Consider the following 576,716-nt stretch of genomic DNA (forward strand, 5'->3'; position numbering starts at 1 on the left):
ATTCTGGCAAGCATTACTTTCTCAGCTGTCATGGATTTTTTTTTTTTTTTACACCAAACAACTTGGCACAGTGGGTATATTTTTGTTAAAAGCACAATTAATTCATGTGATCAGACCAATAGGTTTTTCCCCCAATGAATTTAGTGCTACTGATAGCCATAGAGGCTGAAATCCTTTCCTTAGGCCCAGAATGGCAAGAATACCAGAAGTGCAAGTTTTTTCATCTTGCCCCCTCAGATACACCTTAGCCTTCAGTTGGAGGAACCATATCAAAGGGAGAAAGGTATTTCAGTCTCTGTGTCCCCATGGGCCCTGTTAACCCTCATTCAGTGACCTCAGTGGGACTACTTGCATAAGTAAAAGTTTTCAGGACCAGGCTTTAATTCTTGACCTCTTTGCTTGATCATTTCTGACACGGCAGCTGATTAAATACAATTGGTGGGTGTTCTGAGGTTGACACCTGTCCATTAGATATTGGTCTGAAATTGAAATTACTTCACTCAAGTCATCAAACAGTTGTCAGATGCTGATGACTGTTGGTCATTTGAAGCCATAACTTAGACGTGAATGGTTCCTTTACTAGAGCTGTACAGAATTCACTGGCTTTTCATTCACAAGCATTTGTGCAAAACCTTTCTTTGATTTTGATATGTGTGAGTGAGGTTTGGTTTGTTTGAATTTAGAGTTAAAACAAACCTAGCATCTCAATGTATAGCTTAGTAGTAGCTTCAGATGCAGTTTCGCCTGGTTTAGTGACTCTGAATTAATTTGACTTTCTGACAGAACCTGAAACAAGGCAAGTTTTTCATGTAGTTTGGGGTTCAGTGATGAAAACTGTGCAAACCTATGTTCCTCCTCACCCCAGTACTCATGTAGTTGTGTGCTCCAATTAGTGCAACCTCCAATGGCCCATTTTCTAGGCGAGGCAAAGCAACAGCAGCACATCACACTGGGACTCTCTGTTCCATACTGGATGCCTATCTACTTCTAGATTCCAGGTCCGTGACAGATGAGGACCCAGCTGTCCCAGACAGGGCCGGCTCCAGGCACCAGCCGACCAAGCATGTGCTTGGGGCGGCACCTTGTAAGGGGCGGCCAATCTTGGTTCGGCGGGGCGGCGCTCGGGGGGGGGGGGGGTTGTGGTTTTTTTTGGTTCGGCGGGGCAGCACTCGGGTTTTTTTTGTTGTTGTTGTTGGTTTTGGTTTGGCGGGGTGGCGCTCCGGAGGGGGGCGGGCGTGTTTTTGGTTCGGCGGGGCTGCACTGGGTTTTTTTGTTGTTGTTGTTTTTGGTTCAGTGCGGCCGCGCCGGGGGGGGGGGGGGGTTGTTTTTGGTTCGGCGGGGCGGCACTTTTTTTTTTTTTTTTTTTGCTTGGGGCGGCAAAAAAGTTAGAGCCGGCCCTTGTCCCAGAGCCCATGTCTCTCTGCAGCCCATTGTAGTGATCAACCAGAGCTGAAGATTAAAGCAATTCCAAGTCATGGTTGAGTTTTCTAGGAGCTGGGCCAGAGCATTCTTAGTGTACCCTTGGCAGTGGAATTTGCTGCCACTATAGTTCAGAACGAGCCCAAATCTAAACACCTCAAAACTATGATGAAACCCATACTGGTACATAAGCTTGATTACTGGGGAAAGACCTGAGAGCAGTCCAGCATTGATCCTTACAAAGTCACAAAGATTGATCTAATTTGGGTGTAAATCAACAGAAAGAAGTAGAGTTTGAGCCTTTTATGACAGAAATGAAGTTTCCTAATATATTTGTAGAATGCCTGTAGGGATATAAAAGAAGGTACTAACAGTGATTCCCCCAAGTGACAGTGACCCCCTCATAATTTGTCCCCCACACTTTAAAATCCAACAGTTTCACCAAGTACAAAAATCTCTTGGGTCTTCTGTTAAAACTTGTAAGCTACTGTCTGTAGAAACCATTGATTATATCTATCCTGTGAAAGATACTTTACTACTATGTAAAACTTACAAACAAGTTAATTAACTTTGTTCTTGAAGTAATTGATACAATGTAAACAAACACTATAAGCCGTTAAGTGATTTTCACTTCATTCAAGGGCTCCTAGGACAGACCCCCACCCTCTGTGATTAAAGGGCCGGGAGTCTACAGTAAATTAAAATATGGTTAAGATATGGAATGTATGCTGATGAATGCTTGATATACATGGATGGTTAGGGAGGTGCCAGCCTAGAAAGAAAGTATCCATCGGCCGAAGAATGTGTCAAGTGGATGACCAGACAACCCCCTGAGGATAAACTGGGATCCACCCCATCACCTGGAAGGATGAGGAAACACAAACTTTGGACAGTGTGGAGCCACCAGGAATGTGCCACTTTGGACAGGAATGTGCCATCTGCTGATTGAGTCAGCAACAGCAGGATGAAACAGCTCCCATAGACTAACATAGGAATTAATTCCTATAAGAATGGACTCTAAAGACTGAGGATTTTAAGTCTCTGGTTCTGCTGCCAACCTCCAGGAGCATCAGGTGCACCTGACACAGACTCGGCTCCATCCTCATGACCAAGCTACCTGGCCAGTAACTTGGCATGAGCAACTTCTAGGCTGGTAACTATAACACCTATACAGAACTTGAATGAATGATTGTGTGAATGAACCTCTCTCTCTCTATATATATATATATGTGTGTGTGTGTGTATAAGAAATAAGTAGTCAAACAACGTTGTTTACTTTTATCTTTTGCTTTATCAGTATATTTACAATAAATGTGGCATCTTTGCCTTATCCCTCTTAATAAGATCCTGCTGGTTTTTATTCTATTGGTATAACATGCCTACATATTACAACAATATGTGCACTAGAAATGAGTATGGTAGGTTAGATAAATAAACAGAGGCACAAAGACAAGAATTTGGACTTGGAAGAGAATGTTTTTCCATTTCTATCAGTTACATTTGGATAGCAGGGACTATGTCATATCTATCTGTAAAGCACCATGCACATTTATAGTAATGTATAAATAATAGTTTTAAGAAATAACCAACAGGAAACCAAAAGTTATGTAAGAATCATTTGGCTGGGGGGGGGGGTTCATGCGGGGGTGGGGGTGGGGGTGGGAATGAAAAATTGCCTGGGAAATAGGCCATGCTCTATAATTGTGGAAATGATGCCTTTATATACATTTTTCCTGTTGTAAATGATTCTGTTGTAGTGTGCAGATTAAAATCCTGAATAATAAATGGATTCAGTCTGATCACATTCACTTGAAAGGTTCCTGTAAAAACTTGCCTCCATGTGAAATGGAAAGCTATGCTATTAATAATTAAAATACCATCTACTAATACTGCAGTATCCCAGTGAATAATTCAAAAGTATATTAACCTGATGTTATGAGATTTCCAAACTAATATTTGCATTTTGCATCCACTCTTTCTAATCAAGTTTCTATAAACATCTTGATGAAAGTAAATTAATTACTAATTTGATGTTTTCCGGTTATAAATTAGCAAGATTAGTTCTCACACGTAAGCACAAATTGAATTTAACATAAGTAAGTATTGCTGAAAGTAACAGCTGAATGGTCTCTTGAATCAAGGGTTCAATATAGATATGTGTCAGACTGCTAATAGAAAACAATTGACTTCAAGGACTAGATTCTTGTCCCATCAAGCAGTGCTAAGCAGCAAGAAAACTGTCCTAAGCAGGAAGCTAGGGATTTCCCTTGTGTAGGAGAATCCCCAGGTGACGCAAAGCTGGCATAGCCAGCTATCTGTGGCCAGCACCTGGCTCCCCACTCCCAACAAAAGGGGGTCTGCTAGGGGAGGAGGAAGCCAGGAGAAAGGGGGAAATGACTAAAGAGTACTATGATCCTGTGACAGCAGAGTGGCCACTAGGGAGCCATTACTGCCAGCATAATTTAGAACTGCGTGCCAGGGACCAAACCCCAGCTAGGGTGACCAGATGTCGCGATTTTATAGGGACAGTCCCGATATTTTAGGCTTTTTCTTAAATAGAAGCCTATTACCCACACACACACACACCCCCGTCCCAATTTTTCACACTTGCTGTCTGGTCACCCTACCCCCAGCTGATCCCGATATTAAAGGAGAAGTGGTAGCTCAGCCACCTCCTTTCCCCGGGGCCTGTGCTGAGTGCAGCTGAGCCAGGATTCTGGCCCACATGGTACTGATTCTTGCCACCTGTAGCAGAACTCTGTGGCTGAATGGTCACACAAAGGGTAAGCACTGACCAGAACCACCCTTAAAGGGGAGCAGAGCATTTTGGGATCAGAGTGGCCATCACAGCCTTACATCATTGAGGACATCACCACTTTTTAGCACTTGCTGCACTTCTCTGCTTATGTCTGTTGCATCTGCCAATTGATGGCCAGATTTGAGAATGAACTTAATCAACTGTCAGTCCCTCCCCACCCACCCCCACCCCCCGGAAGACTGGTCTCTGTAAACATGCATCCTGCAGGTGAACTTGAACCAGAACTCTCAGCCCCTGTCACAGTGTCTCAAGTTGGGCACACACCATAACTGAGGCATCCAAAATTATCAATGACTTTTGAAAATTTGTCTTTGATGATCAAAAGGTGGAAGCCTCTCTCTCTCGTTTAGCCAGCAAGAGCTTTGCTGAGGTCCCCCTGACTGGAATATGCTTTTTGCATATCTCACCAGGCCCTGAGAAGAGGGAGAAAACAAATGGAGAAAGCTAAAACGTAAGAGCATTCCTGATTAAACCAACCACAGGTGACCTGTACAAAATTTATTTTCTTTCATACCACAAGGTGTAAACTAATCTACTTAGAAAAAAATCTCTTTGTTGTTTTCTGAATAAATTTCCCTTGGGGATGGGGGTAAGCAATGTATTTGAAAAAAATGCTCCAAACTGTTTAAGAAAACTAGAACTTTTCGTTGAGGAAAATAACCTAAATCTTGACTTTGAAGAAATCTCACACCTACTACTGGACTACAATGAACAGCACCCCAACAACACTGACCTCAGCCCGATTCACAATTCTTGCCATATAATTAGACTAGAGTATGAGATGATGCAGTATGGAGTGTACTTTGTGCTCTTGTGTGGTGCTGAACATAGTAAATCTACTGCTCTGTGTGAGATACCTTCATTTGGGAATAACCGTACAGCTAGAATGAATCCTGTCCTGTGGTGTTCAGATGCATGAGGCTAGATATGGAGACTGAGCAGAGGATGCAGGAAGCAAAGCAAGGCCTCTCCATAGCACTTAGTGCAAAGAAGTGTACCAGGCCAGCATTCCACTCCCTGTACGATAACCCCAAGCTGCTGTGGACCAATGGCTAGAGGGCAAGGTTAGTACATCTGCCAGCTAGTATATATGCTATCTTGAGCAACAAGTTGCACCTGAGGATGCATGCTGTTCCATTGTAAAGCAGCAACAAAGTGTGCCTAATAGTGCACTCCTCAGCCAACTTTGAGAACTCCTGCTCTGATCAACAGGATTCCTGGAACTGTGTGTGCATTTGTCAGCATCCACGCGCCCCTTCACAGCACCAAGGTGTGTCCCATGTACACCTAGCCAGTGGAGTGATTATTACTTAGGTGATACACTCAACCTCAGAGAAAAGGCACTTTCAAAAAGTGTCATAAGTATCTTTGTGGCAGTAGCCACATCCTAGACCAGGGGTAGGCAACATATAGCACGCATGCCAAAGGCAGCACACAAGCTGATTTTCAGTGGCACTCACACACCCGGGTCCTGGTCACCGGTCCGGGGGACTCTGCATTTTAATTTAATTTTAAATGAAGCTTCTTAAACATTTTAAAAACCTTATTTACTTTACATACAATAGTTTAGTTATATATTATAGACTTATAGAAAGAGATCTTCTTAAAACGTTAAAATGTATTACTAGCACGCAAAACCTTAAATCAGAGTGAATAAATGAAGACTCAGTACACCACTTCTGAAAGGTTGCCGACCCCTGTTCTAGAGTATTCTAATTGAGCTTCTGTTCAGACACCCTGCAGATCATTGCACCCGCTGAAGTTTTGTGCCTGGGGAAAGGCAGAGGTAGGCATTGATTATGTTTTTGCTTCTGGACCTCTGAAGCAGTAGATTGCCCTGCAGCCCTAGCGAAGGAGGATCATAGACATAGCCTTTTCAAAAGGGCTATATATTTTTTATTTCATAAAGAATATGGTGTAACACAATGCTGTCATTGAATATTTTTCTCAGATTTTAATTGCTCTTTTAGTTTGTGTTTTATGTATGTTGCCCTGTACACCACATGGTGAAGAGAATTAATATATATTAGCAGTGAAGGAAAAAACTGATTTACTGAAACACTGTGCAGCTAAATAGGTGGTCAGGTGTCAGGGATAGGTAGGCATTTCACCTCTGCTGGCAGATGGAAGCAGGTAACATTACAGAAAGAGCAGGGCAGAATGTCTAACATGACCTCGTGTAAAGCTACATTATCTGGCTGTTTATAAACATAGGAGGGCATAATCCTTTCATTGCCTGTTGTTGAGACGTCTGTCTGATCAGGAGACGAAAAGGCTGCCCACACTAAATAAAGTCGTACATAAGGCAATGCAGCCATAGGTAAATGTGAATTCATGTTTCACATTTAAATTACAATTATCCCAGCAATATTAGAGGGAAAACACATGAAGTTAAAAAAAAAACCCTGTCTTCTGAAGGCAAGAATGTGTTGCTAATATAGCTTGCATTCTGAGTCCGCTTCAACGTGTGGCATACAGCCAAGGTGAAGAGAATCCTGCCTGAGCTCATTGTCCTGGGGGAAAGGGAGTGGGTTTGAGGAAGCAAGCCATACTGAACATTAAGTTCTGATCAAGTGAGTGCTCTTTTTATTAGATTAAAGTAACATAACTTCCAGGGGTTTATGCCCTGCTTCTGCCTCCAGTGATTTCTACACACAAACAGTCATGACATTGCTCACAACTACAATCAATTTCTGCCATTTATTTTTTCAAGCTGAGCTTAGGTCTGTAGGTGTTAGGGCATTGGGATCATCTTGCACAAGGAGCGCCCTTCATCCTGGGCACCTGTGTTGAGTCTGAACTTTTGATGAGTTTAAACTTAACCCAGACTTGATGTCTCTGTCTGAAAGTTTTAATCAAAGCTCTGATCTGCTAACTACTCATGACACCCCCCCTCCCCTTAAGTAGCCATCTCCCCTTTTGTCTTTTTAAGTTTACATTTTAACCTGTTTTATCCTGTAGAATCTTGATTGATTATGCATGACCATTATGATCTGTTAATCACTTTGTTTACTTCTGTGTATAAATATTGATGCTCACCCCTAATAAACTCGCCACACTTACTCCGAAGCCTTTTAAGCTAAGGATAGTGTGAGCTCGTTGATCAACGAATTGGTGTCTGGTCTCTGACAGATTGTGAGCCCCATACCAACTCCGCATGAACTCGGGTGCTGGAGAGGTGAGTAAGGACTTGCTTTTTACCTAACAATTTGGGGGCTCGTCCGGGATTTCCTTCTGGTGCGGTGCCTCTGTCCAGTGGTCGGACCACTCATATATGAATTGGCAGGCGCCACGGGAGATTTCTCCCAGCCAATTCAATATTGAGCGGTCGTGTACTGGACAGCAGGATAAACGCCAGTTGGAGGGCTCCTGTCAGACACCATGGGCCAAGGGACTAGCGTGCCTCTTGAGAGTCCGCTGGGGATTGTAAATAAGTTATGGAACGAAGGGAAACTCCCAGTACAGACAGGAATGTCTAGGAGGAAGTTGTACACACTGTGTGTAAGGAATTGGACTGGGTATACCGCGGTATTGGCCGACCCGGAGATGAGGTGGCCTTCGTATGGCTCTTTCGAACAGGCTGCCTTAAGAGGAGTAAGGAGCCAGATCGAAAAAGACCATCCAGGACAGTTATGTTACTGGTTTTGTTGGGACACAGCAGCAGAGCTGTGGAAATCTTTAAAAATTATGGCAGTCAGGTATTCTCCCGAGAGTGAATCCCCTCCATGTTATTTCGATGAAGGGTGTAAACCACGGCGTGTTTTGACTCGTCAGTTGGTCCCCACTGCACCTGCCCCTATTCCTCCGCAGGGGGACTCTCTCCAGAGCGCAGAGGGGAATCTGCAGGACTCCAGATCGGAATCTCTGCAGAGGGATAAGGGGGAAATGGAAGGGCACACCTCGGGAGGAGTAATTACTAGGCAAAAGATCAAGCAAATGCAGCAGGATGCATATCCCTCCCCTGGGGACGCCCAGAGGGTCCGGTCGCATCCGCAGATACTTACACCAGGGACGAATACGCCCCTGCACCACCAGCCCAGCCCGTTCCTCAGGCCTGGATCAACTACGGGCAACAGCAGCAGCTGCAGCAAACTCAGCCTCCTCAATGACGGTACCCCGGGGGCGAAGGCAAACAATGTGATGGTCTTATTTCCTTAATGTCTTTAGCCGGCTCCTTCCTCACTTTCTCCCCTCCCAGCAAAGAGCCTCGTCTAACCCTTTCAGTCCAAGGACTGCCTGTCTCTTTCCTCATTGATACTGGAGCTACTTTCTCTCTTTTAAATCATGCCCCCTCTCCCTGGCTATCCTCTGAGGTTAAAACTGCAACTGGGGTGGAGGGCAACCCACAGTCTCTGGGACTCACTTTGCCTCTAAATGTTATTTATGCTGATAAATGTTTTTCTCACCGTTTTCTTTTTTCCCCAGCTTGTCCGATCCCTTTGATGGGCCGGGATTTACTCTGTAAGCTTGAGGCTACTTTAACCTGCACTCCTGAAGGGGTAGGATTATTGATGACAGTGTTAGGAGATTCGGCCCCAACTCAGGGTAATTGGGAACCCCCCCCCCTCTCTCTCTCCTGACCTCACTGACTTGCCTTTAACCCTCTGGGGAATTTCTGACACTGATGTTGGCCTGCTCCTTTCGGCAGAGCCAGTAAGGATTCAAGTGAAGCCCTCCTTAACCCCCCCCCCCGTCAGTCCCTCAATACCCCCTGTCGCTGGAAGCCCGGGAGGGCATCCGCCCCATTATCGAGGGATTCATTGCACAAAAGCTAGTCCGCCCTCAGCGCACTCCCTGTAACACCCCTATACTGCCTGTCAAAAAGCCTCCTAAAAAGGACGGAGACCCTATTCGTTGGCGCTTTGTACAGGATCTACGGGTTGTTAATCAGTATGTGGTCCCTCTTCATGCAGTAGTTCCTGATCCAGCTACTATCATCAGCCAAATCCCCTGGGATGCTGAGTGGTTCACTGTTATTGACTTAAAATCAGCCTTTTTCAGCATTCCTGTGCACCCAGACTCTCAGTATCTCTTTGGTTTCACCTGGGAGGGACAAAGTTATGTCTGGCAACGACTTCCTCAAGGATACAGAGACAGCCCCACGATTTTCAGCCAATGCCTCCGCCACGACTTGGAAGGCTTCACCAGTCCGCAGGGATCCACGTTAGTCCTATACGTAGATGACATCCTATTAGGTAACCGCGAAGAAGCTGCCCTCCGCATCGATGGTAAGGCACTTTTATTATACCTACACACCAGAGGCCACAAGGTAGACCCTAACAAGATTCAGTGGGTCTCACAGAAGGTCTGATATCTGGGCTTCCTGTTAACCCCAGAGGGGAGACAAATGGACCCAGTCCGCATAAAGACTATCCAAAACTGCCCTCTGCCAAACACCAAGAAACAACTTCGAGGTTTCTTAGGATTAATTGGCTTCTGTCGCCCCTGGTTGCCGTCCTGCGGGGAGTTAAGCAAACCGCTCCACCGACTCACTGCTAACCTTGCTCCTGACCCTCTGCAGTGGTCCCCAGACACGATCCAAGCCTTTCAGTTACTCAAGGACAGTGTGGCCTCCTCCATGTCTCTCCGCCCCCCCCTCCCCCCAATTACAGCAAACCCTTTCACCTTTTTGTCCACGAGAGGGGCGGAATTGCTAGTGGCGTCCTTACCCAGCTGAGCGGGCCCCACCATTTCCCGCTTGCTTTTTACTCTCAGCAGATCGAACCTGTTGCTCAGGGAACCCCATCCTGCACCCGGACTCTGGCAGCAGCTGCCCTGCTGGTCACAAAGGCAAAGAGCCTGACCCTGGGTCATTTTACCACGGTTTGGACCTCTCATGCCTTGTCAGCCCTTCTGTGTAGGGGCACAACCCAAGTCTTTTCGGCACATCGTCAGCAACAGCTAGAGGCCGAACTCTTAGAAGACACTAACCTAATTTTTGAAAGGTGTGGGCCCCTTAATCCAGCTACCTTGCTTCCTGACCTGCCAGTCCTCCAGGATCAGCACGACTGTGTGGAAGTAGTTCATAGCATCTTACAGATAAGGAACAACCTGTTTGACGTGCCACTGGACAATCCTGATTGCATCCTCTTCTCGGACGGAAGCTCCTTCTATGTTGATGGCAAGCGTTTCACCGGTTATGCAGTCACCTCTGAATGGGACATTCAAGAGGCCGCCTCACTGCCAGGCAACTGGGGAGCCCAAGCCGCCGAACTCTATGCCCTGGCCCGAGCTTGCCAGTTGGCCGCTGGTAAGACCGTTACCATTTTTACTGATAGCAAGTATGCTTTTGGAGTTGTGCATTGTCACATCCACCTCTGGAAGTTTCGAGGTTTCCAGACAGCTGCCGGTAAACCCATTCAGCACCTCCCCCTCATCCACAAGCTTTTGGACGCCCTCCAAGAACCCTCGGTCCTGGCTGTAGTTCACTGCCGGGCCCATACTAAAGATGATAGCCCCGTCACCCGTGGGAATGCCCTGGCTGACGCCTCCGCCAAGACGGCTGCCGTCTTACCCTTAGCCATGCCCACGTTGGCTATTGTAACCTCCTCCTTTACTCCACCGCACCCCGTACCAGTACCCGCTACTGAACTACAGTCGTGGGAGAGCCTCGGAGCCACTCTGGTTAAAGGGACCTGGCTTATGCCGGATGGCCGAGCCTGCCTCCCTCACTCCACATACCCCGTGGCAGTTCGCTGGCACCATGATAAGGGGGGTCACTACGGCACACACGCCCTTGTGGACACCATCGCTCGCTTTTGGTATGCTCCAGGCATTCAACCCTATTGCCTGTCAATAGTGAAAGCATGCAGCACATGTCAGCGTAATGGACCTGCTCCGCCTCTTAACAAAATTAAGGGTGGAAGACCTCCGCCTGCTGCTCCATTTCAACATCTTCAAATTGACTTTGCAGATATGCCTAAGGCTTTTGGGAAAAAGCACCTCCTTGTTTTGGTTTGCCCTCTGACTTCATGGGTCGAAGCTTTTCCTACTGCTAATTGTACTGCTGCCACAGTGGCGAAGATTCTCCTTAGAGACATTGTACCCCGTTTTGGCATCCCTCTCGTGCTTGACTCAGATCGCGGACCACACTTTACTGGTCATGTCCTTGGCCGTTTAGAACAAGGACTGGGCATTTCACACTCCTTTCATACACCCTACCACCCCCAGTCTAGCGGGAAAGTTGAGCGTATGAATAGGGAGCTTAAGCTTACATTGGCTAAATACTGTCAGGAAACAGGGTTAAAGTGGCCTCAGGTACTTCCCTTGGTCCTGTTTCACCTTCGTACTCGCCCAACCCGTGTATTGGGATTATCCCCCTTTGAACTGCTCTATGGACACCCCCCTTTTCAAAGGCGGGGCGCTACCACGTGCTGATGTTTCACTATTGGGAGGGGATCATATGACCGCGTGCCAGTTTCTCTCCCTACAGGCTCGCCTCCGTACCCTTTGGAAAGCCTCGCAGTTTTCCCAGACCGTGCCGCTGGAAGAACAGATCCACCCTATCCAACCAGGGGACTTCGTCTGGGCCAAAAAGTTCGTTCGTGGTGACACCCTCCAGCCGAGGTTTACTGGACCCCACCAGGTTCTTTTAACAACCCAGACTGCAGTGTTCCTGGAAGGACGCAAATCCTGGATCCACCACTCCCACGTCAAGCCAGCCGTAGTGGACCACAGTGACGGACCAGCAGCTCTTGCCACCACTGAGGACACTGCCTCTGACCAGTGGACCAGCTTACCTCTTTCAGACATCAGACTTAAATTGACTCGGAAAAAATGAGAGGACCTTTTATTCTGACAACTGTATGTTTTTTATTATGCCTTTTTAGTTTATTTTCTGCTTATGAAGATAATGCTTTTATTAAATATTCCCACGAGGTTAAAACTCGTATTTTAGGAAATAGAAGTAATTGCTGGGTATGTACTCAATTTCCAGTAAATGCAGAACAGGGACTCCCCTTCACACCCATTCCTCTGACCACTGCTAATATGACTTGGATGCCACCGGCTAGAGTAAAAGATCCAGTCCAACACAATCTTACATGGGACAAAACAGGAGTGCCAATTAACAGATATCTCAGGGTAACCAATCAGACAGGATCACTGTGTTTTGTTAAAGAAAAGGGGTCAACTTTTGTGGGAACAAGTAAATGCAACATGTATTTTAATGGCACCGCCTTTAGTAAAAATCTTGGCTTCAAGCCTTGCGCATCCCACTTATCCCATATGTGGATCCCTCACCCCGATCCAACTTTTTCATGGGTGGGCAAGCCTTCAGAGTCAGCTTTTAAGAAGCCCTGCTCAGATCACGAGGGTGTCCAACTAATTGTTAAGGGATATACGATTGCCTTCTACAACTGCTCAAGCAGTACTACACTGCACTTTGAAAACACCACTACCAAATTGTGCCTCTGCAGTTCGCACAACGACCCCTCTGCGTTACCAGGGGAACAGTGGTCCAACGGGTGATGGGTTACCTCCTACTTTGAGAAATGGAATACCCGAAACGCACTGTATGGAACATACTGGGTGTGCGGGCCCAAAGATTATTACTTTCTCTCCCCTGATTGGGCAGGGTCATGTTATTTAGCGTGGCTAACACTGCCTTCTCGCATCTCCCTCACTCCCCCTCATTTTCCCCACGTTCGTAACATCCGTGAAACCTTCAGAGATATTAATATCCGTTATGGTTTGTCGTGGCAGCGGTGGGCTGGTCTCATTAGCTTGAGGGGTGGTGTCATCTGTCTACAGTGACTACTAGAATCTTTAACCAATGAAACTGCGACCCTATTTGAGAATCAGGCCGGGGAAATGTCCCAGCTGCGCCAGTTAGCTTTGCAAAACCGAATGGCTTTAGACATAATGTTAGCAGCCCAGGGAGGAACTTGCGCCCTCATAAATGAAGAATGTTGTGTTTTTGTAAATGACACCTACCCTGACACTTTTCAACGTACCAAACATCTAAGGGAAATGGCTAAGAACTACTCCTCTGGCCAGCCACCTTATGATTGGTGGGGAGCCTTATGGAATTGGCTGCCTGGATTTGGGTGGGTTAAAAAACTCTTGGTGGGTATTGTTGGGGCCATAGTAATCCTTATAATACTGTGTTGCTGTATTCAGTGTGTCCCCTCCCTCATAGACTCATGTGGGTCAGTTTATTCTTTTCCTACTTCAGCCAAAGGCCTTACTCTCTTCGAGTTGGCCCAGGCTGAAATTGCCAAGCGGCCCTTGGCTCCTTAAAATGAGGTGTAGCTTTTGGTAAATAGTTATCCTTTTAAGCTAAGGATAGTGTGAGCCCGTTGATCAACGAATTGGTGTCTGGTCTCTGACAGATTGTGAGCCCCATACCAACTCCGCATGAACTCGGGTGCTGGAGAGGTGAGTAAGGACTTGCTTTTTACCTAACAATTTGGGGGCTCATCCGGGATTTCCTTCTGGTGCGGTGCCTCTGTCCAGTGGTCGGACCACTCATATATGAATTGGCAGGCGCCACGGGAGATTGTGAGCCCCATACCAACTCCGCACGAACTCGGGTGCTGGAGAGGTGAGTAAGGACTTGCTTTTTACCTAACACCTGCATTGCCTGAGATCTTAGACTCCTTGTTAAAATATTTTAGTAAAGGTATTTCTGTGATAACGCCCCCCCTCCCCAATTTATTAGTTGTAGTCCCAAAAGTTTTTTGTTTGCCAGCCATCTCAGTGCCATTCTGTACTGTCCACAAACAGCATTTCAAGTGTGGGGTACTTAATTATGAGAAATTAGAGAGATTCATTTATCTAGATATGTTAACATGCAAATGAATCTTTGTATGGCTTCTTTTGGAGGGGGTGAGGAGAGAAGTCTTCCCGTTTGTACATTTGGCTCCACTTTTCTTGCATCCATTCCAACTCATTTGTCACAAAATGTGTCCTACACAACTACTCTCATTCAGCTTGATGTGACATTTTGTTCCTATTCACTGTAAAGTTATTTTCTTTCACTTGCTGCAGAATATTAGGCAGTTTCTCATTTTTGCCCCTAATCAGAACATCCTGAAAGGTCTGGCACATGATCTTTTGGTGCACCTCATATGCTGAGGTAATTGTGAAAAGAAGTTGCTTAAGCATATATCAAAAGGGAGAGTTGAAGGTGTATTAAGTTGCACCTAGTGTATTAAGTTGGATGAAGCTTGTACCCAAAGCTGAAAACACTTTCGCATTTTGAAGTCTAGACATAACCTCTTCCACTGTTCCCATATGGTAGTATTTGATAGCTCCAAAAGATTTAATGAAGGCTATACAAATCCTTAATTTGTTATGCTTTATTACAGTGATTATAGTGTTGGTTGGTGCCTGAATTCACTCAATATCCAATTTTACTATCTGGTATAGTTTGATCCCTCAATGCTAATGGGACGGTATGTGGTGAGTGTCTTTTGTCATCCCATTTCCCCACACCACTTCCCAAAGGTGAGACAGACAGGAGCATCGGTAAGAGAGAGCTCTTAATTTCCTGGCCCCACTCACACTACATGGGTCAGGGTGACAAAAGTTTCTACTTATTGTCATATGCAACGGCCCAGTATCCACTGTCTCAAGTGGCTACTATTCTATGTAGATCCTCAGGCCTGGCCAAGTTGTGCTATTCATAGGACTTGGAAGGAGGACAAAGGTGACTCCCTGACCCTGGGGCCAGTTCAGTCCTCACACAAGTTAGAGCAATATCAGAGTTGCCTTTAACTGGTGCCTAGTTGCAGTGGACTCTAAGGGGGCTGTACTGGCAACTGGAAATTGCTGGAGTGCAGCAGTACTCCAGCCACAGCCCTTCCCCAGCATACCCTCATTGCTGAGGAGTAAGGAGTCGGGAGTCCAGGGGGAAATCTCATATCACCAGCTAGACTGACACAAAGCAGCCATGGGGGCCATAAGGGTGTGCAGCGAATCGGGATTTAGCCTGTAGAAGATAAACCTACAAAGATTCTAGTTACCCATGTTTGTTAATCCATGACTTTCCCTATGCTTAACAAACTGTATAGTGGTTTGTTGTTTTTCAACTAGATTGACATGCGCAAAATCTAGCTCTGACAAAAATGCAGCAGAGCAAAGTCCAATGTTCTAGAGACAGATGCTGGCTGAACAGGAGTTTTCATGGTGTGATGCTCAGTGATCCCTCAGGGCCAGATTCTCAAAGGTATTTAGGCACCCAACATCTTCCAAAAGAGAAAACATAATTCACCACTGTTCATGCTTCAGCCCAATCTGTCCTGAGGGCCCCCCCCCTTTTTTTTTTTTTTTGCAGAGATTTCTTCTAGAGATTTAGTCTAGAAAATTACCTGGACAGGCTATTCTGTATTTCATGGAGGATGAGGACAGAACACGGGAGAGTGCTGGGCTGGTTGTTACAGATTACACTACACTGTACAGTCACTTGGGTTTTCTTGGTTCTGTTTCACTAACGCCAGTGTGGTTCACTCTTTTGCATTTACATCCTATACTGTATGCCCTTTGTCCATGCTAGCTCCTCAGGGAATCAGACATCCAAGAGTTCCAAATAGTCTGTGGCCAGTGTCCCATCCCCTTACCACACACACACACTTGTGCCTGGCCCTGCGTAAACACTGCAGTCAAGACATACTCTTGGTGTTAGCATTTCAAAAGTAAACAGAGCTCATTCTGTTTAGGTTGCCATCCCTCTGAATAGCAACCATACAGACAGTTAGCACTCCAAGCAGTAGGCAGATAATCAAATATAACCAAGCAGCTATTTACATCATAGTTTATTACAGAGTAGGTACTTTACTGCAGCACTTTGACAGTGGAATCATTAGTGAGGCACATGGACTTCACTAACTATTGTGGATCCTGGTGATCACCCTTTTAATTGTGTCTGTAATGGTCAGTTCAGTGTACTGCTTCTCTCTCCCAGCCCTGAAACAATTTGGAGCTTTTAGTACCTGAACCAAGCACATTGAGCTTGATTTTCTGATGTGCTGGGCTCACAATCAGTGCACCTGAGGTGGGGGAAAAGCAAAGGTGGCTCCAAACAAAACTTCTGCCTTCCCCAAAGCCTGGTCTGGCCAGGGGCTGAACCAACCCATAGTGCAAGTTAAAGCAGTAACAAGGTCGCTCTGACTCAAACCAGCTGGAACAGCTTGGAATCCACCACCCAAAACTGTCAGAGTGCCATGCACTCTAGCCTTGCCTCAGAACCCCTCCTACACTAGCTAGGGGGCTTTATGTCACCAGACAATTCATTTACATCAGAGGAATCCCCAGCTCCCCCTTCAAGGACCGTTTTAAGTCCCCCTTGCTCCACTGAAGTGCAAATGAGCCTAATCTTGTGCAAAAATCTTGCCCTAAGTCTGTTTCTCTCTATATGTCTACTCTGCAGTCAATGGGTGGGACTGCAGCTTGAGCCAACATACTCGAGCTAGCATATCTCTAGCTCAGGTACCAGAGCAGTAAAGCACAACAATGCGAATTTCAGCACAGGCTGAACAAGTCTACCTGGAAACCCGGGTAATGGCCCATGGGGGTAGCCTGCACTGAAGCGCACGCTGCCACCGGTTCACTGTTCCAGGAACTGAGCTAGCAAGATTAAAGCTAGCTCAGGGATGTCCACTTGAACTGAAGTTACCCCCAATGACTGCAGTCTAAATGTACCCTTAGGCTTAGTCAAGTTGGCAGCGAGGAGATCTAGTAAAGAAATCCCATCCTTGATATGGTTTATCGAGGAGGAAAGGAGATTCCAAGGGGAAATCAGGACACCTGAGTATGTCTAAGTGCTGCTAAGCACTTTGATTACAGTTCAAGTAATGCTTGGCAGCAGCAAAAGTCCTGTGGTAGCACTGTGACAATCTTTCTCACTGTTGATAGATGCTGCTGTGGGCTCTGGTGCAAGGAGAGGGAGGCTTGAAATATCTGAAAGAAGAAAAAAAGAAAGTGAGTATGAATAATTCAATTCTCTTCCACCTTATGCCATTCTAGCAATTATTTTCCAATAGCCACATTCTCATGTGAGAGTCATTAAATTCAACAACCTTTGTCTCCTTTTTAACGTGTTACACTTTGGCAGCTAATAGCAGCTCACTTGGCAGGCCTGAGAACCAAATGTTCATTTCAGTCTTGCAACAGATGGAATACATTACACACAGAATTATAGGCACTAGGTACAGTATCTAGCAGTTGAACTATGGAAGACATCCAGCAAAGCCAACTGACCACAATTGTTTCTTATAAAGGGAGGAGAAGTCTGTGAACTAATTAGATAGAAACTTCTTGGGTAATTAGTGCCTCTCTCTTGAAAAAAAAAAATTGCTTGTAGCCTACTTTAGCACAGACTTTTTATTTTCAGGTAGGCAATTTCTTCTGAAGCATGCATTCATATTTTGCATTGCAGTTGCCCCTGAGGACTCCCTCAATCTACATAGGTTTGTGGTATAATTCTTGTGGTATTATTTTGCTATGTATGATTTTTATTCCTTTATTGTTGTAAAGCCCAAGATAAAATACCACACTGCAAAAATGTTAGGCACTACAGACTTTTAAGCTATAGATTAAAAAAAATCAATTCATAGCTTAAATCAAAAGTTATTGGCAGTGGTAATCTGCTTGTCCAGTTTCAAGTAATGAGACCATCTACTGAAGATTTTTATAAATTTGCCCAGTATAGGTATTCTGAATACCTGTGACAGGTTACTCAGGGGCTCCTCTCAAAACATGGTGATTGTCAGCCAGGAAAGGATGGTGATAGAAAAAAAATTAAACTAACTGTTTAATTAAACTAACTGGCAAGGAAGTCTGCTGTAGCCTGTGGGCTGCAGCCCTCAGTATTGTTGAGCCTGGCTTGTGGGATGAGAAGAGGGGATTCATTCTCCCTTCCCCCGCAATGCTGCATGGGCTGGGAATGGAGAGGATCATCAGTTATTTCGATTTACTCACTGTGTATTTGTAACAAACATCCTTTAATTTGTATCAAAATTGAGTCATTTTTAAACACTACTGCTCCTTGCCCACAACTGTCAGATACAAATTATCTAGTTGGCAACTGGATACAAAATCATCCAATAATACATATGTGGCCAGGTCTGAAAAATTAAACCCATAAAGTAGTGAAAAGTTTAATTTTGTAGTTGACTAAATTCATTTTCTTGTTGTTGAATATTAGACCTGGCATAGATCCTCTAAATCTAGACAATCATATTCAAGAAATAAATTTCCTACTGCTATAGAAATGTTAAACTGAGCCAATCGGAGGTAGAAAATGGATATTCACTGTATTGTTATAGTCCAACAAATTATACAGGCTGTAGAGACAAGGTAGCAGATACAGCAAATAGCAACTCACAGTTCCTGGAAAGAGGAAGAATCTACAGAGAGGAATGCTTCTACTTTCATCTAAGGCCTTGGCTACACTTGCAGATGTACAGCGCTGTGAGTTAAACCTGACTTCGTGCAGCTGAGTAGGGAAAGCGCTGCAGTCTGTCCACACTGACAGCTGCCCAGCGCACTGTCGTGGCCACATTTGCGGCAATTGCAGCGCTATTGGGAGCGGTGCATTATGGGCAGCTATCCCACAGAGCACCTTTTCCCATTCTGGCGCCGTGGGAAGGGGGCGTGGGTGCGGGGGATTCTGGGTCCTGTCCCAATGCCCCGTGATGCATCGCTTCGCATCCCAGAAATCCCTTTGTTTCCGTCCACCTTTGGCGCCATCTTTCAACGGTTTCTGTGCAGCGCGATCTGTCTGCGGGAAATGGAGTCCGAACTGCTGAGGCGTATGCTGACGAGTCTCGCCAGCATGTCACGTTTGGCTGTCGAACTATTCCTTAAGATCCAAAGTGACAGTGAGAGTGAGGGTGAGGAGTCCGACGATGCTATCGAGCCGCGTAACGCGTACAACACGAAATTCCTTGTGGCATTCACGGACATGCTCAGCACCGTGGAACACTGCTTTTGGGCTCGGGAAACAAGCACCGAGTGGTGGGATCACATCGTCATGGAAGTCTGGGATGACGAGCAGTGGCTGCAGAACTTTCTGATGAGAAAAGCCACTTTCATGGGACTGTGTGAGGAGCTCGCCCCCACCCTGCGGCGCAAGGACACGAGATTGAGAGCTGCCCTGCCAGTGGAGAAGCGGGTGGCTATTGCGATCTGGAAGCTGGCCACTCCAGACAGCTACCGGTCGGTCGCAAACCAGTTTGGAGTGGGAAAGTCGACCGTTGGAATTGTGTTGATGCAAGTTTGCAAGGCCATTAATCGCATCCTACTCAGAAGAACCGTGACTCTGGGTAACGTGCAGGAAATAGTGGATGGCTTTGCACAAATGGGGTTCCCTAACTGTGGAGGGGCGATAGATGGGACGCACATTCCTATTCTGGCACTACCCCACCTAGGATCCGAGTACATTAATCTATGGTTCTCCAGGCGCTTGTGGATCACCGTGGGCGTTCCATTGACATTAACACAGGCTGGCCCGGAAAGGTGCATGATGCACGCATCTTTCGGAACACTTGGCTGTTCAGGAAGATGCAGGCCGGGACTTTTTCCCCAGAGCGGAAGATCACGGTAGGGGAAGTTGAAATGCCCATTGTGATCCTTGGAGATCCCGCTTACCCGTTAATGCCGTGGCTCATGAAACCCTACCCAGGGAACCTTGACAGCAGCAAGGAACGGTTCAACTACAGGCTGAGCCGGTGCCGAATGACTGGAGTGTGCCTTTGGCCGTTTAAAGGGCCGCTGGCGATCTCTGTATGGGAAGCTGGACTTGGCCGAAAACAGCATCCCCGCAGTTATATCCGCGTGCTGTGCCCTCCATAATATTTGTGAAGGGAAGGGTGAAAGCTTCACTCAGGCATGGACCTCCGAGGTTCAACACCTGGAGGCTGAATTTGCACAGCCAGAGAGCAGGGCTATTACAGGGGCCCAGTGCGGGGCTGCAAGGATTAGGGATGCCTTGAGGGAGCAATTTGAGGCTGAAAACCAGCAGTGATATCTGGTGCCCTGCACGGGAGTGAAGTGCAGTAGTTCCAATCTTTAGGAATCAGTGTCTGCTTAGCAGAAAAGCAGACTTGCAGTGCCTGTTTATTTCCTGGGCTAAGGAGTCTTTTACTTTATGCAATGATAAAGAATGTTTTCAAAGCCAAAGAATCCATTTATTGAAAAGAAACAAGGGGGTGGAGTGGGGAACGGTACAATCACAGATTCGCGTATGTCCTGTCTGGTGTGCTGTGCAGTAAGTGCTGCACTTCAGGACAGCTATACTGCATGGTGATGGGGGTTGAGTGCAGAGGGTAAGGGTCGTGGTTTTCAGGGCTGGGTGGTGAAGATAGTGGTGTTGGAGGCAGCGGGTGGCGTGAAGAACACGGAAGTTGGGGAAAGTGGGTTGGAGGTGACAGTGGGGCACAATGGAAAGAGTTTTGTGACAAGGGCTGTGGGGGGGTGGCGGCGTTTGCGGTACTGCTCCTCTTTCTGCATAGCTACCAGCTCGTGGATAGCGTCTGCTTGGCCTCCGGGATGCTTATGAGCCTATCAGTGCTTTGCTGCCAGTGCACGGTGCTTTGCCGCCGGTGCGCTGCGTTTTCCTGGCGGATCCTGCTTTCTCTCTCCCTCCAGTCCTGTGCTTTCTCATTCTCTTTAATAGATTGCCGCATCACTTCTTGCAGCATGTCTTCTTTGCTTTTTCGCGGTCTCTTCCTGAGTCTTTGCAGTCTTTGAGCAGGCGATAAGAGGGACGGCTGAGGTCTCAAGGTTGATGCAGCTGTATAGGCAAAATGCAACATTTAACAGAGGCAGCATTGTTTATACCAGACAGAGTAATGATTCCCCCCGCAGTTAAGGAGTAGAACACACACAAGGTCTACACAATAGCATAATTTCCCCGTCCGAAACAGAGCAAACATATCCCACGGGAGCCTCAAAATGGTGAGTAAGGGGGACTGATTGTTTCAGGGCTGCACTGTCCTCTGGGTTTCTGTGCCTTGGGGAGAGCCAACAGCTTCAGGGGGCACCTACACTGAACACTGTTCCAACATTTTCCACAGGAGTTCGTTCTAGATGATATCTCGCTGCTGAGGGTGACCTGGGAAGCAAGGGAGGGTCTTCTACTGCAATGTGGCTTCCGCCCTGGCCCATATGCAACTTGCCTGTGTGCAGCAATGGTCCCCTCGCCCCTCACGGCACAGTGGCGCGGACACATTAGCCTGGCTGGGACAAGGACCACAGTGGCTCTCCCGATAAACCTGCGCAAGCACATTGCACACGTTCTGGATGAGATATTCGAGGAGATTACCGAGGCCGATTACCGCGATGTGATAAACCACATCAATGCACTATTCCGCACCTAGGCATGCATGCCTAACCCTCCTCTCCCAAAGAGCCCGCACCGAAAAAATTCCTTCCCGAAAAAAAAAAAACGCTTACCGGGAACCTGCTCTTCTGTTTGTCCTCCACCAAGTACCGGCCGCTGCGACTGACAGTACTTCCTCCTGGCTCGAGAAGAGCTCCTGGCTGCATGGCTCCAGGGATTCCGGGGTGTCTCCATCTGGCCCACCACTATCACTCCCGTTTTCTTCCTCCTCCCCGCCGCACACCAGCTCTGAAGTGTCCATGGTGGTGCTCGGAGTGGAGGTGGGGTTAACCCCAAGTATCGCATCCAGGTCTTCATAGAATCGGCAGGTCGCGGGGGGAGCACCCGAGCGGCTGTTTGCGTCGCAGGCTTTGCAGTAGGCACTCCGCAGCTCCTTCACTTTAATCCTGCACTGCAGGGCGTCCCGGTCATGGTCCCTTTCCATCATGTCCTTTGATACCTTCCCGAAGGTATCGTAATTCCTACGGCTGGAGCGCAGCTGGGACTGTACAGCTTCCTCCCCCCAAACACTGATGAGGTCCAGCAACTCGCCATTGCTCCATGCTGGGGCTCGCTTGGCGCGTGGAGGCATGGTCACCTGGAAAGATTCGCTGATAGCACTCCACACCACGCCGGGCTGAGCAAACAGGAAGGGGATTTTTAAAATTCCCGGGGAATGTAAAGGGTCGGTCACATGGTTGGTTACCTGAGGCCAGGGCAGTAGAGTTTGAACTGATGACCAGAGTGGCTAGAACAGGCATTGTGGGATACTGCCGAATACTTCTGGAGGCCAGTCACAGTGCATTGGGCGGCCACACTGGTGCCACAGCGCTGCAGCGGCAGCGCACTACTCGCTATTCCTCTCGGAGAGGTGGAGTACATGCAGCGCTGCAACCACAGAGATACAGCGCTGAAAATGCCTTGCCAGTGTGGACGGGGAGTGAGTTACAGTGCAGGGGGAGACTTTACAGCGCTGTAACTCGCAAGTGTAGCCAAGGCCTAAGCCAGTGGTTCCCAAACTTGTTCCGCCGCTTGTGCAGGGAAAGCCCCTGTTGGACCAGGCCGGTTTGTTTACCTGCTGCGTCCGCAGGTTTGGCTGATCGCGGCTCCCAGTGGCCGCGGTTCATTGCTCCAGGCCAATGGGAGCTGCTGGAAATGGCGCGGGCCGAGGGACGTACTGGCCACCGCTTCTAGCAGCTCCCATTGGCCTGGAACAGCAAACCTCGGCACAAGCGGCAGAACAAGTTTGGGAACCACTGATCTAAGCCCTACCTCATTCCATTAGTTAGATTTTCCTGAGTGAAAAACAAGTAAATTGAATTGTTTCACTTGATTTGGTAGGATACCTAAAATTATATTGCGATGCTGTATGGAATCTGGGGAACACTTGAGGATATTATGAATATCAATATTGTAAAATTGTAATGAGTTATGCCAGATATGCCATGTAAGGTATCTGCAAAAATGTTAAAGTTTGCCAGACAATCTCCTGTGTGTTTGAATCATCTTTGTATTATGAGTTATAGATATGTATGTCTATTTCAAACTTGTGCTATGCTTCTGGGTGAAACCCCCAGACAGTTTGGCATCAGCACTGACTAGCCTGCTTGATGGCCCATTAAGGACCATCAGCTATACAATTGACCCATTGAGAGAAGGCAGATACACCTTATGACTCAGCAAGGCATGCAGGGGCATGTCTCCGGACAGAACTCTAAGGCTTCCAGGCCATGTGCTAGGCAGTTTGTGTTTGGAACAAAAGGAAGCACAGGCCCCATGGCAAAAGACTATAAAAGGAGGAACTTTGCTACAAACTGAAGCTCTGAATGACCCATCCAAGCTGTGGATGTATTCCAGAGGGACTTTCAAGCCAGCAAACTCACCAATACTAGGTGAGTATCACTCACTCAACTGCTAGGAACCGGATATGGACTTTGAAGTCTCTGTATGTATGTGACTGTTTTACCATTTAACATCAGTCTTCTTGTTCTTTTTTCTTTATAATAAACCTTTAGTTTGACACACTAAAGGATTGGCTGGCAGTGTGGTATTTTGGGTAAGATCCAAACCTATACTGACCTGGTAATGTGGCTGACCCTTTGGGGTCAGAAGAACATTGTGTATAGTGAGCAGAGTATTTTAAATAACTTCTCACTGTACTGGACCTACATGTTGGCTGGGAGCCAGAGGACTGGAATGCAATAAAGAGGGCGGTGTGATTGCTTTTTGCTTGTTGATAACCAGTGTGAGGAATCAGAAGCACAGTTTGTGACTGGTTGAGGAGATTAACTTCAATGTTACTCAATGTAGACTGGTAGGTATCTTCTCTCCCTTTTGCAGCCTGCCCTGACCTTGGCATTTCCATTAAGAGCTGCCCCGGGCACCGCGGGTCACATATATATACACAATGGTAGTTTCAGACATGAAACTGCAATCCAACAAGTTAATTATGGTACAGTTACAAAACAAGTAAAGATGGAGAAGCTTTTTGAGGGCAAAAAGCACATCAAATTGGCTTTGATCAGAATGGTGCTTCTGATAAAGTTTATTTATTCTGCTGTACTCTGAGGGTTTCTTCTCTTTCATCTGGAACTAGTAGGTGGTGCTAGATATTAAGCAATCATGGGCAAGCTATTATTCACAGTGAACACTAAACTCTTCGGGGTAGGAACTCTTATTGTGTGTATATACAGTACCTTGCACAATAGTGCCCTAATCATATCTGGAGCCTCTAAGTACTGCCACAATATTAATATCATGCGTCTCAGACAGACACACACCCACACACCTGCATGTGATGAACAACAGTGCTGCATCTTCAAGGCACGCAATGAACCTGAAATGAAAATCAAGCTATTTTCCTGTGGAAATTTGTGCTCACTGATGGATTATCAAGCTGATATTGCCTGGATGATTAGTTTTATTGAAATATTCACATAGCTTTCATTTTCCCACCCTTCTTATTAACTGTTTATATGGAAGTTATTTAGCAAGTCTAAGAGAGACCTTGCTATTGTATTTTAATGTGTGATTTATTTAGGTAAGGGAAACAACTCCAGATATGGAAGAATAAATGTACATTCAGTATGTATGGTAAATTTAGAGTGAGCTGTAGAAGAAACAAACGTGTAACCACATGCTTTCAACATGGCCGCCATCAAATACTCCATATTTAGTAAATTGAGCAAAATACCTACAATGGTATTTTGTTTTGGATGATTGACAATGGGTTTGTTACTGCTCAAACACCCAAAGCATGAACTTTGAAATCATTAAGATTCATGTTTTTAAAATGGTGCTTTTGCCCTATTTACACCCAGTTAGCACATTTGAACACACATGTTAATTACACACACACACACACTTTTGCACATGCATGCTAAGGATCTGGACCATAACTGTATTCTTAAGATGATAAATCCAATGTCAGATCCTGACATGTACCAATATTACAGCTGGAAATCTTTGCTAAAACAAAGCAGCAGCAAGTTTGAACTGGATAACATCTTATGCCAACCACCTTCTTCCTTGGCTGCATTTAGTTAATTTTCCTTTCTCTTCCATTTAATCTAGGCCACAACAGTGCAGCAGTTTCAAAGAACACTCCTCATGATATAGAAGGTTTCCATACGAGTGAGGGTAATGAGAAAGAAAGATCTCTCTAGCTTTGGGGCAATGTGCAGAAACCTACCTAATGAGTCAACAGGTTTTAAAAACAAATAATTCTGGGTTCTCAAGCTTGTAGGCTTCTCTGCAGGTTTTGTCTTGGCAGGCACCTAGTTTGGCTTTCCAGATAAATATCTGATAGAACTAAACTAGTATGGTTTTCTCACATCTCAGTCCACAACACTTCTGGGCCACCTGCATCTACCAACATTCCATCTGGGATGGGTAAGAATTTGAAGCATAAGCTCACCTGCCTCAGCTGAAACTCAGTGTTGGGGCTAAAAGCTGGGAACAGTCTTTTTGATGTGGTCCAGGGAGATAAATTGCTTTGGAGTTCTAAGTAGCTCCTCAAGGGATATTTTTGCAGATGTGAGCATATGACATGATCAAGTTTTCCGATTCAGTCTCTCCTGCTATTTAATAATGGTAACTAAATTATAATATGTCCAATCAAGGATTTTAAGGTGCATTCACCTACCTGTGAGGTAGGTCAGTATTAGTTAGTAAGGAGGCAAGAGTTATGGTATTTTCAGTACGTGAGTGGTGCCCTGCTCTGTACCTCTGTCTCCTCAAATTCAGCCTAGGAGGTCAAGAGCTTTCGCCAATGTGGGGAGGTGATGAGAACAATCTGTTTGAAGTTCAGCCCAGACAAGAGTGAGGTGATGATGTGGGAAGCAACCAAAGGAGATGGCAAAAATTGTTCCCTTTGACTTAGGGTGTTCATTTGCCATTGGTCTCCTGAGTTCACAGCTTTGGCCAGATTCAGCAAGGCACTGAAGCACATGCCTAACATTAAGCATATGACTAGTCTAATTGACTTCAGAGGGACTAGTCACATACTTAAAATTAGGCATGTGCTTCAGTGTCTTGCTCCATAGAGATCTTAGGACTTTGCCAGATTCCCAGCTGGTTTTAGATGATCCTATTACATCAGTGACTAGAAATGCTTTTTTCTATCTGTGCCTGCCTTGGAGCCTTAGACCTCTTCTTTTTGGTGCAGACCCCACAACTGTTATCTATGCTTTTGTCACCTCAAGATTAGAATACTGCAATGTGCTCTTCACGGTGCTACCTCTTCCAAGCTGGTGAAGAATGGCAGTAGTTTGTTAAGCAGTGTATCTTGCCAGGAACCCATGACACCAGTGCTCTATATTTTTTTATTATCCTGCTGGATTCTAAACCATTTATGACCGGATACAAGCCTAAGTGGAATAAGACCTACTGTAACAGGGTGACGACTCACCACCACAGCGCCTACTGCTGGCTCGTCCAGGGAATTGCTCGCCAGCCTCCAGAACACTCTCTGCAGGCCAGTGTCTCGCCTTGCTGCTGGCCCCGGTGTCCCTCCCAGGCCCCTGTGCCCTTTCTCTCAGGGTTATGCCCCCTGCAGTACCCCACAGTCTCACTGGATCTCCCCTCCCCAGGGAACCCCCAACCCACCTATCCCCACCTTGCCTCAGTCTTTGGCAACTGCCAGTCAACATCTAGCCCCCGCTCACTGGGGCAGACTGCAGTATAATTGCCACTCATCATCGACAGGGAGGGTTTGGACCTGCTGCCTTTACCTACCCTTGGGCTGCCCCCTGCACCGTCTCGGCCTTTAGCAAGGCCTGTAGTCTGGGGGTTTTCCAGGCCAGAGCTCCCCAGCTCCTCTAGCCTTTCCCCAGCCCTGCTCCAGTCTAGGTACCCTGCCCAGCTCCCAGCAGCCAGGCCCATCCCTCTCAACAGCTAGAGAGAGACTGTCTCTTGGCTTCTGGCCCCAGCCCTCTTATAAGGGCCAGCTGGGCCCTCATTAAGCCAGCCACAGCTGTGGTCAGCTACCCACTCAGCTTCCCCAGCTGTTCTTAATCTCTCTTACCCTTCTGCAGCCCTCTCCAGGGCTGCTTTCACCCTTCCAGGGCCGAGCGGGGTGATCACCCCGCTACACCTACCTATTTAAAATACTGTGTACTCTCATGAAATACTGCCACAGCTGCTGTCAGAGGCAGTGCTCATTTTGGAGCCCCTTATATAAAAGAGAGGGAGCTGATAACAGGGTGTCTTCTTTGAGGATCTCAGCTTTAGAACTTCTTCCCTCCTTGGACCAAACTAGTCTGAATCTGTTAACCTTTTGAGTTTGCTGGAAAGAGTATCTATGTGCTAGGGCTTTGGGGTAGTGGGGTGTGGCGAGTGAAGGGTTTATGTGGGATGGTATATTCTTTGTTGTTTACGTTACTGGTTCAATTTGATTTACTGGTTCAATTTGGTTACTTCCATTTAATTTTTTGTGAAGAAACTGTTACATTTCTGGGTGACTATTCTTTGCATGGATTGTTTCTTTAGCTAATTGGTAGAGTGCCTGGATCTTGAAATAAGTGTCCTTTTTTGTATTTAAACTGAAATAAATACATAACATTGGTGGTAGATCTTCATGTGAGGCAACTTCCATGGAGAATTCTTTCCTTCTTCACTCATCACCAACCACTTGCCAGTGAATTTTATGTCTCCGTGTACGCTTTGGAGCTGAAACTCCATTACTTCAACAGTATCATTACTCCAGTTATCTGCCTTTTTCTTCCCTCTACCTACAACTTCATACATCACTAACATCAAGTAATTTCTTGAGGAAAGCTGGAAACTTTCCCTAAAAGAAAGAGAGGGGAAAAAATCCCCCATCTTTTATAGCCCACCTAGGAGAGCCAATACAATCAAAGGAGCTTTTTAGAAACAGTAGAAATATTTAGTTCCCTTAATTAATCTAAAATTTTCATTGCTATATATCTAATTTATAGAAGAGCTATAGCAAATAAATGACCTTCTTTAAAAATAATTATATTCCTCTATATCAGAAAAGTCCTTGGCTCCCCAATCTGTCATGCCTTTCTCCTCCCACAACTGATTAACTATGTTTAGAGCTCATTTTAATGTCTCCCCATCTCCACAGAAGAGAAACAGCATTTCTGTAAAATAAGTGCAGTTAAAGCCACATATTAAACAACCATCAAAAAGGCAAGTGTTATAGATACAGCTTCAAACTGAGTAACTATTGTGCATGGCACATACAGTATAGCAGTCTTATACCTTCCCCTTTAAAATCCATTGTATAATTCATGATAGGCTGTTTGGTATTTTATTCTTCCAGGTTATTTTACCATTTGCCCATTCCAAAGGAGAAGCATAGTAGAAAAATAGAATTGGGATTCATTTTACTGTTTTTGTGAACAACAATAAGGACATAAGGAAGTTCTATTTTTAGAGCTAGCTAGCTAATAAAGAAGCTTAATTGTTTATAGCTAATGTTCCAAGATTCAAACGTTACGGTAATTGCAGTACATGGTCTGAAGTGCAAGAGACAGATGCTCTAAACAGGACAAGAAATATTACTGGCTAGATTTATGCCAGTGTATTTTACGCTTTACTTTAAAATCTCCTGTTTATAAAAAAATATATATATATTTGAAGCATGCAAATTATGCACATTATTGAGCTCTGTAACTTTGCATCCCCATTGCAATTACCAGTCTCTCCTCTGTACCCTATGACTTTCTACACCAACCTGTTGGGTCTTGTTCTAATCGAACTTGAGATATGGACTGTTTCTTATTATACACTGTTTGTAAAGAGCCTAGCCCAATGGGTTCCCAATTCTAATTGGGTCTCCTGGGTGCTGTCACAATGCAAATATTACACCTATTACAGAAGGAAGAGGACTTCAGACCTTTGAAAGAACCATTCACACAATTTTCATTCTTGCAATTGATGAGGAAGGAGATTTTTCCAAAGCACCTAAGTGAGGTTAGGAGCACAAGTCCCATTGAAAATCAATTGAACCTTTACCAATGGGACCTGTGCTCCTAACTCACTTAGGTGGTTTAGAAAATCCCACCTGCAAATTATAAAACTTGTCATGTCTCCTCATCTTGTTCACATTTCTTTAGGCACATAAGGCTCAATCCTGCAATAGTTGTTCATGAATAGTCCTTACTCTTGTAAATAACCATGTTGAAATCAAACCATGCAGGATTACTTACAAGGGTAAGTTTTTCAAGAGCAGATCTATTACAATGTAGCACAGTGACTCTGCATGGGCAGGAATGTGGAGTGAATCTGGAACCTCTGGATCTAAAACCATGAACCTCTATTGTCTGAGCTGAAAGAGCCAGGGCTACTAGCTCAATGTCTGTTTCAGACTCAAGTCAACCTTCTTTGTAATCCAGCCAGGAGAGGGGAACAGAGTCACACTATGTAAGCATAGGTAACACTTACCTAATAGTGTATGACTAGCAATCAGGACCGGCTCCAGGCACCAGCTGAGCAAGCTGGTGCTTGGGGCGGCAGATTGTTCGAGGCGGCATTCTGCCCAATCCTAGGGCGGCACGCCCCCCCCCCCCCCCCCGCTCCGGCTGCCCTGTAGGGGGCGGCGCGGAGAACCAGAGCGCCCTGCAGGGCAGTCCTCTTCCTTCCCTCCCCGCTGACCGGAGCGGAACCCTCGCGGCAGGAGGTGGCGCAGCGGGAGGGGCTGCGTGGCAGCGCCCTGCTGTAGCCCTGGCCGCCCCCTTCTCTCTCTCTCCCGCCTGCTTCCTCCCCCCTCCCCCTCCCAAGCTGCGCCGCAGGTTTTTTTTTTTTTTTTTTTTTTGCTTGGGACGGCCAAAAAGCTAGAGCCAGCCCTGCTAGCAATAAGCCAAGCCAAGCCACAGGCTCTTCATGTTTGAAACGCTTTGATGACAACACTATGATCACTAACCTGTACCATTTAAAAACTTTTACTTTTCAAAGTAGCTTCTACAAGATGAAGACTTGTGTAGGGGGGTGTTTTTGGTTGTTTGTTTTGTTTTGTTTTTCTAATTTCTAAATTAGCTTGCTTACAAAAGAAAAGTTAGATGCTGGGAAGCAGTTTGCAAAGTGACAAGCATCAAGCAAATGGTTTCTTTAGTACTGTTCAGATTATTGCACATTTTAGAGTGAGGGTTAATTTTCCTTCATCAAAATGAGTGGACTATCAGTCCTCTGAATGAATTAGAAATTACAACCTTGAATAATATAATTTCTTTAACTTATTTTAAAGAAATATCTTCCTAGGTTTAATATACTTTTCTATTAAGCAAGAGAGTATTTTTGTCAGAAATAAGAAAAGAGGAATACGATTTGCTTACTTTGCTAAGACACATACTTATTTATGAATAATCTAAAATGTTATCAGGCATCAGGATGAGATTGTTTTCATGCAATGGTTTTTCAAAGTCTACCTAGGCATAAGCTGTGTTTTTAAAAAGTGTACCGTAATGTGAGGCCTTAACTAATAATCTGCCAAGCCATGCATCTCAAGGGATTAGTGAGAATCAATAAGTAATTACCTATATACTTCAGAACCCAACTCCAAAAAGAGATGAGGAGGGTTCTTAGAGATGCATGCAGGGATGAGAAAGGAACAACCATAAGATGGAGGACAGTGGGGCATTTTGCCTGGCCCCAGGCACATTTGCCTTATCACCCATTTAGCATCTTCATCTACAAATAACTTCAAAACCCTGTATGGCTAGGTCTACTAGAAACTTTCTGTTTCTAGGTCTACTAGAATCTCAGTTGGGAATATGATTTTCATATCGTCTTTAAACCATCAAAATGCCCTAGTATAGACACAATTGTACTGGCTAATGTAGTGCCCATCTTTAAAAAAGGGAAGGAGGAGGATCCAGGGAACTACAGGCCAGTCAGCCTCACCTCAGTCCCTGGAAAAATCATGGAACAGGTCCTCAAGGAATCAATTATGAAACACTTAGAGGAGAGGAAAGTGATCAGGAACAGTCAGCATGGATTCACCAAGGGCAAGTCATGCCTGACTAACCTAATTGCCTTCTACGATGAGATAACTGGCTCTGTGGATGAGGGGAAAGCAGTGGATGTGTTATTCCTTGACTTTAGCAAAGCTTTTGATACGGTCTCCCACAGTATTCTTGCCGCCAAGTTAAAGAAGTATGGGCTGGATGAATGGACTGTAAGGTGGATAGAAAGCTGGCTAGATCGTCGGGCTCAACGGGTAGTGATCAATGGCTCCATGTCTAGTTGGCAGCCGGTTTCAAGCGGAGTGCCCCAAGGGTCGGTCCTGGGGTCAGTTTTGTGTAATATCTTTATTAATGATCTGGAGGATGGTGTGGACTGCACTCTCAGCAAGTTTGCAGATGACACTAAACTGGGAGGCGTGGTAGATACACTAGAGGGTAGGGATCGGATACAGAGGGACCTAGACAAATTAGAGGATTGGGCCAAAAAAACCTGATGAGGTTCAACAAGGACAAGTGCAGAGTCCTGCACTTAGGACGGAAGAATCCCATGCACTGCTACAGACTAGGGACCGAATGGCTGGGTAGCAGTTCTGCAGAAAAGGACCTAGGGGTCACAGTGGACGAGAAGCTGGATATGAGTCAACGGTGTGCTCTTGTTGCCAAGAAGGCTAACGGCATTTTGGGCTGTATAAGTAGGGGCATTGCCAGCAGATCGAGGAACGTGATCATTCCCCTTTATTCGACATTAGTGAGGCCTCATCTGGAATACTGTGTCCAGTTTTGGGCCCCACACTACAAGAAGGATGTGGAAAAATTGGAAAGAGTACAGCAGAGGGCAACAAAAATGATTAGGGGTCTGGAGCACATGACTTATGAGGAGAGGCTGAGGGAACTGGGATTGTTTAGTCTCCAGAAGAGAAGAATGAGGAGGGATTTGATAGCTGCTTTCAACTAACCTGAGTGGGGGTTCCAAAGAGGATGGAGCTCGGCTGTTCTCAGTGGTGGCAGATGACAGAACAAGGAGCAATGGTCTCAAGTTGCAGTGGGGGAGGTTTAGATTGGATATTAGGAAAAACTTTTTCACTAGGAGGGTGGTGAAGCACTGGAATGCATTACCTAGGGAGGTGGTGGAGTTTTTTTTCTTTGGAGGTTTTTAAGGCCTGGCTTGACAAAGCCCTGGCTGGGATGATTTAGTTGGTAATTGGTCCTGCTTTGAGCAGGGGGTTGGACTAGATGACCTCCTGAGGTCCCTTCCAACCCTGATATTCTATGATTCTAATGCTTCCACAGTTGCTAATACCTAGGGAGCAACACAGGTGGGAAATGGAGGCATAGCTCAGTGGTTTGAGCATTTGCCTGCTAAACCCAGGGTTGTGAGTTCAATCCTTCAGGGGGCCATTTTGGGATTGAGTTGGGGATTGGCCCTGCTTTGAGCAGCGGGTTGGACTAGGACTTGATCTCCTGAGGTCCCTTCCAACCCTGATATTCTATGATTTGTGTAAAAGTCAAGTGTAGACACTGCCTAGGTATGACACACCCAGAGCAGCAGATCTGAAAAAAAAGAGGCAGCAGAACTGGGGGGTGGGGGGACACCACAAGACCATATAAAAAAATGGAACATGGGGAACTAATCTATTGCACAGCTCCAGGAATGGACAAGCATTTCCCTCCAAAAAATCAAAACACACAAAAGAATTCTCTGGTTACAAATAATCCAAACCTTAGAAGCATTCATGCAGCCTAGGTTAGAAGTGTAAACACATGGGAAAGTTCCATTTCTAGAGTTGGCAATCCAATACATTTAATGATCACTAACAATTACCCAACAATAATAATAATAATAATAATAAGCAAGAGGCTAAGGATAGCATGTAGAGGGAGAAAATCTCACTTAAGGGAAAATATTACAGTACAAAACCAAGCTGACTGAATTTTCCACCATTTGATTAATCTTCTAAAAACATCTGGGTGTACTTCAGAGCTGCAGCTTTTATAAAAATAAACCCTTAGAACAACTTTCTGCAACCCACCCTTGACAACTGACCAACAAAAAAAATCTACTTGCTTAGTACTTAGAGTTGCTTGTACATCCTAAATAAGCAATTTAAAAAATTAAGTTTATCATTTATTAGAACAGTTCTCACTAATCCACCCTTGACAGAAGTTTACTTCACTAAGTACAGTTCTTATTTTTCAATATGAATTCTTTACTAACCAACAGCACTGGATAAATATCTAAAAAAAATTAGTTAAGATTTGCTCAAATAAATTGAATTCACTTTGGCTGTGTTCATGTTTCTTTTGTATTTGCATTGCATAAACATTTCAGCAGTTGAGTTTATTGGCAGGAATGCTTGCAGAAACAGCACATTTTAAATAAATATAGGGACTATTTCTGGAAAGTGAATTTTGAACCCCAATTCAAATATTCCCCACAAAAAACTAATTCTGAGAGAGAGAGAGAGAGAGAGAGAGAGAGAGAGAGAGAGAGAGAGAGAGAGAGAGAGACTCATCCAACTGGGGACCAGACATATATCACGTAACCTCTGTGTCCAATCAGAACTAAGCAACATTTCAAATACTGAATACTTGCAAAGAAGTACTCACAAACATGCTACAGACCACGACATAGTCATAGACATTATTTGGTAATGTGTTTCAAATAACCAATACATGTGAGAAAATCATACAATATTCACAATTAATTAATAGAAAGTGGCTATATACATCAAATAAACTATTTGAGACAAATCCACTCAGCTCCACTAATGAGTTTGTTTCCATGACAACCTTCTTTGCTCATAGACACGAGGTAGTGCTATTGTACCAAGAAATCAAAGATTCAAAATATATTCTAAATTGTATCTGAATTTATAAAGTGGAACACCCAGTAAAGGAATATAAAAGGCATAATAAAGTGCAAGCCTTGCATATAATCAATTGCACACTAAAGAAGACAATGCAACCATCATGACAATTTTTCCCTGTAAATTTTTACTCCAAGCTTTGCTGCCAGATTTTTAAAGGGTAACATTGTTAGGTCAGTGTAGGACCATCATTTCTAATCAGTCTTATATTTACAAAATCTAAAATCATAAGAAATGTTCCTAATTTTTTTAAATTCCAATTTAAACAGGTTTTAGTTTGGATTTAAATATTCCTACAGTATCTAGTGAGTCCAATCCTGAGAGGCGCAAAGCTCCCAAAACTCCCATCTGCTTTGATGGCTTAGTGTTTGCAATCAACAAGAACCAGAGAGCAGGGGCGGCTCTAGGCACCAGCTAAACAAGCTGGTGCCTAGGGCGGCAAAATGCTGGGGCCTCACCTCAAGCAGCGTCCTGGGCTGGATCCTGTTCTGGATCTCTGCTTGTTCGCGCCGCTCTCCTGCGGGCAGCGGCCACCCCCACCCTCAGGCAGGAGCCGGTAGCGCGGCCCTGCCCCGGCTGCAGAGGACGGACAGCTCCTCCTCGGCTTGTCCCCACCGCTGCAAGCGGAGGAGCTACCGGCTCCCGCCTGGGGGGGGAAGTGGCCGCTGCCCGCAGAAGAGCGGCGCGAACAAGCCGAGTAGCGGCCCGTTCTCTGAAGCCGGGGCAGGGCCGCGCTACCGGCACCTGCCTGGGGGGGGGTGGCCGCTGCCCGCGGGAGAGCGGCGCGAACAAGCCGAGGAGCGTCCCGTCCTCTGCAGCCAGGGCAGGGCCGCGCTACCAGCTCCACCTGGGGGGTGGGCGCTGACAGCGGGAGAGCGGCGGGAGCCAGTAGCGCGGCCCTGCCCTGGCTTCAGAGGACGGGTCACTCCTCGGCTTGTTAGCGCCGCTCTCCCGCGGGCAGTGGCCTCCCCCCTCAGGCGGGAGCCGGTAGCGCGGCCCTGCTCCGGCTGCAGAGGACGGGGGAACATGGCGCCCGGCGGTACGCTCCTCCTCGGCTTGTCCCCACCTCTGCCTCCTCCTCCTCCTCTCTGCGCCGCCTCCTGCCAGGGGAGGGGGGAGGGGAGAGGGGAGCGGAGCGGCAGCGCGGGCTGAGCCCAGCTTGTGCCAGGGCCAAGGCGAAGCCCAAGGATGAGCAGGGCTGGGATCCAGCAGCAGCCCCAAACCCTGGCCCTGGGAGCTGCGGTGACCAGAGATGACTCTGCCTCAGGCCAGATCCGCAGCAAGATAAGAGTCAGGCCAGGCGGGAGGGTCCCCAGGACCCCTGGGGAGCTTCTGCCTGCTGGAGCCCCAGAGGCTGCTGCCTCCCTCCCCAGCCCCTCACAGCACTCCAGTGCCTGGAGTCTCCTTCTGCCTCCCCTCCTGCAGGGGGCGAGCACCTCTTCCTTGGTTCCTCCAGCCCCAGAGCTCTCTCCATTGCATGCCCCTCGGGCTCCCAGCTGGGCGGCCTCAGTGCTGGGAAAATGCCAGCAGGGCTGGGTCCAGTGTGTATCCAAGCTCGTGGGGAGCTCTCTCGCCCCAATGACTAGCGCCTTACCTACGGCAAGTACAGTAGTGCAATAGGAGTGTGACGTGAAAAATGACCATGTCATGTTGTGACATGGTCACTTAAATCATGATTACGTGTGTGTACTGTGCTGCCCTATCGGCGCCATTCGCGCTAATTTCCGTTTCGCGTCGGTGCCAGTGGTTATAGGTCTAAAATGCCGGGACAAAAACGAAAATGACTTTCTGGTGCTGCTTACCGGCAACAAAGAGAGAAACGGCAAAAAGAATTAGAAAAAAACTCTCTCGTACTTCAAAAAAGTATTTTTAAAAAGTCGACAATCAAGGAGAAAGCTCTAAGCAATGCATTGAAGGTGATTATTCATCAACTAATGAAGACCGATCGAACCAAAGATTACCTTTATCAACTGATAAAGATGAACAACAATCTGACCAAAGATTATCTTCACTAACTGATAAAGACGAACAATCACAATCCATCCAAAGATTTACTACTTCAGCTGAAGAGTCCAGAAATGAAGAACTGTTATCCAAATCTAAAACTGAAGGACAATTATTGCAAGGTGGAGACTGACATAGGATCGGATCCAAGTACATGGCCGACAATAATTACTGATACAATGCGAATTATTATTGTGAAAAAAGGTCCTTCAAAACTAGATCCTACATTTGAATATCCATTTAATGAGTCGAATCGTCAATTTATGCCATCCAGTATGAAGAAAAAAAATGAAAAATGGGGAACAAATTAATAGATCGTGGTTAGTGTATTCACAGACCAAAGATGTAGTTTTTTGTTTTTGCTGCAAACTGTTCTGTAACTCGGACATTTTTCTGGCAACTGCAGGTTTTAATGACTGGCGAAATTTGCATCAGCATTTGAAAGAACATGAAACATCAAAAAATCATTTATGCTCATTGACAAATTGGATTGAGCTGTCAAACAGATTACGTATCGGTACAACAATCGATGCGGTACAGCAATGTCAACTAAATTCAGAAATTCTACATTGGCAAGCAGTGTTGGAATGTTTACTGGCAATCATTAATTTCCTAGCCGAACAGTGCCTCGCATTCCGTGGATCCTCGGATATTTTATATGAAAATAACAATGGAAATTTCTTAAAATTGGTTGAGTTATTGGCAAAATTTGATAATATTATGGCTGAGCATGTACGAAGAGTGAAAGATGGAGAGATTCACACCCATTATTTGGGTAAAAATACACAAAATGAGAATAGAATTAATTTCTAATGGAGTGCGTAATGAAATTTTATCGAATTTGAAACATGCCAAATATTACTCAATTATAGTTGATTGTACTCAAGATCTGAGCAAAACCGAGCAAATGTCAATAGTTTTACGATTTCTGAAAATTGAGGAAAATGCAGAAGTGAAAATTTGTGAACACTTTCTAGAATTTACACCAGTGAATGAAACTACTGGGAAAGCCCTCACAGATGTAATTCTACAGAGATTGGAACACTATGGAATACCTTTAGAAAATATGCGCGGCCAAGGGTACGATAACGGCTCAAACATGCGAGGACGACATGCAGGTGTACAGCAAAGAATATTGAATTTAAACAATCGAGCTTTTTTCATTCCTTGCCATGCACATTCGCTCAATCTGGTTGTCAGTGATGCCACCAAATCATCTAAAGATGCCGTTTCATATTTTACCACAGTGCAAGCAATTTACAACTTTTTTAGTGCTTCCACACACCGTTGGGCAGTCTTGAAGAAGCATCCTCAACAAAAACTCACACTTAAACCTCTGAGTCAAACTAGATGGGAAAGCAGGATAGAAGCTATTAGACCATTCCGATATTCATCAGGAGAGATTTACGATGCACTATTCGAAATAAGACAGGACTTGTCGTATGATCCTTCATTTCGACATGAAGCTGAAACATTGGCTCAGAAAATGATGCAGTTTCAATTTTCATGTTGCACGGTTATTTGGCACAATATTCTAAATCAAATTAATTTGACCAGCAAAGTTATGCAGAACATAACCATAGACATATCCAAGGCAAAGATGATTTTGAATAAAACGCTGGAATATTTAAAAAAATACCGTTCAGATGAAGGATTTGAAGAAACTGTCAAAGAAGCAACAACAATAGCAGAGGATCTTGATTTTGAACCAACGTTTACACCTCAAAAATTCATTCGTCCTCGGAAAAAAACAAGACAGTTTTGTTATGAGGCTCATGATGATCCTATTCTCGATCGAAACGAAAGGTTTAAAGTTGAATGTTTCTATTGTATTTTGGATGTAGCTATAACTTCCACTGAAGAAAGATTTTGTCAGTTGCATGGTCATTGTGAAACTTTCGAATTTTTATACGATATTGAAAATATTAAAAAATCAGTTTTCCAAAGAAGACCTCATGAAGCAGTGCCAAGACCTACATTTAGCGCTCAGTACTGATAACGCTGCTGACACTGATGCAGTAGAATTGTATGATGAATTAATAGCTTTATCTGAGCTAATAAGTCCTAAAACTTCTCCTCTAAAAGTATTAGAATTTATAGCAAGAAATGATTTTTTCACTCCAAACACTGCTATAGCATTACGCATTCTTTTAACATTACCAGTATCAGTGGCTTCTGGTGAGCGCAGTTTCTCAAAACTGAAATTACTAAAAAATTATTTGAGGTCCACCATGTCTCAAAAACGTATGTCAGGCCTGGCATTAATTTCAATTGAAAGTACTATTGCAAAAAAAATTAGATTTCACTGACTTATTAAAAGACTTCGCAAGTATAAAAACCAGAAAAATTCAGTTCATATAAATTTTTAATTTATGAGAAACTGGAAGACACTAACGTTTTTCATTACAGTGTATAGTTGAACTCAAATTGTTTGTAATTGTGTTTTTGTTAAAATTAAATGTTAAAATTACACTAGTAGGAAATTGTTTTATTTCACTAACTACAAATTCTCTGTTTTCATTTTTTTTTTTAATTTTAAACAGTCAAAACAAAACTGCAAAGTGCAAACATGTGTAAAAGCCAAAAAAAAGCACGGGGGGGGCAGCCAAAAATTTTTTTTTGCTTGGGGCAGCAAAAAACCTAGAGCCGACCCTGCCAGAGAGTACAACTGAATCGTCTATTCCCATTGTCTGAGCTGAATGAAAGGTGAAAAGCAAACAACATTAATGGAGAAAAGTACATTAGACTCTTTAAATTTCAGCAATGTCATTAATTTAAAATACAGGCAAGGAAGACTGTTCTAATCATATTAGTTTTATATCCTTAATGCTAGTAAGCATATATACATAAACAAAATATAGAGCTTTGACAATGAAAGAATTAAAAAGAGGGATGAAGTAAGCTCAGCACAAGTCAAAGTATGAGCATTCTAGCGGGTGTATAATAGATTCTACAGGTGCAGGTAAACGGATTGGGTTTCTTCTGAGGATCAATCTTTATCCTCTAGCTCAGGGGTTTTCAACCTTTTTTGCATTTGTGGACTCCTAAAAAAACTCAAATGGAGGTACGGATCCCTTTGGAAATCTTAAACATAGTCTGTGGACCTCCAGGGGTCCGTGGACCATAGGTTGAAAACAACTGTTCTATGGTAACGACAACAGTGGGATTTCTCATTCTGTTGAGATGCCACCAACACATTACATTAAAAAACATTTGTTCCACTTTTATTTGTAAGTAATATTGGTCTTCCTAACTAAAAGCCAGTGTGTAGAGTGCTGCCTAGGTCCTCCCTGTGAGCAGTGCATCTGTTCCCTGTCTCCCAATGCTAATCAATGTTTAGGGCAGGTCTACACTACCCACCTGAATCGGCGGGTAGAAATCGATCTCTCGGGGATCGAATTATCGCGTCTCGTCGGGACGCGACAATCGATCCCCGAATCGACGCTTCTACTCCACCAGCGGAGGTAGGAGTAAGCGCCGTCGACGGGGGAGCCGCGGAGGTCGATTTGCCGCCGTCCTCACAGCAGGGTAAGTCGGCTCCAATACGTCGAATTCAGCTACACTATTCGCGTAGCTGAATTTGCGTATCTTAAATCGACCCCCCCCCCCGTAGTGAGGACGTAGCATTACTCACAGAAGATTATCACCAACCGCCACCTCAGTGTGTTCCATAGAAACGCTCTTTTTAAGTGGCTCAGAGGGTTTAGCTGGAGCATTGGTTTTGATCAAGGCCATTTCATTTACTAGCCAAGGACACACACTTAGCAGCACTTTCAACCAGTCTGATTTTTTTTTCTTCTTTCTAGATGAGTGTAATGTTAAGGCAATAGAATGAAACACAATAAAGAAAAAAGAGTTTTATATTTATATCACACCACACTACTGTGCATTCCCCCTCTCATCAGATAGATCTGAAATACATGAGGATGTCATATGGTATGAAAGTTTTCTTGGGATGCATTTTAGATTACTGATTTACTCAAAAGTGTAAAAGCCACGAGAGAGGTGCAGGACATCACAATTAAATACTGATACAACCTTTATAATAATTGTTGTGTCTATTGATCTTTACACAGCAAAACAAATAAAGCAGCCACAGGAATATACTAAATATACACAAACATGCAAAGCCGCAAATATATCTATACTACTACCATACTGCTGCACTGACTGGTTTCTGGTGGCTTCTAAAACATAGAACAGTGAGCACTGCTAGAAGGCTAAAAACTATTTAGGAGGATATAACTAATTCCTATACACTGTCATGATGGATATGTCTCAAATGTTATATAAAAGCTATTTTATTAATGTTTAGAGCTTTTAAACATTTTATTGAGACTATGCTTTTCCCCCCTCTGTTCATATCATGTGCCTTAAATACCATGAGTCAAAATGGGTTATGAGGAAGCAATAAAAACATCTATGTGACCTAAATTAGCTTTTCAAGACAAAGATTTAGTTTTAAAATCGGTTTTCTCAGGCCCTTCCAAGACTGGAAGCAAGTGCTGGATTGAATCTAAATGTTGGGGAGAAACTCCCACATTTGGAAATGGATGGAGGAAATATTTGGCATGTGTATTTTATTTTATTTTTAAACATTGGCTGTTTGAAGTGGCTTGAAGGTTTGGAATGTTAGAATAAATTCAAGGAGTGATAAATTACTGGGCAATGGGCAGGTGACACCATCCAAGTTGCAAGAACAATAGCAGGACCATATAGCTGTGGTGTACTGAAAATTATTGCAATTGTAGGCTGTCACTTTAAAATCCCAGGGGTTTTCCTGGTCCTGCTTGCAGGCTAGAGGGCTCTGTAGGAAAGCTCACAATCTGGGTCTAGCAGCAGTCTGCAGCAAGCCAGACTAGAACAAGTTGGAGTGAGTTGTCTCTGTTTTAGGAAGCAGCCTGCTTTGTGTTTCTCTGTTTTGCAGTTCTTGTGTGTTTATCATTCTGAATTCTAAGAAATAAAGTAGTGTTACACTGCAACCTTCCACCAAGAACATTTTGTGTTTGTATCTAACTTCTCTGTGTGCGTGCTGTGAACATAAATGTATTTATGAATGTTCTCACACAAATATCCCCTGCACATACGCTTATGCTAAGTCTATACTGCACACCTCTTGTGACGGCACATAGGGTATGTATAGGTACATGCTTCAATGAAAAGCAGGCTGTGTCCTCTCTGCAGCATGTAGCTACTCATGTCATGAAAGGCTCTGGCAGCAGGGAAAGACTTGGCAATAGAGAGCTTTCGGAGCCTTTCCCCGCTGAAGGGAAAGGCTCCGGCAGCAGGGAAGCAGTGGGACCCTACACTGCTAAAAGTAACAGTGTATATGGGGTGGGCACTGTTTGGGCAAACAGAGAGCCATGCAAGGTACATATCCACAGCGTTCATGCATGTCTTTAGTTGCCAAAGCAGCACCTCCCTGTCTACGCTGCTATTTATAACCATGCTGGGGGCATGTACTGTATGTTCCTTACATGCCACCAAAAGGAGTGTGCAGCATAGATGTACCTATGTACTTATAGGCACATGCAGACACACAGCCTGGGTAAGTCCACCTATTGAGGTTTTATGTGGAATGTAGTTACTATTGCAGCACCATGCAAAACATGCAAGGCCCTACACAAATAATGGCTATCACAATGTGTTTAGTTATTTCTCAGCCCACTGGCTGATTTGAAAAAAAAATACAAGTAAATATTCAGAATCAAGATCCAAGTGGGTCATATTTTGGATCTAAACTCTTATCATTGACTTTTTAATCAAATATTTGAAATAAGCTTATGGTAATTTTTTTCAAATGAAGGCCATATTTTGGTTTATTAGGTTATCTGCATAACAAAGCACACAAATGATCAGTCTGCAGGAGAATGTTGTAAATGATCAGTCAGCTCCATTTACTGATAATAGTTTGACGTCTCAGACCATAGCAATGAATCAGTGAATATCATTATCAACCCAACACATAATAAATGCCTTGATTATACAATCAGTCCAGAGAATATTTGCATCAACAAATTGTACCTGTTTTCTTCCTACTTTGTGTGTGTGTGAATGCATGGTTGGTATTAATTAAACTCTACGTGGAAGTAAATGTTTGCATTTATAACAAGGCTGCAACATAAAGTACAACTCTGATTAATGAATTAAGGGCCTGGTGTAATCTTATTGCCTTTTAATGTTGTGTATAAAATCTATACAAATTACCAAGCAGAAAGATTTACTTTAGAAAACATCCCATGGGGCAAATCCTGCTCCCTCTTAGATGGGCCAGCAAAGTCTATAAGAACAACAATGCTACTATGTTTCACTGTGCAGGCCACCAACAGGTTGTGTAGGGAACCTCTGCATCCCCTACTTACAGGAGAGTGGGGCTCCACAGCTCTTGTATCTACAGCAGCTCTTGGACAGTACAGAAAGAGGGGACATAACTATATGGATTCCTCTGAGGTAATTTTGCTGGTTCTCTACAGCCTGGGGAGATAAAGACGATTCTGCTCTCTGTAAAGATCTGTGCAAAGCCTTAGGTGCTATGCCCCTACAGCTTACAGTAAAAATGTGAGTTGCTGGTGTTCTGCACTTCTCAGGCCCTAACTGAGGGGGGGGGAAATAGGTGCTTGAGTCTGCAGGACTGAAGTCAATGAGAGCTTTATCAGACTTCAGTGAGCACAAAATTCAGGCCCTAAGCGGAGAGAACTCCACTGATGGGAGATTGAGGTTAGACATTAGGAAAAACTTTATAATTATGAGGATAGTTAAGCTCTGGTATAGGCTTCCAAGGGAGGTTGTAGCATCCCCATCATTTGCGGGGAGGGGGGGGGTTAAGAATGGGTTAGACAAACACCTGTCAGGGATGGTCTAGCCTCAGCACAGAGGGCTGGGCTAAATGACCTCTCGAGGTCCCTTCCAGCCCTACATGTCTATGATTCTGTGATGTCCTGTTTGAATCTGCTAGAAAAACAGAACTGCCTGAGTAAAGCTGCGAATTATGGCCAACAAGCCTTGGCATCCTGATTGCTTGGAATTCTGCTAGATTTATCAAAATGATGTTATCTTCAAATGGCAGAATGACAAAAGAATAATAATCTGAATCCAGACAGACTTTATTTTATTTTATTTTGCTAAGGTCTAGACAAAAAGAGTCTTACTTTTAAAAGTGACCTGTTTCACTGTTTATTTTTAAAATATATTCAAGCCCTTTTGACATTTTGAGCAGAAGCAAATAAACAAAAATTGCGTGAAACTGCAGGGATTCCTCAATAGTTTTTGGAGCTTTATGGATAAATATAGTTTACACGATTAACTGCATTTCCAAAGCGATATCCTGTGATTCCCCATGCTTAGAATTGACTCTCTTTGGAGCCCCATATGTTGCACACCCAGAGTGGAAGTTGTTGAGCAACATGAGAGTCTCTAGTGCTTCCTAGAGAGTTGTCACCTTTTTCAGTTTGCTTCTCAGGACGAGCTTGCTTTTGTAAAGCTGTGTCATAATTTAGGCCTTGGCTACACTTGCAGATGTACAGCGCTGTGAGTTAAACCTCACTTCGTGCAGCTGAGTAGGGAAAGCGCTGCAGTCTGTCCACACTGACAGCTGCCCAGCGCACTGTCGTGGCCACATTTGCGGCAATTGAAGCGCTATTGGGAGCGGTGCATTATGGGCAGCTATCCCACAGAGCACCTTTTCCCATTCTGGTGCCGTGGGTTGTGGGAAGGAGGCGTGGGTGCAGGGGATTCTGGGTCCTGTCCCAATGCCCCGTGATGCATCGCTTCGCATCCCAGAAATCCCTTTGTTTCCGTCCACCTTTGGCGCCATCTTTCAACGGTTTCTGTGCAGCGCGATCTGTCTGCGGGAAATGGAGTCCGAACTGCTGAGGCGTATGCTGACGAGTCTCGCCAGCACGTCACGTTTGGCTGTCGAACTATTCCTTAAGATAGAAAGTGACAGTGAGAGCGAGGGTGAGGAGTCCGATGATCCTATCGAGCCACGTAACGCGTACGACACGAAATTGCTTGTGGCACTCACGGACATGCTCAGCACTGTGGAACGCTGCTTTTGGGCTCGGGAAACAAGCACCGAGTGGTGGGATCACATAGTCATGGAAGTCTGGGATGACGAGCAGTGGCTGCAGAACTTTCTGATGAGAAAAGCCACTTTCATGGGACTGTGTGAGGAGCTCGCCCCCACCCTGTGGCGCAAGGACACGAGATTGAGAGCTGCCCTGCCAGTGGAGAAGCGGGTGGCTATTGCAATCTGGAAGCTGGCAACTCCAGACAGCTTCCGGTCGGTCGCAAACCAGTTTGGAGTGGGAAAGTCGACCGTTGGAATTGTGTTGATGCAAGTTTGCAAGGCCATTAATCGCATCCTACTCAGAAGAACCGTGACTCTGGGTAACGTGCAGGAAATAGTGGATGGCTTTGCACAAATGGGTTCCCTAACTGTGGAGGGGCGATAGATGGGACGCACATTCCTATTCTGGCACCACCCCACCTAGGATCAGAGTACGTTAATCGGAAGGGGTATTTCTCTATGATTCTCCAGGCGCTTGTGGATCACTGTAGGTGCTTCATTGACATTAACACAGGCTGGCCCGGAAAAGTGCATGACGCACGCATCTTTCGGAACACTTGGCTGTTCAGGAAGATGCAGGCCGGGACTTTTCCACAAAGCGGAAGATCATGGTAGGGGAAGTTTAAATGCCCATTGTGATCCTTGGAGATCCTGCTTACCCGTTAATGCCGTGGCTCATGAAACCCTACACAGGGAGCCTTGACAGCAGCAGCTACAGGCTAAGCTGGTGCCGAATGACTGTGGAGTGTGCCTTTGGCTGTTTAAACAGCCGCTGGCGATCTCTGTATGGGAAGCTGGACTTGGCCGAAAACAGCATCCCCGCGGTTATATCCGCGTGCTGTGACCTCCATAATATTTGTGAAGGGAAGGGTGAAAGCTTCACTCAGGCATGGACCTCCGAGGTTCAACACCTGGAGGCTGAATTTGCACAGCCAGAGAGCAGGGCTATTACAGGGGCCCAGTGCGGGGCTGCAAGGATTAGGGATGCCTTGAGGGAGCAATTTGAGGCTGAAAACCAGCAGTGATATCTGGTGCCCTGCACGGGAGTGAAGTGCAGTAGTTCCAATCTTTAGGAATCAGTGTCTGCTTAGCAGACAAGCAGACTTGCAGTGCCTGTTTATGTCCTGGGCTAAGGAGTCTTTTACTTTATGCAATAATAAAGAATGTTTTCAAAGCCAAAGAATCCATTTATTGAAAAGAAACAAGGGGGTGGAGTGGGGAACAGTACAATCACAGATTCGCGTATGTCCTGTCTGGTGTGCTGTGCAGTGAGTGCTGCACTTCAGGACAGCTATACTGCATGGTGATGGGGGTTGAGTGCAGAGGGTAAGGGTCGTGGTTTTCAGGGCTGGGTGGTGAAGATAGTGGTGTTGGAGGCAGCGGGTGGCGTGAAGAACACGGAAGTTGGGGAAAGTGGGTTGGAGGTGACAGTGGGGCACAACGGAAAGAGTTTTGGGACAAGGGCTGTGGGGGGGGTGGCGGCGTTTGCAGTACTGCTCCTCTTTCTGCATGGCTACCAGCTCCTGGCGTCTGCTTGGCCTCCAGGATGCTTATGAGCCTATCAGTGCTTTGCCACTGGTGCGCTGCGTTTTCCTGGCGGATCCTGCTTTCTCTCTCCCTCCAGTCCTGTGCTCTCATTCTCTTTAATAGATTGCTGCATCACTTCTTGTAGCATGTCTTTGCTTTTTCGCGGTCTCTTCCTGAGTCTTTGCAGTCTCTGAGCAGGCGATAAGAGGGACGGCTGAGGTCTCAAGGTTGATGCAACTGTATAGGCAAAATGCAACATTTAACAGAGGCAGCATTGTTTATACCAGACAGAGTAATGATTCCCCCCGCAGTTGAGTAGAAAACACACAAGGTCTACACAATAGCATAATTTTCCCGTCCGAAACAAAGCACACATCCCACGGGAGCCTCAAAATGGTGAGTAAGGGGGACTGATTGTTTCAGGGCTGCACTGTCCTCTGGGTTTCTGTGCCTTGGGGAGAGCCAACAGCTTCAGGGGGAACCTACACTGAACACTGTTCCAACATTTTCCACAGGAGTTCGTCCTGGACGATATCTCGCTGCTGAGGGTGACCTGGGAAGCAAGGGAGGGTCTTCTACTGCAATGCGGCTTCCGCCCTGGCCCATATGCAGCAATGGTTCCCCCGCCCCTCACGGCACAGTGGCGTGGACACATTAGCCTGGCTGGGACAAGGACCACGGTGGCTCTCCCGATAAACCTGCGCAAGCGCATTGCACATGTTCTGGATGAGACATTTGAGGAGATTACCGAGGCCGATTACCGCGATGTGATAAACCACATCAATGCACTATTCCGCATCTAGGCATGCATGCCTAACCCTCCTCTCCCAAAGAGCCCGCACCGAAAAAATTCCTTCCCGAAAAAAAAAACCCCGCTTACCGGGAACCTGCTCTTCTGTTTGTCCTCCACCAAGTACCGGCCGCTGCGACTGGCTACCTTCCTCCTGGCTCGAGAAGAGCTCCTGGCTGCATGGCTCCAGGGATTCCGGGGTATCTCCATCTGGCCCACCACCATCACTCCCGTTTTCTTCCTCCTCCCTGCTGCACACCGGCTCTGAAGTGTCCATGGTGGTGCTCAGAGTGGAGGTGGGGTTAACCCCAAGTATCGCATCCAGCTCTTTGTAGAGTTGGCAGGTCGCAGGGGGAGCACCCGAGCGGCCGTTTGCGTCGCGGGCTTTGCGGTAGGCACTCTGCAGCTCCTTCACTTTAATCCTGCACTGCAGGGCGTCCCGGTCATGGTCCCTTTCCATCATGTCCTTTGATACCTTCCCGAAGGTATCGTAATTCCTACGGCTGGAGCGCAGCTGGGACTGTACAGCTTCCTCCCCCCAAACACTGATGAGGTCCAGCAACTCGCCATTGCTCCATGCTGGGGCTCGCTTGGCGCGTGGAGGCATGGTCACCTGGAAAGATTCGCTGATAGCACTCCACACCACGCCGGGCTGAGCAAACAGGAAGGGGATTTTTAAAATTCCCGGGGAATGTAAAGGGTCGGTCACATGGTTGGTTACCTGAGGCCAGGGCAGTAGAGTTTGAACTGATGACCAGAGTGGCTAGAACAGGCATTGTGGGATACTGCCGAATACTTCTGGAGGCCAGTCACAGCGCATTGGGCGGCCACACTGGCGCCGCAGCGCTGCAGCAGCAGCGCTATACTCGCTATTCCTCTTGGAGAGGTGGAGTACATGCAGCGCTGCAACCACGGAGATACAGCACTGCAAATGCCTTGCCAGTGTGGACGGGGAGTGAGTTACAGCGCTGGGGGAGCCTTTACAGCGCTGTAACTTGCAAGTGTAGCCAAGGCCTCAGTGACATTGCATAAAAATGCCACGCAAAGACAGTGTGGTTGTCATGAAAAAACACCACCATATCATGATGTAACACCAAACATTTTCTGAGATGATCTTGCAAAATTAGAAGCAAGTAGCAATCCAGCTGCCGTCTCACTGTTACTTTGTCATTTGTTGGCTTCATTTCCTAGTTCATTTTAAGGGGAGGCTAAAAATGTGGCCAATTTCTCATTTTATCTGACCCTCCTTCCACATCCCTAATCTCCTCTCCCTTTGCTAATCTCACAGCACTGGAGTTAATCTGACCTTCATTACTAATATATTAGTCCTTGGCACAACAGGATGCATGTGAGTCATCAAAGCTTTTATAAATGTAACTGGCCAGTCATCTGCTCTTTGAGTTGAATGAATCCAGCCTTCTACTATACCATACCACAGTGCTCGGAGAACACTTTGAATTTCTCTCCTTTTAAACAAAAAAGTGTTGATCTTTTTATTGTCCAGGTTAGCAGTACTGACACACACTGTTATGAGCTTATCTCAATTGAATTCAGTGGAATTATTTCAGATTTACAGCAGTGTAGTTGAGATCTGAACATGGTCCCGTAACTTGAAATATAATACTTTCTCCAACATAACACTCTGACAGAGGACAGAATTACAGCTTTTTCATTAAATTCCTCTAAATTATAACTCCCAGCCATGCCCTTAATATAACAGTATCTTTCCATAAGGTGTACAGATACTAATGGGTTCTCAAGAGGAAAAAACAATTACGAAATTGGTCATGTTTCAGCCCAATCTGATGAATTCCTATTTGCTTTTGCAGTGATTTTGTCACTATGTAATCTAGAAAGTAGCATGGATAAGTTTATATTTCCATCGTGGAGGATGAGGGTATAACAGGGGGAAAGGCTGGTCTGGCTTTTACAGATTGCACTGCACACCTCACTCAGTTCTTCTTGTTTCTGTTTCATCAACACTAATGTGGTTCATATTTTGAATTTACATCCAGCACCATATGTGCTTTGTCTGCACTCACTCCTCATGAAATCAAACACCCAGGAGTTCCAAATAAGCCAGTGTGATGGAATGGGACTGAGGTTCTCAACCTTTCCAGACTACTGTATCCGTTTCACGAGTCTGATTTGGCTTGCTTACCCCAAGTTTCACCTCACTTAACTACTTGGTTACAAAATCAGTAGTGCCCTACCAAATTCAAGGTCCATTTTAGTCAATGTCATGGTCATAGGAGTTTAAAAATTGTAAATTTCATGATTTCAGCTATTTAAATCTGAAATTTCATGGTGTTGTAACTGTAGGGTTCCTGACCCAAAAAGGAGGGGTGTGTGGGGGGTGTTGCAAGGTTATTGTAGGGGAGTTGCAGTACTGCTACCCTTATTTCTGCGCTGCTGCTGGCAGTGGCACTGCCTTCAGAGCTGGGCAGCTAGAGAGTGGTGGTTGCTGGCCAGGAGCCCAGCTCTGAAGGCAAAGCCGCTGCCAGCAGAAGTAAGGGTGGCATGGTATGGTATTGCTACACTAACTTCTGCACTGCTGCCTGCAGAGCTGGGCCCTTGGTCAGCAGCCGCCACTCTCGGGCCACCCAGCTCTGAAGGCAGCAGAGCAGAAGTAAGGGTGGCATGGTATGGTATTGCCAACCTTCTGTGCTGCTGCTGGCGGGGTGCTGCCTTCAGAGCTGAGTACCCAGCCAACAGCCACTGCTATCCGGCTGCCCAGCTCTAAAGACAGCGCAGAAGTAAGGATGGCAATACCACGACCCCCCCTAAAATAACCTTGTGACTTCCCTGCAACTCCCTTTTGGTCAGGACCCCCAATTTGAGAAACACTGGTCTCCCCCATGAAATCTGAATAGTATAGGGTAAAAGTACACAAAAGACCAGATTTCACAGTCCGTGATGTGTTTTTCATGGCCATGAATTTGGTAGGGCCCTAAAAATCAGACATAAAAACACAAAGTGTCACAGCACACTATTACTGAAACACTACTTACTTTCTCATTTTTACCATATAATTATAAAATCGATTGGACTATAAATATTGTACTTACATTTCAGTGTATAGTATATAAAGTAGTATAAACAAGTCATTGTCTGTATGAAATTTTAGTGTGTACCGACTTCGCTGGTGCTTTTTACGTAGCCTGGTGTAAAACTAGGCAAATATCTAGATGAGTTGATGTATCCCCTGGAAGACCTCTGTGTACCCCCAGGGGTACATGTACCCCTGGTTGAGAACCACTGGATTAGTTTTGTATCTGTGTTGAAATATTATCCCTGATGTGCTAGTTTGGGCTTGCCTAGGGGCAGCCTCATGCTGCATTCCAGATCCTGCCCAGGAAAGGCATCTGACACTTGTTAAGAGACCCCATTGACCGCTACCAAGGCTGAAACCTGGGGGTGTTGACTTTGACTCTCAATTACCCATGTATCTTATTTCATTGTAATTTTTTAAAAGCTATGCATCTTTATATAACTTTAAAACTCAGCATCAGTGAGGTGTTCTTACTTTTCCACAAAAACAACAAGGAGTCCGGTGACACCTTATAGACTAACAGATTTATTTGGGCATAAGCTTTCGTGGGTAAAAAAAAAAAACGACTTCTTTGCATCTGAACTCCTTGTTGTTTTTGTGGGGACAGACTAACATGGCTATCCCCTGATACTTTACTTTTCCAGCAATAGAAGATCTCTTCTGCCTAAAGGACTTCAATTTTGTTTTTTTGAACAGTACACATAATGAAAAGTTTAAATGGGCATGTGTTTGAGTGTACTTTTTAATATACATATTTGATTGTATTGCTAGTCATTTACCTTCGATATGCCACTCAGGTCCCTGTTCTGCTAATGCTCTTGCAAAGCTGTACATGTTTAAATTTAATCATGTAGTTAGATCCATTGAAGTCAGTTACTTCAATAGGGCTCCACGAGGGTGGAGAGGTCCACTGATACAGAGCCTGTTGCAGGATCAGCCCTCTAGACTGTAAATTCTTTGGGCCAGGGACTCTTTCTAAAAATGTGTTCAACATCTGGCACAACAGGGTCCCATTCCTAATTGGGGACTCTAGTCATTACTGAAAAAAAAAATCAATATTAAATCAGCAACAATGCTTTGAAACTGGCTATGCTATTTCACACTGTTATACTTTAAAAACAAACAATCATATTTAATAGATGCTTTAGTTTTGACGATCTGGGGTGTTTCTTGGCTTGCATCCTGCAACAAATGATTAAAAAAGGAGAGATGGTACCTCCAAAGCATTTATTCAGGAGTAACTTAGAAAGACTTTGGGAAATGTCCAGAATGCAGAGTGCCAGAGGAAATATTTGGGTGTTCTCCAACACAAGTGCTGGAGAACACAACACAAGTGTATAATAGCTATATTTCCTGCATATACGCTCACTTTCACATTCCCCTCAAACAAATAAGCTTAATTTACACAATTATTTAAATGGTCCTAAATAAAGATTTAAAAAAAGTTTTATCTTGAGGTAATTTCTCTTTTGAAAATATTTATTTTCTTTTTGTCTAAGTTTGAGCATAAAAATAAATAAAATCACCATTTACAATATGACCCTACTGTTTTGCTTGAAAACCATTCCTGCATCTAATGTCCCTATGAAACTTTTTGGGGAGGTGGAGGGAGATGAATGGTTCAACTTGAGCAAAGTGTGCTATAGTTTCCTTTCACAGTGCTCCTAATTGGTGAAACTGCTGTGTGTGGCCTAAAGCATTTCTGGTAAAGAGAGAAATCCAACAAAAAGTCTGAAATTTCAAACGTCTAATATTCACTATGTTTAAGGAAAACACAGTGTTAGAAACAAAACTCACTGAAATTAGAGCTCTCTACCCAGCTATATCTTCATCAGGTTTTTAATCTTTGCAAACAATGTAGAAAACACCTCATAATTCATCAGTACAGAAAACTGCCATCTACTAATGGGTAGGTAGGTGGCAAGTTGTAATCGCTCCTCCTCGCTGGCTAAAAATTAGGCCTATGCTACGATTGTTATTATCCCATCTCCCCCACCATGGTCTGCTTGTTTGTCTCATTCATCTGTTGTATCTTGTGTTCTCTTAGACTGTTAAGCTCTTTGGGCAGGGACTATCATTTACTATATATTTGTACAGTGCCTAGCACAACAGGTCCTTGACTTGGTAGTGCTTTTATGCACTATCAACTATAAATGGTAAATAATAAAAAGGAAACAATGAATGTTGAATTAATGGGTTCTTCATCCTTTCCACCTATTCAGTTGAAATTCAGTCATTATGCACTATTTCCTTTTATATATATTTTCCCCCACATCAGGGCCTTTCCTTGGACACCAACGTGGAGATTTTATGCACTTACTTCCCCTCCTCTGTGAAGAGCCAATTGTGATTCCTCAGACCCCCAAAATCGCACACTTTACATTTAGTTCAGAAACATTTTGGTGGCTTGTATTTTTAAGGTAATCCAAACTCAAGGAATGATGACATACTGCATCCCTCATAACCATATGCCAAGGAAGCTCCAGATGGACAGCTATTGTGAGAGTGCTTCCTGGGAATTAGATCCTCAGCACGTTTGATGCCTGTGTTGAGTTATTCTCTTGGCTACTTACATTCCTGCCTATCTGCTGCAGTGGCAAAGTGCCTACTTGTGAGTTGACATGTCAGTTTCAATAAAGCATAGATACCACTGGAAAAAATCTCAAGCTTACATAACACTTCAAGTACTCTTTTCTGGAAGGAATCCCTCAACTCTCATAGCAATGTCATATAGCTCTTTTGCACATAACATCAAGTCACACTTGTGCCAGACTTCTGGAGTACAGGAAAAGAAGGCAGTGGGTTAATGGCTGCCAAGATGACAGATTGCATAGCGGTGGGAAACTGGAAGTACATTATAATATGTTTGGATGCCCCATGTTGTTGTATTAAAGGAGTACAACTGACATGCACAGTGCATAAAGGTAGTGAGGTATTGATCTCAGGCCCCGCCTCAGTGCAGTGCATTAAGGGAAAGTTGCAATGTAAAGTAGGATTTTCCAGTCACAACCACCACAAAGAAAAATATCACCAAAAGTACTTCAAAGTGTTGTGTGGTTCTTTGTTTTCCTGTCACAGCTATTTTCATATAAATAAATTCAGATTACAATACTGTATATTTTTTCTCTAAATGGCAGCCCCAAAACCTCAAACTGGGATTTGAAAGTCAAGCTGAGTTCTTTCCTGCTTGCACATGGTCACCAGTAATAAAGGTTCTGCAAACCAGATTCTGCCTTAATGACATCTGTGCAACCCACTGTTGCCAGTGGACTTGCAGTGGTGTAAATGATTGAAAATTAGTGAGCAATTTGGCTGACATACAAGAAGAGAGAGTTCAAATTACTCCTTGTAGATCAGTTGGCTCGAGAGCTAACTGGAGAAAAAAAAAAAGTAGTAAAAAACTGATTTTTCACCCACAAGTAAGTAGTTAGGATTATAAATACACACCTGGAGCAGATCTGTTGAGTAGAAGTACCATTATTACATAGTAACTTCAGAGAGCCACCGGCTTTCCCCTCAGTCACCTCCACCCAACAGTCACTAGGTCTGCTGGTGATTCACCTTTTCTTGTGACTCTGTCCTCTGGCTGGATCACATATAGTCCCACCTCTTCCAGAGTAAACCAGACAGCCAACAAACAGTAATCCACTGACCTCACGTTGGGGCTTCAGCCTGACTGCGCCTTACCAGTCCTTACCCCTTGTGTCAGAGGGATTTCTGCACCATCTTCCTCAGTGGGCCAGTAAGGGAACCCAGCCGCTCCCTCCCCTCTAGGTGTCAGTCCAGGGGCCCTTCATTAAGTAGCCATGGCTTGCCTATGCAGACCTCTTGCTGGTTCCCTGAACCATTTCCTGGGGACCTCCCCTCTCTGGGGACTTCCCCCCAGCCTCTTCCAGGGCTCACAGTGTATCAGCATCTCTTGCTAGGCCTCTTCCACAGGCTCACTGCAGAGCTTCTTAGCACTGTCTGCCATGCAGCTGGAGAACCCGGGACCATCTCCCTTCCCCAGCTTTCCTTCACAACCTCATTGGCCTGGCCTACCTTGCTTCCTGAAGGAAGGAAGGTGCTGTGTACCAGCCATCCCACCCAGCTCCCTGGATCCAGCCAGCCTTCTCTCCCTGACTGAGAGCAAGAGATCTACTCTCCTGCCCCATCACCAGGGCCGGTGCTACCATTAAGGCAAACTAGGTGGTTGCCTAGGGCGCCAAGATTTGGGGGCACCAAAAAGCGGTGCCCCCAATTTTTTTTTACAGCGTTCCTGGGCTGGGCTGCCAGCGGTGCGCTGACATGTGCGGCTTAGACTCCCTCTCCCAGTGCAGTGGCCGCTCCACTTCTCCCGCCTCCCAGGCTTGCAGCACCAACCAGCTGTTTGGTGCCGCAAGCCTGGGAGGGGAGGAGAATTAGAGCAGGGGCGGCGTGCTCAGGGAGGAGGCGGAGCAGAGGTGAGCTGGGGTGGGGAGCTGCCACATGGCTCCCGGGGGGGGAGGGGAGAGCGCTGCCACGGCGGGGCCTCAGGGTGGGGGGGGAGGGCAGGAGCTGCCGCGGGGCGGGGTGCAAGGTGGAAGTTTTGCCTAGGGCACGAAACTTCCTTGCACTGGCCCTGCCCATCACTCCCCAACTGAGATGGGTTCAGCCCTTTTAGTGCCTCCCTCCAGGCTTGACAGCTACTGCAGTCATAGTGGGGCAGGGCTGATCGTGCCTACTGGGTCTCATTAATCCCCTCTTGCCCTATGTGGGGTTTGTACACCCCATTGCAGAGTAGAACCACATTTTAAAGTTTGATTTAAATTTAAGTAAGAGGAAAATGGCATCTTGACATACCAGTCATGTCTGGTGACTATCCAAAGGCACAGACTTTCAAAGTTACTGCAAGATATAGTCTAGTTTATAATGGTTTTAAAAATTGTTAGAATGTCTACCTACTACTAAATTAGCACAAGTTTGAAAGACTGTCTACCTCATACATTCAAATGATGAATTTGAGTCTTAACATATCACAGACTGGACCCTTTGCTGGGAAGTATTAGTGAAGTGGCAGACCCTGATAGTGAACGCCTTACGGGCATAGTAAAATAGTGATGTCCATGTTTGGAAACTGTTTTGAAAATTCATATAAGGAGGCTCTGGTCCTGCTAGTGCAGACTTGTGTCCACTTAGAGTCCTGTGGAAGTCAGTGGGATTGTGCAAGGATCTGTGATAGTGGGTCCCACTGCAGAATCAGGGCCCTAGTATGCATGTTCCTAGTGATCTCCCATGGATTTGATACCCTGGATGATTAGGACTAATTGAAACACTCACTGTTTCATAGTTACCTGCTATATTGGTATTGACAGAATCCAGTAATTTTTCCAGTACCTGTGAATTTCCCTCCTCCCCATCCTCTTTTCTTGGGGGGAAGATTTGTAGTTTGCATGTATATGGATCAAGAATAGTGTGTATATTTATATTGGAATACAAAAATGAATTCAGTAGTGTATAATTATCATTCATAATTCATAACTGCTCTCGGTGAATGGGACAAAGATAAATACAGACGTTTCTTATTATTGCAGGCTGGAAGGAACTTCTCGTCTATAATTTCTTAATTAAGCTGGATGTGCAATCAGAGTGAAAGAGAAACTCTGATTATCTCAGACTAAGACAGGGCAAGGCATTTTCCAGTGGCAATATAATGGTGGTGCTTAATGAGCAGACTTACTATGAAATAATTCAATATTGCATTTTACCACAGCTTCATATCATGATTTTGGCTCTTGCAAGATGCCATGATGGATATTTACTTATCTGAACCATCCACCTTTATTGTTTCAAAATTCTCAAGGGGGGGGTCTTACGTATGGTGCAGTACACCCTGCTTTAGAGCAGTGTTGTACAATGATCCATGGCATCTAAACACCCAAAAAATCAATGATCAAAAAAGATCATGGAGGGGAGGTGGATGAGGAAAAACAGTTGCGATAAGACAAAAATAGACAAGTCAAACTTTACTGAACTGCAAATAAAGTTAACCTTTTCCTTATTTGTCCATCTTCACTTCCCTTAACAATGCCTGGTCCTCCCTACTGGAACTTGAACTGGAAATGTCAAAACACCATGGAAAAGGAAAGCTGCAAGACTTCCAGCCCAATTTTGCCAATTTAGGAGACAGACATTATTGAGTTCTTCTCCATATACAAGCTTTAAATGTCTGCCCATCACTAGTTATTTTGTAAACAGTTAACTAATGCCATATTCCCCCCTCCCTTTCCCTCACCACCCACAGATAATATTATATTGTAATTTGATTTATTTAGATGTAATACAGTAGCTTTCATAATTGTAACCCTTCTGCCAGGTGCAGCCAGCAGCAACAAGGGCCGGGTTCAGTATCTAGAGGTTCCTTCTCAACAATACAACACAAAACCGGCTCGAGCCCCCACCCAGTGACCTGGGACAATTACACACCACCCTCTGGGTGCCTCTAAGACGCAATACTTCCCCTCTCACAAGCAGGGTCTGAGTGCAGCAAAAACTTAATAAAAGGAGGGAATTAACTCAGCATTAATTTGGGAAAACACCGCAGCTAGCGCTCATAAACACAAACCATGAGCAAAAGACCCACCCCACAAGTAAGTTGGGCAGTGTCCTTTCACCCTCATGGTCTTAAGTCCAGCAACCCAAAAATCCCTTTAATGTGCCCCTCCCTTCTCTGTACCCCACTCACAGTTGCTGCCCTTGGCCTGTGCAGCCCCAGAGTTCAGAGGTTCATCTGCAGAGTTCACCTCCCACCCTGGCTAGGGGGGAGGGGTAAGGAGGCACCTTACACGCTGCACTGCTCCGGCACTCACTCATCACCCCAACGGCCGATTGCCACGCCTCTGAGGGGCTCTGCTGTGGTCCTCTCTGCCAGCTGCCCTGCTAGCCACTTGCCACACCTCTCTGCCAGCTGCCCATTCACCAATATGTCTTCAGTCCCCCTTCCCCCCCATACACATACTTAACACAGCTCTCAGTGATCTCAGGTGTTAGTGGGTGAGCCTCACTGCTGGTGCACACTGAGCAGTCTCTTGCAATAGAGACACTGTCTCAAAGTAGATTTAATACTTCAACCCAGTTATCAGTGATTTCAGCTCTTCATCTTATAACAAGACTCTCAATTGAGTCTAAATTAGCTCTTTTATTATACTATGAAGAGAGGAAGAGTCAAAGGGTGTCTACAACCCTTAAACATAACACCCCCATACCTCTCCCTACCCTCTCTCAACTCCTTGGACTTTGCAACCCATGTCCCCTGCCTAGCGAGTGCTGTTCAGTTGAGGGTGAATACCTACATCAGGGTATGCCAGGTACAGTTCTGCTGCCCTCAGTTCACACAACAAGGACAGCAACCCTTTATTACTCTGCCCCAATAACAAGGAGACTAGGGATCCAACACCAGCCACAAGTGATCATTTGGGCAAGCAGTCCCATCATGCTGAGCACCTAGGCAGGGTGGGTGTGTCCATGCAAACGAGATCAGCTTCTGAAGTCTTTTTTCACAGCTCACCACTAGATGTCAGGGGAGAGCTCATCCAGACTCTGCTTACATAATTATAATAGCCCAAACACACTTTACAAGAAGTTGTAAAATCCTGATAGTACAGTGAATACATAGGAAAATAGGACCACCTTTCAAAGCTGTACTAAACCAACAGATGGAATGCTGATGAGTGCATAAATTGCTCTTCAAGTGGAGTAGGGTCTACTTTTTGACCAAAGAAAGCTAAAAGCAATAATTACTGAACATATTGCAACTGTCTCCAAGACCTAGTGCAATCTGAGCATCCAGATGCCCTTTCCTGATTACATAGGCAAGAAGAAAACTGCTAAACCCCTTCCCTCTGTGGGCCAAAGGGAAGAACCCCCCCGGACTCTGTTCCCCCCCCTCTTCTGGCTTTCATTTGAAAGGGGAAGAACATTAGTGTCAGCTTCCAGCCTTTCCAGGGGACTAAGAGAACAGAACCTCTCCCTGAAGAAAAGTGAAGAACTGTTGACCACCTTCCTTTAATCCTCCCAACTACCACAAGGCAGGAGGGAGAGCAATTCCTAGTCCAAGTGAAGAAAAAAGAACTCAGTAGGAATCAAGTTAGGACTGATAACCAAACTCCAAATCTGCACAGGTGCCAGATTAGAGTTATCACACGTCCAGGTTTTACCAGAGAAAGCCTCTTTTTTGAGGGTCTGTCTGGGGGTGATTTTAAAAACAACAGGAAATGTCCTAGGTTTTTGCAGAGCAGACAAGCTGCAGCTCAGAAAGAGCCGTCCCCTGATTGGTCCACTTCTTGGTTGGTCCCTCCCCTGCATCTACAGTTGATTGGTCCATTCCCCTGCAAGCCACAGCTGCTAGACCGCACCCACCCAGGCACTGGGTTCTCAGCCCTGGGGACAGGGTCCCGCAGGGAGGTGCTGACTGATGTCTGTAGCCATGTCCTGGGCTTGTGCCAGCCACTGTGACAGGGAGCGACACTGCCCCTCACCTCCAGTGAGTATCCCCACTGCAGGTACCCCTGCCCGCACCCCCAACTGTACCCCCCTCCATCTCTCCCCAGGTTCCCTGTCCCCTCCGGCAGTGTCCTCTTTCTGGGAACCTGAAACATGGTAACCCTATGATGGACCAAATACCATTTGTAACTGGTAGGGATTGAAAGTAGTTGCCATCTCTTGGTATGTAAAATGAGTTTGGACTTTGATTAATCAGTTTTTAATGGCCCAGTATCCATTTTGAAAAGCCATTACAACAATTGGCATCCTTAACTGGCAATTGTAGCAGAGAGCCCAAGCAGGAGATGTGAAATATTGTCATCTCTAGAAGAAGTCTCTATAACAGGGCAAGGCACATTGACAGACTGGAGTTGGGAAACCTGTATTCTTTCTCCCTCTCTGCACTACCCACTCTACAGGCAAAAAAGATTATTTCAGTCTTAGGGGTCTCTAGTCAGACACTACTTATAAGATTTGCTAAAAATCAACTAGTAATGTTCATCATATACTGTACCAGATCAAGACTGAGCAGATCGAGACTGAGAAAGCAAACCAGTAGCAGAGCAAGGCAGAGCTGGGTGGGCCACGAGACATTTTGTTTACATTGACCGTCTGCAGGCATGCCCCCCGCAGCTCCCAGTGGCTGCGGTTCGCCATTTTCGGCCAATGGGAGCTGCAGGAAGCGGCGACCAGCACAGCCCTGTGGTCTGCTGCAGCTCCCTTTGGCCGGGAACAGCGGGCCGTGGCCACTGGGAGCTGCGGGGGGCCATGCCTGTGGATGGTCAACGTAAACAAGATGTCTCATGACCTGCTAGTGGATTACGCTGATGGGCCACGTGCTGAAGGTTGCTGACCCCTGGCCTACAAGCTAGCCAGAATAAGCTGACCTATGACCTGGCTAGACCAGTCAGGAATAAGTCTCATTTTCATGAACATTAGAACTCAGTATCTCAAACCATTTCAAGATACAAAAAAGTATTGGTTTCATCCGTGTCAGCCTTTGTCTGAGTTTGTGTGTAACAACAACAAAATGCTTAGTGTGTGTGTAAACTGGTGTTATAAAAATGGCACTTCTGCTGTACTTATGTTAATGTAGATGGGCGCTAGAGCAACATTTTCCAGACAGAAATATTATATTTGTCATGGTATGGCTCTTTATTACATATATATATTACATATATGTGTAATAAAGAGCCATACCATGGACAAAAGTATTGCTCTTGCATAAACCAGCACCTACCTACCACCTACCTCCCCCCCCTCTCCCTCTCCAATTAGCCACATTCTAGTTAACAAAAGCTGGGGCAACTTCAGCTGGTTTCCCCCACAGAGCAGTTGAACATCAGGAATTCAATCTTAAGCAGAATTGCAGACATTCCAAGCCAGTGACTAACATGCTGTTCATATGCACCAACTTCAATTTTCTAGATACTTGAGAGCAGCAGGAGATATATGTTAATAGGGAGATTTGTGCACCGAGTAATTCCCACATTGATTTTCTACTGTAATTCTTTTCAATATGCTATACAGTGTTACTCAGTATGTTATTTATATTAATAAATACAAGTCTGCCAGGGCCAAAGTATTCAAACATGGGTTCCTGAAGTTTGTCACTGAAAGCCACTGTCCTACACCAGAATAAATGTGATCTGAGTGTTGCTCATACTCTCTCAAAATCTGGCCACATTTATTAGCATTACTAACAATAGATTCAGTTGCCAAACTTCAGGCACTCATTCTGGCCAACGTGCTTTATTGACAAGACAACAAAGTCCCTGCCCCAAAGATATTACAAATGAAAGAGCAAATTAGTGGCTCCAAATCTGCAGGAGAAAAGAAGACTGTTGTTCACAATTCTTTTCTTTGCAAGCTCAACCAGTGACAGAGTCAGTGCAACCAGTGCACAAGTCCACTACCTTGTCTGCAATGAGAGAAAAGGTGGAAGAGTGATAAAGCAGGGGGGGGGGAATCTTAAACCTGAGTAAACAGGCTGAAAATACAGTCTACCAGTTGGAGGCTTGAGCTATGAAGTAGCTGAGGAAAAATCTGAAAGGAGAATCATAGTGCACTGACAGCAGGCAAGCTCTTGACATCAAACACTGACACATTTAACAGTATTGCTCCATGTACAATTCCACTGCTAATTTGCTCTTATAACACGAAGTTATTTAGGTTAGTCAGGAACAGAGAGGACTGTGAGAAACTCAAAGAAACCTAAACAAGACAGGTGAATGTGCAATGAAATTCAATATCAATGCAAAGTAATACACATTAGAGGGAAACATTTAAATTATTCATATACCTTACAGGGTTCTTAATTAACTGTATCACTTCTGAAAAGGGACCTAGGCATCACCTAGACAGCTCAAAGAAGAGCTCTTCCCAATGTACAGTTGTGGTCAAAAAAGCAAATGTGTTAAGATGCATAATAAATGGGATGATAATACAGAGAATGTTAGAATGCCTTTATATGAATCAATGGGGCAGCCACTTCTGGAATATTGTGTGCAGTACTGGGTACCGCATCTCAAAAAGGATATTTCAGAACTAAAAGGGGTTCAGACAAGGGCAATGAGAATGATCTAGGACATGGGAAAATTCACATGTAAGAGAAAGATTGAAAAGATTGGGATAGTTCACCTTAGAAAGGAGAGGGGACATAATAAAAGTGTATACAATAATGAATCGTCTAGACTAGAAGCTAGATCAGGATCGTCTGTTCTCCCTGTCTCATAACACAAGAGCAAGGGACCTCCACTTAAATTAAAAGTTGGGAAATTCAAAACCCATAAAAGGCAATACTTGTTCATACAACATGTGATTAAGCTGTGGAACACAGTAAGTTGTTGAGGCCAAGAACTTACCAATATTCAAAAAAGGGGTTTAACATTTATAAGGATAGCAACACTATTTAGATTTATTATAGCTGATGCTAATTAATATTCCTGCCAAAACTTAACTTCATACTTCAGGGTTTAAGTCAACCTCTATCTATTAGAGACCAGGATGAAAGCTAATGGGTGTGTGTGTGGTGGGGGGGGGGGGGGGGAGATTATACCAATTTTGCCTACTGTTGGTTTTGTACATCTCCCTCTGAAGCACCTGGTGTTGTCCACTGTTAGAAACAGGATTCTGGACTAGATGGATGTGGGTCTGATCTAGTACTGTATGGTGATTCCTATCCTATGTTCCTAAGAACCAATAATAATTTGGCAGTGTGGACCTTTCCCTATTCCTTGGAATTGGTGGCCTTATACTGACATCTGGTGGGGTTTTAACAAAAATTGAAACAAACTTTGAAATATAGTTGACTAGCAATAACCACCCATTCATTTGGTGCCTGATCTCTTTTCAGAGAAGTCACTACAGGAAGTCTTCACCTTGAAAGAGTTCCAAACCACTCAAGACAGCAAAGCTAACAGCAATACTGCACCAATGACTTGTTAAGCTTCATTTTCAAAGCAAGTTAAACATTTCTGTTACTATTCACATTACTCCTGTGAGATATTATCTATCAGTCTGTGTTAAAGTTTCCTACACCACCATCACCATAATACCTAAGCACATATGCCCATTTTGCACAAGGAAATGAAAGCAAAGAAGTTACATGGCTGATCCTGCAAGCTGTATGTGCAAGGAACACCCAGGAGCTGACACAAAGGACCTTGCCTAAAGAAAGAATCTGCGCCAAAATCTGGATTAGCACTTTAGCATTCCTGGCTCCCTATTATTACCATTATGCCTCTCTCTTTTTTTGCTTTAATACATATTCTGGTGCTCAGTGTTACCTGCGGTAGTTAAATTGGCTTGCGATTTATGTCAGTGTTAGAATTCATGGATCCCGCAACTCAGAAGTAGTAAGAAAAAACACCCATAAGTAATGGAACAAAACAGGACATTTATTATAAATTAGAAGAGTTTTAACTGATTATAGTTTTACAAAACAATGATTGGAGGGCTTGCTCTTCCTCCTAAATCAGCACTGAGGGGAGTGAAGAATATAATCTGCTTTTACAGCATTGATAGTCAAGAGGAAGGGTAAAGGCAGAGATGAGGCCACATCATTTCCCTTGGCCACTTGGGTAAATCTATGAGAAAGTAATACAATTTGAAACTATTTTATCTCTCTGGAGAGAACAAACCTGCTGGCTGGGAGATTCATATACTTTAATATAAGTAAAGTAAGAGGGGAAGGGAGCACCATGGACCACTAGGCAGTTCTTTCTAGAACTGACATCTGCATCTGTGGATTCTATAAAGGCTTAAATAGGATTAAGTAGTGTGAAAGGTTCGTTGTGTGTTAGCTAGTAAGAAACTCTCTAGAGATTATCAGAGAGACTTCACTACTAGAGAAAGGACTTTTCCAATGTGCCTGTAAAGATTCCAATAATTACAAAAATAAAAACAAGCAGCAGGGGAGAAAAATACTAACAGGGAGGAAAAAAGCCAAATTGATCCTCTTCCTCTATTAAGAAACTTTCCCAACTCTCAAGAGAACCTAGATAGCTCTGTTCAAAAATCCTGTCTCTCCTGAATCCTCCCCAGTTGAGAACTAACATTAAAAGCAAACAGCAGCTCAGAAGAACACTTTTTATACACCAAAGGTATAGTTATACTATCACTAGACCTTAAAGGTACAAAGAAGTCCTTTTTAATTAAACAAAACTTTTCTACCCCCATCAGAGGCGTTAGTCTAATTAAAAAGAACCATTTCCCCCTTAAGCAATGGGCACTTTATCGAAAGGCAAAAGATAGAACATATATTTCCTCCACTCAGCTGAATATATGATCTTATTTCAGAAGGTGCTGTGCACAAGCATCCACTGTGTGGTCATGTGTATTATTCATAGATTCTAGGACTGGAAGGGACCTCGAGAGGTCATTGAGTCCAGTCCCCTGCCCGCATGGCAGGACCAAATACTGTCTAGACCATCCCTGATGGACATTTATCTAACCTACTCTTAAATATCTCCAGAGATGGGGATTCCACAACCTCCCTAGGCAATTTATTCCAGTGTTTAACCACCCTGACAGTTAGGAACTTTTTCCTAATGTCCAACCTAGACCTCCCTTGCTGCAGTTTAAGCCCATTGCTTCTTGTTCTATCCTTAGAGGCTAAGGTGAACAAGTTTTCTCCCTCCTCCTTATGACACCCTTTTAGATACCTGAAAACTGCTATCATGTCCCCTCTCAGTCTTTTCTTTTCCAAACTAAACAAACCCAATTCTTTCAGCCTTCCTTCATAGGTCATGTTCTCAAGACCTTTAATCATTCTTGTTGCTCTTCTCTGGACCCTTTCCAATTTCTCCACATCTTTCTTGAAATGCGGTGCCCAGAACTGGACACAATACTCCAGCTGAGGCCTAACCAGAGCAGAGCAGAGCGGAAGAATGACTTCTCGTATTATCTTCTTTTCCCCGAGGGGCTCAGATTTTCAAAGAGTTCAGGGCCATATTGTCAAGTGTTCAGCTACCACATCTGAAGTCAGATTTTCAAAACAGCTCAACTCCTGTGTAGGTATATAAATAAGGGCCAAATTTTCAAAAGTGCTCAGTACCTCTCAACTCCCAGTGTGATGCTTACGGACAGATTTTGAAGAGAACTCAGCAGTGAATGTGGTGAAGTCTTAAGGAAATCTAGCCACTTATTTTGGTGCCTAACTAGAAGCTGACCTCTTTAGAAAAATCTGAAAATTCTCTATCTTACCTCTTGTTCTGCCAAGTCATAACATTATTTACTCATGCTTTATTAGTGAAAAGAAGCAATGTCATTACTCAAGTTGTGCGTGTGTTTGTGAGACCCTCCTTCCCTCTCCCCTGAGCTTATGTGTTCCTCTGTCATATCAGATCTAACCTAGGCCTCAAACCTGCAAAATGTTCTGCATTGGCTGACCCAATGCCCACATGGCACCCCATTGACTTCAATCAGGTCCATAGAGTGCCATAGATCCTTGGTACAGGGACCATGTTGTCACTCTCTCTGCACAGCACCATGCATACAAATGATGCTATACAGAAATGTTGAACAACAACAATAATTGGATACTCTGGGTTTCTATGCAATGGGTCATTGCTTGGACTGGGCATCTGCAAAGCTCCACAGAAGAGAGACTTCAGAGTAGATTAATTCTGCTGCAGAAAGTCATTCTACAACTAAAGTGATTATACATCCTGGTTTAACTGGGACAGTCCTGGTTTTTCATATGCTGTCCTGTTGTCCCAGTAATGTGTAGGTTTTTTATTTAACCAGTCAAAATGTTGGGTTTTTTTTTTTAAAAAACTAAAAAAATGTATGCTCAAAATGTATTGCTATCCTGAGTGGAAGTTGTTCAGTGTTTACCAACAACTAATAGTCCAGTGCAGTAGACAAAGTATTAAGAGTGCAGCTTCACTGCAAGGTTAGCTTGAATTAGCTACACTAAGGCCCCATCTACACTGGCAAGTTTCTGTGCAATAAAGCAGCTTTCTGCGCTGTAACTCCCGAGGTGTACACACTGCCAAGCCACTTATTGCACAGAAACTGCACAGTTGTAGTGCTGTAAAAACACCACCCCAATGAGAGGCTGTAACAAGGTTGGGACTCACCACCACGGCGCCTCCTACTGGTTACTCTGGGAAGTAGCTCAGTCCAGTGGAGCGTCCCCTCTCGGTGGTATCCCGCCCGTTGTCTTGCCCTCGGTTGACTTCTGAGCCCACGTCGCTCACCAACTCGCAGCGTCCTCTTCAGGACCACTGCCCTCCGGCAGAGCCCCTTAGTCCTTCCACACCCCCTTCCAGGGGGGGGGTTGGTGGTCAATCAGCAGTCTCTATGTCCAGCCACCATGGTCAACCACACACCCTAAAGTCTAATCCCTCCTGTCAGGGATCTGGCGTGGTCTATAATGGCCGCTCCCTACAGCCAATGGCTGGGTGTACTGCAAGGGGGGGAAGGAGGGGACCCAGGCCCGCCCTCTACTCTGGGTCCCAACCCAGGGACCCTCTGGCAGCAGCCTCGCTGTCCTCCTTCTCTCCCCTCCATCTGCCTACTTCCCTGGGCCACTTCCCCTTCGGCCCCTTGCACCGGCTAGGCCCTTCCCCTCAGAGCCTGCAGCCTGGCAGACACCAGGCTAGAGTTACCTTCTGCTCCCCTGGGCCTGCCCAACACTGCACTGTCCCAGGTACTAGTCTCCCACCCTAGTGATAGACCTTCTCCTGTCAAAGGCCTGGGACAGACTGACTCTCTGCTCCCTGTGCAGCCTTTTTATAGGGCTGAGCCTGGCCCTGATTGGCTGCCTCCAATCTGGGCCCTGATTGGCTCCCAATAAGCCCTTCTCCCATTGGCTGTGCGTCTGCACAGGCCCACTCACCTGCCGCAGCCCATACTCTCAGGGAGTGGGGCAGCCGCCCCACTACAGAGGTGTGCAGCTTTCTGTGCCGGGACCACAGCATTGCAGTGTCAGTGTAGACACCATGGTCAATTACAGCGCTGCGATTGGCCTCCGGGAGGTGTCCCACAATACTTGTTCTCGCCTCTCTGGTCATTGGTTTGAACTCTTCTGCCCTACCCTCAAGTGACCAACTGTCATCCCCACCCCGTAAATTCCTTGGGAATTTGGAAAGTCCCCTTCCTGTTTGCTTAGTGACGTGTGCAGTGGTCTCAGCACATCTTTCCAGGTGGCCATGCCTGCTTCACACACCAGGCGATCCCCCGCTTGGAGCAATGCTGAGCTGCTGGACCTCATCAGCATTTGGGGAGAGGAGGCTGTGCAGTCCCAGCTGTGCTCCAGCTGTCAGAATTATACCACCTATGGACAGATTTCACAATGCATGACAGAAAGGGGCCATGACCGGGACACATTGCAGTGCAGGATCAAAGTGAAAGAGCTGTGGAACGCCTACCACAAGGCGCTGGAGGCAAACCGCCGCTCCCGTGCTACGCCCCACAAGCTGCTGGTTCTACAAAGAGCTGGATGCGATACTCGGCAGCAACCTCACCTCCACTGCGAAGACCACTGTGGATACTTCGGTGGCTTGTGTGCCAGTCGAGAGTGGACTGAGCCAGGAGTGGACGAGGATGTGGAGGGAGAGGGGGACCCAGAGGCAGAGGATGACTCGGAGGTCAAAGATGCATGCAGCTGGGAGCTCTTTTCTACCCCGGAGGAGGCTACCCAGTCACAGCTGTTGGATGTTGGCGAAGCGCAAACAGGAGAGGAGGCCTTGGGTAAGTGGATTTGATTTTGGGAATCACTGAAGCGAGTTGTTGGGGGAAGGAGGGTTGCAGAAAGCAGGCTTGTCTCCCACCGCACGCCTAGTCTGAGCAGTGGAACAGGCTGTTATTTGACTCCCTCACTTCACGGGAATCTCCCTCAGAGATCTCCAGGAAACTCTCATGGAAATACTGGGCAATCCGTTGCCGCAGGTTCCTCGGCAGAGCTGCTTTGTTTCTTGCCCCCTTAACGGTTACTTTCCTGCACCACTGTGCCTCATGGGGAGTTGGGGAGGGACCATTGCTGCACCAGGCGAGCCACACAGGGGTCAGGGCGGAAGCCACAGTCTTGGAGAAGACCCTCCCTTGATTCCCTGCTCACCCTCAGCAGCGAGATATCTTCCATAATGATCACAGCCTGTGGAAAGTGTGGGGACAGGAATGATTATCAGGCCCCCCCTGCAGTGCTGGCTCTCCCCAAGAGCCACGTGCCCAGTGTACAGCAGTGTCCGGGAAGAGTGATTTATCCTGCTCCTGCAGCTACTCACCATTTTGGGGGGTCTTGTGGCTCATGTGTGCTTGCCTGGGGTCAGCCAGTTAGTGACAAGTCTTAGCGGCAGAAGAGAAAGAGGTGCTCTGTGGGATAGCTGCCCAGAGTGCAACGCTCCGAATACTGTTGCAAGGGTGAACATGCTATTGCGCGGGCAGCTGACAGTGTGAACACACAACAGCGGTTTCCCTTCAGCGCTCTCTGTGCGGTGCTTTAACTCCCTGCGCTGTAACTCTGCGAGTGTAGACATGCCCTAAGGCAGCGCTTTACTGTGGCTATGTAGTCGTGGCCCCAGCACTGGAGAGAGCTCTCCCAGCGCTGTAAAAAACCCACCCCCATGAGGGATGCAGCTCCCAGCACTGGTGCACTGTCTACACTGCCACTTTACAGCGCTGAAACTTGCAGCGCTCAGGGGGGTGTTTTTTCACACCCCTGAGGGAGAAAGTTGCAGCGCTGTAAAATGGCAGTGTAGATAACGCCTAAGATTAACTCCTCTCAAGTTAGTCTAGCTTGAGTGGGAGCCCTCACACTGCAAAACAACACCTGAGCTTTACAGTGTGCTTGGTTTAATAGCACTGATTGAGCATTTGTATTAGCAGCACATTGGTCTATACCTAAAACGTAGGTCCACCTAGCTACATTGCTCAGGCTGTGACAAATGTCCTGCCTGTAAGACATAGTTAGGTGGCCCTAACCAAACCCCCACTGTAGATCCAGCAGGCGGTCAAGGGAAGAATTCTTTCTTCGACCTGTCTCCTGCCCAGCCTTTGCAGGGGGTGGAGTAATGGATTTACAAACCAGCCCCCTCCTTCCCGGTGGAGTTGGTACACTCTCCTCCCCCTCCTCCCCTGTCTGTGTGAGGCGCTGGTACAGTCGGCCCCCTCTCCGGCGTTGGTACACGCCGCTCCTCCCTGCAGAGTGGTTTGTCCGGCTTGGGGCATGCTGGGAGTGGGGGGTGGAGTCTCTCTCTCTCTCAGGCGGGAAGGGAGCGGACATGGGGAGGTTGCTGCTCGGCCACTGGGCCGGTCTGTTTGGGAGCCTCGTGGTGAGCCGGCCCAGCCAGAGCCGCTGGGCAGGGGCGCGTGGTTCGAGAGCACAGGCGGGTTAGCCGGCTCCGTAGTGGGGGGCGGGGCGAGGAGGTGGTTCACTCTCCAGTGCTGCGGGTTGGGGGCGGCTGGGCCTGGCGGCGCCTAGCTCCGTGCACGAGCCCCCGCGCTCTGTGCGTCCAGCGCGCGCCCGCCCGCCCGCATGCCGAGACTTCGCGTCCCGTGGCAGTGGCCGGCCTGGCGCGAGGCCGGCGGGGTCGGCCCATGAGGAAAAGGGAGCGGCCCGGGGGCTCGCGCCTCTCGCAGCCCGGCCGCGCTGTGACCGCTCGGCCCGTCAGGCGGCCGCCCCCTTCCCCCCGCAGGCCCAAGCGTGTCCGGGGCCGAACCCCCTGTTGGGTGGAAGCGGCGTGACTGGCGGGCTGGTGCCGCTGACCCTGCCTCGGGCGGGCGGGGGGAGCCGCTGCCGTTCGTGTGACTCGGGCGCGGGTCCCAGCGGCAATCCTCGGGCGCGTCCGCGTGGAGTTGCCACGAGCGAGTGAGGATTTTGGTACGTGCTGTCGGCCCAATGGCTGCTCAGCTCCGCGTGCTTTCCCGGGTTTCGGAGTGGTACACGTGCATGTTTGTAACTAACGCAGGCGATGCCAAGAAAGCCCCAAACCAAAAGGTGTTTGGGCTGTGCGTGCTCGTGGTGCATGGGGAACAGCGCCGAGTAGACTGATAAATCACACGTGCTCGACCCAGGGTTTGGGTACTTCTTAAAAATGGGACTGACTGGCCATAGCATGGTGATGCTTGGGGCAACATTTCACACACCCCACTTCTGTGAAAGCCCTGAAAGCTATTGGGCATGTTTTTTGAGTGAGGGAACAATGATACTGCTGCTCATCTTCATCTATTCCTTGGTGTCCTGGGAGATCTGTCAAATTTTGTAGAAGACTGGGTTTTCTGCATGCATAACTCACATTCTCTAATGTGCTCAGGTTTTGGGCTGGGTTTTTTACTGCACAATGCACCCTTAAAATCAGCATGGCCAGCCATAGGCAGATCACACAATTTGGAGGAGGGAGGAATCCTTCCGTTTTGTAGAGCAGTCTCCATAAAGCTAGCATGAAATGTGGCTGGGTCTTCTACATAATCACTGGCTGCCAGAAGAGCCCTATGAAGCCAGTGGCATTGAGGACAAAATTTACTTGTATGCAAAATTAGTTTGACTTTAAATTGATCTGTTTAGACATTCGTTATATTTTATCTTTTTTCCTCCTGTTTTTCAGATGTAGGCAGACAATGCCCATTGATGCGCTTTGCCAAGTTGACAAATACCACTTTACAAGAAGTTGGTATGACAGTTCCTGAATGGTATGATTATTTTTAATGGAATACCTGACATTTGTATATAATTCAAAAATTTACTTATAAATAGAAAGCAACAGAGGGTCCTGTGGCACCTTTAAGACTAACAGAAGTATTGGGAGCATAAGCTTTCATAGGTAAGAACCTCACTTCTTCAGATGCAAGGCATCTCTTGCATCTGAAGAAGTGAGGTTCTTACCCACGAAAGCTTATGCTCCCAATACTTCTGTTAGTCTTAAAGGTGCCACAGGACCCTCTGTTGCTTTTTACAGATTCAGACTAACACGGCTACTCCTCTGATACTTATAAATAGGTCTCTTTTGGAGGTGACCATTTGTTTATATGCTGTTAAGCTAGGTTTTGCACTGAGAAATGAAATGATCACTTTACAAATATAAATATTTGCCTTTGTGTTACCCATTCACTATCTCCCACAGTGAACGTGGTGTCAAAAAAGGCATACAAGAACTCTTGCTGAAACGGTTTTGGGAGATGGTTATGTACTTTTCCCCTCCACAATTCTGCAAGGACAGAATCTCTGTAGAAAAGTTGATGTTTGGGTGGTATGTATGAGCAGTCTTTAAGGTCAGAAGAGACTGTTATGATCATTTAGTAGTATGACCTCCTGCACATTGTAGGCCACACAACCTCACCCATCCCCACTATATCTTGCCTTCAGCGTTGTTTTTCTTGACCATTATAATAGACATTGAATTAATCTCTTGGAGCTAGCCAGAATTTTGATATATTTTGGTGAAATTTAGTTTGCTAATTGCTACTTACTAGTACCTTCAAGGGAGGTTCCTTCCTGTCCAAATATAATTATAGAGCCACAAAATTGATTTTAATTGCTAGACACTTGCTGGCTTGATTTGGTGCTGTACCTAGAAGTGTTTCAGCAGTGTGCAGGGTTGCTCTTAAAACAAAAAATTCTAAGAAAATGGTGATGGGTGGGGTTGGAGCAATACATGTTCATTGTACTAACTTGTATTTGTTTCTGTTCAGTGGAGAAAATTAGTCTGAATGAATAGAAGACTACAGTTTCTGTACATATGGCTTTGTATACTATGGTAAGATAGAAATGTGTTTTTTTTTCTTTTGAATTCAGAGTCTACATTGGTTAAAGTGAAAGGTTCCATTTGTATATGGGCAGAACCTTTAGGTCTTATTCCATAAATGTTGATTATTTACTTGCAGTTTGTCATGTCTATTTAGTTTGGTGAGAGCTCTTACTCTACAAAACTCTAAATCTGTGGTATTTCTTTTGTAACGCTTAATTGGCTACTTTGCTTGTAAGGTCATGCAGAATGCTCCAGTGTCCAAGGTGGGCAAGGATGATCTAACTAATTTTTACTGATTAAATGTTCATAAGTATCTTCCAAAACTAAAATTAGTTGCAGAATATTGGTGCAAAACATCATAAGCTAATCAAACCTCAGGCAGTTGTCTCGCCTAGTGCCCCAAAGCTAAATTGCAGCAGTCAGAAGTGAATCATAATCGCTTTTTCTAGTTTCCACTGGAAGTGAAATCTTTAGTTCTCTTGTTCTTACTTAATGTTTACAAGCATGATAATCTTACATTAAACCATTTAAATAACACTACAAATAACACGCACACATTTTTTTAAAAAGTACTTTTCTTCCTATAACTTGCAGTATAACATTTTGATATTTCTTGGCTAAGACTGCAGTTTAACTGGCAAACTTTACAACTAAGCATTTTTTAAGAATATGTAGCATTCTTGCCTTTGTGTTGCCCATTCATTTTTGTTATTAATGTTTGTGGTGTCAAGAAAGGCATAAAAAAAAAAAGTCCTTCCGCAGCATTATTTGATGTTGGCAATTAATCTCTCCCATGATTCTGCTGTATACGGGACAGTTTTGTGACTCAGCTTCTATCGTAACTAAATTTAGAATAGTGCTTGTAGTTAAAATAGGATCTGAAGTCCTGCATAATGGAGCAAGGAACTTGATTTAGGAATTAACCTCTGAAGATGTTCCTATACATGTAGATACTTAAAAAAAATAGCTTCACAAAGTCAGGTTTTGTTTCATCTTTGAAACAGTTAAGTCTCTGCAAAGGCATTTTCAACCACCCTAGAGGATCTTGCAGATTGCTAAAGAATAATTCATAAACATATCTCATCTGATACTCAGTATTTTTTTTCAGTAAAGATTTCTACAGAATTTCTACAGCTCAAGTTCGGCAGCATTTCTTCCACCAGAAGAATGTTCTGGAAGAAATATACAGGAAGATGAGTTTTTAAAAGATGGAATTTGGAAATCTGTAAATCATGGTAACATATTACTAGTATGTTCACAAGAAGACTCAAATAGCTTTTAACTATATGCGGCAGTGGTGGGGGAATGGTCTTGGGTACTAAAAAATAAAGACTATATATTTATTTTTAATTGCTGCATTTGTTGAATTTTTTTAAGTACCAGCTTCTCAGTTAACTAAAATCAGTTGTTATACTGTGGTAATAAAATATTGATCCTGATTTACCAGTACATCTGTATTTGTTTGGGGTGAATGTTAGTCCATTAATATTGAACCAGAATAACTAACAAATGGTGATCGTTATTGCCAAGAGTATATGGGAAACTTTAACACTTGAAGTGACTGGAAGTACCTTGGTTTTGATAGTGTGAGGAAATATAAATTGTTTACTCAGCTGTTCCTTTTGAAAATCTTCACTTTCCAAGTTGCATTGCCTATAAAGCTTAATTGCTTTATTTCAATGTAAAGATCAGTGTGTCTTTCAGCATCAGTCATAGGCTGTAAACTATACCTTCATCTATAAAAAGTAGAATCAAATACACAAGGCAGAAGTTAGTGTAGAAATTATATCCAAATATGTCATTTCCTTAACTTTGATCAACAAGGGAACTCTGCACAGAGGCTTAGGCCTTGTCTATGCTACACAGTTTTGTCAACAGAACAGTGAAGGTGTACACACTGAAATGCTCCTCCTGCTGATATAACTCCCCTGTTATGCCAACATAATAAAACTACCTTGATGAGCATCATAGAGCTTTTTGCAATGTAGTTAGAACAACTCAGCCTCAGTGGAGATGCCCTAATTGGCCTCCAGCAGGTGTCCCACAATGCCCATGACTGCTCTGGTCAGCAGTTTGAACTCTGCAGTCCTGAAGGTACACAGGTATGTACCCTCCCCAAACTCCCCATCTGCGTTCCTCATGTGTTCCTGGTCCCTCTCAGTACTCCGTGTGCTCCACACCTAGGGACTGGCTTCTCAACGAAAGCTGGATTTACACCCAGCTGTGAGAGCTCTAACCGTGAGACTGACCAAAAGTTTGAGTTTTATCTGGTTATTAAACTCCAGTCTATTTGTGACATACATCCTCAGTGCTAACATTGAAACACAGTGGCTATAAGTAGGATTTGCTTAGTACAGTTAATGCTCAGGAAGCAAGCACTACAGCAGTAATTCAAGCTGGCACGCAAACATTGCCTGGCTGACTGCATCATATAAACACACATTACTGGGACTCTGTCAAAATGCTCCTTCAAAGCCTCCTTGACTCAAATAGCCTCCCACTGTGCCTCTCTAGTTGCCCTTCTATCTGGCTGCTCAAACTCAGCTGATTAGCCTCAGCGGTCCACCCCAGGGAAACTTTTTTCCCCTTTGATTTGCAAATATTATGCAGAGTACAGCAGGCCTCGATGACCATTGGAGTATTTTCCTCATTTAGGTCTAACCTAACAGGATAGCGCCATTGTTCTTTTAATCGTCCGAAGGCACATTCAGTGGTCATTTGGCACCTGTTGAAACACTTCTTGCTGCAAGGCTTCATGAGCCATGGGAGCAAGGGGTAGGCAGGGTCTCTAAGGATTACTTTGGGCATTTCTGCATCCCCCATTGGAATCTTCAGGTTTGGAAAGAAAGTCCCAGCATGCAGCTTTCTATACAGTCCAGTGTGTTCCTAAAGATGTGTGCATCATGCACCTTTCCTGACCACCCTGCCTTTATGTCACTGAAACAGCCCCCATAATCCACTAGCACCTGCAAGACCATGGAGAAGGAGCCCTTTCGGTTGATGTACTCTGCCTCCATGAGGAGTGAGCCAGCTTTCATGAGGGACAGGCACCACATCGCAGCCCAGCTCTCCGTCACCAAGGAGAGAGACACATTTTCACATCTCCATACTCCTGGGCAACAGACAGTTCTGGTTTGTGGTGGGGCAGGTACACTATCAGTTCGCAGTATTGCTTTTTGGCCTGTCAGCAGCCCCCTTGAGAAAACGAAGAGTACTAGTGTATCCCTGCCTCAACAACTGGCTGGTCAGAGGTCGGTCCAGTGCTCAGGTGGAAGAGCATATTCAATTAATAGTCAACCTTTTTGATGCTAGGCCTGTTGAACACACAAGTTGAACTTTGCCCCCATTCAAAGAATAGGAGTTCACAGGTGCAGTCCTCTACTCAGTCCAGGCCAAAGCCTTCTTACCAGAAGCCAGATTCTAGACACTCTGCTCAATCATAGCCTCAGAAAACATCCCACCACCACTGCGAGGACCTGCCTGAAGCTCCTGGGGCATGTGGCATTGTGTACATGTGAGGCTGCGACTCAGACCGCTTCAGGCCTGGCTTGTGACAGTGTACCAACCAGGCTGGGACTGCTTGGACAGAGTGGTCACACTTCTCCCTTCAGTGATCGACTCTCTTATGGTGGTTGGACCCAGGCGTGGTAAGTGCGGGCGTTCCATTCAGGAGACCACAGCCATCAATGTCTCTAGTCACTGATGCTTCCACACTGGGATAGGGAGCTCACCTGGGGACCCTCAAGGCCCCTGGTTCCAGGAGGAGCTCTTGCTACATATCAATGTGAGAGAACTCAGAGCGGTGCGCCTTGCTTGGCAAATGTTCCAGCCCCACCTCTAAGACAAGTGTGTGTCGATGCTTACAGACAACACGACTGATATTCTATATCAGTGGTTCTCAAAATGTGGGTCATGACCCCATTTTAATGGGGTCACCAGGGCCAGCATTAGACTAGCTGGAACCCATGCCTGAAGCTGAAGCCTAAGCTCCACCCCTGCCTGGGGCAATGGAGCTGTGGCTGCTGTCCCCCCTCCCTGCAGCTGGGGTGGCAGGGCTTGGCCTGCTGCCCCCTTACCCTTCACCCTGGGTATCTCCTGTCCCCCTCCCAGGGTGATGTAGTAACTTTGTCAGAAGAGGGGTCGTGCTGCAATGAAGTTTGAGAACCCCTGTTCTATAGCAAGAGACGGTGGAGCATGCTCCTTTCATCTATGCCAGGAAGCCTGTGGGAGTTCTGCATAACCTACTCAATCCACCTCAAGGCTTCCTACTTTCCAGGGGCCCAGAATGGGTTAGCGCCTTATCTCAGCAGGTCCTTCGCCAAACATGAATGGTCCATTCACCCGGATGTTGTGAGGGACATTTTGCAGAGGTGGGGAACTCCCCAGATAGACTTGTTTGCAACAAAACACAACAGGAAGTGTCTACAGTTCTGCTCCTTTCAGAATCCCAGTCTGAGCTTGCTCGCAGATGCGTTCCTTCTGCCCTAGAAGGACCATCTTTTCTATGCATTCCCACCCATTCTGCTCATACACAAGGTCCTGCTGAAGGTCAAGGGGGGTAGGGAGTGAGCATGATCCTGATAGCACCAGCCTGGCTGTACCAACATTGGTCCACCACCCTCCTGGAGCTCTCAGTTGGAAAACCAATCACCCTACCACTGCTTCCAGACTAGATCTCCCAGGAACACGGCTGTCTCCTTCATCCGAACCTTGAGTCCTTCCATCTGATGGCCTAGAAGCTGCATGGCTGAACCCTTCGGAATTAGTGTGCTCAAGCCCGGTTCAGGAGGTTCTGTTTGAGAGCAGAAAGCCATCCACCAGGGTGACATACCTGGTAAAATGGAATAGGTTTTCAATCTGGGTAGGGCAGAAGGGGATCTTACCCACTCGAACATCCATACCGTGTATTCTGGACTATTTGTTACATCTAAAAGAGCAAGGGCTGTGGGTGTCTTGGATTAGGGTGCACCTGGCAGCTAGTTCCGCATTCCATCCGGGCATGAGCAGTAAGTCCTTCTTTGCTAACGCGCATTGTAGCCGTTTTCTGAAAGGACTGGACAGGCTCTACCTGCAGGTGAGACAGTCGATCTCGCCTTGGGACCTTAACTTGGTTTTCTCAAGACTCACAGGGATACCGTTTGAACCCTTGATGACATGCTCTTTGCTTTGCTTGTCGTGGAAAGTGGCCTTCCTTGTAGCCATTACCTCAACCAGGAGGGTCTCAGAAATCAGGGCCCTTACTTCAGAATCACCCTACACGGTATTCTTCAAGGACAAGGAGCAGCTGCGCCCCCACCCAGCTTTCCTCCCAAAGGTGGTGTCGGAGTTCCACAACCATCTATGACATTTTTCTTCCCATCTTGTTCCCAAAGCCACATGCCAATAGCCAGGAGCAGAGGCTCCACTCATTAGATGTCAGGCAGGTGCTGGCCTTCTACATAGATGGGACCAGATCGTTTAGGAAGATTTCTCAGCTCTTCGTGGCAGACAGGATAAAGGGCCTCCCAGTCTTGGCCCAAAGAATTTCTTCATGGATTACTTGTATTCACACGTGCTATGACCTGGCAAGTCCCTGCTCTGGCACTGATGGCACATTTCACGAGGGCCTTCTGCGGCATTCGTGGCAAAGGTTTCCGTCAAGGATATCTGTAGAGCAGTGACATGGTCTTTAGTCCACCCCTTCACACCCCACTACGCCATCACACAGCAGGCTAGAGATGATGCTGGTTTTGGCAGAGCAGTGCTACACTCCATTTGTCATTGAACTCTGAACCCACCTCCTACATCTGCTTGAGAGTCACCTACACAGGAATGGAAATCAGCAAGCACTCAAAGAAGAAAAAAACGCTAGTAACCTTTCTGTAACTGTTGTTCTTTGAGATGTGTTGCTCATGTCCATTCCAAAACCTGCCTTCCTACCCCTTTGTCGAAGTTACCGGCGAGAAGGAACTGAGGGGGTGGTGGGTCGGTGGGCTCCTATATAAAGCGCCATGAGGGCGTGACTCCAGGGGGCGCCGGAGACAACCCGATGGATACCACTGAGGGGAAAACTTTCTGGCGACGGTGCACGCGGCGCACATACACCTACCTAGGAATGGACATGAGCAACATATCTCGAAGAACAATTACGGAAAGGTTAGTAACCATTTTTTCTGGTGTCCTTGCGCCGCAGTGCTGACATGAGCTCTTCACACAGTTCCAGGAAGGTGGATTTGCACATCCAAAAGTTCTGCAGCCACTGCTAGTCATCCCATACATGCATCACGATGTGATCCCACCACTCAGTGCTCGTTTCCCGAGCCCAGGACCGATGGTCCACCATGGCTTTTTCGAATAGGGGCCGCTAACAGAGTTTTGAGAGGGAGTTCTCCAGGTGAAGGTGGAGCAAATGGGGTAAGTGGCTGTCTGTAGTGTGCGTTTGTGTTTGGGGGTTACGTGCTGTGTGCTGAGCTTGTGTTTGTCTGTGTGTTTGTTTGTACGGACCGTGTGCTCTGGCCAGTAGTTGGAAGCTGTGAGCTTGTAAACAAGGTTTGAAATCTAGAAGCCTCTGTTCATTAGCTGAGCCTTAGTCAGGGGGTGGGGCTATCAGGAAGGCCATGGCTTTATAAAGCAGTGAGCAAGCAACCAGGGAGCTTTGCGAACGGGCCGCTAAGAGGGAGTTTCGAGAGGGAGTTTGGAAGGGGGGTGGGAAGGGGATGAAATACACTTGCCATTCTTTAAAACCTTTAAACTAAACTATAATCAAAACTTCTTGATTTCAACAAAAAACATCTCATTAACGTAGGTAGCTGTGGGAGAGAATGCAGGCAGAAGCCCAGCAGCAGAGTGGGGGCTATCCTGTTTACTGTGCTCAGTGTAGCATGTATGATTGCCTGCCCTGTGGGCGGGTGGCATATGTGTGCATTCGATGCAAGGAGCATACAGGCTTTGGAGGCCAGGCTGGTGGAACTGGAGGAGCTAAGGGAGGCAGAGAGGTATGTTGATGAGGCTATCCAGGACACTGTAGATTTGTACCACCCCTGCGCTGTTAAGGAGGATGAAAGGCTCAGGGAAGGAGATCAGCCAACGGGAGCAGAGGGAAACCATCCCATAGTTGGGACCCTCCTTCCAGATGATGTTGGGGTATCCTCTCATACTGAGGTTACCTCTCCGGGGGAGGGAACTCCAGTCATTAGGAAAAGGCAGGTGTTAGTAATGGGAGATTCGATCATTAGAAACATAGATAGCTGGGCTTGTGATGACTGGGAGAACCATATGGTGACTTGCCTGCCTAGTGTGAAGGTTGCGGATCTCTCGAGGCATCTACATAGACTTATGTGTAGTGCTGTGGAGGAGCCGGTGGTCGTGGTACATGTAGGTACTAATGACATAGGGAAGGGTAGGAGAGATGTCCTGGAGGCCAAATTTAGGCTGCTAGGAAAGAGACCGAAATCCAGGACCTCTATGGTGGCATTCTCAGAAATGCTTCCAGTTCCACGCGCAAGGCCAGGTAGGCAGGCAGAGCTTCAGAGTTTCAATGCATGGATGAAACGATGGTGTAGAGAGGAGGGGTTTAGATTTATTAGGAACTGGGGAAACTTTTGGGATGGGGGGAGCCTATACAGGAGAAATGGGCTCCACCTAAACCAAAGTGTATCCAGACTGTTGGCACTTAACATTAAAAAGGTTGCAGAGCAGTTTTTAAACTAAGAATTAGGGGAAAGCTGCTGCAGAGGAGCACGTGGATCGGACAGAGACTTCTCTTAGAGGAGAGTCTATTTTCAAGGTTCTAGTCAGGAGCAGAGGATGGATGAGGATAAAGTATGGGCCAGATCAGATGAGAAACATTCACATAAAAAAGAATCTGACACATCAGAATAGGGCAGACAAATAAACAGTGACAAGTTTTTAAAGTGCTTGTACACAAATGCTAGAAGTCTAAATAATAAGATGGGTGAACTAGAGTGCCTCGTGTTAAAGGAGGATATTGATATAATAGGCATCACAGAAACCTGGTGGAGTGAGGACAATCAATGGGACACGATCATTCTGGTGTACAAAATATATCAGGAGGACAGAACAGGTCATGCGGGGGGTAGGGAGGGAGTGGCACTATATGTGAAAGAAAATGTAGAATCAAATGAAGTAATCTTAAATGAATCCACATGTTCCATAGAATCTCTATGGATAGTAATTCCATGCTCTAATAAGAATATAACAGTAGGGATCTATTATCGACCACCTGGCCAAGACAGTGATAGTGATGATGAAATGCTAAGGGAGATTAGAGAGGCTATCAAAATAAAGAACTCAATAATAGTGGCGGATTTCAATTATCCCCATATTGAGTGGGTACATGTCACCTCAGGACGAAATGCAGAGACAAAATTTCTCGATACTTTAAATGACTGCTTTTTGGAGCAGCTGGTACAGGAACCCACAAGGGGAGATGCAATTCTCGATTTAGTCCTGAGTGGAGCGCAGGATCTGGTCCAAGAGGTAACCGCTCGGAAATAGTGACCGTAATAATATACATTTAACATTCCTGTGGTGGGAAGAACACCTCAACAGCCCAACGCTGTGGCATTTAATTTCAGAAAGGGAAACTATGCAAAAATGAGGAGGTTAGTTAAACAGAAATTAAAAGGTACAGTGATTAGAGTGAAATCCCTGCAAGCTGCATGGACACTTTTCAAAGACACCATAATAGAGGCCCAACTTAAATGTATAACCCAAATTAAAAAACAGTAAAAGAACTAAAAAAGAGCCACTGTGGCTTAACAACCATGTAAAAGAAGCAGTGAGAGATAAAAAGTCACTGTTATAAGGGAAATAAAAAAATATTTTTTGTATTTAGCTATACTTAAAATCATCATTCAGATTGTTACATTGTGAGGACTCAGGTATAAAACCCATTTAGCAAAGTCACTAATTGCTTGTAATGGTGATAATTTCCCTAGTGCCTCTTCACTGTTCTTCAAATTGTGGAAAATCTCTTCCTTTCAATTCTCTAGGGGAAGGCAATTGCCTAATCTGTTCTAAGTGGGTACTTATACGTCCCCACAATAGTGGGTAGGGTTACTACGCAAGAAATAAGGGAGGAAAAAGGAGAACATGACTGTTGTTTTCAATTACAGCTGGGCTTACGGGGCATCAGTTTTGTGGTCTGCCTTATCGGGAGTTGTTTGAAGTTATTTTACACTGGTTTAATTTTCTGATCCTGCCCCATGATGTCCCAAACTCTTGTGTGATTCTCTAGTGATGACTCGAGCTTCTCTGATAATCCTGAACGTTTAAGCATAGAGAGGAAAGCCTGTGTTTTTCATTAAGGTCAAGCACACAATGAACAGGCAAGTAATTTACATTGAGCAGAATACAGATTGAATTTCTGAAATAGCTTGACTACCAGTCCTGACCAGCCCAAGCATTCTTAGCATAGCTATTGAGTGGATTATAGTATTGTTTGGCAGGTTATGTATATGTAGAGTTGAAAAGTGTCACTATTGTACATTAATCAGAGGAGAAGGATACCATACAGTAATCTATCAGATTGCATTATATTTCTTCATATTCTCACAAGAACTGAAGCACATGGAAATGTTTGTGTGGAAGGGAGGTGATTTCCTTTCACTGTATGAGCTATTCAGGAAACAGATGTAGGAAGGAATTAGGGGCCAGAGACTTAAGGAGATGTGTGTCCTTGATTTACAAAAGAAAGCCAGGCAGCTTGATTTATGAAAAATCACATATATTTTAGACCATTCTTTTTGCACTGGGAAGATAGTTTGATGCTTGTCAGTGTTTAAGCAATGGAAACTTCATTCTAAGAGTGTAAGAACACTTACTGGCACCACTTTCAGCTACCGTGGAATACATTTTCTCTGGTGAAGTTATATCCCCAAGTTGATTTTTAGTTGGCATTACACAGATGTTACCATCAGATTAGTCATTGATTTTCTTCTCATGTCGTGCAAATAATATACGCAACGTGCAAACACAAAATTTACACTAAAATTTAACAGTTTTACTTGATTTTAAATAACCTGGACATAAGTTTTGACACTGCCACCTTATCAACTCAATTTAAAATAAAGCACACGCTGTTTCATGGATAATTTTTAACTTTGTGTACATACAGTATATACTTCACAGTCAGATCTGAGATCTTGCATGTATTTTAAAACAGCCATCTTTATAATTAGCTTTATAGTAAAAGTTATCCTGAAATCATGAGGGAGTTAAAATTCACTCCATCTTGATTTGCATCTGAGTTCAACTGTACAGAGATGGTTGGCTTGTTTGGACATTGAACAGAAAAAATGATGTAATGTTTTTTGGGGCCAAGAGCCCAACAATACAAAGAGATTAGCCTAAATAAGAGTTTCAGATTAAGAATCTGAATAAGAGCTACATGGATATACAGAGGGGCACACTAACAGTAGTTCTCAGTGACAACACTAGCTACTGAGTTAGATCAACATAGGAAATGCAGCAGAAGTCTACTTAGGGTGAAGAGCACTATTTAGTGGTCAGTGTCACGTGGCATACTCTGAAGAAGCAAGGTCAGTGTTAAAGTGATGGATGAACATGAGCAATAGATGGTGTATAGGTGGTACAATACCTAGCGCTTTTCATCTGTAGATCTCAAAGCACTTTACGTGGGAGGAACATTGTCCCCATCTTACAGATGGGGAAATTGAGGCACAGAGTTGAAGTGATTTGCCCAAGGTCACCCAGTAGGCCAGTGGCTGAGCCGGGAGTAGAACCCAGGTCTTGAGTCCCATCCAAGTACTCCATTAACTAGGCCTACATATAGTATACATAGGCTTGGAAAGATTAGATTTTTTATAGGGAAATGTCAGTAAATGTCAATTTCACTACACACATATACACACACACACAAAAAATATTTCCATCAATAATAATCAAAATGTACAGCTAGGCAAAGCAAGAAAAATGCTTCTGAGAACTTACTAGAGTTTGATTTTAGGGTATTTACTTTGTATATTTTGACATGTGAAACTGACAGTTTGTTTTAATGGTTTATAAAATAGCTTTAACTTTTTGAATCTCAATGTCTGCTATCATTAAATATCCTCACCATCCCCATAATTTTCCATAACTGTGAAAATTTAAAATACAAATAGGGAAAATGCATAAAATAATCAATATTATCTGTTAAAGTTATAAAAAAATCAAATCAAATTCTGCCAAGCTTAAATATACAGCAGCAACACAGTAAGTGGTTCTGGTGATTAGCACCTTTGAAAGGTCCTGTTTGTTAAAGGATGTTATTTAACTAAATGGGCATTTTCTTCAAATGATCTGATGTAAAGCAACTTAAATCCAAGTGACCATAGTTACTCATTAGTATGGAGAATTTTTACCTTGTGTTATATAATAAGAGGATACAGTGCTACTACTATGGTCTCTGCTTGCTTCTGGCAGTCAGAACAAGTGTTTGATTTTTCAGTTTATATGTTTGAATAAATGAATTATTTTCAGTTTAACCATTATTTGTATATAATTCTTATTCTTTTTTCCCCAATATGTAGACAAAATTGCACTGTGTCTAATCATGCTAACTCTAGGAAAAAGTAGTATTTGTCATTAAGAACTGAACCTTCTAATTGGAAATAAGATCAGTAGTTTAAATCCAGGACCTCTACCTTAGCTTTCTCTCTTATTCTATTCACTAAGCTGTTTCAGTGTGGAATTAGTTTTTCAATGTGTGAATGAGAAAAGAGGTTTGAGAATAGGAGGTTAAGTATATTAGTCCTCGAGGAATGGATGGTTTCCTCTTTATCCAAAGGGGAAAAGACTGCCAGCACATAAAGTTAGCTAGGTTTTAAAGGATTATTTAAAATAAGCTATGACTAAGATGGCAGCTAATGAGAAGTAAACAAGGTACACATTAAAACCTGCTAGGTACATTAGAAGTACAGTTGAAACAATCTTCAGTCAAAGATGAGGTACATAATAAAATGCACACCTTATAAATGAGAATACAGCTACCAAGAAGCATAAATGAAAAAATGGTGAAGCCAGAAAGCCTAGCATTTCTGACACATCGTGGAATAAATGAAATACCACAATTTCTTGCTGTGAGTACTTAGAAACTATACAAAACCCATAAACTACACTAGAAACTACACAGGAAAGAGAGCTTAGGTCAAATGTGTGGGAATAGCTTTGTACATACAGAATGCCATAGACTGTGAAGAGTGCCAGGATGTGAAATCTGTGCAGATACAAAATTCAGGTCATAAAAGTACAAGTACTGTATAGTAATAGGGATGTTTTACCAGATTATATCTCAGTAAAGAAGTCAGAATGTTGAGAAACGTCAGGGAAGTAACAAAATACCAGTAATAATGGGCAATGAATAAACATCACTGCAAACACATTGTGGAGAATTGCTCCTCGGAACAGCTTATGCTTGAACAAACAAGAGGCGGGGTGTATCTTGATTTACAGTACATTCCTGAATCAATTCCTGTGTGTTACTCAGGATTAAGTATGGTTAGTCATAACATAATTTTGATATCCTTGGGAGCATTCCAAGAGGTGGTACTATGACACAAAACTTCAGTAAGGGGGACTTTTTTGTAATGTAGTTCTTTAGATTCATCAGAAAAGTAGTATGCTGACAGTGGTATTGGATCCTGTAGGCCATCAGAGTGTAAAAGAGAACAATGATTGTCTCCATCTGTATTGTCAAAGAAGCAGATTGCAACAGTGAGAGATCTTGTTAAACAGCCCTTAAAAACAGTTTGACCAAATAAAAACAGTTTGACCAAACACCGTAAACAAAGCTGAGCCACGTTTAAAAATGTTTTAGCCCAATTCTGTGTGAGTGCCAGTCTAAATGAGGTTCAAAGAGCATAAAGAAACTGCAGGGAAACTAAATAGTGCTTTTATATTAGTCTTCACCACAAAGGAAGAGAGAATATTTAGAGCCCTGGGAAATTATTATTTTTATAACTTTGCAGGGTTTTGGGGGAATTTCATTTTACTGTGGGAGGCCTGGAAAGGGGGGGGGGGGAGATTGCAGAGAGAGCCTGCCCTGCATGCAGCTGGTGGCTCCTTTCCTGCTGGGGTGGGCCCAACTCTCTGCTCTGGGCATTGTGCCCTGGCCACCTAGGGTCACATCACCACTTAGGTTTGGCCTGGCTGCCCCTCTGATGGTGCGGAGGAGAGGGCAGCCACTGAGCCAAATGGCAGTGAGTCAAACCGCAGGTCACAACGCCCGGAGTGGGAGGGCTGGGTCCAGTCCCACAGGACAGTTACCACCGCTGCAGGATTTTCCATTTTTATTTTACAGGCTGTTTTTTGTTTTATTTTTTTGTTATTTCGCACTTGCAAAAAAATACTGGACACTGGTAATATTTATCCCAGGATAACTGTACATGAGTAGTAAAGGTGAAGCAATGTCAAAAATAGAAATACTGGGGAAAAAATTAGTAGCAGATTTGACTGAAATTCTATGGAGGTAGGGATTTAGTACCTACCACAGAGTGAGTCTGATTCTCATTAGGATTGGCACAATACAAACAATACTGTACTAGATGGCATTCATCATTCTAAAGGAACTAAGAATGAAGAATCTACAAATATTAAATCTGGTCAGAAAAGAGAATCTTCTCCTCCCTTCCCCCCCGGCCCCTGAAAGTTTCCACTTTGGGCCAAAATATTTTGCTGAAAGATAACATTTCTAATTCAAACTGATGCCACAATGCATTGCACCAGGAATTGTAGTTTAGGTGCCTTGTACTCCCATTGTCCTCTGGGGCAGGCTTTCTGGCTGGATTATATTTCCCATGATGCACCACTCACTCTCCTCTTGGTGAATGGAGAGGACATACTATGGGAGTCTGTGTACCTCGAAAGCTTGTCTCTTTCACCCACAGAAGTTAGTCCAGTAAAAGATATTACCTCATCCACCTTGTCTCTTGACAAATTAGTCTTTCCCAAGCCTTCTGATGAAGTCCCTCTCAAGAGGTGCTCGAGGAAACTTGGTAAGTGCAGAATAAGAGGTAAATGCCTGTTATAGATTAAAAACTGATTTAAACAATAGCATAGAAAAGTAGGGCTAAAATAGTCATTTATCAGTATGGGAGAGTAGACTCTGAGCAAACAGTAGTAGAACAAGTAGTGTACAATGTGGTTAGTCAACTTCTGCCAGACTGTTGTTAGTGGGGTGGCAAATATATACTCAGTACAAAATTACTTACAGGCCTGGGAAGGATTTTGCTTGACTCCATACCAGCCTAGCTGACACAGGGAACTGGTTAGCACAATAGTAGATGAAATTCAATGTTGACAAGTGCAAGGTAAAGCACATTCAAAGAAGCAATGATGGGTTCTAAATTAGACGTAACCTCTCAGCAGAAGATCCAGGCATCAGTGCGAACAGCTCATTGAAGATAATATGCTTAACATGTAACAGCAGTCAAAAAAGCAAGTAAGATGTTACACTGTTTTACAAAGTAAATATAGAGTAAAAGATGCCACTAGATAATTCAATGATATTGTCTTCACTTTGCATATTGCATTCAGTTTTGGTCATCTTATCTCAGAAATGAGTGAGCAGAAGAAACAGTCCAGAGAAGGACACTACAAATGATTAGAATTATTGGGGGATTTCATATGAGAAGAGCTTAAAAAGACTAGATCAATGAAGCCTGCACCAAAGAACCAACTGTTAGCCAACCCATCTTAGGTAGCCACTTTGAAGTGTTTCCAAGGTTTATAGTACAATTTTGTCCAGCCAGCATTTATAGTCTGTGTGTACTAGGCAGTCTTATTACACTGGCCCTGGGCCATTCAAGACATTTTTCACTGTAGTTTTCAATGGACAAAATTAAGAGATGTGGTAGGGGTATATAAAATAATCAGTAGTACAGAGAAGGCTAATCAAGTACTGTCACATTAAAAGGCAACACATTTAAAATTGGTGAAAGGAAATCCATTTTTACATGACACTCAATGCCACAAGATACGATTGTGGCAATTATCTAAACATGGATTCAACATTTGTATGAACAAGAACAGTGTCTGCAGTTGCATTAGGCTAAAATAAACATAAGAACTATTATGCTTCAGCGTATAAGCTGATCATCATATGGAGTCAGGAAGACATTTCCTCACTATTATATAGTATTGCACAATTGGCCAAGTGTATTATGAGGGTTTTACCGCTTCCTCTGAAGCATCCGGTCTTGGCCTCTTGGAAACAGCCAACTGAATGAATTAGACCAAGGTCTGATCTGTCATGACAATTCCTCTGTTCCTCTTTTGAAAATACAGTATCTGGCAATTGTTGAATTGTAGTAACACTTTCCCTTCCAACTGTCTAACCAGTCAACTTCTTTGCAATCACGTAAGCAACTGTATCCAGTGATGAAAACAGTGATTGCCCTTCAGAGCAAGCAGGTTGGAGTTTTAAATTTAAGAAAATTACCACCACTCCAGTTTACATTTTTCTTCTTTTCTTATGCCAAAGAAACATTTTCCAGCTAAAGAGTATCTGAACCGTTGTGTAATTCCCAATTTCAAAGGAACAGAATCCATACACCATCCTCAGTTATGGCAATCAAGTCTCTATCTTGAGGCGTGATGCATGTACAGTTTTTATTGTCTTTGCACTGTGTTTTCCATCCAGGCTGTTAGTGGATATCTGAGATTTTTCTTCTATCAGGCTATCTTTGGACCCATTTCGCCTCTGAAGAGAACAAAGACAAATTAAAAATACACTGTTGAAAATATAATGAAAAATTAATATATTACTTCCTTCATCTCTTCCTTTGCTACAGGCTTAGCCTCAATCCTGCACTGGGATCTGCTACTCTAGAGCCCCTCAGAGTCCTGTTGGAGTCAATGGAACTCCTTAAGAGCACAGGGACCAAGCGCTGGATCCTTATGCAGGACTGGGGCTTAAATATTAAAAATAGAACTGGTTGAATTATTTATAGTGTCCCTTTCAAAAATGCTATGATGTTTCTTTATACAGTGATTCCAGGAAAACAGAGCGAACTGTTACAATAGTGGCAATAATCAGATATAAATGATCCATCAACATTTAGCAGAATGGGATTGGTATTTGCTTACTTCGCAGGTGAAATGTAGGCTAAGGATGTGACAACTCTGATTCACTTACCTATACCAACATTGTGGGAGAATATTTGCATTTGATCACATACCAAAACTACTTTTCTTTTCTCTCCATTGGCCCAGGCCAGGATACTTCTACAACCCCTCCCTGTTACAGACACCCATTACATGCTTGTTCCTGCTAGCCTGACCTCTTCCCTTGCCCCTATCTGTTGTTCCTTGCCATTGTTTGGATTCATATTCTATAGTCAGCAAATACCAAGACTAAATTATTTGGTATTTGGCCAATTATTAAAAACATGCATTCGTTGGGCATTAATGACCTGACAGTGCTTGTTTAGCTGATGTGGGATACCCCAATGCTGCTAACTCCTTCCAGGACAACAGATTCAAACCAACCAGAGTGTAAACAAGACAACATAGTGAATTCCTGAGTATGGAAAAAATAAATCTGTGCAATTCTCATTATTCCTTAAGGACTCAATCATGCAAGGTTAATATTTACCCTGTGAAGAATTCATACTTATTGTTGAACTGTTCTTAATTCTTATTAAGAAAAAAATCAATCTTTTAAACATTGTTTAGCCAGACTGAGATGTAAAAAAAAACAAAAAAACCCACAAACCCCACTGTGATGCTAGCAGGCCAGGTGCCAGCTCATGCCAAGGTCCCCATGTCTCAACTGAACAGACACATAGCTGGAATCTGTTTGGCAGTTAGTGTTTGGATCTGTGAATGCTTGTAAATTGCTGCATGCATTAATCTCACTTGTACTATCTGTATTCCATATTATAATATTGGAGTGGATGTAGTGTGAGCCTCTGTGATCGTATGAATTGCCATACAGGAGAGAGACATTAATTAGTGTGAAGAGCTGCTCTTCTCATTTAGCATGACTTTCAGAATCTTGGGGAAAGTCTGAGTATTGCATTTCAACGTGCTCTGACATAGCTTCCTAATAATTTCATTTCCATAACTGACTCCATCCATTTGATGGTGAAGATAGACATTTTTAGCAAGAAAAATAAATTAAGTTCTAAAAAGTGAAAAGTCAAAAACACTGTTACTGTTCACTGAACATGCTGGGCCAGAGATGCCTTCCTCACCTCTAGCAACAGCAACAAAAGCACCATAAGACACACAAAACTGAAACAAAGTCCAGTAAGAAATGATTTGCCAGGGAAGCAAAAGGCTTAGTAATCCACTAAATAATCAAGCCGACTACACCTGCATGAGTGCACCCCATTTTCCAATATATGCTATCAGAGTAGCAGAGCTTTCCCTTGATTCCTAGAAATCCTGTAGCATTGCTGAAAAAAACTCCCAACAAACTGACGTTGGTACAGACAGTGACTGTTAGTGGCAATCACAGAGGAAGTGGCTCCTACTTTTCTAAGGACTTGTATGTAGGTAGAAACCCACCTAATATTTTTCCCTTGTCCACATTAATTAATTATGTACTTTAGTATCCTTTAACATTAGATTTTCATAAATAAAAATCTAGATGCTTTTTTGGACATCAGCTGCCACTTCTGAAAGGGAACACTGGGATAACATGACACATAAAAGAACCTTCCACTTCTTCAGCAAGATCTCAGATCTCAGAATGCTTTACAAAAAAAATCATGAAATAAACCTGAACACATCCAGTAAAGAAGGTAATTAGCCCCATTTTAGATGGGGAAACTGAGGCTGAAAGTCATGCTCCAGGTCACATAACAAGCCTTTGGCAGAGAAAAGAAACCACAACTGGTTTTACTCTGGCATTTTAACCATTAGGCCACACTTCCTCTCATAGTGATCACACTGTTCAGAGTAACACTGATACAACCAACACCATCAAAGCAAACTGTACTTTGCAGTGAGATACTTAGTGAAATGACTTTTAGAAGTACCAGCATTTTGAAATTGAAATCAAGAAGAAAAACAACTCTGATCTGGTAGGATAGACTGTGCCTCAGTGTCATCTTTGGGGTCCTGAGGGTGCCCTCATCACAGAACTGGGTTGGGGCACATTGGCAGGGAAGCTTTAGTACTTTTGCATGCAGCTTGGGAGAGGACCACAATCATCACTGCCCCCAAGTCTGCCAATTCACTTTCACATGAGGGAAAACAGAAAGAAAGAAAAACCCACAAGTTCTTCCTGTGGTAAGAGTTTGTTCTGGACATTCAGGAAGTTAAAATAATTTTAACCTTTTAGAGTGTATTTAAGATGTTTACATCACATATAGACCTTCCTCTGAAAGCAACTACTGTCTCCATATAGAGAGTTTTGGCTCACATGAAGAGCTGACTGGCTAATAAAAGGTGCTGCAATTCCTGGGAAGAGGGCAACTAGTGAGGTGAGGATGCGCCACCTTCTCAGGTATAATACAGAGGGAAAACAATAGGAACTAAAAATACTTACTGGCTAGAGGGAGAGAGGTGTAGCAGAGTCAAAATGGCCACTTTAGGACTGCACTTGTTAATCTCTGCCAGATTTAAAGGGCTAGCTATCAGAAGAGCATGCTGGGAAAGGTTCCTTCAGAGCTATGATATCCATGTAAAATCCTAGTGGAGAGAAGGCACTGTAGTTTTTACCTCGTTGTAGCTTAGGTAGTCAAAGTAAACTTCAGATGGAATATAAGGTTGATCTTGACTAGCTACAGAGAGGTAAAAACTACAGTGCCTTCTCTCCATGAGGATTTTACATTGAGTTACCTACCTCAATGTAAGAAACACATCTTTTTTGTAGCCTACAAAGGTGAACCCATACTAGTGAGTTCAGTGGAAATCCCAGGGGAAGAAGTTCCAACTTTCTAAGGACTAGGAATCTAGATAGAATCCTGTGTGATATTTTCCCTTGTGTGCTTGAATTAAATATGACCTTTGGTTTTCTTTTAACATTATGTTTTTATAATAAAATTCTAGATTTTTTTGGGGCTATCACCTGCTTCTTGTGCCTAAAGTTTACTGCCACTGTATCACAGCTGATATATGTGCAGTCTCATTTTATGACAACCTGTCTTTATAACTACCACCACCTAGGTTTTTCCCTTCTGAGTCCACCAGACCTCTCAAATGCCTATCCGCTGAAAGAGGATAGCTCTCCTCTCAGCAGTTAGAAAATAAGAGTTACAAACCTGGGACAGCAGCAAGGCACTGTGGAGTGGAGAGAAAATGTTAGTTCAAAAGTTGATTATCTCAGTGGATGCCTGGGTACATTTGCTTATCTATAGGAATTGCCCTAGTTGATCTACCTTGTATTGAGGGAGGAACAGGCTCCAAAAAGAGGAAATGTCTTCCAAATAACAGAAAGCAGGTAACTGCAGTATGGTACATTATGAAATTCAATGTATCTACATTATAAAAATGAAGTTTATCTTTAAGCAGTTACTTCTACATAATGTAAAGCTTCCTGCCAAGTCTGTTTGCTCTACTACAATTGGAAAGCAAAAGATCAAATGTTAGATGTATTTTCCCAATTAAATATTACTCAGATAATTCCACCAGGAGAACACTCTAAGCTCATAGACTTTAAGGTCAGAAGGGACCATCATGATCATCTAGTCTGACCTCCTACATATTGCAGGTCACAGAACCTCACCCACCCACTCCTGTAATAGACCCATAACCTCTGGCTGAGTTACTGAAGTCCTCAAATCATGGTTTAAAGACTTCAATTTACAGAGAATTCACCATTTACACTAGTTTAAACCTGCAAGTGATCTATGCCCTGTGCTGCAGAGGAAGGCAAAAAACAAACAAACCCCAGGGTCTCTGCCAATCTGCCCTGGGGGAAAATTCCTTCCCAACCCCAAATATGGCAATTGGTTAGACCCTGAGCATGCGAGCAAGACCCACCAGCCAGACATTTGGTAAAGAAGCTGCACAATTACCAACCTGTTGTGAAGCTGGAATGCTGGGACCCTGAGCATCTGAGGAACGAGTCACAGGCAATGGAGGCACAAGGTCTGTTTTTGCACTGGGAAAAAAAAAATTGAGATTATACTAGTTTGATGACTGTTGTGAAAGAAAAAAGAATGCACTGAACAAGCTTGCAGTTTTAAAATCCACTTGCACTTCCCCCCATAGGGTAATAACAAAGCTGGTCCTTATGATAACACTTTCATTTTAAGACAATAAACAATTACAGATCCAAAGGAGAAAACATGTTGCTTTTTCTCCTGTATTTTTTAAACATTAAGGGCAAATTCTGTGGTCTGCTAAAGGGCCATAGAAAGTCTCATTAACAGGGGAACTGGCATGGTGCTGCACTACATGCAGGTCCTCACCAGAGAAAGGCCACACAAGCAGACTCCCTTTGCGCACTTCTGGGCTGCGCTCTGTAGTGGCTCTCTGCATGACTGGGAGGTGTGGGGAGGTATACAGCTAGTAGATCTGTGGCTACACAGATGTGCTTTCTGAGACCCCTGATGAAGCAGGAGCATTACTGAGGCCTTGCACAGGGGATAGGATTTGGCTCACAGTGCTTTGTCTTTTTGGTGATAGCTACCCATATTAGTGCAGAATGTCACAGGAACACCAGATCTGCCAGCACCAAAAGGGTAAATATATTTTCCCATGATTTTTTTCTGACTTGAGAAATGAACACATTTTTTCTGTGCGGGCCTATTCATTTACAGTGACATAAAGATAGAAACAAAGTCCATTTAGGTGACCACAAAACTTCAGCCTGGGATTGGAGTGTGATGGAGTTTAGTTAATAAAGTCTCCACTACTATAAAATAGGTAAGAAATCTGTCTACTGAAGTAACACAAAGGAACAAGTATAACAAACCAAACTGTTGTTTGTGGTGTTGTTGATCCCAGGATATGAGAGAGACCAGGTGGGTGAGGTAATATCTTTATTGGACCAACTCCTGCTGGTGGAAAAAACAAGCTTTTGAGCCTCATAGAGCTGACCTGAAGAAGAGCTCTGTGTATCTCAAAATCTTGTCTCTTCCACCAACAGTTGGTCCAATAAAAGGTATTACCTCACCCAGCTTGTCTAACTAGATTGCATTCCCTTGAAATGCAATTGGGAAAATCTTGCTTTTTAAGTCTCCAAGTGTATCTTGAAAATGTTTTGGGGAGGCGGGGGGCAGGAGAAGAAGAGGGAGGGAATTGCAGAACAGTCCTCTTACAGGCAGAATCGCTCCCAGCAGATGTGGGTGTGGGTGGTCAGGGAAGCTCTGCACATCTTCTAGTATTGGCATGTGCCTATAAGGCATAATTGAGCTGCAAACTAGGAAACGGCCCTTAACACAGACCAGGTGGTCATCCTAAATTATTAACCTTTCTGCTCCAAGTGCTGAGGCATTTCTGCATGCCCACCCCCTGTCTTTTATTTAATTTCTAGGTGACATGTAAAGCACAGTCTATTCCAGTAACCTAGCACTGAAATATGATATAGGAGCCCTTTATAGGTGATGTTTACCAGTTTCAGACAATGCTATTTTATTTCCCTGAATCTTCCTGTTCTTAAGATCCTAGCCACAGCGTAAGGGGGCCCTCTGGAGTGTCCTGAGGAAGACGCTCCCAAGCTGCTTGCTGCCATGCAGTAGTGCTGGGTGTCTGACAGTTAATTTCCAGCCAGAAGCATGTGGTTTAGAAATGCAGATGAACTACAGGTGAGAAAGTCCAAAAATGTCCCCATGTACACTCACTAGGTGTCCCTCTGTTCAAAGGACAGCTGTGATTTAAGCCTGTTGTCCCCTGCCATCAAGAATGACAAAATCCTTTAAAAAATCCTTTATATCACGCACATCTTTGAGCGTCCAATCCAGTAAAATTAGCCTCTAAAACTGCTGGCCCATGGAATCTCTTCTCCCATAGAGACTGTTCCCCATTCAGGAAGGGAAGGGTCCCCATTCTAATGCACACAGAATGTCTAATTAGTTCTCAATGGTGGTCTCCCTCACAGGGGAGGAGTCTGCTCCTCTGCCCAGCCCAGTCAGCAATTAGCCCCTTGAGAATGACACTGGGCACCAAACATGAATGTGGGCTCTTTTCTAGACATCTAGACAGGAGTTTGTGGGGTAGTATTAGTACCGAGTGGAGGCCCAAATTACTGGCTTCTTCTGGCTATTAGCTCTACTGAGGTCCATCAAGTCAAATATGCATTCCTCTCAAATGATAATCAGAGGCGGGAGTCGTCCCATCCCCCCCAACGGTTAGAGGGTAGGAGACAGCTGCTCTTCTTTGCTCACTTCTAGATACTTTGGGCTGGGAGCACGGCTGGCGTAGAGCCCTTGCACCAGCTATACACTGTGCATGGGACATTCTCATGGAGCTGTTTCTGCGCCTTTAAGGCCTTAATGCATCAAGCCTTTTATTTTTTTTTCTCACTTCATAAGTGGTCTCTAGTCAATCTTTGTCAGTCTCTTTCTAGCCACCCACAGATGAGTAGGTGTCTACTGGAACTCTCAAGATCTGCACTGCAGCAAATGGAGAAACTGACTCTATTAAGGGTGTACGTCATTGGAAGCTAATTCACATAAACTCTCCTCTTCTCCCTCACGCATCTTCACAACCACTGCTGAGGAGCTGAACAGGTCACCATCAAGCAAAGCAAGCATCCAAGGTCAAGAGGCTATAAAAGTTTTGTGCTTCACTGAACTCCTTAGCTCTTACAGGATTGCCTGAGCACTATGTCAACACAACAGTCACATATATGCGACTACTAATTTATCTGTGAGCTCAGGGGAGCATCTGCGTCATAGTAAAACCATCACATTCCACATACTTCACTTCAGACAGAACAGATCTCTCGCCATCAGAACACTGGGACCGCCGGTACTGCCGGTAGCTTCGGGGGGAATGTGAATGTCTAATGCGGATTGGATCACCTTGAGTCCTAAATGAGAAACAAAATTCATAGTAGCACATTAATACATCTGAGACTTTGCACCGGAAAAGGAAATTTAATTTTGAATTGTAAAATCCTCCCTTTTCCTATTAAGGATAACATATGGCTTCCTGTGCTTACTGAATTCAAAGGACTGGCCCTTTCGTTATGTGTTTGTACTTCAAACTTTACATTTAAAGTTGCACAGTTCATTCTAAATGATACTGTCATGTGTGTATGTTGGAGAATGAAATTGTTGAATAAAAAAATGGAAACAAAAAAAAAAATCCATTCTGTGGAATTTTACCATCACTGTGTTTTTTGCTCAAGGGTGAAGCAGAAGCACATTGTAAAGCAAACTGGGATTTCACTCCTGTCAGAAGCAGTTGTCCACACCACTATACAGCCTCCCAGATGGCCAGTTGTCAGAGTGAAATGGAGGTCTGCTCTGAAGGGACCTCGGATGCATTGGCAGCTGCCCGTGATAAGCAGGGGAAGAGGGGTCACATAGGTCAAGCAGCGACTTTAAAGAATCAGAATAGAAAGGTAAATTTTTAAAAAATGGAAAAGTTTCGAAAATAAATTGCGAGTGTAATGTGAAGAACAAATGCTGACAGATGGCAGAGTAGGAGAGGATGTTGATTTTGTTAGCATTTAGGTAAAGGGAAAGTACCTGGTTTAAAAATGATTCAAGTGTCTCTACCCTCCCTATTTGTCCTACTCCATTCTGGATCAACATTTTCTAAGGAGTTCAAAAGATCAGAGATTATCGGGAGGCCATTCTAGTCTCAGACAAGCTATTCCACAGTGAGAGCCTCTGATGAAAGGGATATTAGGCTACTAAGCATACATACAGAAAAAAATCCATATTTCATAATGAATAAACTCACTCTATTTTGGTGTACGGAATCTCTTTCAGCTGCTCCTCAGACAGCCCAGATGGATCCACAAGTTCCTTCCTGGAAAGGATTATACAAGGAAGATGAAATTCCAGAAGCTACCAAATCCATAACAAACAATTTATTCCTTCATTTTATTAGACCACAAAGATTTTCTGGAACCAGCTGTGTTCAGCATTAAAGCTTTCTAGATATCAACATAGGAAACCTATTTAGAAGTGTGCCTAAAATCTTGATCACTTCCCCTGTGTGTTGTACCCTATTTCCCCATCTGTTCTAGTCTTTTCAGACTCTATGATCTGTGGCGCAGGCACCATATCTTCATACATGCCCACAACTAGTAGAAGAGGGGCCCTGATCCTAACTGGTACTGTACTGAAAAATAAATAATAAAAATAAGAACATTTTGGAGTCTAGATAAGAACACACCTTAAATGTACTAGACAATAGATAGACATCATAGATGGACAGAAAGGAAAAAAATATAAAGTTTTCTAAAAGGCAGTGGGCTTGATTCTTCTCTGCCCTGAGCAGAGTGGATATAGCACATTACCAAATCAGAATGGTAGTGTTTTACATCCACACTGCATGACATAACTGACTAAACAAGGTGCAGAGCAGTAGTGCATCTGGCCCAATGGCTGTCCTTCCTAAATAGAGGCACCCTATACTGTACCTCCAAGTGTCACTAGTTCCAGCCGTGTCCTGTATTACTACTGTGTATTACATCCAAATGCTGAACATTCCTAAAGGCTAATTTCATTCTAGCAAAATGTTTTACCCACATGTTGGTTTTATAATTTATATAAAGGAACTAAAAGTTTCAAAGTAACAATACTTACTGAATATGTTTCCATAACTCTTCCTTTGCTTGTACATCTGGGCTTCTCCTATAAACACCAACACACACACAAAAGAGAGTCAGATCTATGAAAATGTCATATTACCTGATGTGTTGCAGCACAGAGATGACCTTTAATGGCATAAATCAAGGACAGAAATCATGCCAAGTGTAATCTTAATATGGAGATATACCTATCTCATAGAACTGGAAGGGACCTTGAAAGGTCATCAAGTCCAGTCCCCTGCCTTCACTAGCAGGACCAAGTACTGATTTTTGCCCCAGATCCCTAAATGGCCCCCTCAAGTATTGAACTCACAACCCTTGGTTTAGTAGGCCAATGCTCAAACCACTGAGCTATCCTTCCCCCTAACACTGACTTGAATGTTAAAGTTTGTTATCTGCGGGAAAAAATTAAAATTCACTGAAACTGAAAAGTCATTTCTTGAATGAAAGGCTCTGAGTTGAATCACAATTTCTTTTCCTCTTGCCTTCAGCAAAAGTATGTCTAAAACATTCCAAGCAAAAGAGTTCTTCATTACAAGCTGAAGCAAGCTAGAGTCACCTCTGCCTCACCCTATCCCACATGAACTTGGCCCAGCTTAGGACTGTGGCCTCTCAGGGTGTCTACACTGCAGCTGGGAACAAGCCTCCCAGTCTTAGTAGTCAGACTAGTGCGAGTGCGGCTCACACTAGTGCTCTATGCTGTAAAGGGCTGTCCATAAATTACACAATGCATTAGGTGGTGGGTGGGTTCTAAATTGTGCATGTTTGATTCTGTGTAACAGAGTATTACAAGGGAGTAGGTGGGTCTTGAAAAGCACCAAATAATGCGTTACAGGACAGCCCACATGGATGTTACGCCACCGTTGACAGCGACTCAGGCTAGCCACTTGAACTTGGACTGAAGGGGCAGGGCTGGGCTGGAGCTTGAGTGGCTAGCCTGACCCTCCACCAGTGCCACAATGTCCACATAGTTATGTTTAGACTGTCAGCATGAGCCCCACTAGCATGAGTCTGTTTACATGGGCTGGAAGGCCTGCTGCCAGATGCAGTGTAGACACATTTTGGAGTTAAATTCACCCACTTACAGAGAGTCTACACAAACCCTCTTGCCACTTAAGGACAGTGTAGAGGCAGGAAGGAGAAGATAGCGTGATCATGCAGGGGGATATGACATATCCAGTCCTAGTAGTTTATGTGGATCCAATGATGAGACCCCCTGTGCAGTTTTGGTCACTATATCATCCTATAAACTGGAACAAACAGCCAGGGAGGAGATGCACTTTCATTAGAGGAAAAAAGAACAATGAGGATAAAAGTGGATCCCACTTTTGGGTGATGTTTAATTAGGAAGGAAGAGCCAGCATTAACTCCAGTTGTGCTTTATTTATCTTGACCATTTAACCATGCCTTTTCTAATGTTTATAATAGTAAATAAATAAGTAATAACTATTACTGTAGTTGAACCACAAGTTATAGGCTGGATGCTGGAATTACTGAGTGAATTGATATGGCCTGCACTATGCAGGGGGTCCCTTTTGGCCTGAAATCTCTCTGAATAATAGTAAGAATAATTATGTTACATTTACATAGTGCTTTCCTTTCCCAAAGGTCCCATTTTTATACAACTAACCTGTTTTCTCACATTTCTAGACATTAACGGTTCAATTTTTAAAAGCACTCAGCCCTGGCCTAACTCTGCTCCCTCTGAAATCATTGGGTTTCATTGACTTCAACAGGAGCACAATTAGGCTTTTTTGAAACTCTCTCACTGTGTACTAGCGGATGGCCAGAAATGTTCTGAAAAGAAAGGATCCAGAGATCTGAAAGAAGAGTGGGGAGAGGTGGGTATGGCAGAGTTTTGCATTTGTGTTAAATGTAAAGAAGCCTCTGCTGAATTGGTATTAAACGCCTTAGTGGCAGAGCCTAATCAAGATAGTTTAAAGCTCCCCTGCACGGCAGATTGCCTTTTCTTTCATGGAAAAATTAAAGATGTTTTTGTTTCACCTTTCACATCTTTGACTTATTTGTAGGTCTCAGCCTCGGGGAATAACATTTAGTAACATTTGTTTTGACTTAATATTAAATGTTTTATAGATGATCTAGAAATAAGAACTGTTAACTTTTGAGATTTTACAGGTGTTCAGGTGTTGAAAGATACTATAGTGACTGGCACGACATAAATACCTGAGAGATCAGAGAGGTGGAAATTACCTTTTGCATTTATGGTTCTCTAATGGCATTCAAAGTAAATCTTTTTACAATATTTTTAGGTTTTGTCATGAAATCTGATGGTGGGGTTTTTTGTGTATGTCAATCTATTTCTTCTTCTCTACCCTCCCACTTCTCCTCCTCTCTCTCTTCTGCCTTCACCTCTTTTTCCTCCTCTTCCTCCTTTCATGCCACGGTGCTTTCATCTCCCTGAGGTAGCAGCTAGGTATAGGAGTGGGGATTTGAATGTCATATTTCACCCCTTAATTCTGAACTGATTTTCTCCTTTCATTCAATCCCAGACTCACAAAGCAGCAGCTGTGAACTCTGCACTCACCCTGGGGCTCTTCTGAGTCTGAATAATCAGCCACTAGGGATTGTGAAAGCCAATGCAAGATGCACCCCAGCTCCTCAAGGGAGGCTAGTACATTGCTTTTATAATGCTCATAAGTCCTAGCTAGCCTGAGGTAGGAGAGCACCCAGATCCCTCCTGAACCCAGTGCTCCCACAAGGCAATGTTCTGTGCAATCCACCAAACCACTGACCTAGACCACATTTTTATTTTTTTATGCAAATAAAACTATTCACTGCTTGGCCCTCAGGGCCGGCTCCAGGCACCAGCTTGTCAAGCAGGTGCTTGGGGCAGCCGCTCCGGAGAGGGGCGGCACGTCCAGGTATTCGGCGGCAATTCGGCGGACGGTCCCTCACTCCGCCTGGGAGCGAAGGACCTCCCGCCGAATTGCCGCTGCAGATCGCGATCGCAGCTTCTTTTTGTTTGTTTGTTTGTTTTGTTTTGGCTGCTTGGGGTGGCCAAAACCCTGGAGCCGGCCCTGGATGTCCTACTATCACCTATCATTGCCAGCAACCTGTTTTGCATTGAGAAATCCTGACTTCTGGTGTAAAATCTTAAGACCAGGCAAGATAAGAAGCTACTTTGACTTCATCATTCTCTAAAAGCCACATATCCTGAATCTGTAAACAATCCACTGCATATTTCTGAGCTTTCATCCTTAATGCGTATCATCACTCAACATCAAGGGACAAGGGGCTTTCCCATTAAATCAAAGGCATCCTTGATCATTAATACCAAACAACAGTATCTCTCTCCCCCCACCCCGCGCCCCTCATTTTATAATCCACAGTTCAGAGAAGAGTTCAGCTACTGTGTTATGCATAATGTATATTCAGACTGTCCTGTTATAAATCTGAACTGAGTTCTGAACAGACAGTACCTTCTGGACCGTTCCTAAGCTAATCAGATTCTCTAATGCTCAAGGAATCTAATGGGAATTTCCATTAAATGCTGTCTCCAAGGTTTTTTTAAATTTTATTTAAATTTTATTTTTTGTTTGTTTTTTACAAGCTCAAACAGCCCTAGATGCTAATAAGGTCTACATTAATTTTATGCCCGCATCTGTACTCTTATTAACAATTCATTTTGAATTCATGATTTGCAAATAGGCAGCATTTAGTGGATTTAAATAGCCATGGAATTTAAATGGCCATTCTTCTCAATTAAAAAATCCCCTTTGGCTACACAGATGTTTCACTTGAACTCTTGAAAATAAGCCTGGCAGAACTAGAATTTGGAGCTTTTTACATTTGCTGTTACCATAAAAAGAAACAAGGGTCAAATACTTGTCAAATATTTTTCCAAGAAAAAAATGTAGCAAAAAAACTAACACTGAATGTTATTCTTTATCAAAGAAATTAAGGGCGATGAGTCCACATTAAACCAGACACAATTAAAGCTGATTTGTTCCTCTACCTCAAACTACTAAAGTGAACCAAATTTGTAGTTAAATTCAATGCAGTGCAGATAGTAATTAACACAAAGTCCATGTCTATACTATTAAAATGACAGAGTTCAAAGCATTGTTAAATGTGTGAACTGGAATGAATCGTGTTATGACTAGACTAAAACAAACAAACAAACAAACAACCCCATACATTGCACTAGGGACCTGATTTTTCTCTGTTTTACATAGGTCAAGCCATGTTATCACACAGCTGAGCCACAACCAAGTTTAATAAATGCTGTTACACCCTACCGTAGCTTGAGTCTATCTGTCTTGTTTAATTTTGTATGTAGCATAGATACACGTTCCAGGATATTAAAGAGATAAGGTGGGTGAGGTTGGTAATATCTTTTACTGAACCAACTTCTGTTGGTGAGAGAGACAAGCTGTGTCTCTCACCAACAGAAGCTGGTCCAGTAAAAGGTATTATCTCAACTACCTTGTCTCTTGTGTTCAATTTTGCCATTTAAATGGTTAAAAAGCTTTAATTTGATCATTTTTGTAAGAAACATCTTTAAAGAGCCAATGTTTTCTTTTTCTAGACTATTTTTGTCCATGTCAAATGTTTTTATTGTCAATTTGTTTTGTTCTATTTTGCTTAGAAAAAGATAAACAGATGATGCAAATATATTCATCCCTATCACAATGAAGAGAAAAAAACCACATAATACCCTAAGATTTGTCTCCTCACCATCTAGGATCTTGTCTTGTTCTGTAAAGCACTGTGTACATTTATATTGCTATATCAATAATATTTAATGAAAATATAACCTATCAAAGCCTTTTACATCACTGATCTAATTCAGTGTTTCATCATTGCATGAGTTAAACTAGCCACGAGAGGGAGCCTCTGGTATCTCATTAATGTAATAGAAACTTATCTGGCAAAGAAAAAGTTAGTTACAAATTTTATAAAAGGGCTAGAAATTTAGAGTGCACTTCCTGGTTTAAAACATGCTCTCTATATAGGAGGTAACAAAAAGTAATGGAAATCACACTTAATTTATGTTTTATAGCTTCAACACAAATGAAATAATTATATTGACACTTTTTAGCTATGTATTTTCCTATAATAAGTCTACCTATTAACATTTGATTTTTAAGTGATGGTGAAAGAAAACAGATCTGTACAAAGCCTGTAAAACTCTTAACATTTGGAATTTTAATGGCACTACCCATTTCTCATAAAGGAAGAAAAACGGTGACATATGGAGTTAGAGATAAAAATGAGTTCGGATGATATTGGTAACCATGAGAACTGAACTCAGGTGGCTTGTAATATCAGAACTGTGAAATGTCAACACAGATATACAGCTTTATATCGTAGTTTGGTTTTGTTCTTTATATTCAATAGATAAGAGTAAAATAGTTGCACATTTGTATGTTGTATGTATTCATCAAATTTCAATTTATTTCCTCTGCACCCCTGATGAATAAATCCTTCCAGTCACAAGTTATTAAAGTAATTTTGCACATTTAAAAAAAATCTTTTAAAGTGTGGTACAACCCTCTTAAAAGAAAGTCTTTTTTTCTCCACAGAGCTTCACTTTAAGGGGAAGCTCTCTAGAATTAGAACTGCAATCTACACAAGGCGATGCATTGAAACAATTCAGGACCTACCCTCAACTTACCTATAAGCAAAGTTTCATTATATCTTTTCACTGGGGGTCAAGATCACCCCTCCTTACACAAAGCATGAGTAATACTCTTTGTGTGGGGAGCTAAACAAAGACAAGAAGCAGCTGTTCCATTCTGCGGGCAAAGTAGATGTTACTGCCCCTTTGCAGTCCATGCCCAGGGGTCTGGTACCACTGGATGTGGCTAAGTATTATTTCTTGGTCCTGCTGTACCAGCATATTTTAAACCAACCTAAAACCCCACTGGTATACAAGAATGCAGAGACCCCCAACATAACCCCACTACCAGGCGTAAGCATGTAGAGAATCCTCTACATCTGGATTTGTTGCATGCTATATGTGGGTTCAGCTGTATTCCCCCCACCCAACCAAGTTTTTAAAGTATTGGAGCTCTTGGTAGAAAAGTCTGACTCCACCATTTTTATTAGTTTACATTTTGAAATCAATAGTTAATTTTGTGTTAACTTAGTAAACACATTGTGTTTACTATTTCCCAGCCTCTTGGGTGCCAGAGCTTGGGCTGCGTCTACTGGTGACATGGAGATGCAATGTCCCAGCGAAGGCCTGGATCTGTATTAGAAACATTTTGTTATTTTTATGGCATAAATCTATAAATCGTTATGAGGGGAAATAAATTCAGCAATTTGATGTTTCACACAGTTCCAATAGTTCTGGCTTAACACGGAAGGTAACTAAAACTTATATTATGAGACTGTAGCTGTGTAAGTGTTACAGCGCATGACCTTGCTCCCATGTTAAGCCACAGGCATCCTGGGATGGACAATTCATCCATTTTAGCCAGGCAACTAGGCTATGGTAGTAGTCACGCTACTCTCTTGAGTACTGTCCCGGGCCTCCCAGCTGGTCTCCTGGCACTCTTCAACATGCTTTCCAACCCTTCTGCTCTGCCATGGATCCTCTGGCACTTTCCTTTAGATACCTGGGAGCCCCACCCTGCCTTTGACTTTCTCTAGTCACAAGTTATGCTGGACATTAATGCTACCAAGAATAATATTCCTGGAATCTCTCTAAACCCTGACTATGCACAGAGTAAAAAATAATCAATACAATGTTTTCATTAGTTCACAAGAAAATTAATTTTAGGAACTCGCAACTTCACTGTTCAGTGGATGGCTGAAGATATGCACGGCATTGCCTAGCAACACCACTGTATCACGGAAATCTTGACAGCAGGTTATAATAAATCCCTGACTGCTGCTTACAAATGGTAATTTGAAGTGAAGCTGTTAGTGGCTGGTCTAATCTGGAACAGTATTTCATAGATTTTTTTTCTGGCTAAATTAAATTGTGTGGGAATTTCACAAAGAGCAACCCTCACATACTATAGTAAAATAAAATGTCACTTGTAGATCTTCACTTGCTGTACAAAGGTGGGGAACGTTATTATGCCCATTATAGAATTAGGGCCACAAAAAGGTCTAGTGACTTGCTCAAGCTCACATATTGAGTCAGTGGCAGAGTTTCTAATAGAACTCACATCTTCTTACTTCCAGCCTCATGCTCAAACCACTACACCAATGGAGGGGGACTACAAAGTGGACTATTCCTAGAAGTCATGCTAATGCGAGATTAAACCAAGTAAACTTCAATAAAGTTACAGAGAGTCCTGTGGCACCTTTACGACTAACAGATGTATTGGAGCATAAGCTTTCGTGGGTGAATACCCACTTCGTCAGACGAAGTGGGTATTCACCCACGAAGGCTTATGCTCCAATACATCTGTTAGTCGTAAAGGTGCCACAGGACTCTCTGTTGCTTTTTACAGATCCAGACTAACGCGGCTACCCCTCTGATACTTCATTAAAGTTGCCATTCCTGAACAGCTTACAAAGAAGTAATAATAATTAGGTCAGAATTATTTTTCCTGGTGCAAAATACATTACAGTGGTCTTTGATTTCATGTCAAAGTGTGGAAATGCTCACGTACGATCGAGATCTGTGCCTGGATCGCCTGTAGTTGGGATCAGCCTGGTTTTTCTCTTTTTGTTGCCTCAGTACTGCTTCCCACTGAGGAGCTGAATCCACCATGTCATTCTCCTGCCGTAACCTGCATAAAGAGCAACACACCTAGAGTAAACATCTGGAGGATCAATGCTTTGGCATTGGGTGTGTTTTGCAGTATTTTTTGAGGGAATTCTGGTGTTATTCAAACTGCTATCTGGGTGGGGCAAGCCAGGGCACAGATCACCCCAATAATCAGCAGGGGCACTGAACTCCTTTGGCTCTGGGGCTGCGGTGGGGAGACCGAGGTTCTCTGGCCCCTGGGGCTGTGGTGGGGGCACAAAATGTGCTCCTCCAAAAGCCGACAAATTTTTATTCCTGCGCACACCCCAACTGCTATCTTAAAAAGAGCTGATCAGCAAGCTTGGTTACAACCACATTTACATAAGATTTATAACTTTCCTTTTACTTTACTTATTTCCTAAAACCATTACAAAAACAAGAGCTTGTATCAAAGAAAACAAAATTTATTTAGAAATTAAAAAAAAAATTCAGTTTGTACAAGAGGAAAATCAATCCAAACCAGTAAAACATGGCCTCCAACTTGAATTAGACCATCTTCCTAACCTAAGCCGAAAGCACTCCCTAGAGCTGTATGCTGATTTTATTTTGCTTTTCAAATCCACAGACTTTTAGTATAAGTCTGGTATTGCAGTTCACGTTTCTGCAATTGTTTCTAAATACTCGGGGCCAGCTTGCTCCCTTCTGTGGCAAAACCACTAACAGGGGCCTAAGGAGTAGGAAGAGTCCACATGGATCTCCTTGCAGAGTACCTGCTCAAAAACAGTCTGCAGGATCAAACCGTAAAGCCTGAAACTCCCTCAGGATCTGGGTAGATTCCAGGGAAGAGGAGGAGTCCAGGACTATTTTCACCAGCTCCATGAAGCTCATTACAGCTATGGCTGCAGACCTGGCAGTACGGCTCTAATGAAGCCAGGCGACCAGGGCCTCCCTTGCCCACAGCTGTGTTGAGACCTCTCCAACCTACCCATTTCACCCCAAACCTGCCAAGTCCCTGCTGCATCCCCCCTGCAAGGCACTTGGATTCACATGGGACACATTATATGGGATCCAGAAGTGTGAGGGACACTGCCATGGATGCTGCTCAGTCTCCCTTGCATGCAGGAGGCAGATCTATGCACAGAGGGTTACCTACATGTATGAATCCAAGGGACAAAAATGAAAAGAGGAGTCTAGTAAATGTCCTGAGGGTTTCCCTAGAGAATGACACTGTGAAGTCAAGTGCCTGTTGTTTGTAAGAACAATGCGTAAGAGGTTCAGAGTGCCTAGTTACTACAGCAACTGATGCTTTAGAGATAGATGGGATGGATTGCTGTAAGTGAGGAGGTAAAAAATAGTCTAGGTACTCGGAAGTATCCAATCTAGAACACGTTCTGAGAAGAGATTCTATTTGGAAATTTAAATATCTGTTGTTTAAAATGAACAGTAATAATTCTTTCAAATTGATTTCACTGATCTCTAATGTCTAACCCTTATTCTAATAATGCCCAAAACAGATCAGTGTAAAATGAGATATAATCTAATGTAATAAATGAGAAATGTACCAATGGGAATGTGCTTAAAGGCAGAAACCCATATACAGTGCACTAGCATAGCTAGTGTTTATCCTTTTTGATAGGGTTTAAAAGCAAATCCCCTGTATCCTTCTATATCCCTAAAAATGTCCAAATTCTCTATGAAGAGGTTCCAGTGCCAATTCAACGCACTTATTTTCAAATGCGATATGTTTTTAAAAAAATGACAGATCCGTTAATCAGTCCATGATTCACAGCTAGTGCAGATTGGAATGAATGTCAGCAATGAATTATACGCTCTGCATCTCTAATAACAAACTGATCTTATTTCAGGGTGATCATAGAATCATAGAATATCAGGGTTGGAAGGGACCTCAGGAAGTCATCTAGTTCAACCCCCTGCTCAAAGCAGGACCAATTCCCAACTAAATCATCCCAGCCAGGGCTTTGTCAAGCCTGACCTTAAAAACCTCTAAGGAAGGAGATTCCACCACTTCCCTAGGTAACCCATTCCAGTGCTTCACCACCCTCCTAGTGAAAAAGTTTTTCCTAATATCCAACCTAAACCTCCCCCACTGCAACTTGAGACCATTACTCCTTGTTCTGTCATCAGGTACCACTGAGAACAGTATAGATCCATCCTCTCTGGAACCCCCTTTCAGGTAGTTGAAAGCAGCTATCAAATCCCCCCTCATTCTTCTCTTCTGCAGACTAAACCATCCCAGTTCCCTCAGCCTCTCCTCATAAGTCATGTGCTCCAGCCCCCTAATCATTTTTGTTGCCCTCCGCTGGACTCTTTCCAATTTTTCCACATCCTTCTTGTAGTGTGGGGCCTAAAACTGGACACAGTACTCCAGATGAGGCCTCACCAATGTCCCAATAGAGGGACGTCCCTCGATCTGCTGGCAATGCCCCTACTTATACAGCCCAAAATGCCGTTAGCCTTCTTGGCAACAAGGGAACACTGTTGACTCATATCCAGCTTCTTGTCCACTGTAACCCCTAGGTCCTTTTCTGCAGAACTGCTTCCTAGCCATTCGGTCCCTAGTCTGTAACAGTGCATGGGATTCTTCCATCCTAAGTGCAGGACTCTGCACTTGTCCTTGTTGAACCTCATCAGGTTTCTTTTGGCTCAATCCTCTAATTTGTCTAGGTCCCTCTGTATCCTATTCCTACCCTCCAGCGTATCTGCCACTCCTCCCAATTTAGTGTCATCTGCAAACTTGCTGAGAGTGCAGTCCACGCCATCCTCCAGATCATTAATGAAGATATTGAACAAAACCGGCCCCAGGACGGACCCTTGGGGCACTCCGCTTGAAACCGGCTGCCAACTAGACATGGAGCCGTTGATCACTACCCGTTGAGCCCGACGATCTAGCCAGCTTTCTATCCACCTTATAGTCCAGGGGTAGGCAACCTATGGCACGCGTGCCGAAGGCAGCACGCAAGCTGATTTTCAGTGGCACTCACACTGCCCGGGTCCTGGCCACCAGTTCAGGGGGCTCTGCATTTTAATTTAATTTTAAATGAAGCTTCTTAAACATTTTAAAAACTTTATTTACTTTCCATACAACAATAGTTTAGTTATATATTACAGGCTTATAGAAAGAGACCTTCTAAAAATGCTAAAATGTATTACTGGCATGGGAAACCTTAACTTAGAGTGAATAAATGAAGACTCGGCACACCACTTCGGAAAGGTTGCCGACCCCTGTTATAGTCCATTCATCCAGCCCATACTTCTTTAACTTGGTGGCAAGAATACTGTGGGAGACCGTATCAAAAGCTTTGCTAAAGTCAAGGAATAACACATCCACTGCTTTCCCCTCATCCACAGAGTCAGTTATCTCCTCATAGAAGACAATTAGGTTAGTCAGGCATGACTTGCCCTTGGTGAATCCATGCTGACTGTTCCTGATCACATTCCTCTCCTCTAAGTGCTTCAGAATTGATTGCTTGAGGACCTGCTCCATGATTTTTCCAGGGACTGAGGTGAGGCTGACTGGCCTGTAGTTCCCCGGATCCTCCTCCTTCCCTTTTTTAAAGATGGGCACTACATTAGCCTTTTTCCAGTCATCCGGGACCTCCCCCGATCGCCATGAGTTTTCTCCAGCCAAGACAATCAACATGTTAAGGCAAGGTCATTCAGGCCTAGCCAAAAGTTAGCCAGTCTTGGAGGTGGATATGTTTATTGGGGGTGATCAGATGCAAAGATAGAAAGGCAAATAGGATATAAAACTGTTTAGTGACAGCACTGAATATAATCCTGCAGGAATTAAGAGACAGACCATGTGAAATACCACTCGGAGGGTGTCTGATATGACTACAAACCAGGCATATTAAAGAAACCTGAAAATAGGACTGGGAAGGAAAACTCGAGAAAAAAGATGCCAGAAAGATATTTCTCTGACAGGCTGGCTGATCAAGAGGGTCAGAAAGGAGATATCACTCCCTTGGAAATATAAGGTATTTTATTCTTATTGTTGTTGCCAGTAACAAGCTTTATCTAGATGAATTTTTAATTATATCAGGTTAGCGATGTTATGTAAACTGTTTTTGTTTCTTTCATCTGATTTTTTCTATATATGTTTAATGACTCTTGGGCTGGATCCTCAGCTAGTGCAAATCAGCAAAGCTCTGTTGCATGGCACAAAGCAGCCAGAACACACGGGCGCATCAAGTCTTCATCTCTAAATAAGTCACTTTAAACCTGTAATCTGCAGTAGCAAGAATTAACATAAATTTATGTATAGAAATGTAATATAGGAACTCACATATCAACAGGTAATTCATTGTGATTTTCATCCAAAAATCAGTCAGTTTGTGGAAAGGGCAGCCATCATACATGGTGTAAATAGTGTCATATGCTTTGATATAGTACAGTCGTTTAAACCTGTGCAAAATGCTAGCAAATCAGAATGGCAGTATTTGACACCAATTTTGCTCATTTGTGACTACAAATGTGCCAGGCAATGGAGAACCAGGCTCAGTATCTATTAATAGATGGCATCCAGACTGTTGAGGAGGCATGTGACCTCTGCTGGAGGTAGGATTTCATAAATATTTAGTTGTCTGGCATAAAAAATTAAAAACCAGCTGCAATACACTACAGATTACAGCAGAGCATGATGTATGCACCCACTGGCTACAATGTGAGTGAGACTGTACACCTTGGTGATAAGTGTTTAAAATTACACTCCTGCACTGACCATCCACTTTGTCAATAGGCTTCTGATTAATGATCTTTCATAAAATAAACAAGTCCTTTCTTCTGCAGCCAACTCTACTACTGGAAATCCTTGGGGCTAATAGGGAATGAAATTACAACTACAGCAGGAAAGTGCCTTTCTACAGCTGAAAGTCTGACAGTGCTAAAGATAAAGAATGACAAAATAAAAAAGAGAAAAGATCTCGCAGACTGGGTATAGGTTGAAACCATCGTTGGTTTCTGAGCTAGCAAAGATTCAAACAACACAGTTCTGCTTTTGCTTAAACAAATACAATGTGATGAACAAGAATAGTTTTCAAAGCTGTTTTCAGCGCTGGTATGACAGTGGTGTGATACAACCATTGTTCTAAGTGTTGTCCATGCCAGGATCAGAACTGTGCAAGTAAACATGTCCATAGCTAGAATATTTCTGATTGTAGCATCCTGAAACAACTTCAATAATTATGAAAAATTCCCAGGGAATCTTCATCCAGTGATTTCCAAGATTTAAATCCAGAATACACGTATAAAATTTGATCACCTTTGGACATTCCCTCCAGCTATGGAAGAAAGTACTTCTCCCCTTGCTCTCTCCCCAGCATGCACTGGTTTCACACTTTTAATTCTTCTTGATTTGAAAGTGGATGAGGTACTATAGAATAGCGCCTCACAGTGAGGTGCTGCTCTTTGGCTGAAATACAGAGAAAGAGATAGTAATTCTTTTCCAAATTTGGGACCACTGCTAAAATGAGATATTGCCTTGAAGCTTTCCCCCTTTTTGTCATATAGCAACATTTATCTTCCACATCAGTTTTTGTGAGCTCTGTGTAAAAATTGGAAATTAAATCTGAGCCTGAGAATCCAGATATTTCACTTTCTACTCCTTGTAAAAAAATCTCTGGAAACTCTTTTAGGGTTACCATATGTCCGGATTTTCCCGGACATGTCCGGCTTTTTGGTCGTCAAATCCCCGTCCGGGGGGAAATTCCAAAAAGCCGGACATGTCAGGGAAAATAGGGAGGGGTCGTGGGGCTTGGATCCGCGCTGGGGCCGGTGCCGCTGGGGCCCGATCCGAGCTGGAGTCGCCGGGGCCGAAGCCGCTCGGCCGGTGCGCCGGGGCCGGAGCCGCTCGGCTAGGGCCGGTGCCCGTGCCCCGGGGCCCGAGCCGAGCTGGAGCCGCCGGGGCTGGGGCGGGCCGGAGCCGCTCGGCCGGGGCCAGCGTGCTCAGCCGGAACCAGGGCCGGTGCCCCGGGGCCTGAGCCAAGCCGGGCCGGAGCCACCGGGGCCGGAGCCGGTGCCCGTGTCCCGGTGCCAGTGCCCGTGTCAAGCTGGAGCCGCCACGGCCGGGGCGGGCCGGGGCCGGTGCGCTCCGCCAGAACCGGGGCTGGCGCCCCCGGGGCCCGAGCCAGGCCGGAGCCGCCGGGGCCGGAGCCGCTCGGCCGGGGCCGGTGCCCCGGGGCCCCAGCTGAGCTGGAACCGCCGGGGCCGGGGCGGGCCGGGGCTGGCGCGCTCGGCTGGAACTGGGGCTGGCGCCCCAGGGCCCGAGCCGAGCTGGGCCCGAGCCGCTCGGCCAGGGGGCCGGACTGGGCTGCGCCTCCTCGCGCGCCCCCGCCCCAGCTTACCTGCTGCCTGCCTCCCTGTTTCAGGCTTCCCGCGAACATTTGATTCGCGGGAAGCAGGGGAGGGGGAGGAGCAGGGGGCGGAGCATTCAGGGGAGGGGGAGGGGACTTTGGGAAAGGGGTGGAGTTGGGGTGGGGCCGGGGCGGGGGCGGGGCCCCTTGGAGTGTCCTCTTTTTGTTATTTTAAAAAATGGTAACCCTACTCTTCATATATTAGATATTAAAAGCATTATGACATAAATGTTAGATACAGGAAAGGAAAGACTTGGACTAGAATTTCTAACAACTTCCTGCTATTGAAATCAAACTTGCAGCTTCCCATCTGGCTCTGTATTTGTCAGTCTTCAGATGCTCTAATTTTTTTATCACATCTCCTCCCCCTGAAAATATATGTCTGTTTTGGGCATTGGTTTGAGAACACACATGCAAAAAACTCACTTACTTTTTCAGCACCTCTCCATTTTTTTCAGCTTTCTCTGTCCATAAATTACCCTTACGAGCTCTTAGAGGTGGCATTGTCTCCAACAATGATTTCTTGCTTCACATGTACTTGAAAGATGTCTTATTACTCTTCACCTCTTCTGCAATTTCTTCATTCTCCATCTTTGCTTTTTATAATTTTTACATGTTCTTGCCCTCAGTTGGCATTCTGCCAGCCTTCCTCTACTCTGGAGGCTTTCTTCCTTCTATGCTTCTTTGTTAACCTTTAATATTTTTTGCATGTCCTACTTAATATATATTGGCCGTCTAAAAATTCTAATATATGTATTTCTGGATGGTAAGAAAATCCTTGGGCATGCATTAATTTATCTCTGAATACTTTATATTTCTTCTGTCTCCTTTCCTACTATTGCTCTAACACAATTTCACCCAACAATAACCATCATGTTTACTTATCTGTTTAATTTGCAGCAAATATAGTATTGAAAAATCTCAATATACAAAGTACCAAAGCAGCTAACAAAACAAGCAATATCAGCAAACTAAAAACACCAGTCTCTGCAGGATTCGGATTAGATGTGGTTATGAAGCTGTGACAATCTGGGGACTGTGTCTATGTAAAGTTTATGAATTCTGAATTCTGGTTGATACTGGAGATTCTCTGTGTATCTGTATCAGACTGTCAGCTCCATTTTGAATGTGGAGCTTGTTTGCCTTCTCTGCTGTCTTTTGCCTCGATATTGAGCTAAAACCCACAGGAGAAATTCTTCCACCTGGCACAGGGCTAGCAATGGTCATTAAACTGTAATGATCATCCATTCAAATGGAGCACTCTTGGACAAAGAGATAGCTACTGCCCAGGGTAAACCAGTTTTTCAAGTCTGAACTCCAGGGCGGAAGTAACTAGGCAACGGATCACCTGGTGAGAAATCTCTGATGAGGCCAAACGGGGAGTCACCTGACAAAAGGGGCTGGAGGTTAGAAAACATTGGCCATTTCATAGAAAGAGAATGGAAGGGCACTGACTGCATGGGTCAGAGAGAGACAGACAGACAGAATCCAGGATTAGGAAAGGAAGCAATGTGCAGGAAGGGGATCCCAGATACCCCAGAGGACTCTGACCAAGGCCCAAAGAATGCTCCAGAGTAGTGAGGAAACTGAAGCAGGGAAATGCATACAGCTATTTTTATTTTTTTGTCTAAATCTTTTTGTATATTTCTCGTGCTAGCTAAAATAAAGAGTGACTGGTTTGGGGAAAACCTTACGACGTCTGTGTACTTCACTATCACATGTACCTGAAGAGGAGAACTCTAAACCCAGAGCACCCACGAGACTGGAGCTCCGAGATAACATGTGCTCAAGCTATCAGGGGGGTAAACACTGGTCCTGGGGACCTAAGGCAGCTGGGTCAGCAGCTGTGAAGCAGTAACAGAAAGTCTGTGCCTAGGAAACGTGCCAGAGACACCAAGGAAAAAGCCAGTGCTGCAGCCTACCCAGACTAAGGGTAGCTTAAGAGCACAGGTCCCACTGTGGTGGGACACAAACACAGCAGCGGGGTGAGTGTTCAGCCAGGGAAGCTCTACCAGGTTGTATGTGACAGGCTGTGGCTCACTTTAACTATGTGGAGGATCACCACGGTAACACCGTATGTTGAGAAAATACACAAAAAAGGCACAAGGAACAAATTCCAACTCCCATGAGACACAACTCCCATTTTTGGCTAAAATCTTTTGGTTTTCAGAGAAAATATTTTGACAAAAAATGGAAATTTCCACCAAAAGCAGACACTTTTAATGAAACAATTAAGTAAGCCCCAAGCCCAATTTTCCGTCAAAAAACAGGGCTGATGGAAAATTTTTGACCAGTCTACCATTTACTTAGTTCCATTACAGCTTCACTCACTCTTCACTCCTTTCGCTTTTTTTCCCTTGTGGAAGGAATTGATCTGGCCCCCTATCATTAATACTGTACCAAAAAAAATTTTTTTTTAAATCCACTTGAAGTAAATAGCTTCCAGACAGAAAAATTGGGCATTATCTATAAAGAAACTGCACATGGTGATGAAATGGAAAACAGCAGGACTGCATTAATTCACATGTTGGCTTTCAAATTTTTTTCCATGACAAGTGACTAGAGGTGATATGACAGCAAGCTATATTTATGCAGATGATATATGCTCTTAGGTGAACACCTTAAGAATATGAAGGCTCATCTGACTGCTGAAGTTCCATTTCAAACATATTTGAGAATGTATCTGCTTAACACTTTTTGTGCTATTCTCTAGAGATGTGATCAGATTTCTATGAATATAACCAACTAGAAGGCAATGGTACTATACATAATACCTCATAACTTAAATAAATTTTCTTTTGACCTCAGCATGAAAATACAGGGAATGCATCTTTTATTATTTAAATATATTCAGAACAGTTTTTGCTGTAATTTACTTACGTAATTTTGCCTCAGAATAAAATATACACAGGCTGTATTGAAATCTAATGTGTTTATTAAGAATGCTTAAATATTTGCTGTTCTCTTAATCCTAACCTTCACCATTTTCACTGTATTTACAATGCCTCACATTTACTCTTGATTTTTCTTTGCCTACCAATGCTAGATTTGCTTTCACCTGATACTAGTGAATATTCTGTTCATTTGTCAAGACCAAAAAGAGTACAATTTAGTGCTCATTTCTGCAATGTGCCTGATCCACAGCACTGGAAAATGAACTCATATTTATCAACAAAACAGATACAGCCTGGGCAGTGGCAGCACAAATTTCCCCATGTCATCCTGCTGCTTTAACACTGATCAGGCTGGATTACCTCTGCTAGTAAGAAGATACAGTAAAAAGATTCAGTGTCCATGTCCATTCCATAGTTTTGAATACCTGCTGAAACAGCTTACAAAAGGTGGCAATTGACTGAGGCCAGTGTTTTCCCTCTACCTGGCCACAGGGAACAAAACTAAGACCAACAGCACATTTCATATATGTTACCAAGTAGCTCTCAGACTGGTAATGACTTTTGATCTGGGCTGGAATTAAATTGGTGACCTAGAGGTAAAAGACTCTATATCATTAACATTCCTATATGCCATCCAGTCCTGAAATCATAAAATATTACAAAAATACATGTGAGCTATGAAATATTTAGCTCTTTAATCTGAACAGAAGAAGAGCTAGATGAAAGAGCAGATTCTTTTTATTCTTAAGAAAATCATAAACAATAAACAACATCCACACTTTCTTGCAGTTTATTCCTTATATTGCAAGAGTCTCTTACTACATGAACTCTAACTTTAAAGATGGTCTAAGAATTTCCCAGCACAGACAAAAGTCACATCACCATAAGCTGAAGTTGGTTTACAACCCTTCTGCATACACATAAGCAGATAGTAAATTCATGGGCTGAAAATGCTGCCAAGACCATCCCACAAAGGTGTTGAGCCAATCAAAAGGTGACAGCAGCTATTTGGATGCAGTGAAGCTCCTCACCTTCTGTGAGACTATGGAAAGAGAAGAGTATAAATCTGTCTGAACTTAGATACCAGCTCAGCACACTCATCTCTGCCTAGTCAACCCCTCTGGTCCAAGCAAACAAAGAGCTGCAAGACGACAAAGAACAAAGAAGCCACAACACAACATCCAAAAGAAGTAATCTTCCAGCCCAGCACTCCTTCTGCAAGATGATGACATCACCAATACTTCAGCATCATTGGTGAGACAATCTTTGCAAAATCATTGCCAAGGCCAAAGGACTAGATATAAACTGTTCTTAGAATAACAGTAATGGGATACTGAAATGCTACGGTAATTTAAGGCATTAACATCTTCTCCATTAAACACTGGATCATTCATACTGTGTACTCCTAGAGAGAAGACATAAGCTAACCAAACAAAGAGAACCAGTGGGTTTTACTCTGAATTAAAGGTTCTTAATATTCATGAATATGCTTTTCAAGAACATTTCTGCAAATGAATCAGTGAGTTTATAAGAAATATAGTTATTTCAACTGAATAACTCTTGAATGACTTCTTAAGAATCTGAGTTAAATATTTTCTTCATTTTCATAGGTCTTAGTTAATAATACTAACAATCTAGCCCTTACACAGCACTTTTCAATAGTAGATCTCAAAGCACTTTACAAAGCAGGTCAGTATCATTAGCCCTATTGTACAGATGAGGAAACTGAGGGGGGACAAAGAGGGGAAGTGACTTGACCAAAGTCACCCAGCAGGCTCGTGGTAGAGCTGGGAACAGAAACCAGGTCTCCTGAGTCTATAGCTAGTGCTCTATCCACTAGACTACACTTCCCCTAGTTAAGCTCACTTACCTCTGCCCATTTATAAACTGTTTATGTTATCCATGATAAACCAAACCAGATTCACCAAGCCTTAAACAAAATTCCTTTGTTCATGTATAAACTGTGTTAGTTATCTATGGTACACTAAAACAGGACTCACTACTGATTTGGGGAATAATATACTTTGGTCTTATCTTACCTAGAGAAGAGTGTCCCCAGCAGGGTGGACCCACTCTCCAATGTATAATATCTCTGTTAAGAGCTCTCCACAGAGCCATACAGAAGAGATTGTGTCTGAAGTAACCATTGTTTACTGCTTGTTTGTGTTCTGGTTTATTTTGTCTTTCTTTTCCTTTCTTTAATAATAAAAGAGTCATAGTTAATAACAGTGATTATTTTGCTTGTCTTCAATCATGGTATCCCCTCAGATATGGCAAGCAACCCATGTAATTAAAATAGTGGAGGTTACATCCTTGAAATGGCATTAAGAGAAGCAGATATTAAAATTCAGCCTACCATCTTAAAACATCCCTTTCTACTCCAGACACACCAGCCACAACCAAGTAATCAGCGTACAGTAAGTAAGGAATTTGATTTGACTGGAGCCAACAAATATTCGGGTTCAAGATAGTGATGGGAAAGTTGAACTAAGTTTTCTTTTAGAAGAGATTGCAGTAAGAAGAAATGGAAATGGGGTCATTCAGATCTAAGAACATGATTCCATTCCCTTCCGCAGAGACACTGCTGACAATGTGCTGGAGTAATGACATCCTCTTGACACACTCTTTTCTTTTACAAATAGACTTTGTACTTTGAATGGTAGAGTGGGTTGTTTCCCTTCAATTTTAGTCACATTTTGAGATGCTGACAATTCACAAGTATATGTGAATGTCATATACTGCACTGCCAGACATTACAGGCATCAATAGTCATTAGAACAGTTCATTTTTTGATCACATGATACATTAAAAATTCAAATCTGTGTAAACTTCTTCATGTAATTGATTGTATGGTGCATTAATAATGAATTCTTCCAAATGACCAGTATGGGGACTAGAATTGATTGCATAAACATATGTATATGTGCTTTTCTAATTAAATTACTGGTACTTGTATGCAAATTTGAGCTTTAAGTTGCCACATTGTGTCTCAGTGAGATTGTATAAAACTAGAGCAAGTTAATATAGTCTATAGAAAGATCAGCAGAGAAGCAGAACTGTTACAGAAATATTAACAATCTATTTGTGTTTTGCACTGCAGTAATTAAAGTTTACCTGTTTCTCTTCTTCCGATGCTCCCGGTTAGAATTTTCTGACTCACTACCACTGCTGGTATTACAACGAGATCGTGACCTGGGGAATGGAACAGTAAATCAGGAGCTAAGAACAAGAATTATCAATATTAACAAGTTCACTCTCAATATTAACTATGCAACATTTTGCAATTAATACTTTATAAAATAAAGAGCTGTGTTCATTTGTTTCCTATTATTAGAATGTCCATAATACTGTAAAGTTCTGTACAAGTCTATGAACAATATCCAGCAAGAAGGAAGTAGGAAATAGCAGAGATGCAGAGAGAATGTAAAACTTTGTCTACACTTGAAAGTGATTTCAGAGTATGTTTTTGTGTGTTAATGATCAGAAACAACTGTTTTGAAAGCAGATGTCCACATTGCTGTGGTTTCTGGACTTTAGCTACTTCCCTTTTGGACCACTGACTCCACACAGTACTGCATTTCTTCAAATTAAGTGCACAGCCTTCAGGATGGGCATCCCACTGTGTAGTCACAGAATCATAGAAATGTAGGGCTGGAGGGGACCTCAAGAGATCATCTAGTCCAGCCTCCTGTGCTGAGGCAGGACCAAGTAAACCTAAACCATCCCTAATAGGTGTGTGTCTAACCTGATGGGGATTCCACAACCTCCCTTGGTAACCAATTCCAGCACTTAATTACCTTTACAGTTAGGAGGATATCTATCCTACATTTCCCTTACTGCAGATTAAGCTTATTTACTTCTTGTCCTACAATCAGTAGACATGGAAAATTGATCACTTCACTCTTTATAGCAGCCCTTAACATATTTGAAGAGTGTTGTCAGGCCCCCTCCCACCACCCATCTTCTTTTCTCAAGACTAAACATGCCCAGTTTTTTAAATCTTTCCTCATAGGTCAGGTTTTCTAAACATTCTATCATTTTTCTTGCTCTCCCATGGACTCTCTCCAATTTGTCCTCATCTCTCCTAAAGTGTGGTGCCCAGAACTGGACACACTACTCCAGCCGAGGCCTCACCACTGATAAGTAGAGTGGGACAATTACCTCCCATATCTTACATACAACACTCCTTTTAATACATCCCAGAATGATATTAGCCTTTTTTCACAACTGCATTACATTTTTGATTCATATTGAATTTATGATCTGCTATAATTTTCAGCAGTGCTATCACCTAGCCAGTTATTCCCAATATTGTAGCTGTGCATTTCATTTTTCCTCCCTAAGACTCCCTACTTTGCACTAGTCTTTATTGAATTTCATATTGTTGATTTCAGACAAATTCTCTGATTTGTCAAGATCCTTTTGAATTCTAATCCTGTCCTCCGAAGTGCTTGAAACCCCTCCCAGTTTGGTGTCATCAGCAAATTTTATAAGCATATTCTCTACTCCATTACCCAAATCACTAATGAAACTATTGAATGTTCTCCTGCTAGGCTCTAGGCATTCTGAGCTTCTTCTCGCTGCACGTTGTGGGACACCTACCAGAACCCACTACAATTCTGGGACTTGGGGTCAAACCAAAGATTTCCAATGACTCCTCTCCTTTCAGCCCATCATTCCCCTGGCTTTTTGAGAGTTGCACGATTTTCAAACTGATATGAAGCAGCATGGAGGAAACACTGCTGAGTGCTGTGATTTTGACAGTCAGTATATGAACAGGCTGATGCACATGTATTGGCAGTTTGGCAGCAAGATAGTTTTGCTTGAGACAGACAGGTGTCACGATGATGCAGGCAATATGAGTACATGAGAAGGAAACTGAGCAGTCACTTTTGCATGAACTTTTCTTGGAGCAGCTTCCTTCTCTCTGTGAGCCACTGCTTCTGGACTCTGCCAATTAGCACCTTCCTCGCTTATCAAGCCTTTCACTGGCCACTTGGATAGGAGAAAGGAGCTGTTTAACTATACCCTGAGCTTGCTGCATTTTGTACAACCTCTGAGACAGCAAGCAAGAGAGCCCTCACCAAAGGGTGGGAAGAAGAGGTGGAGAGATTTTCTGGATGTTATGAACAGCCAGAGAAATGACCTTTATTGAATGATGCAACTGGTCAAGGACACAGGGTCAATGATGTGTTGTGCTCCTATTTTGAGGCTAGGCTGTTATACCTTTGTGTAAGGATTTCATGCTGCTTTGAAAATTTTCAACCAATTTCATGACATTTTTAAGAATAAAAGTATGGCCAGACTGAGTCAGACCAATGGTCCATCTAGCCCAGTATCCTGTCTTTCAACAGTGGCCAGTGCTAGATGCTTCAGAAGGAATGAACAGAATGGCAATTATCGAGTGATCCCTCTCATCCAGTCCCAGCATCTGGCAGTCAGAAGTTTAGGGACACTCTGAGCATGGGGTTGCGTCCCTGACCATTTTGGCTAATAGCCATTGGTGTGTGAATTTACCATGAGCTGGATCGCACAGGGGTGCATCTGGCTCGCATCAGCATTTAAACAGTGAAGTGACAGCCATTCTAGATGACCCCAGAACAGTAGAGGGCACACAGGTAAATAGACAGGCTGACCCAGGTGTGCAGCAAAGTAATGTGGGACTGCAGAGGGAGGTGAAACAGTTGAATTGAAATGGGGATGTGTTCACACCTAACTTCTTGTGAGAAAACTCATCCTGAATGTTGGTAAACTCGTTTCCAGCGTGAGTTAATTACAGTAGGTTGAGGCACCAGATAATTCTAAACAAAAACGTGTGTGTGGAGGCAATGCAATTTATCTTGAAACCCTCAAGTTGATCCACAATAACTTTCAAGTGTAGACAAGCCCTTAGTAAACTTTAGCCAGGAGGTATAGTACGGTAGGGTAACTTCCAGCGAGTTTTGCCGTGATGAGTCTACAAGCAGTAACTGAGGTTGTATTATGAAGCTTTTCAGCAGACAAAGGATACTTATACAATTTTACATGGGTAGGATTCAACACATTTTTAAATGATCCAGTGAAAAAAACTAATACAAAGCTCTAAATGTAGCAATTTAGACAGATGGATAAGTAAAGAATAGACAATTTTGTGCTATTGTAGGTTATTAAAGTATTGTAATTAAAGAACATTGTGTATGCTACCATTTTGTAGTTTGTATTAGAATGTAAATCATCCCTACTGAGACATAAATACAAAAGTCTCCAATATTCTCTTTCCAACCTCTCCTTGTCAAATAATATTTACCTTCTCCTTTGCTTCAGATCTGAATCTTCACCACTGTTCTGGGCTTTCCTATGACATAAAGATAATTAAGGAAGCTTTGAATGAAATATCTATAGGCCACTTGAAGTCTAATATTAATAGGCACTCACCTTCTACAACAATGCCTTCAGATAGAAAATAGTTGATGCTTGTAAAGCGCTTGAAGGATCAAAGTATTCTTATACCATTTTAAAAACTACCATATGCACATGGAACACTGTCAGTTATTTGTGAGATCTGAAATTCATTTTCTAAAGAGTACTGAAGGACTTTAAAAAACTTAGAATGAATTAAGTGGAGTTTGCAAATAAACAGAAGGAAAAAACAGTCTGATCAGGTTGTGATTCTACTGAGTTTAACACTGTTCTTTAAAAGTGGCCCGAAAAAGATTTTTCATTGATCTTGTGCCCACTTTTGCTTCTGTATGATGTATAAAGAAGGGATTAAGGGCTGATTTTTTTTCTCTCTTTGTTTTTTACATTAGAAATATGAGGAATGTCAAGTTTGGTTCTTCCTGGTTTATTTGGAGGACCTCCTAGGGGAACCAGGAATGTATATTCTGAGTTCTCGCACCTTAACTAATGAGGAGATATGGTGTTCAATCTTCAGCAAGGAGGTTTCTTTTCCAAAAGTCACTGAAGTTAACCAGGACAATTGGGGCCAGATCCTCATGTGAATTAGTGAAGTTGATGGAGCTAAGCTGATCTACATCTGCTGAGGATCTAGTCTGAAGGTTATAAGCAACTGATAAAAGATCCTTTCCCCTCCCAATTATTCTGATGTCCATTTTACTAGTTCTCCAGTCTTCAGAGACTCTTTCAAAGCAGACAAGTCCTGAATTTTTAAGTATTTAGACAATAACAAAAACTTTTAGGTCTTCTTTACACATTAGTATAAAGCAAAATATTGACACACTTTTTCTTTTTTTCCCCTTGAACTTTGCAGGTCATCTTTAACTATGCACAGATGGATTGCTACAGTTCCCTCTAAAGTCAATGACAAAGCTCTCGCATTGACTTCAGTGGGAGCAGGGTAGAGCTCTGCAAGTTAGCCAGTAGAGTGCATTCAGTGTAGTAAAGTCTGACTTTTTTCTACTAAGGCTAGTAAACAGCACACAAACACCACAATTATTCTGTTATAAGGCAGATGAAAAAACAAAGAGCACTAATGAAATTCAAGACTCAGCAGGATATAATTGGGTTAGCACCTGTCAGTGTTCACAAGCTCATGTATGAGATAAGACTTTGAAAAATATTTCTATAATGCTGTAGCCCAAGAGAAAATGTGTTATTGGCATGACCACCTATCACTGTAGATACCTGTCCCAGGTATACATGCTACACATCTCGAAAAGATCTCTTATTGCATGGCACACAAGTGTTCTACTTTTCATGACATACGGTGTTATACATTGCACATCTAAATTTCCTTTTTTTAACTGACCCCAGTGAGCATTCTGATGGCTAAAATTGAACTGAATCAGAATAATGGTCTCAGGAAAATAAAATACATTCTAAGTAAGACTTTCAAGCGCCAGATACCCAGCAGGTGGAAATCAACATAATTCAGTGATTTCAATAGAGCTATGCTAGTTTATACCAGCTGAGGATCTAGCCCACAGGGTCTAGTATGAGGCTATCAGGCAGATTTAATGGGTGAGATCCTCACCACTGCTCACCCATTCATGCAGAATAAAAGGGCTGCAGCAGCATAAATGGCCCTAAAAACCCCATAATCCAGCTGGGAGAGGATTCCCTCACCTGCAGGGCTGGTCTCCAAGGACTCCCTTGCAAGCCCTGATGTCAGAGGCATGCTGAGGACAGTGCTCCGGGTGTCCGGGGCAGGACTGCAGCACACAGCACTCTGGAGATTCCAGGAAGTGCTGTGGCTGACATAACTAAGATGACCCTGAGACCTATCGAAAGTATTCCGGGGATCTCCCCAGCACTCGGCACAGCCCAGGATTGCACCTGCAAAGGGAGGTTGAATTACATTAGCCCCAGTTCTTCCTGGATTGCAAGTTCGGGGCCTTGTCTGTAACTGGCGCAGCACAGAATCTCACCCCATATCGTTTTATTGTATTTGTCTAAGCTACTCAAATGTCTGCATAATTAAAGGAACATACCAAATAGTTCACAGCTCTGTTTTTGCAGACATACTGTCCAGTGTTCTGAGAGTCACCAAAGGCCATATTGAGGAGCGTTTCCTTAATGGCTTCACCAGTTTAGCCTTTTTGTTGAAAACAATAGTGCAATACTGATATTCTTTATAAAATCACATTGTCAAACAAGCGGCCTCCCCTCTCTGCTCCACATAGCGGGCAGCAGCAACTGGGACGAGCACATAGGGGCAGATCATTCAAATGCCCAACCAGCTGGCACCAGCAACCACAGCAGGCAAAGGGGCTCCCACCTCTCCCATTGGACTCAGAAGGATTTGCCTGGGTCTCAGGGGCCACACTTTCCTCCTTCCACATAGGGAGCAGTAATTCTGGAATTTTTGTTCACTCATTGATTATTGGTGCAACTTCTCTTCTCTGACACAGCTCTGGATTAAGGAGCCTTTATTGAGCCCAAAGCAAGGAGAATCACAAAAAAAGACTTCTGTTGTAAGCAGAAGCTAATATAACTCTCCACATTCTTACCTTCTTCTAACTTGTTGCCCAGATTCATTTTCACTGCCACCTGATGGGTTCCGTCGTCGAGAGTAAGGAAACTTTGGTGATTTATTGCGGTCACTGGGAGAATTATACAGTCCACTAGAGTTAAACAGCAAGAGTAAACAACTGAGCTCAAAAATATCAGAAGATTTAGATACCCCAGCCTCATTGTACAGAAATACTGCGCAGGCACATACTTAGATTTTTAAAAACAGCTGTAATGGCCATGTTAAGAAGGAGTACATTTCTCTATACTGAATGTAGTGTAGATAACAAGATTTGGTCAAGCTGAGGTTCAGGATGTTACTGTTTTTCAGAAATAAATATATTACACTGAATCTTGAAAACAAGGGACAATTACACAGAACCCTTCGGAGAGTGATAATGGGACATTACAGAGCACTGCCACTGATTCAGTAGTTCTGAGCAGCCACAAAGAAGAACAGACCCATCCATTATTTCTGGCATAGGAAGATTTTTGTAATAAAGAACTGTTGTAGCTGAGAGCTAAACTTTCAAATACACATTTTATTTATAATGCTAGTGAAAACAGGAGACTAATCCATACTATAATTTACATACATAGGGACCTTAGCCCCCTCTCCCAATGTCCACATAACTTAAATTAACATAAAACATCCAATTAATGCAAATGGGAGTTACAAGCCATAGATGCTCTAAAGAATAGCCCTTGTTTTGAAACTAAAAAGGGTTCCAAAGACTTTGTGCACTGAAATAAAAATGTCAGCAATCGCATCTATAAATATTAAAAACAAATATTCTATGGAACCAAACAACATGAATGTCACAAGATATTTTCTTCATTGCAGTTAACCAAAGCTCTCACTCAGATTTTAGCTCTCCACACTACCATCCACACAGAAAAACCTTTTATCTGAGTCTAGAGCTGCTTTGGACACAGCTTGCTTTGAACACAGAGGTATAGGTCAGAGCTCAGCTCTACTTCAACTTGGGCTGGAACATGCTTACTTTGCAGTGTGGCTGCAGACCGTACCCAGGTTACAGAACTCAAGTGCTGAGAGTCCTCCAATGCCTTTCCACAGTTCCTCCAGGGTTGTATTTTCCTGTCCTTCTACCTACTCCCTTACTCTACGCCCGCCAGAAGTCACCGCACAGTTTATATACACCAGACTGGTATTTATGCCCCACATTCCATGAGACCTGCTCCATTTCTGCACAGCACTCAGACAGCACTAGAACAGAGAGGCCATCCAGGAAATCCTCAACCCAGTGTGTTGCTGGCTGGTCAGAGGCTCACACTAAAGGTCTGTTGGACCTCTGGTGTGTGGTCAGTAAGGTCCACAGTTTGTCCCCAAAATCAACATATCTGTGAGAACATCTCCAAGAGACCGGCAGAGGTGGGGATTCATCAAATGGGAATACAGCGAGGAAAAGTATCAAAAACTTGAAGAGTGCACACTGCAAGGCAAGAGACTCCAACAGCAAGTCTGGCATCTCACCAACAACCCACCTCAACAACGAGGAATACCATCAACTTGCTTCTGGACTGATATAGCCTCTTCATCTGCGTGTCCTGGCACTGAAGGGTCAGCACAAGTGCCTCACACAGCTCCACACAGATAGCATTCCTCATATGTAGGGAAGACCCAATGCTGGTCATCCCAGGTCTGCATGATGATGTAGTCCCACAATTTAGTGCTTGTGGTCTTGCTCCAGAACCATCAGTCATGATAGGGGGATTCACAGCAACTAAATCCTGAATCAGCTGTGCCTACTGCATCATATCTGCATGCAGCCTGCCTGATCTCAGCAAGACACACTTTGCCTTCTCAGGGTGACAAGCCACTGCCAAAATGCTCTCCACCACATTTCATGCCCTGCACTGGCCAGCTGTTCCCGAAATAAGAGTTGCATTAATGCCAACAGCTGGAACAGGCACATACTTGTGGGTCCTGAGCTGGACTCATGCCTTGCTACTTGTTGGAATGGAGGCCATGGACAGCAATGTGATGCATACCAAGATGGAAGTGCTTCAGTTTATTGACTTGGTGGGCTAAGACTACTTTCGCAGAGGGGCCTAGGAAGGACAGACAAGTTCTCCCACAATATACTGCAAAATGATTCATATAGCTGCACAGCACTAAGAACCATGGAATATGCCCCCAGAAATCCTAGTGCCTAACCTGGGTTAGTGCAGCACCAATGTGGACACAGCTACACATGGGTACGACTTGAGCTTGGCTTTGCAGCATGGATGCTCACACTTGGGCTTGGCTAACTCGGGTTCCCAGACCAGGTAAACTGCACTGAAGATGTACCCACAGAGACCACTTCCCCTATCACTGAAATGCAGCTATTTCTGGGATGAAGTACAATAATGCTTCAACTGTGCACAATAACTTTACACAACGTTTTAGTGCTGGAAGTAAAAAAGAATCCAATACCCACCTGATAATGCAGGGGAAACGTAGAATTAATTACCCACATTGGGAATTTGATCAGTGACAGTTAAAGTTCCCACGCTTGTGAAAAGTGCCAAGTGATATTTAATGAAAACATATGCTCAACTCTTCAGTTTAACACCTAGGCTGAAAGGCTGCACCCCGGCAGCCTAGTGCTCATAACCCTATGATGGCGCACACCAATTCAGTTCTAATTCGGGGTGAACAACATCTGAACTGTTGAATTATCAAAACCACTTTGCAGGCCCCCTGAGTTTTCCTTGGAGGTCTCCCATCCAAGCAATGACCCAGTCTGATGTTCTGACTGGGTCACAGCACAGCTTAATTAATTTACAATATGGTAATTCCCCACAAATACTCTTTGTATGAAAATATTTAAGGAAAAGGTCATGTATATGACAGCATATGTATACTCTGGCCACAATGTCAGGTAGAAGGCAAAACAAGTGCTTCCAAAACCCCAGTGAGTGTATATTTCATTATGACAGAGTGGTTTATTGCTCTTACAGTAAGTAGCTCCACAATCTTTTTGGATGAGATATGTTAAACTAAGGTCCTAACTTGGTCCATTGAAGATCACTTGGTATTTTTCACAAGAAAAATGATGGTAATACCATGTATTCTGCCCAAAATCCAGTTTGGGTGTTACATTCTGCCTTCCTAAATGCCCTCTGGGGTTTCAGTTATATTCTTCTTCTTCACTCCCTGCCATAAATGGTTGTTCTAGAGCATTACTCTGCTCAGTTAAAGAGTTGTACTTCATCCCAGAGATGACTGCATTTCAATGGTGGAAATTCTTTACTAAAGACCATGAAAACCAGCATATGCAGCCAAGTGCTTTGGGATAGAAGGAGCTATGTAATTTCAAGATCATCATTTGGCTGCTAAAATATCAAACTTGCATCTTCCCAAAGGGATCATTTTAACACGAAAGCAGCAACATCGCAGTTGGCTAACATTTCCTCTCTCAAAGGTCACAAAATCATTTTTAATGTCAATTTACCATGAATGTAATAATATACTAAATGTTTCAGCTGGATTAAGCATAATGCTTATTTCTTCTGCAAAAGTGTAATTTGCTACCAGGATATTACTTTTGTACTCTGATTTACCTTACTCAAAAATAAATACATGCACTTTGCACTTCTAGCAACAGAATACTTATCAATTGTTTCGTTCTTTCCCTGAAAGGGCACTGATCAGAACAAGCCATGATGGCATCCAGAATATACAAATGGAACCCAGGAACTTATGCAGAAATGCCAGGTAACATGCTACACATACAGGACTGGCTCCTGGAATACATGATATATGTTCACTCTGACCTTGCTACTCATCAATGTATTACATCAACCACTCTTGCACCATCAACCAAGCAAAATCTTTGCCATTGCATGATGTTTACCTTACCTCTGGGGGCCATTTTCCTCCCATGGTGCACTTATTTTACTTCTTTGGGTTTCTGGACTATTTTCACTTTTTGCCTTTTTAAAGCTAAGGAAAAATACATATAAAAATAAAAACCATGACAATGATAATTTAAAAACACTTTTTTTTGCCCATGACCTCATTAATGCTCATTCTAGGGACATGCAGGTCTGAGGGCTTGTCTACACTTACCGGGGGATGGATGCACGACGATTGATGCATCGGCGGCCGATTTAGCAGGTCTAGTGAAGACCCGCTAAATCGACCGCAGATCACTCTCCCATCAACTCCTGTACTCCACCTGAACGAGAAGCGCAAGGGGAGTCGATGGGAGAATGTCTCCCGTTGACATAGCATAGTGAAGACCCCACGGTAAGTAGATCTAAAGTATATCGACTTCAGCTACGTTATTCACGTAGCTGAAGTTGCGTAACTTAGATCGATCTCCCCCCATAGTGTAGACAAAACCTGACAAAACCCACTTCTCAGGCATAAAGCCGTTTGCCCTCCATCCTAAAGAATTCCTCACAGAAACATCAGCTATGGAAGTTGGAAAGAGCACCAGCGAATTAGCTCTCCAATATCATTTCTGACTAACTCTGGAAAAAAATGTTCCAAGGCAGCCAGGGATAGGACAGTGGACTCACAAGTAGTTAGTACTGAGCATGTGACTGAACTCCTACACTACATGGAGGAGAAGCCATCAGTATGTTCTAAAACAGTGGCTCTCAAACTTTCCAGACTACTGTACCCCTTTCAGAAGTCTAATTTGTCTTGCTTACCCCAAGTTTCACCTCAGTTAAAAACTACTTGCTTACAAAATCAGATATAAAAATACAAAAGTGTCACAGCACATTACTGAAAAATTGCTTATTTTCTCATTTTTACTATATAATTATAAAATAAATCAATTGGAATATAAATATTGTACTTATATTTCAGTATATAATATATAGAACAGTATAAACAAGTCATTGTCTGTATGAAATTGCAGTTTGTACTGACTTTGCTAGTGCATTTTATGTAGCCTGTTGTAAAACTAGGCAAATATCTAGATGAGTTGATGTACCCTGTGGAAGACCTCTGTGTACCCCAGGGGTACGTGTCCTCCTGGTTGAGAACCACTGTTCTAAAACATCTGTAATATCTCTTCTTTCTTTCAGTTTCTTCTTTTTCCATTGCTGGTTTGTACATCTCTTACTCCAGCCAAGGAAAAATGGCCCAAGGCTCCCTGGACAGGATTATGAATGTCACTCCAAGAACTGGTTTCTGGTTGGAGAATGCTCTCTCTCTCTCTCCCTACATTGGCTGATCATGCCTTCCCCACAGCGTACCACTGGATAATCACGCTAGCTGTCACTAAGCTCCTCATAACTGGCACAGCATCATATTGCAAATATAAATGCTACAGACACTTCCAAAGTACAAACCATCAACAGAGACTTCTAGAGAGGTTTAGAGGGACACAAGCCAGCATTCTTCACTGTAAGGGTAAAGTTTGTCACCTCCCTGACAGACTCAGCTTTATTAAGAAAACTTGGATACTTAATTTGTTAATCTACTTTTAACCTCAGCCTTCTGTTACTCCAGGTCGTTGAGTTAATCATTTAATTCTCATATAGTGTAAAAATTGCAAAGCTACCAGCAAGGCAGCAAAAAAAGACAGAAATTAAATGAGGTCACTTCAGAAGGTGAATCGTATTTTTCTTAATATTGCACCCATTTGGCTGTCAATTCAGATGTATGCAGAGAATCTATTCCCAACCCCAACTCACTTCAGTTGGTACAAATGAACCTCATAAATAGGCTCTGTCCTGTATTGGGGGAACCTCCCCCGGCCTTTTTTTGCATATTATTACAATTACACAATGAGGTGATAATTAGAATGATGACACAATTTTAAATGCATGTCCAACACAGCTTTAAAAAAAAAGAAAGAGGAATAATCCTGGGTGCTGAATTAGCAGTATTAGAATTCTAAGCCATTTCTCATTCAGAGCAGACATACATTTTACAGCTAGAGTGCTAGAGCATGGCAGCTCTTCAGATACTGGCATTATCTTCAGGAATGCAGTTGCAAAAGGGATTGAGCTCATTCAGTACCTTTGAAAATGTTAGCATTGGAATTTCATGAGAGATTACTGTTTTTTTCCTGGTTTATCTTGAATTTATATCATTTATGCACAGGTGACCAGCTATCTATTTCAGCAGTGAGTGAGATGCTAAGCTATGAAGACTCAGCTCAGAGGAGTTGATAAAAGATGCCTTGTAAGCATTCTTAGGGTGTACTACTAGAATGAAGTGGGATGGAGTACCAAACTGTAAATGCCTCACAGAGGAAGTATGCTGTCTGGTCCCCATGTTTGGTAGAGGTGGAAAATATTTCTCAAATGCTGATACAGATACAAAGAAAAATCAATTTTGTTATTTAACTCTCATGCTAGAGAAACTTCTCTCTTAATATCTTCTCTAAAAGTGGAACAAGTCTCTATACAGACAAGTGCCTACAATACACAAGATATGCAGTCTGCAAGGAATAGCAGATATACTCTGAAGTTGTTTTAACCAGTTCTTTTAATTTAAAATGATTAACACTGTTTAAAAACATACATATTTCAATTTTGTCATGTTCAGGTGTTCAGGTTCAGGTTTTCTTTCCCATCTGTTAACTGGAGAAGTATATTTCAGTTTTGAAAATGAAAGAGAATGGACCATTATATTCAATGGAGTGTTGCTGATTTACACCAGCTCATGATCTGGCCCAAAAGATTCTTAAACTTTGGTCAATATTATGCCTGACCTTACCAGTGTCTGCAGCACAGTAGAGTGGGTGGTGGTTGCAAGGACTGACAGCAGTGCCAGATTTCCCAAAGTGGGCAGCTTGAGTGGGATGGGGCCATGCCCGCCTTTTCCCTGCCTCACACCGGAAAGAAGAATTGCCCTGAACAGAGGTGGACAGTAGGAACACATGCTGCGCCCTTTCAAAGGATTTCTCAGACTCCATTCTTCCTCTGAATTCTTGGATGCATTGATCCTGCCAGGCAGTGTCCTTCATGCCATAATATGGTGGGGGTTTTGTTTAAATCAAGACTGGATGTCTTTCTAAACAATACACTCTAGTGCAGCCAGAAGATAAGGCATTGATACAAGAATTACTGGGTGAAATTCTATGGCATGTGTTAGGCAGAAGGTCCTTCTTGGCCTTAAAAATGTACTAATATTTAATATACTTCTTTTTCTATCTGACATTTTATGGGAGCTCTTCATCAGTAAGCGAAGATTAAACCTTTTTTGGTCTCACTACACTTACCTTTTTACTGGGGAAGGTGCAATAATTTTAGTGGTTCCTTCTTTTTCCCCATTTTCCATATTTGATGTAACCTGATTTATGCTTTTGGATCCTGGGGAAAAAAACAAAACCCCAAACCAATTTTTAGTGGCTCTCCTACATATTTTGGCTACTTTGCAGAACTTTACACAATTCTATTGAATGTACTGCAGTATTGTGAAATACAAAAACATACAATTGCTATCTTATTGGTTCCCAGACTGTGGTCCATGAAGCATGTGCTAGCAGTCCCAGGGGAGAAACTGGTCAAAAGATACTAGCTCCTTTATCTTGTTTCCAGCTGCACTGCATTAAAAGAAGGCTAAAAATATATTAAATACTTTCTTAATATTACCTTTCCACATAAGCAATTGCTGCAGTTCCCATAGGGATATTGTGCAGCTGCAAACAGGAGATGGTTTGCCCAACTATGAATAGGAGGGGAGGTGTCTGGGAGACCATATCTTTATTAAGATGTAGTCCATACTACAAAAGAAATGGTAATCCATGATGTAATAACTGTGTGAAAAAAAGCCACTGAAATAATAATACAGCACAATGGATGGATCTTTTTAAAGGAAAATCTCTCAAATTGATAACTTAACATTGTTTGATGCTTGGATAATTTACCTGGATCACATTCATTATTTCTATAGAACTTTGCTAATTTACACTTCTGACCGGAGAACAGCTATAAATTAATGAACTTGTGAATTGACAAGTAAATGGACAAACACAATAAACAATCAAAATAATGCTCATGAAACTTTGTCTTTTGTTCATTTATTTTGTCCGTTGTAGTTTAGTTTTAGTGGAGTGTGGATTAGCTAGATTTTTACCGTATCAGTTATTTATTGGTGCTGACAATGCACTCAACATGTAAACTGACACAATCCCCGCCCCCAGGAATTTAGGGCCCAATGTTGATCTGTGGGAGAGTAAGCCATTTAGGGGACTGGGCACTCTGAGTTGCACTCACAGAGTTTGTTTGCTATTTTTCTGTTTGAGGAAGCACAGGCTGTTGGTCCCAAACCCTCCCCCCCCAATCTTGTGGATCACAGGCAGGGGCAGCTCCAGGCACCAGCGCAGCAAGCGCATGCCTGGGGCGGGAAGCCACGGGGGGTGGCCTGCTGGTCGCTGTGAGGGCAGCAGGCAGGCAGCTTTCGGCGGCATGCCTGCGGGAGGTCCACCGGTCCCGTGGCTTCGGCGGCAATTCGGCAGTGGGGACGCCGATGGCGCGGTACCGGCGGAACTCCCACAGGCATGCTGCCGAATCTGCATGACTGCCGTGCTTGGGGTGGCAAAAAACATAGAGACGCCCCTGATCACAGAGACATGGGGATCAGCCAGAGACGTGGGGCATATGTATAGAGGACACGTGGCAACAGTTTATTCCCAATAATCTTCCAGGTGCCCTCCCTATTTTGGTTCCATCCACCCCAAATCTGTAGGGTTGGAATCTTCTGTGGAATCTATGTAGAAGCTTTCACAGAAGGGGAGGAAAATGCAGCACTCCCTCCTTCCATGCCCCCGCTTCCAGGATCCAAGGAAATAGGTTCATGCATTTATGCTTTGAGAAGCACAGAGACCTTAAACTCAGATTTATTCGCACATAACACACTAGGCAAAGACAGTTAAGCTCAAAGTAGTATAAAAATGTTACACTGTATATAAATTTCCACATTTCAAAATCATTAAAGGAAAAACTATTTAACCTAGTACATCCCACAGGTTTGTTACCACCATCAAGATTTGTTTGTTTTGGTCACACTGCCTTTTTGGCTTCCACACTGTGCAATATATATTCACGGTTCTGATGCCTTGTTTCTTCTGTGGAACTACCAAGGAAAAAATTATTTTGAATATTGAGTAAATATCTAACAGAGTGAAGTATACGGGTGCCAGTAAAATTATTCCATGACTTTTTAAAAAATGGATAGCATTTAGATATTGTAATATTACAATGCAAGATATTTGCAACTAGTTAAGAAATTCCTGGACCTCTGGTACACCCTGTAAGATTCATCTTTTTTACCTGAGCCATGGTATTAGCATTGTACTAAAAATAATCTGGGTGAGACTTCTGTCTCTGTCCTCTGTACACAGGCTTTATAAAATAACATTCCCTTCAACTCACACTCTCTCTTTCCATCTCAATGACAGTTTTAGTCACCTCCTACAAAGCTTATCTTCAAAACTGTTCTCAACTCCTGAGACAGAGTATCCAAACCACTTTGTAAATCAGTTCCGGGTAGGGCTCTTGTATTGTACATCGAAGATAATGCAAGATTTCAATTTAAAATTCTTCACACTGCTATAGATTGATTGACATCTATAAAACTACTCATAAGGAAACACTAGGTTTTGTGTTTGGAAGGAACAGCTTTTATAATGTCATGGTATGAAATAATAGCTTTTTTCGGGGTTATAATAACTAGAAGTAATGTTTAAAATTTAGTGAGAGCTCATTTGTGCCTTGTAAGCACACCCCACATTAAGGGTCAATGTAGAGAAAAGCCACCACAGAGGTAGCAGTGAAAGGAATTCTGCCTCCCAGAGCTCCTGGATGTGGAAAGGCTAAGCATCCAACCCTTTCTGGGCTGCAGTTTACTATTTTCCATGTGACTTTGCTGCCTGGTGAATACGGGAGATGGAGCCAAGGCCCTTTCTCCTCCCCCGGTCCTCTGTCTCCCCCAGGGAAGTAAGGAGAGAGCAGTCCTTGCATTTCTCTGAGGGCAAAGACTGTGATTCTGCCTGCCCTTTACTCTGGTCACACAAGCATAAGGATTAGGCAGACTCATGCCCTAAATAGTGAAATATGGAACAGGTACAATTTACGTTTGAAGCCATTTGTAAACACAAAATTTAAGACAGTATTTAGGGATTTTAAGTATGCTCCATTTTATAATCAATTAAAGAGAGAACCGAGACTATAATCTACCTGAAGCAGTGCACATTCATCCATACAGCTGAGTTTCTATTTTCTAGTACAGGTTAATAGCTATGATGCTACAACACCACTTGGATTGTGAAAGAATGGGGGAAGAGAATGGGAGAATAAAGGAGTTAGAAAAACCAAAGACTCTTCCTGACTGAGTCTGAATACGAAAACCACAGAAAAAAAACAAACCCAACCTTATTAAAAGAATAAAGAATACTGCAAACATTCCCTCTTTGGAAGGTGCAGCAAGAGATCAAAATGTTTAAGGTCAAAATAAAAAAGGTGACACATAATAAGAATGGTGAAAGGCAATTTCCCCTCTTTTTGTCAGCATATGAGGAGGGAGCAGGTTGAGGCAGTAAGTTATAGGGAGTTAGTGGTATTTGGCTTGATTAGTTTTGTGGGTAGATGTTATTAGCCTGCCAATGCCACTAGAAGTATGTGAGATAAAAAGGTCACCATTCAAAGCTAGCACACTGTAGTTAATGCTTTTTCTGAGTCCAGGGAAATAACTGCAGTAGCTCAGATACTACTGTGTGGTAAATAGAGATTATTTACCTGTAACTGGAAGTTCTTCAAGATGTGTGGTCCCTATCAATATTCCATGTGTGGGCATGCATGTGTACCATGCACCTGAGACCGTAAAATCTTTCAAGTAGTGTCTGTGTTAGTCTAGGCCTCCATCCTGGATCTCCTTGTGCTTAGCACCTAGGGTGAAGGGGAGGGGAGGAACGACTACCTCTCCAATTCTTTTTCTACCATTAATCAGTCATGACTTGAAACAGAGGGGAAGGAGGAAGGGTAGTGGAAAACAGATAGGGACAGAACTTCCAGTTAAAGGAAAGTAACCTCCATTTCTTCTTCGAGTGCTGGTCCTTATGTGTATTTCACACCTGAGTGTCTGGCAAGCAGTACTCATATAGGAGGGGGGTGTGAGGATGCAGGTTGTATAGATGTCTGTAAAACTGCAATTCCAAAGGCTGCATCAGCAGAAGGGGCTTGGACCAAAGCATAATGCATCTTAAAAGCGTGCATGGAACTCCAGGTTGCCCCCTTACATATGTCCAACGTAGGCATGTCTCGAAGAAATGCTACTCAGGTTGCCTGTGCTCTAGTGAAATGGACCCTCGTCCTGTCCAGGGGAGTGAAATGCGTCAACTGATAGTAAAGGAGGCTACAACCAGAAATCCACTTATAGAGTCTCTGAGCAGATATTGTTGGTCTCCGTGCTCACTCCACTATAGCAACAAATAGTCTAGGTGATTTTGTAAATGGTTTCGTTCTTTGCAGGTAGAATGCCAATGCTCGTCTGACATTGGGAGAGTGAAGTCTCCTCTTCTTCCTGGAGGTATGAGGTTTTGGGAAGAATACCATTAAGTGAATCAATTGGTTTATGTGGGAATTTGCAAATTATCTTTGGGATGAATTTCAGGTGGAGACAAAGGATACGTTCTCTTTATGAAATGTAGCCTATAGAGTTTAGCCATGACGGCCTCCTGCTCACCCACCCTCCTGACCAACCTACTGTCAACTAGGAAGGTGACCTTCATAGACAGGTGGGACATAAAGCACATGGCCAACGGTTCAAAAGGTGGCCCAGTAAGTGTTGAAAGTAGGAGATTGAGGTCCCACTGTGGTGCTGGCTTCACTACTTCCTAGTCAGACCCTTCAGAAATCTAGTTGTTACTGAGTGAGTAAAAATAAAATAGTCACCTACTGGAGGATGGAATGGACTGATTGCACTAGATGAACCCGCAATAAGCTAATAGACAGACCCAATGTCTTGAGAGTGAGGAGATAGTCTAAAACAGGAATACCTGCAACCCCTGATGATAACTGGTCCTGGTGCACCCAAGTAGAGAAATGGCTCCACCTGGCTAGATAACATTTTCTGGTAGAATCTTTCCTGCTGTAATTAAAAATAGATTGAACAGCCTCCAAACAGGAATGCTCTAGGTCTGATGCCCATCCAAATACCAAGCCGTGAGGTGAAGAGAGTCTGGGCTGGGATGTCTAATCCTGCCATTCTCCTGAGTTAGCAGGTCTGGGAAGGACTGAATGCTGATGGGTTGACAGATTGACATTTGTAGGAGGACTGCAAATTTGAACTGTCTGGGCCAAAAGGGTGAGATGAGAATGACTTGTGCTTTGTTGTGACAAATCTTCCATAGATCCTGGGGTATTAGTGGGATGGGAAGGCATACCTGAAATGGCCTGTCCAGGACAGTGGGACGGCATTGCCCCTTGAGTCCTGACCTTGTGCTTCTCTGGAACAATATGTTGAACTTCTTGTTCATAGAATCATAGAAAGGTACGGCTGGATAGGACCTCTAGAGGTCAGCTAATCCAGCCCCCTGCACTGAGGCAGGACCAAGTACACCTGAGAACTGATTGTCTAACCAGTTCTTAAAAACCTCCAATGATGAGAATTCCACACTCTCCCTTGGTAACCGATGCCAGTGCTACTAAACTATCCTTATCCTTAGAACGTTTTTCCTAATAACTAACCTAAATCTCCCTTGCTGCATATTAAGCCCAGTACTACTTGTCCTACCTTCAGTGGACGTGGAGAACAATTGATCACCATCCTCTTTGTAACAGACCTTAACGTATTTGAAGACTATTATCAGGTAGCCCCCAGTCTTCTTTCCTCAAGACTAAACACGCTCAGATTTTTTTAACCTTTCCTCATAGGTCAGGTTTTCTAAACCTTTTATCATTTTTGTTGCTCTCTTGTGGACTCTCTCCAGTTTATTCACATCTGTGAGTGAGCCAGACTTGTTGAATATGGAGATACAGCCTGGTGAACAACATTGTCAGGGCCAGGCCTTGGACAGCCTGTGTGCATCGGTCAGTTACCAAGCCATGGTCAGGAGACGAATAGTTGGGTCAGGGTCAGGCACCAAGTTGCAGGTGGGAGGCAAGTCGCAGAGTTGGGGTTGAGCTGGGAATTCAGGGTCAGGAACCAGGGGACTGACTGCAGGCAAGTAACAGAGTTGGGAATGAACCAGGGTCAGAAGCTGGAGTCAAGGATTCACAGTGAGGCAAGTTCAGGAGCAGAAGCAAGTAGTTGGTCTGCATCATTGTTGAGACAGCTCCCCATGATGTCTTCCTGGTAGCTATACCAACTTGAGGCAATCAGTGGGCTACAGGGGACTGCCACTCAGGCCCCAGTGGGCAGTACTTCCTGAGGTGTCTAGCTTCACAGGGTCCTCCAGCAGAAATATAGGCTGAGCTTCCGATCGCAATGTGGAAGTGTTCATGGCCCAGAACCCCCATGGTCCCAGATTCTAGTCCTGCAGGTTCTTACAGGCATTACCTAAATACAGGAGGCCATGTGGCCTAGCAAAGAAAGACAGACACAGACTGTCATTCAGGGTTTGAGTGTGACTCGGTTTATCAGACTGCTCCTGGTATGGAATTTGTCTACAGGGAGGTAGGCCCTTGCTGAGATCAAGTCCAGGTTTGCCCTATAAAGTCTATGAGATGCATGGGAGTCAGAGTAGACTTTTCCATGTTTATGCAGATTCCCAAGCATGCCATAAAGGACAAGGTTGCTGACTGAACTTCCAGATAGGATCTGCCTGTTAGAAGCCAGGTGTCCACATACAGGAAGATGGTGTAGCTGTTTCATCTCATCTAATCTGTGTTGCCTCCACTGAGAAGGCCTTGGCGAAGATCCTTGATACTGTTGCCAGACTGAACAGGAGCACCCTGAACTAGTAGTGTTCCTGTCCTATCAGAAACCTTCTGTGGGATGGGTGAAAGTCCACATGAAAATAAGCATCTTTCATGACAAGAGCTACAAACCACATGTCTTTTTCCAAGGAGGGAATTACTGATGCCAATGTAACTATGCAGAATTTTAATTTGTGAATGAAATATTCAGCTGAGATAGGTCAAGAATGGGCTTCCATCCACCCTTTTTCTTAGGTACTATCAACAGCTGGAGTAGAACCTGTTTCCTTGATGCTGAGGTGGCACTTGTTCTATAGCGCCTCGCTCGAGGAGTGTCCAGCTCCTATTGGAGAAGCTCCTCATGAGTGTGGTGCTAACAAGGGGCCAGGAAGGAGGTTTTGGAGGAGCTGGAGAAAAAATCTTGATGGTGTAACCAAAATGGATGATACCCATTTGTCTGTTGTTATAGTCCTCCAGTTGCAGGCAAAGTATGCTAGGCACCACCTAGAAATGGGTGGGGATGGTATTATTGTTACGTCACAACCCTCGAGTGTCCTGTCAAAAGTAACCATTGACTGGTGGATGAAGTCGGGTGGCTGCTGTTGAGGTGGATGGGGCTGCATACTTTGCCCTTTGCACCCTTTGATGCTTCTGTGACAGTTCATATGATCACAGGTGGTAGAAATTGTGATGTGGTTCTGGATACAGAATGGACTCTTGAAAAATTGTTCTAACACTAATCCTACTGCTATGATTTATCTGCCATTATTGGTGCTTAGATACTAAGGTAACAGGTATCTTGGAAACACCTTAGAGATATAGAATCCTTTCATATCTGAATAGCTGCAGTTTTTCCTCACCTTTTGTCCAGTAAAATCTGAACTTTTTTTTTGCATTATCTGAACTTTCTGACAGGGTTGGTGTACGTGGTTTGATTTGCTTTTACAATAATTCTTATTATGTCAACCGCTATGGAATATAAATAGATTATTCAATTTTAAGAACCCTAAATTTAAATAACGAGGAGTCTTGCAGAATTGTTAACTCATGTCTGTTTTTTTATTAAACTCAGTCCCTTGACATTATCTGAATATAGTGTTTGTATTTAAACCCACTAATGAGGAGAGAGCATAGTGATAGCAAAAGGAAAAAACCACTTTCTTGAAAGTTCATGCACTGTGCTGTATGTTATTAACCAGAAATATTGAAACTTGATGGATTTTTATATGTGTATGTTTTAGAAATACCCAAGGTAATTAGAACATAGTCTAGACAACTGGTTGACAAGTTTAATTTTTAAATTGGAACTACCTGTTAAATAAAAACATTAAATATTGTCCTAAACCAGTAGTCTCCTGAGTTTACTTTTTCTCTCAACCACATATATATAATGTAAAAATAGCCAAATCAACATTTTATCAAAATTTGTAATAAAACAAAAAAGCGAAGTTAGGATAGAATTTCACATCTTTTTGAATGTCATTTTACAAAAGGTAAAAATGTTACAGTTTATAGAAGTGTCAATTATAAAATGACCACATTTTCAAAATCAAGAACTAGGACCTTTCTGTGGCAACATTTTTTAGGTTTACAAACTAATCATACAAAACACTTTTTAATGACTTCTGGTACTGCTACTTACTCAACAATAGGATATTCCAGTAGCTAACTTTTCTAAATGCAACGCTGAGTAAATTTTGTTAACATTCACTTTGAGCAAAAGAACAGCTTTAATAGTTTTCATCCTCATTAAACTTTTCTCTTTATTCCAACGTTGTTCATCACACTGAACACTCAGTCTTGAACAAACATTTTGTAGTTATTAAAAAAACATTTTGACTGATTAAATGAAAAAAACACTTCAGTCATCACAAAAGAAGTTTCCAGGAAACTGGGACATCATATCAAAAAGAGGACTGTCCCAATTTTACCAGGACTGCAACTATAATCAGAGAATTTCCATGGCACAAAATAAGAGTCTGGTAAAACTAGTTCTGCCATTGCAAGATGGAGATATTCTGAATGATTCTGAGTCCCATATCGGTATTACACCAGCATAACTCCACTGGAGTTTCTCTTCATTTTCACAGGGGTAGGTGAAAAGATAATGAGGCCTTTTCTGCTAAGCACTTATCTGAATTGGGGAAGTGTCTGAAATATGGATCTGGATACAGTGACTACTCAGAGATCATGATGAAAATGTGATTTCCTAAATCACCTATCATCTCAGAATCTCACTCTACATACTACTGAGTACATCCTATGGTAAGAGAACTCAAGTGAAACAAAGTGGCTCCGTCATCTATACCCACTGTTGTCAAATCTCATGATTTCATCATGAGTGTCATGTTATTTGGTATTTTTCTTAAACCCCCAGCTTCTGGAGACATGTTCTTCCATGAGAATCTCAGTATTCCTTAAAAAAAAAAAAAAATTAGTTCTCCCCATACCTGCAGAGAAAAGCTTGAAAATCTGACCTGAGTGTATCCTACAGGCTCAAAAATCAGAAGGCTAATATAAAAAACTCAACACCTATTATATATGTAAAAATTCCTTATTTTTAAGACAATGTCATGATTTGTTGGAGCCTGACTAATGATTTTGAATGTTTGGGGTTGACAATACTGCATACAAGAAATGAGATGTGCCCTGCAGTATCCCATGATAATATATAGTCTTCTCAGGTGAGGGACTTTGCCTGCATATGTGTTTGCACAGCGCCCTGATCCTGACAAGACAAGGTATGGTACAGCAACATAAATATTAATGGCCTGATCTTCCAGACCGCACCTAACCTAGGCTGCTCCTAAATCAGAATGGTAGCATTTTACACCCACTACTTTGCACAGGTGTAAACATCTGTGCAAGGCACTAGTGAATCAGGTCCTAAAGCAATAATAATAATAATAATTTACTGTAAACTATGCATTTTCATTATTGAGTAAACCAGAATCTTTGGGTAGCAGTAGATGGGGTCATATAAACATTGTCCCAGGAAGAATACCCCTAAGGAACTCTTATAATGGAACACTTAACAAAAAGGATAAATAACCTTTTCATCAGACAAATGCATCTAGTCTCCAGCATTTTGAACGCTGCACAAAATGCCATTCTGATCACAATAGAATGCTACAGAACAATGAGGGATCCTGAACACTGCTCCACTGGTGGCGTTTATGATTTATAACCAGAGCAAATTTTAACTGTAACCCTTTCCCAACTAAATTAAACCAGAAAGTGAATAAGAGCACAGCACAATCAGCTATTCATACCGCAGACTTCAGCCTATGAAAGAAACTCTCCAAACCTAACACCAAATTAGAAAATTAACCTTGCCTGTTTGGTGCTAACAGCCTGGAGTGCCAATTAAGTTTGTATGAGTGTTTAGCGAGGAGAAAACCAGATTTGTAGATTCTAAGGATAAAGAAAAAAAATGTGTTTTTTCTCTCTTTTTTAAATTAAAGTACAGTGATTAATGTTTATGTTACACTCTTTGGAATTTTACTGCAGTGTTATGGCTCCAAATTCCAAAGTAGAAAAAAATCTAATAGACAATCTATGTAGTAAATGAACAAACACTGGTTAGTGGTAAACATTAACTACTGTGGTCAAACATGGCCCATTTATTTCTCTAAAAACCCATGACTTAAAATTTTATAGAAAAAAATATTATAAAGAAAATCAACACAAGGGCTTGATTCTGACCTCATTTATACTGGTGAAAATCACAGTAACTCCAGTGGAGACAATGAAGATACACTGGTTTCATCGCAGTGTAATGGGAGATCTAAATAAGGTTTTATCCTTAGCTCATCGTTCATAGATTACAAGTATCTAGCATATGTTTAGAGCACCCAAATCTCCTAATGTGTCTTAGCTACTAGCTTTTTCTGTGTTGCAGTAAAACAGATAATGAAAAAGCCTCCTGTTATTCACTTTAATGGAACAGATACACATCAAATACATAGAGATTAAAGCTTCCTTGTCTGATTTTTCTCTAATACCTGAATGGCTGACATATGTAACATTTTAAGTAAGGGATAATAAGAGGGATGCTTTTGTACAACTTTAATCTTGTTCCTGGGAAGATAATCTGCCAGGCCAAAATCAAACTGTCTATCCCATCAAGAGAACCAGATCATTTCTAATGAATATTTTTAGGAATAAACCTAAAGTTCCCCTCTCTTCACTATGTACACCCCCTCCCCCAGATCTCCATTTTAAGCCCCAAATATATTTAACAAGCACACACAAAAATTAAATGTTTCCATCATTATCCTCTCAGCATCTGCTCCCACTCTTATACGGGGTTCAGTCACTGGCTGCCATACTGATGAGTTTAGGCCAATGTGATAATGGGCCAATGCAACAAGGAAGTACTATGAGCTACTCAGTGTTACATGGGATAGCTAACCCTATCATTACAGTGGTGAGAACAATGGGCGATGGACAATATGTGATAATAATAATAATAATAATAATTAATGGAGATATCCCATCTCCTAGAACTGGAAGGGACCTTGAAAGGTCATCGAGTCCAGCCCCCTGCCTTCACTAGCAGGACCATTCAATGTTTTTATATAATCAGCCATGACAATCAGCACAGGGCCACTAAAGGAACTGGGGGTGGCTGGTGGCAGAAAACATTATTTTTATGAGCTAAGGGAGGGAGTAGGGATTTTAAGGGCTACATTGTGTGATGTACACACAGTCCCAATTTGGAGGGAATGTGGAGCAGACCCCTCCCAAGGGGAACTCCAGGATAGATTGTGGCTCAGGAAACACAGTCCCATCCAGAACTCCCAGGTGTATGGGGGAGTATGCATAGTGCACCATCCCTAGGCCTGGCTCTCCATCCTCACTCCCCTTAATACTCCCCCAGCACAGGAGCTCTGACTGTGCCTATCCCTTGTACAGGGGGACACAAGCACCAGGCAAAAATCTAGCCCTAAATTCAGCTCATTGAGCTGGCTGCAGAAAGGAAAGGGTTTTTTTTTTAAATTAATTTAAATAGATTTTTGTAGTGTTAAAAAGCAGGTGAACTATTGAGCCAGGAGGGAGAAAGGGGGAAATTACAGGAGGTATCTTCTTGAACTGAGTAAGAACTATGTGCAAGAAATGACTTGGAGATCTTTTTGGTAAATATCATTCTGTTTTCTTTTATTAAAAAAAATAAAGCAAAAGTTAAACCATCCCCAGCAGGCTGCTAACATAAATGGTGCTTGGCACAAAACGCTTTAAGGAATGTATAATTCATACGAGGAGACAGGCAAAATCAAGTAAAATAAATCAGTGTAAAATGCTGAGCAATGCATGTTTAATTCTATTACGCCACACCAGAAAATATAATACTATGAATGGTTAGTTATCGTGACAACAACTGGTACAATTCTAACTATCCTAAAAAATTGTATTTATTTTAATAAGCTATGTCATATTACTCTCCCAGATACTTTAAGCATGGGAAGCTTTAAATAACTCATAACACTACTTCATCCTACCAAGCTCATCTCCTAAATCAGAATTATTCTGTAGGATTTAAAGTCTGCTAGGAGCTCATATTTTTATCAAATGATGCATAATATGAATCAAGTGAGGCAGAATTGATTTACTGGGTTAATTGGACTCAACACGATTACATTCAAGAAAGAGTCTATGTGAAAAGTGTAGGTTTTATACCAATGAGATGTAGCAGAGCCTGTCATACTCCAGCATGAAGAGAGAAACATTAACCAGCCCTCAACCTCTGAAAATCTTTTTAAACAGGCTAACCTTGTTTATCAATGTATATGCCCATATGCAAAATGAAAAATGAGGTTTCAAACAGATGCTCATTTATATGCAAGGATGTTACAAGTGTCAGGACAGCCTGTCAGAGGAACATGCATGTCTTTCTTTTGTAATGCTTCTTGCTCTCCATGGAGAACATTCTGGCTCTCTCCCCTTTCCCAAGAGGTTAAGTGACATATGCAACACTTGTTTTTGTGGATAGTCATTTAGAAGAAAGGCACACCCATCAACAGAAAGTGGCTGCACTTCTGGGACTCATTTGGTGATAAATGGTTTACTGAGTACACAAGTTAAATTAAAAATAAAATAATCTACACATCGGTGCATGGGAAAGAGGCTATAGCCATATGCATGTATAAGTGGACATGGGAAAAAGCTTTTTTTATTTAGATTTGTGAGCTACAAAATTTTGTAAGTCAGCAAAACAACACAGATATGCACTGCTTCTGGAATTTTGCACATCACTACAGGCAAACAAAAACATAGAATAGGTTTCAGTTTCCTCACAACCATAGAAAAATGACAGCAACTATCAATGAGCACCGAAATCTGCCATTGAAACAATAAAGAGTAGTAAAGAATACAAGACACTCAAGTGCTCATACTGAACAGATACTGGAGATTTATGTTACAGCTGACAGGATCACTCACTGAGTAGCCATGCACTTTTCTGCAAAATTAGAGGAGAGAGATGAGGCAGGAAATGAAATCCATTTCAGACTATCAACAGAAATACTGAATAGTGCAGCTGAATGGATGTCTATGCCAAATGTTGTATGCAGTGTTATGTAGCCATGTTGGTCCCAGAATATGAGAGAGACAAGATAGATGAGGTAATATATTTTACTGGACAAGGTGGGTTAGGTAATATTTTTTATTGGTCCACCTTGCCTTTCAAAGTTCATCAGAGTCCTACTGCCATTTTCAAAAAGCAAAAATCAGGCTATGTCTATACCATGAGCTATAGATGCGATTGTCCTGCTCGTGTACACATACTCACGCTAGCTCTCATCAAGCTAGCATGAGTATAAATAGCCATGTACCCACGGTAGCACTCAGAACGGTAAAGTAGTTCCACCCCTTCCTGAGGGCTGCAACTAACAGGCACAGAGGGGGAAGTACTAACTTTTGCTTAAACATCAAACAGGTGAGACCTGTAACCAGCACAGAACATTCCTGGATCCAGGTAACTGCCTTTTGCATTCCATTCCAGGAGGCTGTAAGCTCCTTCATTAGAAGGAAATGATATTGAGAAAAGCCTATGAAGAAAATCTTTTCAGGGTTTCCAATGCAGTTTTCCCCTCTAACTCTTGTTTAATACAGGAGGGGAACATCTGTCCCATGATATGAATAGCTATATAAACAGATTAGATAAATAAATACATAACAATAATGATTATCATTTATATGGCACTATATTGGTAGGATTTTCAAAAGCTCTCCATGTTGGCCTGATTCTGTTCCCAAATCTACCACAGACTTCAATGGGAGCAAAGTAAAACCAATGCTGAGTGCTTTTAAAAATCCCACTCTATATATTTTAAGCATTTAGACATGAACTAATTAATACTCACAACCCCCCCATGCGAGGCAGTTGAGGCAGAGAGATTGATTGATTGATTTGCCCAAGACCACAGAGCCTGGTGGCAGAGCTAGAAATTGACCCCAGTTTCCTAGCTCCCAATCCATGCTCTAACCACTAGATAACTATTTAGGTAGTTAGTAAGATGGAATAGATGATAAAAAAGTATTCTCATAAAACATTACATTCTATAAATGCAAACAATACAGGAATAAATTAAGATAATGACTCACTGGCATTTATTCCACGATCAAACTATTGGATTTCAGAGTTGTTGGGATTCTGGATTTTTGTTTGTTTTGGGGTTTGAGTTTTTTGTTCTCTTCAATATTTTTTTCTGATAAAGTTCTTATTTTAGTGTTTCCTATTTTTTCTATAAAAATCTTGTCAAATGTGAATGTACAAATATCAGAAAATGTAATGGAGAAAGGATGAAAATATTAAAGACAACATTAAGATTAAAAAGTAAAAAAATCTAAAATTTTACAACATTAGTATCAGTATAGGCTAGGTTTAAAAAACTGGGGCTCTTGAATGCCTCTAATATTTCAATTACCTTGTGATGAGAGGAAAACTTGGCTAAATTTTCAAGTATTATGGACTAAATCCTCAATCCTGCAAACACTTGTGCACATGTTTAATTTTATGCACATGGGTAATCCTATTTAAATCAATGGAACTACTCATGCATGGAAAGTTAAGTACATGCATAAGTACTCGTATGGATTGAGGCCTAAAATCTTAAAACCTATTGTTTCTATTACTAAAATTCAGGAACTATTTATTATGTTGGGGCCCATTCCTGCAGTCACCACTTAGTCCTAAATGTCCCCACCTAGCTGCCAGATCTTCCAGCACCCCCCTGACATTTTGATAATGCAGTTATGAGTTTTCAACACACATAGCTAAAGCACACTGAAAATCCAAAGGAGGGTGGAAACTTAAATTCAATCTAACATCAAAATAAACGCCACAAGTTATGCTGGACTGGTTGGACTGTACTGGAGAGAAACAGTGAAGGGAAGAATCCTTGGGTGAAGCAGTGATGCATAATTCTGGGATCCCAGAGGCATTATGTAGGTCTAATGTTCTGCTTAGGACACAAGACTTTGTTCACGGAGTCTTTGGGCTTATCTACTTGGCCCCACATTTCGGACTACGGGGATATGAACTGCAGCGTACACTAGCATGCTGCACTGTAACTCCCCCATGTGGACACTACAAGCACGAACTAAAAGTTTGGGCTAATAAAGTCCTCTTTAAACAGGACTTAAGTTAATGAGAACTAGGTACCTTTTCGTTTGCACCTGCAACATCCACACAGGGGAGTTACAGTACAGCATGCTAGGGTGAGCTGCAATTCATGCCCACATAGTCCGAACTGCAGAGTGCTATAAACATCGCAAAGAAAAGAAATTCCTTTTGATTGCATGTTTTCAGGCTACTCTACTGTACTGGTTATTTGAGTCTACAAAAACATACTTCTATCACTAATCCACACTCCTTTATCACTTTTATTCATAACGTTGGAATTCTTAGCTCCAGTTAACGTGAGTATGTTTATGTCAGTCTAAAACAAAAATAGAAAACACATTTTAAAGAGAAACTTCAGGATAATGCAGTAATTTCAGCTTGACTTCCTGAAAACAGAGTGACTCATCTTTGGCCAAAGAAAAGGCTTCTCCTTAGACAAAATAAACAGAAGTGTTCAAATAGGGCTTACCAGTCTGTTGTGTTTGTGCCATTCTTTTTGGATAAGTCTTACTACGACTTCTTTCAACATTTTGGTCAGGCCGAGGAAGCTGGACAGAAAGTTCTCTGCTCATCTGCAAAGCTGTCCTGCCACTTGAAAATGCAACAAAATCAATATGATGGATAAATGGAAAATTGAGAAGTGAACTTTAAAGCAATTTAACATTTTTATTTAGAGAAATTATGCTGGGTTGGGACAGCACAGTGAATTAGTTATCAACCTGTTACCCATGGAACCTTGATTCAAGTTCTAATATTCCTGCTCACACAGCAGGTTGTGAGGTATTAACTACAATGCTATTCATTGTGATTTTGTTTCAAATCAAATCTTGGCACAACTGCCAACAGATCATGCCAATCTCTTCTGCTTTTGGTATTTTTCCAACTGAGTGTAAGGAAACAGTTCCAGAATCCACACAAAATGCTACTTTATTGAAAATTAAGACAGTAGCCAACACAGCTTGGCCTTTTTTGTGGCCTCACGATAACCTTTGAGCATGCAATTTTCTTAAGTAATTTGATTGCTGTAATTTTATTTCCTGAATTAATTTTTACAGTCATTTGTCTTACTAAAATATACCTTTAGCATTGCTCTGTTTGAGGCAACAAATGGCTGCCCTAATATTTCACATAATCAGAATGGGAATGATAAAGCGACACCAAACTTGGTGCAGTGCCAGCCTGCAACAAGCCATTAACACAAAAAAATGATAGGACCTGATTTTCATTTATGCTAAGGCCCCTTTTCATTGCAAAAGGGACTTAACGGTGTGAGAAATTATATTTACACCCATTTTAAAGCTCTGTCACCCATGACTACACAGTGTAAAGCTGCCTTAGCGTAAATGTGAATTAGGCCATAGGTTGTAAATATATGCACTTGTTCCTGAAAAGCATATTGTGTTGCGTACCCAGTGCAGCTCTCAATTTTTCTTTTAGACATTAGGGAAAAAACAAAAATAATTAATTACAACCTAAGCATTCCTGTGTTTACAATAATTGAGAAAGATATTAAACATTTTCAGATTTAAACTGACAAAAAAATTAAAATCTATAGTAGAGACAAGATTCATAACACACAAATAAGGTAAATCTCCGTATCACAAAAAAACGTGGCTCCAATGTGGACCTATGTTACTGAACTGTTTTCAATAACATTAAGTTACGCTTCCCCTTTCCCTGTAAAAAACCAAAACAAAACAAAAGCAGACGATAAGACTAAAAATTTATTCTATAATTTCTGGATTTAACCTTAAAGTGATATTAACCATAAATGACAAATGCAGGTTTAAACAAAACATCTGTGAATGAACAAATAAGATATATTAATCAGATAGCACTATGAATTTTATTTATTTTCTGCTGTCATACAATAAGATCAATTAAATACTAACATTATTTTACTAATAACACTAATACTATCTAACGGTATTTCAGTTTCAACAAAAATAAAATGCAGAGACTTTTAATTTTTTTTTATAGATCTCTCTTACATTTATTTTAAATTAAGGTTTTTGGAAAGATCATTTCTAGCAGTAATTCCCAGTTGCCACATCTGCAGTGCAATGCTTTAAAAACACTCAGGCGCATTTCTAATGAGTGAAGAGCAATTATACTGTGTGTTAAACATTGTAATTAGTATTTGAGTTATGTGAACATCCATTTGGATGAACACTTTTTTTTTTATTTCTTTAAACATCAGAAAATATATTTAAGGGGAAAAAACCATCAGAGTGGATCAAAGTATTACTGGTTTTAAGTTTCAAATTATTTTATTCTGCAGGCTAGCCAAAAAACATTAACAAATGTTATAGCTCTGCAACCATGTTAACCTTTGTAACCCTCCAACAGGAGCCTTCATTAATCCCCTTTGGGCAGCACCTAATCTAAACAACTAATCTGATAATGGGGAGTTGCTTACAAACTATCAGACTCCAAACAAACAAATATCCCAGAGGCTAGCAAGAAAAGGTTATGACCCCTTCTCCTCAGGCATGGAATTATAGCTTCTGTCTTGAGCTTATATTATATATGCAGACGTGCAGTTTTATTGTTGCCCCTCAATGATACAACCCACCCCCCCAAAAAATCAAATAATAAAAAAGGTGGGGTAGTGGGAATCAGATCTACAGTGTAAGCAAACAGCTGATGCTTTAAGCACATGAAGATGCTGTTAATTACAGTTACCAATATGCATTTAATGAAGCAACATTACTTAATCTCAAATACCAACCAATTAAATAATGTTCACTATCATACTGGTAATCAAAATGCTTCAAATGCTCAGTAGCTGAACTTTAATGGGATAGTCACAATCTTTTTTTAAATTCCAAATTATTAAAACACTAACCCACATCTGGGGAAAACCCTTGTAAATCAACACAGCACAAGTAAGGATTCCTTTTTCCCTTCTGGTGATAAGAGAAGATTTTATCTGGAATGTTTAAAAAACATTTTTGCAGTCGACGACGACCCATTCCAAGAGGTGAATACATTATCATCACCAGGCACCTTGGTGCTGTATACAGACAGCCCGTGACAAATGAAGAGGGAAGGTAGGAGACTAGAGCACCAGGGGCAGAGATACTTAAGTGTGGCCAACTGCAACAAAAAAATGTTAAATCTCACGCCATGGGTGTGATGGAGGCAAAGTTTCTTCTCCTACAGCAAAGCATCTGTCACATCACAATCAGCAGAACTGTTCCAGGTGGTGGACAGCCTGGGTCCTCTCTACTCCGGCACAGAATCAAGTATTTCTCATTGTGAGGAGCTTTCACTCCAAATTCATACATAAGATCACTCCAATAAAGAGTAGACTGGAAGCCCCTGTGGAGCCAGATCCTTCTCTACTAAGATTTTGGCCCTCATTTGTTAACTGAGGTTCTGGAGGTGCTTAAGACTTGAGGTTATAGGACTTATGATTTTAGGTTTGTGTTCCTGGGAGGCAGTGATAAGGAGACTGTACCCCATATTGTGACATTCAAACTTAGCCTTGGTTTTTCATGAGTATGGTATAGTATAGTACTTAAGATTTGTATTGCACTTTCTGTTCAAATGTTTCTAAGCACCTTACAAAGATGAAAAAGTGTTTTTATCTCCCTTTGACAAATGAGGAAACTGACACTGAGGGTATGGCTACACTATAGGGACTATACTGGCATAGCTCCTTCGCCATAGCTATGCTGGCAAAACCCCACACAGCATAGGTACAATCTACATTGATAGAAGGGGTTTTTACGCCAGTGTAGGAACAATAGCTCCCCAAACAATGGTAGGTAGGCTGACGGAAGCATTCTTCCATTGACCTCACTGCATCTACACCGGGGGTTTGGTCAGCATAGCTACTTTGGTCAGTGGTGTGGATTTTTCACACTCTTGACTGATGTCACCAGGCCTGAGAAAAGTAAGTGGCCTGATTTCCAGAGGTGGTGAATACCTGCAGCTCACACAGAAGTTAATTGGAGCTGCAAGTGTTTGGCACTTCTGAAAATCCCACCATAGCTGACTTACTGAAGGTCACACAGCATATGTGGCAAAGTTGGGTCTAAAGCACAGGTCCTCTGGCTCCAAATCTTGTGCCCCAACCATTAGACAAGGAAACCTTAAATTCACCAGATGGGTTTGATCTATCCCTAGTTTAACCAAAAAGCACCAGATCCTTAGCCCCACTGCTCTGGCACCACTAGGGGCTGTAAAGCTAGTTTAACTGGCCTCCTGAGGAATGTCCATAGTTGGTGGATTTCCCTATTGCTCTGTGCCATCCCTACTGCTAGATCTCTGCATAAGGATCGTGGCCAGGGTCCTTCTGTGCTCTAGTGGTCCACACTTGTTAAAACAGCCCCTTCAGGCCATGGGCTGGGTGTAATTTAGAACATTCCTGAGGCTCCTCTATGTTGTGCTATGGGCTGTACTGGCCCCCATCTAACCCCAGGGATCAGGGAGCCACAAAGGCAACCTTGGCCCCTGCCTTATTGCCTCCTTCCCAGTTCCTGCTTTGAGCACAGCTAAGTCAGACCAGAAAATCTGGCCCTACATCTCACATTGTTTAATCTGTGAAACGGAATGTTATTAACAGTTTTTCTAAGGGGAAATGATCTGAATGTAAAGATTTTAAGGTGAAATAGATTTACCTGTGCCGATGTTTATAGCCTACGGATCCAAACTTGCTGAATTTTCTTGACAGAGAGTTTGACTCATTTTCTGGCATTCTACATTATTTTAAGAATAAAATGACACAGTAAAATTACATACACTCAAATATATAGTAAATAAACTACCGTAATTAATGTACATGTAGAATGGTTTTAGGATGATGCAATGCTATTATAAGACAAAGTAATCTCCTCCACTTGTAACAGAAGTTGTGGGCACAAATTTGCAGGTCCAAAAAGGGGAAGCATGGCTCTTCTATAAGCTCCTCCTTATCCCCATGTCATGGCAGGCTCTCCATGGGGCTCAGAGTTCCATGAATCCATGCAGGTAAGGCTAGATCTAGATGGACGGGTTCTTTCTGTGCCATCTCACCCTTACCCAAACCCCACAGATCATCCCTGTGCAGAATCCTGGGAACCAACAGCTGAGCCAGCACTCTGGTCATTTAAATACCAATTAATTCCCCCCAGGATGAACCTAATTAATGGATTTGAACGGGCTGGGGGAGGACTAACAAGCAAATTGGTCCATTAACACAGACTGTATAAGAACGCACAGGAGAGGGAGGCAGGCTAGCAGAGCCTGGAAAGGTCTCTGGGTAGCGAGATCTCTTCCCTCTCCTTGGCAAAGAACTGAGGAGAAACTGACACTATAAATAATTATTGTGTATGGATCAATAAGGTGGTGGGAAGAGCTAATGTAACTAAACTGCGCTTGGGTGTTTAACAACTGAAAGTCTCAGAGTCTGTGTAGACAGAACAGAAGACAGGAACAGGATGTTGCCCTGTCACAATCCCCATAAAAGTTAATGCTGACTGAGGGCTTATCTACACTACACCAATGGGGAGCAGGGAGCCGATAGCCCAGGGGGTGTAGCCGGGCTCCCAGCAGGGAGATCTATGCCCAGAGTCCAGTTGGCTGCTGTGCTCCTGCCGGGGAATGGGGAGCCAAGAGCTTGGGAGGGGGGCAGCTGGGTTCCCGACGGGGAGATCCGCACACAGAGTCCAGTCAGCTGCCATGCTTCTGGTGGGGAGCCAAGAGTTCGGGGGAAGCCAGGCTCCCAGCAAGGAGATCTGCACATTGTGTCCAGTCAGCTGCCCTATTCCCAGCGGGGAGCCGAGAAGCCGGTGTGGCTGCCCCGTTCCTGGCGGAGAGCCCAGGCAGCAGCCCAGATAGGAGCAGGGAGCTGGGAGCCTGGGCAGCAGCCTGGCTGGGAGCGGGGAGCTGGAACCCCAGGGGGCAGCAGGGCTCCCTGTGAGGAGTGGGGAGCCCAGGCGGCAGCCTGAGCGGGAACCTGGGTGGCAGCCTGGCTTACAGCAGAGACCGGGCAGCAGCCTGGCTGGGGAGCTGGCTTTCTTGTCAATTTCATGGCTCCAGCAGAGCCCCCTCGAACATTCCTCCGCACCCCCCTAGGGTCCCGCCCCACAGTTTGGGGAACACAGGTCTACAGACAGGAACGCTGTGTTGCCCTAACTACACTGATATAAGCCCTATGCCTCCCGTGGAGATGAAGTTATGATGTCAGTGTAGGATGGCACTTATATTGGTGGGAGCAAGGCTGTAGGGTATACACTGACATAGTTAGGTTTACGTGAGCTGCCTTAGGTCGATCTAATGCTGCAATGCTGCAAGGCCTGAGGCACTGTTAACTTGTGCAAGTTCCTCCTTTGTAACATGGATTACCCTTGAGTCATGCACTGGGATCAGCAGCTGATGGAGGAAGAGGGCCGGCAGCACAGCTCCCGTATTAGCTGAGGAACAGGAGGCAGTACAAAGCTACAGGGTCTTGAATAGCCTTTGCCTCCTGTTAATCCCCCAAGTGCCACAGTTTTGGAGGTCCAAAGACCTTGCCACTTCTTTGGTGGTGGGAAAAACCCTGCAAACTTCTATCACATGAAAGAATGGTGAATACATTCTGAGAGTGTGAAGTCATGGAGCTTCCTCATCTTTACATTGGGAGAACACATCTAAGTGAGCATTGTGCCCATTGTTGAGGGCATGTCAGTGTTGCAATATTATGAGGGCAGGACTTTTACAGGGGTTTGTAACACAACTGAACAAATTTGCTTCCAACTGAAACTTGCTTTGCACAGGGACATGCCCATATAATTTAAAGATGCATACATACATCTCAGGATTTGCTGTACGCTGTCATGCGGTACAACAGTGCAGCTTGTCCCTTTGAGGGCCCGGACACCTGGGGCCAACCTGCTCTATTCAATTTATCAGATGCAAATGGGGAAGGGGCCAGGGAGCAGGGGTTCAGGTGTGCCTTATAGAGGGGCTGAGAGAGGTCAGTTGAGTGGGAACTACAGGAGGGAGGTGGGCTTCTGCAGTAGGCCCCAAAGCAGGGGGATTGAAAGGAAGGGGGTTTCCCCTTTCCAGCACTGTGAGAGTCAAAGGGAAAAGCCTCTGGGAGCTACAGCCCAAGGTGAGCAGAGGAAATGCTTTTTGTGTTTGATGTTTTTGCCTACATTCTATAGTAGAAGAATAAAACTATGCCTAGAAAGAGACTTGGGCAGGGCATGTCTCACAGAGGAGCCCAGAATCAGGAGGGCACAAGAGTGGCTTAAGGCCACCCTAACCCCTCACCCCCTGTGCTGTGAGTCTGTGCTATGCTTCTAAGAGGTGCAGCAAGAATCTCAGCCAGCACGTTTATCTTCTGTTGTCATAACATAGTAAAACCTTAATACCTTTATCTCCACTCACCTGAAGAACGTATGGTGCTCTACACAGCATTTCCAAAGATGTTTGCATGTGGTTTTGTTACGTGCTTCAAAAAAGAAGGATGTTTCATTGCACTGAAATAAAAAGAGACAACATTACTATGAAAGATTCTTCCTATGGAGTGGATTTTCACTTGCCGAACTACTCGTGTGGGGCCTGATTCTCCTCTCCCTTGTGCCAGTATAAATCAGGAGAAACTTCACTGAGGTCAACAATGACATACTGGTGTATGTGAGAGGAGAAGCAGGTCCTAGAAATGTATAAAACTGTTTAATTTAAAATAGAATCACAGAAACTACTTTGTTTGTCACTTCTGGTTTGATGTATTATATTACTGACACGTATTTTACTAGCAAAAACCCATATTTTTTCATATATTCTATTAGTGATGTTTTCTCAAACCACACCTTAAAAGGCCAATCAAAAGCACACATTTCCCCCAAAAATAATTTTTCATTTTATAACATTAAAGTTTGTGTGACATTACAACACTCAATTTATCTGAAACTTCAGACAGTAAAAGTAAGTAACATTTATAACTTAACACTTATAAACAACCAGGTCCTGGGCAAATGACATTAGTAAAACTATGTGCAAGTCAGTGACTAGGATCTTGTAAAGGCTTTATTTACTAATGCACAGAGGAAAGGACAACAGGGAGCAGAGAAAAAACATAAATGAAGGTAAGAATAAGGCAGGTGGGGCAGACTAAATCAAAGCAAAAGGACACAAAAAAGGGGCAAAATTAAACCTGGAAATCAAGAAGACAATTGGAAGAAGTGACACAAAGAAAGAGAGAACAGGAAGAAAATTAACTAATTATAGAATGCAATATTTTCAAATATGTGGGAAAGGGAGCAGAAGACAGAAAATCTTGGAAGATAGCAACTGTTGGGAAGGCTTCTACAGGCAGAAAGATGAAAAATGAATGCTCAAAACTTAAAAACTAGCTAGAGACAGATGGAAATCAGTCAGATGGGAGATTGCTATCAGCTTCTACTATCACTGCCATACATGGTATAAAGAAGACTGGTGATGATGATGTAGGAGAAGGAGAAGAAGAGAAATTTACAAATCATAAAATACCTCAAATGAAGTGGTGTCAACAGGAAAAGGATGTTCAGGTCTGTATTTTTTTATTTTCTTTGCTTACTGAAACATCATTCCTGCGATATATGTTACAATAGGTGGAAGTGTGACCATGCACCTAGTATATATTTTTTAATATTTTGTTTTACAGGAAATCACAAATCTGTGCAGTCTGTGCAGACCCTGGCTTGTGTGTGTTACTGCTAATACCAACCTTCACTACGCATACAATGGAAACTCCATTGTCTAATAAAGTGATTCTAAACTGAGCTATAAATTTCCTTTCTGATAGATTGCATTCAAAACCCAGCCTATGAAATAAATTGGTATTTACAGTAGTATGTTCAGCAAATGAATCAACTGTGCATATCTGGCACAAAAGGAATTTCAACATTAAGTGGCTAGCTAGCTAGAAGATAGGATTTGGGAAGAAAGGATTCCCCTTTTTTGTAATGCCATCTACCTAGGTCAAGATTTTCAAAATATGCACACCTAAAGCCAAGATCCTAAGCAGCGCTCTATTTGTGCCAGGGCTTGCACGGGCCAAACCCTGGCACCACTAGGCTTGGCAGTTCATCACCCCAGCACCTCTGGGCTTGCTGCCTGAGTTATGAAAGTAAAAGAATTGCTTGAGCCCCGGAACCTAATTGCTTGAGCCCCAGCACTTCTTTCATTACAAATTAAACACTGGTTTCAGAGTAGCACTGATTAATTAAGTATCAGGGGGTAGCCGTGTTAGTCTGTATCTACAAAAACAACAAGGAGTCGGGTGGCACCTTAAAGACTAACAGATTTATTTGGGCATAAGCTTAATTAAGCACTGATCCTAAGAACTAAGTCTATATTTAGGCATCTTTGTAAATCAGTCCAAAGTGCCTAAACTCAATTGTTGTATGCAGTGTTGTTACAGCTGTGTTGGTCCCAGGATATTAGAGAGACAAGGCAGGTGATGTAATCTCTTTTATTGGACCAACTTCTGTTGGTGAGACAAGCTTTCACACTTACACAGAGCTCTTCTTCAGGTCCTGAAGAAGATCCTTAAGAAGAGCTCTATGTAAGCTCAAAAGCTTGTCTCACCAACACACAAGCTGGTCCAATAAAAGATATTACCTCACCCGCCTTGTCTCTCTAAACTCAGAATTAGAAACCTACCTTTAGACACTCATGTTTGAAGATTTTATCTATTGACATTAAAATAAATCTTCCAGGATTATACTAATCTTTTTCAACAAATTATAAAATTCAAGACTCAACATGAATAACCTTAAACTTTATCTGTCATCCAGTTAACTTATTAAGGGCCTCGTTCTGTCACTGTTACACTGAGTATATAGTACCTTACTACTTGAGTAGTCCCACTGATTTCTGTGGGATTATTCATGTAGTAAATTATCGCTCAGTATGAGTGACAGACTCAGGTCCTAAAAGAGTTTCCTCAATAATCTGATAACATATAACAAGTGTTTATAAATGGAATGTTACCATTTTTAGTAGCTGGTTTTATAAAATGGATGCCTGCACATACAGCATGATGTGTGGGCATGCATGTAGAGTCCATTCAGGTTTCTCACATTTTTCATTTAAACCGCAGCTATGATTTGCAAACAAACCTGCAAATCATGAACTAATCTAGTGCATTCCCCAGAATCCAAAAATCTCACTCCTAACAAATAAATAGATTACATCCCTTATTAAAGGCTGTCGGGCAGTTCATGAAAGTTACAAATTACTTGCTTGAAAGCCTTTCTTCAAACATGAAACAAGCAATAAACAATAATAATAATGGGGGGGTTGCACCGACGATTGGAATAAATAACTAATGTTTCATTCTCTGACAATGACAAAAACATAAGGGATATACCTGAGCCACTTCATTCTTTTAGAGATTTAATGTATATTTTTCCACTGCAGAAGATTACACTGATGGCTGGGATATTTAGGTGAAGTTACCAAGGACTGAATATGCCCCCAGATAAGCTGCAGCCTTCACCCAGAGGGACCTTTTTTCCTAAAGACATTACAGCAAAAAGAGGGGCCTGCAATAGGAATCATCACCATTGCAAGTACTGGAAACTGGGAGATGAAACTCTTTCATCTAAAGAGACTGATGTTCTGCAGAGTATAGATGATGCTTATATTTGCTTTGCAACAATATATTCCTGCAATTAATAAAAAACATGATCTCAGATATTACTGGGGTCTGGGGGGTATTGAATTCCAAATCTGCCATGCTGGACATACAACAGGAGAATCATACAACATGTGAATCTCTGGCAATCAGGAGCAAAATTCCAGCTACTGAAAAATCCAATTCACTCTTATTGTGTGTGACAAATCCAGAGCTAGGATTTTTAATGAAGTGTCAAGTTTTTTTTAAAAAGTGAAACAAGAGAAGCAGATTTTAGGATGTTATGACTGTGTCTACATTAAAATTTATAGACCAGAGTCTCAGCTGGTGTAAACTGATAGACTGGTCAGACCCTATGGGACTGCGGCAGTCAACATAACATACAGTAACCCTTAGGCTACACTAATTTATGACAGGGACTATTTTGGCCCCCAGCCAGACCAGGTTCATAGAAGCAGAAAAGTGATTTACAGTAACTTCTCCTTCTCCCCACTCTTGTCAGATTAATCGAGTGTAAACCCAGTGCAGCTGAAGATCTGGCCACATACACATTGCCACTCTGCTTCAGTAAATGAACGATAGCAGAATATACATATTTGGAAGCAGTTGCTTAGAGCGAAACATTATTCTTTGCCAAGTTAGACACATACCTGGAGATTATCATTTGTTTCCTCCAACAGAAAATGTTCTTAAGGGTTTTTTTTTAAATGTATTTACCTAATGCATACCAATCCTAGCTTATGCAATTAAGACTGTATTACGGGTTACACAAGGTCACCTCAACTCTACAGTCAAGAAGATAATTATCTTAAAGTACATCATACAACTCAAGTATCAAAATAATAATAAACCTGTGCTATTACTGCATAACCACTTCAAGATTTAAAGTACCTTAGCCTCATAAAGTAACAATACAAAAACTTTACTAAACAATAACTCACAAAAGGCTAAAAAATAAACCTGAAAATTAAGCGACCACTTCAGGTTTGCCAAGGAATTTTATTCACTGCACTTTAAACAGAAAGCTGTTTAGTGGTGATTCACCTATTAACCACTACACAACTCTTACTGCTACAAGTAGCAGATGGTTGAGTGGGTAAGCGGGGGGGGGGGGGGGGGGGGAAGACAAGTACAAAACTCTCTATTTAGTGGATCAAATTCTCTGCACTTGCTTACACTCATACCACCCCATTGATTTCAATTTGTGTAAACTGACCCACTGTTTGTAATTTTTAAGTAACATGAACAAATTGCTCTATTTTTCTGGATGGGATTTTAAGTTAAATTTGCAGCTAGCGTGAGAGGGCCAGATCTTCTGCCCTGGCTCTGTCTCTTTTATGCCACAGATGAGGCAGAAAGGAGATGAAGAGCTGCACAACCAGCTCCATGACTCTCCCTCGTGCACCCCTCCCCACCCCAGCACACACAGTGTGGCAGGGCAGGAAGGGGTATGGCTGAACCAGCTTATTAATATATTGATTTAGATTTCTAACAGTAATGAAAAAGGCCTCTATCCAGAGCTGTAGGCATTCCTGACAAAAGTCACACAAATAAAAATAAAACCTTGCACTCAGGACAACCTGGCCAAAGGAATGGCCCCTAGGGTGCCCTTAGAGCTGCTGTAGTTTGGACTTGTCCTGATACTGTTCTAACTTCCACAATTGACTAGTTTTGTCCCTGAAGTCCTTGGATTCAGTACTGAGCATAGCCTAGCTGGACTTGTGTATCCAGCCCAGAGAGACTTCTTGAAAGGCCCAGTCTGGCATGTGTGAGCCAAACACTAGTCAAAATGTCCCTTCCCAACTCATTCCTGAGTTTTTCCACTGATCACAACTTATTACAGGCATTTGAACTATGAGTTCTTCAAACACATCTGGCAAATCAGAGCTTAATCCCTCAAGCAAACAACCTTTAATTCAATTCAGGATCTACAGGAGGTTACTTCCAGGTACAGAAGGTATAGATTTCAAGAAAAGCTGGTCAGAAAACTTTGATAGGGCTATTTTCCTTTGGAAAATGCAACTCCATCAAAATCTCGACACTTCACAAAATTATGCTGATTTTGCCAAAATTTCATATCGGAGAAAACTGAAAAAACCCTAGTTTCTGACAATGTCAAAACATCCTGTTTTAACATTGTCAGTATGAAACATTTTGATTTTTCATTTTGAAATGACTTTGTTTTGTTTGTTTTAAATTTTGGGTTACATTATAATGCAACAAAAAATTAAAATCAAAACAAATGTTTCAATTTTCTCAAAACAAAACATTTTGATCGATCTGAAGCAATGTTTGTTTGTTTTTTCAGAATTTTCCTTTGTGGAGAATTTAGATATTTTCAGGTTTCGTTCTGATTAAAAACTAATCAAAATGTAAAAATCCCTTGCAAAATGGAATTTCCATCCTCTGCACAGCTCTAGTTTCAAGAAGGGAAATAGTGAAAGAAGTATAGTAAGATATTCTGCATGTATAAATACTTTTCATGTGCACTATTCATAGAACCTGTCAAAGACCTGATACAGTCAAGATTTAAGGGTACCTTCTCCTGTAAGTGGGTTTAATTCACTCTCACATACACAAGCCACTCCCACATACAATGCCCAAATAAAAGGGCTTGGAAGAGAGAACAATGCTGGGGTATGTGTGTACAGAATAAACATCCCAACCTGTGACCAGAGCAGATACATACCCTCTTTGCAGTTGCTATACCAGAGCCTGTGATTCCTGCACATTGGTCTAAAAACATTCCTTGCCACGCCCACTGGATACATGTAACCACAGTCTTTTTCCATTCCTTTGCCCATTCCTTCAGCCCCTTTCTGTAGTGGCCTATGCATCGCTAGTGTGGAACCCAGTTCTGTCACATTCAGGAGGTGCAGTGTCCTCTGTGCACCCACTGAAGTGTTACCCATTCACATGTAGTGTAATCACAATGATTCTGCTGCATTGGGGGACTTTCTGTGGTCACCTATGTTCCTGGGTGAATTTCAACAAAAATGTGCACAGCTGACGTTCACCCTAGTGAAGATTGCACACAGCAACAATCAGACCCCATAGTTTTCCCAAGGGGAGCTCAACCAAAATATACTTGTTTATCATGAGAATTTGTCTTAACTTTATTTGTCTTACTGAGAGACTGTTTCTTTGCAATCTATAAATGGGAAAGGTTCACTCCTTCAGGCTGCTATTTAAAGCTTTCATGGAATGCTTAACACATGCTCTTACTTCTGAATTCAGAGCACCGTTCAAGTTGAGGGACAAAGTTATATTGATCCAGTGACTAACGTCAATGCAAGAAAATTTCTGCCAGCTGATCCAAATAATTGGTCTCTTATACAATGTCAAGTATCAGAAGGGTAGCCACAGGACTCTTTGTTGCCTCTTATACAATGGTAAGCCAGGGACAGCAAAATACTATTTTTGCCATTTTTAAAAAGCATGAGAAAAAATAATGTAGATAGTGTAATGGAGAAAAAAATTAAATGATACAGGATATAAATTAGGTGTACATTAAATCCAATTACCTTATAGTAATATTAGTATACAGCAGAAATGGGTTTACAGAAATAGAGTAAACAAGTCATAATTATACAAGTGGTTTTCAGGGAAGAGAACTGCTGAAGCACTACAGATCTCAGTACAAGAAACAGAGAAGGTGAAGCTCTTAATTTCATTATAAATGCAGCAACAGTAAATATTTTGTGCTTGTTGAATCACTGAGTTTATGAAAAGCCAAATGATGTAAACAACAGGCTCACTAGCATCAATGATAAATAATTTTCCCTGACACAAAAACTCCATATTGTAATCTTTAACCAGCCTGAGGACAGTGCTCTGTATATTTGGGCTGAAATGCGTAAATCCATCTAGGGATTTGGATGTCCATTTCCATTAATGTTAATGGGAATTGGGCATCCAAATCCTTTAGACAGCTCTGAAAATCTGAACCTTAATTTTCATTTGCCTTAAGGGGAAACTGAAAACAAGCAAGGCTTTCCATTAAGTAACTGTTAAGGTGCAGCACCACTGCACAAACACAAAGTACTAAAAGTAACTAAGAGACTATTCTCCCTACATTGGTATATCTGTGAGAAGTGGGTTTGATTGCTTTTAATTCACATCTGCCAATAGTTGAAAATATAAATTAAAGCCTAAAATTATAACAATGTTTACAGACTTTCCACTGTGATATTAAAACTATGTTCTACATAAAGCATTTAATATATTCTAGTACAGTTTGTTGTTATTAATTATTATTATTATTATTATAGGGCATTAATTCATTTACTTCATTATGGACCATATCATCAAACAGTAATTGGGACAAAACAGAACATGGTTTTACAAAAGGTAGATTGTGCCAGACCAACCTGATCATCTTTTTGAGAAGATAACTGATTTTTTAGACAAAGGAAATGCAGTAGCTCTAATCTACCTGGATTTCAGTAGGGTATTTGATACAATTTAACATAGGAAATTATTAGTTAAATTGGAGAAGATGGGGATTAATATGAGAATTGAAAAGTGAATAAGGAACTGGTTAAAGGGAGACTACAAGGAATCATACTGAAAGGTGAACTGTCAGGCTGGAGGGAGGTTACTGGAGGAGTTCCTCAGGGATCAGTCTTAGGATCAATCTTATTTAACATTTTCATTCATGACCTTGGCACAAGAAGTGGGAACATGCTAATAAAATTTGCAGATGACATAAAGTTGGGAGTTATTGCCAATACAGAGGAGAACAGGAATATCATACAAGAAGATCTGGAGGACTTTGAAAACTGGAGGAATAGAAATGGGATGAAATTTAATAGTGCAAAGTGCAAGGTCATGCACTTAGCAGACTAACAACAAGAATTTTTGCTATGAGCTGAGGACGTATCAGTTGGAAGCAAAAGAGGAGGAGAAAGACCTGGGTGTATTGGTTGATCACAGGATGACTATGAGATGCCAAAATGATTTGGCCATGAAAAAGGCTAAAGCAATCCTAGGATCCATCAGGCAAGGTATTTCCAGTAGAGATAAGGAAGTATTATTGCACTCATACAAGGCACAAAATCTAGAGACAAAGCATCAACACCAATTACTTTTAACTCTGTATTTATTTAAAAATTCTGGCTACAATTTACATTTTTTATTTATTTTTAATAACAAGATTAACATAGTGTTTGTGAAAGGTGCAAAACTGGTGGCCCCAAGACTGAACTTCTCTGTTCACAAAATAGATAGAGTACAACAGCTTTAAAAAAAAAATCCAAGGCAGCCATTCAGCAAGCAAGGTATTTAAGCCCATGCCCAATTAAGCATGTGAGAAGCCCCATGAGGTATGCATTCATGATTACAAGTGCTGATAATCACACTGTTGGGCCTCAATGTATCATCTGAGAAGTAAACAGACAAAATACTGAACCTAAATAAGTCAGGAATATTGTCTATGGTCATTTAGATGTTTAAAGTTAGGCATGTGTTTGTTGTTGAATTGGGGTCTCGGTTCACTATGGGCCTGATCCAAAGCCCTTGAAGTCAATGGAGGTCTTTCCATTGCTCAGGTCCTACAATGCACCATTTGTGATGGTGTTTGTACTATCAACATTCTCAGCCCATTCGTTCACTTCAGCAATAATTCATGACTGATAAATTAGAGCCTTATCCTGCAAATCCTTATTAATGTGATGAACCCTCATTTATGTAAGTAGCCACAATGAACTGAACTGATACTCAAGTGAGTAAGAACTACTTGTATGAGTAAGGGGTTTCAGGATTCGACGCTAATGTAGAACTCACCATTATTTCACACACTTCAGCATTTGGCTGTAAAATTTCATCATTTCTTAGACTGAATAAGAGCGTAATAATAGCCAATTATCACCATTCCTTGTTCGCATTTGTGTTTTAGGCACATCACTTCAATTTGTGTTTCAAGGATCCAGTATGAACATCTGCAGACACCACCATGCACACACCCACACATTCTCTAGTCCAAAAAGGAAAAGCAGCTGTCAAGAGAGTACTAACCCAGAGTTCATATGGTCTGTTTGCTTGAACGTTTTAGAAAGGCGGATTGAAATTACTGTATCTATAATGCTAATGCTAATTGTTAATATCTTTCTGGTAATTGAGGTGCCTGGAAATGAATGCAATATTCCAGGTTTGGTCACACTATATCTGTAAGGAGAAGGACTAGTCCCTTCCTCCTCCAGGGTAGGATGTCTCCCAGAATGTAGCACAATGCAGAAATGGCATTTTTTGCACCCATATCATATTGCAAATTCTTGTCTCAGTTTCCCTGTGAAATGACACGGTGCTGGCATTTATTCCAGGATATAAAGGGAATAAAATAAATTTGGGAATATCCTATAGCATCATGATGTTGGAATTTAGGAGCAGGCAAGCCACACTGGCCACCTATGCTTATCTGTGTGTGTAGCTGCATAAATCAGCATTATGATGAAATAGAATCAGAAAGATAAGACAACTGACACAATTATTTATTTCATCAACAATCTCCTTTGTAGTAACAAAAAACATATGTATCAAAAACAGGAAGGTGGATATGTTTGGACATTCTGGCATCTCCCTATACTGTCAGAATACAGAGTATTGCAATAGCACTTCAAAGAAGCATTAGTTGCAGTGCAGATTTTAATGATCTTTCACACCCTTGTTCTTGCTGTTCTCTTAAACCGTTTTCTAAAAATACCTGTCAGGGCTTGAAACTGCCGAATACCATCAGGGAGATGGCCTATTATGAGCACAATATAAAACTTTCAACAAGTTTATGAGTCAACCACACCGTAAACCTATGTCTCCTTTCTCAAGCTTCCAGATTTCTCATTCAGTTTGTTAAACATCTGAAGTAATTCCTGGCATTTCACACAAATACTTACTACGTACATGTGCCATCAGACAGTAACTACAGCATTACCTATATGTAATTTACTTTAAAGTAGAACTCAGACTTGTTTGTACATGAATAGACATTCTGCAATATTCTAAAACATGGGCCTTACTGATGGCATAGAAGAACAAATCTTGATAATATACTATAAAGTCCCATTCTGCTCTGCTTCAGTAGGGCTTTCCTGCCTTCCCTACAAAGTGAAGAATAGGCAGGGGGGAAAGAGAGAAAACTTAACCCTACCTACAATACCCATCAAGAAAGATTACATTTGGGAATAAATTTAAATATAAGAGGAGTTTTTTGTGGTGGTGGTTAAAAGCAAAACTGGCAATAATAGTTTCATTTCACTGAACACACCAAACTGTTAACTTGATTAGTTTCACTATTTCTTCTTTCAGACTTGAAATAAAAACTTACATCTTTTCCCAGCACTCTAAGTTCAAACTGCATTTCCTTGAAGTGAACCTTTGTAATTCTAGGCCTAAATGTTGAAAAAAAGATAAAGAGACATGTTATGGTATTTAAATCCAACACATCAGAAAGACACAAAGAAGAAACAAAAAAATTGAAAGGAGAGTTTCAGTAAGCCATTCATATATGATCATTTTTACCAGTGCTCCACATATATTACTCACAAGAAAAAAAGTTTCAGAGTGGTAGCTGTGTTAGTTTGTATCAGCAAAAACAATGAGGAGTCCTTGTGGCACCTTAGAGATTAACAAATTTACTTAAACACTTTAATGGGAACAGGGAAAGCTAAACCCATCTCTTGCAATATTAGAAATAGAACACAGACAATGTAATCTAGACAGAAAGATCAGTGATTCCAACAAGTACATCAGTTTAGCTCTTATCAAACTAACCAGTCATATCATACGTATATTCAGTATTTTTTATTTTTCCTTATAGCCACATTATTTTAATACAGTCTGCAATATTATGTTGTACATACCAGAAATACTTCCCTACTTGTTTTTTATTCTTGTAAACAACAACTCCTACAGGTGTTAATCCTAAAAAATATTCAGACTTGTTTTCACCCTGGAAAACAGAACATATGTCATTTTATTACTTACAACCACAATTTTATTTTTATAGATATCATCTAAGAAGCAGTGTGGCCTGGTGAATAGAGCACTGGCATGGGACTCAGGAGAAATGGGTTCTATTACTGGTTCTGCTGCTAGGTAACTTTGGGCAAGTCACTTTAACCTCTCTGTGCCTCAGTTTCCTCATCTGTAAAATGGGGACAATGATACTGTGACCTCCTTTGTAAAGCTCTTTGAAATCTGCTGATGACAACCTCTGTATAAGTGGATATTGTGATCATCATCATCTTAGTAAGCTAGCCACCCAATCCTACAAAATTCTTTCTTCCTTGAGTAACTTTACTCATGGGAGTAATCCTATAACCTTCAGTGGGATTGCTCTCATAAGTAAGGACTTCTTACATGAATCAGGTAAGAGTGAGAAACAATTCATCAACTAAAATGCCATATTTCTCTTCTTTAAAAATCTAAAGAAAGTAATTACAGTCAAAACTTCACACTGCATAAGATACAGTATTTACTCATAAAGTAAATATACTTCTGAATGCTAGAATAGGTTCATTCTACCATACCAACCAAGACACATGAACCATCAGTCTGCTCAACTAACTTCTGGTCCCTGCAGAACTGAAAAATGTAATGATCATATTGGGAAATTATGGAGGGGTCAAAAACTGTAATCAAAAGGAGACGCAGAAAATGACACAACCAGTCATCTCCCTGATCTAACCAGCATCCAAGTACCACATTAAATAACAGCCATTTTTAAATACTACTAGTTAACCCCACCACGTGTAAGGAGGTAGGAGCTACCAATGTGGCAAAGCACAAAGAAGGGACTTCCAGCAGAAGAGAGGTCTCTTGAGATATTCTACAGGCTGTTCTTCTGAAACCTCACTTTCTTGGTACTTTCCTTCAGACAAATGTCCAACTAATTTTTGAACAAGCACCATGCCAACCCACCCCTAAAAAATTATTTCCTACCTTAAAATTGTATTTCTGCAAGAGGCTCCACCAATCTGAAATTAAATTGCTGCTCCTTCGTCTCCCAAAAACTGATCTGCTGACTTAGATTTCTGCCATCTGACGTACCCCTGTGCACAGCCCAGCCACAAAGGCCAAAGTTTTTCACAAATGAACATGAACTTCCCACCATGTCATGGACAAATGAACACGCACTTTCAGGAAGTTCTGGGCCATGAGGGTCTCCATTTTTCCATTGGAAAAGAAAGGATTTCATGAGGGCAGATGAGAGGCACAAAACCCAGAGAATAAATCCCCTATCAAGACATGACACCCAACAAATGCCGTAACTCTTGAATTAAGGTGTATAATGCTAGTCTGACCTGCTTCCCTGTAACATGATTGAAGAAACCTTCTCCTTATTGAAACACTGTTGCTGGAGAGGGTTCCTAAATAAACCAACTGCAATGAGGGATTCAGAGCACTTTTCTCACAATGGATAACAAAGCCAATGATAAGGAGGGACCCAGTTCCTTCCCCATATGAAATACTTCTTGAGTTGTTGGGGTCTATATAGCCAATCAACTTGGTACAGGATAACATGAAAATTCTGATGGCAAATTGCAGCTGCCTCAACAATTCATGGTAAATATTCAGAATCACACAGGATGAAATCCTGAAGGGAAGAGATGAGAACTGACAAGGAATAGTCTGTAAGCCAAGCCAAGGTATTTGTGGTGAGACTCTGTGACTGGAATAAGGAGGAAAGCATCCTTTATTAACACTATATAGCCTCCTGGCTCTGCCAGGGCTGTTAGTTAGTATTTCAGTTTCAAAGCATTTGTAGGCCACGAAGAATTTGAGTCTTTTGAGGTTTAAAACCCCTTGATATTTTGGGCAGGGCACCAAAGAGAAAGAAAACTCTTTGAAACCTTTTTACATTGGGTTTACATTGAGTCACTACTTAGAATCTCATAAACAATGAATTTTCATCATAATTTTCTTGGATCCATCAGTATTGGGCAAGAGTTAAAATGACTGCTGGGAGTGACTCAGTAAAGTTCTATGTGGCATTCAGCTGTGCTCATGGATAGAAGCCAGTTGTATGTTCTCTCAGTTTTCAACAACACACTAACCTGTGTTCCCTGTGAGTTACAGGGCTCACCTACGTTTCTAGCATCAGAAAGATTCCTTTGTTTCTTCAGGGAATTCCTTTATGTTGCGCTCTGCTTTTGGGAGCATTTGCTAAGGAAAACGTGGTGGAATTTTTAACTGAATCCAAATTTTGCTGCAGAATGATCAAAACTTACTCAATCCCTAGTGACTCCTGCCCCATCCCCAGTTAGCAGTGACTGCAGGTAGTTGTCCTCTTTCCTTCTCACTACCAATGAAATGTCTTTGAAGCTACTGAGCTTGAGGAACAGGGATGGAAACAGGCCTGATGGACTGTTCTGGATGACGTGGATTAACTAGAATTGCTCCCCTTTCCCTCCCTTGTCCACCAGCAGCAGAGAATTCAGCCAGGACCCACTAGTGGCTCCAATGTTGGCTACTTGTTCCCTTATAGGAGAATATCATGGCAGGTCTCCACTCCCACAATGTGAAGGGGACTGGCAACAGGAGAGTAAGAACAGCCTGCCTCAGTCTGAGAAAGCCCTGTCTCACTATCCAGGCACTTTTGCCCTAACGTTTTGTCTTTATAAATGGTCACTATTGTCTTGGTATATCCTACTATACTAAAGGTACTATAAAGACTGGAGATCTTAGAGCATAAGGCTGCTCACAGGGACAGGAAATGCACCAAAAATCCAAGAGAGAAGATTAGTCTATTTACCTGTTTGGGAGAATATGGTGCAGCCCCATTAGTCCAGACCAGCAAAGCCTGGACCATAAAGATGTCAGTCACAAGATCAAATGACTGTAGAAAGTGCGTTTAATTAAGTAAAAATTCTTAATTGAGAACATCCAAATGAATGACCTCCCTCAATTTCTGTATCTACGGTTAACGTATGTGCCATTCTCAGTGCTCTTCAGTGAGTTGACTAACTTCCAAAACTATTCATAGAGAGCTTACTTAGAGTGTAGGTGCCTTGGGGAAGGAACCATGTCACTGTACCGGTCTGAATAGTACTTAGTACAATGGAGTTTTGATCCTGAATGAGGGCTTTTGCACTACTGTAATATGGATATTAAATAATAGTAATAATCAATGGCTAGATGAAGAAGGAGCACTGAACAGATTGCAGAGATACATTACAATGCATTCTCCCTGCCCCGTTATGGATCTCTGTGTACAGCCCAAACAAGACTGGGTCAAAACAATTTTTCCAGGCTAGACAAATTTTATATGACTAACTTGGCAGTGGTTAAAAACCTGTTCCATGAAGTCTCCCAGCTGCCTATAAGAGAAGGGGAACATGATACTGCATATGCATGAAGTCCAAAAATAGTAGCACAATCCATGATTTAGTAACAGAGAAATACTTCATCCAGTGGGCTATGCAATTTTCAGCAAATTACATAATTAATCTTTATGGGCTTTCTTTGATTTTTCTTTTAACAACTTTTCAAAGTACTGACATTTAAATTAGCTAAATTTAAATTAGCAAAATGTTTCCATTAAAGCTCACAATTCAACTTATTTTTGTAGTTTGAGATATTCTTTTGTTTAAAAAAATGCCATACACACAATTATTGAAACAAAATAATTTTTAATTGCTAGGTTGACTGAGCACTGTAGTCTTCAAGAAAAAGCTTGAATACTGTTTTGTAATACAAATTGAGGAATCTTCAATCTGGCATAAAAAAATGTGAAATGCTGCATGATATTGCAGTGAGATTTTTTTAAACATGCCCTGACTCTTTAGTAACCTTCACAATGAATATTAAAACAAACCTCTGAAGTCCCATGTACTCTTGCCCCAAATCAGCTATTTGTTACCTATTATTTGCAATGACTTTGAAGCCCTTTCAGCACTCACTCGTTTATTGTATTATTTTCATATTTCCTGTTCTGAACATGGCGATTATAACCCTCTTTTATCTTGTTCTGACACTTATATTAAAGCTCTTACATTTGTTATCCATATTGTTTGTTCAGCACAGTTAATTGTCTTTCAGAGGGAAACAGAATCACTTTCTTTCATCCAAAACCCATTAGGCTTCCTTAGGTATAAACGGAGTTGATCCATGTTCCTCAAAAGTACTTTTTCCTTTGGATTTCTTAAACTCAGTTTTTAAAAGAAGATACCACTTGGTTATTAAGTATTATAATTACAGCTTTCTATTTAAGTTTAAAAGACTTTTTGTAATGCCATCAAATTTAAAATATTTTGCTTCAATTAAAACAGTACTTACATAGACAGGATGGAGATCTACTCCATACATTTCCAGTGATTTGGCCACTCCTAAGTAATTCAGCTCTGCCTCAGCAGGAACCTGACCCCTGTAAACAGTATAATGAATAAGAACGCTGCCTCTCAATTCAATGCTACAACAGTTGTTAAAATAAATCATATTAACAAAGCTTGTTGAATAGGTGTGCAATGCTTCCTTGGTATTTACTCAGACCTTCATTCGCTGCATGGCACTGTGCTCCTACTTGCTCCAGATAAAATGGGTTCCAGCGTTCACTGTGTCTGCTACATGCTGTTACCTTATATATTAAATATTAAATTGATGTTAACTACAGTGGCAAAACCTTTCCTTGTCTACCTGCTGCTAACTCCCAAAAATACTCCTGCTGCTGTCCCCAAAATACTTCACAGCATTCATCTTCAGGCCTAAAAGGCAAAAAGGTCTTATTTTAAATAACTGCATCATTACTATAAATCAGCAAGAGAAAGAGAGACCATTTAGGGGATGATTTCCCCATAGCAGTGCTAAAGTTGGCAGATATCATGAGGAAGGCATCAAGAATGTCATGAGTTCAGATAAGATATTCCCTTCTCAATAAAGATTTGCCTAAAGAAAGGCAAGCCCTCTGGAAATCTTTACCTTCTACTACAAAATCTCAGTTTGAAGTCTGCTGCAGAATAGTATCACAAATCATCTGTAGCAAACCAACTCTCCTTCTCCATGCAGGTATCATTGCAACAACCAGCAACTTTCACTAGTTATATACCGTAGAGAAATAATGGAGAAAAACAGAATCCTAGGTATGTATTTGACACCAGTGAGGAGGGATTTATTACTTTGCATAAAAATTTTAGTAAATCTAAAGCCTTTAACAATGTACACACAACCTCAGAGTTTAATTTTACTCTTCCCTTAATAACTGCCACAGATGCAACATACTCAATAAGGCTCTCCATTGTAAGGCTGAAATAATACTTCTGCAATCTCATTCCCAACTGGGATTTACAATACTTTTGTTAATTCCTCAGTAGCATTGATAGAATCATAGAATATCAGGGTTGGAAGGGACCTCAGGAGGTCATCTAGTCCAACCCCCTGCTCAAAGCAGGACCAATTCCCAACTAAATCATCCCAGCCAGGGCTTTGTCAAGCCTGACCTTAAAAACTCTAAGGAAGGAGATTCCACCACCTCCCTAGGTAACCCATTCCAGTGCTTCACCACCCTCCTAGTGAAAAAGTTTTCCCTAATATCCAACCTAAACCTCCCCCACTGCAACTTGAGACCATTACTCCTTGTTCTGTCATCTGGTACCACTGAGAACAGTCTAGATCCATCCTCTTTGGAACCCCCTTTCAGGTAGTTGAAAGCAGCTATCAAATCCCCCCTCATTCTTCTCTTCTGCAGACTAAACAATCCCAGTTCCCTCAGCCTCTCCTCATAAGTCATGTGCTCCAGCCCCCTAATCATTTTTGTTGCCCTCCGCTGGACTCTTTCCAATTTTTCCACATCCTTCTTGTAGTGTGGGGCCCAAAACTGGACACAGTACTCCAGATGAGGCCTCACCAATGTCGAATAGAGAGGAATGATCACATCCCTCGATCTGCTGGCAATGCCCCTACTTATACAGCCCAAAATGCCGTTAGCCTTCATGGCAACAAGGGCACACTGTTGACTCATATCCAGCTTCTCGTCCACTGTAACCCCTAGGTCCTTTTCTGCAGAACTGCTGCCTAGCCATTCGGTCCTTAGTCTGTAGCAGTGCATGGGATTCTTCCATCCTAAGTGCAGGACTCTGCACTTGTCCTTGTTGAACCTCATTAGGTTTCTTTTGGCCCAATCCTCTAATTTGTCTAGGTCCCTCTGTATCCTATCTCTACCCTCCAGTATATCTACCACTCCTCCCAGTTTAGTGTCATCTGCAAACTTGCTGAGAGTGCAGTCCACGCCATCCTCCAGATCATTAATGAAGATATTGAACAAAACCGGCCCCAGGACCGGCCCTTGGGGCACTCCGCTTGATACCGGCTGCCAACTAGACATGGAGCCATATAAACGTTATTGAGACTGTAACTTATGAATATACCAGCATCAGTTCAAAAGGATTCATCAATGTGTATTCCAAAGACACTTCACATCTTATGCTTTAGCCTGCAGATGTTGCCTTGGTGAAATGTTTCACTACTGTGTTTAATATCATCCATATCCAAGATGTGATATGGGTCCCAGGATCTTGTCATAAGATTTCAAAAATCCTGTAATACATGCCGTCTCTCTTTTTCTTATCTCCCCATTCCTTTCTTTTGACTAAGAGTGGAGATCTAATTAGCTGGTGTCTTCCCAGGCTGGCACTCCCTGTGTTTGCTTTATGTGTGACAAGAAAGAGATGCGTGCAATGTAGAGGCAAAAATAGTAGTGAAATGCCAGCCTCCAGCATGAATACAGAAACCTCCTATGGATATATAAATGACTCCATCTGTACTGTGGATAGAGGTTGCTCCTCTCTGTGGATGGAGCAGTAGAGATGATGATTGTAGACTTCTACCTCCTTATCAAAACGTAGGAGTTGAAGCAAGCTGAGGTTGAGCTTAGCCCTCATTTCCAAGAGTTCATGAGTAAGAAGAGGATCCAAAGCCCACTACAGAGAAACCTCGCAAGGACAAGATTTCTTTCTTGGTGGATTTTTGGTTCACTTCTGTATTTACTAATATGCAACAGGGTCATATGTATTTCCCAATTCTGTGGAACCACCTCTTATACATCCCATACTGCAAAATTTTGCTCCAGAATTTGATTTTTCATTTAAAAAAATTATGTTTCTAGCCCTCATAATTTTGAAACGAAATGTTCACTGAAGCACTGTTTTCTTCAGAGTCTGCAGACAATCTGAAACAACAGCACTAAAAGGCGCAAATTGCGCCACTCATCTCAATGAGTTAACTCTCAAATCTATCAATGACAATTTAAATGTCAACACTGCTAACTATTTCATTTCTGATTTTGTTTGCAGAAACATCATGCTAAATAACATGCTTCTACCACAATTCCAAACTGCCTCTCAACCTGCCAAATGCCCCAACTGTCCATTCAGTAACCATATATTTGGAAAAATCTCTAAAGAGGAAAGGCACTGCTCTGTGAAGATGTAAGCTGTGGCTAGTTAAGAACATGAACAGAGTCTTTCCCAGCATACTCTGAGGATATAGGAAACAGGGTGAGGGGAGAGCTAGCTGTAGAAACTCTTCACTGAAAACATTCTCAGACATTCAATATTTCATCATATCTTCCAAGTTAGAAAAAATGAAGGGATCCAGGTACCAAGAAGTAGCTCCATAATTCAACTCAGAGTTTTAAACTTTCTCTCAGTATACACCATTTTTCAAACTTCACAATGTTACTTAGAATCACAGAAATGTAGGGCTGGAAGGGATCTTGAGAAGCCATCAAGTCCAGCTCCCTGAACTGAGGTAGGGTCAAGTAAATCTAAGCCATCCCTGATACGTTTTTTGTATGACTTGTTCTTAAGAACTTCCAATGATGGGGATTCCACAGCCTCCCTTGGAAACCTGTTCCAGAGCTTAACTGCCTCTATAGTTAGAAAGCTTTTTTCCTAATATTTAACTTAAATCTCTCTTGCTGCAGATTAAGCCCATTACTACTTGTCTTACCTCCAGTGGACATGGAGAACAATTGATCACAGTCCACTTTATAACAGCCCTTAACATATTTGAAGACTGTTACCAGGTCCCCACTCAGTCTTCTTTTCTCCAGACTAAACATGCCCAGTTTTTAAAATCTTTCCTCATAGGTCAGGTTCTCTAAATCTTTTATCATTTTTCTTGCTCTACTCTGGACTTTCTCCAGTTTGTCCACATCTTTCTTAAAGTGTGGCACCCAGAATTGGAAACAATACTCCAGATGATTGGAACAATTACCTCCCATGTCTTACATACAAAACTCCTGTTAATACACCCCACAATGATATAAGACTCATATTCAAGTAGTGATCCACTATAAGCCTAGATCCTTTTTCAGCTGTAGAGCCTATCACTTAGCAAGTTATTCCCCATTTTGTAATTATGCATTTAGTTTTTCCTTCTCACATGAATACTTTGCACTTACCTTTATTGAATTCCATCTTTTTGAATTCAAACCAGTTCTCAAATTTGTCAAAATCATTTTGAATGTTAATCCTGTCCTCCAAAGTGTTTGCAACCCCTCCCAGCACGGTGTCATCCAGAAGTTTTATAAGCATGCTTTCCACTCTATTGTACAAGTCATTAATGAAAATATTAAACAGTCCCTGAGCCAGGACTGACCCCTGTGGGACCCCGTTAACATGCCTTCCCAGTTTGACAGTGAACCCATTTTGACAGTGATAACTACTCATTGAGTACAGTCTTTCAACCAGTTATAGTAATCACCTTATAGTAATTTCATCTAGACCACTAGTCTAGGCTAGTTTGCTTATGAGAATGCCACGTGGGACTGTGTCAAAAGCCTTACTAAAATCAAGATATATAACTACCCTAACCACTAGGCCAGGAACCCGGACAAAAAAGGAAATTTGACAGTGACCAGGACCTGGTGCCCCCTTGCTAGTTTATGTATGCCACTGCAGTGGTATTGTCAGAGAGGAACTGAATGTGTTGGGCTTAGATGAGGGGCAGGAATGCACAGCAAGCTAAGCGGACTGCTCGAAGCTCCAGGATGTTGATGCGCTGCGTCCATGTCCTTTGCGCGGCGTGTCCGTCGAGGTGGGCACTCCAACCGGCTAGAGAGGTATCCGTGGTGATGGTGGCTGTGGGGGCAGAAGTGGTGAAGGGAGTGCCTAGCAACACCTTGGCAGGGTTGGTCCACCACAGTAGGGAGGTCCAGACCAGATGTGGGACAATCAGGATGACATCCAGGTGGGTCTGCAGACTTAGAGGATCCACAGTTGTAGACAGCGCATGTGTAGGCAGGCAGGGGGCATCACACGGATACAGGCCACCATGTGACCAAGGAGGCAGAGACAGTGATGCACTATGCGGAGTGGATTGCAGCGTAGGGCTACCATGGGAGCCGTCAGGGTGGCAAAATGGTTCACCGGGAGGAAGGCCCAAGCTGTCAGGGAATCCAGGTGTATCCTAATTAAATGGATTGTCTGCGTTGGAACAAGCACGGATTTCTCCTAGTTGATACAGATGCCGAGAGTGGCATGGAGCAAGTGGAGAGCGCAGATGGTCATCGTCGTTTTGGTGAGGGTTGGCACCACTAGTAGCCAGTTGTCTAAGTAAGGGAACACAGAGTACCCCTGTTGTCACAGTTGGGTTGCAATGACCGCAAAGACCCTTGCGGCCATCAAGAAGCTAAAAGGAAGAACTCTGAAATGGTAGTGGTTGTCACCCACGCAGAAAGGAAGAAACTTGCAATGGGCCAGATGGATGTCAATGTGGAAATATACATCTTTCATGTCGAGGGGTGTGAACCACACCCCCAGGGGAAAGGAAGGGATGTTTGATGGAAACATCATCATATGGAACTTGGTCTTCCTGATTAAGGTGTTGAGTAGTCAGAGATCGAGTACAGGGCAGAGACCTCCCTTTTTTGAGATGAAAAAGTACAGGGAGTAGAAGCACTTGCCAACGAAGAGGTCAGGCACTAGTTAGATCACACCCTTCCTCAGGAGGTTGTCTGCCTCATGTAGGAGGCTGGGATGAGAGAGACTCCCAGGAGGTGCTGGGGGCGGCGGTGGGAGGGGAAGGTAAGAAACTTGATAGAGTAACCATGTTGTACAATCTCTAGTACCCAACGGTCCATGGTGATCTCAACCCAGTTGTGGGCAAATAGGGCAAGATGACCCCAAAGGTGGTGCTGGGGGGCCGGAGGTAGCAATGTGGGGAGCTCGTAGCTCTCGATATGCATGTCAAAACTGAGCCTTTGTTTGATGCTGTAGTACAGCTGAGGAGGTGGCAGTAGCTGATGGTCACAAATGCTGTGATCTTGGGAGGCCGTCATGCAGGCTCCTGATACTGGCCATAAGCGGGCTGGTAGGGTGCAAGTAGCATGGTCAGAAAGATGGCTTCTGTTGCTTTCAACAGACCACTGGGGTGTAAATCCCGAGAGACTGGAATGTCACTCTTAAGTCTTTCAGGGAGTGGAGGGACTCATCCGTCTTCACCAAGAACAACTTGTCCTCATTGAAGGAGAGGTCCTCGATCGTGGTCTGGACCTCCCTGGGGAAGCTGTAGGATTGTAGCCAGGAGTCTCATCGTACGACGATGCCCGGGGCAAGAGAGCGGGAGGATGTAGCTGCTGCATGCACCACAGCTTGGAGGCTAACCTTGACTGTCAGGCGGCCTTCCTCCACTAGAATCTGGAATGGCTGTTGCTTGTCCTGTGGCAAATCCTCCAGGAACTCTGCCAGCTTGGCATAGTTACTAAAGTCATATTTGGCAAGCAGATCTTTGATATGCAGAACTGCAGGGCCACAGAGGAGTAAACCTTGTGGCCCAAGAGGTCAAGGCACTTTGCTGACCTATCCGGGGGGGAGGGGAGAGGGAGGTATGGGAGTGCTGCCTCGCCCATTCAGTCGCCGCGTGTACCACCAGCAAAGCGGGGTGGGAAAAAAGAAAGTCATCCCCCTTGGATAGGATAAAATAGCTGCGTTCCACCCTCTTAGGCGTGGGGGCACAGGAAGCTGGTATGTGCCAGACTGCTCGTGCAGGTTTATGGGCAGTGCAATATGAGATGGTCCCCTGGTCTGGAGGATGTCCACCAGCTGGTAGTGTTGCTCCAGAACTTCCTCCAAAGGTATGCCCAAGCCCAGGGCTACCCTCTGCAGCAGCTCCTGGTATTGCCCATGATCATCAGGAGGCAAAAGGACTGGGGGAATCAATGCATCAGTGGGAGAGGAGGCGGCAGCTGGCAGTCCTGGTGGAACCAGTGGGATCGGCTCCCATTCCATGTCTGCCTCTGGGTCCAAGCTGAATGGTTCCAGCACAGGCACTCGGATGGAAGAATCTGAGGCCTGTGATGACAGGTACAGAGGGTGGTATGGGTCCCAGGGCGGCCAGTGTGCCCAAGGTGTTGGGTCCTGGGGTACTACGGACCCTAAAGATATGTGTATCAAGGTGGCAGTGCCAAAGCGCACCCTGCCTGGTGCAGTGATCATGCCCGGGAGTCTGAGCTGCGCCTGGACACTGGGGAGAATGCGGTTCCTCTGCTATCTGTCGCAGTCTGAAGAGATCTCAGGTAGAGGGGAGCCATCGGTGTGAGCGGTCCTGCAATCTCCAGGTGTGGATTCTAGCCCAGGATGACTGGTGCATCCATCGGGGGACTATAGTGCCGAGAGCAGCGGCAAGAGTGGATATGGCAGGTCTAAGTGCACCACTGGGAGCAGTTGTTCGACAGGGGGCATGTGCAGTTAGGAGCGTGGGGACTCCGGTCACACCGGGGGTGCATGCTGCGGAGGGCTGTCCCTTGGTACAGCCGGTACAGTGGCTAGTGATGCCAATACTTCTTTCTTCCTTTTGGCTTTTACTCTCTGCTTGGGTAAGCTTAGGAGGTGGCATGATCGGATCTGCACATGACTTCTTGTGCAATCTGGCACAGCTCGGGGAGGAAATGCTGTGCTTCGCTGCAGTCCATGACAGGGACTTGCTGTGAGGGCCATGCGAGCACTTATGACCCTCTCGCTTGGCATTGTCCTGTGCCGGTGGTGCTGTTGGATCAGGGCGGGAGTGGTTGGTGTGGCACTCATCACTGGTGAAGGGTGAGGCACCATCGGTTCCGCCAGTCCCAGATTGGACTCCACATATGGCCAGAGAGCCTCCTGCTTGAGGAACTTCTGGAGTCGCAGGAGATGAGCCTCACAGGTCTGTAGACAGATTTCACAGCCCGCAATGAGATGCACCTTCTCAAGCAGTCCAAGCAGTGGAAGTACTCGTTGCTCACTGAGACTGAGTGAGGGCATGACACTCAGTCCTTGAACCCAGGGATGCAGGGCATAGTTCCCCGACAAGTGCCCTTGTAGGTGAACTACGAGTGCGGAGAGAGGATTCTGACCCTGACCATGCGGCAATAAGAGGAAACGGAAGGAGCGTCGCCCTCCATGACCTCTTATAACCTAGGCTGGACCACAAGGCAATGTGTGACGTACATGCAGGTCATTGGACACTTGTACTGAAAATGTCTGGCTCCAGCGCATGGCACGCATGGGTACCCGCATTTGGAATACACATAGGGACCATCACTCAATGAAGAACTTGTTTTTACTAAGCACTGTTCTCTCCATGATCACTTTCATTCCCTCTCTGATAACCACCTTCTTGTCTTTAGCACTGTCAACCTGCCCCCGGCCTCATCCCCCTGCTTCCTAATCTTTCCATGATTTCCAATACATCTATATCTATGACTTCTTTTCCACCCTTAAGCCCCCCCTTATCTCTCCTCCACTGATTCCTTCCATTCCACTCTCTCCTCCAATCTTGACTCCTTTGCCCTTCTCTCCCATCCGAAGGTCTAACCTTTCCCACTCTTACCTATGGCTTACATCCAACATCTGTTTCCTCTGCTCTTGTTCCTGTGCTGCTGAATGTCTTTAATGGAAGTCCCACAGCAACCATACTGATTGTGTTAATTGCAAATTCCCTCTTTTTCTTTTTTTCTACCACTTTCTTAACCAAACAGCTCTATTTCTCCCTCACTGAATTCCACATCCACAAAAACAGCCAACATTTTGCCACCTTTGATTCCCTCCTTAGACCTGCCTCTCCATCTCCACACAAAAGCTTGTAATTTCTTTTTAAAAAAATCTATATGATCGAGCATGATCTCTCCTCTAATCCACCTTCAGATCCCTCCTTTAGTCTCACCCTTTGCCTTGATGCTACAAGCCCATGCAAGCTAATATTGGCTAGGCAAGTGCAAGCTAATACTACAACTACGGATTGGCTTATTAAACCTACACATTGTGCAAAATATATGTAAAAACATTCTCTTATTAACATCACTGTCCTCCATCACCACTCATTTACCCCCATTTGTTTCACACACCCCTGTGTGTTTTGCCTTTAGAACTAAGTTATCTAAAGGCAAGGGTTGTCTTTTACTTTGCACACAGCCTAGCACAATGGGTCTAGCACGATGACTGGGAATTCTAGGCACTACTGCAATACAAACAGGGAGGAAATAATGTCCTCAGTTAAGCACTGACCAGGGACTCAGAAGACTTGGAATCAATTCCTGGTTCCGACACAGATTTCCTGTGTGACACTGGGCAAGTCACTTTCTCTGTGCCTTGGTTTCCCATCTTTAAAATGGGAATAATGGTACTTCTCTGCTGCACTGAGAAGTTATAAGAAGACTATACTAGTGATATATTAGTGATTATGAGACACTCAGACAATAAGGTCATGAGGGCTACATACATAGATAGAAATAAATAATAATAGATACCTTCCCCTAAAAGGGGAAGGTTCAAGTCAAGGTGCTGACTGGCAAGCACCCCAATGTCAAGGGATGAATGTTCAGGGAGGGGCATGCCTCTATATATTTGAGGGAAGTTAACATCTCCTCTCATTAAGCAAGACATTGATAATGCCAATCTGCAGAAACTACTAGCTGCAAGGCCCTACCTGGCATTTATCAAAACATGTATTTTTAAGGTAGCAAAAGCATCAGGGTATCTACACCTACATACAAGAATGTTAGTCTTTTCATATAACCCTTTAATACCTCAAACAAAATTAAGAAGAAGGGGATATAGTGCAACAGTCATAAAAGCAACTTGCTGATCAGTTCTTACTGGGGAAATAAGCGTTGTTTCATGTTCTGTGTATTAGGTAACATAAAATAACATATATTTTATAAATATAAAAGAGAACTCTTTATTAAGAGAACTATTTAGCATTCAACTCTTGTGTACACAGACTAACTTCCTGTGCCTTCTCCAAACTCTTCCCTACTGCAAACCTTCCTTTATGTTCCATGAAGATTGCTATATGCGAGGCTCCATTACAGCAGCTAACAATTTAGCAAGGAAAAGGAGGCCCACAGTATTAAGTGCTGTATGTACACATATCGAGAGAAGATGGGGAACTGAGGCACAGAGAGATTAAGTGACTAGCCCAAAATTACACAAGAAGTCTATGGTAAAGCTGAGAACTAAATCCAAATTTCTTGGATCCCAGTCCAGTGCCTTAACCATAAGATACTACTTTCATTCCCCTCCACTGCAAAATTCAGAGTGGATAATCTGGACATTTATATGTATTTTTAGAAATGTTTTAACTAAAGGCACCTAAAGTACCATATCTATTCTAGTTATATTTCTAAACAGTTCTTAATATAGCCACTCCCCCTGTATTATCTCTATTTTAGATTTCTGATGAGCATAAAAGGATGTTTCATGTCACTAGCAGATTCTGCAGACCTTCATTCTGGCATAATAAAGGTATGTGACAATATATCAGTTCCTTCTTTCTTTCTACTTAGCACCAGTAGCACATGATTTCCCAGGCATAGTAACAAAACTTATTTCTTACATCAGAGTTTTGTGTATCCGTTCTATTGCATCTTCCAGTTCTTCCTTCTGGTCTGGAACAAATCGGTATTCTGACACATAACCTGCAGTGTGCTTATATGGGTCATAGTCTCCCAGCTCAGCTATGGTGCACAAGAAAAAAAATTGTCACAACTTTCAAACATTTTCCCATTACCCAAAAGATGTATTGTCTAACCAATCTGCATGTGCCACTGCACCTCTTCCCAAGTAACTCTATGAGCTCATCACTCAATAGGTAAAAGAAAACTATGGTTTTTTACTGGAGAGGAAAAATGCATGGCAATGTTTTGCCTTAATATCAGTTTATTAACAAAGCAGGGTAGACCAATTCATGCAAGACTGGAGGAGCAATTTCATTAGTAACATGATTTTTAGAGAAATGGAAGGTTCAAGGGCTAGGAAATATGGTATGAAGTTTGTCACCTCTGCAGAACTGGAGTTAATTTAGTTTAGGTCAGAAATAATTGCTACAATATGCTACTTTGTGGCGCATGTGAAATGAATTGATGTGCTGAGTCCAGTTCTTAGAAGATTTGTGCCCATATAATAAAAACAAACATTCAAATGGGCATTGACTGGTATCCTGGTTGGGAGTCCTAGCAGAGAAGTCAAGGACTGAATTAGAATGGAGATGTAACTATCCTGTCAAGCTTAGAGGTAGTCCTTTGAGAAGAAAGCTGAAGTACCTATAGGTAAACGAAAGACTTCAGTCTCCAGTTAATTTCAGTACATTTCTTGAACACTAAATTCACTTTAAAAATCAAAATAATGTATTTAAAAGAAATATGGGGACTTTGTTTTAAAATTTAATCCATGATTATGCATTTTAAAATAATTGTTTTGGGAGTGCCCTGGAATTTGCATATACAAGCAAAAGTGACAAACTATTTGTCTAATGAGCCACAATCATATTTTATATCCTTGCAAACAGCTGTATATTAAATGTATATCTTAATCAGGGCTCAATTCTACAATTCTAATTTACATTGGGTAACATTTATCTGAGTAACCCCACAGAAGTTAATGGGATAATTTGTGTAAGTGCTACTTAACATGAGTAAAGGCAGTACCAAACTTTGGGCTTCATTGTGCACTTTAATAGTGCACAATAGAGTAGGTGTATCTCCGTGTGCTGTAAGGCTTGCCGAATGTATAGTGCATACTGCACTCTATGTTGTTGCCAAGCCTATGGATGGGATTCCTGTGCTAGAGCTTCTGTCTTATAAATTCAATGTTTCACACAAACATATGCATTATGTGAGGGTCTCTATTTGCATATTTTTTGTCAAATTCAGCCCTGATGTAAGAGGGCATAACTTCTTATGAAGTCAATGGAAGATATGCCTATTTCTGCCAGGGCTGAATTTAGCCCTTCGTAACTATTGTGTACCTGTTCTAGCTCTCCTATCCAAAATGAACTTTTCTAGCTATTTCCTTGTCGCATTTAAAAGAAAGAAATATTGGTCACTGAGATTAATATCCTATAAACAATCTTTGACTAGAGCTGCAGATTCCCACAGTTTAGCCACTATGCCTATGACCGGGAAATAGAGTATATACTTGTTCCTATTTCTCATAATCTGTTTGAAGCTGATGCAGCCACTGCAAAACAATATACCTGACCAATATATATTGCAATATTTCACAGTCAAGGCACAACTGTCATTGAAGTGAAAGGCCTATCACAAACAGCCTTCTGGGTTGGGTCATATCTCCTTCCATAGTTGGGGAAATGTCAGTGAAAAAAAACCTCAGAATGTGACATGCTTTAACTTTCCTGAGAGTCATGTCATATGCCATGAAAGTCTCTAATCTCCTTTTACATTCAATAAGTTATTTCATTCTGTTGTGATCTCTCAAACATGTTGTTCTAAAACTGAAATTAAAGAAAGAATATTTTCGGCTTGTATTAGGTAGCTGCTACTGAATCATATTTGGATTAATGATAAACTGGATAATCTTCACTTAGTACCTGCCACAGATGAAAACTGTAAATTATGAGTTTTCTATGCATAGTTCCCAAGAAAATATCATAAATCCACGATATCCCTGACTGCCAAATTTTGCATTTGGATATCTGATTTTAGCCCAAAGATGTGCAAAATCTTACTTCTTACTAACTTTCCATTAATGTGAAGTAGTTCATGTTTGCTCTATCAAATCCATGGGATATACTAGCACTCATGAAATCTGCTTCTCAAGTGCATGCCAATAAGTGAACTGTAGAATTAAAACTCCATGCTTCAAGTCAAAACACATCCCTCCCCTTCATTATCTTCAAGTGTTAGAATTGACATAATGTGGGTTTTGCAGGACTGCATCATTTTGGATGATCAACAGATTTGTCTGGAGGCTGCTGCCGGCCCTTCAGATCTACACATTGTTTGATGAAATAGAAAATATGATATAAATAATATTGGGCTATAGACATACCCTGACTTGTAATGTTATCAAGCACTGATAAAAAGTTCTCTCTGTGGACAGTCTCAGTAACTCAACCATCAGTAACTGTCAGATATTTCAGAAAAGAGTCCATAATATCTTCATTTAAAATTCATGTAACTGGTTCTATAGAATCTGTACTGAAATGTCACCTATTTATAATTCTCCTGTTAGTCTCTGTAATTTAATTTCTTTTAAACTAACATATAAAGACTTAGGCCTGGTCTACACTAGGAGCTTATATCGAATTTAGCGCCGTTACATCGAATTAACCCTGCACCCGTCCACACCAGGAAGCTACTTAGTTCGAAATAGAGCTCTTTTAAATTCGACTTCTGTAATCCTCGAAAACGAGAGGAGTAGCGCTAAATTCGAAATGGCAATATCGAATTAGGCTAGGTGTGGATGGAAATCGACGGTAATAGCTCCGGGAGCTATCCCACAGTGCACCACTCTGTTGACGCTCTGGACAGCAGTCTGAGCTCGGATGCTCTGACCAGCCACACAGGAAAAGCCCCGGGAAAATTTGAATTCCTTTTCCTGTCTGGCCACTTTGAATCTCATTTTCTGTTTGGACAGCGTGGAGAGCTCAGCAGCACTAGCAACGATGCAGAGCTCTCCAGCAGAGTTGGCCGTGCAATCTAATAGAAAGAGGGCCCCAGCATGGACTGATCGGGAGGTCTTGGATCTCATCGCTGTGTGGGGCGATGAGTCCGTGCTTTCAGAGCTGCGCTCCAAAAGAAGGAATGCAAAGATCTATGAGAAGATCTCTAAAGCCATGGCAGAGAGAGGATACAGCCGGGATGCAACGCAGTGCCGCGTGAAAATCAAGGAGCTGAGACAAGGCTACCAAAAAACCAAAGAGGCAAACCGACGCTCCGGATCCCAGCCCCACACATCACGTTTCTACGAGGCACTGCATTCCATCCTAGGTGCGGCCGCCACCACTACCCCACCAGTGACCATGGACTCCGAGGATGGGATATTGTCAACGGCCGGTTCCTCCTCGGAAATGTTAGGTGACGGGGAAGATGAGGAAGGAGATGAGGAGGACGAGGCAGTCGACAGCGCTTGCACCGCTGATTTCAACGACAGCCAGGAGCTCTTCATCACCCTTACCGAGATCCCCTACCAACCGTCCACAGCCCTTACCCCGGACACCGAATCAGGGGAAGGATCAAGCAGTGAGTGCTGTAAACATCTAAACATTTCATTTTAACATAAGTGGAATATTTATATTGTTAAGAATGGGCTTTTCAGTCACTCAGTTAAACATAGAAACTTTTATTTATAACAAAACAGGAATAATAACTATATCAGTAATTTGTTGTTCATGATTTAGTTGGCTTAGTAAACTTTTTTCTACTAACTATGTATAGAAAATCAAGTACTGTCCGGATATTCATGATTAGTCCACAACACGGCCCCTCCACTCTGTAGTCCGTTATGCTCAACTTAAAGGAAAAGGCGGTCAATGTGCCCGGGAATGGACAGACAGTCCTCCTGGGATAGCTCCGCATAGCTCTCCTGGAGGTACCGCTCCAGCATGCGCACGAGGTTCAACGGCAGGGCAATCTTGTTTGGTCCCCCGTGGTAGCACACGTTCCCACGCCATGAGTCCATGAGGTAGTCGGGGATCAGTGCGCGGCACAGCATGGCGGCATATGGCCCAGGCCTCTGCATGCATTCACGCAGCATCCTTCCCCTCTCGGTCTCCGAGATCCTCATGAGGGTTATGTCACACATGACGCCCTGCTTTAAATTAGGGAGGGGAATGTTAGTATTTGGACTGCTTTACAGCCACGCGGTGGAGGCGGCAGAGGGGCAGCATACAGGGATCTTTCCCGGGGACAGCCGCGAGGTGGTGGGACAGGGGCAGAGCTCATGCTTCCCTGATTGCTGCCAGCAGAGAGTGGCCTTGCATTCAGTGCGAAAGGAGCCCAGTGCTACTATTACATGTTTAAGCTGCCACAAGTCTACGGCTTACCATGTTTTCCCGCAGCAGAAGTAGAGGTGTCCTGCAACGCTTCTCTGATCGCAACTGCAGGACCCCAGACACATAAGGCGAGGGCCGAAAATTCGACCTTGTCCTGAGTGCGCATGTGAAAGGTGCAGTGCATGGTGTTGTTCACAGAGAAAGACTATGCTCTTTGTTAGCAACTTCATTTATCTGTCTCAGGAATTTACTCCCTTTTTCCCATTCCAACAGACACATCTGCGACTGTCTCCCAACCCAGCCTGGCATCACACTCCCAGAGGCTAGCGCAGATTAGAAGAAGGAAGAGAAAAACTCGTGAAGACATGTTTTATGAACTTATGGAGTGCTCACGAGAGCAGGCAGCCCAGACGACACAGTGGAGGGAGAACTTGTCACAAATGCACAGAGCAGTCATGGAACGGGAGGAGAGGTGGCGCCAGGAGGACCAGCAGGCTACTCAAACCCTGCTTGGACTAATGAGGGAGCAAACGGAGACGCTCCGGCGCCTAGTGGATGTTCTGCAAGACCGGAGGCAGGAGGACAGAGCACTGCTGCTGTCTATCTCTAACCGCCCTCCCCCGCCACCAAGTCCCACACCCCCCTCACCAAAAGTACAAAGAAGGAGGGGCGGCAAGGGCCGTTAAAACTGTCAGTCGGCCACTGCACACTGCTGCAGCAATGGAAGGCTCTCGTTCCAAAGTTTGAAAAGTCCTTTCCTACCCATCTCACACTAGCCCATGTCCAAGTTTCCTTCCCCCCCCCCCCTTTTCATGTGCGGTTCGTAATAAAACATCGGTTTCTGTTAAGTACTGTTTCCGAGAGTGTCTTTTGGAGGGGATTCTGTCTGAAGGGGGGGAAGGGGTTTGTTACTTGGACAGGACAGTCACCTGTAGCAGGCTACAGAGGCGGGGGCAGGTCCAGCATCAGGACACATACACAGCACAGTCACCAGTTACCCTGGTCAGTCTGGGAGGCGGTTTTCTTGTTCTGGGGTGCGAGGGGGTTGATCTGTGACTTTGTGTCGGGGGAGGGCAGTTAGAGATCCTATGCCGCGGTCCTTATCCTGGATCACAGAGCCACGCAGCAGGGGATCTGTTACCCTCCGCCCCCTGCCAGAAAGTCACTTGGCCGACACATACATCCAGTCCCGCCCAGGACTGCTGGCAGGCTGCGTTGAAACAACCAATGCAGCACTGCGGAGCCTGTCATTCCCGGACTTTAGAAGCATCATTTGCATCAAAACAGTAAGCCCGCCCCCCGCCACAGTCTGCGTCCCCGGTTTAAAACATTCCCGCGAAAACAGTAAAAAAGAGAACCTTGTTCATTAACAGAACAGAACAGATTTTATTTGTTGGGAAGGTGGGGAAGGGGGTATGTAACTTGGAAGGATAGTCAACAGTAACTGGGTAAAGAAACGGGGGCAGGTTCAGCATCTGTGTCCACAAAGTAAAAAGTCACTGGAGACCCTGTTCAGTCAGGAACCTGGCTTTCAAAGCCTCCCTGATGCACAGTGCGTCCCGCTGTGATCTTCTAATCGCCCTGCTGTCTGGCTGGACGTAATCAGAAGCCAGGCTATTTGCCTCAACCTCCCACCCCGACATATAGGTCTCCCCCTTGCTCTCACACAAATTGTGGAGCACACAGCAAGCAGCTATCACAATGGGGATATTGGTCTCGCTGAGATCACAGCGAGTGAGTAGGCTTCTCCATCTGCCCTTGAGACGGCCAAAAGCACACTCCACCACCATTCTGCACTTGCTGAGCCGGTAGTTGAATAGTTCTTTCCCTGAGTCCAGTGCGCCAGTGTAGGGCTTCATGAGCCAGGGCATTAGCGGGTATGCAGGGTCCCCGAGGATGACTGTAGGCATCTCCACATCCCCAACAGTTACTTTGTGGTCCGGGAAGTAAATACCTTCCTGCAGCCGTCTACACAGACCAGAGTTCCTGAACACCCTAGCGTCATGAACCTTGCCAGGCCATCCAACGTAGATATTGGTAAAACGTCCCCGATGGTCCACCAGTGCTTGCAGCACCATGGAAAAGTATCCCTTTCTGTTTATGTACTGGCTGGCCTGGTGGTCCGGTCCCAGGATAGGGATGTGAGTCCCATCTATAGCCCCACCGCAGTTTGGGAATCCCATCTCGGCAAAGCCATCTCTGATGAGCTCAACGTTTCCCAGGGTCACTACCTTAGATAGCAGTAGCTTGACGATTGCCCTGGCTACTTGCATAACAGCAACCCCCACGGTAGACTTGCCCACGCCAAACTGGTTAGCGACGGACCGGTAGCTGTCTGGCGTTGCGAGCTTCCAGAGGGCTATGGCCACTCGCTTCTGGACAGTCAGGGCTGCCCGCATCCGGGTGTCCTTTCGCTTCAGGGCAGGGGACAGCAACTCACACAGTTCGAGGAAAGTCCCCTTCCGCATGCGAAAGTTGCGCAGCCACTGGGATTCATCCCAGACCTGCAGCACTATGCGGTCCCACCATTCCGTGCTGGTTTCACGGGCCCAGAATCGCCGTTCAACAGTATCAACAAGACCCAGTGACAGCGAGATGTCCTGGGCGCTGGGTCTCATGTTCTCAGAGAGGTCGGAGCTAGTGTCCGACTTCATGCCGTCACGGTAGTGCCGTAGCCTCCTCTCATGATTGATCTGCAGCTGCCTCTGGTACAGGTGGAGGAGAAGCTGCGAGGCGTTGAGAACTGCCACAACTGCAGCGATGGTCGCAGCGGGATCCATGCTCGCACTGCTGTGGCGTCCGCGCTGTCAGTAATCAGAAAAGCGCGCGAAATTATTTCCCGCCGGCGCTTTCAGGGAGGGAGGGCTTGAGTGACGGACGGATGACGACAGGCGCCCAAAAGCACCCTCGACACATTTTTTTACCCAGAAGGCATTTGGGGCTCGACCCAGAATTCCAAAGGGCAGGGGGGACTGCGGGAACTGTGGGATAGCTGCCCACAGTGCACCGCTTCCAATGTCGACGCTTGCCCCGTTAGTGTGGACTCACAAAGTCTCACAAAGTCGAATTACTGTCCTTAGTGTGGACACACACGTTCGACTTAGTAATATCGATTCCACATAGTCGAATTAACTAAAATCGAAGTACTCTCGTAGTGTAGACAAGGCCTTAGATTAAAGTCTCCATTTGGTGGCAATATTTGGAATAAATCATAACATTAACAAAACAAAAGTGATCAGTTGGTCAGAAGAACTCACACTGAATTGCATATGCTCCCAGCTGAGCTGCAATGTTGATGGGACAGGGCATGCGACCTTGCAAAACATCTTGCTTCACCTGCAAAAAAAATTGATACCTAAAACAAAGAGAGAAAATGAAGTTGTTAGTTCAATATTAAGGATTCTGGTGTACTCAGTAACATTTTACTGCCTTCAGGTTTAGGGGGGGGGGAGGGTCTGTAGCTCAGCTTAAAGTGGCATGGTCAACTCAAAAATCACGTTTGCATCTTCTACAACAATTTTTTTACTATTAATGTTCAAGTAACATCACGATTATCATCACTGAAAGACTGGAGGAGGACAAAGTTCTCTAGTTTTCCAATTTGTTTCCTTTGTGCATTTGACAGCACATTGTGATAGTCAATTTCCCTAGAAAGAGACGGTTCCCCTAGTTTGTGTGGGATTTTCAGACAGCAGCAGGAAAGAGAAAACGTTTTTTAAAATCAAACAGGAAAATATGATTGTAAACCCACACAGGGACAAATTTTGCCCTGGCTAGTGGAGCAGAACAAGGGAGACACAGGACATAAGGCACTTGCTTACTCGCTTGTGTGGGCTTGTAACAGGGTCTCCAAACCCCATACTGAACACAGACAGAGGCGGGAGGAAAGTCTCTCCCATTTACAAGCAAGCAGCTTGATCACAACCCCAGGCAGTTGCCAGTCATGGAGGCAGGCATCCACAGCTGCAACCAATAACGGAAACAGAGCCTGCTGTAAAGGAAGGACTGTAGAGAAGGAAAGGGAGGCACTAAGGCCTTGGATAGCAAGGTGGTGACAGCTTTGCACTAGGCTGCCTCCAAGAAAACAGCCAGGAGACTGAAAGAGATGGCAAGCCCAAAAAGTGAAGGTCTGACAGGCTTAATTGAAGGTGACGATTGAAGAATTTACCTGACTGAGAGCAAACATAGGAGGATCAGTCAGGAGAAGCTGAGGCCCCTCAAGAGACCACCCCAAAAGGCATTGATGTACCACAGCCAGCAAGTGTGGGAGGAAAAATAGACACCACAGGGCCACTATATTCCATTCCTCCACTTGCAGGTGGGCAGGAAGAGGTGGGGCCATGGCTCTGCCTCCCAATGCACCAGCCAGTTGGGCTACGTAACTTTGTTAGTGCAGAGTACTTTCCCCTCAGAGCTGGAGGAAACCAGGAGGGTAGATTGTGACTCTCAATCTGCTTCCAAATCTGCCCCAGGGGCAGCACAATGCACTTCCCCTTACCCAGGGCTCATGGTAAAACCACAACTGAGCCCAAACTTAGCAAGAGGAGTCAGGGGCAAGGGTAGTAACTGAAGTGACTTCTAAGAATATTTTTTAACTGACAACATTTTAAGCTGACTGTGTCCCTTTAAGCTCTGATATTGCCCCATATTCACAAAATGTATTGCATACAACTTCCTTAATCACAACTGCACACATCAAAAACATGTATGGTAAACAGCTCACACAGGCTGGTATAAATTAAATGAGAGTATTTGATACCCCCTCTTTAGCACATGAACACTGAATTCCTGATAAAACAATATGAACAAAAGAGAGGATCAGAGTAATAGTAGGTAAGAAAACAAGTTATCTAGTTCAGTTTTTCAGATACTCTAGTACATTTAAAGGAAATATTTTTAAATGCTGTTTATACCAAATGGATATATGTCATACCGTATCACATCATACTGAAAGAATATCAGTGATTTCTTACAAAAACAGTTTTTAAAAGATCTTTTTGTTATACAGGCACAAATTGGTCATACTTACATACTGAACTTCCCTTATTCAGGAACTTATTTATTTTACAGAGCCAAATAACTGCATTATACATTATTATTATTAAGTTTATTTTGTATTTATTATTGCATTATCATTATTACTCTTGTAAATACTTGGTACTTTCTATGTGTTCATAGTAAATTATTGAAATATTTTTGTCTTTTGGCAATCCAGACTGCAAATTACGTGGCAAATAACTTTTGCATTACTTTGTCAAGCTCAAATAAAAATTGTCAGTGTTCAAGGACCTTTCACTGCTATTTAATCTGGGATCCTTCCAGCCCAAATGAGCTTCTTTTGCTGATGGTCCCCACAGACATCATGGGCATTCCAGGATATACAGCTGTGCCATTTGCACCCTATTTCTTATTGGAGAGGAAAAATGCACAGTTATCTAAGCCTCTCTTCTTCCCAGGGCCAAATGCCTTATATAGTGAGAAGGATTCACGACAATGGTATCAGGAAACACAGGGTGCACGCTCGTTATTACTCCTTAGAATTCTAACTCGCAGGCAGACTCTTCTTTGAATGAATTATGGTGACAGAGAAGAAATTTAGGGGTGTTGTGGAACTCACAACATCTCTCTTGGCTGACAGATTAGAAATGAAGTTCACTTCCAATATATATCTCCTCCCCTCAGCATTTCCATCAGTTGTACAAGACTGAGTGTGGCCTTACTATGTGTAGCCTGCTGCACAGCCATTGTCTACAGCTCGCCTGGATATGGATATTTTCCACCAGTTCTTTGGGATTTCCCTAGTAATTACAGAAGTGCAGGGATGCACGGTTTCCCTTGAGTTCTGAAAAGTGTCATTTTAACCACCTCACATTTTATTCATACATATCTATCCTCACAGTTAGCATAATCTAAAGTACGACAAAAACAACTTAACCTGCTTTTAAAAAAATTTTAATTACCCCCCATTTTTAGGTACATGTTGGCTCCATTGATTTGCCTCCATCCTTCACTGTAAAATGTTAACTACTTGGCTCTATATACAGTACAAAATACATACAATTTAACACTGCACGTTATTGCCAGAAGCATATGACACCATTTAATGCCGGGACAGTATTTACAAAGGTGATAGACTGTGGGAATAGATCTGACAATATATGGGACAAATCATCAGAGAAAAGTTATTTAAAACTAGAAATCATATTCTGCATGAAAGGGAACTTAGAACTAAATATTCTAAAATAGGTGGGCAATAAATATCAATTCTTTTGCTAAGATGTAAAGCTAATGTGGATGGGAAAATAATACATTCTGAATAATTATTTAGATAATAAACTAATACAAAATGGGCATAAACATTCAAATCAAAGGCTGTCAAATCAGTGTATATACATCTAAACCACCATTTCAGGCACAAAAATGCTGATTTGAGCACAAAATGCAAAACTGGAGGCCTTATCTTAAGTGTCCTTATGTGTGTATTTTCACTGTGGATTTGAGGAAGAAATAGCTTTTAAAAAAACAAAACAAAACCCCCACAATTTGCAGTCAGAAGCATCAGTTCTGCCTCCTGTGAGGTGATGATGCTCCTAACTCCTATTGAAGTCAGTGAACGATGGCGATACTTAGCTTCTTTTAGGATCAGGCCTCTAGTCCAAACTTGTACCTCGAGTGCTCACCATATGCTCTGCCAAATTACATAGATAATGGTGTCTAAACATTGCTTGGGCAAACACACCCAGGAGATATTGATAACCAGTCAGCATTTATTTTTGCCTACAGAACACATCAATTTCTGGTGTAAAGAGATAGATTTTTACTATTCAAAAATAGAAATCACATAATGTGACAGAAGTATTAACATCAGATACAGTAGGCTCCATACAACTTTACATAAAAAAAGAAAAGTCAGTGACCCATATTCCACAAATAAACATAGATAACAGTGGCAAAACACTGGAATCACATAGCTAAGTTTGAAAATTATCACAATAAAGAAAAGAAAATTGCTTTAATCCATTCTATGTAGAAGGCGGTGATTCTAGCATAAGTATTCTTTCTGAAAATGTGTCTATTTCCTACAGGGTCTATGGTAAGAGCCCAAAGAGATAAAGGCTCAAATAGTTTGATGGCATTTGATCATGCAGATTCTTAGATATGTATTATTGAAGATTGCAATTATAAGCTTAGTACTTTCCTATGCCCCCTCCCCACCTACTTTTAAAAAGCCCAAATTTGCTTTTGCACACACAAACGCAGACTCACTAAAAATGCACCGTGCATGCCAAAATGCTTTTGGCATAGATTTATGCACCTAATAAGCAGTGCAAATCATTAACTGACCTTGTTATAAGCAAAATTAATGCATTTTTTTTAAATTTAGCTCTTAACTGCCATTTCACAGATATGAATCCAACCTGCCTCCAGAGTAGTAATCACAGCAGGTTCTGTTGCCGGAGTTCTCTTCCCAGGGCCATCTTTTTTCCCCTGTGAGCAGGGTTGAAAGTGGTTCTGGAAAAGTACAGGAAAACTATATCAAACTTTCGGGGCAGATGGGGCATTACACTGCAACTAATGCGTGCTTTTTCACTGTACAGAGTCATAGTAGTATTAGTTTTTCCTAGTTCAATATAAATCTTGTCAAACTGGGAGGTTTTGTCACTATGAGGAAAAACTAATGCCAATATGGTAAAAAACGTTCTTATCATAGTAGTACAGGAAAAATATTTTTGCTTATTTTTCACCATTAACCACCTTGGGTTAGGAAATGAAAATTTGTGTGTGTATTGTAATAAAGTTTGGCTTGTCATGTTTCACTTGAGCATAAATGTGGACAGCAAGAGAGGAACATTTCCACGTATTTATTACTGCCAGTCAGCACGCTACATCAATATGTCACTTGAATATAAAATTTCTTTGTGAATCTGAAATGAACTGCCAGATATCTTTTATACATAAAACACAATAGATAAGTTTGTGTGTGTGTGTGTTTATGCAAGTGTACTTCTATATTGTTAGGGGGCGAACTGTTATTTAAATGAATCATAAATGTTATTTTGCTTTTCCACATCTTTTGCACATTTTTCAAGAGACCAAGAGAAACACTTCTTTAAAAATAGTTCTGGAATTTAAACCATGGCCAATTAAAAGGAAAGCAGGTATTCCCTACAGCCGTATTTGGATACACAAACTGGGAGGAGGTAATCTAAAACCTCTCTCTAGAAGCATATCCATCACAGGACATGTATAAATCCAAATGTGACAATACATGCTTAAAAAAGAAAAATTCCCAACAATCCATACAAAACCCTGACACCTGCCCATGTATCATATAGCACAGGTTCAATCTGATCTTCCAAACAGGTTTTTACTGAACAATGCAAGCTTCGTCTCAGTTTTCTTACAGACACAGGTGTGTAAGCAAAAACAAACAAAAAAGACAGCAGCAGTGTGCACCTGCATATATGTGATTACAATCTTAATTTTATTAATTATGATTTCAGATCAGCACATCATATGCATATCACCAATATTGAAACTATATGCAATACTATACCTGGTTATTTCTTCCTTAAGTTTGCATGGATCTTCTGCATAGAATTTAACACCAAAATATAGAGTATATGGTGGCCCAGCTACGGGAAAGAGAGAACAATTAACTTTTGTAGTGCATATTTATAAAATAAAATCTTTCATTATAGAAGAGCTACTAAGCTGCCTATCTATCCAAGGGGTTTACACAGCCCGCCGCCGCTCCCTTCCCCCCCATCACCACAGAGTGAAGTTCCTAATGGACTCCTCATGGAGTCTCTTTTCCCTTTACAGAGTATAAAAACTTTGTTGGAACAGGATGTTTTTGGTTTTTTTGGTTATTGTTTCTTATATTTATTTGTGAGTACAACACTGTGTCCAATGTGAAACATTCCCCATGATACTAACTGAAAGTATAATTATGCGTTATTTACCTAGTAGAATATTTTGAATTTTGTAATTTACTTTTTTAAAAGTTTTAGCTCTCCAATAAAATCCAGTAACTCAATCCTACAATTCCGGTTATGATCATATTTATTCCCATGCATACTTCCACCAACTTCAGCCAATGTGCCGTTGATCCAAGTGACTGCAGTAGGACTATGTGTGATATTAAAGATACACATGGTAGTAACAACCTGCAGAGTCGTGCTTAATCCTGCAAATACCTGCCACCAGGAATTGAATTTACTACCATGTATATAGTCCCACTGACCTCACAGGGCCCATGAAATATAAGTGTATTTACATTTTTGTACAAAACAAATTGAAAAGCAGCTTCTCCTGCCAAGCCCAGAGTTCAGATGTCTGTTGTATTTTCCCTGCAGCAGCTACAAGACTTTCCTGTCTCGCAGATGACAATTTAAAACTCTGCAGGGAATTCTGTGCTAGGTAGTTATGATGGTATTATCTGTTGCAAGCAAATCCTGAATGCAGACCGTGGTAGATAAACAAAATTGCTGCTCCAATATTTTGTTTTAAAATATGCATGTAATTGTAATTTGAAATCCTGCACATACAATGCCAGATTTCCAAAAGTAGCCAGCATCCATAACTCAGTGGGAGATGCTTGGTGCCAAGCACTTTTAAAAATCTGGCTGTATTATTTGGGATTTTACTATATTAATTATTAATATTTTTACAAAATGTTTCCAATTTTCTATTAAAGTAATAATATTAACCTTATTAAATAATATTTTAAATTATGGGATATTTGTCTTTGATATCTAAAGAGTGACACCAATACATAATTCATAAAAAAAACTGGGCAAATTTTTTAATGTGGACCTAAGAGGCAATATTTTTTCCACTTGTAGAAGGAAAAAAAGTCATTCACGTTACTTAGCAAGGCAGAGAAATCAAAGGCAGTACAATTCTAAATTATACAAGTAAGAATTATACCATATACCAGTGCTTCTATTATTCTAACCAAAGGTTAATCACAGAAACATCCTTAAGTAAGAGAAAGGAATTATACTCAATCAATGTATGTAATTTTGATATGGCTATTAACTGCAAAATTGATACAGCTCAGGAAACTATGAAACTGTGATGCCTCAAAAATCAAGGCCCACTACTCTGCACATATGGTGTCCTCTGTCTCTTCATCTTCAAGTAACTGTTTATGAGGTTCAAGTGAAATACATACTGTTTATCAATTCCTTATGTTCTGCAAGGGTCTTTGCAGGATCCAGCCAGTACTGTGAGAATAGATATGGAAATTAGTCATTTACCATAGCAAGCTATTAAAGATTAACTTCAAATTATACATTTATATATTACTATTTTCCCCCAAATTCAGTACGAGCGAATTACAAACAATTATGTTAACTATTAGGCACAATGAATTTAGGGCCTAATCCAAAGGAAATTGACTTTTTCTTCTATATTGGTAAAACACAGAAGCCCGAGTAATTTGTTGGTGGTGGTTATATGTATTACTATAAAAATCTGAAGTATTGCAGTCTGCAATCTGTAAATGAAAAACTATAACCCAAAGTAGAGAAAAACATTGTCTTGACAAGTGAGTTCCTACACATCTTCCGCGAGGAAGGAGTCATAGTAGAGGAATGACACGGTCACTTTCACATTCAGCAATAGCTGTTGAATACTGCCTTACACTCAGATTTACAAGAGCCACTATGTCCGTTCAATCAGCTGTACTTTATTACAGATGCTAACTAGGAATCTCAGCTAAAGCTGGCAGTCCTGAGCTTGACTCCTAGAGCCCACAGGGCTTGACTACCCGGTGCTTTAGTCCACACCAGCTGGGATGGAAACTCTAATGAACACCAGCGTGTCGCACTTACTGGCCATGTGCATGTTCATGTAGTACTGTTTGAAATAGGATTACAGTAACAAACACTAGGGAACTTTTAGTGCATGCCAGCAGCGTCCACGTGGGCCAGTTATTGCACAAAACACTGGTGTGCATTCAAATTTACACCCCAGCTGGTGCAGACTACAGAACCAAGCCCATATCAACCCTATTCAATTAAAACTGATAGCTTCAGGAGAATACGGATAACACATCTGACACTATGACAAAACTTCCGAAACAAAATAAGAAATCTTGCAGTGGCTATTCCTCAATAACCCTCCAAAAATAGAAACCTTCTTAAGTTTACAGTGAGAGGGAAGAAAAACAAACAAATCACTTGATAAATTTGTTCAAACATACTATTGGAGCTCTTGTCAACTTGCATTATAAAGAAACACCAATCCCAGTTAGCAGGACCACTTATAAAATAACAAATAGACTGCAAGTCAATCAGACACAAAAACTAAGCAATAAAGACTGTACAAAATGGAATACAATCCACATTCTGACTTCAGAACTCTTCTCCTACTGAGATTAGTACTCTGCACCATAACACAAAACACATATTGCCCAACTGGTTTGTTCATCATGGATAGCTCTATGCTACGCTGCAAGAGACAATTGAAACTACAGTTTCAGTAGAATTCAAAATCCAGTCACAGAACAACTATATGACTTCTCTCATTTCAGCAAGCCCTATATTCCTCTATAATCTGAGTCTGGTTTCCAGATTAGATAGGGGCATAGGACTAGAAATGACTTCCTGGGCCATTGTGTCCAGTCCCCTGCTATCACAGGCAATCCCATCATATAATCCCATTGACAAATTTATCAAACTCCATCTGAAAACTAGTTAGGTTGTTTGCTCCCACTACTTTTCCTGGAACTTTGTTCCAGAACCTCATTGCTCTGATGATTAGAAACCTTCTTCTAATTTCCAGCCTACATTTATTCAAGGCCACTTTATCCCCATTTGTTCTTATGCTAACATTGTTCTTTATCTTAAATAGCTCTACCTTTCTGATGTGTTTATTGAGAACTAGCATATCCCTGCTCTATATTTGATTATTTAAGGTTTTACAGTCCACACTACTTTTTAGCTTTATAAGCATATAGGTACTAATTGTATACAAAGAGATACATAAAAAGAATATCATTTAGATTGCAAAGTCAAGCGTAAGGAAATGCCAGATTTATAGTTGCCTTTGCAATCTTAATTCTGCCCCTTTGGGCATCCATCCTGTGAATTGAATGAGGCAGGGGACCTGTGGAAAAAAACAGTATGTGAACTTGTAATTATCTTGTATCATAATGTATATGCACAAGGGGGTTGAATTAAGGTTGCTAGGCAACCACAAATCGAGCATTTTCTAACTTTTGATTGCTTGACTTTGCAATTTAAATTATGTTCTTTTAATGTAGGGAGGTTTATATATCATTTCCTAGATGGTGTGGCGTTGGTTTTTGTTTGTTTTGTTTTTAAGGAAAAGGGCATAAACAAATTTGGTTACATTTGGTATAACAACTCCCCAGTTATGGGCCAACAACAGGAACCTTCAACATTGCAGAATAGATTGCTATCACTTGTGCTATAAAACCATATTCATTAGTAGCATGCAAAGGCTGTTATCCTCGAGGGCGTGATGGGATGCTGGGTCCTTGTGATGGGTCAAGAGAGGCGCAAGAGCCTAGCCCAGGCCTGGCTCATTTGCTCTATTCTACCACCCCAAGAGTTGGAGGAGATCCTGCACCAGGTAGTGATCCCAGAGGGGAATGGGTCACTGGCAGTGCTGGAATTACAGAGATGCTTCGGGGGATGGGGCCCCTTAATACTTTTATGGCTACCTCACTTCCATCTTATTCAAAGGCACTGAGCGGAGAAACATGTTTTGGCCCTTTACTTCTCACCAACAATTTCTGGAAACCGCGTACACATGCGGCCTTGCAGCAATCTTCCATATACCGTGCATATCACCAACCGTGCCAGTCACAACTTCCTCTACCTCTGGGGCAGGTGCTGTGATGGCCATACTGGTGATTCGGGCTCCGCAGCTTCTGGGGGTAGAGGTGAGAGCAGGACCTGGAGAGGCTGGAACAGCCACCATGGCACCTGAGATCAGGCTGGGAGCAGATAGGAAGCAGGGTGATCAAGCCAGAGCCAGGAGCAGCTACCCCTGGCAAGAGAGACACGAACTGCTCGGACCTCCCTTCCCAGCCTGGAGCCAACTGCCCTTCTCCCAGTAGCTCCCCTCACTCCCCATGCAGAGCATCCACCCTGACTCCCCTTCCTATTCCTGATACCCTGACCTCACCCTGCTCCCCAGGCAGAGAATCCACCGCCACATCCCCCATCTGCCCTCTCCCCAGGCAGAGCGCCCACCCCGACACCCCTTTCCCATCCCAGACATCCAAACTGCCCCTCTCTGCCCCACTGTCCCTGACTCTCCCTTGGGTGCAGGTTCAGCACCGGCAGCATGGTGGCTGTGTCACACAGTGGCTCCCTGTGGTGGAAGAGTTTGGCTCTACCTTCCTGTGGTAGCCCCACCCCTGTCTGTGCCCTCCCTCTTTCTGGACTTGGCCTGGCCAGGCTCAATCTGGGTCTGTTGGGAGCAGGGCAGCCAGTGACCCAAACCCAATGACCCCCCCCAGTCTCCATCTCACAGACATCCACAACAACTCTACATCCTGCGAAATGTTTTGCTTTCATGGAGTTAGGGCGTCAATGTAAGGATCTGAGAGTAGGGTCAGAGTTAAATCAGAGGCATAGAGAGGGCCTGATCCTGACCTAAGTACGGTTACTCATCCAAGTCTCCTCACTGACACCAGTGGGAATACTATGATGAGTAAGAATTTTCAGGATTGGACTCAGGAACAGTAAAATTTAAAAAAATATATGCAGGAGTCACTTTGGTGTAAATGCTGGAGGAATTTGCACCACAATGGGCCAGATTTTCAAAAAAGATAAAGCAACTAAATAAAATGGACAGACTCCCACTGAATGCTGCTGGGTATTGGGTACAGAGATAATTACCATAAAATTTAAATTCTGATCTGGGCTTTCAATTATGAACAGGGATAGGGGGGAGGGATAGCTCAGTGGTTTGAGCATCGGCCTGCACAAACCCAGGGTTGTGAGTTCAATCCTTGAGGGGGCCACTTAGGGATCTGGGCAAAATCAGTCCTGCTAGTGAAGGCAAGGGGCTGGACTCGATGACCTTTCGGGGTCCCTTCCAGTTCTATGAGATAGGTATATCTCCATATATTTAAACACTTAAAGGAGGAGCCATAATGTCTGGGTGTATTCAGATCCAGATTTCATCTGAATCCATATGTAGTTATAAACAATATGTCAAATCATTTAGGCTTCAGTCACCAAACACCAAAACCCATTCATAGTTGGTTACAAAGGTCCTACTGGCCATCAAGTCTAAGGCTATTCTACACAACAGGAACTATACTGGCATAGCTATTGTGCTGTAGCTATGCTGGCAAAGACCTGTGGAAACACCACCTCCCCACAGGTAGGTCGACGGAAGCATTCGTCCTTTGACATAGCTGCGTCACTCAGCGGTGTGGATTTTTCACAGGGGCCCACGTAGCTATGTCAACCTAACTTTTAAGTGCAGATCAAGCCTAAATACAGGACTGCTAATATTCTCAGTTTAAAAAAAACAAACCCCGACACCTTCTTTTGAACCACTGGAGGGTTGGCGCATATGCTACTGATTCTTAACTTGGATTTTAAAATGTGGCTCCATTATGTATATTTAAAGCTATTCCAGGTTAAACACATGCAAAGCAACATGGGGAGTGTGCAGTAAATTCCATCTGTGCAATGCATATTATTTCCTAACTACCTTTCTTTAAATGAATGTAAAAAGTATTTTTTTAAAGCTTCATGCCAGGTTTCTGTGTAGGGTCAAACCTTGGTCAAAAGCTCAGAACCTGTTTGAAACAAAACATTAACTAGGTTGAAATTTTTTCATTTGCTGCAGTGTCAATCAATGAAGTGACTGGAATCGGTAGACTTGTCCCCTGCCAGTCCACAAAGCATCTGGTGCTCTAGTCGTGAAGCTCAGATTACTATGAAATTGTAATCTTTGTCTCACATGGGGTCACTGCAATGCTATAGCACACAAATTTTTGTTCTAATTCAGAGATTCAGAGCTTTTAAAGCCAGAAGGGACCATTCCGATCATCTCGTCTAACTTGCTGAATAACACAAGCCCCAGGTTTTCCTGAATTAAATCCTGCTTCATGTCCCATAGCTGTGATTGAACTAGAGCATATCTTTTAGAAACATAATCCAATCTTATTTTAAAATGTCCAGTGATGGAGACTCCAGCACAATCCTTCGTAAATTGTTCCAATGGTTAATTACACTCATTGATAAAAACTGCACTTTACTTCCAGTATAAATTTGTCTAGCTTCAACTTTCAGCAATTGGCTCAAGTTATACCTTAGTTTGCTGGATTGAAGAGCCCTTTATTATTGAATTTCTGTTCCCCATGTAGTTATTTATAGACTGTGATCAAATCGTTTTTTAACTTTCTCTTTGATAAACTACATAGATTGAGCTCTCGGAGTTTCACACTTGAAGTGTGGACACCAGAACTCGCTACAGCGTTCCAGGAGCAGTGGCACCAGTGCCAAATACAGAGGTAGTAAAACCTCCCTCCTCTTACTCAATATTCCCCTGTATAAACATTCAAGGATTGCTTTAGCCCTTCTGGCCACAGTGTGACTCCAGGAACTCATGTTCATCAGATTATCCACCATGATACACCCCTCAAAAATACTTTTCAGAGTCACTGCTTCCCAGGATAAGAGTTCCCCATCCAGTAAATACGCCTACATTCTTTGTTCCTAAATGTATGATTTTATATTTGGCTGTATGCAATTCACATTGTTAGCTTGCACCCAGTTTATCAAGCATTCCCAGATCATTCTAATGAAGAGAATGCTTCTCTAATACATTTAACCATTCTCCTAATTTTTGTGTCATCTGCAAACTTTATCAGTAATGATTTTATATCATCTTCCATGTCCTTGAAAAAAATATTAAATGGCATAGGGCCAAGAGACAATTCCTGCAGGGCGACACTAGAAACACATCTGCTTGCTGAGGAGTCTCCATTTACAAATACATTTTGAGACCTATCAGTTAGCCAATTTTTAAACCGTTTAATATGTGCCCTTCTGATCGTGTATCATTTTAGTTTCTTAATCAAAATGTCATGTGGTACCATGTTAAATGTCTTACAGAAGTCTATTAGACACTATTCCTTCTATCAATCCAACAGGATATTAAGTAGTTTGACAAGATCTATTATCCATATACCCGTGTTGATTGGCACTAATTATATTACTCTCCTTTAATATTTTTATTAATCAAAACCCATATCAGCCTTACTTTGCCCAGAATTGATGTCAGGCTAACAGGCCTATAATTACCTGGATCATCCAGTTTACCCTTATTATGTATTGGCAAACATTAGCAACTTCTAGCCCTCTGGAACTTCTAGGGTTGCCAATTTTGGTTGGACGTATTCCTGAAGGTTTCATCACATGACATAATCTTTAATTAAAGATTAATGTTTAATTCCTGGAGACTCCTGGACAATCCTGGAGGGTTGACAATCCTAGGAACTTCCCCAGTGTTACAAGACTTATTAAACATTAACATTAATGGTCCAGAAAGATCCTTGCTCTTTTAAAGCTCCTGAATGCAAGTTATCTGGACCTGCTGATTTTAAAATGTCTAACTTTGGCAGCTACTGTTTAACATCTTCCTTAGTTATTGTTGCAATGGAGAGCATTTCATCATCAACATATGATATAAATAAAACATCTGCCTTTTTCCCAAGTACAAAACAGCAATATTTACTGAGCAATTCTGCTTTTCCTGCATTATTATTGACGCTTCTACCATTTCCACTTGGCAATGGACCAATACCACTGCCAGTATTCCTTTTGTTCCTGGTAGATTTAAAAAACCATATTATCTGTAACTCTGCTGGACATAGATTTCACCTAGTGTCCTTTTGCTTCCCTTATCAATGTTCTACAATTCCTAGCTTCTATTTTATATTCATTGCTATCAACTTCCCTTTTCTCCATTTGTGTTATATTGAGTTGTTATTTTTTAAAGCTGCTTTCACTTCCCTTCTAAGCCAGGCTAGTTCTTTAACCAGCACAGCCTTCTTTTTCAAGGCTGGTCTACACTACTGCTTAAGTTGATATAACTTATGTCACTCAGCGGTGTGAAAAATACACCCCCTAGAGCAATGCAAGTTATATCGATTTAAGCGCTGTCCACACCAACGCTATGTTGGTGGGAGACGCTCTGTTGCCAACATAGTTTCCGCCTCTCATGGAGGTGGAGTAATTATGCTGACAGAAGAGCGCTCTCCCATCTGCATAGTGCGTCTTCACCAGACGTGGTGCAGCTGCGCCGATGTAGCACTGTAGTGTAGACTTTCCCTCAGTTATGGTTAATTCAGTATACCATGACTTATCGGGCTTGAGCTGCTAGCCCCTAAAGCTTCTAAAACCTGGTGGATTCCCATAAATGCTCCAAGAATGGCTTTCGCCATCATGCTGCTCCAGTGGTCCCCTCCTGATGACCTATGACCCTTCATTGCAGGAAAGAATCAAGCACTCGAAATTTAGGGAATGCCAGATTTACAGTTGTCTGCGCATCCTTAGTTCAACTCTCTTGTGTGTTTGCATTATGATACAGTCTTCAGTTACATGACAGCATGCTACTTTTTCCACTGGATGTCTGTCTTACTCAGTTCATAGGATGGATACACAAGGTGACAGTTTAAAGGTTGCATGGGTAACCATAAAGGTGGCATTTCCTAATTTTCAAGTGCTTGACTTTGCAAATTAAATAATATTATTTTAACAGAGTTGGTGATGGTGTGGTGTTTTTGTTTGTTTGTTTATTTTTATATATGTAAAAATAAAAAATAATGGGAGGAAATAGTTAAACATACCTTTTCAAACCTCAGTAAAAAGGTATGTTTCAAGTTTTAAGAAAAAGTTATTTTGTTGCGTGTTTTAAAGTGTGTGTGTGGAGGATCTTATTTCATCTGAACTGTTTTGTTCATTAAACTGTTAATTAGAGAATACTCTAAAATTCCATCAGATCAGAAGTTAGAATATTCCTTTCCGATAGTAATATGTTAACATGAGGCACACATTTTTCTATCAGATATTTATTTTGGAGTCTTTCCATCCCATTAAGTAGAGTTTTCAAATAAATTAGCAAATAGATCTATTTGACATCTGGGGCTCTAAAAATGAGACACTAGAAGACTCAAATCTAGGTCTCTTGCATGACAATCACCCCCACCACTCGCATGCCAGTCCCTAGTGTTATACCTTTAACAGGTCTGTGAAAAATTATAATTTTTTCATTTACTGTTTTATGCAAGGTCTCATTTACTTCATGGAGTTTTTCCTTTATATTGGCCATTCACTGAACAGCATTTCACTATGAATCACAAACTAGCAAAGACATGAGAGCCTGATTTTCCTTCTCACCTACACAGGTTTTATACAGGTGTAACCGTAATGAGCTCACTGAAGTTACTCCTCATTTACACTAGTGTGAGAGAGAAAAATCTGCCCTGATTGTTCTGAGGAGAGCTGATGGGGTTCTGCAATTGTTCATTTAACAGAGATTTCCCCTGTCCCTGAAACAGTTGAGGTTACCTGCATTTTTAAAATTCTAAATTAACTAGATAGTCATTAACTAGAGAGAAAGGCTGGTCTTGTTATTAAGGCGCTCGACTAGGACTCATGACACTTGGGTTCAATTCCTGGCCCTGTTACAGACTTTCTCTGTCATTTAGGACAAGCCACTTATGCCTCATCTACACTAGAACAACTCCCTTCTACCAGCAATGCTGCTCAGCAAAAATTTACTATTGCTGGTATAATTTATACCAGTTCCCTAAACGAAATAAGCTATACTGTCAAAATGATTTTTTTTTTGCCAGTATAACTGCATCTACACCAGGGCTTTGGCTGGCATGACTATGTCATTTAGGGGTATGATTTTTTCACACTCCTCATCAATGCAGTTATTCTGGCAAAACTTTTAAATGTAGACCAGGCCTTAATCTCTTTGTAAAATGAAGATAATACAAAGCCTTTCTCTTGACTGATCTATTCAGATTGTAAGCTCTTTGGGGGAAGGGCTGTCTCTACTGTGTGTATGTAGAACACCTATCAAAAAGACCACCCCCCATCCACCTCAAAACAGAGCCAGTTCATGTGGAGTCCAAAAGTCATTATCACACACCTTTCTTCTCAGGATATAACCAGCTACAATTCAATATATCCTGGCAGCCAAAAGCCTCCTCCAAATAAGTAACATCACTCTAAAACAGTGATCCAGGAAGTGGCCCTGAATTAGACAATTTGTGCCATGCCTGCAAATGCTGCTTCTATTGCTCCCCCCCCCCCCCAACATTCCCCCCAACTCTAGCCAGTCCAGGAATTAGTCGCAACAGGTTCACTTCCAAACAGAATTCCTATTCAGGGAAATATCATGGACTAAGCACTTGTTTGTTTAGTTTAACAGGAAGAATTCAAATAGTACTTTTTATATACAGCATTTTACTACTGGTCATTTGCAACACCTTTTTTAATTTTATTTTCTGTTGTCACATTTCTGCTCCCATTTAAGTCAATAGCTAAAATTCCGCTAACTTCAGTGAGAATAAAAAAAGGCCCTTTCTACAGAAACACAAAAATAGATCCTCTCAGTAGGCAAATTAAAGAAACTGCTACTGGAAATCGTATTCTTTCATGAGATATTGAAGGTATGACAGCCAAGCGCACCACTGAGAAAGGTCACCAACAGGGTAAAATTTACAACTGGGAAATCCAATCTGTTGTGTCTTTTACTCACTGTCTGATGACTTCTGTCACAGTAACGCAGTCCAAAGTAATCTATCTCCACGAGGTTTAAGTGACGGAATACGTAGCCCAGGACAACCGACCCTTTAGTTGATTTCTGTGGGAAAGAATTTACAGAGTCTTTTCACAAAAGTGTTCCGTCTTTGTCAGCTATGCACAGTGGTATTCATGCATTCAGTTAGCCTTGTCTAAAAGAAGTGGCAGTTTTATTGATTAGAAACAATTCAAGTTGCCTTCAACCAAAGCCTCAGTTACAACTAGAAAAAAATTCAATTTCTTCTTACATACATTTAATCAATTATTTTGTAAACAATATTGAACATTTGGTAATTGTTATAAACATGCTTCCTAAACTATGTTTATGTATGTTAATAAACCTATGAGTTTTCTTAGACATCTGTATTCATGGCAAAAATCTGTTCTCTGATCCACATGACAGATTTCAGTTCTAAGATCTTGTGCTCCCTTCAAGCGTGGATCTCTCAGTCAAGCTCTGCCACTGCATATCTGAAGAAAATTTTGCCCTTAATGTGTAAATTATGAACCATAAGGTGCTCCATTATTCTCTGTGAAGAAGGCTGCTTTTTATTCCTTTTATTTAAAAATGTTTTTAAAAGTAGAGATGGACCCAATCTAACGTTCTGAATCCAAATAACCCCATTGTGTTCTGGAGTGTTGTTGCATCATTTAAGGTCTACACTAATACTTAAACACAATATTAGGGAGGTGGCTTAAATTGCTGCTTCACTGTTGTGGTGTTGGCATGGTAGATGCTCATTGCTATTTAAAGGCCTTTTATTTGCACGCTGTCTCATACCTAGTGCGGAAGATCTGAATTACTGATTGGTCAGACGTGCAACATCAGCAGAAATCTGTCCAGAAAGACTGGGGCTAGCTAAATGAGATTCTCTCTCTTTTGAAATATGGTGGGTTTTGGTTTTGATTTAGGAAATTTGGATCTGGGAGACAGGAGGGGACATTTCTGGGATAAGGTGAGACGATGCTAAAACTATTAAAAGAACTGACTGTATATATTTATTATTTCTACATTACCAGGTTTAATATTGTAATAAATTAGGGCTGCCAACCAATTAAAAAAATTAATCGCAATTAATCGCATTGTTAAACAATAATTTAATACCATTTATTTAAATATTTTTTGATGTTTTCTACATTTTCAAATATATTGATTTCAATTACAACACAGAATACAAAGTGTACAGTGTTTACTTTATATTTATTTTTTATTACAAATATTTGTGCTGTAAAAAACAAAAGAAATAGTATTTTTCAATTCACTTCATACAAGTACTGTAATGCAATCTCTTTATCATGAAAGTTGAACTTACAAATGTAATATTATGTACAAAAAAACCCTACATTCAAAAATAAAACAATGTCAAATTTTAGAGCCTACAAGTCCACTCAGTCCTACTTCTTGTTCAGCCAGGCACTCAGACAAACAAGTTTGTTTACATTTGCAGGAGATAATGCTGTCTGCTTCTTGTTTACAATGTCACCTGAAAGTGAGAACAGGTGTTTGCATGGCACTGTTGTAGTTAATTACAAGATAATTACATGCCAGATGTGCTAAAGATTCATATGTCCCTTCATTTTCAACCACCATTCCAAAGGACATGCGTCCATGCTGATGACAGGTTTTGCTCGATAACGATCCAAAGCAGTGCAGACGGACGCATGTTCACTTTCATCACCTGAGTCAGATGCCACCAGTAGAAGGTTGATTTTCTTTTTTGGTGGCTTGGGTTCTGTAGTTTCTACAGAACAGGGGGGAGGGATAGCTCAGTTGTTTGAGCATTGGCCTGCTAAACCCAGGGTTATGAGCTCAATCCTTGAGGGGGCCATTTAGGGATCTGGGGCAAAAATCTGTCTGGGGATTGGTCCTGCTTTGAGCAGGGGGATGGACTAGATAATCTCCTGAGGTCCCTTCCAACCCTGATATTCTATGATAAGACTTCTGAAAGCACCTCATCCCTCTCAGATTTTGGAAGGCACTTCAGATTCTTAAACCTTGGGTTGAGTGCTGTAGCTATCTTTAGAAATCTTATATTGGTACCTTCTTTGCGTTTTGCCAAATCTGCGTGCAAGTGTTCTTAAAACGAACATGTGCTGGGTCATCGTCCAAGACTGCTATAATACGAAATATATGGCAGAATGTGGGTAAAACAGAGTAGGAGACATACAATCCTCTCCCAAGGAGTTCACTCAAAATGTAATTAACGCTTTTTTTTTTTTTAACAAGTGTCATTAGCACGGAAGCATGTCCTCTGTAATGGTGGCCAAAGCATGAAGGGGCATATGAATGTTTAGCATATCTGGCACATAAATACCTTGCAATACCGGCTACAAAAGTGCCATAAAAATGCCTGTTCTCACTTTCAGGTGACATTGTAAATAAGAAGTGGTCAGCATTATCTCTTCTAAATGTAAACAAACTTGTTTGTCTTAGTGATTGGCTGAATAAGAAGTAGGATTGAGTGGACTTGTAGGCTCTAAAGTTTTACATTGTTTTGTTTTTGAGTGCAGCTATGTAAAAAAAATCTACATTTGTAAGTTGCACTTTCACGATAAAGAGATTGCATTACAGTACTTGTATGAGATGAATATACTATTTCTTTTGTTTATCATTTTTACAGTGCAAATATTTGGAATATAAACAATAATATAAAGCACTGTGCACTTTGTATTCTGTATTGTAATTTAAATCAATATATTTGAAAATCTAGAAAAGCTTCCAAAAATATTTAATAAATTTCAATCGGTATTCTATTATTTAACAGTGCAATCAAAACTACGATTAATCACAATTAATTTTTTGTAATCGCGATTAATTTTTTTGAGTTAATGGCGTGAGTTAACTGCGATTAATTGACAGCCCTAAATAAAATACATCCAGGAAAATATGACAAATTAGTGAAAACAGGGTTTTAGTCACCTGTTCTATCTAAACATTTTCCCTAAATGATACTTATCCATGGCAAGTGCACCATTCTTCTCCTACTTGTGCACAGAAAGCAGTTACTTGCACAACTATTTAAAACGCAAACACTAAACACCACACACAATCACGCCTTCAGGTCTGAAATCTTTGAAGCCAATGACCAAGTTATAACTGGACCTCAGGAACTGGCCCTGTCTGCTTTCATCCCAAATATTTCATTATAATGAAAAGTGTGAGAGACATAAAGGAACAACTAAAAAACAAAATCAGTTTAAAAAAAAAAAAACACCCAATTTCATCCTTACTTGAAATTGCAGATTACTTTGATAATAGCCTGCCTTTTATCAGCTTTGCTTCTGAGTACAGCTGGTAGAATATTGAAGAAACAGTGTTCATAAACATACATTCATTCATTTTCAAGATGGCTTTTCAGTTTGACCATGTTTTGTTCAGTATTCATACTATACTATACATTCAGACTATACATTTAGTCATCCAATCAGGGACTAGGGACAATACAGTGTGACTTGGGTGACTAATCACACACTAGAACTAAAGAATACCAATTAGTAAAAGCAAACATTTCACTAATGACTCATAGGCTTGATTTTTTTTCCAGACTATTTAGCAAATACAAATATAAACTGATTTTGATTTATGAATGAATGAATGAATGAAGATAGATAGATAGATAGATTTGCCTAAACCAAGATCAGCTCTGAAAAATGCACAGTAGGAAAAGGGCAAAATTTATTGGATAATACATTCACAAGGAATAATTATAACCGCTCAATTAACTAGACACATGCAGTGTTGTTGTAGCTGTGTCAGAGCCAGGATATCAGAGAGGCAAGGTGGGGGAGGTAATATCTTTGATTGGACGAACTTTTGTTGGTGAAAGGGACAAACTCAAGCTCTGTGTAAGCTTGAAACTTTGTCTCTCACACCAACAGAAGTTGGCCCAACCAAAGACATTACCTCATCCACCTTATCTATCAACTTACTAGAGGCAGGTAAGTAGAATCATATTCTCTCTCAGGATGTACAGTAAAATTCAGTGACTGGCCATTCTGGACAGCTTATTAAAAACTGGCCTATCAATATAACAATTTGTACAGAAAATCATAAAGTATAAAGAATGTTTAAAGGACAAATTATTTAATTAAATTGAAATACATTAAATCCTATTGCCCTTGTCTTGGATAAAGTGCATAAATATAGTTATCCTGATGTCACATTCAGCAGTGTAAAATAGGAGTAACTCCACTATGTAAGTGGAGGAGTTGACAGCTGTAAAACTGATGTGAATTAAGAATCAGACTCAGTGGCTATACTCCTATTGAAATATGGAATGAAGTTCAAGAAGGATTGCAGACAGAAAAACGTAAAAAATAGATTAAATTGTAGGCAGCGAGGAAACAAATTGAAGAAGCAATTATTCTACCTCCTTTTCTTTCTGATATTGTCAGTTCTTATTCAAAGTAGTGGTACAGATGTCAACTAGAAGAGGTAGATGCTATCTCATTATCTGGCTTTCATACCAGACAAAATTATCTTGATAGTTGAAAGTTTGATGGTGATGATGATGATTTATTTATACTGTGGTACTGCTTAGGGACCCCAGCAGTAGACTAGAACCCAATTGTGCTAGGCACTGTACAAACATAAGAAAAAGACAGACCTGTTCTGATGATCTTACAACTGATTCAATTTGGAACTGAACCATTGCAAAGTTCAAACTCGGTACTGAAGTTATAAAGGGTACAGAGCTTCTGTAAAGGAGGAAATCCATACAGGCACAATCCCTACAGGCACAGTTTGTTGAGCTGGTAAACCAGCTTTTGACTAAAACAGCTTCTTCAACAAGCATGTAGAGAATAGTTCCTTCGTGGTCTCTTGGGAGAAACTGGGGGTCCTTGAAAGATGAGCTTAGAGACTGTCACAGTGCAGCTGGTTCTTTTGAGCCTTATAGATTTATTTCAGTGTTTGCAGGATTTTGACAACTGTTTTGTTTGGCCTGTAGTTTGACACATACAGCAAGTGGTATCAATGACACCAAAAGAATAAGCCATTGGCAAAGATACAGTTGCCATTTTAGATTCATAACATCGCCTGAAAAAAAGATATGGTCAATCTATGGAGCCTGGTCCACACTGGAAGATATTAGTGATTCTGGACTAACTGAGATATGAGTCTACATAGGTCCTGAGAGAGTCTAACATGGTGTAACTTATACCTTCTCCTGCCCTCTTACACCAGTTTGGAGTCCCTGCCTATGATCTCTATTGGAGCTGAGCTGAGTTCAGCACAGGAATGTGGACGGGGCGGCCAAAGGCAGCTTTACACTACCTTTCACCTCCTAGATTCAAGGGCCAATGCAGTCCCAGGGGTATGTTTAAATGTTCCACACCTGACTTGGCTGAAATGGCAGTCTCCAATACTTTCCATTTTACAGATGAACAGTAACGATATGTAATAATCTATCCACTATATTTGACTTATAATGCTAAGCTGAGGGAGGACATAAATAGCCACTAATTTATACTATCATTACATGGTTCAGTTAACATTCCTCCCCATCACAGTATTTATGTTGACAGGTGGCATGTCATGGCATAACACTGCATAAAGCTGCCCTAGCTGCACTGATTGAGAGTTCTCCTCCCCTATCCACTAGGTGGAGACGGGGAATCATTCCCCAGGATCTGCAGGACAGGGTCTGCATGAAGGCTGCTCAGTGTACACATTTTCTTCTTCCAAGATAAGGTGGGGCAGCAGCTTTAGTAGCACTGTCCTGCTGCACCACTTTGGATCCTGCAGCAAACCCTTCATGTTTTCAAGGATGAGCATATAGGGAGTAGTCAGCAGGGGGACTGGGGCTGAACCAGGGAATGTACAGCAACCCATCATCCTGTGCTTGGAGCATCAAGCTAGCTTTTCTCAGTCCCACACATCCTCAACAGCAATAAAGGTTCTGTAGGCCAAATCAGACCTTCAGTGGCACCTGCACAACACGATTTTCTATAAACTATGCCCTCAGTGTAACCTGTCTTCAGTGAGTTGCACAAGTATAAGTGACTGGCTCTGTAGTTGGAATTTAGCAAAGCAATTCTGCTGATGATGCACTTGGACGAAGAGAGACCAGCTACAGTGATCTCTCAGCTGTGCCAGCACTGCAGAGCTAACAAATGTAAAAACGAGCACAAACACATTTTTGTCATTAGTCGGCAGGTATGGCCCACAATACACCCAGTACCAGCTCTGTTGTGAAAGAAGATGCCACTTTTACATAAACACTTTTCAGAACAAAATCATATTTTAAGTGCACTCTCTTAATTGCAACAAAAATTCAGAGTGAATGAGCTTTTCAAACCTTTGTCTGTCAATCCTCAAAAAGAATAGCACTGAAGACATCTTAGTGAAATCACGAAGGCAAAGTCAGGAAGCATATGTAGATTTGTGATTCAGGAGTTGCATATGAATTGTATTACTAGAAGTTAGCATTACCCACTCTTGTTATTTTATCATGAGTCTCACAATATATTGTGTTTTTCTTAAAACGCCAATTCCTGGTGTCAAGTGATTATGTGAGAATCTCAGTTTTCATTCAAACAAAGTAAGTTTCTAGCCCCCAGTGTTTAAGAGGAAATCTTAAAAATATGAAGTGCTAAAGCCTTAGCAACCAGACGATAATAAAAAGAATCCAAAATGTTTTTTTTAATTGCATGATATTTTAAGTCAATCGCATGATATTTTGAGGCCAGACTTGTGTTTTTTTAATGCCTGAAGTTGGCAATATACAGAGTAGCTGAGAGAGGCACATGGCCCTGTGACCTAAGCCGAGCAGCCTCTGTAGCAGTATAGCACCTCATGCAAAACTTAGTTTGTAGGGAATGCTACCATGCATGTAGCCCACTTTACAAAATGTGAGGCAATAGCTGTCGCTGATAAAATTGTCAGTGCAACAGTTCTGGAGCACAAAACTCTATCAGAGAGTGCCAGAAGGATTACACCCATGGTACGAAACTGCAAAAATTATACAATCTACCTACCATTATGTCATAAAAATTTCTGTCCGTTCCAGCTGAGGAATAAGGAGAGACGGACACAGCTAGCCAAGCACGGAGCCCCGGGAGGGGCGATCCGTTTATTTCAATTGCAATTGGGTTCGAGCTCATAAATCAGCAAGAACAAAGAAAACACTTACACCAAAGCATTATATGCAGTTGCTTATGATAATCTATCACTCTATGATTGGCCAAAATTTGCCATCATTACCATACATAATTAGCAAGCTACATGTATCTGCCCCTCTTATGACCCCTTATTGTTCATCTATTTGCCCCCTCCTCCTTGCTTATTTTGCAACCCAAGCAGTTAGCTATCTACAGGACGCAGGCACAGAAAGGTCCATTGTCTCCAGGTTTGGAGTTTGGCTACATTTCCTCTAGAAGGAACTTCCTGACTACCTATAGCTGACCCTGCATTTTGTCCTTCTTCTTTCTCCCATGTGTACGTAACAAATTTGCCCCCTGGCAGTTAAGTAGAATAATTTTATATCAATTACAATCAGACTTGCTAGAGGCCTGCATTCTTAGAGGGAAACTCACAGTAGCACAAGTTTATTTGAAAATACCATCAGCAATGTTTTCAAGATAGAACAAAGAATTGTTCAAATGAGTCATAACACCTTGCTTTATATTTTAGCAAAATGACTTTATAAACCAGAAAGGCAGGTTTCTACTGGCTAAACAAAATGACAAGTGGAACATTCAGAAAAGACCTGATTTTATTTTTTAACGAAAAGGAAATTGCTCCTTTAAAAATACAATAAAATATTATATTTTAATATGTTCACATTCCTGCACTTTTGGGAATTCACTACATTTTCACATCGGACATTGTTTATTGGCTCTAGAGAGGTTGTTGTTGCTGGGGTTTTTTGTTTTGTTTTTATTTACTCAGTGGCACTAGCAAAGTCAGACCAAGCATCCAAATCAGCAAAACAAGGGACTTATACTGTGTCTGCCTGTGCAGTGGATTAGGTATCTCTGGGGGACAAAGCAGGGAAGAGCAGGGAACAGAAAATAATCTTTTCTCCCAGGCCATGCAATAATACAGAGTCTCTCTACAGAAGCTACTTCAGCCCAGTGGCCGCCCCTCTCACTCCATATACAGTATCGCTAACCCCAAGCACTGAAAAATAATAAGTCAGACCCCAAAAGCTCATAATGCGGTTTTACAAATTATGAGAGTTAAAATAAATTTAAAAACTTCAATCACTTCTTTTTTGATCAGCCGTCTGATTTTTTCATTGTTGAGCCTGTCAAAAATTCACACCTCCGACTTAGTTAACCCTCTCATAGAACTCTGTTCACACACTGCTGCACAACAATAGGAAGAAATACAGAGTCACTTTTTTCTGACATTGAACAAGGAACTTTATTAGAATAACAGAAACAGTTTCTCAAAAGCTCTCCCTCTCCGTCCCCCTCTCCCCACTGTGGAGCTTCTGTGTAGAATGTTTCCCTCTTCCCAACCTTAGAAACAATACACATATCCTCACATGAACTCCCTCTACCTGTGCAAAAGTGAGCTAAAGTAGCATAGAATCAAGGCTCTTGATGGTCTTTACCTTTATAGGCAGAGACGCTTTTCCCAGAGGCGGATAACCAGCCAAGTCTCAATTTGCACAGTGCATGTTCAAGCAGAGAAGATCTTTAAATTAACACTGTTTAATATTTACAAATATTCACCTAAACAAATAAGTAGGCCTTAATTTGCAGGGTACATGTTCAAAGAGAGAAGAAGAACTTTAATAATGTTTAATATTTACAGACATTCCCCAAAACAATCAAATAGCACAAATAAATACTTATAGAAACTGTGACCGATTTTTGTTACCAATTTTCCTGAGGCGTCAGGTGATCAGGCTGAGGCCACAGGACTGTTGGGGAGGAGATGATGAAACACACCAAGTGTCTAAGTTTTAAAGCTTTATTAATAAAATAATAAAATAACAGCGGCGAGTGTTGGGAACGCTCCCACGTCACTCAAAGGAAGCAAGAAAGCGTTAGTACCCCACCCCTAACCCACTTTCATACTCACACACGCTTTACCCAAGGCTGGCCAAGCCTGGGTGTAACATAAGAAGAAGAGCGGGAAGGGTGGACGGGAGTTCTGTCCTGGGCCCAGGTTGTCCGAGGTCCGCTGTTGATCTCCGAATTGCTCCAGCTTTTAGGAGGGTTTTTAAGTCCAGGGTTTCTTTGGGTGTGTTTTGTTCCGCGTGCTCTTTGTACCGGTCCAAACCGGCTTTCTGTGGTCTCCTTAACTTTTTCAAAACACATCGGCTCCAAACACACCGGCAAAACTTTGTTTTCCCCCATGTTGGCCTTCGCTGTCTTGTTTATTTTAAGCTGCCTCCGCAGGTCTATTCAGCTAAATCCTTCTTTTTTACAACTAATCAAAAAAAAAAAAAAATCCAAGCCCCCCTCTTTCTTAACAAACAACCAAAAATTAAATATATGCTATGGCCTTAAACTGGCTAAAGTTAGCATCTTATTATTAAACTAAGCTAGCTAGCTACAATGTTAAATTAACCCGTTCTCTGCTCTCTTCCTTCTTCCCCCTCTGGCCTCTCGCAACCTGCAAAAAAATCTTCCATTCCACACTCACTCACACCTTTAACCCTTCCCAAAATGCCCTGCAATGCTTGCAACAACATTAGCAATATACAAAAAAACCTTCCCCAAAAAAAACCTTTAAAAAAAGAGCCATTAAGGTGTAACAAAACTAGAGAGTTTAACATAAGTGAACATAGCATTAGAATCTCCCAAATCCATTCCTCTTTCACTCTTAGTTCCCTGACAACCAACATGTCAACCTGCTTTCAATTTCTCTGTCACTAAGGCCTCTTCAGGAAGAAGTGAGGGTGCATACACCTCTCCATCTCAAACAATTTTTTTCCAAGGGAGAACTTCATGCTCACGTGGCTCTTGCCTTATCCACTGGAGTTTTATCCAGGTTCAGGCACTGATTTTAAAAATAAATTTGTAATGGTTTCTGCAATTGCAAGTTAAAACACATTCTGCCTGGTCATGGTGGATTTGGCAAAATGATTTTAAAAGAGTGTTGGAAAAGGTTACTAAACTGAACTATTTTTGAATAGTTTTGACTGTTTCCCATTTATTTGTATTAGCAAAAAATATTTTAAAAGCAATTTCTTAATATAAATAAAACTCTAATAGCAGGGAGGCCTCTGTGATGTTAGAAGCTGTTCATTAGCCACCCCTTTCATACCTATTGTCTAGAGATGCTCTTTGAAGCTTGTTCACAGGTAGATGTGAATTGACCTCTCTCTACTCTGAGCATCTCTTGTGATAAGATAAATATTTGACTCTCGCTAACGAAACTGCTTTCACGAGGCAATGGGTGTCTTTCCTGGACAGTGATGAGCTTGCTGCAGATAAAAATACGAATAATGTGCAAACTCCCTTTAGTATTTTCACATATGAACTATAAAATCTGCCTCTGATCTGAATGTTCAGAAATCCTATGATTCTGGTTCATCTTATTTTGAATAGTCTTGCACAAGCTTTATAAAGCATAAAGCTAAATGGTTATAGAAGCCAACAGTTTCCTACCTGCATATCTCCCCAGTATTTTTCCCAAATTTGTGACCCAGATGTTCTACCAACTCCTTTTTAGACTTCATAGTTACCATAATCTGGTTCAAATCATTCTTCAGAACAGTGTTCCTTTTGTAATTCAGGTTAGTAACATGAGATACATAAACTGAACAGAACACCATTGAATCAGAGTCTCCTATGAATATGTGCAACTAATGATGTGTGTGTTTCTTTAGTAAATCAGGAGGTTAACACACTTGCATGCATACACACTTGTGTGAGACACCCCCTCCCCCCCAAAAAAGAGGAGTGAAAGGCCAGTGATGAGAAAACATGCGAATTATATTGTGTGTAAATAATTAAATTAATAGAGTGGAGAAACAACTGGGCTTCAGAAATGTAATTTTTTTTTAAATGCTTTGAAATTGATCTCTAAAAGAGAAACAAACAACATTTTGTAAATTAGATAATATAGTAGAAATTAATTTTATGGACAGGATTTCATGTAATCTGAATTTAATTCAAGAATTTTTTTACTAGGATATTAACTAATACTAACGTTATGCAGCTTGTGAGCTTCAGAGCCAACCAAGGTCTACATCTGTGTGTATGACGGACCAATTAAATTGTCTTATAATGCTATTTGCCTTGATACAAATAACAGCTGCTGTGTATAGTGGGAAAATGCCAGCTATCAATCATGGGGGCATTTGTTACATATTTTGGAGGTTACCTTACTGCATGCTGAAATATATTACAGGAAGTTACAGAGGTACAGGATAGAACATGACAGCCTCCCAGTCTGAGAGATAACGGTGGTGTCCATTATTAATTATTCTATTCCTGATAAAGTATCAGCTTTAAAAAAAATAAGCAAAAAATTATGTTGCCATGTACAGCAAAGAGTTTGGGCTTTAGAATTATTTTTTTTGGTGAGAGTTTTAAAAGAAAACTCTGTAGGCTAAGTAATGTTGTTTGTGCTAAGGCAGAAATGAAGATATTGGCACATTTTACTTTGACAGCAGAATCGTCTGTATTTACTATATTAAGTATCAGCGTATTAGAGATAAATAAGAAGCTTTTGAGAAAGACAAGCAGTGCTCGAGTTTGAAGGAACTGATGTTTGCTGATTTTCCACAGAGGTATTGGAAATGATTCCACACACTTTTAGTAAAACTATAAAAACTGGATATTCTACGGCAGCAAGAGGCAAAGAGCAGCACTACAGTACACAATAGGGTACAGTAACTCCTTGCTTAATGTTGTAGTTATGTTCCTGAAAAATGGGACTTTAAATGAAACGATGTTAAGCGAATCCAATTTCCCCATAAGAATTAATGTAAATAGGGGGAGTTAGGTTCCAGGGAAATGTTATATATTATAAACGAGACTCTCTCTCTCTCTCTCTCTCTCTCTCTCTATATATACACACACACACACACACACACACACACACACACAGAGTATAAGTTTTAAACAAACAATTTAATACTATACACAGCGATGATGATTGTGAAGCTTGGTTGAGGTGGTGAAGTCAGAGGGTGGAAGAGGGTGGGATATTTCCCGGGGAATGCCTTACTGCTAACTGATGAACTAGCACTCGGCTGAGCCCTCAAGGGTTAACACATTGTTATTAATGTAGCCTCACACTCTACAAGGCAGCACATATGGAGGGGGGGGAAGACAGCATGGTAGACAGAGACAGGGACACACACCCTGTGTGTGTGAGAGAGAGAGATGCGCATTGTCCCTTTAAGAACACTGACCCCCCTCTAAGTACATTGTCTTTTTAAGTAGGCCAGGAAGTTGACACAGCAGCTGCTGCCAGCACACTCCCTCCGTCCTGAGCCCTGTCCTGTCTCCCCACCCCCCATGGAAATGGGGTAAGCAGGGGGCAGGGGCAGGGACACTTGATATTAGTCCCCCTCTTCCCCCCCACACACAGCAAGCAGGAGGCTCCCGGGAGCAGCTCCAAGGCAGAGGGCAGGAGCAGCACACGGCAGTGAGGGGAGGGACAGCTGAACTGCCGGCAATTGATAGCCTGCTGGGCGGCTACCGCACAGGGAACTTAGGGGAGCAGGGAGCTGATGGGGGGCTGCCAGTCCACCCTGGTTCCAAGCCCCCACCAGCTAGCTCCAACGGGCTGCTCTTCCTGCAAGCCGTGGACAAAGCAGGCGGCTGCCAAACGACGTTATAAGGAGCATTGCACAACTTTAAACAAGCATGTTCCCTAATTGATCAGCAACATACAACGTTAACCGGGATGACTTTAAGTGAGGAGTTACTGTACATATGTATATGAAAGAATCTGACCTAATTTAATCCCTAACACCCTAGAGCACACAAGAGCTGAAGATGCTATGATATACAGATATACCACAAGTATATTGTAAGGCACAAGGCCAGATGCATGTGAATTTACAAATCATACATTTTAATGTATTTTTAAACATTTCATTAGAGCTGGAGAAGGGGTGGGGCGTCAGCAGGGCTATGACTTGCGACTCGGAGATGTCACCATTGTGAGTTCTGCAGGCGGAGGTGGCTGGGCCGCCCGCAGCGGGGGATGTCTGGGACGGGACTAGAGGAGATGCGACGCAGGCTCGGGTGAGTAGGGGACAGGAGTGGCTCGGGGTGTGGTGTTCCCCCTGCCTGGCCGCGGGGCGGGGGGACATTGACGGAGGTTGAGGCCCGCAATATCCATCTTGTCTCTGGGCTGTGGCAGCAGCAGCCTCCCCCCAATCCAGCCTCCCTGCCGCCGCCACAGCCTAAGGAGCAGGCCCGGCTGAGCCGGGCCGCAGAGCAGCCAGGTCTCTACCTGGCCCGAAGAGACTCAGCCTCTTCGTCCCCCGCTGTCCCGCCCACCTTGCAAGGCTTGGGATGCAGCAAGAACAACCAGCCCCCGCTGCCACCTGCTGTGACTCTTCAACACCCTCTGTCCCCAGCTCACCAGGTATGGATCAGCCCTGCCCATGCCACCCTCCAAACCGCTTCATCCTTAGGGCCAGCCTCAGCCTGTGCCCCCAACACCAGCCCAGCCCCTGGTTGGGCCTGCTGAGCAGCGCAGACTCCCTCCCTGCTCCCGGCAGGACCCCTCCCCTTTCCCTCCACTGGGCTGAGGGAGTTGCCCTGTTCCCTCTCCTGACAGGGCTGAGGGAGTAGCCTCACCTTCCTGAGTGAGTCTGGGGAGGAAACTTGACCCCAATGGCCTGAGTAGTCTGGGAGGGCTCAGAGTTAATCAATCGTATATCTATGCAGACGTCCCAATTATCCCTTCTCCTACCCATTACCACCACTGAGACAGAAGACTTGGGGAGGTGGGAATGGCTATTGAAGGGGAATTGATCATTGCCTTGTTGTGGGTCCCACCATGCCAGAACTAGTCACTGGAGGTAACTTTAGGAAGGGTCATGTGGGGGGAGTGATAGCTCAGTGGTTTGAGCATTGGCCTGCTAAACCCAGGGTTGTGAGTTCAATCCTTGAGGGGGGCTATTTAGGGATCTGGGGCAAAAATCTGTCTGGGGATTGGTCCTACTTTGAGCAGGGGGTTGGACTAGATGACCTCCTGAGGTCCCTTCCAATCCTGATATTCTATTAACTTAATTTATTCAAAATGAATATGAAAAACAGATCTCTTACCATCTTGACAATACTAAATCCCACTGAAATACAGGCTCTTACTCTCACAGAATTTCAGAAATTTTAAATACTGTTTGTATTCAGGATTTTTAGGGGTGCTCTGTACAGTCATGTACAGAAAACATCGTTCATTCTCCAATCCTGGTCTCTTCATAGTTCACTGGAGCCTGCCTCTGCAAACTTTCCTCCCTCTTCCCCAATGTAGACTCTCCATTAAATTACCACCCTGGCCCAAGACTCAGGCCAGGCAAGATTCAGTCCAGCACCAGCAACAGAGATTCTATACCTAAAATGCTATACATTTGAAGTTTGTAATGTCAGAAACAGGAGCTATAGACTATTGGGAAGAGGAGATTCCCAGATGGCCAGAAAAATGACATTTTGATGAAAAACAGAAACATTTTCAATTTCAGTCTTCATTGATATAATGCCTCTCATCAAGGAACCAAGCTAATAGCTTCAGAAAACTGAATTAGTTGAAGGATCTGAGCAGTTTTGTTGAATAATCATGGCAAAACTCAATGAAGTAATGATAAATAAACAGAACTCTTGTGTCTTAATTTAAAAGTTCAAAAGTGGGCTAAGACCAAAACATTATGAGAATGTGCGGGTGAAATCTGGAGTTTGTAGAGACTGTTATTCTCTAGGTAGCGCAACCCATAACAATATGAGGAAAATAGAGCTTCATTTTAAAAAGGGAGCATTACAGTATATTTAGGCCTGGTCTACACTACGTGTCTAGGTCGACTTTAGCAGCGTTAATTCGAATTAAGCCTGGACACGTTCACACGACGAAGCCCTTTCTTTCGACTTAAAGGGCCCTTTAAACCGGTTTCTTTACTCCACCTCCGACGAGGGGATTAGCGATAAAATCGGCCTTAGGGGGTCGGAATTGGGGTAGTGTGGACGGAATTCGACGTTATTGGCCTCCGGGAGCTATCCCACAGTGCTTCATTGTGACCGCTCTGGACAGCACTCTCAACTCAGATGCACTGGCCAGGTAGACAGGAAAAGCCCCGCGAACGTTTGAATTTCATTTCCTGTTTGCTCAGCGTGGAGCGCACAGGTGACCACGCAGAGCTCATCAGCACAGGTAACCGTGATGGAGTCCCAGGATCGCAAAAGAGCTCCATCATGGACAGAACGGGAGGTACAGGATCTGCTCGCCATATGGGGAGATGAATCAGTGCTAGCTGAACTCCGAAGCAGTAAACGAAATGGCAAAATATTAGAAAAGGTCTCCAAGGCCATGAAGGACAGAGGCCATAACAGGGACGCACAGCAGTGCCGCGTGAAAATTAAGGAGCTACGGCAAGCCTACCACAAAGCCAGAGAAGCAAACGGAAGGTCCGGGGCAGAGCCGCAAACATGCCGCTTCTACGCGGAGCTGCATGCCATTCTAGGGGGTGCAGCCACCACTACCCCAACCGTGTGCTATGACTCCCTCACTGGAGAAACACACAGGGAAGCGGGTTCGGGGTACGAGGAAGATGAGGATGGAGATAATGTAGATAGCTCACAGCAGCAAGGAAGCGGAGAAACCGGTTTCCCCAACAGCCAGGATATGTTTATCACCCTGGACCCAGTAACCCCCGAACTCACCCAAGGCGTGCTCCCATCCCCTGAGGGCACACAGGGGACCTCTGGTGAGTGTACCTTTGTAAATATTACACATGGTTTAAAAGCAAGCGTGTTTAATGATTAATGATTAATTTCCCCTGGCAATCGCGGCCAGTACAGCTACTGGAAAAGTCTGTTAATGTGTATGGGGATGGAGCGGAAATCCTCCAGGGACAGCTCCAGAAAACTCTCCTGGATGTACTCCCAAAGCCTTTGCAAAAGGTTTCTGGGGAGGGCTGCCTTATCCCATCCGCCATGGTAGGACACTTTACCACGCCAGGCCAGTAGCACGTAGTCTGGAATCATTGCATAACAAAGCATGGCAGCGTATGGTCCCGGTGTTTGCTGGCATGCAGACAACATCCATTCCTTATCGCTCTTTGTTATCCTCAGGAGAGTGATATCATTCATGGTCACCTGGTTGAAATGGGGCGATTTTATTAAGGGGATATTCAGAGGTGCCCGTTCCTGCTCTGCTGAACAGAAATATTCCCCGCTGTTAGCCACGTGGTGGGGGGGAGGGGTGAAGTGATCATCCCAGAGAATTGGGTGTGGGGGGGAGGGGAGTTAGTTGGGTTTGTGCTGCATGTTAACCCTGAAACCGCAGCCCCTCCTTTTACATTGCAAACCCATTTCAAATGGCCAACCCAACGGGTGCTTGGTATGGGAAATGAGAGCGCTACTGTTTGAAACCATTCCCACATGTTAAGAAGGTTAAAAAAGCCAAAAGACTGTGTCTTACCATGGCTGCCTGCAAGCCGAAATCTGTGGCCTGGCACTGCGTGAGTGATCTCTCACACCAAACCGGCAGGCCCTCAATATAAGAGGAAAAATGCGACCTTGTAACGAAAGCACATGTGCTGTGTAATGTGAACAGCAAAATTTAACGTGAAAGAGTGTACCCATTGTTCTCTAAAATGTGTCTTTTTTAACCACCTCTCCCTTCTCCTCCACCAGCTGCAAATGTTTCTCCTTCACAGAGGCTAGTGAAGATTAGAAATAGAAAAAGGAGGACGCGGGATGACATGTTCACAGAGCTCCAGATGTGCTCCCACGCTGACAGAGCACAGCAGAATGTGTGGAGGCAGTCAATGACTGATTACAGAAAAGCACAATATGAACGAGAGGAGAGGTGGCGTGCTGAATCGCGGGATGAACAGAGCAAGTTGCGGGCTGAAGATGATAGGTGGCGTCAGCTTGCAGACAGAAGGCAAGAGTCGATGCTCCGGCTGCTGGAGCATCAAACTGATATGCTCCAGCTTATGGTTGAGCTGCAGGAAAGGCAGCAGGAGCAGAGACCGCCGCTACAGCCCCTGTGTAACCAACAGCCCTCCTCCCCAAGTTCCATAGCCTCCTCACCCAGACGCCCAAGAACACGGTGGGGGGGCCTCCGGCCACCCAGTCACTCCACCCCAGATGATTGCCCTAGCATCAGAAGGCTGGCCTTCAATAAGAGTTAAAGTTTTAAACTGCAGTGTGTCCTTTTCCTTCCCTCCTCCCCCACCCATCCCGGGCTACCTTGGCAATTATCCCCCTAGTTGTGTGATGAATTAATAAAGAATGCATGAATGTGAAGTAACAATGACTTTATTGCCTCTGCAAGCGGTGCTCGAAGGGGGGAGGGGAGGGTGGGGTGGTTGGCTTACAGGGAAGTAGAGTGAACCGGGTGGGGGGGGGCGGAGGGTTCATCAAGGAGAAACAAACAGAAGTTTCACACCGTAGCCTAGCCAGTCACAAAACTCGTTTTCAAAGCTTCTCTGATGCGCACCGCGCCCTGCTGTGCTCCTCTAACCGCCCTGGTGTCTGGCTGCGCGTAATCAGCGGCCAGGCGATTTGCCTCAACCTCCCACCCCGCCATAAATGTCTTCCCCTTACTCTCACAGATATTGTGGAGCGCACAGCAAGCAGCAATAACAATGGGGATATTCTTTTCGCTAAGGTCTGAGCGAGTCAGTAAGCTGCGCCAGCGCGCTTTTAAACGTCCAAATGCACATTTCACCACCATTCGGCACTTGCTCAGCCTGTAGTTGAACAGGTCCTGACTCCTGTCCAGGCTGCCTGTGTACGGCTTCATGAGCCATGGCATTAAGGGGTAGGCTGGGTCCCCAAGGATCACGATAGGCATTTCAACATCCCCAACGGTTATTTTCTGGTCCAGGAAGAAAGTCCCTTCCTCCAGCTTTCAAAACAGAGCAGAGTGCCTGAAGACGCGAGCATCATGTACCTTTCCCGGCCATCCCACATTGATGTTGGTGAAACGTCCCTTGTGATCCACCAGGGCTTGCAGCAGCATTGAAAAGTACCCCTTGCGGTTTATGTACTCGGTGGCTTGGTGCTCCGGTGCCAAGATAGGGATATGGGTTCCGTCTATCGCCCCACCACAGTTTGGGAATCCCATTGCAGCAAAGCCATCCACTATGGCCTGCACGTTTCCCAGAGTCACTACCCTTGATATCACCAGGTCTTTCATTGCCCTGGCAACTTGGATCATAGCAGCCCCCACAGTAGATTTGCCCACTCCAAATTGATTCCCAACTGACCGGTAGCTGTCTGGCGTTGCAAGCTTCCACGGGGCTATCGCCACTCGCTTCTCAACTGTGAGGGCTGCTCTCATCCTGGTATTCTGGCGCTTCAGGGCAGGGGAAAGCAAGTCACAAAGTTCCATGAAAGTGCCCTTACGCATGCGAAAGTTTCGCAGCCACTGGGAATCGTCCCACACCTGCAGCACGATGCGGTCCCACCAGTCTGTGCTTGTTTCCCGGGCCCAGAATCGGCGTTCCACGGCATGAACCTGCCCCAGGAACACCATGATTTCCACATTGCTGGGGCCTGTGCCTTGTGAGAGGTCTATGTCCATGTCAATTTCCTCATCACTCTCGTCGCCGCGCTGCAATCGCCTCCTCGGCTGGTCCTGGTTTTGCTTTGGCATGTCCTGGCTCTGCATATACTCCAGGACAATGTGTGTGGTGTTCATAGTGCTCATAATTGCCGCGGTGATCCGAGTGGGCTCCATGATCCCAGTGCTAGCTATGGCGCCTGGTCTGAAAAAAGGCGCGAAACTAGTATCTGACGGACCAGGGGAAGGAGGGAGGGAGGGAGGGGTGAGTGACGACATGGCGTACAGGGAATTAAAATCAACAAAGGTGGCTGTGCATCAGGGAGAAACACAAACAACTGTCACATAGAATGGCCCCCCCCCAAAGATTGAACTCAAAACCCTGGGTTTAGCAGGCCGTTGATTTCACGGCGGGAGGGGGAAGCTAATGAATACAGAACAAATCTATTTTTTACATCTTAAGACGACGGTGCAGCATGACTGATAGCCCTCGGCATCTTCTGGGTGCTTGGCAGAAAATACTGGGCGCTTGGCAGAAAATAGCATACTACGACTGATAGCCATCATTGTCAAGACAGTTCGATAGGACTGAGCATGTCTGCCCAGGTGCCCATGATTGACAGCCACTGCAGTATGATGACGACGGTTACCAGTCGTAATAAACCATCTACTGCCAAAAGGCAAAAGGCAAGGAATGGTGCAATGCAGCCCTACGGCTGCCAGCCCCACGGCTGCCAGCACCCAGATCGTCGATGAAGGCTACCAGTCATGCTGCACCGTCTACCGCCAAAAGGCAGTTAGCTGCTGCTGCTGTGTAGCAATGCAGTCCCACGTCTGCCGGCACCCAGATGACATATGGTGACGGTGAGCTGAGCTGAGCGGGCTCCATGCTTGCCGTGGTATGTTGTCTGCACAGGTAACCCAGGTAAAAAGGCGCGAATCTATTGTCTGCCGTTGCTCTGACGGAGGGGGAGGGGCCTGACGACATGTACCCAGAACCCCCCGCGACACTGTTTTGCATCATTCGGGCATTGGGATCTCAACCCAGAATTCCAATGGGCGGCGGAGACTGCGGGAACTGTGGGATAGCTACCCATAGTGCAATGCTCCGGAAGTCGACGCTAGCCTCGGTACTGTGGACGCGGTCCGCCGACTAGAGCACTTAGAGCATTTTATGTGGGGACACACACAATCGGCTGTATACAACCGATTTCTATAAAACCGGCTTCTATAAATTCGACCTAATTTCGTAGTGTAGACATACCCTAAGTCTGCAAAGGTTAGTACATATTTTTCCACAACATTATGTGGAAAATTCATTTGTCTTCCAAAAAATTATTGTGCCAAATTTGGAGAATAAATTAAATCATTAAACTTTGAAGCAGAGGGATTTTAGACCTGCCACAAGTGCAAAACAGCGCAGCCTTAACAATAGAGTTGCTACCAACACCTCCACGATTCAAATCTATATCTACTAAAGCACAGTTCAAGTCAACCCCAAATCACCTGCTTTCATTTCAGTTAGTATCTGCAGAGTCTATGCCTCTAAAAGGATACATTTTACATTATTACAGTACAGGACTTGTAATTCTATGGGATACAGAAGAGCTTCAGGATGTTTGTGGTTTGAAAGGCTTGTTTCATTGACAGAATTCCCCTTTTCTTGCCTGCATCGCCAGTTTCACAGAAAGAAAAGGGACCCTTTGTCTCTCAGACAAAATGAACTCTATCTTTGTCATAATCATCTACTCCACAGGAAGGGTTCCACTGTACCACTGTTCTTCTAATTACTTTTCCTTAAGGAATTCCTGTAACATCTCTTGATGTTTAAGGGAATCTTGAATCTTCTTTTAATATCCTTCTCAAACAAATTTGTGATTGTCTTTACTGAAGATCCCAGATTGTTTCTTGTGTGGGAGGACTCCCCAGAAGTCTTGTACTTTTCTCTTATATTTGCACAGATCTGGTTTTGAAGCTTTTCAATTTGCTATTCTAACACCATTTTTTTTCCCGACTGTGGTCCCAAAACCGTTTTGCCAGATGTTACTATTACGCCAGTATAAATCCAAAGCAACTCGACTGATGTCAACAAAATTACTCCAGATTTATTGTCCCTTTATATAATTTAATAGTTATTTTGTAACAATTTATCTTCTCCTGCAGTTTCTCAAGTTGAGCGAAGTCTAAACTTTTAGATTTGTTCACTTGGGCTATGTTCCTAATTTTGTCTTTATCAAAGTATGTGCAGGTTACACACCCTCATATTTATCTCATAACTTGTCCATTAAACTTTTGTTTCTATTCCTGGTTTCCTATGTGGAAAATGCACATTGGGCATATGCACAAGGGAGCTGAACTAACTTTCCTAACTTTCATATGCTTGATTTATCAGCCTGAACATTCTTTTAACATAGCTTTCAGGATGTAACTTATGGAGCACTCTAAGTGTACTGCACATTGTGAACTTAAAACACATGTTAAAGACAAGATCCCTGCCTTCAGGAGCTTGCAATCTAAACATATCATACTTTGGCTAACTAATTTTAAATGCCAGACTGTGAAAGGAGAATGTCAGTAAGGAGATCAACATTGAAAGGCTTTGAGAAAGAAAAGGGTCCTAAGGAAAAAATTGAAAAAGGCGAGAGAAGAAATTGCACTTTGATGAACAAGAAGCAGGGGCGGCTCCAGGCACCAGCGCACCAAGCGTGTACCGGGGGCGGTCTGCCGGTCGCTGTGGGGGCGGCAGTCAGGGAGCCTTCAGCGGCATGCCCGCGGGAAGTCCTCCAGTCCCGTGGATTCGGCGGCGGGGACGCCGAAGGCACAGCACCAGCAGACCTCCTGCAGGCATGCCGCCGAATCTGCATTACCAGTGGACTGCCCGCAGGCACGCCGCCGAAAGCCGCCTGACTGCCGTGCTTGGGGCGGCAAAATACATAAAGCCGCCCCTGACAAGAAGTGGAAGACTTTCCACACATAAGGGTACCTGATGAAAGAATAAAGGTGCAATTCCAAGCATGAAAGAAGGCATGAAGCCATGAATGAGAGAAGGCAACAAAGGGAGCAATTAGGAGAGAGGATGGATGGGGTAAGCATGGGAGGAAGTGCAAGTAGCAATATAAGCAGGAAAAGAGTTGTGTAATCTTGAAGGATAAGATGTGGAGCTTGAATTGGGCAGGAAGACAGCATGAAATCAAGGAGTGGTGTGATGCATTTGGAACAGTGACAGAGTAAGATGACTTCATTCATCGTCAGTGTTTTGGATGTACTGGGGGCATGGAGAAGAGGTGAGATATGGGGAAGACTACAGAGGAGTAGAAATGTAGGATTACCAAGGTATGGGTAAGGATTTAGCAGAAAGGATTGATTTAAACAATGGAAAAAAGTAATAAAGCTTAGAGCCTGAACATATGGGTGGGAGAGGGGGGGAAAAGAGCAAGAAGTTGACAATGACATCCAGGTTGAGAGGTTAGGTGACAAGGAGAGTACAATGAAACTGAAAACAGTTAGGACCAGGGAGAGTGAGGAGGTTTGTTTTTTGTTCTTGGAGTCTTACTCTTCCATGCAAGCAAGTTTCTGCTTGTATCTTCAGCTGTGACATTACAGCCAATCATCCTAGTACAGAACTATGAAAATGGAGCGTTAGCAAGGTCCAAACAGAGCTAGTGCTCGTTTATTGCTCCCCTTTTCTTCTCCCCTCGCACCCCAGCCAAACAACAACTCTTTTCTAATCAATAATTGTAGCCAACTTCTGCCTACCTAGAACAGGAAGACATTAAAATTGTTGATACTACGCTAGGGAGATGAGGTATTACTAAAACACCAACCTACACTGATAAAAAGAGTCAACCCTCTACCACTTTATATTATTACACACACAAAAATATATTAAAATAACATTATTAAGTTTCAGCGTCAAGCACTCAAGAAAGGCCCAAATTCAGCTTGCTTGTGCATGTGTGATCATGTAATTGAACACTTTTTTCTACAAGATCCTTGCCATATTCAGAGCACAGAATGGATGAACAGTGTTCACTTAATGAGCAGCTATGCAATATTTTGTTTTCTCCTTGTTGTTCAATATGTGGCCTCATGCCACATTAAGTGTACACTTTCCAATTTCTGCACCAAATAAAAGAGGGGACCTACACTACACAACCCCAATTCTTCTAGGGTTGCCAGGCATCCGGTTTTTGACCGGAATGCCCACTCAAAAAGGGACCCTGGCGACTCCAGTCAGCACCACTGACTGGGCCGCTAAAAGTCTGACTGGCGGCACAGCGGGGCTAAGGCAGGCTCCCTGCCTGCCCTGGCTCCGCGCGGCTCCTGGAAGCAGCAGCCATGTCTGCCTCCTAGGCGCAGGGGCAGCCAGGGAGGCTCCACGCGCTGCCCCCGCCCCAAGCACCGGCTCTGTAGCTCCCATTAACCAGAAACCAGGGCCAATGAGAACTGCGGGGGCGGCACTTGCGAGCGCGGGCAGTGCGGAGAGCCCCCTGGCCCCTCCACCTAGGAGCCGGACGTGCCAGCCGCTTCTGGGAGCCACCTCAGGTAAGCGTTGCCTGGCTGGAGCCTGCACCCCACACCTCCTCCCGCACCCCAACCCCCTGCCCCAAGCCCCCTCCTGCACCCAAACTCCCTCCTAGAACCTGCACCCCCTCCCGCACTCCAACCTCCTGCCCCTGCCCTGAGCCCCATCCTTCACCCGAAACCCCCATCCCTGCCCCCATCCCCAGTGAGAGCCCGCACCCCCTCCCCCACTGCTCCAGCTCTGAGCCTCCTCCTGCACTCGAACCCCTCATCCCTGGCCCCACCCCAGAGCCCTCACCCGCTCCCACCCCAAACCCCTGCCCAGTGAAAGTGGGTGGGGGAGAGCGAGCAATGGGGGGGTAAGAGGGAGAGGGAGCGGGGCAGGGATGGGGCCTCATGGAAGGGGTGGGGCGGGGCAAGAGTGTTCAGTTTTGTGCGATTAGAAAGTTGCCAACCCTAAATTCTTCCCCAGAGCAGCTCCATGTTGTGCACTGAATGAGGCAGGGGTTCTGTGGAATTTAAGACTTTCATAATACATACATACATACAAACAAACAAGAGGGACAAATTAGTGTTGCACAGGCAACCTTCAATCTGGCATTTCCTAACTTTTGACTGGTAGACTTTGCAATCTTAATATATTTTAATGTAATTTTTGTGTATGTGATTTTCTAGTTTTTTAAAAAGCAAACTGAGAAAACAAATTCCATCATGTTGCATCATGGTGACACCATCAGCAGGGTCAGAACCTTTAGATCCATTATATATAGCTCTGCCACTTGAGCTAATGGAGTCATTGATAGTAGTAGTAGGTTGTCATCTTCTATGTTGACCTGGGGGATAGCGACACTTTACCAGTGAGTTTCACAGATATTTGCTTACAGAAGAACAATGGAGAAACTCAGGCATCTTGAATTCCATTTCAGACTCTGAAGGATACCGTGCTCTATTGGGCACAGACTCTTCTGCCCATTCCCCCCAAGTTTGACCTCTTCTGCCCAGTCCATTTCAACTTGTTCCCGTCATGTCTCTTCCTTATCCCTCCCTCCCTCCCCATTCTGTCCCATGCTCCTCGCCTATCCAGTCCCAGTCCCCACTTCCTTGCCCAGCAAGTCCTACTCTCACCCCTCTGAATTCACTGTCCCAGTCTCCCCTCCCGTCCCATTCTCCTTGCCCAGCCAGTCCCAGTTCCCTGATCCTTATTCTGTCTCCCTCCATGCCCCTGGGTTCCAGTTCCCCTCTTTCCTATCCAAGTTTCCCACTGGTTCCCAATCCCAGTCTCCCTCTCCGGACTCCTTGTCCTATCTCAGTGTCCTCTCTGACCCCCAGTTTCTTGTCCCAGGCCCTTTGCTAATCTCTCTCTCAACCCTGGCACAGCCTGAAGCAGTGCAGAACTGCAGTTGTAGAGAAAGTCCTGCTCAGCCCCTAGCTAGAGCTAGTCCAGTGCAGGCAGAATCTCCAGGGAATTTAGCTGCCAAACTCCAGCAAGTCTCCACTAAGCATGTGAGAACTGTAAGAATGAAAACTCATAATTAGGGCTACAATTATGTCACGGAGGTCGTGGAGGCCACCAGCAGCTCCTAGCCCCTGGGCAGCAGGGGAACCCTGGAAACCCCTGAGGGTCCCCCAGTGCTCCCACTCGCCATGGGTGGCAGGAGCCCCTCCCCGCCCCACAGCTGCCCAGCCACAGTGGGCGGCAGGGGGAGGGCAGAGGGACCTGCAGCAGTCCAGCCGCTGTGGGTGGTGGCCCTCCTCCATCCCCATTTTGTCAGGGATATTTTTAGTAAAAATCAGGGACAGGTCACAGGCTTCCATGAATTTTTGTTTATTGCCTGTGACCTGTCCGTGATCTTTACCAAAAATATCCATGACAAAATCAGCCTTACTCATAATATTGCCAAATCTGGGCAGATTTTCATGGGGATGAAAAAGGCACATCCCTAACATAAAAACTATCCTCCTGATAAATTTCAGGTCCCTGATCCAAAGCATGAGGGTGTTTGAGCTTCTCAAAGAAAAGGACACCAGAATTTTTTTTAAATGGCAAAACAATGTATTTTTCCCTATCCTCGTTCTCAAATAACTAAATCATTTTGGTTGAAACTTTCCAAAAATATCAGCCTGCGGTAGACGCCTAGCATGGAAAATTACAGCCTAAACATTTAATGTGTGGCAAAGTTATAAGCAATGAAAACCGAAGATAGTGCATATGGAACTCATCAAGTTTCCTACCATGGCAGTGAAATCTTATCCATGTCTCACAACCCTATAGAAGCACTGTAAGCACAATGGCCCAATAAATGGGCCGATTTATTCTGATGCCCCTATTGTTCCATAGGCAGTGTGACAGCCTTCCAAATGCAGAGCTGTCTTGGCTGTGGGATGGGTAATATCAATTGTGGCACTCTGTGACAATATACTCCCTAGGTAGCAAAATTTCTCCACAGACTTGAGAAGAGTGTTGTTGATCTTGATAATCTGGCAGACGCGCAACCCCTTACACAGGTTGGTATAGTACTTCTATTTTCTCTAGGCTGATTGTGAAACCAAAATTATTGACTACATGAGTGAAGGGATCAGTTATAAACTGAATGTCATCAATGGAGTGAGCAACCAGTGCACAGTCCTCAGCGAATAAAAGTTCCTTAATGAGTAATTAATGCAGTAATCCCTGTACTGCAGGAAATTATTGTTCCCCCGTGCATAAGTGAAAACTATTGAACCTAACAACTTGTGGTGGAGGAGATTGTTTAAAAATACATCCAATCTCAATTTAAAGGCCCCAAGTGATGATGAGTTTACCACAACCCTACGTAAACTGCTCCAAAGGTTAATTGCCCACATTGTTAAAAAGTCATGTCTTATTTCCAGTCTGAATTTTTCTAATTTATGACTTGATGTATCTTGTAAAGAACAATTATTATTCATGCACATAAATTGATTAAATTTATTTAGGAGTCAAAAATTATATATGCAATGCCACATGGGACACAACAACTTGTCCTAAAGATTCTGTGACACATCCTCACTTTGGCAGTCATCTTTTAGCATTTTTCTTATCAAATCTAATCCGAATCTAAAGAAAATTCCAATTCTCTTTAAAAATTTTCATATGATTTGTCTAGGAGTTTGTTTAAAAATGAAAAATAGATAATACCAAGAGATTTTTTTTTTTATTTACAATGACCTTTTCTTATAGGAGTGCTACAAGGATATGAAAAGTCTACAACGTTGGGAGTATTTTTTTCCAAAATAAAATTTGTTGCTACGCTCACATCTGTTCAAGTCACACATATTACACATAAAAAAACTATATTAAAAGAACTTTGAGATTGCAAAGTGAAGGAAGTTAGGAAATATCAGAATCAGTTGGCAAGAGCAAACTGGACAAATGCACAGTTTTGCCAAAAAAGTGGGGTGCAACCCCTAGTAGGGAGCAGAGGAAAGTGCAGGGGAATAGGGAAGGGTGAGTGGCAACACCAGCCCTGCCCAGGAGGGCTCAGGAGAGTGGCTGGGGCCGGGCCAGCCTCATTCAGTGACCTGTTTTCCCTTTGGGAAAATAGTCACCCTAACTCCACCCACTCCCCACCTCCTGTCCCAGTATCACCAGGCTCCTTGTCCCAATCTACTCCCTTCCTTCCCTACACCCAATGCAGCTCTTGTCCCGTCTGCAATCAAATAAGGTGATTACCTCCGCCAAGCTGCCTGGCCACCAGCTGGAAGGGCCATTAAGAGCACAGGAGAGAGACACTCTGCTCTCGGTTCCGGGGCCTGACCCAATGAAGCAATTAATGAGCAATCTAGTCACACATAGGGACTGTGAGCAGTTGCTCTCTAGGAATGGCACATACACACTGTGGTCAGCACTAGCAGCTGTGAGAGGCTCGAGAATGCTTAGTGAAGGTGGAATCTTCAAAGATTTTATCTGTGAAACTCTAAGAAGCGTCTACTGACCATGTGTGAACTGAGTTTTTTCAAAGGTTTATAACTTGGCCAAATTTGGGCAGATTTTCAAGAGAGCAGCAAAAGGTACATCTCTGATGCAAAGACCATCCCCAGCCAAATCTCAAATCCCTACTTCAATGCACTACACCTTCTCAAAGGAAAGGTCACCAGAATTCTTTTAAATGGCAAAATAATGTATTTTTCTCTAGCCTTTTTCTCTGAAACAGCTGAACCAATTTGGCTAAAGCATTCCAAAAAATATTCAGCCTGAAGCAGAACACCCAGCACAAAAAATTTCAGCCCACAGAGTCAGTGTTTGGTAAAGCTATAAGCAACTGTAAATAGGGACTTAAAAGAAATAGTGAGCAACCTTAACAAGCGGTTCTGCCAGCCATGCTTACAATACCTTTCGCATTCAGAGAATCCCCAAAGTGCTTTGCAAACTGAATTTATAACTGTGAACTCAGATTTTATAAAATGAGCAGGTTAGACTGAATTAGTACTTGGGTGGGAACCGCCAATGATGACTCGGCTTTCACAGAAAATGGTGCTGGCGATTCAATAGGTACCACCCTTCTCTCTGAATCAGTATGGAGCTATATACCCTTCCTGGTATTAAGGAACACTGTGGTGTATTTCAACCGATACTTAAAACCAAGGTCTTGTCCACTTCCAGTAATTAAATCTCCCAGGGCACTTAAGTTAACTTGATGTTAACCCCAGTGTCCTGGATTAACACAAATTTGGTTGAATAAACTACATTCTCTCTACCTAAAATTCCCCCTCTATTTTCAGATGACAGTCTTCATTTCCTGTCCAAAGTTATTGTTGTAGCCTGATTTAGGGTGTACTGATAATATTAATTTGGATAATATGGGAATTTAATTTATTATGTAATTTAATAATAATCATTAATATTAATTAGTATGGGATTTCGGCTTGCCAATCTGTTTGATCAGAAGATAAAAGTTCTTGTCCCGAATCAGGCTCCACAGAATTTACGAAGGACCCTCGGGGGTATGACAGGAAGCTCACACTGAGACAGATATAGCCTTAAAGACCTTTTATTAAAATCAGTAATAGTAAGTAAATGGTAAAATAATCAGAGTTACAAAGTTACAATTGCATTACTACTATTCAAAAGATACATATGGTAATATAGTATTATATGCTACAAAGCTTTGGTTAATATACTCACACCCTTCCTTGATAACCAGGTGGTAAGAGACACAGGAACAGCTTTGTGGTTCAGGTTTCTCAATTCTTGAATGAGGGATGCAGTGCTTAGAAGAAACTAATGCTACGAGCTATTAAAGTGAACTTCGTATTTACTTGACTAACTTAAACTTAAAATCAAAACCTAATAAAGAATAAAACTTAAGGAAACCAAGCTTAGCCTAGTTCCTTTGAACCGTAAAGTTTAAGAACAAATATAGCCTACTAATAGTAGCAGTCATCGTAGACAGCTAGAGAGAGTGGAGGAAATAAGTGAGAATAAGTAAGAAATAGAGTAAAGTGAGAATGGAGTAAACTGAGAAATGGAGATGGAGCAAAGTGAGAAATGGAGTAAGTGAGAATGGAGAGTGCTCTATTGAGGTGGGTCACTTCTTTTATAGGGCAAATGCCGGAAATCCTTCCTCTTATGCCCAAATTTCATTCCTCACCCACAGAAATGTTAGGGTACACTTACCCCATAGGCTAATATGTATGTGCGTATTGATGACAGGTATACGCACATCAGTTTCTTGTGGTGTACTTGTTAAGTCTGTGGGTACAACATTGAAATACCCCTATGCCATTCTCCATTGTCTATTGGTCTAGGTAAAGGGTTTAGACCTAGGTGTAGGCACTTTATTTGGGTATAAGAAAAACAAGATAAAAGGTCAACTTTGCTTTTCTGGGTAAAAGGGCACAGGCTACAGATATATGCTAACTTTGCTTTAGCTCAACATGCAGGATATGGCCTGTCGGTCTCTTGCATTGCAGCCAAACTTACTTTAATATAAATCTATAAACCTATTACAATAAACCAAATGCTTAAACTATAAGAAAAGAGATATATATGTAAGCAAGCAGGTTAGTCCTATAGGCTACATTGTGTAGTTTTTCTACATGCTATTGAAGAGCTATTATGCTTCACTTTGCAACTGCAGCCACACACGTTAATAGCAGGTACAGCAATTTCTCTATATATTCCAAAATGCTTTGAGAGTCTTCTGCTACACAAATATAAGGTAACTTTGATAGTCCTATATATAGAGAATTTTAGGTTGTTACTCAACTCCCTGGTCAATGTTCAGTAGCAATCTGACCACTGTGTATTACAAAAAAGAAATAGGAAAACTTATACTAGATAAGTGTATTATAGGTTGTCTTCTGAAAATCCTGATATTGAATTAAATAAGCCTCAGATATGCAAATAATTTTAACTTATAAAGTGGAGAGAGAGGTGTATAAATATCTTACAAAATGCATATCTTACAATATTATCTTCTATAATGATTACTCTGGGATTTTAGGTGTGATCTCTTATAAATTAATGGCAAACAACCACCCTGACAAAGGTAATAAAACTGTCAATGATCTTTTCTTTAAGTTAGATCTTGATATATTAGAAAAATGTATCAAAAACTATACCTAAGTAGTTCTACACCTTATTCTGAAATCTTCTTCTAAAAACTCTTATCTTTTTGGGCTCAAACCTGCAAGGTGCTGAGCATCTCATCCTTCACTGGGAGATGTAGGTGCTCAGTACATCATAGGATAGAACCCTTCTTTTTAAAACTGCAGAATTAAGTCTATTCCTCAGCAAGGGTCTCTGTTCACACAGGCTGTTGAATGGTTAACTCTTCAGTGCCCACAATCTATTTTTTTTTTATTCCCAGTACTAATGAAAAATGCATTACCCCCCAGACCCAAGGGATTAATTAATAAAAGGCTCCAGGCACACTACCCTCTGCTAAAGCAGCTCAGTGTGTGTTTTATTACATAAATCTGTTTATTTATATTACATTTCCCATCCAACAGCTTTAGTGGAAAAACAGTTTTAAGAATTTTTAAAAAATGAACATAATACTCAAATCATAATATTTTGCATTAGAAATAAAGGCTAATTAATACCAAAGGGCAAAAACACCTGTTTATATAATTAGAAAAAACTGAGATCCATACAAATCACACAAAGAGATTTTAATAGAATGAATTGAACAAATATTTCCAGTAAATTCTGTCTAATTTTAAACACTTCAAGGGAAATCTTGACTCCATTAAAGGCATTAACCTCAACTTCAATAGGACCAGGATTTCACTCAAACTGGAAATTTAAGATTTCAATGTTATTTTTTTTTAAAGTAACTAGTTTCTTGTAATTGCAGTCTCCATCATGAGATATATTGTCCTTGATATAGTTGTGAGCCCAAAGTCTTTTGCTTGAGACAGAACTCTAACTCACAACTTGCTTCATGCACAAAGCCTACCATTTTACAATAATTTCATATATAGTAATAGAAATAGTACTGCTGAAAACAGGGAGGTTATAGTGGAAAAAGAACAAATTATAAACCCAATACATAATACAAACTTGTTCATCACATTCACATTTTCATTTTTTGAGGCTTCTATCTCAAGCTATTACACTATTGATATAGGGAATATCATAGAATCATATGGCTTTTGTTCTCAAACCCAACAAACGGCCTGCAACAAAGTACTAGAAAAGACTCCATTAAATGTGCTTGAAAGTGAGTCATTACCAACTAACTGACAGTGCCCAATACAAATATGTTACACTAGGTAAATCACAATAGGTATTGTTAACAAGGCTGTTAAGTTTCAAATAGGAAAATCACAGGTTTTTTGTTTTTATTCCACTTGAAGCGTATTTGGCTGTAATACAGCTAAATATGGTATTGGCGGTACTATCTTTATTTACATTAAATACAGTATACTGTGCAATTAGGGCTTGATCCTGTTCACACTGAAGTCAATAACAAAACTCCTTATGGCTTAAACAGTGAAAGATCGAATCCTTAGACTTTAATCAGATTGGCTGATAATAATATACATGTGGTCTTCTAGCAGTTTGTAGGGACCGGATAAAGTGGCAGCCCTAATCTTTTTTTCTCTGCATTTTAATTAATAAATAGCACTATTGTGAGCCTGAAAATATCAGTTCTATTTTATTCTATATTGGTTTTTATACCACGCTCATCACTGTACCATCTGAATGACTTCCAGTAGTGCATTAAGCAACGTGACTATACATCTGTCACCTGTTTGATCTCTCCTCCTCTCCCTGGTGGGAGAAACGCATGCACCAGAGTGTCTTGTTTTGGTAGTGTACGTCTTTTATTTATTTATATTATATTATACACATACACATACACACACACACTCACTCACCTGTTGCCATCTGTTTATGTTAAAGAAGGCAACGTCAAAGAAATGTGCCTTGCTCTTGGAGTGGAAAATGGTGAGGTTTGTGATGGATCTTAGCTCCTGGGGGAGTTCATTCCACAATTTCCAACCCCCTCAAAAAAGTTTGACTCCCACACAGATGATGTTTACCCTTATTGTTGAAAGACCCATTGTGCCAGAGGAGCGTAGCTGTCATCATTCCAGAGCTTTAGACAGTCTTTTAGATACTCTGGGCCTACCTCTGAAGATAAGGACCAAGATCTTGAACTAAATTTCATGGGGGAGACCAATGTTTCTCAAATTGTGGGTCCTGACCCAAAAGGGAGTTGCAGGGGGGTCACAAGGTTATTTTAAGGGGTCGTGGTATTGCCACCCTTACTTCTGCGCTGCCTTCAGAGCTGGGCAGCTGCAGAGAGGCAGCTGCTGGCCAGGCGCCCAGCTCTGAAGGCAGCACCCTGCCAGCAGCAGCACAGAAGTAAGCGTGGCAATACCATACCGGGCCATCCTTACTTCTGCACTGCTGCTGGCAGCGGCTTTGCTTTCAGAGCTGGGCGCCTGGCCAGCAGCCACCGCTTTCCAGCTGCCCAGCTCTGAAGGCAGCACCACCAGCAGCAGCACAGAAGTAAGGATAGCAGTACTGCAACACTCCCTACAATAACCTTGTGAACCCCCCACAACTCCTTTTTGGGTCAGGACCCCTACAATTACAACACATTTAAATCTGAAATTTCATGATCTGAAATAATGAAATTTACTATTTTTAAAATCCTATGTCTGTGAAATTGACCAAAATGAACCCTGAATTTGGAAGGGCCCTAAGCATGAATAACTGAGGCCAGATCATCCTCTGTCAGAATGGGACAGAGTTTCCTAGCCAACCGGAGACAGTAGAAAGCATTACTCATGGATGCTGCTATGTGAGAGCTCATCGTAAGCAAGAAATCCAATACTCCTCCTACAATACAGACAGAATTGACCAATTATGGGTGGTGTGTATCTTTAACCAATGGAGACTGCACGTGGTTGTAAATTCTTCCAAGTACTTTCCTCTGCCCACCAGCATCATCTCTGTTTGAACTTCAACCAGCTGCTCTTCATCCAAGCACTGCGCCATCTTGGTGGTAATGGTGTGGCCATGTGCACTGAAGGATAGGTAGAGGTGTTTGTCATCTGCATATAGCTGGCACTTGAGTCCATGTTGTCTGACCAGTTCACCAAGTGGTTGCATGTAGATATTCAAAAATACCAGAAAGAGAAATGATCCTGGTGGAACTCCACAAGCAGGGGGTCAAGAGGTGGAAGTGCAGTTTCCCATCACCACTCATTAGGTGCATCCTTCCATGAAGGACTCAAACCATTTTAGCACCTTACCCTGGACCTCTGCTACCTCTCTCAGGTGAGACAACAGAATCTCATGATCAACTTTGTTAAATACAGTTCTTGTTGACATGCCCTATATTTCTAGAGCAAAACCTTATAGACAGCATTCCTATAAAGGGATGCCTCCAGACAGTCCCTTATGTCTGAATGAATTGCCTGGAAGTTTTTTTTATTACAAACTTAACGGCACTCCACACAAGTGCAAGGATGGAGCCTGCTGAAGGATCTGAGCCTTTATTTGTAAAAGAGCCAGTCTTAATTTAAAATGTTTACATCATTTTGGATCTGATGCTGCAAACCCTTATTCATGAAACTTCCCATTGACATTAACTGCATAAGGACCATCACAGGTGAGTATCACGCCTTTAAACATATTTTAATAGTTCCCTTAAAATGCTAACTTCCATCTCTAATATTTAAAAAAAACCCTCTAAAAATATCTGAGCATTCCAGCAGATTTCAAGCATGGCTTAGAGAGCAGAAACATATTCTGTTTTAGCTGCTGTAATTTAAGATAACTGGCATTATTTATATATATTAAAATAGAGTTATGTTTAAATCAGAATTTTCTGAGGCAAGAGAGATTTCAGTTTCCATTTGGGAAAATTTAAGCCAAATATCTTGTTTAAGACCAGGTCAGAATTAAACTGTGTCCAACCAAGCCACAATGGTGCCTCGTGAGATATGTAGTTCCAGGTCCCTCATTCCCCTTCTCTTTCCTATAGGCCCTGCTTTCTGGCTATACTACGTCTCTTATGAGGCAACCTGGAGTTCAGCCACAGGAAGGGACTGCAGCTCCTAATGGGAGATGTAGTCCAGGCAGGAGCAGAGCCTATATGATGAGTGAATGAAGGCAAGAGGGACCCAAAGAAAAACAGTGGCTCAGATGGACAAAAATATTTCAGGGTGACAAAGCAAGACAAAATGTTTTGCTTCAGGATCATCTGAACACTTAATTTTTCTCAACACCAGAAATAAGTTTAGTGCCATTTGTTCAGGAGAAAGAATTGAAGAATTTAGGGGTGTCACACCTGATACTGGGTTTGTACATAAACAGAACCAACATATGAAGTGCCAATGCTAGGAGACCGAGGAGTAAGGGGGAATACCACCTCTACCCTGCCCATTTTAGATTAATGTGAATCCCCACGAGAATAGGGATGGCACAATCCCTACATTTCAGAGCACAAATGGGCTGCAATTCTCCTGGGCTCTTATGTGGGCTGTGCATGCATAAAGTGGATGTTCTTATGCCCCTACTCCACTGCACGCCCAAGTAAGGGCCAAGAAGAATATGGCCCACGCTAAGTAGTCCCATCAGAAGCTAGCCCATAGTAGGGAGCAAAAAGTGAGCATGGCCACCAGTGTGTGGGTTAAGGGCAAAGAAAAGGTTTTAATTCTGAAACAGTGCCAGAGGACCCCTTGGAATCTTCCTGAGAACAAGTGGTCCCAACAACCTACGGTTACACGGCATTGGAGTGTAAAGAACTATCTGCAAGGCTGCACCAACCACTAGCCATCAGGTTCAATGATCCAGAGCATTTTAATCAATAATAAAGAAGTGCTTTGTTTTGTTTTTTAACGATCAGTTCAGCCTCACTGGGTTTTTTTGCTTACTCCTGCTCCTTGTTGCAAGCGCAATGTACCACCCCTACTTTACTGTACTGCTGCACTGAATGAAATTAATTGTTCTATTGTTTTCTTCAGTGTGGCATTAAATCAAAGCAGTAGTGGTGTTTTCAACTTATGCAGGAGGCAATCATCCCTCGGGGGCAAACATTTTCAATCAAGACAGTTTTGTGGGTGAAAAGGGGGGAATTTCTCATTTTAAATGAATATCTCCTCTAATATGAGCCCTTATATATAGCCTCGTGGTTTAGGTTTCCATTATTACTTTAAAACCTACATTAGGAAAATGGCTACAGCTTTAGGTGGAGAGTTTAGCGTTTTACAATAAAACATCTATGAAGCATAAAAATTCCATCATGGTTCCTACAGCACTCTACTGTGCACCTAACCACACAGGTGAGAAGCAAGTAGTATGCTAATATTCAAAGAGATCTGAGCTGCCTCTGCACTTGTACTGCTTTCCTTTTGATCTTGTGCAGCTTTAGCAAAAAAAGTAGTAGTAGTCACCATATTCTTCATTGTCTGACAAAAAAGCCTTATCTGGATTTTGCCCCTTGATACTTTAACAAAAATCAAAAGGTTTTCCATTCTTCATCTAAGGATTTACAAGCAAGATCACTAGTCTTCGGTCTAGTGAGAATATGCAACAATCAATACAGCAAAACACTACACACAAAATGTTTATTAGCATATTCGCTGGCATTATAATTTTAGCTACAGTGGCTGGGCTAAATTATTTTTTGGTGTAACTCCAGTGAAGTCAATAGAATTATGCCAGGGGAGAATTTGGCCTATTGTTCCTAAACAGAATTTCATCACATTTTATCAAAATGTGAGCAGTTTGGTTAATTAAACTTACTTCACTAGAAGGGTTCATATTTTTTAATCTAAACCCATCCCCTTTAGATTTCATCATGCAACTGCTCACATCAACTACAATTTTATCTTCTTACCACGAAACATAATGTCAGCTTCTTGTTCTCCCCTCCTGGTTGTGAGTGTAATATCTATACTACAGAAATAGGTCGACACATGTCAACCTAACCATGTAAGTATCTACACTAAAATTTCGCTCCCACCGACGTAACTGTTCTGGTACTCTGACTTAACTCCACCTCCATGAGAGGCACAGAGTCAATGTCAACGTAGTTAGGTCAACCCAAGTTCAGTGAAGACGCTGCGTTGCTTACATCAACTGTTACTGGCTTTCAGAAGCCATCCCACAATGCCCCACACTGACAGTACAATCAATACAAGCGCTCCTGGTGAGGATGCGCACTGCCAACACAAGGAGCAAAGCATAGACATGCACAAGCAATGTAATTATTGTGATGGCTGTATGGCAACATAAGTTAAGTTGACTTAATTTTGTAGTATAGATATGCCCTTAGATTGGAAAGTCTAGGATTTCTGTTTCAGCCTAACAGGAAAAGGCAGCTTTGCTCCCCAACTCCAAAAGCCGTTCAATTTTGAAAAGGATCTACCAGGAAAGTAGTGAGTAGGGTAGATTTCCATTTACAAGTACTTGGAGGGAAAGTTCTCTTCTTCCTGCCTAAGCACCACTCCATAAACACATGCTCTGAAACTGTTCTATGGAAATGTAGAAAATTATCATTTTGAGTCCTGGTGGGTTTCCGGTTTTCTATAAAATGGGGCAATTGCCCATCTTACAGGGGTAATATGAGGCTTAATTAATTAATATTTATTCAGCATCTTAAGATCTTCATTTACAAAGTAGTATAGAACTGCAAATTATTAATGATTATTAACGGCTCTACTTATTGTCACACGACCATAATTATTGCCATGGTATTTCATGTTCAGTTTTAAGTCTCTAAGGCACAAATCCACAAAGGGACTTAGGTGCCTAAATCCCAGGTCTCGGTGCTACCATGATCCACAAAACTCTTGTTCTGCTTCCACCTAACTCTGTAGGTGCCTAAACTCACATGGTGCCTAAATTTCCACTGTAAAAAGTTCCCTAGAAGCCTATTTCATGCCTAAGTCCTAGTGCAATACTCAAACTGGACAGAGAGAGGCATTCCCCATCTACCTTGTCTGCGGCACCCAATCCAGTAGGCATGCTCAAAGCCCACCTAACTCCACACAAAACAGCCGGGGGAGGAGGTGGTGGCGGCCTCCCTTATAACATTTAGCCCAGTGGTTAGGGTACTCATCTGAGATAGGGGAGACCCCAGTTCAATTCCTCCCTGTACTTAGGGAGAAGGGATTTGAACAGGTGTCTCCCATCTCTCAGGTGAGTGACCTAACCACTGAACTATGGAATATTCTCATCTGGGTCTCTCTCTCGTTGAAGCCATTCCACTTTGTGTTGGTAGTCCATTGTTGACGATGATGATGATATTGTCGCAGTTCAATGGTTATGCATATGACTCCGAAGTCCGAACCCTGATGCACAGAGTTAGCTGCACAAAGGGCATGGGAAGTCTGTATTTATGATGTTTGATGATACAGCTTTGTGGCGCCTTTCACATGCAGCCTGGAGATGAATTTGTTGATCCTGCTCAAACCTGTTACATGCTGATCTTGTCAGAGACCAACAGTGAGTCCTGTTCTGAGTCATTTGCTCAAGTTCTTTGGGATTGATGCCAGCCCACTGGAGACTGCTCTTCAGATTATCTTTAAAGTGCTTATATGGACAATCCTTTTTTTGCCCTGACTCAGCTCCCCATACAAGATCTGTTTTGGGAGACGGTGGTCTTCCATTCTGATGACATGTCCGGTCCACTTAAGTTGTGCTCTCAGTAACATTTCCTCAATACTGGTTGTGTTTGCTCTTCCAACGACCTTAATATTGGTCACATTGTCCTGCCAGTGAATGCTCATTATTGAGCGGAGGGAGCACATGTGAAATTGCTCAAGCTGTTTAATGTGACATCTATAAAGAGTCCACATCTCAGAGCCATACAGGAGAGATGTTAAAACCACTGCACTATAGCTCTTCAATTTGGTGGAGAGATGAATGTTGTGTTGGTTAAGGACTTTTGTTCGGAGTCGCCCAAGGCCTTGGCTGGCTTTACTAATTGTGGAGGAAATTTCCTTATCAAGGGAACAGTCATTTGAGATGCTGCTGCCCAAATACTTGAACTGATCCACATTTTTGAATTGTGTGCCTTGGATGAAGAGGGCTGGCACTGGGGCATTGGAATGAGGTGCTGGTTGGAACAAGACCTCTGTCTTCCCGAGACTGATGGTGAGGCCAAAGAGTTGGGATGCTTCCGAAAAATCTATCTACGATGACCTGAAGGTCATGATGTCTATGGCCATCAAGGCACAGTCATCTGCAAAAAGTGCCTTGATGAGACGCCTCTCCAGCATCTTGGTCTGAGCATTGAATCTTCGAAGATCAAAGAGAGAGATCGAGTCAGTAGTGGATGTATATCCCCTGATCCAAATCCCTTGTGGCATGGCTGAGGACACAGACAAAGAACAAGTTGAACAGCACTGGAGCAAGTACGCAGCCTGGCTTCACTCCATTCGAGATTTCGAACGCATCAGAAAAGCACGTGGTGAGCACTTGCACTATCATATAGTCATGGAACAGAAGGATGATTTGTATCCACCTCCTGGGGCAGCCCAGTTTATGCAGAACAGACCATCGACCCTCTCTGTTGACCGTATCAAAAGTCAAATCAATGAAAACTGCATACAGGTCCATGTTCTGCTCTAAACATTTTTCCTAGACCTGCCTTACGACAAAGATTATGTCCATAGTACTATGACCCCGTCTGAAACCACACTGTGCTTCTGGCAGATTCTCCTCAGATATAGTTGCGATGAGTCTGTTCAATAGAATGCGAGCTAGTATTTTCCCTGCTGTACAGAGGAGACCAATGCCTCTGTAGTTTCTGCAGTCAGCTTTGCTGCCTTTATTTTTGAACAGTGATACAATAATAGCATCTTTGAAGGCTTGGGGCATTTCTTCTTCCTCCCAAATGCTATGCAAGATGTCATGAAACACCTCAATGGCCTTGGCTGCTTTATACAATTCTACTGGAATACCATCCTTTCCGGAGGCTTTGCCAGAGTTCAGTTTTTGATGGCTTTCATAACTTCCTCAACTGATGGAGGGAGGTCGAGATCCTCTTTGATGGGTTTCTCGGGTTGATGATCAAGGACACACTGATCGATGTGGGCGGTGTATTGAGTAGACTATTTAAGTGTTCAGCCCAACTCTATATAATTCCATTGTCTTTGTTGAGGGTTGTGCCATCTGCTGACTTCAAGGGGGCTGTGCCAGATTTAGATGGTCTGTAGACTGCTTTGAGAAAATCAAAGAACATCTTTGCATTGTTTGTATCTGCATAATGCTGAAGTTCTGCAGCTTTCTTCTCCCACCACTCATCCTGCATTCTCCTCAGTTCAGACTGGGCCTTGCTCTGTAGGTACTTAAACCTATCTTTCTTTGAGATGGAACTGAGTTCATTCTATCATTCAACAAATGCTTTCTGCTTGTCACTTAGGAGTTTGGAAATGTCCTCATTGTTCTCATCGAACCAATCCTGGTGTACCCTTTTCTTTGGCCCTATCACTGATTTAGCTGTGTCAATAATCACAAGTTTGAACTGGTTCCATTTTTCTGTTGGGTTGCCAGTGATTGGGGAGCATGAAAAAAGCTTGTCATCAAGTGACTGCTGAAACTGCACTTGATAGTTGATGTGCTTGAGCTTTACGATGTTGAAGGCTGTTCTATTATGTTTGGGGCGCTTGCGCTGTGAAGGGACTGTATGCAGGTTAAGCACTGCTCTTACCAATCTGTGGTCTGTCCAGCATTCTGCACCACGCATGGCTCTGGTAATTCTGACATCGAAGATGTCTCGTTGGAGGATGACAACAGACAATCAGGTGCCATTGATTGGCCCGTGGGTGCATACATGTCATTTTATATTTATCATTTTGTCTAAAGATGGAGTTAGTAATGTGTTCTGCACATTTACCCAAGAGGAGGAGTTCATTGCTGTTCATCTTTCCCACTCCATGTCATCCTATCACACCTCTCCAGTCACTGCTGTCTCTACCAATTCTAGCATTAAAGCCTTCCAGCAGGATGAGCTTGTCATACGCAGGGGTTGATTTGATGATGGAGTCCAGGTCAGAGCAGAACTGCTCCTTGCTTTCCTCAGTGCTGGTCAGTGTAGGTGCATAGGCACTGATGATAGTGACATGCCGTAAAGAATTCAGGGGAAATCGAAGTTTCATGAGCCGTTCATTCATGCCAACAGGGAGGTCAGGGAGTTGTTTCAGGAGAGGCGTTCTTATTGCAAATCCAACTCCATGGATTCTGTCTTCATCCTCTGCTTTTCCTTTCCAAAAGAGTGTAATCACCTCCTAGCTCACTGATGGAACCATCTCTGGCCAGTCTAATCTCACTCAGTGCTGCAATATCAATATTGTAGTAAGCAAGTTCTCTGGAAACAAGAGCTGTTCTTCTCACAGGCCTTTGGTACATCACCTCCCTCCATAAGGGTGCAGACATTCCATGCTCGTAGAATGAGTCTTTTCTTCTTTATTGTTTTTTTGACTGCTGTAGGATGATCTGCCATCCACGGTAGTCTGTCCAGATGTTATGGGACAGGCAATGTATAGGGCACCTTTTCTAGCTCCTTCCCTTAAAAGGGGTGAGCAGTGCTATCCTAAAAAGGGATGCTCAATCACCTCGGATGCTGCCGAACTTCTCTGCTGCCCGGGGCGTGGAGCTGAACAGCCACTAGTCCCAGGTCACCTACATGCATGATTGTGGCTACGACTGCCACTGGTCATCTCCACCTGTCATTTTGCCATGCCCCCATCGCCGCAGGCCTTGGATTAATGATATAATGTTAATGATTATGAGATTTGATAAAATGATGTTAATGGGATGAGAGTTGTGAGAAAACCTATGCAGGAAATTTTTAAGTGAGAAAGCCGTTGCACAGGGACAGTCCCACTCCCTCAGCCACGGAAGCCAGATTCCAGTGGCATGAAGAATAGTTACGGCTGGGGACTTCCTTAGCTGCAGTGGGTGACCAAGCCATCTTCAGTGCCTTGTCATGCTCTCCGGGCCCCACAACGCGCTGCTGAACCACCTTCATGGCTGTTGAATCACAAATTGATTTCCTCTGCCCAGTCCGCCAGAACAGTCTTTGCATGCTAGAGAAAGACAGTTTCCCTATCTCTCCGAGGGTAAAAGACCCATTGGCTACCTCCACTTTCTTTAAATATTAATTTGGTCAGAGAAAGAGTGAGAAGACTCTATAGTCCTGTGAGTAGAGCACCCATCTGAGAGATGGAAGATTGTATAGGGAGCCAAGGTGCCTAACTCAGACTTTATGGATTTCAGTGATTTTCAAGGCACCTAAAAGTTAGGTGTTGTGACACTAAGCTACTCAACGCTTAAGTCTCTTTATGGATCCAAGCCTAATATATCTGTAATAATCAGAGATTATAAGATCTGGTACGTCATACTTATGAGTGTTATGATGTAAACTATATAATCATAGGGTAAAATTTTCAAAAGCACTGAAATGATTAAGGCAACAAAGCGACTTAGGTACTTTTACCAATAATGTGAAATGTACACTTACAGTGTAAGTCATACTTACAAACACTATCTACTGAAACAATTAGGAGTCCGGTGGCAGGTTAAAGACTAACAGATTTATTTGGGCATAAGCTTACGTGGGTAAAAAACCCACTTCAGATGCATGGAGTGAAAATTACAGATGCAGGCATAAATATACTGACACATGTAGAGAAGGGAGTTACCTTACAAGTGGACAACCAGTGTTGACAGGGAAAATTCAATCAGAGTGGATGTGGTCCACTCCCAATAATTGATGAGGAGGTGTCAATACCAAGAGAGGGAAAATTGCTTTTGTAGCGAGCCAGCCACTCCCAGTCCCTATTCAAGCCCAAATTAATGGTGTTAAATTTGCAAATGAATTGTAGCTTTGCAGTTTGTCTTTGAAGTCTGTTTTTGAAGTTTTTTTGTTGAAGTATGGTTACTTTTAAATCTGTTATAGAATGTCCAGGGAGATTGAAGTGTTCTACTAGCTTTTGTATGTTACCATTCCTGATGTCTGATTTGTGTCCATTTATTCTTTTACATAGAGACTGTCCGGTTTGGCCGATGTACATGGCAGAGGGGCATTGCTGGCACTTGATGGCATATATCACATTAGTAGATGTGCAGGTGAATGAGCTCCTGATGGTGTATCTCATGTGGTTAGGTCCTCTGATGGTGTCACTAGAGTAGATATGGGGACAGAGTAGGCAACGGGGTTTGTTACAGGGATTGGTTCCTGGGTTAGTGTTTCTGTGGTGTGGTGTGTAGTTGCTGGTGAGTATTTGCTTCAGGTTGGGGGGCTGCCTGTAAGCAAGGCAATTGGCCTGCCTCCCAAGGTCTGTGAGAGAGAGGTATCCTTTTCCAGGATAGGTTGTAGATCGTTGATGATGTGCTAGAGAGGTTTTAACTGGGGGGCTGTACATGATGGCCAGTGGTGTTCTGTTATTTTCCTTGTTGGGCCTGTCCTGTAGTAGGTGACTTCTGGATACCCTTCACGCTCTGTCAATCTGTTTCCTCACTCCCCCAAGTTGGTACTATCTACTGAAAAAGTTACATTTTGAGAGAATACATATCCAGGAAAAAAGTATTTTTATGTGAATAGGATAAATTTAGAGTGCACATTATTGAAAATACTATGCTAAAAATACATTACCAAAGCGTGAGTCCAGAAAATTATTTGAAGCTTTTCAATCAATAATACTTAACCATAGCGAGATATTCTAGTATTAACCAGCAAGCCTGTTTAACCTTACAAAGCAAATACACAATGTTAGATAGTGTTTAAAGTCAATCATAGGTAGCACTGACTTCTGTTTACCTTTAGCAAGGTTTCCACAAATGTTAACATCAAGGATTTTTTTAAAGGGAACGTTTAGAAAGGTATAGGCCAACAACACTCATCTAAAATTCCTTTCACTAATTATTAACAGAAGTGTCTCAACTCAAACTCCCTACCATTCAATAAATTACTCAGCTGTTAACAACTCCATTTTGAAACAATAATGCAGACAGTGCAATGATTCATACATCAAAGCCATTCTTTTAAAAAGCAATGTGATCTGATACCTTGGCATTATGTACAATATACACAATTGATTTTGCAATGCTCACATTTATTTTTGTATTTCATGTTTTTCACTTTAATAATTTATCTGTAGGTGCTACTATGGATTATTATTGTTAAGAAGAGAACTGAACAGACTAAGGGTATGTCTACACTACCGCGGTAGTTCGACGGCTGGCAATCGAAGTTCCGGGTTCGATTTATCGCGTCTGGTGTGGACGCGATAAATCGAACCAGGAAGCGCTCGCCATCGACTGCGGTACTCCAGCTAGACGAGAGGAGTACCGCGGAGTCGACAGGGGAGCCTGCCTGCCGCGTGTGGACCGCGTCTGAACCGCGGTAAGTTCGAAGTAAGGTATGTCGAATTCAGCTACGTTATTCACGTAGCTGAATTTGCGTACCTTACTTCGACTTGGGGGGTAAGTGTAGACCAAGCCTAAGTTTCTCTGGCTAGAGACACCTCTTTGTATCATAGTGATACTGCAGATTTTCTGTCAAAAACAAGCCAAAAATTAATTTGTTTACACTTACTGTATGTGTCTGAAGAATAAAAGCAGTCCAACAGAAACTGCATTCAGTCCCTCATTTTTCAGTAAGCATTAATCATAAAACTTGCAAAGATAGATAAAAGGATTGTTCTATTAAAGTTCTTAGCATAAACACGGTACCAAGGCCAGAGTTTAGCATCAACCGCCAATGTGCTACAGATGTAGGCTACAGCCATCTGTTTTTACCAAACACTGTATTGTGCAATGAAAAAACGATTTCTTAAATACATTACTTCTGTTTACAAGTAAAAATAGATTTCACATATAGATTCTGTGGCTTGAATGTATTGTTGCCAAATGTTCCAACAGGTCAGTATCCTGCCTCATTCATCATTCATATATGGCAATGAAATTTACAGTATCTCAAAAGAGCATAGGCAGAAGGACTGGAAATGTCCGTCTGCAAACTCAGGTAGACATTATTGTATCAGATTATATCACTTCACATTTTGAACGCTGTCTGCAGAACCAGAAGGACTAGTCACAAAATTGCTTTTTTTTAAATCTTTTAAATTTTCAAGGCCTGGCTAGGTGAATTATGTACTATACAGATTCCCCACTTTATGTATATAGCTTAATACATGAAAAGAGGATTTCTTTTGCCCCAGTTTTTGCCCCTAGAACATTACACACACACACATCTGCTGCAGGAAATGTTGGTAATTTTTTTTATCAAATGTTTTATATAGACAAAAATGACAAACTACTTGTTTCAGGAGTTTATAACAATGAAGTCTTCCTGTTTTAATAGTTCATCCAGTAATTAAGGAAACAGCCCTGCCTATGAACAATCAAAGCTTACATTATATTTTTACATGCTTAATCATCATGTTCCTCCCCAGCTGGCCAAAAAGAAACACTTATTTATCATTTCCAGCTAGAGAAAGAAGTTACTAGATAGCACAGAATGGAAGACCAAAAAAAAAAAAAAAAGTTAGAAAAGTAAAGCATGGTTTTATGGAAATCTCAATTTCACATACAACATAAACTGAATTTTGCATTAAAGATCAAGTTATAAACAAACTTTTTCAATGTTTATCAGCACGAGTTGATATTTTCCTTTTCAAAATGGTGCTTTAAAATGTGAACATGATGATATAATGTAAATTCAAATGTATAAAAATGGTGGTTCTACTCTGAAAAGTGAATCTGTACAAAGGGTCTCATAGGATTGGTTCCATGGTTATGATGTCTGAATAATTTCCATAACAAAATGCATCAATTTTTTTTCCTTTACCGCCAGCCCTGCAAATTCAAACTGACCTCTGAGGGTATGTCTACGCTGCAGTTAGACACCCGGGGCTGGCCCATACCAGCTGACCCAGGCTCGTGGGGCTCAGGCTAAGCGGGTGTTTAGTTGCAATGTAGACTTCTGGGTTTGTGCTGGAACCTGGGCTCTAGGACCCTGTGAGGTGGGAAGGTCCCAGAGCTTGGGCTGCTGCCTGAGCCTGCAAGTGTACACTGCAGTGAAACAGCCCCACAGCTCGAGCCCCAGGATCCCGAAGCAGCTGGCACCAGCCAGCCACAGGTTTTTATTTGCAGCATAGACATACCCTGAGAGTGAAGCTGGGTTCTTTCCATAACTCTTCATCACCAGTAATATAGGACTTTGTAGGCCAAATGGTGTCTTGTTACACCTGGGTAGTCCCACTGCAGTCACTGGTATACATAGGTATAATTGACTGGAATTTAGGAAACATCTGGTGATGATGCACAAGAAGGAATTGAGTCCAGCTCCCTCATGTCTCCAAGACCAGTAAAAAGAAAAAGTAAAGTCAAAATTTCAGGCCTTGATCCTGCAACAGGATGCACTAGCACAGATCCCTGCATCCATACAGAGGACCACAGATTTAACTGGAACTCCACACAGATGCAGGAAGCCATGTGAGCAGATCTTAATGTAAAATCATGTAATGGGCTTGATGCAGCTCCCATTAAAAACAATGGGAGTTGGCACATTTAACTGGAGGAGCAAATCTGTTGGATAATATCATTCCAAGTTTACATAGACATTTTCCACACTAGAATCACAATTTAAACACAAGCACAAAGTTTTAAATATTTCAATGACCAAATTAAAAATGCAAAAACAGGAGTAGCCTGGATTGTCAGCATAACTGCACCACTTATTTGTATGCTATTAGACTTGCAATTATTCTACTGCTAAGCCAGTGTTTGAATTAACTTTTCAATAAAGTTGGAAATTAGAATCTGAGTCAGATCTTCATCTAGTGTAAATGAGCAGCTGAGAATCTGTCTTCCGGTACAGTATTTAGAATTTCATGGTTTTTAAACTTTAGAAACTGATTTGAACTCTGATGATTGTGTAACATTTAGTGGTTTCGCAAATTCTAACCTGCTGTTCTTTAATCATTACACTATTATTTTTACAGAAACAGGATCTTATTTTTAGATTGTATTTACCATTTTCTATGAGCGCCTGCCGCAGTGCAGGACTCACCCCTGTGGCGCCCCCTATTGGTCATTAGCGTTTCCAGCCTCCAGAGCGCCCTCTTCAGGCTGCCGTTGGCTCCCGTGTCCCTCCCAGGACCCGGAGCCCCTTATCTTTGGGGTGCTGCCCCCTCGCAATACCCCCCCAGTCTCAAGGTCTCCCCACCCAGGGTAACCCCCAACCCTCTATCCCCACCTTGCCTCAGTCGTGGGCTACTGCCAGTCACCATCTAGCCCCCACTCACTGGGGCAGACTGCAGTGTAAAAGCCACTCATCATAGGCAAGGGAGGGTTGGACCTGCTACCTCTGCCTACCTGTGGGCTGCCCCCTACAACCCCAGTACCTAATTGGCCTTCCACTAGGCCACAGCCTGGGGGGTTTCCAGGCTGGAGCTCCCCAGCTCCTTTGGCCTTCCCCCAGCCCTGCTCCACTCCAGGTACCTTCTCTCAGCTCCCTGCAGCCAGGTCCCTCCCTCTCAAAGCTTGAGAGCATCTGTCTCTGGCTTCTGGCTCCAGCCCTCTTATAAGGGCCAGCTGGGCCCTCATTAAGCCAGCCTCGGCTCAACTGGGGCATGGCCCCCAGCTAAGGCTGCTCTCCCCAATCAGCCCCGCTTTTCCTTCCCTGCCACAGCCCTCTCCCCGGGCCATTCCAAGCCCTTCAAGGCAGGAGTGGGTGACCACCCCACTACAGCGCCCAAAAGCCACAAACAGGATCAGGCCCCCATTCTGCTAGATACTGTACAAGTACATAACCTAATCCCTGGTCTGAAAAGTTTACGTTATAATTTCAGACAAGATACAATTTTCTTTTAAAGGGGAATGAACCCCAGGAGGAGGAAAGGTTAAAGAGGAAGGGGTGAAATAAGAGAATCCTAAGAGTGACTCACAATAGACGCTTTGGTGTTTTACACACTGGACTGAAACTTGGAAGGCTGGATTCTGTTCCTGGCTGTACTACAGAATTCCTGTGTGAACTTGAGCAAGTCTATATGCCTGCTATTCCCCATCTGTAAAATGAGGATACAATGAATGTTCAAGGTTGAATTCCAACAGCCTGAATCTCACTTAAACTAGGGCACCGTGACACTGCTTTGGGAGTGTAAAAGGAACCTTAACATGGGCAAAAATTACAGTCACACCCATTTTAAGGTCCCTTTACATTGCCAGAAGGCCATAATGTAAACGAGAATCAGGCCCCTAACTTTAGGGTTACCCCGCCCCTTTCCCACCCCGCCCCTTCCCCGCCCTACCCCCGCCCCTTCCCTGCCCTAACTCCGCCCATTCCCCAACGTCCCCGCCCTAACTCCCCCTCCTCCCTCCCAGCCATGCAAAAAGGGCTGCCGGAGCGCTACCGGCTTCACGGTTTGCCGGGCAGCCCCCAGACCCTGCGCCCCCGGCCGGCGCTTCCCGGCGCAGCTGGAGCCTGGGAGGGGAAGCGCCCAGCCGGGGGCTCAGGGTCTGGAGGCTGCCCGGCAAACCGTGAAGCCGGTAGCGCTTGGGCTTCGGGCAGCCCCCATGTCTCCGGACCCTGCGCCCCTGGCCAGGCACTTCCCCTCCCAGGCTCCGGCGGTTGTGCTCCTCCCCTGACTCTTCGGCTCTGTTTAAGTGCCCGGCCGGCGGTATTTTTCCCGGACATGTTCAGCTTTTTGGCAATTCCCCCCGGACGGGGGTTTGATTACCAAAAAGCTGGACATGTCCGGGAAAAAACGGACGTATGGTAACCCTACCTAACTTTCATAACTCCCAAAATGGCTAACTCTGGCCTTCCCCCAAAATCATTTCAAGAAATGTAGTGAAAACATGTTCTGATTTTTATTTTATTCATAATTATTTTATGTTATTAGGAGCCAATGCTGTGAGTTGCTCAGTGACACCTGCAAGGTACTGAGCATTTTCAACTTCAAAACATGCATTATCTCACCAGATCCATCTCTTCACTGCCTCAAGACATTTCACATTATCATATTTCAAAATCAATCAAATAATTTATTGTCATAAGTTAACAATTACTTTACAAGTGTGAGAAGTCTATTAAGACAAGTCCCATATTCAGTTCCAAAATGCACTGGCTATGAGATAGCAATGAGAAACAATTACAGAAATCAAATAAGCACACTAGCTCTTGTTTCTACTTCTCTGTAATTTTGTAAAATGTGTGTTAATTCAGGAATTATATTCAATCATCTGTACAGACATAGGACATAAAAGATTTTACCCCAAATATGTAGTTCTACATATGAATATAAAGAACTCAGATGGCCAGAAAATGTCTCAGATCTTTAACACTGTATACAAATAAGAGATTTTCATTAGAAACTGTATTGAAACCAACACACAAAAGACAGCAACAGAAGAAAAAGGGACAAATGACTGAAATACTGACTTTCAGCAGCTTTTATAGTTACCTAGTTTGTATTTAAAAGATGTTCAAAATATTTTAAAACTACACAGAATGAAAGAATAAAACAAAAACTTGTTGTTGTGACTTCTCTATGGTACTGTGATAACTGTATGTGCCAGCATGATTTTTGTAATGCATTTCTTGAATTTTTATAAAATATTTTAATTTGATTTTTATCATATACTCACTAATGTTACACTTCTGAATCTGAAAAGTACTGTACAACTGAATAATGACATTTTTATTCAAGACAATAAAATGCATCTAACATTTTTTTCCTCAAAAGTAATTATTATGTAAGTACATATTGAGTTCAACGTACAGGATTCCTTTTTTTTTTTTTTTTTTTTTTTAAATAACGGAGTGAGTTGGTGGGAAGGGCTTGGAGGGGTGCTTCATTACGATTCAGCCCAGTGCACCAGACATTTATCTCTCTCCCTCTCTGATTTATCGGAGGTGGTAGGTATCAATAACTTGCCTTCCCCAGGCTAAAGGATAGCCTGAGAGGGTCTCTAATTCCTCCCTTGCTTCCCCAAATTGGGAACCTGATTCAATTGAAATGCAGTACACTTGAGAGTTCTTGCCATGAGAAAGAGAGGCTGCTCCTAGTCAAGATTAAAAATTAGCACTATATAAAATCAATGTAGCCCATATTAAATGGATTAAAAATTGGTTAACTGATAGATCACAAAAATTAATAATAAGAAGAAGAAGAAGAAGTGGGGAATTGTCATCCAAAGGGGGTATTTCTAGAGGGATACTGCAGGAATCTGTTCTTGGCCTGATGGTATTCAGTATCTTGAGCAATGATCTGGAAAAAGATATAAAACCACTGCTGGAAAAATTTGCAGATGACACAAAAATTGGTGGAGTGGTAAATAATGATGGGCACAGGTCAATTATACAGTTTGGTAAGGTGGGCTCATTTGAACAATGTATGTTTTAACCCCGGCCAAATGCAAGGTCATACAACTAGGAACAAAGAATGCAGATTATACTTAACAAGATAGGGGTTTGTATCCTTGAAAGCAATGGCACTGAAAAGGGCTTAGAGATCATGGTAGATAACCATTGAATATGAGCTCCCAGCATGATACTGTAGCGAAGAGAGTGAACATAATGGAGATAGAAGCAGGAGACTATCAAGTAGAAGAAGGGATATGTATATGACATCAGTTAGCCCACTGCTGAAATAATGTGTCCAGTTCTAGTGTCCATACTTCAAAAAGATGTTGAAAAATTGGAAAAAGTTCAGAAGAGGGCTACAAGAATGATTAGGAGTTTGAAAAACATGCCTTTTAGGGAGAGAGTAAAGAAGCTCAATTTATTTAGTTTATCAAAGAAATGGTTAAGAAGTGACTTGATCACGGTCTACAAGTATCTACATGGAGAATAGATTTCTGACAGTAGACAGCTGCTTAATCCATCTTTAAAAAAGCATATTAGTGGAAGATGAAGCAAGACAAATTCAGACTAGAAATAAAGTATGCATTTTTAATAGTGAGGGTAACTAACCATTGGAACAATTTACCAACGGATGTGATAGATTCTCCATCACTTGCAATCTTAAAATCAAGACTTGGTATCTTTCTGTTTATATATTCACAAATCCCAGCCAGCTCCCCCCCTTGATTCTGGAGGAAGATGGCAGCCAAGGCCGCCAGCTGTGCCTTCCTTCAGCCTCTCAGCTTCCCCCCTTCCAGGGCTTCCTTCCTCTCCCCATTTATCTGCTCCCAGCTGCTGAGTTTGCTTCCCCCCTCTTGTTAGTCCTTCAGCTGTAGCTCCACTTGTTAATTGATCCTCTAATTAGGTCCCAACTAACCTATATTGGTAGGGATTTGAGTGACAAGGTACTGAGACAGCTCCACTCCTGAAGCAGAACATTTAGTTCACTTACAGTTAAATGCCAGTCCCTTCAACATTATCTGTAAAAATCTAGGAAATCACCAGTTATGTTCCTCCTCCTCACCAGGTACAATAATGATAATAAATGTGAGCTCTTCTTGTTCTATTCACTGACATCATCTATACTCAGCTGCAAAGGTTTTTAGTTTGGGGGGAATTTATCAGAGTATTCTTTAAGTAGTACATAGTCAAAGTTGACAGTTATTGAAATGGATGGCTTTCAATATTATGTATTGCCCTCTCTCTCTGAGTCCTGACTGCCCCCATCCCCACACACAGAGTCCCACTCCCTCAGTGACTTTCACATACCTGCACTCCCCCTCACCACCACGTTCCCACTCTTGCTCCAGAACCCCACCATCTTGGCCCTCGGTACAAGGCCTAGATTGACCCCATGTTCCTAAGCCCCCCACCTTGCATGGCTGTGCTCCACACCATGCCCACAACTCCCCTACCACATTCAGCTTTCAAATGCTTACATGTACCACAACTTATTTACAGTCTGGGGAAGGGATGAGGAAAAATATGTGGAGGGGCAGAACTGTGGAGGAGGGTATGGGGAGCGAGTGGGGTTGTGCGGGTGATGGGATATGGGAAAAACAGAATTGAATTGGTAGTAGTCTGGGGAGCAAGGGGAAGAAAAAGATGGAGAGTCACTGTGTCCTGACAATCAAAAGATGGCTTGCCAGAGTAGACCTTCCTGTGCTGCAACTTGGGAATCACTCCCAGGTCAAGACCAACTTTTCCCATATATTCCCCTCCCAGAACTATGCACTGTTCACTCCCAACCTCCCCTCTCCATGGGAGGCTCCTCTTCACCCTTAGCTCCCCATAGTTCCATTGCATGGTGTGCCAGGGAAGCCAATGTGGTGGTATTGCAGAAATGAGTGGGAAAGGAGGGAAGAAAGTTGTGTGCAAAGGGATGAGACTCTAGAGTTTGGGACACTGGAAGTGATTGGGGGAGGGAAGAGAGATCCCAGTGCCTCTGCACCAAGGCATCAGCTTGAAGGGATGCCTCAATACTACTGATTCAATTCCCAGGGCCGGCTCTGGCTTTTTTGCCGCCCCAAGCAAAAAAAAAAAAATCGGGGCAGCCAGAATGGCAAAGCAGGAAAAAACCAAAACAAACAAACAAACAAACAAAAAACACACCTGCGGGGCGGCCGGAGTCAGGGTGCAGGGGGACTCCCTGCGCTGCAGACGTGCCCCGGCTAGTGGGGGGAGAGAGAGAAGGGGGGCGGCCAGGGCTTCAGCGGAGTGTTTACCACGTGGCCCCGACCGCCGCGCTGCCTGCTGGGAGGGCTCCGGGCCGCTACGGTCGGTGGGGAGGGAAGGACGCGGGCTGCCCTGCCGGGCTTGCTACAGACCTGGCACCGGCTGGGGCAGACGGAGCGCACAGGGCGCTCCCCTCCTCCGCACCGCCACCCCCTACAGGGCGGCCAGATCGGCGAACAAAACAAAACAAACCCTAGGATTGGGCGGAATGCCGCCCCGTAGAATCTGCTGCCCCAAACACGAGCTTGCTCGGCTGGTGCCTGGAGCCAGCCCTGTCAATTCCCTCCGAACACCAGGGAGTAGCACCAAATGAAGCTTTTGTGGGTCTTTTCCTGAAAAATGCTTGCTTAATTTTATTTGAAAATATACTAGGCTTGAAAATAATGTAAGATCTTGAATACTTAGTTCATAGGGGTTTATAACATGGCCATGTGACATAATTTAGTGCAGTAAATACACTTGATTACTAAATAAGTAGAGCAAGTCATATCTGTTTTTCCTTAGAAATGCAAAGTGAGATATATAATGTAATACAGTAGTTCTCACCCTGAGGCCTGCAGACCCTTACGGGTCTGCCAGTATAATCAGAGGGGCCAGCAAACATGCCAGCAACTAAATAATAATAATGATACGCCATGTTCTGATACTTTCAGTTCGCACATTCCAAATCAATAGTGACTTGGCACTGTCCATATATCACCTAGCAACGCTGTAATTTATCATTTAAAAACACCTTCAATTTGTGAAAATAATTTGTTTGAGAATGATGCACAGGAATACAAGTTTGATGTGTTTAAATTACTGAAGTAAAAGCTGAGGTTCCACTTTTTTATTTATCACGTACCAATCACCCGTTATGCCAGTTGTGTTAGATGCGTCGGTTCGACATGGACCTTGTAATTTAGTGTGGGAAGAAAAACTCTAGTGATCATTTCAGCTGCTATTGTGAAATATAACTATTTCATTTAATTTCTACAGTGGATAAGTTTGTTATTCGTAAAATGACTCAGTCTACTTCAGCAGTTCATGAAGCAGAAAACCTCTCAAATAAGACAGAAAAGAAAAAGTAGCAAAACTGAACCCCCTTCAAAACAACAACTGAAGAAATATGATGACAACTACATTAGACTTGGTTTTATGTGTGTGTGTGTCAGTGGAGAATCAAGACCCCAGTGTGTAATTTGTGGAGAAGTACTTTCTAATGAAGCACTTAAGCGGGCAAAACTTACAAGACATCTGAGGTCTATGCATGCAGAAAGTATTGACAAGACAGTGGAGTATTTTGAAAGGAAGCAGAATCGCTTACTAAAACAAAAAAAGACTATGCAAACTGTTCAACTGTACAAGAGAAGGCTCTCAAAACATCCTACAAAGGTTGCAATTAGAATCGATAAAAACAGAAAGCCAGATACAATTGCTGAAACTTTACTGATGCCAGCTGCAATTCATATGCTGTGAAAAGTTAGGGGGCGAAGCTGCTAATAAATTGAAGAATGTGCCAGTATCAAACGACACCATTAAAAGGTGAATTACAGATGTTGCAGCTGATGTGAAAGAACAGTTGTTACGCAGGAATCAAGCAAGTGGGAAATACAGCTTACAACTGGATAACTCTTTGGATGTGTCAGGTGAGGTTCAATTGTTAGTTTATGTGCAATACATCTGTGATGGAGAAATAGAAATACTCTTTTGCAGATCACTACCGACAAAAACAACCAGTGATGAGATTTTTACGTATCTGGATAATGTCATGACAAGCAACAACTTAGACCATGGGCAGTGTTAAGGTGTGTTCACGGACAGTGCTGCTTCAATGACGAGGAGGCATAATGGAGTTGCAAAAAAAATTATAGATGTTGCACCGTTCACAAAAGTAACGCATTGTGTGCTTCACAGAGAGACCCTAGTCATGAGAAAGTTTCCAGATGACCTGAAAGATATACTTGACAGGACAATAAAACTTGTTAACTTTATCAAAGCACACCCATTGTGTGCACATCTTTTTCGGCAATGTGTGCAGAAATGGGTGGACTGCATCACAACCTTCTCCTGCAAACTGAGGTCAGATGGCTTTCCACAGGAAAGGTTTTGAATCAAATTTTTGAGCTTTGTGAGTCTCTGAAGATATTTTTGGAAGAGAAAATGCACAAATCAGCAGGTAGATTCTCAGAGGAGCACTGGCTTGCTTATCTTACTGATATGTTTGATCACCTGAATCAACTTAATATTAGCATACCAGGGCGCCAGTCAACTCTTGTCACGCTGTCAAACAAAATGACTGCGTTTGTTGAAAAACTGGATCTACGGCAGAAATGAGTGCACAAAGGGAACGTGAGCATGTTTCCGCTCCATCAGGAATTTTTGAATTTTGACGAAGTCTAGGTGGACCGCCTGACTTTATGTGCTATTATGACAGAACACCTGGATTCCCTTCTTTACAAATTCAGACCGTACTTCAGCGGCATGGTGAACAATATTGAAATGATGTGGATCACAAATCCCTTTTTATCTACTGATGTGGAATTGCTTGAGATGATTCCTAAAGAGGAGGATGAGTGTATTGAGCTGAGAAACAATGCTGATATGAAGTGTGCCCATGAAACCATGCCTGTTGCTGAATTCTGGTTGCACGTGTCCTGGTGAATTTCCCGAAATGGCTAACTGCGCTCTGCAAGTCCTCCTTCCATTTGCTACCACTTACCTTTGTGAAAATGGATTCTCAGCCTCACCAGCATTAAAAACAAACACCTTTCAAGAATGAATACTGAGGATGACCTTCGCACTTGCCTAACTGAAATTACTTCTCAACTGGACAAGCTGCGTGCTGCCAAACAAGCACAAGGATTGCATTAGTTTCAGGTAAGCTGTCAATATTTTAATTTGCTGTGTTTTTTTGTTGATCTGTTCAAATAATAATTTCTCTACAGTAATATTTGTGATGAAGCAACATGAAAGGAACAAAATAATGAGCAGAGACTTGGGGGTCCACAGGTCTATTTAAGTTTAGGAGTTCCTGGTTAAAAAAAGATTGAGAACCATTGATAATGTACCTCATTCCACAGTTATTTATAAAAAACAGTTCTGTTTGTAGCAAGAAAGCAATGCTGCATTCAAATGGTGATAGATAAAAAGCTTTCCCTGCTTTCTAATGAGCAAGAAAAAACTTTACGGGGCTGGGGAAGTGACTTTTATATTCAGTTGCAACTGTGATGCAAGTAGATATCTGGAGGCCCTTGGCTTCATTATATAAAAAGAAATAAAGAAAGATAAAATAACCAAACCAGTGTGACAGCAGCAGCAGAAAACAGTAATTTCTAATGAATGAAAAGAGTATTCTAATGTAGTTCCCTCTGAAAGTGGATGACTGACAGTTCTTAAGTACTTAGCTTTCCAAAGGTCCTTTTAATAGGCCAGCTGTTCTGTCAAATTTCCCTCTCTAGGTTTATAGAAATGGAATAAGCTAGCAAAAGTCAGCCAGGAGTTGGGCAGATTTATATAATGTAAACAGTGGCAGTGACTCCAGCTGGCAGTTTAAGGTTGTGTTGAAATTAGCACTCAAAGCAGGAGTAAAACCCTTCACACTTAATGGAACAATTTAATTTTCCTTTCCCCTCCCCCAGAAAAATACTAACTTTTGCAGATGAAAAATGGTCCCATTTTGAAATTTTAACCTCTTTGACTCATGTTTCTTTGGCTCCATCTAGCTGAAGAACCACAGACCTCACAAACTACACATACACAAACTACACACAGACACTCTTATACCAGGTCAGACGTGGGGTACTTCTGAACTTTTAAAACAGAGTATGAAGAGTTATTCTTGTTTTTTGTCATAAATGATTTGATCTATCCCAAGAGTAGATGATGGATGCTGCAAATCAATCTGTCGGTTCACCAGCTTCCCTCTTCACAAAAACAAGAGTGATCCAGGCTGAGCAGCAAGGAATATGAGGGGTGAATATTAGGGGAGAAACTGAGTTTTGGTAGATTATGGGTAACTAAGGAACTGGGAGTGGCAAAGAGAGGTAGGGGGGCTGAGGAGCGCTTTGGAAGACGTGAGGGGTTGATTGGAGAGGTGCAACGGGGCCTTAGAGCAAAAGAGGTGTGTGAGGATTCTTACATGAGGGGAGTAGAGTTGAGCTGGGATCCTGGAGTAGTGGGGAGCCTAGTGTCTTTGTTCTGAAGCACTGTATCTTGAAGGAATCCCTTGGTGATACTGCCGTAGCTCCCACATGTGCCACTGGTGGCAGCTGCACTGCAAGGACCAGAGTATCTCTGTGTTGAGCATCAATGCATCAAGAGTTTATTAACATTTTAAAAAATGTAAATATGACAAATATCTTTAAGGTGAGTGTGATGGGGTGTACAAACCGCACACTGGGCCTGAAGAGGTTAATGGACAATACTGGGCCCAGTAGCCAGCTGCTGCAGGAGGGGCAAAAGCTTCATCCCCATTTCACTCTCCCTCTGGAAAGAAGAGGGCAAGGACATTGGAAACCTGAGGTAAAGCTAAGCAAAAAAAAACAGGTGAAAGGCCTTACCACTGGGAGGCGAGGCTGGAATCTGGGTGCACTACCCACTAGACAATCTGGCCCTCCAAGGACTCTATCACTGAGGGTTTTTTTTTTTTCAATCTAAATAAATAAATAAATAAATAAATAAATAAATAAATAATGGAGATCGATTTTACAGTTGCACAACTCCAAATGGATTTATAAAACGTTTTTAAAAGAAAGTTGGCATCAGTTCTGAATTACTTTCAAACAATTCCAATTCCTAATACAGCAAATTAAATCACCTCTTTTTTACACAGCAAAAATAGATGCAGAGGGTGAGAAGCAGCAGTTCAGACACACATTCATTTGTTAGTTCTGCCACAGCTGAACACTGTGGAGTGCAAGTCTGGGATGCAAAACATTTTTGCTGTTTTCAACCAATTATTTTATACCAGTAATTCTTGTTCTAAATAAACTGGTATTGAGAGTGTTGTGAATAACCTAAAATTCAGATTGTCGATAGGGTGCACACAAGAAGCTAAGCCCCACCTCTACCAGTACAGGTGCTAGGACTTATTTCTGCGATGCCAGCTGCTAAAAGGGGAGGGGAAAATAGGCTACAAATGCCTCGTCTAGTCCCCCTGTCAGACAGCAAAGACCAAGATGTTCCAAAACATCAGTTCCCCGGTCTGCACAAGGCCCCAAGCAATTGCTTGAACTTACAGCCAGCCCTCCAGTGGCTCTCAGTAGCTGATAAATTACATAATAAACGCATAACTACTGCTGCTTATTTACAGTGTTACTGAGCCAGCGACAGAAAGGGATTTCTTGTTTATTGCTGCCTCAGACCAGAATGGAATAACACAGTGCTTCAAAACTTGAGGATGAATCTTCCTGAAGGAGCACAAGCTAGGCCAGGCAGGGAGAACGGCAGAGGAGAGGAATAGCAGAGGTGGAGAAAACAGTAGGACATTGGATTCACTCTGATTCCCCACAGCAAGTAGTGTGAGTAGCTTCTTGGAACCTATTGTCTCTTACTACAGTACCTAACAGAGCTGGATATAGGGGAAGCTCAGCCTCATGCATACAGATTCAGGAAGCAGCTCACCAGCCCAACCTTTGTGTCTGCCCTTACAGCATTAATTTCAGCTGTGAAATCATAGATCTCCATTCCTACAGAACCACAAATGGATGACTCTGACCTTGAGCAACGTGTACCCTTCCGGTGAGTGAGGTTATGGAGAGAGAGCTGTGACAGATTCGGTCACGGAGACCCCCTTGGGACTGTCACCTGATGTGCTGAGACTACCTCTGAGCCTGTTTTCTCTGCCAGTTTGGGCCTTCAGAACCCTGCCTTGTTGAGCTAGATACACTAATCTGCTGCAACACAGACCCAGGGTCTGACCCATGCCCCCAAACCTGCAGACTTAACTGAAAACAGCTTAGCAAGTGCTCCTGTCTCTAGCACCCAGACACGCAGCTCCCAATAGGATCCAAACCCCAAATGAATCTATTTTACTCTGTATAAAGCTTATACAGGGTAAATTCATAAATTGTCCGCCCTCTAACACTGATAGAGAGATATGCACTGCTGTTTGCTCCCCCAGGTATGAATTACTTACTCTGGGTTAATTAATAAGCAAAAAGCGATTTTATTAATTATAAAAAGTAGGATTTAAGTGGTTCCAAGTAATAACAGACAGAACAAAGTAAAATAAAAGCAAAACAAAACAAAACACGCAAAACTAAGCTTAATACATTAAGAAACGGATTACAGATGAAATCTCACCCCCAGAGATGTTCCAATAAGCTTCTTTCACAGACTAGACTCCTTCCTAGTCTGGGTCCAGCAATCACTCACACCCCCATAGTTACTGTCCTTTGTTCCAGTTTCTTTCAGGCATCTCTTTGGGGTGGAGAGGCCATCTCTTGAGCCAGCTGAAGACAAAATGGAGAGCCTTTTATATTCTCTCTCTTGTGGACGGAAACCCCTTTGTTCTTCTGTGCAAAGTCACAGCAACAAGATGGAGTTTGTAGCCACCTGGCCAAGTCACATGTCCATGAATGATTCAGCTTTTTGCAGGCCAACGCCATTGTTTACATGTTAGTTTGAACGTTCCCAGGAAAGCTCACGTGGACTGGCATCTCCCAAAGTCCATTGTCAGTTAAGTGTTTCTTGATTGGGCACTTACTGAGACTAGTCCTTTCTCAAGAAGCTGACCAAATGGTTCACTGAGGCTACTTAGAATCAAACACATTGAGATACAAGTACATAGCCAATATTCATAACTTCAAATACAAAAATGATACACACATACAGACAGCATAATCATAACCAGCAAACTACAACCTTTCCATAGACGCCCCACTTGACCTCCTCTGTACAACACCTGGTGCAACCATAGGACCCTGGTTGCAACAATGATCTATACAGTCACAGTTCATGTCAATAACGTCACAAGAGCAACCAGGGAGTGGGGCAAAATCACACAAAAAAAGAGAAAAGATAAGACAAGACAAGACGGGAGGTAGGGGGGAAAGAATGAGATGGGGGGAGGGGGGGGGAAGAGCTAGGCAACTGTACCAGGGCATGATACTAGTAGAAATGGGGAAGAATTTGCCCAGGCACCAATTTACAACACAGGGAGCTCCAACAACAAAAGGTCGACAAGCACTGGAGTAATGGATTAAACATTGTGGATATATTTTCCTCTCGGTATGCACCTAACTCTGATTAAGAATATATTTCCATTAATATTAAATCCAAGTAATGCATACTGGCTTGGCTTTATATCCCCATCATATTCACTCAAATTTCCTGTACCAGGCAACATTCACCTCAAATCCTATCTTCCTACATACAAGTAGCAAACAGGGAAATGAGAGGATGAACTGAATTGGGATTTTACATCCAGTGGATGAGGCAAAGCAATTTGTAAGAACTGATCTAGGAATGAAGGTTTCTTGGCAGTTCATGTTACCAAATAAGGGGAGGAAGAAAGAATTTAAACTATTTTACTAGAGAGTTACTGGCATGTCAGTAACTGGAAGCACAGCCTACAGAAACAAGGAACACTTTGAAACTGAGCTCTAGACATGCTGTTGAGTTTTACTTAAAAATTAGTTTTTGCACTATGGTCTTTTTCACTTTTAAAACTGACAAAACACTTTATTCATTTGTGGCTTCACCAGCAAACTACCTAATTCTACTGAGCCAAGACCAGGCACCCTGCAGTCATATCAGGACAGATTATTTCCACGATGATGCTCAACCAAATCTGTCAAGAAGTAGCGGCTATGACAGATTTCATTTTGCTACTTTCTTCACACACCCTTATTATTCTCATAAAACCTGAATACCAGATCTAACACCCACCGCCATCCCCAAGTCCCCTAAACTTTCAGAAAGTTCAGATCTGTATCCAAACTTTGCAGCTCAGGATCTTTCTAGTCAAAATATGTGTGTGCGTATGAATGAACACAATGAAACGCAACCTGGTTCCCCTATTCCCTCATGCCATGATTAGGTGGAAACTCTGATCATGAAACCAATGGCAGCAGAATAGGGCTCTCTGTGAGGAGTTTTCAGCCCCCACTCCAGGTCCTTTGTGTAAGTTTATCTGTGGCAGGAAGCAAACCTGGTCCAGTGTCTGAGCTGCCAGAACTCCCGCCTTAGGCCCAGATTTTTAAAGATATGTAGGTGTTGTGGTGCTTAGCATTGTAACAGCTAACTAAATAAGGCATTACAAAACTGAGAGCAACAGTGCCTAAATACCTTTAAAAATCTGGGCTTTATTCCTTTTCATAAAAAGTGGGAATATATGGAATATGTGTTAGTTACTAATACACACTAGGATAACCAGTTCTGTCCCTATGGTAATGTCCAGTATAAAACAAAGACATAAAATACCATTTTTATACCAAAAATCACTAAACAGGAAAATGAAATGTTTAACAAAGACGAAGTATTACTAACGAAAATAAACTTATAAAACAAACCTTATGAAGACTACTAATTCTGGGCCACTTAAAATCTCCCTGGTTTAAGTTACAAGTTTCAGTACAAAAATAGAAAATATGCCATTACAAAAACAGAACATACACTGCCTGGAAAACCTTTATTTATGTTGTCTGATAAAGATGCTAAAATATGTATTTTTTCTTCTCTCAAAACCCAATTCTATTTTTTAGGATTTAAACAGCTAACAATGGAACTTTTCTTGACTTAAATACATTCTGAAGTATAATAATCTAACATAGTATTAAATTTTGCTTTTTCCTATAAAATGCAATCTATTACATCGTAATTAGCCTTTTGTCCACGATGATTAACATACAGAACAATTTTGGTTTTAGTATATAATCTCCTTTTAATGCACATGCATTATTCCCCTTAAAATTAAAGGGATACTGACAATTTGAAAATTTGGAAACTGACTAATTTTTTTAAAGTTCCAATTTCTGGTAGAGCAACTTTTCCACAGTACAGCCTGAGATTTTTAAATTTCTTTTAAGAATTTGCAACAAAAAGGTTTTTCTCCTCTCTTGTTGGTGCTTTTAAGCATGTTTTGAAAAGGAAGTAATTGACATTGGGCCTGATCCAAAACCTACTGAAGTCAAGGGAAAGTTTTCCATTGACTTTGATAGGTTTTGGATCAGGCCCTACCTGATTTGTATATAGGAAAAACAGTAAAGCTGGCTGTACATAAAAATGCTGTCATGCACAAAGTAAAGAAACAGGTAAGAAACAATTTTTTTTTTTGGCTAATTCTTTCAGTTATTAAAATCTTAGGCCTGGTCTACACTAGGAGTTTATGTCGAATTTAGCACCATTACATCGAATTAACTCTGCACCCGTCCACACAACGAAGCTATTTAGTTCGACATAGAGGTCTCTTAAATTCGACTTCATGGCCATGTCGAATTAGGCTAGGTGTGGATGGAAATCGACGGTAATAGCTCCGGGAGCTATCCCACAGTGCACCACTCTGTTGACGCTCTGGACAGCAATCCGAGCTCGGATGCTCTGACCAGCCACACAGGAAAAGCCCCGGGAAAATTTGAATTCCTTTTCCTGTCTGGGCAGTTGGAATCTCATTTCCTGTTTGGACATCGTGGCGAGCTCAGCAGCACTGGCAACGATGCAGAGCTCTCCAGCAGAGATGGCCATGCAATCTCAGAATAGAAAGAGGGCCCCAGCATGGACTGATCGGGAAGTCTTGGATCTGATCGCTGTGTGGGGCGATGAGTCCGTGCTTTCCGAGCTGCGATCAAAAAGACAGAATGCAAAGATCTACGAGAAGATCTCAAAAGCATGGCAGAGAGAGGATACAGCCAGGATGCAACGCAGTGCCGCGTGAAAATCAAGGAGCTGAGACAAGGCTACCAGAAGACCAAAGAGGCAAACGGACACTCCGGATCCCAGCCCCAGACATCCCGTTTCTACGAGGCACTGCATTCCATCCTAGGTGCGGCCGCCACCACTACCCCACCACTGACCGTGGACTCTGAGGATGGGATATTGTCGACGGCCGGTTCCTCGGAGATGTTAGCGGACGGGGAAGATGAGGAAGGAGATGAGGAGGACGAGGCAGTTGACAGCGCTTCCAACGCTGATTTCCCCGACAGCCAGGATCTCTTCATCACCCTTACAGAGATCCCCTACCAACCGTCCCCAGGCGTTAACCCGGACACAGAATCAGGGGAAGGATCAGTCAGTAAGTGTTTTAAACATGTAAACATTTATTTTTAACAGAACGGGAATATTAACAATATTAACAATGGGTTTTTCATGATTACTTTGCCCTAGGTGCTTAACGTTTCAGTCCTTGGCAGTGCAACTACTGAAAAAAAATCTAACAATGTCCGGTTTAGCATGATTGGTTTGCCCTAGGCGCTCTACTGTTTAGTCCCTGCCAGTGCAGCTACAGTAAAATCCGGTCTATATGTCCGGGGATAGAGCAGAAATCCTCCTGGGACATCTCCACGAAGCTCTCCTGGAGGTAATTGGAAAGCCTTCGCATCAGGTTCCTGGGGAGAGCAGCCTTATTGGGTCCTCCGTGGTAGGAAACATTTCCGCACCAGGAGACAATCAAGTACTCGGGGATCATAGCCTTGCAGAGCATGGTGGCATACGGCCCTGGTCTTTGCAGGCTTTCCCGAAGCATCCTTTCTTTCTCGGTCTCTGAAATCCTCATCAGAGTGATGTCGCTCATGGTGACCTGCTTTGAATTAGGTAGGGGAATGTTAGTATTGGGACTGCTTGCCTGTTCCTTTACAGAACTGTAACCGGCAGTTTACAGCCACGCGGTGGAGGCGGGAGAGGAGCAACATACAGGGATCTTTCCCTGGGACAGCCGCGAGGGGGTGGGACGGGGCAGAGTTCATGCTTGCCGGATTGCTGGCAGCAGGGACTGGCATTGCTTTGAACGTGAAAGGAGGCCAGTGCTATTATTAAAGTTTTAAGCAGCCACAAGTCTACGGCTTACCATGTCAGCCTGTTACCCAAATTCCGCTGTCCTGCCCCGCTTGTCTGATCTGCACTGCAAGACCCCAGGCACTGAATGCGAAGGCCGAAAATTCAACCTTGTCCTGAGTGCGCATGTGATAGGTGCTGTGCATGGTCTTGTTCACAGAGAAAGACTATGTTCTTTGTTCACAAAAAAAATTTATCTTTCTGAGGAATTCACTCCCTTTTTCCCATCCCACAGCTGTGACTGTCTCCCGACCTACCCTGGCATCACACTCCCAGAGGCTAGCGCAGATTAGGCGTAGGAAGAAGAGGACACGGGAGGACATGTTCTTGGAACTTATGGGCTGCTCCCGAGCCCAGGCAGCCCAGCAGACCCAGTGGAGGGAGAACTTGTCCCAAATCCACCGATCACACATGGAACGGGAGGAGAGGTGGCGGCAGGAAGACCAGCAGGCGACTCAAACGCTGCTTGGACTAATGAGGGAGCAAACGGACACGCTCCGGCGCCTTGTGGATGTTCTGCAGGACCGGAGGCAGGAGGACAGAGCCCCGCTGCAGTCTATTTCTAACCGCCCTCCCCCCCCAAAAAGTCCCATACCCCCCTCACCCAAAGTCCCAAGAAGGAGGGGCGGCAGAGTCCGTGAAAACTCTCACTCCACCCCTGCAGACTGCTCAAGTACCAGAAGGCTCTCATTCCCCAAAATTTGATAAGTCCTTTCCTTCGCGCCTCACCCAAGCCCCCGTCCCAGTTTCATCCCCCAGTTTCATGTGTAGTTGCTAATAAAAAATACGTTTCTGTTAATTACTGTTTCCATCATGTTCTTTTAGAGGAGAGTCTGTTTGAAGGGGGGGAAGGGGGTTGGTAATTGGACAGGACAGTCACCTTTACCAGGGTACAGACGCGGGGGCAGGTTCAGCAGCAGGGCACACATACATTGCAGTCACTAGTTACCCTGGTCAGTCTGGGAGGTGGTTTTCATGTTCTGTGTGTGTGTGTGGGGGGGGGGGGGGGGGGGGGCTATGTGACTTTGTGGCGGGGGAGGGAGGTTAGAGATCTTATGCAGCGGTCCTTATCCTGGATCACAGAGCCACGCAGCATGGGATCTGTAACCGTCCTCCCCCTGCCATAAAGTCACATAGCCCCCACACACAGAGTCCCGAACAGGAGGGGTGGCAGGCTCCGTTGAAACAACCAGTCCACCAGTGTGTAGCCTGTCATTCCTCGAGTTTAGAAGCGTCCTTTGCATCACTACACTACACCCGCTCCCCACCACAGTCTGTGTCCCAGGTTCAACACTTTACCGCGAAAACAGTAATAAAGAAAACGGTGTTCATTAACAAATTTCAAGTGATTTTATTTTTAAAACGTGTGTTGGAAGGGGGTGAACGGGGTATGTAACTGGAGAGGATAGTGAACATTCACTGGGTAAAGAAACGGGGGCAGGTTCAGCTTCTCTGTAAACAAACTTAATAGTCACAGGTTACCCTGCTCACTCAGGAACCTAGCTTTCAAAGCCTCCCGGATGCACAGCGCGTCCCGCTGGGCTCTTCTAATCGCACGGCTGGCTGGCTGGGCGTAATCAGCAGCCAGGCTATTTGCCTCAACCTCCCACCCCGCCATAAAGGTCTCCCCCTTGCTCTCACACAGATTGTGGAGCACACAGCAAGCTGCTATAACAATGGGGATATTGGTTTCGCTGAGATCAGAGCGAGTCAGTAAGCTTCTCCATCTCCCCTTGAGACGTCCAAAAGCACACTCCACCACCATTCTGCACTTGCTCAGCCGGTAGTTGAAGAGTTCTTTTTCACTGTCCAGGGCGCCTGTATAGGGCTTCATGAGCCAGGGCATTAGCGGGTAGGCTGGGTCCCCGAGGATCACTATAGGCATCTCCACATCCCCAAGAGTTATTTTGTGGTCCGGGAAGTAAATACCTTCCTGCAGCCGTCTAAACAGACCAGAGTTCCTGAAAACACGAGCGTCATGAACCTTGCCCGGCCATCCGACGTTGATGTTTGTAAAACATCCCCTATGGTCCACCAGTGCTTGCAGCACCATTGAAAAGTAGCCCTTTCGGTTAATGTACTGGCTGGCCTGGTGGTCCGGTCCCAGGATAGGGATGTGAGTTCCATCTATAGCCCCACCGCAGTTTGGGAATCCCATCGCGGCGAAGCCATCTATGATGACCTCCACGTTTCCCAGGGTCACTACCTTTGACAGCAGTAGCTCAACGATTGCGTTGGCTACTTGCATCACAGCAACCCCCACGGTAGATTTGCCCACGCCAAAGTGGTTCGCGACTGACCGGTAGCTGTCTGGCATTGCAAGCTTCCAGAGGGCTATGGCCACTTGCTTCTGGACAGTCATGGCTGCTCGCATCCGGGTGTCCTTGCGCTTCAGGGCAGGTGACAGCAACTCACAAAGTTCCAGGAAAGTCCCCTTCCGCATGCGAAAGTTTCGCAGCCACTGGGATTCATCCCAGACCTGCAGCACTATGCGGTCCCACCAGTCCGTGCTTGTTTCCCGGGCCCAGAATCGCCGTTCCACAACATCAACATGACCCATTGCCACCATGATGTCCTCGGCGCGGGGTCCCGTGCTTTGTGACAGGTCTGTGCCACTCTCAGACTTCAGGTCCTCACCGCGCTGCCGTAGCCTCCTCGCCCAATTTCTCAGCATCTGCCTCTGGGAAAGGTGGATGATAAGGTGCGAGGTGTTGACAACGGCCATAACTGCAGCGATGGTCGCAGCAGGCTCCATGCTCGCAGTGCTGTGGCGTCCGCGCTGTCACTGACCAGAAAAGTGCGCGAACTGATTTCCCGCCTGCGCTTTCAGGGAGGGAGGGCGGGAGTGACGGTTGGATGACGACAGTTACCCAAAACCACCCTCAACACATTTTTTTCCCCAGAAGGCATTGGGGGCTCGACCCAGAATTCCAATGGGCAGCGGGGACTGCGGGAACTGTGGGATAGCTGCCCACAGTGCACCGCTTCCAATGTCGACGCTTGCCCCGTTAGTGTGGACTCACAAAGTCGAATTACTGTCCTTAGTGTGGATACACACGTTCGACTTTGTAATATCGATTCCACATATTCGATTTAAGTAAAATCAAACTGCTCTCGTAGTGTAGACATACCCTTAGGTGCTATGTGTAACTATAGCAGTCATACGTTTTCAGACCTAAATGCAATTTTTCCAACTTACCCTGTCCCTGTAAATGAAGTCTCTCATGTTAATCTAGAGGCAACAACAACCCTTTACAGGTACAAAAGATAAAACATGCATTTAACTGTTATCCAGTCTCCAGCTAATTTATATTAAAATATAAGGAGCATCAAGTTTGTTTACTTTAATTCAAATACCCTTTTCAAACTATTCACTCAAGCATATAAGAAACAGCATTGGTCCAGCAGTTTTTCTTCAAACTGCATTCCTTTGAATCACTGTTCTATTGGAAGAAAGTTCAGACCCTCTAATTACCCACAAAAATTAAATAGTGATCCATTTGTTTGTCTGTGAGGAGCTGCTGTTTCTAAGATGTCTGATTTGTAGCAGTCTTATTAATGACAAGTGTCTGTCTCACAAGCATGATAATTCCTTAGAATATAAAATGAAAAATAAATGAGTCCATTAAATTTAAGATTAATCACAGATTGCCAAAATACAATTAGTTAGTGTAACTCCACTGTACATTGCAAGATAAACAATTTTTCAGCTGCCCACCACTGAACTTGTCAGATCAAAGAAACAACATTAAAGAAAGTCAGAGAGACACAATTTATGCATGACTGTAAAATGCTCACGCCTGTTTTGTATGCGCTGAATCCTTGTCTAAATTGAGAAAATGTATACTCTAGACATAATTCCAAGAACACAACAGAATCAGGTACACAGCTTCAAAATTAACACTAAAAATGATTTGTACTTTTACTTTACCAAAAACACATCAGCATAATTACTCCATTTTTACTGTATACCATTTACCCACAGTAAATTTACTCAGCAAAAAAAGTGATTTTTACTGTGCATGTTTATAATTAACAGATTTATGAATGTTTCCACATTTTCACTGCATCTCCCATCACAGGGAAGAGAGGAAAAGGTTATGAAAGGTATAGTTACAGTAGGTCATTTCTGTTCAGTTTCAGGGCAGTGTTTCCAATGAGTAGTCAGTAATGTCAAACCAATTACAAACCTGTGCAGGCAACTTGCAAAGATTATATTCTATGCTCAAAAATTCAGAAAATTCATTCTGATAGGCTATGTTTAAACAGAGTTCTACATCTGCAATTATATTGTTTAAAACACCAAACCTCCTAAAATTGGTTGGGAGATTATATAGGTGGTGTCAGTACAATTTTAAACCAGCTCAGTTTCTGGCAACACTTTTTGAGAACCATTTGGATGAAGACTACATAATCCACAAATTAACTAATATGATTAACTGGATTATAAAATATCTTCTTGCTGACAACAGACTTCTGTTGTATGAGGCAAGATGAAAAGGACAGATTCAGATGAGGAAAGACCGGGAACCACACCTTCTTCTGTGTGCGAACTTAACCTAAGGCAATATGAAATTACTCAATATTTTCAAGGGGAAATCTTCTAGCATGAAGAACAAATTCAGAAGGCAAAGAGAAAGCTTTTCTTACTGCATACAAACCAACTATTTTAGACCTAAGACAATGGTGCAAACTCCCTCTGAAATTCCATGCAACAATCTGTATCAGAAACTATGAAATTGCATTCATGTTAGGAAGATACTTCGTTCCCATTGACCTCTGCAGCAATATCGTCATAGCACCTTAAGGCTGTGTCTACTCAGGATTTTTCAGAACATAATTCCCAAAGGGTGCAGCTCCACCAGTGGTATACTGGTAGAGTCTGAAGTACATACAGGGCTCAGGCATTTTATCAACAGGATTAGAGGACAGAGTGCTAAAAACACCTGAGACTGCCTGAGCCTCGTCTCCAATACAGCTTCCACAGGTGCTACCACCAATTGAGCTACATGTGTTAGGAATTACTGCTCTGGAAAAGCATAGACCAGGCTTCAGTTCCTAAACCTTCCACACAAGTATTTGATCTAAGCCTCCAAAAATCAGTGGGTCTGGGTGGACACTTTATGGAATTTCATGGAAGCTATTTTGAGAAGAACGAAGGAATGAAATAATTAGCTCTGTTAGTAGACAACAAGCTTCACTGTGACCTGCTCTAACAGAAACAAAGGAAGAATTTAGAACACAACGCATAAAGTTATATGAATTTAAATCTACTGCTAATATTGGTCCAGTTAAAAGAAAACTAGTGTAATAGAAAAGTTGCCTTAATCACTACATCTTATTAAAGAAAAGTAAATCACACAATAATAGTTTTTAAAAATACAAGATAGAACAAAGAGCTGCCATCCTGGCAATTTGATGACAGAAAGTACCAAAAGACTAAAATAATCCACTTTCCCACTAGACAGAATTGGAATACTGCTACCTTTGTTGTCTGCTATGCCTTGCATTTGATTCTCCGCCATGCTATTCAGCGCAGAGATCAGCGAGTATAAAGCAATAGTATATCTCTTACTCATGAAACAGGGCACTCTGTCAGATTTATCCCTGGTGTAACTCTGTTGAGTTAGTGGAGTTACACACTAGGAATGAATCTGTCCTTTACAGTGTGGGCACTACAGTAGTGCACTCATGATTAGTGCATAAAAGAAAATGGAGGTTGGATAGTCTTCAACAGTGGTATCCATGCTGAAAAGGTTGAGAACTTAACATATTATTTCAAGAAGATCAAGGGGCTACAATCAATATTTTGGGAGCAAATGATCTTTCCTGTTCTGCTCCCTTTGCACTGCTCAAACTGTGTAAAGAGAGTGGAAACCATCCACAAGTCCCCTGCTGGTGATTCCCCCACCCCAGAGAAAACCCCTGTAGGCACAGAGCCAGCATAGCTTGCTCTCATGTCTCTCTCCCATCAGGGGTTTTCTAGGGGTGGGGAAAGGGAGTGGCAGGAATGCTGAGTTCTGGCTAAAGCCACATGGCATAATGGTTCCTTGGGGATCATAGCAACTAAAGCAAATTAGAGCAGTCCGCTGGCTGCTCTAACCTAGGCTGGGGCCAAATGAGCAAAGCCATAACAAGTTATTGTTTCTCAGCTCCTTTTTAACTCCCCTGAGCTGCCCTAGGTAGCTGTGTAGGGGAACAGAGCCAACATTTGCTGGCACTCCCCTAGGCTCAGGCAGAGCCAGGCGAACTACTATTCTGCTCCCTCTGGGAATCCCACAGCCTGGCAAGGAAGCAGGCACTGGAACAGCCATAGCTATTCTCCTCCCTCACTTGCAATGAAGTACACAGCTTTCAAAGGGGTTGCTGAGCAGCTATATTAGGGAAAAGAACAGCAACTTCCTGTGTTGCCAACTCACATGATTGTATTGTGAGTCTCACAATAACTGGTGGGGGGGTTTAAAAGCTTGTGGAGTCATCTGATTATGTAAGACACTCAGTTTTCTGTTAAATTAATAAAAAAAGTTTCCAGGACTCATATTTGCAGATGAAAGCTTGAAACATGAACACTGAAAGGTTCAAAAACCAGAAGGCAAATTTAAAAGAAAAAAAAACACCCCTAATTTTTTTTTTTTAAATCTAATGAATTTTTGGTGCCTGACATTTTATTTGTATAATTATTGGGAATGGCTATATTGAGCTTTGCAGGACCACTCTGGGGCTGTCTCTGCATGGAAGCAACTGGGGAGTCAGTGACCTTTGTCTCCTTCCAACAGCGAGGGTCTGATTCAAACACTTCAGTTTCAAATCCTAGGATGCAGCTCAGGGAACACATTTTCTATTCTTAATCAAATACAAATTTCCTTCTTAATGCAGTTGCCACTGAAGGGCAATATTTAGAACTCTGTGATACCTTCCTCTGAAACATCTGATGCAGGCCACTGTCAGATAGGATCCTGGACCAAATGGACCCTAGTCTGTTCCAGTCTGGAAATTCCTATGACTTTATAAACTTGTCCACACTATAAAAATTATCTATTGCTCACAAACAGGACATATGCTCTCCTAATCCCAGTGAGTGGGGGAGGGGAGCCTGCACATCTTTCAGGATTAGATGCAGAGGGTGAGACTGGAAGGCCATTGCTTACCACTTGCACTCTCAGCTTTTCCTGGTGCGGACTTCTTTCGAAAAGTAACCTCAAGAGCCTGGGGATTTCCACAGTTCCCCTGGGGAGCTCTTCCCAGCTGCTGCTACTGTTCCCGATGCAGAAGAAGGAGGGGAAGCCACTGGGCCCAGTGCCCAAAGTGGTTCCTTCTAGAGGAGGGGTTAGAATAACCTGACTTGCCCCCATCACCTTTGGCTGTAACTGGTGTTCACTGCTTTGGGGATTTAATTTAAAAATTATTATTAATAAATAATAATATTTCCAAAAGAGGATAAAGCCCAAAAAGTTCAGAAGGTTCAGTATTCTGCCTGTTTTGAAGTGGTGTCAAACTTAAGACATTATCTATTCCTTCTTTCACTCCAAAGGTCCAGCAGCAGACTGAATGTTGCAAAATATGTAAATTTTCTTCTCATGTATAACCTTTTGCTTGGCTGAATACAGAACACTTGCTTCAATTTTCTTTTCAACAAAAGCCTTCTTCATAAGGAGCACAGCATGTCTTTTCATCTGTGTCTGAAGGCACAGGTTTGGAAACAAAAGCAGTCAGCCTTTCTTAAAGTTATCACCCTTATTCTGGATCACTGAGTACTCTTTCCTTCTCTTACATAAAAGACCTCAGAGATTATACTGTTTTTAACATCATCTTTATTGACTGGCTTCGAACAGCAGTGCCCATAAGATCTCTCAAATGGAGAGGAGGGTGTGATATATTACAATACTGTTAAGAAAATATTAACCTGCTCCTGCCCTGTCTGTCTATTCCCTTCAGTTGTTAATCTCTCTCAAACTCATAATCTGAGCTTCATCTCTCCTTGCTATCAGCTGAAAAGGAAACAAGGGTTCAAGAATCCACTCTCCTCTCATTTAGGGCAGGGAGACCTTTTCTGTAGTAATTACCTGAAAGGATAAAGAAGATTCCAGACTCCAGCATGAAGGACAGTGTGCAAACTATCCCAAAACAATCTTTAATCGTTTCTTTTTAATAGAGATGATTGGAAAATGGTAAGTAATTTTTTTTCTTTTGATTTTTTTTTTTTTTTTTTGGCAGAAATGCAGATTTGTTTGGTTTTTCTAAACAATGTTCACAGACATTTTCTGAGTCTTTGATGAAAGAACAAATGTTTTTTCAACAGAAAAATGAAAATTTCAACATGAATAAACATTTTTCACAAACATGGCCATTTTTCACCAAAAATAATTTCCACCAGCTCTATATTTTAACCCAGTATACAAAGGTTCCTGGAACACACAGAAGCCATGCAAGGAGGCAAAGGATGATTTGACTCTCTTCCTCCTCCTCCCTCCCACCTTCCCCCGCCCCCCCCCAAGAGAAAGGTTGATTTAGGGATTTAAACAAGACGACTTGTTCACTGAAGGTAAACCAGACAACAGTGTGCTTTTCATTATAGATGAGTTCAACACAGATTAGACTGTCATAGGCTGAGCCAATGGCATTTTGTATTCCCCTTTCATTTTTTCTGTTTGTGGATGGTATCTAGGTCAGAGTTGAAGCACATTGATAGGGCAGGATAAGGCATCCCCTTTGCTGCTGCCCCTCATGTAGCTGTAGTGTGGACAAAGAGGCTTCACGTTCAGAGGCTCTCAGTCTGGGAACTTTCATAAGCAACAATGGCATTTTAATAAATTACAAAATTAAATAAATATATTTAAACATTATTGTGTTTTATTTACGTCCTATACTATGCATTCTGTCACTAACATTCCAAAACAGCCAAGTTAAAACTTTACTGCACAGGTGTATAAAGAAGCTGTGAAAGCATTCAAAAGGATGCCATTCTTCCACTCTCTCATTATCTCCAGAGTCTGTCATAAGTATGCCCCCTTCCCAATCCTTCTCAATACCCAAATTAGAGTAATTATATATTTTGGATCTAATTCACCACTGAAGTAAGTGGATGCAAATCCAGTGATTTTAGTGGAATTGCTCTTGCTTATGCCAATAGTGGATTTGCCCCTTGACCTGGTATATATTTCTTCCTGCACAACTTTCAGTATATAGAAAAGAGTAGACTCAGTATTGTTACCAATAAAAAGACATCTAACAGACTGCAGCCTATTATTCAATTTCTCAAGCTTGCTCTGATTCATAACCCCTTTCTTGCTCACAGAAGGAATGTAGGATAAGCAAATCCAGCCAAATGGTAGCAAAGTGGTATAACTGAATTTGCTGTGGAGATTGGGTACTGTGTGTACAGAAGATTAAGCAAAAATGTACTGGACCAGTAAAATAACAGGAGCCAGCAAAGTGTCTGTAAACAGCAGGTATATAACATGAAGTTCAACATGCACCCAAACACAGTTTGGAGTCAGCTTAGATCATTATGAATGGTTACCAGAAATAGGAAACCTGATCTGTCTGACAGGCTTTTTGTGTTCGGTACAGGCTTGCAAAGGATTCAGAATACAGGGAAAACGTATTCTCCTCAACTCTTCTGTCCAACCCTCAGACACACTTGCTGTTGTGATTTTCTTTAAAGTGTAAACAAAGGAAGTCTTGTATTCTACCTGTCATGAGCACTAAAGCCATATTTATCAGCAAGAGGGTTCTGAACAGTCATTAAACAATACCTTTGATGTCACAGGTTTGTACTCCCTCAGCCACAATAAGGCATTTGGATTATTTTAAAAATACACAGCAGTTTCCTCCTATACAAAATGAAACAGTAGAGCAAATATTTTCATACAAATCCAGAATGTACATTACACTTCTTATAATTATTGTTTCTATTGTGCTAGTGCCTAAGAATACACATCAGGAATTAGGGCACTGTACAAATAGGCAACACAAAGATAGACCCTGCCCAAGAGAATTCAAAAGCTAGGATTTACACAGTACAAAAGTGAATAAGAAAGAAAAAGAAAGAAAGAAAGAAAGAAAGAAAGAAAGAAAGAAAGAAAGAAAGAAAGAAAGAAAGAAAGAAAGAAAGAAAGAAAGAAAGAAAGAAAGAAAGAAAGAAAGAAAGAAAGAAAGAAAGAAAGAAAGAAAGAAAGAAAAAGAAAGAAAGAAAGAAAAAGAAAGAAAGAAAGAAAGAAAGAAAAGCGGATTATGTCCATTATTTTGGTCACATATACAAAATTTATGCAATAGACTTTTTTCTTATAAATGATTAGCAATAGATAATATATTTTCCTATAAGAATATACAAAAAGGCACCTAAGTCCTGATCTACATGCAGTTTTTGTACTAGTATAACTACTTTGGTTAGGGGTATGACTTTTTTTTTTTTTTAAACCAAAACAGTTATTCTGGTACAACCCCTAGTGTGCACACCTTTAACACAGTATAAAAGTGCTTAAATCATCTGGTTCACAATGAATTATAACAGGAAAAGTAATCTTGAAAACAAAAAAGATGAAAAGGGAAGGATGCAAAGGACCTAATTCTCTTCCTGCTTCAAAAACACTTAAGTAAGGCCTGGTCTACACTACGACTTTAATTCGGATTTAGCTGCTTTAATTCGAATTAACGCTTGACCCGTCCACACAACGAAGCCATTTAATTCGAATTAAAGAGCCCTTTAATTCGATTTCTGTACTCCTCCTCGACGAGAGGAGTAGCGTCAAAATCGGTATTGTTAATCCGAATTAAGGTTAGTGTGGCCGCAATTCGATGTTATTGGCAATTAGATGTTATTGGCTACCCACAATGCAACGCTCTGGAAATCGATGCTACTACGGTAACTTGGACGCACACCACCGAATTAATGGTGCCTAGTGTGGCCAAATACATTCGAATTTATAAAATCGGTTTCCTAAATTCGAATTATATAAATTCGGATTAATCCTGTAGTGTAGACATACCCTAACTAAACTAAAAATCCAGCACAGGGGCCTGAATTCTCAGTTACAAAGTGAATGTGAATGGACAAATATAATTTACACCCAATTTAAGGCCCATTTACAGTGCCAGAACATGGCTTTAATGCAGTGGTCCCCCAAACTGGGGGACGCAGAGGAACATTCGGTTGGGGGAGCAGCCCCCACAGGGCGTGGGGAAGGAGTACCACCCGTCTCTACTCTGCCCCCAGCTCCACCCACAACTCCAGCCCCCAACTCCAGTCCCAGCCACAGCTCCGGCCCCTGGCTCCAACCATGGCTCACAGCCCCAACCACGACCCCGCTCCCGGCCTCAGCCCTCAGCCCCCAGGGGAGCCCAGACAGATTCCATTACTGGTAAGGGGGTGACAGAAACAGTTTGGAGACCACTGCTTTAATCTAAATGAGAATCAGGCCCATAAACTAATAGCATGAAGCAACTAGGCATTGTTTTTTATCCAACAATAGAAACAGAAGATCAAGGATTAGATATTGAATAGTGTCTGTGAATCAAAAAAAGAGAAATCAAATCAAATAACTAAATGTAAGTGAAAGTGAATTAAAAAGTTTTAAGGAACAGCTGCTCTTGCTGATACAAAGAAATGTCTGACTCTAAGCCATATTATAATACTTTACATAGGAACTAATTAAAATATATTTTCAAAAGGAGGATTTGACAATCACAAAGCCATTTGTTGCATTTATGAACTGCTACTGAGTTTATAATGGTCACAGAATTGTAACACTTGTGAACTGTGGGTTATAGACTCAGATACCATGAAGGGGAGGCAGAAAAAAGACTCGGGATCATTAAGATATAGGGGGAAATATATTTTTTTAAATTTTAGGTGTCATAGGAAATGAAATCATATAGGTTATAAAGATTCCCATACAACAGACAGACACACAACAAAACAAAACAAGCCTTTGTCAAGACTAAACAAAATCTTTTCAGTTATAGCTCTTTTTCTAAAAGCAACCTTCTCCTAGGGAACTAAATCATCCTGGGCTACAGAAATCCTCTGAGTAGGTTAAACTTCCAGATTTGACTAAGACTCTCATAACTAGAGCAAACCTCTACCCAAGGCTCTTGTTCTACCTATAACAAGACTTCCCAATCGCAGTGTTGTCAGTTCTCACAATTTTAATACAAGTGTCATGATTTTGGTGTTTCGCAAAGTTATAACCAACTAAAAATGGTGTCCTATAATGCGAAACATCAGGCAATCTTAACTATAGGTGGTGCTACCACTTCCGAAGCAAATCAGCAGGTTACTAGTTTGAAATGTTGATAACTTAGAGGGTTATCTTTTTCTTCTTCCTTGCCCGTCAGCTCTCCCTTCTCTTTTTTCAGTCTGTACATCTACACATAATGCTATTATTCATCATTGTATGCTCTAAATACAGCATACAATGTGGTAAAGCTCAGACTCTGTAGCCTTAAAATATTGCAGAGGTGATATCAAGAACCACCATTATATATCTCCAAGATGCAGTACTTTCAGCTCCAAGTAGTCAAAAATCATGAGACAGGCCCCCAAATCACAAGATTTTTTTAAAAAATAATAAATGTATTAGCCTTGTAGTGTTTGAATCTTTGGGATTCACATTTACAAGCTTTTCTCCACTACCTAAGGGCTACAAGTTTACTTTTTTTAAAATGAAAGCTAAGGTTATCACATAATCACATGATTCCTGCAGCTGAGGCTTTAAAAAAAACACCAAAAATTTTGTGACACACAATAAAAATCACAAAAGTGAGCCAGACTGAGATGTTGTCTTCTATGCTTTTAGGAGAGGAAGCTCTAAAAGGAGGTCAGTGAGTAGACTGACTACCGGTTAAACTAGTAGAAGGGTAGGAGACAGCTTGAAATTGATTGTATACAAGCTATGGTTACTGTAGCCTTCAACTCAGAGAGCAAAATTTAAAGAAAGGAATTTGTGATCTTTTGCATCCAAAACCTATTGGTTGCAACCAATAGTAAATTTCCCAAAGACATCAATGACATATATAAGAATTACTTCACCCAGCCTCTGGGTGGAACATGGCAGCTATTAAACAGTACACAATGCCAGGTAACAGTGCAGAACAAAAATAAAGATTATAGGTGACTGACACTGTAGATAAATTTCTAACCTGTAATTACTTTCTGTCTAACTAGGACACTGGGGTTAAAGTTCCTGCTCTTATGAAATACCATGAACCTTTAATAACTACAACTGGTTGGGTGCTCAGTTTTACATTACATCCAATGCCCCTACCAACATTCTGGAACTGTGATTTAGTACTGACCTAAAGGGAAGAAAGTGCCAGCTACTGAACCACCAACACCATACCAGGCAACCCCTAGATTTTCCCTTCGTGCTCTCCCATGCAAGCACTGGCCAGTGTCTACCCTGCATTATGTGCTTATGAGACCCATGAGAATTCAGCCCAACAAGACCTTTCCTTTCCAGCACATCTATCTACTGTACTTCCTCTCTCATGTTACCATAGAGACAAGGAGTGCTGAAGAGAAATGCTCTTAGTACAGGGTCAACAACAGAAAATGGATCAGGCAAAGACCTGTGGAGAGCATGCATCAATACAGACTGAGCACACCCCTTTCCAAACAGGACAGGATGAAAGGAGAGATGAGAGGAGAGACCAAAGAAGCAAGAGGAGACTTGAACAACTTTTCACCTGCTGACTCAGTCTGTTGAGGAAGATGAATTAAAATACTACCAAAAGGTCAATGAGTTCTGATTCACAAAATACTTGTATCTGGGGTCATACGATAAAACGATGGTTTAACCTCCAGTGGATTGGAGATACCTTTGGCTATATAGTCAAAAGGTCAGAGGGTTATCTGAAACATTTTGAGCCTCCTACCATGCACACACACGCGCACACACACTCTCTCTCTCTCTCTCTCACACCTTGTGACACTCCAACAGGCCTTGGCTTCCTCCCTCCCGACCCACAACACCCACTCCTGATTCCTATCATTACGCTCAGCCGTTGAAATTACCTATGCCTGGGGCCATTCTGTTCAGTATTACATATTCCAGAACATATCTGAGTTCAGCAAGGCTGGGGCCCAGCAGAAAGTCAGGAAATGTATAGGAGGGGATCTTCAGAAGTGGGTGGGGAGGCTGAAAGACAGTAAGAATGGTCTTCTGATTAAGGTATTGGAATGGCACTCAGAAAATCTGGGTCCAATTCCTCGCTCTGACACTCACTTCCTGTGTGACCTTTAGCAAAGGCATTTAACCTCACTGTCCCTCAGTTCCCGATCTACAAAATGAGGATAATCATATTTCCTGTCTCTCAAACTTTCTCTTGTTTATTTAGAGTGTAGATTATACAAGGTATGGACTGACTTCTACTGTGTTGGTATAGGCTCTAGCATAATGGGCCACGATCTCTGTTAGAACCTCTAATTCTACTAGTAAATATAAATCATAATAATACACGGAGGAAAAAATTTATGAGGGAGTATGTCATGTAAGGGGAAAACACTGACTGCTGTCTAAAATCATTCAGAATTGTAAAACTACTTTATAATGTAACTAAATCTCTCTCCTCAAACACAAAATTTCTAAGAAGCCGCAAGAGATGGATGAGAGGAGAGACTTTCAAGATTGTAAATGTGTTCAAACAGAACTCAGGGATTTTGTTTAACCTCAAAGTACATATGAGCCCGTTTGACTTTAAAACAGGAATAAGCAGATTTGTTACTCACTAGGATTGATCTTCAAGTCTATTGTGGGCCTGATTTCACGTATTTGCTCTTTGATCAAGTTTCCCCCATATGTCAATATCTCTGTTGCCATGACACTGTCACATTCAACTGCTTTTTCCACATTTCACAGTGCAAAAGGCTCCATCCATTTCTTCAAAGGTAATCTCATCACAAGTTCTTCAATAGTTTGCTGGACAGAGATTTTAGATAAAGGGATACTTATATTTTCAGAAACTCCCCAGTTAGGTCTGTTCAACTATAACACATTCAAATCTACTTATAAAACAGACTTACATTTTGAGGCATTTAGTTTATTGAGTCATCTTATTAGCCAGTTCACACTTACTACATTAGAAAAGTTCTCCAACAGCTCTCCCGCTATCTTGTTCTTGCTTGACCATTACTCGCTGGGCAAAATCTTAACACAGTAATATAAACCAGTAGCTAAGGGACTAGACACTCTGAGTGCCTCTTCACTCTTCTTTTTAGATGGGAAGAGGGAAATGTCTCTTTCTTGAATACACCCAAGAGGTAGGGTGTTCAACTCCTGGGAACACCTGCATAAGAACATAGCTAACTGTGCCTTTGCATTGGGTCTTGTTAGGGTTACCATATATCAGGTTCCCAAAAAGTGGACACTGCTGGGAGGGGTAATTGTGGGGGAGGAGAGCTTGAGGGGGGGTACAGTTGGGGGGGCGGGCAGGGGTACCTGCAGTGGGGGTACTCACTGGAGGTGGGGGGCAGTGTCACTCCCTGTCAGTGGCAGGGCACAGCAACAGCCCTTGCAGGAACCTTCCTGCAGGACCCCCTCCCCCAGGGCTGAGTGTCAGGGCCTGGGTGGGTGGGATCCAGCAGTTGCAGCTGCAGGGGAATAGACTAATCAGCTGTGGATGCAGGGGAGGGACCAATCAGAAAGCAGACCAATCAGGCCTCTTTCTGAGTTACAGCATCTGCTCTACAAAAATCCAGGACATTTCCTGTTATTTGAAAAATCCACCAGGAGAGAGGACAAAGGCTCAAAAAAGAGGTAATGTCCTGGAAAACCAGGACGTATGGTAACCTGAATCCCCCTGCCCAGTCCCTTTTGGTTTTTTGCCAACTGCTGCCCCAAGACCCACACCATAGAAGAAGAAGTGGTTAAGTTTTATGCTGACCTTTTTAGCATTACACTACCCCAAAGTCCTCTTGGGTTGGGGAGAAGGGACATTATTGGAGAGAACTCATGTACTCCAACTCATTGATTCTGGTCTGCCCTTTCTTCCATAGGAGCCCAAACTCCCCCAACCCCGGTGGAGGGGCTTCGGTGGGTGGGACAATGGTGTTAGAAATGACATGATGGATGCAGCATACCCCTCCTTCCATGCCTCCTCCTGCCTAGATTTACTGATATTTTAATCCCTTTGGTTGCAGAAATGGAAGGGACAGTAGCACCCACCATGACATGTTTGAGCATGACCACCATTCCAGAGCTTCATTATTTTTAATCATTATTATTACTATTATTATTAGAGTAGCATCCAAAACATGCTAGATATTGTACAAATAGGTAAGTATACTGAAGAGTTTACAAACTAAGAAATCTATACCTGTTCTAAGATCTATCTTATGAATAAGATTTTCAAAAATGGGTGCCTAATGTGAGGCTCCTAAATCCACGTTTAAGGTCCTAAACAAGTGACCTGATTTTCAAAAGTGCTGAGCACCTTGCATCGCCTATTGATGTCAGTGCTCATGACATTAGCCTATATCAAACTGATGCAAAACACAATACTGCGATTCATTACGACAAACCAAAATGTTTAAGTTAAGGTTAACCCAACCCAAAACAAAATATTTTGTTTCAGTTTTCCCAATGGAAATAAATAAAGTCAGTAAATTTGATTTTGTAGAAATTGTATTTTCTGTGAAAAAAACAATAGGAAATACAAAGTTCATTAAAAACAACTTCTGTTGAAATGCTTCACACTGCAGCACTGAGATTGTGAATTAAACTGACTAACCCAGTATGAAACGGATAATTTTCCTTGTCTAAAATGAGAGCAATTCGAAAAGTAAACAGCATCAATAGCAAAAAATAAATGGGATCTTTAATATTCTTTCAGTTCTACTAGTCTGTAACAAGGTGATATTATCACGGACAGGGAAATGATTTTGTTTACAATATATGAACCTGATTCTGATCTCACTGGGTATGTCTACATTGCATTGTAAACCTGGTCTCAGTCACAGGTTTGAGCCCACATCCCCTACCCTTCACACACAAATCTGTCTGACTTGGGTCCTGAGTGCTTCCTGACCCAAGTCCTAGGACCCATCTGAAGGGGTGGGTCTGAGACCAAGTCCCAGTGAGACTTGGGTCCGAGCCCTGTCATTTTGCAATGTGGATGCAGCTCAAGCTGCAGACCCAAGTCCCAAGACCTGCATAGTGCAGTAGGGACACGTTACCATGGTTGAAACACCTAGGTCCAGCAATTGTAAACCCAGGTTTATCATGCTGTGTGGATGCTCAAGAAAGCCCACAAGCATGGGTCCCACGGACCCAGGTTTACAATGCAGAGTACACATACATATTTAGACCAATATGAATGAGCAGTAACTGCACTGAAATCAACAGTTACAGTAACGTAAATTGGAATAAGCGAGATCAGAACCTAGCTCAATGGATTTTTAATTTGACAGACTCCCTTTTCACTTAATCCTGCCAGATGCTAAGCATGCTGGCCCCAATCCAGTGAAGCACATAAGACATGTTTAAGCACATTAGTAGTCGCACTGAAGTTTATTACAAGTTACTCACAGATGCTACAGATTTCTGACCTCCAAACGCCTGTATTGCATGCAAAGATATAAAAGACCCTCCTTTGCCATTGCTAAGAGATTCATGCAGCAAAAGAATTCCTCCTTGAGACCTTTTAGTTCTTATTTTCCAGGAATACACTGAGGATAGAGTACTGGGGCATTCATTATCGAATGTACAACCCAGCCACAAGCCTCCTGCTGATTTTACCCACCCATCTGAAACTTCATAAACAGGAAGACAGATTACTTTCTTGTTTCTGGCTTATAAACAAAGAGTCATTCATCACCTTCTTGAGAAGAGAAGGTAAACACCATCAGCCAAAAAAACCCTCTGTCTGCCTTTTCTCTGTATTACACTAAACAACACTATCAAACTCAACATGTTATGATCTTGGAATATTATTTAGCTAAACAAGTGTTTTAAAATTTCTCTCAATATGGATGGCCCTGTTATTAAACATATATACTCATTATCGACATCTCATAGGATGGATTACTTGCCATATGTGCACGCACACACATACACATTCTTCAGTACACAGTAAGAGATAAAGACTACGATTTCACAAGGATCAGAAGAAGGAAGGAAAAGATAATAGGAGTCGTCATTCCAAACAATCCAAATTTTAAAAAGTAAGCCATAAATTTTTTTTTTGAAATCTGGGAGCATTTATTAATGATGCAGTTAACCCAAGATTTCACTGAACAACATTTAACTTGGTTGCATTACAAGGCTAATCTTTGCTAAGGGATGACTCCTCAGTTATGCATTAAACATAAACAGACTTCTCTTCAAAAAAACAGACAGGCTTGTCAAATTTTGTCACTTCTTTTCCATGACAATATGTATTACTAATTAAAAAAAAAAAACCGCTTTCATTGAGATTTTAGTTGCCATTCCTAAAAGAGAACTATCAATGTTCACATTTAACAAGAGGAATTTTCTATTCTGCCCTGTCACCATAGCCCATCTTTTCCTCTCTATTCTGTCTTCTGTATTCAGCTCGTTTTGCCCCCACACCTCCAATTCTACCATTTCTCTTTTCCTTTTCTCCTTTTTGATTACTGATTTTAAATCCACTTGCTATTGTGACCACTGCTACCATTGGTCTCTGTCCATGCCAAGCTGTGCTGTACTGGCCCTTCCTGTCTTACAAACAGGAAGGAAGTATTCTGCCTCCAAAAGCGCCATTTGAGCACAGTAAACTTAAGTATAGCTGGAGCAGAAGTTAAAAAAATGCCTGGTTTACAGTCAACAGAATTTTTTTTTTTTTTTTTAAAGATGAGTGACCAAGTTTTATCCAACATTCTGCCAAAAATCAAAATTTGTTTTGAAAAGTGGAGTAATATCACCCTCACGACCAGGTACAGGAGTATGTTCCACACGTCAGAAAAGTATGTAGACTCTCCTTCAACAATACTGCAATAAAAACCAATAGCATTTAGTAACCTTCTGAATTAGTAGCTCTGTCTTTTGGATACTACTATAGGTTATCCACTTCTATGCGACAATGTGGAATGATCTAGAGCAGTGTTTCTCAACGACCGGTCCATGGACAGGCGCCAGTCCCTGAGATCAAAAGGCACACTTTAGACCTGTGTTTCTCAACCTTTTTGGACCCCAATGCCCAGAGGGTTCAGCAGCACCAACAAGAGATGATGTGAAGGCAGCAGCAGAAACATAAGTACAAGCAGACTATATTTAGGCTGTCGCCTTGCCTTAAACTATTAAGTGAATTGTATACTGGATGAAGTACAAAATATGCTATCAGTATTAAGCCTTTGTATCTGGTCCAAAAGGGGAAATCATTTGCAAATATTTGAAACATTCACTGATAAACACAGTCTGCCAAACCCTGCCCAGATGTTGGTGCATAATTACTCACTTTGGAAGATGTTGTTGTTGAATGTAGCTAATACATATGCCTTACCATTAAAAAAAGGGGGGGGGGGGAGAGGGAGAGAATGAAGAAAACACCCTTAAGGGGAAAAATGGATTCAAATAAAATATTTGAGAATGGGACCAGGAAAGTAAAATTATTGGTAGCTTCTCATCTTTCTAGCAGCTGTTAGTGATTACTGCCTAGTTTTTATTTCTGACACAAGTATAATATTGTCCTGGCAATAGAAATTTCACAAAGTGATGTCAGTTGTAGTTTTCATCATTTTCATTAAATTCTCTCTCTCAGGTATTTCCTGAATGATATGGTCCCTTTAAGAGCTGAAGATTTTCCTCCAACTTCACGTGACTGCATTTCATAATTTCTGTTAATTCACCAGTTAGTAGTTTTATTAGAGTTAGCAATTTTTAATAGGCTAAACAAAATAAGGTTTATGATTAGATGTCACATCTTGGTATTTTAAATGTATTTAAATTTTGTTTTTACTCAGTCAAATATATGTGACTTTTTAAATCTCAAAACTATAGAAATCCAAAAGATAAAAAGACTTAATAAAACTACTATCTCTGTTTATATTTTTCCTGACTGTACTAGGAAATCACTGCTCATTAAAACCACCAAACATCTGACAATGTTCTTACTCAAACCTCAGGTTGATTAAGAGGTAACGTCATTTAAAAGTTAATGGGTTTTTGTCTTGCTGTCAGACTGGTTTCATTAATTTAGTTAAGTGCACCTAGGGAAAAAGAAAGTGTCTCAGTATTCATTCATTACATGGTTATTCCTTGGAGGATTCAAAATTGCTGGTCTCATCTGTAAAGACACTGAAGAAATTAGTAATCTATTTCAAATATGTGACAGTAATTTTGAAGAGTGGTTAATTTATGGCAAGGTTTGTGAAGTCCTTTGTTCCTTTTACTCCTTCCTAACTGGATGACAAAAATGTGGAAAGGGCTGATTACATATCCAACTACTTGTATTCTATGAACTCTGATTTCTCAGTATTATTTTAAATCAATGTTGTAAAACTTCCCAATGAAATAGAAATTTTTCTTACCATGTTGTATTAAAATAGATCAATTTAAACTTCTGCCTTTAAATGTTTTCTCTACTATTGTTATAAATAACCCTTAGAAGTACGATTTAATTGAGATTAAAGAAAAAAATCTATTTTTCCAATTTATTTACATTGCATATTTGACAATATTTTGTGTATGGTCATTTTCCCCTATTGTTTGTGTGGATCTTTCACACAGCAATAGGCAACTGATACTTTGTATTTGTCTGTTGTTTTGGGATGGGGGGAAGGAACGTAAAATCACAAAGATTCCAAGAACAACTTAGAGACAGGTGCAGTACTTTTAAGCTAGTTTTTGTTGTTGTTGTTGTTGTTGTTGTTGTTAACTAGATCAAAAATAAATTTCAAGTTGAGGTCCCTTTAACTTGGGTTTACTTTTTTGTTAATCATTCTTTACAAAATAATAATATTCTGAATTTCTAAAGGATTTCTCTATCCAGAACAGGCCTTTTAATACTATACCAGATAGGATAAGGGAAACAAAAACCAGACTAATTTCCATGTAGAGCAATGACAATAAATTACAATTCTGTAGCTCAGAGACAGAAATTACACTTTCCAGAATTATCACAGGTGGAAAATCTTTGTAGTTTAGTGTTAACAGAATTTGCAGGATTTTTTAAAAGCATACTTCCATAACTAAGTGAATTTCTTATCACAAAAATAATACTTTGGATTTTTTAGAGTTGAGAAATATACCATATAGCAAAAATCAGTATCAACAACGGAGTCCCTGCTTTCCATTTCCATATACCATACTAACACTATGTACGAGAGAGAGAGAGAATACTAACAAACACAATATACTAACGCTCATTTGAGTTTTTAACCCAAGTTTCTTTATCAGGCTTATTACAACAAATGATGGCTTTGTACGCAGTTTTATACCCAACTTCCATACACATCCATTATGTATTTGCCTCAAGGAAATAGACCTTTTGTAAACAGTCCAGTGAAGTCAATGGAGCTATGCTAATTTATGCCAACAAAAAATTTAACCAACAAGGTGTAGTATTTTGAAAGTGTCAAATCTGTGATATCTGAATTGCCTAAAATTCAAGTTTAGTTAGAAAAATAATGTTAATCTCTACAAACTGACTGAAAATAACCCCAGAAATAATTACAAGAGTTCGTGTCCCAGCTAACTGACGATTGCTGGATATTAATTTAAATCATATAGTCAAAACTTTCCAAAGTGTCGTTGCTTTCAGCAAATGCATAATTTTTGGAGACCTGGAAAATATCTTCATTAAAATCTTTGAATTTGGTTGGCTAAAGCTAAGCACCTAAATAAGTGGTCTGATTTTTAAAGATTCTGAGAGGTATTTTAAAAATTTGGACCTCATTTTATTTGCTTCTCAGTGGGAGATTATTATGGTACAGGAAAATATGCAACAGATTTGTTCATGTTTTAATTTACAAAATAGACAAGTGCCTTCATAGGGAGTTCTGTTTAAATTAAACAGGATTTGGCCAATAATGTAATTTGTAAACATGGGGTGAAATTCACTCCTGTATAGAGGACTACACAAGGTCCAGACACCACAAGTCCCACATAAGCCCACCACAAGTCCCACATAAGGTTTCAGTGGTACACAGGCCAGAGTATCAGTGGTTTGATGGTTATATCTGATTACAGAGCTGTTGTCTAATGTGTGCACACTCAGGATATACAACTATCAAGCAAGAATTAGAATAACTGTCCTGTACACAACTTTCATAACTGCAGCTCTGGTGTTGGCCTTTTATCCTGTGAATGTTAATTAAATAGGGCAGGGGTTCTCAAACTTCACTGGACCGCAACCCCCTTCTGACAACAAAATTTATACATGACCGTGGGAAGGGAAACCAAAATCTGAGCCCTGCCGCCCTGTGGGGGGGCCAAAGCCAAAACCCAAGCCCCGCCCTCTGGGGGGGGACAAAGGGCTTCAGCCCCTTGCAGGAAGCATCAAACTTGAGGCCTGCCACCCAGAGCTGAAGCCCTCAGGCTTCAGCTTTGGCTCCGAGTGGCAGGGCTCAGGCTTCAGCTTTGGTTCCGGGCCCCAGCAAGTCTTACACCAGCCCTGGCAACCCCATTAAAAAGGACTTGCGACCCACTTTAGGGTCCCGACCCACAGTTTGAGAACCACTGAAATAGGGCTTAAGTGGAACACTGGTCTTGGGCTGGCCTAGTACATAGGGATGAATTTCACACACAGCGAATATTTTAAAAGTGTATTTCTTGTTAGCCTCAGACTTAAACCTGTTATTTATTATAACACTGAGATTTCTGTGCTTTAGAGAAGTAGCTAATGTTTTCCTAAAATAGTAATCCTTATTACAAGGAAGACAGAAATACAAAACAGGACAGGGCTGTTTCAGAATAGTTTGATATTATTCTGAACAAATAAACCTGTTTTCTTCTGCAGAACTTCCATTCCATTTCCAAGAAAAATAAATATAGAAGAATTTCTGAGATTCTTGATATCTTGTATTACAAGCTACCAGTTCTTTCTGAAATCTAATGATTGATCTGTACCACCAAGTAAACTCTAAATCAGCATTTTATAATGAGCTACATAACCATAGCCTCTGATTCCTAAACCATGGCAAAACCAGATTTGCAATAAGTAAAGCTGTGCACAGGGAAAATGACTAATTCTTAACAGAAGAATCATATATTAATATGTAATGTTTGGCAACATCTCCGTAAATGATCAAAACATTGATGACATGTTTTGTGACACTAACAAATGGGCTAAGCCTGTTTGAAATAAACTATCTCTACCATAAAACCTGCTTAAATTACCGTTTACAACTGTGGAAACTAGTCAAAATAACAGTATTGGGAAACCGGTTATTTCCTTTCGATAAACAACCAATTTCTAACTCATTTATAGTACAAGGCTTTCAACCACCCGTTTCTCAATTCATCTGTTTAATTCTAAGAAGGAAGAAGGAGTTCTTTTATGTGACAGTAGAGATCCTACCTCTATCTTACCAGTTTAATATACAAATGGCGCTATATACATAGATATATGTGCCATATTCACAAAGCTTGCCCTTTAAATAACTTGTATTGGATTAAGAATACATTGCTTTATGATCTCACTATATTTATTCTCTGAACTGCATCTCTAGGCACAACGTACGACAACAAAATCAAAATGTGAACAACATGTATAAGGCTGGTTCCATTCCATGCCTTCTCCTGGTTATTTTGCCTGCTTGTACATGAAATAGTGGTCCTTAAAGCTAGACAGCCAACCTTTTCATTTTCACATGACTGAACTTTTTTTTTTTTAAATGAAGATGCAAGAGAAGAATGATGAGCTATCAGAAACAAAATAAGTTTTGGTGACTACAAGAAATATAACATTACAACGCTTCCAAATTGAGTGTGGTCCACTGGATAGGGGCATGGGAGTAGAAGTTGGAGAGTCGGGGTTCTGTTCCTGACTCTGCCATTGACCTGCTGTGCGATCTTGGCCAAGCCACTTCACCTTTCTGTGACTCGGTTTCCCCACCTGTAAAATGGGGATAACGATACTTTCCTTTCTTTGTTAAACACTTTGAGGTCTAAACGTGGAAAGCGCTAAATATTATTAAATTGGGACTCAGAGCTGTAATCTTGTGAACCTCTACTCATTTTGTTAGTCTGTAGTACAATCACAAATCCATTCCTGTAGTGAAATAACATTTATTAATACACCCCTCAGTTGTCATGATCATTATTCTGTATTGCTGATAGTCCTTGTCATACACAATAAACCTGCAGCCTTTACAGAAATAATGGTATTGCTTGAAGCAATAGGTAAGAACATAAGAATGACCATACTGGGTCAGATCAATGGTCCATCTAGCTCAGTATCCTGTCTTTCGACAGTTGCCAGTGCCAGATGCTTCAGAGGGAAGGAACAAAACAGGGCAATTATCAAGTGATCCATCCCCTGTCGTCCAGTCCTAGCTTCTGTTAGTCAAAGGTTTAGGGACATCCAGAGCATGGGAATGTGTCTCTGGCCATCTTAGCTAAGAGCTGTTGATTGAGCTATCCTTCATGAACTTATCTAAGTAATTCCTTTTTGAACACAGTTATCCTTTTGGCCTTCACAACATCCCCTGGTAACAAGTTCCAAACATTGACTCTGCTTTGTGTGAAGAAGAACTTCCTTATGTTTGTTTTAAACCTGGTGCCTATTAATTTCATTGGGTAACCTCTAGTTCTTGTGTTATGTAATAACACTTCCTTATTCACTTCTTCTCCACACCACTCATGATTTTATAGACCTCTATCATAGCCACCTTAGTCATCTCTTTTTTTCTAAGATGAACAATCCCAATCTCTATAATCTCTCCTCATATGGAATTTGTTCCATGCCCTTACTCATTTTTTTTACCCTTTTCTATACCTTTTCCAATTCTAATATATCTTTTTTGAGATGGGGTGAACAGAACTGCACGCACTATTCAAGGTGTGGGCACACCATGGATAGATATAATAGCATTATGATATTTTCTGTCTTATCTATCCCTTTCCTCATGGTTCCTAACATTCTGTTAGCTTTTTTGACAGCTACTGCACATTGAGTAGATGTTTTCAGAGAACTGTCCACAATAACTCCAAGATCTCTTTCTTGACTGGTAATAGCTAATTTAGACCCCAGCATTTTGTACATATAGTTGGACCTTTCCTTTTATCCCATGACTGCTTACTCTGCATAAGCCTTGTCAAAGGCTTTCTGAAAGTCCAAGTACACTACATCAGCTGGATCACCCTTGTCCACATGCTTGTTGACACCTGCAAAGAATTCTAATAGATCTGTGAGGCATGACTTCCCTTTATATATCTGATAGAAACTACAGTAAAGAACAGAATTATCAATTTGTCTAGTACTGAAGTTAGGCTTACTGGTCTGTAATTGCCAAGATTATTTCTGGAGCCTTTTTAAAAATTGGTGTTACATTAGCTATCCTCCAGTCATCTGATACAGAGGCTGACTTAAGCTGTGGGTTACATACCACACTTAGTAGTTCTCCAATTTCATATCTGACCTCTATTCATACTTCAATCTGGGACAGTTCCTCAGGTGTGGAAATGTCTTGAAAAGCTTACATTTATCCTTTGAGGTATTTTCAAAAATATACATAAATACTAAATCAAATACCCAGTTCAGATTCATTGGAGACACCACCAAATTGTCTAGGATTAACTATTATTTATAAAAATTAACTATTTTTATCAACACTTAAGAGTTTTCCCTTCTTCTTGGGCAGTTCAAGGTTTGTTAAACAGTACTTGAGACATTCCCCCCACACCCACACATCATTAGACCTAATTAAAAGTATGAGCGCAGAGGAGAGGGTAGATCCATGATGTGAAGCTCCAACAGAAGCTTTGATACAGAGCAAAAAGATAAATAGAAAGGCTTATAACCTGTACCTTATGCCAAAACAGAAATATTATCATAAAACAAAGTAAACCAAACTAATCCCTGGATCTCTAAATGTATACATACAAATAAAGTCACTAACATGAAAAATACTTTAATGATATAGAAGTAAAGTTAATGAGTCAGTTCGAACTTTCAGCTGATAAAATATTAGTAAACCTGCTTATTTCAAGGTTAAAATGTCAAATAACGTATTATCAACAAAGACCTGTGTTACAGAGAAATAATTACAAAACTTATTGTAAATGGAAATCTATGGTTAGAATAAGTTAAAACAGACCATTCCTTTCACTGAACTCCATATGGCTCCAACCCTGAAAAAGATTTGCATGTGGGCCCTTATTTTCATGTGGAGTCCTGACTTCAACAGGAACTATGTAGGCATAAGGACCCACACATACCAGTGCCCTTTCAGGATTGGGAGGGTCTATGAAATTACTCATAGGAAGTGAGGGAGGTTATTCATAGAGTTCCTCTAGGCTCAGATTGGGCACCAAGATTTAATATTTGCACTAATAACCACGAAACAAAAAGTAGGAGTGTGCTAACGGCTGAAACAGAAATTGGCTGAGGACAGACTATCTTATGAGAGGAGACTAAAAAGCTTTGCTTGTTTGGCATAGCAAAATGAAGGCTGAGGGGAGATATGATTGCTCTCTATAAATATCTTGATGGGAGGGAGGGTATAAAATACCAGGAAGAGAAAAATGCTATTTAAACTAAAGGACAATGTTGGCAAAAGAACAAACAAGTGTTAACTGGTCATGAATAAATTTAGGCTGGAAATTAGAAGGGTTCTACATCAGAGGAATCAGGTATTAGTAGGAGTGTTCTAAGCAAGATCCCAGAAGTAATTCTTCCACTTTACTCAGCACTGATAAGGCCTCAGCTGGAATACCGTGTCAAGTTCTGGGCACCACACTTAGGAAAAGATGTGGACAAACTGGAGAAAGTCCAGAGTAGAGCAACAAAAATGATTAATGGGCTAGAAAATACAAGGAAAGATTTAAAAATTGGGTTTGTTTAGTCTGGAGAAAAGAAGACTGGGGGGGGACCTGATAATAGTCTTCGAGTACATAAAAGGTTGTTATAAAGAAGAGGGTGATAAATTGTTCTCCTTAACCACTGAGAACAGGACAAGTAGTAATGGGCTTAAATTGCAGCAAGAGAGATTTTGTTTAGACATTAGGAAAAACTTCCTACCTAAAAGGGTAGTTAAGAACTGGCACAAATTACCTAGGGAGGTTATGGAATCTCTGTCATTGAAGGTTTTTAAGAAAAGATTAGACAAGCCACTATCAGCAATGGTCTAAATCAATGGTTTTCAACGGGGGGTCCATAGACTCTGTCTAGGATTTCCAAAGGAGTTCATACCTTAAAATTTTTTAGGCATCCACAAATGAAAAAAAGGTTGAAAACCACTGGTCTAGATCAGGGGTTCTCAAATTTCATTGCACCACAACCCCTTCTGACAACAGACATTACTTCACGACCGCAGGAGTGGGGACCAAAGCCTGAGCCCACCCGAGCCCCACTGCCCCGGTAGGAGGTCCAAAACCCAAGCCCCACAGCTCTGGGCAGGGGGGGACAAAGCTGAAGCTCAAGAGCTTCAGCCCCAGGTAGGGGGCCTGCAACCTGAGCCCTGCCACACAGGGATGAAGCCCTCAGGCTTTGACTTCAGCCCTGGGCCCCAACAAGTCTAAGCCAGCCCTGGCAACCCCATTCAAAAGTGGTCGCGACCTACTTTGGGGTCCCAACCCACAATTTGAGAATCACTGGTCTAGATAATACTTAGTTCCACTCAGTGCAGGGGACTGGACTAGATGACCTATCAAGGTCCCTTCCAATCCTACATTTCTGTGATTCTGGAACAGCGTTCCTATAGGAGTAATGGGGGGAAAACAACCTAATTAGTTTTAGGGTGGATCTTGATAATTTTATGAATGGGATTATATGATGGGGTTGCCTGTAGTAGCAGGGGACTGGACTTGATGATCCAACAGGTCCCTTCCAGTCCTGTGTTCTATGCCATCTCTCTGTAGGATACTCCTTTTATATCTCCGAGTATCTGTGTTTACGAGCAACCATATATGTAATTTAACATATATTATAATAAACTATATCAAAATTTTCAAAACTGCATGCCTAAATTTAGATTTCTAAATCCATATTTGAACACTGAAGTCAAATTCACTGGAAATTGCTTGGTATTCAACTAAATATGGATTTATTAGCCTAATTTCAGGCACCCAGTTTTGAAAATCTTGGTAATACATCTCTATGTAATTATAGGTGGAGCTGGTAGTGCTGCCTTTGCTTAAGGTTGCCCAATACACTTCCTTGCCCTTGTGTCCAACCCTGACCCAAAGTAGTGGGACCTGCTGCCACCTGAGGAGAGCAACAAACCCCACTGGGCCAGGCTGTACTCCATTCTGATCTCATGGCCCACGAATACCAGTTGGTGGCTCACCAATGGAGCCGTGAGCACAGGCGTGTACCTGGTGCAGTTCACAAACTCCCCTGAGACCTGTCCTTTCTGGGGTGAGAGGGAGACCCTGCTGTACATCCATGTAGAGTGCATCAGCCTTCTTCTGGCTCCTCCAGAACTTCTCACTGAGGTTCTGGCGGTACTTTTCCCTGCACCTCCTCATTTACACACATCCCATCAGTTGCCCCACAAAGTCACAGGACCTCCTCGTCAACCTCCTCCTGGCACTGTCCTACATGGCCATCCATCACTCCAGGAGGATGAAGCTGCATCAGAGGCTGAGGGGTGCTCTGAGACTGTGAAGCCTATTTCCATTCCTTTGTTAACTCATGCCTCCAAGTAAAGTTGCTCTGGGTGGTGTCCATTGACTCCTTAGTCAGGCTTAGAGGAGTCATGGGCTCTGTCAGGGGTTCTCTGCTTGGTGTCCCTCTCCAGTTCCCTGATTTTTAACTTCTTACCTCCATCTCATCCTTGATTTTTTCATTTCTTGTCCCTGGAATTTGCTTGTAGCCTGGGTTTAACGGCAGGGCGGGGCATTTAGCTTTGGGAGGGTTTAGGCTCACCATCTCCCAACAACCACAACAGGCGCACACCTTTCAGCTCTCACTCTGAATTCCTAGTTTTTAACTTTTAACCTTCACTTCCATGTCTGTTTTTTCATGTATTGTCCCCAGTACTCACTTGGCAGCCTGAGTCCAATGGCTCCTCCTGCTTGGTGGAGGGGATGGGCATCTGGCAGGGAATGGGCATCTGCCCTAGCCCCCAAAAATAGCACACACCTTTCAGCTTCTGCAACAACTGAGGCAGGGATCTTACAGACTACAGACTCATTCACCACACAACCCTCATTAATTCCCAGAGCACCAACTATTCTGTACTGTGGAAAAAATAGTATATGGTCATAGTTAAACATTTTATCATAGGGCACATGCACAAGGGGACAAATTAAAGTTGCAAAGGCAGCCTTAATTCTGGTATTTTCTAACTCTTAAGCAATGGACTTTGAGCTCTTGGTTTTTTTATGTAATAAATATCTAATACACAATGTCATGAGTCCTTCAGAACAGCTGGAATCTGTTCAAACAAGTGTATGCTATAAAATAACCCATTTAGCCTTAAGAAATTAACTCTAGCAAATCTTTTAGAAGGCCCCACATCGTTAACACATGCTTTTGTGGTGAATTTCTGTCAATGGAGTAACTGAGAATTAAAGTTATGGAATGATTTTCACCTTTTGGGGCTTTTTAAAAAGTATTCACTATTCAAACTTCTTTTCAGTTATCCAAATGTTAATTAAAGTACATAACCCCTCCGTTTCACAGTAATTAGCAGTGAGCATTGATAACCACTCTGGAACAGCACATTCCCAAGCAGAATTTACCCCCCTACTGCTGGGCTTTAGACAAAGCATTTCAAACATTATTGACAAGTGCCTGGGTAACCCTAATGAAAACAACACAGCCTGTGCTTACCTTTATCCCCTGCTGTTGGGTGGTTAGGGTCAACTTGGATTCATCCAGAAGCAAAACCTCACAATAAAATTCCTCGGGGACAGCACAGAAACAACCCATCACTGCTTTGATGTCTGGGGGAAATGGGAACGATAGATAAAGGCGACCCCAAGCTCCAGAAGCGGGAGAAGCAGCGCGTTTAATTAACGCCACCGCTAATGAACAAGAAATGTATTCAGCTCAGCAGTCCCAATGCCACAGAATGATCCCAGGAGATGCAGGCGTGCGGGTACTTCTTGGATGTTGGCAAGCTGAGTATCCAGTTGCTATAAAGATGGTGAACTAAACACTAAGGAACAATTCCTCCCTGGGCATCCTGCAAAAGTCTTCAGCAAGGCCGGGGGGGTTGGAAGCTCCTTCCGCTGCCCTGGGGGAAAGAAAAATCACATTGCAATGGGCCAGGAGCGCGCAGTCCCTGCCTAGGTCCCACCTGCCAAGGTACAGCACAGGGTGTCAGTCTCCTCTCTGTTCTTTAAACCTCTGTGCACATGGGCCGTATTAGCACCCACTGTTCTCCGTACCTGTTCTCACCGTGTCTCCGGGTTAATCATTTGCCACATTCCCACTCCCACCCCATTTCTGAGGCTGCTCTTTTGTGCAGAACGAGAGCACAGCAAGGTAGGGGAGAGCCCCAGACCCACCCCCTCCCCTGCCTTACGGGGGGGGGGGCAGAGAAAGGGGGGCGAGTTACCTAGGCGGAAAGGAGAGCCGCTGGCGGGCAGCTCATGTCGCGGGGCCATGTGCAGAAGTACCCCGCTTCGCTTCTCCGCCCGACCCAGCCGGCTCTCGCCTTCCTGTCCCTCCTCCTACTGAGCAGAGGGGAGAGAGCGCCAGCGCCGCCACCCTACTGCTGCTGCTCCCCCGCGTCCTGTGCGCCGCACGTGCAAGCTGCCGCTAGGAAGAGCGGCTGGGGCTTCGGGGCGCCCTTCGCGCAGCGGCTCTGTCCTTAGCGCTCCCTTAGTCCCCCCATGCGAACTCCCCAGGGCCAGAGAGCGCCTCACACACCGGGCGGGCGCGGCTCCACCTGCCCCCGGCAGCTGCCCGCACTCGGATTCTGCAAAGCCCAAATGGCCCAGGATGGGCCGGGGGGCGCCGCGGCCGCCTCTTCTCCGCGCCTGCCGGGGCGGTGACTTGCCCTGCTCTCCTCGGCTCCCGTCCCAGCAGCAGCATGTCCCGGGGGCTGGAGAAGCAGCCGCCCCAGGAGCGCGTCCCTGCCGGCCGGCCCGGGACTGGAGCAGCCGCCACCGCCTCAGCCCTCCAGCAGCATCGCGGTGCCCGCCGGGGCTGGGGGCTGCCGACGGGGAGCAGCGAGCGCGCAGCCACGTTGTGGCCAGACCCGCCGGCAGCCGCCGCTCTCTGACCCTCTCCCGGGCAGGCTCCTGGCCGCAGCTCAGCTGTGTCCGTCTCCAGGGGCGATGGTGACGGCCGGTGCCGGGAGGGGCAGTAGGACGGCTGCTCTAACCCCTGAGCTACGGGCGCAGCCTCTCCGCCCGACTGCTCCGGTTGCCCTGCCCGGCCCTAGCAGCGCCACGCGCTGAGGCAGCAGTGACCCCTGCTGGGCCAGCGCCTCATGCGCCGCGCTCCTCGGGCTGCAGCCGCCGGCCCGCGTGCAGGTGCAACAGAGCTAGCTCGGCCCCTGCCTGCAGGCAACACGCACCGGGACTGGACTCGGGCTGCGATTGCACAGCTAGTCCGCAGCGGCTTTGGAAAACCAGCCTGAGGGATGGTCCTTTGGGGGCGTGAGGGGAGATCCTACATTGTCTCCGTCCTGGGGAAATCGGTAGTGGGTGGATCAGGGTGGGTTTAACCTCACAAAACTTCCACGAGGTTCAGATCCCACCCAGTGTTGGTGCGGTTGGAGGGGGGTGAATAAAAGCTATCCGTTTGAGCCCATCTTGTCTGGGGATATCATGGAGCTCCGAGGTTTCTACTGATTGATGAATATGAAATCCTGCCACATGGCACTGCCTGAAGGAGTTTTCTCCCGTTTTAAAAGTAGTTTTGTCAGGTAGAAGTGATCGGTATGTACTGTCCTTTAGTTCAAAAGCATTTCATATTGAAGAAACACGAGCTGATAGAAATTAGGAATTGTATTGCAATATTTATCTAGTAGTCAAAATTGAGAGGAAAGTCTAGTGTCTAATTGTCACACATTTATATTCCCTTCTCCCCTCTGTTCTTTTGTACTCAAGCAGGTGGCTATGGCCCTGAGACTGCAAACAGCTGTGCATGTGCTTACCTTTGCACACCCACATAGTTCAATTGAAGTGAAAGGGACTACTGAGTGGGTAAAAGCATGTAAGTAATCCACACTAGGAGTGTGTGGGTATTTGTCCCCCTCTAGTGACTGGGTCACATGAGGTGATTGTGGCTTTATGGGGGAGGTTTCTCAGTTGACAAACTATACTGGTTAAGATCCAAACCATGCACAGAGGGTGATGGTCCAGTAGTAAGGATGCTAGCCTGGGTTTGGGAGAACTAAGTGCCATTCCCTGCTTTGCCACAAATTTCCTGTGTGACCTTGGGCAGAGCCCGTTCTAGGCATAGGCAAGCTTAGGCAGCTGCCTAGGGCAGCAAATTTTGGAACTTTTCCCATCTCTTTCCATGGTCAGCGGTGGCGCTGGGGGATGAGGCTGACAGGGCTGCCCACGTGAGAGGTTTGCTGCCAGCTGGAGCTCTGAGGAGCAGGAAGCAGCCCTTAGCTAGGCTGCTGGGGAAGCACTCCTGCCCCCAGCATGGGTAAGATCACAGCCATGACTCAGGCACTGAGCAGCTCAGGGCTCCTTCTGGTGGCATGAGTGCTGCCAGGGCTTTGGCCACAAGCAGAGCTGCCCACCCGGCTTCATCTCCACACTCAGCCTGTACCTGCTACTCTGTGCCCAGCCCCCAGGGACCCTGCTGCTGCCCCAGTCACTTGCCACCACTCTAGATTCACATTGTGGCTGTTCCATGCTATGTTCATAACTGCAGGATCATCCAAAAAAAGGGGGGGCATTTGGGTTGCAGGAGTTGCTGGGACCAGGCAGGGGGTGCAGATTGTGGGGGGCTTGGCTGAGGCTGTAGAGCACAAGGGGCCAGGCAGAAGGGATGGGATGGGGGTGTGGAGTTCCAGGGGATGCCCATGTCCAGTTTTGGTTGAGCTGAGCAGCTGGTTCTAGTGGTGGAGGAGGCTGGGGGAGGTTTTCAGGTCTCTGCCCTGAACTTCTAAGGAGATGGGGTGGGGATAGGGGCAACACACTGAAGTTGTGCCTAGGGCGGCAGATTGTCTTGAGCAGCCTCTGCTCTGCTCGGGCAAGTCAGTGAGGTCAGTTACCCACCTATAAGAAGAATAGTACTTCACAGGAGTGTTGTGGGGATAAAAATTGTGAGAGATCCAGATACTATATGGTTCCACAGGCCATATAAGCTAGACAGAGTGCTACATATCATCATTAACTCAGTGTATCATTTTCAGTTACCAGAAACCTTTTGAATAGGTTACAAACACTGAAGACACGAAAAAGATGAAACAAACTGAGAACATTCCCAAACTTTGCTGTCCCTGGACTAGACATTCCAAAACATGTAACCTGGATGAGTTATTTTCTTACATCGGTGGGGCAGCAGCAATTTCTTTCAGGTCCATATAAATCACACAGTTCTTGGTATATTCTGGTAATGGACAGTTTTCCAGGACAGGAATATCTGGTTCCTGTCTATTCAGGCTCATCTCCCTGGTATCTGATCACCTAAGGGCTAGTTTTAATTACTATATACGTATTTATTCTCATATCAGCCATCAATGATTGATGAGCAAGCAGGGTGGTTCAGTGAACTAAGTATTAGGTTTGAAACCCTTGAAGTGCAATTCTGATTACTCATTTCCAGGTCACAACCCACCCACTGAGAAGTCCTAAACTCACTAATAACAGGTTCTGCATTGGCTGATATTTTAAAAAGAACCTTAAGTTATCCATCTTCACATTTTCAAAATCACTAGAAAACTGAGCTTTTTATTCCACAAGAAAAAAAAATGGTGTAAATTCAGTATTACTACATCATGTGTATTTTTGACTTTTGGTTGCCTTTGGATGGCTGTTAGCATTTCTTTTGTTGTGTATGGTGCAAAGAGAAGAGAGGAAAAATTCAATGGGTTTTTGTTTCATACCCAGCTTCCCAGCTTCCAGACTGTCTAAAATACTTTATTTTGCAAATTTCAATTTTTTGTCCTGGAATTTAAATCTCTTATGAAAGGTTAGAGATGAAATCTAAATTCAAATTTTTTTTGAGAAGGTTAGCTGAAAAAATACCATCAAAGAAAATTTAAAAAACCCAACCCTTAGAGCTTATTCCAAAAACACAGGCTCCTACCACCCCAGGTAAAAAGAATCTCCATTACCTTCCTTAGTTTTATGGGTTACATCCTTGGTAGGTCAGCAGCCAGAAAGTGACTGCCTTGTCTGTAACCAGACAATTACCTGCCAGCTGAGTGTGTTGGAGATCTAATTATAATGATTGATCCAGTTGCAGGGGATCAGAGAGGACTTATTCAGAGCTGTGAGTACAGCCTAGAAGAGGTGACCCAGGAGAGAAAAGCAAAGGGAGTTCCTTTTCTGGGAAGGACCTAGTGATCTCAAGCTGGAAGAACCCCCTAGGGAGCAGGTTAGGCTTCTGTGAGGGAGACCCTGAGATTGGGTCTGTAGGATGTAGGGAGATTCCTGAGGAAAGCTGCTGAGGCTACTGGATAGGGGAGGCAGTAGGGGAAAACCTGTTAGGAATAAGCAATGTAGGAGAAACTGCAGGAGTCTCTTCAGTGTAGCCCAAGAGGGGCAGAAGAATTATTAGTTTGGCTATTTATTTAGATTTACATTTGGATGTTTGTTATTCTGGAAGGGGATTGAATTTATAAGTGACCTGGCTGGAGGGCCAGGCTACAGAAGACACAGATAGGGACAGGCCAGAATGGGTACCAAGGAAGGGCTCAGCAGGAAGCATGAGATGTAAAGACCCTTGCAATGTCACGACTTGCTGCCAGGGAGTGTTATGGGAGGAAGAAACTGCTTATAGTAACATAATCAACGACTTAAGTACATCTAATATTCCATCCAGGAGAAGAAAGTATTACACACATACACTATACACTTTCCTCATTCGGGCAAAGCTCTTCCTCAAACAGCTGGGCTTTACAGGAGTTCATGTGTAAGATTTGATCACCAGTTGTAATAACTTAATGATTGCACAGATTTGACACTTACAGTATCAGGTGTTCTGCACTAACCACTGGACCAAACTACTAAAGGAAGTAGTGGATTCTCCATCTCTTGGAGTCTTCAAGTCAAGTCTGGTTGCCTTTCTGGAAGATGCGCTTTAGTCAAACAAGTTATTGGGCTCAATACTGGAGTAAATGGATAAAAAGTAATAGCCTGTGATATTCAGGAGGTTGGACTAGATGATTAATTGGTTCTTTCTGGCCTTCAAATCTATGAATCTATGCACACCATATAAACTTCATAGTTGTCAGAAGACAGAATTTCTTTTGCACAGACACAGGCCCTAACATTTAAGCTAATCAAGAACCTCCATTACCTGTAGCAGTATTAGGATTTATAGCCTCTTTATGGGTGGTGCACTAGCGGGTGAGGTAATCGCTAGAATTTAAGCAGGAATCCAGGACTGACAATCTCATCAATACAGGGAAATGCAATACGCAATGCACTGCAATATCAACATCCTATTATTATTTTTCAATTCTACCTTTCACAATACTTTCTACTTATCCGCACTTTAAGTACATATAGTAAATTTTACTTTTAAGTATTAAGAAACATGTATCTGTAGGAAATTAGGCCTGGTATTTTGTCCCTTTAACCAGTACAAGTGCACATGTTGTTAGAAATGTTTTGAAAAACTAGTAATAGTGAAAATTTTACCATAACAGAGTTTCAATTATTTGTGACCTGAAAGTATTATAATTATAAATAAAAGGTTCTCCAGTCTAAAAACCCACAAGAAAATCATCAAATTAACAATCTCAGAATTACAGCTCAGAATAGGAGCCAAAGGGAAGACTGAAATAGGAATGAAAATAAAACATTCTGCAACATTTTACACTATTACAGAAAGTCTTTGGAAAGTTATCTTTATGTTACTGCACCAAACCTATGGCTGAAAGGACCACTTTGTTCCTCCATAATAATTTTTATATTGTTGTGGTCAAATTAAATGAATAGTCCATTGTGAATATAGTTCCCCAATCCAAATATGGTATGTTAGTAAAAACACTTCCTCCCGATTAGGGGATCCAAGTTTCACAGGTTTGAAGGTTGCTTTACCCTATGTCCCCTCAGTGAAGGATATCTAAAATGTCTTTTTGCTCCCCTTATATTACACAAAGTCCATTGTCTCTGTGTCAAGAGCCAGAATCAGCTTGCCAACTTTCTAAACACACAAAACTGAACACCCCAGCCCCGCCGCTTTGCGAGGCCCCACCCCCTGCTCTCTACATTCCCCCTCCCTTGGTGGCTCACTTTCCCCCATCCTCACTCACTTTCACTGTGCTGGGGCAGGGGTGGGGGTGAGGGCTCTGGCTGAGGATGTGGGCTCTGGGATGGGGCTGGAGATGAGGGGTTTGGGGCTCCAGGCTGGGGGGTGGGGCCAAGGGATTCCGAGTGCGGGAGGGGGCTGTGGGTTGAGGCAGGATGCAGGAGGGGGTATGAGCTCTGGGCTGGGGGTGCAGGCTCTGTGGTGGAGCTGGGAATGAGGAATTTGGAGTGCAAGAGGGGGGGTCAGGGTTGGGGCACGGGCTTACCTTGGGCAGCTCCCAGTCAGCGGGGCTAAGACAGGCTCCCTGCCTGTCCTGGCTCCGTACTACACCCCGGAAGCAGCCAGCAGGTCCAGCTCCTAGGCAGGGGGGCCAGGAGGCTCTGTGTTCTGCTCTCGCTTGCAGACACCACCACCCCAATTCCCATTGGCCACAGTTCCCAACCAATGGGAGTGTGGAGCCGGTGCTCAGGGCAGGGGCAGCACGCAGAGCCCCGTGGCCTCCCCGCCTAGAAGCTAGACCTGCTGGCCGCATCCGGGGCGCAGCATTGTGCCAGGACAGATAGGGAGCCTGCATTAGCCCCTGCAGCTCTGCTGACTGGACTTTTAACGGCCTGGTCAGCAGTGCTGATCAGAGCCGCCAGGGTCCCTTTTGGACCAGGCATTCTGGTCAAAAACTGGACATCTGGCAGCCCTAAGCCAGGAGAACTTCCTGGGAGTGCAGACTCTGTCCCCCAGTGTGCTCACCAAACTGCCACTTGTTAGCTTGATTGTTCTGTTTACCTTATATGTAAACGTATTTTCATTGTCCTCTGTCTTACAAAGCTTGACCCAGACAGGTAAATCCACATTCCTTTGTCCAAGGCAGGTTGGTTTATCAATTCTCTCCACATGTTTTAGAAACGTATTTCCAGCACACATACATAACTGTTTATATACCACCCATACATGCATCACACACTGATATTCATGACCAGCGTGTGACAAGCTTTCATAAAAACCTTACGCAATGCATTTTTATAGTACAATAATATTGTATAAAATCAATTGCTTATTCTTTGCGGTTCAGACCCCCTTTTGTCCCCCAGGGGGGTGTCCATACTTTGTCATACACACAGAAGACAAAAATTTTGGCAATTGGAAGACAAGAGGAAGCAGTAAAGATCAAACTCAGACAAAGAACTAGAACAAGTATAAAAATGTGTGCATCTTGGAAGACTAATATCGGAGAATGGGAATTGTGAAGATGACATAAAAAGAATTGGACTTGTTGCTACTGCATTTGGAAAACTCTGCAAGATTTGGAAGGTTAAGAACATTTTGATAAAAGTGAAAATCAGCATATATGAGACAGCTATCATGCCAATACTGTAAGGGTAAGAATGCTGGAGTATGAGGAAAGCCAGTTAACAAAAGATTTTGACTGCAGAAATGAACTGACTGAAGGGAACACCGAGTTTCAAGACTGCAGAAACAATGCTATTGCAGAAAATTTAAGTAAGATGACTACAATGGTTTGGATATGTGTCAAGAATGAACCCCGAAAGAATACCATACATGGCGATACATACCAAAGTACAAGAACCTAGAAACAAAGGAAGACTGAGGATGCATTGGATAGACATGGTGAAGAATGAGGTAGAACAAAAAGCTTTAAAGATTATAGAATATCAGGGTTGGAAGGGACCTCAGGAGGTCATCTAGTCCAACCCGCTGCTCAAAGCAGGAGCTATCCCCAAATTGCCCCCTCAAGGATTGAACTCACAACACTGGATTTAATAGGCCAATGCTCAAACCACTGAGCTATCCTTTCCCTCTAAAAAATAAATGGAGATATACCTCTCTCATAGAGCTGGAAGGGACCTTGAAAGGTCATCAAGTCCAGCCCCCTGCCTTCACAAGCAGGACCAAGTACTGATTTTGCCCTAGATCCCTAAGTGGCCCCCCTCAAGGATTGAACTCACAAACCTGGGGTTAGCAGGCTAATGCTCAAACCACTGAACTATCCCTCCCATTGATGAATGAAGCCATGAAGCTGGTTCAAGATAGAAAATGGTAGAAAGATATCTTTCAGCCCCCTTGTCACTCTTGAGTTGACAGATGGGAATCAAAGAAGTCTATCCTGTTAACTGTGGTCCATACCAATAGATGATAAATTTACTTCAGAGACAATGGCTTATCAGGCAGAGTTACCTCTAAATTGTTCCGTTAGGATTGTTAGGCAGCGAGTTTGAACCTATAAATCATTAGCTATACTTAGAGCAGCAGGAAGATCCCAGCTATCATAAGGCTTTCTGTTGCTTCCTGGATAGTATGGATTCCACAACAGCTTTGCTTCCATGTGGTCACCACTTCTGAATGAATGTGCGGAGGGGAATGGTGTGTGAGATACTGTTAATGGGGTTCCATGCCCATCTTCTCCCAATCAGCAGAGACCCAACTCTCTGGTGTGCCTGCAGAGGGGCCGCTATGGAATTAATGGAAGGGTCAGAACATGCTATGGAACTACCACTTCACTGTCCTCCACATGTGGAGTTCTAGCTCTACTGGATTTGGCTCCCCATTTATACAAGGAGCAGAGGGGAGCAGAGGGCTCTATATTTAGAAGCTGTACAGCAAATGCTGTCAAGCAGACAATCTGGAGTACTTTGCATCTTCCACCAAAAGACTTCCAAGAGCCCTACTCATCAGTTACAACCCATTAGAGGTTTGGCCCTCACAGGGGAAATGAAGTAAGTTTGTTTCTTCAGAATTATGCTGCTCTGCTTCAGCATGCCCCCACCTGCCCATATTCCACTGACGCATGTATCTGCCCCCAGACATTTACAGTCCTTGAAGACAGAATCTCCAGATGACATTTAATAAGCCATTGAGAGGTAGTACACTTATTGTTACCCCACCCATCCCCAAAGAGAACTGAAATGGGCAAGAGAACAAGAATTGCTTCATCACACTGATTTTAGTGTGCAGAGACTGAGGGTAAATATGTGAGAGGTATGCAAGTACTTGTTCTTTTGTTTTTATTAGCAATTATTCCTACTTGAAAACACAATCCACAATCAGTTCACTACATCTCTGGATGAAACCTGCAACTGTTTAAAATATGCACAAGATAAAGTTTTCATCATAATTTTGGACCATACTTTCTGTTACTGTGTAAGAAATGTGTATGCACAGGTTGGGTGTCTTACAGTATTTCATGTGCCTGTGAAATGGCATGCCATGGTGTTTTTTATTACACTTATTAAATGGCCTTTTATTGTATATGTACTTTATAAGAAACTGATCAAAAACATTTCACATATATGGAAAAAACTGTTAGGCAAAGAACAGTTCAGCCATATGAAGCCATGATCATTAGAACAACTGTTAAAGTCCAAGTTAATCATTTAAATGATCAATGGGGATAACTTGGCACCCCTTTGTGTTTTTAAAAAAAACACCTATGGGAGCTCTGAATTGAAGTGGGCTCAAGTTAGTTAATTTTCTTTCTGGTTTACATAACCATTTGAGGTCCTACAAACAAACAAACACACACACACCCTAAATGGCTAATGCTTTTTAAAGTCTCTCTCTTTTGCTATATTGCACCTCTTGTTATAGCTCTTAAATAGTTCTTTAAAAAGTAGGTGTGTGAAAAATTTGAGAAAATAGCAGAAAACACACTACCAAAACCCCCCTTAAAACATCCCACTAATTGAAAACTATAAGGTTTAAAAATCAGCCCCTGCAACATCTATTTACTTTTGCATTTAACAACTAATTTTTATATTTACAACAACAACAAAAACTTTGAGAGTTCACTCAAGCTGTTCTCATACATGTGAAGTGGTTTTACAGTGCCTCTGGTAAATGATTCTGGACATAGTGCAGCATTTCTCAAATGCAGCCACTGTGGGGGGGCCTGGGGCAGAGCATGGGCAGAGCTCAGCCTCCCCCGGCCTATGATACTCGCTGCCCATGTGTGTGGGTGTACTGGTCTTTCAGTGGGCCTGAAAAAAGAACCTGTAGCCCAGACACACTACAACTCAGTGAAGAATCTAGGAGGAGACCATGACAAGCCAGATATGGCCTGGGAGAATTTTGGGTTAATTCCCAGCAAGAATTCAGAGTCAGCTCAGGGAAGCACTCATCTGGGAGTTAATTAAATGCAGCTGCTCCAACTAACATCCGCACATTAAAGAGGAGTGGCTTGCACCTGGAAGAGAGGAAAACTGGGTGTGTGCAGATAGGGCAGGAAGCTCTGTGGCAACAGAATTATTCTGTTTGCATATTTGTTTTAAAGTTTATTAACTCTGTATTTCCAACCCCAACCATTCAAAAATCATGAGTCTGGCTTCCCCAAATCATGATATTGGCTTAAAAATCATGAGATTTTAAAAAAATAATAAATTTGGGGAGGAGAAGGTTTGCCTTCTGTTTCTTGAACCTGTAGGTTACATTCAAGTCACATTTTCAAGATTTCCTCTGCAATCACAAAGGCTAGAAACATTTTTTTAAATGAAAGTGAGATTCTTATGTAATTACTTGATTCCAAGAGCTGGGACATTAAGAAAAACAACATTATTGTGAGATTCATGATTAAATTATCAGAGCTGACAACAATAACTGTTCGGCTATATACTAAAGGATGTAATCTACAGCTATCTTTAGAAGTAATGCAGTCAGTGACTTGTTAAGTTTGTTATCTTGGTTAACCAGAATTCCTGAAACCCCCTACTGAGAATTTTTGCGTTTAAAACTGTCTCCTGTGAACTGTCTCACGCTAGCTATGTCTTAGCCCTACCGCAGATGGACAGAAAATGGAAAGTAATGTCAAGCAGAAATCTGGGGAATGTCACTAATCAAAGGCCACCATAATGGTATCCGTAGAGAAACAGAGGAAGACTGACTTGTCTGCGGTGACCCCACGTGTATCTGGAGAAAGCCAGTGTTTTGTCCTGGGTTTTGTAGCTGCCTGTAGACCCTGACCACCAGAGGGAGTTGCCATTTAGCAAGTGAGACAATGAAATTGATAACAGGCTGGCTGAACACACATGCACCTCAGGGACCCTCTCCAACAAAGCACATCACATGCTGATTTGCTACCCTCCCTACCATGAGACCTCTCCATGAGTTTGCCTTTCTGCATGATTCCCTGGCCAGCCCTCTCCACCATACATTCAGAGTCAGATCTGACTCAGGGCAGTGCTGCAAGCTGATGGCTGTGGATCTCCCTCTGCCTCTTGTACTGGAGGTAAACACCACATTGTGTTTGGTAAGGATGAGAAAAGACAATGGACTGACAGTGCATGAAGGTAGGGAGAGGCTGAGGGACTGGGATGGAGGGATGGACAGGGAGACAGAGAAGGAACCTGCAGAGGGAAAAGTGATGAAAAGGATGACTATTATATAATATATAGAGGAAGAGAGTATAGTGACAAAAGGGAAGCACAAGAAATATGATAGGATTTGAGCAGGAGAGAAGTTTTATCTTTTCTAAAGGAGCTGGGCCTACCACATTGGGTAGAAAATACAACACTGGGGCTGGGACATAGACACAACAGTAAAGGGCTGATAGGGGACCAGAGAGCAAATATTGTTTTCTCTCACCTTGCTCTTGAATAAGCAGAGGGTGGTGCAGCATTATGGTGAAGGAGGAGTAAGTACTCTCTTCTCTCCATTGCCTGCTGCCAAAGCCCTCCCATGCACACCTCCCTGATTCCCATCAAAATCATCCTCTGTTCCTCTCCTCTCCCACCACAAGCATCCTAGCTTTTTACTTTGAAAATCTGGTTGCTCCCACTCAGCCCAATGTGTGTGGTGCGTGTGGGCAGTGCAAATGATGCTTGTGTGGATAGTGCAACCTGCTTCATTCCCACATCAACTGCTAGTCATTATTAATTAAAAATTGTTGGCGAGGCAAATGCCATGTCATATTATCTCTCTCGAAACCCCATACAAACTTTTATTCTAAACTAACTATACAAAATGAAATAACTGTGAACAGCAAAACAATGAAGTTATTAAGAAGAATGAAAAAATATGGTTCCTTCATGTCGAGGAAATAGATCTTTATGGAATTTGTACTTTATGGGTGTTTCTATATAATTTTGTCACATTACTTTTTAGAACAATAAATCTTACATTATATGCTGACAGCTAATAGGGATATACAGTGCCTGTAAATAAGAATGTTTACTATAGAAAGTAAATCTGTAGGTTTTATGGGATGTTAAAACCTCGTTTTGTCTCGGCTAATATTTTGTACATAAAATAGTGCGTTAGCACTGTAATATACCGGTATGCATATTTGCACACTTAGCATTTTGCAGTGTAGAGCAAACTGCCAGGGATTGATTTAGTAGCATTCTGAGGTCATAAGATCTCTTCACAGATGTAGTGTGCTGAGAATAGTCACCACTGAGATTAAACCATTTTCTTTTTCTACTACTACCTTTAAAGCAAAACCCATTCTGTATTACCTGCCATTTTGCTACATTCATGCTAATGCCAATTTGACTCCAATACATAAGGTTCCTAATGATACTTACAAAACATTGCAATGAATTCCTGATTTGCTTGTGCATGTATTCTGTATAGTGTATGTACAGTATCAATAGGGCTTGGATTTTGAGTATCTTATTTCTTTAGCAGATCTGCACAGTTGAAATACCATTTTGAAAATGTATAGGGGGGTTTATTTACATAGTTGAATGTGTTAAACCCTCTCAAGCTATGTGGATTGGCTCAGAAGCATGAGTATCAACCTCAGGGCAGACTGTTAAGAAGCAGGGCAACACTCCCCAAAATGGTTGAGAGTTCTATACTTAGATTTCACCAACCAAGAATCAAGTGTTAACTCCTCAGACACTATAACAGCCTCAACATGGAGTCACAGACAGTTCCCTTGGGTACTCCGATCTATCATGCAACCCATCTAAGCTTGCCTTTGTGATAGATGGTCCTTTACACCAAAAATCACAAATAATATTCTGGTTACTCCCAGTCCCAAATGAGGGCTTTTACCTTGCTGGCAAAGAGTCAGAGTCATTTATTGCATAGGGCATAGCTTAAGTATTTTATCTCAGCACAACCCACCTTACACTTTGTGGGGTTAGTTGTTAGGCCTGCTTCCCTTAGAGATTGCAGAATGGCGGTGACGCTCCCGCGATGCTGTTCCCAGGTGCTAGAACAGACAACAATGGCATTGAAATAGGCTGTAGTGTGCTACCGATTTGGGCCATAATGTCCTATCCATTAGACACTGGAAGGTGGCAGTCTAATTCTTGCTGGTCTGGGTGAATAAACATGTCATCTTGAGTCTTCCAGGGCTTTAGTAAATTCCACATTGTAGATCTGGGCACCCTGTCTCTTCCCGCCTAACCAAATTTCATCATCTCGCAGAGCCTCTGCCATTTAGCAAGCAGTTTGCTCTTGGACCTAGGTAGTAATATCATGATGAGGTGCCCTGGCTGATAAAGCCTCTGCCTCACACTCCTATTAGACCAGAGGGGCAATGGAAGAACGTTCTGAGGGAGTGGGGCCAGGCCAGCGCCTATGGGAGAAGGGGAGAGCGCGCTACCCAGCCCCACTCTGCTCCGCTCCCAATTCTGCTCCAGCCCCAGCGTCAGCCACCGACCACACCCTGGCCGTACTCTGCACCTGATCCTGGTCCCGGTCCCACTCCCAACCTCTTTGCCCCCACACCCAGACTTGTCTCCCTTACCCCTGGCTGTGTCCCCCACCCCCAGGGAGGCATGGCCCCGCTCCTGGCCCTGGCAAGAGAGGGCATGGACAGGAGTAAGGGGCGGGGGATGTAAAGCTGAAAAGTTTGGGGACCACTGTATTAGACAATAGCTCCTGTGAGTGTTGCACAGCCTGTGAATTCTGCTTGACAAAGGTTCCAATCAAGTCCAGCCATTCCTGCAGATTTGGAACATATTACACAGCATTCTCAGCCTTGGTCCTGCCAAGCTTCCTGCACCAGGTCCAGAATTCCAGAGGACCATCTTCCATACAACAACTCAAAATGGGAGAACCCCATGGAAGACTAGGGCACCTCCTTGATGGCAAACAGGTATGGTAGCATTTTGTCCCAGTTGCAGTATTCAGCTGTGACAAACTTAACCAGACACTAAAGGAAAAGCTCTGCAAAATACTTCACTAACCCCTCCATTTGGGATTGGTAGACTGAGGTTCTTATGGACTTTATGTCAAGCAAGGAGCAAATTCCTTGTAGTAATTTTGATATGAAGATTGTGCCCTGATCAGTCAAGCATCCCCCTAGGGCAAGGATCGGCAACGTTTGGCATGTGGCCCGCCAGGGTAAGCCCCCTGGCCGGTCGGGCTGGTTTGTTTACTTGTCGCAGCCGCAGATTTGGCCGATCGCGGCTCCCACTGGCCGCAGTTCGCTGCTCCAGGCCGTGGTTCGCTGCTCCAGGGGCTGCAGGAAGCGGTGTGGGGCGAGGGATGTGCTGGCCACGGCTTCCCACATCTCCCATTGGCCTGCAGCGGCGAACTGCGGCCAGTGGGAGCCGCGATCAGCCGAACCTGCAGATGTGGCAGGAAAACAAACCGGCCCGGCTGGCCAGGAGGCTTACCCTGGTGGGCCAGGTGCCAAACGTTGCTGATCCCTGCCCTAGGGGCTGCCTACCTGAGAGAACACTGTAATCATTCATCAGCAACTACCTGGGTCGACACTGACCCCAGGGAGAATAGCTTGAGAGTACCAGGTGTTGTAATCCACTATGACTAGAATGTAGCAGCACCCACTGACAGTTAGTTCAAGGGGTCCAACTAAATCTATCCCAGTGCATTCAAATAGGTGTCCTTGTCCTCTTAGTATACATCTGGCCAGAAGAAATGAGCCAAAATCAGTTCCTAAGTTTTTTCCACCTCTAAGAGGCCAGACCATGGTATTTCATGAGCCAGACTGAAGACTTTGTGCCTAAAGGACCTGAGAACCAGTAGGTATGACAATCCTATACCTATTTGGGGCTCTTTGACCACCAAAACCAGTACTTCTCCCTCCAGTTCAAAGTGAGGGTTCTGCATGCACCAGGTTCTGTTCAGGCCGGCCAGCTGTCTGTACAAGAAGCTAAACACCCCATTCTTTTGCAGCTCTTGCAGAGAGTCACTGGAGCTAGTGAGAGACTGATCATCCATCCCTGGTGTGTGCCTGTCAGGGGTGTCCAAGCAGCACTGAGTGTCAGTGCCCTTCCATGTTCATTTCACCAGTTCTGGTCCAAGGTTTGTAGGGCACCTGAGTGTCCACAGACTGTGGTATCTGGAAGTCTGACCCCTATGGCATTACCTGTGTGGGGTCCAAGCCACATTGGGTATCAGTGGATTTATGGGCCTTACATGTCAGCAGAGCTTGATTCCAGGGAAGGCAATGCTCCTTATGTGTTGCCCACTCAGCTCAAGACAGCAGTCATGAACATTGTAAACACCTCACGCATTATCATGCAGTTTATGCTGAACCAGAACCTGCAAAACCAGGCGACGAGGAGTAGGCTACAGCAGCACGGCGACGAGAGTGATGAGGACATGGACATGGAATTCTATCAAACCGTGGGCCCCGGCGCTTTGGAGTTCATGCTGTTAATGGGGCAGGTGCATGCCGTGGAACGCCGATTCTGGGCCCGGGAAACAAGCACAGACTGGTGGGACCGCATAGTGTTGTAGGTGTGGGACGATTCCCAGTGGCTGTGAAACTTTTGCATGCGTAAGGGCACTTTCATGGAACTTTGTGACTTGCTTTCCCCTGCCCTGAAGCGCCAGAATACCAAGATGAGAGCAGCCCTCACAGTTGAGAAGGGAGTGGCGATAGCCCTGTGGAAGCTTGCAACGCCAGACAGCTACCGGTCAGTCGGGAATCAATTTGGAGTGGGCAAATCTACTGTGGGGGCTGCTGTGATACAAGTAGCCAAAGCAATCACTGAGCTGCTGCTACCAAAGGTAGTGACTCTGGGAAATGTGCAGGTCATAGTGGATGGCTTTGCTGCAATGGGATTCCCTAACTGTGGTGGGGCGATAGATGGAACCCATATCCCTATCTTGGCACTGGAGCACCAGGGCAGCCAGTATGTAAACCGCAAGGGGTACTTTTCAATGGTGATGCAAGCACTGGTGGATCACAAGGGACGTTTCACCAACATCAACGTGGGATGGCCGGGAAGGGTTCATGACACTCTTCAGGAACACTACTCTGTTTAAACAGCTGCAGCAAGGGACTTACTTCCCAGACCAGAAAATAACCACTGGGGATGTTGAAATGCCTATAGTTATCCTTGGGGGACTCAGCCTACCCCTTAATGCCATGGCTCATGAAGCCATACACAGGCAGCCTGGCCAGTAGTCAGGACCTGTTCAACTACAGGCTGAGCAAGTGCAGAATGGTGGTAGAATGTGCATTTGGACGTTTAAAAGGTCGCTGGTACACTTTACTGACTCGCTCAGACCTCAGCCAAACCAATACTCCCATTGTTATTGCTGCTTGCTCCACAATCTCTGAGAGAGTAAGGGGGAGATCTTTATGGCAGGCTGAGGCAAATCGCCTGGCCGCTGATTACGCGCAACCAGACACCAGGGCGATTAGAAGAGCACACCAGGAAGCACTGCGCATGAGAGAAGCTTTGAAAACCAGTTTCATGACTGGCCAGGCTACCGTGTGAACGTTCTGTTTGTTTCTCCTTGATGAAAACCCACCCCCTTGATTGACTCATTCTCTATAAGCAACCCACCCTCCCCCTTCGATCCCAGCTTGCTTTCAAAGGAAATAAAGTCACTATTGTTTAAAAATCATGCATTCTTTATTAATTGATTATAAAAAGAGGGAGAGAACTGACAAGGTAGCTCTTCTATACAGCTGCTTCGAGGCAACTAAAACTGTAGCTGCATAGTGCACAGAAATAAACAGGGTATAAATACTTACATCATTGGATAAATTGTGCCAGTGAAAATATATAATGCAAAAATTGGTGGAGTTTTACCAAAATTAAAATTCCTTTCAAATAATACATCAGAAATTCATACTGAAAGCAGACTCCAGAAGTCACATACAGGAGAACAATGAATGGTGAATATTTGTAAACAATATTTTACAATTCCAAGAATGGTTTTCATGCCTGTAGCTGTTCTAGTAGCATTTGTTATATGTCTAAATGCTAAGGAAACCCTCTGGAATGCCACATCTCACATGCAGCTCCATGTACCTAGAGATGCCATTATAAGAGAAATGAGATTGTTCAGCTTTATTTTATGCAATTAGATTAGAAAATGAAAAGAAATAATGCGTTGTCCCTCTTTTTTCATAAGAGCCTGTGTGTGTGTGTGTGTGTGTGTGTGTGTGTGTGTGTGTGTGTATATATAAAGTAGTATGTAAATTGTACCCAACCAAATACACAGCTGATATTGCAGCTAAGCTTTTCAGACAACTGTTTTTTGCCCATTAAATTACAAGGTGACAGAGTTCAGTACATTTGCTGTGCACAGCCAGCTCTCTGATTTTTATTCCATATTTGCCTAAGATTCTTATAGGCAAAACTAGTCAGACAAGTGATGGCTTCAGCAACTGCTGCTATTTGTTTTCTGGTAGACAAAGAGGCATTATTTGGAGGTTGATTAAAACTGGTCATTCCAGCCAAATATCAGGATGAAGTCACAATGATCTGTCTTCTGAAGAAGTGAGGTTTTTACCCACGAAAGCTTATGCCCAAATAAATCTGTTAGTCTTTAAGGTGCCACCAGACTCCTTGTTGTTTTTGAATGATCTGTCTTGGCAGAGTTCATTGTCAAAAGCAACTGCAAAGGAGCCAAAATTCACCCCATCCCGCCAATTAAAGGGACACTACCAAGATAAAAAAAAATCTTTAAAAAATAAATTTTCCTCACCTGTCATGCAAACACATTAGATCGAAATAAATATTTTACTCCAAATTGAATTACTTTTAACCATTTATTCTGTTTTAGTTTGCATTTGACAACTTGATCAATGAAAACAAACTGGTCAGTTTCACAGGCTGTTTATTGGTAGTTTTACTGTCTGGTTCTCTCGCACTACCACAAACACCTCTGTTGGTGGAGTTTCCAGTACAGAAACTGGAAACTATATTTCAAAGACTTTAAAAAAAATTATGGGCCAAATTTTGATAGATGCTACCCAGAATGAGTAAAGCTAATTGCGCAAGTAGTTCCATTGACTTACATAGGATTACTCACAAAAATAAAGTACTATACAATGTGAGTAAATGTATCAAATTCTGACCAATTAGGATCTGTAAAATCCTTTATTTCCCCATATGTAGAACCTAAGTTTAGAGTCTAATTAACTTTTCAAAGGTGGATGGTATATATGAAAGATATTTTGTTTTAGGAAATGTGGTGTACTACCAAGGCAATATTCAGACACATTTGAAATCTGTTGCCAAAAACCTTGCCAAAAACTGCATCCTCACTGACTGTGAAGTGATCTTTCTTGAGGGGAAATTACTGATCAGTCAAAAATGATGCTGGAGAAAACATTAAAACAACATCAGTTCTTCTCCTACAAACACTGAAAGGAAGGAAAGGAAACCAGTATTATAGCAGTTCTCCTCAGAAGCCCTATAAACGGATATAGAGTTATCTTCCGTTTGTTCAGCAGTACCTCAGTCTGAAAGCCAATAAACCACAGACAGGATAAATACAAAAGGAGGCTCCAGTAAGGAATCTAGGAGCAAATCCAACCCCCCCCCCCAACCTCAAACTTTCAGAAATTATAGGAAATGAATAAGGAAAGAGAGGCACTTCAAGCCAAATTCACCCTTTGCCTTAATGGATTTACACTGGGAAGAATTTGTCTCATTACATTTGCTGCTAACAACCCACCATTCTTTATTTTTCCTCTTTCCAGAGGGACACAACCACCTTCCTGTTAAGGTTGTGTGGTGTGACAAAGTTCCTCCTCTATCTTGGTGGGTCCTGTGCTTATCGGTGGATTTTCTTGCCTCAGAGATTCACCATGTGGGTTGGGGAACAGCCCAGAGACCTTCCCCTCTGGAAGAACCCACAGTCCAGGTCAATTGGGAGGTTTGGGGGGAACCCAGGCCCGCCCTCTACTCCGGGTTCCAGCCCAGGGCCCTGTGGACTGCAGCTGTCTATAGTGCCTCCTATAACAGCTGCATGACAGCTACAACTCCCTGGGCTACTTCCCCATGGCCTCCTCCAAACACCTTCCTTATTCTCACCACAGGACCTTCCTCCTGGTGTCTGATCACGCTTGTGCTCCTCAGCCCTCCAGTTGCACACCCTCTCACTCTCAGCTCCTTGCTCCCAGCTCCTCACACTCACAGCACAAACTGAAGTGAGCTCCTTTTAAAACCCAGGTGCCCTGATTAGCCTGCCTTAATTGATTCTAGCAGCTTCTTCTTAATTGGCTCCAAGTGTCCTAATTCGCCTGCCTGCCTTAACTGGTTCTAGCAGGTTCCTGATTACTCTAGTGCAGCCCCTGTTTTGGTCACTCAGGGAACAGTAAACTACTCATCCAGTGACCAGGGTATTTGCCCTCTACCAGACTCCTGTACCCCACTGGTCTGGGTCTGTCACAGTGGGTAATTGTCAAAGAGGTATTTCCTTACTACTGAGTATTACTAGGGCTATGTAATTAGCTATACCTCTAGATGGCATTCCAAACACTATGCACAAATACACCACAAAAATACAGGCAAGATTTTATTAAACTTGTTAATAGTACATTAAAGTAGAACACTATCTGCTCAGAAGACCATGATGCACTGAAACCTTAAAAAAGAATGTTGATGCCTCATGGGAAGCTTAAAAAGAAGCAACAGGCAGTGACTCTCCCCCCAAGCCCTCTTGGGATCTGAGCAACCACAGCAGGGATCCCCTCTCTAGTCCCCACATCTGTTGTAGATTACATATGGGTTTACTGAATTCACAGAGTGAGGAAATATTCTTAACAGATTTTATATTTTAAAAAATCATAATCTATCAATTATAGTTCAATGCACAGCAAGACATGGGGGTTTCAATCACTTGTCACACATTCTGTTGGTTTGTCTCTCTCACACACACTGGTAGGTTTCAAGGTTGAGACTTAGAGGTACACCAGCCCCAAAGACGTGGTGGACAAAGGTAGTTTCATGCCATCTTTGTGCATCTCCCTATTGAGGCATGGCTGAGCCCATGGCAAAATCAGAACATGCTGAGGGGCTTCCCTAACTTGCAACCAGCTACCTATGGTACTAAGGGGCCACTGCAGCAACCAGGAATATCTGAAGTGCAGTGGCACTCTGGCCTCACCCCATTATCCCAGGAATACTTCCAAGGCACTCTCTACCAGGGCTGCTTGGGGTGTGGTGTACTATGTTACACCAGTTCTATGCTATACAGGGATTACCCCTACACTACAGGCATTCCTCAATAGCCAAAAACAGCAGCTATACAGCCTACGTACATTAGTAGTGTTGGTGTTGAGGACAATGATAACTTGGGTACAGTTGTCTGTAAAATGGGCACTTAATACTTATGACAGAACTATTGTGGGACTATTAGATAATGTTAAAGTGCCATGAGATCCACTGATAAAATTATTAAGTATTAAGTATTAAGAATAACAACAGTCAAATTAACAAATATGACTACTATAATATTTATAGTAAAGGGTGTGCTTAGGTTGGTACAATAGAAAATACATAGACAGACCTTCATGTAAAGTTCATTGTTCTCTGAATTACTGTAAAAACTGTAAAAACAACAAGGAGTCCTGTGGCACCTTAAAGACTAACAGATTTATTTGGGCATAAGCTTTCATGGGTAAAAAACCCCACTTCTACTTTTTTACCCACGAAAGTTTATGCCCAAATAAATCTGTTAGTCTTTAAGGTGCCACCGGACTCCTCGTTGTTTTTGTGGATACAGACCAATACTGATTATAGAGTGTAAACACTGCAGGGTAGGGACCACCTTTTTCTATGTCTTTCTACAGTGGGTTTGAGGCCTCTATTTGCTACCACAATAAAAAATAATTAATAATGATGACTTGATAGAGTGAAAAGTAGCAGGTGAAGAGGTGAGAGCTGACTCTAGGAGTGAATGAGATTGCCCCTGGAGACTGTAAAGGAAAATAGAGGGACAAGGACAGAGCTTTGGGATACACTGATTAAGAGGAGGAAGATGTAAAACCCCTGGAGTTGCTATTGAAGGAGTGCTCAAAGATATCAGAAGAGAACTAAGATAACATTACCTTGGAAGTCCAAGGCAGAAAGATATTGGCATACCAAAGGCCAGATATAAGTCCAGGGGAATGAGGTCACAAGATGCCATTACATCGTCCAGGAGAAGGTCCTAACTTTGGTGAGAGCGGTGTTGGTGGAGCAAAGAGGGTGAAACCCAGATTGCAGGAGAGGTGAAGAGAAATTAAGGAATGGAAATGGAGAGTGTAGGAACAGATCACCCCCAGAGGAATTTGTAGGCAAACAGTGAGACCAGCATTACTCTAGTTGGCTATGTTAAGGGCTTAGAGGGGTTTTTTGCTGTATTGAGGACTTCTGTAGTAGTGGGCAATTGAGGGCTCTTCTTCTGGTGCAACATTACAATGATAGTGAGTTTTCCATGACACTTTTACAAGTCAAACTCTACTTTGCCTCATAGTACATGGAAACTTCTTCCATGGAAATGTGTGTTTATAATTTATATTCCCTGACCTAGTAAACTATTGGTAGTTAATGGACTGCTTGTTACATTACTACCAACCCACATAATTTGTACTGATATTTCATATCCACCTACTTAGCTAAGAAAGACATTCCAAGATAATTTAGCATATTCATAATTTTATACATGCCAGAGGCATATTCTTGCTATGTACTTTTCTCTTTGTCTATGCTTGATTCCTCTTCATTATGGAGAACTTTGGACACCTTCTGAAAGGGTTCACCTGAAAAGGCAGGTGAACCATTCAGTATGCTAGAGTGCTCCCTTTAATATACCATTTATGCAACCTTTAGTAATCAGTTGACAGCATAAATTGTTTACATTTCAATGCAGCAGTTAGCTTTTAACTCTGATTATGTTCTTTAGACAAAGGCAGTTATTTGTGGGTTGTTAATGGTGAATCATAATTAGAAATTGTGTTGCAAATGATAGTGATAATAAAGGTAAAGCCATTCAGGTATTTTAGAAAGAACACCATGAAACAAATAGAAACTCAATCCTATTTTTCCTGCAGATTTAAATGAAAAATGTAAGTGGTCTCCAGACAGATAGATTTCAGGTAAAGGAATATATTGGCTATTGTGAATGTCTGCTTACAGTATTTTCACTGATTCACACAGCAAATTAGAGGCTGAAAACTATACTGAAAATCTGCTGGAATTTTTTCTATACACTCGTGGATCAATCCATAAAGGCACTGCATGGCTGAGGGACCAGTAATAGCTTTCAAATCTGCTATTTCACCAGGATTTGCTTCTAGCCCTTTCATGTGGCACAATATTGTATCTTAAAACCACATTGACCTGACTACCATGTTGCTTTATTCCCCCCCCCCCCCCCCCGCTTCATTCATACATTTTAGCAGCTCAGAGCTTGAGAATCCATGGAGCCAATTTTGTGGATCACAGTGTTGTTCCCTGTGATTTTCTAAGCACCTGGAAGTTAAGCACTGTGATACTGATGGTCACAACCCCAAAATCCCTTTGTGAATCTGAGCCTCAGCAACTTAGACACCTGAAAGTAGAGGCCACTTTAGAAAATGTAGCTGCATCTACCTACTGTAGAAGACACAGCCCAAGCAATGTGAGAAGGGCCCACTCTAGCTCACTGTCTGCTAGAGACAGTGGTTGCAGAGATGTCAATATTCAAGCTGTACAAAAAGAAGCACAGTAGTCCCTCTGGCCTGAATCTGAGTGAATCATTCATAAACCAATAAGGGGAATATTCAACATGTGTATTAACGTGGTTATTTAGTTATGGATAATTAACAGTTTGTTCTTTCTTTGTCAAGAATGGATGATCCAATCCCACCACCTTTCCTTTCAGTGACTGCCATGTGGGTGGTCATGCCTAGTAGTTAGAACAGAAGTCAGTAGCCAGGAATTGGAGCCCATGGTCAAAACCAGAGTCAGAGCTGGCCAGAGCCAAGGGTCAGAGCTGAAGTCAGATATCAACACTGAGAGTCAGAGCCAAGTTTACCTGGAACAAAATAATGCTGGAGCTAAGGCAGAAGTAGGACTAAAACAACACAGGCACTATCACAGCTGTTGTAGAGGCAAAATAATCTGGTGGCCATATTGGATCCTCTTAAGGACAACTAGGCGTCCATCTTTGTGAGCCTTCTTGCTCCTTCCCCACCCTAGTTGGCGCCCTTTTTCTGGTTTCGGCGGGAACAAGAGAGCTGTCAATCATATAATCTGCCCAGTAACTGGAAGTCTATATAAGGCGGTGTTCTGATCAGATCAGGGCTGCCCGTCTGAGTGGCAGAGTGCAGAGCAGACAATCAAGGGTAGGCCATTCACCCCACATGGGCTATTCTGATTAGGGAATTTCTCACTTGCACACACTCACTACATCATCTAGGAGATTCGCATACTACACCCACGACGACGCAGGTAAAGGGTAGAGGGAGGGTAGGACTCATCAGTTCACCTGAAGAAGCTCGATCATCCCTGCTTCGGGTCTCCACTTCCATCCAGGGGATCCGGTGACCTGCTGTGTCGTGCCAGACTAAGAGGCAGAAGGCTGCTAGAGATGGTAATGTGATCTTGTGAGTCTACTTGTACTGTTCCCTATTGTTACAGCCTGTCTTGTTGGTTATTTTGCCCTGTTTATCTTGCCTTTGGGGTCCTTGCCATATTCTCCCCTTAAATAAAACCCTGTTGTACCTTGTTTTGTGAAGTCTTTTATACAAACCCCCGGTGATAGATACGGGTAGGGGGCGAACTTAGGACCGAAATATCTGGGCCACTTTTACTTTAGTTTCCTGTTTCGGTCAACAGTTTTGGCGACCGCGGCAGGACCCCAATTGGTTTGTATAAATCCCTTTTATTTTATTTATTGTTTAGACACGGCTGTAAGGGTGACAACCCATTGGTTGTGGGGTGAGGCTCCTGTCTCCGCAGCATACTCGGAGCAGAGGCCAGCGGGTAGGCAGGGGTGCCGGCGGCACAGGCCGTTGATTCCCGCAGCGGGCAGCCTGAGCGCTGATCACGAGGAGCGTGGTTGTGTCCCGCTTGGCTTCGGCCATCTTGATTTAGTGAGTAGCTGGATCACTATCCGGCAGGGCCCAGGCAACGCGCCAGGGTCGGGGAAAGGCGGCAGGCCTACGGAGGGCGGGACTACCCCGTTGTGACTCCGAAATTATTTGACTCCCTCATACCAGGAGGGAAGGGGGGGGCAGCTTCGGACACTGTCCCAGGGGCTCACATACCCCGACACACTCAAGGAGGGGTTTGAAATACGGAGCTGCTGAACCAAGCAGAAGTGGCAGCAGTAAGCCGAAATAGGCTTTTAGGTCCTGGTAGCCGGAAAAACTCGGGTTAACCATGAGTATGCGGACCTTAGGAGCAGCTGGCTGGGAAGCCGAACAGAATAAAAACTCTTTATGTGCAGGTGTGCATTATTTTGGGAAAGGTAAAAACCCGTGGTCCGAAGGGTTGTTTAAAGGACGGGAAGCATTTGATGTGCTGTCCCGTAGATGGGAGGCCATGGCTAACGATAAGCCTAAGCCTTCTCGTAAGGTAAAGAAGAGGGCTCTGATCTATGGGCTGTATATGGCTGGCCTGGAGCTCCATAAGAACGGAGAAGTGCAGGCCGCTGAAATCAGCAGCCTCAGATCCCAGTTACAAACACGGAATCAGGAAATAGAAAAGCTGGGGTACAAATTAGAAGGGATAGAGGCACAAAACACTACCTATGTGTCACAACTAGGACGCTTAGAACTCCAAGTCCAGGACTTAACAACCTCTCTAGCAAAAAGGGAGAAGGAAGCTCTCTCCCTTCATACCCAGCAAACAGAGTCCCAGGCAGCTATTAGGGAGCTCCTCAAAGAGCTGGGCTCCCGAGAAAGTAAACCTGCTGATCATCTAGAATGTCAGCATGAATTAAGAAAACTGAAGAGAAAACTTGAAAAAACTCGGGGTCTTTTAAGAGCCGTTAGTAAAACCCCGATATGTAGAGGGGAATCCTCCCACAGTAGCCACGATAGCAGTTCCCCGATGTCGGAGGAGGAGTACATCAGAGCTCCACTTAAGGCGGGAAAACCTGCAGCACTGCCAACTGCTCCTCCGCAGGAACCACGCGAGGAGGGGAAAGGCCTTCCTATAGCCCCTGTAACCACCTCGGTGATCAGTTTCGGCCCTGAGACTGACCGCCCAATAGAAACTAGACAAGAGGTAAAACCATATACCCCTGATCAGGCCCGTGCCATGGGGAAAGCGCTGGGCCCCTTGTCAAGAGAAACAGCGTTAGACTGGCTAGCTAAAGTCTGTGCCCTTCCCAATATCATCAAGGAGGATGTAGCAGCATTGGTTAGGGAGTGTATGGCTGGGGAAGAATTTGGGGCCCTGCCCACGTATTTACAAGTAGCTGATGTTTCGTCCTGTATGAAACTATATGAGGGGATCTGGAAGTTTTATCACCCCAGTCAAAGTATTATAGGACGATACTATTCAGAGCGGCAGCGAGCTGGAGAACGGCCTGAAAAGTACTTGAGCCGGAAGAAGCTACTATACTGGCTAGCAGGCGCAGAGTCATGTGACACTCCAGAATTTGTGGAGACAGCATTTCAGGGTTTAACATCAACTATGAGGATTGCTTTAGGACCCATAAGTACGACCAACCTTTTCCTCAAGGAGCTTGAGGAGAGAGTAAGAACAGCGTATGAGCTGCAGAGGGAAGCGTTCCCCACTGCTCTCAAAAAGCGGGTAGCCGTGGTCACCGAAAAGGGAAAGGAGTTCCCGAGAAGCTCCAAGACCAAAGCAGGAAATCTTCAGTATCCCAGGAGTCCTGCTGCCCAAAGACACGGCTCATCTAAACCTCCTGGGGAAGGCCCTTCTAGAGAAGATGCCAGGTCCTTTCGGACCGTGATCTGGAAACAACTGCTCCAGTTCGAACGTAAGGAAGACATAGATGGGCTGTCAACTAATGAGCTGCTGGAAAGATTGATCAGACATAGAAAGACCCATGAGAGTCAGCAGTCTCCAGCATCTCCAAATCTCCTATGAAGGGGCCGAGCCCGCCCTGACTCCCCTGTTAAGGCGCCAATTGACTTAGATCAGTGGGGACGGCCCATTACTACGGCTTCGTTTAAGGGCGGGTTTGGTTATTTCCATCAACAAATGTTGGTTGACACTGGCGCCTCAGTTTCCCTTTTAAGTTCCCGTGGAGACCCCGAGGTCAACCACATCCCGATATCGTTAAGTAAAAGGCTGGAGGGTTATAATGGAGGAAGCTGCCTTGTTCCATTCACAATACCCATACTATGTACAATTGCAGCAGTAACTACGCAGGCCACCTTTGGTATCCAGAAATTACCTGACAGCCAAGGGATTTTAGGCATGGATCTCCTAAAGAACCTGAGTATAGTGGTGGACCTGCCTAACAAACAGTTAATCATAGGAGACAGAGATAATCAATACGGCATTATCCCAGACTCTCACAGAGTTTCAGCATTAAAGGCCCCTGAAGAGCTTGCTATACCTCAATTGGAGTCTGACGTTGATCATTTGGTTCATAGACACCTTGGAGCTTTCGCAAGCAACAAGCTACAGTGTGGACAAATACAAGCTGAAGTAAAAGTAGATGGACCTGATCCACGACCTTTGAAGCAATATCGATATCCAATAGAAGCGGCAGAAAGCTTGAAGACAACAATTGAGGCACTAGTGCATCAAAAGGTACTAGTCGAAATAGAGAGCCCTTGCAACTCGCCCATTTGGCCGGTGATGAAGGCGGACAAGAAAACATGGCGCCTCACCGTGGATTATAGGGAGTTAAACCGGGTAACCCCGCGCTTAGCCCCAGTAGTAGCGAAGTTCAATGACATCATGGCCACCATTACTGCAGGTGCCAGGTATTTCTCAGTGCTCGACCTATCCAATGCCTTCTTTAGCATTCCATTGCATCAAGAGTCACAATACAAGTTCGCTTTCACCTTTGAGGGACGCCAGCTGACCTTCACCCGTGTTCCACAGGGCCTACACAATGCCCCGAGTATATGCCATCGTTACGTCTCTGGGATGTGGAGAGGGATGCCAGACCAAGACCAAGTGTTGAGTTACGTGGATGACATCCTAATTGCCATGGAGAGCCGAGAGGAGAATCTACGAATTCTCGAAGTGGTCCTGGATAAGATCCATTCCACCGGATTTCTAGTTAACCCAACAAAAGCTCAGCTTGTGCGACCTGAGGTCACTTATCTAGGTATCCATCTGTCCCCAAATGGGAAACAGCCAGATAGACAGAGAGTTGAGCTTATCTGCAAGCTCCCGGCGCCCAGGGATATTACAACACTGCGATCATTCCTAGGCCTCACAGGGTTCTCCAGGGAATTTATAGAGAGCTATGCTGTCATCGCAAGACCCCTCTACAAACTGCTTCAAAAGGGCCAAGAGTGGGAATGGGGAAGCGCCCACCAAGACGCATTCCAAACCCTGAAGCAAGCACTAGCAAAGGCCCCAGCTCTAGCTTTTCCTAGGCCAGAAGATCCTTTTCATCTACAGCTGGCCACAGATGGGGATGGAATTAGTGCAGTGTTGTTGCAGGATCAAGGCAGCGGACTACGACCGGTTGCCTACGGGTCGAGAGTTCTTACTCAGGTGGAACGGACATTCAGCCCCTGTGAGAAGGAGGTCTTAGCACTGGTGTGGGCACTCAGCCATTGGGAGTATTTGATGGGATTAGCTCCTGTTATCCTGAGAACATCACACACGCCCATCAAATATGTCGTATCAGGGAAGATCAACGAGGGACGAGTGTCCTCCCCTCGACTCGCTAATTGGACTCTAAGCTTGGTAAACCGAGACATCACGGTATGTAAGTCGCCTCAATTTAGTATCCTTCCTTATGCGCTGCTGTCGGAAGGACAGGACCATGAATGCCCTTTACCACCGTCGACCCCGATAATTAAGTCTCCCTTTAGAGTGGAAAAGAGCTTCCTGAGAATTAAGGAAATGAAACTAACCATATGGGCGGTGGACGGTAGTTGTTACCATCAAGACGGCCAGGTACACGCCGGGTATGCGGCCTTACAGCCAAACTCAGGAAAGGTACTGCAAGGCACGGTGAGACCGTACTCGGCTCAAGCAGCTGAAATAGTGGCAGTGGTAGCAGTCCTATATAAGGAAGAGCAGGAGGAAGACGTATGTATTTGTTCGGACTCAGATTGGGTGATTCGGGCTCTGAGCGATTGGATGCCAGTATGGATCCAGAACCAAATGCACTCATCAGACGGAAAACCCATAAAGTATTCCAACTATCTTCAACATGCCTGGAATTTAGCATCTGACAGGAAAGGACGTACTTATATGTGTAAGGTGAAGGCTCATTGTAAGGACCATACGGAAGCATCTAAATTAAACCACCAAGTGGATTGTCTAGCCAAGGAGGCCGCTTTATTTGACGAAAGCCATCTCTGGAGCCATACACCATCTCCCATCTCCAAGATTCAACCTTTGGATCCTGATGTGAATAGTCAGCTTGACATCAAACAGCTTCAACAGCGAGATCAACAAATCAAAAGTTTATTGGAAAAAGGAGAAAGCAAAGGGTACTCTATCTACACAGACAAGCATGGACTCGTCTTCGCATGTAAAAGGAATGACAACAATGCATTCCCGGTGTTGGTGATGCCCAGCAGCCTAAGAAAGGAACTGGTCATGCTAGCCCATCAACAAGGCCACTTTTGTCCAGAGAAGACCATGGCACGTCTGACATCTGTAGCTTGGTGGCCAGAAATCTGGAAGGATGTTACTACCCACATCCAATCCTGTCTAAGATGTGTAGAGAATAATGCAACATCGAGAATCGTTAAGGGACCCTTGCAGCACCATCTTGTAGAAGGTCCTTGGTGCAGGATCCAAATCGACTATATTGGTCCCCTTCCCTGCACTGGCAGGGGCCATAAATACTGTTTAGTAGTAGTGGACGTGTTCACCAAATGGGTAGAGGCTTATCCAACAAAAAATTGTACTGCCAAAACTACAGCTAAGGTCCTTTTAGAAGAGACCTTTTCCAGATTTGGGTTGCCCTTGAAAATGGACTCAGATCAAGGTCCTCACTTCGTTGGTGAGATTACTCAAGTGTTGTGCCAAGCCTTGGGAGTAAAGCAGCGATTACACATTGCAGGTCATCCTCAAAGCTCCGGTTCAGTTGAGAGAACTAATAGAACTCTGAAAACTGCATTGAGGAAAGTCATCTCCCTCCAAGGAAAGGACTGGGATATAAAACTCCCCCTTGTTCTAATGGCTATTAGGTCAACTACAGCTTCTCATGGCTTCACTCCATTCGAGGCCATGATGGGAAGACCCATGAGAGCTCCCGAGCATTGGTGGGTAGGAGGGCAGCCCCCAGATGAATATCAGCCTAGATTAAAAATAGATGCCTACATGAGTCGTATATTATATGATATCAGTAACATACAGCGACAAGTAGCTGCTCAATTAAAAGCCAACATTAAGGTCATGGATAGGAAATTAGGGCATGTAAAACCTATAGAATGGGACATAGGAGATAAAATTGTGTACAAGTACTATTCTGACAAGGGCCACGCTCTAAGCCCTAGATGGGTAGGCCCAGCCGTGATTGTCAATAAGGCCAGCCCCAATGTGTACCAGGTGGAAATTCCTGATAAAAAAAGAAAATATGTAAAATGGTTCCACTCAAGTCAATTAAAACCATGGAAGGGGACTAAACCAGGTGTCCCAAGTCAATAACAAAAATTGTTTCTATCCATCTGCAGGAAAACCTCATCCGTCGAACATTCTGGATGCTCACCTTTGTAATATATGTAAATAGTAATGTGTATGTACGGCCTAATGAGCACTACTTTTGTAATATAAAACTATCACGAGATGTAAAAACCGGGTGGACTCCTCCCAAATTTCTTGCAGCTTTGGAAGCTGTCCGGAGTATAAGTCGTGTTAATAATACAGTTCCTGTAATGGTTTATACGGTTCAGGACGACTGTCAGTGTGACTTAATGTGGGTTATGGAGACTGAAAATATTGCAGGCAAAGTACATGGCACAAATCCTATTTCCCGTAATGTGGAATCAAGTGAGACTGGCCCATTGGGACAGGTTCTACTGCCTTTTAATAGCTGTACTTGGAACCTAACCTTACCAGCACAGCAATGTTTTGGGGGTCCTGTCACATCAAGTTACTACCAATGGTGCATGTGTCTGACCTCTGATATTAAGCCTTCCATAGAAGTGGGAGTCTCCCGATTTAAGTTTGCCATCCGTGCTCAGTTCCATCAGTCATCTATGTATGTAAGGTTACACACTGCTGTACAGTCATATGGAATCATTGTTGATTGTGTTAGTAGCCCTTCCCAAGTTTGTAATCCCTCTAGTGTTAAAAACAGTTTTTGTTCAAGTGAAGAACCAGGGGTAATATACATGCTTGAATGCACTGGTAAGCTTGTGGCCAATATAACATTCAAGGACTCTGGAATCTGGTACCTAGCGGGTCCTTTCGGGTTACTCCAGTCCATAGAGGTAATTGAGGTACCACCTCCGTATATTAATCACGTTGGCCCTCTGGTTATCAATCAAAATTTAAAACGGATGGTCATTTCTAATCCAATGTATTCTATAAAAAGAGTAATAGTGGATGCACAAGCCTTGATCTCTGGTATTATGTCCAACTGTACCCCGTTTATAGTACCATCTGTTTTAGGTTGGGAATCATGGCTCCGAAGCATCAAACCCCGATTTGTCAGGGAAAAAAGGGATTTAACTGCTAAAATTCTGGGAGGTGCAGGGGCAGGCTTGGGAGTTGTCAATGCCCTTGGAGTAGGATCCCTGTCAGCAAAGGTGGGAACGTTAGGACACGAGGTAGCATCTTTAAATCAGCCACTAACGTCTGCCCTCAATAAGGTGGTGGATTTGTCTTATGATATCACTGATGTAATCAAGGCATGGTACACCAAGCAATTGGATGACTGGCACCTGGTAGGTGAGGCTTTTGAAATTTTGGGAAATTCCACTGCTTGGTCACTCGCATGTGTTCAGGCGCAATGGTGGCTACAATCAGTTGTAAGTGATATGTTAAGGTCCGGACTTCAGGGGCTCCTCCCTATAGAAATCAGAAATAAGGTAATGGGCAATGTCTCCCCTTTCGAAAGACAATACTCGGCCTGGTGGGAGCTTATTAATTTCTACTTTCTCCCTGACAGTCAACAAATAACTGCCAGAATCCTAACAATTACCAATGCCACTGTTCTTTGGGCACACCCCCTGCTCACCTTGGGAATAGTAGCCCCAAACTCGGTCATGTTACCTACTGACATTCCAAAATGGGTAACTCCCATGGGTGAAGAATATCACGCCCTAGATGTGAGTTCTTGCCTATGGAGGCAATCTGTTGGATACAATTGCCCGGTTGAGGTAGTACCTGGGGCTCATATTTGTTTAAGTCCAAAGGAAGGAAAGTGCCATTATAAGTTGAGTCCACAACCAAGGGTGTATTCTCAATTAGCAGTTGTTAATGACCATTGTGTTTGTATAAGAAGTTCTTGTAAATATTTTACTGTTAATTATCATTATAATGTGTCGAACCCTGTTCATCCTAATCTATGTTTGTGTTTCGTGCTAACTATTGAAGGATGTGATATTAGTTTTAAATCAGAAAAGTTAACATCGCGTACTATAAAAATGGCATACCGGTTATATGAGCATTTGGAGCCTGTAAGTTTGGGCATCGATGCTTCTCTTTTAAAAAATCTGGCTAATCACCCAGATTTGGCCCAACAAATTGAAAACATGTGGAAGCAGGGCAGGGCCACTATGTTGGCCGTCCATCACTCCACTGAACAAATTGGTGCTGTTTTAAACAGAGTGCTAAAAACAGCAGGAGTGACTCACTGGTGGAGTTCCTTTTTCTCAGATCCAACTGGTGTCTCTGAGAAATGGCACTTCCTGGCACATCCGTTTTTTGTGATATTGTTGGTACAGTTGGTTCTGTTTATCTCGTTGGTATGGTTGTGCATTTGGACCAAGGCCAGGCTGAAAAGGGTTGAGTATCGGTTTAAATACCCTAATATGCCTTGAAGGTGTGGCCACTTCAGGTTGTGTATATAGTTACTCCCCATCGTCGCCAAGGAGGGGATTGTAGAGGCAAAATAATCTGGTGGCCATATTGGATCCTCTTAAGGACAACTAGGCGTCCATCTTTGTGAGCCTTCTTGCTCCTTCCCCGCCCTAGTTGGCGCCCTTTTTCTGGTTTCGGCGGGAACAAGAGAGCTGTCAATCATATAATCTGCCCAGTAACTGGAAGTCTATATAAGGCGGTGTTCTGATCAGATCAGGGCTGCCCGTCTGAGTGGCAGAGTGCAGAGCAGACAATCAAGGGTAGGCCATTCACCCCACATGGGCTATTCTGATTAGGGAATTTCTCACTTGCACACACTCACTACATCATCTAGGAGATTCGCATACTACACCCACGACGACGCAGGTAAAGGGTAGAGGGAGGGTAGGACTCATCAGTTCACCTGAAGAAGCTCGATCATCCCTGCTTCGGGTCTCCACTTCCATCCAGGGGATCCGGTGACCTGCTGTGTCGTGCCAGACTAAGAGGCAGAAGGCTGCTAGAGATGGTAATGTGATCTTGTGAGTCTACTTGTACTGTTCCCTATTGTTACAGCCTGTCTTGTTGGTTATTTTGCCCTGTTTATCTTGCCTTTGGGGTCCTTGCCATATTCTCCCCTTAAATAAAACCCTGTTGTACCTTGTTTTGTGAAGTCTTTTATACAAACCCCCGGTGATAGATACGGGTAGGGGGCGAACTTAGAACCGAAATATCTGGGCCACTTTTACTTTAGTTTCCTGTTTCGGTCAACACTGTGGGTAAATACTTTGAGCAGCTATTGAACTGCTCCTGCTACTAGACTTAAGAGCTGGTCTCCTGACCTTTCCAAGCAATCAGGTGGTGAACCAATCAGTCAGCCTACTACAGGCCAGCTATGATCATTAGGTTCCTCAAAAACCAGCTCTGCTGCAAGCCCTGATTCTTGACACTTCCCTCAATTCCATCTCCTCCTCCTGCTGCCTTGTTACCCTTGGTCTCTCCATCATTCTCCCTGCTCCTCATCCACTCCCTCTCCTGGACCACTGTGCTTTTCACATTCAAACACACCCTGGCTTTTCCTGAACAAGGCTCTCTGTTAAGGGGTCCAGTGCAGCGCCGGTGCTACCATTAAGGCAAACTAGGCGGTGGCCTAGGGCGCCAAGATTTGGGGGCGCCAAAAAGCGGTGCCCCCAATTTTTTTTTTACAGCGTTCCTAGGCTGGACTGCCGGCGGAGCGGCTCAGACTCCCTCTCCCAGCGCAGCGGCCACTCCACTTCTCCCGCCTCCCAGGCTTGCGGCGCCAATCAGCTGTTTGGCGCCGCAAGCCTGGGAGGGGAGGAGAATTAGAGCGGGGGCGGCGTGCTCGGGGAGGAGGCGGAGCAGAGGTGAGCTGGGGTGGGGAGCTGCCGCACGGCTCCCCGGGGGGGGCTGCCTCAGGGCAGAGGGGGGGAGCTGCTGTGGGGGGGGCACCTCAGGGCGGAGGGGCGAGGAGCTGCTGCAGGGCTGGGGGGGGGGGGGCGCAAGGTGGAAGTTTCACCTAGGGCGCGAAACTTCCTTGCACCAGCCCTGGTCCAGTGAGCCTGGCTGCATGGGTCCCATGATTAAAACCATGTGGGGGGACTACAGGAGCAACACCTGTAACTACAACCCATGGGCTTCAGTAGTAGTTGCAGACTAGCTGCATTGGTATGCTATAGTTTGAGGAGAGGATTTTCTTCTCTTCAACCTCACTAGAAATCCCCTCCACAAGCAAGCCCCTTTTCTCAGATTTTTTTTTACATATGACCAGGATTTTGTTCTTTGTAATTAACAAAAGTGTGAGGAGAGGAAGGAAATTAAATCTAAAATATTGTAGGTCTCTAGCATTTAAGATTAGCTGAGAGGATGATCTTGAGGAGATATTCCAAATCCATGCAAACCTTTTAGAGGATATGCATTCTTAGGCATGAAGAATATTACAGTAGCTATATTTATATTCTGGTCATATTTATGGGTAGCTAAAATACTATGTGTATAGTATTTATAACATACTGTCTTTGAGACCATCGAAGAGAGAGAAGTGGAAGAAGTGCAAGAGATCTGAAGTTCCAAACACCAGATGTCACTCTTGACTCATCTGTGCTTGATTCAAGATTGCTGCAGAGCAAGAAATTTGTCCTTTTAAAAAAAAAAAATATTTAAACTGAAGATTCAATTTAAGTCTGTATTATAAGAAATGATACCTGAGCTGCACGAAAATAAAACATATATACTGAGTCATTATTACGGTAACACCCACCCAAGTTCCAAGCTATAACCTTATATCTATATCCCGCATCACTGATAAGGTGTGGTTCATACAGACAGATCATATGACAATAACTTTTCTGGAGATCCCAATGAATAAGCTTCAGTGTACAACATACACACACACAAACCCAAATACACGTGGATAATAAAGATAAAATAAGAAGTAGAAAAATAATCAAGGTCCCAGAGACCCAAACCAAATATCATGTAACCCAGATATCTAACTGTGACAGTCTGTACTCTACGTTCACCTCTTTTACAAGACTATGATAAATTTTGTACAAAGTATGCCTTGCAAGTAGGGCTGTCAATTAATAGCATTTAATTTGCTTTGAGTTAATCACTTGAGTTAACTCGATTAAAAATTAATCACAATTAATCAGTTTTAATTGCACTGTTAAACAATAATAGAATACCAATTTAAATTTATTATAAATATTTGTGGATGTTTTCTACATTTTCAAATATATTGATTTCAATTACAAAACAGAATACAAAGTGCACAATGCTCACTTTGTAATATTTTTATTACAAAATATTTGCACTGTAATAAAGATAAACAAAAGAAATAGTATTTTTCAATTCACCTCATACAAGTACTATAGTGAAATCTCTTTATCATGAAAGTGCAATTTACAAATGTAGATTTGTTTTTGTTACATAACTGCATTCAAAAATAAGGCAATGTAAAACTTTAGAGCCTACAAATCCACTGACTCCTAATTCTTATTCAGCCAATTGCTAAGACAAACAAGTTTGTTTACATTTACAGGGTCCTACCTGTAATCCCCCGCCCTGCACTTTCACGATAAAGAGATTGCATACAGTACTTGTATGATGTGAATTGAAAAATACTATTTTTTTATCTTTATTACAGTGCAAGTATTTGTAATAAAAATAATATTATAAAGTGAGCATTGTACACTTTGTATTCTGTGTTGTAATTGAAATCAATATATTTGAAAATGTAGAAAACATCCAAAAATATTTAAATAAATGGTATTCTATTCTTGTTTAACAGTGTGATCAAAACTGTGATTAATCACTTTTTTTTAATCTCGCAATTAATTTTTTTAATTATTTGACAGCCCTGATTCAAAGACCTTAGTGGTCTGGAAAGGAACTACTCATCCGAGAGACCAGCTCTTACCCACTCATGGTGATTGAGATCAGCGGAGATGCTTGTACTGTCATTTCCTAGGTCTGAACTCTCAAGGGCTGGTGGCAAGTCATTCTCAATTGAGGACCTTCAATTTTGTAATCTCTTCCCGGTGGGCATACCAGAGCTCGAGACTGGCAGCCCTCTAGGCAAAATGTAAGACTTTATTTTATCAGCTGGTTAATTGTTTATGACTATGTTTTATATTTCATCTAACAGATGGTCTTGCTAAGCTTAAGAGAGATCATTTTGGCAGTGGTACTTTTAGTTATGTCACAGTTGCCATGCACTATGGTGGTAATAGCTGTGTTTTTACATTTTGTAATTAAAGCACCCAACTCCTATGGCAATAGATCCTACAGAAATTAATCAGATAAATACTGAAAGATACATCTCTTTCAGAACAATTTTGTGTCACTTAGGTTAATCATCTGAAAAATGTTTTCAAACGCTTTAATTAAGAATGAGACAAAATGCAAATACATTTTTTTTCTTTTCCCTCCAAATAACAGGCCTAAATTTAAGCAAAGGTTTTACTGGATAATATCAGATGGATACAAAGCCATACGGTAGGGATATGTCTGTCATTTATTTTGAAATGTTTCCTATTTCTATCATCTTAAAATTTGAAATCAAACAGATTGCATAATACAAAGCAGCAGTCCTTGTCCCTTAATGTTAAACAGTTCTAAAACACTCTCAAATACCCATTCTGAGAGTAAGGTAAGATATACAAGCTGTGGTCTCAAACCTGCAAACACTTATGCGTGTACTTAATTTTAAGCAAGTAAGAAGGCTCACTGATCACTGATCTCAATGGAACTACTCAGGGCATTAGGATCTAATCTTGTGAGGTGCTCAGCAGCCTTAATTCTTATGGGATTTGAAGGCCCTCAACCTCTGGCAGGATCTGGTCATTAGTGCTGCCAAAATGAGCAACCCAATTTGTTTTAAAACAGCCTCACTCTTCTGATCCCTACATCTTTGCCCAAACTACTGAGTTCCATATGTTTACTTGGAACATAAAAAGTCAGTGATTCCCCTTAGCAGTAACTACAAAATGAGGACTAAAGGTGAAATGCAGGGCTACTCTATATGTATGATGACCCTAAGGGGAAAAGAGGCAGCTAAATAATTCACATTATATCTGCTATTGTTCAACTGCATTCCATGTTCAGTGTTTTCTAGACAGCATAAAAAACAACAGCTTTATCCATAGGGAACAAACATTCTTTCTAAAACATTGTTAACATATGCTAGTTACCATGGCAACACAGAATTGTTAGGTGAAAGAAAATATTACCGAAAGATCCCCAGCTCAAGAGGCTTCACTAGCATGGGATATTAATTTTTATTCTAAATATCTGAAGTGACAACACTTCAAGAAACAAAGAGATGTAAAGGGATATTACTGAATAGATTGTCTTGGCTGGGTCTCTCATCTTACAGCCAAATGACATTTAATCTCTGTGTACAATTCAGTGTAAGTAAGTACTTTCCTAATGAAGGTTATTCATTTCATTTGGCAGAATAAACCAGAATATTAAAGTTAGGGCTCCTGTCCAGATTATTAAACATGGAGCAAAGATACCATTTAATTTTCTGACATTCCTAATAGGCAGTATCACAAATCATACTGCAGAGAGAAGCAATCCCGAATTTAAGAGAAAAATGAGGCTTCAAGAGGAAATCTTAAATAGAGTGGGTAAAATTTTCAAAAGCACCTAAGTAACTTGTTGTCCTAACTCCCATTTTCAAAAGTGATTTAGACACTGAGGAGCCTAAGTTTTGAGTTTTAAACTCTGAAGTCACTTTTGAAAATGGCTCCTAAGTCACTTAGGTACTTTTGAACATTTTACCCAGTGTGACTCAGAGGAAGATAGTCTAGATAAGGCAGTAGACTTAAGAGAACAACTCCTCAACATTGAAGTGTGGGGAGAGAAGGCCATCATTCAATCTGTCTACACTACACTTGTCACTTGTGCCTTGTGTTTCCATGACTCACTGTGGCATTGGGTACACTTGGATACTGTAAAAGAAACACAATTATTTGAATTTGACAATGGGTGTCAAAAAGGCCTCTTGCCACTGGAGTTGAACATGGCTGTTCCTCTGGTGTAAACAGTCAACTGAGTTCAACACCTGTTATAACAAAGAGTGGCTGACTTCATCTAAAGGTTTGGCAACACTTCGTTAAGAAAGTGTTAAACTCTATTGATCCTGTCCACAGCAACAGACCAACTGACCTCCATATCTTTTGAGGAAACACTGTGTTTGGGTATCTGTTGTCAAACACAGCTGAAGAGTCTTGTGCAGAGACAGTGTTTGAGTGAGGTTGTTGCACTGATTGGACAGAACGGGGTAATGAGGCAAAGGGCACCTTTAAGTCCCCATTGACTTCAGGGGGAGCTACAGTGTCCAGCATATTTTAGCATCAGGCTCCTACTATTCAAGCCTTTCCATCTGACTTTTAGCAATCTAGGTCTTATGAAACCCAGAAGAAGAGTTTCACAACAGAGGTAGCATTATATATACACCAGGTCAAGTTTCCAATGTACAAGAAGAAGTAATTTGCACTGTCTCTGCTGATAGTATTGCCTACCACAGGGGAAGGTCCCAGAGCCCAGGCTCCAGCCTAAGCCCAAACATCTACCCAGCAATTTTTAGCCCCGCAGCCCAATCCCCACAAGCCCAAGTCAGCTGACCTTGGCCAGCCACAACCATGCCACAGATCTTTTATTCCAGTGTAGACATGACCAAAGAGACTTAGAGCCAGATTCTTTACTGCTCCCAGTTTGTCCCCAATGGAGATGCAGAAGAGTCAGTCACGGCTGACTGATTCTGTGTCAGTGCTGACCCTAAGCTCAGCTTACTTCAGATCATTCTCAGGCCTCATTTACACTAGAAAATTAAGTTGATTAACTACGTGGGACGGGGATGTGAAAAAAATCATACCCCTGAGCAGTGTGGTTAAGCTACCTAAATCCCCAGCTCCAGGTTGACAGAAGAATTCTTCTGTCAACCTAGCTACCACCTGTGGGGGTGGTGGATTGCCAATGGGAGAATTCCTCCTGTTGGTATAGGTAGTGTCTACTTTGTGCTACAGCAGCAAACATGTGTTGCTGCAGGCAGCGTTTTAAGTGTAGACAAGCCCTCAGGGTGTAATGACTACACAAGATGAAGATCAACAGAGAATCAGGCCCATTGAATAGAACTGCTCCTGCCTGTGCCACACCTTTTTTGTAGATAAAAAGGGAATTTGGGTCTCTACACCTGTCAGCCTACCACTTTATTAGAAGTACAAAATTCACATATGCAATGACAAACTGCACTGAAGATTTTCTTTACACTCATTACCCAAAATAAAAACATTCAAGAAATACAAATATATCTGTCTTTAATGGCAACCCTCAACTGTAACAGCAGTATTCAAACAGCATTGTAACCATCCTCCTTACATTGCTTAACTGTGATGAGGAACAATCACTTTATTAAAGGAAAAGCATCCGCCAGTTCTCTGTCTTTCAATCCATGGTCCACCCTGCAGTACCTGTGAGAAGCCAGCCAGAGCAGTAACAGACAGACATAAAAGGGAGGAAAAGAACTTGTCCAATTGGATTTTCTTCCAGGTGCTTCACAGACATGGCTTATTGATAACCAGGGACCCAAAAGGATAAAGTAGAGCTGGTTGACAAATTTCTAGTCAGAAAATGTCACTTTCTCTAAATTGAAACTTTCCATGGGAATGTATTGATTCTGACATTTTCTTTTGACAAAAAATTGAAAGAATATTTTGATAAGATGAAAATATTCCTTGTTGACCTTCTCAGAATAAAAAATGAAAATGTTCCATTTCAAAATGTTTTAAAATTTATTGTATATTTTATTAGAAAATAGAATATAAAAAGTCATAATCAGAACAAATGTTTTGATTTTATTGAAATGGAACATTTTTATTGACCCAAAGACAATTTTTTAAATTTCATTTTGTGGGCAATTTCCAATTTTGGGGGGTTATTCTAATTTGAAACAAAAATAAATTTCTAAATGTTGGAATTTCCCATATAATGGAAATTCCATGTTTCCACAAGCTCTCAAATAAATGTTTCCTGCAGCCAAAATCCCAAAGTAAAAGGCTTGTGACAGCCTTGACATCTAAACGTAAAGGAATAATGTTACCTTAAACTCAGACTTCCCAGTTAGTCCCATTTTCTACCTTTGCTGAATAGAAATGCTTATAAATGAATGCCTCAGCCTGCTCGTTCACAACAAAACCCCAACAATGCACCGCAGGATAATCATATTTCAGATTATCCAGTTATTGAATCTCTTATCTACAACACAATCTGATTTGCAACCCCCACCCAAATGAATGTCACCTTGGATTCATCTTGTAATTGAATCCTAAATGCATGTAAATAGAAACACAACCAAAGAGGCACTATATCCTACACTTGATAGAGGTAACCTTTCACAAGCAAAGAGAACCAAGAGAGGACAGGAAACCCAGAACTGCTTCTGGAAAAGCTGTTGTTACAGTAGCACAGTGACCTATTATGCCATAAATAGTGTCTCTTTGTATTAAAACTTTTTTTGTTTTGTTCTAGTAGATAGCAGCTCCCTTTTACAGAATGGATTCCATGGATTTACATGGATGAGATTCTATCTATATGTAAGACAGGCAATAATTCACACATGAGCTAAACTGACAGTTTTTCCTGAGATGAACTGGCTTGCTTTAATAATGCATAAAACAGTCAGGAAACTGCTCAACGTTGACATGATGTGAAACTGTTTTTAATATTTAACACAAGTTCAAATTCAATTTTTGTGGAGCATTTATCCAATATTACAGTAGATATTCACTAATTTTCACATTGTTGCAGGAAATCTCATGCTTGTAGCAGGGCTGCATTTAATAGAGCAATAGGTGACTTCACTCCTTTAAGGGTTATGTCTACACTTCAATAAATGCGGCATGGCTGTGGCTGGCCTGAGTCAGCTGACTCACACTTGCGGGGTTCAGACTGCAGGGCTATAAAATGGCAGAATAGAGGTTCAGGCTCGGTCTGGAGCCCAAGTTCTGAGACCCCATGAAGTGAGCAGGTCTCAGAATCTGGACTGCAGCCCAAGTCCAAACCTCTACACTGCTATTTTTAGCCCCTCAGCCTGAGCCCCTTGAGCCTCAGTCAGCTGACCTGGGCTCTGAGACTCAGTGCCTTGGGGGGTTTTTTATCACAGTGTGGACATAACCCTTAAGGGGTGAAAGTTTATGATTGCATTGAAAAAATGGACATTATTTCTGTCTACTCAAATACTGACCAATAATGGGCATTGCCAAATTAGAGAATATCAGAGAGCATTGTAAATGTGGTTGAAGAGGAATATTGCAACTTCCCAGTGGTTCATAAATGTAAATACAGCATCAATATATCTTGATCAGCTATCATGCCTTGTGCAAATTTTTGTCTGCTGCTTTCATGGGTTCTTCTATTGTGGATTTAATTTCTTCACCCCTGATCCTTCAAGGAGCACCTGCACAGAGGCCCATTGCCTGTAATGGGCGTTGTGTTAATTTCAATGGGATAAATGGCCTCAGAGAGGCAAAGGTGTTAACATGCCCCTAACACTGTACAGCACTAAACAGCTGAACAAGCTTGGGGGGGTTGGAATACAAAGACCCTGGTCTGTTTAGTCTCCACCATTAAAATATTTTAACCTTTTATTAAACATACAGAGAAAGAAGAAGAAACAGTTAAAGCATTTGAAATGTAAAGTATTAAATAAGGCTTTAATTTTAACAATATCTCCTATTCCCTTTCTCTTTAGCTGTAGAGAGTTTTTATACGGAAATCTCCCTGCTTGACAATCTTTTAGATGGTATTAAAGATAGTAATAACTTCTTTTGGTGGAAAAGAGAAGACATTAGGTGAGATGGGTTGGAGGTGTGGTTGTTACTGTTGTGCTTACAGTCAGATCTACTTCCTTGAAGACAAGGCAAGACAAGCACACACAAAAGGGGAAAGAAAAGAACAGCAGAAATAGAAAATGCAGCTTCTGTCTCTGGTGCTGACTCTTACTAGCAACCTCACTGCTGGAGAAACACAGGCACGGCTCACGGTCTTATTTGACACGCTGAAACCTGGCAAACTTGGACCAGCATCGGGCAGTTTCATAGAATCATTGAATCATAGAATATCAGGGTTGGAAGGGACCTCAGGAGGTCATCTAGTCCAACCCCCTGCTCAAAGCAGGACCAATTCCCAACTAAATCATCCCAGCCAGGGCTTTGTCAAGCCGGGCCTTAAAAACCTCCAAGGAAGGAGACTCCACCACCTCCCTAGGTAAAGCATTCCAGTGCTTCACCACCCTCCTAGTGAAATAGTGTTTCCTAATATCCAACCTAGACCTCCCCCACTGCAACTTGAGACCATTGCTCCTTGTTCTGTCATCTGCCACCTCTGAGAACAGCCGAGCTCCATCCTCTTTGGAACCCCCCTTCAGGTAGTTGAAGGCTGCTATCAAATCCCCCCTCATTCTTCTCTTCTGGAGACTAAACAATCCCAGTTCCCTCAGCCTCTCCTAAGTCATGCGCTCCAGACCCCTAATCATTTTTGTTGCCCTCCGCTGGACTCTTTCCAATTTTTCCACATCCTTCTTGTAGTGTGGGGCCCAAAACTGGACACAGTACTCCAGATGAGGCCTCACCAATGTCGAATAAAGGGGAACGATCACGTCCCTCGATCTGCTGGCAATGCCCCTACTTATACAGCCCAAAATGCCATTAGCCTTCTTGGCAACAAGAGCACACTGTTGACTCATAATCCAGCTTCTCGTCCACTGTGACCCCTAGGTCCTTTTCTGCAGAACTGCTACCTAGCCTTTCGGTCCCTAGTCTGTAGCTGTGCATGGGATTCTTCCGTCCTAAGTGCAGGACTCTGCACTTGTCCTTGTTGAACCTCATCAGGTTTCTTTTGGCCCAATCCTCTAATTTGTCTAGGTCCCTCTGTATCCGATCCCTACCCTCTAGTGTATCTTAATAGTTTAAGCTATTACTTTTAGCTGCTTCTCTGGTCATAGACTCACAACAATGTTGTGAAAGAGACAGTCTTGGCTGGCTAAGTCAGACTCTTATTAGACAGAAGGCAAAAGGAGAGAGGTAGGAAAAAGAACAAATAAGGTGGGGAAAGAAACTGACACACAAGGGGGAGGGGGAGAACAGGAACCCAAGACTCACATTTCAGTGGTGCTCAGAATTTAGCCAAAGCTGGTGGAGGCGGTGATGTCATCAGCTCCCTCTCTCTGGCCCAGCCTGATCAGGACATTTCTCAGAATCAGGAAAACAAAGTCCCAGTGGTGTCACAGTGGTACCTGGGATCCCAAGAAATGGTGGGGGTAGCAGCCATGCTGGTGAAGCTTGCTCCTTTCAATCCACTCATCATTCAGCCATTTCGATTCCCCACTGAAGTCTCTTTATTAAGGATCCCAGAAGGGGGTAATGGTAGGAATAGCCCATACCCTCATTTCATCCCCCAATTAGACCTATTTCTGATTTGGTCCCTAAATTTCTGATTCCATTCTCTTTTTGTTTATGAGTCATGATCTCAGCACAGTCCTTGGGTAGTATTAGCAGACTTGGATTATCACAGGTCCAGTTGAGCACCTCCCTCTTGGCCGCTCATTGGACTACTGTGAGGGGATCCAGCCACTGGATCCTGTGTGTTTTAAGCCTCCAGAGTCTGAACAGAGGCCAGGCATTGTCCCAGTCTTGGGTTCCCTAGGAACATTCTTGAGGTGCAGATCCTCTATCTAGTAAACCTTCCTGAGAATTGCAACCATGTAGTCCAACCGCCCAGCCCCTGGGAACCAGAGCTGACCCCTCCGACTCTCCCATAGCTTAAACACACCCTTTCCCAGAACTCCACCTGAAGGTGTGATCCTTCTGGTTTAGCTCTTCAAGGGGCACATAATACACTGTAGCACATAGCACAGATGCACAGGGTTCTAAAATGCTATTGTTCTTTCTTTATTAGCACAAGAAATAGACAGGTCATATAGAAAACACCAATCACTCTGAACACAGTCCCCTCACTTTAGTTCACCCTTCCCTTGGGAGTCCTTAGGGGACCATCTTTGTTCAGGTCAGCAGGGTTACCCCTACCTCATCAGGTTCCTGAAGCAGTTTCCCTCATCTTGAGATGGTGAAAAAGGCTTAAGACTCCAAATAGATCAGCCCTTGGACTTTATAGTTGCTCTGTTAGGCGACCTCCCGATCAGCCTCAACAGGTGATCACTGACCCCTGCCAAGTGACTCTGTGGCCAGGCAACCTCGGGCGTGGGGGACGACACACCAGTTCTTCTGGGTGGGAGCCCACCTACTGTTTAGGATGTTTGTATTTGAATAGAGGATCGCCCCAATTTAATGACCCTCTGTTGTCAGCCCTCTACCCTACAACTTGGAATTTGAGTCTAATATAGAGGCAAAGACAAAGAGACCACAGAGAAGGCAACTAACCCTCACATTTCAAAATGGAGTTTGCAGCTTAGTAAAGATACATCCAGAGAGTTCACAATCTCACACAGAATCATAAATTGCACAGACAGACTCCCAAATCACCTCAAGAACTAATTCAGTCTTTCTACCTTTAACTTTTGCTGACTTTTATAAGCTTGTTATGTAACAGGCTGAGTTGTATTTTATCTTGGACAATTTAGAGTACAGACCTCTGCACAACATGGGGATCCGCTCACACAGAACTCCTTGAAAGACAGAGACCTTAATATGAAACCTAACGGCCTATGTTATCGGGAAATATTTATTACAACAACGGGCTGGTCTACACTGGGCGGGGGGATCGATCTAAGATACGCAACTTCAGCTATGAGAATAGCGTAGCTGAAGTCGACGTATCTTAGATCGATTTACCTCGGGTCCCCACGGCGTGGGATCGACGGTCGCGGCTCCCCCGTCGACTCCGCTTCCGCCTCTCGCTCTGGTGGAGTTCCAGAGTCAACGGGGAGCGCGTTCGGGGATCGATTTATCGTGTCTAGACGAGATGCGATAAATCGATCCCCGATAGATTGATTACTACCCGCTGATCCGGTGGGTAGTGAAGACTTATCCAATGTCACATACTACAAAGGGATTAAAATCTGTGGGTTATAGTTGTGTCTTCTCCCATTGCCGATCCCTCTTCTTTCCTTGTCCTTTATACCTTCCTCGTCCTTCATATCTTTCTTTCTATTGCCTACAAAATATAATGGAAAAATACATTAATATAACATTACATTGAGATTTTACATGCATAATAATACCTAGCTTATATATAAACAGTTTTAATCAGTAGCTCTCAAAGCACTTTACAAAGGAGGTCAGTATCATTATTCCCATTTTGCAGATGGGGAAACTGAAAGGCAAAACGACTTGCCCTATGTCACCCAACAGCCCAGTGGCAGAGCTGGAAATTGAACCCTAGGTCTCCCTATTCCTAATCAAGTGCTTTGTCCACTCACCACATTGATAGAAGTCAAGAAATTAAAGGCTATGAGTTTCACAACAATTATAATTAAAGACTGCATGTGTATATTTTAAAGGATTCAAGTTACCCTGTACTAGTAATGCAAAATGTTACACGTGCACAGGAGCTGAGGTACAACTGGCTTCATTAAGACAATAAATTCAACTCAGCATAATTTAACAAATTGTACAAGCAAACTGAACAAAGTCAACTGATTCTATTTTTGCGGGATTTCACAGAAAGTCCATCCCACCCAGACTTTCACAGCAAAATATCAAGTTACAAGCATATCATCAAAACAAACTCATTGGGTTATCACAGCCTGAAATAAGAAGACTGTTACCTAGCAACTAGTAAGAGCTGTGGCTTTTAGAAATTAACCCGTTAATGGATACCACATGCAGCACAGCTTTGAGGGATTTGCAATTACTTGCATGCTTAAACAGATATGTTTCTGGTTGCATTGGAAGAAGAGGAGATGATTTTTTCACAGTTTAAATTAGAGATGGTCCACAACTGTAAGAAATACAAAATAAGATGGATGGTAGGGTTGCACAGCCAACATTCACTCACTCTCTTAAAGTTGTATCTGTTGTGTTACACACTGAGTCATGTTCTAAAGATCCTCAGTATTGAACAGATCTGTACATGATGGAGATTTGTGCATTGCACAACTACACTTACTATTACATTTTGTTATGTCTTTTACATTTTTAGGCAATAATCAGTCAAACATCAAAATGGCTTTGGTGTAAAAAGAACATAGCCACAGAGCACCTTTGAAAATGCTTTTTATACTATGTGAGACAAGGTGGATGAGATAATAACTTTTACTGGACCAACTTCTCTTGGCAGCAGAGACAAACTTTTGAGCTTCACAGAGATCTTCTTCAGGTGTGGAAAAAGTAACCAGACTGTGACAGCTAAATACAAAATACGACAGATTGTCAAGTATAAGAGCTTAACACATATTGCATGAGACCACTTAAATGAGGTGGGCAATTAACGCCTCTGCAGTCATAGGACAAAGGAGAGTTAGGCCTGGTCTACACTACATAACTACATCGCTCACAGGTGTGAAAAATCTACACCCCTGAGCAAGGTAGGTAAGCTACATCCCCATGTAGACAGCACTAGGTCAACAGAAGAATTCTTCCATTGATCTAGTTACCCCTTCTAGGGGAGGTGAATTACCTACACTGATGGGAGAATCCCTTCCGTTGGTGTAGGTAGTGTCTGTGCTGAAGCACTGCAGCACTGCAGCTCATTGCGTGTACTCATCGCTCGCTCGTAACTCGCTCATCACTCGTCAGCCACTGGCTCGTCGCTCTTCCAGTGTAGGTTACAAATTGTTGTAATGAGACATTTTAACCCAGTGTCTCTGTTGAGTCCATGATTTTTATGCCCACCAGACAAACAGACCAACTGACAACTCTCCGATGCTACCTACTAAGAAGAACTCAAAGAAGACCCCCAAACACAATTCACCCAGGAATTTAAGGACATCATCAGATCCTTCTCCAAACAACTCCAAAAGAAACTCTATAAACTCATCCCACACGAACCCACCCCAGGGACCTTCTACATATTTTCCAAGATACACAAACAAGGTAACCCAGGCAGACCCATCATATGTGGCTATGGTACTCTTCCTGAAGGAATATTAGGACTCATAGAAACCATATTCAAACCACTGCCACACAAACAGCCATTTTCCTCCAGGACACAACCAACTTCCTCCAGAAACTCCACAATATTAACAACCACCTTCAGAACACTATCCTTGCCAACATGGATGTTACTTCCCTACACACCAACATCCCTACCATGATGGTATTGCTGCAGACTTCATATATCTACAAGACAGACATTGGACAACACTCAGCTATCCATCCCAAACATATCACCGAACTCATCCATTTCATCCTCACCCATAACAACTTGGCATTCAACAACAAACACTTTGTCCAAATCTTGGGAACAGCAATGGTTCACTCTGTTCACTGCTAGAGCGTCTCCTAGTAGCTCATCTGGGGATTAGCTCACCACTGGTTTGATACCTCCTCTTGTGGTTTTTCAGTCCCTTGTCCTTATAGCTAACTCCGTGGCCTCTCTCATGCCCCATGAGCTGCAACGCTTCCTCTCTGTGGCTTGCCCTTCCGGCCAGGTCACTCTAGTTTCCCCCCTTTTGAGATATCAAAGTCTCTCTAAAGAAAACCACATCAGGCAGTCTTCAAAGTCCACTGCTTTGTCCCTGCCACTCCCCCAGTGGCTGGTAGAGGAACCCAGGCCCACCCTCTACACTAGGTTTCCAGCGTAGTGACCCTACAATCAGCTGCTAAGGTCCACGTGGTCTCACCCTTGCTGCTGTTTTCTCTAGGCTTCTTCCTGCTCCTTTCTCTCAACCTTGAAAGTGACTGCTGACTCTCTCTCCCTGCAGCCTCCTTTCTGGTCTCCTCTCCCTGGCTTTATACAAGCCACTCCTCTTCCTGCCCAGCTGAGCTGCAGGTTCAATTAGGGCTGTATATCCAGCCTACACCTCACTCATGTGCAGCCCATCCTGTGAAGTAGCCCCTTCTGAGCCATTTTAACCTCTTAGGGGTGCTGTAGGGTGAACACCCCCATCACACTCCCCAATATGCCAACTTCTTCATGGGACAACTTGAGGAAGAATTTCTAGAAAAATGTACCATGTACAGTGATATACTTGAGATATATTGATGATAGTTTCCTCCTCTGGATGGACAACTTAAACTCCCTCATAGATTTCCACAATGGCTTCAACAACCACCATCCATCCATCAAACTCTCTCAGAACACTTCCACACCAGCATCAACTTTCTAGACATCATGATCAGCTTCAACAATGGAACCCTACCAACAACTCTATACAAGAAACCTACAGATCACCACACTTACCTCCACAGATCCATTAACCAGATCAGCCACACGAAGAAATCTGTTATCTACAGCCAGGCACTCACATACCACAGAATATGCTTTGAGGAGAAAGATACCTTAACACACTTAAAACCACTTTCAGCAAATAAGGGCACTCCACCAGAGAAGTAGATTGCATCATGCAGCAGGCCACCCAGATCCCAGAGAGAACATGCTTCCATACAGAAAAAACAAAACAAAACTGACCACACACCTCTACTTGTCACCTGCCACACCACACTGGAACCCATACAGAGCATCATCAAACAATTACAATCCATACTCAATGGGGACAACATCCTGAAAGAAATCTTTCCCAATCCCCTCTTTTGGCATTCAAACAACCTCCCAATCTCTCCAAGTTCATCATCAGAAGCAAGCTCCCTACAGACCAGGATACACCAACTCAAAGCAGCACCAAACCCTGCCAGAACAACAATGCAAAACCTGCAGACTTATCTCCACTGCTATGATGATCAACACATGCCAAAACAGACCACATGCCCGATAACAACTATGTGGGTGGAAAAAAGACAATCATTACACTCTTGAATGAATTTGCACATAAAAATGATAAAAATCAAAAATATCATATCACCTGTTGGTGAACACTTTTCACAAAAGAAACCTGCACAACACCTTCAAAAGATGAGCCCGGGAATATAAATTCATAACTTTGCTAGACACTAAAAATCATGGACTCAACAGAGACACTGGTTTTATGGCTCATTACAACCAAAGGGCTTGGCTACATTTGCAAGTTAGAGTGCATTAAATCAGACCCGGGAACCCTAACTCCTGAGGTGTTCACACTGGCAAGGCACTTATAGCTCCTGGACTCTGTAGCTGGAGCGCTCCTGGTAATCCACCTCCACGAGAATCATAAAGCTTGCTGCACCCCGGCTGAAATGCCCAGGTGTCAGTGTGGACGACATGTTGCATTACTGCGCTGTGATTTGCCTCCAGAAATGTCCCATAATCCCCTGAAGTCAAGTGACCACTCTGGTAATTGTTTTGAACTCGGCTGCAGGCATGTGGATATCCCCTTTCAAAGCTCCCTTTCTCACAGCCGGCATGCTTATCTGCTCCGGGACAAAGCAAACCATTACTGTGGGGGTCTGCTGCTGTCTGAACTTACAAGACAGCATGCTGACATGCTCCCTGCCCCCCAAAACACACTGTCTCTCCCCCCACATACACACAACACACTCCCAGTGATACTCCACCCCCCCATTTGAAAATCATGCTGCAGCCACTTGCACACTAGGATAGCTACCACAATGCACTGCTCTCTGTGGCGTTGCAAGAGCTGCTAATGTGGCCACACCACTGCGCTTGCAGCTGACAGTGTAAACACACAGCAGCGTTTTCCCTGCTGCGGTCACCGAAGGCTGGTTTAACTCCCAGCGCTCTACATCTGCAAATGTAGCCAAGCCCTTTGTAACCTACTAACCCTCCTTTGTCCTCTGATTGTGGAGGTGTTAATTGTCCACTTCATTTTAAGTGGTCCGATGCAACCTGTTAAACCCTTATGCATAACAATCTGTCCCACCTTATATTTAGCTGTGGCAACCTGGTTACCTTTTCCAGACCTGAAGAAGAGCTCTGTGAAGTTCGAAAGCTTGTTTCTTCCAATAACAGAAGTTGGTCCTATAAAAAATATTACCTCACCCCCCTTATCTCTCTCATATCCTGGGACAAACATGGCTACAACAACATTGTGTACTGTGTGTCTTTGGAGTTTTACTATCACATAAAAGTTTGTGGAATTTGAAGTTGTTGTTTGGCAATTATCAATTTGGATAAGAATATAAATTTCTGAGCACAAAACAAGTACTATCTTACAAATATTTGAGCATTCTGTATGTACAATCAGACAGGAACACTTACTTTACCACTAGGAATTGAAGGGCATTTTATACACTTTGTCATTCAAAAGATAATGTATTCCCTATGTTTGCAGTAAGCTCTCAGTTTAATCTGTGAGCTCAGTGTCATGAGGTATTAATGATCACCATACTGTAATCTATAGGCAAACATGATTTTTAAATATATTTCTTAGAACTGTATTTAAAATGTGTAGAAAAGCCAGGATCAGTCCTGCTGACAGACATAAGAACCAATTCTCTTCTCACGTCAACGTAAATCTGGACTAACTCCACTGAAGTCAATGAAATTGTACCGATATAAACATGGTGTGAGTCAAATCAGAATAAGGCCCATAGGTCACAAGGCATTTGGGAAAGGGTAGAAAAGCTTACCGTTCCCAATGATTGTGTGTATTGGCTTTTAGTGTGTCAAAATAAAGGGATCACTCTTCAGAGTCCAACAGTCTTATTTTAACTCATGCTGCCCAACCCTCTGAAACATGAGCACCTCCAACAAGTTGCTGCAGATCTTCCACTCTTGTTGGGCTCAATGGCAAAACTTTCACAGAAATCAAGAAGAACAGAATCAGCCCCGTTAATTCCAATGGGAGTAAAGGGCGCTCAGCAATTTATAGGACCAGACCCATAGCGAGCGAATAAAAGAAAATCTGACTTCTCAGATATGTAAAGTTATGCAGGTGTACAAATGTTTGCAGCACCTCCATATGAAAATATTTGTAACACATAACCAAATTTCAAGGACAGAACCTTCCAAGGGAAAACAGAGGGCAGGCTGGTTGTAGACTATCAACTGTAAGAAATATCTGTATGTCTATATCTCAGACAGAAATCTTGCCCTCCAAACTAAAGTTCAAATATTTAACATCATAGAATCATAGAATATCAGGGTTGGAAGGGACCTCAGGAGGTCATCTAGTCCAACCCCCTGCTCAAAGCAGGACCAATTCCCAACTAAATCATCCCAGCCAGGGCTTAGTCAAGCCTGACCTTAAAAACCTCTAAGGAAGGAGATTCCACCACCTCCCTAGGTAACCCATTCCAGTGCTTCACCACCCTCCTAGTGAAAAAGTTTTTCCTAATATCCAATCTAAACCTCCCCCACTGCAACCTGAGACTATTACTCCTTGTTCTGTCATCTGGTACCACTGAGAACAGTCTAGAACCATCCTCTTTGGAACCCCCTTTCAGGTAGTTGAAAGCAGCTATCAAATCCCCCCTCATTCTTCTCTTCTGCAGACTAAACAATCCCAGTTTCCTCAGCCTCTCCTCATAACTCATGTGCTCCAGCCCCCTAATCATTTTTGTTGCCCTCCACTGGACTCTTTCCAATTTTTCCACATCCTTCTTGTAGTGTGGGGCCCAAAATTGGACACAGTAATCCAGGTGAGGCCTCACCAATCTCGAATAGAGGGGAACGATCACGTCCCTCAATCTGCTGGCAATGCCCCTACTTATACAGCCCAAAATGCCGTTAGCCTTCTTGGCAACAAGGGAACACTGTTGACTCATATCCAGCTTCTCGTCCACTGTGACCCCTAGGTCCTTTTCTGCAGAACTGCTGCCTAGCCACTCGGTCCCTAGTCTGTAGCAGTGAATGGGATTCTTCCGTCCTAAGTGCAGGACTCTGCACTTGTCCTTGTTGAACCTCATCAGGTTTCTTTTGGCCCAATCCTCTAATTTGTCTAGGTCTCTCTGTATCCTATCCCTACCCTCCAGCGTATCTACCACTCCTCACAGTTTAGTGTCATCTGCAAACTTGCTGAGAGTGCAGTCCACGCCATCCTCCAGATCATTAATGAAGATATTGAACAAAACCAGCCCCAGGACCGACCCTTGGGGCACTCCACTTGAAACCGGCTGCCAACTAGACATTGAGCCGTTGATCACTACCCGTTGAGCCCGACGATCTAGCCAGCTTTCTATCCACCTTATAGTCCATTCATCCAGCCCATACTTCTTTAACTTGCTGGCAAGAATACTGTGGGAGACCGTATCAAAAGCTTTGCTAAAGTCAAGGAATAACACATCCACTGCTTTCCCCTCATCTACAGACCCAGTTATCTCCTCATAGAAGGCAATTAGGTTAGTCAGGCATGACTTGCCCTTGGTGAATCCATGCTGACTGTTCCTGATCACTTTCCTCTCCTCCAAGTGCTACAGAATTGATTCCTTGAGGACCTGCTCCATGATTTTTCCAGGGACTGAGGTGAGGCTGACTGGCCTGTAGTTCCCCGGATCCTCCTTCTTCCCTTTTTAAAGATGGGCACTACATTAGCCCTTTTCCAGTCATCCGGGACCTCCCCCGATCTCCATGAGTTTTCAAAGATAATGGCCAAAGGCTCTGCAATCACATCCGCCAACTCCTTTAGCACCCTCGGATGCAGCGCATCCGGCCCCATGGACTTGTGCTCGTCCAGTTTTTCTAAATAGTCCCGAACCACTTCTTTCTCCACAGAGGGCTGGTCACCTTCTCCCCATACTGTGCTGCCCAGTGCAGCAGTCTGGGAGCTGACCTTGTTCGTGAAGACAGAGGCAAAAAAATCATTGAGTACATTAGCTTTTTCCACATCCTCGGTCACTAGGTTGCCTCCCTCATTCAGTAAGGGGCCCACACTTTCCTTGACTTTCTTCTTGTTGCTAACATACCTGAAGAAACCCTTTTTGTTACTCTTAACATCTCTAGCTAGCTGCAACTCCAAGTGTGATTTGGCCTTCCTGATTTCACTCCTGCATGCCTGAGCAATATTTTTATACTCCTCCCTGGTCATTTGTCCAATCTTCCACTTCTTGTAAGCTTCTTTTTTGCGTTTAAGATCAGCAAGGATTTCACTGTTTAGCCAAGCTGGTCGCCTGCCATATTTACTATTCTTTCTACACGTCGGGATGGTTTTTTCCTGCAACCTCAATAAGGATTCTTTAAAATACAGCCAGCTCTCCTGGACTCCTTTCCCCCTCATGTTATTCTCCCAGGGGATCCTGCCCATCAGTTCCCTGAGGGAGTCAAAGTCTGCTTTTCTGAAGTCCAGGGTCCATATTCTGCTGCTCTCCTTTCTTCCTTGTGTCAGGATCCTGAACTCAACCATCTCATGGTCACTGCCTTCCAGGTTCCCATCCACTTTTGCTTCCCCTACTAATTCTTCCCGGTTTGTGAGCAGCAGGTCTAGAAGAGCTCTGCCCCTAGTTGGTTCCTTCAGCACTTGCACCAGGAAATTGTCCTACACTTTCCAAAAACTTCCTGGATTGTCTGTGCACCACTGTATTGCTCTCCCAGCAGATATCAGGGTGATTAAAGTCTCCCATGAGAACCAGGGCCTGCGATCTAGTAACTTCTGCTAGTTGCCGGAAGAAAGCCTCGTCCACCTCATCCCCCTGGTCTGGTGGTCTATAGCAGATTCCCACCACGACATCACCCATGTTGCTCACACTTCTAAACTTAATCCAGAGACTCTCAGGTTTTTCTGCAGCTTCAAACCGGAGCTCTGAGCAGTCATACTCCTCTCTTACATACAATGCAACTCCCTCACCTTTTCTACCCTGCCTGTCCTTCCTGAACAGTTTATATCCGTCCATGACAGTACTCCAGTCATGTGAGTTACCCCCCAAGTCTCTGTTATTCCAATGACATCATAGTTCCTTGACTGTGCCAGAACTTCCAGTTCTCCCTGCTTGTTTCCCAGGCTTCTTGCATTTGTGTATAGGCACTTAAGATAACTCGCTGATTGTCCCGCTTTCTCAGTCTGAGACAGGAGTCCTCCCCTCTTGCACTCTCCTGCTCGTGCTTCCTCCCGGTATCCCATTTCCCCACTTACCTCAGGGCTTTGGTCTCCTTCCCCCGGTGAACCTAGTTTAAAGCCCTCCTCACTAGGTTAGCCAGCCTGCTTGCGAAGATGTTCTTCCCTCTCTTTGTTAGGTGGAGCCCGTCTCTGCCTAGCAGTCCTCCTTCTTGGAACACCATCCCATGGTCGAAGAATCCAAAGCCTTCTCTCCGACACCACCTGCGTAGCCATTCGTTGACTTCCACAATTCGACGGTCTCTACCCAGGCCTTTTCCCTGCACAGGGAGGATGGACGAGAACACCACTTGCGCCTCAAACTCCTTTATCCTTCTTCCCAGAGCCACGTAGTCTGCAGTGATCCGCTCAAGGTCATTCTTGGCAGTATCATTGGTGCCCATGTGGAGAAGCAGGAAGGGGTAGATCTGAGGGCTTGATGAGTCTCGGCAGTCTCTCCATCACATTGTGAATCCTAGCTCCTGGCAAGCAGCAGACCTCTCGGTTTTCTCGGTCGGGGCGGCAGATAGATGACTCAGTCCCCCTGAGGAGGGAGTCCCCGACCACCACCACCCTCCTCCTCCTCTTGGGAGTGGTGGTCGTGGAACCCCCATCTCTAGGACAGTGCATCTCATGCCTTCCAATCAGTGGAATCTCCTTCTGCTCCCTTCCCTCAGATGGATCATCTACTCCACTCTCCGCATTAGTACCTGTGGAGAGAACATGAAAATGGTTGCTCACCTGTATCTCCATTGCTGGTACATGGACACTCCTCTTCCTTCTTCTGGAGGTCACATGCTGCCAATTTTCTTCACCGTCCCTCAGTCCCCTCTGCGCAACCTGCTCCGATTCTTCAGAACGTTGTGCCTGTAGAAGCATATCCTGACGTCTGTCCAGGAAATCTTCATTTTCCCGTATGCAACGCAGGGTCGATACTTGTTTCTCCAGACCTCGAACCTTCTCTTCCAATATGGAGACCAGCTTGCACTTTGTACGGACAAAGTCGCTTCTGTCCTGTGGAAGAAAGACAAACATGGCACAACCTGTGCAGGTTATAACAACTGAACGCTCACCTTCCATATCACCTTCCTTCTAAGAGCTTCCTCAGCTGTTGCAGCAACTCACAGAAGCCCGCGAGATGTAAGCCTCAGTGGGCTCTCCGCGAACTCCCAGGCAAACTCCCTCTGTTAGCCTCTGCTGTTCGCTGCTCAGCTGGTTCGCTGCTGACTGCCTTTTTATAACAGTCAGGCCCACTCATTGTAAAGTCAGTCTTAGTATATGGTGCTGAGACTTGGAAACTCATTAGGACTTTCCTATCTAACTCCAAGTTTTCATAAACAGCTGACTTAGACAAATCCTCAGTATTAAATGGTCAGAAAATATCACAAACGAAGAACTTTGTAGGAGGACAATACAGAAACTGGTAGGACAGAAAATTACAGAACAAAAAATGGAGCTGGCTAGGACATACTTGGAGGAAAGACCCGAATAACATAACAAGACAGCTGTTAGACTTGGAATACCCAAGGCAGAAGGCGATGAAGTAGACATAGGATAACACAAAAGCACACAATAGTAGCAAAATTGAAAGCTATTACAATGACATAAGAAGAAGCTAAGACTGCAGCAGGAGACCAGCAAAGATGGAAGGCAGTGGTGGGGCCACGTGTTCCACATGGAATAGAGAGGCATACAAGAGAGAGACACATCTTTCCTTATACACACATATTGTATACTCCAGAAGTCTCTTACCGTTATATCAACTCTGCTCATATTATCACAGTCCTGATGTATTGTGGTGTTAGTAATAATACTCCTGAGGGCATTCTGCACCAAAAAATTAAGAAATCTGCGCAGAGGCTCCAGCAGGGCAGTGGGGAGCACAGGCCACTGGCTGCACAAAGGTGGGAGATCACCCTGCAACCTCCCCATCCCAACCCCAGGGAACAGACTCAGTGGTGAGGCTGCACCCAACCCTGACACAGCACAAGGCCTGGGCCTGCCCCAGAAACACCCTGGGGCCCTGTCCCTCTACGCCAGGCCCACCAGGTATAGGGCAGGCAGGCTCAACCAGGCAGAATCCACATGTGGAGGGGCTCAGTGTGGGGGGATCCAGGTGTGGGGTGAGAGGATTCTGTGTGGGACAATCTGGGTGCAGGCAGCTCAGTGGGGTCTCTAGGTGTGGGGGGATCTGGATGCACAGAGGCTCATTGGGAGGTTCCAGGTGCAGGGTCAATGGGACTCTGCAGGGGTTTCCAGGTGAAAGTGGTTGGGGCTCAGTGGAGGAGTCTGGGTATGCGGGTCTCAGCAGGGGAGTCTGGGTGCTGGGGGAGTGGGCAGGGGCGGCTCCAGGCACCAGCGCACCAAGCGCGTGCCTGGGGCGGCAAGCCGCAGGGGGCGGCCTGCCGGTCGCGGTGGGGGTGACATTCAGGGAGCCTTTGGCGGCATGCCTGCGGGAGGTCCTTCGGTCCTGCGGCTTCGGCGGCAATTCGGCAGCGGGTACACCAAAGCCACAGGACCGGCAGACCTCCCGCAGGCATGCCACCGAATCCGCGTTACCATTGGACCGCCTGCAGGCGCGCCGCCGAAAGCCGCCTGCCTGCCGTGCGTGGGGCGGCAAAAACCATAGAGCCGCCCCTGGGAGTGGGGCTTGGTGTTGTGGGGGTCTGGGTGCAGCTAATTGGGGTCAGTGGCATGGGGGTCTGGATGTGTGGGCTCAGGGTAGCGCAGGAGGCTGAGGCCCGTCAGGGTGGGGGTTTGAGTGCAGGGAGCTCAGTGGGGCGTGGTCTGGGTGCAGGGGTGGGAATCCAGAGGCAGGGGGTCTGGGTGCAGGGGGCTCCAGGTGCAGGAGTTGAGGTTCAATGGGGTGGGGTTTAGGTATGGAGGGCTAGGGGGTTCTGGGTGTATGGGGTGAGGCTTGGCGGGGGTGCCTGGGTATGGAAGGTCCAGATGCATGAAGGTTGGGTGGATGGGGGAGCAGCTCCCATACAGTGACACCCCCTCTCCCCCGCAGCTGAGAAGCGATGAGGGCAGGAAGCAGGGGAGGATGCTGAGCTTCCTGCAGCTAGGGGAGGTTTCTGGGGTTGGGTCTGATGCAGCCCCAGCCACTCCTTGCAGGGAAAGAGGAAGTCCCATCCTCTCCTGCCTCCAGCCCAGCCGAGACTAGCAGCTGATCCTGGCTCAGGGTAGGAGCCACTGGCAGGGGTGTCCCCAGCCCTGCAGTGATTTACCTCTCCGCCGGCTGCCTGAAACGATGTACCTGCACAGCTAGGGAGTGGTGTGTGACTGCTCTTACATCTTCCCTTTGCTTCCCTGTCAGAAAGTCATTTTTCTGCTGGGAAGCAAAGAAATCTGTGGGGGACATGAATTCTACGCACGCGCAGTGTCACAGAATTTCCCCAGGAATAAAACATACAAGGAAGGTACAGAACTTTAAGGCCTAACTCTGGCCATTAGGAAGGACAATTTGCTAATTGTTTTTTGGCCACACAAGTTCTAAAACCAAGCAGCTCTGTCTCTACAACATCAATATCTGGCTTATCAATAAGAGAAAAAAGAAATGTTATTAGTGAGAGGACCTGTCCAGGGGGAAAAAACGAATATATCCTGGAAGAGAAAAACTATAAAGACAAAATAAATTGAGATTAAATTAAAATGAAATCTGGAATAGGATTGGGGCATTAGAGAAATGAAATAAACCATATAAATCAGTTGAAAGAAACCTTAATGACTATAATTGCAGGATTTGTTTTTCTTCTATGAACAAAATCTTGAATTGCTTAGTGAAGGACAAAAGATGAAGGTCACAGACGTTATGATTGTGTGAAGTGAAATGGAAAACAATTAGTCTAGAAACAATCACATCTCTCTTAACTGCAGTTTAGTAGGTCTTATCCTATATCTATTCTTACCTACTCATTTCTGTTACAATGTCTCTCCCAGCCAATAATTGGCTCTTTGTTCTAAACTCTTTCCCAGATCGCTTACATTTTGACACTTCTTTGTTCCAGAGCTTGACTTTTAATGCTGTCTTTTCTAACCCTATTTTGGCATTCCGTGTGTGTAGTGTATTAACCGTATTTTGATTTGCAGCAAATATACTGAAAGGGCACTAATTTTGTTTCTAGTTTATTAGGTTTTAAGCAGGACTGTATTCTAGAGTCCTCTTAATGTCATGAAGAAAATCTTATTTTCCTGGCCTTGCAGACTGGGTACTTAAAATCAGGATAAAGCTGCAAACTGTGAGGTGCACACATTCCTGCAGACAGCATTCTAGAAAGATGTGAGAAGTAATTAAGTGTCATGATTTATATGTCTGCTGCTTCTAGATCATACTTGCTTCAAAAGTGCTAATGTTTGATTAATGTGTTCTTCCTTTTGATGTCTCAGCTGAAAATACTAAGTCCTGAATGAGCAGATGGTGCACTAAATTGAATGATAAGAGGAAGAGAGTTAAAGGGCCTTGAACAGGAAAAACGACGGGCACAAAATGAAAGCTGTGCATTTTTATCCCTTAAAGGGGAAAAAAAATTCTAGCTGTCAGAGGACCCCACCTTGATTCCACTTCTGTAATTGCAGTTGTCTGTGCGTTGTGACAGACCCAGTCCAGTTGGGTGCAGGAGTCTGGTAGAAGGCAAATATGGATGAATAGTTTTCTGTTCCTTGAATGACCAGAGCAGGGGCTGGCCTAGAGCAATCAGGAACCTGCTAGAATCAATTATGGCAGGCAAACTAATCAGACACCTGGTTTAAAAAGGACCTCCCATCAGTTAGTGGGGGGCATGCAAGGAGCAGGGAGTGAGAAGGCGTGCTGCTGGAGGACTGAGGAGTACAAGTATTATCAGGCTTCAGGAGGAAGGTCCTGCAGTAAGGATAAAGAAGGTGCTGGGGGGAGGCCATGGGGAAGTAGCCCAGGGAGTTGTAGCTTTCACGCAGCTGATACAGGAGATGTTGTAGACATAGCCGCTGACTCCGTGGGTGCTCCAGGGCTGGAGCACCCATGGGGAAAAATTAGTGGGTGCTCTGCACCAACTGGCAGCCAAGCTCCCCTCCCCCCTGCCCCACCTCCTCCTCTGCCTCCTCCCCTGAGTGCACCACATCCCTGCTCCTCCGCCTACCTCCCAGCGCTTCCCCTGGCCGCCGCCAAACAGCTGTTTGGCCAGTCTAGGAGGGAGGGGGAGGAGCGGGAACTTGGTGCGCTCAGGGGAGGAGGCAGGGTCGGGGCGGAGATTTGGGGAAGGAGTTTGAATAGGGGCAGGGAGGGGGCGGAGACTTTGGGGAAGGGATTGGAATGTGGGTGGGGCAGGGGAAGAGCAGGGCCTCATGGAAGGGGCAGAGGAGGGTCGAGCACCCACCGGCAGGAGCAGAAGTCGACGCCTATGGTTGTAGACAGCTGCTATCCACAGGACCTGGGCTGGAACCCGGTGTAGAGGGCGGACCCGGGTTCCCCCCATCCCCCCAACTCCCTGTCTGACACAGGAGGAGTTGACCTGGTCTGTGACACACACCAGAGGGGAAGGTCTAATTTGGAAAGGGATCTGGCCTGTCCCCGACCCACTAGGTGGGACAACAGAGACTGCGGAGATTGTTCTCCATTTCCCCCATGCTGGCCAGCGATGAGGTTAGCTGAGTGAACGGCAGGTTTGAGCCTCTAGCAAAAGCGGCCAAACTGAGGGCTGCCGTGAACCTCTGAGGCAAGCAAATCCGACAGAAAGCGCAGGACCCACCAAGGCAGAGGAGGAACTTTGTCACAGCATCTAGTTTTTAATATGACTGGAATAAAGTGGTGTTGTAGCTGTGTTAGTTAGAGAGATAAGGTGGGGGAGGTAATATCTTTCTTTGGACCAATTTCTATTGGTGAGAGGGACCAGCTTTCAAACTTACACAGAGCTCTTCTTCAGCTCTGGAACAGATTGTTAAGCATAGTTAACACGTATTTCAAGGGACCATTCAAGGTGAAGTGGACTGTTAAGACCTCTCCAGTCATAAAGTGTGTTATTGAATCCCGATGACTTAGGTCATCTCATAGAGATTGATGTTCATATTAGTGTGGAAAGGAGGGAGTGCCTCCTCTGTAGCACCATCTCTCCCATCCTGGCCATGTAGATGCCCTTCCACAGGTGCTCTATGCAGAAGTGCCTTTGTGGATTGCCAGAAGAGGAGCAAGAGAGGGTCCATTCTCCATAGCACCTTTCTCTGCTCTATTCCTGGAATTCCATGTGGAAATATTACCCCCCTCTCAGTACTTAGCAGTGCTGGGAGCCCCAGCCAGTGACAGCAAAACTGCTTCTGGACTTACGCAACCAGAAGGAGAGAGGTCAGCAGAAGAGCAGATGTACCTGCAGGTAGCTTCTCGTTCGGTATGGAAGGGAAAGACATTTTCCTAGGCACCTCCAAGATCCATGTGGTTTGGAGGTGGCAGGACCTCCTAAATCTGCAGACTCACAATCCGTCCCACCAAATGAGACACTACCAGGAAGAGACGGCCACCTCATGGATTTTTTTCCCCTTTCCAGAGGTTTTCTAGGTTTTGTCTTTGTTACTTAGGCCTTGTCTACACAACCAAGTTTTGTGAACAAAAACTTCCTTTTGTTGACCAAACAGTGAATGCGTACACACTGCAATGTGACTTTTGTCAGGAAAAATGCCCGTTTTTGGTGACAAAATACAACCACCCCAATGAGAGACATCTTTTTCCTCTAAATTTTTATCAACAAAGTGCCAGTGTAGACACCACCTTGATTTCATCGTTTTAATTGGCCTCCAGTAGGTGTTTGAACTCCCCTGCCCTGCAGCCAGGTAAACACCATTCCCCCCCCCACCCCCTTGGAAGCCCCAGGAATTTTTGAAATTCCATTTCCTGCTGGCTCAGTGTGGAGAGGTCTCATCGCATCTTCCCAGGTGACCGTGGTGGGTTATCGCACCAAATGCTCTCCCGCTCTCCCGCCTGGACCACTGCGGAGCTGTTGGATCTGATCAGTATATGGGCAGAGGAGGCTGTGCAGTCACAGCTGTGCTTGAGCCATAGGATACTTATTAGGATACTTATGGGCACATTTCTCAAGGCTTGTTCTAAAATGGCTAAGCTCAGGACATGCTGCAGTGCAGAGCGAAGATAAAGGAGCTGAGGCAGGCGTACCATAAGGTGAGGGAGGCAAAGCGTCACTCTGGTGCTTCACCTAAGACCTGACGGTTCTATAAGGAGCTGGACACTATCCTCGTCCAAGAGCCCCATGGATACTTCAGTGGCCCCGGAGGCGTCAGAACGAGGACCTAACCCAGGGGATAAAGTTATTGATGAAGAGGTGGAGTTAGACGAGGATGTGCAGCTCCCGGCAGGGTCGCCCGGTGGGGCAGGCAGCCAGGAGCTGTTCTGTACTCCAGAGGGATCTAGCCAGTCTCAGCAGTTGCTCTCTGGCAAGCAAGAAGCAGGAGAGGAGATGTAAGTGGCTGTGATTTGTGTAGTGTGGAGGTGGGTTCAGGGCATAGAAATGTAGAAGGCTGGTTGTGTTTCTGTGAGCTGGACATTTCCCTGTGTAGCTAATTGGTACTGTGGAACAGGGTGTTGATGCACGCCGAAATCTCATGAGAATCCTCCAGAAAGATCTCCAGGAAAGTTTCCTGGAGGTACTTGGCAATCCTCTGCCGAAGATTCCATGGCAGAGCAGCTTCGTTCCTTCCCCCATTGTAGGAAATTTTCCAGTGCCATTTGGCAATCACTTGTGCAGGAACCAAAGCAGTACACAGGCAAGCAGCATAGGGAGCAGTGCGGAAGCCACAAGCATGGAGTAGATGTGCCCTCATTTCCCCGTTTACCCTTAGCAGTGAGATATCTGCTAGAATAACCCCCGCCTGTGAAAAAGTTTGGGAGAATTTCAGAGTTTTTTCCTAGTATGCTACACCACGACCCTTGCAAAGAGTGTGTACTCTTTTCCCCATGTGGAGCGCCCCTCTCCCCACCAACACTCACTATGCTTTGGGTGTTCGCAGAGATGTGTGCCTGGCAAGGGGCAGTGAGAAAGTGATTGCGATGTTGCAAAAGGTATATTTAACTGAAATGTTTCAATGCTGTGTGAATTTAACAATCCCGCTTCTGTGCATTGTCCCCTATGCTTCGGCAGATGTGGCCTTCAGGAACACCTCATGCACCCTGGCCGAGCATCTCTGCCAGATAAGAAAGCGCCCAAGACACAGCAAAGAAGACATGTTCCAGGAGGTCCTGCAGTGCTCCAGAAAAAAGGGAACACAAGGAGTGCTGGGAAGCCGAACAGCAGGACAGAAAAGAGAATCAGGACACAACTGAGTGGATGATTAAAGTAATGGAGGAGCAAACACAGACACTAAAGTCCTTGATAAGGCAGCAGACGGAGCAGATCTGTGCTTGCCCTCCCATGCAACACATTCAGAACTCTTTTCCATGCCACCTCCAAATTCCGCCTGCACATTCCTTTCCACTTTCCGGGGCTTCTCGGTTTCCCATTCACTCCACCCCCTCGGACAACTTTCACAATGATAGCTGGACCTACACACAGCTGTGAAAGTCTGCCATTCTCAGGTTCCTTCTTTCCCACCAAGCATTTTATGTGTGCTGTTTCTTGTGCAATAAAATCAAAGTTTTCGAATGGTAACTCGTCTTTATTTGTTTTCTACAAATTGAGATAGCAGGCACTACCAATGCATGCACAGGCATTTTAATCATTTGCTTACTAGAATATAAGGCCCCAAATGTCACCACTGCTTCCTAGGAAAACTACATGTAATGTAACAGTGAAGCACCAATCACAGAGATATACATTACTGGTTCTCATTTTCAAAGTGTTGCTTCAAAGCCTCCCTGATTCGAATTGCCTCCCTCTGGGGTCTTCTGATAGCCCTGGAATCTGGCTGCTCAAAATCAGCAGCCAAGTGGTCTGCCTCAGCACTCCACCCCCGAGCAAACCTTCACCCTTAGCTTCACAGAGATTATGGGACGTACAGCACTCGACTATGACCATGGGAATATTTTCCTCATTAAGGTCTAACCTGCCATAAAGGCATCACCAGCGTGCTTTTAATCTGCCAAACGCACATCCAGCACCTACTCAGCCTGTTGTTGAACCGCCCCTTAATGCTGTCCAGGTGTCCCATGTAAGGTTTCATGAGCCACGGCTGTAAGGGGTATGCCGGGTCTCCCAGGATCACTATGGGCATTACTGTGACGGGTTGGATCACAGAAACCCCCTTGGGAGCTGCCACCCAATGTGCAAAGACTACCCCTGCTTCTGTTTTCCCTGCCAGCTCAGGATTCCAGCACCCCGTCTTGCTGAGCCAGACACTCCAGTCTGCTCTAACAAAGACTCAGGGTCTGAATCACTTGTCCCAAAGCTGCAAGTTTACCTGAAAACCAGCTCACAGGAGTGTGCTTGTCTTTAGCACTCAGATGCCCAACTCCCAATGGGGTCTAAACCCAGATAAATCCGTTTTACCCTGCATAAAGTTTATGCAGGGCAAACTCATAAATTGTTCGCCCTCTATAACACTGATAGAGAGATATGCACAGTTGTTTGCTCCCCCAGGTATTAATACATACTCTGAGTAAATTACTAAATAAAAAGTGATTTTATTAAATACAGACAGTAGGATTTAAGTGGTTCAAAGTAGTAACAGACAGAACAAAGTAAGTCACAAGCAAAATAAAATAAAATGCGCAAATCTATGCCTAATCAAACTAAATACAGATAATCTCACCCTCAGAGATGCTTCAGTAAGTTTTTCTCAGACTGGACACCTTCCAGGCCTGGGCACAATTCTTTCCCCTGGTACAGCTTTTGTTCCAGCTTAGGTGTTATCTAGGGGATTCTTCATGATGGCTCCTCTCTCTCTCTGTTCTCTTCCACCCCTTTATATATCTTTTGCATAAGGCGGGAACCCTTTGTCTCTCTGGGTTTCCACCCCCTCCCCTCACTGGAAAAGCACCAGGTTAAAGATGGATTCCAGTTCAGGTGACATGATCACATGTCACTGCAAGACTTCATTACTCACTTGCCAGCACACACATATACAGGGAGACTCACAGGTAAACAGCCATCTGCAGACAATGGGAGTCATCAAGATTCCAAACCATCATTAATGGCCCACACTTTACATAATTACAATAGGCCCTCAGAGTTACATTTTATATTTCTAGTTTTAGATACAAGAGTGGTACATTTCTACAAATAGGATGATCACACTCAGTAGCTTATGAGCTTTGTAATGATACCTTACAAGAGACCTTTTGCACAAAGCATATCCCATTTGCATTATAGTCACTTATTATCAAATTTTTTATAAAACTATCCCAGTTACATTATATTCACTTATCATGTTTTTATAAAACCATGTAGACTGCACAACGTCACACCCTCCCCCTGAACTTACTGCCAGAGACTTGGACACTGACCATGGCGGAGGCAGTATACCTAAAATTCAACTTCACACACTTTCAATACACGTATGTGTTTTTACGTACCTTTTATGTAAATTCAGTCTCCATTCTTTGTAGTGTACAAATCAGAGCGGGCCTCCATTGCCAATGCATTTTCATTGTTTCCGTCACAATGGGTACAAGTTTCAAATTCAGATGGATGCTGGGGACTGAAAATCAGGCCTATGATTCCTAAACATATTTGTGCATATTAGATTCAAATCAAAATACTTTGCAAATGTACAGGGTCAAGGAAGATGGCTGACTTTCTAATACAAGAAGGAAAAAGATATGGAGGTAAACAGGAGAGCAAAAAAGGGAAATCTCTCAAATATTTCCAATCATTGTTAGCACTAGAACAGTTCCACCAGTGTTAGCAACAATGAGAGCCCCAGTATAGACAGCTCACTGGCTGCTACTTCGGGAGCTGGGCCTCGGGCCGGAGTGTAGGTGGGGCCATGGCCAGGGCCCCCTTTCGGCCGCGGCTCGCTCCAGCTGTTTGGGAAGGCTTAACCTCCCCTTGCCTCTTATACCCGCCACCCATGTGCTACCACCATTTTAAGTACCTTGCCAAAAAGACCTGCTTGGAGTAAATTTAGCTGACATAGCATTTAAAACAGTGTTGGCAGCTCGCAGCCAACGTCATCTAAACGAAGGCCCTCTCTAGCCTGGGAGAAAAGGTGTTCATTATGAAATCAAATTAGCCTACCATAAGCTCTTTAAGGCAGGCACCATCTCTTTGTTTTGTTTATACACCACCTAGCTAGCATGAGTTCCTGGTCCATACCTAGGGCTCTTGGGCACTATGGTAACACAAATAAATAAATAAAAAATAATGATTTGAAACACCACTTAAGACCCAGTGTAGGCAGAGTTTAACACCCTGAAAATCATGTTGTAACCTATGCTCACCCCAAGGATCAACTCCTATCAACTTACCTGGGTTTAAAGGTGTCAGACTGTGTCTATGATGGGTTCTAAGTGGTGTTTCAAATCATGGTATCATGCATGATTTTTTTTTAAATAACCTTTCTTCCTAATTTAGACAGGTCCTTAATTAAGATTTGCCAAAACATCTCCCCACCATTAGATTGGACGCAATTAGAATCTAGGAAACAGGAAAACAGATGAATTCGTTATTTTACAATTTTAAAAGTTATTTATAATTAAACTTTAGAAACAGAGTATTTTTTAAAAAAAATTTAATCAGTGCTATTTTATAATCTTCTCTTTAAATGTTTTGTGAAGTTGTGTAGTGATCTCTTTGATGAAGAGACTGTATAATCCTGAGGTTTGTGCATTCACAGAGAGATGGTTCAATGAGTTCAGAACCTTCTTTAAACACAAGGATCACAGCTTTCATCCAAGCCATTTTATAACATTAGTTAATCAGTTAATTAGTTAACCTTTCTTCTGAAAAACAGCAAGAAGAAAAAAGCTCCATTTGCAAAAGTAAAGTAGCCATCCTGTTACAATCTGTAGTGCAATACCTAATGTCACTTTGCAAAGGGGTCAATAATGAACTCCTATACTATAAATACACCTCTACCCCGATATAATGCGACCCGATATAACACGGATTCAGATATAATGTGGTAAAACAGTGCTCCAGGGGGGCGGGGCTGCGCACTCCGGCAGATCAAAGCAAGTTCTATATAACGCGGTTTCACCTATAATGCGGTAAGATTTTTTGGCTCCCGAGGACAGCGTTATATCGGGGTATAGGTGTACTAGTTACTGATAAGATTATTTTCTGTACCATATTTTCTTTTGTCATAGGATATTTTTCAATAAGAGCTAACATAAATCAAAACTTGTGTAAGCGGGGGAATGGTCCCACTATTGTGGGGAACTTTCCTGGCTTCTGCACTACCCCGGTGAAATGAGCTAGCGGAAGGATCTGAGTCCTGACTATAACGGCGTTTAAAAGAGAACTGGATAAATTCATGGTGGTTAAGTCCATTAATGGCTATTAGCCAGGATGGGTAAGGAATGGTGTCCCTAGCCTCTGTTTGTCAGAGGATGGAGATGGATGGCAGGAGAGAGATCACTGGATCATTGCCTGTTAGGTTCATTCCCTCTGGGGCACCTGGCATTGGCCACTGTTGGTAGACAGGATACTGGGCTAGATGGTCCTTTGGTCTGACCCGGTACGGCCGTTCTTATGTTCTATGTTCTCATTCCCACTTCCTTTACCCAGAGGCCTCCCTGCCCTCGAGGACTCCCCTTGCACTCTCCTGTCTAGCAGAGCCCTCATAACCCCTCGTAACAAGGCTGGTCCCAGGATTCCTGGGGGGTTCGACCCCCAACCTTACTGTGGTCACGTAGGTCAGAGGCTAGGGTGTCCCCACTCCGGGGTACTCTCTCTGCACTGGACACTTCCCTGACTCACTGATCATTACATACGATTAAAGCAATACAGTTTATTTAATTAATAATTAGTTTAAAAAGGAATAAGGAAAAATGGGAAAGGTTAAAGGAAACACATCACCCCGCTCTGTGGCAGGGAACATCACAAACAGTGTCTCTGGAATGTCGGGGCAGTTCACAGTCTGTTCTTTGTAGGTCCCAGGCTCCTTCTCAGGCCCTGGCTGTGCTGCAGGGATGCTGTGGGTTGGACACTTGCTCTGGCGGTGGCCACACGCTCTCAGGCTCTAGGTGGCAGGACCCTTCTTCCCAGCATCGCCCCCACCCTGTCAGGGTTACGATCCCCCTCCAAGTCTGGCCTGCAGAGCCTCTTGGCTGAGGCATCTCCCTGTGCTGGGCCCACTGCCCAGGGTCCCCCTCCTCTCCCCAGCTGCTCACCGCACCCAGCTCCGGACTGCTCCAGCCCCAGCTCCAGCTCCACTCTGCCTCAGCACGGCTGCTGCTGCTGCTCTGCCTCCAGCTCCCTGGGCTGCTTCTCTGGCCGCTCTGGTTGCTACAGCTCTGCTCCCAGGACAGGTCTGCTCTGCAGGCTGCTTCTGTGACTCTGCTCCCAGCTCTGACCTGCTTCCTGGGCTGCTTTTCTGGCCCCTCTGGCTCTGGTTGTTGCAACTCTCCTCCCAGGGCAGCTCTGCTCTCTCTGCGCTGTGCTCTGGCTTTGGGGCTGCAGCTCTGCTCCCAACAGCTCAGCTTGGGCCCCTGCTCTCTCCTTAGCTCAGCCCCACTCTGTCTGACCCAGACAATTCCAGCTCACACGGAGGACGGCCCCCCCCCGCCTCCTGACTCCTTGATTAGCCTCCCGTCCTGTCAATCAGGCTGACCTGGAGCACTGGCCTCTCCCCATTGCCCCTGGGGACTGTCAGTCTCAGGGTCCTGATTTCCCATCGACCCTTCCCCTTTTGGTACTGGGAGCTAGCCAACCAAAAACCCCTACTGAATGTTAGTAAGGGGATAACAGTCCCCTTACACTTGTATTCTGCAGCCAAATGAATTAATCCCAAACATGTATTACCTAGGGATTTCCATTTCTTTTGTAATCAGTGAAGCTCTCTGTCTCTTTCTAGAAAAGACTTAACAGTGTAGTGGTTTCATTAGCTGAAGAATCTACACTAATCTGTGTAGTTACAATGTAATGTTTACATTTATTTTTAGGCAACATAGGGCTGATTTTCATTCCCCAGTATGAGTGTACACATACACTTCACATACTTTGTGTACATATGTACATTTTTATATACCTACAGTACTTGCAATCTTCTTTCTTTGTGGTATAGAAATCAGTGTGGAGCATATGGAAAATGTGTGGGTCAGGTGGCAACAGAAGTTACTCTTATTAGGGAGGATATGATTGGAATCTAAATTAAACTAAGCTCTGATAATTGCACTCTTACTTTAGATCTGCTGTATCAAAGCCTGATCCAAGTCTCCAAGATTCAAAGTCAGTAGATAGGCAGTAGACTGGCTTTAACAGGAGTTGGGTCAGCCATTAAAAATAAATATTGAGTGCAAACTCGCTCTTGTTTTGCTGACCAGTGCTGTCTCATTTGTGAATTGTATTGGGAATCATTAACCGCCTGAAATAAATTATGTTGATTTTTTAAAACTGTTGTAAAAAAACCTGTTTGTTGTTTACTGTGTAGCCAATGCATCTCATGAAACCACTGAGATAACAAATAGCACACAGTCCCTCAAATTACATGGCACTGTATGACCTTCAGCCATCATGTTCTGTTATTGTTTCTTCCAGAACACTGAAAATAATAGGACCATGCTGCATTAGATAGGCACATTTCTTATTTGTTGAGTGCCTGGTAGCGTGCTTGGCCCTGCATAAAACAAAGAGGAGACAGGGGCCTTTACTCCAAAGATTTTATAATCTAAACCCCCAATCCTGTAAATGAAACTGCCTGGGATTAGGGGCTCACAGCCATGGATTCCTGTGCAAAACCAATGCTTAAGTAATTCTCAGATCTTTGTCTTTGCACAATCTGGTCAATCTGATATGGAAGTAGAGAGAGACGATGAACATGGAACTGGTGAATCCATTTTTAGAGTGGCTTTTTGGAACAGAACTGTACTTTACACTGCAGCAGCTATATCAGGGATGGGAGCCGATCACATAATGAGCTGTCTGACAGGAACATTCTTTTCAGTTTACACTGCAGAGAGTAACACAGGCAAGAGAATATACTGACGATTTAAGCTTGAGCCTCTCTCCAGTGCCGTCAGTGGGATTCACCTACAGGCAGGATCAAGGCCACTAACGGGGAGGAGGAAGAAATGCAAGAAGAGATTGAAAGCTCCGAAGTTTAATATTAAAATACATGTGTTTGGGCTGCATGGTCAGCTGATCCTCAATGTGTGTCATCAAAGGGTTTTGGGAGGTTGGGTTTTTTGTTTTTTTTTCTTCTTGTTGTGTTGTTTTGCTGCCTCTCTTATTGCCTGTGCTTTTAAAATAAATTGTGCTCTCTTCAGCTCTCAAAATGCTGCAATTTTTCCTTCCTGGCTGGTTGAATATCCCTGCCACTCCTTCACACCAGGTCTTGAAAGATAACAGAGTTGTGATAACAACGAGGAGTCCTTGTGGCACCTTAGAGACTAACACATTTATTTGGGCATTTATTTGCCCAAATAAATGTGTTAGTCTCTAAGGTGCCACAACTACTCCTCGTTGTTTTTGCTGATACAGACTAACACGGCTACCACTCTGAGAGTTGTGATAGATTACCAAGGACATAGGAGGAAGGTTTATAGCAATTCAGCTGATAGCCGTGCAGCTTTTCATTTTACTTTTGTCAATGTCTTCTAAAACAGAAGCACTAATAAAATGAAATATCCAAACAATTGAACCTCTGCCGTATTTTTTAGGGGACACTCTCTTGTGAATCTGTTTTTCACCTTTAATCTGATGTATTTGGTTAAATTATTCCATTCCATAGTCACTATCATTTTTCTGCTGAAAACACAAAATCCAAATGCAAAATGCTCAAGTATTTGTGAAGGTAGAAGATGTGACTGTTCCAAAATTTGATCAAGTTAAAATGTTTCCTAATAAATGCTTCCTGTGCATATCATGATTTTACAATTAAACTGAACTATTTGGACTATTTCCATTATCTACATGCTTAATTGGTCTATCATTACATTACTTAATTAGGAAAGAGGAAATGAAATAAAATCCAAGTCTTCTTTCAGATCTCTTTCTGCCTGGGTGATCAATTAGAACCTCCCAACTCCCTTCCCCCCTTCAGTATTAAGATAAAAATGAAATTATGTGGACTAATTCCTGCTTCCGATCTGTGAAATTGGACAGTCTCCTTGCAACAATATATTGAGATAAAATGTAACGTTTAAATTAGAGAAAAATCCATAGCATTGTAATGACTGTCTAGCTTAATCTGTGAATTTCAAGGGACATATCTAAGAGCTTATTTAAATACTTTTGAGTTGGTAATCACAGAGTAGCAAGAAGTTAGAAACAGTGCACAGTAGAATCTCAGATATAAGGTTAATCTCTTCATCTACCCCCTAGTCATTCAGCAGAATGGTCGCCCCTTGATATAAAATGTATTTAATTTGTTACATTTTAAACCCATATTCTATCAACATTAATGATAGCGTTAACTTGAATTAACTGATCAACTAAAATTCACTGCAGCCCACTTATGTCTACACTGCAATTAGACACATGTGGCTGGTCCACGTCAGCCGACTTAAGCTCAAGGGGCTGTGTAATTGTAGTGTAGACTTCTGGGCTTGGGCTGCAGCCCAGGTTCTAGGACCCTCTGAGGTGGGAGGTCCCAGAGCTCAGGCTGCAGCCCAAGCCCAGAAGTCTATGATTTAAAGACTTTAGGTCACAGAAAATCCACCATTAACTCTGGTTCATACCAGCAAGTGATCCATGTTCCATGCTGAAGAGAAAAGTGAAAAAAACCCAGGATCTCTGTCAATCTGAGCTGGGGGGAAATTCCTTCCCAATCCTAAATATGGTAATTGGTTAGACCCTGAGCATGTCAGCAAGACCCATCAGCCAGACACCTGGGGAAATATTCACTGTAATAACTCAGAGCCCTCCGCAGCTCGTGTCCCATCTCTGGCCATTGGGGATATTTGCAACTAGTAGTCACCAGTGATGTAGCTGATCAGCTCAGTGAAGCACATGTAATAATCAGTTACGTTTTTTAATTGCACTGACTTCTAATCTTTCTCTGGGAGAAATTTAAGAAGTAGGCTTTAATATATAAAGCCTAATTAACCACTCAAGACCCTGCCTCTCTCGGTGGGCACCATGACAATGACAGAGATAAGCTGAGACTTTCCTCTTGGAAAAGTCCTTAGATTTGAACACTTGAGATCAGGAGGCAGGGCATTCTCAGTGGAGAATCACCACTGTGCAGCTTGCTTCCTTTGGAAGTATGCCACAGCCTGAGATTGTTGGCGGCAGAGTGTGATGGCAGACTCACATTTTCAGGCAAGCGTATACTTGATTTTGGCTGGTACTTTGGAGGTTTGTTCCATCTGGTGAGTTGTGTTATTTCTCTTTAGTGTGGGAACACTGGTTGATAACTTGTGTTTAATATATGGAATCCTCCCAGAAGCCACAGCAATGGACTCATCACACATGCTTGAAGAAATAAAATACAGAAATATACAGCAGGGCACTGCCAGGGTGAAAAACTTCAATTTCAAGTATAACAAAAACAGAAGTTCCACAACACCCTGCCTGAGGAATTTGGAGGGATTTGCTGAGTTCACAAGAGAAGGGTACCCTCATCAGTCACTCGATACAGGCAGTCAGGCAGACAGCAGCCTTCTGGAAAGATCTACTGAATGTGGAACACCAGAATACAACAGAAACTTTCTCCACCCTGGCAGCAGGAAATTGACTGCTATGACTTGGTTTTGGCCCCCATCTTACCCATGGACCTTTGCCAGAAGCTAAACAGTGGTCCTCCCATGTGACCCTCCACAAGGTTGTTAAAAGTTCTGCTTCCACAGAGCAGTCCCTAGGAAGCTGAAGGGGAATGGCTCTTGCAGTCAGAGGAGCAGCAGATGACTCAGACCAACCCCAAATGCCCTTTTTTGAGATTTCTTGGATTCTGAAAGTGGACCACGATTCATCCTATTTAATTAGTGAAAGGGCAGCAGAATAATTCTGTCTTCTCTTTTCTTTCTGGTGTATGAATTGTAATGTGGCATTTCTTTACTTCAAAAAATAATGAAAAAAGAAGAAAAATCCCACTAAGTTTTAGAAAATCAAATGCACCAACAAAACATAGCCAAAATGTGTGATTTAAAGCATGCTAATATTGTACGGTATACCACCCAGAAGGAGGGAGCTAAATGGGAAAGAACAGAGAATTAGACATCAAGAAGAAAGTTTCATTTTCATATTATCTATGACATGACAATAAATTGTGCGCCTTTAAAAGAGCAAAAGCAGCTTTGAAACATTTGTGCATGAGAAACTATAAAGATTTTTTTCTGAGAGGCAATACTCCCTTTGTAGAATTCCCTAGATATTTTAGCAGTTGTGTATCAAACCATTAAGCTTCTGATTCAGCTGTTTTTAATGTCACATTTTGACTGCTGTAATTTTCCTCTTGCTGTGCTGCTACATATTTTTCTCTATTCCCTTCAACTAAAAACAAAATATACCTGCTTGTCATATAGGTGGTTTAAAAAACTAATTCTCCCTCTTCCCCACCCCCCAGATTCTTGTGAACTTCACTGGCTCAATAGATACATCTTATAACCTATTGATTTTAAAATTGTACTGCTTACCTTTGGATTTTTGGCTGAAGCCATCCTACAGCCCCTGATAAATCTAATTTCTTATTTATGGATTGTTTTTTTAAGCAAATTTATTGTGCATGAAAAATGTTGACCAGGCAAGTTTGGCCAGAAGTCCTATTTGTCCTTTGTGTTTCAAGGATTTGTCCTATTTCTCTTTGTGTTTGGTTTCATAGGCTCTTTGGTATCTCAGAGAGCCAGTTATGGGTTGAAATACTGCAAGGTATGATCTCTCATGAAATGTCCATTCCCAGATGGCAGAAGTATCATGAGAAGACTAGATTTAGCTTTATTTTTGCCAAATAAATAGTTCTCTCAGGAAAAAGAAAAACTAAAAAGGCCAGTGAAAAACACAGACAAACAATGAGATACACCTCTACCTCGATATAACGCTGTCCTCGGGAGCCAAAAAATCTTACCGCGTTATAGGTGAAACCGCGTTATAGCGAATTTGCTTTGATCCACCGGAGTGCACAGCTTTACCGCGTTATAGCCGAATTCGTGTTATATCGGGTCGCGTTATATCGGGGTAGAGGTGTACTTGGGTTCTTGTGGAAGCAGAATGCACAACTCTAGCAGGGACCACATCCTCTATAACTGCATCTAAATTTGCCTTTTTTCTTAAAATTCCTACTGTGGTTACCATCTTGACTCTCCACTAGTGGTAGCAACACTAGATACCAGGTGCCTGCAACTACCAATTTTTTAAGCACTGTATCATCAGTGCATAAAATCTGAAATGTTTTGGGCCACATAATAGTTAGAAAACAACACCAAGTCTACACTAGCACTCTCACCATTACTAACCCTGGTGAAGCTACATTACTGGTAGCAATGGTAGGAAATTCTAAAAGAAAAGAACTAATATAGCTACAGCCCATGGGTGAGAAGGTAATTCAGCTTCTGTACTTATAAAATAAAGGTATTCCTGTCATTAGCATTAATCTTGTTAGTGTGTTTACCCTACGCCCTTCCAAACAACTCCCTCGCTGCTGGGAAGAGAGACTTTTTGTGTGTTTGTCTTGTCAGCCTTATGTTTGAACTCAAATGAGCCTTATCTACACACAAAAGTTGCACCATTTTCACTATACCAGCATAATTAAAGCAGTACACATCTCCAAGTGGTTTTGACTAATTGACATTTTTCAGCAAAAAGTATTTGATCAGTAAATTCCCAACCAACTCTAGTGTATACTGGTATAGATTATTCCTGTATTGGGGGGAGGGAGCAGGAGAGTAAGCTTTATGGATATAAGTATATCTCTACTGGTATAACTGCATCCATACTAGGGGTTATACCAGTATAACTCTATTGGCAACGAATTACACCCTTAACTGACATAGTTGTAGACCAGATCTAAGAATTCTAGTAACAAAAGCTGTCCTTCTAGATTACTTTAAAAGAAGCACAAAGCACTGTGATGTCTGTTCAACCTTCTTCCTCTCTGCTAAGACTGCCACAGGCCTGGTCTTCATTAAGAAAAAGGGGTATTTTTAACATGTGTTACAATACTAATTAGAGGGTTCTAATTAGTTCCGCTTATGGTAATTTTTGTAATGAGGAAACCTGCCCATAAGAAGCAGGATTGACACTACCAATCCATTTAATATATTCCACTGAGCAGTCAGATCCTATGCTAATAGCAAGGACTCTCAATCTCTACTGACATAGCTTGATTTAAATGGAGGACCTAGACAGGAAAGGTTCTAGGGCCATCACTAGTCTCCTGAGCCATTCAGACCCTCAGATCCTAGGCTGCCTATTTAATTAGATATAAACAGGTTTCCAGAACCTACTGACTTTTCTCTAAACTAATCTTCCTGATGATAAAAAGTGTAATCAAAGCCATCATGTGAAGTAATAACAATTACACGTTACACTTACAGATCAACTTTCATCCATGGATCTCAAAGCACTTCATAAATATTTATTAACTGAGAGGCTCTTGAAAGACCTCTGTTCAGAAGATAATTATTATCTATTTATTATTTATATTATTTGTTTTTAAGAGCCAACATTGTGCTCAAAGGTGTGCAGTACACACACATAAAAAAAACAGGCCATGTCCCCAGCCAGGTCTTAGAATCAAGTCAAAGCAAGATTATCCAAATTCATTTACCTGAAATTCTTTATCCAAAAGTAAGGTGTTTCCCACAAGGGTTGGCTGAGTAGCCAGTCATGCAGGCATTCTAAGTTCTACCGAGCCAGGGAACGCCAGCTCTGCAAAGCTTAGGAATGGCTGCAGCACTAAAGCTGCATGAGAGTCCAGTTGAGCAACTAAATGCTGCAGAACAAGTGCTTGAAACTCTACAGGACTAAAGCTCCAGTGCAGCTCTGCATAGTCCCTAAACTCTGCAGGAGATAAGCAGCAGAGCCAGCAGGCTTTGATGAAGCTAGTCAACTTCCTATCATTGAGAGAACTGGCCCAGCAGTCTTTGAAATCTTCATAACAGATATGACTCAGACTTCATACTGGGAGAAGAAAGGGGTGTTTTTTTAAAACACTAACTTTTCTGATCATAAGAGCACAAAACTCTTTTAAGAGATACCATGTTTTATATACTTTAAACTTTATATACTTTAAACTGTTCTCTTTCAATTCTGACTTCTTTTACATGTGAAATATATTTGGATTAGGTAGACTTTGCAAACGTGTTAAGAATTCATTTATAATTGAATTGAAGAAAAATTATAAGGTTAATAAAAATGCAACGTCCTTTGCAGGGAGCTTTGGAGCTCTGAGAAGCATATTTCTGAGAAGCTCAGAGATTATTTTGGGAAAAAATCTTTTGCTTTTGTCTGTTAGTAATATCAATGTGTTCTAAAGTAAAAAATATTATCATATCCTCTATATACAAGAGTAACGCACAGGGGTCCCCTGTTAATGGTTGAGTGACAAAGATTTAGGCGTCTACTACTGCTCCCTGGTAGATGGCTTAATCCTTTGGCACAAGAGGCAGAAATTTATGCTCAAAGTCCCAGGTTCCAACCTCACTCTCAGCCCAAGGGGAGTCAACAGCACAAAAGGGTCTCCCATTCAGCCACATAGTAAACCAATTTGCCCAAGGACAACAGTCAGCCTTATGTAATCAGTGAACTACCAGGGGTTTGGATCAGCACTGAATTTTGAAATCCCAGAGAGCTGCTGTCATATTCACCCCTATATGTTGTAGATAAATTGTTTTTGGAAAGAAAAGTCATAGAAGTTATATGTTTGCCTCAACCAAAACCGGGTGCTCTTGGTACCTGAGGGTGGATGAGTTTAAAATGTTTAAATATCTATTTTGCTCTTCCTTAACATCTTCAGCCCTTTCAGAGCTGAACATGTCCTACTGAAATTTCACAACTGCTTTGGAAGTTGAAGACAAATTATAGGGTTACAAGAAGACCAAGAAAATAGTTCATCTTCTTAAGAATATTAATGCTTGGAGTTACATCAAAAAGCAAGTACTCTTAAGTCTAGGTGTCCTATAGCACCATGCAGTGCATTAACTACTGCAATTCCATTCAGCCCAAACGAACTTTACTTGTTTAAGTTATAGATATGATACTTTTACCCCATTTGGAGCAATCACAGGCCTTTCACCTACAAAGGTAGGGGTTAGGGATAGTTCAGTGGTTTGAGCATTGGCCTGCTAAACCCAGGGTTTAGCGTCTGAAGAAGTGAGGTTCTTACCCACGAAAGCTTATGCTCCCAATACTTCTGTTAGTCTTAAAGGTGCCACAGGACCCTCTGTTGCTTTTTACAGATTCAGACTAACACGGCTACCCCTCTGATACTAAACCCAGGGTTGTGAGTTTAATCCTCAAGGGGGCCACCTAGAGATCTGGGGCAAGATCAGTGCTTAGTCCTGCTAGCAGGGCCAGCTCTAGGCACCAGCACTCCAACCATGTGCTTGGGGCAGCACTCTAGCTTCTTTTTTTGTTGTTGTTGCTCTTGGGGCGCAAAAAGCCGGGAGCCAGCCCTGAGCGGAAGTGTGTTGCGGCAGTGGGGGGTGTGGGGAGGGCCACAGGTAGTAACCCTGGGGGAGGGGGCAGAGGAACCGCCCCCCACCACCGCAGCTCACCTCCGCTCCGCCTGCTCCCCTAAGCGCGCTGCCGCCGCCGCCGCCACTCAGCTTCTCCTCCCTCCCTTCCAGGCTTGCCGCGCGAATCAGCTGTTTTGCGGCAAGCCTAGGAGGGAGGAGGGAGAAGCGGAGCGGCAGCGGCGCGCTCAGGGGAGCAGGCGGAGCAGAGGTGAGCTGCGGCAGTGGGGGGCGCAGGGAGGGCCGCAGGAAGTAACGGGGGGGGCAGAGGAACTGCTCCCCCCAACTCACCTCCACCTCCTCCCCCCGAGCGTGCCGCCTCTCAGCTTCTCCCCCCTCCCAGGCTTGCCGCAAAACAGCTGATTGGCGCAGCAAGCCTGGGAGGGAGGGGGGAGAAGCGGAGCAGCAGCGGCACACTCAGGGGAGCAGGCGGAGCGGAGGTGAGCTGCGGTGGTGGGGGGCGGTTCCTCTGCCCCCCCCGGGTTACAAGCCTGGAAGGGAGGGGTAGGAGGGGAAATGCGGCACGCCCGGGGGAGGAGGCGGGGCCAGGGATTTGGGGAAGGGGTTGGAATGGGGCGGGAAAGGGGCGGGCCTGGGGGTGGCGCGGGAAATTTTTTTTGCTTGGGGCGGCAAAAAACTTGGAGCCAGCCCTGCCTGCTAGTAAAGGCAGGGGGGTGGACTTGATGACCTTTCAGGGTCCCTTCCAGCTCTATGAGATAGGTATTTGCCATGTAGACACATAAGAGTCCAGAGTATGATATAGATCCATAAGATTCTTTGTGAATATAAAGGTCTGCATTGGCAGAGTCCTTTGCAAAATTATGGCCATATTTGTTTTTATTCCCAGCTATTTATAGATTTCAAATGTATTGCTAAGACATTCATCTTGCATAATTACTGCTTCATCCCTATATTGGTTATACATTTAATTGGTATCAGTACTTTTATGATACTGGTACTTTACCCTGTGGCTCTATCACATATTAATATTGATTCAGTTGCTATTTCCAAGCCATCATGACAAATTCAGTCCACCAATGTTTTCTCCTAGATGGACAAGGGTAAAAAGAAATTCAGTTAGCTAATTAGTTCATGATTGGATGCATTATTTTGTTTTTATTTTAGTCTCAAAAATTCCTCTGTTGAGACAGTACAAAGTCAAATATAACTCTACAATTCATTTGCTCCTAAAAAAGAAAGAGAACAAGTACCTCTTACTCACAAACACATTACTCATTCTAACTAACAAAGCAATAAGACCTAGATGCTCAAAGATATTTAGGCTCCTAACTTCCACGGAAATCAATGGAGGTCTGGATACTACTTGAAAATTCAGCAGTTTAGTGATTTAAAAAAGGAGTATGTGACCATTTTACTGACTTTGAAAGTCTGTGGCAAAAACCATATTGTACCTTAAAGAATAGTCTCCTGTTTCCAGCAACTTCCCTAATGTAATAGTAAAAAGTTGTCTTTTGGCCTAGATCCATATAGGTATTAAGTGCCTAAACCCCAGATTTCAGCACCTATAACTCGAGTTTAGGCACCTAAGTCCCACTTTTGGCTCCATTGTGATCCACAAAACTCCCAGTGAACCCTGGAGGTGCCTAAACTCACTTGGGACCTATGTTTTCAGTGTAAAATTTCACTAGTCACCTATATTTCTGCCTCTGGGCATGCAAACTGCTGTCCCATTCTAGCCACCTGGATGCCTATCTCAGGTCTAATCCCCAGAGTGATCACGAACTGGAAGAAGATAGTCATCTGGCTACCTAGTGGCATGCAGAGCCTGATTTGGTAGGCAGCCTCTGAGCATGCCTACCACATTGGATCTCATTCAAAATCCAGTTGGAGGAGGAGCTGCTGCCCACCTTATAACTTTTAGCCCAGTGGTCAGAGTACTTTTCTGGGATGTGGGAAACGCAGGTTCAATTCCCCCCTGTCTGTCAGAGTGCGGTAGAAAGGATTTGAACATGGGCTTCCCATCTCTCAGGAGCGTGCTCGAACCATGGTACCATGGAATATTCGGATGTGGGGCTCCCTCAGTCTTTCCTCTTGAAGCTGTTGCACTGTGGATAAATAACAAAAGAGTCACCAGGCCAGAGAGAAAAAATGACTTTGTAGTGCATTAATTTGGGCACCCATGTGGGAGACCCTGGGTCCAGTCCCTATTTAATTATTACCTGGTTTACTTCCTTGTTAGTTACATCTGCATTCAGGTGTGATTTAGTAGACTGATCATAGGACTGGAAGTAAGGAACTCTTGAAATTCTAACCAAATGTCTGAAACACACTCGTTCTGTGCCTTTGGGAAGGTCACTTAACTTCTCTGCCTTAGTTTCCCCTTGTATAAAATGGTGCAAATACTTATCTACTTCACAATGATGCTGTACAGAGCATTTAGCTAATGCCTGTAAAGTGATGTGATGATAAAAAGCAAAAATATAAATATTTATTATTATTATATCATAAATTATTTTAGGAGCTCTCTGAAAGGTGAGATGCTCATATAATTATACAACTCCAAGAGCTGGAGCTTCAAGAAAAAAACACTATATTTAGTAAAAAGAACAGGAGTACTTGTGGCACCTAAGAGACTAACAAATTTATTTCAGCATAAGCTTTCGTGGGCTACAGCTCACTTCTTCAGATGCATAGAGTGATACTCGCAATAAACATTAGAGGAGTTGTCAACAGCATTCCAAATTATGGCAGGGGCAAATCAGCAACAACTGATGGTTTCTGTAAAAACAAAATCAGCATTCACGCTGCACAAAAATCACTTGTGGTCTGTCTGACATACCCAGGGTACAATCTAAACTAGTGAGTAACTGTGTCACCCCTGCCTTCTAACCTGGGATGCCTTTACATTGCTTTGCTGTTGTTGCCTCCACTCCTGGACTGCTCACAAACAGCCTCTAGCATGTAAGTCACTCCCAGCTACATCTGTGCGTACGTGCAACCTTCCAGTCACACCCAGGCTTTTACCAGCCTGAATTACACTGCAGGGTGACCCCAGCACACTCCCAGTCCCAGATTTTCCCCCAGAAATATGTGTCTTGTACTGCCCAGCCCTCTCCTGGCAATAAAAGCTCATATAAAGTCTATCATTTATTAATAGAGATGATATGCACAAATCCTGTTATTTCAAATGGCATTTCCCTAACACTTCAATTCAAACACACTGGTTTAGCTAAAACAATAAAACAAGTTTATTAACTGCAGAGATGCAGATTTTAAATGAATATCAGTAATGATCCATAAAAGTCAGAAATGGTTACGAGAAAAATAAAGATAAAACACATCTAATCGCTAACTTAACAAACTATGTTAAATTCAAAGTAAAGTTTTTTCTCACCACATGCTCTCAACAGTTTTTTCTCACCACATGCTCTCAACAGTTTTACTGGCCAAACTTCTTAGGCCAGGACCCCTTCTCCTGTATAATGGCTGTCTCCTTTGTTCCTTCTGATGCAGTGCATCAATGGACAGAGAGAGAGTGAGGTGGAGGGGGTGATGTGTTCTTGGGGTGTCTCTCCCCTTTCTTTTTATAGTCCTCTCCCTCCTTTAAGAGATATTGCCTGCTGAGATTCAGGAGACAAAAAGTCTGTATGGACAGGGATCCCATGCTGTTTCTTTGCTAAAATGTAGATTTTTCGCCCACATACCACTTCCTGCCAAAGAATGACCATTTAACAGGTAATGGCCAGTTGATCTTGTTTACATATGACTGAGGCGTTAGTTTGCTCTTTGTCTCTGAGGCACTGGTTTGGCCACTCCCCAGACTTAGAACATGCCTTAGTAACACCATAGAATGGAATCTTATAATTTTACATACAATGTTGCCACACATATTTTACCAGGATAATAATGACCAGCAAATTATGAGCTTTCAAATGATACCTCACAAGGCATACTTTGTACAAAGATTATTTATAATAGTGGACATGGGTATATTTTGTCATAGTCAGCCAACATTTCTCAGGGTAGTATTAAACAACAAGACAGAGATACAATGTTTCACATTAACTCTAAGATATCTGGAAAGAATGGAGATTTGGCAATGAGTGTGGAATCCTGACATGTCACTGTGCTGAAAATATGCAACACAGTCTCACCCCTATTAACTTTATATTGTGGACCACATTTTAAGAGAAGCTGTGTCATGAACAACCTCCTTCTCATTAAAACCTGTAGAACACACCTCTCATATTTACAATCATACAGCATCCATGTGGCAACTACAGCAACTATTCACTTGGAACAGTGATATTAAAAAGCACCTTTTTCATAGACAGGTAAAGTCAGAAAAATATATTACCAAGAAATCCATATGAATTTGTGATGACTTAACATGATGAATTTTGTACAAAGTCACTTGGCAGAAAAATATTTGGCAAAACACAGTTAGGATACATTAGTGCTATAAATATATGTTCCTTACTATAGAATACAATATGACTCTACATATTGTAAATGTGACTACAGGATTTGGAATATCTAAAGATTAGAGAGTTACTAATCAATATGAGCCTTTGCGGAAAAAGAAGTTTTACCAAGAGTTGAAACACAACACAAGTTAGAATGAGAGATTAATTTATAAGCCCCCAAAACTCAGAGCCTTCAAATCAAGGATTTTTTTAAAAAGAGGAATTTAAAATTAAAATATTTCCCTTTATTTTTAAAAGAGCATTTTTCATCTAACCATACAACAGGTAACTACATTGCACCCATCACACAATATTTGCATGTTTCTTGGAACTTTTAAGGGCCCTCTGGGATGGCCATCTCAAGGAAGCCAAGGTATTATTTAGTAATACATTCATCATACAGCTTCAGATCAGCACACTTTAGTCATCTAAGTGTGTTTTCTGGTGACACTTTGGCATCCCAACTGTGGTGGCCTGTATGGATGTGACATCATCATCAAGATGGTCACCGACATGGTCTAAGATAGTTAGTGCTCAATGTGCTTGTATGGGTTTGAATTTGCTACCTATAATTCTCAAAAGTGAATGAATCAAGGGCTACCACATGGGTAGAAAGAAAGGACAGGGAAGAGGATGCAAACTGTTAACAAAGCTCATTAGACCTGAACTAGAAGAAAATCCAGTAAAAAAGCTAAACTAAGAGAGTGAGAAAGGAACAACAAACTCAGCCGACCAAACAAAAACCAATGAGACTGATGAGAAAGGAATCAGAGGGAAAGATGTTAATTCTGGAGCACAGTAATGAAAAAGTGTGACAGCATGTGTGCTTGCAAATTCAGAGACTTTAAGTTATGAACTCTGCCAGTGCTGCAAACAAACCACCTTAGTGTCCTGAAGATCACGCATTTTGCTTGCCTTAATCACTCAAGATCTGTGGGAATAGTTTACTGGCAACAGTCAATAATAGACCTGCTATTGTAAAGATAGGGTTCAATAAATGCCATTTTCATTTAACATATTTTTATCAGAACATCTCAAACATCTTAGTGCGTTAAGCCAGCTTCATCTCTGTGACCTTACTTTCCTTCCTGTTGACATTCATCTTACCAATGAACTGGACCAGTTTAGAATTGGCGCCAATATGTTTTTGTGTAGCATTGGTTTTAGTTATTAATGAGCAAAAAAAAAAAAGACTTAAACTTTTTCAGCTTTAAAACTATCACAAATCTCTCCACCAGAAACTTGAAAACAGTTAAACAAATTATGCTCAAACTGTCCTTAAAAACTCAACTTTGGGCAGAGACTATGAATGGAAATGGTCAAACCAAAAGAAGAATAACTGAGAAAGTTATAAGCCAGTGAACGGAGAAGATTATAATAGAAGTCCACATGTAACCTTATCTGTAGTATAGACATAAAAGAAAATATTTCTATCATGATTTTTAAAAATAGATCACGGTGTCTTCTTAAAGGAAATTGAGCTATGATCTGTAAAATATTTAAGGCAGTCGCATTCACTGGAGAGACTCTTTTTCCCCTTGCCACCACCTTCAGGTTGTCTCTATTAAAGAGAAAATTACCCACGAGATATAGCTCACAGGGCATGAATGAAAAGCCATGAAGCGTCTGTTGCCATTCCCCTTCACTCTCTTGCTGAATAATATAGTGTCATTGATAATGCAAATCTAGTTAGCTCACATTTTACTTTTCTTCATGTAAAACACAGCCGAGTTCACGACTTGATTTGCAGATGCTGCAGTGTGTCAATGACACTGAAAGGCATCACAATGACTGTGCCATTACACAGAGACTGACATAAAATGCAAGATAAAATACTGCTCTGGTATTTTTTCAGAATGCACATTGCTTTTTCCTCTCCCTCTTTGTCCTTTTCCCTACCTCCCCCCCAGCCCCACTTCCTCCTTTCTCCTTTTTCATTTATCTAACCTCCTTTTTCAATGTTATTTTTTCTGAAAATAGCATTCTAACATGGGCTTTTCCTTACTTCATCAACTCCAATATCCCAAAAGAGCCCTCCACTTCCTCAGTGATGGGACTAATCACGAAGAATTGGATTTTGACTAGTCCTAACATGACCATACAGGGGAATAAGGCTCCCCCTTCCCCTAGGTGGCTACATTATGGCTGCTCCCATCCCAGTTCTGGGTCTGTGCAGAGTGCAGGTCCAGTGCTGCTGCTGCTCCCACACATGCCTTCCTGCAAGCATATGGGTAGTGGGAAGCACTGTTGAGCAGGCAGAGCCTTGATGGACCTCCACTACCATCACCCCTCCACATTTTGCCTACAGAGCTGGCTGGACACAAAGCAGGAAATAATCTGCCCCTTTTTCAAGGCTGTAATGAATGATTTCTCCCCTTCCCTCTTCCCCCCCTCCAAAGAATAAGAGTGAAATAGAGGAGAAATTGTAACTCCAAGTGTCATCCAGGGGTGATGCAGCTAAATGGTGTCCCTTACTCATGGCTAAGCCTGAAGGTTCCATCCCAAAGTTGTTCTGAGTTTCACTTGAATTTCTTCCATATTTTTTCATCCCCTTCTCCTTTGTAGCTAGGGTGACCAGACAGCAAATGTGAAAAATCAGGACGGGGGTGGGGGGTAATAGGAGCCTATATAAGAAAAAGCCCCCAAATTCGGGACTGTCCCTATAAAATAGGGACATCTGGTCACCCTATTTGTAGCAAAGGTGGCAAATGCTACATTCACTGTGTAGCACAGCGAACTAAGCAGCTTCCTTAGACTGCAGTAACACTGCAAACTGTTAGGCATGATGCATCCACTTTATCTCTAAAGAAAAAGAACCTATGGTAAGCTCTTCCATACTCTATCCTCAGCTAACATGTGTGCGGTGAGAGAGACCAGTGATTGTTTCCAAACCAAATTTACATGTGTAACAGCCCATAATGTAGCAGCACTTACACTAGCATTAGTCTGTTGCTTTTATAGCTAGAGCCTCAAAGTGGTGCATAGTGAGTTAGACATTTATCGCTTGTTAAAGTCAGTAGTAGAAGCTCAGAAATTTGAAAATCTGAAGATCAATATTTAAGGGGCATATTGTCCCCTTCTATGTTAAATAGCTGTGGAAGAGAAGAGAACTTTCTGTGAAAACTCAACAGCTCCTGAAGGAATTTAGTTCATCTCTCTGGAAACATTTGGAATGAGTAGCAGTGCAGAATGAGCCGGAGGTGCGGCCTAAAATCCACACATAGGATAGAAGTCCTTTCCAGAACAAATACTAGATGCCTCTTATCTCAGGCCATGTGCACGTAACCATGCTGCCTTGACACAGCAATCAGCAGCACCCCAGAAATAGCAGCACAGCTACATTGCTATGCTGCCATTGGCCCCCTGAAGGCAACTGGTTTCACAAGGAATGTATTGGGAGTTAATTCTTATTTCGTGGCAAATTTAAACATAGGCTCCATGGGTTTAAAAAGGAAATCTGCTATTTAGATTGAACATAACGTACCTGACTCTTCCGTCCACTGTTCCTATAGCCACATCCACATTTTTCACACGTTGTGTTAGTTCAGCTAGTGCACAGCAGCAGGTGGAGTGGCATATTGTTAGAGAAAGACACCACAAAGATGATTTTCTCTTCCATGTAGCCTCCAGGGCACTTTTAGCTATAGCTTAGGTCCATCTGCTCCCTTCCTAACTGTGTGGGTAAATGGACCTAAGTGAACATTAAAGCCCAGAATTGTCATTATGAAAGGCCCACCTTTTTCTCAGCACCTGGAGTTTAAGCTCAGACTCTGGTGATTTTTCTGAAATGGTAAATTCAACCCAATAAGCATTGGAGTGGGGGTGAGGGAAAGTGGCCTACAGACAGCTTGATAAGTGTTCAATTGTGAGTCCAGAAGTTTACAAAAAATGGAGTGATTGTGGTGAAAATGATGAAAGCTGTAATTTTTATTACACTTGACATTCAGCAGTGGCCTTGGTTATTGTTCAAACGCTTCTGGGAAATGCTTTTTATAGAAACAGGATTGTTGATTTTTTTTTCCATTTCCATAGAGCACAAGCAATAAAAGAAAAAGTCTGTTATACTTGTTCACCTGGTACATCTGAACTACAGTAGGGTACCCATTTGTTATCCTATAGCAGCAGAGGGAGTCGTTCTAAATATGTTCACAGAGTCCAGCCAGAGAGGCCAGAACCCAGAGACATCCCCTAAACGGATGGAAGCCAGACAGTCTCTACAATGGCCAAGAAATAATGAATGTAAACATAATGCCTCTCAGGCACATATTCTAAGAGCTCTCTAATGGTGGCAATAGATATGGAAAATAATTTATATAGGAACCCACTGTGACTTTGAGGATGAGAACTGGAAAGAACAACAGAGTCACGGGAAGGTGGGAACTGGAATTGATCTAGAAGAATTATTTATTGAAAATAAGGACAAATTTCAGGATTGCACAAAGTCAATAGGAGGCAGACGTCTCTCATGCCGGGGCTAAGTTTGGCCCAATATATTTAAACAATTAAATGTTTGACTATGGGTGAAATCCTGGCTTCTCCTTCAAAGCAAGAAATGTCTCTAATCCATACCAGTGCTGCTGTAAAAAAGGATAAGGATCTAGGACCTCTTGAATGCCAGAGAGTTCTGCTTATGGGACGCTTCCTGTATCCCAATGAAGGTTTGGGAAGGCTTTAGGGGCAGATCAGGGGCCAGTGGCTTATGGGATCCACTAGCCATTCTTCTCTACAGTGGGGGGCAATTCCTGTAGCTGCCACAATCCAGCTCTGCTGTTGTCTAATGGTCAGGGTGACTGGGAGACTTCCTTCTTGGAGCACCTGTGGAGATCCTCAGCATCCAGATTGGCCACTTAGGTAGCATGCTGACTCTGTATAGAAGCCTTCTTTGAACAAATACATAAACAAATATAGGAAGAGAAAGGTTTGTCAAAGAAGGAATTGTAAACGTAAATGAGGGGCCAGGAGCACTTGAACACAGTTTACTTGTATTGCCAAGGCAAGGAAAAGAACTTGAATTATGAAGTTCATTCTCTACTGAGTGAGTATGTGGAATTAATTTCTTATGTTTATTGCAGTGACTGTGCAATGCTGGTTGTTTATTGCACTTTTCTGGGAACCAAACCCTCCTTGTTTATTTCAAGAGTATCATTTTAACAATAAACATCATTGTCAACACAGCTGAGGCTTTCTGGTTCTATGGCACCTCCCTCTTTATCATAGGCTGGATGGCCTGTACCTTTACTTGATGTCAACATTTTCCAGAGTGCTGAGATTTTATACTACTAGGAGCTCAGCATTTTGAAAAAAAAGCCACTGATTCAAGGGCCAAATGTATACTTAAAAGCCTAGCACTAGGTACTCATTTTTTAAAACCCCGGCCCTAAGTTTTGCAACAAATACCTGTGTAGCTTCAATTATTTTTATTTCAATATTAATTCCCACCTCCATGCCCTTAAGTATCCCTTTGGTGTACTTCTATGTCTTTTGGCTTTTCCACAGGAAGGGATGCTATAGCACATCATAAATTTGATCTTATTTGATTGGTGTAGTTGACAAGCATTTGGATCACAAAAGGAAGCATTATTAGCGTTTCCAGTTAATACTGATAAAATGCAACCAAAACAAACATGAGAATTAGCATTTGCAAATCAAACACAGAAATCCACAAAAATTCACAATTCTTGCAGTGTTCACATTTTTGATAAAATGGTAATTTCCCCAAGTATAATGGAGATGGGGGGGAGTGGGGAGAAAGGAATTAGGGCAAAACTGTTAAAGAGAAAGATATAAATACCAGTCACCGTTTTAGGGCCTGATTCTGATCTCACAACTGGACACAGTTTTTGTACTGATATAACTATTTCAGTTAGATGTGTGATTTTTTTACCTAAATGGCTATACCAGTACAAAAACTGTGTGTAGGGAAGCAAAACAAGCTATACCAGTATAAGGCACCTTTATACTGACATAACTAGAGCGTTAGTACCACTTTAACTTTATCAGTGAAGTTAAAGTGGTACAACTTGTCTACATACACAAGACCTAAATCAGGAGTAAAGTCATTAAAAATCAGTAAGTAACACTAGTGTGAAACCAGTGTGAGACCAGAATTTTGGGCCTGATTTACCATGCATTGCTCCGGCTTTACTCTGGTGTTACTGCACTGAAATCAACTGAAGTAATGCAATAATGAATCAGACCCATTAATTACAAATTTTGTTCTATAATGTTCAATTTATGGAACCAAAATATTCTTACCAATAAACACCAATTTGCCTTACTGTTAAAAAGTCATAACTGCCATAAAAATAAATCTCCCAAGCAGGGCCGGCTTTATGACCTGCGGGGCCCGATTCGAATACCCGGCGGCGGTCTGGGTCTTCGGCGGTACTTCGGCGGCGGGGAGGCCACTCCGGGTCTTCCGCGGCACTGAAGGACCCCCTGCCACCAAAGTGCCGCCGAAGACCCAGAGCGGACCCCCCGCCGCCGAAGTGCTGCCGGAGCAGACCGCGGCCAGGTGAGTAAAAATAATTAAAAAGGAATCGGGGCCTGCGCCTAAGAGGGGCCCTCTTAGGCACGGGCACGGGGCCCTCTTAAGCGCGGGGCCCGATTCCGGGGAATCGGGAGAATCGGCCTAAAACCGGCCCTGCTCCCAAGTAGAAAATAAATACCAGAACTTGGAATTAAGATACAATGTTAGCATATGAATGACATAGGGAGGGGACTGACTGAGAGGGAGTGGTCCCCTAAAGCTTGTATCTCCAGTTGTGTTGAAATGCAGATGTACATAGTGCTTTTAGACCATATGCGTTAATGATTGCCTAAAGTAGTCAAGAAATTATGTTGACTCACAGTGCATTTAGGATGGAAGGTTGCTTGTCATCCTAGCCTCATATGTGAGTGTACCAATTGTACAGAATGTACACAGTTGATCTGTGAGAAGGGGACAGGTCACGGAGAATAAACAAAAATTCACAGAAGCTCCAGGGACCCCACCACAGCTCCAGTGGCTCAGCGCTCCAGGATCCCCCCGTGACTGACAGTTCTTGCCCCGCTGCTTGTCACGGAGGTCTTTGAAAGTCATGGAATCCGTGACTTCTGTGATATAATCTTACCCTTACTCATTAGTAACAAAAATTCTACTGGCTAAATCTGGCCCACATCCTGCAGAGACGTGCACATGGAATAATAGAATCATAGGACTGGAAGGGACCTTGAGAGGTCATCTAGTCCAGTGCCCTGCGCTCGTGGCAGGACTAAGTATTCTCTAGACCATCCCTGACAGGTGTTTGTCTAACCTGCTCTTAAAAATCTCCAATGATGGAGATTCCACAACCTCCCTAGGCAATTTAGGGTCAAATTCTGAAGTATTTAAATAAAAAAATGTCCATTGACTTTGCTGGGAGTTTTGTCTGAGTGAACACTAAAAGATTTGGACTTTAATGAAGATTCACAAATGTTATAAATAAGCAATCTCTTTATTGAGGGCTAGCTATTCAAAAAAAAGAGAGAAAAAATCAATCTTAGATTCAATTACACTAGTAAATGGAAGTTCAAATAGACTCATAATTGTTTAATCTGCAGCTCGTGGGAGATGTATAGGATGCCAGTTCACATGGCTCCCTGAAATCCTTAACAATTTCTCTCCTTTAAAAAATACAAGAGAAAAACCAAGGATTCTGTCCAAAGGAAATGATTGACCCCCTTGCATTTAAAATGATTCATCTAATTAATAGTGATGCACATTAAATCCAATCTCTACATTAAATTAATGCAGCCTAGCATGCTTGGAGCAGTGATAGCTCAGTGGTTTGCCCATTGGCCTGCTAAACCCAGGATTAGACGTTCAATCCTTGAGGGGGCCGTTTGGGGATTTAGTTGGGGATTAGTCCTGCTTTGAGGAGGGGGTTAGACTAGATGACCTCCTGAGGTCCTGCCAAACCCTGATATTCTATGATTGTATAATGTAACTCCCCACAGGATATCTAGCAATATGTCTGAAATGTGATCTTTATAATACTTATTAACATCAACCTGTAAGACAAATAGGAAAAAAAGAAAATTCCTCAATCTCTGGGGTACTCAGAGTCAGGGTTAAGCACCTGGGTCTGGTCTTCTGAGGTTATTTTAACCTGAAGATGCTGTGCAGACTCTGTCTCCTGCGTATCTAATTTGGAGCTTTCCTGCAATACAGTGTTGCCCCTTTTTGACCCGAGCAGCTAGTCAAAGTGCGGGACTCTGGGTCTGTTCCAGTTGGAAGTAGAAATCGATGGAGTCTGGCATTTTCTTTGATTCAATCTTGTTTATTTACAAGGAATGTACAAAGTCTTCCTCTGAATGCAGGAAGAACAAAAATCAAAAGGAGCAGTTTCTTAGCTTACAGCTCCAAGCCTGTTTAGTTAACAGACCCAAAAGCTCTCTCTAGCTTTTTCCAGGGTCACATTGGGTTCACAGGGTACTGCTTGGCTTTCTTGCATTTTGCATCTCTCTTCATTCTTGATCCAGATTTTTCTTCTTTAGTTGAGTACCTGCGCTCAGGTCCAGGAAGAAATGTATCTTCTGCAGTCCTTGCAGAACTTTCTTTCATTTTACTGTGCTCTGGATACTCTCCTTTTCCTTTGTATCTGGAACTATAAAGCTAAATAATGTCCTGTAGTCAATTCTGATGAATTTGCCAGTCCTCTGCTATCTGTACAACAGTTAGAGATTATTTGATGCTATGTATTGTATGTGAGATTTGTAGTTGTAGCAGTATTAGAGATGATTGGGAGTTTTCCATCAAATTCATTGTTTTGACCAAAATGCAGTTTCAGCAAAATAGAAATTTTACTTGGTCCTGCCTCAGGGAGAGGGGCTGACTTCTTGAGGTTCCTGTCAGCCCTACATTTCTATTAAACTAAATTATTTGACATTTCTGATTCAAAGTTTTTTGGAATTTGCATAATGCAAAATTTTGATATTTGACTTTTTGTCACAATTCAGGACAAAACAAAACTTCCAAATACACGAATGTCTGGTGAGATGGAAAGTCCAATTTTTGCTCAGCTCTAATTATTATTGTAAGTGGTACTGGTAGTGCCACCTAGCAGTTAAGGTTGTCTGACATTTCCCATTACGAAACACTGTTTTTCAGTTGCTTATAACTTTACCAAACTTTAGCCATTAGGACTGAAGCATTCCAGGCCAGATATCTGCCTCAGGCTGAATTGTTTTGAAAAGCTTCAGCAAAAATGGTTCAGTTGTTTATAAAACAAAATTAGTGAAAAATGTTATTTCGCCCAAGTTAAAAATAATTCTTACAACTGTTTCGTTGGGAAGTTCTAGCACCTCCATGTTTTGGAGCAGAGGATTGAAATTTGCCAAGGGATCACCATCACATTTGCCAGTTCCCTGGGGAGGAGGATGGTAGTGGAGACAGACTGGGATGGAGAGGAACAGAGGGGATGGGAGACTGAGATTTGGGGTAGAGACTAGAACTGGCCGCACAAGGAACCTGTGTGGGGGAAAACTGGGATGAGGAATCTAGGGAGAAAAAGTGGGACTTTGTGCCAGGGATTGGAAACTTGGACTAGGAGCCCCAAAGGGGAGATTGAGACTGGCTGGGCAAGTAGGCCAGAAGTGGGATGAGAGTGGAGGCAGAGATTGGGATGAGGAGATGTGGTGTGTGGGATAACTGACCGACTGGGAAGAGGCTAGGGGCAGGTTGAAGAAGACCTGGGCAGAAGGGGTCAGGCTTGAGGGAACAGAGAAAGAAGGATGTATGCCCATGAAAATATGCTCTCCTACAGGATTTGGAATTGAACCCAAGATTTGTGAGTCTCAACAATCCTGTGCTGCCAGCAAATATGTGTGAAACCCACTGGCAAAGTGACAGGTCCACATCGAGGATGACAATCTATTACTACTGTCAGTTACTCCCTTAGCTCAAGTGGCAGAGGTCTAGGGGGTGGATTTAAAGGTTCCAAGCCTGCTGCTGATCGATGTCGGTGTCAGTATGATTCCACACGATGGAATCTCTGTTTTTCAGGTTGCTTTTTAAAAAACATAGGGAACTGAATAATGAGTAATGTAGAAAGACTTAGGGCCACACATTGAACACTGAGGAAAAAATATTGAATAGCTGCTCCTGGGCACTGAATGAGGCGTGGGTCATGTGGAAAAAATAATAAGCGATCATGTAATTAAAGACTGTATCATAATGCATTGGTACAAAGGGGCCAAATTAAGATTGCACAGGTAGCCTTCATTCTGGCATTTCTTAAAGTCTTAATAATTGATTTTCTAACCTTAACTTTATTTTAATGTAGACTGTGTATGTGTGTGTGTATTATTATGTATAGTAGATGCTCAACTCCATTATGGTGTGCAATGGGCAGCACTTACTGGTGGTGCCGTATAATGGTTAGGTACTTGGTAGTGAGACTAGCCTCCACCCTCACATACCCAGTCATGTGTAGGGACTGAGAGCGTTTCAGGGACATATAGAAATGGTATGCAGGGCCCTCTCCCAGAAACCCCTTATACTTAGACTCAAATATCCCAAAGGAGGGGGGTTTAAACTCAAAGAGTCTCGTAAATGTAGGTAAGGAGATGGACTCTGGAGAAGGGGGTCCCAGACAACAAAGTGTCCCCTCAGTCTCCCACCTCAACAAGAAGCTGGCAGCAACCACTCTACAAGGGGGGAGGGAATATTTTGATGAGTTTCTCCAACTTTGTCAAGGAACAACGAGTAGATGAAACCCTGAATCAATCATAAAGTCAGATGGTAAAGGTGAATGGGGAAATAGTGGGCCCTCAAAAGGACAGTCTACATCCATGGTTTGAATTCCACATGGAGCAGCTTTACCACCTAGAAAAAGACCAAAAGATGGGGGTGGGGAGGGGGGTCTGAACACAGTTTCTAGTTCCATAGCCATATTATCACAAAATTGTGTGGTTGGCTCATGAAATGCCTTTTGCAGGAGATCTGCACAAAGAGAAGGCCCTGGACCAAATTATGGCCTGCTTGTATTGGCTAGGAATGTATAAAGCTGTCACTGACTTCTGTGCCTCATACCTGGAATGATATCTAGTTGCTCCCAAGGGAATACTGATGGCTTCTTTAGTCCCCCTCCCATTGATGGACACCCCATTTGAGAATATAGGGATGGACCTGTTGTGCCTCTCAAAAACAGTGCAGTGGGGTATAAATATATCTTGGTAATAATAGATTATGCCACAAAATACCCAGAGGCTGTTCCAGTACGCTCAATGAACTCTAAAGCATTGCTACAGAACTGATGAATCTCTTTGCCAGGGTAGGGGTGCATGAGAGATCTTAACAAATCAGGGGACCATCACATCATGGGTGAAGAAAGAATTGTGCAATCTGCTAAAAATCAAGACCATTTGCACCTCTGTATATCATCCCCAAACAGACTGTCTGGTGGAGTATTTCAACCAGACTTTGAAATGAATGCTACAAAAATTTGTCATTACACACCCTCACCATTGGGACCAACAGCTCTCACTCCTCCTATTTGTGGTGCAGGAGATTCCCCAGTCATCTACTTTGAATTCCTGTGTTTTAAAGTTCACAAAAGGCTCAAGGCCTTGTGCATATCCATGAAAGCGAATCTGCTTAATGGCCAGTGTAGACGAGGCCTAAATTAACAAGAGGTGATCTAACTTACAAAACCTTGTATATCATTTCTGAATTTGACCTGACAAGTTTACATTCCTTCACATAATTTAATATATTTATCTGGAAAACTTTCTTCAAAAACCTTCTCTTTTTAGTGCGCATATAGCAATAGTGAAATTTTAAAAACATTTGAGTTTTTTAGCTACATAAAAATGGCTCCCCAAGAGTTTGGCCCTCCATATGTTGTGAAGCCAAAACTCCCACTGATCTTGGGTGAGTGAGATACCTGGATGTGCAAGTAATACAGAATTGCTAAACTAGCATAGCAATAACTTTCATAAAACTCCCTCAATAATGACTATGTTAAATACTCATTAGCTTGACTTATTAAGATTATTTCCCAATTAGTGACTAATGTACATAACTTTCTGTATGGGTTTGGAATATGGTGCATTTAACCAGTCACTCTTAATTTCTGCAAACAAAATAAACAGCTCCATTATCCAGAGTCAGGGAGGATAAGTGTGTCTAAATGCCTATCAAAGACACATAGGCTAAAATTGTCAAATGTATCTGCTAACTTTGGGTGCCTCAATGTTTAGGTATCTACATTAAGATCCTGTTTGTCAGAGGACCTGAGCACTTGCCCCTCCACATCTTTTTCGCTTCATTTGGAATTTTGCATGTTCAGTGTCTCTGGAGATTAAGATCTAGGTGTTACATGTGGGTACCAAAAAACTAAGGACCACAAATTAGTGGACACTTTTGACATTTTGGGCTTTAATGTACATCCAGGAGATATGTACTGTTGAGAATTATTCTGATGAATTAAGTGATTAGTATTGATGGTACTAGCTATTTTTAACTTTAATTTTTCACCTAGTCATGACTAAAATGCTTGAAGTTAATATTTCACAGAAATATATAACTATTTCTAATATACATTCATATCTTATTCTAAAGTTTAGTTGAACTGGAAACTCTTGACTTTGGAATGTTAAAAATGCCAATTTGATTTTTCTAAATAGAGTGTATGAAGTATTGTTCTGGAGAGCTATAGGATACATTGAAAGGCATTGCAAGAGTGAAGCATTGTCCCTTTTTAAGGATGCTTCTGCAATGCCATGTATAGTAGCACCAACATCTTCAGGATCTCTCTAGCAAAACATGCTTAAATAGCCCTCTCCTGGACAGTACAAATATGTTAAATCCGTTATGCCCTCTTAAGGGAATAATACGCACACAACTTGTTATTCCAAATGGAGTTACCCAGACACTTCAACTTGAACACATTGGATTAGTTAAAACAAGTGTATTATCTTCAAAGAGAGAGATTTTAAGTTAGTACAAGTAATGAGGCATAAAAGTCAGAAATGCTTAAAAGAAAAATAAAGATAAAATGCCTACTAATGCCCAATTTTACAAACTACATTAGATTCAAAGCAAAGTTTTTTCACCACATGCTTTCAGCAGTCTTACTGACCAAACTTGCTAGGTCAGGACTCCTCCCCTAGAGTCCATTGGCTGCTTCCTCTGTCTGTTCAAGTGCAGTGAATGCGATGGGCAGAGAGAGAGAGAGGGCGGTGTCTTGGGGTGTTTGTCCCTCCTTTTTATAGTTTCAGTCCTCCTCTTGAAAAGAAAGAGATTATGTGGAAGGACATTCCCTGCTGTTTTTTTCCACCTGTTTGAACTTCCTTTTTTTACACCGCTTCTTGATGACTCTGTTTACTGCTTAAACTGCAAAGTAAGGCAAGCACACATTCCTTAGTTTAGGACAGCTCTGTTTGCCAACTTCTGTTTGGGCAGGGCTGTGGGGTTTGGAGCATGCGTTAATAACACCATACAAGAGAATCTTATAACTTCACATACAATTTTGCCATGTATATTTTACCGGGACAATATTGCCCAGCAAACTAAGAGTATTCAAATGTGACCTTACAAGGCATACTTTGTACAAAGGTTATTACAATAATGCTTTGGGTGTGAATACAAGGGTGTATTGCATCACAACTGTTTTGTAAGTTGGTTTACATCACAGTAATGCCCTACACTGATCAGGGAAATTATTAGCACCTCTGTGGTTCATTACAGAGGTGCTAACACAGTTTCTTTGGCCAGTGTAGACATAGCATAATTGATTTAACTCTTGATAGTGGCAACACTGGGAGTGCTGATATAAACTAGCTCCTGGCATTTTAACCACTGTGTCGTCTAATTGCATACTGCAGACCTACATGATATCATGGAAAAATGACTGGAAGCCTATCTAAACTAAATCTCCCATGAGTGCAGCTACACTGGGGTAGCAATGGCAGGAAATTTTAAGAAAAAATGTCTGGTATAGGTAATGGCCAAGAATGAGGTTTATAAGTTCTTTACATGAAGTTTTCAACCAGTGTGGAGCTTGCTAGAAGCATCTCTCTGGCAGACTACTGACTGTTTTATTGTACTGAGGCATTATCTCCTGGCTATTCAGATGGTAACAAAACACATTCTGCTAATCAACATACTGTGCTGACTACTGATGTTCATTTGAATTTCACAGAACTGAAAGTTTATTAAGGGACAAAAACTCCTGTTACATATCAGACTATAAAGATATCAAGATGAAATTTGAAGATATTTTAAATGTACAAAATAAGGTTGTGTTCTAGATAGCAGAATATAGAAATGCTCCATTCCCCATCCAAAAAAAATATTGTTTTTTCTAATAGGGTACTCAAAGTGCAAACAACAGCAGTACTGGTTAATTTGGGCTGAATTGCAACAATTAGAAATGGGAAATACCTGTTAGAACAGTGAGTCCACACCACTGCAAGTTCTGGGTTTACTTCCCTGATAAAGGACATGTCAGATATTGCATTTGATCATAAGCAAAAGGTTGAGAGGATTAAAAGGGAATGTCTTCACTTGGAACAATTCATAGAAACTTTTTGTAAATATGATGTTTTCATTGCTCTTACTTCTGGTTGAAGTCCACACGCTATTCCCACTGTTTATAATATTTCACTTTTGCTGTACTCAGATCACTGGAGGGCAAAGGCCTTTCTAACCTGACTGTGCTGCTTCTTGTCTTGGAAGTGATTAAGTCAGCAGACTCCTGCACCTCTACTTTATGAGTTCAGAGCTTTTATATTAGCTATTGTATAAACTGCCTGCCAATGCTATTTTTTTTCCAGCATTGAGGTGTCATTCTGTAAGCAGTTTGGCTGGACCCAAAAAAGTCCCCAGTGGAATGTTAAACAAGCTGCCAACTTCCCAAATTACAGTAAGAAGAAACTGAGCTGAAGTGAGAAATCATATGAAGTAGTTGCTGATGTACAGCACCCCTGTTGTTTTTAATTTTAAATTGTTCTAAACATTAAAAATTTAACACTGAAAGCTTGTACAACTCTTACTATATTGGAGAAATCACTTTTTAAACTTTTGTTTTTAATTAAACTAATCCAGTTCAGGGCTGAATAAATCCAACCAATTTTTTAATTCCTTTTTTTTCATAATGTGGTAGAAAAGAACCACAAAACAAGACACCCAAATAGTATGTGGTCACCAATACATGGCTTTCCCATACCATAAGCTTATAGCTTGTTTTCCATTCCTTTAATGTCCACATAATATAAAATTACAAGTAAAGTAGAAAATTATGACTCCCAAAAGAAACTAAATTCCTTGATCCTACAAAATGCTGAATGTTATGTTCCCATTGACTTCAGTGGGAGTGGAGGATGTTCAGTATCACTCATCATCATTCTTTAAAAGTGCATAAAACAATTATTAGCCATTGACAACCATCCTCCTAGTAAATAGAATCTCATGAAGCAGGGGCATCAGTAGTTCATCTCTTATTAAGAATATAACAACAATGTACAGCAATGGTCAAAAAGGGCTTACAACAGTGTTACCATATTATTTTGGTCCATCACTCTAGTTTGATTGTGAAAGGGATTTTACAACATGTGGCAATGCATGCTCATGTAACTAATATCAAGATTAAGCTCTAAATTGGAATAAGTAAAGCATTTGTTTTGAGAAAACAGTTTTAAAATGTTATATTTTGGCTGAAGGACTCAGACCATCTTTAAGGAATCTTTAAAGAAGATTTTTCAAATTCGTGCCAACATTTAAACAAAGAAAAAAACTAAGATATAAACAAGCTACTCTGACAGTATGTAGCCATAGTCCCCTCACTATAATTATTGGAGCACTGAATATGTGCTTAGCACTATGGAGTATTCCCAGACATTAATTATCTTTACCAATTACTGCATTTAAGATATTGTTTTAAAAAGAGCTTTATTTTTCATAGCCCAGCTTCTCTATCAGCTTAATTCTGTAGAGAAACTGTAATCCTCTGTTTATGCATTAGTCTCTTGCCATGGAAATGATTTTGATAATGTGTATGGAATAGTAAGACTTCATATGAATAAGTTGATAGGAAAAGATGGGATATGAGCAGAAATTCTTGAGGAAAATATCTTTGTTTGATGCCAAGACAAACTTTAAAAAAAGGGGGGGGGAGTTGAGGGTAAATGGTGAGAGGCCCCAGGAGAAGCCCTCCAAAACACTGAAGATTTGCAGTCAGCTGTGCTGGGTCTGAGAGGGCACAGATGGCCTGTGACTCACTTTAGCACTGTATCCATTAATAGAGCCAGCTTGATGAGCATTTGGTCAGCCTCTGAATCTCTTCCTAGTAATATCAAGTTTCTCTTATTTGTCATTTGGGTTTATTTTTTGCAGTTCCCTAAAATGGTAGCTACTATGGAGCCCTTACCGCCAAGGCACCTCTTCCTATGGGTTCCATGAATACTTGCTTAGGTGCCACTTACAGGACAGTGCTGTTGTTGTCAGATGGGCTTTTGAAATATGTTCTTGGGCCCTAAGACATGCTAGTCATATTGCATTTGTTACTAGGGCAAAGTAGACTTGATTCATATCTCGGAACTAGTTTACTCACAATTCAGTTCTTATTGTGACATTTCAGGTAACATTTCTAAAGTTGCCCAGCTGTCTGCTTTACTCACAATGTAGTTTTTGACAGTGTTTAGTGGCTAGGGCCACCATGAATAATTCTTCTGTGAATCACAGGCATTTGTGATGTAACAACTGGACTCTGATTCCATTGAAAACTCCACCAATATGTCCTGCCCTTTTAAGGGTTTTTTATAGACTTTAATAAAACCACTACAAAAGAACAGTCTAATTCTAAGCACTGTCCCCTTCCACTGGGTGCAAAACACTAGTTTTTGAGTAACTGAAAAAATTATTTTTGAGGCTGGCACTCTGCCTCTTTCTCCATTTACTCCAGAGCAAACACCACTTAAGCCCTTTAAGGCCCTTTGAGTAGGAGTACCACATGCTTATACCTCCACTGAATTTGGTCCAGAGGCTGAATAATCTCCCTGCCCCTTTATCTCTTATACCAGTCAATAGCCTTGCTGGAAGGCAGTAGGCGCTTGGCTAGCAGTGCTCCTTTTGTTGAGCCCAAATGTCTTCAGATGTCTTGGATTGTGGAGAACTCAGAGTCAGTCATTCCCTGGACTGAACTCAGGGCCCTTGCCCATAAATATTCAAGTTTCTCACCTCCCCATTTTCTTTGTCAGACCTGCCCTAGTCTAGTGCAGAAAAGTGTGGACCTTTCCCAGCAATTATCTTTGTCCCTCAGACTCAGAGAATCTGGTAGGCTGGCTTTTGTTTTACGCTAGTGCAAAGAAACATGGGGCTTCATGGATGTGCTTCAGTTTTCAATCCTATAACCATGAGAGCAGATTTTTATTTTTTTTTACATTAGAGTCCTAACTCAGACCCGTGTCTATTCTTAACAAAATGAGGAGTACTTGTGGCACCTTAGAGACTAACAAATTTATTTGGGCATAAGCTTTTGTGGGTTAAAACTCACTTCATAAGATGCATGCAGTGGAAAATACAGTAGGAAGATATATATATACAGAGAACATGAAAAAATGGGGGTTGCCATATCAACTCTAACAAGACTAATCAATAAAGGTGGGCTATTATCAGCAGGAGGAAAAAAACTTTTGTAGTGATAATTGGGATGGCCCATTTCAAACAGTTGACAAGAAGGTGTGAGTAACAGTAGGGGGAAAATTAGCATGGGGAAATAGTCTATTCTTAGTGTCTCACTGATCCAGGTTTTCTGACCTAATGAATTCAGTGGTGGAGCCTTCCTGAACTTAGATTTGCTATATCAAGGCCAGGTTCCCTTTTGATCCATCTCTCAAGTCATACTTGAGCCTTGTGGTTTACCAACTGAGGAACCAATTCTTGAGGGAGGGCTTCTACTTAGAAGTTTGTGTCTGTTGTGCTACAGCAGCAAATACACTTGTTCGACATATCCTTTAGGTTTTTAAAACCTGGCCTTTCCTTTTATAGCTAAAAATATGTTTAAGGGCTCTGTGGTTACAGAAACTCAGATTCAGAACTACTGTATTTCCCCTGAAGAGCATCTTTTGTCATTTTCTACTATTTATGTGGCCTGCCAGCTGGAATCCTACATTTATACCATTGTAGCTTCTCGTGTTCCTAGTAGCCTTTTTAGTAACTGCTATTCCCTCCAGGTAGAATTGTTTTCATTCACCTCCTGTTTTCATCTTTAACTTTTCAGACTTTCATGTTAACCTACATAGAAATTGCCCGCCTTTCCCTCAGATTCTATACTCTCTCTCTGCATAAGATGGTTGATGCAGGAAATGTAAAACATGTACATTCTGTGACTTGTAGAAGACTTTTTTAAGGCCACGTAATTATTGTTATTTTTTGTGTGATGGTATCTCCTAGAAGGCCCAACAGAGATTGGACCCCTACCCTGCGAGGTACTGTGCAAACACATAAAAAGAGACAGTCCCTGCCCTGAAGAACTCACAATATAAATAAATAAATCCGACAAAGGCTAGGAGGGAAGACAGTGCACAGAGAAGTGAAATTACTTCCTCAAGGTCACATGGCAGGTCAGGGAAGAGATAGAATAGAACTTGATTATCCTGAGTCCCAAGCCACTGCCCTTGTCACTAGATCATGATGCCTCTCAAATAAGATGTAAAGATAAGGTAAAACGTATTTGTATGTTCTCAGATACATAAAGATAAGATAATATTCTAGACAACATTGTCATATTGTCTCAGTAATCACAAAACCCTCCCAGACATACAAAGAAGCAAAGGTCTTTCTGTTAGGGAGCATCTACTTGGTGTATTGGCATGTCTTGAAGAGAGAGTGATGAGACACTGATAATAGGTATTTGTAGAACCATCACTTGGATAAAGTGCTCTCATGGTTCGTCCCTTACTGAAGACCATCTGGACTGGTCTTCATTCTCTGAGGCAGACAATGGCAAATGACTACTACAAACTGCCATTTAAATCCACTTCCATCTTACAATACTGCACCTGCCAATTATAAGAAATTATTTCCTTTGTAGGATAAGATAATAAGTATGATGATTGTATTCACTAATGTAATTAACTTAATTACTGATTGGTTTACTTCTTTTATTTAGCCATAACATAGTTGAATGTAAGCACTTTTGAAAAGGGAGCTGTGAAAGTGTCCCTGGACAAAAGCTTTTGAAAATGGTCCTTCTTATATAAATATTTATAAATGTGGGCATGACGGCTAGTGAATTTTTCTTTTTGGTGAGCCAATTTCATTTAAACTTAGCAAGAGTTATAGCTTTGATGTCCTCATCCACTTGTGCACTAGCTGCCCTATCAAAGTGTTGATACACCTATGTAACAAATGCAGGGCCAGCTCTGGCTTTTTTGCCGCCCCAAGCAAAAAAAAAACAAAACAGCGAGGGGGGGGGGGGGGCGGAGCGGCAAAGCAAAAAAAACCAAACACCTGCGGGGTGGCCGGAGCGGCAAAGCACACAAGCACACACACACACACACACACACACACAAAACACCTGCGGGGCGGCCGGAGTGGAAAAGCACACACACACACACACACACACACACACACAAAAAACACCTGCGGGGCGGCCGGAGCGGAAAAGCGCACACACACAAAAACCACCTGCGGGGTGGCCGGAGCGGCAAAGCACACACACACACACAAAACACCTGTGGGGCGGCCGGAGCAGCAAAGCACACACACACACACACAAAAAACACCTGCGGGGCGGCCGGAGCGGAAAAGCACACACACACAAAAAACACCTGCGGGGCGGCTGGAGAGGCAAAGCAAAGCAAAAAAAACAAACCTGCAGGGCGGCCGCAGCCAGGGTGCAGGGGGACTCCCTGTGTTGCAGATGTGCAGGAGGGGGAGGGAGCAGGGGGGAGAGAGAGAAGGGAGGCGGCCAGGGCTTCAGCGGGGCGCTCGCCACGCGGCCCCTCCCTCCGCGCCGCCTGCTGGGAGGGCTCTGCGCCGCTCCGGTCAACTGGGAGGGAAGGACGCGGGCTGCAGGGCGCTCCCCTCCTCCGCGCCGCCGCCCCTACAGGGCGGCCGGAGCAGCAAACCAAAAAGAAAAAGAAAAAAAAGGGCGGCCGGAATGCTGCCCCTTGGAATCTGCTGCCCCAAGCACAAGCTTGCTCGGCTGGTGCCTGGAGCCAGCCCTGACAAATGTTATTACTGTAACTCTCATGCTTTTGTCTCATTACTTTTTAAAATCCGTTTGGGGTGTCTTGTCTTTAAATTTAGACTGTAAAGCTGTTTGGGGCAGGAATCTGTCTGTATAGCACTTAGCTCAATGGCGCTCTGATCCTGATTGTCATTTATAAATGGTACTGTAAAACAAATCTATAAAATCTATAATAATAATTAGGCCTGTCGATTAATCACAGTTAACTCACGTGATCAACTAAAAAAAATTATTCATGATTAAAAAAATTAATCGCGATTAATTTCAGTGTGACATTGCACTCTATATGATTTTATGAAAATATGCTAATGAGTGTGAATATAATGTAACTGGAATATGTTTCATGCAAAAGGTCTCTTGTAAGGTATCATTACAAAGCTTATAATCTACCGAGTGTGGTCATCCTATTTGTATGAATGTATCATTCTTGTATCTGAAACTAGAAATATGAAATATAACTCTGGGGGCCTATTGTAATTATGCAAAGTGTGGGCCATTAATGGTGGTTTGGAATCTTGATGGCTCCCATTAACCAGGACAATTGTCTGTAGATGGCTGTGTTTTACTTGTAAGTCTTCCTGTATACCTGTGTGCTGGCAAGTGGGTAATGAAGTCTTACAGTGACATGTGATCATGTCACCTGAACTGGAATCCATCTTTAACCTGGTGCTTTTCCATTTAGAAGGCGGGGTGGGGACCCGGAGAGACAAAAGATTCCCGCCTTGTGCCAAAGCTATATAAGGGGGTGAAACAGAACAAAGGGGCTGCAATCATGAGAAATCCCCTAGCTACCACCTGAGCTGGAATAAGGGCTGTACCAGGGGAAAGGATTGTGACCAGACTAGGAAGGCATCCAGTCTAGTGATAGAAGCTCATTGAAACATCTCCGAGGGTGAGATTTTATCTGTATTCAGGTTTCTTACTGGATTAGGCATAGGCTTGCGTGTTTTATTTTATTTTGCTTGGTAATTCACTTTGTTCTGTCTGCTATTATTTGGAACCACTTAAATCCTACTTTTTGTATTTAATAAAATCACTTTTTACTTATGAATTAACCCAGAGTATTTATTAATACCTGGGGAGGCAAACAGTTGTGCATATCTCTCTATCAGTATTATAGAGGGCGAACAATTAATGAGTTTATCCTGTATAAGCTTTATACAGGGTAAAATGGATTTATTTGGGGTTTGGACCCCATTGGGAGTTGAGTATCTGAGTGTTAAAGACAGGAACACTTCTTAAGCTGCTTTCAATTAAGCCTACAGCTGTTAGGGGACGTGGTTCAGACCTGGGTCTGGGTTTGCAACAGGCTAGTGGGTCTGGCTCAAACCAGGCAGGGCACTGACGTCCCAAGCTGCCAGGGCAGGAAAGCAGGGGCAGAAGTAGTCTTGGCACATCAGTCGGCAATTCCCAAGGGGGTTTCTGTGATCCAATCCATCACACTCAGTTTTAATTGCACCGTTAAACAATAGCATACCAATTGAAATATATTAAATATTTTGCATGTTTTTCTAAATCTTCATATATATTGTGTTCTGTGTTGTAATTGAAATCAAAGTTTATATTATTTTTGATTATAAATATTTGCACTATAAAAATGATAAACAAAAGAAATAGTATTTTTCAATTCACCTCATGCAAGTACAGGCTGAACCTCTCTAGTCCGGCATGCTTGGGACCTGACCGGTGCTGAACCATAGAATTTGCCGAACCACAGGAGGTCAATACAGAGTGCCAGCGAGTCTCCATAGGCGTGGGAAGTAGGGTTGGGGGGGATGCTGCAGCACCACCAGGCTTTGTGCCCAGCGTGGCTCCCCATCGAAGGGCCCCGCTGCCACCCGGAGTCCCAGCCACCAGCCCCTCGCCCGGCGGCTCCGATGCCGGCCCCAGGTCCCAGTCACCGGCCCCTCACTTGGAGTCCAGCCGCCAGCTCCAGGTATTCCCCCTCCCTCCCGGAACTTGAATGTCGCAAATCAGCTGTTTGCGGCGCTCTGGAAGCACTAGGAGGGAGGAGGAGGAGTTGGTAAGCACGGGGCTGCCAGCGTGTGAGAGGTGCAAGGGGAGGGGGGGAAAGGGGGAGCTTGGCGCCAGTGGATGCTCCACACCCACTAATTTTTCCCCATGGGTGCTCCAGCCCACGGAGTCGGCACCTATGCTGGACCACAGATGTTGCCGGACCAGGGAGTGCCGGATTAGAGAGGCTCAGCTGTACTGTAGTGCAATCTCTTTGTCATGAAAGTGCAATTTACAAATGTAGATTTTTTTTGTTACATAACTGCACTCAAAAACAAAACAATGTAAAACTTCAGAGCCTACAAGTCCACTCAGTCCTACTTCTTGTTCAGACAATCACTAAGACAAACAAGTTTGTTTACATTTGCAGGAGATAATCCTGCCCTCTTCTTATTTATAGTGTCACCAGAAAGTGAGAACAGGCATTTGCATGGCACTTTTGTAGCTGGCATTGCAAGGTATTTACATGCCAGAAATGCTAAACATCCGTATGCCCCTTCATGCTTCGGCCACCACTCCAGAGGACATGCTGATGACGCTCGTTAAAAAAATAATGGGTTAATTAAATTTGTAATTGAACTCCTTAGGGGAGAATTGTATGTCCCCTGCTCTGTTTTACCTGCATTCTGCCATATATTTCATGTTATAGCAGTCTCGGATGATGATCCAGCACATGTTGTTCATTTTAAGACCACTTTCACTGCAGATTTGACAAAACACAAAGAAGGTACCAATGTGAGATTTCTAAAGATAGCTACAGCACTTGCGCCAAGGTTTAGGAATCTGAAGTGCCTTCCAAAATCTGAGAGGGATGAGGTGTGGAGCATGCTTTCAGAAGTCTTAAAAGATCAACACTCCGATGCGGAAACTACAGAACCCAAACCACCAAAAAAAGAAAATCAACCTTCTGCTGGTGGCATCTGACTTAGATAATGAAAATGAACATGTGTCAGTCTGCACTGCTTTGTATAGTTATCAAGCAGAACCTGTCATCAGCATGGACGTATGTCCCCTGGAATGATGGTTGAAGCATGAAGGGACATATGAATCTTTAGCGCATCTGGCATGTAAATATCTTGCAACACCAGCTACAAAAGTGCCATGTGAACGCCTGTTCTCACATTGTAAACAAGAAGCAGGCAGCATTATCTCCTGCAAATGTAAACAACCTTGTTTGTCTGACGCGATTGGCTGAACAAGAAGTAGAACTGAGAGGACTTGGAGGCTCTAAAATTTTACATTGTTTTATTTTTGAATGCAGTTTTTTTGGTACATAATTCTACATTTGTACGTTCAACTTTCATGATTAGAGATTGCACTACAGTACTTGTATTAGGTGAATTAAAAAATGCTATTTCTTTTGTTTTTTTTAGTGCAAATACTTGTAATCAAAAATAAATATAAAGTGAGCACTGTACACTTTGTATTCTGTGTTGTAATTTAAAACAATATATTTGAAAATGTAGAAAACATCCAAAAATATTTAAATAAATGGCATTCTGTTATTGTTTAACAGTGTGATTAATCACGTGATTAATCATGATTAATTTTTAAATCGCACGATTAATAGTGATTAATTTTTTTAATCACTTGACAGCCCTAATAACAATAGATTTTTGTTTCCAACCTTTTTAGCCTGACAGTCAAACATATTATTTCAAGCTAAAGGGGCACGATGAATACTTTTGGACGGATATTCTGTTTTGCTTCCTTTGCACGGCTCAGGCTGTGCAAAGGGAGTGGACAATACCCACAGGTTCCATGACAGACACTTACCCAACTGGAGGGCGGAGGGGGGGCGGAGCAGGCACATAGCCAACTCCCACACTTCCTTCCTGTAAAGGGTGGGGCAGAAGTGGGGAGGGGGAGTGACAGGACCATGCTTCACTCTAGCTAATCTCAAGTGGCATATGGTTCCTTGGAAACTATACCCAGCTGGTACAAGTTAGAGCAGCCAGGGCTGAGGCAGAGAACCAGGAAACCATAACTAGAGTCTGGACATGGATTCTCAGCTTCTCCTCTTTCCCTTCACGTGGGTTTTCCTGAGTGGTTGCGTGTCCTTTGCTAGGCATTCCACTAGGTCAGGCAGACCCAGTCAAGGTCCTGTCCTTCTTTCTCTGGGGCTCCCACAGCCTTCACCAAAGCTGTTGATGGAGCAAGTAGAATTGGTTTCCTCCCTTCTGGCATTCCAGCAGGTGTCAATGGGGGAGCTGCTGAGGTGCTGCGCAGCCAAGGGCAGTGATGTGATGTGTGGTAGTGCCCCCTGTAGTGATGGGCCTGATTCCAACACTTCAATTTAAAAATCAGAGGGGGGTGGCTCATTTTCCGTTATATAATCTAATGCAAATTTCCTTCATAGCCCTCCTCAAAGGGCACAGTTTAGAGCAAGGTGCCACTAGGACATATTTTGAACACCACTTCCATAGGTTTTGTTTTTGCTGAATCTTTTTATTAAAAAAAAGTCTGATTATAATGCAGTTTGCTTATGCCTCCCTTAAGGAAGCCAATTTTGAAACGTTGCATAAGAAAAAAAAAGTGTTCCTCCATTCCTCTTTTTTATTTTTTGGTCCTTCCTGAATAATGAGATGTACCCTAAGAAAAAAGTCTGATTTAACATTGGGGATTGACAGTTCTTATAAACACTACACTTTCCACCTGACCTACAGAGTTTCAGTCATTTGAAGACACTCTTCTAACGTGCATTAAGGCCATTTTGAAAAGCTCTCCCCGTTATGAGGAAAGGTTTTACTGAGATATTTAAAATCTTGTTCATTCAGATTGTCAAACAGCTTGATGCTCCCTGATTTATTCCAACCCCCTTAGAATTGTAGCTTACTGAGCCTCTCTCATCTCATTTTTAGGCAATATCCCAGAGAACCTTGAGGGGATTAAATGCACAAAGACATTTACCAGGAGGTATTGCCTTTGAAACAGCAGCGATCAGTATGCAACATAATTTGATGACACAGAATATATAAAATAGTAGTTTCTAATCTTTTTGAGTATCTAGGTCAGGCTATCAAACTAAATCTCCATTATACTGGTCAATGTGTTATTCTCCCATTCAGTTGTGCATGCTCTGACCTGTTGTAAAGATCAGGGTTTGTAGCAACTCGGTTCTATGGCACTTGATGCTGAGAGTGCCACTGGCATGATCAAGTAGAATGTAATTCTAGTGGGAACTGATGCTATGAAATATTCCCTACAAATAAGCCCTGTTTGTAGACATGGAAGGATTCTCCTTTACTTTTTTATGGAATGTAACACATTGTATGTTTTAATTTTCCCTCTGTGTAAATTCTGATTTAACCCTAAAACGTGACTTAGTTGTTTTTTGTATGTAGGAATTGATGATTACTGACACACTTATCAATAAAAATGTAATCTTGCCAAGCTTTAGGCAGTATGTTGCAACAGCATATATTACTATACATCTGAGAGAAGCCTGAAATATGCTGTGCCCTGATAATATTCATTCCAGTAATGCTTTAGTAAGACAAGTAATACAAACACTGCCAAAATGCAAAATGGCCACCCATCTGTCCATGATTATGTTGAAGTTTTTGCCCACTGTGCCCATTTGTCATTAATGGCCATTTCTGATATGGTGGCAGGTTGCCCTATATGCTGTGATGCTACCTCTGTTTCCATTCAGTGTTAGGCACATTTTTTCCCCTCATCACTTTTAAGGAAAGCCTCATTGCTGATAATGCAGAGATATTCACAGATTCTAAGGCCAGAAGGGATCTTTAAATCATTCAGACTGACCTCCTGTATACCATAAATCATAGAATTTCACTTTGTTACCCCTCCATGGAGCCCCATAACTTGGATTTGACTGTATAACTTGCAGAAAGAAGTCTTGTTCTGAAGACAGCAAGGGATGGAGAATCTACCACTTCCCATGGTAGTTTGTTCTAATGGTTAATCACCCTCACTGTAAAAAACCTTATCTGAGCCTTATTTTTTAGTTTGTCTGGCTTTAACTTTCAGCCGCTGGTGCTTGTCATGTCTTTAGTACCCTTTATTTTCTACTTGTGAAGATACTTACATCTCTCAGTCTTTTATAATTAGCTGAACAGATTGAGCTCTTTGTGCGCTTGGACAACCTCTTCTATTTTGCGTGCTAATACGGAAAGTGTTTGTTTCACCGCTTTTCTTTGTGGGTTTGCCTGCGAGCTGTGTCCCCCACTCTCCCCTGCTGGGTCACTAAGCTTGCAGTGGCCCGGGGGAAAGGTGGCCACCTTGGCACATATCTCCCGGCTTAGTCTCACACAGAGACTCTCTCTCTGGAACAGGGCTGGCTCCAGGCACCAGCCGAGCAAGCTCGTGCTTGGGGCGGCAGATTCCAAGGGGCGGCATTCCGGCCGCCCTTTTTTTTCTTTTTCTTTTTGGTTTGCCGCTCCGGCTGCCCTGTAGCGGCGGCGGCGTGGAGGAGGGGAGCGCCCTGCAGCAAACTCGGTAGGGCAGCCCGCGTCCTTCCCTCCCAGCCGACCGGAGCAGTGCAGAGCCCTCCCAGCAGGCGGCGCGGAGGGAGGGGCCGCGTGGCAGGCGCCCCGCTGAAGCCCTGGCCGCCCCCCTTTTCTCTCTCCCCCCCGCTCCCTCCCCCTCCCCCCTGCTAGACTGGGCACGCACTCCGCTGCACGTCTGCACCACAGGGAGTCCCCCTGCACCCTGGCTCCGGCCGCCCTGCAGGTTTTTTTTTTTTTCTGCTTTGCCTCTCTGGCCGCCCCGCGGGTTTTTTTTTTCCTTTTCTTCCTGCTTTGCCGCTCCGGCCGCCCCACAGGTGTTTTTTGTGTGTATGCAGTGGCGTAGCCAGCTTCTAAGAGGAGGGGGAGCAAACATAAAAAAGGCTCCCCCCCTTGGCTCCTCCTCCGGCCGCACCGCCCCTCCCCCCCCATGGCTCCTCCGGCCCTGCCGTGCCACCCCCGTGGCCCCCCCACTCGCTCCTCTGGCCGCGCCCGCCGCCCCCCCCATGGCTGCCGGCCACCATGCTGCGCAACCCCGCTCCTCCGGCCGTGCCCGCCGCCCCCCCATGGCTGCCGGCCACCATGCTGCGCAACCCCGCTCCTCCGGCCGTGCCCGCCGCCCCCCCATGGCTGCCGGCCACCATGCTGCGCACCCCCGCTCCTCCGGCCGCACCCGCTGCCCCCCCATGGCCGCCAGCCTGCGCCCCCCCTCGCTCCTCCGGCCGCTTTTGGAAAGGCGGGGGAAGCGGCTGCTTCCCCTGCACCCCGCTAGCTACGCTACTGTGTGTATGTGTGTGCTTTGCCACTCCGGGCCACTCCACAAGTGTTGTGTGTGTGTGTGCTTTGCCGCTCCGGCCACCCCGCAAGTGTTTTGTGTGTGTGTGTGTGCTTTGCCGCTCTGGCCACCCCGCAGGTGGTTTTTTTGTATGTGTGTGTGCTTTTCCGCTCCGGCTGCCCCGCAGGTGTTTTTGTGTGTGTGTGTGTGTGTGTGTGTGTGTGTGTGCTTTGCCACTCCGGCCACCCCGCAGGTGTTTTGTGTGTGTGTGTGTGCTTTGCCGCTCCGGCCACCCCACAGGTGTTTTGTGTGTGTGTGTGTGTGTGTGTGTGCTTTGCCGCTCCGCAGGTGGTTGTTTTTTTGTTTTTTTTTTGTTTCGCCGCTCCGCCCCCCCCCCCCCCAGTTTTTTTTTGTTTTGTTCTTTGTTTTACTTGGGACAGCAAAAAAACCAGAGCCGGCCCTGCTCTGGAAGCCTCAAGGGTCTGTTTCTTGCTCTTCCCAGTGCTGCCTTTCTTAGTACAAAGAACAGGAGTACTTGTGGCACCTTAGAGACTAACAAATTTATTAGAGCATAAGCTTTCGTGGGCTACAACCCACTTCTTCGGATGCATATAGAGTGAAACATATATTGAGGAGATATATATACACACATATACAGAGAGCATGGCTAACTAATAAATTTGTTAGTCTCTAAGGTGCCACAAGTACTCCTGTTCTTTTTGCGGATACAGACTAACACGGCTGCTACTCTGAAACCTTTCTTAGTACAGGAACCCCCCACCCTCCCCACAGCAAGCACTCTGCGGGACGGACGCAGCAGCGCACAGCAGATGTGTGTAAAAAGAAGGGGGAAGACTAAGAGGCTCCTTCCTTCGCGCGTGCGCATTGGCTCCCCGAGCCGATTCCGGTTCTTCCAGGGCCGGCTGCTGGAGCCGGGATTCCCCCGGCCGCGCCTGCGCACTACGCTCTCCCCTCAGGCAAGATGGCGGCGGGGAGACCAGTCCGGGAGGGGGAGTGAGGAGAGGTGGTCGCGTTGTGGGGTCGTGGTGGGGACGGCCGGTGACTGAAGCCGGAGGGAAGCTCGGAGGGGCCGGGGCTGCTCGGCCCGTGCTACGGGCATGGGGAGCCGGGACAGCGGGACAGGGGCCGGCCCCTGCCTGTGAGAAGGGGGAGTGTCTGTCGGCCCAGCGCCCTGTATGTGCGGCCGAGTCCGGCCCCGGCTGCCTCTTCCGCCCGCTGCCTGGGGCCGAGCTGGAGTCGGAGGAGTCGCCGCGGCGGCGCGGCTGGGTGGGGAGAGAGCAGGCAGGTGAGTGAGAGAGAGCCGGGCCCCTCCCCGCATGGCACCGCCAGCCCCCAGCAACCCCCCAGGGCAGCACCCCGACGAGTCCCCGTCTCTTGGCAGCCAGCCCCTGCATGCTGCCGCCCGTGGCACCCCCCTTCCCCAGCCGGTAGAGCCCCGGGTACCACCCCTGGGGATAGCCACCCCCAGGGAGCCCAGTTTATGTGACCTGTTGACCCGAGCGTCCCACGGATACTGACCCAGGATTTGATTAAATAACCCTTTCCGATGGTGGGGGACTATCTATTAGTCTACTGACCAATACCTGTCTTGTGCGTTACCCCTTGGAAGGGAGAGGAACGGAAGGGTGATGTTTTGGCAGAGGCACTAGACCGGGACTCATATCTAGATCTGAGTTTAGTTCCCAGCTCCACTGTAACAAATACGGCCTGTAATATACAACTTTCATATTGTAGTATAACAATATAAACTTAATGCTTTCTGTCAGGAGTTGAAAATTTCCCAGATATCTGATCGTTAAAGGCCAGAATGTGTATGTAGTGAAGCCTGACAGCAATGTCTGTGAGAAGCCCAGCTCTTTTTAGCTTCTCTGGGGGGGAAGAGAGAGGGAATTAAATTTAAAAGTAAAGTCCCAGCCACCCCACGCCTTGCTCCGGTTGCTAGAGAGGACCTTCATCTCTTTTCCCAGACTCCAAAGCCTTCTGAAGGCTATGGAGGTTTCTTCTGCTGCTGCTTATGGGTCTGTGTAATGTAACTCTACCTTTTGACCACAGCCTCCGTTTTTGAGGTGTTCCTAGTCCTTCTCTCTGATCCTAGATTAAACAGGATACTTACATGACTCTAGTCTGTTTCACTTTCCGACTTCACTGGGTGACTAGGTGTTCTGATTAACAGCTCTAAAAGTTACCAGTGCCCTGTTAGCTTTCACAAAGGGGCCGGCATCAGTGAAATTATGAATGGTAGTAGCAGCACCCTGAGGAAGGTGGGCCTGCATCTGTTGACATTTGAAAAGCTTATCCTAGCAGTCATAAGGCTAGAAACCTTAAGACTTCTTGGGGGGGGAAAAGAAATTCTGCAGAAACTGATAGTTTAGGCTCACTTCCACCAACTCCTGATCCTCAGGAAAAGGGTTTTTTTGTGCCCCTGGTGGGGGAGTAGATTTTTCATGCCCTGCTTACATGGTGTGATATATTTGAAATAGTAGTTTTTTAACTGTAGTTCTTGTAGTGGTCCTGGTTTAATTATCTACGCTCTGATTTAAATGACAAAGGAATATTAATTTATTCTTTACCGTGGGCTTCGAGAGTTGTGGTATGAAAGCTTTTCTTTTTTTTAAACTGAGTTTGATGGGGTTGTTATGCCAAGTAGCTCTTGCCAGTCCTAGCGACCTAGAAAATGTTAGTCAAGTTAAAGTGGAAGTCATACAATCCTTTACCTTACTTTTTTTGGGTGGACTTCTGTTTTCCTTGATGTCTCTTTCCCTCCCACTCTGTAAAAGGCTTCATTACATATGCGGCATGTTCAGCATGTGCAACTGAAAGCACATCTTCCTGATGGAAGGATACTAGCTATGATCTGAGGCCTCAAGGAATATAGGGATAATTCTGAGTTCCACAAAGAATGTAAATGACTTATCTGGCAAAAGGATGGCTATAATTAGTTGTATACTACACAAAAACATAACGGATAATTTTTTTTCAGATTTTATTTAGTTCTGCCTCCCCCTGTGTTGGGATGATATGCATATGTCATTTTTTGTTCTTGTTTTTCTTGCAATATTTGTAGTGCAATACACTAAACATACTATTACATACAATAAAAGTATATTAAACTACACACCGAGCAAGAAAAACAGGAATAGACAATACTCCATGCTCAAATCTGAGATTTAATTTAGCTTTAGATACCTAAACTTTTGCATTTTGACATTTGTTTTAACTGTGTAAAAATTGCATTTGCAGTTTAATTTTATTTAAAATATCAAACAGTAAAAACCATAAACAATGTGGTTTTTTGCATTTCCCCTTATTGAAAGATACAGTAATCAAACTTGTAGTAGAAAATAAGTCTTGCTAAAAGAGACCTCAGATATTTGAGAATAAAATTGACTGGTGGAAGAGTAAGTACACAACACAATTTTCAAGTGTTAGGTTTGGCTTGTATGCATCATCTTTTAATAACTAACGTCTGTAAAGAATCCCCACAAAGCTGGTCATAGGCCCTAGTCCTTGCCAGAAACCAACAGATCAAAACACATTTGTGTCTAGTCTAAACCATTTCAAAGTTAAAACAAGTGCAAAAAAAAAAAATGTTCAAGAAATGAAATCACCTTTCTTTTTTAACTCTATCTCAAATGCTTGTCTGATTTACCTCAACATTTCCTGAACATTTCTATTCTTCTAAAGAATCATACATGAAATTTCAGATGCATTAATTTAGGTTAGAGGAGCAATGCTATGCTGATAGCTGCTTGTCCCAATGGGCAACGGCATTTTACTTTTACTGAAGTTTATGTATGCTTTTATTCAAGTAGAACTCATTGAATTAATATTAGTTATTTATTTTTATGTACTTGCAGATACCCTTGGTGGGTTGTTTGCAAGATGTGCTTGCTCATATAATTCACCTTCAGATATTCCTTTCAGTGGTCCATCAATAACCAAAAATAAGGGGTAACTAGTATCTTGAATTGCTGTCTTTTTCCAGTTGGATCAGCATAAAACTTTTTAATACATGTCGAAATGATCAAATTGAACAAAATTAGATGTGGTTCATTTGGTGTTGGCTAACAGCCTGAAAATATATTGGTAGCCTAAGTGAAAATGAGACACTCAAATTGGCTTATGCTAGTTAACTTTTTCTCTCTGTGTTAAACCATTTAGTGTACACATCTTGTAAAAATGAATAACTTTTCACAGAATTATTAAATGCTTGTTGTCAGAGCATTTTGCAGTACATTAAATATCAGGTGGTTCTAAAAGTATGATGAATGACATTCTAGTAGACGTAGGTTTAGCGTAGAGTTCATCTTACACACACTTTAATTTTCAAAGTGTCCAATAGCCATACGGTAGTTCAGTAGTGTTATATAATAGAAATCACAAACTCCAAGGCCCTGTCCACACATCTGAAACCTCTATGGGAAAAAGTGGTAAATCTCAAATATTTTTTACTCCAAACTAAGTCTGTTGCAAATGGGGAGACATTTTAGTCTTTTCCTTTTTACCTTGAGTATTCATATTTTAAGAATCTGGGTTTTAGTAGCCTGTAGGATGATGATGGAATGAATGAACAATGAATGAATGGGCCAAGGCTAGTTAGCTAATGGATTGATTACTAAAATGAACATCTGATTAGTTGGTAATTCCTCACATCATAATAGTGACACTGATACTTTGTTCTTAACAATAAAAAAAAGCCTATGCTAGCAATATTTTGCAAGTTTAGTGGTTTTTGTCTTGTTAAACTCAGACTGTAATTTTGAGTTTTATTGAAATAATATAAGATAGGCATGATAAAGGAATACAAATTTATGATAGTGATGTAACTATCAACCATACTATACTTCTGTAGAACCTTTTTGATCATATGTCAAACTATTTTAATTGTAGACTTGCATCTTGTTACAGAAGCTGGAAATATCTGTGCCTCTGTTACATGACTGGATAGGGTTTAGTTCTCACTCCTTAACTTGAAATTGAAGAGTATTTTTATTTTGGGCTGGACACTTCTTGTTTACTACTTCCTTAACTGAGCTGACAATCTTTGCCTCACTAATTTGCATTTGTGGAAGCCATTCTTCTCTTGATGAGGAGAAATGTTTTCTGGCATCCAGAGAAAAGAATTAAGTGGGCATGGTATTGTGGGGAGGCATATGGAAGGGAGAAGAGGCAGTTAGGAAGGATTTAAAATAAAAGGGGAGAGAGGTAGTTGACAAGACTATGAGCACATTTGCCTGTAATACTTCTGATGTTGAGCATTGGGTGCAGGGTCATAGTACATTAGTTTAACTTGATGGAGGAATATTAGTAGACACTTCACAAGACTGTCCATTTTGGTGTCCTAACTGGAGGATTATTGCTTTATTTAATAGTAGTTGTCTCTAGTGGGAACCAGAAGACTTGCAAATGTTAGTTGTATTTTAGGAAAGGGGAAGAGATGGGCCCTGCTTTGCCCATGCCAAGGCACAGTATATTTAACACACACAAAAATCTTGTCCTTTCAAACTAGTTTTGGAACAGTGGGCAGTAGTAGCAAAGGAGTTACACTAACTATGCTCTACTTAGAAAATATCAAATTTTAAAATTTGATCGTTGTATATGTACAGTTTCTTTCATAGGAGCGGAGTAAGTCCTTAGAAACACATTTTTAATCATTAACAGCAGTGTTAGACAATAACAGGAAACTAATGACATTACTAAGACTGGGTTCATAGTTTAGTGCGAAGACTGAATCAGAATGATGCATAAAATAGTCTGATGGTGCTATATGATCTGGAAAAGGGGGTAAACAGTGAGGTGGCAAAATTTGAAGATAATACAAAATTACTAAAGATAGTTAAGACCCAGGCAGACTGCGAAGAGCTACAAAAGGATCAAATCTGGGTGACTGGGCAACAAAATGGCAGATGAAATTTAATGTTGATAAATACAAAGTAATGCACATTGGAAAGCATAATCCCAACTATATATATAAAATGATGGGGTCTAAATTAGCTGTTACCACTCAAGAAAGAGATCTTGGAGTCATAGTTATCTGAAAACATCCACTCAATGTGCAGTGGCAGTCAAAAAAGCGAACAGAATGCTGGGAATAATTAAGAAGGGGATAGAAAATGGGACACAAAATATCATGTTGCCGCCCTATAAATCTGTGGTATGCCCACATCTTGAATAGTGTGTGCAGGTGTGGTTGCCCCATCTCAAAAAAGATATATTGGAATTGGAAAAGGTTCAGAAAAGGGCAACAAAAATGATTAGGGGCATGGAACGGTTTCTGTATAAGGAGAGATTAATAAGACTGGGACTTTTCAGCTTGGAAAAGAGATGGCTAAGGGGAGATATGATTAAGCTCTATAAAATCATGACTGGTGTAGAGAAAGTAGATAAGTGTTGTTTACTACTTCTCATAACACAAGAACTAGGGGTCACCAAATGAAATTAATAGGCAGCAAGTTTAAAACAAATAAAAGGAAGTATTTCTTCACACAACGCACAGTCAACCTGTGGAACTCCTTGCCAGAGGATGTTGTGAAGGTCAAGACCATAACTGGGTTCAAAAAAGAATTAGATAAATTCATGGAGGATAGGTCCATCAGTGGCTATTAGCCAGGATGGGCAGGGATTGTGTCCCTAGACTCTGTTTGCCAGAAGTTGGGAATGAGAGACGGGATGGATCACTTGATGATTACCTATTCTGTTCATTCCCTCTGGGGCACCTGGCACTGGCCACTGTCGGAAAACATGATACTGGGCTAGGTGGACCTTTGCCATTCTTATGTTCTTATTCCCTAAATATTAAGGATTGTCAAAGATATAAATTATTTAAACCATTACAAAATATAGTAGAATTGTAAATGAAAGATTGCTGTGATGCCATTGCAGGCTAGTTATACAGGAATTAATTATTTAAGTGAATAGGGTATTAATTTACTTGGTCTGATAAACAGATGTCTGTAATATATTTATAAATTACTTTTAATTGTGCACTTAATGTTGTTAGTGATATTAATCATATAGATCTGAACTTAGCTCTTTGTGGTGTGAAAATTGGGTTGGCTTTCTATTCAACAATTGGCAAGAGAGGGAGAAATGGAAGAGAGATTAAACATATTTCATTAGTGTTTTATTAGAATATAAAGAAATCATGAATGCAGCAAACATAATTTAGGTGAGCTGACTCTCCCTTAACTTATTGATGCCAAAAATTCTCAGGTTCACATTGTCTCTTTCCCATTTTAAAACCTTCATTGTTGAGACACCACATTACAGCCCCTATCATTTGAGTGAAAGACTGTGTAAGAATCAGTTTGGAATTAATCAATGCTATTCCCTAATCAATTACAGAGGTCACAGTTGAGTTGTGTATAGATGTGATTCTTTCACTCTAGGGTTAATATGTTGCTAATTAGAGTTTTACACCTTTGTCAGACTCAGCTCTGGTTCTCATGGAGTATGACCCAAGGGCTGCAAATTAAATTCAAATCTCCCAATGACGGGCCACAAACTTTCTTGAGGAATTGGATGCTACAGTGCCTGAAAACGTGCCTCTCTGCTGAAGTTTTGTCATTTTGATTCCAAACGTTCAATGAAGTCAGTAGGAGAGTCTTATCAAAGGTTGTTTACTCAGTATTAGAAGAGGGAAAAAATGTCTCAACTACTTAATTGAATGTAACCTCTTTCTATTTAAAGAATGTTCACAAGCAGATTGTGATTTTCATTAATTTTACTTAATCAAATTTGATTAGTCTTCATAATTTTTTTTACTTTATAGATGAGTCACAAATGGCTTTCTGTGAGTATTTGGTATGATATTGTCCTCATTTTCTAACTGGGTAATAGCTAATAGGGAAAGGACACAAACATGGACAAAGCAAATTTAGTTTTAAAATTTGAGTGAATATTTGAGGACCAAGCTTTTGCAGTTTGTGCACAGCTTTATTGAATCCAATTAAGTACTGACAAAAATTTGGACTTAATGTAATGGTTTAACTGGTTAGGCTGAAAGGCTTCAGTTGTTACTTGCAGAGGACTGAGGAAAATGCCATGTCTTAGTCACAGAATATGAGACTATTTGGGGAAATAGAAACAATTAAAAGAACACCGAGATCAAAGTGATCTGTGAATCAAGTTCAGATCAGGCGATATATGCTTGCCTTCAAAGAACTTCATGAATACTATAGAAGTAAGATTCAGGTTCTCCAGTGAAGGTGACAGATAATTTTGAACTTCAGTGGCATACCCAGAATTTTTTTTCAGTCAAAGGTTAAGGCTTTAAAGTGGTTTCAATTGACTTTATTGCAGCTGCTATGTTGAATTTCCTCTAATGGAAGAGTATCAAAGCAGCTGCTTTAGAAGGTTTTAAAGCTCAATTTTTTAGTTTCATCCCTTCTTTCCCCAAGATATGATTTTTTAAAATTTTTTTACATTAATCTTTTTCTGCATACACTCAGGCAGAAAGAAGGGTACATTTCTTCTCCCTCTTTCCTGCTATATTCCCACAGCCTAGAAGGGCCAAAATTGGAACTGTGTTGGTTAAGAGTGCATGTGGGTCTTGCACAGAATTTCCACTGTGTACCAATATGCAGACATCTGTGTTATGCTGCCATTGCCCATCTGGTCCATTGTACAGGCTAAATTTGTACTGATCAAAATAAATACCTGACTTTTGTTACTCACCTCAGTTCACCACCTCAGTGGCACTTGCACTCTGAAGATGCAGCTGAATCAGAAATAAATGTTTGGGGTTTTGTTCTTTTGTTTTAAGGTTTTACTGGTCCTCATCTTGAAGGTGTCCTTAGCAGTGGAGGTAAAGGCAAATACCAATGCTGTCAACTAGCTGGTTAGTATTAAATAAGAATAAAATGCTGTGTGGTTAATATCTAGATTTGTGCAATGCAGTAACTTTTCTTCTGTGTTCTTCCTTCTCACCTGTGCTGTTAGCTTGGAAGATGCTGATTCCAGGGTCTGAGGCTTCAGAGCATTCTGACAAGCTTCTACATAATAGCTAGAAAGGGCCTAGGGAAGTGCTTGGCTTTCTCAACAGCACTCCTGTCCACTCCAGGGGGTAAATAGTATCCTTGCTGAAGTCAGCAGTAGTTGACTGATAATGTTTGAATCAACAAAATACAGAATCTTCAGAGCTCAGGTCTTATGTCGGGTTACATCCAGATAAAGATCTGCACCTGGACTGCCAGAGTCTCAGAAGTACAGGCCTCTCTTGAGCCTGATATCAAACACAGTTACCTTTTGAGTATACAGGTAAGTCTTTTTTTTGTTTTGCAGAGACATGGAATGCTGTTACCAGCTTCAAAAGATTTATACATCTTATGTCTGTATGCTTGCATTCATTTAGACTATCACTGCAATGTTATATTAGTGCATGCAGTGCAATCTGTGAACTAAGATGTCATATGGTTTCCTGTAGTTAATATTAGACTAATAGGGTGTTTGAATTGGTATGGAATTAGGTCTTTGACAAAAGGTTTAGATGCCAGCTCAAGTGATGGCCTACTAATTAAATGTCTGAATGTCATTGTTGGGACCTTGAGAACTGAACTTGATTCATGAAGCTTTTTCCAAAAAATGTTTCAAGTGCAAGAAATTGAAAAGAGTGAATTGAATGGGGAGAAAGAATCCTTGTCTACTTCCTTAACCAGTAGATTTGTGAACTGCTTTATTTGCATGAAAAAGTAGATTTCTGTACATGATTGTCTTTATACTGTTCCAAATCCATCTCTCAATTTTACAAGGGAACAAAATGTCCAGTTCTTTTCTCTAGCTGTGAACTGGTGCCCAGAATGATATAAAGGTACTAAAGGCCCATGTGAAAAAAGCTACTATACATGCAGTAATAAAGCTCAGAACCCAGTCAGAAATACAGCAGGATCTTCTAGCTTAATCTGCTGTATCATCTTTGTAAATCTGTAGCCTCTAATTGCATCTGACCATTTAAAAAATATTTGTCATTTTACATTGTTTTCTTTATCTGACTGGTTAGTCACCAGATAGCTATGACATTTACTTATCTGCACCAAGAAAGAGCAGTCAAAGGTAACTTTAGAGGATGGATGACTTTAAAAGGCATATATAAATATTTATAATGCAGATTTAGGTAGATTCTCTGGCAGAGGAGTGTGTTCTCGTTATTGCTCTTTGATCTAGTGCCTTTTGTATTGTCACTTTAATCTATTGGAAGAGATTCAAACAAGGGTTTGCTTCTGGACTTGAGGTGGCTGGCCACCTAGCTAATTGAAGTTGAATTATCAATTTATTTTGTTTATACTCCTAAATCAGTAAACCATTTCTAAACATGTGTATTTAACCACACCAGTCTGGCCCTTCAGGCAGTAATATACATTTGGATCTCTCTGAAACATCAGGTTATTGTGTGGTCCAAGAGGAATTTTTTTGGAAGCCAGTGTTCTGAGTTCCTGGTCCTTTTTTGGAAGGAAACCTAAAAGTGCAGTGGGGTCTTGGAGGAGATGAGGAGATCAATAGCTGAATCTAGCTATGCCTCTTCAATGGTTTCTTGAGACTGTAAAAAAGAAGGTATTATGTATATTCACATTCCAAACTAGCATAGTTTTTATGTGGAAAGGACAGCAGTTCATATAACAGCCTCTAAAAGAACTTCTTAGTCACGAGATAAGTGCACACACTGAGCTGTGGGGGTTTTATGTCAATAGTAAAAGATCAATTATAGCAGATAAAATTCAAATCAGTGTGGTGTAACCAGTAGTTAGAAAAATGGTGATCAGCCAGCATCTTGGATGCCTCACTGACAGCGGTCAAACTAGGGCACAGTACAGACGACTCTAGTGGCGCTAAAAGACCACCTTATGGTCATGGACACAGCAAAATGTTCATGTTTAAGCTGCTGGACCTCTCTGCAGTCTTTGACACCGTGCTACTGACAAGGAGCTACTAACACACCTATAGGACGTAGCAGGAGTAGATGGTCCAGAACTACAGTGGCTGCAATTGTTTCTCTCTGGCAGAATTCAAAGAATGATGATGGGTAATTGCTCCTCCTTTCCAAAGGCCCTCACCTGCAAAGTCCCATAAGGATCCATACCTACCTTTTCTCTGCTCCCCCAGCCATGGTACCTGCAGCAGTGAGACCTTCAAGAACAGAGCCTTCATCAACAGCTCAGTGACTGGCAACCTGAGAGGGAAGAAATGGAGGTCCAAAGAGGAGATGTTTAGAGCCCTACTTACAGACTTGCAAAAAAAATAAAAACCACCCCCCACACTTATCAAGAACTGGATGGTGTGTTTAATGTATGAGAGGGAGGTATACAGGCAACTATCCAGAGACACCATTGAACTGGCCCAGGACAGCATTGTTATATGACCAAAGACACACACAACAGCTCCTGGAGGTGATGAACAGGCAGAACACTCTGCTGGAATGTATGCTGCTGTTAGGCCAGCAGACAATGCAGTGCCCTCAACCAGGACTCAGTCATGTTCATCAGACTCTGGATAATACAGGGAACTGGGACGACATGGATGTCCCCTCCCCAGCCCCAGCACAGGGCAGCAAGAACAACATCAATGGGAGGCCAGCAAATTCAAGTCAACCTGTGCACCTGGCAACTTTGAGCCCTGGCAGTGAACCTCGGAAGGCAGAAAGATTAGAAGCAGCAAATGCAAGACATACCCCTGCCTCCAAACAGGAACCCTCCCGCCTCCCCACAACTGCACTGCATGTGAATGTTGCACTTTTTCACTTTAGAGCTGTTTCATGTTTTAATCACGATGAGAAAAGTTTGTAGTGTTTTCAAAGTTTTATTTTTGGTGGTGGTTTAATAGCATAATTTGTTCAATAAAAAAATTGACATCTCAAAGCATTCACAGTGTATGACATACACAAACACTAATTTTCAACTTAACAAGTTTTAACGAGTTATTAAAGCATACATGCTAGTCAAACAAAAAATACCATAATGTGCCAGCTCTAACATCTGCAAAATCAACTCTAGTGCTCAAAATCCAACCCCACTTCCCCCGAAGACACAGGTGCATATTTTCAGGCACCAGTCTCAAAGAAAGAACAGTATTTCTTTCTTTCTGACAGTATTGTCCTCATGGTTTACATTTTGTACTGGGTGCCTTGCTGGCTGCTCGTACCGCTGAGCAATTCTCTACACCTCAGCCTACCACCCATCACTGAGACTTTCTCACAAATATTGTGTAAAATATAACATGCAGCTATAATCCTAGGCAAGTATTGTTCTGCAGCCTCTAACCTAGTCATAAGACAGCACCACCTCACTTTCAAATGGCCAAATGCCCACTCCATTCTCATTTTGTAACTTCTATGGCAGTGGTTCTCAAACTTTTGTACTAGTGACCTCTTTCATATAGCAAGCCTCTGAGTGCAACCCCCCCCCAATAAATTAAAAACACTTCTTTATATATTTAACACCATTATAAATGCTGGAGGCAAAGCGGGGTTTGGGGTGGAGGCTGACAGCTTGTGACCCCCCAGGTAGTAACCTTGCGACCCCCTGAGGGGTCCCGACCCCCAGTTTGAGAACCCCTGTTCTAAGGCAATAGTTAAACTGTTTCTTTCTTCTATCAGTGTGCCTTGAAACAGAGGATAAGCCAGCTCTCCTAGGCATGTATGCAGTTCTGTGTAGGGAAGATTGTTTTGATTAGGCACTGTTGATTGTGCAGTGACCCGTATGGGTACAGGCTCAAATGAGATCTTGTAGAAGCTCAGATGCCATTGGACCCTTGAAGAATACAGAAAGTAGTTCATCATCCACATTTTATGTTCATGTTGCAATGGTGATGCAATATCTGCTTTACCTGCGTGCGAAGACATGCAAATCTTTGTTTGCCAAATGCTCTTTTGACATGTCCTTCAGAACTGTCTTCACGTGGTGGGAGTTTGGCCAGTGACTTGTCCATTGTGCTTCAGTCTAGCCATCAAAATCAATTCAGGTCTCTGTGGGTCTTTTTCCTCTCACTCTGGTCATATGCACTGTTACCAACTTCAGCTGCAATTTCTGCAGCAAGGGTTCATCACTCCAAGTTTAGCAAGATCTCTGAAACAGTAAGCTCCCTTTGTTTTTACAACATTGAACACAGATCCCCCCAATACAAAATAAGATTACGCAGTCACATTTTATTACTGTATATACAGTAGCAAGTATATTGCAGAAATCAGGAGTGCATCACAAATTGCATGCACAGGTATGAGGCGACGCTTGTCAGTTGTGCTAGTAATGGTGCCTGTTTCAATTCATGTGTTATCTGTGTTCCATTTCTGGAAATCAGTGAACAGCAAGGACAAAATATCTGTATCAGGTGACCTCTCATTACTGTGGTTCCTTTGACACCGTGAGACCCAAAAGTCATATTGGCATGTACAGCAAGCAGAAGCATCCTTGTCTGCTTCCTCTTAAGTACTGTACAAGTTATGGGCTTCTTCAGCACCTCTACTGGTGATGGACTTTGCTATTTCGCTATTGGAAAAGCCTCCAGCAAGGAGGAGTGTTTGTATTGGGTGTGCTCCTACACCCTCAGGTACATTTTGAAATATATATTTACAGAGGAATTTTATAATTGACTTGCTTGTTGGATGCCATGTTTGGAAATTTTTCCATGGAGGTACAGTAACTCCTCGCTTAACGTTGTAGTTATGTTCCTGAAAAATGTGACCTTAAGCGAAACGATGTTAAGCGAATCCAATTTCCCCATAAGAATTAATGTAAATAGGGGGGTTAGGTTCCAGGGAAAAAAATTTCAGCAAAGACTATAACATATCTATCTATCTATCTATTAAAAAAAAATCTCTCTCTCACACACATACACAGTATAAGTTTTAAACAAACAATTTAATACTATACACAGCCATGATGATTGTGAAGTTTGGTTGAGGTGGTGAAGTCAGAGGGTGGGATATTTCCCAAGGACTGCCTTACTGCTAAATGATGAACTAGCACTCAGCTGAGCCCTCAAGGGTTAACACGTTGTTAATGTAGCCTCACATTCTACAAGGCAGCACAAATGGAGGGAGGGGAGACAGCATGGCAGACAGATACACACACCGTTTGTGTGTGTGTGTGTGTGTGTGTGTGTGTCTGTGTGTGAGAGAGAGATGTGCATTGCCCCTTTAAGTACACTGATCCCATTCTAAGTACATTGCCTTTTTAAGTAGATCAAGTTGAGACAGCAGCTGCTGCCAGCAAGCTCCCTCTGTCCTGAGCCCTGTCGTGTCTCCCCCACCCCCTGCTCTATAGAGATGGAGTAAGTGGGGGGGCAGGAGCAGGGGGGAGGGGGACACCCTGACATTAGCCTCCCTCTTCCCCCCGCCCCTCTCCCACAGCAAGCAGGAGGCTCTGGGGAGCAGCTCCAAGGCAGAGGGCAGGAGCAGCACATGGCAGTGGGGGAAGGGACAGCTGAACTGCCGGCAACTGATAGCCTGCTGGGCGTCTGCCACACAGGGAACTAAGGGGAGCGGGGAGCTGATAGGGGGGCTACTGGTCCACCCTGGTTCCAAGCCCCCACCAGCTATCTACAACGGGCTGCTCTTTCTGCAAGCAGTGGACAAAGCAGGCGGCTGCCAAACAACGTTATAAGGGAGCATTACGCAACTTTAAATGAGCATGTTCTCTAATCGATCAGCAACGAAACAACGTTAACCAGGAGGACTTTAAGTGAGGAGTTACTTTACGATGTGTCCACCAATCACCTAATATTTCTTGCATCTAGCCTTTGATCCTGTCTGGCATAGCCTTTCAGCAGTTTTTAGAGGTATTGTTGTCTTATGTGTCAAAGACTTCAATTATGGAATTAGCTTTGTCAAATGCTTTTAGTGTCTGCCTCAAGTACTCAACAGCCAATTTAATGAATGTGGTGGAATTTGTCTCCAGTCATCATTTGTATGACAGCCATAGCATCTCTGATTTCTTTGTTACATGCTCTTAGCTCATGGATTTTTTGTGTTTGCAGCTGATGCCCTAATAGAGCTTTCTGTTCTTATTGTTCCATCAGCATGGAAGAGGGACATAGGCACGGGTCCTATCGGATGACCAAGAACAATTGCCATTCAAACATCTATCTTACAAATGACAGGGCTCTATCGGAAAACAATTTCTGGACTGGTAGTTGCTGTGATTCTCTCCCTCGCTAGACTTAAATTTGATGGTCTTAGCCATGTCCGTAAATGTTTTGATGACAGATTTCTTGACTGGACTGAAGAAGCTACATATCCCATCAGCACTGAGTCCACCTCTCACAAATCTTTGTTCTTCAGCATCTGCTCTTCTCAGTAGACGCTCTTGTATATCTGATGTTGCATGCAGTCCTAGAGGTGTTTATCAACATATCTACTGAAGTAATTCAGGGTCAAAAAGGTTTGCCATATTGTTGATGATGTGGTTGGTAAGAGCTGTAACATGCTCTTCATCCCTCTTCATTGTAGAGGCAAGGATTTGTTTGTGGACTTTGTCTTCACTACTACTTGTTAGGACACTTCTTTCTTGCATATCTTTTGCATATTCGCTCAGGACATGTCTTGTGAGGGTCCATCTGACAAGGGCTGGCTTCTTTCTTGTCAGTCCAATCCCACTGCTGCCCTTTGAGCAGCGGCGGCTCCAGGCACCAGTGCTCCAAGTGCGTGCCTGGGGCGGCAAGCCGCAGGGAGCGCCCTGCCGGTCCCCGTGAGGGCGGCAGTCAGGGAGCCTTCGGCGGCATGCCTGCAGGAGGTCTGCCGGCCCCGCAGATTCGGCGGCAATTCAGCAGCGGGTATGCCGAAGCTGCGGGACTGGTGGACCTCCTGCAGGCATGCCGCCGAATCCACAGGACTGGGGACCTCCCGCAGGCATGCCGCTGAAGGCAGCCTGCCTGCCGTGCTTGGGGCGGCAAAAAAGCTAGAGCCACCCCTGCCTTTGAGTCTAACAGTTTTCTCTGTTCCCACGACACTCCAAATTCCATGGAAAGAACCAGGAGTCTGATGCACAGCAAATTTCCCAGATTCAAAGACATTATGTACTTCAGGGAGATTTAACATATAAAGAATGTAGATTTGTACCTACTTGGCATAGTTAGGCCTGTTTTGTGGTAAAGGAGTATGGAAGCATGGTATGTTGTGTGTGTGTGTGTGTGTGTAAGTGAAGTTTTTCCAATCACTTTTCATTCTGCATGGATATCTTGAAGTAGCATCTGGAGAAAATAATCCCAGAACATGTATGTTGGAGACTTGCCATACCATCACATCTGAAATTCCTCCAGTAGTAGTAGCCTATGCTGATTTAAAAAAAAAAAGTTCATAAGGTGACTGTATAATGTAATGGTATAGTATATGTATAGTATAGTGTAATGGTTTTGCTTTGATTCATTTTACTCAAGTTGGAAGAAAGACATTTTGCATCCTTAGCAATCAAATCTTCCATAGGTTTGCACAACATGTAAGTTTTTGATATGCTGCGTCCCTTAGATTGGTTCCTCTCTCAAATATTTCTATTTTATGAAGTTTCTTGTCTTGTGTGTGTTTCTCAAGCAAACAATGCAACAGGATCAATCAGTAGAGGACATTCTTGCTTTGTTGGCTGTAGAAGCAGGTGAACATGATGATCTCTGATCAGAGTCAGTCTGGTTCTGTTCCCCCCCCCCAAATCAATACAACTGACATGCCAAATTTGAGTTGCTTGAGTATTTCTTAAAGCAACCCCTGTGATAGAGTATTAGTGGCAATACTGAACTAGAAAATTCATCCAGTAGCTGCCAGTACAATTAATCTCTCCTGGCATCTGCTGCCAGCATCACAGAATTCTGTCTAGCACCTGGTGGCTTTTGCATTTTTTTCCATTCTCTTGATTTTCTTGAAGAAACCCCATTTTTCAAAATTTGTGGAGAGTCTTTTTCTTTTTGATATAAGTTTTAAGAGGCTTGTATTCTTCAAGTCTTCATATACTGTAACTTCCCTGTAGAGGTAGAATTCCCAAATAGGTTAACATTACCACCATTGCTAAATTTTTTATTTGTACAAGTATACAGACTTGTGCTAAATTAGATTTATATATTAGCATCAAAATTGCTGTTTTTGATAGCCCAGTATGAAGCTGTGTATTGTCATCACTAATACTGATCAGTGCATAAATGTCACTGAATTAAAAAGCTACTTTCTAGAATATTCAAAGACTAGTACTGCATGCATAGGCTTTTACAAATTAAAATCTTCTACTAGACAGACTAGATACTACATGTAGGTAAAAAGATTACAAATGGAGAAGCATTACATTAAGAATTCACATAAATTTGTCTGCCCACTATGCAATTCATACCTGTGGGCATGGAATGAACTGCTACTTTAGTGGGAGACTGATCTGGTCAACAAATAATTAAAAGTATAGAACACTATTATAATCATTTGAGATACATTAACTGTTAAGAATATGGGGTATGAAAAAATTCATATTAATTTCATATTAGTATATTGTAAAATGTTGATATTCACCATTTTTGCCACATGCTGAACAGCTTCATTATTCTGGGAGGTGGGGGGGGGAAGTCTTGCCCATGCAAAACCAATCAAAAAAATTAATACATTGTCATTTGGTAACTTTGAGCAATAAACCTTAAGATGCTGAAATTAATGTAAACAGTAAAAGCTGTAGTCAGTCATGATGCAGCATTTCTGGAACTGCAAAAAAACCTCATTTTGGGGTACCATTGTTTCACCTTGCCTACAAGCTTACGATATCTCTTGACAGCTCCACATCATACCTCATCTAAATGTACATAAAATAAGCATTCAAATGATGTGGGTACATTAAACTTCAAAAATATGGCCCTTTTTGGAAAATTGCTGCATGCCTATATCAGACTACTATACACTGAATTAGAATAATTTGTTAGTCTTAAATGCACATTTATCAGATGACTCTTTATAATAAAAGTAATTTATGGTTTATATAACCAAAAAGCTTGCTTGATGGAAGACATGTGAAAGCATTGCATTCTGTTGAACTATAAGCAAATCCAGAAATAATATTATTAGGGAAGAAAATTATTTTAATGGATCTCTAAGCAATACTTTGTTTGGGGTTTTCAAAAATAATTAACTGAAGTATTAGGTGTATACCTTTAGTTCTGTTATAGGATTAACTTGTTTCCTTGCATCCCCACAGAGCTGTCTGAAGGACCAGAGTCCTAATTTCCAACAGTTGAATGTTCAGTACTTCGATAGTTACCTTATTTTAAAAACTTTTTAAAAAATACCTATCCATGATAAGACTCTTCGTAAGTGTAAAAGATTATTTTTTGCAGACTTGGGTAGTTTTTCATTTATTTGAATTATAATCCTCAGAACATCTTGTGACGTAGTCAAATGTGGTCTCAATTTTTACAAATGGAGAGAATTTAAGGTAGTGAGTGTAACAGTTAGGATTTATAATTGAGGGGTTTCTGGCATTACATTTTGTGCTAGGAAATGTCTATTTTGTGTATCTGAAATATTTTTTCTAATTCAAAAGCAAGAAAACAAGTCTGCAAGAGGTGACTTACCCATTGTGCCGGTATACCTATCTGCAGTCTGATTCTAGTTGTCTTTTCAAAACTACTGCTCCATATTAGATGCACATTGGCATTTGAAAGAGAGAGAAATTATTTAGCATGATATTGGTCTACGCTTGGAGTTGTTCCTGATTAATTCCACATGTGATTGTGCTCATTATGGAATGGTGCTCTTATTCCAGAATAAGAGTGCCTTGTTCCTGTTCAGCTTAACCTGTTTTTGAAAGTGTCCACACATGGAGTTATCCAGGAACAGCTATTGCACTTAAATTCACACACTATCTTAATCCATGTTCAAATGAAGACAAGTTCTAATATATTCAATACACAGGGAAGTTAGGTTAGCACAATAGCTATTCTACACAAACTCCCCTTGTGGATACTCTTATTCCACACTCACAGTACCTTTTTTGTAGTTTAGCACAGTCCACTTTAGGAATAGCTCTTGCACTTTAAATTTGCACCCTACCTTATTCTGTACTTACTTCCTGTGTAGACAAGTCCATACTTTCCCCTCTTCAAAAATAGTAGTGTTCATCCTCTCAAATTGAACTGTTGAAATTGTTTAGGTATTTTAGTGGTTGTTTACACTTGAAAGTTAATTTGGATTAATCTGGAGTGTAAATTTAAAGCAAAATAGCTGTTCTAAATAACTCCATGTATTTTACATAATATACAGTAATAGCGAATGGACAGACTATCAGAATTCACCCTCATTGCTGTGAAAAGTGATTCCTCTCCCCAGATACTTGACATTAATTTTGGCAACATCAGTTATACCTCATGCTGCTCTATGTGCAGATAGTAAGTAATAGTTTGGGATCGTTTTGGCAAATAGTAAATAGAGCAAGATTTGCATTTTTATTTGTGGGATGTATTTCCCTCCTCCTCCTTTTCCCGCTTACTCTCCCCACCCACCTTCAATTCCCACTCCAATTTCTTCACATTCTCTGTAGCTGTGCTTTGCGATGATCATTGACAGGATCCCTCCCCTTCCGTCCCCTCTGATCACTCAGACAGCGAACTGAACTGAGTCGGGGGGGGGGGAGCAGCTGTTTAATCCTCTGGATGCGGACCAGGGCGCATCGCATCCTCTAATGCGAGCTGGGCCATTGGCTGCACTGGGCTAGGCTGGGCGCACGCGTGATTGGAATGTGGTTGTATTGGCTCCGGCTCTAGTGCAGCCAGTGGGTGCGGGCGGAGACTGGGCGCTGGAGACGGAATGGAGGCGCAGCCGACTTCGGAGATGGGGTAGGTGAAACTGGCAGGTCACCGCACGCCGGCCGAGCCATGCTGGGCTGTAATATTTAGTGCCTCTGTCGCTGTTGGCAGTGCGTGCGCCTTTCTGGGCTGCTGCAGGGAGAGGAGCCTGTTTTATCCCCGCTGCTGCAGCGAGGAGCTCGGGATGGATTTCCTGTGGTTCTGATCAGTGTGTTTGACAGGCGAGGAGGAGGCGGTGGCGGCGGCGAGCTGGGGAAGGGAGAAGAAAGCGGCTTTTGTAGCTAGAAAATAGGGTGTTTTTTAAAAGGTTTGTTGACATAGAAAAGAGGAAAAAACAGTATCTAAGGAAACGGGCAAAGGGCAACAAAGAATGTAGCAGATTCATTGCGAGGAGGAATGAGAGCTTGAGCCCATTGAAGTCGTCGTCCTCCCTTCTGCCGCAGCAGCCGTGACTGCCAGAGAAAGGGACACAAAGCAGGGAAGGAGATGCCTTGATGTGAATCTAACAGCTCCACAATGAAGGCATTCTGGAGGGAGGATGAGGCAGGTATTGCAGAGCATGGCATTCTCTTGCACTTTTTAAATGTTAACATTTTGCTTTTGGGCGGTATGCATGCTGTTGTGAAACTGCAAAAGCCACCTCTTTGGGTGTTACAGATACCGGTGTCTTTGTTAGTGACAGGACGTGGTGGTGGCTTATTCTGCAGTTGACTGCAGCAGCTTTTGCTCCTCTGCTGAAAAAGGAGAAAGCTGCAGAGGGATGAGAGGCTGTGCTGCACTGCTGCGCCCAAAAATGCATTTAAAGCATAAGGTTCAGTGGCCAGTTGTAACCCATGTAGCAGCAGAAATATTGAGGGATTTTTTTAAATAATGAAAAATAAAAAAGTGTGTATTTGAACACCAAAACACACGGACTTGTTAAAATTTTATTTAACATTACAATGAGATGCTCAGATCTGTGAATTTAACCTGAATACTCTTGGAAATCTTAATAAATTATGTATGAAGCAGTGGTCCTTTCTCTCTCTTTGTCAGACACAGCTTTTATTCTAGTAATTAGGTCATCTGCAACCAAATCACTTTTAGTTTTGCAAAAATGTAAAATAGTTTTTTAGAAGGCGAACAAGACGCTGAATAATTTGAATCAGTATTTAAAATTTACTGTTCGAAATTAGTTGAATTTTAATTTGATTTGTCTGTCATCTTTGGACTTGAATATAAGCCATAGACAGCATTTTTCATTAACAGAAGCTTGTTTTTCTTAAGGGATCAGCAAGACAAAATTTGTGGTGTTTAATTTGGGTATTTATACATTCAAAGATACTTTTTAAAAAGAAGTATATTTTGTACTCTTCCAGTTTGTATATATATATTTTCAGTAAACTCTGTTATGCATTTGTGGCTAGTGTGCTTTAGAATGCCTTAATTTTATATTTTGAATAGCATTCCCCCTCTCCCCCCCCCCCACCTCAATGAGCAGAGATGGTACTTGTTCTATTGTTTCTAAATCAGTTTTCATGGTTGAAAATGCCCCTTAACGTTCTTTCTTCTTAATATATTAATGAATAGTGAAGTTTTATGTCAAATCTAATAATTGTAGACTTCTGATTATTTCATCAGAGTAATGGGAGTCTCATGAAACACTTAATCTTCCTTTTTAAACTGCCTATAATATACACACTAAAAGTAGTTAGCTGGAAGAGGACTCTTAAATATTTTTAATGAGGCTCCTAAGAACCTCCTAAAGTGCCTGCCAATAAATTCACTTTTATTTTTGTTAAATGTAAGGTTTTTATCACCAATACTGAATGACACACAGAATGAAAGCATAATAGTAATGGGGACCGATAGAAAGCTTTTTAGCTTAATGAACCCCTATCTGAAAAAAACTATAAACCTTAATTTTCTACACACTGTAAATTAGCTTGAGTATAGATCTCAGGCTTCCTATCTGATAATGGGATATATTTTAGTTGGGTTAATATGATAAAACAAGACCTGAGGATTTATAAAACGGTAGTGTAATTGGGATCAGAAGTTAAACGCCTACCGAAGGTGTTTTTTGTACAAAACTGAATGTGAATTTTAGTTGCTTAATCTATCTCAAGATACTGGTAATGCTAATGATTCAAAGGCACTTTCATTTTTTTCCCTGAGATACACAACACTCTGGGGATGTTTCTTGCTTGAATTATTTTTTTAAACCATACAAGAGCTGTTTTGTACACCTGGCTAAGTAGTTTCCATTTCTAACAGCGGGACAGTTTCTAATGGCATCATGAGTAAAAGACAGTTACTAAATTTAGGCCCCAATTCCACAAATAATGATTCTCTGCATGGAGTGATGGACCATGTTTGGGAATCATATTTCTAAAAGGATGCATTTTGTGAACAACCTCATAGGACAAGTGTAAATTCAAGGCAAACCTTCATGTTTATAGTCAAAAAGCATGATTCATAACTCATGGTGTAACTTCAGTATAATTCAGTGTAGTCTGGGAAATAAATAGATCTAATTGACCCCTTTGGTCTACGACTACTTATTGTGGGGTTTATATTTCTGTTAAATATTCTATCAACTCAACTGTATTATTTTAATCAACTTGATTACTTTTTCATGAATTTAGTGAAAACTAAACTTCTTCATCCTTGGTGGTATAGCTTTAAGTAGGTCATGCTGGTAGGAAACTGGGAGATTAATAGTGTGTAAAAGACTGAAGATGAGCTCTGGGTAAGCTCAAAAGCGTGTCTCTTTCACCAACGGAAGTCGGTCCAGTAAAAGATATTACCTCGCTACCTTGTCATGCTAAAAAAGACTCAGACTTCCAGCTGGTTGTATTTTTTTAAGATTCATAGTGGTGTGTATGAATAGATGCTAACATACTTCCTCGAAGACTAATGGTTTCCCATTCTCTTTAGGTGTTGGCTGAAGATGATACTAATGGATCACCATAGTGTGAAAAAAGATTAAGGGTGATACAGTTCTAACTCTTAATAATACTTGATATTTTAAAATAAAAAATGTTTATATTGTCCATTTTTTTAAATGTTTGTGACTGAAATTGATGTTTTCAGTTACGAATGAGCCTTTTATAGATATTAATGTCTAAGACTTTTAAATAATAATCATTTTTCAGAAGTCAGATAAATAAAAGTTTACAAGAAATAAAAAATAAGGCATACCTAGAGAAGGCTAATGAGCCATGAGTAATTTAGCCAAAATGATGATTAAGAATGAGTGTACATATTTGTGAATCACCCTTGGTCCAGTATAGTTTGATTCATATGATGTCTGAACTACTTTGTGTTAAATGTAGACTCATCTAAGGGCAGATTTTCTTATTTTCAAGGACTGAATGCAGTGGGACTAACAAGCCAGGGAACTTCCCAATCCAAAATTCTAAAGCAAAGAATATTTTTTTCCTGGGCTGCTAATGAAAGCTGGAGTTAACATGCTTATATATAACTTGTTCAAATTCATGACTTTTAATTTTCCCACTTTACTTTTTGCTAGTAATATGATTATTTTCAGGATCTATAGGTGATATTTTGTAAGAATCAGAACTGTGCTTTCTTCTTCTAAGACCAGGACCGATTTTAAAATACGATTCCCCTATCCACGACAAGCAAGGGAATTCAGAGTTAAGACTAAATCTCCATCCGTACTGCCCTTGATGTGAGCAGTACCGGTATCCTGCAAAAAATTTTTTGGACTATAAGCTGATTCCGTACCTTGTCCACTCAAACCTCAAACGTAGCAGCCCTTGCTGTTAGGAATTGTTATCTCATTTTATGGTTTACCAAGAATGGAGTAGGGGGACCAAGATTGAGATCAGAAACATAGTGCTTTCTTTCCAAGGCTTTGGTCCATTCACAAGTAGTAGTCAAAGAAGCTGATGGCAGTCAGGGCTGCCACCTCTAACTCTGACCCATGCCTTCCTATGTGGTTTAAAAAAAATAAAATAAAGTAGGGAACACAAAGGACCCCCCACCCAGTAATGAGATTGTCAGCACCTCTTTTGATATGGGAAATCTGCCCCTCTCCACAATCCAATAATCCAAATCTTAAAAAAGCGCCGCTTGATGTTAGAGACCTTGCATGAGTTCCTGCCCAGTGTTTAACCAAAAAAAAAAGCTTAAGCAAGCTAATTGACAAACTCTCCAATGCCACCTGTTGGCTGCCATTATCCTGGATTCTTCTCTCAGCCTTCAGGTCAAGGCACAGGACAAACACAGCGCTCGTTGCTTTGGTGAATGACCACCTCCCGTCCACATACAATGGAAGTATCTCTATTCACCTTGCAGAACTATTTTGTCATTTGATACCATTGATAGTCATATATTCCTGTTCTGCTTCCAGTAGTCTTCAGGGATAAACTGATATACCCTGAAATGACTCAGATATGTCCTCTCGCACTAAACCCAGAGGGTCATGACAGGCATAGTCCTCAGAGGACTCTGCAACTAAGGTTCAGACTCCTCTCCATAATGAGACAAATGGTGAGATAAACAGTGTGAAGTGCCAGCCATACATATCCTTTGCATTAGATATAAACAGAGCACTGTTTTCTAGCTTCCAGTTGAAATCAGTACCTGGTGTGACAAAGTTCCTCCTCTATCTTGGTGGGTCCTGCGCTTATTGGCGGATTTTCTTGCCTCAGAGATTCACCATGTGGGTTGGGGAACAGCCCAGAGACCTTCCCCTCTGGAAGAACCCACAGTCCAGGTCAATTGGGAGGTTTGGGGGGAACCCGGGCCCGCCCTCTACTCCGGGTTCCAGCCCAGGGCCCTGTGGACTGCAGCTGTCTATAGTGCCTCCTGTAACAGCTGCATGACAGCTACAACTCCCTGGGCTACTTCCCCATGGCCTCCTCCAAACACCTTCCTTATTCTCACCACAGGACCTTCCTCCTGGTGTCTGATAACGCCTGTGCTCCTCAGTCCTCCAGCAGCACACCCTCTCACTCTCAGCTCCTTGCACCTCTTGCTCCCAGCTCCTCACACTCGCACCACAAACTGAAGTGAGCTCCTTTTTAAAACCCAGGTGCCCTGATTAGCCTGCCTTAATTGATTCTAGCAGCTTCTTCTTAATTGGCGCCAGGTGTCCTAATTAGCCTGCCTGCCTTAACTGGTTCTAGCAGGTTCCTGATTACTCTAGTGCAGCCCCTGCTCTGGTCACTCAGGGAACAGAAAACTGCTCATCCAGTGACCAGTATATTTGCCCTCTACCAGACTCCTGTACCCCACTGGTCTGGGTCTGTCACACTGGATAAAGAGCAGCTGGCTAAATCTGAACCCAGACAAGGCTGAGGTAAAGCAGATAGGAAGAGGGAAGTAATTGCCTCTCTGCTGAAGAGGCGATGCTAATCTATGCATGCATGAACTTTGAGCTTGATTATTGCAGTCTGTTTTATCTAGGAAAGAAGCAACATGCAATTAAAAAGCATCAGCTAGTATGGACTGCATCAACACATCTTTGTATCAGCCCGGCTTCCTATTAATAGATCACTTGGTGTATTGCTTTCTGACTGGCTACCCAGGCCCTGATCCAAAGCCCAATGAAGACCATTGTTAGACTTCTCAAAGAAGTCTAGTTCAAGGTTCATGTCCTGATATTCAAAGCCCTCCATGGTATTAGCCTTAGCTTCTTGAGCAGTTATATCTTCCTCCATAGCTATGACAGCATTTTTCACCAGAGCAATGAAATTGTTGAACAATAGGAGGAGGCTTGTGAGTTGAGAAGACAGAATTTTTACAGGGATTGGACCTAGAATATGGGATTTACCCCTGCAGGAAATATGCACTACCTTAAAATCAAAGTGCCTGAATCCAGTGAGTGTTAAGGGCGTTCAGTAATTTTTCAGGACGGACTGAGCAGCTTACAGGATCAAGCTATAAATGTAAAACTTTTTTTTTTTTTTTTTTTGGACTTTGGCAAGTCCTACACGCGTAACCAGCCAAACAAAAAGCAATCAAAATACTTCTCCTGTCCTGTGTTTGTTTTATTTTTAAATATTTTTGAGGCACTCCCAATAGATACTGTGTTGATGAGGGCTAAGTAAGCACTTAGCAAACATATCACTCTTTTTCTATGTGAAGCTACTTTGAGAGAAAAATGTAGTACTGTGTCCCAGTGAAAATTCTTTCCATCGCAAACTTTAAATACCAAAATCAGCTTTTTAGGTTAAAACAAACTTTTTGGTGTCTTAACACTGACTATGCACATAGCAATTTCCCTGCCCCTTCTTGTGTGTTTACCAGATGATAAATGTTTTCTTACTTCTCGGAACAAACACAGCTTAAAATTTATAATAAACTATTAAACTCTTAATTTAAAAAATCTAAAAGAAAATGTCTTAAAGGAAATCCCAATTATTCAGTAATTTTACATCCAAGTGTCTTCCCTTCTTACTGCTTTTAATATGAAAGTTGTATTGGACAGTTTAATATTACTTCATGGGTACTTAATATATATTCGACCTTTGAAATGTAGTGTTCCAAAATGTAGCCATGACCTGAAATGCAAGGGGAAAACTAAGAGCATGGAAATAATTTTAATAAGCAGATATTTAAATGTTTACATGTCCATCAGCAAAGAGCAATTTGACATTAATCCTATGAATATTCTACTATCCTCTCCTGTTTAACCTCTCAATCTCCAAATTAACAGAATTGGGGACAATCTTTAACAGAAATAAAATGCTGTGAATATGGTGCTATACATCTTAGGCCAGTACAGTTGCTTTTCCCCATTCTTTTTCTCTTTTCCCCCACCCCCCCTTTACCTTCCTCTACCCTCGGCTCTCACTTTTCCTCTTCTGTCACTGATTCCTGCTCTCCTGTATACCTGCCACCTGCCCTGGTGACTCCATCCTCTTCCAGCTTCTCTTGCCTTTCCCCTTATTCTCTTCCTTACTTCCCATATGAGTTTTTTTCATTCTTCTTTAGCCAGCACCAATCACAATACAAGCATACCATAGTCCTTCCATTCTCAATAAACTGTTGTGCAGTTCCCTGCTTTTTCAAATACTGACTTATCTCCTTCCTTCATCTTTAGGCTCATCAGATGTACTTTTTGTAAAAGCTGCCTCAAGTTTCTCCAACTTCATCATGGATCTCATCTCATCTAATCTGGCTTCTACACTTTCTGTTCTAGTGAAATTGCTTGCATGTAGGTCTCTGAGTTCTTACTAGCCAGATATAAGAACCCATACTTCATTGTCATCCTTCTTTACCTTTTTGTTGCTTTTGAAACTGCTGATCCTTCTTGCTATCCTGTCCTTCCTTGGCTTTCATAACTGACCTTTTAGATCTCTTACCTCTTTGAATATTCCTTCAGTGTTAAGTTCCACTTTCTGTGGGCAATCCCACAGTGCTCTATCCTAGATCTCCTCCTTTTCTCTCTCAACTCTTCCTGTTAATGGTCTCATTCACTTGCATGGTTTCAACTAGTACCTTTATGCAGATGACTCTAAAATCTACCTCTCCACTTTTGCCTGGCTATCTCTCTCAAATCCTGCATCTCAGGCCATGTTTTTGATCTCTCCTGTTGTCTCACCGTAAGTGTAACGTGGACAAAACTGAATTGTTTTTTTCCCAAGCCCTCCCGACTGTCTCATTTTTCTGTCGCTGTTGACTAAGTCACTCTCCTCGCTGTCACTTAAATTCACAATCTGGGTGTCCATTTTTACATCTTGCTATATTGTCCCATAAATCTAGGCAGTATCCCTGTCTTGCTGCTGCTGCTTCCTCCACATCACTAAATTCCAACCTAGTCTCTCAGTACACTCATTTGAAACTCTTTCATCAGCCCTATTCTATCCTGTCTTTAGTATTACAACCACTGCCTCTTTAGTTTCCTTGATACCTGCATCGCAGCCCTCCTGCTGCCAAGGTCATCGTCTTAGTGCATCGTTCTGATAATTGAATCCCTCCATTGGCTCCCCCTTTTTCCCACCACATCAAATTCAAAATGTGTTTTCTTGCCTTGTTTTCTTGCGTTTCTGGCCCTCTCTATTTGCTATTGTATCTTATCAAGTTGCTCCCCAGTCTAACTTTCTGAACTGGTGCCCTCATCTACTTGCTGTTTTACGTCTCTGAGATGCATCTTTGTGCCTTCCTCCATACACTACTTACTTACAAAACACCTCCAAAAACAATAATTAAATTAGCCATGTTCTCTTTCTTCAAATCCTTCCTCAAGACCCTTCTACAGTGGTGCATATCTTTTGTCACTACCATGATACAAATATTTACGTAGTAGCAATCTCTCTTCCTTTTGGTCTCTTGTGTTTTGTTCGTTCCTCCTGTTGGCCTTTTTTCTTTCATAGAAAGAATTTTTAAAAATTAATTTACAACTCGTGATATTATTCCAAATCCTATTTGTGTCTTTACCTTTTCTGTTCCTTCTGTGCCACCTCTCACTGCTTACATAACTCTCCAATATGAGGTCTGATCTGTTGTGCAACACACATTCGCAGAGTGAAACTAGCTTGTGGTGTGCAAAGAAAAGGAAAGGAAGACACAGGAGAGTCATTTGCATGGAAATGGTTAAGTGGACATGACATAAGCTACATAAAGAAGACAGGAGTGAGTGAATGAGGAAAAATACCCCTGTGGTGTGTGTTCACAAAAAAATAAATGGCCTACAAATGTACCTGCCTAGGGAAACAAATAAATTTTGAATTTTGATTCCTAATTCTCATTTGCTATTGTATCAGAAAATAGAAACTTGTAGATTATCAGTACACTGAGATGTTAAGCAGGACTTTATTCATTTTTATTTTTAAAGAGATTTTCTACCAAATTACACAATTAGGAGATAAGATTTGGAGCAGACAGATTATATTATAAATAAAATCTCATCTTCTCATGAGCATTGATCACTCCAGACGTTACCTAGAATTTTTCTCACGTGGTAACTGGGGAAAAATGTGAGATTCTATGTGTCAGTTTTAAAAGCCTTGAGTTTTCCTGGACTTTGAAAACTGAATAATCTTCTTGCCTCTAGAGGTGGTCCCTCCAGGTCAGGACTGGTGCATGTTGGCAATATGATATAAAGAAACACACTTTTCTCTCCCATGTGGTAATTTGATCATGAAGGAAACCTGACATCTTATTTTTATTTACAGTAAGGGACTTTTTACAAGCTCTACATTTGAGAACAATATTTTTTCAAAGATAAAGTTTAGTGCTTGTACTTGTTAGTAATGCATACCATCAAACCAGTTACTTAGTATAAACTTTAAAATAGTTAAAAGGATGTGTTATACAAATTTCTGTTTTAGTAAATGTTCAAATCTTACTGCTTTTTGAAGACTTTCTGTAGTAGTAGCATCATTGATGTAAAATATTTTTCCTAATAGTCTTAATTGAACAAATACTACTCTCCGGGCTGTCCAATGAACACACTAAACAAAATCAGTTATATTCTTTTAGCACCATTGGAAAAAATGTAAAGAATGGTTATGTGCTTTAGAGAAAAGGACCATATAGGGACAATACTTAATTTTTAAACTTCTAGGAAGGTAGTCTAATAGATTATTTTTTTTAAATACGTGGTCCTATATAGCGAGAGCACTGATCCCCATTACCATATTCTTCATTCATGTGAAAAATGGTTACAGATTTTAACTCCCTTATTAAGGTAGATTCGACCATACTCTGTGCTTGTGTACCTATATACAATATTGTATATATTATATTATATCGCTCTTCTCCTATATTGTACATATCCCATGCAAGAAGTTGCATGGGATCATGTAATTACTTTCTTTCAATTCATATGACATTTAAAGAGGCTTTAGTTTGTATTGTAATAGTTTTTAATAAAAGAAAACAGAAAAAACAAAGCAATTCCATCACCTGACACTTTATCAGATCCCATTTCCTCTACTAGGCATGGAGTACTAGTCCCATTTTACAGACATCTTAGCGAAACTGCATGATTTTGGCATATCCAGTTTGAGAGGCAATGTAGCTAAGTGATTGAGGCTTGGGTCCACCATACTAGAGGCCTGAGTTCAAATCCCGGTTCTGCCAAAAGTTACCTTGTACAACACTTGAAATCATCCGTTATTTCATATGTGAGATTAAGGAATACTTGCTTGCCTCTTTGATAATGCTAGTCTGTGAAAGAGATGAGACTAGAACTAGATGGGTAGTCTTCTGACTCCTAATCCAGTGATCCTTCCCTTGGGCTGTAAATGATTAGGGGCCTGGAGCACATGATTTATGAGGCGAGGCTGAGGGAACTGGGATTATTTAGTCTGCAGAAGAGAGAAATGAGGGGGGATTTGATAGCTGCTTTCAGCTACCTGAAAGGGGGTTCCAAAGAGGATGGATCTAGACTGTTCTCAGTGGTAGCAGATGACAGAACAAGGAGTAATGGTCTCAAGTTGCAGTGGGGGAGGTTTAGGTTGGATATTAGGAAAAACTTTTTTACTAGGAGGATGGTGAAGCACTGGAATGGATTACCTAGGGAGATGGTGGAATCTCCTTCCTTAGAGGTTTTTAAGGTCAGGCTTGACAAAGCCCTGGCTGGGATGATTTAGTTGGGGATTGGTCCTGCTTTGAGCAGGGGGTTGGACTAGATGACCTCCCGAGGTCCCTTCCAACCCTGATACTCTATGATTCTATGACTGTAGAGTGTTTTGATGGATGGCAGAGGAAGAGAAGGTGGCTTGATCTGTTTTGCCTATGTCCCTTCTGGAAATTTAGCTCATGCTTATCATATATAGAGGAAACAGAAGGCTTAACATAGCCTGGGAGAATGGGCTGTGCATTTGAAATTAAAATTAAAAGAGCCTTTAACAAGTTGTTGTGCTTTACAATCTGGTCAGATTTTCTGGGGGACAGTGAAAGGCACTGCTGTGACCTCAGGAACAGGACTGGCTCTAGGCACCAGCAAACCAAGCACGTGCTTGGGGCGGCATTCCGGGCGCTCTCAGAGGTGTGTGTTTTTTGTTTTTTTTGCTTCGGCTGTTGCGCTCTCGGAGGGTTTTTTTGTTTTGGTTTGGTTTTTTGCTAGGGGCGCCCTGTTCAGGAATATCTGTCAAATTTGTTTTCTACTCCAAATCTTAGAGGATTTGGAACTGTACAAGTTTCTTTAATTTAGAAAACCTATCTTGTACTAATCTTGTTCTCTGAAATAGCTGTACAGTTGTAGTTCAAACTTTCTCAAAATTCAACCCAAATAAGAAAAATTTCAACCTGAATAGTTAGTTCATCAAAGTTATAAGCAACTGAAAACAAAAGGTTACAATGGAAAGTGTTGGCCAGCCTTAACTATAGGTATCATTACTACTCCACCTATAATGTCAGTATATGAAATTTCATATTTTAGAATAAACAAGTTGTTTAGATTTTTAATTTGACATTCTATAACTTTTTGTTGCCTCTGGATTCTGACTAGGCCAAGAGTTATGTATTCTCAACATGTTACATTCAAAAATTTGAAGCCATTGGTAACAAATGTAGTTGTTTAGGCTGATAAATCACTAAAGATGTTTAAAGAAATATTTTTATGAAGCCAAAATTCAGAGCTGCGGGTATATCCCAGACTGTCATGACTGGCCTGCTTAAGTAGAACCTATTCAGATTACAATATATTGAACTTGTTACTTGATTTCCAACAAAAAAAGAATTGACTAATGCAGACTCATAAGATTTCATAGAAGTCAATTATTTTTGTCTCTCTCTATTAGGGTTTCAATCTAAAAAACCCTCTGAGTTCCTTGACCATTCTTTTACTATTCTACATTGACAATTGTAGAAGTCCTTATTCAGATCTAACGCTGTATACATCTAAAGCAGTGCTGCTGAAGAATCTTCAGTTTAGTGCTGGACAAAAAAAATCTGACTTTTGAAGACCTTTGTTTAGCTGTCTGAATTATGCTAAGTGGTCATTCTGCATGGAAGCAGACTGTCAGAAGGAACACTGTAGTGGTTTTATGTTGCTAGGAGAATTCTGCAGTAAAATGGAGAATTTCCAGAGAGATGACTAAATATTAAGGAAATGAGACAGTTTGATGGAAAGAGAGATGCAGTGTTAATCATTGTTTAGTTTGTATACTATCTTTCATATAAAATCACCCTGTACTGTTTTATTAATTGTACACAGATACAGCATAAGGGAATAATGTGGTTACAAAATGACTTGGGAGTAGAATCTAAAAGTAGCTAGCAAGGGCAAGAGAAGAGTTGGGAGGAAAATCTGCTGATCTAAAGTGGAGAGAATGAAGGCATGAATAATAGTGAGCAGATTGAGAGTAGTAATAACATGTTCTTAGTGCTTCATCCATAGATCCCAAAGTGTTTAACAAAGGGAGATAAGTATCATTATACCTGTTTTACAGACTGAGAAACCGAGAGAAAGATGAAATGATTGAGATCACGCATCAGGTCAGCGCCAGAGACAACAATAAAATTTAGGTCTGGCTCCCAATCCAGTGCCCTATCCACTGCATCATGAATAGATATTATGGAGGTTAAAGTAGTTCTTGCAGAAATTGTTGATGTGATGGAAGGAGATTAATTTGGGTTCAAGGAGAATACCCGTTTGTGGAGCACGTGGTAAAGGAAGAGATGGTTGAAATGGTATTAGAGAAAATGTTACTGAAAATATGATTAAAAGACTTAGATACTCAACTAGAGGAAGCTGGAACAGGAGTTCATTGGTGAAAAAGATGCATGGAGATAGGCTCTCTGTGAGCTGAGGGGTGAAAACATTATCTACTATCTGTTCTTTTCATTCTGGGTCGTATACTGTCCTCATCACCGTAGTATCTGGGAGTGTTCCAGAGTGCATTAAGTGACACGACTAACCATCTGTCACATGTGGTACTTTCTTTCTCACACAGTTTCTCCCACGTGGAGTGGATGGATGTAGTGTAATTTTTTTTAATAGGGACACACTGCTAGGTATTGTATTATCAATGTCGACATCAAAAAAGCTTGCACCTGGAATGGATGGTGGGAGATCTGTGATAGTTCCTTTGAGAGTTCATTCCAAAGTCTGGACCAGTCCCCAGGAAGGCTCTGATGTCTACAATACGAGTTTTTACCTTTGTGGTATACAGTTCTGTTGTGCTTGAGGAGCAGTTTTGTGAACCACGGTTTCATCTGAGATTTAGATGAGCTTTTTAGGTATCTTGGGCCATTGAGCACCTTGACAATGGGGATCAAGATCTTGAGCTTGACTGTTCTCTGGGAAGCCAGCGTAGAGAATATGTAGGACAAGTTTGATAGGCTCACTGTAGCCTATGTTGCTGAAGAGATGCTCTCCTGTTTTTCTGTACTAGTTGCAATTTCCTAAAGGCTGATGGCTGCATGCCCAGGAATATTGAATTGTTGTGATTAGATGGGAGGTGACAAAGCTGTGTATTACTGAGGCCAGGTCATCATCCGCCAGATTGGAATAGTTTCCCTGCCAACCAGAGGTGATAGAAAGCATTACTCATGGGTGCTGCTATGTGAGAGCTTAGTGTCAATGAGTAATCCAGGAGTACTACTAAACTGCATATAGATCAGAGAGGAGAAAGTGGTAAATACATTTTTCCATTTCATATAAGAACATAAGAATGGCCATACTGGGTCAGACCAAAGGGCCATCCAGCCCAGTATCCTGTCTACCGACAGTGGCCAATGCCAGGTGATTTCAGCTCTTTAGTATTCGAAGGCTGAGACCAGTGCCTTGAAGGACTCTATGGATTATAGATTTGGATTGTAATGTATTTAGTTTTAAACGGTCTGCAATAATAATTTTCTTATTTATGGTTGACCTAGACTTTCTTAATAAAAATCTTTACCTAAAATTGCTTAATTTCAATTTGATATTTTTAATGATCTCTGAACCAATAAGCATTTCTTTGACTTTATACTAAATTGAGAAACCTGTGCAGTATCTTACAGCTGTTCCGCTAATGTTGCTTCCCTTTCTAAATTAAAGCTCATGAAAATTTGAAATATTCCAGTAACTTCTGGTAGTTCTGCTCTGCACATAGCAATTTAACATTATTAGAGTGCTTGACATTTTTAAATGCCTAAATTTGGAAATAATGAGGGCCTGGGATGTATGTAAAACTTAGTTTTTAGAATGTTGCAAATTTTGTTTAAAAGGGTTCTGTAAAAACATGTACTCTGTATTTTTGTGTGTATTTTTTCTGATTAACAAATAATCACAACAAAACATTATAAACACCTGCAGGATTGTGGTCTCTATGATAGATTACAGACAAGATATAAAACTGAAGAAAGGCACAGGTTACAGCGGTTATGCATTGGCCTCAAGTTAGAATATGTATTTTTGGTGGGTGTGTTGTATTAAAATTTGAAATATGGACATTCAATTTTGTATAAAATGCTAAAGAGAGTGAGTTTTTAGGAATGATTTGAGAGAGACAAAAATGGAGACTGTATGAAAATGTCATTTTACACAAAAAGTTGGATTGGCTGGGAACACCTTACCATTGAATTTTAAAGCACACTAGAATTTTTTAAATAAATTATTGTCCTATAATCTTTACTAAAAAACAAAACAATCAGTCTTGCACTGAATCATTTTGCTTATTGTAAACTACTCAGATTAATTACTCATTAAGTAATTCTAACCTGCCAGCAGTAGATTCTCACATCCTTTACCTAAATGTCATCTCACAAAGTTGATATCCAGTTCATTTCCTCTGCAGCCAATTTAAAATGCCTAGAAATCATAGCATGATAGTAAGCAGAGGATATTCCTTCCCAGTGTGCCACTCTTTCTCTACCCTTCCTGCTTCTCCCAATGAGGGCTGATGAAGACTTTCAAGAACACAGTAATGACAACACAGCTTTTTATGGTGTATTTAACAGTTGGGCTTTCTTAAACTCTTGTATGGAGAATACAATAAAAAGTCAATGTAAAATATCTACATATATTCTAATTTCTTTTATGATGTAAAAGCAAATGTGTGTTATTTACATAGGATTAATATGTAGTTGATGCATCTTAGTTAACACTTCTGCTGTGCTAAATCTAAGCTTTATTTATAGGGTCCTACTAAATTCACGGTCCATTTTGGTCAATTTCACGATCATGGGATTTTAAAAATCGTAAATGTTATTATTTCAGGTATTTAAATCTGAAACTTCACGGTGGTGTAATTGTAGGGATCCTGACCCTAAAAGGAGCTGTGTGTGGGGGAGTCGAAAGGTTTGTTGTAGGAGGGGTTGCAGTGCTGCTACCCTTACTCCTGCACTGCTGCTGGCAGTGGCGCTGCCTTCAGAGCTGGGCAGCTGGAGATCGACAGCTGAAAGCAGAGCTGACGCCAGCAGCAGCACAGAAGTAAGGATGGCATGGTATGGTATTGCCACCCTTATTTCTGTGCTGCTGCTTGCAGAGCTGGGCCCTCAGTCAGCAGCAGCCGCCCAGCTCTGAAGGCAGCGCAGAAGTAAGGGTGGCAATACTGCAACCCCCTAAAATAACCTTGTGACCCCCCCTTTTGGGTCAGGACCTCCAATTTGAGAAATGTTGGTCTTCCCTGTGAAATCTGTATAGTATAGGGTAAAAGCACAGAAAAGACAAGATTTTACGGGGATGGGGAGGGAAACCGATTTCACAGTCCTTGACGAGTTTTTCATGGCTGTGAATTTGGTAGGGCCCTATTTAATATTCATGCTCATTTGTAAAGTATTTTGAATTATGATAAGAATTAAAGCCAAACCTGACATTCAAACTATGTTGGGCCAGGCATCATCTGGCTCAGCCTGCTCCTCAGGAGAAGAGGATCTCTCTCACTTAATAGGTCACTGTATAGGGTTTCTATAAATGTCATTTTATTTTTTAGTGAACAGGAAGTGATCATGTAGGGAAGAATTGTGCCTTCACCATATTTCTGCCCTCACTTTTAGGTGACTTTAGTTTGCAAGACAGACTGGTCTTGATGCATTTTTTGGAAATTTGATCCTATGTTTAATGCTTGGAAAGTCCCTATAGTTTTATCCACTTTTTCTCCATAAATGAATTCCGAATTAGGGATGATGGTTTCTAGACTAAGGGACTCTTCTTTTTCTTAGGTTTGTTTTAAGGAATTATTTCCACATTGCTGAGGAAAAAGGGTATATCTATTATGTCCAGTATTTTAGTGGCTCCATATCTCCCCTGGATATACCTACAATATATGGACTGGTATGAGAGTTTCTTCACACAAGGTTTTCTCCGAGATTTTACAGAAATATAAGAGCAAGCTAATAAATATCAGTGTGTCTCTAAAATGGAGAAATTTGAAAACTGAAAAAATGTGAATAGTAGAATTGAGTGAGAACCAGATTTTCTGTTTCATGGGAAATTCTACAAGTTTAAAAAAAAAAATCATTCCAGAAAAGAACAAAACCAACATTTTTCAAAATATCCTGTGAAAGGAAATATTTATAAAGTGTTTTCATGTCTGTCAAAATGTTTTTGTTCTGTTTTTGAATTTTTTTTAAATTAAGTGTCAATTTTTCATTTAGAAATGTATTTTACATTATAGTGTTCTGTTCCAAAATGTCAAAATGTCTCTTCTCCCCCCCCCCCCCCCATGAAAATTACACACTTCCACAAAACCCTCAGCTTTCAATGAATCTTAAGTTTTTTGAGAACCCACTCTTTAATTTTTATATTGGCTTTCTGGTTAATAGCAACAATTTGAGGCAATTAAACAAAATTGGACAGCTGAAGTCAATTTTAAAATTCAGCTCTGAGGCTTGCTGGCTCAGATGAATTAATTTGAGAGCAGAGTGAGGAAAAGCAAGCTTCAAATTAACCATGTGCTGCATGCCCCTCTTAACTTGGTTATTTGAGAGCATTCAGTACCTAGTCCTACTGTTGAGGGACTTTCTGAAAGAAAAAAATAAACCAGTTTTTATTACGGTGTTTTAGGGGTGGAAGTTTTCCCCCTTTCATTTGAAAAAGTGACCCCACAGTATGTAATGTCCAAAGACACATTAAAGGCTAATATTGTTTACTGGATTTGGGACTGATTATATTAAAACATATAACCAATTCGAGTTGCGTTTAATCTACCCAATTTACACCCTGTTTCAGATTTCACTGAGTTTTGGTATATGGAACAATCTTCTATTTTTTTTCTTCCTTTGTGATAAATATCAGAAAAGGTACATTGCCTTTTTAAAAGCCTTTCATTATTAGAACTTTACTGATTTTAACACCCAACCTCCTGTAAAAAACAAACAAACTGAGCTCATTTTTTATTTAAGAATCTCTTAATCAGGGTTATCCACTTAGCATTCTTCTACTCTGTTCAGATCCTCTCATCTCCCATTTTTCTCCATTGAATTCTAGGGATCTTATAACTATTTTATGCGACTAGTCCCATGACTTCAAGGAGACTACATGCTTGAGTAAAGACCATGAGCAAGACTGACAGAGTCTGACCTTTGATTTCATATTCATTACTCTCCCTCTCCCTCCAACCACTGACCAACCTAATTTATAAAATAAATAAATAAAAAATTGATGCAGATGCTCAATACTCATAATACCACCACCTGTTGATTAAATTTAAAATGCAGTTCTTTAATAAACAGATAGCAAAGTGAGGTGTCTGTCTTCCCGACATTTCAAAGGTCCAACAAATGATCAATTAAACTTGCCACCTGGTGTAATCGTATAACCTGAAATGAACACTGATATGGTGTTGACATTACAAGCCTTAAGGACTGATAAAATACTGTTTGTAGAAATTAGAGATGGAAAAGCCCATAGATCTAGTCCAGTGCAGGAATAGTGCAGGATTGCTCACTGTAATATATTTTGAAATACTGCAGTTATTAGTTTTATTTCTTAGGTAGGCAGGTAGTTAACAAATAAATGAATGTGTAAAACAAAGAATGTAAAACGGGAGAGTGTGTGCACAGTTTTATATAAATATTTATATGTTCGCGTAACATAACATGATAATCAAGCAATCTACTTACCAGCACTCTGCTTTTTAGGTAGAATTAACTTTTTATCAACACAGAATCCATTAAGTAGAACTAATGATTTTAGAGTGCCTTCATTTCTCCAAAATGGAGCCTCATGCCTAATGTGACCACATCATGGAAGAAATTTAGTAGTTGGGATTTTTCCGGGACACTCTTGCACCCTCTCACTGCAGTAAATTCCTCAAATGATTCATCCCCTTCTTAGCCAATGAGGTGAGATGATTAGGATGTGAAACTTTGTTTCCTAAAATCAGAGGGAAAAAAGGTTTATCAGATAGCATCTATGTACTTTTCTTCCTATTCCTCTGATCATCAGTGTGGGCTTTCTTTTTGTCAAGTGAGCTAAACTTAGATGGCTTAGGGAGACTTTTCAAAGTGTATACTGGAAAATTACAGCAAATTAGTTTTTTAGGTGGTATTGGGTACAGTTCTGAAGGTACTGAATAGTTTGCAGACTGTACCTGTATGCAGTGTATTCAAGACAAGATTTTAAATCTGAAATTTTAGATTTAAGGAAATTCCCAAAGTAGCACAGTCATGACTAGAAGATGAATATACCAACTTCTAAGCCTTCTATATTTCTCTTTTGAGTTGTAGGTTTAATGTCTTATGCCATATTCAGATAGGAAATTCTTTCTGTAAGGTTGGCAAAGTGATAAGATGATGTGTGCATATATGAAATGTTACGCCTGCTGTTTCTCTGCTGAATGGCAGATGATTAAGAGATTAATTCTCATTGTGAAAATATCAAACTTGACCAACCTATTTACATTACTTCATACTACTGAATGTTTGTTGCACAATTCTTACCATGTGTTAACTATTAAAGTCATCATAGGACACAATTTGCTTGAGGTTTTGCAATATAATTATTACAAAATGGCAGAAAAACATGTGCATTTGGATAGGTGAATGGCAGTGGTGCTAGAATCACAAATATTACTTTCCCACAAATGAAGATTACTGACGAATCCATGTAGATTTGCTAGTGGTATTGTTAATTTGTAATTTTTCAATTACAGCTTTTGTTGATAAGTGTTACTAATAATGTAATCAACCCTTTATTTTGTCATTTCTTAACTTTCCTGCTCTCCCCCTCCCTATTTTCTATGTGTAATAGCTTAATTGTAAGAATAATCAGCTATTTCTGCTGCTATGCAATCAGATCACACATAGCGTTGGAAATATATTGCAAGTCTCTAGAAGTACAGTCTGCTGCAGTTGCAAAATCTGACTGCTACATTTGCTACTGTTTTAAGATGTTTTGTTTGAAGTCTCTTGAATGTTTGTCTGTTATCCTTTGCCCCACAGTCTCCATAACTGTCTAAGCCTGATCTTGAGAGGTGCTGGTCACCCACAAATCCCAGTGGCTTCATAGGATTTGTAGGTGATTGTCTTTCAGGAACGGTTTATAAATGCTTATTGATTATTCTAAAAAAGAGCTGTTAATAAGTCTTTACTTAGGTCATATACAAAGAGCGAAGAATATTATCCTAATGGCTTTCATACCACCATGGCCACATCTTTCCTCTTGTTGCTTACATTACACAGCGATGAGCATGATATAAGTATCTAGGTAATTGCCAAATTGCCAATTACTTGTCAACTCCTCGTATGTAATGTGCAGCCTTCCCTGATGTAATTAAGTCTCCCTAAAACCTAGAGCATTTTTTCCTCTCACTTACTTTACTTTTTGTCCTCACAAAACTAAGACACAGACATTCTCCCATACTATTTCTCTCCTTCTTGTTTGTGTTTAACTTCTTGTACAGCAGCCATAGTAATGGATATTGCATCATATATCTAAATACATATTTCCTGATCAATTTATTTATGTATTTTTAAGTTTAGCAAATATAAAACTTCTAACAACTTGTAAGTCTTTCGTTCTTTCTTGAATTTGTCATACTGATTGTAAATTTAGTAATTTTATAAATGTTCATATTAAACTTTAGAAACTGGGGAAGAGAGGTAGCATTGCCTCAAAGTTCACAATGCTTTTTTTCTGAAACACTAAAAATATTCTATTGTGTTTTTTAGGTTCAGGGGTAGCCCAGGATGGCTGCAGCTTCATATGATCAGTTGTTAAAGCAAGTTGAGGCGCTAAAGATGGAGAACTCAAACCTTCGACAAGAACTAGAGGACAACTCAAATCATCTTACAAAACTGGAAACTGAGGCATCTAATATGAAGGTATCAAAAGAGTGTTCCTGAGTACATAAAAGCTTTTGATGTAACCTTTTTGTTTTGGAATATTTCTGTATAAACATTTTAGGGGTTATTAGATGCTTAGGGGGTCTTATGTAGTTTTAGATTCCGACAAAAATCCTCTTACAATATCTTTAAAGACGTGTATCGATCAAGTCTAATTACTTTCCAGAAAGTTTTCATTAAGAAAATAAAAACAAGTTCAAAACTGTTTTTAGAACCATCTTCTGGTTTTTGATATTCTCTCTTATTCTGGTGTGTATTAATGATTACTGCCTTTTTTTCGCGACTGTACTTCCTAGCAGGACTGTACTTCCTAGTTCGACAAATATAGTTAACATTAAGACCAGCTTTCTATTTATAGTGCTACTGTTCAAAATGTTCTAAAATCTTTGACTAATTGGATTGTCCTGAAATTGTGTAACTCAGAGGAGTACATGGTTTGGGTCAGTGAACTAAATTTGGGGCTATTTGAACAAAAGGTTCCTGAAATACAGCTCCCAGAAAAAAACAGGTTCACTTATTCTGGTAACCAATTTTTGGACACAGATAGATATAAACCAGGGTTGAGATTGTACCAGGTTCTCCAATGGTTGAGGGTTACCCCAACAAAGTGCATGACATCTATTAACCTTTTGGGGGAAATCGAATTACATATAGTTTGCTTCTCCAGCTAGGTGTTCCAGCAAGCATTGCTAAGGCTTGAGCCACCTAATGGATTATACTGCACATATGCAGAGAGCTGGAAAGCCCAGTTTTGTAAGGCACCTAAGATTCACAGGACCTGTGTGGCTCCAAGGAAATGTTCTAGCCAATGAATCTACATTCCCCATAATCACTGAGAGTTCAAAACTAACCCAGAGCAGAATTTTGAAACAATTATAAAAAAAAAAAAAAAAAGGAGGCATGTTGCTCCAATATGGAGCATTTTTATTTTGGGGAAATGTAATCTGAGTACAGCAGAATATTCAGAAGTCACCGAAACTATTTTTGAAAAGACAATAAATTATACATGCAGTGGTTGCTGGGGAAGGGTAGGTGATTAGAGGAAGAAGAGTAGGTGGAAATGAGGAGAGGGAGGTTGGAGTGTAGTGAGGGGGGTTAATGGGGAGGGGTATAAATGGGGATGGATGGGGAAGTGAGGGATTGGAGGGGTCAGGTGAATAGGGAGTGGGAGGGATGCCAAGTAAATTATCCAGTTCATTCTTGCTCTGTTTCTGAACACTGTTGAGATGCATTCCAGCATATTAACTTTGAGCTGTCTTTAAATTTTAGCATTAAGACAGTTTTAATGCAAGTTCTAGAAAAAATTAATTTATTAAATGCATTGTTTTGTTTTCCTCTTTGAGATGAAATTACTTTATTTAATTATTAACATAACATAAGAACATAACATAAGAATGGCCATACTGGGATGGACCAAAGGTCCATCCAGCCCAGTATCCTGTCTACCAACAGTGGCCAATGCCAGGTGCTCCAGAGGGAGTGAACCTAACACGTAATAATCAAGTGAACTCTCTCCTGCCATCCATCTCCACCTTCTGACAAACAGAGGCTAGGGACACCCTTCCTTACCCATCCTGGCTAATAGCCATTAATGGACTTAACCTCCATGAATTTATCTAGTTCTCTTTTAAACCCTGTTATAGTCCTAGCCTTCACAACCTCCTCAGGCAAGGAGTTCCACTGGTTGACTGTGCGCTGTGTGAAGAACTACTTCCTTTTATTTGTTTTAAACCTGCTGCCCGTTAATTTCATTTGGTGGTCCCTAGTTGTTCTTATTATGGGAACAAGTAAATAACTTTTCCTTATTCACTTTCTTCACACCACTCATGATTTTATATACTTCTATCATATCCCCGCTTAGTCTCCTCTTTTCCAGGCTGAAAAGTTCTAGCCTCTTTAATCTCTCCTCATATGGGACCCGTTCCAAACCCCTAATCATTTTAGTTGCCCTTCTCTGAACCTTTTCTAATGCCAGTATATCTTTTTTGAGATGAGGAGACCACATCTGTACGCAGTATTCAAGATGTGGGCGTACCATGGATTTCTGCAAGGGCAATAAGATATTCTCCGTCTTATTCTCTATCCCTTTCTTAATGATTCCTAACATCCTGTTTGCTTTTTTGACTGCTGCTGCACACTGCGTGGATGTCTTCAGAGAACTATCCACGATGACTACAAGATCTCTTTCCTGATTAGTTGTAGCTAAATTAGCCCCCAACATATTGTATGTATTGTTGGGGTTTATTTTTTCCAATGTGCATTACTTTACATTTATCCAATGTAATGGATATGTTGTCTCATATCAGATATAAATAACGGGCATAACATTAACAGGCAGGATGCAATTGGAACAGAAGGTTTGCTTTAATTACATAACGAAAATAAAGAGCCAATAATAGTATTTTGACCATGCAACTATTGGTAGAGAAAGATATTAATTTTGTAAAGTTCTTAAAGTTTTTTATGGCTTTTGTGAAGGACAGGAAAGGTATAAAGTAGCAATCTTTAAAAATTAATGCATTTGTCAAAACTTTTAAGTATGAATACTTTATTTAGCATAACTTTATTTGTGAATATTTATCTTACATTTATATAATTCAGAATCAAGCCAATTTACATATGTTATACATTGGACAATATCTTTACTTAAAACCTAAACAGTGAATAAATATAAATTATTGTCCAGTGTGAGTGAATATGGCTTTGTTACCTTTGTCGTCTTATTTGATTGTGGTTATTCCTTTATGCTTTACTTTAACCAATAAAACATTTAATTAAAAAAAGGGGAATAGTTGGTGAAAACTGATGCTTCCCTTATGATCAATGGTAGAGTGCTGACCTTTGTTCCCTTGCCCATTCGCTACAACCCCTGCTGCATCTTCTCGTATCCCTGCAAATTACTGAGGGGCATGCATCCACATCTCCACTTCCTTCAGTCCTGATCTCTTTTGTGTTACAGCTAGAATAAGAAAAGTGGTTGAGCCTAGGTTGGGGCTTGCTATGATCTTGTAACTAACCCTGATCTAATCTTGAACGCTTTTTCTAATGTAAACAAACTCTTTGCTTGCTTCAGAACACCCAGCAATGGGATGACTTTAAGGGGGCTATTTGGCTGTTCTGCAAATGAAATAAGTAAGGATCCGATTCTGTCACAGAGGTCATGGATTCCATGACTTCAGCGGACCTCCGTGACATCTTCAGCTTCATCCTGCCTCAGCAGCAGGTTGTCAGCCCCCACCCAGGAGCATCAGCCACCGGGTCAGCAGCTGCTGGGGCCAGCAGAGCAGGAGCAGTGGTCCCCAGGGCTGGGTCAATGCCACAGGAGGAGTGTCGCGGGACTAAAGCAGCAGCCAGCAGTCAGCCCCCGCTGGGTATTCTTAGTAAAAGTCAAAGACAGGTTGTGGGCTTCGTGAATTTTTGCCTGCAACCTGTCTGTGACTTTGACAAAAAATACCCATGACAAAAACTTAATCTAAGCAATAAGACCTTTTTTGGTACACTGCTAGCAGAACCTTCTCACAGGTAAGACTACCAAGAGGACCAGTCCCCAAGAGGAGATGCCTCTTGTGTTTGAGGCCCTACTAATGGGCCTTCTTGTTGGTAATGGGAGTTTGAGGCAGCTTCCTTTTGTGGTGGACCATGGCTAGAAGAAACTCCAACACAGATCCAATTCTCCCCCCGCCCCGCTTCCAAATAGGGGAAGTTACAGTGGAGTCTAAAGGAATTTTTTTTCTCCTAAGGCAGCAGACATTTCTTTGGAAGCTTGTTGGAGATACTTCCCATGCTGGATGGCAGTATATTCAGTGGAAGCCTGTTCACTCTTATGCAGTGGGGTCCTTTAAATGGATAAAAGTCTGAGCCCCAAAGGTGGAGAAACTAATGCAACCCATGGCACTTTTGAGAGCACATGCAGTGTTTGTGATGCCCCCTTTTTACTCTTAAGACTGTAGAGAGAATATTTTTGTTTACATACAGTGGAAGGTTTCGGTAGGGCAATGAGAAAGGAAAATCTACTTTTTAAAGCATGACCTTTAGATTTGGTAAAATCTACTGGCGATGTGGAAGGGAGAATTCTGTTTATTTTTAAATTCACATAATGGTTGCTGTTCTAAAAGTTTTACTAATATGGATTAGATTAGTATTAGGCAAACAGATGAATGTATTTTTATTTTCGGTGACCAAATACATTACAACTAGTGATTTCTGTAACTGAAGTGCTTATTTAAAATTTGAAGTTAATATACTGCATTTTTCTTTGTGTGTTTTATTATGCACTAGTCATTAAAATTATAGATTCCAAAACAAACATTTGAGAATCTGGTTCCCAAGGCAGAACAATATGTAAAAAGTTGTATCAATGGTCCCTCTCATTGGCTTCAGGAGCTAAGATACTGTACCCTTTTGTTAGGGGAAAAGTCAACTATATTAGTATGGGTTATAGTCTAGAGTAGTTTTGTTACCAGGAACTTTGTAGTCAAAAATACCTGTCACTTAATACAGAAAGAAGCAACTGAGGTAGATTCTTCAAAGAAATCATAGATGATAAAGTATTGTCCAAAGTCCTACAGAGCAATTACCTGAGTAAACTCCAAAAAGTATATTTTTATGAAAAGTTGATCCCTGCTTTGCATTAACTTGGACTAAAATGTTAGAAAAGGTATAAGGATGTTCTCTGTAGCTTTGTTATATCATTAAATAAAAACTGTTTACATTAAAAAAAGCTTTATTTAAATACAACAAATTGCTAACTATAAACTATAGAATCATGATTGTATATCTATCTTAGGGGAACTAGATACCAATTTTAGTAACTCCTACTATTTTTGTATAGTAGAAATGCCCACTTTATAGTTAAACCATTATCATTATTAATTGGCTCCTATCTGGGAACATATCAACTTTAATAAATGCTAACACAGAATTACAGAAAAACATTTGCTGTATTGATTTTAGTTGGCAAAGGTGTTGAAAGTAGAGCTTTTTATATAATACAAAATGTCAGAATATTTGGCTATAGTTAAGATAATCATTGAAAAATACTAAGTACTTAATGCTTTACTTCTACAAAGCATTGTGAACTTATTGTGCCACCAGTGTCTAGGCAGTTAGTGCACCAAGACTGCTAAACATAATTGTCACCTTGTGCTTCCCTTGTATTCCTCTTGGTTTGTTTTTTCTCAGCCTGTTGCTTCTTGTCACATGCTGATAAGCGGTTTGGAACAGGGACTATATTTTTATTACATACGTGAATAGTGTCTACCACAGCAGGACTCTGGTTGTGGTTTTTGGTTCTATATCAATAAAAAAAATTATCCTAACAATGCATTTGTGAAGCATGTACATATTGGGGTGGATTCTCAGATGTGCCTAAGAAGCAATAGGCACAGTAAAGGAAGGATGTGTGCAAAGGAGCACACATAACATGGATCATAAACATTCAAGATAATTTATTTCCAAATTGTCAGTGACTTGGAAACAGGCAAGACCATTTTTGTAAAGAGTGCCACTTTCCCTCCCCTTTTGCCTCCACATCCTTCCTTCCTAAATAGATTATAACCAGCAATTTTTAAATTTCTAATCATGTTAATTTTCTAACCAGATTTCAGTAATACCAATTTAGTTGAATTTATGATCATAAATGAGGAATTGGAATTGCTCTTGTTTATTAGTTAGGCTCCCATCATTGGTGTCTAAGCAATTAAATAAAATCTTCTCTTCCCATCACTTGATGCATTCATTGATTTTTCTGCTTCCTCTGCCTAAAGTGCCATAGAGAGTTGTAATTCGGACACTTCGTGCCTCCATTCTCTTCTATAGGATGGGTTCTTTGGCCAGACTACATCTCCCTTGATGAACTGCAATTCCCCCCCGCCCCGCCACCCAATCCATCCAGTTATATGACATGACATATGGGAGTCATGTGACTGTGGTGTATCATGAGATGTAGTCCAGCCAGGAAGCCCTGTGCACAGGGAAGAATGAGGGCATGAGGCCACCAAACTCCAGCTCCCATGAGGTATTGTGGCACCTTAAGTAGATGTTCAATGTCTAAACTGACTCAAGATGAAATATTTTGATTTAGGAATGTTGAAACGTTTTGTTTAAGTAGAAAGTGTTGAAACAAAACATTTTGAATTTTCTGAATAGACTTTTTTGCAAACTTTCATTCAGCAAAAACTGTTGATATTTTGACTTGCTGTCCCAATTTGGAACAAAAACATACATTGAAATTTTGGAACCTCCCAGGTGATGGAAATTCCAATTTTTGCCCAGCTGTGGTCTATAGAGATTCATTATATGAAGAATCTCAGACAGAGTATTGAGAAAACTAAAATGATAGAAATCTTATGCTTTAAATGGCAATTCATACTTTCATATTTGTTTCACGTAGCAGTTTTAAATACTATTTTTGAACCTTTTTTTGCTTGTTCAAGATAAGCAAGAAATGCTTTCCATTGTTTGTAAACATTTTTTAAAAAAAGAACCCTTGCATGGCAGAATTTAATCCAGACTCTGACCTTAATACTGGATGTCGGCCTCCGCTTATACAACATTGATTTTTTCCCATTGCCTTTACAAGTCAATATTCGAATTAATAAAGCAGAGCAGTAACTGGCACTTGTGCAGATTAATTGGGGTAGAAGCAGAAACAAATTGAAAGGGAAAGTAAAAAGATAGGAAGATTAATTTTTTTTAAAAAGTGGAAGAAACCGGGGATAGACCTTAGGTTTTTGAAAATGGAATTTAGTAAGATGTTGGAGTAAACCACGGGAGATAAAAATCAATGATTTGTTTTTAAAAACAATAAAAAAAACCGATTTTTTTAAAATTTAAATCAGGTTTTGTTCCTCAAAATCCATTTAAAGATAGATTTAATTAAGATACATTAGCTCAAGGATATCTCATCATGGAATAGGGGTTATAAATTCTAATTCTATAGTACTATATGAGACACTATATTCATGTAATGTTTAAGAAAAGTTTTGTAAATAAGTTCCAGTAGTTCATGAATTATGGACCCAATCTTATGGGGTTCCAGGGGCTTCTGTACAGATTATTTAGGCTAATCTTTCTATCTACCCTGTGGGGACTCAGCCTAGAGCAGGGTTGGCAACCTTTCAGAAGTGGTGTGCTGAGTCTTCATTTATTCATTCTAATTTAAGGTTTCGCGTGCCAGTAATACATTTTAACGCTTTTAGAAGGTCTCTTTCTATAAGTCTATAATATATAACTAAACTATTGTATGTAAAGTAAATAAGGTTTTTAAAATGTTTCAGAAGCTTCATTTAAAATTAAATTAAAATGCGGAGCCCCCCAGACCGGTGGCCAGGACCCGGGCAGTGTGAGTGCCACTGAAAATCAGCTCGTGTGCCGCCTTTGGCACGCGTGCCGTAGGTTGCCTACTCCTGGTCTAGAAGATACCATCAGAGATGCTTAGTTTTGCAGTTCTCAAACTATGGATTTGTGTTTCCAGAGAAAACATGCTTGTTAACAGCACAAATATTTTAAAATAAATAAATATATAGAGATGAGAAATAGTTAAATAAAACAATTTAAATGTCTGTCTGGTGATGTTCTCCTAATACAGCATGGCAAGAAAATCCTCCAAATATTAATGATTAACCTTTTGAATTAGAGAGAGTTCACCTCCCAATGACTTCATAAATATCTGCTTCAATTACCTTTGGTAAATGAAATAACCAAACAATTATTAATTTTCTGATATAGCTGTAAAACTAATCTGAAAAGTTTTAAAGTGATTTATTTTGAAAAATGTATAGTGTGTACCGTCTAAAAATTAAACCTACATCTATATCGGAGTTGTGAAGAATGTGTATTAAGGTTATAACAACCAACAAGAATGCATTTTTATGTAGAAATCCATGATCAAATCGAGTCTTCCTGACTAGTGATTTAAATCATGATTTAAATCAGTTTCATTTAAATCAAATCCACCCTGGAGTAAACACATAAAATTTAATCCATAAAGGGTGGAGAAAATGACTGTTTACGTTGTAATATTGTATTAATATCCTTTGAATCTAAATGTAGAAACAGTAATCAGTTAGTCATTTGTAAAACTTACTCTGAATTGCTTCATCTTTTTAATTAAAAAAAAAAACCCCCAGCAAGACTAGGAATTCATAAACCAAACTCAGAAATATGATTATAAATATATAAAATGCTTCACAAACTACTGTGTGGAAATAAATAAAAGTATTTTATCAAACCACTGAGTACAAACTATTCACAAATTAATATCACATGCATCAACTGAAAGAAGTGAATAAATTATAAGTCTCTTGATAAACACTTGGTTGTCTGGAGGATGAATATGAGCTCATGACATAAAGATGGCCTATATTAGGTACTATAATAATCACCAATGTGTGCCAAAAAGAGAACTGGAGTGGGAGAGAGTAGAAATAAGTAGTAATTGATAATTATAGATTCAAAGTAATGATTATAGATTCTACTTGCATAGTGCAGATACTAGTTATAGGGGTTATTCAGTTGTGTAGATGTACACATTACGTTAACATTGGGTGGGGAAATAGGTATAAAATGAAATTATCAAATAGTACAGTTGTGAAGTGACATTTTACTTACTTTTGGAACAGAATTCGACTTTGACAAAAAACATATTCAGCGTAACAATTGCTGTAGTTGTTCTTCACTACCCCAAAATGGGGAACTAAAGCTCCGGAAAAGTAGCTGGCAGCAGTATAAACCAGTGATCTGTCAGTTGCTTTTTCTGCAGTCTTTCTGGGGGGCCGTTGGTCTGGCACTATCAAACAGACAATAAATGAACAAACAGTGACACCTGATAACTGTATAAGTTGATAGAAATCCTAGAGTTTACTGCTTTTCTTTAATATGCATAAAGGATTTAGCAAAATTTCTTTAAATTGTCCACATAATCTTTCTCAGTTAATACAGCTGCAATATCTGATCTTGTCTACAAGACAACAAGGTAGTTTGTTTTAGAGAGTGAATGAATTCTCTGAAAATGAGCAAGTTAGCTTTAAAAAAAAAAAAAAAAAAAACACCCAAAAAGTATGTTCACTGTCCTGAAATTGCTTTAAAATATTACCACATGTAATGTATTTGGTATATGTTGTTCGCATTTTGTTGTATACAGTAACTCCTCGCTTAACGTTCCTGAAAAAATGCAACTTTAAGCGAATCCAATTTCCCCATAAGAATTAATGTAAATGGGGGGGTTGGGTTCCAGGGAAAAAATTTTCACCAGACAAAAGACTAGTGTGTGTGTGTGTATGTATGTGTATGTGTATGTGTGTATATATATATATATATATATATACACACACACACGCACATACACACAGTATAAGTTTTAAGCAAACAATTTAATACTGGTACACAGCGATGATGATTGTGAAGCTTGGTTGAGGTGGTGAAGTCAGAGGGTGGGATATATCCCAGGGAATGCCTTACTGCTAAATGATGAACTAGCAATTGGCTGATCCCTCAAGGGTTAACTCGTTAATGTAGCCTCACACTCTACAAGGCAGCACAAATGGAGGGAGGAGAGACAGCATGGCAGACAGACACACACCATGTGTGTGAGAGAGAGATGCGCATTGCTCCTTTAAGTACACTGAGACCGCGGCTGCTGCCAGGAAGCTCCCTCCATCCTGAGCCCTGTCGTGTCTCTCTCCCCCTGCTCTATGGAAGATGGGGTAAGCAGGGTGCAGGAGCAGGGGGGGAGGGGGACACCCTGACATTAGCCCCTCTTCTCCTCCCCCTCCCCCCCGCACAGCAAGCAGAAGGCTCCGGGGAGCAGCTCCAAGGCAGAGGGCAGGAGCAGCACATGGCAGTGAGGGGAGGGACAGCTGAACTGCCCTGCAACTGATAGCCTGCTGGGCGGGTGCCGCACAGGGAACTTAGGGGAATGGGGAGCTGATACGGGGACTGCCGGTCCACCCTGGTTCCAAGCCCCCACCAGCTAGCTCCAATGGGCTGCTCTTTCTGCAAGCAGTGGACAAAGCAGGCGGCTGCCAAACGACGTTATAAGGGAGCATGCAACGAAACAACGTTAACCGGGATGACTTTTAAGTGAGGAGTTACTGTATATGTATATAATGTGTGTATACGTATTTATATGTGTAAATTGGTATATAATATGTATGCACAAGCAACCTTAATTCTGGCATTTCCTAACTTCTGAGTGCTTGACTTTGCAACCTCAATGTTCCTTTAACATAGTTGTTTGTTGTGTAACCTTCTGCTTATCGTTTATGATGTAGTCTTTAATTATCTGATCACATACTATTTTTTCCACAGGACTATCTCACCTCATTCAGTGCACAGGATGAACTAGAGTCTAAGCACACAACTCTTTTAGACTACTAAAAGTGTTTGGTACCAAAACCACATATTGTATATTTCCTCCCTACGTATCCCCACAGTAACCTAGCATATAGTAATCCCTGCTGGAATTAACCCATATTTTCAAATATTTATAAATTTTGCAGACACAAAAAACTTTAGTCTGGAATTTCCCCAAGTCCTGGGTCATGTCTAGACTGGGGGGGTGGGGGGGGGGGAGTGTTCTTTTAAAAATGTTAGCTACATGACTGTAGAACTATCCTCTCCCACCGCCTTCAGCAGGGGAGAACCTTGGCTGAGCAAGGAATGGGAGAATCTCAGAGTCCGTGTGTGGAAGGACGGAGGTTGTCCTTCCCACTCCTTCGGTCCTCCACTTAGTCATTGGCTGGGTAGAGGGGTGTGGTATGGAGCCATCTGATTTGGCTGTTGGGTGCCCTCTCTTTATTTAAATTAGTCTTGATATTTCAAAAGCCTCTTACTCTCTGGTTGGCTGTCCCGTCCACCCTCCCCTTAGTTGTAGATTAGGAGCCCTGTTGCTTACGAAGCTGCAGGTCTGACCAATAGCCTGTTTTTAGGTATTGGGAAGGAATTTTTCCCATTATGGCTAACTCTTGGAGCCACAGTTAGGTTGAAAGCAATATAAATCAAAAGTTCATATTATGCTGGTAAGACTACTGACTCATCGCAACTTGCAGCTGGTGTCCAGTGTGGATAAAGGACAAAAGGGCCAGCTTCTAGGTAAATTAGACATGGGATTTTGCTGCTGGACCTTGCGCTCATAGTGGGGGAGGGACCTGAAATATTTGCAAATTAACACTTCCCCACCATCCTTGTGGCCTCTGTCACTCCATCTCCCCATTATTCATGAGATTGTGGTCGGCTTTCACAACAGGACTGAGGCTGCAGGATAGGCCTGGGAGGGTTTACCCTGAGTTATTGTTTGTGGTTAAAACCCTATAACCTGTACTGGAACCATTTAAATGCCTCATGAGAGCCGGGGATGGGCATTGTAGTGCTCCTCCCAAATATATAATAAATAAAACTGTGGCCTGCAGATTAAACCCACCTCATGTTTCTGTCTTTTATTTGCCTGCATGTCTTTGTTAATCTCTTAGCATCTAGTGTAGGCAGAATGTAGCATGTTTTTAAAGGCTACATTAAATACTAAGTGGTGTCTAATATTGTATTGACTAACATTTTTTGAAAAATACCTTTTTTCCCCTACTCTTGACAAGATCTCAGAGAGTTTTTACCAAATGTAGTTAGATTATGTTATTTGTTTATTTCTTGTCACTAAAATATGGAAGCAAGGTTGGAAGCAATACTGAATTTAAGATATTTTTTCTTTTTAAGCCATGGAATGAACAGCTTTGTTTTAAAATATCAGCACATAAACAATAACACTTACTTGGCCTTTATATTTCATCAGATTTAGAAATGCCACTTATTGAAAATGGAGCATACAAGAATCATTTTCATAACTATACTTATATTCCTATTTTCATTAATAATATTTCTTTGTGGTCCCCAAACATTCAGTCATAATAACCATTTTGATTTTAAACTTTGATTTTAAGTATTTGTAGTTTTTATCTCATGTAAATATTGTTGAAACTTTTGACACTTTAAATTGGAGAGTAACTTTACAGAAGAGAGTAGTCCCTTTGAACGTAAGTAAAGTTACTTACCAGTATGTGCGTACAGGATTGGGTGTTAAATTCTGAATCGTGAAGTGCCTGCTGTTTTAATGCACCCAATTTTTTATTTTATTTTCAAAAATGTGCTTGATTACATTTAATTTCAAAATTTCCTTTACAAACTTGTAAGCAATTGCTCATTTAAAGAGAGTTTAAAAAGAATGGTGAACACTGGTCCAGCAAAATTTTCCAACTCCATAGGCTGTTTGCAAGTGCTAAAAAGCTAGTCTGCTGTAGAGTCAATGTTTGTGGCCTCCTAAAGAAAAAGATTGGGTTTGTTTTGAAAATGTAAAAAGACAAAAACGCCCCCTCAACTTTTTCCTCTTAACTTAAATTTTTTTTTTGAATTCACCTACAGTAATTCAGTGTTACATCTGAAAATGTAAAGTCAACCTTCACACAGCAATCTTAAACCTTTGAAGGCCATAGACACTGTAAATGTGTCCTCTTAATCACAACTTTGGGAAATAAGATTTCTAAGGGCTAATTCTGTTCCTTGTACATTTGCATTATGGAAGGTTTTTTTCATTACTTGATCATTTAGAACTGGGTGGTGGATCATGTGAAGCCACAGAAGTGGGACAAAATAAAAAGGTATTTTTAATTCATTTAAAGAGGTAATAATAAAGATTTTCAAAAATTGTTGCCTGTTTGACTCTTAGGCCCATATTTAGGTTACTAAATAAGTGGCCTGATTTTCAGAAGTGTTCAGCACCCACCTCCTGTTGAGTTCATTGGGAGCTTCATTTTGTCTCCGAATGTACTTCAGAAAATGTTGTTATATAAAGTATTTCTGCAATGACTGAAGTCCTAATCCTGCAGACATTTATGCCTTTGAGTAACTTTACTCACATAAGTAAAATTTCTTGTGTAAGTGTTTGCAGGATTCGCCTCTAATGCAGTAATGTTTTTAATATTAGTTCAAGAGGAGACCAGTTGTGATAAAGGTAACTGAATTGGAACTTTAGGAAAAATATTCTTCTGTAAATGCAAGAAACTCATGAACTGGAGTGCCTCCTCCTGAGGTAAAACTGACATGAGGGGGCTAAATGGGAGAATGATTTCTGTGAGGTTCTCTTCAAGAAGTTTTGCTTGCACTGACTGTCTCACCTGCCCCCACCCCTGGCAGAATGAGCCTCTGGGGTCACCAAAATGCCCTGGAGATTCAGCAAGGCCATCCATCTGGAGGCCCTGTGTTTCTTTCACTGTCTGTGGACCCACAATATCTTTCTGCCTCCAGGATTGTCAAGATTGAGGATTCTCCATGGAAACGGTAATACATGCCCTGGTTGTATTATTTTTCCTGAGTAATTGCCTCAGGGTTGGTGTGGGGGATAATATATGCCAGTCCCCTCCATTGGATCTTTATCATGCGGGGCACTTTCAAAGATCCCATCCATCCTTTCCTTGCAGAAGGGAAGAGGGAACTGTAATCAGGCTGTGATGTTGGGGAGAGAAGGCAATTTTTAATCTGAATATGCTATTTACATATAAGGGATAAAATCTGATAGTGGTCAACCAAACGTATTGGGCTTGAAACACAGATAAACTTAGAAGACAGAAATATCAGCTCATATGCATTTTTATTAATACCTACTATACTAGTCAATGGAAAAGAAATCAAATACACTCTAAGAATTATTCTTCTTGTGTGATTATACAGCTAATGTAATTTGACAAATTTACAAATTGGGATGGGTTTTTTCCAAAATTATATACACTGAATAATGTTCAAACTTTGAGTACCTTGAAAATGTATTATTTTATGCTGAATTTTGCAAACTGTATTTCAGTTTCAGATATCACTGAATATGTGCATTTAAACAAGAAGTGGGAAGGGATGCCTTTTCTGTGATTGAGTTTTTTTGTATTTGCAGAGTCCTTAGCAATTTTCTGTTACTGTATTTCCAGAAACATTGGCTTTTGGAGATAGGCTTTGCAGACAGTTCTAAAGGTTGCATGCAGAAAACCAATTGATTGGATAATCAAATAAAAACACTTATTTTTGTGAGAAGAGTATTAGGCAAGATCGAGCTGGTGATGTTTATAGTCACTGACATGACTTTGGACATGCTATTCTCACTAAGCACAAAATAGGATATTTAAACTGATCTGACATTGGACTTAAACTAAAAATTGAACAGAATTCAATATGTAGCTACAGAAAATGACAGCTCTGGAGCACCATGACATCAGATGAATACAGCTACTAGTTTTCTTACTGAAAACATCACTGTCCAAAGAACCTGATAAGTTAATAGCATTTGTTATATGAAATGAAGTTATATTTTCGTAAAGTGAAAGGTTGAGCTATCATAGTGTTTCAACAGGCAACAATATGCTATTGACTATTACTATAATTAGTACTACTAACCAGGTGTCAAGTTCAGATTTTTATGGAGGTCAGGTAAGATATCCTTTAAAGTTATAGTAATATTGGAGAATATTACTATATATTCCAAGGGTACCCAGCGATGGGTACCCTTGGAAAGCAGGGTTGTAAAACACCTTTCTACCATCTGCCTTGAGCGTGAGGAAACCGTGTCTGTGCCTGCTGTGGGTCAGGGGTCAGTTCCCCAACTCTGCCAGCATTTGGCAACACAAGCACTGCCTTTCAGGCTTCTGCAGGCCCCATTCTCTCTTTAGAGGTTAATGATAGGGACATCCAACTCCTGAGCACAGAGTGTCCCCCTGTTCCACTGGACACACTCCGAATTCACAGATGTGCTATTCTCAAAGGAATGGTATACAGTGGCTTACCAGTTTCGCCTCAGGATCACCACTCTGCTCTACACACAGCATGTAGATATAGTAAAAACAAGAAGTTTATTTAACAAAGAACAGAGATTTAAGAAGAAGTAAGTAGAATTCATGGAAATATATGATTACATATGAAATAAAATCATAGCATGCTTTCTAGAGCCCAAACAAGGCATACTCCTGTTTCAAAAAGGTTGGGTCACTTGAAATTTCTCTCCCAGCAACAGCCAGCCAGATCAGCTGTAATCTTCTGTTCATAAGACAAGTCAGCTGGCAGCTTGTCTCCTGAGTGAAGGATAGCTGGTTATATCTCTGCACCCTCAATATAGTTCCAGTGATCCATTATCTTCACTTGTTTAAAAAAAAAAAAATTACCCTGCTGCTTGTTTTTCCCCATCTAGAATCTCCCTTGAAGACTTTGCAATCGCTTGATTAGCATTTTGCTCAGACTGTAAATGTTCACTGAGAAGTATACAATACTCAACCTCATTATAGCCAGCCAGGTAGATAAGTGTCTCCTGTCTGGAAGAAACTTAGAATCATAGAATATCAGGGTTGGAAGGGACCTCAGGAGGTCATCTAGACCAACCCCCTGCTCAAAGCAGGACCAATTCCCAACTAAATCATCCCAGCCAGGGCTTTGTCAAGCCTGACCTTAAAAACCTCTAAGGAAGGTGTGACGTTGTGCAGTCTATATGGTTTTATAAAAACATGATAATAAGTGAATATAATGTAACTGGGATAGTTTTATAAAAATTTGATAATAAGTGACTATAATGCAAATGGGATATGCTTTGTGCAAAAGGTCTCTTGTAAGGTATCATTACAAAGCTCATAATCTACTGAGTGTGATCATCCTATTTGTAGAAATGTACCACTCTTGTATCTAAAACTAGAAATATATAACATAACTCTGAGGGCCTATTGTAATTATGTAAAGTGTGGGCCATTAATGATGGTTTGGAATCTTGATGACTCCCATTAACAGGACCATTATCCGCAGATGACTGTGTTTACCTGTGAGTCTTCCTGTATATGTGTGTGCTGGCAAGTGAGTAATGAAGTCTTGCAGTGACATGTGATCATGTCACCTGAACTGGAATCCATCTTTAACCTGGTGCTTTTCCGGTGAGGGGGGGTGAAAACCCAGAGGGACAAAGGGTTCCCGCCTTATGCAAAAGATATATAAAGGGGTGGAAGAGGAGAGAGGAGCCATCATGAAGAATCCCCTAGCTACCACCTGAGCTGGAACAAGAGATGTACCAGGGGAAAGAATTGTGCCCAGGCCTGGAAGGTGTCCAGTCTGAGAAAAAGCTTACTGAAGCATCTCTGAGGGTGAGATTATCTGTATTCAGTTTGGCTAGGCATAGATTTGCGCATTTTATTTTATTTTGCTTGTGACTTACTTTGTTCTGTCTGTTACTACTTTGAACCACTTAAATCCTACTGTCTGTATTTAATAAAATCACTTTTTATTTAGTAATTTACTCAGAGTATGTATTAATACCTGGGGGAGCAAACAACTGCATATCTCTCTCTGTGTTATAGAGGGTGAACAATTTATGAGTTTGCCCTGCATAAGCTTTATGCAGGGTAAAACGGATTTATCTGGGTTTAGACACCATTGGGAGTTGGGCATCTGAGTGCTAAAGACAAGCACACTACTGTGAGCTGTTTTCAGGTAAACTTGCAGCTGTGGGACAAGTGATTCAGACCCTGGGTCTGTGTTAGAGCAGACTGGAGTGTCTGGCTCAGCAAGACAGGGTGCTGGAGTCCTGAGCTGGCAGGGAAAACAGGAGCAGAGGTAGTCTTTGCACATTAGGTGGCAGCTCCCAAGGGGGTTTCTGTGATCCAACCCGTCACAGAAGGAGATTCCACCACCTCCCTAGGTAACCCATTCCAGTGCTTCACCACCCTCCTAGTGAAAAAGTTTTTCCTAATATCCAACCTAAACCTCCCCCACTGCAACTTGAGACCATTACTCCTTGTTCTGTCATCAGGTATCACTGAGAACAGTCTAGATCCATCCTCTTTGGAACCCCCTTTCAGGTAGTTGAAAGCAGTTATCAAATCCCCTCTCATTCTTCTCTTCTGCAGACTAAACAATCCCAGTTCCCTCAGCCTCTCCTCATAAGTCATGTGCTCCAGCCCCCTAATCATTTTTGTTGCCCTCCGCTGGACTCTTTCCAATTTTTCCACATCCTTCTTGTAGTGTGGGGCCCAAAACTGGACACAGTACTCCAGATGAGGCCTCACCAATGTCGAATAGAGGGGAATGATCACGTCCCTCGATCTGCTGGCAATGCCCCTACTTATACAGCCCAAAATGCCATTAGCCTTCTTGGCAACAAGGGCACACTGTCGACTCATATCCAGCTTCTCGTCCACTGTAACCCCTAGGTCCTTTTCTGCAGAACTGCTTCCTAGCCATTCGATCCCTAGTCTGTAACAGTGAATGGGATTCTTCCATCCTAAGTGCAGGACTCTGCACTTGTCCTTGTTGAACCTCATCAGGTTTCTTTTGGCCCAATCCTCTAATTTGTCTAGGTCCCTCTGTATCCTATCCCTACCCTCCAGTATATCTACCACTCCTCCCAGTTTAGTGTCATTTGCAAACTTGCTGAGAGTGCAGTCCACTCCAGATCATTAATGAAGATATTTAACAAAACCAGCCCCAGGACCGACCCTTGGGGCACTCTGCTTGAAACCGGCTGCCAACTAGACATGGAGCCGTTGATCACTACCCGTTGAGCTCGACGATCTAGCCAGCTTTCTATCCACCTTATAGTCCATTCATCCAGCCCATACTTCTTTAACTTGGTGGCAAGAATACTGTGGGAGACCATATCAAAAGCTTTGCTAAAGTCAAGGAATAACACATCCACTGCTTTCCCCTCATCCACAGGGCAAGTTATCTCATCATAGAAGGCAATTAGGTTAGTCAGGCATGACTTGCCCTTGGTGAATCCATGCTGACTGTTCCTGATCACTTTCCTCTCCTCTAAGTGCTTCAGAGTTGATTCCTTGAGGACCTGCTCCATGATTTTTCCAGGGACTGAGGTGAGACTGACTGGCCTGTAGTTCCCCGGATCCTCCTTCTTCCCTTTTTAAAAGATGGGCTCTACATTAGTCCTTTTCCAGTCATCCGGGACCTCCCCCGATTGCCATGAGTTTTCAAAGATACTTACTTACTACCTTCTGGTGACCAGCGCCAAGTCATTGACCTTAAGAACATAATTTTAAGGGTGTGTACACCCCCCCCACACACACATGCGTATAACTCCTTATGTATTATTCATCTATACATTTCACAATGATTGAGTACCAGTGTGACACAGGCTTTCAGTAGAAATCTTACATTACATTCTTTGACGAACTAGTACGTAGAAACCAGACCCTGTAACCCTTATTTACGCCTGTGCCCTCTGCCAGTTGACACCAAGTGGTCCCTGGGTCACACCTCTAGAAATGCATAACAAATTGTTCAGGTTTTTTTTCCCCCTTACTTCAATATTTTTTAATGTTGCTCAGTGTCTATGTGACTATAGACTTACTTGATTTTGTTTTTATATTTACATTTTACAGCCATACGTCTATTACTTTTAAAACCTGTGTTAAGGGGAGAGATGCACAAAACTGGAGAGGAATATGAAAGATCCATCCACTTTTGTGTGCAGGTACCAAACATTAAGAAACTTTCAGCATTTTTCCGTTAAAAAATATAAACACAAATAAACATTGGTCCTTTTTTGCTGACAGGAGTGCGAGATGCAAAAATTCTGTGCTTTTTTGATTAGCTTGCAGTTCTAAATCTTGTCATTCTAAATTATGTAGAATATGTACTAATTTCTATCTTGTGTTGTACAGTTTGCAATCTCTTAATCTGATACCAGAAACAGTTTCTTTTACACATAAACATTTAAATCTATTCTGATTACAAACATAGTAAGAAACATATAATGTAGTCTGAAAATGAATGTCACTTCAGTCAAGGCCAGGTACATTTATAGATATTATTTGGAACATCAGATATGAAGACCATCTCACTAAATATGCAGAATCAGGCTCTAAATTCTTTTTGACTAGATACCCAGAGTTGTCAGTCAAAATCACCAACCCAGATAGCTGACTGTGTCTTTTAAAGCCATTCCATAACTGGATTTTCTCCTGGAGTTGACAAGTGTCTGCACCTCCCTTGCATCTCAAAGGAAAGCTCACTTGAATTTAATGACCGACCCTCTTAAAAACAAGAGCTTACATTTAAATGGTCCAGCAAGTTCAATATATCTTGTTTTTTGCAAATTAACCCAACTTGATGCCAAGGTAGGGATATCTGTGGCAGCTGTTTACATCTACCTCAAATGTTATTTCAGGAGAAGTATTGGTTTATTTTGCTACACTCTGAATAAATTTAAAGTTTCAGCTAAATGAAAGTATGCAACAAACAGAAGCTCCATTAAAGTTAAAGAAACAAAACATGTAAAGAACAGTGACAGTTCTATCATAATAAACTCAAACCCAAGAGACTATCAGAAGCTGGGACTGAATGATAGGAGATGGATCACTTGATAAATTGCCCTCTGAAGTATCTGGCACCAGCCACTATCTGAAGGCAGGTTACTGGGCTAGATGGACCATTGGTCTGACCCGGTGTGGATGTACTTGTGTTTTTAGTGAGATGGGGCAAGGGCTATGTGCATGTCCCCTTCCCCACTTGACTCCCATTTCCCCTCCCCCATCATTATTTTGCTTTCTGTCTGGGAGATAAATCATTCAGAGTGTCAACATATTAAACTCTATTGGGAGGTTGAGCAGGGATATAGTTATACAGGAAGGCATTAATTGGTGCCATCAACCAGTTGTTTGATCTGTAGACAATTCCACACGTGCTTGAACCTGTGACTGTGCTAATCAAATGGCAGGGTCTCTATTTATTCCCCATGTTCCCCCTGTGCTGGTTTTCTGATTTCCCCCTCCTGCTCCCCCAATCAATAGGATTCTATATATTGATGCCTAGAACAGTCCTTGAAATTTTGGAAATGATCAGTTGTGATGTTCAAAAGTTAATGCATTGCATACAGACGGACAGATAAACACATAAATGCTGTTGAATTGAGTGTAAGGCCATCACAAATTCAACCAATAAGTTTACTATAAACTGATGTTTCATGGCATTCTACCTTCCATTGCTATCTTTAAAAGATTCCTTTGCCTATATCAGTACAAACTTCCCCATGCTTGGCCGTTTTGACAGTGACGCCTAGTCTGCACTTGGGCACGGCTACATCACTTCCCCTGAGCGCTGTGCCTATGCCTACCTAAGTCCCAGTGTAGATGCAGCTAGAATGCTGAGGGATGCAGATTACCTACAGTGATGGGGTGGGGAGGAACCTCTTCCATCACTGTAAGAAGCATCTACATGATGGTGCTTCAGCAGCATAGTTGTTCTGCTGTAGCACCTGTAGCGTAGACATGGCATCAGAACTCCACTTCATACAGATGGACTCAAATCTGCTGGAGCCTTCATACTTAGGATCCCACCCTCCTGGAGACCCAAAATAAGGAAAATAGTGTTAAATTAAACCATCTGTATACAAAATTTGCAATGATTTAACTTTTACTGTTTAAAAACCAGGTTAGTTAAACTGGTGGAAAACTCTTTGTAGATACTCTTTATTTTGGTATATTTCTAGTTAAAATGGTGCAAATTTGTATGTAGACATATCTAACAAAAATGACATCACCAAAACTGTTCCTCAGTTGTTCTGAGTAAAGATATTTCAAAATCCTTCATTAGTTCTGCAGAAGTCAGTAGTAGTACAGCAGAAGAAGAGCTTGCAGATGGGTCCTGGACTTGTGTAAAAAAAAAAAAAAAAAAAAAAAAAAAAAAAAAAATTAATTTGAATCACTACGGTGTAAAATATTTTATACCATCTGTGACAACTCTTAAATTTGACAGGATAGAAAATTGCTACCTGACCTTTAAGCTAATGGAAAAAAGTTGAAATTTAGTTTAACAAATAATTTGACTAGGCTAGAGAAATAAGAGAATATATGAATGAGCAATTCCCTTGACAACATCACACCAACCCATTTTTAGTGTTGTTTTAATAAATTTTCTAGTTCTCTAGGAGTTTCAAAAATATATAACTTATTTTAAAGATTTTCTCCCTACCTCTAGCCCTCAGCAGCATGGGAATCATGGGGGTCAGGTTATTGTGTCTGAACTATACAGTTCCATTGGCTGAAACACTGGCCTATAATTGAACAGTGTGCCACAACTACTTATGCATCCCAGAGACTGCAGAGTGGCTGTGTAGTTGCTTCATGCTCTGACCCCTAGTTGGTGCAGGGAAAATTATCTCACCCTACTCTGTGGAAGTGTCTCCTCAAAACCCTTATACTTGACATTTGCATTGGGGACAGTAATTGGAGCCTGAGTAGGACTTCAAGATTGCACCCCTATCATAATATAGAACATCTTAGCTTCAAAGGGAATCCATTCTTTCTCTCTTCCTCCCTACCTCTTAGTGGAGCACAATGTATCTGGTATCTCTGCTGTACGTGTTCCAGGAATTGTTAGCATTGAGGAAGAGTGGCTCAGCAGACATTTCCTTAAAATATAAAGGACAACAACAGGAAGAGGATATTTGTAATTGTTTGTCTAGAATTCTTTAGTTTTGTAACAGTAAACAAAAAGATGCACAATCCTTGATGTAGGAGCAGTTATCCATATGTAATAGCTAAGGGGTACCTCTTTAATTATTTGGACATGGTCTTTCTGTGACTGCTGCTTCTTCTAAAAGCAGTTTCTAAACCATGAGACAAGACAAATAATTTTTTATTCCTTTTCGGGGCGGGGGGGGGGGGGGGGGTTGCCTTGTGGCAATGCTTTTCAATTTTTTTTTGTTATTGATGGAGTCTCCATTATAATAGCGAAAGCTTTCAGACTGAACTCACATTTGATTGTCCACCTGAATTTAGGCCATTGAGCATTAGGAGCCTGGAGGCTTAGAAGCACCTTTTAATTCAGTAATCAGGGTTTTTTATAGTGAATCTTTTATGCATCATGTTTTTTTTCTTGCTCAGTTATATAATTTGATCAATTTATAGTATAGAGTGGAAAGAGATGTTTGCTTCAAATTCTAGGCTGTACATAACTGAGTCTTAAATCTTTTTCTCATAAGCCAGGTAGTAGCAGCAGTAATATGTTGTGACCCTTAATAGTTAGTTACTACAGTGATGAGTATCTATGGAAAAATTTTGGCAACTGAGCACCTATGCTTCTACTGAAGTCTTTGCGAGTTAAAGATGCTCAGTTCCTCTGAAAATTAAGCTACTTTTATTTTGGTGCCTAAATAATAGATTTACAAGACTAATTTTAGGCACACAAGTTTGAAAATTTTGGTCTCCATTTCTGTGCACCTTGATTTCGCCACATGTAACATAAAGATGACGCCTAACTCCTTGAAATACTGAGATGAATTGTGCTGTAAAAGGTGATATGTTATTTTAAGGGAATGAACTCCTGAATGCAATTATGTTTGGAAGAACGTTGAAATCAAGTCAAATAAAATTGTTGTAATGACAGTGGATTACTGTTCAGATGAAATGTTGCAGTGGACTTGTGCCAATATTGCATTAGTTATTATAATGAAATCTGATATTTGGGGAGGAAGAGATACATTTGTTCTGTGTTTCAATTGTTGTTGTGGTATGGATTTTTTTTTTAGTTGTGCTCCACTCTTTTTTTTACAGGAGGTGCTGAAACAGCTACAAGGAAGCATTGAAGATGAGGCAATGGCTTCCTCTGGACAGATTGATTTGTTGGAGCGACTTAAAGGTAAATTCGGAAAGATTTTTAGGTAGGGTTACTTGCTTGCCAGTCGTAGTTGCTGAGGTGTAATATTTTCAAAGGATGCCAAGTCCCACTGACTTTCAATGAAACTTAAGAATCCTAAGTGCCTAAGTCACTTTTGAAAATGGGACTAAAGATCCTAAATCACTTAGGTGCTTTTGGAATGTTTATTCTAAGTCTCCATGCAAAATACTATTGATACACAAGCTACATTTTATTGAACGTCCATAAAACTACACTTGATTTTTATTGCTCAAATAGTGGTTTATTACCTTTTTGTTTAGATTAATAACATGATCCTCCAACTGTACTATCAAGGTTGGTTGGTTTACACAATATTTTCCTTTGGGATCTGTAGAAAAACCTGTTTGTTTCCACCAACCTGAAGACAAAAAAAGTTTGTTTACATGACAGACACAAAATATAAAATGAAGGTGTATACAGTCTTTTAGGTCTGCTGCTATTAAGCTTCTGCTCTACAAAGCTTTGATCTTTATTTTTCATTCAGAATTGAACTTGGATAGCGGTAACTTCCCTGGAGTGAAGCTAAGGCCAAAGATGTCCTTGCGTTCATATGGAAGCAGGGAAGGGTCCGTGTCAAGCCGTTCAGGAGAGTGCAGCCCTGTTCCCATGGGATCATTTCCAAGAAGAGGGTTTATGAATGGAAGCAGAGAGAGCACAGGTTATTTAGAAGAACTAGAGAAAGAAAGGTAACTTTTTAATTGGTATTCATTGTGCATCAACTTATTTTAATTTTAAAAATATAAACTTGGTGACATCATTAAAATAAAATGAAAAATATCCCCCCATACTAATAATATTCAGCCATCACTTGTATTTATTTTCGGTAACGGCATACTCTGAATTAGATGAATGCTTAAATCTGTTGTAGATTCCTGGTTCCATTAAATACAGAATCAAGTGCAATTAAAACATGTACTATTACTTCAAGTGTTTGTCCATATGTGTTCCACTGTTGCACCCCAGGCACTTGATTTTGGATTTTTTTGGGCCAGCAGTGTCTGTGAGTTAGTGTTAGCATGTGTTTGATACTTAGTGTTTCCTTTTGATTAAAAAAAAAAAAGGGCAGGAAAAAACTTTTTTCTCTGAAGGACTTCATCTGGTACTGTCCAGCCCTTATGATAGAACAGAGGTCTCCAGGATTTAAGATGTGTCCTTCTTGTGAGGCAGTAATGCCCCTTAATAATGGACATCCATAATGATGGATATTATGCCTCAGCAATTAAGGGCACATTCCAGAGAGATGTGCCATTTGCAAGTTTTTCTCGAACAGAACACAAAAGCCGAGAAGTTTACCTGAAGCTGTTTTTAATGAACAGGACTATGGAGTGGAGTGTCTGGAACTGAAATCCTTCAGCAGACCTCTTCAAAAAGTCTTCCATTGTCTCTGAGGGTATCGCTACATGGCAAAGAAAAACCCGTGGCTGGCTCATGGGGCTCAGACTGTGGCTCTGTTTCGTTGCTGTGTAGACTTCCGGGCTTGGGCTGGAACCCAAGCTCTGTGACCCTGCAGAAGCCCGGAAGTCTACACAGCAATGAAACAGCTCCACAGCCTGAGCTCCATGAGCCCGAGTTGGTTGACATGGGCCAGCCGCAGGTTTTTCTTTGCTGTGCAGACATACCTGGAGGGATCTTCCTTAGTGTCCAGTAAAACATCTACGGATAGGGGAAGAAAGGATCACTGGTCCTCTAAGGGGTATAGATTTAGGTCCCCCTCATCAGGTCCTACCACTAAACAGCAGGAACCCTCTCATTCTGCTGCTCAGAAGGGTAGTTCAAGGCGCAAGGAGGGTCCCACTGAAAGTCAGGGTGCTGGGTGGGGTGTTGATGGCCTGTGATGTACAGGAGATCAGACTTAGAGGATCTGGTGGTCCCTTCTGGTCTTAAACTCTTGTTATGCTCATACAAAACACAGACACAGACAGAGACACAGACACTCTCTCTCTCTCTCTCTCTCTCTCTCTCTGACTGCAGTGATGTTTATAGTGACCAGTCTGTTGTAGCTCGAGTCAATCTACTGGCCACTTAGAGTGAGCACGAGTAATGCTCCGAGGCCTTGCAGGACTGAACCCCGACTTCCATGGCAAAACAACCCAGCTTTATAGTTCTAAGTTCCCATTACAGTCCATGCGTTTTGCAATGTCCTCCTGTAATCATTAGTCCTTAAGTGGTGTTATCATTTGATGGTTATTGTCGGACTTCCCATCGTTATCTCCTATTTGTTGTCTCGCCTTCGGGGGTGCCTGCCTCACCTCTGAGGTCGTCAATGCTGCTAACATGTTTAGCATCGGATACAATGGATGTTTTCTGATTGTCTCCTGGTCTTTCCAAGTCTCTCACTTCTTGACCATCTGGACATTTGTGATGGCTTTAACACCTTATCTTTTCCTGATGCATGCATTCCTCATTCACACAAACAATCTCTTACAGAAACCTTCAAAGGTATACAGACAGCATATTATATTCAGCAGAATACATTGTAAATCAAGCCTATAATTTACATTGGGGCTTCAGGCCCTCAACATTCCTCTAATCTCCTTAACATAGATACAATACAAGATCCTGTTTGTTACTTTCTAAACCTTAAAACAAAGAAATGTATATTTAACTAGAGTGCCTAATTTGTAATATATATAAGAAACCATAGTAGACATTATAACTTATCCTAAAACAAAAGAGTGACCATAATCAGTCATAAGGATTGTTCTGGTCTGTCATTTCTTTCTGCTATTCAAAAAGGGTGGCTGACAGGATGAAATCAAATTATACATTAATTCTTATGGGACATTATAAAATCCTGCTCCTACTCTCTGACTCTGTGACACTCAAACACTGGCCACCCTGCCATTGGAGCACAGAGGACCCTGATACTGATGTCTTTGGTACTGACTACTATGGTACTGACCACTTCCATTCACATGTCTTTATGGCTTTGATAGACCTGAGTCTCTGTGGTCTTGGAATCACTGCAATTGTCAGTGGTCAGAATTCCTCTTGTACCATCCACTACTGCCTTTCCAGTACCAAGCACACTTACGATACTGAGTAGACAATATACTGAGTGAGTGCCTAGCACCCCAGCTACGACTGCTTCTGCATTAGAAGAGGATTATTCTTTCTCCCTCCTCTGGTTCTGCCTGTACCAGGGAGGTGCCACCTTCTCATTCACTATCCAATTCCAGTCCTCAAGAGCATAAGGGGAAAAAGATTTTACTGCAATTACTTTCTAATACCCAAGAAAAAAGGGGGATGGTATTCTATTCTGGAATTGAGACAGCTGAACACTTCCATCTTCAGATTCAAGTTCAGGATGGTTACACTGGCCTCTATAATTCCCTCTCTAGATCCACAGAACTGATATACAGCTCTCAATCTCCAGGATGCTTACTTTCATATAGTAATCCATCCTGCCCACAGAAAATACCAAAGGTTTCAGGTGAGCAAATAATACTATCAATATAGAGTCCTGCCATTTGATGTATCAACAGGGTATTTACCAAATACGTTGCGGTAGTAGCAACCTACTTGAGGAAATGAAGGTTCCAGGTTTACCCATACCTAGATGACTGGCTCATCCGGGGAAAGTCTCTATAACAAGTAACAGGCTCCATGTAACATATAACATACAACTTTTTACCTTGCTAGGCCTCAGAGTCAATATAAAGAAATCAGTGTTAATTCCAACACAGAGGATAGAATTTATTGGGACAGTTCTGTCATCCCCTACAATAAGGGCCTATCTGCGCCAGGAAAAGATTTCAAGCCATAGAAGATCTAGATAATTGCCTACAATGTCATCATCAGACACTGATGAGAACTTGTCTCAGATATCTGGTGTCCATGGCCTCCTGCACATAGGTAACATACGATGCCAGATTTCTCCTCCAGTGCATGCAAAGGTCATTGAAATCAGTATATCAGCCCGACAAACATCTAGAGTTGAAGGTGCAGTTTCCTCCAAAAGTTCTGTCACCATTAAAGTGGTGGAAGAACCCTCTGCAAGCATTTTTCACCATAGCCATCCAAGATGCTAAACATAGATTTCTTCAGACTTAAGGCCTTTGGATTCTCAGGAAGCCTGGTTACACACAAACATTTTAGAGCTAAGGGCCATTTTTTCCCCAATGATTCTCAGAGGCTTAGTCATTCAGATTGCAACACACAACACCACAGTGATGTTTTATATCAGCAAGCAGCAGGGAGCAAAATCTGCTCCTCTGTGTCAAGAGACTGTATGCATTTGGAATTGGTGTACGTGGCATGAGATCACCCCAATAGCACTTCACTTACCATGTTTGCAGAATGTTGTGGTGGACTACTCCAGCAGGCAGTTTTCCAGTGAAGGAGACAATCATATTCACAAAGTGGGGTTGATTCACAGACCTATTTGTGACAAAGGAGAATAAAAAATGTTACAAATTCTGCTCCAGAAGTGGCAAGGACCAGGGATCTCTGTCAGAAGTGATTAGATCCCGATCCCCTGGACTCCTAATGTATACATATCCTCTGATTCCACTAATCCCAAGAGTTGTCTGGGGACTCAGCCAAGATGATCATGCTGGCACCCGTCTGGCCAAAGCAGTTCTAGTTCTCAGATCTGATGAATGTCTCAGTTAGTCCTCCAGTCCAATTACCTCTTCAGCCAGATGTAATATCACAAAGGAAGGGGTAGATGTTCCCTTCAGATCATCCATGCACCTCATACCATGAAGCCTGGTTGGCTAACATCGGTAGAGAGAGAAGCTACTGTGTGGAGGTACAGAATATCCTTATCCACAGTAGAAAGGACTCTTCAAAGGTTGGTTTATTCAGTCAATCCCACCAACATCAGTTCTCTCTCAAACTCGCATACCTGATATACTGGAATATCTCCTGTCCTTAAAGAATTCAAGGTGGTCTGTAAATTCCCTTAATGTTCACTTAACAGCCATTTTAGCTTGGCATGCTCCCATTCAGGGCCACTGAACGTTCTCATGTCCCACAGTAGCTAGATTCTTGAAGGGCCTTATGCAGGTACCTCCCCCAACTAGAAAGCCTCTTTCCATGGGATTTCAACCTAGTGCTGATGGATCCGTTCTTTGAGCCCCATGCTACGTTTCCTCTTCCACTTGTCCATCAAGATAGCCTTCATAGTGGCTATAACATTGGCCAGAAGGACAGTAGAGTGATGGGACCTCCATATATGGTGTTTCATAGAGACAGGAGGACCTTGTTGCCTTCCCCAAAGTTTTTGCCGAAGCTAGTCTTTGACTTCTATCAACCAAGTAATATACATGCCTGTATTTTTCCCAAGCCACATTCCAACAAAGGCAAAAATAAAGTTCACACTTCTGTCTAGGTAGAACTAAGCCATTTAGTTGTATCAACACAACACAAATTGAACAGGTTTTCTGCTTGTATTAAATTAGGTTATCAAACAGATAACTGAGATCCACCCTCGAGGACTACAGCCCACTCACCCCACTGGGGTTAAGCAGCTTTCTGCAGCTTCTTTGGAAAGTGTTCCAATAGTAGAAATATGTGGGACAGCAACTTGGAATTATATGCATATGCTTACACAACAGTACTTCATAATAGAAACATCAAGATCCAATGCTCATTTTGGCAGAGCCATCTTACAATCGTTGTTCAAATAGATTATCAAATAGTACCTATGTCCTGTGAATGACCAAAATTGGAATGAAAATAAATAAATAAAGAGAGAGAGAGAGAGAGAGAGAGCACTCAAAGAAGAAAAACTGTTATTCACCTTACAGTAATTGTAGTTCAAGATGTGTTGTCCAGATGTATTCCATGCCCCACCCTCCTTCTCTGCTGCTGTGGAGTCTGAGAACACCTAGATTCTGCATTGGTGAAGGGACCGAGGGGTGATTGGGGTCGCCTTGCCGTTACTCCCTTGGGTCGGAGGCACAATGACCCTTGGGCTTGTCTTCTCAGAGAGCTGGAGTACTTGGGTTGACCGGAGAGCGCTCTGCCATCGATTTAACAGGTCTTCACTAGATCCGCCAAATCAATCCCTGCTGCATCGATTGCAGCAGCATTGGTTTCCCCGTAGTGAAGACAAGCCCTCAGAGTACAGGTGCAGCCCCGAACGGATGCTGCTGGCCTGAAGAATCCAAACTCAAGTACCTGGAGCACGTGCACAACAACAATGTACTATATAGAGAGAACCTATCTTGAAGAACCACAGTTACTGTAAGGTAACTAATCTAAAAGTATTTTAACTTTATTTTCCTATGTTTTGTGTTTAAATTTGTTTGACATGTTTGCATGCTAACTTTCTATTCTTAAATACATATCTGATAAATATTTCTATATTTTATTTAATCTTTGACATACATTAAAAGTTTAAAACAATTAAAACAAGAAAAACAAGTAGAACAGTTTTCTCAAACCAAAAAGAGAAAAAAGTTCCCACTCCAGTGACCTATTACAGCCATGAAGTTCATCCCACTACGCCCACCATAGCCCTCAGCTCCCGGCCAGATTCACAAATTTTTACTAAGTAGAAATAAAATGTATGAAAAATCAACTCTTAAGTAAGTTTCTCTGCTATAGCTGTTAAATATGTTTTAATGTGTGCTTTCACATGCTTAGAATTCATTTTGTATTACATGTTCTCTGTTTTGTCCAAAGCTCATTTCAGAGGTTTGTTAAGAGTGAAACAATGTCCCTTCAATAGCACATGTCCAACTGTTAAATGAGGGTGGAGCCCTGTTTGTTTTTTCTAGTTTAGTGAGTTTAGTACCCTGGCCTTTATCACTCCTGTAACACATCAGCAGAGAACTGGACTGGACAACTTGTCTGGGACTGACGAGATGCTGGTAAATTGTCTAATAAAATATTCTTATTCCTTCTGTTTTGTCTTCCATTCTCTGTGTGTGTTTTCTCTGACCTTTTCTCACCCTTTTTCTGTGTCGGACCACTACTTGCCTCTTTCCACACTAGCTCACTTCTGTTGCCTGGGCCTCTTTCTTAGGCATTTCTAGTGGCTACCAGTAATGCTTGCTTGTTCTAGGGGATTTTAATGCAACTTCAGTTGTTCCAAAGGTATAAGGTTTGTGTTCAGTCTGAGGGTATGGCTACACTTGCAGCTGTACAGCGCTGTGAGTTAAACCTGTCTTCGTACAGCTGAGTAGGGAAAGCGCTGCAGTCTGTCCACACTGACAGCTGACAGCGCACTGTCGTGGCCACATTTGCAGCACTTGCAGCGGCATTGGGAGCACTGCATTATGGGCAGCTATCCCACAGAGTACCTCTTCCCATTCTGGCACCGTGGGTTGTGGGAAGGGGCGGGGGTTGGGGGCATTCTGAGTCCTGTCCCAACGCCCCGTGATGCATCGCTTCGCATCCCAGCAATCCCTGTGTTTCCATTTGGCGCCATCTTTCAACGGTTTCTGTGCAGCGCAATCTGTGTTCCGTTTCGGTCTGCGGGAAATGGAGCCCGAACTGCTGCGGAACATGCTGACGAGTCTCGCCAGTATTTCACGTTTGGCAGTCGAGCTATTCCTTAAGATCCAAAGTGACAGTGAGGAGTCCAACGATGATAGCGAGTCGCGTAACGCGTACGACACGAAATTGCTTGTGGCATTCACGGACATGCTCAGCACCGTGGAACGCCGCTTTTGGGCTCGGGAAACAAGCACCGAGTGGTGGGATCACATCGTCATGGAAGTCTGGGATGACGAGCAGTGGCTGCAGAACTTTCGGATGAGAAAAGCCACTTTCATGGGACTGTGTGAGGAGCTCGTCCCCACCCTGTGGCGCAAGGACACGAGATTGAGAGCTGCCCTGCCAGTGGAGAAGCGGGTGGCTATTGCAGTCTGGAAGCTGGCAACTCCAGAAAGCTACCGATCGGTTGCGAACCAGTTTGGAGTGGGAAAGTCGACCGTTGGTATCGTGTTGATGCAAGTTTGCAGGGCCATTAATCGCATCCTGCACAGAAGAACCGTGACTCCGGGTAACGTGCAGGACATTGTGGATGGCTTTGTGCAAATGGGGTTCCCTAACTGTGGAGGGGCGATAGATGGGTCGCACATTCCTATTCTGGCACCACCCCACCTAGCATCCGAGTACGTTAATCGGAAGGGGTATTTCTCTATGGTTCTCCAGGCACTTGTGGATCACCGTGGGCGTTTCATTGACATTAACGCAGGCAGGCCCAGAAAGGTGCATGATGCACGCATCTTTCGGAACACTGGCCTGTTCAGGAAGCTGCAGGCCGGGACTTTTTTCCCAGAGCGGAAGATCACAGTAGGGGAAGTCGAAATGCCCATTGTGATCCTTGGAGACCCTGCTTACCCGTTAATGCCGTGGCTCATGAAACTCTACACAGGGAGCCTTGACAGCAGCAAGGAATGGTTCAACTACAGGCTGTGCTGGTGCTGAATGACTGCAGAGTGTGCTTTTGGCCGTTTAAAGGGCCGCTGGCGATCTCTGTATGGGAAGCTGGACTTGGCCGAAAACAGCATCCCTGTGGTTATATCCGCGTGCTGTACCCTCCATAATATTTGTGAAGGGAAGGGTGAAAGATTCACTCAGGCATGGACCTCTGATGTTCAACACCTGGAAGCTGAATTTGCACAGCCAGAGAGCAGGGCTATTAGAGGGGCCCAGCACACGGCTGCAAGGATTAGGGATGCCTTGAGGGAGCAATTTGAGGCTAAAAACGAGCAGTAATGTCTGGTGCCCTGCACGGGACTGAAGTGCAGTGGTTCCAATATTAGTAGGAATCTGTGTTTGCTAAGCTGATTTGCAGTGCCCTTTACTTTATGCAATAATAAAGAATGTTTTCAAAGCCAAAAAATCCATTTATTGAAAAGAAGATTCATGTACTGAAAAGAAACACAACTGTTTGGGAATCAGAAAGGGCAAGGGGGTGGGGTTGGGAATGGTACAATCACAGATTTGTGTATGTTCTGTCTGGAGTGCTGTGCAATGAGTGCTGCACTTCAGGATGGCTATACTGCATGGTGATGGGGGTTGAGTGCAGAAGGTAAGGGTCGTAGTTCTCAGGGCTGCTTGGTGAAGATACAGGTGTTGGAGGCAGCTGGTGGCGGTAAGAACCCGGATGTAGGGGAAAGTGGGTTGGAGGTGACATGGGGGCACAATGGAAAGAGTTTTGGGACAAGGGCTGCAGGGGAGGTCGGGCTTGGTAGTGCTCCGCCTGCATGGCTACGAGCGCCTGGATAGAGTCCGCTTGGCGCTCCATGATGCTTATCAGCCGATCCGTGCTTTGCTTCCGGTGCGCTGCGTTTTCCTTGCGGATCCTGCTTTCGCTCTCCCTCCACTCCTGCACTTTTTGATTCTCTGTAAGAGATTGATGCATCACTTCATGCAACATGTCTTCTTTGCTTTTTCACGGTCTCTTCCGGAGTTTTTGCAGTCTCTCAGCTGGTGATAACACGGACGGCCGAGATCTCAAGGTTACATCTGTAACAGCAAAATGCAACACTTAACAGAGGCAGCATTGTTTATACCAGACAGAGTAATGATTCCCCCGCACTTAAGGAGGGCACACACAGGCTATACACTAGCATACTTTTCCCGTCCCAAAGAGAGCGCACATAACCCACGGGAGCCCCAAAATGGTGAGTAAGGGGGACTGATTGTTTCAGGGCTGTACTGTCCTCTGGGTTTCTGTGCCTTGGGGAGAGCCAACAGCTGCAGGGGGCACCTACACTGAACACTGTCCCAACATTTTCCACAGGAGTTCATCCTGGAAGATATCTCGCTGCTGAGGGTGACCTGGGAAGCAAGGGAGGGTCTTCTACTGCAATGCGGCTTCCGCCCTGGCCCATATGCAGCTTGCCTGTGTGCAGCAATGGCCCCCCCGCCCCTTGCGGCACAGTGGCGTGGACACATTAGCCTGACTGGGACAAGGACCACGGTGGCTCTCCCAAGAAACCTGTGCAAGCGCATTGCCCACATTCTGGATGAGACTTTCGAAGAGATTACCGAGGCCGATTACCGCGATGTGATAGACCACATCAATGCGCTATTCCGCATTTAGGCATGCATGCAGCCCTAACCCTCCTCTCCCAAAGAGCCCACACCGAAAAAAACCCGCTTACCGGGAACCTGCTCTTCTGTTTGTCCTCCACCAAGTTCCGGCCGCTGCAACTGGTTACCTTCCTCCTGGCTCGAGAAGAGGTCCTGGCTGCATGCCTCCAGGGATTCCGGGGTGTCTCCCCCCGCCCCAGCACCCTCACTCCCGCTTTCATCCTCCTCCTCCTCCTCCCCCCGCTCTGAAGTGTCCATGGTGGTGCTCGGAGTGGAGGTGGGGTCACCTCCAAGTATCGCGTCCAGCTCTTTGTAGAATCGGCAGGTTGTGGGGGGAGCACCTGAGCGGCCGTTTGCCTCTCAGGCTTTGCGGTAGGCACTCTGCAGCTCCTTTACTTTAACCCTGCACTGCAGTGCGTCCCGGTCATGGCCCCTTTCCATCATGGCCCTTGATATGTGCCCAAAGGTATTGTAATGCCTACGGCTGCAGCGCAGCTGGGACTGGACAGCTTCCTCCCCCCAAACACTGATGAGGTCCAGCAACTCGCCATTGCTCCATACTGGGGCTCGCCTGGCGCGTGGAGGCATGGTCACCTGGAAAGATTCGCTGATAGCACTCCACGCCTGGCTGAGCAAACAGGAAGGGGATTTTTAAAATTCCCAGGTAATATAAAGGGCGGGTCTGAGGGTTGGTCACCTGAGGCCAGGGCAGTAGAGTTTGAACTGATGACCAGAGTGGGTAGAACAGGCGTTGTGGGATACTGCCGAATACTTCTGGAGGCCAGTCAGAGCGCACTGGGCGGCCACACTGGCTCAGCAGCGGCAGCACAATACTCTTTATTCCTCTCGGGGAGGTGGAGTACCAGCAGCGCTGTAGCCGCAGAGATACAGCGCTGTACGTGCCTTGCCAGTGTGGATGGGGAGTGAGGTACAGCGCTCTGGGAGGCTTTATTGCGCTGTAACTCACAAGTGTAGCCAAGGCCTAAGTATTAGCTATGCTACAGTATTTCTGAAGTTGCACAAACTTAATGTCAGTTTTCTTACATACTAGATTGAAACTTTCTGACCGTATTTTCAGTAAAAACTAATAGTATATCCCAGTTTTTGCTAGTTTAAGCATCACTGCCTAATAAATTAAGTTGCTTTTCCAAGCTACTTTGCTTCAAAGATTTTTCATGTTCATAGATGTTTTATGCATTAGCTGCTTAGAAGGGACAACTGCACATGGTTTGCTTTTGGCATTGAGCAGAAGTTACTGTACTTGGTGAAAAATCAGTCATTTTTATAGGAAATTATTTTTAGTATTTTGGATTTGTTTCTCATTTTATGGCTTAAGAATATAACTGAGAATATTTATTATATATGCAGTTATATAATATAAACAGTGTAGTTGATGTTTTGTTTCTGTCCTTTCTTTTAACAGAGGGATATTACTCCAAACTAGCTCTGGGCCAACTTTCAGTTGAATCCAGGTGCTGCAAGAAAGAACCCTAATGGACATGCCTTGGGAAATGCTAACTTGTCAGAAAAGAAGCCCACGTGGCATTACCTATGCTGTTCCATTAGGGTTAGCATATAACAGAATAAATTACCAACATTTTATATTGAGAAAAAATTTATGGATGTAATGGTCCAAGATATGCTTTCATCTGCACTTTTGCAACACCACTGAATTTGCCCACATGTAACTGAGAACAGAAGTATGGCCAAACGTGTTGTGTGTACAGATATGACAAATCTTCAGTTACAAAAATGGGATGATCATTTGTGTTTTTTGATATTTTTCCTTTGATCTGTAACAATTCTTCCATCTTAAACTCTCAAGGTAAAAGGAACTTTGCTTCCGGATAGGTGGGTAAAGTATCCTCCTAAGTGTCTGATACAAATTTCAGTCCATGGATCAGATAATCAGATGCATCTGTGAAGTGAATTGATACCACACTATCAATTAAAACAAAGTACAGCAACTCCACAATGCTGCCTAGCTTCTTCTGCCTGGGGAGTGAGAGATCTAAGGCCACTCTTAAACCTAGAACTCCTATATACTGGAGCAGTGATGCCAAACTACTAAGCCAAATATAAAGCCCTGCTCAGTAACAAAAATGACATTACTAAATTAGCTATCTTCCATTGCTGTCTGCAGTGTTGATGTAGCCATGTCGGTCCCAGGATATTAGAGAGATAAGGTGGGTGAAGTAATATCTTTTATTAGACCAACTTCTGTTGGTGAGAAAGACTAGCTTTTGAGCTACACAGAGCTCTTCTTCAGGTTGACCTCACCCACCTTGTCATTAATAAATTAGAGGAGTTCCCCAGGGCATCCGTTACATTGTTTATGGAACCCTGATGCTTCCTCCATTTTTTTTCTCCCATGTTTCCACCATCATAAACAAACTAGGGAAATGCAACCTAGATGGAGTTACTATAAGGTGGGTGCAAACCTGGTTGGAAAACCGTTCCCAGAGAGTAGTTATCAGTGGTTCACAGTCATGCAGGAAGGACATAACGAATGGGTTCCTGCAGTGGGGGATCACTTCTGGGTCCAGTTCTGTTCAATATCTTCATCAATGATTTAGATAATGGCATACAGAGTATACTTATAAATTTTGCGAACGATACCAAGCTGGGAGAGGTTGCAAGTGCTTTGGAGGATAGGATTGAAATTTAAAATGATCTGGACAAACTGGAGAAATGATCTGAAGTAAATAGGATGTAATTCAATAAGGACAAATGCAAAGTACTCCATTTAAGAAGGAACAATCAGTTGCAGAGATACAAAATGGGAAATGACTGCCTAGGAAGGAGTACTGCGGAAAGGGATCTGGGGGTCATAGTGGACCACAAGCTAAATATGAGTCAACAGTGTAACAGTGTTGCAAAAAAAGCGAACATCCTTCTGGGATGTATTAGCAGGAGTGTTGTAAGCAAGACACGAGAAGTAATTCTTCCGCTCTACTCCACGCTCATTAGGCCTCATCTGGAGTATTGTGTCCAGTTCTGGGCAACACATTTCAGGAAGGATGTGGATAAATTGGAGAGTGTCCAGAGAAGAGCAACAAAAATGACTAAAGGTCTAGAAAACATGACCTATGAGGGAAGATTGAAAAAAAATGGGTTTGTTTAGTCTGGAAAAGAGAAGACAGAGGGGACATGATAACAGTTTTCAAGTATGTAAAAGGTTGTTGCAAGGAGGAGGAAGAAAAATTGATTTTCTTAACCTCTGAGGATAGGACAAGAAGCAATGGGCTTAAATTGCAGCAAGGGAGGTTTAGGTTGGACATTAGGAAAAACTTCCTAACTGCCAGGGTGGTTAAGCACTGGAATAAATTACCTAGGAAAGTTGTGGAGTCTCCATCGTTGGAGATTTTTAAGAGCAGGTTAGACAAACACCTGTCAGGAATGATCTAGATCAGGGGTCGGCAACCTATGGCACGCGTGCTAAAGGCGGCACGTGTGCTGATTTTTAGTGGCATGCTGCTGCCAGCTGGGGTCCCGGCCGCCGGCCCTGCTCAGCCCGCTGCCGGCCTGGATTACGGAACCCCAGATCAGCAGCAGGATGAGCCGCTCAGCCTGCTGCCAGTCTGGGGTTCCGGCTGCCGGCCCCTTGCCAGCCGGGGTCCCATCTGCCAGTCCTGCTCAGCCCACTGCCAGCCTGGATGGACAGAACCAGGTCTGCCGGTCTGGCACACAAAACCTTTTACTGGCACGCAAAACCTTAAATTAATGAAGACTTGGCACACCACTTCTCGAAGGTTGCCGACCCCTGGTCTAGATAATACTTAGTCCTGCCACGAGTGCAGGGGACTGTACTAGATGACCTCTCGAGGTCCATTCCAGTTCTATGATTCTGTCCCTTTCTGCTTCCACCTGACAAAGCAGATTGTACTGCCACCAAAATGTCTCACTCCTCCTGCTAAGTATCCTGCATCTTATAGAAGAACAGCAATCATTTATGTTCATTTTTATGTTCTGTGAATGGATTTTGGTGGTTTAGAATTCTCTTATATCAATTTTGAAAATCTTTTTTCTGGAGACCTAGCTATGAAAGACTTTTTGTAAAAGTACAAGTCTGACATCTATATTATGTGTTTAACAGATTATTTGAAATTGGAAGTTTACCATAAGCTCCACTTGTTATATTGCACATTAGGATGATATAGCTGGTGTTTCTCGGAAAATAGTATTGTTTCTTTAAGCAATCATAGTGAATGTACATGTTCCACTGCTCTCTAATGAAAAAAATTGTACTGCTGTATAATTAGGGTAGAAAGCGGAAGTTGCCCTTTAATGGAGGTCTAATCTAATTGATTTCTTGAGATGTCAGCCAAATTAGATTATTTCTTAACTAAAAGACAGTGGTGTTTTTATTTATTTATTTTTTTATTGCTTAGTTGTTGGGTTTTTTAAGTTTATTACTGAAGTCACATCAGTCATTGAAGACAATTAAACAATCTGGATTTCCTAAATGATTATGCAGTCAAAACATGGCATTTTATAGAAATGTTCTTGAAATTATCTGAGAGGGATTGACAAAAGGCATAAGTAATTACAAAATGAAATTTCTTCATTCTTATACAGAAGTTTATTGATCAATGTCTACTTAAATCAGTAAAGATGTGAAAGAATTAATTTGCAGTCCCTTGTGGCAGAGACCATGTTTTCTTTGTGTTTCTCCAGTTCGTACAGTACCTAGCATAGTGGGGCCCCGAACTTGCTTGGAGCCTCAAAATGCTTTTTCTTAAGGAAAAGAAATTTAAATGTTTGCTTCTCCTGCTGCTAGCTGCCTCCTGTGTGCTCTGTGGCCAGGGCTCTTCCAAGATAATACTTTCTAAGAGCAGAGACAGACATTTTATCCATGAGGGACATGTAGAGGGTTCTGAGCTAACTTCTCTGTCATACAAAGACCAGAATTAGCTAATACAGCCCTTGCCAAAGCCCTCTGCAATGGAAATCAGGATTGTCACTGATTGCAGCTTGTTGAAGCCTATCCCTCTTCTGTAAGACTGAGTGAATGAGGTATGATAAAAGGAAGAAACATGCTCAAAGGTTTGTCAGTCATTGCTTTCTTTACCCTACAGCTTTGGAGGAGCTGTCACTAAGATATCTGCCTTGCCCAGCTCATGCAGCCACTCCTCAGCCACAGTATTTTTCTGTTATAGGCTCATCTTGTGCTACCACAGGGCTCCCTGGTGGGACATCAGGAGCTGGGTTACCATCTGTCTTGCTGGAATGGAAAACAAGAGGCATTTCTGCCAGATAACAAGTAACCTTACTCCTCTTTGAGGAATAGCCCATGATTTGTCCATTGTTGAAGTCCATATTCAGGTTCAGATCCAGAGGCTTCTCTAGCCAGATCCAATGGGCTGAATCAGGATGTCAGGCTCTGTCAAGGCTAACAAAGAATCTTTTAGACACCAGAGACGAGAGCCATATATTTGGTTTCTTTAGGGAATAGACTTCACTGCTTTTTCAAGAACTGTGAAACACAAAAACCTGTTACATCACATCAGGGTACCACATAGAATTAAACCCAGTCAAGAGCTGACTTTGTTAATTCCCCTTGAATCCCAAGAAAGGGAGGGGCAGCAGTTACAGCCATCAGCAACATACAACTAATCTGGGGTATTTCTGATTCCAGATCATTAGAAATTCACTATATATTCTTTCCTATTTATTGCTCCTGATTACCTGGAGACAACTCCTCTAGAGTTTGATCTAATTTGGCTAGATAACATATAAGACATTAAAGATCGAGGCCCTTTGAGACCTAAGTGCAGCAGTTGAGCCAGGAGATTTCTTTGCATCTACCAGTATTAAAGATGCTTATCTCTATATTCTAAAATGATAGATTGTTAGAGCCCTGCAAATCTGTGGATAACTGTGGACCATGTTTGCTGATCGGATGTGAATACACATTTTTTATTGATGCAGAGCTCTATAGGTTGTTGCATTTCAAAGTAGGAAACGCTTTCAGGTAGTTCTCTCTACCCTCAGAGTATTTTCAAGATAGCAGTTTCTCTCGGGTATAGAAAGATACACATCTGCCTCCACACTTGATTGATCAGGGCAGCAACAACACAAGGTGCTCTCCAGGTTTTGGAACTGAAGTCCTCTTTCCTCAGGGCACTGGACTTTGTCATCAACAAAAAGAAGAGAACCCTGGACCCATCTCATCTACTGGTACATTGGGGGCTCTTTTTAATACAGGTAAGGTCACTGTGATCCCAGTAAAGAACCAGATCTCAAGACCGTGGACGTGATAAATTCTGGGTAGCTACTTGTTTCAATCCAGAGGTTATGAAACCTTTGGAAATCATATCACCCATAACAGAGCTGGTATCAAGTGTCTGGTGACATTCTTAACCTCTGACATTATTCTTGCTTTCTCAATGGAGTCTTGAGGACTGCGACTTTGGGAACAGGATCATGATAGACAAAAAGGGTTTCTTGAGTTAGTGAGAAAACCCCACCAATTCTTTTTGGGGATTTCCTCTGCAAAGGTCCCCATTACATGATGATCACAACAGATGCCAACAGTAGAATTAGGAGAAACCTCTCATTCTCAATAAGTCTAGAGACTGTGAACCTGAGTGGAAAACAAATTGCAACAATGGCTTTGAGCTTAAGATGAGTTTGAGAGCTCTGCTTTTGTTCAAAACTCATATTCTTCTTCACTCTATCCTCATCTGTACTGACAGTTCAGCAGTTGTAGTAGGTATTGAGTGAGGGTAAAAAAACAGATCCTTAAAAAGTAGGAGACAATGTCTTACGAGATTTGTATTGGGATACAGAGTCTTTCACCTCTAGTAAATTGGTTCCAATCCAGCTAAGATTGTTTATGACTGGAAGTTATTACTGTCTGCTGGCTGCTCTGTGGCCTACAGTAGGTAGGCTAGTGTTCTCAGTCCAGTTTTTGACAGACAGGTTACACATCATACAAACTATAATCATACATGAAACTAATTGACACCCTGCTAGCAGTTTCAGCAGATAGTCCTAGGATTGAATAAGCATGGATACGAACTCATTGTCGTGTTCTTAGAGGTGGTCCCTCTAGTGTTGAGGCACGCTAGCAGAGTGCTGTGTGGGTTGATGATATACCTGTTCTGTGAATAAACAGCAACAAAGAGTCCTGTGGCACCTTAAAGACTAACAGATGTATTGGAGTATAAGCTTTCGTGGGTGAGTGGGCATTCACCCACGAAAGCTTATGCTCCAATACATCTGTTAGTCTTTAAGGTGCCACAGAACTGTTGCTTTTTACAGATCCAGACTAACATGGGCTACCCCTCTGATACTGTGAATAAACAGATTCCAGTCTCCAGGGCTGTTTAATCTGGCACTTTTTGTGAGCATTACATTATTAATAAAGAAAGAGGTAGAGGTGAAGGCTTGGAAGTGAGTTTAATGCACTTCTCAAAATGGCCAGATGAATTATAGATTTTTGTTATCTTGTATCTTTGTACCTCCTATATTTAAATAGGTATCTGGCACATATTTTATGTTTCATACAACTATTTTCCTCCACTTCCTTTAAGTTAAATCTCCATGCAGTTTTTAAAGTAGTATATTACTACTGCAATATTTTTTTCAGATATACTAGTTCTGTTTTTTTACATTGACATCAATAAAATATTGAAAAGAATTTAATTTCAGAGGCTCAAAGTTTGTTTCATGTCAATAGAAGCATTTCTAGGGATAAATATTTTGTGATGTCCAAAGCCTCACATTTCAAATAATCGAATCATAGAACTGGAAGGAATCTTGAGAGGTCATCTAGTCCAGTCCCCTGCACTTGTGGCAGGATTAAGTATTACCTAGACCATTCTTGACAGGTGTTTGTCTAACCTGCTCTTAAAAATCTCCAGTGATAGAGACTCCACAACTTCCCTAGACAATTTATTCCAGTGCTTAACCACCCTGACAGGAAATTTTTCCTAATGTCCAACCTAAACCTCCCTTGCTGCAATTTAAGCCCATTTCTTTTCTTCCTCCTCTTTGTAACAACATTTTACAGACTTGAAAACTGTTATCATGTCCCCTCTGTCTTCTCTTTTCCAGACTAAACAAACCCATTTTTTTTCAATCTTCCCTCATAGGTCATGTTTTCTAGACCTTTAGTCATTTTTGTTGCTCTTCTCTGGACTCTCTCCGATTTGTCCACATTCTTCCTGAAATGTTTTGCCCAGAACTGGACACAATACTCCAGATGAGGCCTAATGAGCATGGAGTAGAGCAGAAGAATTACTTCTTGTGTCTTGCTTACAACACTCCTGCTAATACATCCCAGAAGGATGTTCGCTTTTTTTGCAACAGCGTCACACTGTTGACTCATATTTAGCTTGTGGTCCACTATGACCCCCAGATCCCTTTCCGCAGTGCTCCTTCCTAAGCAGTCATTTCCCATTTTGTATGTGTACAACTGATTGTTCCTTCCTAAATGGAGTACTTTGTATTTGTCCTTATTGAATTTCATCCGATTTGCTTCAGACCATTTCTCCAGTTTGTCCAGATCATTTTAAATTTCAATCTTATCCTCCAAAGCACTTGCAACCCCTCCCAGCTTGGCATAGTTCGCAAAATTTATAAGTGTAATCTGTATGCCATTATCTAAATCATTGATGAAAATATTGAACAGAACCGGACCCAGAACTGATCCCCACTCGTTATGCCCTTCCAGTGTGACTGTGAACCAGTGATAGCTACTCTCTGGGAAAGGTTTTCCAACCAGGTTTGCACCCACCTTATAATAGTTCCATCTAGGTTGCATTTACCTAGTTTGTTTATGAGAGGGTCATGCGAGACAGTATCAAAAGCTTTACTAAAGTCAAGATATACCATGTCTACCACTTCCCCCCACTTGCAAAAAAAAATTTCTTTTAAAGACAGAATTAATTGCACCTTTGTAGATCTCAGTTCACAACTGTCACCTCTGTTCCTTCATGCAACACTAGAATAAGTACCCTCTTCTGTCTTTTCCTCAGTAGTACAAGTGTAAAATCTGTCTGTCTAAATATGTCTCTCTTCATATTATTGTGTAATTGTGTGAGCAGTTCTGGTTCAGCCTAACTGAAACTACAACAGTCTGATATGGAAAGAGACTTCATCAGGTTTATGTTTAAATATATTCAGCACCCCAGTCTTTTGGGTCTAAAACGAGGGGAAATCAGTTAGGTGAATGAGAAGTTAGTAGAATAGTGTGCTGCACGTTAATCTATTTTAAGACTAATGTGGCTGTCATTAAGATTACAATTCATTTTTCATGGATGTCTTTATGCTAGATTTGGGAATTCCAGATAATCCTTTTTATATAGGCCATTAAAAAAGATCCAAAATAACTAGGCTACTGTTGTTTTCTCAGATATTTTAAAGCTTGCCATTTTCATAGTAGGTATTGTTCTCAGTTCCACCAAAGTATCCATGAATTAGAAAACAACTTCAGGGGATAGTTTAGGGAATTAATAATGTGATCTAGATCCCATCGCAAAGCTGCCATTCTGAGTCCAGTTAAGGTAACTTGTGATGAAGGTGCTTTCTGTAATTAATATTGAAGTTTGTCAGCAAAGCAGGTTTTAAACAGTTTGCCAGAGTGGTGAATACCAAGCATAACTATTTTAAAACATAGGTTGAACACTGTTCTAAATTAGTCCTTAGGCTTGGAAGCTCAATCAGGTCCAGGTCAGCGTGGAAACATTGGCAGGGTAGTAGAAGGAGCTTGTACTACTGCTATCTGTTCTGTTTAAAAATATTTGTTTATGGTAGTGCGCGCACTGTGCTCTGTGCTTGACAAGGATTCAAGAAGGGACATGGGTCCTGTCCAGGGAGTTCACAATCTAAGGATAGAGAGACAGAGGCTAGGGAAAGGAAAATAATAACAGGCAATTTTATATGTTAACGTCCTATCCTATTACTAAATAGCTGACTTCAGTTCTCAGGCTTTTCAGTCCAGTATCTTTTTATGAATGCTGTATTCACTTAATGCTTAAAAATAAATCACCCAGAGAGTTTTTTGTCCCGTTGTATAGATATACTGAAATGTTTGGTAGTGAATTCTGAATAGTTGCTATCTTAAGGAAGATTGTATCCATTACTATTGGGATAAAGTTAACAATACATTTATAGGAACTTAGATTGAGAAAACCCTACCTATTGGAGCAATGATTCATCTGAAATGTCTATTAGACAGATTTACTTGGACCTACAGTTATCTTTTTCCTTCTGTCTAATGTCTGTCAAAGAGCAATTTGAGCATTTCAGAAGGGAAAAGTACTAACAGGAGAGACTTTTAGAAGAAACTAGTATTTTTAGAAGAGACTGATCTCAGTGGAGGTTTGTATGGAAGTGGGGTCTACCTGTATGGATCTAGTTGCAGGATCAGGACCTTGAAATTATTATGTTTTTGTCTATACCATATAATAACTATAGGGAATTGCAGTAAAGAAAATATAGTCACACTTTATATTGGAATAAAATTATATTTCATAAAATGAATAATAAAGAGAACTTAAATGGGTAGTCAATTTTATAGATTGTGCTTATAACCATCTATAACACGTACTACTCATGTCTGTAACGTGCTTGTAAATTTTGATAATTTATTAACTTGTTATAAATACTTATTAATGTAAAAGAAATGGTCTGTAATCACCATTTAATCAATTTCTTTCATTTTGAATCCATCATTTGGAATGGGAGGGAGGAGACAACAGGATAGTACAAAGACAGCAAATATTTTTGGGACTTTGCTAAAATGGAGGATTGAGGTATATAGATTTTCCTGTAGTGCTAGTATCTTATTTTTAAAAAAGGTAATTAGTTTGCTACATTAGGAGAAGTATACCACCAAAAAGAGAAAATAAAATGGTGTCAAATGGATTGCACAGGATGTAAATTAGACAGATCTAATAATACTTAGCTTTCATATAATGCTTCTCATTTGTGGATTTCACAGTGCTTTTACAACAAAAGAGAGGTATTATACTTTCATTTCACAGTGGAACTAAGGCACAGAGCATTTCCAATGATTTGCCGAAAGTCACACAGCAGGTTGACAGCAGATCCAGGGACAGAAGAACATAACATAGATCTCTGAACTTCTTGTTTGGTTCCTTCATCAGAGTCCCATCTTTTCAATTTGACACTTTATGTATATATGAGTGTTTACTGTGTATTTGCTGCCATACTTATAATTAAGGATACGTTTTAGTCACGGATATTTTTAGTAAAAGTCATGGACAGGTCACGGGCAGTAAACAAAAATTTACGGCCTGTGACCTGGTCATGACTTCTGCTATATACCCCTGATTAAATCTTGTGGGGGCTGGCCTGTGGGTGCCATGGGTGCTTGGCCCGGGGGTGCCTCAGGGACTTGGGGGGAGGGAGGACGGCCCAGGACCCCTGCCGGTGCTGGGAGCAGGGGGTTTGGCGGGGCTGGCAGGCTCCCTACTTACGCCATGCTTCCTGGGAAGCGGGGACATCCCCCTTGCTCAGCTCCTGCGCGGAGGCGTAGCCAGGCAGCTTTGTGCCTGCCGAGAGCACTGGCTTTGCAGCTCCCATTGCTGGGAACCGTGGCCAATGGGAGCGGCAGGGGCGGTGCCTGCAGGCGGAGGGAGCGCGCAGAGCTGCCTGGCCATGCTTCCGCCTAGGAGCTGAGCGAGAGGGATGTCACCGCTTCTGGGGAGCCCCCTGAGGCAAGCATCTCCCAGAGCCCGCCACACCCCTGAGCTGCCCCCCCGGCCAGGAGTCACAGAGGTCACGGAAAGTCACAGAATCTGTGACAAACTCGCAGCCTTATTTATAATTGTTAATGGAGACTTATTGATGGGACACTTCCTGGTTTTGTTTTTTTTAATAGATCTCTATTGCTGGCTGAGCTTGAAAAGGAAGAGAAAGAAAAGGACTGGTATTATGCTCAGCTTCAGAACCTGACTAAGAGGATAGATAGTCTCCCTCTTACTGAAAATGTAAGTATCTACAATAGCAGCGTGTTTTCTCATGTAACTGGTGCTGTGATGTGCATTTTGATGTTCTGTATATTTTATAAACTAGTTAAAATTATTTTTTTAAAAGAATGTTTCCTATGCTCCAAATAAATAACAAATATTCTGTCTAAATAATATAATTGCACCAGTACCAGCAATTGCCTGTTTTCAGGTGTCATTTTACAAGGAAAAATCCACGCAAGAAGTCCCCCTCATAGGGGGGAACATGGTAAAATCTCATGCAGGGTTAATTAAAATATGCTATTTTTACTCTTTTGACATTTTACGTCAAAGTCCTTAATTTCTAGCAGCTTCATAATTTTCTTTAACTTTGAGAAGCAGTATTATGTTGGCCAAAGATACAACTTCAATAGGAGCTCTTAATTCAGGACAGTGTTACTGGCAAAATGAGTGAAATATGAGTATAGATTTTGCAGATGCAGCTGACAATCTGGGCCTTCGCTTTGTCACCTGCAGCACCATAAATGGGAATGAAAAAATACTACAGCAACACTGACTTTTTTACTATGAATAATTAAGGCTGAGGACTTTAGCAGGAAACATGTATTGTATTAATAAAGTTTTCTGAAACAGTTCTAACAGTAAATATGTAATGGTAAAGACACACATCTCATATTATGCCAATTGTCCCCCCTCACTCCTCTTTTCTCAATGTTAAACATACCAAGTTTTTTTTAATCTTTCTTCATAGATCATGTTTTCTAAACATTTTATCATTTCTATAGCTCTCCTCTGGACTTTCTCCAATTTATCCACATCTTTCTTAAAGTATGGAACCCAGAAATGGAGATAGTATTGCAGCTGAGGCTTCACTAGGGCTGAGTAGATATGGGAGGTAACTGCCCTGGTCTTGCAATCGACACTCCTGTTGATACACCCTAGAACAGGGGTGGGCAAACTTTTTGGCCCGAGGGCCACATCTGGGTGGGGAAATGGCATGCAGGGCCATGAATGTAGAGCTGGGGCAGGGGGTTGGGGTGCGGGAGGGAGTGCGGGGTGTTGGAGGGGGTGCGGTGTGCAGGAAGGGGCTCAGGGCAAGGGGTTGGGGCAGAGGAGGGGTGCGGGGTGTAGGAGGGGGCTCAGGGAAGGAGATTGGGGTGTGGAGTGCGGGAGGGGGCTCAGGGCAGGGGTGAGGGAGGAGTGCGGCGGGGGCTCAGGGCAGAGGGTTGGGATGCAGGAGGGGTGCAGTGTGCAGCATGGGGCTCAGGGTAGGGGGTTGGGGTGCAGGAGGGGTGCAAGGTGCAGCAGGGGGCTCAGGGCAGGGGGTTGGGATGCAGGAGGGGTGCAAGGTGCAGCAGGGGGCTCAGGGTAGGGGGTTGGGGTGCAAGGTGCAGCGGGGGCTCAGGGCAGGGAGTTGGGGTGCAGGAGGGGTTCGGGGTGTGGACTCCGGCCCAGCGCTGCTTACCTGGAGCGGCTCCGGGGTGGCAGCAGCGCGCAGCGGGGCTAAGACAGGCTCCCTGCTGGCCCTGGCCCCGTGCCACTCCCAGAAGTGGCTGGCACCACGTCCCTGCGGCCCCAGGGGGGCGGGGGGGACAGAGGGCTCCAAGCGCTGCCCTCGCCTGCGGGTACCTCCCCTGAAGCTCCCATTGGCCACGGTTTCCCGTTCCCGGCCTAAGGGAGCTGCGGGGGGCGGTGCCTGCAGGTGAGGCAGTGCACGGAGCCCTCTGCCCTCCCTCCCCCAGGGGCCGCAGGGACGTGGTGCTGGCCACTTCCGGGAGCAGCGCGGGGCCTGATGGGCTGGATCCGGCCCACGGGCCGAAGTTTGCCCGAAGTTTGCCCACCCCTGCCCTAGAATATTAGTCTTTTTTGCAGCTTCATCAAATATTGACTCATATTCAATTTGTGATCCACAACAATGCCCAGATCCTTTTCAGCAATACTACTGCATAGCCTAGTGGTCCCCAAACAGTGGGGCGCAACTCTGTAGGGGGGCACAGAGGAATGTTCAAGGGTATGTGGCAGGGCCTGGGCCAGCCCCCATGGGGGGAGAGGAAGGAGCACCACCAGCCCCGCTCTGCTCCCAGCTCCACCCTGGCCCCAGCCTCGGCTCCCAGCCACGGCCTTGCTCCTGTAGTCCCTGGCCCCAGCTCCCTGGGGGGCACAGAGAGGTTCCATTATGGGTAAGGAGGGGCACAACAGAAAAAGGTTGGGGACCACTGGCATAGCCAGTTATTCCCTATTTTGTGTTTGTGCATTTGAGTTTTCCTTCCTAAGTGTAGCATTTTGCCCTTTATTGATCTTCATCTTGTTGATTTCAGGCCAATTTTTCAAGGTTGTCTTGAATTCTAATACTGTCCTCCAAAGTGCTTGCAACCTGTCTCTTGGTATCCTGCATATATTTTAAACACAGACTTTTCACTCCATTAGCCAAGTCATTAATGAAAGTTTTGAATAGTACCGGACCCAGAACAGACCCCTCTACGACCTCACTAGATGTGTCCTCTCAGTTTGACAGTGTACCATTGATAACTACTCTTCTAAACTTTTATTTTTATTGTTTTTATATAAAATATAAACACATGCACAAGATGGAAATAGCTATAAATAACAAAATTCAGCATTCATTATTTACAAAACCTGGAAAAAAACAAAAATGAAAATGAACAAAAAGCCCTGAACCCATACAGGTCATGCAGGGGATTAATTATTTAAGTGACTAAATAGATAAATAAACAAGAACATAACCTATGAGTATCAGGGACTAATATATACTAAATTGCAAAAGTATGCAATAGCTTCATGTCTGACCAGAATCCTCATATTTCTTCCAACCATTTCCGTTAGAGAATTAAAATTCTCATATAGTGCAAGATCAAAAAAGTGCGAGGTAGCTTTATTGCAGGAACTCATCTAGCAGAAATAGATGCCACTAGAATCAAGAAGATGTAGGCAGATGCTGAATATCATTCATCATTGAATTCTAAGAGCAGAGGCACATCCATCTTAATGCATAAAAGTATAACTTTTCAATGTATACAGACTTGGTCTGAGCCTGAAGGAAGGTGCATTCTTCTTGAAGGCTGTATCAATTTCAAAAAGCTAATTCTAGGAAGCATTTACAATCTAAGTGGCGGTAATTCTGAATTTTTCAAGGACACTGCAGACATTCTTTCTAATAAAAAAGACAGTCCTGTAATGCTGGGAAGCAATTGGAATACTATGCTAGACATCTGGACAAATCCAATTTACAAAGCACAATAGGCCAACCCTCATTATTAATGAATTAACTTGATTTAAAATATATATTGAAACTGAGACACCCCAAGGAGCAGGACTATACATATTTCTCCATAGTACATTCATCTTACTCCAGAACTGACTTTTTTCTCGTGTACTCAGAACTGATTCCGGCATGGCTAGAAGCAACTATTGATAATATATTAATTTTATATCATGCTCCAATTATACTTACCATTAGGGCTGTCGATTAATCGCAATTAACTCAAAAAAATTAACTGCAATAATAAAAATTAATCGTGATTAATCGCACTGTTAAACAATAGAATACCAATTGAAATTTATTAAATATTTTTGGATGTTTTTCTACATTTTCAAATATATTGATTTCTATTACAACACAGAATACAAAGTGTACAGTGCTCACTTTATAGTATTTTTGATTACAAATATTTGCACTGTAAAAATTATAAACAAAAGAAATAGTATTTTTCAGTTCCCCTCATACAAGTACTGTAGTGCAATCTCTATCGTAAAAGTGTAACTTACAAATGTAGATTTTTTTTTGATACATAACTGCACTCAAAAACAAAACAATGCAATACTTTAGAGACTACAAGTCCACTCAGTCCTACTTCTTGTTTGTCTTAGCGATTGGCTGAACAAGTTTATTTACTTTTACGGGAGATACTGCTGCCTGCTTCTTATTTACAATGTCACCTGAAAGTGAGAACAGGTAGTTTGCATGGCACTTTTGTAGCTGGCGTTGTAAGGTATTTACGTGCCAGATATGCCAAACATTCGTATGCCCCTTCATGTTTTAGCCACCATTTCGGAGGACATGCTTTCATGCTGATGATGTTCGTTAAAAAATAGTGTGTTAATTACATTTGTGACTGAACTCCTTGGGGAGAATTGTATGCCCCCTGCTCTGTTTTATCTGCATTCTGCCATATATTTCATGTTATAGCAGTCTTGGATGATGACCCAGCACATGTTCTTTGATTTACGAACACTGTCACTGCAGATTTGACAAAACGCAAAGAAGATACCAATGTGAGATTTCTAAAAATAGCTATAGCACTCAACCTAAGGTTTTAAGAATCTGATGTGCCTTTCAAAATCTGAGAGGGATGAGGTGTGGAACATGCTTTCAGAAGTCTTTAAAGAGTAATACTGCAATGCGGAAATTACAGAACCCGAACCACCAAAAAAAAAAAAAAAAACCTTCTGCTGGTGGCATCTGACTCAGAGGATGAAAATGAACATGCGCCGGTCCATTCTGCTTTGGATTGTTATTGAGCAGAACCTGTAATCAGCATGGACGCATGTCCTCTGGAATGGTGGTTGAAGCATGAAGGGACATATGAATCTTTAGCGCATCTGGCATGTAAATATCTTGCGACTCCGTTTACAACAGTGCCATGTGAACGCCTGTTCTCACTTTCAGGTGACATTTTAAACAAGAAGCTGGCACCATTATCTCCTACAAATATAACCAAACTTGTTTGTCTGAGCAATTGGCTGAAGTAGGACTGAGTAGACTTGTAGGCTCTAAAGTTTTACATTGTTTTATTTTTGAATGCGATTATTTTTTTGTACATAATTTGACACTTGTAAGTTCAACTTTCATGATAAAGAGATTGCACTACAGTACTTTGATTAGGTGAATTGAAATATACTATTTCTTTTGTTTTTTACAGTGCAAATATTTGTATTCAAAAATAAATAAAAATTGAGCACTGTACACTTTGTGTTCTGTGTTGTAATTGAAATCAATATATTTGAAAATGTAGCAAACATCCAAAAATATTTAAATAAATGGTATTCTATTATTTTTTAACAGTGCGCTTAATCGTGCGACAGCCCTACTTACCATAGAAGCTGATTACACTTCATTGAAATTTTCTAGGTGAAACCTGAGCTACTAAAAGATGCAAAATTTTGTTCCACAGTTGATTCAGTCATCTCTAATGTTGTACAAGAAAATAAGTACGCAGTTCCTCAGATACTACCTCTTGGGAAACTCTAAAAGCTACTGTAATGGGTGAGTGCATAAAGTATGCCATCCAAAAGAAGAGAGAGAGACTCAATTTACTAGACTCTGTGTCTAAGGAAATAGGTGAGTTGCAGAGAGTGCACAAGATTGACCCAAATAATGAAAACCTCCCATGTTCTCTGATCAATACCAAATATAAATACACCTCTACCTCGATATAACGCTGTCCTCGGGAGCCAAAAAATCTTACCGCGTTATAGGTGAAACCGCTTTATATTGAACTTGCTTTGATCCACCAGAGTGTGCAACCCCGCCCCCCCGTGTTATATTGGGTCGCATTATATCGAGGTAGAGGTGTATAATGAAAGCTTATCCAGCCAAGTCAAACTGACACTCAACAGAGTCAAACAAAGATATTACGAATGGGAAGATAAAGCATGTAAGCTACTTGCCATAAGACTTAGGATGGAACTAGCCAACAATCATATTTCTTTCTTATTACAAGAAGACGGGAATGCCATCCTTGAACCAATAGATATAAATAAACAATTTAACCAATTCTATCAGGCTTTATATAAATCAGACAGCCAGTTTGACTCTAACAAATTTGATCATTTCATTGCAGGCCTACTCTTTAATACCCTAACTTTTTAATACCCCACTTCAGAACAATTGTTGTTTATGGACAAAGCTTTCACAAAACAAGAGATTGAACAGGCTACAAAAAAATATGAATTCCAGCAAGGCTCCTCGGATGGATGGCTTTCTGGCAGATTTCTACAAAACATTTTGTAATCAGCATCTTCTATTCTTTCAAAGGTCTTCATTGAAACATTCCAAAAAAGGAACCATGTCTCACGAAATGAGAACTGCTTTAATTACTTTAATATCAAAGAACAAAAAAGATGGCTGCAACTGTGGTGACTTCCTCCCCATATCTATATTGAACACAGATTGCAAAATAATTGCAAAAATTTGAATGACATGACTGAACACCATCATCCCATCAATTATACACTCAAATAACAGTAGTTTCATTAAAGCAAGATTGGCTGCTGCTAATAGGAGAAAAATCGATCATTTGATCCAGAAAGTTCAGATATCAAATGTTCTCTCCATACCTTGTCTCTAGATGTGCAGAAGGCATTTGAAAAGATTGAATGGCTTTATCTAATGGCTGTCCTAAAAAAATTCAGATTTGGACCAATATTCCTGAATTGGGTCAGTGTATTATACAACTCTCCTTTCGCTTTAGTATAAACTAATGAAATTATTTCTCCCATACTTCAGCTAAAAAAAGGGACGTGACAGGGCTGTCCCCTCTTGCACCTCTTTTTTAATTGCTTTCTTGAACCACTGGCAATGTATATACTTCAGCACTCAGACATTGAAGGGGTGATTATAAACAGGGAAGAACACAAAATCAGTTTATATTCTGATGACGTTTTTGTACTATTGAAGAATCCCTCCTCATCAGTCCCGTGTAGGTGACATCTTCGGAGAGATCTTTGTTTTTTACATTAACTGGAATAAATCGCAAGCAATGGATATATGCAAAAGACCAGATTCTTCTCAGTTTCAGCATTTTCCATTTCAGATATGCAAGGAAATAACTTATTTAGGTATTAAGATTTGTCCTAATCTTCCCAAAATTGTTTATATAAATATGGGCTATATATTAAAAGAAATTTCCAAGGATGTAGAGAGCTGGCATCTCCTCCCTCTATCTTTACTGGGGGAACAGAAATAGTCAAAATGAATATCTGCCAAAGATTAACTGCAAGGTCTCTCCTTCACTCTTTGCTCGAATAAGTGGGCTTATCATGCAATTTATATGGGATAAAAAACATCCTCATTTGTCACACAATACCCTAAAAAATGTGGGCAACTGGAGACATTGGGTTGCCAGATTTATATCTGTATTATCTAGAATTCCAAATGTGTCCTTTTGTAAGGTGGTTCTCTTCCAGTGGCTTTAAATACACATCAGCTTGGTTTGAGATTCAGAAAAGCTTAGCTATGCTGTTTGCTTCCCTCTCTTCTTTTATATACAGAGGCTACCCACACCCTTAAGGAAAATTTTAATCTTTGCAACTTCATGGGGCATCCTGCAACACGTTATGACAATTACATCATCCAGTCTGACTAAATCTGTTCTTTGTATCACTGTGGGAAAACCCACGCCTATGGATCAAGGCCAACTTCACACTTTCCATCCATGCAATTTGGATAGAAGAGGATTAACAAAAGTTAAAGATAAAATACAAGATAATAGACTGACCTCCTTCAATTATATGTGTAACAAATATCAGCTACTGCTGTTTTCACAGTTCTTCTTTCAGCGGCTATGCTCAAGGATTCATGCAAGAATAGGGAACAATTGGTCTGTTTCAATTCTCTCACCTCTAGAAGAACATATTAGGAAATAAGGAAACAAAAGTCACTTTGTAGGAATTACTTATAAGTGACTTAATGCTTTGCAGTACCTTCTCACTCTGTCTCAAAGAAAAATGTGAAAAAGAACTTATCTTCACCATCTCAACAGAAATCTGGGAGGATATCTAGCTTAATGTGAAAGATACTTCAAGTTCTTTATCCTTGTGATGCTTCCAGTACAAGATATTAAAAAGGTACACTGGACTCCAGAACAATTGTTTAAGGCTAAATGGGCAACACACAAACAGCCACATGTCAAGTATTCTGTATACCTGTCAGAAAATGCATGTGTTCTCTCTCAAAAACTTAGTGCTCTCTCAAAATCTTTGTCACTATCTTTCCTTTTCCAAGCTTGTATATTTTAGGGGTGCTGGATGAGTTGGTATTACAAGTTAACATTAAGAAATGAATTGCAGTAACTGTGTTAGTGGTCAAAAGAGTTATTTTGAGAAAATGGAAACCTGCAATTCCTCCCTCGTATACAGACTGGTTTAGTGAGCTATCTACAAATGCGTTGATGTAAACAATGACTCTGCCTAATAGATAACTATTGTTTGAGTATGGTTTATTCAACCAATTTTGTACCCACAATACAGTAATTTAATCTAGAACACATTTCCCTAGTTTCCTTATGAGAATGTCATGTGGGATTATTTTAGTAAGATTTTTGACACAAAGATATGTTGTGCATTTTAATGTATGCACTTTAATTCTATTTTCCACCAATTCAGACAGCCTGATCCTGCAAAGTGCTGAGCAACCTGAGCTCCTACTAAAGTCATGAAAAAAAGCAGTAGACATGGTTTGACTAACTTCATTGGGCAATGAGTTCTCAGCACTTCATAGAAATAGACTTATTCATCTCTCTCACTCCTTTTCTTCTTCCTCCAACCACTCTCTTACTCCTACTGTCTAGATGTGACATTATTGATATAATCTGGGACCATATAGATCATTGTTGCAACCAAAGTCCTGTAGTGGCACCAAATCTTGTATAAAGAGGGTCAAATGAGGCGTCTAAGACAAGGTTATGGTTTGCTGGTTATGATTATGCTGTCTATATGTGTGTATCAGTTTTGTAGTTGAAGTTATGAGTACTGGCTCTGTACTGTCTGTATTTCAAACTTATGCTATGCTTCTGGGAGACATCCCAGACAAGTTGGTGTTAACTCTGCCTAGCCTGCTTGATGGCCCATTAAGGACCATCAGCTATACAATTGACCCATTGAGAGAAGGCAAATACGCCTTGTAACTCAGCAAAGTATGCAGGGACTTACTTGCCTATGTGACTGCAGACTCCATTTTGTTGAAATTTTCCACAGTAAGGACAAAGAGTGTTCTTACACCTGGAAAAGACTATAAAAGGCTGATGCCTCTCCTCCATCTTGTCTTCAATCCTGCTTCTTACCTCTGGAGGGACTTTGCTACAAACTGAAGCTCTGAACAAAGGACTGATGACCCATCCCAGCTGGGGATATATTCCAGAGACTTGATTTGAACCTGCAGTTTATTCTATCACTGCTACAAGCCTGAACCAAGCCTTTGCCATTACTGTATGTAATTGATTCCATTTAACCAATTCTAGCTCTCATCTATATCTTTTTCCTTTTATGAATAAACCTTTAGATTTTAGATTCTAAAGGATTGGCAACAGCGTGATTTGTGGGTAAGATCTAATTTGTATATTGACCTGGGTCTGGGGCTTGATCCTTTGGGATCAGGAGAACCTCTTTTCTTTTATTGGGGTATTGGTTTTCATAACCATTTGTCCCCATAACGAGTGGCACTGGTGGTGATACTGGGAAATTGGAGTGTCTAAGGGAATTGCTTGTGTGGCTTGTGGTTAGCCAGTGGGGTGAGACCAAAGTCTTCACTGTCTGGCTGGTTTGGTTTGCCTTAGAGCTGGAAAAACCCCAGCCTAGGACTGTAACTGCCCTGTTTTTAAGCGATTTGTCCTGAATTGGCACTCTCAGTTGGGTCCCGCCAGAACTGCATCGTTACAGTGGCGTAGTCGGCAGGTTCTGGCGGGACCCAACTGAGAGTGCCAATTCAGGACAAATCGCTTAAAACAGGGCAGTTACAGCCCTAGGTTGCAACAATGATCTATATGGTCCCAGATTATATCAATAACGTCACACCAGGATCCTGAGTTGTTACCTCCTGAGTGCTAACATGATCAGGGAGAGTAAGTTAGAGAACAGTGCCTCAACCAGAGAGGGTGTGTGTAGCTCAGGATACATTTTGTAACCTATGCAGAGGAAGAACAGTGGTTCAGCTTTGACATGTGCTGGTATGCAAGACTTGTTCACTATAATAATTTTCTTTTCTTTTAAAGTCTTATTGTGCTCTTTCTGTTTAGAGCACATTAAAATCACTGTCCCTGCTCCTTGACTGTCTTCCAGTACCCTCTGCTTAGTTGGAAGAAAAGACACTGCTTTCAGTGTTGGAGGCCAGATAAATCAGAGGATTACAAAATTGAACACCCAGTTTTACTGTTTCTGAATCTTCCCTTGTTAATTTGACTTTAAGCAAATAATCCTTATATTCCAAATGTACAGTTGATTCTCCGTGCCTTCTCTTCTTTTTTTATACTGTATCCTTTAAAGATCTCAAATCATCTTTTCATTTGCTGTCTCAAGAGCCTAAACTAAAGATGTTAGCAGTCTTGTCATTGTTGCCTACTGAGTGATCTGGTTTCTTATTTATCATTGTTCATTGGAGATCTGGAATGTTTGTCCAGAGTACCCATGATTTTAGTTATCATGTACACAGTGTACTATATTTAAGTGGATTAGTTGAAGAAATATCTCATGAAGGTGCTAGCAGTCAAAATTCCATTGTTATCCATTAGACAGATTATCTCTTTGGGGCAAGCACCTGGCACAGAGGGACTCTTTTAATGGAACTCAGATATACTTGAACTCCAACAAATTGCCTGCCATTGTACAAAATTTAGAAGATTTAGTCTCTGCTCCAGATTCTTAAACTATATTACAGACATTACAGTCCAAATATAGCATTGTATAAATGCAAGAAATATAACATTAAAACTAGGGCTGTCAAGCAATTAAAAAGATTATTCGCGTGATTGATCTTTTTAATATAAATATTTTTGGATGTTTTCTACATATTCAAATATATTGATTTCAATTATAACACAGAATACAAAGTGTACAGTGCTCACTTAATATTTATTTTTGATTACAAATATTTGCACTGTAAGAAAAAAAGAAAAAGTATTTTTCAGTTCACCTAATAAAAGTACTGTAGTGCAGTCTCTTTATCATGAAAGTTGAACTTACAAATGTAGAATTGTGTACAAAAAAAAACTGCATTCAAAAATAAAACAATGTAAAACTTTAGAGCCTACAAATCCACTCAGTTCTACTTCTTGTTCAGCCAATCGCTCAAACAAGTTTGTTTACATTAGTGGGAGATAATGCTGCCCACTTCTTGTTTACAATGTCACCTGAAAGTGAGAACAGGCATTCGCATGGCATTGTTGTGCCTCTTCATGCTTCGACCACCATTCCAGAGGACGCGTCCATGCTGATGATGGGTTCTGCTCGATAACTATCCAAACAGTGCGGACCGACGCATGTTCATTTTCATCATCAGATGCCACCAGCAAAAGGTTGATTTTCTTTTTTGGTGGTTCGGGTTCTGTAGTTTCCACATCAGAGTATTGCTCTTTGAAGACTTCTGAAAGCATGTTCTACACCTCGTTCCTCTCAGATTTTGGAAGGCACTTCAGATTCTTAAACCTTGGGTCGAGCCCTGTCGCTATCTTTAGAAATCTCACATTGCTATCTTCTTTGCATTTTGTGAAATCTGCAGCAAAAGTGTTCTTAAAATGAAGAACATGTGCTGAGTCATCTGAGACTACTATAACATGAAATATATGGCAGAATGTGGGTAAAATAGAGCCGGAGACATACAATTCTCTCCAAAGAGTTCAGTCACAAATTTAATTAATGCATTTTTTGTTAACAAGTGTCATCAGCATGGAAGCATATCCTCTGGAATGGTGGCCAAAGCATGAATGGGCATACAAATGTTTAGCATATCCTGCACTAAAATACCTTGCAATGCCGGCTACAAAAGTGCCATGCGAACGCCTGTTCTCACTTTCAGGTGACATTGTAAACAGGAAGAGGGCAGCATTGTCTCCTGTAAATGTAAACATACTTGTTTGTCTTAATGATTGGCTGAACGAGAAGTAGGACTGAGTGGACTTGTAGGCTCTAAAGTTTTGCATTATTTTGTTTTTGAGTGCAGTTACGTAACAAAAAAAATCTACATTTGTAAGTTGCACTTTCATGATAAAGAGATTGCACTAAAGTACTTTATGAGGTGAATTGAAAAATAGTTTATCATTTTTCTAGTGCAAATATTTGTAATCAAAAATAATAATATAAAGGGAGCCATGTACACTTTGTATTCTGTGTTGTAATTGAAATCAATATATTTGAAAATGTAGAAAAACATCCAAAAATATTTAATAAATTTAAATTGGTATTCTATTTAACAATGCAATTAAAACTGCCATTAATTTTTTTAATCACAATCAATTTTTTTGACTTAATCGCGTTACTTAACTGCGATTAATCGACAGCCCTATTAAAACGATATACATTGACATATATGATATATCGGTATACGGTTGAAAACCTTTATGTAGTTTGATTATTTTTTTTAATGAAGCTTCATGTCTAGTGAAGTTTGTTCTGTGGAAAAAGTATTTCTTCCCTATAGGCAAGTAAATAAAATATATGGCACATGATATTAGATAACATTGTATTAAAAGGTTAGAAAAGTACATTTTAAATTTGGCTCTATAATTATCAGTAAAAACTATATGAATGCCTTAGGGTAAAGAATTCCAACACATTCCAATATCCTGGAGTTAGGATAAATCTGAGATACACTGAAGAAACAGAATTGAAGAGAGGCCAAAGTGTATGTGCAACGTATGAGATGGAATATAAACTTAAATTTGGCAAATATAAAGTTTTGAGATGCATCTCAAGCAAGTAAGGGTGTTTTTTTTTTTAAGTCTTTTATAATGTGTAAATAGGCAAATCATATACACCTCTACCCCGATATAATGCGGTCCGATATAACGTGAATTCAGATATAACGCGGTAAAGCAGCGCTCCGGGGGACAGGGCTGCTTTACCTCATTATATCCGAATTCGTGTTACCGCAAGCGGTTCTTCTGCGCCATCCCCCTCCCCCCCCGTTACTTGCTGCGGCCCTCCCCAGGGCCCCCCCGCCTCAGCTCACCTCCGCTCCATCTCCTCCCATGAGTGCACCGCAGCTCCGCTTCTCCCCCCTCCCTCCCAGGAGGAGGAGGCGGAGTGGAGGTGAGCTGGGGCAGGGAGCGGTTCCTTTGTGCCCCCCCCTTACTTGCTGCGGCCCCCCTGCCCCAGCTCACCTCTGCCTCCGCCTCCTCCCACGAGCGCGGTGCTCAGCTCCGCTTCTCCTCCCTCCCAGGCTTGCCGCGCAAAACAGCTGATTGGCGCGGCAAGCCTGGGAGGGAGGGGGGGGACGGAGCTGCGGCACGCTCGTGGGAGGAGATGGAGCGGAGGTGAGCTGGGGCGGTGGGGGGCCCGTGGGGAGGGCTGCAGCAAGTAACGGGGGGGCGCAGAGGAACCGCTCCCCGCTCCAGCTCATCTCCGCCTCCTCCCCTGAGCGCGCTGTCGCCTCTCCACTTCCCCGCCCCCCCCCCCTTCCAGGCTTGCCGGGCCAAACAGTTGATTGGCGTGGCAAGCCGGGGGGGGGGGGGGAGAAGCTGGGGCGGGGAGCGGTAAAAGCAGTTCTTCTCCCTACCCCGATGTAACGCGGTCTCATCTATAACACGGTGAGATTTTTTGTCTCCCAAGGACCGCATTATATCGGGGTAGAGGTGTACCAAATTTCTGCCCAGTACAATATTTTTAAAAAGCTATATATTAAAATGCTAAAATGAGGAGCCTAGGACATATCTTTCCACAGAAATACTCACTGGAGGTAGTTTGTGGGACAGAGAACTTCTCCAGGATCTCCTTCATAATGTGGTGGTGTGGGATGGTTATCCCATCAAGAAGCAAGGTTTGCTTCCATCTTCCACCATGCTAAATGCTTCAGGGTTCCACCCAGAGGAATCCACCAAAGGCTGGGGCCCTTGATGCTGACTCTAGGTTATCCCTAGTTCAACACTCAGTACCCTGATTTACTCTAATCTTGGACGTGCAAAGCTTCCCTTGCATACCCCATGATCCCTCTTCAAGGATTTATTTTCCCTAGTAGAAGGGGATGTGTCAAGGCTGAATCCCCACTCTGGCACTTCGAGTGCAGAAGGTGGAGGCCCACTCCAGGCTTGTATTACACTCCCAAGGTTACAGCTTTTCTTTGACCTTGGCTTGGTAAACACTGTCAGCACCCAAATTCAAAAAACCCTCTTGAAACCAGGAAGGAGCACTTGGGAATTCCTCCCTGTGGGGTACCCTCAAGCCCTTTTACCCCCCTCCGGGGAAGAGCTGAGAAAGAAAAAAGGAAATTAGCTGTTGCCACCAGCTAATTAAACAACATATGCACAAACCTCATAGGACATCAAAAATCCAATTCTGTTCTTAAAAAAGGTAAATTTTATTAAAAACAAAGGGAAGAAAATACATCTGGAACTTAGGCTTTTGCTAGATTTTAAAGGAGCAATTCCAGAAATTAAGCACCCAAAATAGCTTTCTTGGGGGTTCAGCTTGAAGGTTACAAGCAAAACAAAAGCATCTGGGGTTAGCACAGAGGAGATCCACAGGCCAAAATAAAGAAATAAACCTGATCGCGTCTATTTAAACATTCCCTGTCCAATGATTTTTTTCTAGGTATGTAAGATGAATTTTCATACCTGGTTCAAGCCTTACACAGCATTCCTGCTTATAGCATTGCTGTTCTGTGTCTCCTTCTCCAGAAAACAACAGACAAATGGGAAGTTTTTTTCCCATTTTAAAAAGTTCTAGCCTTCCCATTGGCTCTTTTGGTCAGGTGTCCACTCCTTTTCTTTTACCTGTGGGCTTGTTAACCCTTTACAGGTAAAGCAAACAGAGAACAGCCACCAAGAGGGACTTTATAGCTAACTGGCTGGCTAGGTGTTCATAAAAGGGAGCTACCTCTTTCTCCCCCCCCCCCCCCTTTCATTTATTACAGGATGCATCCTAGCATACTCAAGGAGCTGACTGAGGAGATATCTGAGCCAATAGTGATTATCTTTGAAAAGTCAAGGAAGACAGGAGAGATTCCAGAAGACTGGAAAAGGGCAAATATAGTGCCAATTTATAAAAAGGGAAATAAGGACATCCCAGGGAATTACAGACCAGTCAGCTTAACTTCTGTACCCAAAAAGATAACGGAGCAAATAATTAAGCAATCAATTTGCAAACATCCAGAAGATAATAAGGTGATAAGTAACAATCATCACGGATTGTTGTGTCAAAAACAAATTGTGTCAAACCAACCTGATAGCTTTCTTTGACAGGATAACAAGCTTTGTGGATGGGGGGAAGTGGTAGACATGGTATATCTTGACTTTAGTAAAGCTTTTGATACTGTCTCACATGACCTTCTCATAAACAAACTAGGTAAATGCAACCTAGATGGAGCTACTATAAGGTGGGTGCAAAGCTGGTTGGAAAACCAGTCCCAGAGAGTAGTTATCAGTGGTTCACAGTCATGCTGGAAGGGCATAATGAGTGGGGTCCTGCAGGGATCAGTTCTGGGTCTGGTTCTGTTCAATATCTTCATCAGTGATTTAGATGGCATACAGAGTACACTTATAAAGTTTGTGGAAGATACCAAGCTGGGAGGCATTGCAAGTGCTTTGGAGGATGGGATTAAAATTCAAAATGATCTGGACAAACTGGAGAAATGGTCTGAAGTAAATAGGATGAAATTCAATAAAGACAAATGCAAAGTACTCCATTTAGGAAGTAACAATCAGTTGCACAGATACAAAATGGGAAATGACTGCCTAGGAAGGAGTACTGCGGAAAGGGATCTGGGGCCATAGTGGACCACAAGCTAAATATGAGTGAACAGTGTAATGTTGTTGCAAAAAAAGCGAACATCCTTCTGGGATGTATTAGCAGGAGTGTTGTAAGGAAGACACGAGAAGTAATTCTTCCGCTCTACTCCATGCTGATTAGGCCTCAACTGGAGTATTGTGTCCAGTTCTGGGCACCACATTTTAGGAGGATGTGGACAAATTGGAGAGTGTCCAGAGAAGAGCGACAAAAATGATTAAAGGTCTAGAAAACATGACCTCTGAGGAAAGATTGAAAAAATTGGGTTTGTTTAGTCTGGAAAAGAGAAGACTGAGAGGGGACATGATAACAGTTTTCAAGTCTGTAAAATGTTGTTACAAAGAGGAGGAAGAAAAGAAGTGGGCTTAAATTGCAGCAAGGGAGGTTTAGGTTGGACATTAGGAAAAACTTCCAGTCAGGGTGAAATAAATGGCCTACGGAGGTTTTGGAATCTCCATCATTGGAGATTTTTAAGACCAGGTTAGACAAACATCTGTCAGGAATGGTCTAGATAATACTTAGTCCTGCCACAAGTGCAGGGGGGACTGGACTAGATGACCTTTCAACCTTTCGAGGTCCCTTGCAGTTCTGAGATTCTATGATTAAATTATCAGAGGGGTAGCTGTGTTAGTCTGGATCTGTAAAAAGCAGCAAGGAGTCCTGTGGCACCTTATAGACTAACAGATGTATTGGAGCATAAGCTTTTGTGGGTGTATACCCACTTCGTCAGATGCATGTACATGATGATTGTTGCGAAAGCTTATGCTCCAATACATCTGCTAGTCTATAAGATGCCACAGGACACTCTGTTGCTTTTTATGATTAAATTGATTTTCTTGCAGGCTTTTATTTTTTGTCCATTTTCAAAAGATCTGTAATTTTAAGTCTACATTGAGATGTTTAAAACTAGACTTGCTTGACGCCCTAAAGAATATACTGTGTGGGACCACCTGTAGCCTTATAGATGGATTGGTGATTGACTGATTAATCAATAACCAATATTAATCAATCTTTTAGAGCGCAGTGGTCAATAAACGTTCAGTCACCTGAGGGCTAATGCAGTAGGAATATTGGTATCATTACGATTAGAAGAAGAGTCCCTAGAACAGGGGTGGGCAAACTACGGCCCAGGGGCCACATCCAGCTCTCCAGACATTTTAATCAGGCCCTTGAGCTCCCGCCGGGAAGCAGTGTTAGGGGCTTTCCCCGCTCCGGCGCTTCAGCCAGGGAGTAGGGTCAGGGTCTTGCCCCACTCCACATGGCTCCCGGAAGCAGTGGCATGTCCCCGCCTCTGGCTCCTATGCATAGGAGCAGATGAGGCTCCGCACACTGCCTCTGCCCCAAGCGCCGCCCCCCGCAGCTCCCATTGACTGGAAACCGCAGCCATCTTGCCCGCATGCTCGGGGTTCAGCTGATCGCCATATTTGGGGTCGGGAAGGAATTTTCCTCCAGGGTAGATTGGCAGAGGCCCTGGACGTTTTTCGCCTTCCTCCGCAGCATGGGGCAGGGGTCGCTTGCTGGAGGATTCTCTGCGACTTGAAGTCTTTAAATCATGATTTGGGGACTTCAATAGCTGAGTCAAGGGAGAGAATTATTCCAGGAGTGGGTGGGTCAGCTTTTGTGGCCTGCATCATGCGGGAGGTCAGACTAGATGATCATAATGGTCCCTTCTGACCTTAAAGTCTGAGTCTGAGTCTGAGTCAATGGGAGCTGCAGGGGTGGCACCTGCGGACGGGGCAGTGCGCAGAGCCGTCTGCCGCACCTCCGCATAGGAGCTAGAGGGGGGACACATGCTGCTGTTTCTGGGAGCTGCTGGAGGTAAGTGCCGCTCAGAGCCTGCCCCCCTGCCGCCCCCCTGCCCCAGCCTTGATCTCCCTCCCATCCTCCCAACCCCTCGGTCCCAGCCTGGAGAACCTCCTGCATCCCCAACCCCTTATCCCCAGCCCCACCCCAGAGCCCGCACCTCCAGCCGGAGCCCTCCCACACCCCAGCCCCCAATTTCATGAGCATTCATGGCCCGTCATACAATTTCCATACCCAGATGTGGCCCTTGGGCCAAAAAGTTTGCCCACCCCTGCCCTATAAGCACATGAGAAACCATTGCAATTTATCACAAATCCCTGTATCAACAAATCCACTAAGCAGATAAACAATCCCACAACCATTGAATGCAATAGAAGACAGAGAGAGAGTGTAAAGTGTTGAGTCCTATGACTGGCATTACTCACATCTCGCAGGTCCTGCTGGGGGTCCATGGAGTGGCAGTCATCCTCCTCCTCCTCCTCCTCCTGTGGTTGTCATCCTGGCTTCCCTCCCTTTCCCCTCTCCCCCCTCCCCCCCCCCCCCCCCCCCCAGGATAGGATAACTATTTGCCTGCTAAGGCTCATGCATATGCATAAGGGTTCCAACTCCTTTTCTCTTATCCATACTTCCACACCCCACTAATTTAGGGGTGCCCCATTTCTCATTGACTATCTCCTTAGTTTCTCATTCTCATTAACATCTGTGTCAGAAAGTTACCATAGCAACTAGAGGTTATTACAGAATCCCCCAAAATGTTACTGTGTGGCATCTTGTGGTATTAACTGGCACATTGCAGCATATTTTCAGGTCTGTTATTAATAAAATAATATACTCTTCAATCTTCATTTTCTTCATTGAACTCTCACTTCCAGAACATCAGCACTTACCCCATCTTTTACTGTAATATTACCCTTTACTGGTACACGATTACTTTAGTCTTGCCAACCTGTTTCATGCCTAAGGCCTTGTGCGGTTAAGTTGAATAGATCACAGGCCTGTAGGCCCCGTGTTATAACGTTAATTAATGCTTGTATTTCACCTCTAGATCCTAAGTCTACTTAATATCTTTTATTCTTGGGGTATGAGCTTGATAATCTACTGCAACTAACAATACTGTAGTAAAAGTACCTGTATTAGCAGTGGTTGGTTGATACGTACATAGAAATGCCCCCCCCCCCCACACACACACACACACTTAGAGAGCTTGCAGAATAAGTCTTCTGGTGGTATGCTGATTTACATATGTTGGTGTCTGAATCCTCCTTGCATGTTGTGGTGTGGTCTTTTGTTTAGACAATTTACATGATTTACAGGAAAAAATCTAGCCATTGGATAGTAGCATGTATCCTTGTTGATAACCAATAACGTTTTATTTTAGTGTTCAGTTTTTGTCTAAATTTATGAAGTTCCAGTATGAAATTAATTGTTCTGCATTTGTTCAGGATAGTTTTTATCCAGAATTGCTTGCTAAAATGTCTTTTCCATGTTTGGATTCCAGTTCTCTTTGCAAACAGACATGACAAGAAGGCAATTAGAATATGAGGCGAGGCAAATCAGAGCTGCCATGGAAGAACAATTAGGTACTTGTCAGGACATGGAGAAGCGGGCACAGGTAATTTTTTTTTTAAACTAGGTTTTACTTTTTAAAGTTAAACTGAATAGAATGGGTTATCCTTATGATTTTATTAAATTATTGGTGATTGTGTCTTTGAAGTGTTTATGAACATAGCAGTGTCTTAGAGTTTTTCCATGTAGAGAACTTTTTAAATATAAAAATTGGTATCAAAACGTGTATTGTACAGAATCCCTGCTCTCTACAGTAAATGAGCAAATATCCCACTACTGGATTAGTAGAAGACTTAGGAGCAGTTCTGAGAACTTCTGAGGTAGAAAATCCCTCCAAAAGGGGAGTATTTTTAAATATTGGTTAATGAGTATTATAACTGTAATTTTAATTAGCATGTGTCTGAAACTGCCTTTTTTCTATTTTGCTTTACTGTCTTCTTTTAGTTTGCATTATTGAGTTTAAAATAAAATCCCACTGCTTTTGTTAAACTGTCACCAAAGTACATGTATAAAGGGCTAATCATTAAGTCCAGATGAACCAACAAAAATATATTCATACTCACTATACCCATAAATCCCTGTTTGCTCCAGCAAAGGGTGGTTTTGCCTTCATGAATGCATGAAGAATTTTGCAAGCAGACCATTTCACCCATATTTGAAAATAGAACCCAAAATGGAGTTATGTGGCACCAGAAATGGAAATTATCAATTGCTGACTGCTCATGCAGACTACTGTCACTATGTCAATGTTGGATAACCTTCATAATTCATTACCACACAGTTCCAAAGCACGAAAGTAAATAACTCAGCAGAATAGCATGCTTTCTTGTGACTGAAAGTTTTATCAAAATGAATTAATCAAAATAATATACTCTTCAATCTTCATTTTCTTCATTGAACTCTCACTTTAATACAAAATACATATGAAGTAATTTTAATTAGTCGAGTGTCTAATTATTTTTAAGAAGCTTTTCATAATGAAACAGGTAAACAAACTAGTGGGACTTTCCTAGTATCCCTGGTTTATGTAAAATTCATTTTTGGCAACATAATCTGTAGTTTCTCATTTTAGGACTCAGTCTGTCAGGTGTGTAGATTAAGGCTGTAGGAGAAAGCAATGTTGAACCGCCAGCAGAAGTGTTAAAAAGAGTCCTTTATTACGCACACTTTGGTACAGTGAAGTAAGCTGAGTGGGCACTGTAACCTGGATGCCCAGCTTTTATGGGCACTCAAAAGAGCCACTTCTGCTGTTTGAAATAGGAGTAACTGATGTATTTAAAATGGGATATCATATCTGGTCACTGGTTTTAACCTTTAAACACTCTGCCTCTCTCTTCTCTCCCCTCATTCCCCAACTGTAGCTGTATTACTTTGAAAGGATGTTATCTCTAAGTAGCTACCTCCTTATATGTTCTGTTTTCTGCTGGGAATTAACATAGGTAGATCTTAGTTCATGAGACCCTTCAAAAATGTTCAGTGTCCTGTTGATTGTAATCACAGCACCATCCTTGTATTTCTACAAAATTCAGAGAAAGAATGGAAGACATGTATGTGTGCAAGAAAACTATAACTTTCTTCTGAACATGAACTCTAGCTCATCCTGGATTTTTCATATCAAGGGTAGAAATTATGATATTAAAAATGGATAAAAGTTAACTGGTTTTCAGATAACTAGGAGTAAACTGACACGTTGATAGTGAACTCTATGTACATTAGTTCACCATAGTGTTCAAGTAATATAAATTAGGCTATTCATACTTGTAACTACAGTGAACTCATATATTCTGCAACTTTCATTCTGCTCCACAGTTTTCTAAGCTTTCAATGTCTTCTGTCAGAATGTATATCTGAAGCAAGCACAGACAGCTCCATAGCAAATGAGAGAGAGGATGGTGACTATTAAGGGACTTGAAAGTGAAGATAATCAGCTTATGTTCGTTGCAATAGAAAAGGGGGGGAGTCAGAGGAAGGATTCAAAGAAGGGGGTGATGTGGTCAAAGCAGTGTTCTTAAGAAAATTATTTTTGCAGCAGCATTCTGAATAGATATGATTGGGCCAAGAAAGCATTTGTGAAGGTGTCATCACTATAAAGGGAAGGGTAACAGCTCTCCTGTGTACCGTACTAAAATCCCTCCTGGTCAGAGACTCCAAAATCCTTTTACCTGTAAAGGGTTAAGAAGCTCGGGTAACCTGGCTGACACCTGACCCCAAGGACCAATAAGGGGACAAGATACTTTCAAATCTTGGGGGGGGAAAGGCTTTTGTGTGCTCTTTGTTTTAAGGTGTGGTTCGCTCTTGGGACTGAGAGGGACCAGACATCAATCCAGGTTCTCCCCATCTTTCTAAACAAGTCTCTCTTATTTCAAAATTGTAAGTAAAAGCCAGGCAAGGCGTCCTAGATTTACTTTGTTTTCTCAACTTGTAAATGTATCTTTTACTAGAGTGTTTATCTTTGTTTGCTATACTTTGAACCTAAGACAGAGGGGGGTCCTTTGAGCTCTTTAAGTTTGATTACCCTGTAAAGTTATTTTCCATACTGATTTTACAGAGATGATTTTTACCTTTTTCTTTAATTAAAAGCCTTCTTTTTAAGAACCTGATTGATTTCTCCTTGTTTTAAGATCCAAGGGGGTTTGGATCTGTATTCACCAGGAGTTGGTGAAAGGAAGGAGGGGGGAAGGGTCAATTTCTCCTTGTTTAAGATCCAAGGAGTTTGGATCTGTATTCACCAGGGAATTGGTGCAAGGTTTTCTAAAAGCTTCCCAGGGTAGGGAATGGTGGCAGCGGACCAGAACTAAGCTGGTAGTTAGCTTAGAAGTCCTCATGCAGGCCCCTACATTTGTACCCTAAAGTTCAAAGTGGGGATACAGCCTTGACATGGTGGCACAGCGGTGGAGATCGTTTTAAACCCAAAAGCCAGTAAGAGATTTTTTTTTTCCTTCTAGCTGCTTGAAAAGCAGAGCTGAAGGTAGATGCATATCTTATCTCTCCTTGCCTGAAGGCAGAGGTGTTAAGTTTTTTTTAACGAGGGCCTTTGTTAAGAGAAGGGTTCAAAGTAAGAAAACTTTGACTGGTAAAAGGAATTTACAAGCTGAATTGTTTTTTTTCTTTTTACATCCTCGTGAGTAGCTAGTTAGAAAGTCTCTGTTAACTCAGCAACAGCCAGAGCTAAGTACATCCCAGTTTCAGTCAACTGCAGAGGGGTGTGACCCAGCACAAGAAAACAGGAAAATGACTACCAACGAAGTAGCTAACAAAATAGAACTGGCCAAACTAGAAGCAGAAGAAAATGAAAGAAAACATCAGAGACTGCTTCAAATTAAAAAACTTGAAATAGAGGCCCATGAAAGAGAAGAAAAAGCCAAAGAGGAGGCCCACAAGAGAGAGATGGAGCTGGAAAAAGCCAAAGAGGAGGCCCATGAAAGAGAAGAGAAAGCCAAAGAGGAGGCCCATGAAAGAGAAGTGAGAGCCAAAGAGGAGGCCCACAAGAAAGAGATGGAGCTGGAAAAAGCCAAAGAGGAGGAGAGAGAAAAAGAAAGGAAGCATGAACTGGAAGTAGCAAGGGCTAAGCAGGATGCATCAGACCATCCTAGCAACTCCTCTCCAGGTACCACTTCCCATCCCAGAAAATTCCCCACCTACAAGGCAGGCGATGATACTGAGGCCTTCTTAGAAAATTTTGAAAGGGCCTGCCTTGGATACAGCATCGCTGCAGACCAGTACATGGTAGAGCTGAGGCTGCAGCTCAGTGGACCCTTAGCAGAGGTGGCGGCTGAAATGCCTAAGGAACACATGAACAGTTATGAACTTTTTAAAAACAAGGCCAGACTCAGAATGGGGCTAACACCCGAGCATGCCCGTCGGCGGTTCAGAGCCCTAAGGTGGAAACCAGATGTGTCATTTACCCGGCATGCCTACCACATTGACAAAAATTGTGATGCCTGGGTATCAGGAGCAAATGTTAAATCTCTGGAAGATCTGCTTTCCCTAGTAAAAATGGAGCAGTTTTTAGAGGGTGTTCCTGAGGAAATAGAAAGGTACATCCTAGATAGGAAGCCCAAAACTGTAACCGAGGCGGGGGAGATTGGAGCCAAATGGGTGGAGGTGACAGAAAAGAAAAAAGCTAGTAGCAGTTGGAGCGAATATCAGAAGGGGCAAGCCGAAACAAAACCTTATCACCGGGGACAACCCAAGGCCCCACCCACATCCCAAGGGAAACCCCAGACGCCTTCTCACCCCACCACACCAGTCTCCACCAACCAACATCGCCCCGGTGATACCTTAGCAGGGCGATGTTTTAAATGTAATGAACTGGGGCATATAAAGGCTCACTGCCCCAAGAACCCCAACCGATTACAGTTCATTACACCCCAATCACACCAAAGATCCCCAGACCCAGATGCCTCTCTCATACCCTCGGAGCGAAGGGAAACCTTGAGAGTGGGCGGAAAGAAGGTTATCGCTTGGAGGGACACTGGGGCACAAGTGTCAACTATCCACCAATCCCTAGTGGACCCCAAACTCATCAACCCGGAGGCTACAGTGACAATTCAACCCTTTGTGTCACAGTCTGTAACCTTGCCTACAGCCAAGTTGCATGTCCAGTACAAGGGCTGGTCAGGAATGTGGACTTTTGCAGTCTATGACAATTATCCCATCCCCATGCTGCTGGGGGAAGACTTGGCCAACCATGTGAAGCTAGCCAAGAGGGTGGGAATAGTCACCCGCAGCCAGGCTAAACAAGCTTCCACCCCCATCCCTGTTCCTGAGCCGTCCACTAGGGCCCCGTCTGTGTTACCAGAGACCCAAACAAAGGTGGTGGAACCGGATCCCCTGCCAACGACTGCAACAGCCGTAGTGGATCCAATCCCAGAGACCCAGCCAAAGCCAGTCCCAGAACTGGAACTGGCAACGCAGCCAGCACCAGAACCATTGCCAGCACTGAGTCCAGCGCTTGCAAGCCCGTCTACAACTCCAATGCCAGAGGGCACCAGCGAGTCTGAACTGGTGGAAGCAGCAGATAATCCTACCCAAGAGGCTCAGCCAGAGCCTGAAATACCACATAGTGCACCAGCGGACAGCGGTTCACAGTCAATGGAAACAGCCCCAGCACCTGCATCGCTTCCAGAGGGACCAAGCCCCAGTCCACAGTCCAAGGAGGAACTGATGTCTCCAGCATCAAGGGAACAGTTCCAGGCCGAGCAGGAAGCAGATGACAGCCTTCAGAAAGCTTGGGCGGCGGCACGGAGCACCCCACCGCCTCTCAGCTCTTCTAACCGATCCCGGTTTGTTGTAGAAAAAGGACTTTTATACAAGGAGACTCTTTCTGGTGGGCACCAGGAAGACTGGCATCCTCAAAGACAGTTGGTAGTTCCCACTAAGTATCGGGTAAAGCTCTTGAGCTTAGCCCATGATCATCCCAGTGGCCATTCTGGGGTGAACAGAACCAAAGACCGGTTGGGGAAGTCCTTCCACTGGGAGGGAATGGGCAAGGACGTTGCTAATTATGTCCGGTCTTGTGAGGTGTGCCAACGAGTGGGAAAGCCCCAAGACCAGGTTAAAGCCCCTCTCCAGCCACTACCCATAATTGAGGTCCCATTTCAGCGAGTAGCTGTGGATATTCTGGGTCCTTTCCCAAAGAAGACACCCAGCGGAAAGCAGTACGTACTGACTTTCATGGATTTTGCTACCCGATGGCCGGAAGCTGTACCTTTAAGCAACACCAGGGCTAACAGTGTGTGCCAGGCATTAGCAGACATTTTTGCCAGGGTAGGGTGGCCCTCCGACATCCTTACAGATTCGGGAACTAATTTCCTGGCAGGGAACATGAAAAACCTGTGGGAAGCTCATGGGGTGAATCACTTGGTTGCCACCCCTCATCACCATCAAACCAATGGTCTGGTGGAGAGGTTTAATGGAACTTTGGGGGCCATGATACGTAAATTCGTAAATGAACACTCCAATGATTGGGACCTAGTGTTGCAGCAGTTGCTTTTTGCCTACAGGGCTGTACCACATCCCAGTTTAGGGTTTTCACCATTTGAACTTGTGTATGGCCGCGAGGTTAAGGGGCCATTACAGTTGGTGAAGCAACAATGGGAGGGGTTTACGCCTTCTCCAGGAACTAACATTCTAGACTTTGTAAGCAACCTACGAAGCACCCTCCGACACTCTTTAGCCCTTGCTAAAGAAAACCTAAAGGATGCTCAGGAAGAGCAAAAGGCCTGGTATGATAAACATTCCAGAGAACGGTCCTTCAAAGTAGGAGACCAAGTCATGGTCTTAAAGGCGCTCCAGGCCCATAAAATGGAAGCGTCGTGGGAAGGACCATTCACGGTCCAGGAGCGCCTAGGAGCTGTTAACTATCTCATAGCTTCCCCCACCTCCAACATAAAGCCTAAGGTATACCATGTTAATTCTCTTAAGCCCTTTTATTCCAGACAACTAAACGTTTGCCAGTTTACAGCCCAGGAAACAGATGACGCGGAGTGGCCTGCAGGTGTCTACTACGAAGGAAAAAGGAATGGTGGCATGGAAGAGGTGAACCTCTCCACAACCCTGGGACGTCTGCAGCGACAGCAGATCAAGGAGCTGTGCACAAGCTTTGCACCGATTTTCTCAGCCACTCCAGGACGGACCGAACGGGCATACCACTCCATTGACACAGGTAATGCTCACCCAATTAGAACCCCACCCTACCGGGAGTCACCTCATGCCCAAGCTGCTATACAAAGGGAGATCCAGGACATGCTACAGATGGGTATAATCCGCCCCTCTACCAGTGCATGGGCATCTCCAGTGGTTCTAGTTCCCAAACCAGATGGGGAAATACGCTTTTGCGTGGACTACCGTAAGCTAAATGCTGTAACTCGTCCTGACAACTATCCAATGCCACGCACAGATGAGCTATTGGAAAAATTGGGACATGCCCAATTCATCTCTACTTTAGACTTAACCAAAGGGTACTGGCAAGTACCACTAGATGAACCCGCTAAGGAAAGGTCCGCCTTCGTCACCCAGGCAGGGGTGTATGAATTCAATGTACTCCCTTTCGGGTTGCGAAATGCACCCGCCACCTTCCAAAGACTTGTAGATGGTCTCTTAGCGGGATTGGGAGAATCTGCAGTTGCCTACCTCGATGATGTGGCCATTTTTTCTGATTCATGGACAGAACACCTGGAGCACCCGGAAAAAGTCTTCGAGCGCATCCGGCAGGCAGGACTAACTGTTAAGGCTAAAAAGTGTCAAATAGGCCAAAACAGAGTGACGTACCTGGGGCACCAGGTGGGTCAAGGAACTATAAATCCCCTACAGGCCAAAGTGGATGCTATCCAAAAGTGGCCGGTTCCAAAGTCAAAGAAACAGGTCCAATCCTTCTTAGGCTTGGCCGGATATTATAGGCGATTTGTACCACACTACAGCCAAATCGCCGCCCCGCTGACAGACCTAACCAGAAAGAAACAGCCAAATGCAGTTCAGTGGACTGATGAGTGTCAAAAGGCCTTTAACCAGCTTAAGGCAACACTCATGTCTGACCCTGTGCTAAGGGCCCCAGACTTCGACAAACCGTTCCTAGTAACCACAGATGCGTCCGAGCGGGGCGTAGGAGCAGTTTTAATGCAGGAAGGACCGGATCAAGAATTCCATCCTGTCGTGTTTCTCAACAAGAAACTGTCTGAGAGGGAAAGCCACTGGTCAATCAGCGAAAAGGAATGCTACGCCATTGTGTACACGCTGGAAAAGCAACGCCCATATGTTTGGGGACGGCGTTTCCAACTACAAACAGACCATGCTGCGCTACAGTGGCTTCATACCGCCAAGGGAAATAACAAAAAACTTCTTCGGTGGAGTTTAGCTCTCCAAGATTTTGATTTTGAAATACAACACATTTCCGGAGCTTCTAACAAAGTGGCTGATGCACTCTCCCGGGAAAGTTTCCCAGAGTTAACTGGTTAACAATTGTTCTTGTAATGAAACATATTGTTAGTTTTTATATAATCAGTAGTATGTCTAAAGGTACATGTGTCTTGTTAACTCTGTTTTCTCCTAGAACTCCAGGAAGAAATCACAGCCAGTGTGGAACCGAACGTCCAACACTATCTGTGATTTGGGGGGCGTGTCATAACTATAAAGGGAAGGGTAACAGCTCTCCTGTGTACCGTACTAAAATCCCTCCTGGTCAGAGACTCCAAAATCCTTTTACCTGTAAAGGGTTAAGAAGCTCGGGTAACCTGGCTGACACCTGACCCCAAGGACCAATAAGGGGACAAGATACTTTCAAATCTTGGGGGGGGAAAGGCTTTTGTGTGCTCTTTGTTTTAAGGTGTGGTTCGCTCTTGGGACTGAGAGGGACCAGACATCAATCCAGGTTCTCCCCATCTTTCTAAACAAGTCTCTCTTATTTCAAAATTGTAAGTAAAAGCCAGGCAAGGCGTCCTAGATTTACTTTGTTTTCTCAACTTGTAAATGCACCTTTTACTAGAGTGTTTATCTTTGTTTGCTATACTTTGAACCTAAGACAGAGGGGGGTCCTTTGAGCTCTTTAAGTTTGATTACCCTGTAAAGTTATTTTCCATACTGATTTTACAGAGATAATTTTTACCTTTTTCTTTAATTAAAAGCCTTCTTTTTAAGAACCTGATTGATTTCTCCTTGTTTTAAGATCCAAGGGGGTTTGGATCTGTATTCACCAGGAGTTGGTGAAAGGAAGGAGGGGGGAAGGGTCAATTTCTCCTTGTTTAAGATCCAAGGAGTTTGGATCTGTATTCACCAGGGAATTGGTGCAAGGTTTTCTAAAAGCTTCCCAGGGTAGGGAATGGTGGCAGCGGACCAGAACTAAGCTGGTAGTTAGCTTAGAAGTCCTCATGCAGGCCCCTACATTTGTACCCTAAAGTTCAAAGTGGGGATACAGCCTTGACAGAAGGCCAGAGAAAAGGATGTTGCAGTAATCAAGACCTGAGATGATGAGTGCTTGGAAGAGAATTTTAGTTGTGTGGATGGATAAGAAAGGCTGTTTCTTAAAGATGTTAAGCAGAAAGAATTGGCAAGATTTAGACTTAGCATGCATGTGAGGACCTAGAGAGAGGTCTGTGTCAAAATCAATGCGCAGTTGACAGACCTGAGTAAAGTGATCAAAAAATGAGGTGGCAAGTAGGGTTTGGGTGGGAGTTTAGGAGCTCTGTTTTAGCCATGTTGAGTTTAGCAGAAGCTAAATACACCTCTACCCCGATATAACGCGACCCGATATAAGGCAGGTTCACATACAAGGCAGTAAAGCTCTGACACGCTGCTCTAAGCAGCGTGTTAAGGGTGCCGGGCCAGGCCGGGGCCAAGAGGTTGGATAAGGGGCAGAGGGTCTCGGGGGTGGTCAGGGGCTCCCCCCCCCCCCCAAGGTCTGGGAGGCAGGTGCTGTGGGGGGGCACTTTTGGGGGCCCCAGAGTCCCAGAGTGGGCCCTGGGGATTAGCGGGGGGCCGGGAGCAGCCCGCTCTGCTTCCCTCGCCCCAGCCCCAGCCGTGTTGCTCGGGGGAGGGGGCTTGGGGGAAGGGATCCCCCCCCCCCGCACTCACCGGCAGCAGCGGGAGCGGAGCAGCCCGGCTCCAGCCCGCTCCACTCTGCCACCTCCCAGACGCGGCGCTCCGCTTCCCGCCTCAGGTGAGTACGGGGGGCCATCTTTTCCCCAACCTCCCGGCACTCACCTGCGATGGGAAGCGGAGCACCGCGGCTGGGAGCTGGCAGAGTGGAGCGGGCTGGCCACGTCGCTCCGCTTCCCACTGCAGGTGAGTGCAGGACCTTTCCCCAGCGACACGTCTGGGGCCTGGCCAAGGAAAGTGGAGCAGGCTGGGGCCGTGTTGCTCCACTTCTCGCCGCAGGTGAGTGCGGGGAGGTTGGGGAAAGCTCTTTAGCTCTTTTGACTACCGCTGCACACTGAGCAGATATTTTCAGAGAACTATCCACAATGACTCCAAGATCTCTTTCTTGAGAAGTAACAGCTAATTTAGACTCCATAATTTTGTATGTATAATTGGGATTATGTTTTCTAATGTGCATTACTTTGCATTTATCAACCTTGAATTTCATCTGCCATTTTGTTACCCAGTCTTGTGAAATCCCTTTGTAACTCTTCACAATCTGCTTTGGACTTAACTATCTTGAGTAATTTTGTATCATCTGCAAATGTTGCCACCTCACTATTTACCCCTTTTTCTTGATCATTTATGAATATGTTGAACAATATAGGTCCCAGTACAGAGCCCTGGGGGACACAACTACACCTGTACCCCAATATAACACGACCCGATATAACACGAATTTGGATATAACGCGGTAAAGCAGCGCTCTGGGGGGTCGGGGTTGCGCGCTCCGGCGGATCAAAGCAAGTTCAATATAACGCGGTTTCACCTATAACGCAGTGAGATTTTTTGGCTCCCGAGGACAGCGTTATATCGGGGTAGAGGTGTATTTACCTTTCTCCATTCTGAAATTTATTTATTCCTACCCATTATTTCCTATCTTTTAACCAGTTACTGATCCATGAGAAGACCTTCTCTCTTATCCCATGACTGCTTACTTTCCTTAAGCCTTTGGTGAGGGGCCTTGTCAAAGGCTTTCTGAAAGTTTAAGTGTACTATATCCCCTGGATCACCCTTGTCCACATGTTTGACCCCCTCAAAGAATTCTAATAGATTGGAGAGGCATGATTTCCCTTTACAAAGCCATGTTCTCTCTTCCCCAGCAAACTAGCAGAAGAAATACAAATTAGAATATAGATATACACCTCTACCCCGATATAACATGACCCGATATAACATGAATTCTGATATAACGCGGTAAAGCAGTGCTCCGGGGGGGGGGCGGGGCTGCGCACTCCGGCGTATCAAAGCAAGTTTGATATAACGCGATTTCACCTATAACGCGGTAAGATTTTTTGGCTCCTGAGGACAGCGTTGTATCGAGGTAGAAATGTACTACAGTAACTAAACTCTGTGTGAGAAAGTTTGTACAGCATTAACCAGTGCTACTAATCCTACTTTTTTGTGCTTTTCTGGTCACATTTTTAATGCTATTTTTTCCCTATTTTTTATAGTAAAACTAAGGGGAAATATTAAGTAGACATTAATGTGGGTGTCTATAAATAAGATGTTCAGTATTTTGGAACAAAATTTAATCGCACGATCCAGAGTGCAATTTTAGTTCTGCTCATGTTTTTCTGAACGTCTGAGAACTTTATACCAAAAAACAAAAACAAAACAAAAAACCCAAGAAAACAAAAAAACACCAACTTTGATCTTATAGTTGATTTGATTTTGTATGTGTGTCTTGACTCCTTCATACCCAGTGTGATTTCAGTGGAATAGCTGAGTTCACAAATTCATCAAATAAAGGCTGATTAAAAAGGACAAATTCTGAGTATGTCATGAGGACTCTTCATTTTTGGCCTAAAAAAAAGGTTAAGGAAAACCACCTGTCTTTCATAATCTGTTCTTTGTGCCTGAGCTTTTCCCATTTTTTCCTTAACTTTTTCTTTCCTTTTCGTTTTGTCTTTTTTCCTCTTAGCTTTCCTACATCATAAAACAGTAAACAAATGTAAAATGTCCTCTTATGATATGGGGAATATGGCTTTATATAGTACTTACATATTTTATTTATTTCATTGAAATGTTCTTTTTCCTTACTGTGACGGGAACCCCGGGGTACCACCTGGAACTGTGGGACTGCTGTGCCCCTTTAACTCTCCAGGCTGGGCTGTCTCACAGAATGCTATGCCAGTAACAAGCAGCAAAACCCCTCCAGGCACTGATCACTCAGCCATCAGCATGTGGAGTCCCACACCCAGCTAAATTGCATGAATGTTCCCTGAGCCACTCATAAGTCATATAGAGAGGGGCACCAGCAAATCACCCCAGCTAGAAATATGCCATCTTACACTGCTCAAGATTCCATTGGACAGTGCAAGCTCATTAATTAGTTCGCCACTTTGTCAAAGGAAAGTGGACATGTGCCAGCTTTTGTAATCTGAGCTGAGATTCCCCCAAGCACTTCAAACACACAGTTTTAGATAAATATAAAACAGATTTATTAACTACAGAAAGATAGATTTTAAGTGATTATATATAGCAGGCATAGAGATCAGAGTTGCTTACATCAGAATAAACTCAGTCTAAATTCTACAGACTAAGCAAGATTTGAATCAAGCAGTCTCTCACCCTAATAGATGTTACAGGCAGTTCAAAGTTCTCAATACACAGGCTGGATTCCCTTCCCAGCCTGCGACCAATCTCCCCAGTTCCAAGTCTTTGTCTTCCAGATAATCTTCCAGGTGTTGAGGTGCAGAGGAGAGAGGCCAAGTGATTATGTCACTGTCCCTCTTTTATACTTTCTTCCAGCTGCTAGAAAAATTCTTGGTGTGATGTGGCAGGTAAGGCAGCCATCATTGTGTACGCCCCCTCTTCAAGAAGTCTTTGGGATAATGGATTCTTCTTGATGGGCCATCAACGCCTGTCTGGCCAGTGATAGTTGCCCCTTTGTTGCTACTGAAAGGCCCCAGCTGTGGGCATCTCCCAACCTCACAACATATTTCAGTAACACATATAGCAATACTTCATAACTTCACATTCAATGATAGTACATACAATTCAACAGGATATTAAGGTCCAACAGATCAAGACTTTTAAAATGATACCTCACAAGGCATGCATTGTACAAAACATATCATAAACATGTGACAGTGGTGAACATGGGAGATCCAGGGTGCTACTTTGAGGTGTGTCACATATATACATTTAAAAAAACCAGTTCAAATATTTGGAAGCAAGGGGCACTAATGCTTGCAAAACTTAAAATTAAGCTACAGGTATTTAAAATTAGGTTTTTAAAAAGTCTACACTCAAAACTATTTCATTGTTTCAAAACAAGAAACAAGATTATAGATTATAACATTTTACCTAAAACTTCATTAAAAGGACTTTAACAGAGCTATGCTGAGCTAAAACTACAGTAGAAACTATTTAGTTTTAGTTAGGGGTATATTGTACAAGTCATGGACAGGTCACAGACTGTGAATTTTGTTTACTGCCCGTGACCTGTCCATGACTTACTAAAAATACCCATGATTAAAATGTAGCCTTATTCATAAGCACCAAAAAAATTATCAGGCAGTCCTTCCAAATGTTTTAGTTCCATTCTTATGAGTAAGCTGAATATGGACATTTACAAAAATGCTTCAGTCAGAAAAAGGTATTTCCAAATATTTCAGTATTCTGTGTGCTCACAGTAAGAAGTCATACAGAGTGGAGTAACAATATGATGTGACACCCACAACTGGTCACAGGCTAATTACTTACAAACTGGACTTTTTATAGCAGCAACAGAAATACCTTTACTCCCATTTACTCCCAAATGTAACTCCCATTTTGGGGAGGATCAAAATGTTTTCTCAACCCTAAAACTATGAGAGAGATCTGGTTTTAGTGTCTGTTAATATCAGACTGTTACTCTTGAGTTCTTTTGAAGTTTACATGTATTTTTTTGCTTAGTTTCCTATTGTTGCTACTTAGCAAGACTTCTGTATATAACACTGTCTTACTGCCTTTGATTATGCAAATTGGTGTTTCTGAAGTCAGTTTTCAGTTATGTGGAAGTAATTGTGATAGGGCTAACACAGGATTGTAGTAGTACACATAGTTTGACCAAAGAATGGCTAATAAATAATACATGGAAGTTATTCAACATTTTACAGACTGAAAACACTCTGCAAATGTAAATCCTTGCAACACCTCTGTATAGGATAGCTTTGTATTTAGTTTTATCCATATTTTACAAACAGGGCATCGAAGACGGTGAGGTGAAGTAACTTTCTCAAGACTACACGATACATCAATGAGAGCAGGAGGAAACTGTTTAGGGGGGGAAAGTGTATTCTGGCTAATGTGTCTCTTACCATACTTTGATAGTTTATATAGTATGTCAGTTTAAGAATAGATCCAAATTAATGTCAGTTGTAGTAAAAATCCAGCTGACAATTACATTGTGTAAAGTATTTTCATGTATGCCTCTTTTCATGTGTATGCGCAGTTACTGAAATTATCACACTAATAAAGTAGTTCTGTTTTCTAGTCAACAGTTTTTGCCGTAAACTCTCTTTTCACATTGTCATTTTCTACAGTAAATATTTCTTTTTAAAAAAAACTATAAATTTGAAAATTTATTCATTTTTAGATAAGGGTGGCAAGAATTCAGCAAATAGAGAAGGACATACTTCGTATACGACAGCTCTTGCAGTCACAAGCCGCTGAAGCAGAGGTTAGTGAGGATGTGCTCACGTGTGTTTGTATGTTTAAAACAAAGCAAAAAGTAAATCCTACAACACTTAATAGAATGAACTGGTGGGCTAGAATATTTTGGCTCAAAAAATGACATGTAATTACAGTATATCTTGATGTTGGTTCCTCTGCTATAGTCTTTCTTTTCCTAGTCTTATCTTTGTGGGGAAGGAAGAAATTAGGGTTACCATATTTCCACAATCAAAAAAGAGGACGGGGGTGGGGGGGAGCCCCGCTCTAGCCCTGCCCCCGCCCTGCCCCGCCCCCATCCACTCCCTCCCACCCCCTGACTGCCCCCCTCAGAACCCCCAACTGCCCCCTCCTGGGACCCCTGCCACTAACTGCCCCCTATCTAAGCCTCCCTGCTTCTTGTCCCCTGACTGCCCCCTCCTGAAAACCCCCCCACCCTAACTGCCCCCCTAGGACCATACCTGTCCCCTGACTGCCCCAACCCTTATCCACACCCCCACCCCATATTCATACCCCCGACCCCAGACAGACCCCTGGGACTCCCATGCCCTAACTGCTCCCCGCCCCCTGACAGGACCCCTAGAACTCCTGACCCATCCAACCCCCTCTGCTCCCTGCCTGCCTCGACCCCTCTCCACACCCCTGCCCCCCTGACAACCCCCCCGAACCCCCAACCCATCTAACGCCCCCTGCTCCCTGCCCCTGCCTGCCTCAACCCCTCTCCACACCCCTGCCCCCCTGACAGCTCCCCCCCCAGAACTCCCGACCCATCCAACCCTCCCCCCGCTCCCTGTCCCCTGACTGCCCCCCTTCTCCAACTCCCCGGCCCCCTTACCGTGCCGCTTGGCTTAGAGCAAGTGTCCTCCCCCTCCCCCCCCCCCGAGCGCTGCCGGGCGGCATGCTGAGGCTGTGGAGGAGGGGGGAAGCGGGGGAGGGGGAGGACACTGCCAGCCCCGCCGCCGCGTTCCCTCACAGGCACACTGCCCCGCCCCCCAGCGCTGCTGGGCGGCGTGCTAAGGCTGCAGGGCATGGGGGGAGCCGGGAAGGGGCTTTGGCTGCCAAGGCCCCAATGCGAGCGGCGCTCGGCCGCTCTGTCAGCCGCTTTTCGACATTTTTAGATTTTTAGAAATCCCCCCCCGGACGGCTATTTAAAGAGCGAAAAGCCGGACATGTCCGGGGAAATCCAGACGTATGGTAGCCCTAAAGAAATATTAATTTTGCTGCTAGTACTACTGTTCTATTGCTTCAGCCAAGAAAATGGGTGCCTCTTGCTTTCTGAACCATTGTAGCTTTATGAATTAGTCAGTGGGAATTGCAGCTATAGCCTTCTGTCTTCCTTGGCAGTACATTTTAATAACATTACTTCAATGTACTTCAAATGAGCTAAAGCTAGAGATGCAGAGAGCAACCTGGGTTACTGCTGCTCTACAGGTCTGGTGAGTACTGATATTTCAGTTAAAAATCCAGGTTCAAGAATTCAATAAAGAGACAAGACAGCAATGGCTTAGAAAGGTTGGGCTGAGATTTAGCAAGTAACTATTATAGCCAAACTATTTGGTCAAAGGATTTGCCGTGTTGTTTTCCTAATATATCTGACAAGTTGGAATATATTAATTCTCTTTTTAAATGTAGAGATCTGATGAGGCGCTACATGGTTTGTTAATTTTCTGAGAAGTACAGATGGGAAAAGCGTGAATGCTTATCCAGTTTGTGTCAGACCTTATTTTAGAAGTCTTATATCACACTTCTACAGGAAAATGCTGTTATATAAATAAAGATAATGGGATTCCTGTGCTATTACATGCCAAAGTCTATTATAGTGGTCACCGGTAGCAACCACTATAGTTAAGTTGTAAATCAGTTTCCATTATGAGCCATTTTACATACTTGTATCTTACCCAAACATTCACCACTGGGGCTGAAATTTTCCATAGTTGGTCTGTGTCCAAAATTGTGTTTTTAAGTTCAAGAAAATTTTCGCCGTTTTGGAATTGAAAGGATAAAAACTAGTTTTTTTCTAATATAAAAAGAGTTCTGATTGTTTTTCAGAGAATAACTAACAGAACCTTGAAATTATAGCAATGACTATAATTAAGGTTGTCTAACACTTTCCATTATAAGCCACTGTTTTCAGTGGCTTATAACTTAGTCATACTTTAAACATTTTCCCTGCTTGCTTTATGCCTCAGGCTAACTTTGAGTTTCAATGGCAATGGTTCAACCATTTCAGAGAATGAAATGGTGGGGGTGGTATTTTTTTCTAGTGGCGAGGAATTTTTGGTTTATGTGTGATGGTGGGATGTTTGTTTTAATTCGCAACCATTTCTTTGAATGCTTCCAGCACTTCCTTACTTTGGAACAGGAACTTGAAATTTGACTAGAGTAGTACTGGGGCGAGTTACCTTTTGCTGTCCCCATGAAAATCTTCCCAGATTTGGATGAGTTATTAAAACTTCTGAAAATGATTCTTTGCACATGCTCAGAAGAGCTTGTTACAGCAGGGGTTCTCAAACTGGGGGTCGGGACCCCTCAGGGGGTCACGAGGTTATAACATGGGGGGTCGCGAGCTGTCAACCTCCACCCCAAACCCCACTTTGCCTCCAACAGTTATAATGGTGTTAAATATATAAAAAGTGTTTTTAATTTATAAGGGGGGGGTCGCACTCAGAGGCTTGCTATGTGAAAGGGGTCACCAGTACAAAAATTTGAGAGCCACTGTGTTACAGGCTTGTTGCTAAAAACTTCAGACATGCCACTGTACTGAGCATGCTCTAGCTTCACTGATCTGTCTTCATGACAAATGCATTGAGCATTCTCCCAGTCACACTAAGTCTCCTATGTAGAATGCACAAAGCTAAAGATTGATAGGAGGAACACAGAAGCCACATGGAAAGGTGTACTGTGTTAGAACCCAAGGGGAGATGACCATGAGTTCTAGTCTCAGTTGTTCCACTGACTAATATTAATTCTGTGCACTTCACAACCCTTATTATTGAGCAAGCCGTCATAGTCCTACTTTAGGAGGAAGACAAGTATCTTTCTTCCATTTTACAAATAATGTTAACTGAGAGATTATACTAGGTCACATCTGGCAGAGCTGGAAATAGAACCCTGATTTAGAATCATAGAATATTAGGGTTGGAAGAGACCTCAGGAGGTCATATAGTCCAATCCCCTGCTCAAAGCAGGACCAACGCTAACTAAATCATTCCAGCCAGAGCTTTGTCAAGCTGGGCTTTAAAAACATGAAGCCTGAAAGGAGTACAGTAGTCTGGAAAGGTTGAGAGCCAGTGTACTAGACCACATTCCCTTTATAGCTAGGAATAGAAACCAGGGTTCCTGATCTCTAACATTACTTTTCTGTCTAACAAATTGTTGTGTAAACCACAAAGAGGGTCACAACTGGCTGTCAACCTTTCCAGACTAATGTATCCCTTTCACGAATCTAGCTTGTCTTGTGTACCCCCAAGTTTCACCTCACTTAAAAACTACTTGCTTACAAAATCAGACATAAAAATACAAAAGTGTCACAGCACACTATTACTGAAAAATTGCTTACTTTCTCATTTTTGCCGTATAATTATAAAATAAATCAATTGGAATATAAATATTGTACTTACATTTCAGTGTATAGTATATAGAGCAGTATAAACAAGTCATTGTATGAAATTGTAGTTTGTACTGACTTACTTCGCTAGTGCTTTTTATGTAGCCTGTTGTAAAACTAGGCAAATATCTAGATGAGTTGATGTACCCCTTGGAAGACCTCTGAATACTCCCAGGGTATATGTACCCCTGGTTGAGAATCACTGACAGAGAGGACAACAGCTTCCTGCTGCTACTACTTACTCATTTAGCTCAATTGGTAGAGATTTGTGCTTTAAAGGTCTTGGGTTCCAACCCCACTGATGACCCATGTGATGGATCAATATGGTTCCACATGATGGAATTTCTCTCTCTCAGATGAATGTTAAGGTTGGATAGTCAGGACTGAAAAGTTAGGAAATGCCAGAATTAGGGGTACTGGTACAAACTTAATTTGGCCCCCAGTGCTTAAATATTATAATGCAGTTTTAATTACTTAATTCTTTACTGTTTGTTCTGCAGGACCTCTGCCTACTTTAGTACACAAGATAGACAGAGAATGAGGTAGAGCAGGGGTAGGCAACCTATGGCACGCATGCCGAAGGCGGCAAGCGAGCTGATTTTCAGTGGCACTCACACTGCCCAGGTCCTGGACACCGGTCTGGGGGGCTCTGCATTTTAATTTAATTTTAAATGAAGCTGCTTAAACATTTAAAAAACCTTATTTACTTTACATAACAACAATAGTTTAGTTATATATTATAGACTTATAGAAAGAGACCTTCTAAAAATGTTAAAATGTATTACTGGCACGCAAAACCTTAAATCAGAGTGAATAAATGAAGACTCGGCACACCACTTCTGAAAGGTTGCCGACCCCTGAGGTAGAGAGTTGCAAGAAGAGAGAGGATATTCTCTGTGCATGTAAGGCACAGAATGAGGATCCCGGAGAGCTAGGTTCCCGCTCAGCTCTTCCATAGACTTTCCATGTGCTGATTTTGGCAAGACTATCACAATGCATACTCGCAAGGGGAATGAATTAAAGTTGCAAAGCAACCTTAATACTCTCATTTCCTAGCTCTTGCATGCTTGTCCTTGCAAACTTGCAAAGCTAATAGCTTGAGAATTCCCAGTATTGAATTATGTTTCCTTTTTTCCTCTTCCCGTGTTGCTCTGACATTGACTTGAACCACCGATTCCAGCAATGTAATGTAAAATATATTATTTACTATTAATTAACCTTGTTTACTCTAGAACAAAGAGGAAACAATACAGCAGCATTGTCATAATGGGAGCCAGTTCAGATTTGCCTAAAGACCAATAGAGCTTATTTAAACTACAAATAGGTTTTGTTTTCTTTTTTAAAAAACAGCACCATAAATCTTTAATTTGTTTGAAATGTCTGGTTCTTTCTCTTATACAACTTCACTGGTGTTTTTGCTGCAATATATATATTTTTGTAATAGATTGCTTTCAATTCAGTGATACTCTTGTTGTGTGATATTTAGCAGGTTTTTCCCCACTTTTGATGTAGAAAAAAAATCATTGCAGTTCATCTTTATTTCAAGGAGAAGATTAGTTTACTGTCCCTCACACTTCCATCTTCCATGTCGCAAATGATGTCACTTTCTAGTAAGATGCTTACTAGTGATGGGAGGGAAACCCAGAAATTACCTTTTTAGTGTATGGGTTTTTCTTTAAATATGATGCCTTTTTTATTATTAGAAAAACATAATCCTTGACACATTAATTTTCGGAATGCTGTGTTGAACAAAATGATTGAGCTTTATTTTAAAGATCTGATTTTTACAGTAAATTTGTCTCTAAAAATCTGTTCTTAACCCTGGCTTGGTCTCAGAGAGAGAGAGAGAGAGAGCAATCAATGGTACTATCCCTCATGACCGAAATACACCTTGTATACACATTCAAAAGTGCTTCAATCGATAGGGAGTCCACGGTCAATTGATGTTACCTTGATAGCTTCTAGGGGTAAAGCCTCGAATAACTGAGGCTTAAATGATTTTTTTTCTGCCACTGTGGATGCAGCACACTAGCACATTCAGTGTAGTTTTATCTAGCAACTATCAGAGCTGACAGCTCCCTCAGCAGGCAAATTAAGCAGTTCAACAGATAGGCCCTGTCCCTGCACCCTACCATGCCCCCTTCAGTGATCTCCCTACACAGGCCTTCTGCCATGCAACAACCCCTCCGTAATAGCCACTTTCCAGTAACAGCTCATCTCCAGCTGTGTGGTGATGCTTCTGGAGAGCAGCATGCGTGGGGGAGCTTATTTTACTTTGTTGTTTTAATTTACTGTACAAGTACAAGCACTGCCCACATAATATTCATAATTTGTAGTAGAAGTGTTTTCTCATTGGATAATATTGATTGCTGTAGACAAAAGATAAAGAGATTTATTTTACCCAGAGATTATTTTCATCAAGCTTTACACTGTTTTTCTTATGCAACGTGAGTAATTGCAGCTGTTAGGGATTTGGCAGGCTAGTATTTTTCTTTGTGATTCAGCAGCAGCAAAATTCAGTTTCATTTGTTTTATTCTAGTGATTGGACCCTATTTTTCTGTTCATCCAGTATCCTTTGTTTTCTATTTCTATTCTTTTTGTATCTGTGGTGGAATACAGTAAAACAAACATTTATTCTTTTGGTATCTTCAGAATGGGGGTGTACCTGCAGTGTTTGACACTCAAAAAATAAAATGGGCAAGGGGCATTGTGAAGTAACAATTCATTTTTGCCCAGAAAAGTCATCAGTTGCAGTCAACAGCGGACTACCTTTGCAAATGATTAGTCACTATTGTTCAAAATTAGAGCGATTGCTAGCCAATCAGCACAGTGATAATAAAAGTTTGACTATTTGGAACAGATTTCAGGAAGGAGGGAGAGAGAGAGAGAGAGAGTGTGTGTGTGTGTGTGTGTGTGTTTGTGCCCATGCAATGCCCTGTACTTTAGTAGAAGGTGCACTAACCTGCAAGCCCAGAGGCTATGAGTTGTAGCCCAGGCTCTTCCACCAACTGCTGTTGATATTTTTGTGCATTTCACAACCCGTACTATGAGCCAGGGTCTCACACTGCTACCTTGAGGGATAACTATTATTCACCCATTTCAGATAAGATAACTTGCACAAGGTTATTTCAGGCAGTAATTGGAATAGAACCAGGCTTCTAATATAACAGAGCCAAGGCCAGAGTGGATAAAAATCAAGTTTTTAATTTAAATCTGATTTTTTATTTAAATTGGATGTTTAGAATTCAATTAAATATTTTTCGTTTTACAAATAAACCTATTTAAAATTAAATTTGAAATTGACAACCTTCATTAAGTCCTAAACTTACTACAAGCTATTAAAATACACTTCTACCCCGATATAATGCGACCCAATATGACACGAATTCGGATATAACGCGATAAAGCAGCGCTCCGGGGGAGGCAGGGCTGCGCACTCCGGCAGATCAAACCAAGTTCGATATAACGCGGTTTCACCTATAACGCGGTAAGATTTTTTGGCTCCCAAGGACAGCGTTATATCGAGGTAGAGGTGTAATTTAAATTAAATAAATAAAATATTAAGCAGTACACTGTGCTGCCAAAGTTTTAAAGAGAGTCAAACCATTGAACTGGTAGAAGTCACTGGCTAAGCACTGGATCACTGAATTCTAATAGGTGGTGAGGCATGATTTCCCTTTTCAAAAGCTGTTAACTTTTCCCCAACATATTGTTTTCCTCTATGTGTCTGATAATTCTGTTCTTTACTATAGTTTCAACCAATTTGCCTGGTACTAAAGATAGACTTACCAGCCTGTAATTGCCAGGAATGCCTCTGGAACCTTTCTTTAGCGCACTGGATGAGGTATACCACATGTTGTGATAGCCATGTGTCTGACCCCTGGATCTTGAAAGGCGTGTTGTGGGGGTGTTGATCATTGTAGCAGTGGAGATATGTCTACAGATTTTGGATCTGTTGTTCTGGCAGGGTCTGGTGCTGTTTTGAGTTGGTGTGTCCTGGTCTGTGGAGAATTTGCTTCTGATGATGAACTAGGAGAGTTTGGAGGGTTGTATGAAGGCCAGAAGAGGGGGGTCTGGAAAGACTTTTTTCAGGATGTGGTCCTCATTGAGTATGGGTTGTAATTGTTTAATGATACCTTATATGGGCTCCAGTGTGGGGTGTTGGGTGACAAATAGGGGTGTGGAGTCGGGGAGGGGGGTTTATTTCTATATTGAAGCAGGTTCTTTCAGGGTGTCTGGGTGACACACCTTTCAAGATCCATGGGTCCACGCATGCCTATCATAACATATGGAGTACCTCATCCAGTGCATTAAATGCCCAAGTAACAACTATGTGGGTGAAATGAGACAATCACTATGCTCTCAGATGAACTCTCAGAGAAAAATAATAAAAGACAAAAACACATCATCTTTCACAAAGCGATCAGTCTATATTTTTGACCTCTCAGTCCTCATCCTCAAAGGAAACCTGCACAACGCCTTCAAAAGATGAGCATGGGAGCTTAAATTCATAACTTTGCTAGACACTAAAAATCATGAACTGAATAGAGACACTGGATTAATGGCTTATTACAACAATCTGTAACTCACTAACTCACACCCACACCCCTCTCTTTTCCCTCCCTGTGACTGGAGAGGTGTTTACTGGACCGGTCACCTAGAATGATCCCATTAAATATGTATTAACTACTTAGGCTAAACAATCTGTATTTAGCTGTGACACTCTGAGTGCATTGCCCAGACCTGAAGGAGAACTCTGTGTAAGCTCCAAAGCTTGTCTTTCTCACCAACAGAAGTTAGACTCATAGACTTTAAGGTCAGACAAGACCATCACGATCATCTAGTTCAGTGGTTCTCAAACTGTGGGTCAGGATCCCATTTTAATGGGGTTGCCAGGGCTGGCTTAAACTTGCAGGGGCTCGGGGCCGAAGCCCAAGCCCTACTGCCTAGGGCCAAAGCCAAAGCCCAAGGGTTTCAGCTCTGGCCGTGGGGCTCAGGTTACAGGCCCCCTGACTGGGTCTGAAGCCTTTAGGCTTCAGCTTTTACCCCTTTCCTACCAGGGATGGTGGGACTTGGGCGGTCTCAGGCTCCTGGGGTTGTATAGTATTTTTTGTTGTCAGAAGGGAGTCGCGGTGCAATGAAGTTTGAGAACCCCTGATCTAGTCCGACCTGCACATTTCAGACCGCAGAACCTCACCCACCCACTCCTGTAAATAAACTCCTAGGTCCTGGCTGAGTTACTGAAGTCCTCAAATAATGGTTTAAAGACTTCAAGTTACACTAGTTTAAACCTGCAAGTGACTCATGCCCCATGCTGCAGAGGAAGGCGAAAATCCTCCCCCGGTCTCTGCCAATCTGATCTGAGGGAAAATTCCTTCCCAACCCCAGATATGGCAATCAGTTAAACCCTGAGCATGTGGGCAAGACCCACCAGGCAGATACCTGGGAAAGAATTCTCTATAATAACTAAGAGCCCTCCCCATATAGAGTCCCATCTCCAGCTGTTGGGGATTTTTGCTACTGGCAGTCGCCGATGGGCCACAGACCATCGTAGGCAGTCCCATCATACCATCCCCTCCAAAAACTTATCAAGCTCAGTCTGAAGCCATTTAGGTTTTTTGTCCCTACTGCTCCCCTTAGAAGGCTGTTCCAGAACTTCACTCCTCTGATGGTTAGAACCCTTTGCCTAATTTTGATCCTAAACATATTGATGGTATCCCTGGTATTTTTTACTCTGTATTTATAGAGAGCAATCATATCTCCCCTCAGCTGTCTTTTTGTTAGGCTAAACAAGCCAAGATCCTTCTCTTGATCCTCCCTACAAGAGTCTCTTCTCATAAGGTAGGTTTTCCTTTCCTCGAATAATTCTAGTGGCCCTTCTCTGCACCTGTATCAGTTTGAATTCATCTTTCTTAAACATGGGAGACCAGAATTGCACACAGTATTCTAGATGCGGTCTCAGCAGTGCCTTGTATAATGGTACTAACACTTCCAGGTCTCTACCAGAAATACCTCGCCTAATGCATCCTAGGACTGCATTAGCTTTTTTCACGGCCACATCACATTGGTGGCTCATAGTCATCCTATGATCAACCAATACATTCAGATCTTTCTCTTCCCCTGTTGCTTCCGACTGATAAGTCTCCAGTATATAGCAAAAATTCTTGTGTTAGTCCCTAAATGCATGACTTTGCACTGTTAAATTTCATCCCATTTCTATTCCTCCAGTTTACAAGGTCATCCAGATCTTCTTGTAGGATATTCTGGTCCTCCTCTGTACTGGCAATACCACCCAACTTTGTGTCATCTGCAAATTTTATTAGAATACTCCCACTTTTTGTGCCAATGTCAGTAATAAAAATGTTAAATAAGATTGGTCCCAAAACCAATCCCTGAGGAATTCCACTAGTAACCTCCCTCCAGCCTTACAGTGTACCTGTCAGTATGACCAGTTGTAGTCTTCCCTTTAACCAGTTCCTTATCCACCTTTCAATTCTAATATAAATCCCCATCTTCTCCAATTTAACTAATAATTTCCCATGTGGAACTGTATCAAATGCTATGCAGAAATCCAGGTAGATTAGATCTACTGCATTTCCTTTGTCTAAAAAAATCAGTTATCTTCTGAAAGAAGGAGATCAGTTTGGTCTGGCACGATCTACCTTTTGTAAAGCCATGTTATGTTTTATCCTGATTACCATTCACCTCTATAACCTTAACTACTTTCTCTTTCAAAGTTTCTTCCAAGACATTGCATACAATTGAGGTCAAACTAACAGGCGTGTAGTTTCCTGGATCACTTTTTTTTCTCTTTCTTAAAAATAGGAACTGTATTATCAATTCTCCAATCAAAGGGTACGACCTCCGAGTTTACAAATTCATTAAAAATACTTGCTAGTGGGTTTACAATTTCATGTGCCATTTTTTTTAATATTCTTGGATGGAGATTATCTAGGCCTCCTGATTTAGTACCATTAAACTGTTTGAATTTAACTTCCACCTTGGATGTGGTAATTTCTACCTCCATACTTCATAGCCATTAGCCACTCTGCCACTACCCCTAAACTCTTCATTGACCTAATTAAAAACTGAGGAAAAGTATTTGTTTATATGTTGGGCCATGCCTAAATAATCTTTAATCTCCACCCCATCCTCAGTCCTTAGTGGTCCCACTTCTTTTCTTGTTTTCTTCTCGTTTATATAGCTATAATCGCAGTTAACTCATGGAATTAACTCAAAAAAATTAATCACGATTTAAAAAATGAATCGCGATTAATTGCAGTTTTAATCACACTGTTAAACAATAGAATACCAATTGAAATTTATTAAATATTTTGGATGTTTTTCTACATTTTCAAATATATTGATTTCAATTACAACACAGAATACAAAGTGTACAGTGCTCACTTTATATTATTTTTATTACAAATATTTGCACTGTAAAAATGATAAAAGAAATAGTATTTTTCAATTACCTCATACATGTATGATAGTGCAATCTCTTTATTGTGAAAGCGCAACTTACAAATATAGATTTTTTTTGTTACATAACTGCACTCAAAAACAAAACAATGTAAAACTTTAGAGACTACAGGTCCACTCAGTCCTACTTCTTGTTCAGCCAATTATTAAGAGAAACAAGTTTGTTTATATTTATGGGAGATAATGCTTGCCACTTCTTAATTACATTGTCACCTGCAAGTGAGAACAGACGTTCACATGACAGTTTTGTAGCCAGCATTGCAAGGTATTTACGTGTCAGATATGCTAAACATTCACATGCCCCTTCATGCTTTGGCCACCATTCCATGCTTCCATGCTGATGACGCTCATTAAAAAAATGTGTTAATTAAATTTGTGACAGAACTCCTTGGGAGAGAATTGTATGTCTCCTGCTCTGTTTTACCCGCATTCTGTCATATATTCATGTTATAGCAGTCTTGGATGATGACCCAGCACATGTTGTTCATTTTAAGAACACTTTCACAGCAGATCTGACAAAACGTGAAGAAGGTACCAATGTGAGGTCTCTAAAGATAGCTACAGCACTCGACCCAAGATTTAAGAATCTGAATTGCCTTCCAAAATCTGAGAGGGATGAGGTGTGGAGCATGCTTTCAGAAATGTTAAGAGCAACACTCCGATGTGGAAACTACAGAACCCGAACCACCAAAAAAGAAAATCAACCTTCAGCTGGTGGCATCTGTCTCAGATGATGAAAATGAATATGTGTTGGTCTTCACTGCTTTGGATCGTTATTGAGCAGAACCCATCATCAGCATGGACGCATGTCCTCTGGAATGCTGGTTGAAGCACGAAGGGGCATATGAATCTTCAGCGCATCTGCCATATAAATATCTTGCAATGCCGGCTACAACAGTGCCATGTGAATGCCTGTTCTCACTTTCAGGTGACATTGTAAACAAGAAGTGGGCAGCATTATCTCCTGCAAATTGTAACCAAACTTGTTTGTCTGAGCAATTGGCTGAACAAGAAGTAGGACTGAGTGGACTTGTAGGCTCTCAAGTTTTAAATTATTTTATTTTTGAATGCAGTTATTTTTTGTACATAATTCTACGTTTGTTAAGTTCAACTTTCATGATAAAGAGATTGCACTACAATACTTGTATTAAGTGAACTGAAAAATGTTATTTTTTATTTTTACAGTGCAAATATTTATAATAAAAAAATATAAAGTGAGCACTCTACACTTTGTATTCTGTGTTGTAATTGAATTCAATATATTCAAAAATGTGGAAAACATCCAAAATATTTATATAAATAGTATTCTATTATTATTTAACAGCGCGATTAATCGCAATTAATTTTTTTAATCGCTTGATAGCCCTACTATAAAACCTTTTACTGCTGGTTTTAATTCCCTTTGCAAGCTCAAACTCTGGTTAGCTTTTGGCAGTTCTCACTTTATCTCTACACTTTCTGACCTCCAAGAGGTAGCTTTCCCTGCTGATCCCTGCCATCTTCCATTCCTTATAGGTGTTCTGCTTTCTCTTAATCACATGTTTGAGATGCTTGCTCATCTTCATCCACCTTGAAACCCTTCCCCATGAATTTTTCCCCCTTGCTTGGAATGCAAGCTTCAGATAGTGTCTGTAACTTTGACTTAAAGTAATTCCAAGCCTCCTCCACATTCAGATCCTTGAGTTCTTCAGTCCAGTCCACTTTCCTAACTAATTCCCTTAATTTTTTTAAGTTAGCTCCTTTAGCACCTTGATCATCCAGTGGCCCTACTGACTTTTTGGCAGGCTTCCTGTTTTTGATGTACTTAAAAAAGTTTTTGCTGTTAGTTTTTGTCTCTTTTGTGAGCTGCTTTTCAAATTCTCTTTTGGCCTGCCTAATTATACATGACTTGACAGAGTTTATGTTGCTTTCTCTTTTCCTCAGTAGGATTTGGCTTAGTTTGTAAAGGGTGTCTTTTTGCCTCTAACCACCTCTTTTACTCTGCTGTTTAGGTTCTCTTACTGTTGTTTGTTTTGTTGTGTATACATTTAATCTGAGCTTCTATAAATAGTCTCGAAGGAATTTATAGGCATTTCATCCTTGGGCTGTTCCTTTTAATTTCCATTTAACTGGTTTCCTCATTTTTGTGTAGTTCCTCTTTTTGATGTTAATTGCTATTGTGGTAGGTTTCTTTGTATATTGCCCCCTACAAGGATGTTAAACTTAATTACATTATGGATGCTATTACCAAGCGCTTCAGCTATATTCACCTCTTAGACCAGATCCTGTGCACCACTTACGACTAAATCAAGAATTGCCTCCCCTTGTAGGTTCTTGGACTAGCTGCTCTAATAAGCAGTCATTATTGGTGTCTAGAAATTTTATCCCTGCATCCTGCCCTGAGGTGATGTGTACGAGGTTAATATGGGAATAGTTGAAATCCCCCATTATTAATGGGGTTTTCTGTTTTTGTAGCCTCTCTAATCTCCCTGAGCATTTCACTGTCAGCAGCCACCATCCTGGTCAGGTGGTTGGTAGTGTATTCCTACTGTTATATTCTTATTATTCAAGCATGGCAATTCTATCCATAGAGATTCTATAGTACCATTTAATTCATTTAAGATTTTTACTATATTTGACTCTATGCTATTTCACATATTGTGCCATTCCCCCACCAGCGTGACTCTCATTCCTATATATTTTATACCCTGGTATTACCGTGTCCTATTGATTATCATCACTACACCAAATTTCTGTGATGCCTATTATATCAATATCGTCATTTAATACCAGGCATTCAAGTTCACCCATCTTAGTATTTAGGCATCTAGCATTTGTATACAAGCACTTATAAAATTTTGTCAATATTGAGTTGTCTACCTTCATGTGATGTAATTGAATGGGACCCTTTTTCATTTAACTGTTTCTCTTCAGTTCCTACCCATACTTTATCAACTTCTATCCTTTCCTCTTTATTAGGATATAGTTTTTCCCCTTTAATAAATCCTCCCCTGAGGGATGTGTCTGTCCAGACTCTGTGCTTCTCTGCACCGGTCAGCTTTCCCCCAGCCCTTAGTTTATAAACTTCTCTGACCTTTTTAATTTTACATACCAGCATTCCGGTTCTGTTTTGGCTTAGGTGGAGATCATCCTTCCAGTATAGGGTCCTCCTTTCCCAAAAGTTTCCCCCGGTCCTAATAAACCTAAATCCTTCTTCACAACACCATCATCTCGTTCACTCATTGAAATCCTGCAGTTCTGCCTGTTTATCTAGCCTTGTGCATGGAACTGGAAGGATTTCAGAGAATGCTACCATGGATTTCCTGGACTTTAATCTCTTACCTAGCAGCATAAAATTGGCATTGAGGACCTCTCTATTACCTCCCCTGTGTCATTGATACCTACGTGACCACTGGCTGCTCCTGAGCATTGCACATAAGTCTGTCTAGATATCTCAAGAGGTTCACAACCTTCATACCTGGCAGGCAGTTCACTGTGCAATTCTCTTGGTCATCACAATATTTCTAATAATCAGATCCCCCATTACTATCTCTTGTTTCTTCCTATTAACTGGGGTCCCCTCCTCTGCAGGGGTATCCTCAGTGTGAGAGGATATCATGACATCATCTGGAAGGAGATGTTGTAGAACATGTTTAGAAGTGAATTTGGATGTTTCGTTAATATTTGTTTTACTGTTGCATTTTGTGTGTGTTTTTGGTTAATGCAAGCTGTCCCTTTAAGAACAAGGTGTAGCAGACTGAGAATGTGGTTGAGCTACGGAGCAAGTGTATGAAATTTTGCCATGTGTTCAAAGTGTGGAAGACCCAGGGAGCCTGGGTAGGTTCCAAAAAAGTCAGAACTTGATTTAATAAACTTATCTTTCCAGAAAGCAAGGCTCATTCTCACCAACTGTCTCAGGGCATAGCTAATGAGCAATAAAGGTTTTCACCCATAGGTCATCAGTCTAAATCTTGCCCACTTCAGCAGAGATTAAAAGTTGTTCCCATCTAATGGATATTTGAGTCCCAGTTCCAGCTCCCACTTGTCAAACTCATCACCATGCTTTGTTCTAGACTGTAAACTCTTCGAGGCAGGAGCTATTTCTTACTCTTTGTTTGTACAATGCCTAGCCCAACGGGGCCCCAGTGTCAGTTGGATCCTCTAGCCCAGGGGTGGGCAAACGTTTTGGCCTGAGGGCCACATTGGGGTTCCAAAACTGTATGGAGGGCTGGGTAGGGAAGGCTGTGCCTCCCCAAACAGCCTGACCCCCGCCCCCTATCCGCTCCCTCCCACTTCCTGCCCCCTGACTGCCCCCCTCAGAACTCCCGACCCATCCAACCCCTCCTGCTGCTTGTCCCCTGATCGCCCCCTCTCGGGACCCCCGCGCCCTGACTGCCCCCCTCCTGGGACCCCACTCCAAACCCCCCCTCCCGCTCTCTGTCCCCTAACTGCCCGACCCCTATCCACACCCACGCCTATCCAACCCCCCCGTTTCCCATCCTCGGACCGCCCCCCCCGAACCTCCGCCCCATCCAACCGCCCCCTGCTCCCTGTCCCCTAGACTGCCCCCCGGGACCTCCTGCCCCTTATCCAACCCCCCCCCACTCCCCGCCCCCTTACCATACTCAGAGCAGCATGTCTGGCAGCCGCACTGCCCGGCCGGGAGCTCAAAAGCCGGGCAGGACGGTCCCACGGGCCATAGTTTGCCCACCTCTGCTCTAGCCAGAGTTCTTGTACTGGGGGCCAGAATCTTCTTACTTGCTATAAACTGGGGAGACTTGACAACATTGTGATTGTCTCACACACATATTGGTGGGTAGGGGAAGTTCAGGAATCAGACAGATTAAAAATGATTTAATCTTTTATTTTAATTATGTTTTTTGGAGGTTGACTCGGGATTTTTTTTTCAGTGTTTGGGGGTGGTAATACTGATATTAACCCAGGTGCAGCCTGCAATAGTCACATGTAAAATGGCCACTTTTGAGCTTCAGCAGCTTCTCCCCAAATTTAAAGGGTCTGCTACCAAGAAGGCATGCCATAAGAGAGCGAATCCACAATAGGGAGATCAATGATAATTAAAATGTGAAAGGATTCCTTTAGTATGGTATAAATATACTGTATGTTAACATGCACTAGGGCAGTGGTCTCCAAAGTGGGGTGAGTGCACCCCAGGGGGTGCGCAAGAGGATCCTTGGGGGTGCGCGGCAGGAGGAGCGCTTTTTTTTTTTTTTTTTTTTTTTTTTTTGCACTTCGTCAGTTCGGGCGGGAGTCCAAGCGTCTTTTTTTTTTTTTTTTTTGCTTTGGCAAAAATGGTAAAGCCGGTGCGACAGGGGGTGCGTGCTCAAAAAATTTTTACTGATAGGGGTGCGCGATCAAAAAAGTTTGGAGACCACTGCACTAGGGAACTTTAGGGTCCATAAAAATAACAGGAGTACTTGTGGCACCTTAGAGACTAACAAATTTATTAGAGCATAAGCTTTCGTGGGCTACAACCCACTTCTTCGGATGCATATAGAGTGAAACATATATTGAGGAGATATATATACACACATACAGAGAGCATGAACAGGTGGGAGTTGTCTTACCAAGTCTGAGAGGCCAATTAAGTAAGAGAAAAAAAAAAAAACTTTAGTCTCTAAGGTGCCACAAGTACTCCTGTTATTTTTGAGGATACAGACTAACACGGCTGCTACTCTGAAACCTGTTATTTAGGGTCCATGTGAACCAGTTAGTTTGCGACACACTAATGCGGGCTAAAATTTACACCCCTCTGGTGCAGACTAAAGCATTATGTAGACAAGCCCTTAGAGGGACTACCAAAAATTCCGGTTAACTAAGAGTTTGGGTGCGGGAGGGGACTCAGGGCTGGGGGTTGCGGTGCGGCAGGGGGCACGGGGCGTGGACTCCAGGAGGGAGTTTGGGTGCGGGAAGGGACTCGGGGCGGGGGTTGGGGTGCAAGACGGCTTTCGGGGTGCTGGATCCGGGGGACGCTCACCTTGGGCGGCTCCCAACAAGCAGCAACATGTCCCTACTGCTCCTAGGCAGAGGCGCGGCCAGGCCAATGGGAGCTGCGGAACCAGCGCTCGGGGCAGGGGCGGTGTATGGAGCCCCCGTGGCCGTGGCATTAGCAACCCGAAATGTCGGTTTCTAGAGTTTTCTGGTTGGTAAAGTGCCGGATAACACAGCTTTTACTCTATTTACAATTCTAATTTTGATCATCATCTTCTGATCACTCTAAGTGGTAGTGACAAGAATCTAGTTTTCATTAGTTAAACAGAGGAAGATTTTACTTCCATAAAGCAGTTTTCACCAGGTTTTCTACATCATTTGTATTTATTTTGGTATACAGTGATTAGGTTTGGTATGAGCATATCGTTAAAGCTTTGTTCACATTAAGACGGATACACTTGTGTTGCTCACATTAACAATAAAATGTGGATTCCTTTAGTATGGTATAGATATACTGTCTGTGTATCATTCTATCCACCCAGAAAGTGTTTGTATTTGGTTGTGAAGTTTAAGTAATAATTTAACTGTACTAGCCTTAGCCTCCAGTAAATGCATAGATTGTGTGACATTGCAGAGGAGACAGTTGTTTGCTCCAATTCTGTTATACTTCTGATAGTGATGTGAGCACAGCTGGTGGAGGATGGTGTTTCTGTGTCTCACAGCAAATCCTTTGTCTTACAGGGCTATAATCCTCAGAGGACATGCTTCACTTTCATCTTGCAATTTCGCTAAGACAGTCAGTCTCAGCTGCTAATTATTGAGGCTAGAGGTTATGAAATACAAAGCACAGTTCAATGGCTTTGTGAAGCTACGACATTGATGCATTCACAGCTTAGAAAGCTTTGACTGATAAAGTGTACTCCATTTCTATATGTAATGCCATAAACTCTTGCATTAACAGAGGGCACCTCAAAGCAAGCATGATTCAGGCTCACATGAAGCAGAGAGGCAGAATGAAGGTCAAGGAGCAGCAGAAATCAGCATGGCAACTACTGGTAGTGGTCAGGTAAAGTAAATACTTATTGGTAACATTTTTAAATATAAAAAATATGTCGCTTTTATGGGTGTGATCTGGAAATTCTGCTGTAGCTATGTAATTGTGCTTCAATGGATTTCTTCAGATGTATTAATTCTGAAAAGGCTGACATTTTTCTTTATTTCCGTTGGGAGGGAAGAAAGCTCTCAAAGCTGTTACAAAGGATATTTTAATGAGATGGAATATTTAAATATTCCATAACACAAGACTCTATTTTCTTTTGTTTAAAATGGTTAACATGGATACGTTTAAGCGGGGATAAGCAAATAGTTTCATAGAAAAAATGATTTTTTCCTATTTGTAGGTATTTGTGTTTGTTATGATTTAATGATGGAATTTACTCAAAAATTTCAGTTCAGAAATGATCACTGAAAACACCACTATTTAAAAAATTAAGTGACAAGTTTCTCATTATAAATAATTACAAATATTATTGTAATTACAAATAATTCCTGTTTCTTAGTTAAATGCATTACATAAACCCCTGGAACCAAAAATCTCATCAGAGGTAACCTCCTGCATGTGTGCTGAAGGGTTATGTACATGCTCATTTCATATTTGTCATTGCTATTCCTTTAATACTGAAATATATTATGGGGTGAAATATAAGACTACACTAAATTCTTTAAATGTAAATTTCTTTAATATTCATCAAGAGTAGGGATAGTTTTCTTTGACTAAATAATTTAATTATTGATTTATTTTACTGTGCTGTAATACCACTTGCTTCATTATCTCCAAGTATTGCTCAGACTTTCATTTTAGTAATTCAGATTCTCATAACCTCAAACAATAATTTGACAGTGCAATTCATATGTAAGATTTTTCTGTTTGTTACTTTGTGTTTGTGGAATTATTTCAAACTCTTTTAAAGCATCGTACACACAATGATTTGTGAGAAGGATTATGTCTGTGGTATGGGTCAAATATTTGATTAGATTAAACATTAAGCACAGTCCCTAATTTTTCTATTAAGATATATTTGATCACAGTTTGGAATCCAATTCTCTTTGCTACATCTGAGCAGTTGCCTGAGGCCCCTACTCTAATCCTGATGACAGCATTATTCTAAAGGAGAAAAAATAGTTCAGTGATGCTTTTGGGCTGAAAGCATGTTTAAATAATTCATGCATTGTGGCCACATGTTCTTTCTCGTGTGAATGGGAAGTTATTTTGCACAAGAGAGATTTTTTGGAGGGGGAGGAAAGGAGTGCCTGTCTTGTACCCAGGAAGAATCATATCCATTAAGGAGTAGCTCTCTTACTTTGATGTTTTGGGCATAGAATTTGAGCAGTTTTGAGTTAATATCAAGCTACAGGAGGAAAATACTATGGCTGTGGGATCTGAATTTGTGCTGCTATGAGACATAAGGGGATTATTTACTTTTAGTGCAAGGGTAGGAAAAGGAGGCTTAATGGATTGGGCACTAGTGTTTTATTTCTGGGAACCCAGATCAATCCACCTTGTATCCTTGAGCAATGAGGATTAAATAGAGTGTAAAAAAAAAATCAACCTAATTGTTTGGGGCTAGCTAGTTTTGCAGTAAGATGAGCAATGCGAATTGACAATTTGCCCATTGGGGACAGTATTTTTCAGGACTCAGTCATGTTCTCTTCTGTACCACCTCACATCCTCTGCTCTGCTGTACTGTGCTGACAGCAAAATGAACTTTACTAAAATCTTGATTTTTTGCAACCTGTCTGTAGGATTTTGATGAATTTCACTGCTTTATTAGTAAATGGCATCAAAATACAGGAAAACAATATAAAGGAAGAAAAAATAAAGCACAGATGAAACAACAACAAGGGCATGAAAGAATATAAGATTAAAAGGAAGGAGAATAAAAGGGGAAATTGTAGGGAAAGATGCTACACAAGAATGAGATTGAAGCAAGGTGGGTGGAGGAAAGGAGTGCACATGAGAATTGGGGAGAGAAGAGAGTCTACACAAGAAGCATGTAAGTTATCAACTTTGGACTCTTGCCAGTTTGTCAAATCAGTTGCTACCTATTTTTGGTAGTAGTGATTTCAGTTAAGTCCTTAGTGCACCAGTAATAAAGATAATTGGGTTTGATTTGGGCCTCTTGGCAACCTCAAAGTAGAAGGGGCCAAAAGACTCAGTTAGCATGTTAACTATCTCTAAGCTCTGAAGAAAATAGCCTGTCCAGGTCAGGGTTGATATACACCACTACCTCGATATAACGCGACCCGATATAACACGAATTCGGATATAACGCGGTAAAGCAGTGCTCCGGGGGGGCGGGACTGCGCACTCCGGTGGATCAAAGCAAGTTCAATATAACGCAGTTTAACCTATAACGCGGTAAGATTTTTTTGCTCCTGAGGACAGCGTTATATCGAGGTAGAGGTGTAATTGTTGGGACAGAATAGAAAAATGTGTGCTATTTCTGTCTGCACCATAATGGGCTTTAATATCTAGCGTTTCCAACTTGCCATTTTTTTACCTTCTTGGGTAGAATGCACATATTACAATTAAACAATAGTGTAACATTTTTGGCACATTTTGAATAAAAAAAAAATACACTGAGTGTGTAACCCTGAGATCACAACTTGAAATCAAGTTGAGTTGAAAGAGATGCTGTCAACATAAAAATAGTATTAGCCATATATTAATAATTATACCTTGGATTATTAAAATTGAAAGAATTGTAGACGTCTACTATACTTTTCACTGTTTACAAACTTTCTTTAATTTTTTAATTTCTCTCATCTTGGACAAGGGAAATAAGGGCTTGTCTATATGGAAAAGTTATACTTGTATAAGGAAAGGTGTGAATTTAAACTGCTATAGTTATACCAGTGTAATTTCCCTTCTGGACACTTATTCTAGAATCAGAATGACTTTTTGTGACTTAGTTTATGTTGCTTTAGAAGCTATTTAAGCTAAGCTGAAAAGAGCCACTCTTATTTCAGTATAACTGGAAAGATTTCCTGTATAGACAAACCCCAACTGAAACTTTTATTTATAGTTAGTTCCCCATTCAAATTCAGAGTTCTGTAATGTTTGAATGGCAAATGCTGCAGGGGAGTGGTGGTCTTTTTGTTTATAAAACTGCTTCAGATGGACTTTAAAAAAATTATGGAAGTATTTTTAAGTTTTGTAAAACCTTGTTTTTGTAAAATCTAAATTTGGGGCAAATTTTACAATGAGATTATGTGACCAAAAGTAGGGTTTGATAGAATTTACAACCTGAGCAGTAGTTATTCTGCTATTCAATATGTAACTTCACTTTATTCTGTTGTACTGTAGAACTGTTTTTATTCACAGACAAATTGTATACCATAGGCAGGGATGGTCTTGCTAAAACACAGGCTGAGGAGTCAAGAGTCTATTCTTGGCTCCATTACATAATATCTGATCAGTGTTCGTTTTCCCTGTTTTTAAAATGAGAATGATACTTCCCTGCCTCACAAGTATATTGTAGGACTTAATTCATTAATGTTTGTAAAGCACTTTGAGATTCTTGAATAGAAGGTGTTAAGAAGTTCTAAGTATTGTTGTTATGTTCATTGTCTAATTGTTTTTCAAAACTGTGTTGTGAACATTTTCTTTCTGTTTGTCCATAAATGGTAGAAATACTAAGTTGTTTTTCTTACACTGTATTGGCAATTTATAAAGCACTTCAAGGAAATATGGCTTCATTTAAAACAGCTGTTAATTAGGTCTTAGAAAACATTTTGTTTGGGAAAAAATGATCGTGAGGGAATAAAATAGTTTGAAAATAATTTATTTTTATTTTTTTGCACGATCAGTTGCAGGATTGGGGTCACTTAGCCAGTGGTCAGATATTCAGAGAAACTGAGCACCATAGCTCCCCGTAATGCCAGCGGAGTGGTGGGTGCTCAGCATCTGTGACAATCTTTGGTGCATAAATAAGAATTTAGGTAATCAACGTTAGTCACCTATATTTGAAAATTTTGGCCTAAGATCATACTGAAGAACTTCTTACTCATTCTCTGTTTCTAATTTGAATAATCTTTTAAAACTAGTATATTTAAAAAAAAAAAAACCTACATTTAAAACATTTTAAATTACTCTGGTGCAGGCTTTTAAATGTGACTTAATCTGGTCAAATAACATGTTTCTTGTAGGATTTGCATCTGTGATTTCACCACAATTTGTGGGTTTTGTTTTTCCCCCCCCAACATTAAGGTCCTTCAGGTACCTACAAATCTTAATTATTATAACAGCCAGTTGATTCTAGTTTAATTTTTAGATGACTAAAGGGTAGAATTAGTTAGATGGGCAGTATACTGGTATGGTTTTGGTATAAGGCTATGGCTATACTACAGACCTTACAGCCGCATAGATATACTACTGCAGCTGCGCCACTGTAAGGTCTCCCATGTGGCCGCTCTATGCTGATGGGAGAGAGATCTCCCACCAGCATAATTAAACCGACCCAATGAGCAGCAGTAGCTATGTTGGTGGGAGAGCATCTCCCATTGACATAGCTCTGTCTACACTGACGCTTTTGTTGGTGAAACTTGTGTTTTTTTCACATTCCTGGGCGACAAAAGTTTTACTGACAAAAATGCTAGTGCAGACAAAGCCTAAGTCTCTATCACAGTACCCACTGTACAAGTATGCAACATATTTTTGATATGTCTCTCTTCTATTAAACAGATTCTCTTTAATCACTCTCACTTGTTTGCTGAGAAGGAGGGGAACCACTCGAGAACAGAAAAAGCTAAAGAGGCTCGCTAAGAGTATAAAAAACTTGAATTTGATTTGCTATAGTTCTATTAAACGTTTAGCCTGGTGGTGGGGTTTGGGATTAAGATTTTAATTCCCTATTCTAGTTTTAAATACCAGCTTTTAAAAAACAATTATTTAGTAGTCGTTTCAGTAAAAAATCAGTTGTAGAGTTAATATTCACTGTAGAATATCTGTATCTATATGAATAGCCATAATTTTTAAAAGCTGCTAAAAATAGCCATATCTTAAAACAATAAAATTTTGATTATTGTCCTTCGATCTTATCAATAACGTCTGACGCTGACTGATTATGTTAATATTTTCACTGGTAATACAGAAGCAAATTGCAATAACTATACAAGATCCCTACTTCCTGACGTCCAGGTTAGCAGCGATCTGAGATTTCTGCAGAGGCAGAATATTCAGCCCCAGAGGGGCAAGGGTGTCTAACGTCTCTCTGCTGTGACTCTTGTGGTCAGTATAAGAGTTCCTTTGAACTGCAAGAAAAGCATTTATGCCTTAGGGAGAAGGAGCTTTAAAACTAGGGCTCTATCAGGGATCAGAAGCAAACAACTAGAATGAACTTTTAAAAAAATATATACACAGAAGCCAAAAAAAGGAAAAAAATCTACATAAAATAAAAAATAGGACAAGAAGAAGAAAAGAGAAGAATAAAGAACAGGGAAGAGACAAAGGGGACAAAAAAAGTAATGGTGACAACTTGATGGTGTCCAGATAGAGCCAAAGGGGGCACCCATCCACAGTGTTTTTTCTAGAGGATCTCCAATAAATAAAAAAGTTAAAAAACACTGTTTAACCTCTTTTCGCTCAACAAACCAGAACTGTATCCGCCACAGATTTGCCTAGCAGCTTTCCTTTTTGACCCCACAGAATCTCTTTCCTTGTCAATTTTTGAATGACTAGTTGTATTCTGAAGTGGTTGAGTTTGTGGGGTTGTGAGAAGCAGAGTCCGGATCTGTAATATCACTGATGCAGAATTCCTACTTGTTCTGTAAAAAATGGCCTAAAAGCAGAGTCTGGTTTGTAGTCCCTTGTTCTTGCTTTTATCTGCTGGTTGTTGTTGTTTATTTCAATTCTCCTTTCTCTTGATAAAAGTAGTTATTTTAAAACTCACTCAATAATTAGAATTAATTTTGTAGAACTGCTTTGAGAGAGAATTAAGGGACAAATGAGTAATAAGCCATCTTTGTGAATTTTATGTAAGTAACTTCCAAACTGTATTGCAGATACATATTAATTAAAACACAGGGTGACAAATTATGATTGCAAACATGACTAAATGGTCAAATGCTGAAACTAAAATAGTCAACAGTTGGCCCTTCAGTAAAAGACTTTTGGATGCTACCTAATTGTTCTTTAAACTTGTAGGGTTCAACTGCTCGAATGGACCATGAAACAGCCAGTGTTATGAGTACCTATTCTGTTCCTCGAAGACTGACAAGTCATCTGGGTACCAAGGTAACCGAAGATTACAAACCACAGGTCGCTAACGCTACATTTTTACTAATACAATAACTTCATTGTTTCTACCAGTACTATTATATTCACTGAATGATCTTTCCACACATACTAATTTCATGGAATTTAATTTTTTTAATAGTTTTTCTCAGGCTATTAAAAATATGCATTAAAAATCCTTCAATTTTAGAAGAAGATATGAATTCCCATTGGTAGAATTATTTGTAATGAATAAAATTTGATTGCAGGAAATTGTTGGAGCACCTTAAAACCTTGTATTGTTATTAGATGATCCAGTTGATTGGTGAAAATGAACCCATCCTAAAGACCAATTTTTTGGTATTTGCTCATACAAGACTGAATTCTTGAAATAGATGTCGTTTTTGAGAAACTTTCTAAAATGTGACCTGAGCCATTGATGCTACTAAATCAACATTGTGTCACTAACATAGTTACAATATGTGAAAGAAACAGTCTCATTTGACTAAAGAGGTGTTAAATTAAAGGAAACTGGGAATTTAGCATTGCAGTAAAATTTCATAATCTCACTTCCATTTTTGAAATGAAAAGATAGGTTCAAGTGGACCTCATTTTGTGCCAAAAGTAGAATTCCAGCATGTATTTGTTCTTAGCAGCAGGTAAATGAGACACATCAATGCAAAGACTTTAAGGAGTTCCTTTTTTTGTGAACTGTGTGTTGGGCAGAAAAAACACTTTCTGTATTAAATATTCATTATTTAAAAGTGCAAAAATTTATAACATTACTATCAATCACACAATTTGTGTACCAAAGAGGTAGCAAAGATATATTGATTACATCAAACATTTCATTAAGTCTTTACAGAGTATGGTATTAGAAATTTTAAGTGCAATCTATACAGAATAATTTTTTTTAAAAAGGTGGGGTGGGAGAAGTGGAGAAGCTTGAATCCTTCAGTTTTCTTTCTAGTGTAGATAGAAATTGCTTCCATATCAGCAGGATCATAGGCGCCAACTTCCCCTCTGCCCCATGGGTGCTCAACCACCACCTCGCCCTGCCCCAATTCCACCTCCTTCCCCCAAGTCCCCACCCCTGCCCCGCCTCTTTACCGCCTCCTCCCTGGAGCACGCCGTGTCCCCACTCCTCCCCCTCCCTCCCAGAAAGTCCTAAGTGCCGCCAAACAGCTATTAGGCAGTGGGCAGGAAGCGCTGGAAGGGGGGGAGGAGCGGGCACGCAGTGAACTTGGGGCAGGAGGAGGTGCGGAGGGAGTGGGGGCAGGGGGAGCTTGGCTGCCGGTGGGGGCGGAGCACCCGCTAATTTTTCCCTGTGGATGCTCCAGCCCTACAGCACCCACGGAGTCGGCTCCTATGAGCAGGACTAAAAATATTAGTTTAGCAATATCTGAAGAAGGCTCAATGTCTGAGCCTTCTTCAAGAGACGCAATGTCACCAGTAGGATTTTTGGACATCAAAACTATTTCTCTCCAATGTCTCAGTATTCAATACTTTAATTTTATGTGGTTGATTCTTTAAAATAAATAAATAAAATCATCTAGAGATGGGAGATTTTCCCAAAATGAATCCATAGTATGTCAGGGACATGGTTTCAGAGGAGTTCTGCAGAGAACCCTTACAACACTCATATGTCAGTGAATACATTATTATTTATTTTATGCAGTTATTGTAGACTATGCTGTCCACTAAGTAAACTGTGCTAATAGCAGGCCATGAGAGCTTACAGTTTAGAGCAGTGGTTCTCATCCTGCAGCCCAATCAGCACAGAGCTGCAGCCCATGTGACGTCCTCAGGGCCATACAGTTAGTGTTGGATGCGACCCACATAACACATTGTGGGTCGCATATGTGGCCCACAATGGTAAATAGGTTGAGACCCAATGGTCTAGAGGCACTAGACAAGTGGTAGGCAACCTGTGGCCCATGGGCCGCACATGGCCCATCAGGGTAGTCTGCTGGCGGCCCGCGAGACAGTTGTTTACATTGACAGTCTGCAGGCATGGCTGCCCGCAGCTCCCAGTGGCCGCAGTTCGCCATTCCCAGCCAATGGGTGCTGTGGGAAGCGGCGCGGGCCGCGGGGACGTGCTGGCCGCTGCTTCCCGCAGCTCCCATTGGCCGGGAACGGTGAACCGTGGCCACTGGGAGTTGCAGGCGGCCGTGCCTGCGGACGGTCAGTGTAAACAAACTGTCTTGCGGCCCGCCAGAGGATTACCCTGATGGGCCATGTGCTGCATTAGGCTGTACAAATTTACATAATCCTTTTCTTCTAGACCACGGTCACTAGTGGACCTAGTCTCTGAGGTAGACCGTAAGGGCTTGTCTAAAAGGGAAGTTAGTGCACAGCAAGTTAGGGTGTGAATTTACAGCACATTAACTACTACACACTAATTCCCTGTGTGGACACTTACTGCACAGTAAAGTGACGAGTAAGTTAATGTAGACTAGCTAGTGTGCTGTAAATTCACACCCTAACTTGCTGTGTACTAACGTCTCTGTGTAGACAAGCTTTAAAGCTGCTGCCACAGGTGTCTGCCCAGAGGCATACATTAAGCAGAGTACATTCTCTTTTGAGAGTACAAGTGTGCCAACTCCATAACATATTTGACTGTTCCCAGTCCAGAAAGTGAGGCTCTCTAAACCTCATTTCTCAGGCACCTGCCATTGTACTGTCACAAAGCTGGCTCACGGGCTCTGTCAGGTTTTGATTCTATCATTATTTACATTTCTATATCTATTTACATTTAATATTAAATAGTTTGTGGATCCATATGATCATATAACTTTACAATGTTTAATACGTCTACTTTTTCAGCGATTTCATTGATTATCATAGTGTTAGTAAAATACGTGATTTTCTGAATACTCAATCTAGTATAAATTACCAAGACGCACTCAAACTTTTACATCTTGTATAACACAGTGGTTTGATCTTATCTTCAGTGATGTTAGATTTTCTCATGTATGTCATAGGATATTTTGTTGAACTTGTGACCATTTGCAGCAATTTAGCTAGGATTAGAGAATCTGATCTAACTTAGTATTTGGCAAATCTGATTTCTTGTCTAGCTGGTACATATGGGATGTATCACTCTGCAGAGACTCATCAACTGCTTCTTCCCTGTCCCAACTGGGTAGCCCGCTTATGAGTAGCTTCTCAAACCATGGGTTTTTAATGTTTTTATGTGACTGCCTCAAGAATCCCTCCTAAATTAATACTTAGATGTGAAATCCACGAGGGTGCTCTGAATTTGGTATCCCAGTAATATGTATATTTGGTACTTTAATATGGTCAGCTGAAAACAATTATGAACCAGATCATCTGGGAGAAAGAATTTAATCAGAAAAATGTGAATGATAATTGGGACTCATTTAAGAACACCTTACTAGATGTCCCAAAAGCCACAATTGAAGAAGAAGGCTGTGCTGGTTTAAAAACCAAACTGGTTTAGAGGGGAAATGAAAGCAGCTGTAAAAAAAAAATTTTTGTTTTAATTATATAACAAATAGAAGAAAGGGGGAAGTTGACAGTAATGAATATAAATCAGAAGTTAGGAACTGTAGAAAATTAATAAGCGAAGCCAAGGGACACAAGGAGAAATCTATGGCCAGCAGAGTTAAGGACACTAAGAAGGAGTTTTTTTAAATGTATTCGGAATAAAAAGAATCTTGACAATGATATCAGTCATTACTAGATGGAAATGGTAGAATTATCAATAATAATGCAAAAAAGGCAGAAGTGTTCAATAAATATTTCTGTTCTATATTTGGGGAAGAAACAGTTGATCTAGTCTCTCCATATTATGATTATTACACTCTTTCCATTCCACTAGTATCTCTGGAGGAGGATAACAGAAACTACTGAAGTTAGACATTTTTAAATCAGCAGGTTCAGATAACTTGCATCCAAGAGTTTTTAAAGAGTTGTCTGAGGAGCTCATTGGACAATTAATGTTGATTTTTCAATAAGTCTTGACACATTGGGGAAGTTCCAGAAAACTGGAAAAAAGCTAACGTTTGTGTTAATTTTTAAAAAAGGGTAAATGGGACAACCTCAGTAATTATAGACCTGTCAGCCTGAGATTGATCCTGTTTAAGTTAATGGAGCAGCGGCTGGTGTGGCTGTCCCAGGGGTCACCTGAGCAGCTGGCCCCAGAGCCAGCAGCTTGGACGGTCCTGGAGTCAGCCACATTGGCCCCTGCAGAAGTCACGAAGGTCGCAGAAAATCACAGAATCTGTGACAGACACAGAGCCCTATCCATCACTGACCATTTTAAAATCAAGATTAGATATTTTTCTAAAAGATCTGTCCTAGGAGTTATTTTGAGGAAGTTCTATGGCCTGTGCTGTACAGGAGGTCAGACTAGATGATCACAATGGGTCTTCTGGCCTTGGAAACTATGGCTCTATAAACATATTTAACTTGCACTCTAGCAAATTATTTGTCATCGGAGAGCAGCCTTTAAATGAAAGTATTATTCATGTAGATAAATATCTGTTTGAGAGAAAAAGAATTCATAGTAGACATATCCTGGCTTGCTCAGGCTAAAACATTATTGGGTAGCACATTTTCATTAATATGCTATTGTTTTAATCCTTTAGTACAATGAAAATCCAGAACTGTTCAGTAGAGGTCTAAATGAACAAAAGTATATATCAGATATCACTGTTGTTTCATTCACATTACTACCAAGTGGATTCATTATAATTAATGTTTTAAACAGCAAAGAACCAGTAATAATTATGCAATTATTTTTTAAAAATGATACAGATTCTTGCACAATTGGGGGGTGGGGAGGGGGATTTTTTTCTTGCTTTATAGATCATCCATCACTTCATTTCAATTGGATGTATCTTTTTTTTAGAAAATGTAACTGTGTTTTTAAAATCATTTGGCCTACAGGTGGAAATGGTGTATTCTTTGTTGTCAATGCTTGGTACTCATGATAAGGATGACATGTCACGAACTTTGCTAGCTATGTCTAGCTCCCAAGACAGCTGCATAGCCATGCGTCAGTCTGGATGTCTTCCTCTCCTCATCCAGCTTTTACATGGCAACGATAAAGACTCTGTGTTATTAGGAAACTCTCGGGGCAGTAAGGAGGCCCGTGCCAGAGCCAGTGCAGCACTGCATAACATCATTCACTCACAGCCTGATGATAAGCGAGGCAGACGGGAAATCCGTGTACTCCATCTTTTGGAACAGATCCGAGCTTACTGTGAAACATGTTGGGAATGGCAGGAGGCACATGAACAAGGCATGGACCAAGACAAAAATCCAAGTATGTCTGTCATAATGCTTTAAAAATGGCTAACAATATATTATACAAAAATTTTAAAACAGAGAGTTCCATTTTAAGCTGAATTTTTGGGTATGGTAGAAATATACCTGAATTAAGGATCTTTTTTCATATGAAATGTTTTTAAACAAAAATCAAAGTAATATCTGAAAACAGAATGTCTCATCTGTAATACGTGCTGTCTGTAAATGCTCTGTGGAAGATTGCTCTTTAAATCATTGACTGTCTATCTCATAAAAGGTATAATCCCAGTGATTTTTTTTGTATACGCTATACAAATTTGTATTCATGCTCACTGCTATTTGTCTTGTTTTAATGTATGTTCTGAACATTGAATGCACAAAAGTTTGTTGTTTTTTTTAAACCTACCTTTTTCTCATCCCGTTTTGTTTTGGTTGCTTGTTTGGTTGGTTGTTGGGGAGGTTAAGGTAGGCACAAAAAGAGCAATCTTGTTCCAATCAATTCAGTTTAATTCAAACAACTATTAAAAACACAGTTTGATATTTGTTTGATGTTTCTGACATACAATCACAGCCTTGTCAATGTAAAATGAAATTTTTTCAGATAGGTTTGAAAATTTATGTAACCCTTTAACTTCCCTAACTGCATTTCTGATTTAAGGGGAAATTACAAAAACAGGCCCTGATCCTCCAATATGTTCTATGTTGGTGGTTCTTCATGCCCACAGGAAGTACCATTGAAATCAGTGGGATTGGCATTGGTGCAAGATGCAATCTGATCTCACTACAGGGATCAGACTGCAGAATCAGAGCTCATGATGACATCCTAACACAATCTATGGCCTAGACAAAATCTGGTACAAAAATGTTTAGAACTACAAATGCTTCCTAGTGTGAGATAATGCTGATTATCCTTCAGAAAGAAGGAACAAGACAATTTTATTTTTGATACTGCATTATTAAACACAACCAGAAAACCTAACCTATCCCACTCTCTACACTCCAAAGCCATTGTCAAGATAATTAGGAAATTAATTTCATTAGCATTAAAATTTGTGTCTCGTAAGTCTGTGAGTATGGAAATTGTTTTTGTTAGAATGATCAGTGACTTTTGTCTTCTCTTGCATTTTCTCAGTGATCCAAATCCTGAAAAAGTGATCTAAATATTTACCTTAACCTTTGAATCTCTTGGTAAGGCTTATCTTTTTGATAATGCCCTTCTAATATACCAAGTCAATATTAATTGTTCTCTTTTTTCGGGGACAGGGCCAGCTCCAGTTGAACATCAGATCTGTCCTGCAGTGTGTGTTCTGATGAAACTTTCATTTGATGAAGAACACAGGCATGCGATGAATGAGCTTGGTAAGATGAAATATTTTTCTCTATACAGCTGTTGAGAAGTTTGATAGAAGTTTTAACTTTCCTTTCTTGTACACTTAATAGAAATCCAGTAGGTTTCTCTGTCACCAGTTCAGATCGATCAAAGTCATTGCTCAATACTTCAGCAAATCTGGCCCCTGATGTCTTAATTTAGGCACCCAGAAAATGAGGAGTACAATTAGTGCTCACCTTTACAAATTTGGTTTCAAAGACTTACCCAGCATAACATGGTGACTCTGTGACTGAGGCAGGGATAGAATTCAGTTTTCCAGGGTGGCATTCAACAGCTTTAACCATGAGACCATCTTTTCTCTTCCTGCAGTCCTCTGCCTCATTCACTATTCACTTTCCAGCTTCTGCAACACATGAGGGAAGGCCCTGCAGGTAATAGCCTCCTTCACTACACAACCCTGATTCATTCTAGAGCATGGTTCATCTTGTGCACAGAATGAGGCAGGATCCTCTGGGAAAATGTGATGTAAAGATGGTATGATAATACACATGCACAAGGGGCTGAATTAGGGTTGCAGAAGTTAGGAATTCTGGCATTTCCTAACTTCTGAATGCTTGACTTTGCAAGCTTAACATTCTTTTAATGTAGTTTTATGTGAAATTTCCTACATTTAAAAAAAAAACTTATTGAAACAAGAAGACCCATCTATTGAACATATTGACACCCCACCCCCACCCCCACATAGGTCACCAGCCGGACTGGAACCTCTAGATCCACAGCACAGACTTCTGTCACTTGAACTGAAGGAGTAACTGATAACAGTAGTACACTATTATCCTCTCTGTGAACCAGCCACTCGAGGGGATTAGATGCACACTTCCAATGAGTTTTGCAGCTGTTTGCTGACAGCAGAGGACTGGTAAATCCTGGGTTTAATTCTGGGTTTTGGAGGAGAGGGTTCTCAAATGGTAATAGACCTTTTTACACCACCACTACCCCTTTCTCCTTTCCACCTCACTGGCTCCTGTCTCTGTCCCACTCTGCTCCTCTTCCTCCTGTCTTCATCTGTTCTTACCCTTGCCCCCTGACCTCCCTCCAGCTCCTTGCTCCTCTGGATTTGAGTCTGGGTGCATCCCCTTTTTCCTTCTTACTGTCTGGGCACCAGAGGCAGCCCCTGGCAACTGGGAGGAGCAACTGAATCACAAGTCCTGCTCAGTCCTTGCATCCCTGGGGTGGAGCTTACTCAGTCATGCTGTGAGGATGGCACTTGCTCAGTCTAGTTGGCACATAGGCGCTTTTTGGGGATAAAGCGTGCTCAGAAGGATTCTTCAGAGAATTTAGCTGCCTGGCCCTAATAAGCCTCAACTGAGTATGTGCAAACAGCAGTTTTTGAGGAACTTGCATGTTGGCCAAATTTGTGTTGATTTTCATGAGGATAGCAAAAAGCATGTGACAGGCCACCCAGACCAATTTGAAATCTCTGTTCCAGAGCATGCAGGTATGAGTGCTGCTTAATGAAATGGTTGTAAGTAGGGCTGTCTGTCGATTAATCGCAGTTAACTCACGCGATTTAACTCAAAAAAATTCATCATGATTAAAAAAATTAATCGCGCTTAATCGCAGTTTTAATCACACTGTTAAACAATAGAATACCAATTGCAATGTGTTAAATATTTGGATGTTTTTCTACATTTTCATATATATTGTAATTGAAATCAAAGTGTATATTTTTTTTATTACAAATATTTGCACTGTAAAAATGATAAAAGAAATAGTATTTTTCAGTTCATCTCATACAAGTACTGTAGTGCAATCTCTTTGTCGTGAAAGTGCAACTAACAAATGTAGATTTTTTTTGTTACATAACTACACTCAAAAACAAAACAATGTAAAACTTCAGAGCCTACAAGTCCACTCAGTCCTACTTCTTGTTCAACCAATCACTAAGACAGACAAGTTTGTTTACATTTACAGGAGATAATGCTGCCCACTTCTTATTTACAATGTCACCAGAAGGTGAGAACAGGCATTTGCATGGCACTTTTGTAGCCGGCATTGCAAGGTACAGTAACTCCTCACTTAAAGTCATCCCAGTAAACGTTGTTTCGTTGTTATGTTGCTGATCAATTAGAGAACATGCTCGTTTAAAGTTGTGCAGTGCTCCCATATAACTTCGTTTGGCAGCCGCCTGCTTTGTTCACTGCTTGCAGAAAGAGCAGCCCGTTGGAGCTAGCTGGTGGGGGCTTGGAACCAGGGTGGACCAGCAACCCCCCTATCAGCGCCCCGCTCCCCTAAGTTCCCTGTGCTGCAGCCGCCCAGCAGGCTATCAGTTCAGCTGTCCCTCCCCCCACTGCCATGTGCTGCTCCTGCCCTCTGCCTTGGAGCTGCTCCCGGGAGCCTCCTGCTTCCTGTACGGAAGGGGAGGGGGAAGGGGAGGACGAGGGGGTGCTAATGTCAGGGTGTCCCCCTCCCCCCTGCTCCTGCCCCCCTCTTACCCCATCTCCATAGAGCGGGGGGGGGGGGGACACGACAGGGCTCAGGACAGAGGAAGCTTGCTGTCAGCCGCTGCTGTCTCAACTTGCTGATCTACTTAAAAAGGCAATGTACTTAGAGTGGGGTCAGGATACTTAAAGGGGCAATGCGCATCTTTCTCTCTCTCTCTCTCTCTCTCTCTCTCTCTCTCTCACACACACACACACACACACACACACACACACACACACACACACACACACACACACACACACACTGTGTCTCTATCTACCATGCTTTCTCCCCTCCCTCCATTTGTGCTGCCTTGTAGACTGTGAGGCTACATTAACAACCTGTTAATCCTTGAGGGCTCAGCTGTTCTAGTTCATCATTTAGCAGTAAGGCATTCCCTGGGAAATATCCCACCCTCTGACTTCACCACCTCAACCAAGCTTCACAATCATCATTGCTGTGTACAGTATTAAATTGTTTGCTTAAAACTTATAGAGTGTGTGTGTGTGTGTGTGTGTGTGTGTGTAGTCTTTTGTCTGGTGAAAAAAATTTCCCTGGAACCTAACCCCCCCTATTTACATTAATTCTTATGGGGAAATTGGATTCGCTTAACATCGTTTCGCTTAAAGTCACATTTTTCAGGAACATAACTACAACATTAAGCGAGGAGTTACTGTATTTACTTGCCAGATATACTAAACATTCGTATGTCTCTTCATGCTTCGGCCACCATTCCAGAGGACATGTTTCCATGCTGATGACGCTCGTTAAAACATAATGCGCTAATTAAATTTGTGACTGAACTCTTTGGGGGAGAATTGTATGTCCCCTGCTATGTTTTACCCGCATTCTGCCATATATTTCATGTTATAGTAGTCTCAGGTGATGACTCGGCACATGTTGTTCATTTTAAGAACACTTTCACTGCAGATTTGACAAAATGCAAAGAAGGTACCAATGTGAGATTTCTAAAGATAGCTACGGCACTCGACCCAAGGGTTTCTGAAGTGCCTTCCAAAATCTGAGAGGGACGAGGTGTGGAGCATGTTTTGAGAAGTCTTAAAAGAGCAACACTCCGATGTGGAAAGTACAGAACCTGTACCACCAAAAAAGAAAATCAACCTTCTGTTGGTGGCATCTGACTCAGATAGTGAAAATGAACGTGCGTCGGTCCACACTGCTTTGGATTGTTATTGAGCAGAATCCGTCATCAGCATGGATGCATGTCCCCTGGAATGATGGTTGAAGCATCAAGGGACATATGAACTTTAGTGCATCTGGCACGTAAATATCTTGTGACGCCGGCTACAACAGTGCCATGAGAATGCCTGTTCTCACTTTCAGCTGACATTGTAAACAAGAAGCGGGCAACATGGTCTTCTGCAAATGTAAACAAACTTGTTTGTCTGAGTGATTGGCTGAACAAGAAGTAGTACCAAGTGGACTTGCAGGCTCTAAAATTTTACATTGTTTTATTTTTGAATGCAGGTTTTCTTGTACATAATTCTACATTTGTAAGTGCAACTTTCATGAAAAGGAGATTGCACTACAGTATTTGTATTAAGTGAATTGAAAAATACTATTTCTCTTGGTTTTTTACAGTGCAAATACTTGTAATCAAAGATAAATATAAAGTGAGCACTGTACACTTTGTATTCTGTGTTGTAATTGAAATCAATATATTTGAAAATGTAGAAAACATCCAAAAATATTTAAATAAATGGTATTCTATTATTAACAGTGTGATTGATCGCTATTAATTTTTTTAATAGCTTGACAGCCCTAATTGTAAGAAATTTTTAAAATGGGCAAAATGGTGTATTTTTCCCTATCCTCATTTTCAGTAATGGCTGAACCCTTTTATATGAAACTTTCCAAAAAAATTCAATCTGAGGCTGACACATGGTATGGTAAATTTCAGCCTGAATGGTAAACATTTAGTAAAGTTATGATAAACTGAAAACAGTGTCTTTTAATGGAAAGTGTTTCGCAACCTCAGCAGTAGGTGATACCTCCAGCGCTGCCTAAAATACGTTCTTAATTGAGACTGTGTCTCAGAAATTGACATTAGTGTGCATGTGGTATTAATGTTTTTTAATTAACCTGCTACTACGATTGTCTCTCCATTTTGGAGAAGGAAGACTAAAATACTGTATTCCTAACATTGGCTTCAATTATATTCTTTATGTAGGGGGTTTGCAGGCTATTGCAGAACTGTTGCAAGTGGATTGTGAAATGTATGGGCTTACAAATGACCACTACAGTGTTACATTAAGGCGGTATGCTGGAATGGCTCTAACAAATTTGACGTTTGGAGATGTGGCAAACAAGGTAGGTTTTTAAATTAGATTTGCATCTAGTTTTAATTTTATAATATTTTTATTAGAGAGTTGAGTTTAAATTTTAGTTCTTAGAGTGAGAGGGAGAATCTCTAGGGGTAGCATACTGAAACTGGGCAGAGAGCAGAATTTTCCAAACAACTCTGCCATTGTACTTTACTCCTAACATGCAACAAGGACTGTAAATTACATTATAAGCATAATAGCTCCTCTCTTATTAAATGAGGTTGAATTCAGTTTGTCACTTAAGCAGAGATTAATCCTCTTTGTTTTATTTTTGTATGAAGAATACAGTTTATCTTCCCCAAGTTTACAACACATAATCTATTGAGAAAGATTGAATTTTCTGTGGATTTTTTATTAAAGCTGTAACTGTTTGAATTAAAATTAAGAAATGGTAACTTTAGAAAATTTTCAGTCTGATCACTTTTTGCAACCCTTTTGCTAACAAATGGCTGATTTCTTATCCTTCACACTTTTCATATAGTAAAAATTCATTGTAACTATCTTTTTGTGTACAGTTAAGGAAATTAGTCTGTAATTAAGCAAAATTATTAGCAAGTATTTTCTCTTTCCCATTATATTAATAATTTCCCCTTACTCAAAATGTCCACCATTTTGTCTAATAAATTAAATAAATAAATTAATGGAGATATCCCATCTCCTAGAACTGGAAGGGACATTGAAGGGTCATCAAGTCCAGCCCCCTGCCTTCACTAGCAGGACCAAGTACTGATTTTGCCCCAGACCCCTAAGTGGCCCCCTCAAGGATTGAACTCACAACCCTGGGTTTAGCAGGCCAATGCTCAAACCACTGAGCTATCCCTCCCCCCTAATTTGAAATGGGATTGAGGCAACTGAATCTGGTTGAAGCTACACAGCTGTGACACTTCTCGGAGTGCCCAGGACTGTGAGTTGCCTTACTAGCTCTGTCTCCAGTGAGAGAGACTTGCTGGTGCTTAATTGGGAATCAGTTCCCTGACACCTCCAGTCTGTTAGCCACCCAAACAATCTCCTCTGGGCAATGCTAGCCCTTACTTTGCTTTGTAGGTTAACAATAGGTGCACCCCCAGCCCCTTTTGAAGTGTTCCCCTGTGACATCCAGCCCTTGTAACTGGCTATCCACAGAAATACCAGGTTTTCTATCCCCCAGGGGACAGTGTACATACCAGCCTGTATCAGTCAAGTGAGGATCAGCACCTATATAACATCATAGCATTGAGATATATTTATAGTGAAACAATCACAAATTTGTTATCAAGGGTTAAGACTTAAGGGATAGTGAGTAAGGATAATGGAAACAGAAAGGTTACATATAAAAACAAAATCAGTACATGCTTTCTAGAGACTTAACTTTAACAGACTAACCCTCTAAAACCAGTTTATTCTCCCCTAAATGTCCTTCACAGTGCTCCTAACTGGGCTGTTTGGGATCCCATTTTCATGAATGTAATAACCCTGCCCTATTACTTTATCAGATACAGAATAAAGAGATGTCCTTTTGCCTTCTCCTTATCCCCCATAATCCATTTTTGGTCCCCAGAGACAGGATGACCCCTCAGGGTTTATTCCCTGGTGTGCTGACTTCATGTTGACTTCACATCCTCATGTTGACTTCCTATGTGAACAGGGCTTCCCTTGCATTGGCTTACAATGCTTAATTTACATGTGAACCGAGGCAGACAAGTGAATATACATCCTTTGTCTGGAAGAAATCTGTTTGTCAATCCTGCCTTGATTCAAACTTTAGGAACATATTTTCATTATGCATATATAATTTTTTACATAGTATCTGTACATTCATTTCATGGTGATATTAATGATCAGCATAATCCTGGCTTTCATTTAATTTGTACATTACATCATTTATGGGTAAATACCATGAAAGCAGTGTGCTGAGTTTGTCAGGCCTGATAGGAGTTACTGTTACAGAACAGTGAACCCTTTGCCAATTGGCCTTGAGGTGTTCTTAGGGTTACAACATGCCCTCAGTAAAGAGGGCAACTACTTCACTAGTGGGCATGTGGATTTGCCTCTGATAAAGCCTCAGGACAAATGGGTCCCTTTTTATTAAAGGCTTTGCTATCCTACCTGTCAAATTTAAAATCTGTCTGTCTATCTGACTGAAATGTGTAAAACAAACGAACAAAACTAAACAGTGGAAATGTGCCTTGCTGTGTTAAGCCAGATTGTGTTTTAATCATAACAGCTTTTATATTACCTATACTATTTTAAGAATATTTTTCATTATGTGAATTAAATAAACCATTTTTAAAAAAGAAAAATAATTGGAAAATCTCCTTAAATTGTGAGGGTCTTGAAGGATGGACCATCATTCTTAAGTGTTTGAAAAGTGTGTAGGACGTAGCGAGTGCTAATTCAAATAAATAATGAAAAGGGAAAAATGGAAATCTATCATGTGACTCACTTTCAAGTGATACAAACCCTTATTAATTTTTAGCCTCTGAATTTTGCAAGATGATATATTGAACTTTAAAATAACTTCATTTTGATAAGCATCTTGCTGTTTTCCTCTTGCTTCAAATTAGACACATTGCTAGTGGAAGCTATTTCAAGAAGAGATAGAACTATAAACAAATGCTTTATATAATCTGAAAGCTTTCAATCCCATCTTTCAAATAGAATAAAGCATTAATCCCTAACACAAATGAAATGGTTTATGAAATGTTGGCTATTAAAATCATTTGAACAGTAAATGCAGTAATTTCAGTGTTACTGATCTTACAGCATAGACCCAGATGCTGAGTGTTGTAACGCAAGAGTTGTCCAGCCAAGGAATAGTGAAGTTCTGAACTGAATTATATTTTTGTTAGTGGAAATGAAGAACATTTTATTTATTAATATTTGGGTCATTTATAAGATGACATTACAATTACATTGTCTTGGCACATGTAGAAATGTATCTTATTACAGAATTAACAATATTAAGCAACATATTGTACATAAACCATATACTGTATTGTTATAAATCATTACCTTTTCCCATAGGGACGGGGGGAGGGCGCTAAGTGTTTTCCAGGGGAAAGACTCTCAGGAGGATAGGAAGAAAAGGAAAGCTGGAGGTGGGATGTAATTCAATTATTAATCCCTGTGTATATCCTTCTTGAATATCCTGTAAGTATAGGATTTCCATGTCTATATCAAAACATCTAAATTATTACAGTATTTAGATTGTATTGTTTTCCTAGGCAAGGTATATTATTATTTTTATTCTTGTTTCTGTTTTAAGAAATGTATATTGTTTTTCTTGGCACATTAGATTAATTTCTGATGCAAGTTGCATAATTTTTAGTTACTAGTTTTAAAAAGTCATTTTTTTTCTCAGACAGGTCAAGATGATCTGCTTCAAAATATTATTTGCTGCAGGAGATGGGGGTGAGGGGGGGGACTATAATCAGGAGAAAACATACCTATAGGTAGAATTTAAATAGATAACGGGTAATGATGCATTGGCCGGTCTAGGTAGCAAATAAAATATCCAGTATTTTTTGGGAACACTGTGAATGCCTTCAGGGCTAGTAAACTCTTCCAGGTCTCGTCTGAGACCTGTTATCAGGGAGGGAGAACTTGGATCCCTGATTAGTATAGCTATGCCATTTGCAGATCTCCCCAGAATAGAGGCTTATAGTATAGTGCTTACAAAACTTTTTAGTGGTTTATGATGTGGATCAAATGTCTACTGCTGGAAGACTGAGATAATTAAGCTGTTTTGGAACCCAGAGCGCCACAGGTGAATAGTTTAATATATTAAGCCACTGCACCATCAAGTTGCCTAATCTTTCATTTAATAGACTCTCTTTTTTTTTTTGGTAACAGGCTACATTGTGTTCTATGAAGGGCTGCATGAGAGCGCTTGTTGCCCAATTAAAATCTGAAAGTGAAGACTTGCAGCAGGTAATTTTTCATTGAGAAGGAGAAGTTGCCCCGCCTTCGATCCTTTCACTGTGACCTGCTATATCTTCCATCACATTATATTGAACTCTTCATCTCTGCTCTGATTTCCTTCTTACATTTCCTCCCAATCATCCTTAATGGTCTCTACGTTTCCTCCTTTCATGGTTGATTTCATTAAGGTTTCCCATGCCCTGTCCACGAAGAGCCCTCTCTCTTTCCCTTCAAAAACACTTTTCTCTCTATCTTCAGTTGCTGTTCTGTGTTTGATTTAGTTGTCTTGTCTGTGTTAAATTAGATGCTCTTTGGTGCAGGGATGTGTGTCTGTCTTCTATAAAGCGCTGTGTACATCTTTGTTACCATATAAAAGCCTAATAATCATGGACTAAATTCTGGTTTCTGGCAAAACTGCATGCAGTACAAGTGATATAAAGGTCACCTTTATGCTTCTGATCTTGGGGGCATTGACTAGAAGTCTGATTTCCTGGGATAAGTTAGAGCTGCCTAAGTGCTTGTCTGGGATAAGTTAGAGCTGCCTAAGTGCTTGTTTAGCTGTCTGCTAATGGCGCTAAGGGACTGAAATTGCAGCTGGGAATGAATGCAATATAGGGGACAGCATGGTCAGGCCTCCTGTCCTCTTAGACTTCCCCTATGCCAACAGCAAGTGAATGGTGGTATAGAAGCCTCTACTCCAAAGAAGAAATCCCCCTTACACTGGACTGGGTGATTCTCCCAGCATCAGATATGCAGGCTCTGTGGCCAGAACCAGCTAGCAATTTGTTACGAAGTGGCCATGCTGCACCAAAGTATCTAGCCCAATGTTTTGTACCATGTAAAGAAAAAAATTTAGTTAATACAAATCTTCTAAATAACTCTTTTAAAGCAAGTGCTACAAGTGATCCTGGGCATTAGACCAATAAGCCTTACTTCAGTACCATGAAAACTGTTGGATAATTAAAAATAAACCACCTAGATGAAATATGATAGGAAGAAATGAGCACGACCTTTGCAAGGGAAAATTCTATTTATCTACTGTTTTGTTGATGCATTTGAAAAATTATAAAGAGAAAGAAGCACTGGTAGATAGAGTTAATTTAGACTGTTAAGAAACGTTTGACAAAGTTCCTTACAAGCTATTGCTATTAAAGAAACTAAGTAATTGTAGATGAGAAAGTGGCTGAGACAAACAAAGGGTAACAATGAGATGTCCCCTGATTTGATTTTAGGACAGGGAATCAGTGAGATGCCAATGTCTGCAGATAACAGAATTATTTAGGTTAGTCAAGACTACTGAAGACTGTGAGGATATTCAGAAGTAGCTAACAAAAGTAAGAATGGGCAGCATGATGAAATTCTGTATTGACAAATGCAGGGGAATATACATTAGAAGAAATATTTTCAAATCTTCATATACTTCTAGGTTTTTAATTAATTGAAACCATTCAGGGCAGAGGGAAAGTGCTGGACACCATTGTGGGGACTTCTCAGTATACAGCAATGGTTAAAAGAGCAAACAAAATTTTAGGAGATATAAAGAATGGGATAGAAAATAATATTGAAACTATTAAAATGCTATCACCTAATATACTAAATTTATCTTTGGTCAGCCTATGGGAGGGGATAAAATTGCAGAAATATAAGGTGACCAGAGATGGGTGAGGAAAATCCTTAGAGGTCTAGAAAGACTTCAGTAGAAAGAGAAACTGAAAAGATAGGGACTGTTCAGTTTAGAAAGGAGACCAGTGAGAGGATATGGGAGAGGTATAATAAAATAATGAATGGTATAAAGAAGGTAAATTATGCACTCCTATTTACCCTAATACAAGAACAAGGGAACAGTCAATGAAACTGAAAAATAACAAATTAAAAACTGCACATAATTACCTCTAGGACTTGTTGCCATAAAATATCACTGAGGCCAAGAGCTTCGCAAGACTCAAAAATGGATTACACATATATGGATAGTAAGAACATCCATAGCTAAATGTATCTGATATATTTTACTACACACAACAACTTCATTAAAAGAACATTAAGGTGGCAAAGTCAAGCACAGAAAAGTTAGGAAATACCTTGTGCATATATGTCCCCTTGTGCTTCCTCCTTTTCCTTCTTACTACCTGGGCACAAGTAGGGAGGCACTTAGAACAGAAGAGAGGCAGCCCCTGGCAACTGGACGGAGCAGTTACATCACAAATCCTGCTTAGCTCTTGCATTCGTGGGAAGGAGCATGCTCAGTTGCTCTGTGGGGATGGTGCATGCACAATTTAGTTACACATAGGAGTTGTGAGGGGATGGAGCATACGCTGTGAGAATGGTGCATGCGCAGCCTGGTCAGCACTAGGAGCTGTGAAAGGTTCAAGCATGCTCAGTGAGGATGGAATCTTCAGAGATTTTAACTGATAAATTCTAACAAGTCTCTACTGAGTATGTGTGAACTGTGATTTTTTCAAAGGTTTAAAACTTGGCCACAGTCAAATGAATTTTCACATGTACAGCAAAAAGGCACATCTCTGTCACATAGGCCATCCCTACCAAGTTTCAGGTCCCTGCACTAAAGCATGGGGACTTTGTCCCCCAAAGAATAGTTCACCAGAATTTTTTTTTAACATTGAAAAACGTTATTTTCCCTACCCTTATTCTCAATAATAGTGGAACCATTTTGGCTGAAATTTTCCCCCCAAAAAATTCAACCTGAGGCAGACACCCAGCATGGAAAATTTGAGACCAAACAGTTTTTTGAAAGTTAAAAGTAACTGAAAACAGGGTCTTAAACTGGGAAGTGTTGGGCAACCATAATAGGCAGTGCTACTAGCCCTGCTTATAATAAGGGATATAAATTCTCATGCTTCAGGGCTTAACTATGTATTAACTGATAGGGTTAGTTTGTTCCATAATTGTCCACTATGGTGTGGGTTTTTTTCGTTTTGGTTTTGTTTGGTTTTTTTGGGCATGGTTCTCTGAAGCATCTGGTAGAAGCTGGTCTCAGAGATAGGATCTGAACTAGATGGATTGTTGATCTAATATTGTATGCCCATTCGTAGTTTGGGGATATTATATTAAAATGTAGAATTTTTCACTTCTAGCACTTTCCATCAGAAGACCTCAAAGAGCTGTGTAAACATTAATAAATTTAGCCACACTACAGCTATATGAGGTAGAGAAATATTATCGTGATTTTACAAATGGAGAAACTGAAGAAAAGAGAATTTAAGTATATTGCTGGAGGTTACACAAGAAAGCTATAAAGAGGCAAGAATAGAACTAAGATCTTGAGTCCCAGTCCAATGTCTCAATCACTAGACCATCCTTCCCTACAAAATATTTCTTTCTTTTACAAAACAAAAAATACACACACACAACTGACACCAAACAAATACATTTTGATATCAAGCTTTGTATTTGCATGTGAGCCCAAGACAGGCATCAAAACAAAAACAAACTTTATGGTACAGCCTTGGAGAAAGTGCAATTGTTAATGGAATACATACTTGTTCTTTGCATCCAGAGGTTATTAAGGGAGTGATGGTAATCTGGTAAAGAAATAAATATATCGATACATTATTTTCCTTTTACATTTTCAGGTTATTGCAAGTGTTTTGAGGAATTTGTCCTGGCGAGCAGATGTAAACAGTAAAAAGACTTTGCGTGAAGTTGGAAGTGTGAAAGCATTGATGGAATGTGCTTTGGAAGTTAAAAAGGTAAAGGTTTTAAAGGACTATTCTGTGATATATTTTCAAGAGACTGTATGAATGTTTCCTATTCTTTTGTATGCAACAGAAAAATTATTGCTACTCTTTTTGACTGTAGTGGGTATCCAGTATTTGGGATATTGCGGGTTGTTTCCATTAGGAGGAAGAATTGATGATGGAGTGAGGTACTACTTTGATGCAATCCTGATTATTTACAAAAAAATGTACACAAATTTCTGTTTCCCCAAACACTGTTAGAATCAAACAGGAAACAGTTCCTTTGCTCATGTTTCTAAGTCTCTTTCAAGCCAGCACCATTGCCCAAAAAACTCCCTCTCTTCACTTTCTCTCAGGACCATGTTTTCAGTTCTTCTCATGCTGTCTAATTGACATATTTGGCTGCTTCTCTCTGCCTGCTCTTTGAATGCTTTTTGGAACTTCTACTCACAGGCTAGCGCACCTCCATCAAATGATACTCAGCAAAACCCCTCCAGCCGCATAGCTCAGTTTTCAACCGACTTTGCTTGTAGTTTGTGTTTTGGATGATGATTGTTTCAGCTATCTTATTCCAAAAAGGAGCGTAGCTGCTTCTTACATTTATCCTGAATAAAGGGTGACCATCATGTCTACTGGCTTCAACAAAGTTTCAGCCAACCTCCATCAAAATAGTATGATATTTCTTACTTCTCAGGTAAGAAAGACAAGCTAAAATAAACATTTGCTATTCCCTTAAAGTTACTACTCGTGTGTGCTTTACCACTACTGCTAAAATATGGCATAAATGCTGTATATTTATAAGTTAATTGTAATTTAGACTTTAAATCACCAGAAGGAGATATTGTCATGTTAAAAACATCACTCGTCACATACAAATAATTGTTAATTTTCTGTCAGGAATACCATAACTATTTAAAAGATAGAGGGAAGGCTAGTTTGTTGAATTTTAGATTACTTCTCTTGCTGAATTACAGATTCATCTCTGTACACTTTAGAGTAAGGATGTAAGGAGCAAATGCTATCTAAAATAGTCTCATCCAGTGGTTCTCTGCCTTTTCCATTCCAAGACCTTGCCAAGACTCTCTCCCATTTTACAATGTGGGAAGGGCAGGGTGGTTGCGACCCCTGACATCTGTTCAGAACCATACTGGGAGTTTTGACCCCTAGGGTTGAGAATCCATGTAATAGCTTGCCCTTGAAGAGAATCCTTCAGAGCAAGCTGATGCTGATCAGAGTCTTATTTGTCAAGGGAAATCTTTGTCTCGTCTCTGAGATCAAACAAGTGATCCAAAACTTTGATACCATGAAAGCCTTATTGTGGAAGAGGAACTGCTGATCTTGAGTGCTCATTTCCTCACATAAAATAGCGAAATGTGTGCATTGTTGGGCTTACCTTTAATTAAGTTCACAGCTTTTACAGCCTCATCAAGTACATTTTTCATTGCTTCTGGAAATCTTCTTTACCATCAAAGCTTCATGATTAATTACACGAAATGTCCGAATGGCTTGTAGTGGAGTAGATAGGATTTTAGTCATTAGTCTATGCATGTGTTCCCTGTCATATCTCAGAAACCTTCAGTGCAAAGAACAAAAAAGCAAAGCCAATTCAACCCGGTTGTGAGAACTAACTGTAGGAAGGCTTCAAAGACTTTTCTTCCCTTATCTCGTGTACTGAGTTGGACAGAAAAACAGGAAGTCCCTATGTAGGAATCCTTTCTACTCATGCTGGGCAAATATTAAAAGTTGGGCAGAAGAAGATACATTGGTAGTTTCTTCTAGTTGTATTAAGTACAGGGTCTCCTAAACTTTCAAAATGGCTGTTCCCAAATATTTGCAGCCATTTCATGAATACATCAGCTGACTAGATCATTGGAGAAGGGAGTTGCTTTGACTAACTGGCAGCAACTGATCCCACAAACACAAAGTACAGTCACTGCTTCCCTATTTATGAGGCTTAGCAGCTTCCACTATTTAGCGATTCCAAGTAAGATGACAATCAGACCTTTTTTTAATGGTGTTGCTGTTTAATGAGTCTTCTGATTTCTGTGAATGCATAGCTTTTTTCTGAAGAATTCAATGGATGTAAAGATAGTAGGGCTATCAAGCAATTAAAAAAGTTAATTGCGATTAATGGCACTGTTGAACAATAATAGAATAACATTTATTTAAATATTTTTGGATGCTTTCTACATTTTCAAATATATTGATTTCAGTTACAACACAGAATACAAAGTGTAGAGTGTTCACTTTATATTTATTTTTGAATACAAGTATTCACTGTAAAAATACAAAAGAAATAGTATTTTTCAATTCACCTAATACAAGTACTATAGTGCAATCTCTTTATCATGAAAGTTGAACTTACAAATGTAGAATTATGTACAAAAAAACTGCATTCAAAAATAAAACAAGGTAAAATTCTAGAACTTGCAAGTCCACTCAGTCCTACTTCTTGTTCAGCCAATCGCTCAGACAAACAAGTTTGTTTACATTTGCAGGAGATAATGCTGCCCGCTTTTTGTTTACAATGTCACCTGAAAGTGAGAACAGGCGTTTACATGGCACTGTTGTAGCCAGCATCACAAGATAGTTACATGCCAGATAAGCTAAAGATTCATATGCCCCTTCATGCTTCAACCACCATTCCAGTAGATATGCGTCCATGCTGATGACGGGTTCTGTTCAAAGCAGTGAAGACCAACGCATATTCATTTTCATCCTCTGAGTCAGGTGCCACCAGCAGAAGGTTGATTTTCTTTTTTGGTGGTTCGGGTTCTGTAGTTTCTGCATCGAGGTGTTTCTCTTTTAAGACTTCTCAAAGCATGCTCCACACCTAGTCCCTCTCAGATTTTGGAAGGCACTTCAGCTTCTTAAACCTTGAGTCGAGTGCGGTAGCTATCTTTAGAAAGCTCACATTGGTACCTTTTTTGCGTTTTGTCAAATCTGCAGTGAAAGTGTTCTTAAAACGAACAACATGTGCTGGGTCATCATCCAAGACTGCTATAACATGAATATATGACAGAATGCGGGTAAAACAGAGCAGGAGAGATAGAGTTCTCCCCCAAGGAGTTCAATCACTATTTTAATTAACACATTATTTTTTTAATGAGTGTCATCAGCATGGAAGCACTTCTGATGGCCGAAGCATGAAGAGGCATATGAATCTTTAGCACATGTGGCACGTAAATACCTTGTGATGCCAGCTACAACAGTGCCATGTGAACGCTTGTTCTCATTTTCAGGTGACGTAATTAAGAAGTAGGCAGCATTATCTCCCATAAATGTAAACAAACTTGTTTCTCTTAATGATTGGCTGAACAAGAAGTAGGACTGATTGGACTTGAAGGCTCTAAAGTTCTACATTGTTTTGTTTTTGAATGCAGTTATGTAACAAAAATGCCTACATTTGTAAGTTGTACGTTCATGATAAAGAGATTGCACTACAGTACTTGCATGAATTGAAAAATACTATTTCTTTTGTTTATCATTTTTACAGTGCAAATATTTGTAATCAAAACTAAACATAAAGTGAGCACTGTACACTTTGTATTCTGTGTTGTAATTGAAATCGATATATTTGAAAATGTAGAAAAACATCCAAAGATACTTAATACATTTCAATTGGTATTCTATTGTTTTATAGTGCGATTAATTGTGATTAATCGAGAGTGCTACCAGAATCCTTTGCCAGCTACTTTGACAACTCTTCTGAAGAACTGTGGTAGAGGACCAACATTCTGGTGCATATTTTGGTCTGAATCTGTTGGACAAAAAAGTTAGATTGCTAGCAGCAGACCAACAGAAGAAGGTAAAAAAGAGAAGGTAGTTGCAACTGCCCTGTTCCCTGGCTCCATGTAACAGTGCAGGCAGTATGCACTGTAATCCAATTAATTCCCTTTTTTAGTGAAAAGCTGGAGAAATAGAGGTAGCTACAGGAAGACAGAAAGCAAAACACTGGACGCACCTGAATGTAGCTAAAGTATGAATTCCATGGCAAAAATTCCAAATTTTGTAGCAAATTGGAAAAATGCCAGATTCCATAGCTACTCAATTACATAATCCACGGGCCTCAATTGAGATCAGTGAGGCAGTTCACACCTCTTAGAGCTGTTGTTTCAGGCTATCTACAGATTCAGGCAGGCATCACTGAATCAGTTTATGCTTTGTTCACATTTTCAAGGTATCTTTGCAACCATTAGAGTTAGAAAATGGGAGAAAGATGGCGACCTCCCTGAAAACTGTTTGTGAATCTCCCAGAGGCTCATGGCCAACATGTTGAAAACCCCAGGTCTAATTGTGTCATTTTTACTCTTGTCATAGGAATCCACCCTAAAAAGTGTGTTGAGTGCCTTATGGAATTTGTCAGCTCATTGCACTGAGAATAAAGCTGATATATGCGCTGTGGATGGTGCTCTTGCCTTTTTAGTTGGCACATTGACTTACCGAAGCCAAACAAATACTTTAGCCATCATTGAAAGTGGAGGAGGAATACTACGGAATGTTTCTAGCTTGATTGCTACAAATGAGGACCACAGGTAAATGCACCATCTGGTTTTACAAGAAACAAGCATCATGTTTTTTCTGAAAATCTGAATTCTGTAGCAGAAATTTATTTACAAGAGAATTCATAAGGAAGTGTTCTAATGTGACTATATGTACCAAATAAGTATCGTAATCAAGGTTGATTTTTATTTTTAAAGGCTTTGGTGAGGAAAACCATCCATTTAGATAGTAATAGTCTATGAAAAGGTAAATGCACTATCCAGAGGTGAAAGTAAGCCAGTCCGTTATGGCGTACCGGTAAGAAAGTCGCTGTCATTACACAGCTGACCGTAGCGGCAGGGCCGCTGGGGGGGGGGGCCCAAAAGGGGCAGCGGCCCCAGCGAGCCCCGGGCCCTTTAAATCACCGGGCCCCGGGGCAGCTGCCCCTTTTGCCTCCCCCTTCCCCCCCCATCAGCAGCCCTGCCGGTACGGTCGGCTGTGTACTGGCAGACACTTTCTTACTGGTACACCATACCGGGCCCTTTAAATTGCCGCCGGAGCCCTGGGCGGCATGGGCCGGGCAGCACTGAAGGGCTGGCTGGGAGAGTCTGGCCCCAGCCCCACCTCTTCCAGGGGCCCAGAGCCACCCCCACCCACCTTGCCCAGGACCCCAGCCGCCCTGCGTACCTGTAAGTCCTTTAAGTTACTTTCACCCCTGGCAGGATCAGTTTTGCTTGTTAAATGCTGAATAGTAACATTACCATCTCCTGCAAACATGGGTTTTCATCCATCTGGTCAGCCAGAGGAAACCCCTGGGAAAAGACTGTTGACATAGAGGAAGGTGTGGGGGGGTGGGGGGGAGTGAAGTGATAATGGCAATAGAAATTGCTTGATATTCAGACTGTAGTTTAGGAAAAGTAACACACTTTTGTGCTGCAGAAATCATAATATTAATTATCTTGATTAAGGACAAAATTTGGCTACAGCCTTGATAGGTTTTTGTTTGTCTTGTTGAAATGCTACTTACTGATTTTTTTTTTTCTTTCAACTTCTTAATTCCAGGCAAATCTTGAGAGAGAACAGCTGCTTACAAACGTTGTTACAGCATTTGAAGTCACACAGCTTGACAATAGTCAGTAATGCATGTGGGACCCTGTGGAACCTCTCTGCACGAAATGCAAAGGACCAGGAAGCATTGTGGGATATGGGAGCAGTTAGCATGCTCAAAAACCTCATTCATTCAAAGCACAAAATGATAGCTATGGGCAGTGCTGCAGCTTTAAGGAACCTGATGGCAAATAGGCCTGCAAAGTATAAGGATGCCAATATTATGTCTCCAGGTTCAAGCTTACCCTCTCTTCATGTTAGAAAGCAAAAGGCACTGGAAGCAGAGTTAGATGCTCAGCATTTGTCTGAGACTTTTGACAACATTGATAATTTGAGCCCCAAAACATCTCACCGTAATAAGCAGAGACATAAGCAAAATTTGTATAGTGAATATGTTTTGGATTCTAGTCGACATGATGATGGAATTTGCAGGGCCGAGAGTTTTAATACAAGTAACGTGACTGTACTTTCGCCATATTTAAATACTACACTGTTGCCTGGCTCCTCTTCATCGAATAGAGGAAATATAGAAAACTCTCGATCTGAAAAGGACAGAAGTGTGGACAGAGAGAGAACAATGGGATTAGGAAGCTATCACCCAGCTACAGAAAATGCTGGGAACGCCTCTAAGCGAATAGGAATGCAGATCTCTACTGCTGCAGCTCAGATTGCCAAAGTAATGGAAGAAGTAACGAATATGCATATTCCACAAGAAGACAGAAGTTCTGGATCCACAGCTGAAATTCACTGCTTGACAGAAGACAGGAATGCATTAAGAAGAACATCCACTGCCCATGCCCATTCAAACACTTATAACTTTCCTAAATCTGATAATTCAAACAGGGCATGTCCTGTGCCTTATGCAAAAATGGAATATAAGAGAGCTTCAAATGACAGCTTAAATAGCGTCAGTAGTAGTGATGGCTATGGTAAAAGAGGTCAAATGAAACCTTCCATTGAGTCTTACTCTGAAGATGATGAAAGTAAATTTTGCAGTTATGGACAATATCCAGCTGATTTAGCTCACAAGATACATAGCGCAAATCATATGGATGACAATGATGGAGAACTGGACACTCCAATCAATTACAGTCTTAAATATTCAGATGAACAGTTGAATTCTGGAAGGCAAAGCCCCTCACAGAATGAAAGATGGGCAAGACCTAAACATATAATAGAAGATGAAATTAAACAAAATGAACAAAGGCAGTCAAGAAGTCAAAGTACGACTTACTCTGGATATACTGAAGGTGGTGGTGATGATCACATGAAATACCAGTCACCTTTTGGCCAGCAAGATCCTTTCAGATCAAGAGGATCCAACAGTTCAGAACAAAACAGAATAGGCACTACTCATGGAATGAATCAGAAAGTAAACCAGTCCTTGTGCCAGGTTGATGATTACGATGATGATAAGCCAACCAACTACAGTGAGCGTTACTCGGAGGAGGAACAACATGAAGATGAAGAAGACAGACCAACTAATTACAGTATAAAGTACAATGAAGAGGAGCACCATGTAGATCAACCTATTGATTATAGTCTGAAATACTCAACAGAAGTTCCTCCCTCTTCTCAGAAGCCATCTTTTTCTTTTTCAAAGAGTTCATCAGTACAAAGCACTAAAACTGATCACATCTCATCAAGTAGTGGGAACACATCAGCCCCTTCAGCTAGTTCAAAGAGACAGAACCAACTTCATCCAAGTGCTGCACAGAGAGGGGGTCATGCTCAGAAGCCTGCCTCCTGTAAGACTCCCTCCATCAACCAGGAAACTATACAGACTTATTGTGTGGAAGATACACCAATATGTTTTTCAAGATGTAGCTCTTTGTCATCTTTGTCCTCGGCTGAAGATGAAATAGGGCGTGATCAAGCCACCCGTGTAACAGATGCCAGTAACACTCTGCAGATAGCAGAACTGAAAGACAGTAGTGTGACTCTGTCAACTGAAGGTGCAGTTAGTGAAGTCCCATCAACATCACAACATATTAGAACAAAATCTAATAGACTTCAGGCTTCCAGTTTATCTCCTTCTGATTCATCTAGACATAAAGCTGTTGAATTTTCTTCAGGTGCCAAATCTCCTTCAAAAAGCGGTGCTCAGACTCCTAAAAGTCCACCAGAACATTACGTACAGGAGACTCCACTCATGTTTAGCAGATGTACTTCTGTAAGTTCCTTGGATAGTTTTGAAAGCCGTTCCATTGCTAGCTCTGTTCAAAGTGAGCCTTGCAGTGGAATGGTAAGTGGTATTATAAGCCCCAGTGATCTTCCAGATAGCCCTGGACAAACAATGCCGCCAAGTAGAAGTAAAACCCCACCCCCTGCTCAAGCAGTTCCAGTAAAGAGAGAAACGGCTAAAGGTAAAGTCCCTAATGTTGAAAAGAGAGAGTCTGGTTCTAGACAAGCAGCTGTAAATGCAGCTGTTCAAAGAGTTCAGGTATTGCCAGATGCTGATACATTGTTACATTTTGCTACAGAAAGTACACCAGATGGATTTTCTTGTTCCTCCAGCCTAAGTGCTCTGAGTCTTGATGAACCATTTATACAGAAAGATGTAGAATTAAGAATAATGCCTCCTGTTCATGAAAATGACCATGGAAATGAAACAGAATCTGAACAGCCAGAAGATACAAAGGATAACCAAGAGAAGAAAGCAGAGAAGCCTACTGAAACAGAAAAGGATATACTAGATGATTCTGATGATGATGATGATATTGAAATATTAGAAGAATGTATTATTTCTGCTATGCCAACAAAATCTTCACGCAAAGCCAAAAAGCTTTCTCAAACAACTGCTTCAAAAATACCTCCTCCTGTAGCCAGGAAGCCAAGCCATTTGCCAGTATACAAACTCCTCCCTTCACAAAATAGATTGCAGTCTCAAAAGCATGTTAGTTTTACACCTGGAGATGATATGCCACGTGTCTATTGTGTTGAAGGTACACCAATAAATTTTTCAACAGCTACTTCTCTGAGTGACCTCACAATAGAATCACCACCAAATGAGTTGGCCAATGTGGAGAATGTGGGTACAAGGGCAGAATCAGGTGAATTTGAAAAGAGAGATACCATTCCTACCGAAGGTAGAAGTACAGATGATGTTCAAAGAGGGAAAGACTCAACTGTATCTACTTCAGGATTGGATGATGACAAAACAGAAGAAGGTGACATTCTTGCAGAGTGCATTAACTCTGCTATGCCAAAAGGAAAAAGCCACAAGCCTTTCAGGGTAAAAAAGATAATGGATCAGATTCAACAAGCATCAGCATCTTCATCTGTAAGTGGTAAAAATCAACCAGAAGGTGAGAAAAAGAAGCTAACATCTCCAGTAAAGCCTATGCCCCAAAGTAATGAGTACAGACCACGCTTAAGAAAAAACACAGAGCCAAAAAGTAATTTTAGTAATGAAAGAACCTATTCAGACAACAAAGATACAAAGAAACAGAACTTCAAAAATAACTCGAGAGACTTTAATGATAAACTTCCAAATAATGAGGAACGTGTAAGAGGAAGCTTTGCATTTGATTCCCCTCATCATTACACACCTATTGAGGGGACTCCTTATTGTTTTTCACGGAATGACTCACTAAGCTCACTAGACTTTGATGATGATGATGTTGACCTTTCTAGGGAGAAGGCTGAATTAAGAAAAGGAAAAGAAACTAAGGAAACAGAAACCAAAGCTTGCACTGATACAGAACAGACTTCAAATCAGCAGTCAACTAGTAGGACACAAGGTCAAAAACATCCAACAGGCAGAAGTCATCCTAAAACTTTGATGCAGAAGCAAACCCCTTTCCCAGAACCATCCAAAGATATCCCGGACAGAGGTGCAGCTACAGATGAGAAAATGCAGAATTTTGCTATCGAAAATACCCCCGTTTGTTTTTCTCGCAATTCATCTTTGAGTTCTCTCAGTGATATTGATCAGGAAAACAACAACAACAAAGAAAGTGAACCTTCAAAACGAACTGAACCTCCTGATTCACAGATAGAATCAAATAGACCACAGGCTTCTGGTTATGCACCCAAATCATTTCATGTTGAAGATACACCTGTGTGTTTTTCTAGAAACAGTTCTCTTAGTTCTCTTAGTATTGACTCAGAAGATGACCTTTTGCAGGAATGCATTAGTTCTGCCATGCCTAAAAAGAAAAAGCCCTCAAGAGTCAAGAGTGAAAGTGAAAAGAATAGTTCCAGAAACATGGGTGGTATATTGGCAGAAGACCTGACACTAGATTTGAGAGATATACAGAGGCCTGATTCAGAGCATGGTTTCTCACCTGATTCAGAAAACTTTGATTGGAAAGCTATTCAAGAAGGTGCAAATTCTATAGTTAGCAGCTTACACCAAGCTGCTGCTGCTTCACTGTCTAGACAAGCTTCATCAGACTCTGATTCCATTCTTTCACTAAAATCTGGAATTTCTTTAGGGTCACCATTTCATCTTACTCCAGACCAAGAAGAAAAATCCTTTACTGGTAATAAAGGTCCAAGAATTATTAAGCCAGGGGAGAAAAGTACATTGGAAACTAAAAAAGTAGAGTCGGAAAATAAAGGAATCAAAGGAGGAAAGAAAGTGTATAAAAGTATGATTACAGGAAAAGTTCGCTCTAATTCAGAAGTTTCAAGCCAGTTGAAGCAGCCCCAGCAAACAAATATGCCTTCAATCTCACGAGGTAGGACAATGATTCACATTCCAGGAGTTCGAAATAGCTCTTCCAGTACAAGTCCAGTTTCAAAAAAAGGGCCCCCACTCAAGAACACAGCCTCCAAAAGTCCCAATGAAGGCCAGAGTTCCACTAGTTCCCCGAGAGGAGCCAAATCATCAGTGAAATCAGAGCCAAGTCCTATAACCAGGCAGCCATCTCAACAGGGTGGGTCAAGTAAAGGAGCTTCTAGGTCAGGATCTAGAGATTCCACTCCTTCTAGACCTCAACAGCAGCCATTAAGCAGACCTCTGCAGTCTCCAGGTCGAAGTTCCATTTCCCCAGGCAGAAATGGTATAAGCCCTCCTAACAAACTATCTCAGCTGCCAAGGACTTCATCTCCTAGTACAGCTTCAACTAAGTCCTCGGGTTCAGGACGAATGTCATACACATCACCAGGCAGACAGATGAGCCAGCAAAACCTTGCAAAACAAACAGGGTTACCCAAAAGTGCCAGTGGCATTCCCAGAAGTGAGTCTGCCTCAAAAGGTTTGAACCAAATTCTTAATAGTAGTGGCTCAAACAAAAAGATTGAACTATCTAGAATGTCATCCACAAAATCCAGTGGAAGTGAATCTGACAGATCAGAGAGACCTGTTCTAGTGCGCCAGTCAACTTTTATTAAAGAAACTCCAAGTCCAACTCTACGAAGAAAATTAGAAGAGTCTGCTTCATTTGAAACTTTGTCTCCTTCTAGACCCGATTCTCCCACCCGATCCCAAATACAGACCCCAGTTTTAAGTCCATCACTTCCTGATATGTCCTTATCTTCTCATTCAACTGTACAGGCTAGTGGTTGGCGAAAATTACCTCCTAATCTTAACCCTTCTGTAGAATATAATGATGGGAGACCAGCAAAACGTCATGATATAGCTCGCTCTCATTCTGAGAGTCCATCTAGACTGCCAATCAATAGATCAGGAACATGGAAGCGTGAGCACAGTAAGCATTCTTCATCGCTTCCTCGTGTTAGCACTTGGCGTAGAACTGGAAGTTCTTCTTCAATTCTGTCTGCGTCTTCGGAATCTAGTGAAAAGGCAAAAAGTGAAGATGAAAAGCAACATGGAAGTTCTTTTTCTGGACACATACAAACTAAAGAAAGTCAAGTACCAGCAAAAGGGACTTGGAGAAAGATAAAGGAAAATGAAATTCCTCAAATAATGAGTAATCCTTCTCATAATTCCTCTTCAGATGCTACAAATGGTGCTGATTCAAAAACTTTAATTTACCAGATGGCACCTGCTGTCTCTAAGACTGAGGATGTGTGGGTGAGGATTGAGGACTGCCCTATTAATAATCCTAGATCTGGCCGATCACCTACTGGAAATACTCCCCCAGTTATTGACAGTGTTTTAGAGAAGGGGAATGTGAATGGTAAAGATTCTAAAGATATTCAGGGAAAACAAAATGCAGGGAATGGAAATGGTCCTGTTCGCACAATGGGTTTAGAAAATCGCCTGAATTCATTCATTCAGATAGATAGTCCAGATAAGAAGGGAACTGAAACAAAACCTGTGCTGAGTAATCCTGTTCCTGCATCAGAGACCAATGAAAGCATTATTAATGAACGTACACCATTCAGTTCCAGCAGCTCAAGCAAACACAGTTCACCTAGTGGAGCTGTTGCAGCGAGAGTGACTCCTTTCAACTACAATCCAAGTCCACGAAAGAGCAGTGCGGACAACAGTTCTGCTCGGCCATCACAGATACCAACACCAGTAAATAACAGCACAAAGAAACGAGATTCAAAGACTGAAAATACAGACTCTAGTGGAACTCAAAGTCCTAAACGTCATTCTGGGTCTTACCTGGTTACTTCTGTTTAAATAAATTTTAAAAAAACTGATGTATTATTTACAAGTGCTATGTAGAAATTTTGTTTCAAATGAAACTTTAAAAGACTGGGGATTGGGGTTTTTTGTTTGTTTTTGTAAATAGGTTTGATTCTTGTAGAGGGTCCTTGTTCTGGAAGCCATATTTGATAGTATACTTTGTCTTCACTGGTAATATTTTGGAGGGATACCTGATTGATAGTTTGGAATAAAATCGCTACAAGCAAGTATATTTGTACAGTATGTTTTACATGTATTTAATTAGCATCCCATCCCATGATCCTTTAAATATTGCTTGTCTTGAAATAATGAACACTTACAGATAGAGATGATACAACTATATTGCTGTTTCAATCATTTCTAGATTACAAACTGACTAAACTACATCAGGGAAAAATTGGTATTATTTATGCAAAAAATATACTCAGTTTTGGTATTTGTGAATCCATCTAACCCTATAATTAATCATGTGGCTGTGAAATTCACAGTAATATGGTTTCTGCTGAACAAGCTTTCCCAGCCTGCTTTTCTGCATGAATGGAAATGATGGTTCATTTTCTGAAGTAATGATTAACATTTCTGTGGTCACATAATGTGCATAGATAGCTATGGTGTAACAATTTACACTTTCTTTGTGTTCTGCAAAAAAGGAAATCTGTGTAACTGTAAAACCTTGAACAGAATTATTTTACCTGAACTAGATTTTATCTGAAAGTAGGTAGAATTTTTGCTATGCTGTAACTTGTTGTATATTCTGGTATTTGAGGTGAGATGGCTGCTCTTTTATTAATGAGACGTGGGTGATGTCTCAACAGAAACTAAAATGAACATTTCAGAATAAATTATTACTGTATGTAAATCTTGTTGTGTGTTACTTCTGCACTGCTGAAGAAATCAATATTTCATTTTGAGATGTCACCTTAAAATATGTTGTATAATGCACTTAGACTTAATGCCTGATCCAGCATGTCTTAGACATACCTCATGTTCTCTGGCTTTTATCCTCCATTGATCTATGGTTTGTTAAAATGCGTGTAAGGGTTGAAGGATCAGGCCCTAGGTCGTCTGTACTCTATTTGCAGTTGACAGACTTTCACACATCTCAGGTGTGTAAAAAGGCTAAAGGCAGAGTATGTCTAGAAGCCAAGAAGTGTAGTTGTTTCACAACTGCATAGCCTGCAATATTGTGTGTATAACATGGAGATTTTTTTTTAAAGTATGGTTATTTCTATATTGTTTTTTTTAAATTGGGAAAGTATGAAATTGAGAGTCTGACCACTTTTTATTCTGATTTCAAACTTCCATACATTTTGGATTTATTTGAAAAAATTAAGGGGTGGAGGGAATAAGGTCTAACATATTAAATCTTCAATCTCATGGTAAAAAATCAGATTTGGTCCTGAACTATGATATTCAATGCCTGAAGCCTTTTGAAGTGAAATGAGCTTTGGTTTAAAGTAGAGATGCTTATTACACTGTTTCTGAAGGAAACCCTCCGATAAAATAATAGTTAAGTGCCTCTGCACAAATATATCGACATGTTTATGCACTATTGATCAAACCAGGAGTAGCAACTCAGCTT

General features: G+C 42.3%; 2 protein-coding genes, 1 long non-coding RNA gene and 2 other non-coding genes across 7 annotated transcripts; 4 read left to right on the forward strand and 1 right to left on the reverse strand.

Moving 5' to 3' along the window:
• The first annotated feature begins 67,492 nt into the window (after nt 1–67,492).
• On the forward strand, nt 67,493–71,425 carry LOC135880446 (uncharacterized). 2 transcript variants are annotated; one of them, XR_010561490.1, is made up of 4 exons: nt 67,493–67,628; nt 68,847–68,931; nt 69,931–69,995; nt 71,095–71,425. It is a non-coding gene; the product is annotated as an uncharacterized LOC135880446 (long non-coding RNA). The 2 variants fall into 2 exon arrangements; XR_010561489.1 differs by having other exon boundaries at nt 67,493–67,574.
• Nucleotides 69,329–69,460, forward strand: LOC135880740 (small nucleolar RNA SNORA13). Its single transcript, XR_010561516.1, has one exon. It is a non-coding gene; the product is annotated as a small nucleolar RNA SNORA13 (small nucleolar RNA).
• Nucleotides 70,668–70,805, forward strand: LOC135880742 (small nucleolar RNA SNORA13). The gene has a single exon (XR_010561518.1). It is a non-coding gene; the product is annotated as a small nucleolar RNA SNORA13 (small nucleolar RNA).
• A 14,135-nt stretch (nt 71,426–85,560) lies between the features above and the next one.
• Nucleotides 85,561–292,827, reverse strand: EPB41L4A (erythrocyte membrane protein band 4.1 like 4A). The gene is made up of 23 exons (XM_065406716.1): nt 292,729–292,827; nt 200,564–200,668; nt 190,965–191,016; nt 189,342–189,420; nt 184,042–184,139; nt 176,387–176,507; nt 165,860–165,947; nt 161,443–161,531; nt 160,908–160,971; nt 150,355–150,446; nt 147,624–147,701; nt 143,465–143,586; nt 127,733–127,823; nt 124,405–124,488; nt 120,536–120,649; nt 117,874–117,921; nt 114,702–114,779; nt 102,246–102,365; nt 94,649–94,696; nt 93,798–93,866; nt 92,806–92,916; nt 89,961–90,042; nt 85,561–85,689 (listed from the first exon to the last, which is right to left on the reverse strand). The coding sequence occupies exons 1-23, from the start codon at nt 292,825–292,827 to the stop codon at nt 85,561–85,563; spliced, it is 2,061 nt and encodes a 686-aa protein (XP_065262788.1).
• A 110,136-nt stretch (nt 292,828–402,963) lies between these two features.
• Nucleotides 402,964–575,128, forward strand: APC (APC regulator of WNT signaling pathway). Of its 2 annotated transcripts, XM_065405978.1 has the most exons (17): nt 402,964–403,017; nt 410,497–410,571; nt 441,486–441,638; nt 464,228–464,312; nt 464,836–465,037; nt 486,205–486,313; nt 505,323–505,436; nt 519,606–519,689; nt 537,659–537,763; nt 543,902–543,991; nt 548,885–549,263; nt 550,508–550,603; nt 555,250–555,389; nt 559,235–559,312; nt 562,894–563,010; nt 567,319–567,533; nt 568,543–575,128. In XM_065405978.1, the coding sequence occupies exons 3-17, from the start codon at nt 441,504–441,506 to the stop codon at nt 575,126–575,128; spliced, it is 8,535 nt and encodes a 2,844-aa protein (XP_065262050.1). In that variant the 5' UTR covers nt 402,964–403,017; nt 410,497–410,571; nt 441,486–441,503. The 2 variants fall into 2 exon arrangements, with proteins under 2 accessions (XP_065262050.1, XP_065262051.1); XM_065405979.1 differs by lacking the exons at nt 402,964–403,017; nt 410,497–410,571; nt 441,486–441,638; ... (5 more) ...; nt 537,659–537,763; nt 543,902–543,991 and having other exon boundaries at nt 548,891–549,255; nt 550,497–550,603.
• Nucleotides 575,129–576,716: the final 1,588 nt, after the last annotated feature.

This window comes from Emys orbicularis, chromosome 6 (assembly GCF_028017835.1).
Source record: "Emys orbicularis isolate rEmyOrb1 chromosome 6, rEmyOrb1.hap1, whole genome shotgun sequence".
NCBI classification, from domain to species: domain Eukaryota; kingdom Metazoa; phylum Chordata; order Testudines; family Emydidae; genus Emys; species Emys orbicularis.

Bases quoted from the DNA above. Each gene is read 5' to 3' on its own strand.
- EPB41L4A (XM_065406716.1), bottom strand. From the start codon at position 292,827: ATGGGTTGTTTCTGTGCTGTCCCCGAGGAATTTTATTGTGAGGTTTTG. The intron at 165,948-176,386 runs GTAAGAAATAAG...TACTGTTTACAG, and splicing joins CGGATACACAAAACTCTGAT to GGGTCAGGTTCCTGCTGAGG. The intron at 93,867-94,648 runs GTAAGTATTGTT...AATCCTTTCCAG, and splicing joins GAGTTATGGAAACATATTCA to GAAGGAACTTGTGGATCCAT.
- APC (XM_065405978.1), top strand. From the start codon at position 441,504: ATGGCTGCAGCTTCATATGATCAGTTGTTAAAGCAAGTTGAGGCGCTA. The intron at 555,390-559,234 runs GTAGGTTTTTAA...TTTTGGTAACAG, and splicing joins TTGGAGATGTGGCAAACAAG to GCTACATTGTGTTCTATGAA. The intron at 567,534-568,542 runs GTAAATGCACCA...TCTTAATTCCAG, and splicing joins GCTACAAATGAGGACCACAG to GCAAATCTTGAGAGAGAACA.